Raw genomic sequence first — 480,971 nt, 5'->3', positions numbered from 1 at the left:
ACTACACACACAAGCAGAGGCGACAATATAGAGTTCTGGAAGTCCTCGTTGCGTAACATTTCCGCAGCCTGGTACCCTGCGATTTTCCCTCAGTACGGTGAGTTATACTAAAGTGACAAGCCCGAGTATCATCTTTTCTTGTACACCAGGGGAACACATTTACCAACTAGAGCATGGTGGAAGCTTGAGGAACATCTTCACGTGACGCACTGTCTCTTTTTTTACCCTGGAGAGCCAAACAATTGATCCCAATACAAAACTTGAAGCGCGTCCTTCCAGAATTTGAAAACAGTTTCCAGGCAAGTAAAAATTAGACGCTGCTAATTTATTCAGGGCAATAAATGGTAACCACTTTCTCCCAGAAAACCGGAAATGAACTACCGAAGATCGCAACTGTTACTGTGATGATAAATGTTCAGGTTTCATGCACGAATCGCAGTCGGACATGTCCATCTTGGAGGATTGGTCAAGAACAGGTACACACCAAGACACGCGTATTGAGGGGCTAAGTCAAAGAAAATAAACTAAATCGAAGGATCCGTTAAGTATAATTCAACTATGCATTAACTGATAGGTGCATGTTAGAGATGTATGTGAGCCAACATATACGTTCCCGTTTTATGTAGACAATAATTTGTTTGTAAACGGAGAACAAAGGTGTGCATACTTGGTCAACACGCAAGGGTCATATGAGCCCGGTCGCTGATACTTTCATTCGGCGCGCACAACCGTTTTATATATATATCCACAAAAATATCCGTCGAAAGAGCGACCGACTCAACAGCACTCAGCAGCCAGCCAGCCACGCCAAACCCAGAACTATTAACGGGAAAGTAGACAAAGAAAGCTTCACATTGAGACACAACCTTCAAACCTGGTCACCGAGGAAATTGCTCATTCTCACCATAACTAGAAGCCCGAAAGCGACGACAACAGCGCTTGAAAGCAGTGCAGCTGTCGTCGCCACGGCAGCTTGACTTCCTGCATTCACTTGCGGTCTCACAAAACGGAGACCGGCTGACCGGCTGCTTGAGCCGAAACAGTTATAGATGCAGAGCTGCGGTATTGAAGTTGCCACGAAACGTCGTCCTACGTCAGGGTTTTATATAGCCCACTGAGCGGGTGCGATCTCTCACAAAGAGCCACGAATGCGGGCACTGTGCTGCCGGTGTTTACGCACTTCATTTTGTTTTTGAAAGTAAACATCGGAGACGCTGTTAATAGCTCCGAGGTGCCTGCAGGCGATGATAAGACACGGTTGGGAGCGTGTAGGTAGCGTCAGGTCGAGAAAGCATCGCGTCGTGGCCCTCAGAGCGAACATATACAGTCGGCGCCACACTTGTGTAGAGCGCGGGAACGGCGGCTGCCGGACCACTCCGCAGCCAGCCAGCGCCGTATAACCGTAGTGGCTTGGCCCGAGATTAGACGCCTCGGCCACGCGAGCAGAGATGCCTATCTCGAGCCCAGCACCTACCATCAGGCGTCACTGGCTGGCTGCGCAGCGCTCCGGCAGCCGCCGTTCCCGCGCTCTACACAAGAGTGACGCCGACTGTACATACATACTTGCGCAAGCGAACGGCCTCGTCCGGTGCTCCGTCTTGTTACATATACGCGCATTCTATCCATCTCACTGCCTTTGTTTTGAGGCACGTGCCCCCCTCCTGATCCGCTAGCCTATACCGGTTTTCCCAGGTGGTAGAGCGACCGCCTCCGGAAACCCATTGGTGTCGGGTTCGATCCCCGGAATAAGACAATAGGACGATTCCCGCAATAGGACCATGACTGCGTAGCATAATATAAAACTCGTATACAAGCTTTTGTATAGTTTCGTGCTGTATTCGGGTGGATGAGTTTTTTTTTTTCATCACATACGACGAGCAGATCTTTAGTGGTGCGCTGTGCGAGTTCTGAGCTGGCAGTACGGCGACGACGTAAGAAGCGAGTGAGTAGAAATGACAAGAACCATGACGCCACCGATCACATTAATGAAATCCACGATGTCTGAATTAATGGAGACATTGGATTCACAGTTACTGAGCCATGAGAAAGTGAGGAAGAGAGAGAAAGCGAGGAGATGAGAGGCCTGGAGGTCAACCTAACGAGCATCTACTCTACCTAGTCTAGTCTAGACCACCTTACACTAGGGGTTAGAGAAAATTCGGAAAGGAACGCGTGTATTTCATATTGCTCTAAAAACAACCTAAAGAACAAGTAATATTTCATTACCGTGAAGTTAAGTATTTAACTCGTTAGGACAGGTGGTTGACATGAAGAGGAAGACAAAAGAAAGAACATGACGTTTGTAGATGCTAATGGCGGGACAGGGAAGCGTAACGTGTTTTTATGCAATTTATTACGTGATATGTACTAATTTTTTTTCCAGAGTGACACACTGGGCAGATACATGCCGGAACAGTTTGAGGAGACCCGGGAGAGGATTCGTATCTGAAGTGATATTCTCAATGGTGACATTACCTTCGAAGTTTCCGCGCCCAGAGAGAAAGACAGAAAGGAAAGAGAGGAGAGGGAAGGAACTCAAACTCACAAGGGTCCGGGTTGGTACCCTACACAGAGGGCAATGGAAAAATTCAATAAAAAGAAGAGTCTTTCACATTGCCTAAAGATATTTCTCGAGCGAGATAAATTTCCTTAGAGTCTAGTTTAATATTCCACTCATTATTGCAACGTTGTTGGCATGAATTGGAATATGGCAAAAGGGTTGCAGAGATCAATGGCGGAACAATAAAGCGCATCATGTTAATACTAAATTACACATGTGATATGCACAAACATTTATTGAATCGCGACGCATTATGTGACATACAGTGCCCGAGCAGTTTGCCGAGGACCGACACAGGACTTTCGTATCAGAAATGACGCTCCATGCTGTGCCATTCTTTTTTCTTCATTAACGCGCAATGAACACTTGCAACTCTTTCTCTGTGCTTTTGTCTTCTGCATGCGCGACGGCAAATGATGCTTGGTTGGCTGGACTCGCTTGAAAAAATTGTTGCGCAGTCAATCTGTCTTGTTATGATCCACGCATGAGCTTTTCAAGACGGATCCAGACTCCGTCCGCGGGACATGCAATTATGGAGTACGTGTGCCGTTTCAGTTCACCCTGATGAAGAAAGAGAAAATCAACAAGTTCATGAATGAGGGTACAAAATTGCGTATTACAGTGATAAAAAAAAAAAGTGGCATCGGCAGCCAACAAAAACGTGCTGGCAACAAAAAATTCAGCAGTCGTTGACTCGTCGCCTAAGTATGCTAACGACAATTACTTATAGTAATATTCCCAGCTAGCGCTGTCGCAATTGGTATAAATTATTAATTTCTCCTGGTCTCAAGTTCACCAAGTCCGTTTCTCACGATGTGAAAGCTGCACCTATTCATTAAGAATGAGTGTTCCATGGGTAGGTGTTCAATTTAATTCTGGGGCTTTAGAAGCCGAAACCGCGATATCATAATGAGGCACGGCGTAGTGTTGAACTCCACATTAATTTCGACCACCAGCGGACCTTTAACGTGCTCCCAATGCACGGGGCACGGGAGTTCTTGCATATCGCCCTCGTCATACCAGTCGGTAGTCTTCCGGGAAGTTACGGCTCTTCACATGGACAAACATTCGAGACACGCAGTGAAAATCGACACCAACTGCTTAAAAAAACGAACACGTGTTGATCGCTTCAAAACGCCGATAGGCCCCGCGTTTTGAGAGGCGAACACGTACGGACGTGCCAGCACGTCAGTGTTTGCGCTTGTGCCCCAGCGTAAAACCGGGTACTTTTCTCTTTCTCGCGCTCTTCGCGTTGGGGCATTGAACCCGAAATCCCCGGGCACGGAGACCGAGAATGGGCTTGCGCTCGAGCATGATTCGTTCTCTGTCCTGGACGAGGGGCGGGCTTCGCTGGGAGAATAGCATTCACATTTCGTTCCCGAGCCGCTTGCTCAATTCAGTGCTCTTTGCTTACGAATGCAATTAAACACCTTAATCATGCAATTAACATCCTTAGCCTCCTATCTATCTATCTATCTATCTATCTATCTATCTATCTATCTATCTATCTATCTATCTATCTATCTATCTATCTATCTATCTATCTATCTATCTATCTATCTATCTATCTATCTATCTATCTATCTATCTATCTATCTATCTATCTATCTATCTATCTATCTATCTATCTATCTATCTATCTATCTATCTATCTATCTATCTATCTATCTATCTATCCATCTGTGTCTGTCTGTCTGTCTGTCTGTCTGTCTGTCCGTCCTCCTTACTCTGCTTTCTCCGTAATAAAAAAAACTGTTTAAAGTTGTGCTGGGCAGATTCGAAACCATGTCACACGGCTTCCTCAAGCACAGCAGCCCGACGCGATAGCACTGCACCGCGAAAACCCAGGTTCAGCGAGGGATTAATTCTCAGGGTTAGCACACGCAGGCGTGTCCCCCGTGCAGTCTGAGAGGCCTCGCAAACAGAGGAGGACTTCGCGCGCCAACCGCTAGGCGGTGCACCGTGTCCAGAGAGAACCATGGTAGAGGAGCCCGGTTGTCGCAAACGACTCCTACAGATGACACGTTTCGACGGCGGCAATACGGTGGGACGCTACGTCAATGTTGTGGTTTCTGCCGGAATATTTTTTAAGACGTGCGCCACGATACGCACCACAAGTAACGAGACAGCGGAAGAAGTAGCCATAGCGCTCGCAGTAGCTCAGGCTAACGCAAGCGTGATACTCAGCGACTCTCAGACGGCAATAAGAAACTTTGCCAACGGCCGAATCTCCCCGTAGGCACCACGCATTCTTCTTAGAGGAGGTCAAAATTGCAAAAGAAAGGTGTACATAACATGGAAATGAGCTCACACCCTGGCAGAGGACGGCAACAACGAGGCGGCACTCGACGCGGCTCGAGGACTTACGGACCAAGCCGCAGTCGCACGTGAAGCCCCGACACCCTCGGACGTGACGGTGCAGTAAATGAGTGGGTGTGGAAGTACAGACTGACAGCATATAATGACATCACGAAACACTATAGGTTACAGAGGGGCATATTCCCGCGACCTCACCCAAAATTATCAAGAAAGCAGTCTGTCGCATGGCGGCAGTTACAAACTATAGCTTATCCGAATCCTGCGCTCTTTCACATCATATATCCACATATATATCAAACGGACAAGTGCAACGCATGCGAATCCAGAGCCACTCTGGAGCATATATTGTGGGAATGGCGAGGGATACATAACAATAACGAGAACGCGGCCTCTAGCAACAGCCTTCGCACGCGCTGGGAAGTCGCGCTGCTCAGCCCCACCCTCGTGGATCAACTATGGGCCGTCCAGCGGGCTGAGGATGCCGCCAGGGTCGACGAACTCGAGGCCGTCACCTAGGCGGGGCCTTTGGCCTTCCCCACCAACTCGCAGGACACGCAATAAAGTTATTTTCGTCCATCTCTTCGGTTACGCATTGGCCCTCTCCACTTACCGACCAGGTCAAGCTCCTGGTCACTAGGTCGACGTTACTTCTGGAACTGAGAAGCTACCGCTTTGGAAATCAACGCATTTGCAACGCTATGCGTCGGCAATGGGCGCTACCGGAGTCCTTTGAGTGTTTTTTGAGAGTACCGGAGGGTATCTCAAGCACTTGTGAGAGTCTCCACCAATACGCAGATGTCTCACTTATAATTGGTATTGAGCGTTAGTTGCGAGAAGTAAGGATTAACAGGAGTCTAGTGACTTGTTTTACATAGCTGTGCCACGAATCTCGGTGACCGCGCTCTACTATGCAACTGCCGCCTGCGTCAAGCCGAGAGAACGTTGGTAACAGCAAGCAGCAGTGAGTTCTGTAACGAAATGGAATCTAATTGAGAAAATTATAAATCATTTTGTGCTGCAACGCAACCTAGCAATTTTCTTTTTTCAGTGGTTGAATGCATTAACCTGATTTTAAACGGGACATTTCGCGTCGTTAGAACTAGTACCGCGTATTTTCATCGAGGCGGCGCCAGTAGATAGCTCGCGCGTGACGTCACGAATGCAGCTTAATTCTTGCTGTAATGGCTGTCCAATGGGGCGCCTGGGATGACGTCCGTCCTGCCCCGCGGGTTACCTGCTTCCATGGAGGACGGAAAGCCTAGTAGACACCCAGGCCCTACCGGCTCAGCTGGAGACTATTAGAGCCGTGGGAAGGAAGGAAGGAAGGAAAAAGTGGAGAAGGAAGGCAGGGAGGTTAACCAGTTTTGCCTAACCGGTTTGCTACCCTACACATGGGAGGGGGATGGGGGGGATGAAAGATGGGGAGAAGAGATAGAGGGCACATAACACGGCACACACATCGTTGGTTACAGCCTGTCACTCTTGTGCGGTACGTGACATCACTGTCACAGCCGCTTGTCCAAGCCCGTATCCTTCATAAACCGAAGTAGTCCCTTCGTCGCCTTCAGCTGCGATGTCTTCAGTCGGCGATATGTGAAAATGGTTGCAACTGACAATGGTCTATTGTCAAGGTGCGCTAGAACGGACGCCAGCGGACTCAGCTGCTCACAGTGCTCCATTCCCAACAGTGCGGCTAGGATTACATCAGTGCAAGCTATCGGAGGGTAATGAAAGCAACTCGTCACATATGGTTTCCGGACGCAACTCGTCTGACCAACACAAGATGGCGTGCGCCGCCCAAGAAGTGGAAATAAAGCAGGAGCGCACAGGCTGTTGCCGCTTTCCTATTGTGGCCTCCTCTTCCTTGCTTTAGGCCCGCTGTTTTCGAGCGCATACCCTCGGCTCAAAGCTGGCGTGAGCGATCACGCTCGCCATAATGTCTTTTTAAATTGGGGAAATGTCGAACCAGCTCTCGAGATTCGAGAATCTAATCTCTGAGAGCTGAAATCGATGACCTGCCTAGAAGCACACCAAAAAATTAACTACTATTCTTTATGCACAAGCAAGGCAGAAAGCTGTTGTAATTTTGTGGAATATGCGTATAGGTTGCTTTCTTTTTACAGTTAACATACTTTTCAAAAATCATCTGTGTAACGCAGCAATGTTCTACACGTTGAGCTGGGTTACTACGAGAGTTGGACATTATTTGCATGAGGAATCGAAATCAGTGATTGAATACGTACGAAATTTCCTCTCATTAAGCTCTTGACTTACTTCTTCGTGGCACATGTTGCAGTTTACGAATTTCAGCCGGTGAGTTGGACGTGGAAAAGGTTCCAAAGATGACACCAGTTTCAAATCATGCGCTCCCAAAATGTGCATCGGAGATCCGGCTAATTTTGTTCTGTGCATAAAAGGGCGTATCGTTAAAGAAGCAAGTGGAACAACGGCGAATTGTTACCGCAGCTATGAGGGTGCTCATTTCAAAACTGGTGTTAGTGGGAGAAAAAAAAAAAGACAGTTCCAAACGAATGTGTCGTCCCTTGCTCAATACGTATATTGCAATATGCGCCCAAAGGATGTTAGTTAAATGTTGATTAGTGAAGTATTGTTGGTTCTTTAACTGTGTGTACGTACTGTGATTTCTTGCGGGATTGATGTCCGCCTCAGTTAGTAATGCATCTCAATGGGTATGCTTGTGACATATTTGACAGGCGATTAAAAAAACTATATTACCTCCAAAACGAACACCTGGTATGTAAAAGGATGGCCTCTTATTGCAAGTTTAAACAGTGCGAAAACACAAGGATGGCACACGTGCATACACGGGATGTTTGAATGTGCAATATGACGCGCTAACTTTCTGAAACAGAAGCATTCAAACGCTCCTTACGTTCACGTGTTTCGAACCCAGATGCAGCCGAAATCGGTGCACGAGCTTGGCAACAACGAGCGCCATTTCCAGCTGCGCTAGCTTCATGCCGACACAGTTTCGAGGTCCCACGCCGAACGCTTGGAAAGCAAGTGGGTCTCTAGACGCTCTCTGTTCGGAAGAGAACCTGAGGAAAATGAAACACAAGGCACGGCGTTGTCAATTCAACGAGAATGCAAAGACGCCCTCGTATCGTGCATTGGGCGCACGTTAAAGAACGACAGGTGGTCAAAATTAACCCCCAGTCGCGCACTACGGCTTGTCTCGTAATCATTTCCTCGTTGTCGCACAGTAAATCCCAAACATCTTTTTTTTATTGCAATGTGCCTTTTCAAGAAGCGCGACGCCAGGCTCACAAATGACCCAGAAGAATCAGAGGAGTGGAGGTGCTTGTTGATTTAGTAATTTAGCTGTCAGAAAAAAGTGAAGTCAGCAAATTCACTGCACGAAGTCAACATCCTTTCTTACGATAAATTGCTAAAGTTGAAAAAAAAAAAACGGGAATCTTCCAGATTTCTGTAACGATTGCTTATGCACAACGGACTGCCGCACACTGAAATACAGCCTCTTTGCTGTGTTAGTCGACGTCAAACAACAAGAAACAATACTAGGACATCGGTGAATAGACATTGCTTTTGCATATAAACATTTATTCATTCATCTTTTGGAATTGTGGGCAGTGCCAACGGTAACTTATCTGGCAGAGCAGAAACCTTTGAGCTCTAGAGGATGGTCATGCAATGTTCATGGTGTCCCTGTCTGCCCTGGGACACAGTCCCAGCTGAAATCGTGCCGTTGGTCAGAGGCAACACACGTGGAGTCGGAGTTGTTTAACCACCATAACGGTTGTACGAATGATGCACCAGGCAAAGTATCCTGAGAATACGTGATCACGTTTGCTGGCTTCACACAACGTCGGGCTTTACTCCGAATCGCTCCATTTCTTTGAGGTATTTAGATGACGGGCCCATTGAGCAACGAGGATTTCGTGACCGTAGATTAGCACTTCGTTGACGCGTCAATCGGCAAGATCGCTGGCTGAACTACCAACGCGCTCTTGACCGTCTGTAGTGCGCTCACCTCTCTGGATCGAATTCATCTGGCCGCTCCCACAAGTTCGGATCGTGGTGAACCTGGTGACTGCACGCCATGACACTGACACCTTCCCGCAGAAGCACGTTTTCGTAGCGGTAATCGGCGGACGCGCGTCTGGTTGTGAACCTGCGGCCAGTAAGAATATAGAGAACCGGTCACGGTATTCACGATTTGTATGTTCTTCGATCATATAGCACGCGCCTCGTCGCTCCATCTCACAAATCTTCTGATTTTGTTGAGCGAATGACGGGGACAAGTGCCTCAAGCCAATATCTTGGATATGCGAGACGCTGTAGCTGATGACTACATTAAACATGATACCCTGCAGTTATCTACTTAACCGGACAAAACCTAGCGTATCACTTCTGCTACTCTGTAGTTGATTCTGTAACATTCTCATTGAACTGAGGGAAGCTTAAATCAAAGAACAGATTAGTGCTATTGACACGCTTGAGCGAAATTTCAGTTGTCGATGACTCGAGAAGCAATAACTGATAATTACTGAACTAATATTTTAACTCGATTAAAATTTCGTTGCTTTTCTACGAATGTATAATCTCCTAGACCAGAAATATACGTGAACAAGAAGTTTCAGTTGTGATAAATACGGATTGGTGGTTAAGCTTTGTGGGGGATAAAGGTCACTAGCCACTTGGTGTATTGTGGGGAACTGAATCTGTAGCCTAGTGTTCAGTATACCGAACAGCGTAGGCACGTCACTGATATCTGACACCTGACAGAGTAGGCAAAGCGACTACTTTTGCATAGAATTATTTGAGGACATAATAATTTGGCATCTGGGGTGCTTATGACGTAGGAAACAATACGATACAGAGTTGTTTTTCGTTGAAACGCCATGTGAAAGACAAGTACTTACGCGATCGCTGGAGTGTACATTCTCAGCGTTTCCATTATTGTCTGTGCAGTGTACTGTAGGTCAGAAATGGCGTCATAGGAGAACTGCCCCTAGGAGGCAATAAAGAGGAATGGCATATTCACTAAACATGCATGAAGAACGCAAGTGTTTCTTACACAGAAAAGTTCCTTAAATAAAAGCTAAAGTGTAAGAAGTAATGCCTATGAATGAATTTTTCCTTTTCAAGTACGAAAAACGAGCGTGAATTTGCTGCCTTTAACATCTTGAAGTGATACATCTGTAAAAGAGAGAGAAATGTAGACTTCATTGAAAGCATATTCAGTGTTTTTTCAGGTAGCCTGCGAAGGGGCCATCGCTGATGGTCGGGGCCGCTAGTCCAGGGCTCCGATGGCTCTTGCATCTCCACTCTCTGTATCAGCTTGAGCTGGTCGTCGACGCTACAGTAGATGTATCCGGATTATTTGGCCAGCAGCCTTTCTTTGAAATGCTTGACCAATGCTCAACACATGGGCATTTATGGACTTCGTCAGCATCGGAATGATGCCCTCGGAAAGAGGAATCGAACCTCGTGAGGTGCAGGAGGACGTCCGTAGCCGGTAAGCCGTCGTCTCATGATGGCACGGCACGGCATGACATCGCATGAAGTCAAAAAACGTATAATGATTACCTGTTTAACGAACCAGAGCCACCAACTAGAAGTAGCAATCTATTAGCGGCGCTGTTGGCCTCTGCTGATCGCGAGCTTCCTGTTGCGCGTGAGCATTGCAGGCAACGTGACGACCAGGTGGTTGCCGTGTCAGGAAATGAGCGGGGTTAGTTCGATCAAAGAACTTTTGGGGCCACTTGTGTCATGGCTGACGGACGCACAATCAAAGCGGCGTTACAAGTATCTCGCGCTCCAAGAGTAATGCGGGTAAAATCATAGCTTTTTCGAGGAAGCATATTACAGTGAAGCTGTATATAGCTAGCCGATTCGTCCGTCCGTCTGCCGCTTGAACGCCGAAAACTTGCCGCACATGCGCGAATAAAAGAAGAAAGAGCAGCGCGCGATTGGCTGCGCCAGTAGTGACGTTGTTGCTCTCCGTCGCAGCGCGACATGCGCAGCAATTCCTCTCCGGCTCCAAAAGGGGTAGGCCATGCATAATACGCACTCCATAGGAGCAGGCAGCGTTCGATCAGCAACGTGGCGAGCAGAACCGGGAACGAGCTCATCTACGCCATGCCGATGCTGAAGCGCGGTCAGAAGAACAGGATCGCGCAGCCCAGTGCAAGCAGCAACTGCGTACCGACGACCCGACAGCCTCCCAAGCCGCCGTTTAATGAACCAAAGAGATAAATGGAGAGATAAACACCAGGACCGCATGGTTCAGCTTCGCTGGTTAACCATCTCTAAAAAGTGCTTTGGTGGTAATTTTATACAAAAAAAGACAGACTGGATTGACTCACGTGTTTCGCGAGGGCGGCTTCAGTTTCAGCTCTGATCTTGTCCTGGACAGCCTGGAACTTGGCGATGCAGAACAGGCAGTGCGACAGCGTGACTCCCACGGTCTCGAACCTGTTTTTTTAAAGCCCCTTTGTCAAACTCCCACTTAATCTTTCATTATAAATACGCACCCGGCTTGAAGCATGTTGGCAGCATTCGTAGCAATGTCTTTAATGGGCATTACAACTTTCTCCTTGCCTGAAAATTGAGGGTGAAAATACAAATCGTTCAAGTGATTTCTAACGCGGCATGGGCGCTAATACAACGGTGTCAAGGCAGCATTGTAATTCAGCACGAGAACGACTATTGCATCTCTATGCTGTGATAATGTGAACGCATAAATGTCATTTCAGAGAAAAAACTCAGAATGCCGGAAGCCAAATTTAAAACTAGGTATGGCTAAGAAATAAAACGATGGTGTCCAGAATATATCACTTTCGTGCACGTGCAATACAGACTTCCGCAAACAATGTACACCAAGAGTAAATAATAAAAAAATGGGCGCTGCCAAATGCAGTGATAAAGGCTACCAGCATAGCAGTCCAATAATTGTAGACAATAAAATAGTTGCTAACTGCGGTGATAAAGGCATTTTAAAGACACTGGAAACATTCAGCATACAAAAACAGTGAACAAAAAAAAAAACATGTAGCTTTGCTAAGAAATCTTCAGAATATACGGGGGGATCATTTTTTAATTTTACCGAATTTTTAAACATAATTTGTGGCCGATAGCATAACCGCCTTCCTTGAGCCGGAACATTAAAAAAGTTGGAGATTACTTGCGCTAAAAATCTACACACATAATCAGCTAATTGAGGTAGAGTCACTACATAACTTGTTAAATACGCTACGTCACATATCGCAAATTGAGAATTGTAGCCTGTCAGACTGCAAAGGCACATCCCCTAGGAAGAAATTTTGAGGATGGTAACGGGGGTTACAGATCTGCGCTATCAAACACGCGGCAGAAATGTACTGTTCCGTACTTTTGGCAAAAAGCTTTCGTTTAAGTATTGACACACAAAAGTAACTGGAAAGTTCGTGCATTTCGTCACACACATTTGGGAAATGATACATTGAAGTTGGTGCCATATCCCGGAGATCGATTTCAAGGGGAAACGTCTTGCGAGCTCACCGGCTAGCTACAATTGGTAAGTTGCAATGCGCCCCGAAAAGTAATTAATTAGGCAGGTTATTTGTGAATTGCAGTTTATTTATGAAATACAAAACGTCGCCGTGGCTCCGGCAAAGTCGATCGAGGAGAGCGGGACGGTGCGTCGTTTGGCTTCGGGACTTTTTGCAATCAAACGCGTTGCGTGTCTGTGAAGACCCTGTGACGCTCCGCGCCTGGGCAGCTTATGGGATTCGACACTGGGACAGCACGACGACGGCGACGGCGAAATTGCACCTCAAATGTATGTGTACATAATTGCTATCGGAACAAAAGCATTTGTGGGAATGTATAGCTCGTGACGTGCATGAACTCGCAAGCTTCAAATATGTGACGGGAAGGCGCACCTTTGTGTAGTTCCCGTTCCTCCTCGGTCCAGTGGAATCCGCTCACGTCTATATGGGTACTGTGGAATTCCATTTCCAGCATGCACTGGAGAAGGTCTGGCCGTGTCAGCTTGAAATTATTAACGAGAATATCACTACCGTGCACCGAGTGATTAGCGCGGACGGACGAAAGAAGATGCTGTCTACGTTTGCAACATATTTCCTTAGGCAACGCTGTTTGCATTAGGACTGCGAAATAAAACTAGCAGCTCGCCCTTTGATTTCGTACAAAGCTATCGTTAAGAGAAAAGTTGAGCTTTTACGCACTGATTGAAATGAAGCTGACCTTTATTGCTTCCTAAGACAACTACTGAGGCAATACGACATTTTTAGTTAAAAGATATGGTTAAATGATAAGGACTGCTTGTATTCCTCCTTTTATTTCTACTCTGAAGCACCACAAAAATTTTGAAATTTAATGTGAACTACTCTTTCACTCAGTAACTGCCCACAATATAGATACCACAATGGTTTTAAGGTGTAGTTCAGAACGTGTATAAAATGGTTTAACCTTAATAAATTTTCGTGCAACACACATTATTTACGTGATTTCACTGCTTTCACATATTAGTTACCGAAGTTATTTGTTCTAAATAATATTTCGTACCAATAAATTTAATGGTATTTCTGATATTTACTTAGAAGCTACGCACCTGACCCTTGGGTGCTTGAGTTCATTTCATTTCACCCATTGTTTCTGAACGGCCGCGAGGTAATTACGAGAGCGAGAAGTACGATTCCGTGTCATACCAACACTTCAGAAACAAAATAAAGAAGACAAAAAGCAAGATAGTAACCGATATACTCAATGGACATAGCATGTTACACCAGAGTACCACAAAATAATGTGAGCGTCACAGATGCGATAAATAAAGAGATAAAGCGAAAAGTATTCCGTACAAGAATAACAGCACATTTTAGGAAAGGAAAGGCAGAAAGGAAGACCGAAAAGCTTTAAATAGTAAACTGCATAAAGCAACCAGGTCTAAATGATTAAATAAACGTAAGGAAAACAACAGGCAACTGTTCAGTCTAGATGATGTAGAATTCTAGTTTATCGCAAGATGTCTGGAGGAGGAGGAGGAGTAGATTTTAATGGAGAGAAAGGAGGAGAGGTCGGCCTGGAGAGCGTGTCTCTAGCCTGCTACTCCTCACTGGGGAATGGGGAAGTGGGAAATACAGGGAAAGGTAGGTGGCGGATGATTATGATATGGTACGATGAGATACTATATACACGTTGTCCAATATGCGGATGCGCACTGGAGACGCAATACACTAAGAGCAATCTTGTCCATACAAAAAGTAATCTTGCCACAAAAAGTTTTTGCGCAAACACATTTCGCACTGACTACACGTCTCACAGCTTCTATAGGCGATCATCTAAACCAGTCTCACTTAAAAAGTTCGAAAGTGCTTTTATGGCACGTTGGGCACAGTCAACACTCCTCCACACGCCCAAAAGCTTTTCTTCTGAAAAGGGGCGGGAGTCCAAGCTGTCAACTGTAGATTTGAGTTTTCTTCGTTCGGCCGCATATTGAGGGCACCCGCAAAGTACGTGAGCTATTGTCTCGAGAGTGTGACAGACGCTACATTCAGGGTCCCGTGTTTGTCCAATCTTGTGAAGGTATCGGTTGGTGTATGCCACACCCAGCCGTAATCGATGAATGAGCGTTTCCTGGCTTCTCCTCAACCGAAGTGGATGCCGGAATTGTAATCCAGCGTCAAGTCTATGGAGGCGCTCTTGTCGATGTTGATCTGCTTGCTGAGGCGTCTCATTCCGGACATACCATCGTGCTGCAGTGGATTCCTGGCCGTTGTGGAATAGCTGGAAACGAACAGGCTGACGCAGAAGCAAAACAGGCGCACACTGACGGAACTATTATAAAAATTCATTTTTCCCGGTATGACATTAACGCCTTGCTCCATACCTCCCTTAAAACTTCTACGGCGCAACATTGGGACAAGATGTCTGGTCTCAATGTACAGCTATATGACCTGGTCATTATTTTTGGAATGTCATCCAGAGGCCCGAAATTTCTCGCTTTTCACAAACGTAAAAAACGACAGTAGTAAAGTATCTAGTACCAGCTGATATGCTGATACAACTTTAAGGGTTCTGTTAAACACATAGTATTTAATTCGCTTTGAACCAACTTCGGCCTAAGCAAGCTATTTCAACTTCTCCTGTGTGTTCCAATAGTTGCTGTTAGCAGTAAAGCTGCCAAGAACTGTAGACCCCTACACCGATGCATGCAATGCACGCCCTGACATCGTCTGTAGCAATTATCAATGCTTTAAATAAAGACCAACATTCACAAGAATGTTTCACACATATATGTTGTCAAAGTCCTGGAAGCGCGGCTTAGCGCTCACAACAACACTGCGTTCATTTTGCTTACCGTCGAGTCGTTTCTCCGCATTTTGATGGCGGGTATGGAGCAATCGGCCAGTGACTGGAACGCATCGTATCCGAACCATCGTTCCAGAGTCAGCATGAGCGGAACGCAGCCTTTCACGTCCGAGAAAAGCTCTGTTCGTAATTGCATACAGCAGGAAAAGAAGACGAAAATGTTACAGTCACGTTTAACTTTGTCAACGCGGGTTACGCGCAAACGTATCGACGCAGCGAAAACTCACACCGAGCACAAACGGAAAGAGGGTGAACGCGGCGATTCTTTTAGAGCAATAGCTCGACTACTCGAGGCACAGACGCAGAAAACGCCTGGTTACGTAAATCTCACCTTCAAGCTCCGCCAAGGTCAAACTGGGACTTAGCCTGCCGCTTACGGCGGCTGCTGCGCACGCCGCGTGGCTGCCCGTACCTTTAAAGCTATCTGGGACGTGTACAAAGCGCGCCGAGTGCTGGTAGCTGCGCATGCGCTGTGCCTTCGACTTTTTGATCGCGTTAGAGCGAGACGCATCAGGAAGGTCAATTCGCTCGCTGCTGCTGCCGCGCCGAGCATCGTCTGTGTGTTGTGTTGTGGTGCACTTGTAGATGCGCTAGTTGCTCACGGCACCGAGCAGCGTCTGCATCCTTTTCCAAAGCGAGCAAAACCGCGTTACCCATTGACAAACTTGGTTTCACCGCGTTTAACCGCGACAGTTTGTCCTCCACCTCCAGGCACCTTCCTCCTCCGGCGCTGGCTTCCCTTAATTGAGGCTACACATATAATATCGCCGATTTGACAAAAGTGGCGTATATGATTGCGCCCAAAGAGCTACACAGTGAAAACCCTTTATAACAAAGCTGAGGATCTCGAAAGTTCTTGGTTATGCGAGTAAATTTCCTGTAAAGATGGCGCACCGTAGCGCGTGCTACACGGAAAGCTAAACATGCTCGGCGAAAGAAAATCCTTATTAGCATGATTTCAAAAGATACTCGTGAAGTAACTATAATATTTCTTCTGCATAATTAGTTTGGCAGAATGTGGGACTGCAGACAACGCTATGGCAACGAGCTTCGTAACGCGCATAGGGGCAAAATTCGGAAGTGACGCAAGGCACACATGCGTAGCGTCGGTTGCTCGCATCGTCAAGATTCTTTGTAAGTCTGCATGTTCTTCACCCTGCTATCTTCTTCGACCTGCGTATAGTCCTTGGTGGCCTCGGCGATGTCGCCCGGCGTCAGGTCAAAGTAGCTGACCCCCTCGGTGGAAAGTCGGAGCAGGGGAGGTGTACCACAACTATAATGGTACACGGACCCTCCTGCTCGGAGGCGCTTGCGACGTTTGGCCCCATTACGCGCGCTTGTTATAAAGGAACAAATTTGCCTTCGGGTTCATCGGTATTCCTCAGTTGTACGCGCATGTTCGTTGTAGCGGTCCTCCCTGCAGAGGCATTCACAATACACGTGGTAGATAGGAATTTGGCCGGGAGGTGCGCAATCCTTCGTTTTAACGTCATTTCGTTGTAGAGCTATTGCAGTGTATTCCGTAATCATTGATGAAAGAACGTGTCACGTCGAACATGCGGTTAGAGATTGCCCCGCCTTCACCAAAAGTGGCCCTGTGCACCAATAATAATGTGAAACGGAGCCGCATTGCTAAAGCAGAAGAATGTGCAATTGGCCCGCACCTTCATGCGCGGATTTTAACCCGAACGTGTTTCATGCTGGGCTCCATTAAACATCATTTCATTGTATCCAGCCAGATATCTGCTCAGTTGTTGATTTAGGCACCGCTGGCCTCCTTGAAGCCCTCGGGTTCAGCGAAAGCAGGGAGGAAAAAGTGAGCATGTCCGCAATAGAGATTAGTAAGAGGCGATTGGAAGATTGGTGGAAGTAGGGAAACGAGCCGCTCCCCCCTCCAAAAAAAAAGAACGGCGACGTACAATACCAAAGTTCACAATGAAGAGGTCAGAAAATTTGGTTATGGGAATTATTGGTGGGTTTCTTGTTTTCTTTTTTTCTTTCTTAAGCCAGGTAGGGCATTAGGCAGTATAATAGCAAGAGCTTGGTGACACAACACACAGCCTCGTTCCAAACGGGACGCTCATAACATCCATCCATGCATCCATCTGTCCGTCCATCCATCCATCCATGTAGAGGCAAGATTTGTCACGGAGGTTGCTGAGGGGCCTCTTACTATAAGAGCTTTACCTCGAGACCAATTGTGATTTGCCTACTGAAATACATGTAAAACGCCGAAATTATTTTGTGAGAAAGCCGCTGGACCGATTTGATTGAAGTTGGTTGAAAGTGAGAAAGAAGGTAAACTGTAGTGAGTCCAAAGCAGCATCTTGATTTCAGTGATGAAATACCTTTTGAATATTCTTGAAAAGTGATGTTTGAGAAAGTTTACGCTCCAAGTCAACAAATCAGTAACTCTGCAGAAAGAACAGATCCGAAGATTCTACTAACTGCCAGTTTCAAAACATCTAAGGCGAGTGCACTGGATGTACTGATTTACTGCATAAGTGACATTGTTAGCATGTTCACGGAGGTTATGCACAAGTCCTACTCTTAATTTATTAGTGTATTTGAGAGTGGTGTATATTAGATAATTTCTTAAGCTTTACATGATTTAACAAGGACACTTTACGAAATTGTTATAGCAGGTTTTATCACCGAGTTACAGAGGTGAAAATTTACTACGTCAGGTTTTATTTTTTGATTTGCAATTTCGAACAATTTTCATCAAATATAAGTGCCTACATAATAGAAAATACATTGCTTGCTCTATCTACCTGGGTTGAACTTTGTCATATAAAAGCAATGCAATTCAAAAGAATAAGTTAAAATGTAGTGATTGTAGGCAGTGGATCTTTTGTTCAGCCGGCTATTTTTCAAATAATGATGGCTGAAGATAAGAAAATTTCAAAAAGCGAGATTATATTGTTAAAACTAACTTAGCAGTGAAAAATGCGTTTGTAGTTATGTAAGCTGCGTGTAATAATACATCCGAAGCTGCCAAAGGGGTGCAATACGCACTGCCTAGGAAATATGCCAATAATATGCGAGCTGGTGTCTTGTAAAACCTTTGTTAAGGTTGTAAACATCGGGCATAAGCTGTAAATTCTTACATGCGATCTACTATAGCCTTAGATGCTCTAAAAGATGCAGTTTACAAAACTGCAATATCTGTTTTTGGCATAGAGTTAGGGATTTGTAAACTTTGCACTTTTTTTCTAAGCTTTTCAATTTTTTTGGTAAAGTTTGTGAAAACATCTGAGGCCCTAATTCAAAATTTTGCTGTCTGCAGTTGCTAGAACTTCACGTACTTTCTGAAATGCAGAAAGATTACTTCAAGTTGGTCCTCCGATTGTCTGATAAAAAGTTTTCTGGGTTTTAAGTGTGTTTAAACCGGTGGCATTGAAGCTGGACCCGATGAAAGGATTTGTCTTTATGCTTATATCTATGCTGAACAAACCAAATTTGCATGGCCTGAACTGCTTAGAAAAAGTTTCCTTAAACAAGACACGATACGAGCACTGACTCACAATCACGGCCCAATTCTACCTGCAGGACGATAACATATACAAGAAACGAGGGATTGTGTAAACGGCACCTTCTCAAAGTAGTGTCCGAGTCTTCAGTCACTAACATATAACAACATAGACCCACGGAGAAGCAAAGTTAGGCATAAACTAATTGTCGCACGTATAAAATGATGTTCCATATATGCAGTGTACACAGTGATTGTGTACCATGATAATATGGCAGAGACACTCTACAATTTTCGAGTGATGCTGTCAGATGTGCATAAACAGAAATGATCCCGTATACGACAGCACGCACACACAGAAGTTACCTACGTTCTGTGCACATTCAGTAAACACCTCTGATGGCCTGGCTACAAGCTTAATTTTCGACCAGCCTGGTCGAAAATTAAGCCGTAGGCGTCCATCAGCCACCGACAGGAAACGGCATGACCACTGTCGAAGGACCTCTTCTTCTCCAAGGAAGAACAACTCCTCTGAGAGAAACGACAGAAGCTCAGAGTGGAGCCTCCCCAGAAGTGGAAACAGAGCGCGGCGACGATGCCCAGCGGCAACTGCCTCGCACCGGTTACGCCACAGAGAAGAAAAGGCCCCACCCTCCGCAGCAACTAAAGGTCGCGCAAAGCGGCCACATCTGCAGCGGCCAGATGTAACAAACCGATTAACCCGGTGAACTCCAAGGCCACGATAACCGGTGTGTATGGTGTCAAGGGGAACAAATCTATGCCCGCACTCGTAACGCAGGTTATCCTGAATAGCCATCCCACATGCTCTGGCTAGCCCGCAAACTAGGCCTAAATATATTCATTACCGCCGTGAGTTGTTATAACAAAAAGTTGAAGTGATAGATATTTCGTCCCTCCTTTGTATCCTTTATGTGAACGGCAAGAAATGTAGCAAATTAAAATGTAGCAAGTTATCCCGAAATGTAGCAAATTAAAATAATGCTCGCGGTCAGAGCAAGCACCACGAACTTGTTGCAGTAAGGTTGACTACACGAGAAAAACTGCGTCAGACGGCCGATCTGTTTTTCATTAACTGCGTCATAACGCCGGCGACCATGCCTCAAGGTATAACAAAAACAACGAAATTAATTACAATAATTCACGGCGTAAGAGAAAGCGTTGTCAACTTGTCCCAGTAAGGCTCTGTACAGGCGAAACTAACTGCGTCACACGGCCGATTTGATTTTAATTAAGAAAGCGAAAGAGAGAGAAATAGAAGACAGGAGAGGCAGGGAGGTTAACGAGACGCACGTCCGGTTTGCTACCCTGCACTGGGGGAAGGGGTATGGGGATAACTGCGTCACATAGCCGGGTGCGGCACGCATGCCCACAAACTACAGAAATAAGTTATGATAATTTTGGGGCTCATAGAAAGCGTCGCAAACATTTCCCAGTACGAGTCATTAATTCAACTGGGCCTGGACGGCTGAGCTGTTTTTCACTGAGTTGCAAGTCTAGATACCGTGTCGTAAGCCTAATTTCTTGAAATGTGAAATGTGACTGTGAAACGAAATTTCTCAACTTGCCGCAGTCAAATAGTTCACTGGTGCCGTGTCGAAGTGCAGAAGAAACTCAAGAATTCGCCGGGAGCTCAACAAACCATGCTAAAAAAACAAAACAAAAAAACAAGCAGATGGGTCGTCGAACAGGCCAACGCTCACTTGGGCAGCCGGCCTCGCTCGCTTCGGCGGCGTGTCTGACGCATGACGCCTGCATCTGGCGTGCCATTGGCCTGTCGTTAGGTAACGCAACAAGTCGCAAAGTATAACTTAATTTATACGCAAATATTTTGTTTTGTCAAGCAAGAATAAAAAAAATAAAACCATGTCTGTAAGCTTCATTTCACATTTTTTTTCGATGCTCGCGGCAGCGAACTGTCGACATTAATACTAGAGTGACATATTTCCTGTTGCAAGTCTTCGCCGAGTGTCCCCTCTTGTTGAAATTCTTTCTCAATGGCCCGACGTTATCGGCGTGCGAGCGAGGGTAGCTCGACGTCGGACGCGTCGAAACGCATTGGCCACGTCCGGTTACGTCGGCTACGCCAGTGCTTCGAGACAGCGATCGAACTAAAGACGCTATTGTTGTGGCCAACGTGACGTAACTTGTGGGCGCACTCACCGTACGCCGGACTATATTTAGCCCTTAACGGCTGGAGTGGCGCATCGACGGCGAGCCCACTCGCGGGCGAGTTCTCGCCGCGACTCATCGAAGGCTGCCCGTTTCTCGGGAGAACGCACAACGCGTGGCCATCCCACCCGTTTACCGAGACCGAACTGAACGGAAACGAAGCCAGCGCCGCGTGCGCGATACCCTTTCCTGCCCTTTCTCTTCCCGGCGGAAGCGACACGGCTCTGATTTTTTTGCGCGCATAGCGTGAGCGCGCGCCTATGCAGCTGGAAAGCTTGCTAATGAATCACGTGCGGCAGCCACGGCTGCCGCCGCTGTGCATGTTCGCGGCGTCTCTTTGCATGTCTAGCGCTTACGCTTTCAATGTGGCACAACAGGCACCGCACCGTCGAACGATGCGTGTATACCCAAGCGCTATCACAGTCATGTCTAGCCACCGACCTCGGCAATGTCGTCATACCTGGCTTAACGATGATTGAATACCTAAGTATAATAATTACAGCTAAATCAAAAGTAAACCAAGTGAAATCAAGACTTAAGCAGGCTTAACGATGATTTCACTTTGCATATCCAGTGTTAGCTGAGCTAAGCCGCAGCCGAGACAGAGATGAAAATGAGAGAAAAGCAGGAAGGTTAACCAGAGTTAAAACCTCCGGTTTGCTACCCTGCACTAGAAAAAGGGGAAGTAAAGACGGAAATAAGAATGTGACAAAAATAAAAGCGTGGAAAAAAAATGAAACATGAGTGCAACGGGATCATTATAGTCTTTCTAATAGACCACTGCCACGTAAAAAGGTCAACAAAGCCATGACCGACTTTCGCTGCAACGACAGTTCATGTCGGCATTCCAAAATTGACTGTTCTGAAAGTGGCCTGTCGTCAAGACGTGCCAACGCGGCCGCTAGTGACAGCCGGTGCGCGCTGTGTCGAGGACAGTGGCAAAGTACGTGTCCGATAGTTTCCTCGCCGCCGCAGTGACTGCAAGCCGCGCTGTCGTCCATACCGACTCGGAAAGCGAAATATCTTGTATAGGCGACACCAAGCCACAGTCGGCAAAGTACTGCCGTCTCGAGTCGAGAGAGTCCTGATGGGGTCGAAGTCGAAGGGATGGGTCCAGTCGGTGTAGACGTGCGTGCTTCAAGCTTGGTGTGTTCCATAATGTTCTGATGATTTCATTTGCAAGCACACGAATTTTCATTGCAGCATCTGTTCTTGAGAATGGAATGGAGTCTTGCAAGCCCTCCTCATGTGCAGATCGTGCTGCTGCGTCGGCATGTTCATTGCCCATTATGCCACAGTGGCTTGGAATCCACTGTAACGTGATGTCGTGTCCTTGCTCGACGAGGTGGTGAAGCAGAGTTCTGATTTCTAGAACTAGTTGTTCGTGGGGTCCTCGGGGCGATGTTTGTATTGGATCATCGTTTGTATTTATGTATGTTTGTATTGGATCATTGGATATGGGTCTTACGGGTGTTTTCTAAACGATGCTAATTCCTTCTCAGCTGCTATTTACATCTCTATCTTCACAACTTGCAGGCGCAAGTGCGAATGAGCTAGCGTGAGACAGGGGTAATTGGAGATCGCTGGGAGAAGCCTTTGCTCTGCCAATGGGCACAGTAAGAGACCAGTGATTATGATGATTATGATGCTGATGAAGATGTTGACTCAAGCTGACCGATGGTCCACGTGAACTAACTTACGCATCGCCGTGGTAGCTCAAAAAAGGAGTAATTGGAGATCGAAGCCTTCGTTCTGCCAATGGGCAGTATATAGGCTAGTGATCATGATTATGATGATAATGATAATGACTTCTATTGACCGATGCGGCACGTGAGTTAACTTACGCGCCGCCGTGCGGAAGAGAGTGGCCAGTGTTCCCGGAAGTACTGACGTGGCGTGCACGAAGAGTGGGTTGCTGGTGTTTTTTTGGACGTCAAGACGCATACCGAACGTGGTCCTGGCGACCAGGTCGAACGCCAGGGTGTTCAGGTAAGGTCGCACGTCAATCTGCCCACCAGACGGGCCTTCGCGAACGCTTCGTTCATCGAGGATCTCCAAGAAGCTGCCGACGGCTTCCACCATGCCTGGAACAAACTGGTCAAGTCGAATCGTTTACGGCACGCTTCTCGAAATTACTCAATGAGTAAGTGAGTTTAATTTTAATGTTAGCAGTACGATGATCAACACACACATACATAGATACTATTCTGGATCCAACTGTACTGTTAGAGGGTCCCGTTTTATTGACCCTAACAGTGTGTAAATAGCTTTCACTAGGAGTTGTAACACAAAAAATTCCAATTATCACACAAAATACTAGAAACAACTAACATTTTGAGGCAGATATCATAAACAATATTTACAGAACAAATAAATATTTGTGCACAAAATACTTTACTATTACCTATTTCACACAGCGATTCCATTAAGCAGTCGTACTGGGCCAGAAAAAGAAAAGAAGACCAGCTCTCATGCTTCAGTGGAGATCTGGGGTAGGAGTTGTACATAATGTTATGCACTCTTTAGATCTATCGACATCCTCATGAGTTGTTCTCTAAGGATCACGTGCCAATTATGCTGACATTATGATATATTTAACAGCTATCTATGAGTCTGCAATGTCACCTATTGTCATGCCTTCCTATATCTACATAGGCGAAGTTTCGATCTGTGTATTATGGCAAGTTTAGCGTCTTTTGCATGAAGCTATACCCATCACCTAGATAGTGAACGCTGTACTTACCCAATATGCATGTTCTGCAAAGTTTACTAAACTAAAATGCTGCAGGTTCGCATGAAAGGCCAAGCAGTGATTGCGATACCAAATTATCAGACAGGGGAAGCAGTGATATCAGTACATGTATAAGGTGTATGAGCTGCTGTACATATTCACTTATTGACTAAGTTAACGAGCACGGTGTAAGGCGGGCACTGGCAAACGGAAACACATCTGACTCAACGTCCGCGGACACGTGCTCTCGGAGCGCTGGCGTGATGAAGAGCGGCAGCAGCGGCGAGCGAATTCCCCATCGTGCTAAGTCTCGCTTCAACGCGAACTGGGAACTCGAGAACACAGCGCACACGAAGCCATCTGCTATTGGGTGGGTTCCACCGCATATCACCTCGAAGATAGGGGGCGCTTGGCCGCTCTCTGCGGCGTCATGCGCAGCGACAGCTGCGAACGGGGTAACCGCAGAAACGCGCGTTACGCTGTACCTCCCCCCCCCCCCCCCCCCCTCTTCCTCGCGCACGCAAAATGGCGGCGCCAATCCTCCATGCCATGCTCCACTGCACACGCGAAACGACGTCACCGCACCAAGAAAGCATTCTCTTCGAGTCACCCTCGCTACAGCATACGGCGTGCGGCCGCGAGCTTACGCGCTCGGGCTTTTTTACGGTACATCACGGCGACACCGACGGCGACAACGACGTCGCGAATTCGCATGAAGTGTCCGTGTAATTGCTTTCGCAATAATAATGATTTGAGGATGCCTCTTTTTGAGCTTCCCAGCCACTTGTCATCGCCCAGTGATCGTCGCATGAAAGTTGCCTTATTGCAAAAGCAATCTCTACTCTCGATCTTTTATTCCTAATACAAGCCGAAACTGAAATTGCCTTCCCGCTTCTGTCGCCTTCACCACTCGTCTTGAAATGTCGAACCCTGCTGTCTATAGCCATGCGCTGCTTCATTATATTGGCTTATTTTTTCTGTAACCAGTCCCCTCTGTATTACCTGTATCGCTCCTTGAGGTAAATAAATGAAAAAGGGGAAATGAAGGAAATGAGGTGAACAAGTACACCTCTGATTATTACGACGTGCGCGATGTCTGAAGAATAATTAGCATCACAAGACAAGGCACTTCATGTTCTGTGTGATGCTAATGGCTTTAATGTCTCCCACTAAACAGTTCTGTGTGCCGGAAGAGTGAAGTTATAACACAACTATTGTGCTTTGGACAATGAAATACGGCAGGGAAGTAGTGGTACCACAATTCCCAAAGCCACGGCTGCATTGTTCTGTTGTAGCCTCAAAACACGGCTTGTTTAGAACACAGCCAATGTTGAAATTCTTTCATCCTAATTTCACATCGGCTAACGTTCGAGGTATAGTACTGAGACTCGACACATCTCAGAGTGTGCGTTGAGGATAGGAAGATAGGAATTTACGAAGGTAGGCACCATTGACAGTTAAATAAATGCAATTGCATTAAAGAGATCAATACAAGGCACTTGCTATTGAGCACACCGTATAAAAGAAACAAACGAGAAACACGGAGTTTAGACTGACAAAATGTTCTTGGAAAAGTTTGAATGCAAATTCAGGTGAAAGTTTTTTTTTTGTTCTTTAATTTTGCGTCACAGTCTCAGTGCCGATAGGTCACTGTGATGTCACGGATTTCAATGTATCCTTTTTTCATACTTGGGTCGCAGTGCCTCAGTGAACGTTCTTGAAACTTGGCGTGCTTGATATTTGGCCTCTTTAGAACACAATTAAGTCCATTTTTGGCCAATAGATACCTAACTAGGCACTAGTATGCGCCGTAAAAATCCACAACGTAACGGAAAGCAAGTGCAGGAACTTCAAGGTGACGTCACTAACCGTATTTACATTTTGTGCCCTTTCTCGCTTACCAAGCCTCTTCTCCTGTTGACAGTGGTGTCTTATATATTGTGGAAGACTAATCTACTAATACATAAGAAATATAATTTTATCGTGGGTGTCCCTGCAATGTCATTCGTTGCCATCGTCAGGCCATAAGAACGAGAAAAAAATTGAAGGCGCTGGTTACAATCACCGGTAGCGGAAGGCAACCGCTCGCTGACAGAAGAAACCGTGCCTACCGCTCGCAGCTTGTTTGCCGTGAATGCCGGAGAGATGCATCGCCGTATCGCTTTCCACCTCTCCGCTCGTGCGATGCTAATCGAGTTGCGGAACGCTGGATTGTCGTTCATGGATCTCCACACAGTCTGCGAGGAATACACAGGGCAGTCACAAGTGAAGAAGCGCATCGAAGGTTGCCGCGAGCATTCGAACTGTTAGTTACGCCTAGCATCGCAGCACGCGCATTACAACGTGCACCTCATTTTCGTACTCTTGTTTTGTCGCAGAGCGATGTGCGTTGTAACGTAAGCTTCGAGGGGAGTATGGTAGCGCGATTCAAAGACGGGACAAGAGAAGACACAAAGGGACACACACAGCGCTGTGTGTGTCCCTTTGTGTCTTCTCTTGTCCCGTCTTTGAATCGCGCTACCATACTCCCCTTGAAGATGCATTACCAACAAGCCCACATTGCAACCCTCGTAAGCTTCGAACTTCTAATTTCGTACAGCGTCATCAATGCCTCAAAACTTGACAGAAACGGACACTTGCGTGGAAGGAAGCTCTTTCATGTGCGAGAATTGCTTGTGAACTATGCAGTTGGGAATTATCACCATGTACACGTTCCAATCATATAAATTGAGCAGCAAAACTCCTTCAGTCAGTTATAGCTTCTTTTTCTACTTTCACTCGATACTTCGGCTTCAGTGATTACCGTAGTGCCTATGAATACTATATTCATGTAAAAGTCTAGAGCTCTCCGACATTGGATACGAAATGAGAAGCAGGCGTACAGGAAATACATCGGACGAAAATACTAAGCGCTGCGAAATGTGACTCATACATAGCTGTAGTTTGCACGCAAGGTGCTAAACTGAAAATGGCAGCCACCGTCACGTGATGAAAAGCCCCGCGTACAAATCTCCAGCCCCCTTGTAGGCGCGTAGTCAAACGCGCGCGACCACACGAGACGAAGTGCAGGCCATTGGCCTAAGCTATAAACCCGTCGCGTCTGAGTCCTGGCAGCTACCCTGCAACAGTGACACATCGAGGCTTTTTGTGACAACGCCAACTTGCATTTATACAGCTTTCGTGGAGTGCGGGAAACAGAACTGTCACGAGTGTCGACGATGGGATAGTAGAATGACCCGACTCTGGTGCCTTGCGATAACGACAGGAACATAAGCCAGTGCACGTCATATTAAACATGACTAGAATGAAAATCAGATAGCTGATTTCAAAAGGCAGCCTGCAGGAAATTCTTTGTGAAGACGCTGAGCTTATGTGATTTTTTTTAGCTGGAAAGCTGAGTATTCTTACTTTCCGGCTCTGAAGGTGAACACGTAGTCACAGAATAGTGCCCAATGTGTAGTAGATGTAATTGGATTAGGTTTTATATTCGGCAAATCCCACCACATCGTTTATAAGTTGTCATCCTGCCGAGACATCAGTAAGCTTTAAGTGAGCATATGCATGAGGCCATCTCTGTGTCACCGTCGACTGTAGCTGCTTAAAGGCGATGTTGTGTTGCACAATTAATGAAAGTGAAAGAAGACAGTGGGGCCTGAAGACGATGGAGTCTAATTAAGCAGAACAAGGGAAGCCTCAACCTGGAGTCATCGTTCTGATAAGAGCGCTTCTCTTAATCACTAGAGCTGCTCATTTCGTTTCCCGCGTTTCCACAAAGGGTCGCGTCTTGGTGAGGCCAATAATGCAAATGCGCAACTTTCCTCAGTTGAATACGTCCTGTTGGGGAGATATTGGCTCAAGGCTGCGCTCCTTCGTTCTACCACATTTCGTCACACGAGAAAAGCGATGGCATTAATTTCGCATTATGCTAATTATTGCACAACCTTGTTCTCTTTAGAATGCTTAGGAATCTTGAAAGCAGACTTAAGAGAATTGAACTCACCCCTCTGTCCACAAATTGACCGAAATCGCTGACGAACACACGCCTCAAAAGTTCAATGTCCTTCACCATGACAAAAGGGGCGTCGCCATTGAAGATCCTGCGATGACGTCAAAGAGACAGGCAAATATTGAAGGGCCCCCCTCCCCCTCCCAAGATATACAAGTAATAACGAATGCGAGCTGTGAAGTACACTGCACTCAGTAAAAGCGTTGGAAAACGTTTGAGCTGAAGTGGCATGAAAAAAATACCTTTACGAATGCTTAAATCAGCTATAAAATATGCTTAAAATAGATAAGAAATATTCTCAAAAATAGGAAAGTTACACTGCAGAAAGCACTTCATTCGCACGGAGATATAAGTTTGTAGTTCGCGTGCAGCAGCTGTGATTCTTCAATAATCGAATCAAATCAAATTCGTGAAATAATGCATGATTCAATCGATCATTTTTCCTACAACGAAAGTATCGGCACAACCACTCTTGTTTTCATAGAAAAAAAGATGAAATTTCTATATAGATGAACCCAAGAACTGTTTGAAGAATTAGAGGTTCTGTTATGATTGATGTAGCAGCAGCAAATGAAAAGTGAGGAGTAGTGGGGGTCTCAGTGTTATTATCGCATTATCAGTCACACAAACGCATCCGTTTCTTGCAAATTCAATGTAAGGTTTAAAGAATACTGAAGTTTATCTGGTGAGAATGAAATTGGATAAAACGATTGCGACTGTAATTGCCGACAAGGTGTGCGAGGGGAGCTGAACGTCGCTAGTGGTTTGTTTGAATAACCCAAGTACGTGATGCTTAGTTCCTAGCGTTAACAAGGAAGATGGTAAACATTAAGGCTATGGTTTAGAACTTTTGATAATCTTGAAGCAGAGTCCGCATTGACGGTTCTCTTGATGTCCTCGTCTGATCTCTGCAATGCTAGGCTACTCTCGTATGCTGCGAAGACCACGCTCCTCTGCTTTTGTCAAGTTAATGGGAGCATGTGGACTATTTTGTAGAATAAACGTACATTCTACAGGCATTACCTGAAGGGTGTAAGGTGTTTTATCACCAAGTAGGTGTGCGAGGCGTTCAGAAAGCACTGATTATTGAAGCATTTCACATTTATGGCCTTCGAAATGACTTTGTATAAGCGAAACTTCCTCGCATTAGCAGGTTAAGAAAGTGAGTATTTTCCACACGAAGTTAGTGGAAATATATATGGCGCACTGTGGGCGTGGACAGGAAAGAATAACTTAAATTGATACGTTCACTTACCCGTAGATTTCACCGTATTTCTTGAACCACTCATCGATAACTTCCACGGTGTTCTTAAAGGAAAGAAGTGGGTTATATTTAAAACAAAAGATATTTTCAATGCTTCGAAAACGCGACAAAGTTATTGAATTTATGAATAATTCCCTTCAGTTCCTATTTAAGATAAGTGTGTCAAATTTGCATCGCAGTTACACCGTCTTATTTCGAGTCATTCAAGACTCCAGTGGGAGAAAGTCAAGGTAATGGGACGACCCTTCGTGCAGTTTACAGCTAGTAGTTAAAGCGACCCTAAAGAAAAATAATAAGTCAAGCTAGATTGAAATATCAGGCCTCTGTAAAACGAGTTCGTCATTCGCAGCAATGAAAGTGCATTTGGGAGCGAGAAAATTATGAAAAATGAAAAATGGGAGTGGTGCCACCTGTTGTGGAGTATGGTACATCTCATGCAGCGTCAACGCAACCTGATTCACAGAGAGTGGCATAGAAGGAGTTCACGTGAAGACCACGTCAACGCATAAGCTTTTATCGCGGGCCGTTCATATTGAGGAGGAGCAGAGTCACCTTTGGCGGTAACTCTCTACACAGAGATGTGTCAGCACACGGAAAATGGTGGTAGACGAGTAATCTATTGATCTAAATCGTCTCAACTATTTCTTTTAGTGTCCCTTTAAACGTCTAGTGTGACGTGAATTCCACCATCTGTACATTCCTGTACTGCAGGGGGAACACCTTCGCACTTAAAAATAAAAAAAAATTCAACCGCAGGATCGGAGCATAGGGCGCAACTTACGTGTTACCTGTAGGCACCACGTGGAAGAAAAAGAACTGCATAGTGAAACGCTTTTATAACAAAGCGCTTGGGATCTCCAAACAATTTCGTAGTACAGGTCACTCCGGCGTAAATGTAACACACCGCACCACTTCGCTACAGAGAAGGCTTAGCATGCTCGGTAGAAGAAACTCTTTATTTAGCATGAATTCAAGAGATACTGGGGAACTGAGTTTTTATGCAAATTTAGTTTGGTAGAATGCGCCATTGCAGGCGACGCTTTGGCAACGAGGTTCGTAGCATGCACAGCGGCAAAAAAGCCGGAAGTGACGCAAGTGACATCTGCGTAGCCTCGAGTGCTTGCTTCATCAAAAAATGCTTGGCTAGTCTGGCGGCTCGTCACCGCTGCTGCGTTCGTCGACTTCCGTCTAGCCCTTGATGGCCTCGGCAATGTCGTCAGTCGTCAGTTCAGAGTAGCTCACCCCGTCGGTTGAAAATAGGACAGGGGCAGGTTCACCACAACTGCGGTGGTGTCCAGGCTCTCTTGCATGGAGGCGCTTCCTATGTGTAAGGCCGCTTCGCGGTGGCGCCACTACGCGCCGCTCGCTGTAAAGCAAGAAATTAGCATTTCAAGACGTCTGTGTTCCTCTGTTATGCGGTCATAGTCGTAGTAGCGCTCTTGCTTGTGGAGGAGTTCACAATACACGTGGTCGATAGGAATTTGGCAGGGAGATTCGCTATACCAGTGGGCACTTGAAGTCCTGTCGACGTCCACTGGACTACCGCTTCTGGATATATTGGTCTTCCGTAGGACGCGCGCGGATCGCCTAGGAATGTATGGCGCACATCCGCAAGGCTACAAGGTGCATACTAATTAGCTGTGCGAGGGCTGTCTCGCGTGTGTCTAGAACGGATATATGGATGTTCCACGGACGCAAAAATTTGTTCAATTTTTCATTGCTAATTGTCCGTCAGGCATCCGTACGGCGAACCGTAGACTATTAAGGGACGTCTGAGGGATGGGCATTTTTACTGATAAGTGGCTGAATCGCGCAGTTTGTGTGAACAGTAGCCTTCTGTAGAATCTGTGCTGCAAAGATGATGCAGTATTGACACGCACCAATGAAAATACAGCTCGCACCCATGGAACACAAATACAAAAGCAAGCTATGTTTAAATAAAATGAATAACCATTTTCGCAGACATTTTCATTCATTTCTAATACGAAAGCTTGCTTTAATGCGTACGGAGCGGCTAGTAATGCAAGCGTTACCAGAACTCAAACACAGTACTGGCCACGAGACAAGATAGTGCAAACCTATAAAATGCAGAGAAAGGATGCATGTGACAGTCCTGCATTATAATAAGTGTCAACCACTTAATTATCACAAACTCAGACAAAAGCTGCATGTGACAGCATTTACAGCACTAGCATAAATTGACCAGCCCCGAAGTGCTGTAAGAGTGAAATGAGATCACAGAAAAGTATCTGCTAAGCATCACTATCAATAATATACCTTGAGACGTATAATACATACCTTGAGAAGCAAACGGTCTATATTAGCGTGACGTATTTCCTGTTGCCAGTTTTCACCGAGTGTCCTCTCTCGTTCAGATATTTTCTCTAAGCTAGGAGCGCGTGGCTGCCGGCACTTCTTGCTGGCCCAAGAAGTGCCGGCAGCCACGTCAATCGTCTAACCAATACAACAAATCCAACTAATCGACAAAACGATTGCAGCGTCCACATCTCCAGTAGTGGGTCTTGCGCTCAACATACGGAGCTTTGTATTAGTGGTTCCGCACATTCTATCCCATCTACAACTATGGGAAGACCACGAGTAGTCGGTACTCCTGAGGAACAGGCTGCCTACAGCGAGCATAAGCGAGAGTTGCCCTGTGAACAGACTGGTCGTCAGAAGGCCGATCCCGAGCGGCGCGCTAGAGATGCCGAGTTTAAACGGCAGCACTGGGAGGCCAATGCCGAAGTGCGCGCCCGGGACACGCAAGCACTTCGGCAGCGCCGAGAGTACACTCGGTGTAACTAACACTCGGTGTAACTAACGCTCAGTGTAACTAACGCTCGGTGTAACTAACGCTCGGTGTAACTAATGCTCGGTGTAACTAACGCTCGGTGTAACTAACGCTCGGTGTAACTAACGCTCGGTGTAACTAACGCTCGGTGTAACTAATGCTCGGTGTAACTAACGCTCGGTGTAACTAACGCTCGGTGTAACTAACGCTCGGTGTAACTAACGCTCGGTGTAACTAACGCAGCTTCGCTGTTAGACCATCTTCACGTACTGAAAGGGGCGGTAGTTTTTTTTTCTGCTGCAGAAGACAGAAACCGGCTTTTTCGCTCACTGGGCCAATTGGGTCTTTGACGTCAATAGTCAAATGCGGGAACCTATATTAACAGCAGAAATATCTATTTCCGCATAACTACATGTACCAGGCTTGTACTGGCAAGCTAGAAAACGCCTATTACACATGGAACTATGCAATGGAATGCTCTCACTCTGTCTCCCTATATTCGAGAACGTGTGTCACAGAGTAAGCAATGTAAGCGTGACATTTAAGTGTAACAAATGACCGGCCGGCCTTTAGGCGTGAAATCAGGCCTGGAATTCTACCAGTGTTGCTTTTATTCGGTTATTACAGCCTGCACATACAATAAGGCAGATGGAACTGGAAGCAATACGAGTCATGGGTGTTTCTTGCCAGGTTGAAGAGGAAGTGCTGCACTCTGTTCAAAGACAAACGTAATCACGCTGCTTGCGTTCTGAGAGCTACTTTTGGCAGGTCTCTCTCAAAAACAATCCATTCCATGCAATTGCAATTCAACGTTAACACAATGGAATGTAATGTAGAGTCAACAGAACGCAACGTAATTTCTGTGGTGGGGTGTCACACGGGTGTCACACGCGAATACATTCGCTTGCTCGTCATCTGGACAAGAAGACCTCACCGGAGCAGCATTGTCAAGCCATCGTGCTTATCATTCACGCGATGTTTTCTTATTATATGTGCTTACCGATGGAAGTCTTGAACAACGTCGGTTGATTCACTGCAAGGAAAGCACTGAGGGAGCAGAACCGAGATAGGCATTCAAAGAGAGGCCTAAAAAATCAAATAAAGCTAACTAGTGTCATCTAGAATTGTTTTACTTTTCACTTAGCCTTCACGTGAGAGAAACTATCGTGAACACAAATTTCTTCTACCTACAAAAATCATTGCAAAAATTTTGTGTTCGTACAAACCTTGTGATAACTTGAGTAGACTCTTTTTGGTGAAGCAACTGAATACTATTTTTTATTTATGTAAGGCCTGGAAAATTTATTGGCCTTACTTCAAGATCATCATCATCATCATCATCATCATCATCATGTCCACTGCAGGAGGAAGGCCTCTGCTTGCGATCTCCAATTACCCCTGTCCTGCGCCAAGCGATTCCAAATAGCACCCGCAAATTTCCTAATTTCGTCACTCCATCTAGTCTTCTGCTGTCCTCTACTGCGCTTCCCTTCTCTTGGAACCCAATCTGTTACCATAATGGTCCAACGGTTATCTAGTCGGCGATATACATGACCTGCCCAGCGCCATATTTTTGTCTTAATATCTATTAGAATATCGTCTATGCCCGTTTGCTCCCTGATCCAAACTGCTCTCTTTCTGTCTCTTAAAGTTATGCCTAGAATTATTCGTTCCATCGCTCTTTGCGCGGTCCTTGTTCTCAAGCTTCTTTGTCAGCCGCCAAGTCTCTGCGCCGTATGTCAGCACCGGTAAAATGCACTGATTGTATGCTTTTCTTTTCAATGATAACGGTAAGCTCCCATTCAGGAGCTCACGGTGACTGCCGTACGCGATCCAACCCATTTTTATTCTTCTGTGAATTTTCTTCTCATGGTCCGGGTTCCCTGTGATTAGTTGACCTAGGTAAACGTACTCCTCCACAGACTCTAGATGCTGACTTGCGATCTTGAACTCTTGTTCCCTTTCCAGGTTATTTATCATTATCTTTGCCTCCACGTTAATCTTCAGTTCCACTCTCACACTCTCCCTGTTAAGGTCCTGAATCATTTTTTGTAACTCGTCTGCATTGTTGCTGAATAGAACAATGTCATCGGCAAAACGAAGGTTGTTGAGGTATCCTGCGTCGATCTTTACTGCTAAGCCTTCCCAGTTTAATAGCTTGAATACTTCTTCTAAGCACGCAGTGACTAGCACTGGAGAAATTGTGTCTCCTTGTCTGACCCGTTCCTTTATAGGTATCTTTCTACTTTTCTCGTGTAGAGTTAAGGTGGCTGTGAAATCTCTGTAGATATTTTCTCGGGTATTTACGTAAGCGGTCTCTACTCCTTGATCACGCAATGCCTCTATGACTGCTGCTATCTCTACTGAATCAAATGCTTTTTCGTAATCTATGAAAGCCATATAGAGAGGTTTATTGTACTGTGCGGATTTCTTGATAACCTGGTTAATGACACGGATGTGATCTATTGTAGAGTAACCATTCCTGAAGCCAGCCTGCTTCCTTGGTTGACTAAATTCCAGTGTTGTCCTTATTCTATTGGAGATTATTTTGGTAAATATTTTATATAATACTGGGAGTAAGCTAAAGGGCCTTTAGTTTGTTAGTTCTTTAACGTCGCCCTTTTTGTGGATTAATATAATGCTTCCATTCTTCCAGTTTTCTGGGACCCTTGCAGTCGATAGACAGTTCGTATAGAGAGCCGCCAGTTTTCCTAGCATATGTCTCCTCCATCTTTGATTAACTCGACTGTTATTCCATCCTCTCCTGCCGCTTTTCCCCGTTTCATGCCTTGCAAGGCCTTTCTGGCCTCATCTCTAGTTATAGGAGGAGTTTCTGTATAGTGTTCATTATTGTTTTGAATAGAGGGCTCCTGAGTCGTCTGCGTACTGTAAAGGTCAGTATAGAATTCTTCCGCTGCATTTACTATATCTTCGAAATTGCTGATGATATTACCCTGCTTATCTTTTAGTGCATATATCTTGGTTTGTCCTAGGCCAAGTTTCCTTCTCACTGATTTCAGGCTGCGTCAATTTTTTACGGCTTCTTCAGTCTTTCTCACGTTATAGTTTCGAACATCACTTATTTTCGCCTTGTTGATCAGTTTTGACAGTTCCGCGAATGCTATCTTATCTCTTAAGTTGGACACTTTCCTTCTTTGTCGTTTCTTTATTAGGTCCTTTGTTACTTGAGAGAGCTTGCCTACTGGTTGCCTTTGTGCCTTGCCTCCCACTTCAACTACTCCCTCTGAAGCCAGCCTCGTTACGGTTTCATTCATTACCTCTATGTCATCATCATCATCTCTCTGTTCTAAGGCTGCATATTTGTTTGCAAGTACCAGCCTAAATTTGTCTGCTTTTACCCTTACTGCCTCTAAGTTGACCTGTTCTTTGTTGACCAATTTTACTCTTTATCTGTTTAAATTGAGGTGGATCATGGCCCTCACTAACCTATGACCACTGCATTTTACCCTACCTATTACTTGAACATCCTGCACTATGCTGGGATCGGCAGGCCTTACTTAAACGAGTTCTATACCCAGCGAGCGCTGGAGTGCTGCTATAAAAACGTAATAGAATAAGGGTGCTGTCCACCTGACAGATAAAATTTTTGTTTTTATCGACATCGTAATTATAATAGTAAGTAACCTTAAGCACCGTACCTCCTGCCATAATTGGTAGAAATGGCCCGAGAATATACTCGGAGGTGGACCGGAGATGCCAGTTCCTCGGAAGAAATCAAAAGTTTTTTGTCGCCATCTGAAAATTGAGAAAACATAAAACAAACTAAGGCGATATTTGAAAGCAGTGGAGAAAGTAGCATTATGGACTCTGTGCTTGTGAGATTCCTGCCTTTGGTGCAAAAAAATAATAAAAAAAGGAATTGCAACACCGGCTCATGAATGCAGTTAAGCCAGTCATCCACTGTTCACTTATTCCAGCAAACTTATAGATGCGGATCAACTTGGTAAAGCCCTATACATGGGGGACATTGGTATACGTAGCATGTGACAAATAAACTCAATTATAATGAAAAATAACAAATTAATTAATTAATGATGCATTGAAGAGGTGGGCTTCAAATAAGTACAACAGTAAAAAAAAAAAAACGATTGCTCATAAACAATACAAACTGAGTACATAGTTAAGAAACCTAGGCAAGAAAATGAGGAAATAAGGATTTTGTTGCATTCAGCAATCAAGTAACTGAAAACGGTTTTACTTGTTTTATTCAAAAACCAGTTCTAGACAAGAAGAGAATAAATTGTATCAGTACGAATACAAATATACATATAAGGCTTACTAAGTATAAAAATTGCGCATCTGAAAGCTCTCAGAAAAACTTAGATCGGTGACATTTCTCAGCCTGTTATTGAATATCCTATGAAGGTTGGAGTGATATTTGCAGAGTGTAGTTTGTCCTAAAACGTGATATATGAGGCACTATTCATGTACGCGAGCAGTCAAGCGTGCTTTTGTTTCGCTCTGCTGTTTCATAAGAGCTTAATATTTCGTTGACGTTGGTTAACAAAAATTGATGATAACCGGTATTTATAAAAAAAAAATCTATAAGTTCGATTGCACACACATTTTTAAAGAACGACTGTGAGGGAAAGTCATACGGCATAATACAGAAACAACAGACAATTCTCTTTCGGATTTGGAACAGCCAGTTTATATCTGTGACCGAACTAGTACTCCAGACGACGGAACAGCAGTTAGTGGGGGTAGTTAGCGTTCGTGGGTAAGTATTTTACTGCGTAAAGCGGAAGAACTACCTGAAAAGTTTCCCTACTAGGGAGCTGATGTGACCGCTCTCTGAAAATTACTGATCGAAAGAAAAAAATGCACAGCATTCTAAGTGATGTGAGAGTTCTATTTTCAAAGGCTTCAGTTAAATTTTGACTCAAAGATTTCTTGGCATTTTTGTGAGCAGATTTGTGATAGACAGAAAGAAAGCGAGGAAAACAATGCCATATTCCGAGTAAACTGATGTTCGAGTAAGATAAATTCAGAAATTGTGAAATCAAATCTACATTAATCCAAATCAACAGTTACGGATGTCTGCAGGACAGGTGGAAAGCTTGACGATTCGGCGTGGCGGGTATGAACTGGTAGGTGAAGAGAGAGAGAGAGAAATTTATTTACAGAAAGGCAGAGAGGTCGGCCTGAGCTATAGCTTGCTCTGGCCCGCTACTCTACACTGGGGAAGAGGGACGGGGAGGGAAAGGGCTGATGAATGATGATGGTATAAGGAAGAGATGCGTATATACAAATTCACAGAGTTGTGGCCTCTCTAAAGCCGTGCGTCCAGCCCGGTGGCTTGGAGAAAAGCTATAACGGCTTTTGTTACCAGGGCTGCGCTGTTTGCATTAGGCCAAGGACCTAAAAGAAACTCGTCCGATAGCGCGAGAACGACAGCAACTTGTCTCTTCCATTGCAAATATCAATGAGAGACTGGTAGGTGAAAATACCTTTTTAACAATTATACAATGGAATCTTAATGTGAGTGTGAAGTTGTACAGTGTAGCGAGTGCTTCAGAGATCATTTAAAAAGGTCAACTGAAACATAACTCATTGAATCTGTCATGGAAATGGGGTGTACAATTGTAGGCGAATAAGAGGGCACTTTGTCGAAATAGCGTCGACAATGTGGGTGGCCTTCTTATTAAGCAACGGTAAGAAACGTACTGAAGCAAGCTTAAAGATGTGTCCCGGCGAAATATGGGTGAGCTGCACGTTCAGAGGGCAAAAGTAATACCACGTGTAGAGGTTATAATGCCGAAGTTTGCGAGCATTCGAACATTAGCGACGGGCAGCAATAAATAACATCATTAACACTTCCTGACGTGATGTGAGCTCTCTTATTTTTTTAAATTTCTTTCTCGGCAGAAATTGTCCACCCGACACAGAAACGACAATGGTTGTAACACGCCGCCATACTAGTTTTGTTTTACACGTGCCTTCCAAGTAACGCACTCTCTTTCGTCGCTCATAGCGAGCTGCCGTTGACTGGGGTATGACGCTGATGACGCGAGAGTGGCTGGAATGTCTGTACATTGCTATCGCGATGAAATAGACGCACAGTTACGTGTGCATCGATGTAAAGGCACTAATGTTAAGGTCCACAGGAACTATGTAGCCATCGTATCCTATTCATTGAGTGGAACAAGCGGGAAGGAAATGCTCGTTCATGCCAAGGGTGTAAAGTTCCTTACAAATAAAGCATAGTCGACATGGGATCCTCGTGAATCTGTGCGAGTAATGTGTCATCTGTGTATTTTTTGGCAGCTGTATGCTCATGTTCATCTTGGAGAGCATGGCGGCCTCGTGTGAGTGTTCTTATCTCATTTCGTATCTCTTTTCTCATATCTCAGTTCGTATCTCGTGTGAGTGTTCGTATCTCAGAACATTGAGTTAGTGAGTGACCTCTGCTGCAGGGGTCGGATGTTGCCGGATTCGGGACGCTCGTCATGTAATGAACGAGAATAAAGGGGGCTAACCGAGGGCCCCGATTTTTATTAACCATATCATCAGAAGTAAACAAAGACACCAAGTAGAACAAAGGGGAAATTACTTGTACTTACTAATTGAATTAACTAAATGATAAATTAACCTCAATGAATGTGGATGAAAACAACTTTTCTCACCCCTTTCAACAAGTTTTTACATCCGTTTCCATCGTCATTAATTTAACTTCTTTAATTAAATTAGTAAGTACAAGTAGTTTCTCCTGTGTTATCCTTGGTGTCTTTGTTCGTTGGCTTCTTATGATACGATATATATATCTTGCAGATTACACGTACAGTGGAAACCGATGTTACACGAAACATATTGGAGGCAGCTGGTTATCAAGCGTCGTTCCTGCTTCTACAAAGCGTTCCCAGATTGCCGAGCACGCTCGTCCACGGCGAGTAATAGTTTGTGGGAAAACAGCGGCAATGCGACGACGGCGTTGTCAGTAGAGCAAATGCATGACGCCTGCTATGTTGAGGCCCGGCGAAGAAACGTAACGGTATTCTGCCGGTTGAGCCACACAGGAGACAACTTCAACCTGTCGCGAACACGCTTCTGTGCCGCGCTGCTGAGCACAGGTCAGGGGTTCGATTCCCAACCACGGCGGCCGCATTCTGATGTAGGCGAGAGTGCAAGAGTGGTCGTGGACCGTGCACGTGGCGCGCTTTAATGAGCCCTCCGGAATGGTCAAAATTAGTCCGGTGTCCCTCACTACCACGTGTCTCACAATTGAACCATGTGTCCCAATCTCGTCGTGGTTCATACAAAGAGCAGGAATTTAGAAGCTAATGCGATGTTGACGTTTATACAGAACACCGTTCACAAGCTAGGCCGAATTGCAAAAGACCCGTCGGGAGGGGGCCACAGCGCAAAACTTCGATGCAGCGGTGCGACACGGTTAACAAGGTGTTAACGCGAGCGAGTCGGTAATTCCTCGTAAAATTGCGAAAGCGCGTTACAAAGCGGGACGTATGCGACAGGTACAGGCCGGGACAAAATAATACGGGATCTGCGAGCTTGAGCCAAACTGCAAATGAAGCAAGTGCCTTCTGTCGAGAAATGGTATTGCGCATGCGCCGCCCTTCGATGCTCGTGCGTCTGCCCCTACGCCCATTTCTTGGCTGCGCACTGTCTGTGCTGTCGGAATCTCGATGATTGCCGGCGAGCACGCCAGGAGCGCTGCATGCTTATGGACCGGCGGGGTGTGCATGTGCGGTGCACTGTCGCACGTCACAACAACCGAAACATGCACCCCGCGGCTAGCGTAATCATCCTCAACATCGAAGGGCACGCATGCGCAATGCCAGGTCTCGGCAGATGGCACTTGCTTCGTCAAAGGACGCAACAATCGCAGTCTGGCACGCCTTCGCAGATCTCGCAATCTTTGCTCCTCGTCCATACAACAGCGGTGCGCTCTGTTTAGCGTCGTGTTTGTTTTGCGCGTTTTGTGCAAACCGGAAACTTGCCTCTGGCTTGCCTCGCTGCCTTCTCTCTCTCTCTCTCTTTGTGCAAGCCAGATGCTCGTCCGGTTGACCTCCCTGCCTTTCCTATCCTTGCTTTTTCTTTCTTTGCGTGCGCCTCATTTGCGACGCGCTGTTGCAAGTTCATGACTCGACGATAACTATCATGGCGATATGCGACGCTTGTCGAAAGAAGAAAGCTATAGACAACACTCCGCTTGACGTCGAAGAAAATAACTTTCTCACCTGAGTAGAAACAGGAAGGCGATGGCAACGGCGCTCAAAAGCAGAGCAGCCGTCGTTGCAAGGGCAGCCGGGCTTGCTGCATCCATCTTCGGCCCCACAGAAACGGAGCTCGGCAGCTCAAGCCGAAGGGGTCCGTAAGCTCGGCACTGCTGTTTCACGCACTTGCAGCAGTTGCCGGCCGGACGAGTGCGAAACTTCCTTGTGCCGAAAGGTTCGCACGCCGAGTGCGCTCGGTCGGCCGAAAAAACATCCCGTACGCGGGCGCTACTTTGTCGGCTGTATTCGCTTTTCTTTTTTTTTTGTTATAACAAAAGCGCTGATAAGAGATGCTGTAAATAGCTCGCGCGGGGTGTGTGTAGGCGACGGCTGTGATAACGGCTTTTTGTTGGGCGCCTGCTGCACGTCACTTGAATATACACTAACCACGTTCCGCACTTAGGAAGAAAACTAGTTTAGGATATTAGAGCCTTACTGAGCTACACGTTTATTCACTCTACCTATTGCATCGCGCACCAGCCGTGGTTGCTCAGTGGCTATGGTGTTGAGCTGCTGAGCACGAGGTCGCGGGATCGAATCCCGGCCCCGGCGGCCGCATTTCGATGGCGGCGAAAACACCCGTGTACTTAGATTTAGGTGCTCGTTAGAGAACCCCTGGTTGTGGAAATTTCCGGAGGCCTCGACTGCGGCGTGGCTCATAATCAGAAAGTGGTTTTAGCAAGTAAAACCCTTTAATATATACATTTTTACCGTTACAAGGGGCAATACTTACTAAATTATAGTCGACATACCGCACATTTCTCTGCTTTATGTATTATTGAACGCTCTATCAACCTATCTCAAACACTCGGTACTTTTAAAAAAAGAATTGTTTTCTTACATACCTAATTATTAGGTTTATGTTCATCTCTTATAAATATAGTTCCTTGTTTAAAGTTTTCGTTTGGTATTTTTTATATTTATCTGCGTGTGCTTTCCTGTTCCAATCCAACTTCGTTTACTAGTGCTATAATACTGTTTTACTTTAGCCACTACACTTGTTTGTAAACTTGCACAGGAGCGTCCCATTCCCCTCCCCACGTGTAGGGTAGCAAACTGGACTCAGTCTGGTTAACCTCCCTGCCTTTCCTTCTTCCCTTCTCTCTTTTTCTGCACAGGAGATCCCCCTACAGCGTAGTGCTCTCGGGCCTCCTTCTCTATATTTGTACGTTGTTTTTGCTATGAATAAACTTGATGCGGACACTCCCAGATGTGTGGTTGCGCAACTGTGATTTGACCAATAATACATTCAGGCATTCGGTTTATTTTCTTCTCGTTGACACACACACACACACACACACACACACACACACACACACACACACACACACACACACACACACACACACACACACACACACACACACACACACACACACACACACACACACACACACACACACACACACACACACACACACACACACACACACACACACACACACACACACACACACACACACACACACACACACACACACACACACACACACACACACATCATAAGAAGCCAACAAATAAGGACACCAAGATCAACACAGGGAAAATTGCTTGTACTTTCTAATTCAAATAAAGAAATTATAGTTTGATGATGACCAGTGCCGTCATCACGTCTTGGCTCACCTCCCACGATAGTTCGTGCCTTGGCTCGCCTTCCACGAGGGTCATGATGCCTTGGCTGGCCTCCAACTAGAATCGTCACGACAGTTCTACCACCGATGTCGTCACAATCGGAACTGAGCCTGTGAGTCGTTTTCACTTCTTTCCTGAACACGGCGCGCGGGACTTAATGTAGACATGTGTTTGTTTTAGTGACTTTCGTTCTGTACTATGTGTTCAGTGCTTGTTTTGTTTTACTTCTAGCGTCTTCGATAAATGTTAGTTTACGTCTGTCCGCCCGTCTGTGACGTCTAAGACAATAGGACGATCCCCGCAATAGGACCATGACTGCGTAGTTTTCTTTATGAAAAAAAAATATCGTATACAAGTTTTTTAAAGCGAAAGCTTTACTGGCCGCGAACTTGCAATTTCGCCATGGTGGTACTCCGAGGAGGTACATGACGTCACAACGCGCGCCTAACCCCGGATATTTCTCTCTCTCTCACTCCCTTGTCACTAGTTTGCACGCGCCATTAGTAGCACCGATCAACAGGTTTTCCGCCACTGCACAACGCCACGCCTTTCCTTCGCCGCTGTTTGGTATGACGTCACACCGCGTTCCTTGTCGTTGCGCTCACCTCCGCTCGATTCGCCAGCTGCATCGCATGCCTGATAACATGTCGGAGGATTCAAATGGAGAGCTCGCGTGCACCGCAACCACAGTTTAGGCGGCAGTATGGATGGTGACAATTCTGATAAGCAGGAGGAGGTGTGTAATAGACATCGGAACGAAATGAAGAGGAAACGAATCGCCCAGGAAACAGACGAAAAGCGCGCCGAATGACTGGTTTAACGCCGCAACATAGCTAGACAACAGGACTGACCTGGACTTGCAATCAAGATTAACCAAGCCTTTGCTATGCTAGACCATGCTATGCCTTAGCTTTCGCTATGTATATCCGGGCGTAGCCGAACTAAGCCACTGCCAATTTTTTTTGTGTAGCTTCGTGATACATTGGGGTGGATGAGTTTTATCTTCAGCACATGGACGAGCACACCTCGTGTGGTGTACTGCGCGAGTTCTGAGCTGACAGTAATTCGACGACGGACGAAGACTGTGAGTGGCAATGACAAAAACCAGGACGCCACCTATCACATTCATGAAATCCGCGATGTCTGAATCAATGGCGACCTGACGAGAGTCTAGACTACCTAGTCTCGTCTCGTCTAGTCCACCTTACACTAGGGGTTAGAGAACGTTCGGAAAGGTACGCGTGCATTTCGTGTTGCCCTAAAACAATCTAATGAAGAAGTAAAATTTCATTACAGTGTAGTTCAGTATTTAACTCATTAGTGCAGGTTGCTGACATGAAGTGGAAGACAAAAAAAGAAGCGGTTTGTACATGACAATGACGGGACATAGAAGCGTAGCGTGCTTTTATGTAATTTATCATGTGGTATGCACTAAAATTTATTCCGGAGTGACCCACTATTGAAGATACATGCCGGAACAGTTCACAGAGGACTGCGAGAGGACTTATATCTGAAGTGACATTCTCAATGGTGGCCTTATCTTCGAAGTTCCTGCACCCAGAAAGAAAGAAAGCAAAGCGAGGAAGGGGAAGGAGGTCAACCTCACGAGGGTACGGCTTGCTACCCTACACCGAGGGCAGTGGAAAATTCAATAAGGAGAAAAGGCTTTCACATTGCCTAAAGAGATTTCTCGAGCGAGCCAAATTTCTTTTTAGTCTAGTTTAATATTCCACTCATTATTGCAACGTTGTTGGCATGAATTGGAAGATGGCAGAAGTGTTGCAGATATCAATGGCTGAACAATGAAGCGTATCATATTATTACTAAATTACACGTGTGGTATGCACAAACATTTATTGAACAGCGACGCATCATGCGACATGCAATTTCGCAGCAGTTTGCCGATGATCGACAGATAACTTTCCGATCAGAAATGACACACCGTGCTGGGCCGTTCTTTTTCTTCCTTGATGCACAATGAACACTTGGAACCCCTCCTGCTTGCTTTTGTTCTTCTGCGTGCGCGACGGCAAATGATGCTTGGTTGGCTGGACTCGCTTGAAAAATTGTTTCGCAGTCGATCTGTCTGGTTTTTATCCACGCATGAGCTTTTCAAGACGGATCCAGACTCCGTCCGCGGGGCATGCAATGATGGAGTATGTGTGTCGTTTCAGTGCACCCTGATGAACAAAGAGAAATCAACAAGTTTATGAATGAGGGCACAAAATGCACATTACAGCGCAAAAAATGCGGCAGGTGTAGCGCTCTCGTATTGCATCACCTGTGGCGAACAAAAAAATTGCATAGTCGTTGACTGGTCACCTAAGCTTGCCAACAAACAAGCGCCTTCGGTTTACAGCGATAATTACTTATAATAATATTCCCAGCTAGCGCTGTCAGAACTGGTACGAATTATTTATTTCTCCTGGTCTCAGGTTCAGCCAGTCCATTTTTTTACGATAGCAATGCTTTACCACTTCATTCAGAATGAGTGTTCCATTGGCAGATTTTGAATTTATATCTGGAGTTATAAGAGCCAAGACCGTGATATTGCTACGGGATAGTCTACCACTAGACATTCCACTAGATTCCACTAGATACCATTAGATATTCTACCACTTCGAGACACGCAGCGAAAATCGAAACCAACTGCTTAAAAAAACGAACGCGTGTTGGACGCTTCGAAACGCCGATAAGCCCCGCGTTTCGAAAGGCGGACACGTACGAACGTGCCCGCTTTGTGTTGGGGCATTGAACCCGAAATGCCCGGGCACAGCGACCGAGCATGGACTTGCGCTTGAGCATGATTCATTCTCTGGCCTGGCTCAGGGGCGCGCTTGGCTGGCAGAACAACCTTCACGTTTCGTTTCGGAGCAGCTTGCTCAATGAAGGGCTCTTTACTTACGAAATTAAACACGTTAATATTGCGATTAGCATCCCTAGCCTATCTATCTATCTATCTATCTATCTATCTATCTATCTATCTATCTATCTATCTATCTATCTATCTATCTATCTATCTATCTATCTATCTATCTATCTATCTATCTATCTATCTATCTATCTATCTATCTATCTATCTATCTATCTATCTATCTATCTATCTATCTATCTATCTATCTATCTATCTATCTATCTATCTATCTATCTATCTATCTATCTATCTATCTATCTATCTATCTATCTATCTATCCGTCCGTCCGTCCGTCCGTCCGTCCGTCCGTCTGTCTGTCTGTCTGTCCTCTGCACCGCACTTTCTCTGTAATACAAAAAGCGGTTTAAAGTTGTGTTGGGCCAATTAGAAACCATGTCACAGCAGGCCAGCACGTATGGCACTGCGCCACGAATCCCCGGTCAGCGAGGGATTAATTCTCAGGGTTAGTACGCACAGGCGTGCCACCAGTGCAGTCTGAGAGGCCGCGCAAGAAGAGGAGGACTTCGCGCGCCAACCGCTAGACGGCGCAGCGTGTCCATAGAGAAGCATGGTAGAGGAGCCCGCCTGTGGCACATGGCTCCCACACATGATCCGCTTCGACGGAGACAATAGGGTGTGACCTAGCTATGGTAACTCCATATTGAGGTGTCTGCCGGATTATTTTTAGTTCTACATCACCACGTTTCCGCCTCGGCCCTCTCCACTTACCGACTAGGTCAAGCTTCAGGTCACTAGGCCAACGTTACTTCTGGGACTGAGAAGCTATCCTTTTGGAAATCTACGCTTTTGCAAACCGTAGGGTTTCTCGAGCCCTTGTCCGATTCACCGTTATATGGAGATGTCTCACTTATAACTGGTCTTTAGCATTAGTTACGATAAGTAAGGAGTAACAGGACCCTAGTGAATTGTATTACATAGCTGTGCAGTGGATCTCAGTGGCCGTGCTCTGCTAAGCAACTACTGCCTGCGTCCCGCCGAGAGAACGCTGTTAAAAGCCAGCACCAGTGAGTTCCGTAAGGAAATCGAGTCTACATGAGAAAACTGTCAATCCTTTCGGGCTGGAATGAAACGTAGCGATTTTTGCTTTTGTTTCCAGTGGTTTACTGCAATAAACTGGCTTAAAACGGGCCATTTGGAGTCATTAGAACTAGTACCGCGTATTTGCATCGGGGCTGCGCCAGTAGGTAGCTTGCGCGTGACGTCACGAACGCAGTTTAATGCTCCCTTTAATAGCTCTCCAATGGGCCGCCTGGAATGACGTCGGTTTATCAAATGCACTGCCCCGCGGGTTACCTACTGCCATGGAGGAAGGAAAGCCTAGCAGAGGCCCCTTCCCTGCCGGCTTAGCTGAAGAGCGTTAGAGCCGTGTCACGTGCCAAAGGACTCAGCTGCTCACAGTGCCGCTTTCCCATCATGGCGGGTAGGATTACATCAGTGCAAGCTATCGGTGGATAGTAAAAGCAACTCGGCAAGTATGCTCTCCCGACGCATCTCTTCTGACCAACACAAGATGGCGGACGCCGCCAAAGAAGTGGAACGGAAGCCGGAGCGCACGGGCGGTGGCCGCTTTCCTACTGGCCTCCTCTTCCTCACTTTGGCCCCGCTGTTTTCGAGCGCGTGCTCTCGGCTCGCAGCTGGAGTGAGCGATCACGCTCGCCATAATGTCTTTTTAAATCGTCGAAACGTCGAACCAGCTCTGGAGATTCGAGAACCGACCCTCTGAGAGCTGAAATTGATGACCTGCCTGGAAGCACACCAAGGAATGAACTGCTCTTTTTTATGCACACGCAAGGAAGAAAGCTGTTGAAATTTTGTGGAACATGCGTATAGATTGCTTTTTTTTAGAGTTAACAAACTTGTGAAAAGTCACCTGTGCAATGCAGCAAAGCTCTACACGTTCAGCCGAATTGCTACAAGAGGCGGATGGTATTCGCACGAAGAATAAAGATCTCGCATTGAATACGTGTCATTTTGTTTCATTGAACTCTAAACTTATTGCCTCACGGCACATACCCATACCACAATTTATGAATTGCAGCCGGTGTGTTCGCAAGATGTACTGATGTCGATAAGATTCGAAAATGTCACCAGTTTCAAATCATGCGTCCCCAAAATGTGCATTGGCATTCCGGTCAATATTGGTCTATGCATAAAAGGGCGTATTGTGAAAGAAATAAGTGGAATAACGGTGAATTTTCACCGCAACTTTGACGGTGATTATTTCAAAACTAGTGCCACCGAGAGCAAAAGAAAAACAGTTCCACATGGTTGTGTCGTCTGTGGCTCAATTCGCATATTGCAATATGTATGCACAAATGTTATTGGTTAAATGTTGATTACTGCAGTGTTGACGGTTCTTTAACTATGTCTACGTATTGTGATTTCTTGTGCAATTGATGACCGCCTCAGTGAGTAATGCAGGTCAATCAGTAGACTTGTGCTATATTTGACAGGCGATTTAAAAACAATATGTTAGCTCCAAAACTTACACCTGACATAGAGAAGGAGGGCCTCTTATTGCAAGTTTAAACAGTACGAAAACAGAAGGAGAAGGACACACATGCATACACATGCCGTTTGAACTTACAGTATGTCGCCCAAATTTCTGAAACAGAAGTACTCAAACGCTCCTTACGTTCACGTGTTTCGAACCCAGATGCAGCCGAAATCGGTGCACGAGCTTGGCAACGACGAGCGCCATTTCCAGCTGCGCCAGCTTCATGCCGACACAGTTTCGAGGTCCCACGCCGAACGCCTGGAAAGCAAGCGGGTCTCTAGACGCTCTCAGTTCGGGAGAGAACCTGGGGAAAATGAAACACAAGGCACGGCGTTGGCAACGCAACGAGAATGCAAAGACGCCCTTGTATCGTGCATTGGGCGCGCGTTAACGAACGCCAGGTGGTGAAAATTTATCCGCAGTCCGGCACTACGGCATGCCTCGTAATCATATCGTGGTCGTCGCACAGTAAAATTCAAGCATCTTTTTTTCTTTCAGTGCAACGTGTCTTCTGAAACGCTTGCTGGGGCTGGCTGTCAATAAGAAGAGCGAATCAAACTGGAAGTATGTCTGGGTGCATGGAGGGCAGTCTATGCACGGAAATCTGAAAACAACACGCTGTTAAAGATAACGAACAGCAGTGACGTGGCCAAGATGGTCTAAGAAGTTATCCTTCATCATGGATTGCTATCGCCTGCTTACTCCAGCAGAGTAAAACAATCTAGTCAGCACAAATGCCGTAAAACTTTCTCACTTGAACTGCCGTTCAATAGACAACAAAGTTGATGAAACAGAAGCCCTTTTTTCTGTTTTCAAATTTTCTTTTGATGTAATTATGTTTACCGAGACCTGGTATCAAGATGAGGCAAACTATTTAGTTACCCGCCATGGATGCTCAGTGGCTATGGTGTTGGGCTGCTGAGCACGAGGTCGCGGGATTGAATCCCGGCCACGGCGACCGCATTTAGATGGGGGCGAAATGCGAGAACACCCGTGTACTTAATTTAGGTGCACGTTAGAGAAACCGAGGTGGTCGAAATTTGCAGAGTCCTCCACTACGGCGTGCCTCATAAACAGAAAGTGGTTTTGGCACGTAAAACCCCATATTAAATAAAATAAAACTATTTAGTTGTAAGTAACTATACACATTTTGTTCTCAATAGACCTGGGCGCCGAGGTGGCGGAATGTCGCTACAGATACTGAACACACTAGCTGCAGTAGAAAACAAACTATTCGCAGTTTCTACCCGAAAAATTGAAACACTGACAGTAGGAGATAGAACTAACCTTTTCACCGTTCTATACCGTCCTCCAGATGGAAACTTGAGAGGCTGCCTAGACGTTCTCGAAAGCCTGCTTGATTATGTAACAGCGAACCAACAAGTGTTATATTTATCGGGTGATTTGAATATTGATACGCGCTGTGATTCAGCACCACAGCGAGAATTCATAAGCTTACTAGATGCATATGGCTTTTTCAATCTTATCGAAGTACCTTCACGCAGCACGTGCTCCACATCTTCCTCCATTGATATTGTAATCACGAACGCAGAAAAATGCGAAAGGAAGCTGGCACTGTACTGTCCCACTTAAGTGACCATCTTCCTGTGTTTGCCTTTGTCCCAGCTGAACGCACTTATCGAGTTCCCGCTCCACATTTTCGACGCATTGGTATCACCACATTTGACCGTTTTTGTTTGATGCTATATAAAAGAAGTTGGGGCGATATGCTATCTTTAAAAGACGTGAATGAGGCGCATAATGCATTTTTGTTCAAAATAAGAACTGTCTCTCCCAAATGTTTTCCGCAAGTCCATCCGCGCAAACGCAATCCTAAGAAGCCGTGGGTTACGCAAGAACTGCTGCGCAAAATAAAGACCAAAGAGAAAATGCTTCCGCAATTCATAAAAGCGTGAGAAATATCAAAAAATTTCAAAACCAGCTAAATTGAGAACTAAGAACTGCCAAGTTAAGGTATTGTAGTGATACGTTTTCCGTCGGATCTAAAAAATGTTCACAACCAGTGGGACCAATTGAACGAATTACTGAATCGCTCCTCATAAACAACTATTACGACAATAATGAAAGATGGTATACCAATAAGTGGGGAGGAAGTGTTTAATGAATTTAATAATTTCTCTGTTAATGTAACCAAAACATTATGCTGTCCCTCTGACACAACTGTGGGTTACGCGTATAACACGCCACGCATTGCGGAATCCCGGTTCATGTATCCCACACACGAAGACGAAATCATGACTGTGTTTAGAAATCTAATAAATGGCAGAGCTGAAGATAAAGATGGCTTTCAGGTCAAACCCTTCAAGGTTGTAGTTGACATCTATACTAGCCCCAATGCTAATGCATATCTGTAACCTGCTAGCTTTAGCACCTGGCGCCTTTCCAAGCGAAATGCAGGTAGCAAAAGTGGCTGTCATTCACAAAGGTGGTGCAACCTCGGATATAGCTAATTAAAGGCCTACTTCAATTCTTCCGATATTATCCGAAGGTCTGGAAAACATTATTTACGTGAGAATTCATAATTTTCTTGTTAAACATTCAGTTTTATCAGATAGTCAATTCGGTTTTGGAAAACAAAGGTCCACGGAAATGGCACTAACTAAGCAAAATGAGATAATAATGAATGCGTTTGAGGAAAAGCTCCTTGTATTCGGAATATTTGTTGATTTTTCAAGAGCATTTGACCTGCTTAGTCATGATTTACTGGTACATAAACTCAATTACTATGGCATTAGAGGAACGAGCTTATCCTTAATTAAATCATACTTGAAATATCGTAAACAACTGGTCTCCCTTAATCACGCTACATCCAACTCACAACCTATCCTCTCTGGTGTACTCCAAGGCAGCATTCTGAGACCGCTATTATTTAATATCTACATTAATGATATATTTTCTGCTCCGCTTCCTGTGCACATGATAGCGTATGCAGAAGACCTCACAATGCTTGCCTCAAGTAATACAGAAACTGACATACTAGGACTCGGCAATCAGTTCTTAGAATTCCTGCGTCAATGGTGCTTTAAGAATTTCCCAAAAGTAAACATTACCAAGACGAAAGCAATATTATTCCGAGCTAAAAACAGAACGGTGCATGCAAATCTCGACCTTTGGTTAGCAAACAAAAAAAGTTGACGTAGTGCCAGTTGTGAAATGTCTTAGTGTTGTTTTCATCGAGTTTTTTGATAGGGATAAACACATTGAGAATGTCTGCAATAAAATAAACAGGATTAATGGCATCCTACGTCGCCAGAGGCACACACTTGCCCCTAAAGTGAAGATATTAATTTACAATGCATTTATATTGCCACATATAACTTATTGTCTCATGGTCTGGGGGTCAACAGCCAAGCTGAACCAAATAAATATTCTGATTGCTCAAAAACGAGCAATTAGATTAATAGCCAATGTACCGTGGTGCACTCATACGGGTTCCTACTTTGCAAGGTTTAATATCATGAAAATATCAGAGTTATTCCCATTCAAGTTAATCTCTATGTATAAAAACTCTGTTTCCACTAAGAATGAGTTCCTTTTACCAAGTCTCAACCTGACTGGTTCGAGTCTATCCTACAATACTCGGAACAAAATTTCGTGGTGTGTACCTTTCTGCCGCACAACATACGATAAGCAGTCACTGACGTCAAATTTATCACATTTTCTCAATATTCTGCAAAAGAACATCATACTTCAAGAGACTTCACGGCATAAATTAGTGAAACTCATTCCCATGTTTGAATGTATATATTTCGTGATTAGAACATATATATAGCTTCGTGTACCTTCATTTTACTTTCATTGTATCGAGAGAGGGGTTGATTGTAAATGAGTTTCCTGTGCATAGAATATGTGGAGTAGCTTTTGTCAAATGACGTCCAGTGATATTAGAGGCGTAACTTCATGCAAATATCAGATGTCGATATTTCGTGGCTGTATTTCTTTTGTGTTTGTGAATGCGCTCTCCCACTGTTGTGATCAGGGGCTGGGCTATACACCCCGGCAGAAGGCGTAGGGTGGCTCTCAAGCTGCAACAACACAGCATTTTGCCTTGCATCCTCTCTCCTTTGTTGCTGATGTAGCCTTGACAGAGATAATAAAATATATTCTATTGTAGATTTTCAAGAAGTGCGAAGCCATGCTTACAAATGGCCCAGGGGAATCGGAAGAGTGGGGGTGCTTGTTCATTTAGTAATTTAGTTGTTAGTAAAAAGGTGGAGTCAGCAAATACACCGCTAAAAGAGAACATCCTTTGTTTAAATAAACTGCTAACGTAGAAAAAGAAAACAGGCATCCTCCAGGTTTCTCTAACGATTGCTTATGCCCAACGCACCACAGCACACAAACAATACAGCCTCTTTCCTGTCTTAGTCGAAGTCAAACAACAAGAAACAATACTGGGACATCGGTGAATAGACATTGCCTATTTCACATAAACATTTATTCATTCCCCTATTGGAACGACGGACAGTGCCAACGGTAACTTACCTGGCAGAGCAGAAACGTTTGAGCTCTAGTCGATGGTCATGTACAGTTCCTGGTGTACCTGCCTGCCCGTGCACACAGTGTGAGGGGAAATAGTGCTGTTGGTCCCAGAGGCGACACACGTGGAGCCTGAGTCGTTTGACCATCGTGGTGGTCATACGGGTGACGTTTTAGACAAAGTATCCTGGGAATACGTGATCACGGTTGCTGGTTTCGCAAACCGTCGGGCTTTAATCTGAGGCGTTCCATTGCATTGAGGTATTTAGATGGCGGGCCCATTGACAAATGAGGATTTCGTGATCGTAGGTTGGTGCCGCGTTGACGCTTCAAGCCGCAAAATCGTTGGCTGAACTATCAACGCGCTCTTGACCACCCACGTGTCGGCAGTGTGCTTACCTCTCTGGGTCGAATTCACCTGGTCGCTCCCACAGGTTCGGGTCGTGGTGAACCTGGTGGCTGCAGGCCATGACGCTCACGCCTTCCCGCAGAAGCACGTTTTCGTAGCGGTAATCAGAAGACGCACGTCTGGTTGTAAACCTGCGGTCAGTGATATTGTAGAGAGCCGGTCACGGTTTTCACGAATTGTTTGTTTTTCGATGACACAGCACACACCTTGTCGCTCCGTCTGACATACCATGTTATTTTGTTGATTGAATGACGGGGAAAAATGCCTCAAGCCAATACCTTGGATATGCGAGATGTTGCAGCGGATGACTGGATGAAAGACGATAACCTGCAGTTATCTACTTAACAGGTCAAAACCTAGCGTATCCCTAATGCTACTCTGTAGTTGATTCCGCAACATTCTCATTGAATCGCGGGAAGCTTAAATCAAAGAACAGTAGTCTTATTGACATGCTGGAGCGAAATTTCAGTTGTCCATGGCTCAACAAGCAATAAATGATAGTTACTAAACTAATCTTTTAACTCGATTAAAATGTCATTGCTTTTCTAGGAATGTATACTCTCCTAGGCCGGAGATATAGGCGAACAAGAAGTTCCCATTGCGATATATATGAAATGCTGTTCAAAGCTTTATGGGGAATAAAGGTCACTAGCCTCTTGGTGTTTGTCGGGAACCGAATCTGCAGCCGCGTGTTCAGTATACCGAACAGCGTAAGCGCTGCCACTTCAGTACGTCCAAACGCTAACGGCATGCCGTTGATATCTGACACCTCACAGAGTAGGGAAATAAACTACTTTTGCATGGAATTAGGAGAGGAGATAATCGTCTGGCATCTGGGGTATCGATAACATAATTAGCAATACGATATAGAGCTATTTTTTGTTGAAACATTGTGCGAAAGACACTCGTACTTACGCAATCACTGGAGCGTACATTCTCAACGTTTCCAGTATTGCCTGTGCAGTGTATTGTAGGTCGGAAATGGCGTCATAGGAGAACTCCCCCTAGGCGGCAATAAAGAGGAATAACGCATTCAATAAATACAATGAATGTAAATGTGTTTGCAAAAAAGAATGCTCTTTAAGTGAAAGGTAAAGTTTAAGAATTAATGCGTAGAAAGGAATTTTTTTTGAATGTACGAAAAATAAAAGTGAATTATTTTGTGCTTTTAAGGTCCCGAAGTGGCACACCTGTACCAGAGAGAGAGAGAGAGAAAGAGGTCAACTTTATTGAGAGAATAATCGAAGTTTTTGTGCGTGGCTTCCGAAAGGTTTATGGCTAATGGTCGGGGCCCCTTGTCCTGGGCCCCGCTGGCTCTTGCCATGTTCTCCGCTCTATGGATCAGTTTGAGCTGGTGGTCAACACCACAGTAGATGTCTCAGGATTATTTGGCCGGCACCTTTTGTTTGAAATGCTCCCCGATGCTCGGTCCAGGGCCGTTTATGAATTTTGTCAGCATCTGTGTGATGCCCTCGGAAAATGAAATCGAAAGAAAGCTTTACCTCGTGATGTGCAGGAGGATGTCCGTAGCCACTAAGCGGTCATGTCATGATGGCACGGCATGGCATGGCATGAAGACAAGAAAGTATAATGATCAGCTGTTTAACGAACTACAGCCTCCACCTAGAAGTGGTAAGTTATTAGCGGTGCTGCTGATCGCGTGATCATTACAACCAACGTAATGACCAGGTGGTTGCCGTGCCAGGTAATGAGCGTAGTTAGTTCGATCAAAGAACTTTTGGGCCCGATGGTGTCATGGTTCACGGACGGTTAATCACAGCGGCGTTGTATCTCGTGCTCCAAGAGTAACGCGGGTAAAATAAAATAATTAGGCACGACACAGCCCACATGAAATCTGTCATTTCGATGTTTTAAGGCGCAGTAGTATCTGGTGCTACATGAAGGCGGAAACCTCTCCTGTTACACGTCGACATTAAAGGAAAGACAGCTCTTCAATAGGAATTCATAGCAAAGACAGAAAATTCGCCTAAATAATACTTTTCAATATTATCCAGGCAATTAGAGCGCATTGATCATTCTGGTGGTGGAGGAGGACTGATGACCGAACACGGAATCATATAATCGTATATTTTAGTGGTATAGTCTATCCGTTTTGCTGACCTCCCTCGCTTAGTTTAGCTGGGACACTCCCAATGTTGTGATGGCAAAAGCGGTTTCGGAAATGTAGCAAACAACCAGCCCATCAAACAGTGTTAGTTGCAGCTACAGCACAACCTCACCAATTCGTCACGGACGATTTGTACTGCACAAGAAGTATGAGGCCCCTAGCCACACCAATTCACCTCTTGCCACTAAACAAATGTTGCGACGTTCACAGAAAGGATTCTTAATGGCCTACATTCGTTGGCGACCTGTCGCAGTAACTTAGTGGCTGTGGCACAGCACCGCTACTCGACGTCGCGGGTTCGATGTCAGCCGCGGTGGCCTCGTTTCGAAGGAGTCGAAATGAAAAATAAATAGTTAACGCCGATCCTACGTTGATTTATGGGCACGTTAAAGAGCCGCAGGGGGTTAAAAACTAATCCCGAGTCACCCACTACAGCGTGTCTCAATCTTGACGTGGTTTAAATCCTCACAATTGAAATTATATATATATATATATATATATATATATATATATTAAATTTTCATTTGTAGTGTCTCATGTCGCTGGTTTTTTTGAGTTCACAAATTTAGAAAAAGAAAAGGCGCAGACTTGGTTGACTCACGTGCTTCGCGAGGACGGCGTCAGTTTCGGCTCTGATCTTGTCCTGGACAGCCTGGAACTTGGCGACGCAAAACAGGCAGTGTGACAGCGTGACCCCCACGGTCTCGAATCTGTTCTTTAAAGCCCCTTTGTCAAACTCCCGTTTAATCTCTGATTAGAAAAACGCACCCGGCTTGAAGCATGTTGGCAGCATTCACAGCAATGTCTTTATCGGGCATTACAACTTTCTCCTTTCCTGAAAATTGACAAAGAAAAGAAAGGTCTTTCAAGTGATTGCTAACGGGGCATGGGCACTAATACAATGGTGTCAAGGCAGCCAGTCTAATTCGGTGCGAAAACTTTATGCGAGACCTGTCTACACTATAGCTTTATCATATATATATATATATATATATATATATATATATATATGCGTGTGTGTGTGTGTATAAACGAGAGGTGCCTAGCATATATCTCTTTCGTGCATGTGTAATAAACATTTCCGTAAACAATGTCCACCGCGAGTAAATCAGCAAAAAAATGGACGCAGCCAAATGCAGTTATGAAGACTACCACCATAACAGTCCAATAATTGTAAAGAATCAAATAGTTGCGAACTGCGGTGATACAGGCATACTAAAGAACACTGGAAGCATTCAGCATACAAGAACAGTGAACAAAAAGAGAACATGTAGCTTTGCTAAGATTAAAAAATCGAATGAGAATTTCAAAAAATCGTTTGTGGCTGAAAGCATAACTCCCTTCGTTGAGCTTGAATACTCAAAGAGATGGACATTAGACGTAGAATAAATCTATACCCATAATGAGCTAACCGACGAAGATTCACTAATTAAGTTGTTAATTAATTACTCTACCACCCATATGGTATTTGAGAATTGTAGCCGGTTATATTGCAAGGCACATCTACTAGGAAGAAATATTGAGTATAGCACGGGGGCTAGCGATATGTCCCATCAAACAAGCGGTAGAAATCTACTGTTGTTCCACTTACGTCCTTTAGCAAAACGATTCTGTTTATATAGTGACGGACAAAAGTCACTGGAACGTTCGTGCATTTCGCCCCGCACTCTGGGGAATAATATATCGAACTTGGTGTCACCCTGGAGTCCCACGAACGGGCATCGCACGCGTCCCATCTCCTCGCTGCACGAGTGGAGACCGAAGGAGAGCCACGGGTGTTCGTCGGTGCCCGAAAAGAAAGGACTTGGATTTACACTCTTTCACGCTTACTGGGCGTTCCGCTCTAACAAATATATTCATCACGGTGTAGTTTTCACGCAGCTACTCAAAAGGAAGGTTATAGCGTACGTGCCCATAGCGCTCGTGCCAGCAGCGAAAGGCAGAACGTTGGCGTGGCTCCGACAAAGTCCATCGAGCGGAGCAGGACAGCGGGACACTTGCCCTCGCCACTTTTATGTTTTGTTTGCAGTCAAACGCATTGCGCGTCTCTGGAGACCCTCTAACCCTTCGCGCCCGAGGAGACTGTGGGATTCGACACCGGGACAGCACGGCGACACCGACGGCGCAATTGCACCTCAAGTGTATACATACTCGCAATAAAAGCGGTCGTAGGAACGTAGAGCTCATGACGTGTGTGACCCCGCAAGCTTCAGATATGTGACGAGAAGGCGCACCTTTGTGTTGTTCCCATTCTTCCTTGGTCCAGTGGAATCCGCTCACGTCTGTCTGGGTTTTGTCGAATTCCATTCCCAGCATGCACTGGAGAAGGTCTGGCCGTGTTACCTTGAATTGATAAGCAGGATTTCACTACGTTGCGCGAACGCGGTTGGCGTGAACGGCCGAAACGAGATACTCCCTACGTCGTCAGCACTTTTCCTTAGGCCACATTCTTGGCATCCCAACTGCAAAATGAAACTAGAATCTCGCTCTTTCATTTCGTACAAAGCTATCGTTAAGAGAAAAGTTCAATTTTTTACGCCCTGATCGAAATGAGATCGAACTTCCTAATTGCTTCATAAGACAACTACTAAGGCAATTCGACATGCTCAGTTGAAAATATAGTTAAATGCAAATGACTGTTTTTATTGCTCATTTTTTGTCTACTCGTAACCACCAGAAACATTTTAAATTTAAACTACTCTTTTATTCAGTAATTGCCCACAAAATAGATACCGCAATGGTTTTAAGATGCAGTTTGAGCCTGTTGAAACTGGTTTACCCTTAATGAATTTTCGTCTAACGCATATTAGTTATGTGATTTAGCTGCTTTCACATATCAGTTACCTAACTTATATGTTTTAATTGAAATGTCGTGTAAATAACTTTAATGGTATTTGTGATATTTATTTAGGAGCTACGCACCCGATCCTTGATGCTTGAGTTAATTTCATTTTATTTATTGTTCCTGAACGACCGCGAGGTGATTACAAGAACGAGAAGTACGAGTCCGTGGCGTACCAACACTTCATAAACAAAATAAGGACGACAAAAAGCAAGATAGTAACACGTATATTCAATGGACACAGCGTGTTACACCAGAGTGCCACAAAATAATCTGAGCTTCACAGATGCGATAAATAACGCGATAAAGCGAGAAGTATTCCATATAAGAAGAACAGCACTCTTTAGGGAAAGGAAATGCGAAAAGAATGATCGAAAAACTTTAAGTAGTGAACTGCAGAAAGCATGACGTCATACATAAAGTAAAACGACCAAGTAAAGGTAGGTAAAACGACAGGCGACTGTTCAATCTAGATGACGTAGAAGTCTAGTTTATCACAATATGTTGTCTGGTCTCAATGTACAGCTATATGACCTGGTCATTTTTTTGGAATGTCATCTAGAGTCCCGAAATTTCTCAATTTTCATAAACAACGTAGACAACGACACTAAGAAAGTACCTAGTACCAGGTGCAATACTGTCACAACTTCATTGTTTCTGTTAAACACACAGTATTTAATTCAATTTCAATCTGCTTTGAACTAAGCAAGCTATCTCAACTTATCCTGTGTGCTCCAATAGTTGTTGTTAGCGGTAAAGCTGCCAAGAACTCTAGACCCCAACACTGATGCATACAATGTACGGCCTGACATCGTCTGTAGCCATTATGAATGGTCCAAATAAGCAACAATATTCACGATGAGTGGCATATATCCAGTGTCAAAATTATGGAGGCGCAGTTTAGCAGTCAGAAGAAGATTGCGTTCATTTCGCTTACCGTGGAGTCCTTTCTCCGCGTTTTGATGGTGGGTATGGAACAATCGGCCAGTGACTGGAACGCATCGTATCCGAACCATCGTTCCAGGGTCAGCATGAGAGGCACGCAGCCTTTCTCGTCCGAGAAAAACTCTGTTCGTAATTGCACAAAGCAGGAAAAGAAGAAAAAAACGTCACAGGGACGTTTCACTTTGTGAACGCGCATTACGCTCAAACGTATCGACGACGCGAACATGCACAGCGAGCACAGCGTTGTCGAAGCACAAACGCAAAGCGCCCGAATGCGGCGATTCTTTTAGAACGATAGCTCTACTACTGGGGGTACAGACCAAGAAAACGGCTGGTTACGTAAATACGACCTCCAAGCTCAGCCAAGGCCAACGGCTGCTGCGTACGCCGTGAGGGCGGCCATAACTTGAAAGCGATCTGCCATGTGGACAAAGTGCACCGAGTGCTGGTAGTTGCGCATGCGCTGTGACTTCGACCCTTCGATCGCGCTGAAGCGAGACGCAGTATTAAGGTCAGTTCGCTCGCTGCTGCTGCCGCGCCTAGCAGCGTCTGTGTGTTATATTGTGGCGCATTTGTAGATGCGGTACCTAGTTTCTCACTGCGCCAGTGCAGCGTCTGTGCCCTTTACCAAGAGAGAGAGAGACAAAAGGGAAGGAAAGACAGGGAGATTAGCCAGTTACCAAAGCGAGCAAAACAGCGCTATGGCTCGACAAACTTGGTTTAACCGCGCTGAACCACGACAATTTATGCCCACCTCCAGGCTCCTTCCTGCTCCGGCGCCGGCTGCCCTTGCGGCGACCCACATAATATCGCCGACTTGACACACCTGGCCCCTATACGCTTGCGCGTATAAAGAACTACACGGTGGAAAGTCTTTTTTAACAAAGAGCTGGAGATCTAGAAAGTTCCTTACGCAGGTCACTTCGGTGTAAAGATGGCGCACCGTAGCGCGCACTACGCAGAAAGCGAAACATGCTCTCCGAAAGAAAAAAAAATATCCTTAGCATGATTTCAAGCGAGACTCGGGAAATAACTCTAATATTTCTTCCGCATAATTAGTTTGGCAGAATGTGAGACTGCGGACAACGTCGTGGCAACGAGGTTCCTAACATTCACGGCGGCCGAACCCGGAAGTGACCCAAAGGTACAGCTCCATAGCCTCGATTGCCTGTCGCGTCAAAACTATTAGTTAGCCTTCGAGATCGTTACCACTGCTGCCTTCATCGACCTCCATGTAGTCCTTGATGTCCTCGGCGATGTCGCCCGTCGTCAATTCACAGTTGCTCAAACCGTCGGTCGAAAGGCGGACAGGGGGAAGTGCACCACAGCTATGGTGGTGCGCGGACCGTCCCGCATGGAGGAGCTTCCTATGTGCGACAACTACGCGACGCTTGTTGTAAAGCAACAAATTAGTCTTTGAGGTCGTCTGTATTCCTTTTCTGCGCAGTCATACTCGTTATAGCGGTCTTCACTAAACACGGCGTTCGTAATACACGTGGCAGATAGGAATTTGCCAAGGAGATGCGCAATCTTTCGTTATATTGTCAGTTCGCTGTGCGGGAGTTCCAGTGGATGTCTTAATCAGTGATGAAAGGACCGTGGCACGTCGGAAACGTCGGCAAAGATTGCAGCGCCTTCACCAAAGTGGTCCCGTGTGCCAAGAATAAAGTGAAACAGAGCGACCGCGCGCACGCAGAAGGTTCAATTGGCGCACAACATCATGCGCGGATTTTAGCGCGAACGCGTTTTATGGCGGGCGCCACAGAAGATTGGTGGAGGAGGGAGGAGGAGGACAAAACTTTATTCTTGTCCTGTACAAGGTGTTGCCACCTGCCTGGCTAGTCTCATGTAGGGACCGGGAGGTCAAGCCTCCTAGCCCTATCATGGGCGTACTGGACAGCCAGGACTTGAGGGATGTGATCTGGAGATCTGATCATTCCTAAAAACCGATTCCGGGAAATGGCCAGGGCCGAGCGACCCACACTCCCAGAGCAGATGTTCAAGCGTGCATATCTCCTTATTGCATGCTTTGCATATAATATTCATGTCTGCAATGTCATACCATTCCTTTATTTGTGCAGGTGAATAATAAGACTCTGTCTGTAATTGCCTAAGTGTTCGCTGTACCTGCGACACGCAAGGATCATCACGCAAGTTTTCTGGCGTCCTTACGAGACGTTGCCTTTGCCGTTTTGTAAGGCGCTGGCTTGGGACGTAAACGAGACGCAGTATTCCGCTGTCGGCATGTCGTTCAGCTCCGGTATGGGAGTAAGCCGCAAAGAAGTGTCGCCTGAGGACGCTAGTCGATGCAGAGGAAGCACCGGAATAGCGTCCACGTCGACGGTGAAGCTTATCTCCTAGTGACATGGCAACCGACATCTCCATTTCACGTAACGTTTTAATAAGGACAAGTTTTGAAAAATTATTGCGGTAAAACGCTTACTGGAGGGCGCCGCACAACTTTCATTGTAGAAGCAAAACTTGTCATGGGGTTTCGTAAGGGGCCTTTGCTATAGAAGCTTTACCTCGAGAACAATTGCGATTTGCCCATTGAAATGCGCGTGAAACGAAGTTGTGAATTCATGAGACAGCCGCTGGACCAATTTGAATGAAGTTGGTTGAAATTGAGAAAAATGGTAAATTGTAGTGAATCGAAAGCAGCATTTTCGTTTTTTTGTTTCAGTAATAAAATATTTTAAAAATATTCTTGAAAAGTGATACTTCAGAAAGTTTACACGCTAAGTCAACAAATCAGTAACTCTACAGCAAGAACAGATCGGAAGATTCTCCTAACTGCTACTCTTAAATCATCTAAGGCGAGTACACTGGATGTAGGAATTTAGAGCTTAAGTGACATTGTTATCATCTTCAGGAGGGCTTCGCACAAGTTCATCAAATATGAATACCGAAATTAAAAAAAAAATATAATGCTTGCTACAGCTACTCGGTTCGAACTTTTTTGTACAAATGCATCAAATACAATTCAAGGAATAAGCTAAAATGCACTGATTGTACGTAGTGAATCTTTTGCTTAGGCCGCATATATTTTAAATAAAGATTACTAAAAACAGGAAAATTAAAAAAGAAATTATCTCGCTAAAGCTCTGTAACTCAGCAGCGAAAAATGCTTTTGTAGTTTTGTAAGGTGCGTGTAATAATACATCCAAAGCTGACAAAAGGGGTGCAACGCAAACTGCCCGGAAAATATGCCAACAATATGCGAGCATGTGCCTTGCAATACCTCTGTAAACGTTGTAACGAACTTACGTAAGCAGTAAGTTCTTCCATCCAATCTACTAGCCTTAGATGCTCTAAAGGATGCCGCTTACAGAACTGAAATGTCTGTTTTTGGCGCAGAGTTACGGATTTGCAAACGTGGCATTTTTTTCTAACTTTTTGAATTTTTTTGGTATTGTTTGTGAAAATATCTGAAGTCTTAAATCAAAATTCTCCTCCCTGCAGTCACTAGAACTTCGCGTAACTTCTGAAATGCAAGAATATTGCTTCAAGTTGGTCCACTGGTTGTCCAACGAAAAGATTTCTGCGTTTTAAATGCATTTACAGAGGCGGCATAGGAGCTGGGTACGATCAAAGGATTCGTCATAAGAGGAAGCTTTAGCTTGGGTGCCCGAATCTAAATACATGCAAAAGGAAAATTCCTTTTTCTCGGTAACCACCGCAGCAATTTGGACGAGGTTTGTTGAATTTGAAGGAAAAACTTAAAATCTAGTGACCGTTTGAGCCGAATTTTTTATTTAAGTGTTCAATTTCTTATTAAAAATGGGCAAAAATAAGACCATTTTCAGAAAACGAGACTATCAAGCTCACAACTCTAACTCGGGAATTAAACAATGATATCACAGTTATGTTAATCGCACCTAATAGTACATCTAAAGCGGACAAAATTGATATGTTACGCATGAATCTCAAAATATAGAGTAATATCGAAATACAGCTTTCGCAGAACCCTTGTACACAACGTAATGAATTCATGCAATAAATAAATTGAGATATTGAATTTGTCCGCTTTGAATGATCTAATGGATGCCGTTTACAGAACCACGATATCTGTTCTTGATGCAGAGCTATTAATTTGTAAACTTAATGCTTCCATTTCTTTTCCAACTTTCGAATTTTTGTAACATTTTTAACATATTTCAGGCATTAAATAGAAATTTTGCTTCCAAAAGTCACTAGAATTTACCTTTCTCTCTCAGATGCAAGAAATTTCACAAAAATCGGTGCGGGCGTTATATTAGAAAAGGGGTGTATAATTTTTTATGCAATTTATTATGCATTTGAGTAGGCCGCGTCAGAATTCGGACCAAACTATAGGGTTCTCTGAATGCTTATATCTATGCTAAACGACTGAACTTCCTTAAGAAACGGCGATTGGCTTGGACGTGGGGTTGGAGCCAAACTATTGCCCACAATCCTAGTAAGGGTCATCCTAAATAGCTACCCCACATGCCCTGGATAACCTGTCAAACTAGTCCTGAATGTCTTGATTGCCGCAGTGGGTTGCCATAACAAACGGATGCAGTGATGCATGTTTCGTACCTCCTTTGCATCCCTTATGTGAACGGCAAGATATATTTGGTAAATATACAGCGGAAGCTATGGCATGGAAGCTCTTGATGAGTACCGAGAGCAGGTGAGAATTCAAGTACGAGAACGACGTAAAAAAAATGGCCGACCCTTCACCTACCACAAAATGCGGGTAAGTGAAGGTTGGCCTATGTGCACCTGACCTACGTCATGGTTGTGTAACCCACAGGTAACAATGCCGGATTGCTTCGGTCTCCTGCTCCCGCAGCTTGGGATCTTCTCGTTGCTGTCGGATTGCCTGGGTTTGGGCGGTCCTAAAGGCGCCTTTATAGTCCGGCCATAGATAAAGAAATTCATGAGCGGACACCACCGAAGAGCACAGCGGCCGAATTGACTGTAGCGCTGCAAGCCGACCGCATTAATAGCTGAGCCACACTTTCGGTTTGTTCTGGGTGCGCGCGTTTTGAACGCTAGATGGAACGCGTTACGCCGGGTGCATTGATCGGTGCGGCGTTTTAGAGAGCAGCTTTTTGGCGCTCATTCGCGCGTTTCGCGTCGCCGTCAGACTCACTGTTGTGCCTCGCCGTTACCAGCTTCGTAGCCGGGGCCAGCGCGCTGTTCCAGCTGCGCGCACTCAAGGCGCCATCTCTCGTGCACGGCGCGAGCCTTGCTTTCCCCTTGTCCTCCAAAGCCGGGTGATGTGTTCTCGCCTATCCTCTCGCCCTCTTCCTTCGCGCAGGGCCGTTGCGCCGACTCTCGCCGCTACCGTCCACTCCACCCTCGCCGTCCCTGCTCCCGCTGTCGCGGCATTGCCGCGGTGCCGGCGGCGGGTTCTCCTTGCCGCCTCGCGCATGATCCACGGCTCTCCGCTCCTCCTCCCCCGAGAGACAGCCGTGTCTCTCACTTCCCCGTTTGCGGGGCAGACGGGGAAGTTCTCGCCTCTGGTAGTGCTTGCACCTGGCTGTCCTTCTCCCACCTCCACTCTATCTCTATACTTCCCGTTACCTGGCCCAGGGCCGTTACGGTTATTCGAAAGACAGTTATAGCATTTCGTCCCCTTACTTCTACTTCCCACCGCAAACTTGTGCGGCCACATTGAGGCCTGTCTCTGAGTGAATGAGTGTGTGACCTCTACTCAATACCCCTGTTCTCCACCAGTTCGCTCATCCCACCTCACAAGAAACATTGAATAATTATTGCTAATCTCTCCCCCTCTCCGCGGCAGTGACCCACTATAATATGGCGCGATGGCGCGTCGCCGGAGCGCCGGATTGATAGCGGCGGATCGCGGTGTGTGCTGCCCAATTCGAAACGCAGAACCATCTCCGTTCGACACTGCGTGTCCTGTATGCGGTTGCCTGTTGTTGAAGTAAGGCAGCAGCTGCGCTCAAGGATCGCATTACTAAGAAGCCTAATCGTCGGCCAATTTTTTGTTAGTCCTCTTGCTCAACCGCGTCCGGTCTTGGCGCGGAATCGTTTTATTGAGTAAAAAGGATTGCGAACCATCTTTACAAGCCTCCGTCTAATGTGGGGCATGTGCAATTTTATAAAGAAGACGCAAGACGTCTTGTGAAACGAGGAAATGTTTATTTTGCTGTATATAAATGCTCGTTTCGGACTTTTTGTGCATTTATCGAACGGTGTGGCACCAAGTAAGCTGTAGTTTTCCCACGAACCTCTACCGGTCGTCAGCTGAGAAAAGTAAATGACAAGCATGTGTCGTTTCGGAATTAACACTTTATAGGAATAATGCGTGTAGAGGCGAAATGTGCGAAAGTGGTGAATGGGCAGCATTACAAACAAAAGCAGTTCACTTTTACATACATGGCGTAGAAGATACCCGACTCATTCCATCACAATACCGTAAGTTTCACGAAAAAAATCGATTTTCAAGCATTCCGTCATTCTCGGGCCCTATTTCCTGCCCTTTAAAAGCACAAATACACGGGCGACTGCGAGTTTCCAAAAGAACAGGACTTCAACCGACCCGATCGTACGCTACGTATAAACAGAGGTGGCCGCAACACAGGTTCTCAACCAGACGATGCTGGACGCTCACACAATTCCTTCTACTTGCACTCAAGAAAATTGCGGGGGCGCAGAACCCGCTTTTAGCCGTTCAGAAGACAGAATTTTCGAGTAACAAGTTCCTGGTTTTTGAGCTCTTCGGCGTTATCTCTTGTGCGTTCTGCAGGCGCTAGCAACACACTCCCGTATTATCACTATTGGCAATCTCTCGTCGCGTTTTCAGGAAGCGTGTGTACCCAAAGAAGGTATATGTTTTGCGGAGCCATAAATATCTTCCCAAGCTTGTCCCACTAAAATTCAGTATACGCCATACTAACACTGTCACTACGGACGAGCTGCTTTTCACTGCCTCATGACAGGCGCGGCAAGTGTGCTTCAAAATTATTCCCAAATGTAACAAATTACAATAATGCTCGGGGTCAGCGCAAGCGCCACGACCTTGTTCCAGTAAAGTTGACTACACGAGAAAAAACTGCGTCGCACGTCCGATCTGCTTTTCTCTATCTGCGTCATAACGCCAGGCGCCGCGAACGTGCCTCAAAGCATCCCAAAAGGTAACGAAATTAATTACAATAATTCTCGGGGTCAGAGAAAGCGTTGTGAACTTGCCCCAGTAAGGTTCTGTACACGCGAGACTAACTGCGTCACACGGCCGAACGGCTTTTCGCTAAGTGCCCATTCACACCGAAAGCGGCGCGTCTAAGCGGCCAAGCGGATTTTCAACGCGGCGAGGCGGTGAGCGCGTACGCCTGTTCAGACCGGACAAGCTTGCCTGGCGTCCCGCGTCGCACGGAAGGCGGGGCATCTCGCAATTTCTTTAGCAATGTCAGGGACGTGCCGCCATCTCGCGGCACTTTCTGTTTGTACGCGCACTTTCGATATTTTTTTCGTCGTGGGTTGGCGCGCTCCCGTCCGCTATCTACTTCTGCAAAATGATGAGCTCAGACGAAGAAGACGAGATCGTTGGCATTTTACTCGCCCCTTGCGTAGCGCTGTTACAAATATTGAAAAGCGACAACACAAGACAAGGGCCAAAAAAAAGTATAAAGCGACGACACGGTGCCGTGTCGTCGTTTTATACCTTCTTTGGTCCTTGTCTTGTGTTGCGCTCTAACAAACCTTACTATGAATCCCAACCAACTGGCCCAACTTGCCTTTTTTACGCTTTTCAAGAACATAAGCGAAAAGCCCAGAGAAATGCATTTGTTTACATTCGTTCACCAGCGCTTCCTCAGCGTCGGGCTCTGATTGGCTGCGGCCAAAGCGGCCAACTTGTCCGCGCGGAAAAAATCGGTCCGGGCGCGATCCGGCCAAGCGGCCGCGTATTTTCCGCAAAGCGGAAAATCCGCGGCCGCTTGGCCGGATCCGCTTGGCCGCTTGTCCGCTCCGCCTTCGGTGTGAACGTGCCTTAACTGCGTCACAATGCCAGGCGCGGCAAGCGCGCCCAACAACTGCCGAAATTTGTTCCAAAGCGAACCGTTACCAAATACGGCCCAAGGTGTGCCACAGGGAAAGCGCGTACTGCTACACATGCAAAGAGACGCCGCGAACATGCACAGTGAGCACGGCGACTCCGAAGGAAGGAAGGAAGGAAAACTTTATTTGGTCCTTCAAGTAGTGATAATGAATCACTAAGCGGGTCGCTCCCACGTCGGGACCGGAAGGCCAAGCCTCACGGCCACATCGTGAGCCTGCTGGACAGCCCAGAATTGTTCATCCAGGTCCGGGCTGCGAAGTGCAGCCTCCTGCCTGGACGCATCCTTGATCGCCGAGTCTTCAATTCTTTCGCAAGACCAGAGCATGTGTTCGAGCGAGGCTAAAGCACCACAATCTTGGCAATAAGGCTCTGTATACGTCTCTGGATGAAACATGTTCAGTCTCCGTGGGCAAGGATATGTACAAGTCTGTAGTAAGCGTAATGTAAGTGCCTGAGCCCTGTTTAGTTTAGGATGCGGCAAACTGTAAACCCTGCGATTAAGAAAGTAATACTTCGTGATTTCATTGTATGTGGAAGGGGAGTCTCTATTCTCGGGGAGCCCCGCGACGTCGAAGAACAAAGGAAAAAGACATGGACGCAATTCGCTTCTCCACCTCGAGATGCCTTCTTCCTCCCGCACTGGATTCCCTGGCGGCGAGACGCATAATATCGCCGATTTCATAGACGCGGCTTCAAAGCTTGCTCATAAACACACAGAATATGCACAAGAACTGTGTGACTGTGCTCTTGCATGTTTGCGCCAGAGCGGCTGGGTGTAAGTTGTTAGTTGATTGATTTGCTTAATGAAAGTATGGAAATTGTCAGGTACTAAATGAGATTTGCCAGTTTTAGGCAATCCAGCGCATGGTGCTTGTAGCATTGCGATGGTTGGTTCTGGCACAGAGTGACGGAGCAGGAAACTTCGTGCTATAAATCTTTCTTATTGAAATTTGCCAATTCTCGACAAATGGGAAAAATGATTTCGAGTCCAGCTTTTGCATTTCGAAGCGGATACTTACAAATTTACCTTTTCCCCCTAAAAAATAAAGAAACGTCGGTTGAAGAAAACCAATATGCCCCATACCTATAATTTCACATTGCTACAAGGCTACAGAATCCTGTAAGGTGAAGTCCGGTCGTTGTAGAGATGACTACCATAAGCATGTCCACTGTCATTCACATCGCTAGTTGTCTATCGTTTCCGCGTGAAGAAATTCCAGTATAGAGCATCGACAATGTTAAAGTGAAGCCTTTTTTGCCTCTTCCTTCGACTTTCCAACTGCTGCTGCTGCTGCAGCTGCTCTCTGGCACAACGCGTCGGGGGTAGGGGGGGAGGGGTTCAGAGCGCGTATATACGTGGGAGAAGCGTGGCAGAGAAGAAACGCGAGAAACTCGTTTCGACCACACCGCGTCGAATGTGCACAGTGTCCGCTGGAGCTTCATGGGTGTCGCCACATTATGCCCTTTGACAACTGTAATCATCAGTGACTGTCCGCAAGCTCTTACCTTTCTACTAATGCACAAGTCTAGAGGGAAGCTAGATAATCTGGAAGAGAGCAGGGTAAGAGGAGGTAGAGAATTGGTTGAATCGACGCCCTTCAATATCCGCTCGCAGTTCCCATAGATCTACAAGGGGGGGGGGGGGGGGTTACGGGAAAGGTGACGTAAGAAATCAAGGAAACGCTACACGATAGATACGAACATCGTCTTCGCCGCACAATGCACCATCGCATGTCCGTATAAGATTCTGTATGAAAACTTGCATGTTCCCGTACAAAGCTCTCTCTCTCTCTCTCTCTATATTTATATATATATATATATATATATATATATATATATGTGTGTGTGTGTGTGTGTGTGTGTGTGTGTGTGTGTGTGTGTGTGTGTGTGTGTGTGTGTGTGTGTGTGTGGGATTGTCTACCACGTAGGTCTTCATTCCAAGGTCAAATCGATTTTGTGGTTGTCGGATGAGAGCAAGTTTATTAGTTACTGCCGGCCATTCATTAATAAAGTTTCTTCTCTCTCTTAGTGCAGTTGAGTAGGGGAATCGACCTGCAAGAACAATATGTGGAAACGCAACTTACCAAAACAATCTTAACGCCTGCCACAAATATGGAGCGAAAAAAGTCGCTAGGTCTAAAAAGGAAATGCAAGAATGCGTTACTTTATCTAAGCTAATTGTTTTCTGTTTATTGCTTGATTTTATCTTTCAGAGGGTTTAGTTTTCCTTACTTGTGTATCGATTGCCATGTAACATTTTTGTACTGATTGCACTAACAGCGGCACCTGCGGCTAGGCGTTTTACACTCAATCCCATGACGGTATTCGCGTTTTGTGCTGGCTATATTTATAGCAAACACTCTCCTTCGTCATTTTTGAATATCCAATGTTCTCTGTACTGCATGTCGACTAAAAAGAAATGCAGAGGTTTTGGTTCAGTCAGATATTGGGTTACATGGTTCTGCACGGTTAACATTAATAGCTTGTGTATTATTTTTTACGCTACGTTACACTTCTATTATTCTTGTGTTTATATTTTACTGCCTCACACTGGAAGTTTTGACAGATGATGTTTTGCTCCATATTTATGTCGTGTGGCTTAAGTGGCCGCTCCCCTATGTAATACTACCTTCAGACAGGCACCAAGCATCATTCTCAAAAACTATCGTCAAGTACAACGACAAACTTCCCTCGGGCTTCACCGCTGCATCTAAACCATCGATGCCCCCTTGGTGCCTTGTCAGCCCCACAGTCCATCTCAGCGTACCAGGAATCGGGGAAAAGTCTGAGCTGTCGTCGCCTGTGCTGAAACAACTGTCTCTGCTTCTTCTGCACGAGAGGTACGCAGACAGTGCACATATATATACTGACGGTTCCACAAACATCCAGTGTTCGTCCGGTGCTGTAGTCGTCCCTGAAAGAGGTATTACCATCAGCTTTAGGACTGACCACCCAACGACATCTACATCTGCGGAACTAGCTGGTCTTCGAGCTGCACTTTGTTTTGTCAATCGGGAACCACCTCGACAATGGTCAATTTTCAGCGACTCAAAGGCAGCCCTACAATCTGTACTATCAGCTCTGCGTCGCGGGCCATTCGAACAGCTCGTATTCGATATTAGATGCCTACTCCATACATCACATGAGAAAGGACATCACGTGACGTTTCAATGGTTGCCAAGTCACTGCGGCGTCATCGGAAATGAAGACGCCTATAAAGCCGCTCGGACAGCTCTTGAAGACACACAGGAAGAGGCCATACCACTTTCACGGTCCGACGCAGCCAGCAGACTTCAAGTGCTTGCACGGGAGATCACGCTTTCTCTATGGTGCACACCAAGCAGCCAGACCAACCGCAGCAATCATCAACATGACCTGCCCTCCTTGATGCATCTGTGTATGCCAACTGGACTCCGCCGAAGTGAGGCCACCCTGCTTTATCGCTTATGGCTAGGGGTGGCCTTCACGAAATCTTACTCGTTTCGCATTGGAATGGCCGACAACGCTCTCTGCAATGCCTGTCTTTGCGAGGAGACGCTGGAACACATTCTGTGCGACTGTCCTGAATATAATGTTCAGAGACAGTCCATGGCGTCCGTTCTAGCGCACCTTGACAATAGACCATTGTCAGTTGCAACCATTTTCACATATCGCCGACTGAAGACATCGCAGCTGAGGGCGACGAAGGGACTACTTCGGTTTGTGAAGGATACGGGCTTGGACAAGCGGCTGTGACAGTGATGTCACGTACCGCACAAGAGTGACAGACTGTAACCAACGATGTGTGTGCCGTGTTATGTGCCCTCTATCTCTTCTCCCCATCTTTCATCCCCCCCATCCCGCTCCCATGTGTAGGGTAGCAAACCGGTTAGGCTAAACTGGTTAACCTCCCTGCCTTCCTTCTCCACTTTTTCCTTCCTTCCTTCCTTCCCCTATGTAATGCCGCACATATTCGAGGATAAAATAAAGTTAATTATTCAAAATGTAACAGCGCGAATTTGGACGTGGTGGAACTGCAGAACAGACTAGCACAAGAGCTATGCAAAAAAAAAAAAAAAAAGTTGAGGCGTGCAGACAGGACACAAGAGTAGAGAAGTGGAAAACACGTTCGTGTCGGCGTTCGTGTTGTCCACTTATCTACTCTTGTGTTCTATCTGAACGCCTCACCTTTTTTTTTTGCATAATGAATCCTTACCAACTAGCTCAGCTTTCTGTCGTTATTAGTACAAGAGGTTGCCCTCGTCTGTCCTTCAGCTTGTTCTAGTTCAACGCCGCCCTGTTGCATTTTAATTGTTTCTTTTTTTCCCCTCCGGATGAGTATAGATAGCTAACAAGTTTCAAGCTTTTCCTCAATCTTTAATTCAATGTATCTTCGCACTAAAAATTGAAAAAAGAAATATCCAACAAAGCCACAAAAATGGGGCGTCACATAAGCATATAGTTGTCCTTATCAACACCCGTCAACTTCGACATATGATATCTCATATAAATATATATTTGTAGCAAATCACATAAATGAACCGCATATTCCCGTATATAATAAGGGGCAACACCTATATGATTATATCAATGCATGGGGACGACATTGAGAAACCTGTGGAGGAGGAAGGAGGAAAGAGAAAAGTAGAAGGCAGGGAGGTTAACCAGAATAACGTCCGGTTGGCTACCCTACACCGGGGGAATGGGAAAGGGGAAAACAACGATCACAGGGAGAGAGGGGAGGGAAGGAAAGAAGGAAATCGCGGCGAGTTCGCTGACGCGTGTGGTCTTACAGAAATCGCGTTAATAGTCACAGATGGTCGCACAAACCCGTCGCCCTTAAGAAACACAAAAGCGCCTTCACCGCTTTATGGGCCGGCGGGCGATGGGGGCGGTGCTTTAGCAGCACCTGCACAGAAAGCGGCCGATTGTCCAGTTTTTGGAAAGCTTTGGCAAGTTCTTGTCTCTCTGAGGCATATCTTGGACAGTGGCACAGCAGGTGGTCGATGTTTTCTTCGGTGCCACAGACCTCGCAAGCTGCACTGTCAGAAACCTGTGTATTCCTATATATTATATGGGGAACACACCCAGCATAATATATGGGAATATGCAGGTTTCTTTAGGTGATGCCTTCCCCTACGTGGTATTTGGAAACAAGGATTTTGCTATGGGACCCCCCATATGTTTGTATTTTATCATTGGATACGTTTCTTAGGAAGGGGTGTTCTCGAAAAGGTGTTAATTCATCCTCAACTGCTATCGACATCTATATCTTTAAAACTTGTAGGTGCATGTTGGAATCAGCTAGCGCAAGACAGGGGTAATTGGAGATCACCGGGAGAGGTCTTCGTTCAGCCAATGGGCACTACAATAGGCTGATGATAATGATGATGATGATGATGATGACAATGATCGTGGTGGTGGAGGTGGCGGTGGTGGTGGTGGTGATGAAATTATAGACTGGTGATGGTGATGTTGACTTAACTGGACACATGGGTCACGTGAACTAACTTACGCGCCGCTGTGTGGAAGAGGGTGGCCAGTGTTCCCGGAAGTACTGACGTGGCGTGGACAAACAGCGGGTTGCTGGGGTTTTTTTGGACGTCAAGACGCATACCGAACGTGGTCCTGGCGACCAGGTCGAACGCCAGGGTGTTCAGGTAAGGTCGTACGTCAATCTGCCCACCAGACGGGCCTTCGCGAAAGCTTCGCTCTTCGAGGATCTCCAAGAAGCTGTCCACAGCTTCGACCATGTCTGGAACAAACTGGTCAAGTCCCAATCGTTTACGGCACACTTCTCAAAATTAGTCAATGAGTAATTGAGTTTAAGTTCACTGTTAGCAATACGACACTTAATACGCACTTATGTAGGTACCTTTATAGACCCAATTGCACTGTTAGATGGTCCCGATTTCTTGACACTTACAGCGTGTAAATAGCATTCACTAGCAGTTGTAGCATCAAAAAGGAACTCTGATTATTACACGAAATACTAGAAACAACTAACATTTTGGAGACGAGATTATGAACAATTTTTACAGAACAAAAAGAACATTTGTACAAAAAATTCTTTATTATTATCTATTACACAAAGAAATTCGATTAAGCAGTCGTACTGGGCCAGAACAGAAAAAGGAGACGAGCCCTCGTGCTTAAGTGGAGACGTGGGACAGGAGTTTGACACCTCATTATGCAATTTTTACTTGTATCGACATCCCACGAGTTCTTTTCTAAGGATCATGTGCGAGTTTGCTCACATGATATATTTAGCAGCTCTCTATGAGTCTGCACCGTCAACCGATTGTCATGTCTCCCTATATCAGACACACCTCACTATATCGGCATAGCCAAAGTTTCAATCTGTGCATTACGGCAAATTCAACGTCTTTTGAATGAAGCTATACCCGTCACCTAGCTACTAGACGCCGTATTTTCCCCATATGCTTGTTCCACAAAGTTGACTAAACTAAAAAGTTGCAGTCTCGCAAGAAAGCCGAAGCACTGATTACGATAGCAAGTTGTCAGGCAGTTGGAAGCAGTAAGGCTAGTACATTTATCAGCTCTAGAAGCTGCTGTCAATATTCACTCACTGATTCAATCAACAAGCGCGGTGTCAGGCGCGCAAAGGCAAACATAAAAACATGTGACTCCATCACCGCGGACACGTGCTGTCGGAACGATGGCGTGTTAGGGCACGCGTGGCCGCGCTCAGTGTCGTCATGCGCTGCCACAGCTGCGAACGGGGTAACCGTAAAGACGCTCGGTACCCTGTAGCCCTACCCCCTTCCTTGCGCACGCAAAATGTCGGCGCGTATCCTCCATACCATACTCCATCAATTGTGCACGCGAAACAACGTCACCGCACCTAGCCACCATTCTAATCGGCTCACCCTCGCATGCTTTCCATCCCACCTAAAGCATACGGCGCGCCACCGCGCACCTACACACTTGGGCTTTTTTACAGAACATCACGGCGACACCGACGGCGACGATAAAGGCGGGAATTCACCTGGAGTGCCCGCTATCATCAATCATATAAATATCAATCAGTCCGCTGTCATCAATCAATCATCATGATTATTGCTATAATCGTGATTTGAGGATGGCTCTTTTTAAGCCTCCAAGACACTTGTCATCGCGCAGTGACCGTCGCATGAAAGTTTCCTTTATGCAAGAGCAATCTCTACTCTCAATATCCTATTAAAAAAAAAAAAAAGCTGGAACTGCAGTCGCCTTCCCGCATCCATCGCTTTACCACTCGTCTTGAAATGTTGAACACTGGTGTCCGTGGCCATAAGTTTTTCATTGGATTTGTTTATTTTTACTGTAACCACTAATCTCGGCAATGCCTCTAGGGCACTTAGAATAAAGAAACGAAGAAGAGAAATGTATGAAGTGAGCCGAACAATTGCAGCCCCGTTTAATAATATATCTGGGATAGGTCTCAAGATGAATTAGCAACACCAGAAAGGGAATTTTACGTTTTTTACGCTAGTGGCTTTAACGTGACCCACTTAATTGTGTGTACCGCAAGATCGAAGTTATTACACAAAATTTTTCGGCTTTTTAGTGAATGTAATACGGCAGGAGAGTAGTGGTATCAAAATTCTGAATGCCATGGGAATTACTGTTTTGTTGTAGCTTCAAAACATGGCTTCACCTGGACACAACCAATGTCAAAATTATTTCTTCGTTATTTGACATTAGCTAATCTTCAAGCTCTTGTGCCGAGGCTAGACACATCTCAGAGTGTCCGTTGAGAATAGCGACATTGAAAGCTATCAGAAGAAAGGGACGATTGATATTCAAATAAATTCAATTGCATTAAAAAAATCAAATACAAGGCGCTTGCTATTGAGCAACCCATATTAAGGGAACACAAACGAGGAACACTAAGTTTACACTGATAAAGTGTTCTTCAAAAAGACTAAAAGAAAATGATTGGTGAAAAGTAAGGCGTTTGTTTTTCAATTTGGCGTCGAAACCACAGCTAAACGTCACTGTGTCGTCATGGACTTGACAGTATCTTTCTTATTTTAGTTTTTCATCATTGGGCCGTATTGGCTCAGTGAGGGTTCCTCAACCTAGGCGCGCTCGATATTTCGCTACTTTGAACGCAATGAAACAAATTCCCTCCCCGCCCCCCCAAAGATACCTAAGTAGGCAGTTGCGCCGTCAAAAATCCATGACGTCATGGCAAGACGGTGCGGAAACGTCAACAAGGCGTCGCGACCCGTCCTTACATTTAGCGCCCTTTCTCGCTTACCAAGCCTCCTCTCCACTTGAGAGCGGCGTCTTTTATGTTGTGAAAGGTTATCTACTAATACATAAGAAATATAATTTCATCATAAGTGTCCCTTTAATGTCATTCGTAGCAATCGTGAGGCCATAAGAACGAGAAATGTTGAAGGCGGCTTATAACTGCCGCTAACGGACGACAACTGCGCACTGATAGAAGAGAAAACGTGCCTACCACTCGCAGCTTGTTTGCCGTGAATGCCGAAGAAATGCACCGCCGTATGGGTTTCCACCTGTCCACACCCGCAGCGCTGATTGAGTTGCGAAACGCCGGGTTGGCGCTCACGTGTCTCCACACAGTCTGCGAGGAATACATAGGACAAACATGACAAGTGAAGAAGCGTATCGAAGGTTGCCGCGAGCATTCGAACTGTTAGGCACGCCTAGCATCGCAGCACGCGTATTTGAACGTGCACCTAGCTTTCGTATTCTTGTTTCGTCGGACGGTGATGTACTTCGTAACGTAAGCTTCGCACTTCTAATTTCGTAAAGCGTCGAGAACACATCAAGAACTTAAAAAAATCGACACTTTTGCGTTGAAGAGGGCTTTTCTATGCTCGAGGATTGCTTGTGAACTGCGCAGTTGTGAACTATCACCAAGTACACGTTCCAATGATATAAACTAAGCAGCTAAACTCCTTGAGTCAGTTATTGTTTGTTTGTACTACATTTGCTCGAAATTTGAAGGTTCAGTGATTACTGTAACCCCTATGAATTTCTTGCTCCGTGTAAATTTAAGAGAGCTTCCTTACATTGGCTATGAAATGAGAAGCAGTCGTTCAAAAAATATATCGGAGCAAAATATTAGGCGGTGCGAAATGTGACGCATACATAGCTGTAGTTTTCTGGTAAGGTGCAAAAGCGGAAATGGCAGCCACTGCCACGTGTATAAAAGCCCCGTGTACAAATCTTCAGTCCCCTTGCAGGCGTGTAGTTCAATGCGCAAGAGTACTTGACATGAAGAACGGGGGACTGGCTGAAGTGACAAAACCGTCGCGTCTGATTCCTGGCAGCTACCTTGCGACAATGTCACATCGAGGCTTTTGTGACAGTGCAACTTGCGCTTACAAAGCGTTCGTGGAGTGCACGAGCCAGAACTGTAACGAGTGTTTGTCGACAATGGCATAGCAGTACAGATACTCGATTCTGGTGCCTTACGCTAACTGTGCCGGCAAGAAAGCCAGCGCACGCCACAATAAAAATGACTTAAAATTAAAGTCAGATAGCTCATTTCAGAAGGCAACCTTCAGGAAATTCATAGTTGAGATGCCTAGCTTATGCGATTCTTTCCGTTTTTTGTTTTCAGCAGGAAAGTGAGTGTTTTTACTTCCCGGATCTGAATGTGAATACAACAACACAGAATAGTGCACAATGTGTAGTTGATGTAATAGGATTAGGTTTTATTTTCGCCAATGCCACTAAATCCGTTATAAGTTTTCATCTTGCTACGACAAAAGTAAGCTTTACATGAACTCCTGCAGAAGGCCTTTTCTGGTTCACCGTCGACAGTGGCTTCTTAAAGCCGATGTTGCGTAGCACAGTTAATGAAAGTGAAACATGACACTGGGGCCTCAAGAAGATGGAGAATAATTAATCAGAACAAGGGAAGCCTCAACCTGGAGTCATGGTTTTGATAAGAACGCTTGTCCTAATCACTTGAACTGCTCATCCCGTTTCCCGCGTTTCCCCCAAGGGTCGTGCCTTGTTGAGGGCAATAATGCAAATGCGTTACTTTACTTAGTTGAATACGTCCTGTTGTGGAGATATAGGCTGAAGGCTGTGTTGCTTTGTTCTACCACAGTTCAACGCACGAGAAAAGCTTTGATAACAATTGCGCGTTATGCTAATTATTGCACAACCTTGTTCACTTTAGAATGGTGGCGAAGCGTGAAAGCAGTCTTAAGTGTACTCACCCCCCTGTCCACGAATTGACCGAAATCGCTGACAAACACACGCCTCAAAAGTTCAATGTCTTTCACCATGACAAAAGGGGCATCGCCATTGAAGATCCTGCGATGACGTCAAAGAGACAGGCAAGTTTTTGAAAGACCCGAAAAGAAAGCGAATATCAGCTGGGAAGTACACCGCACTCAGAAAAAGCTCTGGAGAGCGTTTGAACTGAAGTGGCATGAAAAAAAAAAGGATACCTTTACGAATGCTTAAACCAGCTTCCAGTGCTGCCATTGTCAGCTTTTGAGATTACAGGTGAAACAGATATACGAAATAGTCTCACAAATGGGAAATTTACACTGCAGAAATCATTTTATTCGCACGGAGATATAGGTTTGCAGTTCTTGTGCAGCAGGTATGATCCTTCCATAATGAAATCGACCCAAATCTATGAAATAAAGCATAATTAAATCAATCATTTTCACTACAACGAAACCATTGGCACAATCATTCTTACTTTCAGAGAAATAAGAGATGACATTTTTTATATAGAAGAGCCCAAGAACAGAATGAAGAATTAGAGGTTCTGATGCGATTGATGTAGCAGCAAAAAAATAAAAAGTGAGGAGTAGTGGGAGTTTTAGTGTTCTTATCGCAAGAGCGGTCACACAAGCGTATCCGTTTTTTGCAAATTCCATGTAAGGCCTAAAAGAATACTGATGTAATGTGGTGAGAATGAAATTGGATAAAATGATTGCGACTACAATTGCGGTGAAAGCTTGCCAGGACAGATGAATGTCGCTAGTTGTTACTTTGAATAACTAAAATACATCTTGCTTAGTTCATAGCATTAACAAGGGAGGTGGTAAACATTAAGCCTATAGTTTAGAACTCTTGATGATTTTGTAAGAGAGTCCACATTGACGGTTCTCTTAGAGTCCTCGTCTGATCTCTGAAATGCTAGACTACTCTCGTATGTTGCGAAGGCCACGCTCCTCTGCTTGTGTAAAGTTATGGGAGAGTGTGAAATATTTCTGAAAAATTAACGTACCTTCCAAACGCAGTACCTGAAATGGTGTAAAGTGTTTTTACCACCCAGCAGATCAGCCAGGCGTCCAGAGAGCACTGATTATTCCATCATTTCACATTTATTGCCTTCACAATTACTGTGTATCAGGCAAGCTTCCTCGCAATAACAGGCTAGGAAAATGAGTATTTTCCGCACAAACTTGTTGGACATTTGTATGGCCCATTGTGCCCGTGGATAAGAAAGAGTAACTTAAATTGAGACGTTCACTTACCCGTAGATGTCACCGTATTTCTTGAGCCACTCATCGATAACTTCCACGGTGTTCTTGAAGGTAAGAAGAGGATTTTAGTTAGAGCAAAATTTGTTTTGCATGTTTCCAAAAACATGAGAAAGTTAATAAACTTACAAATTATTTCGTTCAGTTCCGAATTATGAGAAATGTCTCAAGTTTACAACACAGTCGCATCTTGTTATTCCAAGTCATTCAAGACTCCACTGAGAAAATGTCAAGGTAATAGGACGACCCCTAGCGCAGTTTACAGTTAGTCGTTAAAGAGACCCTAAAGAAAAATGATAAGTCAAGCTCGATTGAAATATCAGACCTCTGTAGTAACGAATTCGTTATTAACAGCAATGAAAGTGCATTTGGAAGCGTGAAAATTAATAAAAATTAGAAATCGGAGTGGTGCCACCTCTTGTGGACTATGCTACATCTCACGTGACGTCAGTACAAGCTGATTCACAAAGAGTGGCATAGAGGGAGGTCACGTGGAGACCACGTCAACGCAAACGCTTTTATCGCGGGCGGTTCATATTGAGGAGGAGCAGAGGTACCTTCGGCGGCAGCTGCCATCTGCTAGCCGACTGGTTAGCTCAGATGGTAGAGTGGCTGCCCCGGAAAGGCGGTGGTCCCGGGTTCGAGTCCCGGACCAGGACGAATTTTCCTTCAACTCTGAGGCTTTCCTTTCGAAGAACCCGTAAGGGTTTCCTTTGTAGCAATTGCTACGAGCGGGTGGATGTCTGATTTTCCCTTTATTAATTACTTCTCTCTCTCTTTAGAAATTGATATGTTGGCACACAGAAAATGATGATGCATGAGTAATCTATTGATCTAGGTTGTCTTAATTATATCTTTCAATGTGCCTTTAAACGTCTAGTTTTGAGGTGAATTTCCCCATCTGTACATTCATCTACTGCAGGGTGAATAACTTCGCAGCTTTGAGTAAAAAATTCAACCGCAGGGTCAGAGCATAAGGCGCAACTTAATTGTTAGCCACAGGCACTACGTGGAAGAAAAAAATTACCGACGATTACGTTACTTCCTAATGCGAAATTTGAGCGCAGCAAATAAGCTGTTTCACCTTTTCGATAGATTGAGGCAAAGAAATCGAGCAACACATGTATGCGCTATCACAGAATTTTTTTTTTATTTTTCACACGTATTCCTTTAACAAAGACTCCACTAACAGTTCTTGACAGTCATGAAGGAAGCTTTGTGGTCGGAGAAATAGACTGATATATGTTCGACTTGGTACACCAATGCTTGATTCTCAAAGACGAGATCTATACAAGTGCCTCGCGAGGTTGTCACAGCCGTGGGACGCGTTACGAGCGAGAGGAACGGGATGTTCTCCCGCATAAGTGTTAGGAAATTGCTGTTTGTCTTTATGTCAAGCCGCCACCGATCTGGCTCTCTGATTGCCACCGCACAGGGCGAACGGCAGCGGCAATTTCGGCTCGGGCGGTGCACATATACAGATCCGCCGCCACCGATCTGGCTCTCTGATTGCCACCGCACAGGGGTTGCATTGGAGGAGGAGCGAAGAAAGGAATTAAGTTCGAGCCGGCGCTTTGACAACCGGAGACTCGCAGGAAGAGGGGGGAGGGGGGCGGCGTGTACACCCAGCGGCAAACGATGGGGGCAGAAGCGCGCGCAGCAAGCGGACAACACGATAAAGGGAGGAGGGAAGAGATAGCAGCGACTGACTGATGCCGCTGACGCCGATAGTGAGTCAACCCCAGCTGCGGAGTTGGTTTCAGGGACAACGCCGCCGATGCCGACACAAACAATATGATACCCTCGCTTCCGCAGCGCTAAGAAGCAGGTCTAGCCGTGGGAAGGTGGTCACGTATTCGTCGACGTGCCGGGGCCTACGTGAAATAACCGGCGCGTCGGCAACTGAAGAGCACCCTATCCGCCACACAAGAACAGGGGAGGGGGGACCCTTTCCTCCTCTTTCTGCATGGCGGCGACGGTGTTCTATGCAGTCACGTTATCTTGACTCTCTAGCGGCGTCAGCGGCATCCAGTGGTATCAGTCGGTCGCTGCTAGCGCTGGGGGGATGAAAGGGGGGCGGAGCTGGTTACGAGGCCGACAACAACGCCGACGACGACGCGAAACCCAGGAACGGACGCCAAAGGGCTGCGCTCTAATAACTGCATAATGAAACGCCTTTTTGTAACAAAGGGCTTGGAATCTCCGAAACACTTCGTAGTACAGAGGTGACTGCGGTATAAAGATCGCGCACCGTACCGCTTCGCTACAACGACGGTTTAGCATGCCGGTAGAAGATAATATTTATTTAGCATGAATTCAAGAGATCCTCGGGAAATAAGTCGGTAATACCTTTTTCTTCACATTTAGTCCGGCGGAATGTGCGACTGCAGGAGACGCTATGGCAGCGAGGTTTGCAGCAGGCACGGCGGCAAAAAAAGCCGGAAGTGACGCAAGTTCCATCTGCCTAGCCTCGAGTGCTTGCCTCGTCATAAAATGATTGGCTAGCCTGCAGGCTCGTCACCACCGCTGCATTCGTCGACTCCCATCTAGCCCTTGGTGGCCTCCGCAATGTCGTCAGTCGTCGGTTCAGAGGAGCTCACCCCGTCGGTTGAAAGCAGGAGAGGGCAGGTGTACTACAACTATGGTGGAATCCGGACTCTCCTGCATGGAGGCGCTTCCTATGCGTACCCCTGCTTCGTGGTGGCACCGCTACGCGGCGCTCGGTATAAAGCAACAAATTAGCATTCGGGGTCGTCTGTATTCCTCTGTTGTACGGGCATATTCGTAGTAGTGGTCTTCTTTGTAGAGGCGTTCACATAACACGCGGTACACGAGAATTTGGGAGGGCGATGCGGAACCTTCGTCAGACGTCCAACGCCGGACACGGGACGCCGGCCCCCACACCGGATTTTCGGCGATACGGGCTCCCTAACGCGCTGTCACGTTAAATTTCTACACTGGGGGATCGCGGCAGCAGCAATGGAATTCACATTCAAGCATCACTCGCTTCCACACGAACGAAACGTCGAGAGCACAGCGCATACGAAGCTACGGGCACTACGCAGATTGGTCAGAATGACCAATATCGCTGATACCCCTTGGTTGTGGGGCACCTATCTCTTAGAACGCATCGCGGTACGAACATAGCGGTCGACCGGGTCCTTTCATTTTGTTTTGAACTGGTGCATGTACATTCGCGATCTTTTTGCGGGTGAACACGGGAGCGCGTAGCTTTCCGTACTGCCAGCGCAGTTTAGCCGCGGCACCGAGAAGCAGTGCGCATGCGCTGTGCGTCTGGCGTGTGTGAATTCTATTTTCGCGCGCATTGCGTCACGCAAGCACGCGCGTGTCGTCTGCCATACGCTCGCACCGCGACAAGGGAGCCGTACGCTTCAACAGCGGTAACAATGTTGAACTTGAATTTACATTCCATACGATGTATGAATAAATTTGGAGCTATGTTATTTTTTGCCGACGTTCCCAAGATCATTGTTGGTATGTAGCTAAGCTTTTGCGACGCATGCGTACTATACTTGTGGGCGTAACAGTGACCATCCCTGTGTTCGAGGAAGGTATACCTTCGTTCACATTACCGCATTGATCAGAGCAACCTCAGCATGGCCCGTGTTCCTGAAGACAAGAGGTGGAAAATAGTAAAACCTTCGCTGAAGGGATATTCTCAGCGCTCCATTGGCACATTGGCGCAGAAGCCACTGAAGAGTGTCAATAGGATCATCCAAACATTCAGGAAGGAAGGCCGCTTTTCTGACGCCTCACATAGGCGTCGGGCAAGGGCCACGACAGATGAAGAAGACGCGCATATGGTAGCTGCAGTAGTGGAGAATCCCTTTGAGTCCGCAAGGGAAGAGCGTGAGCTGCTCCATGTGGACGCTTCTGTTGTTACCATACGGCGATGTCTCAGGAGTGCTGGATTGCGAAGTTATGTGCCTGCACAAAAGCCCGTTCTCACTGCTTCGAACAAGGTGTCACGACTGCAATTTGCCGAAGCTCGCGCCTTGTGGACTTCCGATGACTGGGGCCGAGTAATCTTCTTGGACGAGTCGACTTTTTCAACACGTCAAAACCATTGCGTGCGCCTGTGACGTGCAAGAGGGACACGGCAATAAAATTTTCCGAACGGACTTTATTTTGTGTGAAGAACTGAATTTAATATAATTTCCATGCAGTTACGCGCCAGCCAATCTGCGGGGAGTCGCGACGAGCGGACCCACCTGCGCGAACGTATGGGGCGCGGTGTCAAGACATGGTCTCGGGCCTCTACATCGCATCGAGGGTACTCTTACTTCGCAGCGCTACTGGAGTGAAATCTTGGACAACGTGCTCCTTGCTTACGCCCACGCCGATTTCCAAGATGGTTTTGTGTTCCAACATGAACTTGCGCCGGACCACACTGCGAAAATTGTGAAAGAACACCTAGAAACTCGTGAGGTCCATCTGCTCTGCTGGCCTGCCAAGGGCGCTGCCATGAACATCTGCGAAAATGTATGGGGCCGCATAAGAGCAGCCGGGAGAAAAAACTACGTAACGATTTCTAGGTAATTCGCGTAACGCTAAGAATGATGAACGCACCATTTAAACTGGAAACATCTCGATTTTGCTTACAGTGATAATTCGGTCACCGCTGAGGAAGCAAAAAAAGTCAGCAGACGAAAAGCGAGCGCTCCGATGACGCGATGCGCGCGAAGGGAAGCTACTGTCGCCGCGCATGCGCACAGATATTGTGAAGCGCCGCTTATCTGCGGTGGTAGTATCGATAGCCACGCGCTCCCGTGTTCACGCTCAAAAAGATTGCGACTGTACACAAACAACGTCAGTATCGTCACGTAGTAGTGAAGGCAAAGAACACAGTAGCAATACTGCGAATGACAAAACTAACTTTTATTGACCGTACCTGTGTCCACAAAAACAGGTTACACTTAAAGCACGACGATAGCGGCGAAGACAGTCGGCCATAGCCGAAAACTGGTCAGCGGGTCAAGTGCGTCAGCTTTTATGCACGAGCCATCGAAGGTTCGATAGTCATCGCTGGTTCCCGCGTGTCTTCCAGAAAGTTCTACACCATTCGCGTCGCGCATACATGCAATCAGATTACACAAGGTTCGGCGACGAGAGACAGCGGATAGAACGATCGATAACATTCGAGAAACTTACATGCGGGTACATGTATACATGCGAGCGCGTCCCTCGCTGAGCGATAGTATTTGTTCGACAGTGAAGAGCGGTCACCCAAAAAATACAAGTACACGTGTCACTATGAAGTCCAGATGTCTGGGCGATAGCGAAGGCAGGCCTGGAATGTGTCAGGTACACAGTAAGATGCACCACTCGACTCCAGAAGATGCCGCACAGGAAAATGAGCCTTAGTACATACCGTACTACATCTCGATTCAATAAACTAAAGGACTTCTGCAAGGAAATATTACTTTAGTTGGTACCGACAAAAGTGACGAAACGACAACTAGCAATGATTGCTAACTAACACTATCAGCTACATTCACAATGCACGCTGTTTCCCACGTCAGCCCGCCAGTGCACATGACCTTGGCTCCGACAGATAACTACGCAGACATCACGAGAATTCACTGAGCGTTTATAAAGCTGATAGTGTGCACGGTGTGAAGTTGCGAAATGACGGCGTTCTAGCGACGGATGCACAGAGACGATAGGAAAAAAAAAAACACTTCGCAACCAGGCCACGCGAGCTCAAAGATCGTTTGTTTGGCTAGCTCAAACATACATTTGCGTCTTCGTCGAGATTATTCGTATGAGTCAGTAATGACAAAAACAGAGAGGTAAACTGCATATGCCTATATATACCTGTCACAAAGTGCCGCCCTAATCCAGGCTTCACGGCGCTGTCGATCCCGTTTTACCGACGGAAATAGGAAAATCCGCATTGCCCTGCTGGGATGGTTACGGGAGGTGCAGCCGTAAGCGGGACACGACATTTGTATCGCGCCAAATTTCGATGGCAATAATGTTCGAAAGGCGTTCCGTGCGTGCGGCAGCGAGAATGGCAAGGCTGACAAATGAGTCAAAGGATTTTATTGGGGTTCCGCCGAGGACGCGAACTCGTCGAGCACCCGGCTAGTCCCACGTCGGGACTGGCAGGTCTAGCGTACCGACCTGTTCACGGGCACGCCGGACAGCCAGGATTTGCTTGTCTAGAGCGGGGCTACGCAAACGCGAGTCCCACTCCTCCTTCCTGAACTTGGGGTATCCCGACCCGCACTCCCGGAGCATGTCTGCTAGAGTGGAGGTCTGCCCGCCGGACGGGCAGGCGTCGGCACGATATACGTCGGGGTAAACCGTGTAGAACGGCAAGATACGGATGTGCCGGTCTCAGAGAAACGGCTGGCGCCCTATTACACTGACAAGTGCAGCGCCAGCCACGGCCGGACTTCACTCACTGGTAGGAGAGAGTCGAGAGAGGAAATGTGAGGTCTTTTGCTCCTAGAATATAGGACTCCGCCTAGGCACTAAGGAGGAGTTTCTTAGCGCGTGTTGTATGCGTTTGTCCCTAGGCATACCGGCAGAAGTTGCGGGGCGCGGTTTAGCGTCGCAAGGTGGCAGTGAGAAACGCAACGCCCAGCTCCACCTACTAGCAATTGTAAAAATCCAACCGCGCCTCGTTCCTCCATCGTGCAATCGAGATTGAACCGCGTTAAAAGGCGCACCCTCACACGCTTTCGCTCTCACAAACAGTACACGGTGCGTGGCGACGGCTTTACCGCGATAGCATTAAGAAGCCCTTGCGGTAGAAAATCCGGCGTTGGCGTCCTACGTCCGCGTCCGCCGGGAGAAGTCGTTTCGGAAAAAAAAAAAAGATTTTCGAATCACCCATACCCAGGCCACCCATGCGACGCAAGGAATTTACAAATAAATTGCATTTCTCAAGCTAATACACGTGGTAAAGTCATAAAATACGACCTGCACACAACCTACAGGCACGATAGCTCTCGGATTGTAATGTGACTGTATGAGAAAACGTAATTCTGCTAGACGAAAACTCAAAGAAAGCCCCTTTTGAGCGTTTCTGCAATCCACAGACCGGCCGCGACGTCGGCCATTTGCGCGTGCCGACGTGTGGGTGTCTCGGAAGCCACGGAGCTGCGCACCCGGTTCCTTGCAATAACTCCAACTGGCGCTCGGCTGCGCTGCATCGCGGCCCCCGCAAGAGCCCGCGTTTCTACCACAACGCCCGCCTCCGTGCATAGCGTTCGCTGCCAGCGTTTCCCGGTAAACACTACTATCACATAAGCTGCAGTTCCCGGGAAGCGTGAGAAGCACCCAGGGATCTTTGAATGGTATCGCTTTCCACTCCTAAAGGCGAAGCTTAAGCGTCCTTCAAATTTTTAGCTATACTTAAGCAGATGGCATCGAAGTTGGGCATGGCTGTTTCTTTTAATGCTTACATATCTGTAAGGATGACCTTGCAACTTGACAGACGTAGTGAATCAGGCAAGTAATTTTGGACAGTTTGAACTTCATTAATGACAATGCTCTATGCCATTGCGTCCATGAATCAGGCAAGTAATTTTCGACAGCTTCATTAACAACTATAGTCTACTTCATTGCATCCATAGAGCCAAATATTTGTACGCATTTGTAATATGTTACCTTGAATAGCCATCAATCTTGCTCCGGATGTCCTGCCGAATTAGGCTCGATATGTTTATTGCACCCCTAGATTGCTGTAACATGGAGATTAACTGTATAGGTATTTGGTACTTCCTTTCTATCCTTTAGGCGAACACCAATAAATATATAGCTGTAGCTATGGAATTGAAGCTCAGGATGAGTACCGAAACAAGGCGAGAGTTAAAATAAGAGAATTACGCAAATAAAAATGGAATGTCGGTTTCGTTCGAATGCGAAGCATTGAAAGAAAAAAAATTGGCTGGGGATTAGCTAATGTTAAGCCTGGATATCTCGAAGCGAAAAGGTTCGGTGATGCTTATAGTTTAGCTTATGGTTATGCTTTATGATTTAGCCTATGGTTATGCTTACGGTTTCACTTATGGATATGCTTTGGTTAGCTAATGGTTATGCTATACGTGTGCCTTGTGTAGTTATGCAAGAGAGAGAGAGACAATGAAGAGGAAAGGCAGGGAGGTTAATCAGATATGAGTCTCCGGTTTGCTACCCTACACTGGGGATGGAGGATAGGGGTTGGAAAGATGATAGATAAAAAAAATAAAAAAAGGAAATAAAAAAATTAAAAAAAAGGGAACGCGCACACATGGAGACACACATGGAGTTATGCAAATTGCTTATCAATGATATATACCATAAGTTATGCAGGATTATTAAACTTCTTTATTCATCATTGTTGGGCACATTGTCTTGAGATCATTGTTGGGCGCATTGTCTTGAGGCAAGCACTGAAACTAGAAAACCTATGCAAAAATAGAAGCGTTTGAAATTTTTAAAAATCAGAATGCTGTCGTACGAGTAAATATTCCGTTTCAAGTATTTTTGCTGTGCTAAAACAACAAATGTAATTTTTTTCTATTTCTCAATTCATTAGTTCGTCCTTGGTGACCCGTTCTAACCAGTGAATGTGACGCAAGGCTTGGCAAGGCTGTGTAAGCAAGCTACTGTGTCATGCGGAATGGCGTTGGACACTTGAACGCGGTGGTTTCATCCGAGTTTTTTTATTTCCTTACGTGTTTGTTCGAAGCGTGGCGTGCGCTCTGATTTCAATTTTGCGTAGCCTAGCGCACGGCATTCATTGGCGAAACGTGTGGGTGCAGGTTTTTTGTTAATGTTCAAGTTCACGCTGCCGTATCCTACGCGCTTGCCTCGTTGTGACGATGCGAAAAAGCCTCGCGCTATGTTCGTTTACTCTCCGTAACACACGCTCCGAGTTCAGACGGGCAGAGGAATTAGTAAGTCGAACGTTACCTAAATGATAATGTGGGGCAATGTTGTCTAGTCTGATAACTGTTGCATATGAACAGATGGCGTCGCAAGGAATTACGAATGTTTCCGTGAAAAGGATCCGCATAAGTTGCTATACATTACGACTGTCTGCTCGCCATAGTACTATGCATGCATTCAAACATGTTTTGTTGGGTCAATTATATTGGTTGCATTATTCTAGACGAATAAAAGTTAAGTTGCTTTTGAAGCCTCTGTGGCAGTGTCATTTACCGTATTCGCTAACTTTCCTAGGGAAGCTACTGGAGCAACTGCCGTCAATAACTGCCTAATTGTGTTCACATTAAGACATACGCCACTCCTATAGTTAAAGGACACGCTGACATTTCAGCCGAGGCGAGTCGCAAGCTTTCCTCAGCCTCAAAAGAAAAATAAATTTAGCGTAGCGCTCGAAATGCTGGACGCTAAGGAAATTCAAACATTCGCATCAAGCAGCATAAAATTGTGACGTCACTGCCTTTTCCAGTTGTGATGTCACTTTTAATTTTTTTTTTTTTTTGCTTGCTGTTAGTTGTCCCTACGATACGTCGATGGCGACTGTTGCAACGAGCCGCCATTTTCTTGACATGTGGCCTTCTATGGAAGCTTGGCTACCAGTTTACCTTATATGGAAACTTCGCTACCAGTTTACCTTGTTTTGCGGTGCGAGCAATGTACCACAGCGGCACGTGCGGCCCGAGCCAGCATGTAGCAGGAGCAGCCTGCAGTGCCAGCGCCGCATGTCACCGACGCGGCGATGCCCATCGGGTGACGCCTCGCTGCGATGGCTTCTCCCCTCACGCAACACCTGGAGCGCTAACGTTGCAGGAGGTGTTCCCTTTCGCATTTCCTTTCTTTAGATCACTATCACTATCATCACCCCTTTCGCCCGCCCTGCTCCGTGGAGACGCAACTCGTGTCGCGGCGTCGCAGCCAAGGGCAATGCGAGTTTAGGCGCAGGTTTTACAGCGAAGCTGTTTATGCGGACCCTGCGTCGTCGTTGTCGGACTTCGCTAAAGACGGGCCGCGTGACCTAGTGGGAGAAGAAACGCAGAGCTCAGCAGGGGGAAAGGGATTGGAGTGACCCGCTTCCCCATGTGAGAATGGTACCTCATACGCAAATCTTAAGCGGCTGTCACGCGGTGCAGTTTCGGCGATCGAGCCAGTACGGCCATCGAATTTATCGACCATTGATTCCTCCCTGCCGGGAAAGAAAGAAATGTTATGCTGGGAGCTTGCGGCCAACGAACAGCGCCCAGCGATTGAAGCGGGATACTATGAGCGCGCGTATGCCGGCACTTATCGAGCATTTCTGGCGCCTGCAAGAAGTGCCGGAAGCCACGTCAATCGTCAAGCCAATCTGACCATTCGCCAGGACGATGGCAGCGCCCGCATTCCCAGTGCATGGTGGGCCTTGCGCTCAACATACGGAGCTTTGTATTCGTTGTTCCGCACATTCTATCCCATCTACAACTATGGGAAGACCACGGGTAGTGCGTACTCCTGAGGAACAGGCTGCCCACCACGAGCATAAGCGAGAGATGGCTTGTCGACGGACTCGTCCTCGTAAGCTGGCCACGAGCTGCACGTCAGAGATGCCGAATATAAACGGCAGCTTCGGGAGGCCTATCCCGAAGTGCGAGACCGAGACGCGAAAACACATCGTCAGCGTCGGAAGTACACTCGGTGTAACTAACACTCGGTTTAGCTAACACGGCTTCTTCTCTGTTCGACCATCTTCATGTACTGGAAGGGGCGGTGAGTTTTTTTGCTGCTACAGAAGACAAACGCCGGCTTTTTCGCTCAATGGGCCAATTGACACTTTCGCATCAATACTTAAATGCAGCCACATGTATTAACAGCAGATATGTCTCTTACCGGATAACTAGGTACCGCGCCCGTACTGGCAAGCGAAAGAACTCCTATTACACATTGAACAACTCAATGGAATGCTATCATTCTGCCTCCCTATATTGGAGAACGCGTGCGGCGTAGTCAGCAATGCAAGCGTGCCATTTACGTGTCACAAATGACCCGGCCGGCCTTTAATCGTCAAATGAGGCCTGTAACTCTACCAGTGCTGCTTTTATTCTGATATTACAGCCTGCACATATATTAAGGCGGATCTGATCGGAAGCAATAAGGGTCATGGGTGTTTCTTGCCAGCTTGAAGAGGACGTACTGCACTCTGTTCAATGATAAACTTAATCATGCTGCTTGCGTTCTGAGCACTACTTTTGGCAGGTCTGTTGCAGAAACGATCCATAGCGTTCAATTTCATTTCAATATAGAGACTACGGAATGTATTATAATAGAATGTATTAGAATAATTAGAATAATGTATTAATAGAACGCAACGCAATTTTTGTGAGAATTTTTGTGAGGGGTGTCACAGGAATACATTTGCTTGCTGGTGGTCTGGACAGGAAGACCTCACCGAAGCAGCATTGTCATTGTCATTGTCAGCATTGTCAGCGAGGCAGCATTTATGGTGCATATCATTCACGCGATGTTGTCTTATTATATGTGCTTATCGATGAAAGCCATTAACAACGTCGGCTGGGTCACTATGAGGAAAGCACTGAGAGGGCAGAACCGAGATAGGCATTTGAAGAAAGGCCTAAACAAAAGCGAGTAAAGCTAACCGGTGTCATCTAGCATTACTTTACTTTTCACTTCACCTTCGCGTGAAACAACCTATCCTGAAGACAAATTTCTTCCACTTACAAAAATCATCGCAGGAATTTTGTTGTGTTCGTACAAACCTTGTGATGACGTTAGTAGACTCTTCTTGGAGTAGCAACTGAATAATATTTCTTATTTCTTTAAGGCCTGGCCAATCGCTAAATCGCTAAATCGCACATTCGTTTATATTCTTCGCGTCATTTGGAAAACTTATTGGCCTTACTTAAACGAGTTCTGTACCCAGCGAGCGCTGGAGTGCTCCTAGAAAAACGTCATAAAATAAGGGCGCTATTCACTTGAGCGATGAAATGTTCATGTTTTTATAAACATCGTCATTATCAGCGTAAGTAACCTTAAGCACCGTACCTCCTGCCAGAATTGGTAGAAATGGCCCGAGAATATGCTCGGTGGTGGACCTGAGATGCCAGTCCCTCGGAAGAAATCAAAAGTTCTTCGCCGCCATCTGAAAATTGATGAAACATAAAACAAACTAAGGCGATATATTTGAGAGCATTGGACAGAGTAGCAGTGTGAACTCTGAGCTGGTGATATTCCTGCCTTAACTGCAAAACAAACCACAACGAAACAAAAGCAATATAGGTTAAGGAATACAGTTAAACTAGTCGCCTGATGTTGACTTTTTTTTCAACAAACATATCGATACGAAAAGGTGGCCAACTTGGAAAAGTCATTTACCTTATGAAATGGACATAAGCAGCATGGGACAAAGAAAAACAAGTTGTAAAGGAAAAAAGATGCAATAATTAAATTAATAATGCATTGCACAGGTGGGCTGCAACTAAATGCACATTGAAAAAACAATTGCTCATAAACATTACAAACCGAGCACATAGTTAAGAAACCGAAGGAATAAAATGAAGATTTGCTTCAATTCGGCAATCAAGTAACTGAAAACGGCTTTACTTATTTCATTCAGAAACGAAACAAAAGCAACGCCGGTTCATGAATACAGTTAAACTAGTCGCCAACTGTTTATTTTTTTTCTCAACAAACATATGGATACGGAAATGTGGCTAACTTGATAAAGTCCTCTACCTGGGGACATGGGCATAAGCAGCGTGTTACAAACAAAAATTGTAATGGAAAAAAGATGCAATAATTAAATTAATAATGCCTTGCACAGGCGGGCTGCAACTAAATACACATTGAAAGAACAATTGCTCATAAACACTACCAAAGCGAGCACATAGTTAAGAAACCGAAGGAATAAAATGAAGATTTGCTACAATTTGGCAATCAAGTAAGTGAAAATGGTTTTACTTATTTCATTCAAAAAACAGTCTTAGACCAGAAGAGAATAAACCATATTAGCCCAAATTCATATATACATATGAAGCGCACTAAGTATTTTCAAGAGAAAAAGATATCATGCATCTGGAAAGTCTCACAAAAGAATTAGATTGCTATCACTTATCAGCGTGTTAATATTTCATGAAGGTTGCAACCAATCATTTGCACCTGCAGTTTGTCCTAAAACGTAATATGTGAGGCACTATTCATGTACGCGAGTAGAGTAGGGAGGCGTGCGTTTGTTTCGCTCTGTCATTTCATTAAGTTTTAATATTTTGCCGACATTCTTTAACAAAAGTACATGTCAACCGCTGTTTTCAAACAACAATCCACCTCCACTCCACCCTGTCAAAGTGGATGTACGGCGAAGTCGTTGCCGACGTTACATAACCCTCACAAAAATGTCATGAACATTATTTAGAACTTCTAGCAACTTTCTATTTACGTTACTAACAATCAATTTACGTTCACATTCTAGTAACATTTGTTGATACACTGTCAAAATACTTTCTTACTTTTGTGTAAATAATATATTAAATACACCGTTAAAAGTCTGCGTTCTTACTTATGTATGAAGAATATTTTAAATACACCATTAAAAGACTTCCACCTTGCTTTTGTATAAACAATATATTAAATACACCGTTAAAAGACTTCCGTCTTACCTTTGTATAAAGAATAATTTAAATAAACCGTTAAAACACTTCCTTTTTACTTTTGTATAAAGAACATTTTTCATACACCGTAAAGAGCTTCCTATATACTTACTTTTGTGTAGAGAATATATCAGGGACACCGTTAACATTTTTTCTAGATTTTGTCTAAATAAAAACTTTTGTACTCCATCAAAAGGCTCGTTACTTTTGTGTAAAGAATGTTTTAATATACATCATCAAAATATTCTTTTTCTGACGGACATGTATCCTCAGTACGTCCATAGCTCGTACTGTTTGCCGAAAGATATCTAGTCTGGAAAGTCTAGATATAAATTTCGATATATGACAAACTCAGGGATCGAGCTCCTTGTTTTAAATCACAGTTTCAATCCAAGTCGGTGGCGAATCGTTGACGGAGTGCTACTGAAATGCTTAAAGAAATGTGTTCGCAAACTGTTAGAACTAATATTTTTAAAGGTTCTACTGAACTACGTGAGCGTGCGGTGACGTCAGCACACTTCGAGAGAATTTGCTTGCGCTGCACCACCTGACCGGTGTGATGGTGAAGTACTGTGCAGGCCGCACACCTGTTACACACCTTTACGCCGGCCTTGGGGCTGGTTAAATAAAGGTCGATTTACGCTTGAGCTGTGACACCGCCTGCTTGCCCGCACGCGTGCGGTCGTGCGGAACACTGCAAATTTCGCACACTGGTTTACAAATTTTAGCATACACTGGGCTCGCACATGCAGTGTTAGCCAAAATATGTGTACCAGTCTGCGAAATCTGCAAAATTTCACCCGACCACTTGCGTGCGGGCAGGTGGGTGGTGTGGCGTGCGGCTCGAGCGTAATTCGGCCCTTACCACGCACTGCTATTGCAAGGCAACCAATCAGCTTTGCAACGAGATAATCAAGTCGGTGCACTCCGCGATATAAATAGTACGTGCGCCTAAGCTGGAACATATATACGCAGAGAAGAAAAAGAGCCGAAACTCGGAGTATTTGGGCGCCGGAACGTTGCCGCTCAAACATCAAAAGGCTGCAAAATACAGCTGCTGCTGCTGAGTGAGAGCCATCGTCGACCTCAGAAAGCGCACAGGTCGAAGACAAAGAAAAGCTGAACTCTTTGCAAGTGTCACCTTTCTGTGAAAAAAGCATGAAATTATATCCTTACTGTATATAGAAAAATGTAGCTTTGTTCGAGTCCCTATTCGCACGCTTTCGTCGCTGCCTCGTACCGACGGCTTCTCCATATTAAAGGAAACTAATAGGATGTCGCACCAAAGCGAAGGCAAAGTAACTATGTCAATTGATCTGCCTTATGGTTTTGGTTGCTTGCTGTGAGAAAATAGATCGAAAAGCGATAATTATGCACTCCTAATATTCAGTGCTTTCGCTTTATAACACGGCGACAAAGTTGTGAGCTTCGATAAGGTTTTGTGGTGACCTTGCGGCATTAGTAATTATGGCATGACGCCTTACCACGAGCCAGGATATCAAAGCTCATGCTTTTGACGTGCTTCGGGCACCCAAAAAACCGGCAACGTCATAGCCGCAACGCTTTGGACATCTATTTAGTTATAAAAATACTACTACAATAGCTTTCAGCATTATCTTGCGCTGGGCGCCATGAGACAAATTTTTGTCTTTGAAAGCGGCAAGTGCTAAAAGCTGTTTTTGTGCAAAATAGAGTAACCACACAATTTACCCTATATGATCTTATTTTTCAATATTTATTAATTTGTAGAAAAAGTCTCTTTTCAGAACAATAACTGTCTCGAAAAAAATAAAACTTACAGCCCCTCACTGCACAACAAAATTAAGCCGGCTGTCTTGTCAGGCTCTTTTTCAACCTCGGCCATAAAGTACATTACTCCCTTTAGGTGTAGTCCACCAGAAGGAGATGCGCACACAATGACCCTGTGACACAAAGGCCTGTCACCGAGAGGTGACAGCTGTGACAGGTGTGACAGTTCGGTGGTGGTCAAGGCGAAGTGGGCGGATGGAAAGAATTTCACATGCCTCCCTCGCACATGCGCACAAATTTGACAGTGGTCCGAGTCGAGGCAAAGAAGGAGACCACTGCCATCGATATTAGTTCTTTTGCGACGCCGGTGTAGTACGGTCGTAGCGATGTTTGGTCCTGTTTGGCCGTGTGTTGTACCAGCAACCTAGCTATTTTTGATGCTCTTTATGCTTATGCTCTGTTGTGGCTGAGTCATCGATACAAGTCTACCGGCACCGTGCTTGCGAAGCCCAAGACATTTTCTTCGTTCCGTGGTGTGAACGTTTCTGCGACTTCTCAGCCAGCTACGATGCAGTGTCGTGTGGCAGTGATTGTGATTTAGTATCGGCACTGTCCGCGTTTTAGGCTGCACAGGTAGCGAACAGCTGACCCTCAAGACAGCACTGCGCCGAAGTTTTGTCTGTCTCCAAATTACAATAAAAGGTATGTTCTTTTGCTTCATCTTTGATGAACATATTATTTTGATATTATTCTGATATTGATTTCAGCTTTCTATGCCGCATTTTGGCAGGTTAGTACAAGCGCGAACTGTAACGACGTGAAATGTTTGAAGAGCAATTTTCTTACATACTTCAACTACGCCGCGTCATGCGGTTCGCTTGAAGTTTCTATAAACACGAAGCGTACAAGTACTACGCTTTCACAGCGGTCGCGATGACTTAATTTGTGGTAAATCATGCTTGATTATCAACTCATTCTTTGTCTTTCCTACTCAGGCTGTACAGGATAAGAGGTAGGGAAATATGAAGCACATAGTTTGACGCCTGCGAGCTTAAATCATAGTGCGTTTCTTTTTTATCTTACTTCTTTAAAGCACACATCTGGTTATCAGACAGTAACACGCAGCTAACTGCTACTCACTTCCTTTTGCTTTCAGGATACAACGCCCAGAATCGCACAGCAGCAAGCTCACAAAAAGAAACGTATCCATTATAGCTAAAGTGCAACTGTCACTAACTCCCAGAGTGCTCAAGCAGTTTCGCATAACTATAGTCTCATTTCTGCTGTTCCCAAGTTTGACTGACTGAATGTATTAAATGATGCAAACATCGCAACGTTTCCAATTTGTCACACCTTCATTTACTGTAGCTCCTTTCACACGCTGTGGCGTCGGCTGTACAGAGCATCAAGAGCTTATAATTTATGAATGCTCCACTAAGATCGCATAAACATCCGTGAGGAGCGTGACGTTATTGGGGCCCACAAAATTAAATGAACAGTTGTGGCACCGAGCATTATAGGGTGGTATACCGGGTGATTTAAAGCTATAAATTTGCAGGTTAGTATATATTCGTAAGCAGCGTTGAAAACGTTTTTATTCAAACACTGTGATCGATTCTGGTTAATGTTTCTAGAATTTCTAAAGAGAAAGTGTTGGCAGGAGTTTGAAATAAAGTTCGAAGTTATGATGAGCCCTAAGAGACTGTTTCTAGAATGCTGGTAGGATGTTGACAAAGTTTTCAAACACGCTTCTATTCAATGTAGGTGTCCAGTTGTTGGCACAATGTTACTAAGGTGTCTCAACAAAGCGCTAGTAAATTGTGAATGGAATATTTACAGATAATGTGTGAACATGCTTCAATTGAATGAATGTTATAAGATGCCTAAAGAAAAGTGTTTCTAGACCGTTAGTACGATGTTGACAGACAGCGCATGAACATACTTCAATTTAATGAACGGTAATAGGAAGCCTAAAGAAAACTGTTTCTAGACAGTTAGTATAGGTAGTTGACAGAAAGCCTATGAATATGATTCAAAATAATGTTGGTAGCCAGTCGATTCAAGGGTGTTACTAGGGGGTTGTTAGGAAGCCCAAATACCGTTCATACGACTTCTGTTAACTGTTCGTAGGTTCTAGTAAGGATAGACGAAAGACAGTCTAGAAATATGCTGGTAGACATTTTTGTAAGGGTTGACAAATTATCCTGCGCCTTTACGAGAAATTCGATTGTGTAAAGGTAACAATGTTACCTCTATTTCTGAAATATAATTTTTTTTAAATGTGCATCTTTAACAAAGGTTGCGGGGCACTAGTAAAGCAATTAACGAGGCTAGTTGCTGGAGGTACGTTTCTTATGTTCGTCTGTATACCACTTAGTGCAATACAATCACGAGAGATTGCAGGATCAAGACTGTGCAACTTGGCGCTGTATTTTCCGAACCTGTGCCGTTTTCGATTTAATAAAGCATATTTTCTATTATTATCACCACTATTACTTAGGGTAGATTTCATCATTATGTGTGACCAGACATCCCTTATTTTCATTCGTATGAAAAGGGGACAGCTCGAGGTAGTTTCCGGTTTAATTTCGATGACGCGGCTTTATTTTCTACTACGCAACCAAAATTAAGCGCGCTAGTTTGTTACGTTCAACTGCGCAGGAGTGAGACAAGGAATTGCGGCAGGGAATCGATGCCACGACGAGTTGCTCAGCCGCGCCAACTTTACAGTCGGCAGAGGTCCCTACCAGGCGCCATGAAACAAGTGCGTTTGGCTATGCGCCAGCGCTCGCCTTTCTTCCCTCACGCACGACGTTAAATGTACAAGCGCGGCGACAGCTAGCGGGAACACGGGAGCTCTGGCATCGTTCCGCGCAGCGCCACCCCCGGCGCCTCGTGAAGCCTTGGAGAACGACTCACCACAGCAGACGACTCGCTGCACGGAGGAAGGAAACTCAGGCGAGGCCCTGACGTCACTCTTTGTGAAGCTAAAGTGAAGCCGGAAGTTGGCGTTGCTCATGTCGTTGCTCCGCCTATTGGGCCAGCTCTCCTCTCTTGTTTACATTTCTCGCGAAACCACGCCGCGCTGCGCGCAACCGGGCTGCACGGACGCGCGCGCTCCGCAGCAATATATAACAATCGTTAGCACGTTAGCATGATTCCGCCAAAGAGGGCAAAATTTCCCGCGGATATTCCTTCGTCCGTTGCCATTGCCGTGCCTCGGTACATTGCGTACAGCGTTGCATGCGCGTTCATTTCCCGAACTTTAGTTCCTCCTGTCCCACCTGGCCGGAGCAACATCCGATAGAGCACGGTCCAGATAACGCAGCGCCACAAAACACGGAGACCAACGCAAACCTGCCCGCACGGCGCCTTTGCCACAGTACGAAACCTAGGGAGCAACACGTGTGAGCGCACAGAACAATAACAAAGCTGCCATTGTGGCCCGAAAGGTTTGGCCGCTACAGCAAAGAAATAGAAAAATAGCAAAAAAAAAAGGAAAACCTACTACGTCATTTCCTCCGCTCTTTTCTCCTAGCGCGTGGAGGGGGTAGGGCCTCTCCTCAGTTTCCTTCTCCCATGACTCGCTGGTTTTTTTCGCCTTTCGCTTCGATTGCGCATGCGCCGCAGTACTTCATGAGGCGCCGGTAGTGAGGCTCTCCGCGGAGCGATGCCACGGCTCGCGTGTTCTCGATAGCAGTGGCCGCGACTGTATGTTCTATACAAACAACATACGTTGCCATTAGGCAGCGTGTCTGATGGCTCGATGCAGAACGGCCGGAAAAATATTAATAAAAAGTACGGAATTGCTTTTCGACAGCCTGTTTTCCTTCGCAAGGTTGTAAACAACAACGACTAGGGTCCTTCGCATCGCCTTGCTCTCTCTCAGAATCTCTCCCCACTCGTTCACTTCGTTTTAGGTTGCGATGCGTGCCGACATCCCGAAGACCACTCGGTCTAAAATTTCTTTTTTCATTGTCATCCGGAGAGACACCGCTTCGTTAGCGTAATCGACCGCAATCATCGTGATTCTGAGAGCGCGCTGGCGAGAAATTGACGTTGGGGCAGTCAAACGAGCATCGAAGGGCACGCATACGCAATGCCATGTCTCGACAGGGCGTGCTTGCTTCATTAAAGGGCGCAAGAATCGCAGTTCGGCACGCACTCGCATGCAGATCCTGCAATATTTTGTCCCCGTCCGCAGCACAACACATGGCGCTTTGCTTAAACGTCGTGTATGTATTGCGCGTTTTGCGGAAACCGGAAACTCTCCTCCGGTTAACTTCCCAGCCTTTCCTTTTTCTCTCTCTCTCTCTCTCTCTCTGTGCAAACCGGACGCTCGTCTGGTTGACCTCCCTGCTTTTCCTCTCCTTGCGTTCTCTTCGTTTCATTTGCTTGTGCCGCGTTCGTAACGCGCTGTTCAAAGTTGACGACGGGGCGATCATTATGGCGATACGCGATCCTTGTCGAGGAAAGAAAGCTAGACAACAGTCCACTTAGTGTCGAAGAAGAAGTTATCTCATCTTTCTCACCTGAGTAGAAGCACGAAGGCGACGGCGACAGCGCTCGAAAGCACAGCAGCCGTCGTTGCCAGGGCAGCCGGGCTTGCCGTATCCATTTGCGGCCCGACAAAAACAAGAGTTTGGCAGCTCTAGCCGAAGTGATATGTATACTCGGTACTATTCTTTCGCGTACTTGCCGCAGTTGCTGGCCGGTTGAGCCCGAAACTTCCTCGTGCAGGCAAGCACGCTCTGTCGGTCCAGAAACATCCAGTATGCTGGCGGTGCTTTGTAGGCCATATTACCCTTTCGTTTTTTTTTATAACAAAAGCACAGATAAGAGACGCTCTCAATACCTTGCGGGGTGTGCAGGCGACGGCTGTGATAAGAGCTTGTTACGGGCGCCTGCTTCGTCAGTGGTAGGTCGAGAACGCGTCGTGGAGTGCTTCTGATAGGGAAATTGTACTAGCTATACCGAATAAATGTCGTCAAGAATTAGAAGATAATCGAGGACTTCACGTGAACGGCGCCCGCTGTATTATATAGGCGTGGTACACGCTATTCATTTCATCTTGCTAGTATGCATGCATAAATAGCTTTCATTTGGCAAGTTTTAATTATCTTATCCATTCGCTAAGGCGTCACTGTGAAGTCTGTGGAGAATATTGAGAAACTAGCGATAAAAAGTGCCGAAAGCAACCTATAGGTGCCGCGGGGTCTTTAATGTCCCGTTTGCGCGCCCTTCGTGACGTGCACGTGTCACCGCTTTGTATTTGAGGCGCGTTCTTGTCGCGAAACTCCCGATTAATTGTGAGTTAATTAGTACCCTGTTAACAGCGAGTTAGATATGTGAAATGCGAACTCGACAAGATGAGAAACAAGCAAGACGGATCCGTTTCACGCTGACTATGGAGTCACGGTTTGCTTCCGAACGGTGCCTAATATATGTGATTGAGTTACGGGGACGTACCTTGGGATAAGAAACAGAAAAATGCGCCGAAACCATCAATTTAGATCCTCAACGTTGGCGAAGAGACGGACGCCTGAAGAAACCTATTCACTTTATGAAAGGAATGGTGTGCTTAACACGACGCGTTTGCGGCAGTGAGAATATTTAGTTATAGCGTCGGTTGTTTTATTGAGAAATTTTGTAGAAAACAGCGCTGCAAAGCAGATAGAGATAGCGAGAGTATTTTATTACAAGGAAGGTCTAGAAGTCGGCCAGAGTGAAGTGCGTATTTGGCCTGCTACTGCACGCTACTCGAATTGGCACCGTCTGTCGTCAGTGCAGTCAGATGTAGAATGGTAAATGCCGAATAATGCATAACTCATAGTAATGTATGTCTATGCGTCATTGGTATTATAACTGTGGTAATTACTTCTTAAAATGACGTTTATATATGTTATAGATTTAGCAAGCATAAGAAGTCCGCGAGATAGTGTAAGTTTATTGCTTTCTTCGCAGAAGAAAAGAGATAATCCATCAGATGAAAGAGACAAAACGGTTTGAATGATGCTTATTGTTAATGCCCGAAATAAAGCTTCCAACTAAATTTACTGTGATGTTTACTACAAATCCTAACTTTAACGTTCAGTTGTAGAAAACGCTTTGATGTGAGCTTTAACGAACGGTGGTGCCTCACAGACGACATGATAAAACTTTTTAATGGAATGCCTAATGTATACCAGGAAAATTACGCGGGAAAATCGACACGCACAGAATACCACTAAATGGGCGCGAGAGCAACCTTGACGTCGAAACGTCAGGCACTTTGCTGTTGTGTCGCATGCCCTTGATACAGCACTGTGCCGATGATGCCATTCCGTGGAGTGTTCTGAACGTTCGAGTTATTCATAATACGCACGCCCGTACCAAGCATACAATGCTACAAGTGCAGCAGTTTTTTGTACCGCAAGTAGCCTGCACGAAATAAATAAGAAAATTGCGACAAAATCGGATGGTCATTTCGTCACGCGGTGTACACCTCGGCCACTCCAAGCACCTCTGAATATAACCTGAAAGGCACGCAGAGGTATGCACGTACTTCAGCATAAACACAGTAAATGACAAGAGTGGACACGCGAGTTGTTTCATGGCAGAGTTAAGGAGGTCCACCGATTCTGGCAGGTGGCCTATATGTTTCCCGATGAAGTGGCTGCGGCTATGGCTACGGCTGCAGCTATGGATGCTGCTGCGGCCATGGCCACAGAGAAAGAAATTCAACATGGGGCTCTATTCTAGACACTCCCCAGGTTTCTTCAGGCGCGACACGTACAAAATGGCACTGGTGGCCCTATTTTGCTTGCGTAACGGGACGCAAACATTACGTTTTGCCTGAGAAACTGAAATGAAGGCAGTGAACCTAACGTTCTCGATATAATTAAAGTTGCCCTACTCAGTAAAAGAAATGAAGCAGCTAGCTCAAAGGGGACGATTATTCCGTCTAAAACGCTTCTCGCTTCCGTTGTCTGCTGCGTACAAGGCGTCGTCTGCTTCGTTAGCTAGGCTGCGTGTGCCCGGCAAACGGAATGAGTCATCGTATGTAGGCGCGAATGCGCTTGTGCTCTCCCTTGAGACAACGTACGCGACCTACCAGTGGCGATGAGCGCACGTTCTAGGCCTCGTTATCGCTATCTTGCAAAACGCAGGTGACTAAGCCCGACACAACAGGCTGAGAAACGGCCGAATATCACCGACAGCGTTGCGCGTGCCAGAGGTATCCGCTTGAGCGACGCAAGCGCCGGCGCTGCCATCTCTTGTTTACTCGGCAGGTTGCAGTCGCACCGCGTCAGGAAACCTCAAGACGCCGCCTTGCGCACATTTCTTTGCGTAAATTAAAGATCCGCCATTGTCACAACTTCTGATGATGCGAAAAGCCATTAGTCTTGATTACAGTACAAACACAGCAGGGAAAAGTGGAAAACGTCACAGAAGGTTCGCAATGTTCAGCCAATATTATTTCAAATAAATGTGTTTAAAAAAAATGGTAGCCCAAAACACAAATGCCCACACAACCCGGCACCGATGCCAATACTATGAGCACGCGTTATGAACAAAATATTTTTACGGACCCAAACGACGGACGGCGAAAATGCGGCGATACGCATTCCTGTCGGCCGCGATTGCTTATGGCTGCTCATTAGCATAATTCGCGCGGCTTGTCGCACCACATATTATGGCGGAAAATCTCATCAATGGCGAACAGCGCAACGACACGCCATGTCGACTTGACGTTTACGATACGGCCCCCTCCTGTGGTGCTCCTCAGGGCACATTCCTTCAGCCAATCAGCAAGCTGAAGTGGCGACTATCATGGACCAACACCAGATATTCGCGATATTACAGATGCATTACACTAGCTTCTGCACGCTGCCGCTCACTTTCTTTTGGAAGTGCTAACGTCGCAATTTAGCTGCCAAGGGACAGAAAAAAGTATTAGTCGATAGAATTTGCAGCTCCACGTCATGGTTCTTCATCTATATGAAACGCATAATTGCATTTTGCGAAACTTCCGTTTCCCAGCTCAAAGCTCAAGGCACGTGACCTCTCGAGAGCCGATGAGCGAGTCAACATGGCGGATAGTAACGGCCGTGCAGACGCAATGCGTGTCGAGAATACAGCCCATATGGGTAAAATCCTATAACGCTTCGGAAAGCGAACCGTTCACTTCGCCACATATGTCACTAAATGGGCCACTCCTAAGCCGGACGTATAAGAAAGGGAGGACGCGACCGATACACGAGAGGGCATGCCGCCTCCGAAGTGTATGTCATCAAATGATGAGGTAATCCAGGAACTGTTTCTGCTTGGTAGTTATTTATAAAATTTTAAATATACATTCTCTCGCAAGTTCTAAAGCATAAACGCGCGGTGCCGGGCGTTAGCGCAATGCTTGAAGTAATTTATTAATGCCAATTTTTTTTTTTCGTTTTCAGCGACATGCGGTATCGCAAGCGTAAATGAGTTGGCACAGCGCAGCGCTATGTCGTCTGCATCCGCAAGCTCGCACGATGCACGCAACAGGAACGCACTGCCAGCACTTCCTAAGTAGCGAGGGCAACAAAAGCCGTCAACTGGTTCTCAGGGCCGCCTTTACTAACCGATTATATAAATTTTCCTTCTCTTTTCGCCCTTGGTCACCGGCTCGGACATGAATCACTCGTCGCCGCGCTATCGCTGCGATCTGCCCTACGGTGATTCGCGTGATAGAAGCAACGGAACATGAAATCGAACATTACAGTATACGGGCATTGCATTGCCTGCGCGAAGTAAAACGGAAGAGCGTGATGCTGACGGTGCGCACTGTGCCGTGAAATGATGGACGAAATTGCGGCACTCCCGAACTTGAGAAACAAGGGCAGACAATTGAGGGGGGGGGGAGACCTCCACAATATTTTCCTGTCCTGACTCTGCTGTTTTATCAGCTGAACGAAGGAAGCGCTCAGGCAGCCCGGGTAGAACCGTTCTGACTGCTCAAGGGCGGTCTGCGAGCTACTCACGCTGGGCGAAAGCACTGGGAAGTCGAGCTCACCATGCAAATATCTCCTTGGCTCAGGCTTTGAAGCGGAGGTCGCGGGAAAGCTGACCCAGTCCTTCTACCGACCAACACAGTTGCGAGAGCAAGTTCGTGGACAGCGTTGGCAATCGAGATCTAGGCCATTCCGATGACTGCTTCACTTCCGACAGACCTGCAGGCCGGTGGCGATGCACCGCAGCGCGCAATTCCTTCCTCTGCGTGGAATGACCACTGGTACGCTTGCACCCGAGTCTCCTCCAATTGACAGCGTAGCCTGCAAAAGGTGTACTTAGAAAGCCGGCAGGGGCGGTGCAAATAACTTCTCGTCGTGTCTTCGAAAGCGTATCGCACATCCAGCCGTGGTCGACACCGAAAGAGCAACGCCAAACAGATGACAAAGGCAAGCGAGAGGCTCCGAAGCAACCAACGCTCTCGCGTGTGACGCCCGCGTGTCTCTGGAGTCGTGCGACCGGCGCGTGCAGCCAGGGTCACAAGCCAAGAGCCGAGCCAAGCCACAGCAGCGGAACCGAAACGGACAACATCTTCACCAGCTCCGCTCTTAGCCAACGACGGATTCGCTTTGAACATGATTGACAGATGCGTGACGTATTCATAATTTGCGGAGCTGGCCCGCTGTCAACGGTTCGCCTTCGGGGCCCTTACAAGACTTCGCCCCAAGCGGGGACATTCGGCCAAAACGGACAGCAGGAAACGCGTCAAGTTTAGTGTGCGCTCCGCATCCGTTAGCTGAGGCGAGCATTGAAAAAAAAAGAAGTCAAATGAACTCGCAGACAATGTTTTATATTTTTTAATTCTTTCCGGCTAAGAATAAAACAAAGGCCTGCCTATGAAAGTAGTTACATTTTGCAACCTACTTGCGGCACCTATCGATAAAACAATACACGCCACACGCAGCCGATGCATGCGCCATACGCGAGGCATGCCACCGAAGCGAGTGAGGCCGTCTGCAAGCGTGATCGCTCGTCTGTTCGGCGACCCGTCTTTTTCATTTAATTTTTCTTTATTTTTTGATGTAGCCTGGTTTTTGGGCTCCCGGAGAAAATGCGTCCCTTCTGCACTTCGCCACGGCACCCCCGCGGTATTGGATTACGGCAAGGTGAGAACTATTGTTTGAAAGTCGTCTGCGCTGCATCTCAAGCAATTTAGACTTACTCGGCGCCGAAGTTGGGACGCTGTTAGGAAAAAAAAAAAGCTGGGCCGTTGTGGCCAGTTAATTTGGAGTGTACTGAATCTAATATATCTGGGGCGTGTTTTCGGCGCTTTCTCTGATCCCCCGCATTATTGCAACTAATTTCGTTACTTTTTTGGGTAATTTTAAAGCACGTCGGCCCATGGCGTTGTGACGCCGTTAGCGGAAAGCAGCTCGGCCATTGTGTTATGACGCAGTTAGTTTGGCGTATATTGAATCCTACTGGGGCAAGTTTGTGCCGCTTTCTTCAGGCCCCCTCCCCCCCCCCCCCCCCCGCATACACCTTAGTGTAACTAATTTTGGTACTAATTTGAAGTAATTTTGAAGCACAGCAGCAGCACCTAGTGTTGTCACACAGTAAGCGAAAAACAACTCTGTCATTGTGTGGTGACGCAGTTTCACGTGTGCTGAATCTTACTGGGACAAGTCTGGGGCGCTTTCTCTCCCCCCCCCCCCCCCCCCCCTTGTAACTAATTTGGTTATTATATTGGGGTCATTTTGAAACACAGTGGCCGCGCCTAGTGTTTTGACGTATAGTTAAGAAAAGCAGCTCGGACGTGGTGTGGTGGCGCAGTTAATTTCGCGTGTACTGAATGTTAGTGGGACAAGTTTGTGAAGCTATCTTTTGACCCCCCCTTGCCCCCCGCCCCAACAACATATACCTTCTTTCGGTACTCACGCTTGTCGAAAAGGCGACGAGCGATTGCCAAGAGTGATAACACGGTAGTGTGTTGCTTGCGGTGGCAGAACGCGCAAAAGATAACGCCGAGTAGCTCAAAAGCCGGTAAATTGTAACTCGACCATTCCATCTTCTGAATGGCTGAAAACAGGCTTGGCACCCACGCATTTGCCATGAGTGTGAGTAGATGGCATTCTGCGAGTGTCTGGCAGGGACTTTTTGTTGCGGCCATTTCTGTATACGTTCGTACCATTACGTCGGCTGAGGCCAAGTTGGGTCAAGAACGGGCAGTCATGTATGCATTCGTACTTTTAAAGACTGGCAAATAATGCCCGGGAACGGAGGATTGCTAGGCAGTCGGTTGTCTTCGTCGTGTTTTATGTGTGATAGTGTTTGGGATAAGTCGGGTATTTTCTACGTCATGTTCGTTAAAGCGACTTGATTTCTTTTTGTGTGTAGGGTCACCCATTCACCACTTTCGCACGTTTAGCCTCTACACGGAGTTTGCCTATAAGGTGTAAGTACCAAAATGACAGATGCTTGTAATATACTCTTTTTTTTACTTACGCGTTCCAGTGGAGCTTCGTACGGGAACTACTGCTGCTTACCTGGTGCCACAACATTGGATGAACGTCCCGAAAGCGCGGAACCAGCCTTTATATAGAGCAAAATAAAACACTTCCTCATTGCAGAAGGCGCCTTGCGCTTTATTAAATTGCACGCTGCGCAGATTCGATGGAGGACTGTAGAGATCGCTCGCAGTCATATTTATTTTACTAAATCAAAAAATTTCCTCACCAAGACCGCGTGCTGTTGAGCTGTAGAAGCAAAAATAAATGCCACGCCTATCAGCGCTGCCTGCATAATGCGCAGAAGCTACAGAGTTCAAAGCGTGCGCATGCAATACCGAAGCCGGAACTGTGGTTCAGGTGTTAGTCCCATACGCTTGGCGCGCTTCAGTCAATTCGCGCCGCTCTTGTTGAATGCCTTCCTCTATGCCATGGCTAGCAGCTTCACAGGCGGCACGATCCAGCACGTGCGAAGCCCAGTCAAACGCCGTCGCCGGGCTTGCGACGTCGTTACTCTGTGAAATGCACCCAGAGTATCGTTTTTGGGTTCTTCTTCCAGCGCCTGACACTGCTACTTCGCCGCCGTTTCATGGTAGGGCCGCAGGAGGTTTCTTTGTACGTCGTTAAAGACGCATTCTTTTCACATTTCGTTGTGTCATTGTTAGCCGCATGAACGAGAGACGGAGGGGGCGGGGGGCATTCCAGCCTTGAAGCCATAAACAGCTGCTACACATTTGCGTCGTTCAATTTCATTTTGCATTCTTGCATATTTTTTTTTATACCGTTCGTAAGAATGAGCGGTGATGCCAGCGGTGACAGTGACACGGCAGCATCCGAGCTGCAAGGCGTGGTTCGAACAACGGCGAATTTCGAAAAGAGATGAAAGTTAAATGGTTTGTTAAGAAATGCGATATTTGAAGACATGCCGTTTGGTGCAGATGGCTTTAGGTTGATTTATTCAAGAAGGTTGCGTGCTATGGCTTCTAAAAAAAGTATGATGTGCCAGTTTTGCAAAAGAAATATGGCTGATTCTTAAGTCGTATACGTGGAATATTTGCAGTATGGCAAAAAAAGCGTGCTCTCTCAACCTCTGTAGCAGGCCATGTGCGCTCCAGCGCTGTTACTTGTTTTGAATTGACGTTATTTCGAGTTTTAATTGCTTATGGATTCATTACCGTAGAAAGTTTGTGTGTTAGCATTTATAGCACCGCTTCCTTGACAGCCATTTTTTTTTATGACGTGCAGTAATACCAGAAACAGTCGCCGTGTTTGATCAGAAGTACATGCCTTACACGAAAGCACGTAGCACCTACGTTCAAGAGCTTTGAAGGCTGCAGATTGCTTACCTACCGCCTTCGTAATTCTACGTATAACAGGAATCTCTTCCTTCCCCAAAATACTCTACAAAAGACACCATGTATATTCAAGGGCAAATTTCCATGTATCAGAAAAGGATTGCAAGCTTCCAAGACAGCAGGTGAAGACCCCCAGCAAATCCGAAGTACCTAATTGGGTGATAGGCCAATAGCTCGCAGCTCTTTAATAGGGGACTCACTGGTTTGCACATTAGAGGCGATGATGTTGGTGCGTGCCCAATTGTTTATGCAGCCATTTTTTTCCAGGCAACCATTAACATAATTTTGCTACCTTAATTCACACTGCTTCGTAGAACTGAAAGAACCACCGTTATATTTATTCCTTATGGAACAATCCCATTTTGCGTAAATTAATTCCTGGCTTGTTTGCGCAATCGTCTTTTAATTATTTGAATACTTGTCTTGCGTCTGTTATGCTTGTGTAAAGCTTATGGCCATGACGCCACTTATTTCCGGGTATTTTCCATTACTTGCATTTCGCAGGTTCTTCTCGCTTTCATGTGTCTGGCACTTTTCTCTCAATCTTTCTAGAAAAACTTTTTGTCTGCTGCTTTCGTTTTCTTGGCTGTCCAGCAAGTTGATTGATATTGACGGAACATGATACGATACTCCTTTTGGTGTGAATTACGAGTACAATATAACAAACGGTGGCGTTCTATTTCCTCATTAACAGTTGACATGATTGTTGCGCTAAGTTAAGGATTGAAACATAACGAATATGAATTTAAATAAAATTAATAAAGCGAAACAACAGCTTTGTGGGCTCGTCATCGCAGCATGTACACAGCGGTGCAAGTGCCTGCATGAGAACCCTCTATGATGAATGCAAGGTTACTGGTCACACACAAAAAAAGAAAATTAAATTATGGCCTCCGATATTTGGCAGCGTGCCACAATCATATTGGAGGCTGCCGCGTTTTGCCGATTCCGCTAGGTGCACCGAGTGCCAAAGTCGGCTATATATAGGGCGACGTATAGAGACAACCGAGTAGAAGTTGTATGGGAACGTCTAAAAGGGAATGCAGTGGTGCGAATGCACGCAGGATGGAAGAAACAATGTCCTCCGTCTCCATTGTTGTTAACGCTTTCTGGTAAATGCATAGAAAGTCGACTGGAAAACAGTGAATTAGGTTTTGGTTTATCTTACGTGTGTAATGGACAGATGGTGCAACAGAGCCTCCGTGGGCTGATGTATGCGGAATACATAGTGCTACTAACGGACAATAAGAGATCTGCTGACACTTGCGAATATCTGCAGTGGCAATGCAGCGACAAGTCTAGGCCTCAATTTTAGCACGGAGAAAAGGGGAAATACTATCTATAATGATGAGACCAGTAATTACGTGGTGCCAATTCAACAGCATGTCGTACCCATAATCAATTCATATAAATACCACATACGAATACATAAACGAAGGAAAGTCTCAAGCACTCACCAAGAGAATCTGAAAGTAAAGGGTAGGCGCAGTGATGCAATAATAAAACACGGAACATAGTGGAGCCAGAATAAGTATGAGGTGGTGCGCGGAGTATGCAAAGAAGTAATGGTGCCAGCGCTACCGTTCGCAGATGCCATTCAGTGCTGAGAATCTGACGTCTTGTCGGGCTTCTAAGTTGACCAAAGATCTGTAGGCCGGTTGGCTTCGGGAGCCCACGATAAAACCACAAATGAGGCACTGCAGGGTGATACGGGTTGGGCCACATTAGAATCCAGAGAAGCGCAGAGCGAAATTAGTTTTGAAGAAAAGCTCGGAAATATGGATGAAAATGAATGGCCAGCTAAAGGGCAGAAATATCTGAACTCGAAAAGCGTGGGCGGAGAATGGAGTAAGGGGTCAAGAAAGTTCGCAACCAAGTACAGGGTAATTGAAACTGTAAATAGACAACCAAGAGTCGTCAGAAAGAAAGTGAGAGAAAGGGACGGTTACTTGGGCGCAAAGAATGGAAAGGAAAAAGACTGTGAAGATTTACAAGAATGAGAAGAAAAATATTAGAAGAGAAAACCTGTACGATAACACGAAGGGCAGTGCCTTGCAAGGTGAGGCTGAAGGAGGTGCCTAAGGACAAAAACATACCGGGAGAAACATTCGGAACTAGATGAGTCATGCGTATGCTGCAGCAGAAATCCGGAGACCACTCAGCACATCCGAATGAAATGTGAAATTATTCACTCAGTGAGAACCGTAGGTAACGTATACCTTCCAGAAGCGCTTGGGTTTAAAGTGTATGGAAGCGTCAACCCATCAACAGTCGAGATAAGCAAGTGACGTTTACAGTATTGGTGGGGAAAAAAGCAGGGAGGAGATCGATACGACCGGATGTCTTCCAGTCCTAGCTAGTGGTACAAAGTCGGTTTTGAAGGGGAAAAAGCATATAAAGCATGGATGGATGGATGGATGGATGGAAAAACTTTATTGTGAGTCTTGAGATACGCGATTATCGCGCAGCGGGCCGCTCCCACGTTTGGACGGCTGGCCGCCTCATCGTGGGCTCACTGGATAGCCCAGGTTTGGTCCCCGTAGTCGGGGCTTCGCAGTGAGGTATTCCATCTTGACTGGTCAGCTTGATCTGTGCGTCGTAACTAGGGGCATCGGCAGAGCATATGTTCTAAGTGAGCTAAATCGCCGGACTGAGGACAGGTATTGCTAGTATACTTGTCTGGATAGATCGAGTGTAATAAAAATGGGTTGGGGTGTATCCCTGTCTGCAAAACTATGAGGGTGATTGTCTGGCTTTGGTGAGTTTTTTGTGTGGGAGCGGATAGACCCTCCTATTAAGGCAAAAGTGTTGCGTGGCCTCGTTGTACGTGGTGGGAGAATCTCGGTTGTAGGGTCTCGTGGGCTGGGGGGATTCTCCATGGGCACAAAACGTTGGACCTCGTGCCATGGAGTGAGCCAGCTTATTTAGGTTGATCAGCCATTCTTCGAAGGATCCCATGTGTGCTGGAAACCACGTTATCGGATGTGGGGTGATCACTTTGTCCTGGAGAGCACAGCGGGCTTCCTTGGTGATGGAGCCGATGAAGAAGGCTCGGACGGCAGCTCGGGAGTCGCTAAAAAGATTTGGACGTTGTCCGTTGAGTAACGCGATGGCTATGGCAACTTGCTCGGTCGCCCCTGAGGAGGCGCATTCGACCGAGGCCGCGTTGACGATTGTTCCCGCGTGGTCAGCTGAGACGGCCGTGTACCTTCGACTATCTTCGTAGCGGGCGGTGTCGACAAAACAGTTCTCGTCAGGGTTCTCTTTGGCCTTGCGAAGAAGGGCCAAGGTTCTGGCTGGTCTTCTTCCGACGTTGTGCTGGGGGTGTACATTGCGCGGAGCGAGGCAGACAGTGATTTGTTCTCGTTTATTCCTGGGGAGGCCACAGTAGCTGCTATAGATCGTCATTTGTGGAATGCCTATGTCAGCGAGTAATTGCCTACCGTCCGTCGTTCCCGAGAATCTGGCGATCTGCTCACTCTGTTGGTCCTCCGCGATCTCCTCTATCAAGTTGTGCATACCCAGCTGGAGGAGCCGCTCTGTGTGCGTATAGAGTGGGAGCCTCAGGGTGCTTTTGATGCCTTTCCAAATGCAGGCACTCAGTTTAGCTCGTTCTGACCTTTGCCAGTGATGCATTGCTGTGGCGTAGGTTAAGTGGCAGAGTAGGAAAGCACGAATGAGCCTGACCAGGTAGTCCTCGCACAGGCCGTTATGTTCATTGGCGACCCTTCTGATCAGGCCGATGGCGCTATCCGTCTTCTTGGTGAGCCGGAGGACTGTCTCGTTGTTGGAGCCAGACAACTCCACAGTCATGGCGAGGATGTGCATCGACTCAACCCTGGGAAGGGTTTCACCGTTCTTTGTGTGCAGCGATATGCTGCTTTCGGCTTGGGGTTTCCAATCGTTTGGCTTGGGACCCCACCTGTTGAGCCTGAACAGGAGTAGCTCCAATTTTCTCGGTGAGCATCTGAGGTCCGTGTTTTTTAGGAAAGATTCTGTGCAATCGATGGTCTCTTGGAGGGCGGTTTCGACCTGCCCGTCGCTGCCCCCAGTGTACCACATTGTTATATCGTCGGCATATATGGTGTGTCCTATGTTGTGAATCTTGGTCAGATTCTAGTACAGTCCCATCATCGCGATGTTGAATAATATCGGAGATATGACGGACCGCTGCGGCGTGCCCCTGTGGCTCAGTTTGATTTGATCTGATTCGATCTATCCGGCCTTGAGCAGGGCATGTCGCCCTTCGAAGAAGGACCTGACGAAGGAGTGGAAGCACAATGCCAGGTCGAGGTTCGTGATTGAGTCGAGAATGAACTAGTGTAGAGTATTGTCGAATGCTCTTTCGAGATAAAGCGAGAGGATGGCTCTCGTGTCCCGGGTGTTCTTGTACAATATCTGAGTCTTGATGAGCTTCATGGAGCCCTGAGTGGAGAGGCCGGGTCCGAAACCCACTATGTTGTAGGGGAATCATTGGTTGTCCTCAATAAATTCCCAGATTCTGTTGTGTACGGCGTGCCCTTCAACCTTCGCCACACAGGTCGAGGGAGATAGGGGCTGCAGGTTGTCCAAGCTCGGGGGTTTGCCAGGTCTGGGTATGAGGATGATTTGCGCAGTCTACCACTGCTCCGGGAGCGCACCTTCTCTCCATACTCGATTGATTTCGTCGGCGACGAATTCGATTGACTCGTCCTCGAGGTGCCTAAGGGCCTTGTTTGTAACCCCGCCGGAACCTGGCACAAACCTGCCAACAAAGTCGTGCAGAGCTCTTCTGATATCTTCGATCCTAAACGGCTCGTCACGGGTAGAGTTTGGCCTTCCACAATACGCCAGGTACTAGACGTTGTCGCTCGTCTTTGTCGGAAGGTATTTCCTGATCAATCTGTCCATGACCTCGCCTTCTGTCGAGGCTTTCGTGGTCTCGTGGAGCGTTCTTGCCAAATTATTTCCTTGGTTGGACCTGGTGTTGGTCTCGTCGAGGAGATGCTTGAGGAGGTTACGCTTGCCCCCCCCCCCCCCCCCCTCCCCCCCATTCTCATCTCGCAGTCGATCGAGTTACACAGATTGTCCCGTTGCTGCCTGGAGTCTGTTCGGCAGTGTTCTTCAATCTGCTTGTTTATGGCCGAAATATTTTTTTTCTGAGTCGGCGGTTGAGGCGCTGCCCCTTCCACCTGTTGAGGAGTGTTTGCTTTGCCACTAACAGGTGTGCGAGCCGGCTGTCCATCTTGTCCGTCTGCAAGTCTGTCCGAATCGTTTTGGTGGAATCCCTGACATCCTGTTGGATTGATTCAGCCCATTGCTCAATGCTATCTGGCTTCTCACCACGGGATGCGCGTTTTCGCCTGACGTTATGGAATTGTGCCAGTCTGGTAGGATGAGTGAACGTAGCTTTTTTTGAGCAACTTCGAAGATGGTTGAGGTTATGTAATGGTCGCTACCGAGGTCCATCATGAGATTGAACTGCTTGGTAGAGTCTACGTTCCTCGTGAAAAAGAGGTCTGGTGTGGAGTCTCTGCGGGTGGATGTGCCTTGTCTGGTCGGAAATTACGGATCGGTTACGAGGGCGAAGCCGAAGTCGTTAGTCTCCTGCCATAAGCCACATAAGCCGATAAGCCCTTCCCTTGGCCGTATTGTACGGGTATTTCCAAGCGTGAAACGGGAGATTGAATCTCCCGTCACGACGATGGGAGAGTTACCCGCCATCTTGACTGCTCTGGTAATGATGGCTTTGAATGCCTGATAAAAAAAACGCGTATAACATACTTGATTAAATCAAACAGGTTTGGTGACTATTTACCACAGCCTTGTTTCAAAGGGGATGCCACTAAATCATCGGCCGCAGGCGCCTACCACAGTGTCCATTCCTTACGCTTACTCTAGGCTATCTCTCTATTACTCTGTGCTATCAGCATCTATCAGCACCCCAAGACAAGATGAAAGTGAACATAATTTGCTACATAGCATGTCAGCGAACGCATAGAAACGACGAAATAGAATCTGAAGTAGCTTTTTTATTGGCCCTTTTTCGGTGTCGGTGCAGGTGAAGCGCACCGGATTCGACGTGATCGAATCCACGACCTTTCTATCAGCAACGCAAGACTCGTGAAAGCTTCGTGGTTTTTAATAATTAATACAGCAGCTACTATAGTGCATGCACTCTCTCTCTCTCTCTCTCTGTCTCTCTATGTTTAATATAGTCTATACTGCCGTACAAACGAAGGCTCAGGCATGACCCGCGACTACAATAGAAGCAGGACCATTAGCGGACCATTAGGATTAGTTATCCCTGATCCCCAAACGCGCCATTTATTCATCTCGGGTTCTGGCGACCTCAAAAGCCTGAACTTCACTACTCATTCACGTCATCAAAGGTGTCCTGTCGACGGCATATACGGCCCGACAGCACGTTGCTTGAGAGTATTATCCCACGTGGAGTGACCTATTACTGTTACCTTTTAATGCTATTGAGTCATAACTGTTACGTTCGAACATTACCATCTTGAGACGAGCGACGCTCTTTGAGCTGAATAAAGCTCGCGTTGACGTCATCCATTAGCCATATTGCGTCATCCACAACTGATTTGTGAACCGAACCTCGAAGAACTTAATCGCCGTAATTACGCCGAACTGACATACGATCCCCTGATCGCGAAGGGTAGAGCAGTAACTGCACAGCCTTTGCGCTTTGTGGAGCGGAAGTACTGTCGTGAAACGACACGTGCGCGTGACGTATAGAGTTGCATTAAAGATTAAATGGTTGGTGCCAAAAAAAAAAAAAAGATAAAGCAAGAACCCGCCGTGTGTGTGGTGCAGGAGGTAACGTCGTAATCAACGTGCCAATCCTCTCTCACCCCCTTCACAATTTTATTTCCGGATAGCTTAACTTTCCAATAGTACGCCGTCGTGTTAATCGTTGAAACGTAATCCTGCTAAGCTTTGTTCAACTCCTGAGCATCGTCGCATTATGAGCAGGAGGGCGAAGATTTCTTTCACCAAACGCAGCATTATTTTCTTTTTTCCTCCGGTGACTCGCAACAAAAGCAAGGAACAGAAGCCATATACGGACGGGACGAGAACATTAAAAAACGTTAAGGACGCCCGAGCTTATCTGGAGCTCGGGGTCAAATGACGTCAGTGATTGGAACGAAAAGTAAAACGTAAGTGCAGCTGAAAAAGTGATAGGAAACATGATCCGTGTTGCACCGATAACTTCGGTAATGGAAACAGCGTTCAGCTATACAATAGTGTAATCACTGTAGTTCACGAAATTGGTAGCCAAAGGAGAGCGAGAGAGAAAAAAAAGGAAACGTGTTGTAAAAAGTTGGCTTGCTCTACTACTCTCGATTTGAGAGTCCCAAGTGGGCTCTCTTCTGATTTACCTCTTTCTTTTTTTGGTTTAGTAGTCTGAGAATGACAAGATGGCTGCCATGCCCAAATCACGTGGCCTGTATACCTACTTCTTTCAGAAAGTTGAAGCGCCACGATTAGATTGTGCAGTGATCAAACGAGCGCCGCATCTTTCGAGTGAATCAGAGTTTGCCTCATCAAAGTCCTTTGATGAAAACTGTGAAATGACTGTGGCCCAAAATAAAGATGTTTTACGTACACACACACACACACACACGGCCAAATACGCAATCAAATGAACACTTAGCGAAGAAAGAGACACATTTTGTAACGTCAGCAAAGCAGGGTGGTTACAAACAATCCACGGATAGTAAACTGTGGTTACATAGAACTGCAGCTACTTTGCCTTAATTAGTACTCTCGGAATTGTCGTTATACAAAAGCAGTCCAGCTCCAATGGAGAGGCTCCTATAGGTCCTGTGGCTTCTGCTACGGCTTCCACGGCCCTGGTATCAGTTTAAATTCAGTCGAAAGCAGTTTCATTAGCTTTTCGATAAGCTCACAGATTCCGGCATTTGCGTTGCACGTGTTCGCGATACGGGAATAGGGAGCTTGTAAGTGAGTACGTTTCGTTTATTTACAAATGAAATGTTGACCACACGTCGCGCGTATCCTGGTCATCGTCGATGCGCACCTACCGTATCTTCTCAACTCTGATCCAGACGCCTATTTTAGGCGAAGCTATGATGGATTGCGTCTTCATCTCCAATTCGCCCTGCAATAAGAAGGAGAGAAAAAGAGAAAGCAAAACATCAACCATTTTTAGCATCGAGGACCTGTGAACTAACTGGTGCACTAGTCAACGGATCTTACAAATGTTACTGTCACAAGGAAGTTAACTACGAAGTTGACTAGTAAATAGTCGTATGCTTGATTATATGTGATGTTCGATGTTTATATTAATCAGCAATTTTTTTTACGGAACACTCGGTTTTGTAGGGGCACAGGTTAAAAAACGCGGGAATAAAAGTGCCTAGCCCGCGCGCCCTGCATAGCACTTTTTGTGCAAATGACTAGAATTTCAATGACACTAATGATATATATATATATATATATATATATATATATATATATATATATATATATATATATAGGGAGAGAGCGAGAGAGTGCGGGCTGTCAAATATTAAAGCGGTAAGGAAGGCATGCACGGGGAAAGAACTTCGTGAAAGTAGGTGTCGCTGATAAATGTAAATAAATCGCCACAAACGTTGCGACTTACGAATACGCCGATTTACCAGGGTTACTAAAGCATTCTCATATTTAGCGTGCCACGAATGAGCTGATAGCTACATTTTCGCAGAGATTGTGTGGTACATTAAAGCTTTATGAACTTGAAATATGCAAATTAAAGGTTTAGCGATTATCCAAGCGCAAGAACTTAGGGAGTCGCGTGCAGGGAACAGCTTGCGGTGACGCCGGAAAGAAGAATTTTAACAAACAAACAAAAATAAACGTGCAGTCTATGCACCATCGGTGGGTGACACTTTACGTCAAAGTGATTTCTCGTTTTTGCTCGTTTCTCTCTCTCTTTCTTTCTTCCCTAGATCGCCAACGTTTATAGATCGTATCGTTGATTCAACAGGCCCCTTTGGTTACTTCATAAATAGGTGCCTGGCTAGCAAGATGATCGAAAGCTGCTGTAGTGATGCAGGAGAAGAGCCAGCATATTTGCAACGCGTTTTCTCCGCAGTTGATCGAAATTTGAGCGACATATTGAGTAAGAAGTGGGACAAAAATGTTTGCCCTCTTGTACTCGAAGCTCGCAGTGGGTTATTGTTACGTCAAAACGCCGACAGAGACGTACCGTGCATTGAAACAAGTTGAAGACAAGCCGCCCCCCCCCCCTCCCCCGTATAGTAGACTAATAGAAAAGAAGTTTTTTCGGAAACCGGGCTGATTGTTCTAGGCCCCCTTTTTTTTCCTTACGGTCACATCAATGTTCTGTGCGAATTGCGTGGTGCCGCCGCCCACGTTCTTTCGTTTTTTTTTTCGTATTTCCTTGCTTTCATACATGGCGTGCACCACAGTGAAAGCTAGCAAGACTTCTTACAGTAGCTGCGTTCGCAACCAGAAATAGGCGGATGTTTTTTTTCGTTTTTTTTTAAATTGAAGCACCGCACTAAAACTGACACGTTCAAGCACACATAAAAAGAAACATACGCAGGCGCTGGTGCACCAGCAGTTTGCCAGCAGTTATGTGAAACTTGTGTTTATTTAGGCTCAGTGCTAATTAAAAAAGAGCTTCAATCCGTAAATATGAACAAACTGGGTTATACGCGGCCGTTAACAGGTTGTTTGGAATAATTTTGCGTTTTCGTTCCTTCTCGGCTTTTTTTTTCATTAGCAGCCCGTCGTGGCAGCCTGACGCGCCGGTTCGCGCTGCTCGCACGAGCAAGTGTGGCCGCGAGATCACGTGGTACTATTGCGGGCGTTGCCAAATTGTGCCGTGTTGTCAAAATTGGTAACGGCGGTAATTCGAGCCAATCATGGACCTTGCAGCTGCCCTCTAGGCCTCTCTAATTGGCTCAAAAAATGCCGCCATTACCAATTTCCTCCGCATGGCGGAATTGTGCAATGCCCACGATAGTACGTTCTGACCACGAAGCGCGCGGAATGATACACTTTGACGACCGAACTTCTCGTCTAGATTCCACAGCGTTGCGCACTAAGTGTGAAATGGAGCATATAGCGCCTTCTCGCAGTGGTCGCTTTGCCATCGCGGAAGCGCAGTTCACATTTCTTTTTTGGAGGGGTTTATTGCTACGCCATTTAGTATGTCCATTTTCTTACAGACTGATTAATGGCGTCCGAATATCGTGCGTGTGCAAAGCACAAGCCAGGCGCTTCACTTACATTTTCGTGTCTGGAGCCCAAGTGCAGCCGGAAACGATGCACCAGCTTGGCAACAATGAGCGCCACCACGAGCTGCGCCAACTTCATGCCAACGCAGTTGCGGGGGCCTATTCCGAAAGGCTGAAATGCCAGCGGATCCCGGGACGCTCTCTGTTCGGGAGAGAACCTGCAGGGTTCGGAGCAGTAATGTGGTCAGATCGATAATCTGGTCACGTGTAGGGTAACACATATAAGTGCTTTCTATTGATAACAAATGATTAGAATTATGTGTTCACTAAAAAAAGATTGTGCCGGCTGCTCTTTTCCACACGACGAACGTGTGCACATTGCACGTCACATATCGGCACTAACCTAAATCAGACGCACATAAAAAAAAAAAATCAGATAAACACAACAGATACTCAGTGCACAAAGCCTCGCGCATTAAGGAAAGTTCTGCCTCGCTTTCCATGTTATACTATGCCACACTTTGAGTCGGTAGTCGTTAGCGAAATGTCATAAATATATAACATGACAAAGATGATAAAAACTACAAATGAAACACACAAGATGCGATAAACATCACATATACTCTACGCAGCAATCTTCACGCTTTCTCGTTTCCCATGTTACACTAAGTTGCAGTTTGAGACTGCAGTACTCAGCGACATCCCATCAAAACACGTATTACTTTAGAATAATATCAACATGTAAAAGGAACAAAGCACAAGATCGCACAGGCAAAACAAATATTCAGGACAATGACGGTCGCACTTTGAGGATACACTTACACATTTAGCACCTGAAATCATTGAGCCGAATGTCATCAAGATATTTGCCACTTGTAAAAGATTATCGACAAGGCCGAAGAAACAATCGTGACAGTACATAAACACCACAAATAATCATAACGCAGAATGGTGCAGCTTCAGACGGCAGATATCCGCCTTGAGGCTGCCATTGCTGAGGCAGCACGACATGCAAAGTAACCGTAGCTTTCACTCGCTCCTGCATTAACATGAGAATGAAAGATTGACTGGCATGTGATTGCTTATTATATACGTAACAGTATGAGAGTAGCATTCTTCTTTGACTAAATGCTGCAAGAATAAGATCTGAATAGGGGATGTGTTGTGAAGTAGTCTATGCAAGAATAAATTACCACTACTTAAGGCATGTAGCATGTCGCTCAATTTAGTTGAAAGTAAGAGCGTGTGTGTTGAGTTTCATGTTTTCGCTGTAGTCATGTGGCACATTACAGTCGCTGCACAAGCTTATCGTGCTCCATCGCCGGACGAGAAAGAATGTGAGAAAGCTCATTCAGGACGAACGTAAACAACGATAGGGCTTGGATGTTGCCAGATGCTTAAGGCAATTGGCCCGCTCGGTGTGGAATCTTCGTAATAGTGACACTCTTGCCTTTCAGGATCGAATTCTTCCGGTCTGTCCCAGTAGCGGGGGTCCATGTGTATCTGTTGGGTGCAGGCCATTATGCTGAGCCCTTTTGGCAGGATCATGTCCTTGTAGCTGTAATCACAGGCAGCTTGTCTTGATGTGAACCTGTCGAAAGAAGGAGGGTGAACATTTGTTTTGGAAGATAAATTAGTTCGCGCGGGTTAACTTGGAAGGTCCGAGTGTCGTGTACACGCATACCGGCCCGCTTTTTGCCAACGTCCTTGTAAACTCAAGGTAGATTTCGTTTACATTTCTCTGCGTGACAGCCAACGAAACTATCAGGTCTTTGAAGGCTGCCTTTACAGCAGATGCGTTTGCAAGAGGGACGAAAACAACCCTACTTTTACAAACAAATTCTCTTAACACTGTCGTGGTTTATCGTATACTGCACGTCGAGCACATCAATTACGTTGTGCATGCACATCGACACAATGACAGACAAACTGGTAGATAGGTGGGGTTAGGGAGCGTGACGCAAGGTAGGGTAATGCAGAGCAAGGTAAAGAAAGGTAGGGTGGTGCATTCCAGTAAGGTTACATAAGGTAAAATAGGCTAAGCTGTGGTCAGATCGGGTATGTAGGCAGGGTAAGGGAGGGGCTAGTAAGGTAGGGTAATGCAATGTAAGGGAAGGGCAAATTGCATGGCGGGGAGGATATGTAAGAGGAACAAAAAAAGGTTGAGGTAAGTTCGGGTTAGGTAAGGTCACGTAAGTACATAGGCGGTATTTTAGGTAGGTTGGTAAAATGATGGGTGCCATGTTGCCACAGGAAGAATTGCTGTGACATAAATGTGGTTCATGTCTGCACACATCTATTTTCACCCGTCTCCACTTGGTAGCCTTGCTTTAAGCCTAATGAGTTCCTCTGACTGCATCTGAACGAACCTGCTTCCTGAATCTTTTGACTCTCCTTTTGTACTTGGGGCAAATGATACACTTTCCGCGTACTTCGTGCCTCGTACGAAATCTTATAGCACATACCTTCAATATTTTCCAACAACAACTTCGAAGTGAATTTGTGAAATAACCACGCATGATATAAAGTCGCATTCATACCGTTTTCTATGCAAGGGGTTTATTCATATCCTTGCAGTTAACCGTTGAGACCGCATACTGTAATATGGTCTATTTAGGCCCTTGTACCATCGCAGATCGGCGAAAAGTTCTCGTGACGCACTTAGCAATTCTAATACCGCGAGTTGAAAGAAAAATCAGTGTTCATCATTAACACGTTAACCCGTCACACCGTTTCACTCTTTCATCCTAGTGATTGCTATAGTAAGAACCGCTTTTACTGTAGCAAACATGCGAAGGCGGTTAAGTTGTCTAGGTAGACGAAAACGTTGCTTTCAGCATCGTATGATGGTGTTAAAAAAAAAATATGTTCTCACTTTCGTCACGAACCAGTAAAAGGAACCTTTGTAGCGCCTTTCTGTGTAGCGCACATTGGCTAAGTTTTGCTGGGACACTATCAATTCCTTGTTGAGAACAATTTCTTAAGCTTTGCAAGCCGTTTCAACTCCGTTTAATAAATACATAAGGCACTACACGAAAAAATTGCCTTATGTATAGACTCGTTCTCTCGCATCTCGTACTGTTTGTAGCGCACAGAGGTACTTACGCGACAACTGGAGAATAAAGGCGAAGCGCCTCGTTTATAACCTGCATCGTGTAAGGTAGGTCGCCGACGGCGTCGTATGAGAACCCGCCCTGCAACGAAAGACGTGACGGTGCAGGCCGATCAGTATTGTAACAGAGAGGAGCAGACACTCAAAGAAACGCCTCTTTTATTAGAGCCTTTTTGTCGATCATTGACGGTAACGCAGATAGACACACTTAATGGTAACTTGTCTGTACGCTGTACAGTGGGCTATGAGGGACTGTGAAGCATGACAGGATCGGCTCACTGCTGACCCTGCGTGGTGCTTGAGTACAACGCAATTAGAAGACGCAGGAGAGGACACATTCCTCGCCGTCCTCGTCGCGTCTTTCTGTGTCATGCTTCTTCCAACAGCGTTCTAAACTACTTAATGAACTAAATTACTGGGTTTTACGTGCCAAAACAACGATATGATTATGAGGCACACCGTAGTAGTGGAGTCCGCATTAGCCTTGACACACTTGGGCTTCTTCAACGTGCCCATAAATCTAAGTACACGAGCGTTCTTCTTCTTTCTTTCTTTTGTTTTGCACTTTGGCCTCACTGAAGTGCGGCCACCGCGGCCAGGATCGAACCCACGACCTCGTGCTCAACAGCGCAACGCCGTAGCCACTAAGCTATCCGCGGCCGGTTGATTAATTTTCACAACCCAGGGTTATTTAATGCGCACCCACAGTAACCGCACCCATTTCGCACCTGCCAAAATGCAGCTTCCGTTGCAGCTAATCGAACCCGCGACCTCGTGCTCAGCAGCGTCCCTCCAGACTCAGTGAGCCACCACGGCGGCTGTAGACACATGCACCGAATTAAGGGCACACGCACTGCAGCAGGAGCGTCACTGCCAACTATTTCGTATGTGTCGCTCTTTGCCTCGAGCAGTTGCACGTGGGAAAGCCGCATCTATCTCAAAGAAGCCTTCCTAAGCCCGGCACAGGACAGGCCTGGAAAAGCTACCCGGGGCTTGGACCTGGGGCTTCTCCGTCGTGCATGCGCATTGTACTCGTCGCCTCGTCGGACCAAGCGCTTTCTTATTTTCATCTGAACAATTTTTTTTTCTATCAAATTTGCACAGGTCATGTCTAGCAACGGGGCTTCTTAATGGGGATCATACCTGGACAGCAAGACATTTTTCGACCGACAAATTGTATTGTCCGCGTGGCAATTGCAAAATATTCGTAGGAAACTTTTTTTTTCGTTTATTTAAAGAAACGCGGGTGTTTCGATGGCGAAGTTTGAGCCGCGCAGTACTGATTGGATGTCTGCTTAGCAGAACCCCCCAGACTAATTGACACTGCACCGCAGAGAGGCCACGAAACTCATTTTCACTGGCTACCAGAGACATTGCGGCATGAGAAGACGATGAAGTTGCGGACACCGTTGCAAGAGCTGCCCTGCATGATGGCTCCGTAGTACGAATTTTTTTGAGAACGTTATAAAAACTCTATACTTGCCCTTGCGGTATGGAGTTTTTACCACCAATGACTGAGCACCGATGCGTGCCGCGTCTGCATTATGCACTATGCACAAATGACACCGATAAGTCGTTTGGCGTGTCACCCAATCTCAAGCGCTGCGACGTAAGTTTAGGGCACAAAACACGACTGGCTGCGACATTATGGGGCCGTCTTTGCAGGGCGTTGCCCCTCAATGAGGCTGCGAGGAGGAGAATTTCTCGTTGCAGCTACACCCTCTCCGCGACTTTGCAATAGCACGACGCCAACTACGATAGAAACGACAAGACAGTAACTGCCACACGACGACAATCACGACGAAAAGATCTTAACGAAGAATTGCGTTGAGTTTCGTCTAATACGCTGAAAAGACAGCACTATGAATATCAAATGTGTCGAGGAGTAGGGAACTGACAACTTCTTTGGGCAGTTATCGATTCAGGGGAAGCAAGAACTGACTCGAGTTTGGGGACTTCCTGTAGAGGACAACCCAACTTGGACGCCGCCATGAGCCGATTCGGGGAGCGAGGCAGATATTTCTCGACTTCTGTGCCGCTTTGGTTGCTACGACTGTCCAGCGTCAGCCTCATGTGACGGCATTACACGGGCTGTAATTAATACTGTATCGTAGGCAAGAAGATCCTCGGACTATGGACACGTCGCGTCACTGGCCAAGAAAGAAACGATAGCGTTACACTATAAAAAGGTTGCACCTTTTTAGATGTTATCTTGTCTCACCAAACAATAATCGTCATCTATCTTGCCTGCCTTTGATTTCTTTCAACTCTGCATACCCGGTATTTCCAGGTCACGAACGACATTCGCGTTATCGGTTTGACAATGGCATTGACTGACAATGACATTGACAATGAATGACAATGACTGGAAAGTAGGGAGCGCAGAGTTCTCGAAAAATAAACGCGAGCAACACTGGTGACGATTACTTTTTTTAGGTAAGGTACACCTCGAAGGGCATATCGTCTTCGTTAGCCTGTGCTGCTGTTCGCCGAGTCCACAAGCCTCTGCGGCCCGCTCATGGACTCGGTCGGCCCCTCCATGTTTGTGGCAAAATTAACTGGCAATTTCTCTCTCGCTCTCTTTTTCTGTCTTACTATTCCAACCTCTCGCTCGGGACAGCTAATCGTACGTGGTTGAAGTTAACCTCCGTGCGTTCCTATGACCTCTTTATGAATTCGCAAGCTTGGGGAAATCCTCGGCTACTGGGAAAGCACATTCGTTTGCATCATTAATCGCTCGTGGGTTGCCCAAGGCCCACAAGCGCTAATCAGACCTTTGCAAATAAATTTAGTGCCTAAGTGCATGCCTGTGCATAAACGTGTTTTTTGTATGTCTGTTATCACGGCGCATATAATTCTCGACCAGCCCGTGAACCGCTATGGTGACTTATCCGCTATGGCACTGCGCTGCTAAGCACGAGGTCGCGGGTTCGTTTATCGACCGTGGTGGCGTAATTTTGATGGCGGGAAAACATATAATAATGCTCGTGCAACTATATTTAGGTGTACGCTAATGATCCCTAGGTGGTCGAAGTTATCCGAGAGCCCCCACTACAGCGTGCCTCACAATCATATCGTGGTTCTGGCAAGCAACCCAAGAATGTAATTCATATTGATCAGCACGTCGAGTAGCATACCAGGCTAGCTCGCATGTCTTGTTGTTGCCAACATCCCTCCCTGCTTTGGTGTAAAAATGCACTGGGTTCCAAATCGAGTGTCCCACTTAAGTTTTCTTGAGGGAAACAGTGATAAGGTGCCTCCGAAAGACTTACCCAGCCTTTCTGAGGCAACTTATTACTGTTTATAACCTTCATACCACAGTGTGCTGCTCCATCTGTCAGCACCCTACTATTTCGCGTTGCACTTACGTGCTTTTCGTAGGCTGCGTTCACTTCTTTCCTGACTTTCTCTTGGACTTCTGGATACTTGGCAAGGCAGAATACACAGTTGGAGGCGTTGGCGGATACTGTCTCGTACCTGCGAAGTAAACGTTAATGTATGATTATAACCGATAGTGCTCTGTTGATTACTTTTCAGGTGTGCTGAGCCCGTTATGTGGGAACATCTTGTCACGTTGTAGTGACAGTGCTGTCGACGATGCGCACGTGATAATATATTACTTGGTTTCCTAACGCAGGTGCTTTTGTTTTTCGGTAATGTTGCCTGGTTGAGTAACGAAACGCTGGGATTTATAAAATTGCACTAGCATACAGCTTCAAAATGCGTGCTTTATGGGTTACTTACCCATAAAACGTTTGTCAGACCGAAACTAGAAATGGTCTCGCCTATCGAGAGCTCACACACAAAATGCAAAAAAAAAAGGACCTCGTCCAACTCTCAAGAACGCAGCAATATTGATTAATCTTTCCTCTTCCTAAGACATCAGCGGGTTATCTTTCTAAAGCCGAAACCAACTCATCGCTACTTATCACTATTCTTATGGTTGTCGTTTTGCCAGCCTCTGTATTTTCTGAAAGGCCGAATGAATCTGCAATTTACATTGAACAGTGCACCTATCACAAGGGTCATCCACTTCAAATTTTACGCACACGTTCACAAACTACTACTTTTTTGAGCTTCTATTTTGTTCAGGGCAGCATTGAACTGAAAGGGCAATCCTCACCAAGTTGCATTTATCGGTTATCCATGGGTGATAGTGCATATATCATCAGAGCTTGTATTGCATAAAAGAGCGAAGGTAAGCCAACCTTTTCGTGTAGTGCCTCGAGCATGGTGGTGCTTTAAGAAATAAAAAGGAAAACCGAACTGAACTATTCTACAGGGAACGGCCCGAAGGAAAGGCTAAATGCTACATGGGTATAAGCGCTGACAGTCCACACGTCATACAAGAAACAAGGAGACCGCTGTTTCTACTGGAACTTTCCAGGCAACGTCGGCTGGTAAACACTTCCAGTGCAAACAATAGACCTTGGGCTGCTAAGCACGAGGTCGCGTGGTCGAATCCCGGCCACGGCGGTCGCATTTCAATGGGGGCGAAAGGCGAAGACACCCGTGCACTTAGATTTAGGTGCACGTTCAAGAGCCCCAGTCCGTCCAAATTTCCAGAGTCCTCCACTATGACGTGCCAAATAATCCAATCGTGGTTTTGGCACGTCAACCGCCGTAACTATTAAGCAATACACCCTAGTAATTTCAGCCTGCATTGTTACAAAAACATCCCACTATACTTCCTGACGACACACCACGGTAGGCCGGTGACTATGACGTTGCGCTGCTAAGCTCGAGGTCTTGGGTTTGATCCTCACAGCGGCGGCCGTGTTTCCATGGCAACGAAATGCAAAAATGCTCGTGTGCTGATATTTAAGTGCAAGTTGAAGAAATCAGGTTGGTCAAAATTAATCCGGTGTCCTCCAGAACGGCGTGCCTAATCATCAGATCATGCACTTGGAAGGTAAACACCGGAGTATTTTATTGAAGATTTACTGACGTATTTTAATTTCTCTGTGATATCGGAAACGTTTACAGTTTAAGATATGTCTTGTTATTGTCTTGCCATAACTTCAATCCAGTGTTGCGTATCCCAAAGGTCGGTCGGATACAATTACAGTAAGAGCATTTAAAAGAAGTTTCGGCGCAAAAAGGACAAAATGAAAAAGGAAACCATGGGGATGGACGAGAACAGCTACTTCAGCTGTTAGTTGATTTATCCCCCAAATGATAGGAGTGTTTTACATATTTTTACAGTGTGCCTAATGATTGGGTTTATTGGCTCATTCGACTTTTCTTCCATTCGAATGACCTTTTTTATATGATGGTTAGTTATGATTACTTCGGGGTTAACTCTTATGAATTCTGGTACCGTACTTACCCAGCGGTCAATATGGTGGCGGCGTTGCAAGCGACGTCTTTCAGTGGCATGAGGAAGTCTCCTGTTGGAAGAGATAAGAACGCGTCATAGACGCATAGTCATCGCTGAGCGCCCTTCAGAAAATATTGCTGTCTAGAAATCCTGCGAAAGTTTTTCTCGCGAAGTCATTTGATTTCTACCAATATTCCGTAGCTTTAGGGTCCTTCACTTTAACGCGATATAGCATTGTTAGGGCATTTCACGTACTTTCCTAGGTCTGCCTCTGTCTGTCTGTCTGTCTGTCTGTCTGTCTGTCTGTCTGTCTGTCTGTCTGTCTGTCTGTCTGTCTGTCTGTCTGTCTGTCTGTCTGTCTGTCTGTCTGTCTGTCTGTCTGTCTGTCTGTCTGTCTGTCTGTCTGTCTGTCTGTCTGTCTGTCTGTCTGTCTGTCTGTCTGTCTGTCTGTCTGTCTGTCTGTCTGTCTGTCTGTCTGTCTGTCTGTCTGTCTGTCTGTCTGTCTGTCTGTCTGTCTGTCTGTCTGTCTGTCTGTCTGTCTGTCTGTCTGTCTGTCTGTCTGTCTGTCTGTCTGTCTGTCTGTCTGTCTGTCTGTCTGTCTGTCTGTCTGTCTGTCTGTCTGTCTGTCTGTCTGTCTGTCTGTCTGTCTGTCTGTCTGTCTGTCTGTCTGTCTGTCTGTCTGTCTGTCTGTCTGTCTGTCTGTCTGTCTGTCTGTCTGTCTGTCTGTCTGTCTGTCTGTCTGTCTGTCTGTCTGTCTGTCTGTCTGTCTGTCTGTCTGTCTGTCTGTCTGTCTGTCTGTCTGTCTGTCTGTCTGTCTGTCTGTCTGTCTGTCTGTCTGTCTGTCTGTCTGTCTGTCTGTCTGTCTGTCTGTCTGTCTGTCTGTCTGTGTCTGTCTGTGTCTGTCTGTCTGTCTGTCTGTCTGAAAAGACTGGGTAATCCGCGGAACTTCTTTCTTGATTGAATGAATGCATTAACCAACGTTCATTCCACATTAGAATTGGCTCTGTCTGTCTGTCTGTCCATTTCCTGCAATGCCTTTGTAGTCCATGGTCGAATGGATAAGTCGTCCAGCTGCTGTACTGAGGGAACAGGGTTGCTATTCAATGACTTGTATTTTTCCCCGCTGACTCAGAGCACTGGTTACGTGCCACTCGTTTTCGTGCTGCTTTTCAATCAGCCTCTTTGATACGAACTTGCGTCGCTGGCCATGTGCCAGTAAGTACGTTCCTCTCGTCAATTAATGTCTTCCACGCCAACTTCGATAATTAAGTAATTGTCGCTGGAAATGTGCGGCTTTACACTGATGGCGTGCTATGCATTTCGGAGGGCCGTGCGGTGGCGTTGCGGCGGGGCCGGCAGATGGCGTCGAGTGTTCGCAGCGAAGCCCGCTAGAGGAGCCAGCACGCGCCTCATACGTACGTGCCATGTCGAGTCATCCGAGGCCCGTTCATCGCACGAAGTGCGCATGCTCGACCGAATGCGCACTGCATAAAAGCAGCCAGGCTATCTGCAATAAGCCATTGTTTGGCTTGCGCCTACTGCGGGTGTTGCTGTCACTCGCGATAGTACAGTAAGACGTTTCGAAGGTGGCAATGCGTTGTCTCGCTATATTGCTTCAAGGCTAAGTGCATAACCATCGACAGTAGTAGTGAGAGGGGTTCTGTCCATTTTTTTTTTCTGTCACAGTTAATCAGTCGGAATCGCATGAGCAGCCTCCGGCACGCTTTGGCACTGGCGACCCCGGTTCACTCGCTTACCGACAGAGGAAGGGAACGATACATTAAGCTACGATATTCCGACTAAGATAGCGAGAAGCGGCTTTTTCAGGACGAAATACACGCACCCGCGATTCGTGTTCACCATGGGGAGGTGAAGAAGAAAAGTATCTCGCTTTACCCGCTATAGGGCGAGGGGAGTTGTAAAGGCTAAAGACTGTTTCACATGGCGCGATTTTCAGTCGGCGACACAGCGAATTCCGTCGCTCAGCGACCACCGCGATGTCGTGGGCTCACCGCGACCGGATTCCCACAAGTTGGTCGCGCTATCGCTGAGTCGCAGAGATCGGCGCGATGTGGGAGGGGCAATGTGCGTGACGAAAGAAAGCGCCGTCAAAATGGGCGCTTTCCTGTTTTACCACGCGTTGGTAGCTGTGTGGAGCAATGTCGCGCGCCAGTTTTAGTTATGTTTTAATAGGGCGTACCCACCAGCGTCTGCGGCTTGAGCTTCATAAAGATTTTTTTTCTTCCGCTTACACAATTCGTTTAAAAGGACAAGCTGCACGGTATCCAGGTCGGGAGCAGACGCCGCCTCAACATAAGGCACCTACCCACTTGATCGCCACCGTCGTCAACTTCTTTATCGCTACAAGTGGTGCCAGCTGCTTATACATGCACACTCAATAGTAGCTTGTTCTTCCGCAACAGCAAATACTCCTCCAGAAAGAAAGTTGTGGCTTACATAGTAACAACGAAACTCGAGTGTACTAAATGGAACTAACCCCACCTATGCCGCACAAGCCGCACGCTCGTACTTGCGGTGTTGTGCAGCGTTTCACTCACCGCATCTGCAAGCTGTCGTGAAGTCTCAACGCTTTAAACGTTATAAAATGGTGTACTTATTTTACTATCGAATAATGATAGGAAAACTGGAATATGTGACTAGTTTCCATGTTGTTTTTACTTAACGATGCAGGCAAGGATACTTCCTGAGCGGGGGGCAACCTTGCGCATCGCTGCGACGGAAATCGCGCTGCCGCAGACGCATGTGAAAGCTGTCAGAGAAAATCGCTCTGCGACGTGCGCGGCGGAACGATCTTTTTTCGCCCCAATCGCGCCGTGCGAAACAGCCTTTACGCGTCAACGAACAGAGAAGGTTAACAAGCTTCTTTGACTTCACATGGGGCCCTGCGAATTAATCGTGCGTTTATTCGCCCCACTCACAGGCCCCTAGTAAGGGGTATTACAGGAGGGGCAATAAGCTTGACATGTCTAACGTCGCGAAGAGACGTAACAAATGAAGTCAGTGACACTTTGTAGCGCGGTTTATTTTTTGCGTCCATGTTAAGGCGCCTAACTCGTCAGTATCGTCCTTAGCTCACATATCTAACTCAACGAGTCTCATCGACTGAAACTTTTCGGTGAATCGGGTTAAAATTTTTAGCTGATCACCAGCCCAGTTTGCGAAGAGTGAAGTCGATACGCCTGATGTTATGCACAATACGCGAGGCGACCGATAAGGTGATCCGTAATAGGCGTGAAAGACAAGCCAGCGCCTGATAAAAAATCAAGCGTGATTTTTTTTTACGGGCAAACCATTGCTCTAGCGTATTCCAGCGCTCAAGTTAGCCACGCTGCTCACGTGATATACGTGTAAGCCTAAAGCGAACCTGACAGTCGAACTTAGAACTTCTCCAGCTGTCGTGGAGAGCCGGACAAAGCGGACAAGAGGTGGTCTAGGTCATCCCGGCCATTGCTTAGATGGCAGTCGGTTCAAGTATACTTTGAACAGGAATTCGTGTTTATACAACCGACGTTCATATTTAGCGGAATGCGGTGCAAAGAAACCGCGTTGGTTGCGCCTGTCAAGGTCACGAAGTGCTTGAAAGATGTAGGACCGTCATGGTGATTTGTACAAGGATCATCTGCTCTCCTTTTATTCGCATGCTCCTTTGCTGGGTGCCGAACTTGCGCAGGTACACTAGGCGGCTCGTCATATCTGTCACCAATTTCCCCTAAGGAATTCTTGCAAACTTAAACTTGTTTGTTATACGCTGATAATGATTCGTATCATTACACTATACTAATGCGAAAATAAACGTCATTGTCATACATACATACGGGAGCAGCTTGCACTGCGCTGATGATTGTATTAAGAGGATTTTTCGGCCATGTGCAGGGGTGTTCAACCTGTGGACGTGCAACGTGGCATAACGCAGATGTCATCGAAGCACTCTGCAGGTATTGTTGATGTAACAACAACCATAACAGCTACACAGTTACCACTACAATTAGTCTTGCCATTACTACTACGAGTGCTGCTGCCGTTGCTGGTGCTACTACTACTACTACTACTAATACTACTACTACTAATACTACTACTACTAATACTACTACTACTAATACTACTGCTACTAATACTAATACTACTAATACTAATACTACTGCTACTACTACTAATACTACTATTACTATTAATACTACTACTTCTACTACTACTACTTCTACTACTACTTCACCCGCCGTGGTTGCTCAGTGGCTATGGTGTTGGGCTGCTGAGCACGAGGTCGCGGGATCGAATCCCGGCCACGGCGGCCGCATTTCGATGGGGGCGAAATGCGAAAACACCCGTGTACTTAGATTTAGGTGCACGTTAAAGAACCCCAGGTGGTCGAAAATTTCCGGAGTCCTCCACTACGGCGTGCCTCATAATCAGAAAGTGGTTTTGGCACGTAAAACCCCATAATTAAATTATAAATTAATTAATCTACTACTACTTCTACTACTACTACTACTACTACTACTACTACTACTGCAACTACAACAACGCTATAGAAAAAACCTTGTGGTGATTATGTTTCAAAGTATTGAACCCGTTTTATGCGATATTATTCGTCCTTCTTTTCCATAGTTAATGACTTCATTAGCGAAGCGTAATGAAACAGGTGGCAGTCATTAGCGACAGCAACAACAGAAGAAAGATAAAGCCCCTAATGGAATTTACGCATCACAAACAGCGTAAATTAGTTATCCTCCTTCGCATCACTAATGCCTGCCCCGACTAATTAAACGGACGCGGTAAATGTCATCGCGCTGAGAGCCCTGTTTTCTTTCTTCTTTTTTCGACGTCTCTTAGCTTCGAACAAAACACTGCACAGTGGTGGGCGTCGAGCGCTAATTTGCTGTCTACTATCGCCCGCAGTCGCCCCTCAGGAGCTCGTGCTTGAATGAACATATTATCCTTGATTTTGTTGCCTCCCTCCTCTAACCGAGTATCGCTCCGAAAGCCTTAGTTACGCCGACTCCAAAGTTGCTTTTCACGTTAACTGTCAAATTTTACTCAAGTGAGGCGGTCGCAATGGGGGTTCTTATTTATCGTTAGGCACTTCGAAGCCTCACGAAACAGCTATTATTTGTGTGTGTACATATATAGAAGCGGCCATATCTTGGATGGGTACAATGGTTTATATCTTGGAGGGCCGTCGATGAATGAGGGTGTGCATCTTTTTTGAGGCCGTCTACGACACACTGAAACTGGTTGTTTAAAGTTGGATGTAATGGTACCAGACCGGAGACACACAAGACGAACCTTTACTTCAGGATGAGAGATAAAGAAGTGATAGGCTAAAGGCATAGATGTTAACCAGGCTGAACTCGGCTTGCTACCCTTCACTGGGAAGGCAATTTGAAAGGGGTCTGCCTCACGATTTCCTATCTTAACAAACATCATCATCATCATCATCATCATCATCATCATCATCATCATCATCATCATCATCATCATCATCATCATCATCATCATCATCATCATCATCAGCCTGGTTACGTCCACTGCAGGGCAAAGGCCTCTCCATACTTCTCCAACAACCCCGGTCATGACCCCGGTCATGGTCTTAACAAACATAAACCAAGAAATCGGTCTTCTCGTCCGCCACTGTACCGAATTTGATTAGGTTTATCGCATTGAAACGAAAGAGTTGAAATTTACCAACGTGAAGCAGTCAATTTTCTATTGAGACCATTCTGTTTTACTATTTAAGATTGCAAGAAAAGGAAAAGAAACTAGGGCATTGAGCTTGTACCTCGGTCACTAAGTAAGCGATTAAAAGCGGTATTGCCATTTTGTAAACTGCTCATATTGATGCATCTAAAAGGACCAAATTGAGTGGCCATGCACCACCATGAAATACACGACTAATTTGTAATCAGGGCTTTTGCAGAACTCTAGCAAACATGGTATCCATTTTCTCATAATCCGCATACTGTAAATCAGATCGGTACTCTGATCGGTACGTTGTATGTAAACAGATTCACTTTACAGGAATAGGATGTCTTCTATGGTGCAGTGTAACAGATTTGTAAACTATGTGCTTCAATTTTTTATCTTACCGATTCTTGGCAATGTTTCTTAAACTACGTGACCCTAAATCAAAATTCCACTTGATACAGTTGATAGACTACGGGTTTCTGTTTTGAATGCAACAAATATTACTCAATTCGCTTCCGTAGTTGTCCAATAAAGAGCATTTCCCGCGTTTCACTTGTATTTAAGCGGGAAATCGGAGTTACCTCTTACCTAGAACGCGCTCTGAAGACGGAAAACAGGCCCCATGTGTGCGGCCAATGAAACATACACCTGTATACGTATAGAGATGAGATGGGTAACGCTTATGCCAGATATTCCCGAAAACAGGCTGCATTCGCGGTAAATATTCGCTACAGTTCGGATGCATTGACACTGTTCTGGCAATGCAACGGCATTCCAGAAAGCTATCACTGACTGACATTGTGAAGAAGGTATCCGTATTGAGCCCGAAACGTCAATCGTCAGTATTTCATTTATCTGCCCAGTGTTTGTTCTATTTCGCTCATGACTGTGAGTCCTCACGAATGGCGTCTATTTGCTTTCAAGCGAATGACTTTCTTTGGCTCTTTCACCCGTTTTCAGTGTTCATGGATGGTGGCCGGCGGATTTCTCTGTCGATGCAAAGGCACCGATGGAAAGCGCGCCAGTTATTGCCCAACCCAGTTGCGGAACATATATCGGAATTTAAAAAAGAAATAAAGAACCTTCGATTTGAATGCAGCTCTCACAAACTTACGAGGTTTGGATATAGCATTTGCCAAGGTGAAATAAGTATTGTTACAGAAGGACCAGAGAGACCGCAAATTCGATGCGTCTTCGGTTTAGTTTGAACAACAAGAAGAGAAAAAAGAGAAAAAAAAAATTCCAGAGCGTGCCCCTGGCAACTTCTGCTTTTGTCACCTCAGGTCTGTTTCTACAAATATTTCACCTTCCTTAAATAAACATCCACCGTTATTGCGGCGATTGCGGAAAGGGGCATTGGGTGACATTGGGACTCGGCTCTGTTCTAGGCACACGTCAGTCTGGATGTTTACATGCTCTTGCGAAGCACTGGAGAAGGACAGCCCTCCTCTTCCACTGACCTCTCCTCCTCTTGCGACTGCAGGAGAGGACTCCGCCACAAATGTGCTGGGGACGGGCCAGGCTCTCTACGGAATTACGCGATGAAACGACAAACAGTGCGTCTCAGCCACAAATGTGCGCACTCAAGTGCATCGTTCATTTATAAAACGGAACGGCTTTCTTTACGCGATGGTCTATTCACTTAACATTTAAAATAGTCGTTGGTCGCTTCTGCAGAATATTCTAATACGAATCATTCTCTGCCTCCTCCTTGGCACTTTACGGTAGGTCATTAGGTTACTGTCTTACCTCGAGTTATATTTAGTTGGTTGATTGCATAACTTCACTTTTATTTTTCAGTCCTGCAGAACGCGTATTAGCACATCGCGGGCCGCTCCCACGTCGGGACCGACAGGCCTAGCCTGCTAGCCGCATCGCAGGCCTGCTGGACGGCCCATCGTTGCTCAGCCAGGAGTGGGTTCCAGAGGGCCGTTTCCCACCTAGCTGATTATAGGTCAGGGCTCGTTATAAAGATACATTCCTAGAGCATGTGTGAAAGTGTTGATCTATCCCTTGAAGCAGAGCAGGCATCAACAGGTTGAATCTCCGGATATGTCGCATGTGACGTGAACAGACTGGGATAGGTCTCTGTCTGTCAAAGTCTGAATGTCAGTGCCTGAGGCCTGGTGAGCTTGGGGTGAGGAGGAGGGTATTCGCACCGCGAGCGATAGCAGTGTTTAGTAAGTTCATTATAAGTTGCGGGCGCGTCCCTACTATCCCAAACTCTCATCTCGGCCGTTACGCGACCAGCGCGGTCAAGAAATGCGCGCGTGGCAGCGTGGGCCGTCTCATTGAGGTTCGCGAGGACACCCACCATATGCTCAACCTGGGCTAGCTACCAAGTAAGCAAGTGATGCTTGTTTCTATCCGGACCTGCCTTACGAAGCAGCCCCAAAGCCTGTTCTGAGATTACTCCACACTGAAATGGTGTATTGGCCGACCGTGAGTCAGTGTAAATGACGTCGCTGCTGTCATCAAGCATTGCCAAGGAAATGGCTACCTGCTCGCATATCTCTGGATCTCCGGCTCGTTCAGATGCACTGTTCGTGAGTCGCTGTTTGGAATTCACCACTACCGCTGAAAAGGAGCACTCCTTTCGATATGCGGCCGCGTCAACAAAGCAGGCTCTACGCCCGTCTGCCTGGATCTGTTTGAGTATGGTGGAAGCTCCTTCTACCGTCGTTGCATTCAGGATGTACGTTTCTTGGTATCATCGATGAGGAGATCAACTATCGTGCGCCTCGTGGTAACTGGCACTTTCTTGGTGCCTCTGCTGATGGTCGGTAACCGAGCTGTTGTAGTATCCTCCTGCGGGCGGGCAGCGGTCGGGGAGAGTCTTGCAAGTTGCGCTCTTTCCTGAGCCTCTGCAATCTCCTCCAGAGTGTTGTGCACGCCTAGCTGGAGGAAACGATCGGTGTTGTGGAAGATCGGTATACACAGGGCTCGCTTAGTGATTTTTCTGAGCAATGTGTTCAATTTTTTTTCCTTTCTGCTCTTTGGTATATGTGCATAGCTGCCATGTAGGAAAAGTGGAAAAGCACAAAGGCGGTAGTCAACCGTAACAAATTCTGTTCTTTAAGGCCATGATGGCGGTTAGTCACTCTTCGGATCAGACTTACTGCGCTGTCCGTTTTGGTCGTGAGCTTGATTATTGTTTGCGCGTTGGATCCAGCAGATTTCACTACCATGCCGAGTATTCTTATTGCGTCGACCATAGGAATCTAGTCTCTCTTGTCCGTGCGAAGACAAATGATGCTGTCAGACACTATAGTCTCCAGCCCATGGGCTTGCGACCTCTTCTTATGGGGCGTTAGAGTAAAAGCTGACTTTTTAGCCGAAAAGTTCAATCCCATGTGTCGAAGATAGTCCTCCGTGACTTAAATGGCCTCCTGTAACACACTCTCAACCTGGCCTTCACTTCCGCCAAGACACCAAAAGGTAACGTCATCAGTATAAATGGTATGCCTGATGCCCTCGACTCGTGAGAGCGTCCTGGAAATGCCGAATATGGCCAGGTTAAACAAAGTGGGCGAGATCACCGAGCCCTGTGGACTGCCCCTTGTTCCAAGTTCCACCTCTTCCGACGTCATGTCTCCTGTGCGGAGAGTCTCCCTTCTTCGGTGCAAAATGACCTGACCTAATCATGTAATCTTACGCACAGACTACTAAGCTCGGATATCGATTGCAGTATAAATAAACAGGTTATCTTACCGAAAGCCTTCTCCAAATCTAATCGAAGGATAGCCCGAGTGTATCGGGTGTCAGTGCCGGTTGTCTGACACTTGGTGAGCTTCATGACGTCTTGTGTGGACAGACCAACCCTGAAGCCGATCATCGCCTGGGGGTAGATTTCCTTGCGTTTGATGAACCTCGTGATCCTGTTGAGTATGACGTGTTCGAGCGACCTTGCCTAAGCAGGATGTGAGCGATATTGGTCGTAAGTTGTCCAGACTTGAAGATTTGCCAGGTTTGGTGATTATTACTGCAAGCGGGCATCATGTGCGCACTGGATATATATGCCCGAACATACGATCCGGGCATGTATCCAGTGACGGACCGACTGCGCATATATATATATATATATATATATATATATATATATATATATATATATATATATATATATATATCCAGTGGGGGCTCTGAACACTGAAGAAGCGCGAGAAGCTCAAAAAAAAAAAAAGGAATGGCATCGTAAGGGGCGCTGCAGCAAAATTGAAGCCCCGGTCTCAGTAAATAATAGATATGTATACGCAGATCGCACGCACTGTGGGAATCGATACACGCGAAACTTGCGTGAGGCCAGCAAAGCCGAAATGCCGCATTACACGAAATGTAGTGCGATGCACTTTCGGTGACGAACGCGTGGTCTCAACCACCATCGTAGACTTTGGGCAGAAAGCAGGACTTCTGTTCAGCATTAGTAGCACGTGCTGAATCACAAGACAAGATGTGGTCGATCTTTTGAAAAACGTGCCACAGGAAGAGAGACGCGCAGCCAACTTCGCTAATGCATGCGTCCCGTGATTTTAAGCTTCAGTCGTTAGCTATACTCCATCTGACAACTACCTTGCTGGCACTACCGAAGGTACGAGGCCTACGAGTAACCGCTTCCCATTAGTGTCCACCTCCATCAGCGTTGCTCACCTTTGTCATTAGTACGCTCGCGAAATTCGCGACACTTAAGAAGCTCTTCAGGAACCTTGGCCTCAAGGAGAGTCTGTAGCAGGTCTGGGCGAGCGAGCTAAAACGAGAGAAGAATGGAGACGAATTAGCGGTTGCGCTCATTCTGTAGGTGGCGCAACTGACAGGAAGATTTAGTTCATGCTCAACACTGATGCCAGCTATTCAAATACATGTAAAGCACTGATATTCTTTTCTGGGATAACGTTTCAGCTGATATGAATGAAATTCGTTGCGTTCGAGAAAAAAATATCGAATTTCTAGTGGCTGTGGCAAACTGAATTTCGGTATATGGCCTGGATTTTTTTTACTGTAGTTGCTGGAAATTGGCAAGCATGAAAATTAAAAAAAAGAAGAGCTGGAGCACGAAGTCTATTTTTTCGTAGCTTTGCACCAGACATATCACAGTTCTGTAAACTGCATCCATCAGATAAGCCAAACCGAACAATTTCAGTATTTTAATTTATACAGTGCACGTAGATTTGTTAGTAATATACCTCCGAATCTGTATAACATATGGATTTTGTCCGCTTTACATGTATTAATATGTGCAGTTTACAATATATTCATATCGTTTTTCATTGCTAGGCTACAGAGTTAGAAACTTGATAGTTGCCTTTTCTTTTTAATTGTGCAATTCTGAGCAATTGTAAGAATATTGAAGGGCTAAATCAAAATATGAGCTTCCTGCGTAACTACTTCTGATTTTTTTTCTTTTAATAGCAACAAACCTCAATAACGTCGGTGGAGTGGTAGCCGAGAAGAACTATTTCTTTTCTCGTGTACTTAAATTCGAAATTCAACTTTAAAATTTAAACGATAAAGAAATGCAGCAGATACAACGTGCCCTGTTGAAATCTGTATACAGCGAAGATTACGAGGCAGCTTACGCTTACCGTCTTATCTGGCTCAAGGATGCCCCGAACGAGGAGCTAGCTGTGCAATGAAGTGCACGTATGAACGCAACCAGCGTTATATCGGTTGAAAGAGGCAAGCTGGCTTTCTGCGCTATTTGTGCAGAGTGCCCCACCTCCCCTTGAAGGCGCAGTGATTTTTTTTGTTTGCTCATAGCGGCGCTATAGCGATAGTTCATCTCGTTGATCATGTGCTGTGTGCCAGCCTTCTGCCTTTCAATATGCATTGCTGTAAGTATATAATGGAGTGTCTGTTAACGCTAGCGCACGATCTGTTGTTCTTTTTTTTTGTTATTTGTTCTGCCTCTGCCAGTTTTTGGTCTTTTGCGCCGTCAAAATGATGCAATATTCGTGAAGGATTTTCTTTTTAGGAGGCGGTTAAATCGCACTTACGCTTGGATCTTTATCCCTCGTTGCAACAATGGGTTCCGCCTTCTTGGCCAGGGCCGTGAGTGGCTCGTTTCCAAAGTACCGCTCCAGGAAGCACGTGAATGCTACGAGGCCTTTCACTCCCGAGACGAATTCTGTGGAAAAAAGAAAGAAGCCGACAATAAAGTGCACCTGTGCTTGATCATTGTGCGTAACTGTTTGCAACAGTTACACAGGTGTAAAGAGTCAGTCACACCAAATCCATTAATGTGCCTGATTAGGACTAAATCCCTCAATCTGGATCATGCTTAACACCATAAGTTTAAGTATTAGATGAAAAGTCTGTGAAGGAAGGTGACGTGAGGAAGGGTGGGGGGGGGGGGGGGAGAGGTGAGGTTGTACGCAACTTAGCTCTGTAAGCAAAAAAAAATCACCGCTTCGCCTGTCACCGGGAATTATCCTTGCCGGAAGCTAGCGTTAGTATTAAGGCTTACGGACTTGAACCCGGGTTAAGCTTTACAGCAAAAAGGTTAAAGGTACTGGACTGAAGCTCTGGAATCGAAGGTGACGTGAGGAGGGCGGGAGGAAGGAGGCGGGTTAGTTCCGTTCGCGCAAACAATCGTCGCCTCGCGTCTCACTGGAAATTAGCCTTGCATTAATGTAGCGTTAGGATTGAGGCTCTCGCGCGTTTGTTACGTTGCGGAAGTCACATATGGGAATGTATTTTCAATATTTACGAGAAAGGAGGTGATAGAGAAACAGGATAGCTGTCGAGTCCGATTTCCCCTCTGCGCGTCACATCTTCTGTTGACTGTTGCCACTCTTGGGTGCGCCGTAACAATATGTCATATATATATATATATATATATATATATATGAACGAGACGAAAGGGGGTTAACTGAGGGGCCCGATTTTTATTAAATATAAGAAGCCAACAAACTGACACCATGGACAACATAGGGGAAGTTACTTGTACTTACTAATGACATTAAATAAATGATAAATTATTGGCAATGAAAGTGGGTGAAAAATCAAGTTGCCGCAGGTGGAGAAGGATCTCACGTCTTGGCATTACACGTGCAAAGACATGAGATCGTTTGCGACAGGTGCAGCACTTGCTTCAAATATAATGGCGTTTAACATGCCAAAACTAGATTTGATTATGAGGCGGGCCACTGTGGGGGGACTGTGGAGATTTGGACCACCTAGGTTTATTTAAGGTGCACCTCAATCTAAGCACACGGGGGTTTTCGCATTCCGCCCCCAGCAGATCGAATCCCGGCCACGGCGACAGCCGTGGCCGGGATTCGATCTCGCGATCTGCGGGCTTATCAGCCCAACACCATAGCCCCTAAGCAACCGCGGCGGGTGTAAAGCAGATGCTTTCAATCAGCTTATTTGAGGGCGCTGCTTTATGATACGGGTGGGAGCGCCGTCAGGTGGCATTTTTCGTGGGGTTTCTTCACCAGTCAGAAAAAATTGTGCGTGATTAGTACGTCGCTCAAAACATTGAAGTTAGGTGCCATTTGGGGTGCCTTATTGACGCTTTGATAATTACGACAGTACTTCTCGAGTTGGATAATTTATTATAAATACCCAATTAAATCTTGGTAACAAAAAATCTACTGGCGGCTCTCCACTGTAATGAAACAATATGCAATAGGTTTTCTCCGAATAACGCAATTGCTCTTTCGTTTTAAGTCTTTGTGCATGATGTTTGGGACACCCTGTATAATTCACTCAGCACAGAAATGAGGCCAACCTGGATTCACCCTAAATAAGGATCAACAACAGTCTTGGGCAGCAGCGCTCATACTAGGACTCACAGAAAAAAAAAGAGATGCTACAGTTTCTCCGGAAAGGCGAAGCAGTATTAGCGATAGGGAAGTATAAAAGAATTTCACGAAGGAAGATTACACCTCCGATAGACGCCAGACTCATGTAAGACCGTCACCTCAGTGAACAAGTCTTCCAGAAGTGTCTTCAAACGTAACTGGTAATAAAGGATATATATATATATATATATATATATATATATATATATATATATATATATATATATATATATATAATGCGGTTTAGAAAGCTGGTCGGCCCCGTCCCACCCCGTTCGCCTCCCGGAAAAAGATTACACTTCCGCCTATGTGCAGCTTAACCTAGATGAAACTATCACCTTTCGAATATCGCGTAAAAAACAGGTTTCTCCTTTCACTTATAGCCTACTAAATCATTCTATTATGGATGTCACACATGATTAATGCTTAGCGGTTGCATTAACAAACGATTCAACATGGAGTGCCCATATTTCAGACATTTGCTCCTAATTGTATTCCAAGCTGGACTTTATGAGACAAAAGATTCGAGGTGCTCGAAGTAAGCTTAAGCTTTTTGCATACATAACGTATATTAGATCAAGATTAAAGTAGGCGTTGGTCTTACGGGACCCGTTCATGAAGAAGGACATTTACCAGCTTGAGATTGTTCAAAGGCAAGCAAGTATGTTCATATATAACAAACACAGAAGGTTAGATTCAGTTAAAGACAGTAATGAATTCCACTACTTCAACTACGCAGAAAAATGTCTGCTTTGTTGTTTGTGCATAACATTTTAACAAACATACTGCATCCCACACAGGCACGCCAAACAGGAAGTCATTAGCTCTCTCTCTCTCTTTCTCTCTCTCTCTCTCTCTCTCTCGCTCTTTCTCTGTATATACCGGATGTCCAAAATTAAGCTTTATGGATTTCTTAAATTTAGACACTGGGAGGCGCGCGAGGACCAGCTGTACAAATAAGTTATGCGGCCAGGGGGTCGCAAAGTGAGATTATAATTATCGCTGTCAGCAGCCCAATTAACTAAAATAGAATAAGTAACCTTTTATTGACTGCCGTAAGCGTGTCTGTCTGTATTCAAAAGTTTGAGGCAGTCGTGTTTCGACCCAGTTTCACTTGCAAGAATTCTTCTGTGCATGCCTGTGCTACGAGATATCCGACTCCAAATTTTAATTGTTCGCATGGTTGCGTATGCAGCAGAGTGAGGATCGGCGCAAAGCTCCTCTCTGATGTGACGCAGCGGTTGCATGCGGCGTTTGGTTTTGCAACAGGACGGAGGCACAGGCATAACTGTTCCCCTTCCCCTCTTGGCTGGAGAAATCAAGATATGACAGCACGGTGTGCCGTGCATTTGTTGCTCTCGACTTCAATAAAACTTCCAGCAGTTGGAAATCAGCAGTCGTTCTGTTTGCGTGGCCCAGGCAAGCACCACGCCCGCTCGTCTGATCACCATTGCGCACCCGCACTGCCCTCCAGGGTCGGCACGGGATCGTACGGTAACCGAGGGAGAGGAAATGGCTGTTGCTCTAGCAGCTGTGGAGCGCTAGCGCACAAATAGATCCCTTATAATTCTAACAGACTCCAAGGAAGCCTGCAGAAACTACATTAACGGTAGAATCGGTCAAAAAGCGCTCCGAATCGTGCTCCGCGCTGGCCAACAGAATAAACGCATTAGACACACCATCTTTTGGGCACCGGGGCACGCTGAGATTGAGGGCAATCAAAGGGTTTATAGGATCGCTCGCGAGCATACAAACCGAGCGGACCTAAACAGAGATCCTGAGGACTTCATGACAGTGATCCCAACGTGCTCTGACATACTAAATTACCATAGAGGGACGGGGATCAGATATCCCCCGCCCCACAATACACTCGCTCAACAACAGGCAGTTTACTGGAGACAGCTGCAGACAGGAACCTTCCCTAATTTACATATACTATGCAAAATGTTCCCAAGTCAATACAGGGACACATGCCCGTGGTATGGCACAATACCCACATTTTATCACATCACATGGGAGTGCAATACGAATAAGGCATTCCACGAAATAGAAAATCCAAGTGTGGAGCAGTGGGAGAGCGTGCTCTCCAGTGGCGACCCTAGCCTCCAACGGCGGCTGGTGGATCATGCCCGACGAGCAGCCACGCTCAGTGGTGCCCTGGAATAGGGGCGCCAGCCATGCAGGCCGGAGATCGTCATCAACCAATAGAAGATGAAGACATCCGTGCTGACCGCTGAATTACTCTTTCTAGAGCAATAAAGTTTACTTCCTCTTCATCTTCCTCCTCCGACTTCTTCAGTGGCGCCATTATCTCGGCATGGCAGCTGCCGCCATCGTTACAGGCTCCGCGGTCGCGGGTTACGACAGCGGTTCCGGATTCTTCGTTTTTTTTTACTTCGCAAGCCGAAAGGGGAAGGGGCCAGTTATCATCTTTGCCAATTCCTCCGCCCCGTTGCGAGACTAAACGCCGCACGAAACAGCCGCGTCAGACCAGGGAGGGGCTTTGCGCCGATCCTAACTTTCTTGCATGCGTAATCGTGCGAACGACTGGTAACATTTGGAGTCGGATATCTCGGAGCACAGACACGATAGAGGAATTCTTCCAACTGATGCTGTGTAGAAACACGACGATAAGCTAATTATTGAGTCTTAGTTAATTGGGCTGCTGACACCGGTAACTATCGTCTCACTTTGTGTCCCCCTGGCCACATAACATATTTGCACAGGTTGTCTTCGCGTGGCTTCCAGTGCCTAATTTTAAGAAAACCATAAAGCTTAATTTTGAAAACCCTGTATATGTAATTCGTGGCAATGCTTGAAACTGCCGTTTATTGTGCCACATTGTATTTTCATGCTTTGTATAGCCCCTCGTGCATAGTCCAAGCCTGTTGGCGGGCAGAATTACGAAATAAATAGAATAAACACACACACGCACACGTACACCCACACGCACACACACCTTTCTCGCCTTCGCACAACAGCAGTGCAACACAACTTATCTCCCTAAGTAATTGCAACACACTCCACGCTTCAGACAACTGCCGCATATAAAAAGCGACATGCTTTCTATGTGTGTCTGCGGCTGCGACGAGAACATGGACGCTTAATTGTGACTCAATCCCTAAATTTGCTTTACCAAGACAGTGTGCAACGCATTGCGGTGACTGGACAATCGGGCGCCGTCCGTGCCTGTTGTACAGGAACACCATCCCCATTGCTCGACAGTTCACGTCGCCGTGAAAACGCTTTTGCTCTTATTGAGGGCGACTGGCCTGCGCGAACGTCTTCGCCTGCGTGACGCAGACCGCGTAACTGCAGGCATTGTTCGCGTCTCTCTCTCTCTCTCTCCCTCTCTCTCTCTCTCTCTCACGTTTCTGTTCATCTTGTCTTTTACCCCGAGTGTAACGTAGCCGATAGGAGGATCATCTGGTTAACTACCCCCCTTGCCTTTATCCCATTCTTTCCCTGTCTGCCTCTTCATCCTCGTGTGTATATTTTTTTTTTGTTATGCAGTTTTTTTCTGCGTTCTACGACTATACTCACGACCAGCCCTCTGGTAGGCGCTTTCGACGACGTTGAGGACGTACGATTTGGCCGAGTTGAAGTACTGGTCGTTCGGCTTGTTCTGCACGTCCAGGTAGATGCCGCAGGCGGTCTCGGCGGTCAGCTCGAAAGCTAGAGCGCCGAGCAGCGGGCTGACGTTTGCCTGTCCGTCGGCGGCGTCTCGGCACCGCGCTTCGAGCAGGTCGAGGAAACGATCCACTGCCTTGTTCATGACGCTCACCATCTGCAGTGAACAGAGAGAGAGAGGGAGATTAAAGGAAGGCAGGGACGTGGACCAGTCGAGAGTCCGGCTGGCTACCCCTACGATGGGGAACGGCAGTAGGAAAAGGGGGTGCCAGTCACTACGAAGCTCCACTTCTCGCCAGTGCCTGCCCTCGGCTGAAACGTGTCCTGGGAATTTTGGCGTGTTTTACGTGACTGCGGCCATTAATTGTCGGCCATCGCAGTAGCTCGCTGCCTATGGCGCTGCGTTGCCGAGAGCGAGGTCGCGGGTTGGAATCCCGCCAGAGGGGGCCGCACTTTGATGAGGGGGCAATGCAGAAGCGCTAGCGTACTTGTATTTACGTGCACGCTAGTGTTAGTCCCCACGCAGTGTCCTTTGCTTTTTTTCGCCCTCTGCAACGCCGTTCCTTATAACGAACTGTGTAGTTTTGTGGCCTGAAACACTGCACTATACGTGTCGATGATTGAGGAATAAGCGTCCCCGCAGGTGGCATGTTATCTATTCCTTTACTTTCGTTTGTATTTTCTCTGTTACAGTTACGTTGCCATTATGGAAAACAGTGCATTACTTTGCTTAATTATATGTTGGCGTCATTTAGCTCCTCGGGACTTTCTTAGTACTTATCGATACACAGGCACGCACGTGCGCAAAGTGGTAGAAGTGTATTCAAGAATAAGTGTTTCCTTGGGGGGGAGGGGGAGTGAATTTTGTTGCACTCTGGAGCACGATAACGTACTCGCGGCAGCTGAAGCGCGTCCACGTCTTCCATTATAATACAGGGGTACAGAAGCGCTTTGCTGAGCGAGCGCTTATGTCGCTTACATTGTATTGACACCACATTAGGATATGCTCGGATTGCTCACTCACCGAGATTCTCTGGGAGACGTGCTTCAGGTTCAATAATCACAAAATGAAGAATTTACCCGTGCACCTAAAGAAATCTTGATTTCCGCACTCATTCATACAGCTGCAGTGCTTGCAACGCCATGCTCTATACATCCGCGAATAACGTGCAGTGTGGCGCTAACTGCACCCTCTTCCCGTTCGTATAACTGCCTTATAATGTGATAATGTAATGTGATAATGTGATTATCATTTTGGGGGAACTTCACTCACTTCGCGGAATGCATGTATGTATGCTTGTATGCCCGTATCAAATCACCCTTACGTCCATTCTTCAAAAAAAAAAAAACGAGAATTCTTTATCTGGTGAGGGGTGAAATCGACCTCGGGCAACACGAGTTCCTTAAGCGCAGTAGTCCGGCATTGTAGCGTAGCGCCCACGGGTGCGTGGCTACAATGGAACAGTTCTGCGTTCGCACGTACCGGCGAGCCGCGCATCACGGAGGTCACGCGCGTATTTACCGGTGGCGACGCTAGGTGGCACAGCTCGTCAAGGAAAAGCGCGAGAGAGGCGCCCGGATGCAGCACTCGCCCCATGCGTGGTGCGTTTGGGCGATATCAATACAGTGTGATCAATACAGTGTGTCGCTGATTACCCTAATGTGAACCACATTAGCATATGACCGGGGTACTTGGAGAAGTATGGGAGAGGCCTTTGCCCTGCAGTGGGCGGAGCCAGGCTGCTGCTGCTGATGATGATGACGATGAACTGCATTAAAGTCGATGTTCACTGAGAGATGGGTTCTGCGGGAAATTTTTGGTATTATTTAGACTGTAGCGAAGACGAGGAAAGCTAAAGCGGGCAATCTCTCCAGCGCTTTTGCTCGGGGAAGGCCGCTCGTGCTGAAAGTCCATGCCCTGCTCCAATTGTCGGCCTAAACGCTGGTAGCTAATAAACACCTTTGCAAGTTGGGAAGAGTGCTTTGGCCTACAGTGTCAATGCTGGAACTTTGATCTCGTATCCTACGCTCAATCATGCCTGAAGACACATCCCGCGGCCAGTGCCTCCTCAGTCCGTCATGTGCTCTGACCAGTGTGCCTCGATTGCCACAGGGGCCCTGGTATATTCAGCGGCGCGGACGACACCGACGTGGAGGACTGGCTGACGACATATGAGAGGGTAAGCGCCTACAACAAATGGGGCGACCCCGCTGAATTTAGCAACGCACTCTTCTATCTCGCGGGCGTGACCGGTCTCTGGTACAACCACCACGAGACCGATTTTCCGACGTGGTGTCCGTTCAAGACCTCTTTAGTGATTGTGTTTGGTTGCCCTGCTGAGCGCAAGCTGGTGCGCAATCAAGTTTTCGAGAACGTGCACAGCAGCTGGATGGACCATTTACCAGCTGCGTTGAAGATGTTCTGGAATTTGTGTAAGAGAGCCAACGTGACGATGACGGAGCCTGACCAAATGTGACAACTCATGAAAGGGATAGAGGACGATGCTTTCACCATGCTACTTGCTAGGAATCCTCAGCCCGTGACGGGCATCGCCACTTTGCGCGAAATCTACGAGAAGCTGCGTAAGCAGCGTTCGTTTACACGTCACCCTTCATCGCACGACGAACACATTGCTGGTTTGGCTACCATCCCCGACCAGTCAGGGCTGCTTGCAGCAATGAAAGCGTTCGTCCAGGAGGAAGTTGCGCGCCAGCTCTCCTCGATGACCTTCGCTCAGCCGCTGCATATACAACAGCCTGCCTCGATTTTCATTCCTCCGCTCCGTTGCGCTATCGAGCAAGAAATCACCGAGGCTTTGTCAGACCAGCGCCAACATCTTCCTGCGCCTGTACCACTAAGTCACCGCGAGGACCCAAGCACTCTCTCCATCTATGCCTCTCCATTATGCCGACGTCGTGGCTAGGCCCCGACTACAACGCGCCATGAAGTCGTATCAGCAACCACACCGTACTACGCGTCCTATGACATCGATGACACGTGCCCAAGCAAACCGGTGGCGTACCCCCGACAACCGCCCACTATGTTTTGCGTGCGGGTACACCAATCATGTCGCACATTTTGTAATCATGTGCAGCTGCCTAGCGCCACAGCACCCGTGACCAGCCAGCCCAACCGTCCATGTAACTATGACCCTCCGTCGGCTATATTGCCGACATTGTGGCCGACGCCAACTGCCCGCCATTCGCCGTCTTCTCGCCGTCGCGCTCTTTCGCGGATGCGACCTCGCCCCGTCATTCGGTAGAAGGGAAACTGATCGTCGCAGTGCAAGAGACAAGGGTTGCGACACCGTAGAAATGTTAAAGTCCTCAACGCCATCCCTCGAACGCAATTGAAGTGTTCGTTAGCGGTATTCGCGCACCTTCATCCGTAGCATCAGGGGCCGCCGTATGTGTTTTGGACGTTACTATTTGCCGATTACTTCAGAAAGTCACGAGGCCCCTTTTCTGACTGTCCCTCCGCACAGCCAGTGCTCAGAATGTTTGCGCCATAGCGGTTTGCACTGCTCGTGTTGTCATTGCCGACGTTTTAGAATTCGTCCTCCTTCCCTCGTGCTCTTGTGACGTTATCCTCGGCTGGGATATTCTCTCGCCTACACAATGCCGTTATCCATTGCGCACGGGCTGAAATGGAATTCTCGCCGCTGTTAGATTTGCCGCTCGCCTACAATCCTACGCTCTCGAGGAAACTACTTGTCCAAGCCCACTCCCACGTTCCTCCGAACGCGTCAAATGTCGTGCCCATGTACTGCAGCGGAATCTCAGACGCTGTTGTACTACTGTATCCATCTGACCGCTTTCTCACTCGGGAAGGTATGCTGCTACCTTTTGCGACCGTGGACATCACACAGGGCTACAGCACCATTTTCGTTTGCACTGCGCTCCCATACCATGTGATGTTGCACCGAGGAGAATGTATTGGTAATTCAAAGCGATCGAATACTTGCAAGTTATGGACGTGCCTGATGACAATTAGTCCAGTGCGATCGGGGCTGTTTCTGCCTGTGACCTATCGCCCAGTGATATGTTCGGTTGTATTGCCGATGACCTTACACCGGTTCCGCGATCTCAGCTTTTGTGCCTCTTAGAAGAATTTCCTTCTTCTTTCAATGTAGGGCAATCTTCCCTTGGCTCGACGCCAAGTGTTACACATCGCACGAACACTGGCGTGCAACCGTCATTGCAACGTCCGCATCGTCTTTCTCCTGCAGAACGTCGTGTAAACAACCAACAAGTCGATGACATGCTTCGCCGCGAGGTGATACGACCTTGCAACAGTCCAGGGACATTTCCTGCCGTCCTTGTTACGAAGAAAGATGGTTTTGTGGGGTAATGTGTGCACTACTGGCATTTTAACGAGATTGCTGGCAAGAACGTCTACATTCTTCCGCGCGTAGACGACGCGATTGACAATCTACAAGACGCAGAATTTTTTCCATCTCTAGATTTGTGCTCATGGTATTCGCAAGTACCAATGACATACGATGATCGGCCGAAGACAGCGTTTGTCACACCCGATGGCTTATAGGAATTTAACTTAATACACTTAGGAATTTGTCATGCGTCCGAAACTTCGGAGCGCATGATGGACACAGTTCCGCGCGGCTTGAAGTGGCACACGTGCTTGTGCTAGCTTGCCGACGTTTAGTTTTCGCTCCTGACTTCGCCAGGCACCTTTGACGGCTCCGGTGTGTTTTGACGTGTTTAACAAACGCTGGCCTACAACTAAACCTAAAGAGGTGCCGATTTGCAGCTCTGCAGCTGACAATTCTAGGTTACGTCGTATCCAAGGATGGAATACTCCCCGTAGCAGCCAAACTTCTGGCCGTCACCGAATTCCCTAAGCCAACGTCCGTCAAAGAATTGCGTGGTTTCATAGCTCTATGCTCCTACTTCAGAAGGTTCATTTGCAATTACGCCGCCATCATATCGCCCCTGACGAATCTGCCTAAAAGCAACGGGCCCCTCACTTTGTTATCTTCAGAGTGTGACGAGTCCTTCACAAAGCTCCGTCGTTTGCTGACGTGTTCACCAATTTTGAGCCCTTATGACCCGACAGCCCCTACCGAGGTGCACACAGATGTCAGCGGTGTTGGCTTCGGCTCTGTTCTAGCTCACAGAAAAGAAGGTTTTCCTGTGTCATGGCTTATGCAAGTCGTACGGTTACGAAGACTGAGATAAATTGCACTGGGACAGAAAAAGAATGCCTGGCAATCATCTGGCGTCTTACTAAGTTATGACCTTATTTGTATGGCCATCCATTTGATGTAGTCACGGGCCGCCGTGCACTATGTTGGCTGTCGTCCTTGAAAAATCCCTCAGCCCGTCTTTCCCGATGGGTACTTCGCCTGTGGGACTAAGATATCTGCGTGTTGTGCCTGACGAAAAAGCCTGCTGCTCACTATCCCAGTTTGCCGCTTATTCGCTCGACCGTACAACCATCCCTTCCGAGCAGCGCAAGGATCACTGGATTGCCTCCCGTTTCGACTTTTTTTCTGGTTCATCAGCACAATAAACCACTCGGACGTTGCATCGTCATGCTTGCCATTTCGCCATTCGCGACAGCCTGCTTCATCGATGCAATTATAACCCCGACGGGTTATAATTATTAGTAGTACCCCGTAGTTAGTAGTGGTTGTTAGTAGTACCGCGCAGTCTGCGTTCCGAAATATGCGGAACCAATACACCACAGTCGGGAGACCTCTTGCTAGGTGCATGGCCACGGAGTTGGCAGACGATAGAGACAATGCGTGCTCTTTCACATTTCTTAGGCGACACTGGCCTGGACTCACGCTTACGATGACATTTATGCTATATGTCCTTCACCTCGTTCCTGCCATTCTCACCCCCCTATTATGACCCTTTTTCTTCCCCTCTTCCCTTTCCCTTACGTAGAGTAGCAGGCCAGATGCTCCATTTTCCGGCCGACCTCTCTACATTTTCGAATCATTAAACTACTTCCTTCCTTCCACGCCGATCCACACTGTGCACACACGCGAGTTTTCAGGGCATACTAGCACGTTCGGCAGCGGTACGACTGGCGACTGATGCACAGCTACGTGAAGAAGTTCGCTCTGGCCCCGATCGTCAGCGCCGGAAATCTCCACCCCGCCTCTCACAAGCCATTCTACAACCTTTACCTACTCGGCCGTTTGTGCGCGTCGGCATGGATTTGTATGGGCCCCTTCCCCTGACATCGGCTGGAAAACGCTGGGCCATTGTGGCAGTCGACCACCTCACGCGACTCGTCGAAACTGCCCCCTTCCCCGCATCTACACAACCTGATGTTGCCCCCTTCCCCGCATTTACACAACCTGATGTTGCCCCCTTCCTGCTTCGTCGATTCATCCTGCATCGTGAGCCGCCCCAGGAATTGCTCAGTAAGCATGGACACGTCCTCCTGTCGGAAGTAGTTGAAGCCTCTCCTAAAGAGTGCTACCTTGTTTATCCTACAACTCCGGCGTACCAACTTCAAACCAGTGGCCTCACAGAAGCGGCGTACATGGCAATATGTACGTTGCTTCCGACCACAGAAATTGGGACGTCATTCCGCCCTTCGTAACCTACGCTTACAACACCGCTACTCAGAACACCCCCGGCTTTTAACTCTTCTACAGCGTAAGCTGTTATGGGCTCATTGCAACAGCCGTGTCGGGTGGCGATGGTGTCCACAGCCGCCGGTGTCCGGTGTCCCGCGCTTGCTAGGAGGCAGCGGAAGAATGTCCTATAAACGTGCTGTAGCGCGCGAGGAGACGCGCGATGTAACATGCGAGCTGCATACTATCGATACGTGTCCGTTTTGCATTGTAGTTGGTGAACTTAAAAAGATGGTGAATTTGAAAAGTTTTTGGTAAGGATATTGCACAGCACGCTTTACTTGATTTATGCCATAATATATTCCTCCGCTATGTTTCCTTTGTTGCCTTAAATTTGGTGTTCTTTTTTCTCTACGTTTCTTAGTCGATTGATTTTTTTTTATTTGATGATTGGGACAGTCGGCGCATCCGTTGTCTATTTTCCCGGGGATCTTGTCGTTTAGTAAGCAACAACGTATGCTAAATATGTGAAGTAATAAAACTTCTATTTATAATGAATGGCACTTGCGGAAACAAACAGAACTTGCCGTTGACTCCTTTACGATGTTAAATTAATACATGAATGACAGTTGATGACTGGTGTTGTGAAACGTCTTAACTACTGAGCAGTTGACAGCCAAAAAAGAGGCAGACCATTGGCATTAAAAAGATAATAAATAGAGGAAAGACGATAGCTTGATATATATTACATTCCACGTAGACTTAGGGCTGGACCATACGATTCAATCTTCTTGTGTTCGAAGACACTTCGAAGACGCTTATCACATAGTTAAATTAAAAGAGAACAAAAATAAATATGGAGTTTTCGCACAATTTTGCCACACGCACAAATATGGTTGCATCCTTATTTGATGCCAAGTGAACACGTAGGTATTACAAAAATCTTACTCGTCGCAACTTCGCCCCTGTGAAGGCCATTGAGACGAACCGCCTGATGAATTTCCATCGGTCAGCTTTTGCAAAGGAGAGCGAGTTCCGCTGCTCTGATCGTGCGCCAACCATGGTCCACACCTCCTGCGTTATTAGACAATGAGCGAAGAATCGTGGATATTTAGAAAAAAAAAATATGGCACAACATTTGGCAACTACTGATGCAGTGTATTCGCCACACTGTGGGCACGCTCTTGACCTCGTTTTAGATCACTTCCGCGAAGCAAGTGGAACGTTCTTTTGAAAAAAAAAAGTGCAACTCATTTGTATTCAAAACTAATTGGAACAGGAGTAAGGTGTCCTACGTACCAAGTTTAACATGTGTGAGAGAAGGTTAAAGAGTACTATACGGTAGCACTAGAAATTACCTCGAACGAAGGCTACACCTGGAACGTGCAACATTTTCGCAAACGTGTTTCACTTATTGGGAACCTACGCGAAACGAGATCGTGTGTGTACGGCAGTAACAGGAGGTTAACACTAAATAACATGGCTGCTGGTCTCGTGCAAATGAGGAATCGTTTTAATCGTTTCTGTAGAAATTGCAGCACACGGCCCTGCCCTGGCGATCTAGAGTTACCGCCGTCTTGCGGCACCCGGTTCCATCTTTAGAGTATCTTTTTCCTGATATCGTCGCTCTACACAATACCCTGCCTGCCCGACAGCGTTTACCATTGCTTTGCATCCATTACGTTATTATATAGTAAACAGCCAGTCGTTTACTTGCTGTACGTATTATGAGAACGACATATTTCAGATTCTTGCGAATTTCAACAACGTCAGCTATATTCGTATTGGAAACTCCGTGATCTATACTGCCGTTTAATTTATTCGCGATGTGGCTCCGATCATTATTTGTTCAGTTGCGCGTGGTGTGGTTATCAGCGTCCTCTCAAGTTTCGTTCGTTATCTTGCGATTTGGAACCGTTATGGGACTGGCCGAGTGCGTTGATTCTGCGCTTTTCAGTAATGTTCATGAGCTGTGGTGCGTAGCAGAAGGGCATCAGCGAAATGCTTTGCAACGCATGTATTATTCGTTCGGCCGTATCTTTCTCATAATGCAGGTATGATAAGCATGTGGTGACAAAGAAAAAAAAAACGAGATATTCTACATTCCTACTGATTCTTTAGAGGAAAGCAATTGCTGCTGTTTCTGATGGAAAGACGAGTAGCAGAGGGACGCGCGAAATATGCAGATACTCGATATTAATATCAGATGTTGCCATAGTGATAAAGGCCTGTCTTGTGCTGCTTTTCTGATAAAGAGGTCTGTCTCAGAACGTTTACAAAGAACGCAGTGAATGTGCAGCCTTTAAGCATTCATTTTAGGGTAAAAGAAGCCCGTTTAAGCTTGCGTGCCCCTTGCACAGACACCCCCTGTTTCTAAGATAACAAGAGCAAGTAGATATCGCAGCAAGCGTCAGCACCTTTGTAGTGCCTGCATTGCTATCGCATAAAACTGAGTATTCCAGGTATCGAGAAGAAAGCTGTAGCGCAGTTGCATTGTTTAATTAGCGCAACGTTCCGATATCTGCACTACGCGCACACTACACCCGGAATTAGGCTTCTGCCGATGGTTTAGTGAAACTCATCATTGCTACAACTTTACTCATCATTCCGGCGAAAGCGACTATAAGCTAATTGAACTGACACGCAATGTTACTAAACTGATGGGTACAAAAGTTTCTGTACTGTATGCTCCTTTTGAATTCATTATTAATGACCTGCCTCAACGATGAACCGTATACCGCAACTCTGCAGCTGCCTTCTAAGGTTACGGTGGGCTGTGTCACTGGGACCTGTTATAAATAGCTCTGAAATATTCTACAAGCTTTTTTTTCCCTATCAACGCAAAGAACACGATGCAGCCTTGCAGTAGCTTCCGTAACAAGGTGGTATCCGTGAGAATGACCGTGTCTTCAGAGCGAACGTTTGGTGCGATTTCCTTCTGCTCTCGCGAAGTAAAGGTGTGTATTGGTTTCCATCGATGGCACGTGAGTGGACTTTACCTCTCGGGGAGCCGAAAGATTTCGCAAATCTCGCGTAAGTTCGTTGCGCTCTCTCGATTCCGACAGCATCTACCACCTGGGCTTTTTTATGGTGTGAATAATTTTGTACAAATTGTGGCTCCAGCATCGCGTTTAAATACTGGTATGCCTTACTTGCCGGAAGCAACACCTGGCTGCGACGCAACCATCTACGCCAATACCTCTCTGTGCCCTTACTATACAGTGACGAGAGGCACGTGACTTGCGAAGTGAACAAAACAAGGTTCTGGCTGACTGCTTCCAATAGAGCCACTCTACGCAGTATAGCCAATGCCTGCGTTACTCTAGTTTCTAAGGAACTACGGGCCTACATAATCAACTTTGACACCGCTGTGTGCGACGCCTTACTTGTGCGCGCGCTTTGAGTTCTTTGTACTGCGTCGTTCCCCTTTCTCACTGTATTTTCCTTTATCCCTTCGTCTCGTGTAGGGTAGCAAACCAGAATCGCCTCTGGCTAATCACGTTGCCTTTCTATTTGCGGGAGCATTATTTCTGTAGCCGTGTGTACAGGAACCACTCTAGGTTGCTTGGGTTGCTCTGGTATCTCGACCTGGTCTTCTTTGTAAAAGAAGCTTCAGTTGTCTTTTCACAACGCCAAGACAGCTTTGAAGGCACCAAGACAAGGCAGTCTCGATAGAGATGGATGGCCAGATGTCAGAACTTGAAAAATTTTGTGCCGTCTAGATATTTCAATGAAGACTGTAAATTCTGCTAGTGGACTTGCACTCGTCGTAACAAACAACTCAGCTTTAAAATGAACTAGAAAGACAGGACTGCAGGACAATTGCGCCTGTGTCCTGCACTCAGTCTTTGTCCTTTTGATTTGAATGTCTGTTTCATCGAGATCTGCCATCTCGACCCCTTATTATTACTGCAGATAGGACTCCGTTATCTCCGCACGTTACCTCAAGGGGGATGTTCGCACGAAACTGTGACTGTTTTGAGTTCTATGTGTGAATATTCGAAAACGTAAGCGTAGGAGCTAAGAATTTCAAAAATTTGTCAATAATACAAAACGCTAGGGGCTTTAATCATTGAAGTATACCACTACTCACCCCTCTATCCACAAACATGCCAAAGTCCTTGATGAAGACGCGCCTAAGAAGCTCGAGATCCTTGACCATGAGAAATGGGGCATCGCCATTGAACATCCTGCGTCAGTTGGAGCAAGAAAGTCTATTGAATTTGTGGCCCTTGCATTAGATCTTACACGCCTTTGACACCTAAAATGAAGAATCAAACCTATTCTGATCAAAGTTGCCTTTCAAGAAATAGAATTATCTTTAAAATAAGAACTCAAAACATTTCAAAGAGTACTACATGCCATCTCATACTTTAATTTATTTTTCGTGAATGAAGTCATACAGCTGATGATCCCTTGAAAACAACACTCGGAAGCCTCAGAGCGTACAAAATAGTTTAAGGTTACTAAGATACATAGGTTTCTACCAACAATTTTCGGTTTCGTGTCTCAGGAAATGTGTCTCGTGACCTCATGACACAGAACAATGGCCACGTGGGAACAGGACGTCATGATATTTTCGTATTCAATCCTACTCGCCCTATTGCTTGTTGCTCATTCCTATGCCCGATCCGTCAGGAAAAAAACAGAACAGCCAACCAGGCGAGTTAGTAGCAAGTGCTGGAAAAGTGGTGGAGCCCTGTTGCCATGGGAACATTTCATGGGTCATGGCGCCACGATGCACAGATGTCCTGCAAAACGAAATCGAAACCAGTTCGTATGAAGATATTACAGTTATTTATTTAGGGCACTCTTAGGTATGCGAGAATTCTCCCCTGGATTACGAGGTTGAAGCAAAAAGAAGACGACGCCAAAAAATGACACGTTACTATACTCTTGTGAAACTTTGAAGTCTCGCAGTAGGCTATGATGGACGCATGTCGCAGGTCTTGGAATTGGTATTAACAACCTGTGTTCTTTACAAAGAACATAAACCACGGTACATGGGCGTTCTTGCATTTCGCCCCGATTCTCTTCGTTAGTGGCTGGGTGTACAACCTTTCTAGCTCAGCTGTTTTTTTACGCCGGGATTGCAATGTTTCCCGAGCACGTTCCTCTACTGCTTTTCATTTTATCGCCTACCATATCATAGGGCCGAACGTAATATGGGATAGATATAAATGTACTAATTTCGGCAGGATATTATTGATTCAGAATTTCCAGTTTAACCGGAAAACAGAAATGTCGGCGTACGCGATCTCAACGATAAAAGCAATCTTTATTAGTCCTCTAACGAGAAAATTGTCCAGTAGCATGTGTCCATATCGTGTGCGTTCAACACAGGTGTATACTTTGTTGACGTTTCATATTGCGAGAACAAGCAACGCATAACAGGTCTTGACGTCCTAATCTTTATCAGTGGGTTATGGGGAATGCCTTAGTTGAAGCCTCAGGATTAATTTTGATCTTCTGTGCTTCTTTATTAACTTGGAACTAAAGCAAGGTACATGTGCGTTTTTCGATTGGACCTGAGACCTCATGCAGAGTGGTCCCACGCCCGAGCCGCTGGTCCACTGAAGCGGCTAAGAAAATGAACATTAATTAAAGCAAAAGACGGGATTGAGGAAATCCAGTTTGCTATATAGAACGATTTAGGACTCCTCTATCGCGTAGCGCTATTTTCAAACTAACGTGACACTGCTGTGTGTCTGAAGATTAGGCGTCAATTGTGGAAACATCAAAGATGGCCCTCACAGCACCCTCCCTTCACATAATGAGCTCCAGAAATTGCACCATTATAATAAAACCACGAAAAAGACGTTTATAGAGGTAAAAAGTGTTACATCTCACCCGTAGATGTCACCGTATGTACTTGACCACTCGTTCAAAACCTTTACTGTTTCCTGAAATGAATACCATGCAAGAAAGTGAACAAAGAAGGTTAGATGAATGAAACAGCACTTATTGTTCAGCTCTCACAGCCTTATCCAAGAGATCATTTGGAACGACGAGTCCGATCGAGAAAGAAAAAAGAAAAGAAAAAGCAGGAAATGGGGTCTCTACTTCTTAATTAAAGCAAAACATTTTGTATTTTCTCTGCGCAAGTTTGGTTTTATGCTTTATATGTTTGATGGGAAAGGAAGGGGGATGCAAATGGTCCCCAAACAAGAACATCGTCAGGGATACATATTGTGTTTGTTGCCAAAATTTCCAATGTATAATAAGTAAATAAATAAATAAATAAATAAATAAATAAATAAATAAATAAATAAATAAATAATCAGCAGTATTGCTCGCCAACACCAGCGAAAGCTTTGCTGAAACCGATTCCCATAGCACGTTAGAGGCTCATAACTTTCTTTTGTTAGCGGATGAATTCAGCAACGAAAATAAAAGATGACCAAGAAAGCACTAGAAAAAAATAGGAAACAGAAAAGATGCGTGAGAAATGCCCACTTCGGGTGAACTTTTCAAGAGCCATCTTTCACCTCTCAAGCACAGAAAAAAGTCTAGCTAGCTTTAATCGCCTCAACAATCGCTGCACCCTCGCACACTTTCTCCTCATGCCCAAACGTCTGAAGGCGTCTAAGCGGATGTTTGCGGCGATTTGCGTAACACACACATGCGCACGTGCAGTTGCTCAACAGGGCGGTGCAAGATAGCTGTTTGGCGATGCACGATTGATACCACGCCAAGTTTTACTTCGCCTGCAGCTCACGTGCCACTGGCGTGAACAAAGACGATACGGGGGTATGGCCACATATCGTGATAGAAACTCTGATTGCATAAAAATGATCGAATGGCTACGCCACGCAATAGGCCCCGAGGATTCGATTGCCGTACCTGCAATGTCGTCAGACGTGTTTTTTTCCCTAAAGAAATTACTAAAGAAGTCCTAAGGAAGTTTCCAATGCGAAGCTTTCTTCCATTCCATGGTTTCGTGTTGATGGGCCGGCATTAGGTTGGTCGCTGCTCTGGTCTTCGCCGATTAGATTCGCAAGACCTCAAGCGTGTCCGGCGCGGGATTCGAGCCTCGGACCCCCATCGCAGCAAACCGATGCTGTAATTTTATTGCGTTATTCGGTTTCATTTTATTGGCGTTAATTATTCTGTCGAAAATTAATGCGTCCGTGTTTCTAGATACGAGTAAATTTGGGCTCTCTCTTCTTTCAGTTCAACTTGTGCAGTGTTAAGCACAGTGCACGTATAGTCTAGACAACGTAGTGTGTTTCTTTTTTCCTTTCCCGTCAAGTTACGACATGATGCTTGTTGGTTCATGGAAGTGCCCAGGGAACCCGTGTAGTGCTAGAAAAACAAGTACAAGGCAGGGAACAGGAGGGCTGAAGCCCTTAACGTGTTAACACGGGAGAACGTCATTCGAAAGAAAGCTGCACTGCGTAATTAAAATTTTCTGCGATCTGTTTTTTTTTCTCCACAAGCCTTTCACCAACGTTGCAAAACATTGCAGGATTCGCGTTGGCCAAAATTACTGATCTAAAAACCACAGGGCACTTGAAAGTTCCACTCTATTTATTTGGAAAAGTTATGTGATAAACTATATGGCACATTATTGAAGCAGCAAGAAAAAATATTAAAGAAATTAAATGCAAACCAATAGCAAGTTGCACTATGTTCTTACAAATTATTTGCGGTTGAATATTCCATAGTGTATTTGTCACCACTTTCTTTCATTAATATAAGAACGCATTTAAAATTTGTTAGGTATTGTTTTTTTTAAATATGCTCAATCACAACGCAATGCGAAGCGGCACATTAATGACGCCAGCTGAAAATCTACGTTTTTTTTTTTTTGTGCAGCAACATAATATTGTGAACGACTCTGTACTTGGGCACATTTTCTCCCTTTGAAAACTGTAACAAGTTGCACTGTAGTATTTTTCCCCATGAATTCCTTTCGCGGCTGCTGCACGAAGGATGTTTTAGGCAACTGAAGACAGTTTAGCGAATCTGTTTTTCTTTTTGCAGTGAGTCTCCAGTCATTCAAACAGTTCTGCATATATTCAATTGATGCAAATATCCAACTCACTTTCATTTTAATACAACTCTGGGACGTATTGACACTCTTGAAAGTCGGCATTTGCCACCACTCCCCACTCCAATAACGCGCTACATCGTGTTGACACGCGGTGCTGCTGTCAAATTGTTGTTGTTGTTACCTCAAAACAGAGCTCGTACCCACGAAGGAGATCCGCTGCACTTGACTGATTGAAACGTACACCCAACAAACACATCAAAAAGTCGGTTTTTTTTTTGTCCACGGCGCCACCCCCATTCGTACGTTGCGTTGTCAGTTTGTGACATGGGCTCGAGAACTTCTACGAACCCGAAGTCTTGATAATCTGAAAGCAATGCTGACCAGAGTTTTCCAATGTCGCGAAGACGAAAGCATTCCAGCAGAACTCAACTCGCGATCCCTGGCATAGTTGATGCGATTAGCATTCAAGCAGTGTAGCGACGCAACGCATTGCCGAATACACCTTTATTTTAATGTGTTTAGTGGGCTAGGCGAGGTTTCGATTGGTTCAGCTATGCGCGAGATACACCCTCTCGGGGATCAGCCCACTTTGCTATGACACTCGCTTCTCCAGCTTCAGCCATGCCAGAACGGCATGCTGACGAGTTTGGTGACTGTCCGGTATGCTTGTCGTCGTGCCACTTTCCTCATAACGTCGTCATTCGTCACGCGATCACCGTAATCCATTCGTTGCGATACCGTCGGGCTCGTTACATTGTCATTCCAACTCCTACATCCGACTTTCATCATGCCGTCGTGTTCACGCCATTGTCATCGAATAGTCCTTGTCGCGCTGTCGTCTGCGCATCGTCATCACTTCAGCAACGTTCTCATTGTCGTCATGCCGTAGTCGTTGGTCTAAAGGCGTAACTCCTTATTCGTCATTCTGTGGTAATCGTGCAACCGTCATTCGATGGCGATTATGCCGCCGATGTCGTGCCGTCGTCGTCATTTTGCGTCGTCGTCCGACAGTGACTATGACGCATTCGTTGCCGTACCGTCGTCGCCATGCCATCTTTGTCATGCCATCGTCGTCGTTCAAGCTTCGTGATCAAGTCTTTTGTAACACTGTCATCGCCACGCCACCGTTGTTATACACTCGTAGTCGTGCCGTTGTTTTCATGTCATCGTCGTCAATACCGCGGCCTTTATTCCATCATTGTCATTGCGCCGGTGTCACGCAGTCGTCGCCGACCATATTCATTAGCGACCTTGCCAACCGAGTACCACAGCAAAGTGGGACAGTGCTGCAGTATGTCGCATGTAACAGAAGCAATGGAAGTCTGAAAACCAGCAGAATTACATTCAGGGTCACCTTTTGTTACTACATGTGTCAAATAAACCTAACTCCAGAAACATCGTGTCACTATATAGTTGGAATGCCAATTTCATTACCGTCGAGAGTCCTCGCGACAAGAGATCTGCCGTAATTTTCTATAGCCCTCAGTTCTTTTTTTCCAAGTTCCAAATGGCGTACCCGGGCCTATTACAAGCTCAACTCAGGCCCGAGCCTTACCACAACCCAAAGCCCCGAGGCCCGAGCCCGACCCGGGCCCTAGTCAACAACCGCTTACCTGACCCGTGGCCGGGCCCGAGGGCCAGCGCGAGCCCGTGCAGTGCTCTAAGCGGGCCTCCCAGCGCAGAAGTCCACTGCTACAAACATTACACCTCGAACGCACGCCTGAAAATTCGCGCAAATATAATCTCGTGCACGGCCGCGATTGAGATACTTGGCGCATTACACACGTGGCTTAGTGCACTTGCAAGAAGTGAGTGCGCTCTTCTCCTAGCTGCCAATGAAGAAGCTTTACAGGACGCGTTCTCCTCTCAAACCTTCTACAGCCATGCGCGAGGTATGTTGTAATAGAGCACATTTTAACTCCAAATAAAAGCATCGCTTTATGTACAAGAAGCCAGGACAAGGGCTTTGTTTTTCTTTTAGAATAAAATTTATTCTCTCTCTTTCTGCAGAATCCGCCTTGGTTCTTGAGGAACGCTTTCCTCATTGAAATCTGCAGCGCGTCTCTTGTTACGCGCAAGCTATTGCTTAGAAAGAGCTGACCGTAAATTTGGTCCTGGCAGGATTTCTTTTAATGCAACAGCATTATATGCCCCATTACGCGAAAATCCGTCGCAGTCGGCAGCGCGACCGAATGATCGTACCAAAAATGGCTGACAGTGCAAATAGTGAGAAAAAGAAAACTCGTCAATACATGCTCGGATTTACGTCACGTTTCTCAGGTAGGTTCCTGTAAACAAATTAAATCAGTGACTTCGGAACGATTTGTTAAATTTTGACTGGTTCCGATTGCACCCGGGCCTTCGGGGTCTAAGACGAGCACGCATCCACGACACCATGGCGGCTCCTCGATTTTGATTGGCTAAAGCTGTGCCCAGTGCGTACGTCATTGGACGCACTCGACGGCGCAGCCAATGGTGAGGAGGCGGCGCTACATCGTCACTGTATAATTGAGCGCGCTGGCTTCCAATCGAAAACGTCCATCGAAAAGATTTCACTAAAGGGTGTATAATGGTTTCGCCTTCCCACACGTAAGTAGTCTAAAATGTCTCTGCCGAATTAGTTTGTGTTGCGCATATTAGACTGTTTCTTGGAGGCTGCAGGCTGACTGCGGCCTCACCAATGTCAACAAACCGTGAAATTTGCCTGTCCGTATTCTTCAGCCCCAATTTCCCATTTGTAGCCTCTCTTTACTGAACACGGAAACGTTAGGTTAAAACTTCTGCACAGGCAACAAACTGTCTTCTCAACTTCTGCTTGCAGTTTGCATATTATGCAAATTTTCGCAAACGGACGGCCAATAATTTTGTACGTAACCACGAACACAATTGCGGTTAGCACAGGGTTGATAAGCGGGGCCTTAGGATGCATGGTTGGCTCCAATGATGGCACTTTCGGTGGTGATGCTCACGGATCAGTGAAATACGCCGAAAGTATTGGTTGCTTGCGCTTGTACTATTTCTTACATTGTTAAGGCGAAAGACCTTATATGTCCCACGAAGCGAGAACGTCCGGTGTTAACGCCGGATGGCAAGAAACGCACGTGACCAAGTGATGACGTCACGTTGCCGGCGCTCGACCTCGTGTGGCTCGCACGACGAAATCCCGCAGTGAACAGCCACGGCATCGGATGCCGTGGCCCACACGCAACAAAGCCGGCGTACCTAGTGCGTGCGTACTTAGCGCGCACTAAAGGTGTACCTAACATGTACGTCATTGGCCACGTGATGGCGCAGCCAGCGGAGAAGAGGTAGTGCCACGTCTTGAATGCATAAAATGAGCACGCTGCCTCCAGTGTGTCACTTGCTCTCCGGAGTTCATCGGTGCTACTGCGATGCACTCATGACGCCAAATGATGAGTGCATAAGAACCACGGATCTGTGGCCAACGCATGCGCAAACAGCCACACTGAATCCGCAGAGACGAGTTTAATGCATGTAAGAAACATCCATAGAGAGCATTTCACCAGAGGAACTACAATACTTTCGCATTTCCACACGCACGCAACCTGAAGTGTGTCTGCAGGATTTTTTTTTTTTTTACACCCAAGCGACATTTCCGCGACATTGGTGTTGCCGATTTTGCCTGCTTCACGTAGTAGTTTTTTTATGAGTTTGTTTTGGACAGACATGTAGAAGGATACAAACTTGATTTTATTCTGGAACTCTCTCTTTTTCTCTCTCTCTCGCTCTCTGCTTCAGAGTACTTCTAAACAGGTAATTTCCTGGCTTCCTTTTCTATCATAAAACTTGCAACGGAAGGTTCGGACACGACGGGCGAATCGATTTAGTGATTAAAAAATTTATTTTTGTGAACACGTGACACAAAGTGCATTAAACTGTAGAATGAGGCTAAATTCGCGAAACATTATATAAAATTTAATAATGTGATCAGGTGTGGTACCCCTACTAGCGCGCGAATTGGAAAGAAAGGAAGAAATATGCAAGACTTTTCAAATATCTGCCGCGTCAAACCACGCACTTTTTTTCTGCTTTCCTGCACTACTGGCCACGACTGACCTTTCGCGTAACCCGAGTCTTCCGATCTTCGATATCGTCAGGTTTCACGCAAGAGCTGCGGACTAACTTGCTCCCGGACGGCCGAATTCGGCTGCTCGACAAAACGAATGAAAACCTAATCAACCACAACGACAGCGATGTGGTTGGCTGCGAACCCTTTACTATTGAGAACCTCGCGGCGCCTGCGGCTTTTGTCGCAGCTTTTCCTTTTTTTTTTCTCACCCGATGCCACAGCTGGTAGAAGTTTCCCGAGATCAGGCTTGGTTCGGGGCCAGGAATCCCTCGCTCTTTGAATATGTTGAATCTGTTTCGACGCCACCTGCGAACACGCAATGACAGGCTCGGTTAACAGTCAAGCTTCATCACACAAGGCAGGCAGTTGCGGCCACCTGCGAACACGCAATGACAGGCTCGGTTAACAGTCAAGCTTCATCACACAAGGCAGGCAGTTGCGGCCTCTTAAATCACTTAGTATCCAAGGGCCCTATTACGTAAAACTATTCCAATGTGTCTTTATTCCGATTTCCTGACCGCAAATTTACGCAAGCTTAGGGCGATGACCCGCAGCGTTGCCTGAACAGCCAAATCGAACGCTCTCCTCGTTTATAGAGGTCACTTCTGTTTGCTTTCAAAACGAGAAACGTTGCCTACATTGAGCGGTTTTTCATATCTAATTGGCTGACAAGAGGCGGCGAGCACGCTAAAGTGGAGAGGGTTTCGATGGGGCGAAGCCAGCGCACTGAAAATAGATAATTGGATGAAGAGGGTGGTGCCGGCGTCTGCGATTTGTCCGCTTTCCCTTAGCTTACAGTGGCTTGTCTTAAATTGCGGCGGTGTGCAACGGAAGGTCGTATACGTGCCGAAAGTGCGGGAAAACGTTACACGACCGCGCAAAAAGTTTTGTTATACGCAAACAAACCAATTTTATCCGGCATGTGCGAGTAGGCAGTGCCTGAGCGATCGGCGACAGCCTTCTTTTATTCCTGAAGTACTATAGCACCAAACAGACGACACAAGAAGAGACACGGACGTCTCTTCTTGTGTCGTCTGTTTGGCGCTATAGTAGTTCAGTAACATGCACCAGCTAACCCAACAAAAAGTTCTGCTGGAATTTCTTTTATTCCTTTCGGAACGGGGCAGCCTGCCGCTATCCAGAGAAAAATTCAATTTTGTTCGGCATATGAATGCATCTCTAACGCGTAGACATCACTTTGATGCAATGAGTTTTCATAGTTTTGCGACGTCGAGTGAAAGACAGGTGAGGTGGGTGCAGCCTGAACCGTTGTGAACAATAGCTGTGGGTAAATGGCGAAAAGGCGTCGAATCAGAAATAATTATTTTTCTTGTTCGGTCGAATCGTGCATAATCAGTGCGTATAAATGTCATGTCAGATTGGGAACTATCGCGGTGTTCGCGACGTCGCATGACAGGCGAAGTGGGAGTGGCCCAAAAACGTTTTTGACCAACCGCGTGGAGAGCTGATTGCAGAATTGGAATAGAAAAGTTTGGAATAGCTTTACCTTGTAGCGCTACAAATCGGGAATGTGTCGTGAGGGTGTCGCGCGAACTGAAAAAAAAAAAGAAAACGCAAACACAAAAGCGTGGGGGTGACGTGTTTTTATTGTTCTTATGTTTGCAATGTGAAAATAAACAAGGCTTATGGTGCTTAGCTTCCCTAAGCACCCGAATATCTGCGGGAGACGGCGTAATAAGTGACCGAGGATTAAGTGTAAACCCCATGCAAGCGATCTTGCACGCGACAGCGACAAGCGACGCGATGGAGATGGCTGTCGCGTTCGCTCGTCGCCTACAAGTTGCACCCCATGCGAGCGATGACTTCGAGCGACGTCTCCCCAGTGTTGCCGGTATGAGGGCAGCAATACAGGCGCCGAAACTAGCGTGACGCGTGCTTTATTAACTTAAGTTGATGTATTTTACTGTAAAAAGCAGGATAAAATATTTCTGAAAGTCTTGCAGTAGGTTCTTATCCTTGCACGTATAAAAATTCAATCGTTTGCTCGTTCCGTACGGCAATCGGAAGTACTGGAGTTATGTACATCCAGTTCCGGCTTTGCGCTATTGTCTAGTCGCTCATAGCACTTCCGGGCGACGAGCGACGAATTCTAGATTTGCAGAACCGAGCGATCGCGCGACAAGACCAAGCGATCTGTTCACGCGACGGCCCGATCCGTCGCTCGAAGCCGTCGCTCGTCGCTGTCGCGCACAAAATCGCGCTCATGGGGTTTAGCCTTTAAGCTAAATCTCTTGCAGATATTTACTTCCCTCACGAAGCTCTTCACGCAATATCATTTTTTTTTCGTTCGGGATACGGATCCATAGGAACGAGGCCACCGAGGTTGGCAATCGAACTAGAGACCAGGGGCTCCACAGCTGAATGCGGCAACCACTGAGCTTTTATGAAGAAAACAAAAATTTGATGCTGTGCGACAGACACCTTGCAATATATTCCTTGGCAGGATCACTCCGTCGTGTAGGATATCAAGAAAGCACTCGTTTTACACCGAGCATCACCTCGTTCCTTTGTGGCCACGAATAAGAGATTAGAAAGAAAATGCAGATCCAACGCACATGTTTGGAATCTCTGCAGAGCGAATGTATATCATCAAGGGGTTAAAGAAACGCTATCTACAATAAATTTGTCATTATTGAGTCTTTGGCGTAAAAGAAACTAGCACGTGCTTGTGTTTTCGTGCACTACGCAATGTGACAAATCCTATATTGTCTTGTATTTGTTTGTTTCTTCGAATTTATTTTAAGTACACGAATTGCTTCTCGGCCGATCCTCCACGGTGGGCATGTACCAGTGTACCGCCCGCTTTTTGCCGAACGCCAGTTGTGGTTATGTTGCCTATAGTATGAAATAATCATCATCAACCAAGGCGTGGCGGCCATCAGAAATAGCTAATTGGAGTTGGCACGTATGTGCGCTGCGAAACATCGTTTTATAAAATTTATAGTGAAACCGTGCCGGTAAACACATGGCTGCAGAAAAAAGGGTATATTTTTGTCTCGTGTGAACTGCAATCTTTGTGGTGTCCCAGAGACAGTTGAACATTGTTTCATTAGTTGCGAAGATGCAATCCTATTTAGGGATGAGCTCTCGCAGACGCTGCAAAGAAAGACTTGGAAATCAACCCTCATACCCTGCGATACCTGCTGCCGACCTACAATAATAATGTACCTTCTTATGTGTTTTTTTTTTATTTCTCATAGGAAGGCACAGCTTGTGGAAAGCACGGACGATGGCCGGCAGCGCCTAACCGATCGTGCCATCAAGGCCGCATTTCATTCAGATGGCTGTACACCTAAGGCACGTTTGCGCGCAATGCGATACTCAATCGGACTGGCAATCGGACTGGCAAAACCTACATTTCCACCTAAAGCATGAACAGTGCTTGTGATTGTGCCCTTCTGTGCCTGTGACTGTTGTTGTGTCCGCAACTCAGTAGCCATGCACATTTGCTGAACATAAAAGTGTGTCACACGTTACTGTAATAAAAAGCATGATAAAAAAGATGCGATTGTGACCCCTAGTGTTTATAGCACTGGGCGGCTGCACTGAGGAGCTGAGGTTCGAGTTGCACCGCCGAACGCGGCTCGTATAATTTAAGAGTCAGGGGTAACTTACCCGGCGACCACTTGAACAGTGACTGACCGGCCGAACCGGGTAAAACTATGGGATGGTATACGCGAACGCTGTGAGCGCATTCTCTTCTTAAACGTATTCTTCTTTAATACAGTAGGTAATACGTAGAAAAACATTGGACTGTCGCGTATATCAGGAAAAGAAGAAACAATTCGAAGCTGGTGTTTTCCCTTCTACCTTCCTGTCGTTCTGTTTTTATTTTAGTGTTGCATGAGGAAGTAAGCGAAATAAAGCACGCTTCATGAGAAGACGCGCAAGCATCGAGGTCTATCGGGCAAGCACCGCGAGAATTGTTGGTGCTCGTCGCCTTGTCGTTATTTCTCACAAACATCACCGCCTGCTGCTGGGTCTCGCGAAAGAGTCCATCCATTATACGCCCAGCGCGGTCAGTTGCAGAAGCCGTGTTACGAGACGCCGGGAAGACGTTGCGACTGCAAGATGGCTTCGCGCCAATGAAAAATTTGCACTTGGCGTACATTTGCTTCTGGCGACAACGTTGAGAAATGGCGCGTGGTTTGGTCGGCATCGAAGTCACTTAGACGCCGTTTTCATGTGCTAACGAACCTTCGCATTGTCGCAGCTTGTCAGTGTCGTATTTTCCGTCCATACTGCGCCTCCGGTCCGGATGAGGCTCAAGGTCACGCGGTACTTCGAAGCTCAAACACTGGGCTATCCTTTAGAGTCGTTGCTGTCCCCTCTTATACAACGCCAGGCAATGTCTGTAACTTTGTAACTCCTACACTCGTATTCTCAAACAGACCTTGACTCGGAGCTCTTTCTCCACCCCACCTAGTTGAGGAACCCGCCGTGGTTGCTCACTGGCTATGGTGTTGGGCTGCTGAGCACGAGGTCGCGGAATGGAATCCCGGCCACGGCGGCCGCATTTCGATGGGGGCGAAGTGCGAAAACAACCGTGCACTTTGATTTGGTTGCACCTTAAAGAACCCCCAGGGGCTCGAAATTTCCGGAGTCCTCCACTACGGCGTGCCTCATAATCAGATCGTGGTTCTGTCACGTAATACCACATTTTTCAATTTTTAATTAACCGAGTTGAGCAGAGCGCGATCCCTCGACTGAATGAGAGGCCACACTTCTCAAGAATTGGCGTGAACGATCATGCAGCGCAGTTATCAATTCTGTCAATGGATAGCGTTGCTTTCAATTTTCTTAAGACTAGATGGAGTGTTTAGTAGGAGAACGTTCTAGAGCACGGGGGTTAATCTCGTTCTACTTTGGTTCTACCCATAATTTTAAACTGTTTTGCAATGCATTGCGCTTTCTTAACTGAAATGGCGTTCCACGTCAAATCGCAAAATATGAAGAACCATGTTCTGTACATTTGAACTTCCACCTTTTTAAATTTATTAAAACAATAAATATTCGCAACTAAGTCCACAATGACATAACCACTGGCGTTCGGAAGTGTTCCACATACATGTACCTATTATTTAGTACATTCTGCAGCAAGAATATGTTGGACATCTTCCCGCATTCTTAACGATGATTCCAGAGTAGCAGATGCTAGTTACAAAGTATGTGAAACACTGTCCCGAACAACAGTGGCTACTGCACTGATATGTATAGTATCGCATATTTACCGCAACGCGAATTTAACGATAAAGCTTTCAAATTTCTGGAACGCCGTTTCATTTGTGTAAACGGGGAATGTCAGCAAACACTTTACAGCGAAGCGGTCTATGGCTAGGAGCCCACGATTTCCTCGTCGCATATCGTCGACTGAAAACAATGCTGGGCCGGTCCCGGCGGCTGTGCAGGTCAGAGCAATGCTTCACATCCCCGTGAGGCAGGGGCTATCTATACACGCACTCAGCAAGCGGAAGCGTGCAGTGCATACATTCTTTGGAATCACGCGTACAACGTACAGAACGGCGTGCGTTTCGACAAATAACAAGCTTAGAACGAGCATCCGAACCGCGTACGACAAGGCGTTCCCGACAACAACGCGAAGTATGCCGCCCTCCCCGCATACATTTCCCGGTAAAGATTGCCGTTGCGCAAGCCGCCAGCGTGACGGAAATGATCTTTCCCCAGACATTCCCACGCGCGTTAATGCTTTCTTTTTGTACCTGTACGCATCAAGAAAATATTGATAACAACACTACCTTAGTAGCGACCACTGAGTGACCACCATCACGCAGGCCCTTACTAGAACGCTAGAAATATTAGCGGTATCCATCTCGGGGGCGTTTACAAGTACCTGCTGCAACGTCCTCGAAGCTCGAATTCTTGCGTCCTCGTAATTAGTTTTAATGCGAACAGAATTCTTGGCGTTGTCAGAACAGTTTTTCCACATGATGAAATGTTTTAGCGAAGTGTCCTGAACTGACGGGAGTAACCGGCGTTCCGGCAAGGCTACGCGCTGATATAGGAGTTTTGAATAAATCGTCCGTACACAGGAATCGTTTCTTTTGTTGGTCGGCTAAAATAAGAGCACTAAGGAATATTCCGCTGGTAGTTTTCCCTGGTTGGCGGTTTGCATCACATTCGGGTGGATCTTTCAGTGCACCCCACTTCAGTTCAGAGCCCTCGGAGGCGCTCTCATTTTCGACCTGGGAGCGCGACCGAGATCTGGTGGAGTTACCGTCACGTGGTTCCTGTAGCTGCCGTTGCTCCCTTGGCGCATGGAGGAAGGAAAGCGTGCGGAAGGCCCCTACCTTTCCGGATGAGTTAGTTTGTCGGAAGTCACAGTGTGTGTTTTTTTTTCGCGAAGGAGCACCGGGTCTGGTATTCCCAACATCTTCCTTTCCATAGAAACCGCACTCGTGAAGTTCTCGCTGCTGCTCTCGGCCTCCAAAAAGAGAGATCAGATTTTCAGTGCGGGTCCTTGGCGGAGCACGTTCCGTTCGCGAGACAAGCTGTGTTTGGAGTGTGGTGAGTTAAGTTTAAAGTTATGTTTTGGGGCCGATGAGAGTAAGGCGTCAGCCAGCAACGAGTAATCAGGGCGCGTCTCTTCGTCGTCTTCCTCATAGTGCCACAGAAAAACACAGAAGCGTGCCTGCTTCACTAAGCATGCTGCATAAATTCCGCAGGTTTGGTTCGGACGCGCGTCAGCAGCGCAATGTTCCGGTGGCTAGTAGCAATGCAAGCCTAAAGCTCGTGCCCTCTGCTCCGACGACCTGATTTTAGGCGCAAAGGTGGCTGTACTTTCGGCATCAAAAGCGTGCATTATATATGTCCCTCATATCACGGCCGCTGGATAAAAAAAAAAGGCCGTGTTCATATTTGGTTTCTTTCCTCCATGGCGTGACGTCTGCTCCAGAAGTGCGTCGGCACCGGTGCGATGGGCGTTTCTACTTTGGAACAGAAGACGCCCAGACCTGTTTCCTCTCAGATAGCTCTGGCTTGCGGCCGCACCTTCGTTTTGGTCACGCTTCTGTGGCTCCGGTCCCGAGCAACATTATCACCGTAAGGAGCAGCCGAACGTATACCGTTCATTTCAGCACACACGAATGATTTACGTCCAAGATAAAACTGCCAACCCTGCGATTGTGCGAGGTTCTGCTCGAGTGCGGTTCCACTTAGCTAGGGTTGCCTCTGACTTATTTTGTTATAGCGCAAGCTTGACACGGACAGCAGAAGGCACAGCTGACACACACAGCGTGAGCGATGTGTGGCTCAGATGTGCCTTCTGTTGTCCGTGTCAAGCTTGCGCTATAACAAAATGAGATATGCCGTACCAACAAGCCCCTGTTGCTATCCTCATTGCCTCTGACGTTCCTCGCGGAACGCTCTAGAGACGCACATTGCACTCCCACCGCTCTGCACGAAGAAAACAAAATTGGAGAGGCCATTACGCCACGCAGCCAGCCTTGGCAAGCGAACGCTCCGTGAGGCCAGTCCCTTTGCCCAACACATGACCTCGTGCGTCGAAATCATGGAGCAAGAATCGAGACATGTCGACATAGAGGAAGCTTTTCCTTCCTCCATGCGAATACATTTGTATCGGAAAAAAAATCTGCCAGGAGTACTAAAGCCTATCGCGTGCTCTGACGCACTCTCCCTGTTTTCACCACGTGTTGGGGCAACACTCTTGGCTTCAATCACGTTGCACGATGCTGCCGCGAACCCTTTAACGCGATAGCGTTTACTCCCACGTGTCGGAGAAAATCGGATGTTGGCGTCGACGTCGATGGTGTTCTCCGTCATAGAACAGTCATCCCGAACCACGCAGGCTCTAATTGAATGAATGAATGAATGAATGAACTAAGTGGATTTCTCAAAGTAAACTGCATCAGAGAATTCGCGAAGTACGAGTCGCACACAACCTACATGATAACGTCGGATCGTAATTTGATTATACGAGAAAGCATTATTCTGTTACGGTGACAAGCAAACAGAAACCCACTTTTTCAGCTGCCGTTTCAGGTGTGTCTTAGTGGCCGCAGACGCTAGGTGTGCATACTAGGGGCACCTAGTGAGTGGGTTATTGTGTTGAACTTAAGTTGGCTACAGTTCTGATGAACGCTATCGTGTTCCGCTTAAGCTTAAGCGTCCTCAAAGTTCTTTTCTCTTACTTCCTTCAAGGTCCTACGCACCTGCAGATTTCTAGAGACGCACATCGAGGCGCGCTGAGAACACGTCATTGTCCGGGACTTCTTCACATCAAAAGGTCCCACCACTTCGCCGCTCGTCAAGATGCCCCGTCCCAAGAACAACACGCGTACAGCCAGCGTATCCTGGATAACAAACAGCCCAGTGCACTCTGCTGTATTCCATCATGGTACGTGAAGCAAAATTTCTATCGCCAAGCCCGGCGTGTCGAACGCAGAGACGACAAAATCACCGCGGCTTACACGGGAGCGTGCAAATGAGATTCTACGGCGGTCGAGAAAGGTAGCATGACGTCACGGATTTAAGCGCACGGGCCTTGCGCCGTCAAGGAGGCGTTGTTATAGCCCCGAGTATGGCGTAATAGCGTGGCCCAAGCGAAGACCAGCACAAGCGGCAACGCACTGGGGCCGTCCGCCGCTGCCATGCGGAGAAGCGACGCAAAATCCGCGCCGCTCGGTTTGAGCAAAAACGGGTCGACGAACGTGACAGCCGAGCTGCCGAAACGGGAGGTGATCTTTACAGCACGTGGCCACCTGGGACCCCGCTCTGCGCGTGCACCTTTTTGTCATGAATATCAACTTCAGTAAAACATCCGAATCAATATTTTACATTAAGTCAAGGCATCATGAAGACATCAATCAAAAGAAAGTGCCGTTATTCAATGTTCTGCGGGCTACTAAAGTGGCATCTACTTATAACCATTCGAATGCGCTGCGCATCGCGTCTTTCCACTTCCCCTGACGGGTGAGCTCTGTGTCAGACTTTGCAGTGAATTGTAGCAAAAAAATTACCATGAACTACAGAAGTCAAAGGGGATAATCATATGCAGGTTTACAGCAGCGCAGCCTCCGTTGCCGCAGCTTTCCGCAGCTTTCGTGCGGTGGAGTCGGCGGCGGTCATAGGGTAGCGACGGCAGAGTGGGTGGCGCGTACTGCAAAGATCACTTTCCCGCCAAAACGGACCAGCATAGGACTGCCAATTTGGAGTAGAAGCGACGCATTGACGAACCCCGCTAGGCTGCAAAAAATATGGCAGCCAGTTGGAGCACACTTTTCCGCCCGAGCACCCGTGCACCCTTAAGCTGGAGCCGACAGTTAGTGTAGACCCTTTGTGTCCGCGATGTGGCAGAAGTGCGCACAAGAACCCAGATAACTTACGGCAAGCCAGCCATTCTCGATAGTCCAGTTAGCCAAAAAAGAAGTATTTTGTTGCATACTATACTGCGCGCACAAATCCTCGATGTTTTCAGATATAAAGGACGTGCGCCGCGCTTCGAGCTCATGCGATGGCTGTTTTTTGTTGCACTTAACGATACAATTCACTTGTCAAACACTGCAACTCTGCCGCAAAACTCGTGCCAGCTGGAGGGTCCTATAAATTTATAGGCTATTGTAACTTGCGTTGCTTCCGGAGGGCTTAAGCAGAAGCCTTCTGGGAACTCTGTAAGCACGAAAAGGGTCTATACTTCCAGGGGCATTTCCCCAATGGACCCGTTCGATACCTCTTGCAGCGTTCACGATCGCCTTCGGTTGGTCTCGAACGTTGCACCTGTCCAAGAACGTATGAAGTGTAAAAAGTTTATAAGAAGCGCGCGCAGAGCAACAGACACCCTTTCAGTGTGCATTAAATCCTTTTCATCTCAAACGAGTGTTATTCTTATTACCTCGACAATTACGGTAGATGAATCATGTCCCTATTAGTTCCCTTGAAGTTGCTCTAGAATGTTTGAAGGAAAGTTGAGAAAAGCATGAAATGAAGGGCTTATCATCCCTAAGGTAAACAGCGGACTATGGTAGATGCCGTATTGCGGTGGAATACAGATTGGACTTGGGCCACTTGCATTTTTTTTTTCGCGTGAACCTAATTCTAAGCACAAGAGCGTTTATGTATTCAGGCGGCTTCGAAGCTAAATGGTGCTGTCTCGGCATTATCATTATCAAGCACGATATTAGGCTAAGTTGCAGAACGCCCTTGAGCTACATCGGCAGGTGAAGAAACACTTGAACAGTGAAGTGATATTAGTGCCAGGGAACTTTTTTTTGGTCCTCCCAGGGGCACAGAAACTGTGGGCAGAAGCATACCGACAGGGTAAGAAAAAAAGTAATCATACATGCTAACAGATCACGAATGTTTCAGTATGCAGCCGGCTCTATCGTTTCTATATGAGTAAGAAAAAGGCAATTTATCCGCAAATGAAGGTCGCGTTTCACTCAACATTTGAGAAACATATGGCTGTATACTCATGTTACTTTCACACGGTTTTTCTTTCTTTATATGCTCAGAATTCAGCACCACGTGTGCTTAAAAAGTGGGTTAAGGTAAGGACAGACTAAAGGGAGGTCCGGGCGATGTTGAGTTTTCAACAACAGTTTTATATGAGGTGGAAAAGGAATCAACAAAGGAATCAACCCTCGTTTTGCGAAACTTAGTGCGGATTTCTTTGAAAACAATTCTTATTTCACCCTACAGTTGGTAAAGAGCGTTTTAACGACTTGCAGGTTTTACAAATTCCAAGGCCTATCACTCGAACATTGCCGCATCGACTGCCGTCAAAAATTTTTCTCCGCATCTACTTTCGTGTTTGAGTAACTGCCTCTGACTGAATCTGAGATCGGCGTTATTTTTGGGCCAGTTTAGTTAAGCCTACGAAGCTGAACAATATTTCTGCCAAATATTGAGAAGGTTTCTCGCCAACTAAAAAGAGAAGTATGCAACCAAACAACGTATTTATTTCGTTATAAAATCTATTAAATACCAAAATTGCTAAATATACCGTTAATTGGAACATTTTAGAAGCGTGTTAAAAAAAGTATTCATCCCCAATTTTTATAAAGACCTTTGTAGAATACCTCTCATGACTGGTGAATCTATTACTGCGAGAACATAATGCATTATGCTAGTTTGGGTGAGAAAACGGACCCTATTTTGGGACCCACGTATGGTAATACCAACGATGTGTCTCATTCTAGCAATAAAATAAAAATCCCGCTCGTATTGAACTCTGTGCTCATCCTTTTTGTTGTAGTAAAGAAAGATTGACTCAGATTGTGTCTGTGCTTGCCTCTTTTCAGCCATGAAATGAGTTGAGCTTGAGTTTTCAGGGCTCCCGCATACATATTCCTACCACGGTACGTTCAGGTATAGCAAGCCCTCGAGGCAGCGTAGGGCAAATATTTAAAGACTAGTCGGGGGAACCTATTTCTAGAATTGATGTCTAATTACGTGCGCTATCTTAAATGCTCCCCGTTTACATGAACGATGTACCAGCCCAGTGGGAAACCACGATGAAGCTACTGCAGCCGTTGAGACGCAGGGCGTGTTCAGATGAGGACAGTCGCACAACGGGCCCTGAGTATTCTGAATTTCTCAATTAAACCTTACATAAGGCTTGACAATCGTTCCAGACCGCGGAACTGCGAATACTTTTCGAACATGCGTTTTTTATTGTTTTTCGCAGAAGAAAATTCTAACTGAGAGGAGATGCAGAAATCTCGTTATCGAGTCGCAAAACGTTTCAGTATGCAGCCGGCTCTATCGTTTCTATATGAGTAAGAAAAAGGCAATTTATCGCTTTTCCAATTTCTTGCGCTGGGCGGTGGGTACACTCTGTTGTACGCGCGCGGTGGCCTTTTGACTCTACATCTATGCCCCATCTCACGCGTGGTTAGCGTATACTGAATTTAATGAATCTTCGCCCGGCAATACGCGAGAAAACTGGATGAATATTTGAACGTTTTCTTTTTTGTTTTTTGAGGCACTTTGGATAAAGGATTCAACATCAGTTTTTGTTTGCTCCGTTGGTCGTTAAGTGCTAGACCGTTTAAAAAATAGTGCGTTCACCAATTTCTTGCTTTCGCGTGAAACTGGATCACACATTTTAAAAGGAGGCCTAGAAGAAGGCCAGAAAGGACGCAACCTGACTCGCTCTCTTTTTAGTGCAATAAAAAAAATTAATTGCGTTTACAGTAAGAGAGCCTATTTTGAAAATAGGCTCAATTATCTGACATTAAATATAATGTTGCATGATGTTTTTTAAATTTGAAATTCATCCGTCCTGGGTGGGTATTTCTGTATAACTTTCCCCTAAAAATCGGGGAAGATCTGTTTGGTTGAAACGTCTCTAAAATGTTCAAATTTTCGACAATTTTGTGATTATTGCATTTTGTGAATTTTTAAGGAAATAGGTACGTGGTGCAGTTGCATACTGCTTTCGTTTAATTTGCGCGAAACCGTATAAAAATTTGCCAGAAATATTTTGTAGGTTCGCCGCCTTAGCTCAAGTTACCCAAGAAAGAACCCTGATATTGGGGTCAGTTCGAGGCAGTTGATCAAAAACCGAAGATTGGCAATTTTTCAAAAAGCATGCCATCGGTGACACAAATGTAACATTCCATGGACCAGCAGTGACGGTGGTGCAAATATGAAAAAAAAAATATTTCGGTGGAGTAGATTGCGTTAATTCTAGAGTTACAGGCCTTCGTATAGTCTGCAAGTAGTTGAAACAACGCCTTTCTCCACCTTTAGGGAAGTAAGAATTTCTTTCCAAAAAAACCAGTGCTCTGTTTCTCCAAATGAACATTGATTTCTTTCTGCAGAGACATTTTCCCACCTTCTATAACAGAAATTTCGCCGAAAACCAGAAATAGTCGGGAGCCCCCTCAGTCTATCATTATGAGAACACGCCCGTAAAGAGAATGGAGAAACAAAAGCTTCGAGCTCAAAAGCAAGTATGTCGCCGCTAACACACAATATTGTGTTTGTTTGTTTCTTTCTTTCTTTCTTTCTTTCTTTATTTTTTATTTATTTAATTGTTTGTTTATTTATTGACCAATATTGATTTAGTAGCCTTTTTGGTTTAAAGTATTCCTTCAGCGTTTGTCGGTGAATATAGTGTACGCGGAACGCCGAAACGTACGTTGTGAAACGATTTCGTTAAACCGGTGGTAATATCTGAATTGGTTGCGAAAACTAAAAACTAATTCCTTTTCGAAAGTCACTCTGCTGACGACCTTCCTACATGCGGAAGAGGCAGGCAACCACTGTGTAAGCTTTCGTTTGAGTTTCACGTGAATACAGGCCTTAAATGTACGGCTTAAACAGTGTTTAAGAAGAGCATACGCCTCTACTGCCCGTTTCTGTAATACGATGTGTGATTAGAGGCGTGACATCGAACTCACTGTGTGCTACTCTGGATATACGTGCGGGTTTCACCCGACCTTCCGGTCCATCAAACCCTGCCGTGGTGGCACGACGTTTACGGCATTTGGCTGCCCAGTACGAGGTCGAGTGTTCAATTAAGGTAGCGGCGGTTGCATTGCCATGTGGGCGAAATGCAAAATAAATAAATAAATAAATAAATAAATAAATAAATAAATAAATAACTAAATAAGAATCGTGTACGGTGATATTGGTGAACTTTGAACAGCCATAGGAGGTCAAGATTTGACCAGGGGGCCTCCACTGTGGCATGTCTCGTAGCCCACGTAGCAGTTTCTTTGGGATGCTAGACCGGTTAAACCAAAATTTGATTTAGCTGCCGTGGTCGCTTAGTGGCTATGGTGTTGGACTGCTAAGCACGAGGTCGCGGGATTGAATCCCGGCCACTGCGGCCGCATTTCGGTGGGGACGAAATGCGAAAACGCCCGTGTACATTATTTAGGTGCACGTTGAAGAACCCCGGATGATCCAAAATATGAGGAGTCTCGTACTACGGCGTGCCTCATAATCACATCGTAGTTTTCGTGCGTAACACCTCATAATGTAGTGTAAATTTGATTAATTCTCGCGTAGTTGTGTACCTTCCTGCAGTATTTGGGTATTCAACGGGTCCCCTACTACTCTACTTCATTAAAGCGCCGGGAAGGTACTTATACTATATGAACATATGTGCCTTCAATGACACTTGATAATTCCCCCCCCCCCCCCCCCCCGCCTCGGAAGAATGCGCAACGTACTTCCGCATAAGCGCATCATTCGTTATGTTTACCCCGCCTTGTAGAATGAGAAGCTTTGTCGATACGTTTCTGGTAGAATCGGTGGAGCTAAGACGGAGGTCCTTACTTCGGAAGGAAACTCCAGCGCTCGCAGTCCTCGCATCTCGCTATGGGAAACACATGTCGTATTTATTCCAATCTAGGCCGATGGTCAATTTTTTTTTAGAACAGGAGATATGAAACTGATATATCCACTGAGGTTCGAGGATTTCGCTAGTAGTCGGCAGAATTAAAAAAAAAAAAAAAAACATCGCGCGGCAGCAACGTACAAACGGGGCCGGATTGCCAGCGAAGTTGTTTAGGCTTCATACGTGGGCTGCACATTATGTGAAAAGACATTTTTTTTTTTTAATACAGCCACACACTTCGCCGAGACAAGCACCGCCGTGGTCACCGCACTCCCCATGTCCTTATTTGTCAAACAGGATTTAAAGCAAAAAAAAAAAAAAAAAAGCGCATGAACGCACACTTGCTACATTAAGTGCAATTTCTTCTCTATCTCCCCCTGCCGCTTTCTTTCTCTTTTTATCCCCCTTAACTCTACCCCCCGTGCAGGGTAGCCAACCGGAACTGCGTGGGATTAACCTCCTTGCCTTTATATGCATAATTTTCTCTCTCTCTCTCATACGCATAGTTTTTTTCTTACAACGTTGAATTTAGGTACTTCTATTTGGACCCAGGATGTTAAACTTATTTTTTTTTTGAAGTTGGCGGAGTGCTTGAAGCCTGCTTCCCCTCCGCCGCCGGTGGGCCCGGTATTACACTGTCTGCTGGGGATCGGCCCACGGATTTCTGTCCACGCGTCGTGGTACAGACGTAAGTCCGCCAGGTTAAGGCCCCTGTGAACGCATGCCCGGTATTGCACTATCACCGGGATCGGCGCACACACATTCCTTTCAGACGCATTCCATTCAAGCCGGCTTAGAATAGAGTCCCGCCTAGATTCGAGTAAACACGGCAAGAAATATTTATGGTCTTGCGCACAAAAAAAAAAAAAAAAAATGGAGAGTAGCAGCGCCCGAGCTTACCTCCATAATGCGGCCACGGAGACGGCGACAATTGCAACGCTTAGGAGTGCGCTCCAGTCAGCTGTGACAGACGCCATGAGACCGTTCCACGGACCGCCGGGAGCACCGCTTCCCAAGTTGTTGGCACGCCGGCGGAATCACTTTAATAACGTGTGCGCGTAGGGCCCGAAGTCGCTGCGACCTCGCGAACGCGTTGCGCCATTCACGTGGACGCAGACCGGGAAGTTGTGCATGCGCGCTGGGCGCGAGCCAACGTTCAGGGGCGCCAAGGTTAACGTTTCGATGTTTATCGAGGCACCGTTGGCTTGTACGTTTGTCGTATAGTAGTGATTTGTTTGCCAGAGTTCTATTAACGGCTGTGTAACGCTACGGAAAGCCATACTAAAGCGCATCGCTAACTTGAATTAGAAAAAAAAAAGAAAGAAGTCCCGTTTCTAGTGTGGTTAGAGCCAAGAACACCACTGATGTGAGACGAGCAATATGAGACAATACTACACAACCGCGTTACAACTGTCCGATAAAAAAAAGAAGGAAAAATTGGTGTACCCTTACTTTCTCACACGAAAAGTTGTTTTAAATTGGTATTTTATATTAGTACCGAAAGGAAACCAGAAATGAAACATAAAACGAAAACACTTCTATTGGCTTGCTGATCGCTGATAGCATTCTGTCGATCCAATTGACGGCATCTTGCCGGCAACGTAGCCTGCGTGAGCAAATTATTTGGCGCTACACCTACTGCGATCTAGCAGTCTCCTTGTCTCTGTCTCGTAATGTTTCCAGTGCCTGTGACAGTCCAATTTCCATCTTTGCTTTTTTTTCTACCGGTGCTTCAATGATTTCGTGCTTATCTACATCCTTCACCTACGGCACCTTATAACACCTCGCAGCTTTTGTAAGTTAGGCGTGGCTCCCTTCGCTTTCGCCTGGGTTCGCGGGGTGGTTCTTCACGGCGCGTCAGAATGAGCTGAGTCGCCTCCGGATATGTTTAACGGGACGTACTGGTCTCATCACGTTTCGGGTGTCTGCTTCCGTATGCTCTATGTTTATACGCTTCTCGCTAGCAGGTCTGGTTAACCTCCCTGCCTTTTCTTCTTCCCTTCTCTCTCTCTCTCTGTCTCGTTTGCGAGCAGCACAAATCGGAGTGTTCAGACCATTATTAGCCAATCTCATGGCCTCCGAGAGTTGGCGACAAAGCACAAGGCATCGTAAGGCGGATACGGGAGCCGAGTTGTTTTGAACGCTGCATTGAGATTGAGTACCAGATAGGACGAGTGATGTTAGCTCGTCCCGGAAGAGATCTTAAAGCTTTGATGAAGCGGAATTAAATAGGGCCCCAAGTGGTGTACGTTCATTCGAACTTTCACGCTAGCAGCGCTTGGCAAGAAAATTCGAAGAGACACAGGGTTACGTTAAGGCGAGTAGAAGTGAGGAGAGACAACAACAATGCGGCTGCCACCTAAAAGCCGGCAGGGCAGGGACGCACGACGTTGGCTGTGTGGTTTACGCCAGCGATGTACTTCCTTCGCGGCGGTTCGTGATAGCTATGTGCAGGCGTAGAGGCACCACAAACGGCTACATGCCATGTTCGCTTGGGAGCGCTGCAATCACGGCGCGCCAGCGGACATGTCACGTCATACACGTGGTACTTTTTTTTTGTATTTCGCCGGCGTCTTATGTAAGCTGAAAAAATACTAATACTTGATAGGTAGAAAGTTGGAACTTTATTCGGACATTTTGCAAACCACCTTAAAACTTTATAATTAAAATATTTCTGCGTGACTTCGTTGCTTGCCAAGTTGGTTATTAATTTTGACTAATTATGCAATTGAGCAGAATACAAAAAAACAGTGTGACTTACTCCATACAATACTGGGCAACATGCATTTTGTCGCGTACTCTTAGAGTGCTTAGGCGCTGGTTTACACTCTGGGACACCCCGTGTGTGTCTGTATATATATATATATATATATATATATATATATATATATATATATATATATATATATATATAGATAGATAGATAGATAGATAGATAGATAGATAGATAGAAACGTGTCTCGGTGTCCTGCGAACCCGGATGCCCCACCAAAGGCGCCCGATGCTCCAAATTTTAGAAGCAAAGAAAAACAGTCAACTCCTCTTGCATGCCTGAAAAGAGAAAGAAATTATGGTTGATCCCTCTTTCATAGTAATCGGTAGAACACGAAAGTGAAACGTGTCTTCACAGAAGTCGCTGCATGCCTGCTTCGTCAACTCACGGTCCGTTGCAGCCAGAGGCGCACAATTTGCGGGCCGGCGACCGTGTTGCAGGGTTGCTTTGCGCGCGGCGTCCTGCTGCAAAGTCGCTTCGGCGAAGATAAGAGCGTATCGGCACGGCTCCGCAGTGTCTTGAGCGCAGTGTGTGGGAACAAAACGAAATACCCACCCTCAGATAAGGATCTAAGCAGAGAGGATGCTGTTGCATGGCGACAACTGTAGACGGGTACTTTCCCGAATCTAAACCTTCTCAATAAAATTTTCCCTACACAGTATGAGGCTAAGTGCCCATGGTGCGGAGAGAAACCAGATCTATACCACATATCATGGTCCTGTCATAATATTGAGTCCCCAACTAGCTATAAAATTAAAAACCCGAGTGCGCAACAGTGGGAGAGTATGCTTTCCAGCGTAAGCTTGAACGGCCAAAAGCGCCTAGTAGAGCGAGCTCGCGGGTTGGCCATACTCAGTGGAGCCTAGGACTAGGGCACCAACCCTGTGATTGCAGACAGAAGAATCCACCAGAAGATGGAAGAGGCCGTCTGAAGCCGCGAAGATCTCTTTTCTAGAGCGCCATAAATGTTTTCCGAACCGATCCGAAACGGAAAGCAAAAACGAAAAAAAAAGAATACGATATTCTTGACCTGTACAAAACGTAACCGAAACGTTATTGCAGTTTTTTTTTTCGGAGTGACACCGAAATATTCCGGGGGCCCTATCACGTAAAAGTATTACAATTTGTTTTTATTCCCATTTCCTGACGACCAATTTGCGTAACCGCTGACGCAAGCATCTGGCGGCGACCCGCAGGGTTGTCTGAAGAGAGCAATCAAACGCTTTCCTCATTTATAGGTCACTTTTGTTGGCTTTAAAGACAAATGGCATTGCCTACACTGAGCGGCTTATCTTATCTAATTGGCTGACAAGAGTCGAGGAGCACGCTCAAGTTGGCAGGGATTCGATGGGGCCGAGTCAGGGCACTGAAAATCGATAACCGTATGAAGAGGGTGGTGCCGGCATCTGCGATTGGTCCGCTTTCCCTTACATAGCTTGAGGTGGCTGGTCGAAAATCGCGGCGCCATGGAAAGGAAGTTTAACTATGCCGCTAAAAGGGATCCTTAGCGAAGAAGAGTTGGCAGAGCGAGGTCGTAAACGTGCCGAAAGTGTTCGAAAACGTTGCATGGCACCGCAAAAAGTTTTATTGTAAGGAAATAAGCCCGCGCTCTCCGGCAAGTGCGAGTACCCAGTGCCTGAGCGATCGGCGGCAGCCATCTTTTATTCCTTTCTGAACGGGTCAGCCTGCGGATATTCGGCAAAAATTCTGTTTTGTTCGGCGTATTAATGCGTCTTTTACGTGTACACGCCACTTTGACGTGTTGAGTTTTCGCGGTTTTGTCACATCGCGTGAAAGGCAGGTGAAATGGGTGCAGCCCTGGAACTTTTGCCCAATAGCTGAGGTCAAATGGCGAAAAGACGTCGAATCAGAAATAAGTATTTTGCTTTTGTTCGGTCCAATCATACGTAATCAGTGTGCACACGTCATATCAGACGGGGAGATATGGCGGTTTTCGTGAAGTCGCGTGACAGACAGGCGAAGTGGGGGTGTTCCAAAAAAGTTTGTGACCAATCGCGGAGGGCTGATTGTAGAATTGAGAAAAGTTTGGAGTAGCTCTACGTTATAGCGCCCCAGATCGGCCTTTGGTTCAAGCGGAAAGTCGCCAATCCGAAATAAATGACGTCAAGCAACGTCAGCAGTATAGCGCGTATCCTCGGCAGGGATAGTTCGAGCGATAGCCGGCCGAGCGCTCCAATAATGCAAGCCTGTAGCCGCGTTTACATGAATGCGACAGTGGCGCATCGCATCGCATTTCTAGCGCATCGCATTTATGTAAAGAGCGGTAATGCTCTAGGAAGGCGCATCGTATTAAGACGAGGGTAGATTTACGGGCGCGAGTCGATTCACCCGTGTGGCGCGGCGTTCGCGCGAGAGTTAATGCGCTACATGTAAACGGCATCGCATCGCCTTTGTTGAATGCGCTTGGAAATGCGATGCGCTACTGTCGCATTCATGTAAACGCGGCTTGCGGCTCGGTGCACTACCACATCGGCACCGTAGCAAAACACAGGGCTTCAGCGCAGTATAGCGTATCGTTTCGTTTTCAACGGGTACCGTAGGTTGATTACCGTAGGTTTATCGTTTTGATTATTTTCGTTTAAGTTGGTTTTATCGGAAAAGGGGGTCTCGCATTTCGGCGAGTGTACTCCGTGACGAGTATACTCGCTGCTTCTGAGATCGTGCTCGCGGGTCCACGAGTCAAGGCTTTGAGCATGATCCTCAGAACACATAATTCGCATAACGAGAAAAATTAATGCTACATTGTTATCGTTACTCTGCCTCCAAAATTTTTGCATGTGAACCAAAACCGTTGTGAACTCTTACGGATTTTTTCCCTTCTTTCCGGAGCAAAATAACGGAACATCTTGCAGTGCTACCAAAGTAAGACCAGAACGAAACACATTTCGTCAGGACACCCTGGTTGTGGGTAGCCAGTTGCGACGCGCTCGGGTTCGGGAATAGGAGTGGCAGAGTTGCCCAGCGTGCGCCGCCAAGGCGTTCTGCTTCACGCTGGCGTGTGTCTCGCCGGAGAAAACCCAGATTCGCCCGTCGGGGCCGTTGCGTTTTTGCGCCGCTTAGCGCAGCAGTTTTCCAGGTTGATGACGTTACAAGCGACGCAGAAGGCGGCGTGTCAGCACGGCTGATGCATGTTGAAGCTGCACTCCGTAAGCGACAACGAGCCAGATGCTAATCGGACACGAAAGACAAACCATGTGCGGGAACTGCGTCGTCACCTCCGCAGAAAAGCCCGCGTCACCTACAACTTCCTGCACCGCGTTGGAGCATCCGCTGCGCTAAGGCAGACGTAAATCTCGCGTTTCACGTGACCACGGTTTGATTGTGAGCCACGCCGTACAGTGTGGCACTCCGCGGATTAATTTTGACCACCAAGTGGTCTTTAACGTGCCTTCGGTGCACGGGATACGAGCATTTTGCATTTCGCCCCCCACAGACATGCGGCCGCCACGGCCGGGATCTGATCGCGCGACCTCATGCTTAGCAGCGCAGTACCATAGCCGCTAAGCCACCGTGGCGGGTTGCGGATGGATGGATGGATGGATGGATGGATGGATGGATGTTATGAGCGTCCACTTTGGAAAGGGGCGGTGGGTGGCGCCACCAAGCTATTGCTAATATACTGCCTAATGTCCTAGCTAGGTAAAAAGAATAATGAAAGAATGAAAATGAAAAATAAAAACCACGAATAATTCTGATAACCAAACTTGCTGAACACCTGTTGTGAATTTTCTTTTTGTACGTCTCCGTGTTTTTGTGATTTCCCTACTTCCACCAATCTTCCATTCGCCTGTTACTAATGTCTATTGCGGACATGATTTCGTTTTTCCTCTTAAGTAGTTACTCAAGGCAGGTTTCTTTCCCATTGCCGTCACCCATGAGAATATTTCAGCCTCTCTGACTTTCCACTTGACGTTTTCTGTTGCTGAGTTGCTCACCCTACAGGCCGCATACTTCCTGGTAAGCTTCCTAGTTCTTTTCCTCCCCTGTGAATCAATGCTTTTCCTGTACAAGTACCTCAACACTCTCCCAGCCCATTTACATCCTTCCATATTCCTGAATCGTTCTTCATAACAAATTTTACTGTGAGCTTCGCTCACTTCAAAACTAGACCAGCGCATATCACCCAGCACAGCTTCATTTGTAGTCTTCCCGTGAGCGCCCAACGCGAGGCGTCCCACTGACCTGTGGTTGCCATTGAGTCCTGATTGTACGCATAATTTCAAGCAAACAGCCGCATTTCCAAAAGTAAGTCCGGGAACCATTACCCCCTTCCACATACCCCGGTGCACTTCGTACCTATTGCATCCCCATAGCGCTCTGTGTTTCATGGCGCTGACACTACCGAAACACCCCTTGTGGGCTCTCGTTATTGCCATCATGCCATACTTCGTTTCACAGCTCCTAGATGGCGCTCCTGTCAAGAGAGTATATGTTACGCCTTCATGCCGACGTCACATCCGTTAGAGGAAGTTGATAGTGCACCGCTCCGTAAAAACATTCCGTGTTAAAAAGAAGTCATTCAATAAGGTAAACGTTTGGTTATTATACGCTCTCGTGACTCAGTGCCTGTATCACTATACCACTTAACAGGAGGTCACGGGTTCATGTACCAGCCGAGGTGGTATTGTTCTCATGGGTGCGGAATGCTAGAAACGCTCGTGTCCCGCGTTTTGGGTGCACGTCAAAGAAGCCCAGTTTGTAAAAATTAATATGGAGACCTGCACTACCGCTGCCTGATAGCCCACTGCGCAGCCTCGGTACAGTAACTCCACAATTCAGTTTAGATTTTTAAGCATTTACGTACAAATTAAACTCAAGCATTACATTTAAACGTGAGCTTGCAATCTAGCGTCGACGACTTGTCGGACCCAAAACCTTTGGGGATGGCACGCAGCAGAATTGCAGTTGTGTTCGGCTCAAGAAAGGCTTATGACTCATCCGCTGATAGTCGAGAGCTCCTTGAATTCCTCGACGTTGTGCGGCGCTCTAATGACACCCTAGACATTCTGAGAGGGGTATCTTCTGCACTCGTTCCGAAGCCTAACAAGTTGCCTCTCAATTACCCACTTACGCGGATCCGCTTCAGCGATTCGACACTTCACCTTGACTCAAGATAGTGGATGGCAAAGTCGACCCTCGAGTGAAGGGACCGCGACGCTTCAGTGGCACTCAACGATTATTGCCGAGGGGCTATCTAACCACTCGCTCTCGGCACACTTACGTATACGGAAGTGAAGATATGCTTCGCAAAGACGTCTGGGCGCAGGAATCAAGGAAAGATGCACTCCGTCCGGTCGGGAAGGTCGATCTTCCGGTGTGGATTCATTTGTCACTGCTCAAGTTCTCAAACACCCTAAACCGGCTCTGGACCAGCCTTAAGTAGACACTCGCATTGCTTCTGGCGCGCTACGCTGGTCGCGTCCGGGTCACGTGGGCATCCTTCGCCACTTCACCACCACCAGGGAGCGTGGGGCACTTCCACAGACGAGCCCGAGTCGGGTTGTAGTCCGTATTAAGTATTTTTTTTTCATAGTAACGTCATGCATGGCGAGAGTTACTGAGGTGCCAGTTTGCGTGAGTTAGTCTTATTGCCAGCATGCGTGTCTGATTGTCGGCCGCTGCTACGCGCTCAAAATTCGCTGCTTGAGCAGAGAACCTGCGTTAGCATACTGGTAATCAGGCCCGGACCAACACCATAACGCTGTCATAACTCCTTAGTGTTGATGAAAATTCTTACATCAAGAAGGGCGGTGGACAACTTTGTAAATGAATGAATTGAGTGTTTAGTCTTGTGTTCATGTTTTACGTGCTTTCCTAAATGCTTGTTTGTTGAATTTCTCGGCACTCTTGTTTGATGTATCTCTGGCGTTTTTTTTTGTCTTTGTTGGCCGAATGAGAGCTTTTCTTCTGTTTACTTCTTGCTCTACTCCGAATATAATAATATTTCAGTTAGCCCTGTATTGTCCATTCACGAGGTTTAAGTACTTCTTTTCCGTATAAGCGAATGCGTCATTGTCCTAATTTTATCGTTTTGATGTTTCTCAGTTTCATTCAAATGTTCTTTTTTATGTTTGGTTTTGATGCGTACGCAGACTGGGCATAGTGTGGACTCGTGCAAAGCATATGCATGCATATACTCTTATCCATTGACTCTTGATTCATGCCGTGAACTTCGAAGCGAATATAGGCTTCGGTGAGTGAACATTACTTGCACATCAAACTGTCTTTGTGTCGCTAAACCGGGTGCAAGTCTGTGTGAAGCCTTTTGTAACGTTTTGGCAATTGCGCCTGACTGACACTGAAATGCAGCATTGTTGCCTTCGCGTAGGCAGGCGCAGCAGCATTCTGACAGAACATTACCATTGATACTTTACCACCAAACTATGGTGCTAGCCGGCCGCTGTTCTGGAGGGCCTTATATTGACACTCTTTTGCCGACCAAAGCGTGGCCGTGGTTGTGGTCACTCGCTTCACCACTTGGCGTCATTTCTGCAGAGTGGTGAAGGTGACCTTCGCACGTGTGAAATGTTATCTCACACGTGCGGCGTGTTATCTACGCATCTAGTGAGGTTCTCAAAGAAAATAACAAACGGGGCAGCAGGAAGATGGTGGCGCGATAACCCTCAATCCTCACAAAATATTACGCAGACTTGGCAACACCAGGCAAGAAATACGCGTTGCCAATAGATTTCCAGCCGACAAGGTCGCAGTCCACGAACCTCTACTTTAGTAGCTGGCATCTCCTTTGAGCACGTGTCAAAACCTGTAAGCTAGTCGTATGCCAGGTAATTCTAGCGATTGCAGAGCATTGGCGCAAAACCTGACGGCAATAGCGAAGAACTTCGAAATTGCATATTCTGAAAAAAAGTGATAGACGAGTTAAATTTCTTAAACATTTCTTTACTGTGAAGGTTTTCGTGCCATAGCGGTGTGAATTGAATTGTCAGCACACGGAGACATGAAACTAAACATGTACGCCGAACCAGTTGTGTGTGCACAACTAAGACGAGATCGTTAGACGATGGAACAAAACCGCGAATAAACATAAATAACATTGTACACTGTAAAATATTCATTTCACAAATAATACTTTCCGACAATTTTAGAAGGCCAGCGCCTACTTTCCTAAGTGCACGAAATCCATGAGTACTCCTGACTGCATATTTTCAGAGCTGCGTTCTGAAACCCTGCAAAAAAAAAACAAAAGTAAGCGCCTTGCCGATGTAGGTACCTTATATACCGTGATATGGAGCTTGCCAAGGACGAGGCCGAGTCATTTCAGCCCTGTATGCTTTGCTTATCATTGCGGCTTAGACATGAGAGCTGACTACCAGCTACACTAGAGTATCTTTTTAACGCGAATCCAGACACCTTCTCCTGGCGAAGCTACGATGGATTGCGTCTTGCGTTCCAGTTCGCCCTGCAAGGAGAAAAAGAAACTTTGTCTAGATAAGTAACTCTAATCTCTTTTAAGGTTATAACAGAAACCTTAATTTCTGAGCAGTTACCGCAGTTAGGACGTTGACTACAGTTCGGTTTCTCGTCGACTTATAGCTATAAATCGTGAAGTTTTACTTGTACTAGACGCGAATAAAATCGACGGTGCTCAACTAATTGCGGTTGCAGGGGATGCGGGTTCGGCTTCCACAAGCAGCCAGTCGTTTTTTCCTCCACTGTAATTTCCCATTTGCCTATAATTTTAATATTTCACTTAGAAGCAACAATTTTTTTCTCCCATGTGTTTCTTGGATTATTTATATGTTGACTTCATATGGTTGTGACTAACAAAAATTAGGCCCCTCGATTCTTTTTCTTTTGTTCATCGTAAGTTTAGCAAGTCATACAGTGACTCTGACTCACTGACATATCAATGTGTGATTTTGTTATCTGATATCTAAACTCCGGTGGGTCTCGCAAAACGTATCTGAGTTAGTCATGGCCCTCTTTGGCCACATTTGGCCTTTACGACATTAAAACAACCAAGCTTCATCGTCATTAGCACCATGAATGACAGAGTGAGTGGCGGGGCAGCCTATCCGTGACAAGCCATGACAAGCATACGCACACGCACTCAAAAATAAATAAAAGAAAAATACTTTGAAAGACCTGACGTAACACTGGTGATCCGGCTCCGTGGTCATGACGGAAAATTCAACTAGGAAGACAACCAACCTTCATTTGCTTCCTCAGTAAACAAACTGTTTCCACCAAATGGATTAAAATATGAAAAAACAAGGTTTAATGAAATTGAAATTCTGAGGGTCCGTCAGTCGCTTTCCCGAGCAGCTAATCTATCTATGTCTATAATCGCTTTTCCGCCAATCTGGGTACGTGGGTTGTCTAGGAAGAATGGTAGAGGATGGAGCGGCGTTGCCGGGGATTGATTGATTGTAAAACTTTGTTTGTCCAACAGATGTAGGGAAGCCTTTAAGCCTTCCCACCTAGACGACGGCCAGGAGTCCTTGGACCCTAGCGGCGGTTTCGGCCAGTCGGACGGTCTTCAGTTGAATCTCCGGATCGGAGCTGAGTAATAAGGTCTCCCATTGTTCTAAAGGCTTTATTCTTCTCTCAGAGGGAGCCTGTGGGCATTCCCACAGAATGTGATTAAGATTAGCCCTGGCTTTACATAGCTTACACTGGCTGGAGTACTGACCCGGGTATAGAGGCTGCACGACACCGGGCTTGGAAACGAGTTGGTTTGCAGGCGACGCCAAGTGGAGGCCTGGCTCTTGTTTAAGGACATATCAGCCGGAGGATATTTAACCCGCCCTAGTCTGTAGTGTTGTGTAGCTGGGGAAACAAGTTTCGAAACCAACCGTCGGTACAACTTGGGTGACTGGCTATGGACCACCGGGCGTGTGCCATTGCTGAATGAACCCCCCTTGATGCCAGCTTGGCAACTGACAAATGGGCGCAATTGAGTGTGCCCAACTTGAAAACAAAAACTGCGCCGGAATGGCATCTCATGATGACTGTCGACGTTAATGCGATTAACACTGCAGTAATGCGACGACATACCGTATTGCCGCCGCAGAGACGCCTTGTGTATGAGTCGTGTATGCATACGCATGTATTTCTCGCACTGCTTATGGAGCATGCTATCCCATTCAGTGGCGCCACGGCGAAATCCGCCAGTGGCGCTGGTGCGAGTGCAGGTTCATACAAGTTTGTCTCAAGAGAGAGAAAACAAGAATAGGAAAGGCAGGGAGGTCAACCAGAACAGCATCCGGTTTGCTACCCTACACTGGGGTTGGGGGAAAGGGGAATAGAAAGAGGAAGAAAGGGAGAGAGTAAGCATTGAGTACGTGTGGGAGGGACACCATGCACAAGGACTCTACAAACGGTCTCTTAAGCCGGTGCACTTCAAGTACTGCACTAGTGCACGAATCGCTTTTCGAGCCAGTGACGGGTGTGGCCACGTTTGTCTCCACATGGTGCATGCGACGCAGGGTCTGAGTGCACTCAAGCAGCGGATAAAGTCTAAATACTTGTTTTTGTCATTGAAGATCGCCACCACGCATGTGGCACATAGTTTCCCAAGTTGACCTTGAATAGGTTAATCGAAGAGCGGCAGATACCCTGTGGTCCAAGTTGGCGTCAAAGAGGTTTACCGAAGAGTATCACACAGCTACTGGCCCACACCAAGCGAGCCAATTTGGCATCAGAAAGGTTCGTTGAAGAGCGGTGCATACCCAATGCCCCATGCCCAGTTCCGAAGCCGCATTGACCCATGTAGGCGGGAAACATGTTCTTTGAAGAGCGGCACATAAGTACACATCCCACATGCCCACTGACCCAACTTGGTCCAGTGGTTGGTTTCGAAACATATTCCCTAAACATTGCACCATGAAAATCACTAGAGAGATACATAAATGCGCAGATATATACGGAGTTAGCCCCGAGAAAGTGCGTAAACTACCCCATCAGAACTAATTCCCGTAAACCTCTCATGGGAATTTGAGTTATTGGGGTATGCGCAAGAGGGAATTCGCCCCTCTTCAATGAACTGCTTTGATGCCAACTTGGGTCACTCGATATGTGCAGCTCTTCTGTGAACCTCTTTTTGTCAAGTTCAGTCAATGGGAATGTGCCGGTGGGTACGGGCTTCAGTGAACCTATTTGACACCAACTTCGGTCTCTGGGTATGTGTCGTTCCTTAGTGACAAAAGTCTAGGGGAAACCCAGCTCACCATAAATATGGACGTGAATGTGATTATCCTGAAGCATGTACGAACGCGCTGTATTGGAAGCACGTATAGTGACGCGTGTATGCAGTCAGCATGCTCGCTCTCCTTTCACTGGGGGCACGTTATGCCATGTAGAGCCACTGCAGTGAAGTCCCCTTGTGCCGGGTGTGCGATTTTATGTTCGGACAATATTGTTTGATTATTTGTAAATCGGTTTTACTTCTTTCACCGCCGGGAAAATTCAAATTATCTTTTTTTTTCACGAATGATCAATGTGTTGTATCATAAAAGTATTTCTGCATCCTTACACGAATTTGAATGCAGGCATCGGAGTTGGACCCGAGCTAGACTTCCCTCTTGAACGGACGGCGTGGTAGCTCAGGGGCTGTGGAATTCTGCTGCTGAGTACAAGGTCCAGGGTTCGATTCTTGTGCCCAGTGGCCTCAATCCCATGGAAGCACGTTTAAGAGCTCCAGGTGGCCGAAAATAACAGGAAGGTGCTTTGACCATGGCCCTGCTATTTTTTGTTTTGGGACATTCATCATCATCATCATCATTATCATCATCATCATCATCATCATCAGCCTGGTTATGCCCACTGCAGGGCAAAGGCATAACTTACTTATCCCTTACTTATCCAACAACCCCGGTCATTCCACGCCCCTAATTTCTTTTTCAAGGCCGGCTTACGTTCGCATGCCGGGATCCTAAATGCAGCAGGTAACGATGCACCAGTCTGGCAACGATGAGAGTGACTTCCAGCAGGGCGAGTCTCGATCCGACGCAGTTGCGAGCGCCCATTCCGAACGGCTGAAAGGCGAGGGGATGGCGGTTGGCCTTCTCCTGCGAAGAGAACCTGCGGAGAGAGAGAGAGAACAAGGACAGGAAAGGCGGGGAGGTTAACCAGACGAGCAACCGGTTTGCTACCCTACACTGGGTGTACGGGAAAGGGCAATGTTCGGATGCTTCGTGCAAGCAAAGGCAATGACGCCGTGAGGTCGCTGTACGCGTCAACGGGCCGTATGCGACGTGGCAGCTTTCTGCGGAAGCTATTGAATAATCTTGAGTTTAGTAATAAAAAGAGAACGCCGACTAAAATGGGGTCGCATAAAATATTCTTAAAGGTTTCGACTTCCACACGGAAGGCTTGTTTACCGTGGTGAGAGGCAAAAAACCTTCAGCTTAAACCGGCGTCAATAATCGCTTCAATGACCGTTGGCGGCAGATTACCAACGTTTCGATTAAGCGCGTCTGCGGTTGTTTGGATAGTCAAGGATTCTGGACATGGTTGCTTCGTCCTGGTCATTTTCCATCCAGTTATTTTTCCGCCTATCAACGGCACGAGCAAGGAGCGGGGCCCGCAGGGCTACTGAGAGCGGCAGCCTGATGAAGTGCCTGCTATTTTACATGCCAATGGGAAAGCATCAAGGAACATTTCGGTTCAAATTTAACACGTTGCTCTTAGTATTTTGTTGCTTTGTATGAATCACTTGCCTTATGTAACGGCTTCGGGCCTCGCCTCGAGTGTAATAAAAGAAAGTAAATCAAATAATATGTATAACTAAATATACGGTTTTTATGTATACTATTACCGGCTTTCGTAGCTATAGCTACACAGAGACTATAGTAGAAAAAGGAAACACGTGCGGGCGAAGCCTGAATATTAACAAAATATCAACTTTACTAAGGGGCCATAACTAACAGGAGGAAATTCACTATAGTGCTTTTTGAGGCAACTCTCAATGCACAAATCTGCAACAGCAATTGAGTAGCATTGGGAAGAATCACAATATTCTTCCTGTATGCAGAAACCACGAAACATTTATCACCCCTGCCTAATTGCTAAAGGGCTGCCATTTCGTTATATTTTTCAATTAACATTTTTGTTGTCAGGCGCGCTGTTTTTCATAACGGACCGTTTTCAGCGTTGTCCCAACTTTTCACGCTAGCTTTTCCCTCGCGCTCCTTTCTTAAGCGGCTGGAATAAACGAGCTTGCAGCTGACTGGCGGGATGACACACTAGTGCGCCTAGGTTTTTGTGGAGTTGGCTGGTAATCAGCAAGACTACATAACCTCCGCCGAGTGACCAGCTTGAAAACAAAATTGCATTTATTTCGCCTAAACTTTGAGGCAGCGATTGGCCGTGCCTGAGCAATTACTGATATTGGGTCGTATTTCTAGGAATTCAGCATGCACAATATGGTGACTGCCGAGAAATGGGGTCGTGTCGGAAAAGACGCCAAGAGCGTTTAAGAACAAGGTTGCCGTTCTGCTTTTGTTAATCCCGGCCGCGGTAGTCGGGATTGAACCTGCGACCACGAGCTCATCAGCGCAGTGCCTCGGTGGCTGTGAAATGCAAAGAAACGCTCTTGTATACGTAAACTTAGGTGCACGTTAACGAACCGCAAGTAATGAAAATAAATCTGCAGCCTTTCACTACCGGTAATTGTACCGGGGTTTCTGACACGTCAAACACCAGAATTTATTTCTTTAACAAGTGATCAGCCTCAACATCTTCGACATCAGTTTTGAGGCTCATTTCTTCCTAGAGATGGTCGTCACTTAATGAGCCAATACATGTGCAGCTGAGACATTTTAGTCACCTGAGGGGGAAAAGGAACGCCGTAGAAGAACCGACGAAGGAAAAGGGAAGACGCTGGTCTTGAACTAGTTTCGCTGCTTCAAAAACAATGCCCTCAAATGTTACGGTGCAACATGACCCAGTGCTCGGAAACCTGACCCAGGCGTCAGACCCCTTGTCACACACATATAGCACACAACCGTTGGTATACATCTTTGTTCTCTTTCTTTTTTTAGGCGGAGTGATAGAATCAGTGCTTACAAAACTGCCAGGCTCCATATTTATGCAATAAGCTTCGTGTGTGAGTTTGCCCTTCTTTGCAAATCAGTCTGTTCTGCTACCGCGTTTCTTTTTTCTCTCTGAAGCGCTGCGAACCACTCAGATATCATAGTTGCAAGTAGCTCAGCCTTCTGCATTAAGAGCCGTTGGTACAATGGCGCATGACGCAATCCGTGCGCGGGTTCGTAACTTGCCTGTCGGGGTTAAACTCCTCGGGCTTGTCCCAGTAGCACGGATCTCTGTGTATCTGTTGCGTGCAAGCCATGATGTTGATACCCTTGGGAAGGGAGATGTCCTTGCAGCGAAAGTCGCAGGATGCTTTCCTCGTTGCGAACCTGTAGTGCAGAGCGGTGAGAGATATTGCGAAATCACGCAGAATCTTAAATAGACTTAGTGTAATCACAGCGCACTTGTGGATATATCGACGGCCACTAGAGATGACGAACACGAACTCTGCCATGCTTTGGGATTCGTCCATGTGTCCACAAGTGAGCTTGCGACAATTGTGGCCAACCAACTATCCAAACACTCTTCAGCATGTTCCTCTAGACACTGACTTCCTAGATGCCTTTTGTATAAAATTGCCCTTTTCAATTAATTCGAAGCAGAGCCACGTACAGAGAGGTCAACGTCCGTGGCGAAACGACCTTGTTATTATTCAAGCGCTCATGAAGGCCTAAATTTGCCATCATGGAAGGACCTTATATTAGTCTTCAGTTGAGAGGCACATGTGCTTGGCGGTATGTTGGTTAATTTTACTGTATTAACTAGTACAGACGTAATGTTTAGGTGGCGCGACGTTAAATGCTAGTGCCCTAAGTGTTGACATAGATGTACATACAGCCTACGTCGCGATCGTCTCGGGAATAGGACTGTCAGCGTTGTTACGTGCCTACCGGAGTTTTTAGATTTAATGGTGATCATCATAATAACCTACCTAATTTATGTTCACTTCACCGTGAATACCTCTCCGAGGAATCTTCAATTACTACTCTGTGATCAATATTCACTCGCGCTTGTTTTTGCACAAGTTCAAGCGGTGTAAGATAAGGTGAGAGCAACGATAAGGGGCTGCCATAGAACGGGAAATCGCCAATTGGTAACGTTTCTTTGGCGTGGCGTGAAACTACTGATAAGCAGTACTTAAAGCGCAATGAAGTGGAAAGCGATAAACGAGCGAAGATGTCGTCCATCGCTCGCTAGCTCACGATCAGGCGCAAATGTCAGTGTTAGACGCTGCTTCACGTGAAGGCTTTAAAACTCTGCTTTTTCTGCTTCATTTCACTTTTGTTGGATAGAAAAATTCAGCACCTAACTGCTTAGAAAACAATCATTTCATCGTCATCAACATCATTACCATCACCACCACCATTATCATCACTTCAACTCTTCAGGGCAACTGTCGGAGCATTACATAAAGAGCATTGCTCATTTTCGAATTCTGGACAACGGGAAAGTCAGGAGTAAGGCAGTATGAGTTATTGAGATGGTAAGACAAAACAACATTAGACGTGCCGAGAGGCGGAAAAGAGAAACAAACTGCGAAATGCTCAGAGTGGGACTTAAACACAAGCTAAAGAAATGGTGACGGAGGTTCTTGTGCGCTCTTCGATAAATGATTTCTTTTCGACGATCTCTAGTCCGGACACCAGCCGTCATCTGCACTTGGTGATACGCAAGTGAGCATCCTTCAACGCATGCCGGGCACTGCGACCGTTTGCGGCTGTGCTGTGCTACTAAACTTATTGGACACAATATTCTCAGGGAGGCCACGCTAAGGCTGAATGTTCCAGATCAGTGGCTTACTACTTCTTTGAATGACGGACAACAAATGCTCACAGGGCTGAGCGCGTCTAGTAAGACGGCCTTCTTTTCAGTTTTTTTCCCACCTATTCTATGCATTAAACCACCAAAAAAAGTAACAATAAAAATGTTAATTTGCGTAACGTTCCTCCGACACCGCCGATGCGAGTGGCTGGTTAGAGTGCAACGTGTGAGGAAGGGTGGCGTAGAACAGGGCTACGGCTCCTATGAAGAGAAATTGCCTACTTTCCAAATGCAGGTATTCAGAGAAAATAAATAGGTCTTTGCAAAACAAAGAGTTTTCTGCAGTAAATGAATCGGAAATGACGTGGAATGATGGCCGCGTTTCCGTGTAGAGACCTTCTGTGCTGCAGTGTTGGCGAAGCCGCAAAACTGCGTCAAATTCAAAAGCCAGTGACGATGGCGCTGCAGCCCTAAAGTCTCAAAACAGTTTCGCTTTCTATATATAGGCGTAGAGGCAGCACGAACGAACTTGCATCAGATCGGAACACTCTCGTAAACTTAGGAGCTGTTGTGACAAGTGCTGTGAAGTCTCGTGAGTGGTTATTATTATCCGGCTAGTTTAGGTATACGTGCACAGAGAGGAAAACAAAACAAGAAAAACACAGCTAAATTTAGCTAAAACACAGCTAATCCTATAGCTAACACCCTCACTTTTATTTGGTAAGACTGAATCATTGATGGCACACAAATGAAGTTTTTTTTGCGACATTTTATCGCAGGCAATCACTATGCCGAGAACAGACGACGCCAACCCTACATGAGGTAAGTTTTCACTCTAGCCGAATAGTCGTGTCAAAATTTTGAGGGGCTTGAGGCACTCAGGATTAGCAGTAACTACTGCTTCTCTATCACACTTCTGTAGTTAGAGGTAAGCGTCACGCACAGTAATTTTTTTTAGAAGCTTAAGAATAACAATATTATCGATGGGACAAAGCTGCACCCAGAAGGGTGAAAATATTTTTACGGTGTAACGTTAAGGCGTAACAAGGCTAAGGGCGGTTCAAGTTGGTACGTCGTTAACTCAGATGAAACAAGTAAAATGAACGCATACAGAAGAAACAATGAGCACACAGGACGACGCTGGACTAACAACTGGTGGTTAATCCGGGATCATTCCGTAAGTCCATGCCCTCTTGGTTTCTGTGTGGGCGTTTCCTTCCCTGGTTTCATCTTGAATCTTGGACATCGATCGCTTTAGATACTCACGCGATCACGGGTGAGTACAGTCGCAGGGTTTCGTTTATGACCTGCCTTGTGTAGTGCATGTCCTTGATGGCGTCGTAGGTGAAGCCACCCTGCAGAAGACGATTGTCATAATTTGGCACTGTCAGCACTCTGCCTTCGCTCCAATAAATGCTCTCTCTCTGTCATGTTTCGCATCGTGCAACATAACACAGCTACTCACACACAAAAAAAAGGAAACAAAAAAATTTCGGCCTAACCAATCTCCCGATGAATGTCAACGTTAATGCGTTAGCATCTAAAACATTGTAGTTACACACCGTATTGCCACTGCCGAAACGCGTCATATATGAGGTGTGTATGCAGCTGGGCGGAGTCCACTTGGCCACCTTCGAGCTTCTGCTGTAGCTTGTGGCAGTGGCTAGCTTAGCCTATGTCTATGTAGGCTTGATACAGTTGAGTAGATATCTGGTAGGCTACTTCTGGGACAGATGAATGTAATCATGTGTGATGGTAATCGCATTACTGTCGACAGTCATCTTTCTCTCAAGAGCACTCTTCTCAGCCATCCTACACAAACTGAACAAGCGCCCAATGACAGAAAACAAGATCCTTGGAAATTGGCCTACGCGAACATCAGCGAGATCCGCTATGAAGGCGCTGCTGCGGTACTTGAAAGACATGGGACTTTCTGACAGATTGTGACTGTATACTGTGTGACGTGGGATTGTACGGTGACACCGCGTAACAGTAGGAACGCCTTTGCGGGCTGTGTGACAGTGCCCACCGAAACAGTTTGTGTGTACGTGCGTGTGTGTGTGCGTACGTTATTTCTTTACTTTTTTAAATTTCTTTCTTTATCTTTCTCTCTCTCACCTATCGCATCCCCTTGCCCCTCCCCCAGTACACTGTAGCCAACCGGAGACAATCTCTGGTTAACCCCCCTGTTTTTCCTTTGCCTTTCTCTCTCTTTCTCTCTTTTCTCTCAAATTCCCACTTATGATTGGGGAAGGTAGCCCCAGTGGACCCAAGTTGGTGTCAGAGAAGCTCACCGAAGAGCGGAAAATACCCAGTGGCACATGTCCTGTCATCTAAGTTGGTGCGACACTTGGTTTTGAAACCCGGTTCTCTGAGCACAGCAACCCGTTTCCATGGGCTATACAATGACCCAAGCTGGCGGGAAAACGGTTAGGCGCGGACAAACAGACAAACATACCGCAAGCAAGATGAAGTTATGAAAGAATTGTAATCGCAGAAAAAACATAAAGCACTACCTAGCGCCGTGGTTAAGAAACTCGAACAGAAAGACATACACATAAATGAAGTGAGTTGAAAGACTGCAAATGCTAGCAAAAAAGCAACGCGACGAAGTGTTCTCGCAGGAAGTGGTAGCTTTGAATTGAGAATTTCAATGCTATGCTCACGTGTTTATCGTGGGCAGCATTCACTTCCTGCCTGACTTTGACCTGGACCTCGGGATGTTTGGCCAGACAGAAGACGCAGTTGGCGCAGGCAACCGCTACAGTCTCCAACCTGCGCAAGCGATTTGCTCAAATCCCAAAAGTGCTTTCGCGTACCTACCGTACCACATCGCGAGTAAATCTTTTGAGAACACGTTAGCCGCGTGAAAAAGGAAAATCAGTCATCTCTACCATACTGTTTTCATGTGCAACCTGCAGTAATGTGGTTTAACAAATGCTGGTGTGCGCTGTTAATTTATGCAGTGCACTTTTTGAGCCGCTCCAAGGCCTTTCCACACAGCGAAGGAAGCGACTATTACGCTCTAGATCAGTTCATAGGAACAGCTGCCAGACAACGCATCTAGCAAACATATTACGAAAGAATACGTTCGATCAATGCGAGGCAGCGTTGAGGAACGAAAACCTTTGTGGATTCGGGTGCAGGTTTTCAGCTGGTCGCTGCATCCACCAAAATTTAGCAGATGATCGCATACGTATGTACGTGATGAAAACGGAGGTTAAATATTCAAGCTGGAGTTTTCAATTGAAAGTAGCAGCAACGGTCCTGTGTTGTTGCCTATAAAGTTTGGACAAAATTGCGAGCGTTGATTAATCTATTCACGGTGCACCTCAACCACAAAAAAATTAGGAGGACACTTAAACTCCGCCTTTAAGAGCGGAACGCGATAGCATTAAAAGATTCCTGAGTGCTTCTCACGCTTCCCTGCAAATGCAGCGTATTTAACCGCTATGTTCACCGGGAGACGCTGGTGGCGAACGCTAAGCATAAAGGCAAGCTTTGCGGTTTTTTTTTTTCATGGCGTGCAGAGATCCGAGGTGGCCTTACCACTCCTACTAAGACGGGCCTCAAACGGCAGTTCGAAAACGCTATCGAGTTAAAAGGGGTACGTGTTGGAGTTTCCGCGCAACCCAATTATGTTTTCTCGTATGTTCAAATTACAATCCGACGCTATCATTTCTGTAGATAGTGTGTAAGTCGTACTTTACGGTTTTGCTACGTATATTACCTTGAGAAACTCGGTTACTTCGGTAACTTGCTTGCGCCACATGGAGGGCCTGCGTGGTCACTTATGCGTCGTTCGAAATTCGTTTTTGCCGAAGCGATGTCCCATGCTGGACTCCGAACGCTGGACGTTGGACGCGGGATGTCGGACGCCGATGCTGGATATTCTGCCACGCTGGAGCGCTAACGCCATCGCGTTAAAAAGTGCCAGTGCCAGTGTGATGGCAGGAATACTGGTAGGAATGATATGGATGGGGAAGATGTAACTGTTTCGCGGGTGGACTTGAGCCTTGGCACTCGACTCAATTCCACTTGACACGGGCCACCACGAACGGGCAAGTTCATCCATTTTTTTTTAAATGCGGATCATGTAATGTTGCAGAGCAGTCGATGGCGCTGCCACTTCGATTCCAGAATAGTTTCCGCTATTCTCAACGCATGTACAATGAATTTAGTTACGCATACCCTTGCTGGTATCGAAATGCCGGCGCAGTGATCTTGCGACACGTCAAGCATGTCTTGTGCGGCAACGATAAGTCTGTTCACTTGCTGCGTGACGCCCGTGGTAACAAAAGACGTTCCTCGACCACCACCGTGGCCATGAAATAACAATTCCAGGCGTAGGCTTAGTACACGTGCAGAAATATTCGTGAACGTTGATGAGGGGCTATAGATTCCAGACTAGCTCGTATAGCCGAGAACCGCACTTGCTGGTTTGGCTCGCGTCAGGGCCAGCTTCTCCTTTCTCTCACATTTATTCTTTCTTTATTTCTAGATTTTAATACAGAAGCTCGGAAGTTCCCGCATACTTTCCTTGACTCGATTTCTTCCTGCTTTCACATGGTGGTGATTAAAAAAAATCCAGTTCCTTTTTTTTGTTTTATTCTCAATAATTGCATGGCGCGGGTCTCTAATTTGGTAACCTTGTTGTCACGCGATGTTTTATATGCTGTTTACGTGGTCCTAAGTTCGCGTACTAGGTGACGCCTATGCTTGAAAAGGGTGTTCCACACTCGGTTTCCTTTGTCCCGCACCCGCCGTGGTTGCTCAGTGGCTATGGTGTTAGGCTGCTGAGCACGACGTTGCGGGATCGAATCCCGGCCATGGCGGCCGCATTTCGATGGGGGCGAAATGCGAAAACACCCGTGTACTTAGATTTAGGTGCACGTTAAAGAACCCCAGGTGGTCGAAATTTCCGGAGTCCCCCACTACGGCGTGCCTCATAATCAGAAAGTGGTTTTGGCACGTAAAACCCCATAATTTAATTTTTAATTCCTTCGTCCCGCAATAGGCGTGCAATTATGAACTCACCCAGCGGTAAGGACGGCGGCGGCGTTCGAAGACACGTCTTTGAGTGGCATCAAGAAATGTCCTGTTGGAAAGAAAGACAAGGCAGGTACAAGGCAAGCTAAACCTTGGCTTTCAATTTAGGCTACTCTTCTAAAGCACATCAGGTTCTCGTCCTAATGAAGTCAATTCCTTCCGGTAAAAGGCTAAATCGAGATGATGAAAGTCTCACGATCCCAGTTATCTCGACACAAAACTAGCCTATTTTCGGCAAGCCGCCAGTGTGTTACAAAACTTGTATCGTCACATTACCGCAGTCATTTTCGTGATTAAGTCGAGAAATAAAGTTCATTGCTGAAGCTTTCATCAATTTTGTCTTATTATCTGTTAGACAGAAGAGAACAGCAGACATTTATTGATATATTACGAGTATAGGACTCTACTGTTTATTTAGTAAGATCTACACAAAAAATGATAATTTGCTGTTGCGCTATGAGCATAGAAATTTTGTGCGAAAGTTTTACGCAAAGCTCTGTCTCTCCCAAGAGTTCGCCAGTAAACGCGATAGATGAAGTGAGTTTCTACACTGCATGTTTAAATTAAGCTGTAATGAAATAATTTTTAATGCAATACCAATGGCGACAATCATGATGCGCATATTAGGAAAAACAAAAAGAGACAACGGAAATCCCCCGTTGGTTATGAGTTCCTGCTTTTTTATCAATTATGTAGCGTGCTCAGGTTCTTCATAAAGCATCTTTCTATACATCTCTTAAGATATGTAGAAATTTGCCACCAGAATATGAATCTATATATCAATCGGCTATGACAATCAGCAATGTGACAATGTAAGCTCTTCTGTGTACGCCGGTTCATTGCTCTTTCTTCATATTCGCTGGCATTTCTCATACTACTGACCTTGCTGTAGAACTGAGGAGACTTCCGAAAGTTACTATTCGTTTTCACGAAAACAAAATTATGTATATCTAATGTGTACGTTGGAATCTATGCGAAAGAAGCTTTTGTGAAGCTGTTAACTAAATACAATGGAAGTAAGTGCAATGGATACGATTCTGTTTATTTTTGTACCATGAAACGCGAAACCTCACGCAATGTCTATGCACAAGGTAACAACACTAACATTATGCTATGTGTATGTAAGGGCACGTTTATGTACTAAACCACTCTTTCGGTATTGTGATACGCCGAGGACCAAATCAGGCTAACGCACAGTGTGAGACGTGTACGTGACAACGTAATCAGGACAACGGTGATGTAAGTTTGATGCTTCTGCAGGCGAAAATGGCGATGAAATGTGGTTGCACAGAGAAGTAGGACGCGTATATTTAAATACATTTGACAATTTAGGGGCCCCATGAGTGGCCATACTGGAAGATTTGCAAAGAATTGGCACTGCACAGGGGCACATGCCTACTGCCCAATGCCCCATGAGCCTACGATGGGTATCCCGAATATAAACGCCTTCAGAGTGTCAAATAGGCCGCTTAATATATTACTATATTCCAATAAGGGTTCTATGCGCTTCAGAGATGCTTTTGATCCTTAAGTATATGCATAGACCATGCTCGCGATTGGTTGTATAATTGCGCAGAAAAGCTGGCGCGCCCACTTGTAGTAATTCTTCGGTGAAAATTCCACGGTGTGTCAGCCGGAGCATCCGGCAGCGCGTATTCAGCAGCCCAAGAATGAGACAGGCCAAGTAGAGAAAATTAAAGATAATGGAAGGAGCCGCTCAATTTTGTTGTCTGTTGTATTAAGAGACGTGTCTGCTTTAGAGATTCCCAGGGATGACATCAAGTGCACTAGCATTACGTCGTCATTTGTTGATTGATCACGCAGAAGAAAAGTGGGCCCACTGGCGCTATCTTGAGGGTTGATTTCACGTAATGTAAGCAGGTTTTCCGTTACACATGCCACCTTTGTGTTTAGCAGTGAATAGTTCTTATTGTCTCTGGCCGTAGTTTTGTGCATATAATTCCTTTTGCGTTCTCTAGTAAATAGTGTAAGCAAACTTTTTTTAAACAGTATGAAAGGAAAGCTTCGCTTTAAAAGACCAGAATATTATTTGAAATAATTCACCTTCGCTGTTGGCTCGAACTCTAAATTCTGGCCTGCTGAGAAGTTCTTTCGGAATCTTCGCATCTAAGAGACTCTGGAGGACGTCTGGACGAGCAAGCTGTCCGAAAAAAAAAAGAAAAGAAAGCGGATCCACGAACAGGCTGTCACTTTCTTACAACTAAGCTTACATATGCTAAAAGAAGACCGGCATCTGATATATTTGGCATAGATGAAACATAAAATCCTCTGGCTTCTGATCGCTATAATCTCTTCGTATAGCAGGCGGTGTTACCATGCTTTGCACGAAATCAATGCTGTTTATCTGGCTGGATTCCGCCGATTTACTTGCAAGAACTAAGAATGCAAACGACACGTGGGTAATGTAGGACAAAAACACTTTATACAAAATACAGAGCTTACCCGGTTGCGGGAAAGGAATTGGTTAATTATCTATTGTCACGTGGGAGGACGAAATTGCAATATTTCACTATTGTGCATTGATTCACGTAATCGCTTCGATTCTTTCCTCATCGAGAATACAATTTTGCACTTAAAGGGCAAACAAATTACTGTACTCGGTTTCATCATGTCTAAGCACATTCTTTCCGACGTAATCCAAATTCCAGAACACATTCAGGTCAGGCCTTTGAAGAAAGTGGGGTGGTTAAAGTAGCCTTCGATCCCTGAACTACGGTATCTCTTATAGCGCCTGTATTGGTTTGATATGTTACTCTATGAGTGCTAAACACTGGGAACAAACGGTTAAGTTGAAATATGCAGTGCAAGTCAAACGTCAAACGCAGCATATTGGTGGCATTTTCAAGAAACATTTGTATAAGTATAGCTTACGTGGGGTTCTTTTTCTCTGAGCGTGATGATGGGCTGGGCTTTTCTCGTAAGGCACGTGTGGGGTTCTCGACCGAAGTGCCGCTCCAGTTGGCACGTCAGCCACATGAGGACCTTTGTACCCGAAAAGAATTCTGTGCCAACATAGGGATATACAACTTGAGAGGGTTAAAATGTTTGTTGGTGAGCCATCTTGAAGAAGGAAGAGCACAAACTCACACGAGGTCCAAATATATAAATGTGAGGCTCACATCAGAGTCCGGTTTCTGAAAAAAGCACCTAATTATTTGATAACAAATGGAGGGACAAAACGTCAGCAAGAATACGAATTCACGATAGGCGTTCTTGGAACTGATGGAAACCATGGAAATTCATGAGTGTTTATGAGCCAGCGGATTTTATCTTTCTCTTGCTTGTCTTGTTAGTGTATGGGAATGCCTATGTATATTTAAAATCTAGCAGTCTCTTCTATGGAAAAAAAATGACATATTTTACGCTTCAAGATAGTGAACAAAATTTGGAGGACGCTTAAGATTCGCCTTTAAGAGTGGAATGCGGTAGCATTCAAATATCCCTGACTGCTTCTTACGTTTCCTGGCAAATGGAACGTATGCAACCGTAATGTTTACCGGGAAACGCTGGCCGCTAACGCTATGGACGAAGGTGGGCTTTGTGGTAGAAACGCGGCCTCTTGCGTGGGCCGTGATGCGGCGGAGGCGAGCGCCAGCTCGAGGTATTGCAAGGAACGGGCGCGCCACTCCGTGGCCTCCAAGACACCCGCGCGCCGGCGCGCACAAATGGCGCACGCCGCGGCCGGTCTGTGAACTGCAGAAGCGCCGCAAAAGGGGTTCCTTCGAGTTTTCGCTTAACAGAATTATGTTTTTTAGTATTGTCAAATTACAGTCCGAAAGCTATAGTGCCTGTAGGTTGTGTGTAAGTCGTAGTTTACAATTTTTCCACATATTCTAGCTCGAGAAATTCAATTAGTTCAGTAAATTTTTTGCATGACATGGAGGGTCTGGGTATAGGTGGTTCGAAAGTCCTTTTGACCAAACCACGTTCGACGCCGGACGCCAGAAGTGGGACGCAGACGGCGGATTTGCTGAGACACGGACTCCTTAACGTTGTCGCGTTAAATTATGGACACCACATCAATCCAAAATACGCATTCTTGGTATTGATGGCAGCTGTGGGAGTTCCTTTCAAAAGTTTAACTTGTGAAGTTGATGCCTTTTTGCTGATATTTTTTTGGTGTGTCTGATGGCACATATGTGCATTTTTAAAACAAATTATTGCTGGCAGTGAGTCCTGCATAGGACTTCTCGTTGCAGTCGGCTCGGCTTATTCCCCTGTACTCCACACATTCGGACGTTCGCGCATAACAGCTAACAAGTTGATGTTGTGAAACCATTGAATATTGCGCTTTCTTTTAATAGCGGGACTGTGGGCTTTCCAAATGCCTTTGAACGATTACGTGTGCGTAAGTATTACGTGATGACTTGATTCTTAACGCTGAACAGAAAGGCACCCACTGGAGCTACTATGTGGCAGAAGATGCTGCCTTAAGTTAGCCGGGTTTCTTCGCGACAACTGTTCAGCGCTAAAACTTGAACGAGAGGCGACGCGGGAACGATATGCAAAGGCGCGGTGCATGTTGTTTCCTCGTCGTCTCTCGCTCAAGTATTCCCGCCAAATAGCTGTTTCATTAATTGCCAACTCGCCCGACCTCTTGACTAGGTTTTCTGAGGCTACGGTTTGGTCCAGCACGGGCAATGCAGTTCATGGCATCTTTCTTTTTTTCTCTCTCTCTCTTCACCTCATGGCTAGAAGGAAGCTGATGAGAATGAGGTGTCCTGACCATGACTTCTTTACGACAGTTTCGGCCTCTGCCGACTTGGGTCTAACAGAAGGTACGGACCGACACAGTAAATCCAGTTTCGGGCTTCTAAGTACTGTCGCAGTAAAAAGGGGAAAATGCAACGACGGAAGGCCAGAAATCCTTTGCAGACTCGTGACTGAGACAACCGCAGTAACACTTACTGCTGTGCAGTGAATAGCCCTCACTTTTGCCAGTACTGAAATGAGCTGACTTCTTCACGGTGCAATGTTTTTGATGTCCATGCAGAAAGAAGCTTGCCGAGGGAAAAAGCGCAGCCGTGGGTAAAGCGAACAGAGTTATTGAAGCTGTCGCTGTGCTGCACCGTATTAGCGTGGTGGCTCAACGACTCCAACGATGTACTTACCTCTAGTGCACGTAATACGCGACTACTCGTCAGGCACTAGTCAAGCATGAAATGCTGTCATTCGACGCTGATTAGGTTTGAGCCGAGGCAACGAAAGGTGTTTCACAGGTTTAGCGCAATCTCGTCGTTCTCTCAGAATCACGTCAAGTCTCGCCAAGGACGGTTTGTGATCGATCACTGTCGAAAGGAAGCGGCGAAACCATGGCGCCCAATCATTTATCCGCATGTCGTAACCCTAACCTCGATCGGTCATCGGGTGACGAAGGAGCCAAGCGAAATCTCGGTCTTGGGTGTGTAGCAAAGGTAGCTTACGCACTACTTTGTTTTTCCGCGACTGTCACTCAATTTATTTTAATGATGTGCACAGCAGCTCTTGTGTGCGGAGTGGGGAATCTACTGCTGCCCAAGTACAGGGTGGAAGAAGTGTCGAAAAACGGTTGTGAGGTGCAGTAGATATTTTTTATTGCCGCAGTCAGCAGAAAAGACGTCTTCAGCAATCTACACGGCTCAACGAAGTAGAAGTCGACACGATAGATGGAGAAGACGAAACAGACCATGATGAGGCTTTGCTCATTGTGGATTTGCAAGGACTGGAACAATTTAAAACCGTAGCGCCGAAGCAACAACGTGTTTGTTGATACTTTGGCTCAGGGAATAAATAATTGTCAAAAACAATACGCGATTTATAGGTGCTCAGGTATACACGTATTCATATCTATGTGTATATGTAGCGAAGAAATATCTGTCATGTAAAAGAGCATAAGGTTAACCCAGGAAGAACATTCTACATACGGTATTTACTTTTACATTATTTGTGCTGTCGTATAATACTGTTGCAGTGGTTTATAGACACAATCCTGTGGTGACCATGTAAGCATATCTGCTAACTAAAACGTAATCACAATTTTGTCTGATAGCAATAAATTTGTATATATTATAAATATCGGTGTCAAGTTACGGCAATTCTTTGTAGGATGTAGGCGCTGTTATTGTGAATTGAACGTGTTTTGTATTATTAAGCGCACATAATTTTCTTAGGCAGAAAGAAACACATAATCGCGCTGCCCTCAATTGTGATACGCACAAGTCAATTTCTTCGCTCTAGTGTTATGAGACTGAGAAAAATACAGCGATGTCTTGGGAGCAGTGAATGTATCGTGTGCGTTTCAGCAAATTGCCGTTTGTTTCAGCAAGCAAGTCTTCTTCGCTAACAGTATCAAACGGGATTAATTTCCTCAGAAATCCGAAAATAGCGGTATCCTTCAAAGAAACGCAAACATGGCGCGTCTTCGTAGCTGCCCTTTCGAAGACAGTTCAATACGCTCAATTATCTCAAATATGTCAATTCCTATATATGACTTGACACGTTGGGTTAGCTTCGTTATATCGACCTAATGGCAACTTCAACAGTTGCCGGCCATCTTAAACATTAGATAAGACAAGGAAGTTCTCAAGAAGCCCACATTGCGCTGACATTATTTCACGCATAAGATGGCGCACAGTAATTGATCACTTCTATAACTGAAAAAAAAAAGACAGAAATAGTGTGTATGTCACATGCAGTAAGCCCAAGAAAGATCCAGCCACAGGTATGCTTTTCTTGCAGTTTACAATTACAGAGACAAAAAGAGTATCTTGCCGAATTTCTAAAAAAATTAGCAATAATTTCTATTTCGTTTCTTTACGTTAACTTATTTTATCAAAATTCTTAACAATTTTTCATTACACTTCTAAATTACAGTTCTATCTTCCCACGCTCCACTATTCAAATGCAGTTTCGCTTTAATTCTAAGCATACGGAAAACCGCCTGGTCCTTGGACAATCCCGGATACAAGACAAGACAAGAGCAAGACAAGAGCAAAACAAGAGCAGGTTACAATGCAGCGGATATGGCATACTCACGGCCAGTCCTCTGGTACGCGCTCTCGATGACGTTGAGCAGGTAGGAGTTGGCCGAATCAAAGTATTGGTCGTCGGGCTTGTCTTGCACGCTGAGGTGAAGACCGCATGCTGTCTCGGCTACCATTTCGAAAGCCAGGGTGCCTAGCATCGGGTACACGTTGACTTCTCCCCTCACGGACTTTCGACAGCGCGCTTCGAGGAGGTCGAGGAAGTGATCCACTGCTTTAGACATTCCGTCCGTCATCTGTCGCGCCCAGTGTAACCGATCATAAGCAACACTAGCGCGAGTAATCTATTCTCGACGGTGAAGTTCAAGCAGCACAATGGCACTAAAAGAGAAATCATGCGTACATCCTGTCATGTACTGTTAACAGCAAAAAGTTTGCGGGATGCGGTTTCCCCTTCAATTGTGAATTCCTGCACGGTTAAGGCATGGCACTTCGCATTTAACGAATCACTGTGTAGGTGGCGAAGGCTACTACATGCTGGAACATTTATTTCGAGGCTGTGTGACCACGCTTCGCGAGAATTCAGCTTCTTGGCAGATACTGCGTCCCGTAAACTTTTGCGGTCGACTGTACCTATGGGTTTTCCCCCTCGAACTGCTTGAATTTACCTTCCACCAGTCACCGAGCACATCAATCGCGTGTTCTCTTTCGGCATGCATGCACGTACATATTTACTCGTTTGGTGAGAATTTAAAGTGAATACGCGAAAATATGGAGCACTCTGAGTAGTACACCATTAACTGTCATAGTAATGATGCTGCTTCGGTAGTTGTTTTAGAGCAGATACGAAGGTAATACGGATAATGTTAACAGTACAATATTTATAATCAGTTAAGTAGACCATCTAACGTCCATGTAAACGCTACATTATATCCCGTGAAAGCTTTCCGCACACTTGGAAGCGCCCTGGCTGTTTATCACATCAATTAAGACGACAAGCTGGGCGAGTTGGTGATTGAACATGTTCCTATGGGTGGGCAGCGCAACGCGGACGAAGGACGAGAGTTGTGTACTTCCTCTCGTCCTTCGTCCGGGTTGCGCTGCCCACCCATAGGAACATATCACATCAAGTTTTTCCTTACTCCGTGGCTTCTTTCCAGTTCAGATGAAAAAAAAATCACGAAAGTGTTTTCAGGAAATGACACCGCTGGGTTCGGGAGCAGAAAATTACAACCGTAGTTCTGTGGCTGTACATTTGCTTTTTTGTTCAGTAGCCTACAGTTACCGCTGACGGACCAACTTTACATTTTACGTAGCGCAGACATTCGTCGATTGACTAAGCATATTGAGTATTTGTTGTAATCGAGTCCCAAGGTTGCGAGAATGATTAAGACGCCGGACGATCGCAAGAACGCTGGTGTAGGCGATGTTTCATATATCTAACGCAAGAAAGGAAGGTAAAGGTGGGGAGCCGAACTGCTGTTAAATGTTTTCTCTATATCTATTCCACGAACGTAATGCGCAAACGAGGAACATCTCATGCCGTTACTGGGTACGGGGAGTATCTACGAGCAGAGAAAGAACTTCATTTTGTGCGAGTATTCCAAATAACAAGTATAAACCTTAGTCACAGTGGTTTCGTTTGCATTAGTTTGGGGAAGTTCTTATTAAGCACTGCCGAAAATTCGTCGCTGTAAGAATACAAGTGAGTACAACGCTTGTTGAATTACCGATGCAGAAAAATGAAACAAGTGAGGAATATTCGGAATAATTTTGCTGGACGGGAGCCGCGAATATCGCATGCTGACAACAGTATCTCAGGGAACGCGCAGGGCTGATAACTTTGGTTCAGTGAATATGCGTCACTGAAGAAACACAAACTGACTCGTTAAACCACCCCTGCGAATGTGCACGTCCAACGAAGCTGTTGAAAACCACCGCTACAACGGCTGAAACAGGTATGCAATGCTTTATTGCTTTAGAGTCATAGTAGTAATGGTAGTGTAGAGTAATGGTAGTAATGGGAGTAATGGTAATTTTTAAAGTATAGTAACGGCGGCAATGGTTATTTTTACACCCGTCGGGGCAGGTCGTATTGCCATTTATTTTTCCCTTTGTAGCTGTTCGTGTCTATGGTGCTCGTCGGGAGTTGTAACTATGCGCTTATTATTTTGAAAGTTTCTTCATGGTTCCATGCTTTATAAGCAATCTGCGACGCTGCAGGATTACACTTCTGCCCTCCCGCAAAAACAAAACTAGGCACATCTGGGGATGTCATGTTCTTTTGTTTGAGTACTGTTATTAGCGCGGTATATCAGGTAATGTTAAATACTTGTTCCTCATTTACAAGTTGCCCGGTTAACCATGCACGCTCGAGAATGGAATTTCATGCATTTCATATGTTATGCAATTATTTTTGTTCAGTATTCGATTGAAAGTCGTTTTCTTTAAATATTCGCATTGGATTCAATGGTGAAGTCTCAGTATTCGACCAACATTGCAAAAAAAAAAAAAAAATGAAGGCGTTTACCCAAAAATTATCACACTTCGTGCAAAAACTATGAGAACTATCAGGTACGAATATATGTTAATCTATGGTCCGCCATGTTTGAACAAGCATAGCCTCAGTCTGGAACAAGGCTTTTATTGTTTGGTCGCTGCTAAAATGGCAATATCGCTGTGAAAGTTTCTCTAGCATAAACTTGTTATGAACAGTCAGACCTTATTCACCGTTTGGGAGGTTGGACGGAAGCAATAGGAAAAAAAAAGAGGGAAGACGAAACAAAATGCCGTTCTTGTTGTAATACTATGATAGTGATTAGAAACGAGGCCAAATATTCGAAAATTGTGTCAAAAGTACATCGAGTGGTTCTGAATTATTATATTGATTGCATGAGTGATAAAGAGCTAGCGCTTGGGTTTTCGTTTCTGACGAAAATGACTTGGCCGTTGAGTAGTGTGATGTCTACATGCTTTCAACATAACTCTTTCGGGGAGTCAGGTAAACCATGTTCTTCTTAAGATATCCTTGGATTTTGTCTTTCTCACGTGAATGTTCTCGCTGGGTTGTTTTTCTTTCAGATTAATTTATTCCTACAAAAATACGCTGAAGAGCTCGGGTGTCGTTCTTTCTTTTTTTTTTGGGGGGGGGGGTAGGGAGGTGGGAAGGGGGGGAGAATATTTTCGTTATTTGTTTTTCCAAGACGTACAGGCTAAGACAAAGTGTTTGCAAAAAAATAATAATAGAGGAATTATCTTACCCGCCGCATTTTGGACGCTGTGAATGCAATGGACACTGCACGCCTGAGGAATTTCCATCGGTCGGACTTGGCGAAAGGCAGCGTGTTGCGAAGCTCGGAGTTTCCATTCATGGTTGCCCACACGTCCTGTGTTTGCGCAAGACCGCAGGTGATATGTACAGTGACGTAGGCATAGTGCTTTAAAAGTGGTCCACAAGAAAACTTGGCTAAACTGAAGAAAAATTGTTTAAAAGAGGTTCAATTTGGCTAAAACACTTTGGCAGGCAAGTTGCTTAGAATCCATGGTAGAGTGTATAAGCGCGACTGAACGAGGACGTAGAAAGAAACAGATGCACAGAGACAGCACTTGTATCTCACAACACTGTGTATCTGTTTCTTTCTACGCCTTCGTTTAACCACGCTTATACACTCTATCATGGATTCAATTTGACAGAATTGATAATTCTGTCAGCTACGTGCAGTGGCTGGGAATCAGACAGCCATTTCTTTGTCAGAATTGAACAGTTCGTCTTATTCAAGTTTAAAAAGGGCGAGTTAATTTTTTGGGCAATAATTACGGCCCATGGTAATGATTCCCAAGAAGAAGAAAACAGAAAAAAGAAAAAGAAAAGAAGTAAATGTTTTTGTTTTCTGGATGAAACAAGAAGTTGCGAGTGATAAGCGCTTTTTTTATTTAGTCTGTTTTTTCCCGAGATCACTCGCTGCTATATTAGGATGATACTTATAGCTATATGCACTGAATTTTCCAGTTGCATGCTTTCTGTTTGTTTGTCATGTATAAAGAAGGAATGAATGTTGTGGCCATGTAGTAGCGGGTGTTTCAGCGAAGACTCAACATTCTTTAAAGGTTTCCTATTGTAGATAGCACAATTATAATTCATGAGGTGGTCTGCTCGAACCGGCGGACAATACTTGCACATTAAGTGAACTGCATAGCAACTTATTAAGAAAAACTCAACGATTAACTTTTTTATCTAATTACCCTACGGCCAATATTGCGATTTCGCAAATTCTAGAATAGCAGCTTGGGCTTGTTGGTTTTCCGTCCTGCCATTAACAGCGCAAAATGTAGACAAGTGACGAGACAAGAAGACACCACTAGCGCTTGTGGTGTCTTCTTGTCTCTTCTCTTGTCTAAATTTTGCGCTGTTACTGGCAGGACGCAAATTCTAGCCGCGGAGTTCGCAAGGTGGATCCACTTGGAACAAATTCTCTGTATGACACCAGTTTCGAGGTAATAATTCCCGAACTTTGCGAAGAAATTATTTGGCGCTCGAGTTACTTTTGTGCTTGAATGCATAAAAAGACGTTTCGTTAGGAAAGTGACTGGAACGCCAGTGCATTTCTCCGCAATGTTAGGGAATTAGTATCTCGAAACTGGTGTCTTACTAAGGATTCGTTCCAAGGGGATCCGCTTTACAAACTCCGCGGCTAGATTGTGCGAAGCTGCAATACGGGCCGTAAGGTAATTAGTTAAAAAGGTTAATTATTGAATAGTTAATAAGTTGATTATACATTTCAATTTCTTGTGCAAGTAATGTTCACCTCTTCGCTCAGACCAGCTCATGCACCAGAATTTTGCTATCTGCCACAGTCAACCTTCAAGAATTTTCTGAAAGTCTTCGCTTCAACACTCTGTACAGAGAGCGCAGATCTCCGTGGAGCCGAACTTACGCGGATTTTTTCCTGTTCCTCCTAGCACCATCTGGCATGATGCCGGATAACTAATGAATGCTCGAGTTACGTTACTGATCAAAAATGACCAAATGAATCTTTTAGGGATAAGCTGCAGAACGTTTTAAACCACTTCAGTAATCGGCTATGTTCGGCACAGCCAACGTCAATGCCCCCGTGATATGGGCACGCATAATTTATGCAGAAAGCGTTAAGGAACTTTGAAGTATCGCTCGGCAAATAATATGGCTAGCCGGCATTAATTATCCAATTATTTCTTGGTTCATTTTTTACAGCTCTAGCTGTTCAGATATCGAAGTTGCCAGTACCATTCGTCTGTGACATTCTACTAACGCTCAGCCCCTTTTCATATTTAAAAGAGAGAAAAAAATAGACACGACTTTTAAAGGGTTGTGCTTTGTAATTAAAGAGATGCGAACTTTCGAATCCTATGTCAACATAGCAAAGTATGCGCAACTTTTTCGTTATACGCAGGCCCCGCATTTAGAAAAGCTTTCGCGACCTCATTAGCGCGGAGGTCGTGAAAGGCGGAGGCTTAAAAGACATTATTCAGGAGGCGTAAGTAAAGAAGCCCAGTGATTCGCCTCTAATTAGTTGTAGCTGAAAAAGAAATTAGCTACGAAAGTAGGGAAACTTGTTAGCAGACGCACAATGACTTGTCTCAACTTTGCTTAGCGACTTTCCCATTTTCGTCATGCGCAAGCAGGATCAGGTTAGCAGCTGCGTAACCTGAGTTTGGCTGCGGAAGTATTAGCCATCAACTTGTTTACGAAGGCCATAGGGAATAAAATAAAACTTCTAGTTTTTAGTTTTGCTGTGCTAACAACGCCAAGAGAAAACTAGTTTAAAAGTTTCGGGAAAAAGTAGTTCTGCTTCCACTGGAAACTCATAGGTTTAACTTGTAGACAAGGCTTTAATGATTCTTGTGAAGGTCTTGCTGTCATTGTTTCAACAAGTAGTAAGGTTCTAGTCATGGTTTCCGAAGCCTGTAGCAAAGTAACATTTCCGCAAACTAATCTTTTTGTGCTATAGACGAATGCAAGAATAAGCGATATCACAGATGGTAGAATACTTTTGAGAAGGTAAGTTGGATCGTCTGGACAAATAAAGCAACCACTTCTGTCATTGCTGCGCTTCCGTTTTGTTTGTTCCGTTTCATCGAGCTGCTTCACATAATATTATCGATAACCACTATGCTCATATTTCTGTTCTTCGGGACGAAATTTTTGGAGCAGCAAGCATCTTTTGTGCGCAGCGCTTTAATTAGTTTTCTAGAAATTGGATACACCAAACCAGAAAAAAAATCTTGATTTAGAATGTTTTTGTTTGCGCTCGCTGTATAGCCGAAGGCAGTTTATCGAAAGAAGGACGCTGACGTAGGACGCCACCTAACTTCCCGGTACAGAGATCAACCGAATTTATGTTTCTGGAAAGACCCGATGCAACTACTTAAATGTCTCGCGGCACCGTGAACCAATGCCGATTCTCGCGGAAATTTCGTGAAATACGGTTACTGACCCCTCGATCCATGAACACGGCGAAGTCTGTGACGAACACCTGACGAAGCAGCTCCAGGTCTTTCACCATAAGGAATGGTACATCACCGTTGTACATCCTGCGGGGATGGTGAGAGAAAATCGACCACATTGCGCGGCGATTATTATATCCGTGAGAATGCCAATTGGGTCGCGATTTACAAGCTGTGGGGCTAAACGATCTGAACAGTATTAGTTGTGAATTCGTTCGATCTTTCTCAACTTGCTGACGTGCACTGCGCTACGAAAGCCCTTTACAGCAGTACCGCAGTATTGAGTTAAGCGCCTTGATCTCTGTTCGTGGAAATGTCTTTGTCTTATCACAGCCACCTAGTCTCCGGTGGCTCCTGGGCATATCTTGTTCATTATAAGTTTTCCCGAAATGTCTTGCATTGACAAAGAGCTGGTTATATGTCACGCGTCGTCATGAACACGTTCAAAGCATTTCTATCTCTTAATCTTAATTACAATATCAGCCACACCTGTTAGTTATATAGTACATACTGCGTTATTCCTTTCTTTTAACGTAACACCTAGAATTTTCCTCGTTATCGCTCATTGCCAGATCCTTAGCTTCCTCTCAAGCTTTAGTTATGTTCAAAGTTCCATACATTGGTGATGTTAAAATGTTGTGAATCTGTACTGATAGGTGCGAGCTTATATTTTTCCCACGTGTTGTCTATAAATTTGATTAGTACCACGTATTTCGCGCCACACTATTCTGTTCTCGCAACCTGAAGCAATCAACAGGGACAACATGTTTTTGGAAAAATTATTTGATCACAGTGAGACAGATTCGTCCTTCGTGACACGTGCTACTGTAACATATGCCCTATAGCCACAAATTTCGAACACAAGGACAATCTAAATATGTAAATATAAAGCACCTGAAGATTAGAGTTCCGGCAATTATTTCGCTTCAGCATGCTTCAAATGGCTATGTCTGATAGTACGCATTGTTTCGGTGCATTGGCCCTTAAGCGGCACGGTAGGAATGGTGTCTTTCGAAAAAAGGCAAACGAAGTTTTAGGCGAGAAATGAGATTAGGAGTACCGACAGTATATTAGAACGAATTATTGGCATGGTGTCACTGCAGCCATTCATCCTACACATTGCAAAATTCAGCACACGCATTTTGGCATCCGTTATGAACAGCTTTAGTTGAGGAGACACGTCATGTGTAGAAGGGTATATTCCCAAAACTATTGTATTAACAACTGGGTGTGCAATTATTACAATATCTGGTAACAAAAGAATTCTGTCATAATGCCGGTTATTCAGAGCCGAGAATAGTTGGCGTTACTGTTTAAAAAAAAAAAAACGAGCAAATTTGCGCAGGGTGTAAGCTGAATACTCTTACCCGTAGATGTCGCCGTACGTCTTCGACCACCGATCCATGACTTTAATGGTGTCCTGTCGACATTGACGTGAATGGCGTGGCATGAAAACAATATCTAATCTAAAACCAGCATTTTAGCTGAAAAACAGAAGCATATTTATTCAGAGGTCATCAAACTGGCACGCAAGTACTACTTGCAGCAAAATAAGCCTAGCCCACGAGTAAATCTCGCGGCTGCGTTAAGGGAGATCAGTGAAAAAGAAGCAATAACGAAAAATATAAAACAGTCTACGTCCGACTGAGACGTATACAGCTCACACTGTGTACAGTGTCGCGCAGTCTGAATTTATGTCACAGTCTGGTGTCTTTCTGGCTACGCAGCCGGGCCTTGGTAGCGACTCGCACTAGTGTCCGTGTACGACAGTGTCCAATACTATTGCATTTTGTAAGTTGGCTCTTGTCCAGCTGGTTTACTGCGGAGGAGAGCACTGCGTATTGCAGGTTGAAGCGAGCGAACTTGCAAGGAAGGTTTCACGGGAACAAAAAAAAATAAAGGAACATGCAAATGAGAGCCATGCAAAGTCAACGTTATCCCGTTTTCTTCACCCCACCAAGCACAAGTGCTGTACTTGTATCACTAGGTTAACGGATCCTATCTCGAGCCCTGCCATGCTATATGAGGGCTACTCTTTTTCTTAAGAGGCCATAGCTGCTATGTAACTGGAGGGACGTTCCGTGAACGGCGCTTCACCATTAATATTATTTTCTAAAATTTGCGTTAGTTGGCACGCGGCGACAAAAGACGAATTCCTGTAAGGGACACGTTTTGCTGAAGACTGCGAGAATGATACGCGTTCAGCTTGAACCATTTTTCACGTACGCACTGCTTCGCTGCAAAAGTATTTGCTGGAACTTACTGTGAACTGACTGTGACCGTGCTTCCACTTCATTTTTATTTAGCTTCTGTTTTGAAGGTCTTAGTTCACTCAACACGGGGCTGGCCTATCTGGGACCTGGCAGTATCTTGTAGCCACTTGCACAATGAAACGGCTGGTTAGGTGACTAGTAGATCTCGTATGAACATGAGAATGGTTTGAAATTATGGTTCCTCAAGCCGAGAACATGTAGCACGAGGCAGCAAGTAGGCATATGGTCAAGATAAAATAATCAAAAACCATAAAGAAATTGCCATAAGCGGAGTGAGATTGGGGTGCCTTTCTCGCTTGTCACCCTGTACCACGCCACTGCTAAGTGTCATTTAACTTGGCCACCTGCACCCTCCACCAGACGGCACTAAGTTCCTGATTTTAGTACAGGACGTTTAGAGAGGTTTAGCGAGAGACGTTTAGAGCATTGGTGGAAAAAAAAAACATCACCACGATTACGATACTCCCTAATGCAAATTTTGAGCTCAGCTGTTAAGTGTTTTGAAATCTCGATATATTGTGGCAAAGAAATAGATTCCGAAGGACAGGGGGCTCTTAGCGGCGACACCGAGTCTTTCGTCGAGCAGCTCGTGTAGCAGCAATGGCAGGCGAAGCATTTCCACCGGTTGTGTCGTTCATTGTTCAGAAAAGAGAGCGCGAACGAAGCGCAAGAATTCACGGAAAGTGCCTCGAGCGTACTGTCACACGGCAGCTTTGCGTGTGTTCGCGGGCTTTGTTCAGGCTCGGAAAAACACTCTTATGTTGCACGTATTGAGAAACAGAAAGCTGCATCGGAGGCTTCTCATGTTCTTCTACAATTTTAGCATTGGCACACTTTATTTACATATAATAATTGAGAAGTTGATAAAAAATTAATGCTAAATATCTAATTGGGTGGAATGCAAAAAATAATCTGAGTTTCTCCAAGCGACGGCAAACAACACTACATTGCTTCTGTCCAGCTATGCAGTGTTTGTATATTTGTTTAATATTTGGCTCACGCTAAGTGAAACGCTCTGTATACGCTTGTTATGGCATTCATGTTCTTATTTGAAATTTCTGTGAACAATGATTGGTTGTCTATGCAACTTTTATATTTAACTGTCAATTTCATTATTTCTTGTTTACTTTTTAGAGCCACGTTATAAATTTGGTAGGTACGGTTTCACTAAGCGAGGAAGAGTAGCTCGCATCGCACAGCATACCAAAGTCTCCTGCAGGCACACGTAATTATACAAAAACAGTGCTAACTGCACTTTTAGTACTGAGTTTCCAGCGGGGAACATTTATTACGAGTTAGAATTGTGGCAGCGTTGGCCGTCTGCGGTAATACTTTGTGTATCATACTTTCAAAAATTATGACATTGCTAATAATCTATGACCTTCGTGCTGCTAAGGCGTAGCATTAATTTACGTCGCAGGATTCGTAGCCATGATATTTTGAGCGTCTGCCCCTTATAATGACTTGAAAGCTGATTTCGAATGCCTAAGTGTCGACCTCAAGAAAGAAAGGAACAAACCAAAAAGAAAGGCGAATTATCAGAAGAAACTAACAAGTAAAGAAAGAATGAAATAAAGAAAGAAAGAAAGAAAGCAAGCAAACAAGCAAGCAAAACAGAAAGAAAGAAAGAAAGAAAGAAAGAAAGAAAGAAAGAAAGAAAGAAAGAAAGAAAGAAAGAAAGAAAGCGAAAGCTCGAGAGTTTACGGTATCGCATTCATTTCAGCTTGGCCCAATTTTCCTCCCATATTCTGCCTTCGAACGACCCAATGTCGTTGCGTTTTATTGCAAAGTAATATTACTGTTGTTCATTGTAATGATGCGGGGTAAGCGCGAAACATTGTGCCTCTTCTTTTACATGGCTCTGCCACTGCTCACCTTATTCCAGAACTCGTAAAAGTTCCCCGACAACAAGCTCGGTTCAGGACCTTGAATTCCTCTTCTTTTGAAGATCCTGAACTTGTTACGGCGCCATCTGTAAGTGGTAAAAATGTCTAGCAACCATGCAAGCTCGACGTTTCGACGGAGGAATGTTCCGTATAAAGAGAGAAAAGAAAATCAAGCAAAACCGTACTTATTTGTTTATTTGGAACAAAGCGTTAGAGATGTGGTTGCAGAAATATCGAGAGTTTGTCCTGGCATAATAAGAACTAAAACAATAGAAGGTCGGGATAGAAAAGCGGTATACAGTATCCTGTGAGGCAAACAAAAAGTACAGATTACAGCGTTGGAATAGCTTGCACGGCAAATGACAAATCATCGCACATCACTCTTCTGTAATAGGTAAAACGTTGCTGAGCTTCCGAAAATAGTGTGATATGTATTATCGAGCAAGGCGTGCTCATATGTAAAAGGGTCAGTAAAATGACAAAGCCTATTTTGCGGTGTGTATTGGAGAGAACAAGCAGAACAACTAATACACCTTTTAGGACGCATTCGTGTGTCGTATGGTTGTTTACGATCTAAAAGAAAGCGTTAGTGATGCTGTGAAGGTTTCGAGATCGCGAAAGTCATTCGTACAGTTCTGAACAGCTGCGTTCCCGTGACTCCTTCCCCCCCCACCTCCCCAGGTTCCCTTAGTAAAAAAAAAATACGTAAGTTAAAGACCATATTCGTAGGAACACTACGACGGCTTCACTACAATGCACGGCGCGGAGTAACAGTAAGGATACGTACATGGAACTCCTGTTTCTAGTTTTTACTCTAATGGCAGCAAATGTTGCATATATTAATTCGCGCCTTATTCTAATTGTACGACGCACTGAGCGCAGCATGGCAGCACTTGCCACAGCGTAAACAAACCACAGGGACAGACGGACGCCGTAATGCGAGTTGTTTCTGTGTGCTTAGTGGCTGTGACTGGGAAATGTAACACTTCGAGTGATAACACTCACGGGGGCTCGCGCACAACGTAACAGCGTGTCTTGGCCTGCTGGCCTAGACTGAACATGGGAACTTGCGGTGGATGTTCACAGAACTACGCGAGCTCAAAATCAACGAGAACCAACGAGTGCTATTAAGTGCTTGTTTACATCGATCGGCATGAGGAAAATAAACATACTTTATGAAATCGTAATATATTTCTCGAAAATGGTCTTTTATATGCGAAGTATCATTTACTCGCGCTATAATTAGTTTCCGGCACTTCCTTGCTCATATGATGCATTGAATGTTTTTTTTAAGTGGGCCCAACAGTGTTAGCTTTCTTAACCAAGCATGATTTACCACCACCACCACCATCATCATCATCAGCATCATCATCATCATCATCATCATCGTTTTATGTCAGTGTGAGGACGAAGGCCTCTCCCAGCGATCTCAAAGTACGCCTGCCTTCTGCTAGCTGATTCCGACTTGCTACTGTGAATGTTCTAACTTCATCACCCCACCTAATCTTCAGCGTTAAGAGACAACAACGCAGTCGAGGATGCATAATTAGATATTCGCTAAACTAAGCGGCGGGCTGCAGGTTACGAAAACTCTCACCTCCACAAAGCCACAAATGCAGTCAGAATAACGGCAGCGGCTATTGGAACGTTGAAGTCGAGGGAGTCGAAAGCCATGCCAGTGTAGTACATTAGCAGGGAAGCACTCGTTTTTAAGATTTACTCAAAGTACGGTTTAAAGAAACCTAAGCGGAGAGCGGGGCATGCAAAAGTCCCAGCGATGTCTCGGACATATGTATTGTTAGATGCGCCGAGGGAACGTTGAGCAGTGTAAGCAGTTTATCTCCCACAGATAGCATAGGGCTGTTCGCCTCGCCGTCTAAGTTCAACGGATGTCGGTGTTTATCGCGTACTGCTGCTCAGTCAACCACTCATAAAACAACGCCCAGATTTTTTATCTTTATGAAAAAAGCAGGTTTAACTTCTTTCTTACACTGACTTCTAGCGTGTTTGCAAAAGGTATTTTATTCCGCGGACGTGTTTCATACCTGCTCATAGCATCTTTTGATCTTGGAACAGTTTTCCTTTTGTGCAGAAGCTACCTAACGCAATGGTTGCAAATCTTTCCTATTTTATCCATATAAATTATACGCTTATGCTCCTTAATCTCTCACGCGCTGTATCTTTCAACTTTGATCCTCTTGCGAAGTAATTTACTGAATCACTTAGCAACAGTGAATCCCAGCATTCGTCACCCGATTTGTGTTCTCCAGAAAGGAATGCTCCAGTGTTCTTGGTGACGTCGACGTTACAAAATAGCATTGCTTCCGATAAAAAAATATTCAAAAAACATGAGTGTCGTTGAAAGGGATTAATTAGGCCCGATTGCTGATAATATTTGTTAGTCTTGTGAAGTGGGACAGTATTAAACCATTTAAGCAGTTCACCTGAGTGTCCTTAGTAATCGACATTGCCTCTAAACATTATTGCTTTCGTTTATTATCGGTGCACTAAAATGACATTGGTTGTGCTACTTCAATCCTTATAGCATGAAGCAATAATTTACATTTGATGAAGACTACATGTTATAAAATGTCATATTAAGATCTCAGGTGATCACATTACCATATTTAGGAGCATGTAAAATGCATATTTGGTTTTATAAGGTACACTGGACCGATTTGAAGTAACTGTGTTTGAAATAACATTTAACTGAACCGTTGAAATAACACTTGACAGAGCAATGTAAATTCTAACCTAATTTATGAAGTGGAAAATTAATTTTGAACGTGAAATTTTTCACTAACCGTGTTGGAAATGGGAAAATAAAAAAAAAAGATACGAAGTTAATGAATTGATAAGTCTGCACTAGTAAAAGTTCAGCAGGCTGATATATTACATCTGCTAAACTACGTAAAATGGACCAATGTGACATATAAATATATAATTTACGGAATTCTTTTACTTTGTGCGCAAGGGTGTTGCGGAAGTCCTACTCAGTAATTACTAATATATTTCAGGGCATCCTTTGCCCACATCAGTTTCACTAGCCTGGTGTAGCCTACACGCCACGTTTTCTCACCCAGTCTCTCAGAGATGACGAAAGGGCCTTCATACTTTGCGTAAAGCTTTTTGCCAGGTTACTGTGTGTCTTACTGTACCCACACCTCGTCCCGGACCTGGTTTTGTGACCCTGGTAGGGGACGGCAATCATAGTACCGCTTTTGGGCCTTTTGCACGTCGGTAGCCCTTTTGCGTGCCTCAACCCGACCGTTGCGGCAGATGGTTTGTAGGGAAGCGGTACCTCGGACTTTTACAGGTGTCCAGGTTATGGACAGCGTCCAATTTTGGAATCCATCCGTACGGAACTTCGCATTGGAACTTCGTACAGAGTAGTTCCAACAGAAGTCTGAAACCCCATGTTAACTGTGCATGCAGCTCTTTGCAGGTGGTCGCTTGCAGGTGATTTCTTGACGTCTATTGTTGTTCTTGCACAGTGAGGGATAAGCCGGGCCTGTAGGGTCTGGTTGTACTTCTCCGTTAAAACGTTCGCTTCGAGATGGTATGCTGAAGTGGTGTTCAACACCTGTATTCCGGAGCCAACTTCAAAGTACACGACTACGGTGAGTAGTCGCTCTGTCTCAAATCAGACTCTTGGATAGAAAGCGTTTTCATTCAACACGGCCCTGCAGAAATTTTATGACCATGCTAGCTGCGAGAGAATGCACAGCAGCGAATAATAAAGGGAAAACTAGACATCCACCCAAACGTCGATAAATGCGACAAAAGAAATCCATACGTATTCCTGGAAAGAAAAGTCTCTCAGTTCAAGAAAAATTCGTCCTCGTCCGGGACTAGAACGCGGGACCACCGCCTCTCCGGGGAAGCCGCTCTACCACCTGGGCTGACTGGCTTTTCTTTCGGGGAACCCGTATGGGTTTCCTTTGTAGCACTTAGCTACGTTTGGGTGGGTGTCTCATTTTCCCTTTAATAATTACTTCTCTCAGCCATGCCGGTCCCCGCAGAACTATTATGTCAGGCACAGCAGTGACTTCCACAAACTTCGACAAGTAGTCAACTGGGATTAACACGTACCAGTTCCCTGCTACCGTAGTTGGTATTGTGTCAACGCGATCAATCTCGATTGCCTGAAAAAAAAAATGGAGGACGCTTAATCTTCCGCAAAAAAAAAAAAAGGTGAGGCGTGCAGACGGGACACAAGAGAGAAGTGCACAACACGAACGCTTGTGTCCTGTCTGCGCGCCTCACCTTTTTTTGCATAATGAATCCTTACCAAGTAGCTCAGCTTTCTGTCGTTCTACGCCTAATCTTCGCCGCTAAGAGTGCAACGCGATAGCATTCAAAGCTCACCGACTGCTTCTCATGCTCCCCGGTTACTGGAGCTTATGTAACCGAAACGGTTACCGTGAAACACTGGCAGCGAACGCTATGCATGAAGGTGAGCTTTCTGGCAGAAACGCGGCCTCTTGAGTGGGTCGCGAATGCGCGGGGGCGAGCGCCATCTGAATGGTGTTGTTGCGAGGAACCGAGCGCGGCGCCAGGCTCTATGAATGGTAGAAACTCGGGAAAAGGGGTGTCTGTTTGACTTTTCACGTAGGAGAATTATGTTTTCTCGTATAGTCAAATTACAATCCGAGTGTATGACATCGATAGGTTGTGTGCAAGTCGTAGAATAAAATTTTTCTGCCGTATTTTACTTTCGCAAATTCAATTAGTTCAGTGACTCCTGTGCCCTTAACGGAGGGCCCGCGTGGTTGGGTATGCGTGGTTCGGAACCATCTTTCGTTCGAAGACGGTCGACGCGGGACGCGGGATCCAAAGGTGGAATTGTGCCGTGATTATGACTCGGTGTTCGTATCGTCTCTTGTCGAAATAAACTTTTTCTAAACACACAGAACGTGCCCTGTATACAATCCTTCGTATCTTTTAAAGCGATAGCTTTACTGACTGCGAACTAGCGATTTCGCGTGGCGGTACTCCGAGGAGGCACATGACGCCACACCGCGCGCGTCGCCGCGGATATTTCTCTCTCTCTCGCTCTCTAGTCACTATTGCGCATGCGCCACTAGTAGCACCGAGCCACAGGTGTTCGGCCGCTGCGCAGCGCCGCGCCTTTCCGCTTCCGCCATTTGGTATGACGTCAGACCGCGTTCCTCGTCGTTGCGCTCACCTCCGCGCGCTTCGCCAGCTGCGTCGCATGCCTGATAGTATGTCGGAGGATTGAATACTAGAGCTCGCGTGCGCCACAACCACAATTGAGGCGGACGTATGGACGGCGACAATTCTGATAAGCAGGAGCAGGCCTGGAATCGACATTGGAACGGATGAAGAGGAAACGGATCGCCCAGGAAACAGACGAACAGCACGCCGAACGACTGGCTAAACGCCGCAACATAGATAGACAACCAGACTAACCTGTACTTGCAATCAAGATTAACCAAGGCTAACCATGCTATGCCTTAGCTTTCGCTACGTATATCCTGGCATAGCCGAGCTAGCCACTGCCAATTTTTTATATGTTATCGTCCTGGTGGAATTGCGCAGTGATTGTGACTCAGTGTTCGTATCGTCTCTTGTTTAAATAAACTTTTTGTAAACACAGACGCAGGATTTTAAGTGACATGGGGTCCTTAACGCCCGTTGAGATGTCAGAGAGCGGAACGTATGTGAGCAGCCCGGGTTGGCGTCCCGGGCGACGCTTATGCTTTTGGCGCACCTCGCAGCTTGCGACGTACGAGCGAATACTCCTAGCCATCCTTCGCCACCAAAAGCGTTCCTGGATCTTACGAAGAGTACCTCGTTGGCCTATGTGTATCAGCACAGCACACCGTATCAAGAACGGTGTGCTGACTTTCTCGGATCGCAAGGCGGAGTGGATTACTAGAAGGTGGCGTTCATCTTGGCTGCTGGTCTAATGGCGTCGATACAAAGTTCTTCCACGCAGGAGAAATTTGGAATTTCTGCCCATCTCCGATGATTCGAAATCTGAACCGCACCGTTGAGATTTAGAAACATCATGTTGTCAGAACCAAATCCAGCCTTCTTTGGTTTGGTCTCAGCTCTCGTCGCATAGGTTTCGCGATAGTGCATCGGCAACCTTGCTTAGTGACTCAGCCCGTTGCTTTACATCGTAGGCGTAGTCTTGCAGTCGGATGATTCAGCGATTGAACTTGTGCTTCAGGTGTCGTTTGGCAAACATCCGTGCAATCGCGGCGTTGTTTGTCACGAAAGTGAACATGCGGCCGAACAAGTAGTGCCGGAATTTCTCGTCGATGCTCCAGACAGCGGCGAGGCACTCCAGCTCGTCCGAGTTGTAATCGCGCTCCGTGTCTGATAATTTGCGGCTGGCGAACGTGACACGTTCACCCCGTTGGGGTCGCGCTGAACGATAGCTGCTCCTAGATTAACCTGGCTGACATTAATGTGCAGCTCTGTATCCCTCTGGTCTTTGAAATGACCCAGGACTAGGCAACGTGTGAGCTGGTGCTTGAGGGTCGCGAGCACCGGTGCGAGGCACGCTACTCCCGAGGTCTCGAATGCGTGGCTCGGTCCACGGCTGGAGTGCGTGTGTGGCGTGACACTGCCGCAAAGATGCGCACTCATCTGCGCTGTCCACAAGTGCCCCATAAGCTCACCTCTTCCATAAACGCCGACGAGGAGCGTTGGCAGTGGACGCGGTTGATATTGTTCGGTCTGTCGTGGACCTTGCGGACCGTTCATATAGCTGGGGCCCGTGCGCCCGCAAGGAAAATATCCCCGTCGAACAGCAGCCTGGGGAGAGGAATGCTCGGGTGCTGTGGTTGCCAAACGCCGACTTGCGGCATCCTGCAGTTCCGCTACCTTCCGGACAAAAGCGTACATACTGGGTTCCGTTCGATGCATGGAAAGGATTGCCGCAAGGGTGGTATCTCAAATGCCATTGATGCTATTCTGCCTAGCCGCAGGGGGCATCCAAGCAAAGTTTCAAGCTTAGAGAAGGTGTAATTTCTTGTAGATGTACGTGTATGTGCTGCCATACGCGGCGTCGACCTGCCGGCCGAATCGCATCTCGTTAAAGCGAATATCGTAACTCTCCGGAAGTGCCTTAAATGCGGACGTTAACGCCGCGCTCCAGTTTCCGCAGGTCGGATACTGGCGGCACTCAAAGCGATACTATGCTACTGCCGCTCCACGGAGACATCCTTCGGCGATGGATATATTCAGCACGTCCGTCCAGTGATTGGTGTCGGCCACAGTGTCCACGCAATTAACCGAGATGGAAGGGCCATCCTTTAACCCGTGAAACTCGGGAAGCGTTGTCGGTACAGCGTTGCTGGAGTTGCCAAAGCACTGGGACTGACGGATGGAGTAAAGGTCGCACCACGTAGACATTGCGAAAAGTGGAGATTGCCTGTGCAAGGCCAGCCACCGTCTGTAGCGATGCCATGGCCTTGTGCTTATGCCGCTCTGGAGCCCTGAACACCGCCCCAGAGCCGTGTGGCGGTTAAGGGCTGGGAAAGTTGGTCCGTAAGCTGGAGGCTATTTCTGAGCACGATGTTTGAGGGCAAGGCTTGGAAGTCTCGTTCCTACTCGACTACGCCATTGTAACGGAGGAAAAGACACAACACTCGTTCTTGTCTTGTCTTAATTGTATCCAAATACTGTTCCAATCTACCTACTAGGGGGATTGGCCAAGAAGCAGGCCCATCCTGGACTGTCCCGACCAGAGGCAGAGGTACTTTCCCGACGTTCACTTGGCGTCGCATTTACGCAGTCGTTTGCTTTCCGCATCGGATGGGAGGACAGCGATGCGTGTGACCGTTGCTACGACGAGGAAACTATCGATAGCGTTCTTTTTCATTGTCGGAATAGAGCGCACGCAGATAGTCACTCACGACTGTGGTGGCGCGCCTTGACTACCGGCCCCTTTCGGAGCACAGACTCCTGAATTGCCAACGTATACAGCCGTCACACGTAAAGACAGTCAAGCAACTCTTGAATTTTTTTACGTTCAATTGGCCTCTTAGAGAGACTGTAATTCTAATGAACGTTCACGATCTTCCCTATCCTTTTTTCGTTTGTTTGTTTTTTCTCTCCGATGTTCTTTCCGTTTTCCATTTCCCCTTCCTCCAATACACGGTAGCAAAGCGAATCTTATCCGGTTACCCTCCCTGCCTTTCCCATCCCATTTATATCTGTCTCTTTCAAGACACGTTCTACGGGCAGGCTGTTCTATTTACTCCTTCTTGTTTCCCTTCGTGCCGTGCAAGCCTCCACCCCACCACACAGTTCTGCCTCTTGAACTTCGATGGTCGCACTATGTATTTACATAGGAGCCCTCGTCTGTTTTCTTGTTTCTTGTTTGTAACGGGACGGAACGAAGGCATTCTTGAAAGGAAACCAAAATTCCTTACCCTCGGTGGTGGGCTGGGGGGGGGGGGGGGGGGGGGTGCAGGAACGGGTATAGCGACGACAGCACGTGCGTTTCTGAAGGAGAACGTTGAATGTGTGCATTTCACCGCATCCAGGCACTTCTTCGGCAAAATGAAGAATCGGTGGCTTCTTTGGAGCTCTGGAGGGGCGTTTACAAAATCTTTGTTGTCGCTTCCTAGCGAATGGCTTTACCGCTATTGTCATCGTTGTCAGCGCTCGCAGCCTCATATCATATTATCTTCATCGCCGGATGAAAGCCTCTACCAGCGACATCCAACTACTTTGACGAAGGAAAACCAGTTTTGAATATGACAAGACAGAACGACAGATACGAGCGCTGACAAGCAACCAAAATGTTCCCTCGTAGTGAAAGGCTTACGTATGCATATAAGCTTGCATCACCAAGTAAAAAAAAAAAAAACCAGGACACGCTTAGGAATCGCATTCAAGATATACAGCTCTTTTTTGAGCAAAGTTGTGGAGGGCGCACTTGATTCATCGTTCTTGCGGATACGAAAAGCTTCTACAAATCTCACGCGTTATGTATTCCCAACATCATTTTAAGAAGATGCGTCTGTCAAAAATTGCTTTCTCTTTCGCCTAAGTACATAAAACGGGCCTGCGGCAGCATATTGTCCAACTACCTTTACCTGGCATCAGGTTATACACACTCTTATTCCTAAAAAGTTCCTCAATTCATAATCCACTCCTTTGGCTCCCTCTACTACCTTTTTTTTTCCTTGAAACTTATTGTGCTACACTAATACCAGCGGATGTTTGCCACAGACATTAAACGATCTGTGAAATTCTATTTGCCTCTTTTGCAATAATAACTGGAATGTTCCCTCCACGGAATTTCTTTCAGATCAATGTAACCACCTCACTGTCTTGAAATTGTGCCACTCTTGAAAGGCAATAATTGTCATCCACCCGGCTATAACACTAAGATACAAAAGGAACTCGTACACATTTGTCAGATAGACAGCTTCACAGTTGAAAGGAAAATTCGTCTTGCTCCTGGTATCAAAAACCGGGACCAATGATATGCGGAGCAATCGATCTATCCACCTGAGATAAGCAAGAGTGTAGCAGATTGATGGGCGAGACAGAGTTACTGGACGACTCGCAGAGAAGGAGAATTTTATATGGCAAATCAGTTGTGTGTAAATCAGAGCTACGGAACTTCCTGCTCCACGAGGATTACCGCAGAACTAGTTTGCCATATTCAGCGCGCCTTCTACACTTCGCTGCATGGATCGTTGAGTGATCTGTAAATTCTTCTCGAGATTTTTTCTTTATTTTAAATGTTTCTTGACCTTCAACCTCCTGAAGGTATTGGGACAGCACGGAAACGACCTCTTGCGCTTCTATAGCCAGAGAAATGTGCTCTCTCAGCAGGGCAAGATGTTTCACTACACTACATGCATTTATTGCGCTTTCGGACTTGAGACTGAGACAGTCTGGTGGCATGCGGCTGTATTTTGAGTCTTGGTACATTCAGAGCTCCACCAGAACCGTAACCAGGCCATGAGTAGCTCTGGGACCAGCTTGCATAGAGGTGATCCGCAGTGTCCATTCCCATAAAAAAAAATCGTCCACATGGTAGCAAGTGGGTTCGGTAAACATCTCCTGCAGCTTCACGATATCACTAAACGAAAATTTGCGTTTAGTTTATATAAGTTGATTGTGCGTTGTTTGGTTAGTATGAATTTAAGAGTATCGCTAGCCGACGGATAAAAGTCGAGCACACTTCTTTATACTTTGAGTTAATTGGTGTGAAATTGTACCCCCCCCCCCAGCAGATCATTAAAGCAGCCAACTTGACAAGAATGTCGTTTCACAGTAATGAATTTATTAAATGCTCCACGTCCACATGGACAGCCCCGGAAGACATTTGAATACGCGGCTTTGGGATCGCAAGAACCCTCAACACCACCAGGTTACCAGAAGTGTTCGTTGCTAGCACGTGGCTTTTTTCCATGATTTCCCAGAGGTAGTTGTTGATGCAAGGAAACAGCGTCCCGCGCACATTTCCTTTTGGATTCCTCCTTCCCAAGCGACGTCGATTGTCACCTCTTTTGGATCTTTTCCACTCGAACCCACACTCCGTTCTTTGGCGATGCGATGATGGACTGGGTTTTCCGTTCAAATTCACTCTGCAGTAAGAGGAAAGAGGAAACGGGATAAAATAAGACGCTCTACTCGCTTTGGTCACTATAGCGTGCCTTAATGGGGAGGTAAAGACGAAGCAATCGAGGGCGGTGAACAAGAGATGTTTCACGCTGGGGACCAACGTTTCGCCGTCAGACCTGCGAAGAAGTCCTGTTGCCGAAACGTCGTCTCCAGGGTGCGAGAGCCCTTGTAAGACCATTCCTGATCATGTGTGCTTAACGAAGGGTACTTGAGGAAGTAGAATAATTTTAAGTATTTCTGCCTTTCTTCTTGTTTGACGACAGAAACATCAGCGTGAATACCCCAAACGAACATTTCCATACTATTGAAGGCTATCTGGTGCCCTCCACGCACTACTGACTACATTTCATCATTTCATAGAACTAAATCGTGTAAAAAACATCGATACGGGGATGCCTCACATCGGGAGCGTGCTCTATACGCTTTCCTCCTGCTCGTGTTCCTAACTATCGCATTCGCGATCGACCTCTATGACTGTATTGAGCATTCCTGAGAAATTCTTGCGCTTGCTTTCTTGTTTTAGCTCTGAGGTGGAGTAGGGAGTGCCAGCTAAATGTGCCAACCTCTACTTTACTTCATACGCACAAGGATTATGCAGATACAACGCACAGTTGGAGTATCTGATAAGAGAAGCTTTCGCGAAGCGGTTAACTAAATGTTACAAAAACTGAACACTGCCGTTTTTGTTGTCATTGTCGGCAACGTGCCACTTCACGCAGTGTTTGTGTTGGTTCGCACCTGACTGGTCATAACTTCATTGTCGTGCAATACGTTTACGTTGACGGACGACGAGACTCGTACGCCATGCCGAAACGCTGACCGCACTCTATGCGAGTGCGTACTGCGGAACGTGGACGGGATGATGTCACGAGGCCGAAGGCAAAGTTTGATGTTCGTCGAGGGAGGAGTGCTTCAATGAAGGGTGGAGCTTTGTTCGTCCGTGTCATTTCAGCGTCTGTGGCCAGATGAAAACTGGAGCACTCGCACGTTCATCTGTGCGAACGTGCTCCTGAACGAACGTCCTCTGAGGAACGCATGCCGCGAGACCAAATGCGATGGTACGAGAGGAGTGTGCATGCCATTGTGGCCTACAGTTTGATAACATCGGCTCTTTGTGGAAGAAAAACGAGGTTAGCTACCACCTTCGGGCACAGGTCTGATTATTCTGTCGTTTTTCCCTCAGATATCAGGGAAGCAAGCAGCAGCTACCAGCAGCAGCCATGGTTATCAAATTCAGATAATTCGCCTAAAAAGCCTTGCTTTGAAACAGAAGAGGAGGTTATACTGCAATCTAACGCATTCAACTTTTGTTGTGAAAAACAAAGAGAGCTCCGGAAGGAAATTAGGCAAAAAACAAGTGGATTCCTAAAAAATGGAAAAAAAAATCCGTGGACAAGTACGCATTTATGGGTTTAGAATGCGAGAGCACTAATGTCCAGTTGAACGCAACTGAGGAGTCCTTCGAGTTATGAAGCCCTCGCGAGCAAGCGAGCTCGTTGAGACGCTTGGACAATGCCTCCTAGACAGCACAAGGTCGGCGCACTTCGATCCTTGATGTAATGCTACCTTGTCTGACTGCCATATAATCTAACGGGGACGCTTCCGAGTAAGCCGCGGTGATTTTGACGCCATCGCTTTGGTCACGCCCGGCTTGGCAATGGGAATTTTTGTTCAAGTATCATGACGTTATCAAGCAGAGTACACAGGTCTGGTATGCTGGAGGCGTTTGTTTAGTCCAGTGGGTAAGACACTCGGCTTCTGAGAGTGGAGTCGTAGTTTCAAAACTTACTCCCACCAACTTCATTCCTTTCGAATTTATTGTGTTTGTTCTATGGATTGATTTCTCTATAACGATTACCGAGGGGAACTTAGAACGCAGGCGGGAGCTTGCGCGGACAAGGAACGCACGCATAACACAGGCTTCGGAGAGCGAGTGTGACGTGGCGTCGCGGTGATGCTCTCTCCCCTCACGCAAGGCCTGGCGCGCCATTGCGACAGCTCGTATTCCCTCTCGCCCGCTCTGCTCCGTCGAGGAGCGCACGTGACGTGGTGTCGCAGCCAATGAGAATTTAGGTGCCGTTTAAATGCTACACATGCCACCTTTTTCGCTCAACGGGCCGTTTGATACTTTCGGATCAATCAATTAGGAAACGCTAATGAAATATTAATGGTGCCTTCACCTTCCAATTGGCGTTTTAAGCGCACATAAGTCGACAAAGCTTTCCTGTATAGGCCTCTGATTCATCACCCAGCCACGCAACCATCTTTTTACAGGTTTAGCTGGCACAAAATACCCGTAAAATTGTATAAAAATGTCATATATGCCACAGCTGTCAGAGAGCTCTGCTTGTTGAAACAGGAAAAAATTGTGCGTGAGTAAAACCCTAAAAAATACTTTTGCCGACGTTTTGCATCTTTTATGGCTACCTCTGTAGCTTCCACGAGGCCTTCTTACTCTGTTTCCACATCGTTAGCTGGAGTAGTGTCATTGTGAACGAAAGCCGCGAGGAAAGCACTCGCCCACCCTCCTTCCAGAAGTCCGGGAAAAAGCATAATTATGCCGTTTCAAACGCACAGGTAGCGGCGATTCCACCCTCCACCTTTTCGTTCCGCAGAAGCCTCCACTGTTGCTATTCTCAAGCAAACATGTTAAATGCACCAGTATGCGGTAACATAGAGACACTAATATCAAGAAGAATGCGAAAACTGGAGGGAAACACCCGCCGTACTTCGCTTTGTCTTGGCTTGGCTTGTTTCTCTGTTTTGTGTGCGTCCCTCTATCAGAACATATGTCTTCCACAATGTAGCAAAAAATGTCAAGTGCTTTCGAATCTCGTATTAACATGTTGAGCTAACTGCATATCTGTATATGCAGCTATGCACTGTAGTCTTTATAAGTTCCATGCGCATGTAGGTTCTATCATCAACAGCAGCTCGCGCTCTCTGGACACTTGAAAAAAACGCCGTACATTCGTGTCCATGCACGTGCATCGCTCACATTTGCGTGTCTGGAGCCCAAGTGCAGCCGGAACCTGTGCACAAGTTTGGCAACAATGAGAGTCATCTCAACCTGAGCCAGCCTCATGCCCACACAGTTGCGGATGCCAGCGCCGAAAGGCTGGAATGCTAGGGGATGCCTGGCCGCCTTTTGCTCCGGGGAGAACCTGCGAAACATGGAAGACGAGGCACAGTAGTGTAGAACGTTCCGCCCCCCCCCCCCTCCCTCCGAACATTTCATGCTGACTCATTGGATGGATGGACGGATACGTGGGAAAGCGTATGGACGGGTTTGTGGTATGGAATGGTACTCTATAGACGGGAATAGATGGATTGACAGAGAGATATGAGCCTCCGCTTTGAAACGGGTGGCAGCTGGTGCCATCAAACTCGTTTACACCTTCGTTAAGCGTTTACTGCCGACCATTAAGGATTCCTAGTTCGTATTAAGATAACCAAGTAACCTTAAGAAATCCTCATTGACATGGAATGCAATGTATTTTGTATGTTTCCTTCCTTTACTTTAACAATGCTGCAGCTGTCTTCTCCATCCCGCACACACATTCACCGTTCTTATAGTATCTTCAAGGAGAAAGGCCTGCAATAACCCAACCACGTTCGCATTTACCTATACGTGTACTGCGACGCGCTAGAAAAATATATGTTGTGGTTTCTGCGCTATTGTCAAGTCATACGCATGCATACACACTCTTAAAACAGTTGCACCCTTTGGGGTGTATATTTGCATCTAAATAACAATCCTAATCTGTCTTCCCGCATTTCCTTTCTTTAAAGCTGCGACGCCGGTACTTCCAAGTCACGAATGGCAAGCGCGTTATCAGCATGACAGAACATTCTCGACAGGAAAGTATCGAGCGCAGTGTTTTCAGGAAGGGGAACGCAAGCACGACAGATGGCGATTATTGTTGTGACACAAATATATACACCCCAAAGGGTGCAAAGTTTTAGAGTGTAGTCGTCATCGGCAGTCGTTTTCTCATAACGCCGTGTTTCCCGACATTCTGAACTTTCTTCAAGCTGTAGTGCACTTTTCTCGGAATTACGCAATACTTCCTCTCGTAAATTTATCTTTTGCCCTATTCATGTTGATTGCTAATATTATCCCCTTTGAATCGGAGTGGTGATAAAAAGGTCACCTAGCCTGTATAAGCTACTTATGTGTCTGCATGTCTTAATTTAGTGTTCCTTCTATTAGTGCTTTATTTCGTAAAATTGATTATGCCTTTGATTTTTCTCTCCCTTTCTATTTCCTTCTTACATTTATTCATTACTTTAATCATCTGTTGTTTATCTTCATCACTGACCAATATTTCTGCCGTCAGCTCTGAACCACAGAGCTCCTGATTGGTGTACATACTCTAGGGTTTTTGTTGAGTGAATATTTTGACGCCTCCGAGTTTTCTTGAAGCCAACAGTGTTCTCACTCTGCTGTGAAAAATTTGCTCCTGAATGTTTACACTTCCAGGCGGCCAGTTTGGGTGTCAAAAATGCATATCACTGCCCGTTGAGTGGTTGAACAAATTCACGCTCTTTTTTTTCGTCATTTGTAAATGACGTAAAATTTTTTCGTTGATGTTGTTCTTTGCATCCAATTTACTATCGCCATTTCTCTCGCTTTAATTTTGACGACTAGTCGGCATTATTTATTGGCATTCCTAGTAATCATGTATTAGGTCTCCAGCTTTCTTGACCTCTTTCTCAATTACCGGTGCACGCTGTTTATGTACTCTACGTATTTGCGCACTTTAGACGCCCGTTTATTTTAGTCTGTGTCTCCGAATCTTCGCCCGAAACCAATTTTCTCTGCGCTTGCTTCAAGCCTACGTGTGGCAGGAAGATCTATGCAATCCGCAGAACTGCTTATTCTAACAATAGTAAATGAAAACGGCGCGGTGGTCCTTTATCAATATGTGGTTCATTGTGTGGTCGTCGATGCAATAAGTGCAGCACGACTATGAAGATTTGCGTTGTCGGGAGAAGAAATCAGCCAAGGAATTCTGGCAGATGTTTATCAATGCATATGTTGCAGCCTCATGAAAGATTGCTTAGCGGCATGATAGTTGCAGTTGATAGCGGTGAAGGTTGCAGTTGATAGGAGTGATAGTTGATAGTGCGGTTGATAGCGGCAACGTGTTATATAAACGCGCGCTCTTCCGCGAAAGCGTAGGCCCCGTAGTCTTCATTGAGAAGTTCCATTTCCATGCGCATGTATATTCTATCATCATCATCATCATCATCATCATCATCATCATCATAGTTCAGTTCAGTGCTAGGACGAAGGCCTCTCCGAGCAATCTGTCTTGTGCCTAACTTCGCAGCAAATTCATTGCCGTCCTCGACTGCGCTTCCCTTCCCTTGGCGCTCTTTCTGTAACTCGAATGGTCCACTAGTTATCAGCCCTACGCGTTACATGGCCCGCTCAGCTCCAATTCTTCCTTTTACTGTTAAATACGACAACGACTGGTCCCGTTTGCGTTTTTTCCGAAAGCAATTTACTGACAAGAATAATCGGTCACTTCACTGCTTGTTGTCCATAAGAAAGCTGAATGCTACTGCATAAGTTGCTTTCTACACTCCCTCCCCCCTTTGTTTCTCGTTTTGTTGTCTAATTAGCCATGCTTTGTATTGGATTTCGCTTGATATTGTGTACATTATTTATGTATTTCAACTTACAGGTAGTGCCAAGGAAGTGTAATATTTTACAGTGAAAATGCTAGAGCCTCGCTGGGTTTCTTATTGCGTCCGCAGCGTGGCTAAGCAGGGGGAGCGAGCTGAGAGAGAGTGAAAGCAAAGTACAAAAATAGCATCGTGCAGGATAGCGACGGGGCGAGGGTGGGTGGAGTCTAGTGGGAGAGAAGGAGCGGCGCGCACGCCATCGAGGAACGCAGCCCGGATACGTGCCCTCTCCTGTGGGGCGCGAGGGAGGAGGGTCAGCCGAGGGAGGAGGGGCGTTCTTCTCCGGCGGCTGCTAGGGTGCTTCGATGTCCACCTTGCCCGCCGCTCCGTACAGAGCGGAGACAACTGCGGGGTCTACTACGGCGTTGGCCCCGCCAATCGCGGACGCCGTAGTAGACGACTTTGGCGGACGCTGTAGGGACGCGTTGCCGGCGCTCGTGTGTGTGTTGTGTGTGGTTTGGTACTACTTTAATGACCTTCCCCCAGCTACACCGGTCTCTGGTGTTTACGATAGCAGAGCCGCGCATAATTTATTTTTCTGTTGCGTTATTTTTGGCGCTTGTAGCTATTTGTCATTTTGCCTTTCATTATCTTTATTACTATTTTCACTATTGTTTATTGTTGTATCGTACATTGTATGTCCCCCCCGCCGCCCTGCTTGAGCCATTTGGCCCTGCAGTATATATATAAATATATATATATAATCACAGAATGTCTATATAACGCTGTTTACGTACCACTAGCTTTAAAAAAATATGAATGACAACTTGCTCTACATCAACATTTATTCCGCCATATTTAGACATCATTTCACAAAAGACCGTTGAAACATTTTTCATGGCGTAGCTAATGCCGCAAGCTTGTTCAGGTTTTATCACTCCGGTATAATGGCCACATGTCAGGGCTTAAAGACATCCATGTAGCTAAATTTAGTATGACAGTCTTGAGAATAATTTATCCGCTCTACATTTGTTTACGTATTGGAAATGTATATTCTTCCAAAAGAAATGCATATTCCCTCACGGTTAAAAATTTGTTGAGGAGGTGAAATAACGGGAAGTTTTTGTATATTGTGATCTGTGTCAAAAAATTCCAGAGACTATCACTTCTTCGCCGAAAAAGAAAACGGTGAGACACATGCCTGTCAGGGTCGAATTCTTCCGGCCGGTTCCAGAATCGAGGGTCCCTGTGTATTTGCTCAGTGCAGGCCATAATGTTGACGCCCTTGGGAATTATCATATCCTTGTAGTGGTAGTCGCAGGACGCCTTCCTTGATGTGAAGCTAGCAGCAGGAGTGGGGAAAATAAAATTCAGGAAGAAACAAACCACCTGCACTCTAAACCCAAAGGCGTATTGGGCACGTCTTAAAGAAATGAATGGTATCATAAAGATACTGGTGGGTATCACTGTGGTATCGCTGTATGTAGCTATGAGCATTACGAAGGAAATAAACGAACGGCATTGAAACTTTGCACAACGAGCAAAACGAGAAATACTACATAACTTATCTTAAATTGGAGGGCAGTAACAACAATTCACAAAAGTAGTACGACAGGATCAATAGCTCCATTCCTTTTTTCGTTATATTGTTGTCAGCTACAGAGCGCACGAACTGAGTTGTCATCCTACCCTACAGGATGTTTTCTTACTGTGGAGAGCAATGTGGTTATTTCTTCTTGGAAAAAAAGAAATACAGTATTCTTTTGACTAGTTTTGCTCAAACTGTGTTGTAGTGTATTTGCGTGGCTTCGTGTGGGGCGTCCAGAGCAATTTCGTAAATGTCGGCTACAGCGCCACGTCTGACACATACGCCGTCTCCATCCATTTGGATGGCGTAGATCACTAGTGTTTTAAATGCATGGTTCGTTTGTGAGCATGCAGCCTCATAAACGTAAAATATTCAGTATCTATAGATATCTACTATACATATAATGCTAGTAAATCAGGCATTAAAAGCACTAAATCTTTTGTTTCTTGTTTTTTGCAGCATTTTTAGTGTACTTGTGTGAGTGATAAATATGTTGTACTATGAGTTGTAATTTGCATATGCATATTCATGTGCACCGTATTTCAAGTGTATTTGTGTGATTTATGAATATGTTATATTATGCATTGGTAATCTGCATGTTTCTCGTTTTTGCTTTTGTCACGGCATATCTTAGTCTTCTACCTGTGCACCTTGTACAGCCGCTGCCATGTAAGGTCACTTGGGCTCCGTCAAGCCGTTATTACGGCTTTTAGCCCAGCGAACCTTCCAGCATATTGTCAGATAAATAAACTTGAATTTGAAATACAAAGTCAGTAGAAATGTACGTGAATGCCGGGGTTGCGATCACGCGTTTTTTGTCACCTTCCAGCTATTCGCTCACTAAAATGTGAAAGGCGCTTGAGAACATCAATCGCAGTACTTTATGTATTTGTGTTAATGCGTTGGTCCCTTGGTTCCTCTGCTGCCGATATCATTTGTGAGCAGCGAGCAACCAAACAAGGTCTAAGGAAGAACACGGGACGAGCGCTATCTATCAACTAACTGTTTATAAAAAAAAAATGTGGTGAAATACGACCGCATTGATGCCAATCAAAACATTTTTCTTAATTTCCATTGAGGTTTTCGTATTTATGAAAGTTTCTCAATAAAGCTTAAACTGATACACGGCGATCATCCTGCGTTTCTTCGTTGTTCCTCTTTCGTTTTCTCGCTACTCACGATGAATAAGTTCCAGTTCGGCCACTTCACAACTGTCAAACCGTCATCGATCCATTTGGTTTACTTACGCGACCACTGGTGGGTAGAGACGCATAGTCTCATCGATGGTTTGCTTTGTGTAGGTTAGGTCTTTGATGGCGTCGTAAGTGAACCCACCCTGCAAGAGGCAGAAAACGACAGGTCCATGACTCCAGGTCGTACAATCAAAGTGCAGCGTGAATGTAGCGCATCATAAAAAGTCCGGCAGCATGTCACACACGCGCTGTAACACGTGAAGGCGAACACACTTGGCAACGCATTAAGTTATACGATAGGAGGGGTCAGACTTATTGGAAGACATAACTAGTCGCAGCGTGAAGCACACGTGTGGGCCTTTTAGGTCGACCTCCTCAACCACATGTGCGAGCACTTAATTCAATACCGAAAGCTGCAGCATGCTTGTCGCCGGTAAGCGTTACGAAAGCGTAACGAAAGCCGGACACAATTAGTAAGTTGAATCCTCTCAGCACGGTAAGCAGCACTCGCGGTCGAACGCCTTGCTACCGCCGCTTCACCACGTCGCGCCTCGTTTCTCGCTTGGCGAGCATACTCGGCCGTAGCGTATTTCCAAGGCCTACCGCGCAATCCGCTATATAGTGATTCGGAGGAAGGAGAAAATGACGCCATTTTCTGCTACCCATGAGGGAGCACGGCTCAGCATGAAAGGGAGGGGGAGATATGGACAAGAAAGAGAAGTAAGGAGGGGAAGAAAGTAGGTTGTGGGAAGGGTCAGCCGTCGCAACGTGTCATGGCAGGACACCGCAAGGAGCAGGTGGCCGGCTGATCAATGCGCTAGGCCTCGCGCGAGCGTCCTCCATCGTGGTCTCTCTCGCTTCGCAGTCGACTGTCGCCACAACCGCCGCCGCTGCCGAGTGACGTCAGCGACGCAACGCCTGTGTTTCTGTACGCGCGCCGCCCGTCTCTCCACCCGCCGCTCGCTCGGAGAAGGGCACGTGTTTTTTTTTGTTTTTTTATGTACCATTTGGCTAGACGCCGCGTTTTTTTTTTCAAGGTCGCCGCGCGACGAGCCACTTAAGACATTACTTTTATTATTTGGTATTTTGCAACAATCTTTTACAAGAATAGTGTGTTAATTTCGGTAAAAGTGACACTTCTTTCTTTTGAAAAACATGCGCAATCTAAAGAAGACATGCTAATATCTTCTTTGCCTCGGTATTTCCGTTCGACCTGCGTTTCACTCCGTTTTAGCGAGTACATGTTCTCCCATCGGTGTACACTAACGGAATCGGGTCAGGCATTTTTACCGCTTCAGTTTCAGTTTATGACAGCTGTCTGATTAGGACCTAAACATTTCGACAAACGCTTATCTTCGCATACAGTAGCTCATTTGTTCTCTATCGCATTCTTGGCTTCGTCGGTGTATTCGAAATAAAGACGTACTTCCTTAATTTTTGGTGTCAGTCTTGGATTTGACCTATAGAATCGTGCAAAATATGATTCGCTAGACTTTCTTGAACTGCGAGAAGTATCCTTGAAAGGCGCCTATAGATAAAGGCTTAGCCTGTGTGCTTAGATATTCATCGCGCTTAACGAATTAGCAGAATACCGCATACATGGACGACAGCATCAGCTCGTACAGTCATCTGGTGGCGCATTTTTGAATATAAAATTGAAAATTGTTATTAGTTTGATGATATTTGATCGCACGCAAAGACGAGAAAACCACCATTGCATACACCCATCGTTATTTGGTCACCGAAACAATCGCGTCAGTGAGTTGCACACAGTGCATTGATGCAATTAACAGTTTGGCGCGACCTGATTGGACTCGACAACAGCACACGACCCCATCTGTGGCGCTTCTCACGTCACCACTTATCTGGTTTTCCGCATGTGGTAATGTATACTTGGACACAATCATGCAAGCAAAAGCTCCATCTTAAGCAAAGCAAATGTGTAGTGTATGTAAGCATCCAGGTCACTATTGAACTTTTGCATAAACGCGTTGTTTCTTCTATATCTAGTTACTTACAACAGCCATTGGTGACAAAGGCCATCCGTGAAAAACTAATATAGAACGCATGTGCAACTCGACTATTGCCGGTGCAGTGTGTAAGGTGAACTCTCCAATTGGGCAAGATGAGAAATTCTTCGCTCACATGTTTCTCGTAGACGGCGATCACTTCCTGCCTGACCTTCTCCTGGATCTCGGAATACTTGGCCAGACAAAAGACGCAGGTGGATGCGATGGCTGACACGGTCTCGAACCTTTTACATGGAGAAAGGCACAGATTGGGATCGACCAAGATGGGCCAACGAACTAGGTATCACACATTGCGGCTGTGATTCTAGAACTTCAAAACTGCGGTCGTTGCTGAAAATGTGCCCCATCTTCAAACTCAATTGGAAAGCTGTTATGATGCAATAAGACTGATCGGGTCAGGAGAGGCACATGTTTAAAACCAAAGACATACAAGAGAAGAGATCGAATTAAATACAGCAAATGTAAAGAAAATAAAGAGTTTATATATGTATATGTACTACACCCTTGGGCCAAGATATACATTAAAGTAAGACGTCCGACAGAGTCCTATTAGGATGATTATCTATGTTATGCGATAGCTTTCACACAGCCTTCATACTTTATTCCAATTCGATTACGGCCGCTTGGGCAGAACGTAGAAGGGCGTTTGTTTGGCTCCATTGCTTTTGGCCTCAAAGCACAATGTGCGTCACTGAAGACCTAACCCTCTACGCTCGAACCACTTAGTCAAAATACGGTCACCATTTAGCGGTAAATGAGAGGCAAATGCTTTAGCATTACGTCGCACCTCTCTGAGGTCCTGGTTTGATGATGCAAACAGCTTTGACGAGATTGCAAACTATTGTTCACGAGCTCGCTCGGCACACGTCCTGCCTCTTTGATGAGCGAAGTGCAACTGGAGTGGGTCCGGAGCAGGTATACCAGGTTTTTAAAGATCGTCTGTGGTAGATAGCATAATTCTACTCTATGAACTGGTCTACTCGAAGAGACGCACATTACTTGCAAAAAAAATTTAAATTCATATTGGAATAGTTACCGAAAACTCAGTAATTAAACTTTTAACTAAATGCTTTGCTTTTTGTACGTCTCAGAATTATAGTTCGAGAGATTGCTGGCCACTGCATTTATTACCTCCACCAAACTCGCAAGCATAGGCATGTTTTCTCTTTCTCTTCGGGACAGCACCGCTCAAAATTGCATAATAATGAATTTGAAACCTGTATACCTGATTCCTTTTTCTTTATCGATGCATAGACTTAATTAGTGGTTCCCAAAATTCATGACATCGCAGCAAACTTCACGTTGATTCGCCAGCCGTCTTTTGTTTTTTGCGCCTCTTACGGCTTACGAAGGTCCCACTCACGTTGAGTTCTCAGTGACTGTTGTCGCAGGCACTTAATATGCTGATGAAACTTTATGAAATATTCCTTTTTAGGGTCTCCCTTCATGTCGCAGAGAAGCTGAATTGCATATGTTTAGGTTGCTTTAGAAAACGATGCTTTCAGACAGTCAAAATTGGCGCTGCCGAGCATTGTCTACTTACCCAGCAACTAGCAGGGTGGCGGTGTTGGTTGCAACGTGTCTTAGGGGCATCAAGAAGTGTCCTTCAGAAATAACGACGAAGGAATTTGTAACAATGAATAAGTACTGCACTCTCACAAACTTCTGATTCATCTCCTTCCCCAACAACAATGGTCATCAAAAGATTGCTCGTACTTTCTTTAGTTATCGCGTCGTTCACGTCGAGTTTACATCACGAACGGCATGCGCGCACTATCGTGGAATTACAGCGCTTCTGACAGAAAAGTACACAGAAATATAATTTACACCCTTCTAACTGAGTAATTGTGCAAATCGGGCTACAACTCACACCCTTAGACCCTCCCAAAATTGGTGTAAATTATTTTAATGTTTAGGGAACTCAGAATAGGACATTAACTAAGTGTGCAGAAAACTGAGATTGATCACTGTTGAGGGGCACGGCCTGGACTGAGGTATGTAAAATTTTATACAGTACGTTACTTTTATTTAAAGACCGGTTGCGGAACCGTGACGATGCGCTAGAAACAAATAGCCTACGCAACACGTCCACGTGCGAACACAAGATGACTCGTCACAAAGCATTAAATTGTGGTTGAGGGCTAATGGACGTTATTTCTAGTGCATTTAAACAAGAAGCACACTATACATCTGCTGTAAGTGCAGTGCATGCATTCAATACACTGAAGTCGGTGTCTGTGTCCCTTGAACCATCATTATTTCGCGCACAGTAGATCTAAAGGAGGCCAGACCGGTTGTCAGCAGAAAAAAAAAATTGTGGGCACTTTTCGGAGAACTGCCGGTGCTAATGGGCAACACTTCAGCATGTTTTAATGCAAACGCATTATATGCCGCATTGCGTGAAAATCCGTGGGCCCAAAAAGAGGGCCCAAAAAGTTACCGACGGCGCAAAGAGTAAAAACACGCCGAAAATGCTCGGATTTACGTCATATTTCTCCAGGAAGTTCCTGTAAACAAAATAAACAATGACTTTGAAAAGAAAAATTGGTACGTTTCCGTCTTGGTGAGAATCTAATTCGGGTCTCTGGCATGCGAGACGATCACGCTTCTCCGACACCACAACGACCAAAGGTTCTAGCTTGTCACGTCATGTCATGTCATGTTTGACATGTCACGTCTTTGGGTAGCGCTTAGGTGCTAATGTACATTAACAGTCACGTGCTAACGTACTGTCTCGCCATTTATCCTCTCCCCCCAGTACGATATAGCAAACTGGACAATGCTTTCTGGTTAACCTTACTATCTTTCCGATCCTTTATCTCTGTTCCTCTTGAGCACGGAGCAATGAAACTGAAGGGATCGTGGTCTGGCGTCCTTTATTGCATACGGCGGCTCTGGATAAGCAGCGGTGAAAAGTACGAAGCTTGGAGGGGGAAAAAAAAACATTCGGCTGAGCCACTCAAGACTACTCACGTGCGGGAATACGAAAGCACTACACACTTTGTAAACCTCGGAATCCCTGCGAACGCGCTCGTGTTGTATACTCATGACGTGCCGACAACAACTCCTCCCCATTGGCTGTGCCCTTTCGTGCCCAATGACCATCGCACTATGCCACAACGTTAGTCAGCCAGATGGCTGCGACGTGACGTGTGCAGCGACGCACACACTAGGCACACCTCTCTAGTCAGCCGGAACCATGGAGCCGCCATGATGTCAGGGGAAGCGTGCTCATCCAATGCCTCCTTTACTAGATGCCCGCCGCGTTGCTCGCTTTCCCATTGTAACGGCGGTTCCCTTAGTTGAAGTTAGTTTAGCATAAATTCCGTAAGGCGGCGCTCGTTGCCTTTTCAACTTCCAGCGGATGTGGCAGCGGCGGCTGAATGCATCCGCCGGCGCGTTATATGCGCGGGCGTCTGTTAGTGGGCGTTATTGCGGGCCTCCGAGACGGTGACAGATGCCATGTTAGTCTCACAGGCCACAGCACGTGATTGAAAGTTGCAGGCGTTCGCCATGAGAGGCGCTCGTTGCCTTTTCGCGGAGGAGAGAAAAGGGAGAGGGTCCGGAACCGAGCTACCGGACAACGCGGCAGGCATCTAGTAAAGGAGGCATTGGCTCATCTCGCAACGCGGAGGCCCGGGTTCGGTTTCCACCCAGACAGAAATTTACAAAATTTTCCATTAGTTTACATCGTTCACAGGATCCCACAAGAAAACAATCGACGTAAATCTGAGCCCTTTTTGACGTGTTCTTACTCTTTGCGCCGTCGGCCATTTTTCTCGCCGTCTTTAGGTCGCGCCGACGCAGGCGCACTTTCGCGTAACAGGGCAAATAATGCCTTCGCAATAATAAATAGTTTTGAAATCACAGATGCCATTGCGGCACTTCTGCAAACGGAGCTCATTCGCTGTGTTCTGGTAAGTCTTGAGGGTGAACACGCGTTTTTTCACTGCAGGGAGATAGGATTGATTTGGGTACCGGCGCATTCTGGCAACCCTGGAAGCGAGGCGGCTCATCAGACAGCGCGTGGATTAGGCGGCCGTGTGGTGGGCATCTCCGCTCTGGGGACAGCCGAGGACAGCATAATTTAATTTCATGAGCTAACCCACCGTTGCCGCCTTGGACGAAGGAGGTTTCCGCCCCCACATGATAAGCTCAATAAAGAGCAGTCTGGAGGAGACTCCAAACAAACTCCTTCCCTAACCCGGTATTTTTCTCCCATATGTTTCCTTCACAACTTTCTCCTGATTGCCTACTGTGTGATGAGAGAGGTATACCCTCCACCATATACTCTGGGGATGCAAGGAAGATCCCCCCCCCCCCTCCAGAATCAGTGGAAATCCTGCTTCCAGATGACTACGAGACCCTCCAAGACCGCGTCCTCAAGCGCGCCTTTGAGGTATCCAGTAGGCTTGATATGCTGGCCATCTAGTAGGGCAATGTATCCCGGCTTTACGTAACTATCCAAATAAATAAATGCTTCTTCTCTCTCTATCTCTTCTCTCAAGCCAATTCTACGCCACCGGCGTTTGCATAAAAGGGGCCCATAAATAATGTGCCATCCGATTCACACGCGCAAACACATCGAATTAAATGTGGTGCACCGGATTCGCCTAGGTGTGGCGTTCGCGATACGCTATGGACACCTCGTAGATTACAGTGAGGCTGGTCGAAGTAGTGAAATCTGTCCGCTGCCAGGAACACTTCCGCAGATGTGTTGCATTGTTCCTGCGCACTTGCGACAAAAACAGAAGCGAACAAACCGCTATCCCATGAACTTGTTTTGGGTCATTTGCCTCATTATAAATGCAGCTCGAGCCTTTCTTACAGCGCACGAGGCCAGATTCGCGGCCTCAGAAATGACACAAAGTTCTTGTATATGCTAGCCTCCTTCTGTTATTCATAATTGATCTTCGCTCCTTTATTTAACCATCCCATTTTACCAACGCAGACTAGCAGGCCGGAAAAAAAAAAAAACTATAGTTCACGAAGATCTCTGCGCCTTTCTGCGATAGAAGGGGATGTTAGTAACTCCTCGCATGAAGGTCAGTACAAATTATTAAAAAATCATGTGGTTTTACGTGCCAAAACCACTTTCTGATTATGAGGCACGCCGTAGTGGAGGACTCCGGAAATTTCGACCACCTGGGGTTCTTTAACGTGCCCCTAAATTTAAGTACACGGGTGTTTTCGCATTTCGCCCCGACCGAAATGCAGCCGCCGTGGCCGGGATTCGATCCCGTGACCTCGTGCTCAGCAGCCTAACACCATAGCCACTGAGCAACCACGGCGGGTCAGTACAAATGTTTGAAAGCGGATCAATGATTCCTTTCTCTGTAAAAAAGACTGACTTACAGGGTCCCCAAACCACATCTGACAACTGGACGCATTTTAACCAGACACCCGTGCATAGTATACAGAATGCCATGACTATATTCTGTCGTCAGAATGACAGTGTTTCATGCCGCAGGGAATCCCCAGATGTGGTAAACAATCGCACGCTCGCGCTAGGACAAGTCTAGCTCTTTTTTTTTTTTGCGCCGCACTTCAGCATAGATCCGGTGCGCGTGCTCGTGAAACAACAGATAGCTTTAGATTAGGGGACGCAAGCGGCTTGCGTACGCAAGCACTGGGGGCCATGGTAATGCGCATGCGCAGACCTCTACGTCTGGATCTGCGCTTGCGCAGTACCGTCCCCCCTAGTTTTTGCGTACGCAAGCCGCTTGCGTCCCCTAGCCTAGAACTCTCTAATGCTTGAGTTGCGTGGGGATAGCGTTCGCGAGAGAGAAATATTTTGATAGAAGCTTGAGATGTTCTCTTATATACAGGTCTTGCCTCTTCAGGTGAGTTGCTTGTATAGTCAGGACGATGGCCGGAACATAAACGAAGAAGGATTAGGAACATGTTTGTGAATCGTTATTACTCGCCTTTGTCGTCGATTCGTTCACGGAATTCGCTCAATCCGAGGAGTTCCTGGGGCACTTTTGCATTCAAGAGACTCTGGATTACATCTTGACGCGCCAGCTGTAAAAAGAAAAAGAAAGAGAGAAAGAAAAATGAATGAATGAATGAATGAATGGGAACTTGGCCAAGCAGCCGTCGTATAAAGCAGGCAGCGGTGCATTTTGCTCTGAGGTAAACTAGTGCATTTAGAAGAGCTTTCTATCACCAGACGTAACCAATGGTCGCTACTTGTGAGACCCCATTAACGGATCATATTGCATATTGTCCCATACCAGTATCCAGCTCCTATCGTGTCTTATAATGTTATCCCACTGTCGGACACATTAATACTACCGGAAAAAAAAATACCTAAATGTTCTCGACTTATCAACCGAAAATTTGTTATTTAATGTCAAATTATGCCTTTTCGCGCTACCCTTACGATCCCAGTTTGAAGGAGTTGCAATGATTACTTGGATTTTCAATATCGTCAAAAAAAAAAAAGAAATCTGCAGAGACACTGCTTACGTGTGGGAATGCGAAAGCATTATAATCTTTTAGGTGAAATATTTTCGAATAATGTTTGCGCCATGCACTAAAGTTCCTTCTGCTCAACCGATGTGTGGGTTGGCGTATATACGTTGGCCACAGGCTGGAAACATTCGGACCATTTTGCTGCAGGACGATGCATGTTATCTTATGCCTAATAGTAGGTCTGCCGCGACTATGTCCGCTTCGTTTCTGTTCCCTTGCTTCGTCTTCTGAGGCCTGCTTTCGTGGGCGACCACGTTGCGGAGCTGCCTCTGAGGCAGGCGCTTCGGAGTGCATCGCAGTAGACACAGCGCCGTTGAAATCCGAGGAAAAAGTGACGCGCAGGAGTCAGTCACGTGACGCCTGCAGTGACGTTTGCAGTGACGTGTGCAGTGACGTGTGCAGTGACGTGGGCAATGACGTGACGCGTGAAGTGATGCGTGCGGTGACGTGTGCAGTGACGTGTGTAGTGATGTGGGCAATGACGCGTACATTAGGACACCTCATTTTATACACTTATGATTTGGCGCCGAGAGTGCATCGCAGTAGCGACATCACCGGTTAAATCCGCAGTGCAAGGGACACGTGGGACGCAGTCACGGTGGCAGTCACGTGACCTGAGGAATGACGCACGCGCAAGGCACAACTTTAGTCAACCATAGCCATGAAGCCACACTGGTGTTTGCCTAATTTGCCCAATTTTCCTATCGAAGGCGATAATTTACTTTGTTTACAGAGACCTGCCTGGCAAATTTGACGTCAATCGGACAGACGAAGACGAAGTGCTTCTCTTGCGGAACACATCTCGCCCGTCTCCGTGCTTTTCTGGACTTCTCACTGCACCTGTGGGGTCTACCGCCCCCTCCATCGCGGTGATGGATGTGCAACACCCTGAGGATCCTCCCGGTTCCCGTTCACCCGCGGACATCGGTTCGAGGAAGCGAGGAAATGCATCGAGTGGTAGCGAAGACACAGAGCTGTACTCCGCATCAGGTGACGAGTCCTCGGAAGACGGCTTTCGACTTGTCCAGTACCGCAAGGCCAAACGAAGAATGATCAACTCATCTTCGGCGTCCAGCTCGAACACTGTGAAAACAGCGCCTCAACGATGGCCTCACTCCATCCTGTTTGTGCCACAGAACGCTACCGACAACCTGCGCGTCCTCAACAGGCAAGCACTCTCCGTGTATCTCGAAAACACTGTGCCAAACGAGATCAAGGATGTCAGGATAAACACTAGGCGGAACATCCTGGCAATCGATGTGATGAACCCGAGCGCGCTGACCATACTACAACATGTAACGCAGCTGGGAAACATCAAGGTCCGATCCATCATGCCAACGAATGGTGCCACAATAACAGGAGTCATCTATGACATTGACAATGAAATTCCTAATGCAGACCTCCCAGTTCTTATCAAACCAGCAAGTGAACGCAACGTCATTGTGCATGTTTGTCGCCTCGGCAACACACGTTGTGTGAGACTAACGTTCAAAGGCGACTGCCTTCCACCCTACGTGAAGGTCGGCCACTTTCGCCACCAGGTTCGACCCTTTATTCCAAGACCAATGCAATGCTTCAATTGTCAGAAGATTGGCCATGTGAAGGGTGTCTGCAGAAATTCGGCCGTGTGCCCTCGATGTGCCGAACCCCACTCAGAAGACAACTGCAGCGCAATCAAGTTGAAGTGTCCTAACTGTCAGGGTGATCACTGCGCCTCTTCCAAAGACTGTCCCCAGATCAAGAAAGAGATCACCATTCTTAAACAAATGGTGAGAGATAACTCTACCCACAAAGAGGCTGCTGTGAAAGTACGGCGAAGACGACGTCACCGTCGAAGGTCTTCACGACGGAAAACATCAAGTTTTCCGGAACAGTCAACTCGTCAAGCAGCATCACCAGCGGAAGTTTCCAGCCCTCCGAACACCGATGTTGGAAGGGAGAAAACTGCCAGATCTCTCTCCACAAAGGAATGGCCGCCACTTCCACGTACACGACCGCCAGAAGAGCCGCAGAAGAAGCCGCCCCCAGTACAGCAAGGTGCTGTATCCGAGGAGTCGCGGAAAACAGATGAGCAAGTGATAGCACTTATTAGGCCTTTAATGAATGCCATTCGCGTGTTGCTAAGCAACATGCATACACCATCTGCCAGAAGTGCGCTTCAAGTACTGGACGCTCTGAGTCCGGTGCTTGCAACCCTTGAGTAGATCATGGCTCCACAGCCACGGTCTTTTAGGGAAGAGGTCCGACAAGCAGCTATTTTTCAGTGGAATGCGCGCGGACTCAGAGCGCGCCTTTCGGATTTCCGTCGCTTCGTGTACGCCAATATGTTTCCCATTATCGTCATTTGCGAGCCGAACTTATCGAACACAATCAGGCTTTCTGGATATGAATTATTTATGTCGTCAACTGTTTATGAAAACAGTAAGGTTTTGGTGTGTATTCGCCGTGACCTCACCTACACTCATCAGCCTGTACCACCTAATGACAATAATCAATATTTATGCCTAAACGTAAGGAAAAAGAATTTGACCTTTACTTTTGTCGGCGCCTACCTATCTCCGTCAAGTCGATTTGATTACAAAAGACTGCAAGACATCCTTTCCTCAACCTCCAATCCCTGGGTCATCACTGGAGATTTCAACGCCCATCATACACTCTGGGGAAGTCCGATGATCAACGCAAGAGGCAGAGCTCTGGTATCTTTCGCCTCCAGTAATGAACTTTGGCTGCTGAATGATGGAAGTCCTACCTTCTTACGTGGCTCCACCTACAGCAGCTGTCTTGACTTGGCTTTCGTCTCACGAAGTCTTGTCGGACGTGCAGGGTGGTTTGCGGACATAGAGACGCACGGAAGCGACCATATCCCCACGTACATCAAGATCAGAGGATTGTCCCCTTCCAAAATACGGGATACGATCCAAAGAGTGGACTGGCCTAAATTTCAGTCTATTATGGAAGAACACTGCGACGCCAATCCATCTTTCGACTTGGAAGAGGCAATCAAGAGCGCGGTGCAAGACACTATGCGCACTCTCACATGCTTTTCGAAAGTGAACGAATTTGATGTGGAACTGGAACGACTTCGAGCAATCCGACGACGTGCTGAACGAAGATACCGACGTACGAAAACAATGGACGATTTACGGACCGCCAGGCGCACGCAAAAGAAGATACAGCGCCGGTTAGACAAGCTCGAATCACAACGTTGGACTGCCTTCTGTGAGTCGCTAGATCCGCGCAAGCCTTTATCGCAATTATGGAGAACGGTGCGCGGTCTCCGGACACTCCCCGTACAGCGATTCCCATTCAAGGCGCTTGCCCTCTCTCAAAAGAGATCGGAGATTGACGTGGCAGAGGATTTCTGCGCCAGATTATCCGGCCAACTCACAGCTACCAACATTCCATCGCCTTCGAGTAACTGTCCGCCACCACGTGATCACCGGATGGATCTACCATTCTCAATCCACGAACTTAAGGCAGCATTAGCTTTGTGTAGCCGCACATCAGCGCCAGGACCTGACGGAATTTCCTACCGAGCTCTGTGTCACCTGGGTGAGCGAGCGAGAGGAGTTCTCCTTGAGGTGTACAATGAATCTTGGAGAGATGGCACACTACCAACAACCTGGAAGACAAGTCGCCTTGTTCCACTGCTGAAGCCTGGCAAGTCGCCGTTGGAACTCTCATCATATCGCCCGATCGCGTTGGCGAGCTGTGTGGGCAAAGTAATGGAGAGGATGGTCCTAGGACGCCTGGAGTGGTACTTGGAGTACCACAACACCTACCCAGATGCCATGGCGGGCTTCCGACATGGTCGATCATCGATCGATAACGTCGTCGACCTGGTCACCTACATTCAACATGAGAAATGCCGTAAGCGTCTCTGCGCTTCCTTATTCCTCGACGTTAAAGGGGCGTATGACAACGTTACGCATGAAGCCATCCTCTCTGCTCTCGCAGAGGTAGGAGTGGGTGGTCGGATGTTTAAATGGATACGGAGTTATTTATCCATGCGATCCTTTTTTGTAAGCACCGAAGAAGGCCATACTTGTCTACATTATAGCTACCGCGGCGTCCCCCAGGGCGGTGTACTTAGCCCTGTGTTATTTAATCTAACACTAATTGCTCTCCTTGAGCACGTGCCAACTACAGTCAGGCTATCAATGTACGCAGATGACATCTGCATATGGACGTCTGCAGTAACACGCCTACAGTTGCGAGCGAGAATTCAGAGAGCCGCCACACAAACTGTTCTCTACCTTCGTAATCGAGGCCTGGAAATTTCCTCAGAGAAATGCGCACTAGTGCCATTTACGCGCAAACCCATGGCCAACTACAATGTAATGATAAATGGCCAAATAATACGACGGGTCCGATCGTACAAGTTCCTAGGTGTCATAATCGACAGGGACTTGTCATGGAGCCCACACGTATCATACGTGAAAAAACGGTTGACAGGCATCTGTCACCTCTTCAAGTTTTTCGCTGGCAAGACCTGGGGGATGTCGCCAAGTGCGATGTTGCAACTGTACAGGGTGCTTTTCCTAGGATTTCTGCGATACAGCTTGCCAGCAATAAACAACACAGGTAAAACAAATCTACGCACAATACAAAGTCTTCAGGGTCAAGTGCTCCGGATCTGTCTAGGCCTGCCTCAGAGTGCTTCAACAGTGGCTACGATAGCAATCGCTGGAGATCACCTTGTCAGGACCCATATTGAAATTGAAGTACTCAGGACCCATATAAGGCATCTGACCAGGACTCCTCGTCACCACTTGGCCTCCCTAACAGCGGACAGACCACACACATCTTTCAGCCGGACGATAACCGCACATGATGAATCATTGCCAGCTTGTTTCACCCCGGCTGCGAGACCTTCGATTCCTCCATGGTGCCTCGCTCAGCCAAAAATCAACCTCACAATACCTGGTATCTCGAAAAAAGCTGATCTATCATCGCCAGCCCTTAAACAGCTCACGCTACTACATTTGTACGAGAATTACCGTGATTCTACGCATATTTACACTGATGGATCTGTCCTTCCAAGTAGCTCCGCGGCGGCAATCGTCATACCAGCGAAAGCTACAACAATCAAATTTAAGACGACCCACGCGACAACATCGACGGCAGCAGAGCTCGCAGCGCTCTTTACTGCCCTTCATCACATTGGTGATGAACCACCACATAAATGGACAATATTCTGCGATTCGAAGGCGGCACTACAGTCTCTACTGTCACCTTTACGACGCGGACCACACGAACAACTAATATTCCATATTACAGAGACGTTGCAACATATAAGTGAAGCAGGCCATGATATAACCTTTCAGTGGCTTCCAAGTCACTGCGGGATTATCGGCAATGAACGGGCGGATCACGCTGCCCGCTCAGCCCATACTGAGGAGCGCCACGTCCCAATTCCTCATTCTAGAACTGACGCAGCACGGAAGCTCCGCCTACTTGCTCGGCAGTGCACCGCGTCGCAATGGAATGAGCCACATTTAAGAAACACGCGACTGTACTCACTTGATCCAACACTAAGTCTTCGAGCGCCATCACAGCTTCGCCGTAGAGACGCCACGCTTATATATCGACTTTGGTTGGGCGTTGCCTTTACTAAAGCCTATGCATTCCGCATAGGGATGACCGACAGCCCAACCTGTGACCACTGCGGCCATGAAGAATCAATTGGGCATATTTTGTGTGCCTGCCCGCAGTACAGTACACAGAGGGCATGCCTTCGCCACGAACTTGACCAACTGGACGACCAAGCGCTATCCGAAAAAAGAATTCTGCAACATCGAAAGGACCTACCGTCACAGAAGAAGGCCGTGCAAGCGCTATGGCGCTTTTTGCGATCTACCGGCCTGTGTGAACGACTTTAACTGGAACGCCTTTTGTGTATGTGTGCCTTCATGTGTGCGTGTTTTTTTTTTCTTTTTTTTTGCGTTTTCCTCTCTGTCATCTTTCTAACCCCTATCCCCCATCCCCAGTGTAGGGTAGCAAACCGGAGACTCATATCTGGTTAACCTCCCTGCCTTTCCTCTTCATTCTCTCTCTCTCTTGACGTCAATCGGAGCATATTTTTTGACGTGTTTTTACTCTTGGGGCCATCGGCCATTTTTGGTACCACCTGTCGGTCACGCCGCAGTCAACAAGGCAAGATTTTCGCGTAGTGAGGCTTATAATGCTTTCGCATTAATAAATCGCGTCAAACCAATCGCTAAAACCCCTCCCCTTTGAGTATACGCATTTGTGCGTGTTCGTGTGACTCGGAAAGCCAGACTTACGCTTTGATCCCGTGCCCTCAGAGCAGCGATGGCCTCTGCCTTCCGCGCCAGAGCCGTGAGGGGTTCGCTGCCGAATTGCTGCTCGAGCATGCACGTGACAGACAAGATGGCCTTCACCTTTGAAAAGAACTCTGCGCCGTGACAAAGGGAGACAGCAAGAATAATTTTGTTTAAATCCACTTTTTCACTTTTCCTCCGACATTACCGGAATGACACAAGTAATGTATACTAACTGCAATAGACGGTTTTTCGTCGAATGCCATGCGTAACAACCTTACCGTTCCGGTGTTCGACAAAGAAGTAGCCGAAAGCTTATGCATTAGTGGAGCCGTCGTGTGACGCTACGTTCAATTACAATACCGCAACACAGCGTCCCCCCCCCCCCCCCCGAATTTGCTATATTCTAAACCAAACGTAAAGAACAAGTAAACCGGAAGCCTTTTCAAACAGGGAAATATCCGCACCCTATGAGCCACAGCTGCAGACAGTTCACTATGGCGTTTAAGACAGCCTCATTATTGTAACTGACCATAATTTGAATTCTGAACATTTCGCCAGGGTAAAACTTGCGATCCTGTCAGCCCAACAACTTGCAGAGAGGGTGGTAATATCTCTTCTGGGCTCAGACAGAGGAAAGCTTAAATTTTGCGTCATTCTGCATTGTATACAACAGAACATTCAGTCTGTTTTTGTTCATTCTAAAAAGGAACTCGTATGTAGCCTATAGATAGCAAAGCTTAATCTCCTTAGTATGAACCATAACGATAGCTTCATTGTCCTGCCCCAAGATATGGTGGCTAAATAAATGTCGCGTATGTAAATAAAAGCGGCACTAATGGGTCCAATCCGCTCTCGACTGCAGCAATCAAGAATCAACAATGAATAATCGTTTTATTTTGTTTAAAAAGAAAGATAGCGTGTGGTAGGTAAGGGCGGAAGAAGAGGGCCCAAATATCTCCGGCGAAGTTACAGAAACGATTAGGTTATCAATGCAGATAACTAACTGCCACCTAACTCGACCAAAAATGTATAAGAATTCAAAAGCATCAAAAGAAATATTGATTGTGGACTTTAAAAAATCAGTAAAAAATATATCGCCACAAAACGTTCACTATATTTTATTTTGGGGGCTGTGAAATAAAACGGCTGAACTCTACAGTGCATTATGTGGCACTCTGCAGTGGAGGGTGCGTGCGGGTGTAATTTAGGCCACGTGAGAGAGTTGAACGTACGCTTGTGCTTATGCACACGACCGATTTTGCATTTCGCTGCCGCCGATACGCAGGTGCTGCGGCTAGGTATCGAACCCACTACCTCGTGTTCAGCCGAAGAGTTTGATACCACTCAGCCAACGAAGCGTCGTAACGTTCACATATAACATGTTCCATGTTAGAAGTTTTGTCTCCATGTTAAGAAAGCAGAGTTTATACAGCAGAAGCTGGTGACACATTTTATCGAAAGCTTTAGAAACGTCTAAAACGATGCAGTCAGCTTGTGATGATTTGTCAAGGATAACATTGGGCTTGTGAGCGAAATATGTCAGTCTTGTTTCACACGAATATGATTTTCGAAAGCCGTACTGAGATACAATTGAGAATTGAAGTGATATCCAGGTCCCACACTTACGTGCATACTGTACAGTTTTGCGTTCAAAGTGTTCTGACGCTATCATGCATACATGACCGTGCCAGAGAAAGTGTTGTTCCAGAAGGCGTTGTATACAATGCCTTCTGGAAGAACTCGGTACGCAGCAACTTTTAGAGCAGACGGATATTTCTTGTGTAAAAAATATAGTCGATTGAATGACTCATTGATTGATGCCCTACACGCAGAGAAGCTTCCTTTCCCTAAAGAAATGTGTTCCTATGCGGTACTATGTGTATACATGCGAAAAACGTTTTTTTATTATCTTACTCGGATTAGCCGTGAGGATATAACGTACAATGAGGTCTCTTATAAATGGCTCGCGAGTGTTTGAATTTTCATTTGTTTTCTCGCTTTCCAGCTATTCGGCGTCTTCACTTTACGATTTCAACAAAGCGCGGGACCATTCGTCAGTCAACAGTGTCCTTGTTTTCTATTTTCTCGTTTACATCTGAAGTTATGAACCTCGCAACCTAGTTGATATGTGTCAGAGGACCCACCAGCCACCTTCACTGGAGCCGCAAAAGCAGAAACATTCCTAAGAGCCACGCATACGGAGAAAATGTTCGAGATTTTAATGATGCTGTGTCTGAGAGGGAATTGTGGTGGCCAGTCTTCGAGCATGACAGATATCTCATTCAGTCACTATACTTCATGTCAAATAGAATCACATTCCGCTGCAGCCTACACAACAGTGCGGGTACCAGACCAGAGAGATGACGCAACCAGCTGGTAAGCAGCAAGTAACTCAGTTCAGTGCACAACTGTTTTACAGAACGTTTCTCCCCTCGGCCCTTCATATCCAGTCAATGATGATTATTTATTGGCCTCCTCTTTGAAAACGGGTGGTGGTAAATAGTCAGCTATCGTGCTTGAATTAATCAGGCGTGCTATACATTCTTTTCATTCTAGTATTTTTGTACTCATCTCGTTAATCTTGTTTCTCGCTATCAAAACTTCTCTAACTACCTTGCACCGCAGCCAATGCCTGGAACAGATCCAGCAGTATGCCATCTCGCTGGAATACGGGCGGTGTAGAGCTGACGCATGGGCGGAGGGAGGTTGCGGGTTCGATTCCCACCGCTGCTGCCGAACGCCCACTGGTTCGAATGGGCAGAAGTGCTCCACGACCTGGCCTTCGGCTTTCTTCAAGGGTGATATACTTTGAAAAGGAGCCTGCACCCTGAATTGTCGTCGAAACTCTCTTCATCAGACAACGAAAAGAGGTTTGGGCTGCTCCCATGCCGACAATTTCTCATTTGGCGCCCCAAATGCACAAATTAAGGCGGCGACGCCTTCGGGTGGGGGACAAACACACCTTTCCATGCACTGAGGTCCCATAGTGGCCGAGCACCAGGCCGGGAGTGCACGTGTACCTGTTTTGTTGGTATGTGCCGGGTGGTAGCACTGGCTTCCCACAGCCGCGACGGATGCTGTTCCACAGGGCCGCCCTTCCGTGGTTGGGCCAGAGGTTCCCAGATACAACTCGGGAATTTCCTATTGGGCCCTTTCTCGAGATGTTAACCCACACGAGAAGCCGAGCACCAGGCCAGGGAACATCTCTACTCATTAGGAAAGGCCGGTGGGTTTGCAGTGGCATCGGGACTTGAACTCTGTGCCTTCTTCATACGGGGCGGATGCTCTACCTCTAGGCCACCGCTGCGGGTGGTTGTCCCCAATTCGAAGGCGTCTCCACCTCAGTAGATGAGTTTGGGGCACCACATGGGGAATTGGCGCCATGGGAGAGGCCAAAAGTTCCATTTTTGCACTCAAGAGGGTTTCAACGGGGACTTAGAGCGCAGGCTCCTAAACCCAAGCGTATCACCCCTGCAGAACGAAGAACGCTAAGCCTTTGTGCCCATTTGAACCATTGCCGCCCGGGTGGCGGTGGGAATCAAGCAGTTGGATTCTCGTCCCTGCTTTGTTTCCCATCAATACTCCGAATGTCCCCTGCTTAACTCGACCGCCTACCGGTTGACGCTTCCGTCCACTTTAAATCCAATGGCTTCTGAAATGTTTACGTTACCCCAGGGCCTCAACGGGTGAAACCCTTCGCCTTGAATTAGGATGTGCTCAGTGGTGTCCGGATTTTTGCGGCAGCATATGCATGGTTCACCTTGTTGCGAATATTTGCTCCGGTATGTTTTCGTCCTGCGGCAAAGAGCTCGAGCCTCAAATAGCAAGCACTTGTCCTTGTGTTATCGCACCAATTTACCCCTCTAATTATTTTCTTGTCATTCTTATAAATTTCCATGATCTTTTTGTTTTCATTTGCATCCAATTCGCTCTCCTTGTTTCTCTCAGTTCCTGTTTATGACTCCTGGTTGTCAATTTACACTTTCAATTACCATGTACTTGGTGGCCAGCTTTCTCGACCTCTTCCTCTATTTTGTGTCCATGAGTCCACGCGTCTCTTTAGCCGCCCGCTTATTTCGATGCGTGTTCCTGATTCTTTCTCGAAAACCAATTATGCTCTGCGCTTCTCTGATATCAAAAGAAGCCCAACCCATATTAGCCGGCACCGCCTTATTTGTGGTTTTGCCGTGGACCATGCAAACACTTTTCTCATGCCCGTGTACTCACGCCCAGTCCTCTGGTAAGCGTTTTCGACGATGTTGAGCATGAAAGACCTGGCCGAGTTGAAGTACTGGTCGTTGGGCTTGTGTTGCACGTCGAGGTAGAGACCGCACGCTGTCTCAGCCACGACGTCGAAAGCGAGCGACCCGAGCAGCGGGTACACGTTGGCTTCTCCATCGACCGCTTCACGGCATCGCGCTTCCAGCAGGTCCAGGAAGCGCTCCACAGTGTTGGTCATTTCGCCTACCATCTACAAGTGGCGTCAATCTTCAGACCACAAAACATGCACCCGCACGAGTAACTCGTAAATGAAACCGCAAACACCAATGGCAATCGACACGCAATCGCAAATCCAAAGCACAGACACCTACCAATAAAAAAAATCATACAGGCAAACACACGCGCACTTCATATACATGGAAACACCTGCTCTCACCTTTCACGCTGTAGTCGCACAGAAGCAAGCAAAAAAAAGCAACATATACGCCTACAAAAACACATACGCAAACACAAAATAAAAGACACACGTACCTACCACGAACACATAACAGCCACATCAAAATGATATTACACACACACACACACACGCACACGCACACGCACACGCACACACGCACACGCACACGCACACGCACACACACACACACACGCACACACACTGAAACGCGCACACGCACACTATAAACATGGGGACACGCACTCTCACCTTTCGCATCTTCGACGCAGTGAAGGCCGGGGAGACGGATCGTCTCGTGAACTTCCATCGGTTGCCTTTGGCGAAAGACAAAGCTTGCTGAATGTAGTTGTTCCCATTCATCGTTGCCCACACGTCCTGCGTTTGACCGTTTATTTTTTCACGAGGAGAACAGTTCTGAATGTGCAAAATGCTCGTCATAGTCTCTGATCGCAGAGATATATCAGCTTGGAAGAGTGAACAAGTGGCTCGTTCCTTGCATAGTTTACGAGCGCTCGTAGTTGCTACTACGAGGTCTCCTACACTTAACTCGTAATTCTAGTATTGCTGTGAACACTACCACCACTGCTCCGAAGAGCACTATAACGAACCAACAATTTGCCCCAGGAGCTTCCCGTAATGTAACGGATATTCACGGCGTTTACTCCGCTTAGTTAATTGCTTATAGACAAAAAAAAGAAACACGTTACATTCGAAAAGAAAGACGAAGCATAGAAAGTATCTATAAATTTTCTTGTGCTATTAAAGCCCAAGTGGGAGCAAATACTTAAATATTTGACGTCACACACAAGCAACGGCGCTTACCTAAGAGCATTAAACTACGGAGTTACAAAAAAATAGTTAACTTCATACTTCCTTTATTCAAGTATACTGATGAGCCCGTTTGCGCCACATGAGGCAAACTGTAGAGTCGTGAACCTGTACTTCACAAAGTGTACACTGATATAGTTCTATTCTTTAGCGTCCTTTCAATTTGAGGAATCCTTTGCATATCAAGGGTGACGAAAACAAATATATACGTTCCTTCCAGACAGACCCTGTGCGCAGTTGAGAGAGTGAGCTGTTGACAAATTAATGTGGCAGAATTTTTTCATGACAATTAGCAGCCTACTAAGCGCTCGTGATTGCTGTTTCAGTATGCATAAGTCCTTCCGGAAATGCAATCATGCTAAATGAAAATGAGAGCGGCGTTTTCGAAGTAATTTTGTTTGCAGTCATATTCGTAATTAGCATTTCTTAGGCAGATATATTGAAGAAGAACGATTGTTCTTGAAGGCGGTTGTGTAGAGCCGCTATCGGGGGCTTGCAAAACGCCGCGGTGGATACATTACTTCTTTCTCTCGCAGTGGCATATGTGAACTTGTGTTGTGGTGCAGCACATGGGTCGTGACTTGCTCAGTTAATAGTTATCGCTTGAAAATAGTCCCATGAGCCCTTGCTAAGTACTTTTCTTTCGTCGCTGCGGCCTTGTTCTTCGTAAAGTGCTTCCTTTCTTTTTTTAAACCGGCGTCGGGGCCGACGAGCAGCTGGCGTTTTTAGATGCGGCCAGCATCGGCTTTCGCGCACGTCATTAAAGAAAATGAAACTGTCACAGTATTCTTGAAGTTTTCCATCATTGTACGTGCATACTTACCCCTCGGTCCATGAAAAGGGCGAAGTCCGTGATCAGGACTCGCCGAAGTAGTTCAAGGTCTTTCACCATGAGAAAGGGTGCATCGCCGATATATATCCTGCAGTGGCGGCAAATAGACGGTATTCGCTGTGACCGGTGGGAATTCACAAATTTTTTTAAAACTCGGTGCCCTTCCACTCTGTGAAAAAGGATGGCCAGCGAGGCTGTGTATGTGGGCCCCTTGATTACGAACTGCACCTCCTCCGCGGGTCGGGCCGGTGTTGCACTATCTTCGAAATCGGCCCACGTATGGGGAGCACTTAACGCCTGCTTCACCTTCACCGCTGGCCGGGCTGGTATTGCACTATCTTCGGGATTGGCACACGTATGGTGAGTGCTTAAGAGGAAGCTTTAGCTCGGGCCCAACTCCGACGCGGCAAATTCAGGTGCATGTAAAACGCAAAAACGTTTTTCTGTGATAACCCCTGGACCGATTTTAATCAAATTTTTTGCATTTGAGAGAAAAAGTTAAATTCTAGTGACTGTGGCAAGCGGAATTTTCCTTCAGGGCTTCAATATTCTTTATTATGTCTTAATATATTCGACAGTCTGAAAAGAAAATAGAAGCACGAAGTTTACAGATTCATAGCTCTACGTCAAAAACATGTATCGCGGTTTTGTAAACGGCAGCCATTACATCATTCAAAGCGGACTAATTCTATATGTAATTTTACATCTTATGTAAATTTGTTACGTTGGTTACAAGGGTTCTGCAAAAGCTATATCTCGATATTACTAAATGTTTTGATGTTCATGTGTAACATACAAATTTCGTCCGTTTAGATGTACTATTAGATGCAATTCACAGAATCGTATTACCATTTATAGTTGTTGAGCTACAGAGTTGTAAACTTGATAATTTTGTTTTCTGAAAATTTTCGATATTTGCCAATTTTTTAATAAAAAACTAATGACCTTACTCAAAAATTCGAAACCAGCAGTCACTAGATTTTAATTTTGTCTTTTAAATGCAACAAACCTCGTCGAATTTGGTGCAGTGATTCGCGAGAAAAACGAGTTCAGCGTTTACATGTATTTAGATAGGAGCACCTGACCTAAAGCTTCCTCTAAACGCCTCCTTCACCACCGCCACAGGTCGGCCCGGCATCGGACCACGTATGGGAAGTGCTTAACGCCTGATTCACCTCCGCCGCAGGTCGGGCAGGTATTGCACTGTGCATTTAAAAAAAAACAACTAATTGCGCTATGCATTTTTAAAAAAGCCAATCTTTAAAATGCATAAGAATCAAAACTGAATAACTTGCAGTCATATCGGTCGACACAGAAAATCGTAGCGCATATAAGACGATATAGTAAACATCTTACTAAGCTCAATAGACATCGAAAAATCGCCGGAGCGGTCTTTTAACGACATTGCGGAATGGCACAATTAGACCACAGAAAGACGGACAACCTGCCGATTGCATAAAGTTGTGCATAAATACCCGGTGTAAGAGAAATGTACCTGCACGACAGTGTGAAGTCGAGAATAGATTGGCTGAGAAATATAGTCTTTCGGTAATGCTCTAACCAGCGCCGTTTTTCAAGGTGCCATCGTCAGACAAAAGCAGTAGCATCGCACTCTTCTGCACTCTCATCGGTTCCAGTTATATGTGTAAAAGGTGTTGGAAATATGTTCCACCTAATGCAACCTAAACAGCATAACAGTAACGTGTATAGCGGTCTTCCGACACTAACCACGCGCCATCGGTTTTTTCCAATCAGCTGGAATAGAAGGCTCGCCGCTGATAGCTGTAAGTGGAAACGGGTCTGGAGGAACAAATATAATGCTCTCAACGGATTTGCTTCGATAGGCATTGCGCATTTTACTCGCTTGATCATTACAGCCCCTTAACGCCTGCATATAGTCGAGCTCTTGCGGTGAATGAGAGGCCTGAAGGGTGCACGCAGTTCATGCATACATATAGGAATACTTTCAAGGAAAAGGAGATTGTCGGAATGTTTCATTACGGCTGATGGGTTGCTACAGAAATTAACTGTAATGGTGGGCCCCTAAGGAAAACGTCCAAGAAAATATATTTTCAACTGACCTGATGCGCAATCGAAATCCCGTTGCACGCAGTCATGCATCGAAAACGGCCAACGATACGCATTTTCTTTCAGGGGCGGGCATAATAAAATGGTATGGTGGCTGGGATTTCAAACATTGTCCACGCTGTGCTGCCGGCTATGCTGCAGTTCTACGCAGTTTTTCTGTTGTCCTTCCTTTTTGTTACCCGTGTGTCCCAAATTGACTACTTCCTGAAAAATCTGCTGGCCGAGCCGCTAATCACGTGCCGAAGGACGAGCTGTTAACGACCCTCACTAACACTTGCGACGAAGGAGATCGCGATGGCTGCGGGACACAGCCACAAGGGAAATACTCACCCTGAATGCCAAGATTACCTGAACCTGTTCCATCTCGTTGAACCGGCTTGCCGAGCATTTCATATTTATACAGTTTACTCTGCTGAAAGCACTGGTTGCACAATTTACTAGTGATTTCAATATTGCTTGCCTCGCGAAATAGTTAGCACATGCTGAGTGGCACAGCTGGTTTAAAGATGAAACACAAAGACTAATTAGAGTGTGACGACCAAATCCCAATCATATTCTCTAAATAATAAAAAAAAAAGACTTATACGTGGCACCTTACTTTCGAAGTGTAAGCACCCCGAAGGGTACGCATGTGGCAAGATTATTTTGCCTCAAATGGATAAATTTGAAGCCATTCTCATCATCAACACTATTTCAAGGTGCTATAATATTAGAATTAGGCTGAAATACTCTCAGGCTTACCCGTAGATGTCGCCGTATCTTGTAGACCATTCATTCATGACTTTTATTGTGTCCTGTTTGTGTTTCAGACAAAGGAAAAGACGGGAACACTTATCAGTGCAAGCACGTTTCAACGCTTAGCTACATACATACGTAATTACATCAATTACGTCAATAATAACATCATTTAGAACTAAAGTATTTGCATAGTCTTATTGTAGTTTTTTATGTGGCTAAGATGAAGACACTGGAAAAGGGAAAATAAAGTGGCGACTTAGCGGTAAATGCGAGAGGAACGCGTAAGCATTATGTCACTCCTTTTTGAGGTTAAGTATAGATACTTAGACACCGCATTTGCCGCATTACAATGTGGTTTGCAGGGAGCTCACTCTCCACACGTCCTGCCTCTACGAGGAGCGAAGTGCTACTGGCGGCGGTCAGGTGCAGACTACTGTCCGTTGGAATACACATATATATATATATATATATATATATATATATATTTAGGGGTGAAAAACACTACTTTGAGGTTATCTTTGGTTTATCCGCCCAACAGTTTCGGCTAGCAGCCAACCTTCTACTATGGCTGCAGTAAATTCTCGCGACACAGTCTCTTCATATAGGTAGTTACAAAAAGAAAGATAGAGGGAAGATAGGTGTGTGAGACAACAAGGGAATAGAGAGATTACTTCCTGGTTACAGAGGTATACATTGAGAACGCGCTCGCGCCGCCCCTACGCAATGGCAGTGTTTGGAATGATCGCCGCTTTTCCCAAGAGGGTCCCATGCGGTCATAAAGTTCAGTACGTGCGCTGTCAGATGGTAGACGGTCACGCAGGCCATTCGCGGTGTTCTTATAGAACAAAGACGCTGCAATGGGAGAAGAACGCGTAAAATGGAGGGAAAAGGTCGCGCGACGCGCGCAGCAGAGTCACAGCGTAAACTGCAGGAGCCGCTTGATAGGAGTTTCTATTTTCGGCAGCACGTACTAGAGGGTCTTCGCGGCGAAGTGTCTTCGCGTCGTTTTCACGATAACGAACTGAACCTGTCCGCCGGCCGTCGACTGCGAGCTGCGGCTTGAGCTGCTCCCTGCACAGCGGTCAGCTGAGCCCGACTATGCCTGGTTGCAACCGCGCGCGTAGCTCTACGAGTCGCAAGAAAAAAAAAACTGCTACTTTTTGGGGGTTGGCAATGCTTCATCTTGAAACAAAGCAGCGCGCGAGAACGAGGACCGGCATATAGTGGTATGTGTCTCTTGATCCATCTTTGTTCTGGTTATTGCGCGATCTCTTATTTCGAGATGAATATGCGATTCGCTTCTTCATCAGCGGTTCGTACACTGGGAGGAGGCGGCATAACGTGCACTAAAGAGTAAACGCAGAGATGCAGACTACGCGGCGCACATGTCCCATTCATTGGAAGGGGGCCCGATACGATGCGACTGCTACATGTCTCCTCAACTGGTGGGATACAATGCAACCGCAATGCAAAGTTTGCGCCTATCGACACTACGCGGCGCGCATTCACATCGCGTGACTCCTCGCGGATTAGGACGCGTGTAAGGGGCAAGCTTGCGCAGAATCTAGAAAGAACTGCGGAAACATCTTGCTGCTGCTGCTGATGACGATGATGATTTATGTGCATCCCCTTTGAAACGGGGCGATGAGAAATAGTCACCGACCTTGCTTAGTTTGATCAGTTATGTTATACATGTTTTTCATTCTAGAATTTTTGTATGCGCCTCCTTAATCTTCTTTTGCTTCCTCAAAACTTATCTACGTTGTACCGCTACCTATGTTACTGCTACGTGGCGTGCCACCTGGTGCAATAATATGCAGCTGCAATCCAAAGCGCGCACGTAACGACGCTAGGCGGCGAGCGTCTCACATCGCGTGATTCCTCGCACGCTAGGACGCATGTATGGGGCATGTTTCCCAAGCAGCTAGCAAGCGGTGGCGTGGCGCTTACACATGTCGCGCTATACACAATTAGTTTTCTGCCTTTCAAAGATCTCTGTGACCCACCATACAATATGTTCGTGTTAATTGGCTTACATATAGCCCTTGGCGCCGTAGAATATGCGACGGGCACGCTCAAATACCGCGGCGAAGTACTCCGTCGTGTTTTCATCAATCCGTTGCTTATGTTCGAGCATGCATGCTGCACAAGAAACAGCGCCGGATCGGATGCTCTTATTGAAAGCTTGCACGTGCTTGCCTGACTATTGAGTGTTTTCACTCATTTAAAGGTTTTGTAGCGATTTGTTTGTATTGTTTTCCTGAAAATTCTGCTCCCATGAAATAAATACAAGAAGAAAGAAGGCGTGGCATAGTGGAATAGTAGCTGCCTCCCGCACAGCGTGGTCGGGTTTTATCCCGCTGGGAACTGGGTACATTATATATATATATATGTGTGAGAGAAATGACTGCACAAACAAGGACACGTAATCTGGGCCTTAACATTGTGTGTAAACACTAGTTCCACGCCAACATATTACCGAGTGAAGCTGTTATCAGAATGAAGCGACGGATCGACCAATTTTCTGCCTGTTTTCTTTTACCTCAGTCCACAATTGGTCGAAGTTTCCGGCGATCAAACACGGCTCTGGACCAGGGATTCCGATCCGTTTGAAAAAGCTTAGTTGCCACCGACGCCATCTGTGAATCCGCAAGAACGATGAGTGAACAAAAATACACTACGAACGTTTGCTGTTAAGCTAGTTCAGAAAAAAAAATGTTGTGCAGAAACTGATTTTTATTCACAATCTAAGCGAAATGCCCGACAGTTCTGAAATCTATTAGCTTTATATAAGAAATGAACTGCTTGAAAGCGTGTATTTGTTGCAGTGAGTATCTTTAGACAGCATTTGTTGTTGCAATGGGAAATCCAACAGAATATTGAAGAGCTTCAAAGCACAACACATTTATCAGAGGGCACAACTGCAACAAAAGGTTGCAGCGGTGGCGTAGAGGTAGAACACCCGCCTCGCGTGCAAGTGGTCCGTGGTTCGAATCCTGGTGCCGCGCTATTTTCCACTGGATTAAAAAAAATCCACGTGTTGATAAAATTGCATAAACAGGCCTGGAGTGTGGCCTGATCCCGGTGACCAGAACCGGTAACGCACTCTTTCACCAGAGCAGGATTGGCCACCCTGGTGCAGTACTTGGCCACAACCTCCTATATGAACACAAAACATGACCGGGGTAAGTTGGAGAAGTATGGGGGAGGCCTTTGCCCTGCAGTGGGCATTCCAGGCTAATGATGACAACTGCATCGCAAGGCGTGAAGCTACTCTACTTTTACTTAGCGTTTCTTTTCAGAACCTTCTTTTGTTTTCAGTCCAATGCTCAGGCAGCCTTTAAACATGTCGGCGAGCGGTGCTGTATGCCGGTTGAGTCGGACCGGCAAAAGCACAAAGGCATTACACACGAGTTCGTACAATAAAAAGAAAGTTTGACTTGCTCAATTTTGCCACAGTTTGTTAGTTGGACCTGTCTTATAATTCGAGCAAATCGTGTGGTCCGGCAAGGGTCGAATTAACGTGCGCAGTAGTAATAAATAGCGTAGCGTACGACATCCCTTGTGAGCAAACGCGAACCCCACGTATTACCCTTACCCCTCCTTCACCCCAACACTGCACCGCAGTGAATATGACAATCAGCTTCTCAGCAGCAGCAGGCCGTGGATGGGAGTGTCGGAATGCGAAGACATTCGAGCACATAAATTTACGTGCACGTCAAAAGGAGGAACGAGGTGGTCAAATTAATCCAGAAAACTCCACTGCGAAGGTCTGTCACAGCCTCAGTGTTGCTTGGGGACGTTGAACCCCACGAATAAATCAGTCGATCAATCGAACAATAAAGAACGAACGATTTTTGCTACGGCATCGCAACGTATATTTTCGTGTTGAGAAATAAAGAAGGCAGACTGGTACGATTTAGGCAGCTGTATAGAGAGTGAGCTGTCATGAGGACGGTCATTGCAACTGCGACAAATTTGATACAACAGTGTTTACTTTAAACACGGAGCAACAATAACGATGACACATCTATGTGGCAAACAAAACTGTCATGCCCGTAATTTCCTCAATAGACGCTTGGTATTCAAGGGAGAAGCATCGTTCCACGAATAGAGAGGAGGATGGGTCTTGCGATGCAGAGGAATATTTCGGAAACTTGTAATAGATTAGAACAAACTCAAGAACCTTGTAACCTTTTCTTTCTTTCTTTTTCACGCCGCATACCATAACCTTTCTTACAGCGCAGTACGCAGACAGTGTTCCCATAGTGTTTCGATATCACTGCGCCGCCCTTTGTAAGAAGGATTGTTTAAATAGTGAAACTTCTGAATCGAATCGAACACTAATATTCGAGATGAACGATCACCGGATATCCATTCGAGTATCCCATATTTATATACCTTATATTCATTGACCCATAAATGTCCGTTCGCAGTTAAAAGCCGTTAGAACTGAATAGCTTTTACATGAGAAACAACTGCTTTCAATTACCTGTGGTACCATGGTCCGTCCGCAGTTAAAAGCCGTGAGAACTGAATAGCTTTTACATGAGAAACAACTGCTTTCAATTACCTGTGGTACCATGAAAATAACAGTAATGCATCTAGGAAACATGGTACATGTGACACGTACAGTTTTGTATTCGCCGAACACCATGGAATACACAGTGGCCCAAGTTGGCGGAAAGATGGCCATAGACATACATCGACTGACACCGGAAAGAGAGAGAGATATTAAATGATAAAGGAAAGGGAGGTTAACCAGGACTGAGCCTGGTTGGCTACCCTACACTGGGGAAAGGGAAAAGGGGACGGAAAGATTAAAAGAAGAGAAAGCCTACTGGGTATATTGTTCGGTCACTCAGTCCTGATCATAGACGCTGACTCAATCCAGTAGCTTTCAAATATCGCAGCAGAGCTTTTGTGGCCTTCTTTAGCTGCGATACACGAGGCCATGGTCCCAAAATCTTCTTCAAGGTGAAGGGTGCTCTATCTAGCTGATTGAGAGCTGTGCAGAGGTCATGTCTTTCGTTTTGAAAAGATGGGCAGTAGCACTGTAGATGTTCTATAGTTTCCTCGACACCGCAGACATTACAGTCGGCGCTATCAGTCATTCCAATCAAAAATGTATATGCATTGGTGAATGCGACGCCCAAGCGTAAGCGGCACAGCATTGTTTCCTCATTTCGCAGGAGCCCTGGTAACATCCGCAGTTGCATAGAGGGGTCGAGGGAATGCAATCGTTCTTGGGTGAATTCAGGTGTGTGCCACTTCTCTAATGTCATACGGTGTGCTACCTTGCTTAGGTGTTGGGCTGCGGTGTGCTACCTTGCTTAGGTGTTGGCTCTTCTTCGCGGGTCGTGTGAACAACTAGTGTCGGAGATACGAGAAATGCCCCATCGTATGATAGCGAAAGGACACGACGTCGTGTTTCAGTGGCTGCCTGGCCATTGCGGTGTCTCGGGCAACGACCTCGCTGACGAAGCTGCTACGAAAGCACACGAAGGAGCAACCCTTGTTTCTGTACCTTTATCGCAGACGCCGGAAAGGGTGTGAAGTGTCCTAAGAATGCTAACCGCATTAAAAGAATTGCGCAGAACCCATCTACCTATGACTGTCGAAGGTGATGCGTTTAGCATTGAAGCAACATAAGAGGCCAGCGCGCTGCCAGTGTCATGACGCATTATGCATGAGGCGTGTACTGCAGGCGCGCTCCTCTATCACGCTTCCGTGCGAACACTCGGCGCCATCTAGCGGCGCCACCACGAAGCTGCGCACGGCCTACGAAGTACACGGCGCGCCGGCGCGTGCGAACGCCGAGAAACGCGTAATGCAGTGGCCGGGCTCCCCTCTCGCGCTTTCCATACGGGCGTGCCGCGCCATCTACTGGCCCTGCCGAAAAGTCCCCGGCGTGGTCGTCGAGACAGTACTCGTGCCGCGCCAGTGTGCAGGTGCTGAGACTTGTTCCCTGGTTTGCCACGCACCCAGTGTGCACACGCTCAGTGAGCCAAGTTTTTTGACAGTTTCATTGAGGAGTGGCACATACAAATCGCATTCATGGCTCTGCTCGTTAAAGCGTTGGCGTGAAAGACGCTCCTTGAAAAGCGGCACACACGCAGTGCATTTGTGGCCACGCATGTTAAAGGAAGCTTCAGCTCGGGTGCTCCTATCTAAATACATGTAAAAGGAGAATTCGTTTTTCTCGGCAAGCGCTGCACCAAGTTTGACGAGGTGTGTTGAATTTAAAAGAAAAACGTAAAATCTAGTGACTGTCGGTATGGAATTTTTGAGTTAGGGCGTCAAATTTTTATTAAAAATTCGCAAAAATGAAAAATTTTCCACAAACGAAATTATCAAGTTTGCAACTCGGTAACTCAACAATGAAAAATAATAATACAATTCTGTGAATTGCATCTAATAGTAGATCTACAGCGGGCAAAATTGATACGTTATAGATGAATATAAAAAAAATTTAGTAATGTGTAAATACATATTTTGCAGAACCCTTGTAAACAACGTAACAAATTCATGGAAAATATAAAATGACATATCGAATTTGTCCTCTTTCAATTATCTAATGGATAGCGTTTACAGAACCGCGACATCTCTTCTTGATGCAGAGCCATGAATTCGTAAACTTCCTGCTTCTATATTTTTTTCAAACAGTCGAATATTTGAAAATTCTTGTAACAATATTCAAGCCCTAAATCGAAATTTCGCTTGCAACACTTACTAGCATTTAACTTTCTCTCTCAAATGCAACAAATTTCATTAAAATCGGTCCAGGGGTTATCTCATAAAAACAGTTTTGCTTTTTACTTGTATTCGAATAGGCCGCGTGTCAGTTGGGCCCGAGGTACAGCTTCCTTTTTAAGGCGTCGGAATGCTGTCCCCGAGGCACCCGTGTGACCTGGGTTGGATTCCGCCGAGCATGGGAGACATTTTAAACCTTTTCCAACGGCGTATTCGGCTCGTCAGAATCGCCCATCATGAAATCGGCTGTTGAAAACGCAGCCGGGCTGCTCTCCCGCATTACGCCCGCCGTACACAGGTACACAATGCACCGTGACCAGTTAACAATTGCACTGATGCATGCATTGATCATTTCGGAGTAACTGGCTTTCAGACTAAAACAGGTATTTCAGCGAGTGGGTTCCTTGAACTTCATACGTTCTGTTTCACTTCAGCCTACGTGGAATGCGATGGACTGATCTATCTTCAAAAGAGCAGGGGGGGGGGGGGGGGGAGTTCGCGATGAGTCGTGTCTGGTACACATACTTGGTGATATTATCTTGGCTCATTATGGCAAGGTCGTAGAAGTGTGTATGCCTGAGATGAGGATCACCAAAATCTTTAGATAGGTTGACGATTACCTTGTCCTGTTGGATTCCACGCAATCTGCAAATGATGTAGTTCACGTTTTTTTGCTCACTGTCTTGACAGTGAGGGGATAACAAACTGCCGGTAAATAATCCCGTTCAGTTTTTAGACATAACAATATTTTTTCTAGAAGATAACATTTGTTGAAGATCACATTTGTTGAGAATGTTATCCTCATGACAAAAAGATGCTTCCTATTCGTACGTGTCCTTCTAAGCTAGAAAAAAGAGCAATGGCTAACCTGTGTGTTGACAACGGCCTCCGGAAATTATGCCCCATCACAATATCTAGAAGCTTTCACATTCAATAAAGAGCGTCACTCGGACTCAAGTTACGCTGACCATATACATGTATCAGCAGCAGAGAGTGCTTTAAAGAACTTAAAGAAACAGAATGGCACGCACATGAGCAGTTGTGACAATATGAAAAAGGTGGCTCTGCCGTATTTGCATCGCGTATCGCACGCACTAAAGAAACTGGGACGAAAGGTTAAAGTAGATGTATATTACGGTCCGCACAGATTGCTCAACCTATGCAGTGACACAGATCCGTTTGCCAAACAACAACAACAAAAAAACGCACAGGTTGTCAAAATACTCGTCGGCCCCCTCTAGTGTCATGCGTAAAGAATGTTCTGTGCCGCTTTCCCTTATCGTGCGGGAAGGTTTACATATGGCAGTCTGGATAACCTGAATGGTACGTTAAGAGAACATGATCAAAAACTGAAGCGATACCGGGATGGTGATGGGTATGTGCACTGCGGTGATAGCGGGTGTAAACCCTTGTTTAGGACGCGCTTTCTTTTGTATAGAAACGTTGATAAAGTTACGGGAGAAGTGGTTGAAGCTGCGTTGATAGCCAGGGGCCACTGTTAGCTGGATTAGTTCCCCTTCACGTGCTCTGAATGCAAGTGAATTTGTGTTCCTGAAAGCGGCCGGTTTTCATATGCGGTGATCGGGACCTTTCCGGTGTGCAGGCCTACAAATACGGCGTTTTCTGGAAATAAGCACTCAGTTGAAAGTTAACGGTCGTCTTGTTGCCTCGCTCTTGTCCGTGTCTTCCAGCGCTATGGCCCTCATTGCTGCATCTAACCAACTAGCCCAAAGAACGATATTACTAAACTCCAATGTTAGTTCTAGTAGTGAAACATCAATACCAAACAAAGTGGATGAAAAACTGGCGCCGCGGTAGTTCAACTGGTAAGAGCATCGCACGTATAATGCCAAGACGTGGGATCGTTCCCTACCTGCAGCAAATTGTCGTTTCCTCTACTTTCACTTCGATTAATTCATAATTTCCCTAATTGAAGCAGTAATTACTCGTAATTTTCCCTTTGCTCTCCTTGTTGACTGTCTCTATTGGCTTCTTATGTTATAAACGCACACGTCTATATATATAAACGAGAAGAAAGGGGGTTAACCGAAGGGCCATAAAATCCGGGCCCCTCGGTTAACCCACTTTCCTTTCATTCATTCCATAACGAGGGTCTCGAATCCGCCAACACTGATGCCTTCAGGTAGCACGTGGGGTGCATTGGCCAGTTGCCTTCACCCAAAAAGATAACGTACTCGTGACGCCTGTCGTAGAAAGGATGTTCCACATCCGCGAAAGTTGCCACATAGTTCTCAAAGTGTGTGAGTGGTGGCGCTGGCAAAGACTCCCAGGTTTGGTTCTAGTAGTAAAACATTAGTACCTAAAAAAGTAGATGGGGAAACGGCGCCGCGGTAGCTCAGTTGTTAGAGCACCATACGCTTAATGCGAAGACGTGGGATCATTGCCTACATGCGGCAAGTTGCTTTTTGATATACTTTCATTTCCATTAGGTTTCCATTTCTTTAATTCATTTAGGAAACATACATATATATAAATGTCCAGAACGACTGACTGAATAAATATGACGCCAGTTGAATTGCATCAAGCAACTGGGAAATTTGAAACATTTTTTTTTGCGTGTGAGTGTTTGTACACCGCAAGGATACCCAGTGGCGCATACCCTGTGATTCAACTTGGAATCAAAGAGGTTCATTGAAGAACCACACATATCGTTTAAGAACATGTTCGTTTAAGAATGGCAGATGCCCAGTGTCTTGTCACATACCCAGCTACCCAAATTATTTCGGCGGTGGATACCCAACGTGTTCCACTCAGCGCAGCATCCCTATACTCTCCGCCTTAGACATTGGGCTACCCAGTGACCCAAGCGGACTAGAAAACGATCAGGGACCGAAGTGCATAGCTAGACAGGTAGACAGACATACGAAAGTGGGTTAAGTATCCGGAATGCTAATCACACTGAAAAAATACTGGTACCTCATTAACAGATGTCGCAAACGAGGCATTGTTTTCCCTGATCAGCTTGACATGGTAATCTTTGACACCATTTTTTTTCTTTGCTGTGTAGATTCCTGACACAAGTGTGGCAATTTCTACGTGTTCTATTAGGGCTGGATGTTGTTTTTTGAAAGCGTGTTCAATGCCGTAGGAAGCTATCTGTGAGGCTTCTTGCCACGATATAGCTTATCTGACGACTACGAACAATGATGGCCATGGTCCAGAAAACGTTGCCACGTATGCAGCAAAAGGGAGGTCACTAACTACTGGCGCAGCTAGACTGAATTACATTCCGTTGCGTTATCTACAAATGAAGCCCGCATGCTGGCAACCACAAAACGCCAAAACACGGTGTGAATGCGAACCGTGGGCTTGTTGCCAGAAAGCTCTTCAAATAAAGGACGTCCCCATGGCCGCAATATACTATAGTTGAGCAGTCCACAATGTTTCGTTGGAACTCTGCTATTACAGTGCAGCGGGGAACGTACTAGATGTAGTCTTGTTATTTTGTGGCACGCACCAACGTAGTAGTATACAATTACGCGTGAATATCCCTTTTTGTTTCTGTTACCCCCACCTCTCGGAAGCAACCTTAGCACTACCCGCAACTACTCCGTCATTCGCCACACCCATCCCTCCTCTTTTTGATCAATTCGACTCGCATCACCATACTCTGCGCCACCGCCTATTTTCCTCCTCCTTCGTTTAAGGTTGGGAGACAACGAAACTAAACTCAGATGTACGGCTTCTAGGGAAAGCATTTGCTGGCCTCAGAAAAACGTGCCTCGTTGTTAAAACGCTAGCCCGAGCGGCATTTTATTCCATCACTGTGAGTGAGCTTGCACGAACAGTTTCTCGAGCATTGTTTTTGTCCTTCGATCTTACACCAAGAATAAGGAAACTCGTTACCAACAAACAAGTACACCGCCATTTGTCGAAGGCAACTGTGCAGCACTTCAGTTTTCAGGCTTACAGAAGTATTTTAAGTCGAGGTGGGCAAATATTCACTTTCTTTCCCGATATGAATTGAGCGGTCAAGCGCAAACGCATATGCCAATTCATAGCAGGAATATTTGTTTCTGTGTAATTTGGTGCCACGCCTGAATTGACTAGTGCGTAAAAGACAGCTATCTGGGACAAATTTATCAGGTTTAAACCCAAAATCACGAATTGTTATTGATAAAGTGCTCTAATAGCTTGTCAACATCTTCAGAGCCTAGTTGCAAACAACCTTTCTAAGAATGAGTGCTTGCAACTAGCTTTTCAAGAACGCTAAATAAATGCTTGCCGGAAAAAGATCAGTCGAAAAAGAAACAAAAGAAATACCGCTAATAGAAATGGTGGTCGTGCACACATCTTAAAGGACCTGTTGCAAGGAAAACATCATTAGATTGATAAAAATAACAAATGAAAGACTACATGCACAACTCACTTTCATACATCTTGGCTCCCGCCGCGAAACCTAAGCAATGCTTGCATAATCCATTTTTTTTCTGCGCTGCTTAGAAAAAGTTTGTTTAATTTCTCATACTTCGCGTTACTTTGTTCAGCAGTCGGAGAAAATAACATGAGCTTAGGAATCGGCTATTGCAATTTTTTTAGTTGGCTTTTGAATATTCCAAGATACTCAATAGTTCTTTATTTAATACAAATACAAATACAAATAGTTAAACATGCATATTAGTATTAGTCCGTGTATTGTTAGCGTGTGACATGTCTATTAGTACATATGAATAAGTTCAGTGGATTCGTATACAAAACTTGGAATTTTGGCACACCCCTAATTTCGAGGTTTCTATGTGCAACAACTTTTATTAGAAAACTGTGCATAAAATGAACTCTGATTTGATGGAGATGGCTACTAACAATACGTGATTGACATTAGCATGTCTACAAAGCTCAGTGATTTGTTTAAGGCAGTTTTAGTTTTGAAGAAGATCAGCTTTCACAGTTTCATCTTTGTTCGTCCCTATTCTTGTGCATAGGTGAAAAAAAAAGAAAGAGTGCGTTTTCCGAGTGTAGGATTTCCAAGTATAGGAATTGAAAAAATTTCGGCTTTCATTCATTTGTTCACTGCAGCGAACATGCATTCTGAGCTGTCGCATCATCGACTAACACAATGTCGAAAAGCGTTTATTTCATAGCATCGCTGTATTGTCGGCAGCAGTATATGTTACATTCGTCATCACGTCTCACAATATGCTTTTGCTATTCACGAATTCCTAGTATGAGACTTATACGAATACCGTCAATTCAATTTACGTCAAAATACCAGATATATTTAATTAAATCAGACCGTTACTCATCGAGCCGCTTTGAGTTTCATCACGAGCTCGAGACCTTTACCACTTTTAAACTGCTCGAAATTGCCGAGAATAACATTATGTTGCTCTACACTTGCGGGATCTGTTCTCAGTTGTTAAAATCTTGCGAACTTATTGTACCATCGCAGTAATTAAACGTCATTTTATTCCTGCACAAGAGTAAACCCTACAACTTACCACTGCGTCAGAGAATCACGGTATCCAACCTGCTGCGACACTTACCTGTACAAAGTGGTCGCAACAATCACAACAACCACGACGGCCACACTAAGGTTCCACTCGGCAAGAACAAAGACCATGACAGCGTCTCTCAAAACTTCCAAAGCACGGGTTCCAAATTCACTTTCCTCTGGTATAGGCAGCGGATTTGGTTGAGTGATTGTCAGTTGACAACGTGAAGCAGAGCCACAGAGCACTGCGCTTCACTGAGGCGACCTGGAAAGCCACTGCGAATGCCTAGATCCCGTTCGGCCACTGACGCGTAGTAGGGCGAAGTAGCTCTTTACATTTTTTTTCTTCCTCACCGCCTATAGATGTCTTCGAGCCAAGGTCAACGTAGGTACGTCGATTGTTATGGGGCCACTTGCGCTCTCAGACACCCTTGAATCGATAAGCGATTCTTTATTGCTTTATTTACGCTAGGATGTAGGTGATGCACCGATAACGTACGCCGCGGCGCAGAATTTTTGTACTGATACGTGTGCGCGTCTATGTACGGCATGTGTGTGCTTCGTCCGTGTGATTGGGGGCTAATATTATGCAAATGACCTTGTCAAGCTTCAGTCCAAACGAATTCCTAGCGAAGGAATGCATCTTGTAGTCATTTATTATGGTCAACCGACATCTTACGAACTTGAAAAAAAAACAAAAAAACTAATTGCTTGTTCAGATGGCGATCCCAGTACATGCTTGCAGCAACCCCTTTTGATATGTGCGCAAAGGGTGCATTTCTTGATTTTGTTGGAATAAATGCGTGTTTTGTGTGCTAAGGGCGTAGATACAGGCTTAACATCCCTTGATGGTTCATCGTCCTCACTTCTCGTCCTTGATGCTACCTACTCGCAGTTGACGTGTACCTGCAAATTTTTTATTCGTCGTCGGTGACGATGCACCGTAAGACTTCACAAAGAATATAAATTTTCTCAGAAAAACCGGTGGCAGCAAAATGATTAAACGTTCGATATATAGTGCCGGCTACATCTCGCTGTATTTCAAAATTGAAATGTTTGGCTTATTGAATTTTGTTTTTGATTTGTGAAAAGGATGAAAGCTGATGTTGAGCCACGTGGACACTGCGTCTGAGGAGGCTGCTTTTACGGATGCAGTGCTCGGAGGCCGCTGGGAAACTTCAGCCACGAAAGCCCAGAATCGTTAAGCCGAAAAATTTATTTTCATTTAGTTATTGCCGTAGATGGATGACGGGTGAGCGATGAACATAGATTGCGCATTGAACTGCGGCTTTTGAGCAGAAGAAAGAAGGTGGCGTCCTTAGTGTGGGGCGTGAAAACTGTAGTTTGGTTAGTCACTCGGTTGATAGCGTCGGTTTTGCCCCCCACGTCGTGCTGCGGTGATGTAATGTATGAGATACGCCGTACCACACGTAGGCCGCCAGGTGGCCATTATAAAAACAACAAAACAACACCTGTTCACGTGACTGCAATGTTTTTGTCTTTCTCGTGCTTTGGAACTGACGGCCATCGTTAAAGAATAAACTTCCTTCTATCGATACGAAAGAGATTCGTATTAGAAAAATAAATTTTTCCTGTTAGGGACAGTGGTCTGTCGTAAGCATGGCGAGAGGAGGTTACGACAACGCCAGATGCATTAAAATAACACAAGTGTTCGTTGTAGCGAAACGACGCTACAACTGTAGAAAAACACAGAAAGAAAAATACTGTGTTTTGCCAGGTCCTCTGTATTCTCCAAATGGGTTGTTCCGATGCATTCACTGAGAGAGATACAAGGATGCTATCTCGTGGTCACCTTGAACCAGTAAATTAGGACAATCCAAAGCGTTGAAGTAGCCCAGAGGAAACTTTTTGAATTCATGTTCGACAAGTTTTTAAAATCTTACTGATTGATTGATTGATTGATTGATTGATTGATTGATTGATTGATTGATTGATTGATTGATTGATTGATTGATTGATGCGTGGAATTTATTGGCGGAATGGCCAGGTTTGGCCAAAGATCGCCAAGCAACTGATCATGAGTTTTTAATCCAAAAATGAGGGAGGAAGGGTAGATATAATATGACTTTAAAGAGGCATAATAACAGTCGATGTAAAGTGGACAAGTTATATGTGCAATAAAACTGTGAAAACGACTAGTGAAAGAAATACGCTATGAAGAAATGATATAATAAATTTGTCAGTGCCAGTAGCACAACTACTTCACCGGTGCCCTTGAACGCTAGAGCGCGGAGGCAAGTGCTCTACAAAATGCTACTCTGACAGCAGCAGTGTCCGGTGAGAGGAAGTGCTAGAAATTCATTTGGGTGATGACACGTAACAGGTCATTCAAATCATCCAGAACTACTTTGGTGTAATGTGAAATAACTGTCCTCCAAGTTACAACGTTTTCAATAGTTCCAATACCTCCGTTCCCCCTACAAACGAACGGAAGTCAATGATATTCTTCCGGTCGATATTCGAAGAAACAGACTTGCATATCTAAAGCAGTTTCATACTAACCAACTATGACTCGAATCATCTCCGTATTCCTCGCACTTATCGCTTAGATGGGCTTGGCAGTGAATGTAGTACGTGTTAAGCCCGTGCTTTGCCACGAAAAAACAGATACGAATGTTCAACATCCCCACACTATCAAAGAAGGAATTTGTCAGATTGAATTTGGGACCGTGTCTCGTACTAATATTTTTTTTTCACTGTTAGATTTTTCGGCTTGTTTGCTTTTTAGATATTTCCGTGTGCATACTGTATTCAATAAATAAAGAAGTAAAGAATAAACATATAAACGTGATGAGGTGAGGCAAAGTCAGCCCTTTTGTAATGTTTTGGCATGGTTACTCCTGTAGATACTTCTCTAGGCAGTTCTCCATACACCCTTTATCAAAAAGCTATTGTGATGAAGCCTGTTCGTGTCGAAAACATCAATTATGTTGTGTGACGTAAAATATTTAGGATAAAACACAGTTGGGCAGGTGGAGATATCAGTTGTTTCTGCTTAGAATTGCTGCCATTCAATTTGTACGCTATGCACTAGCGTGCTGAACGTTCTACTGTGTTTAACTCTCTTCACTAAGCACTACCTGTGGATAAAACCGCCATCACTTTAAGAACAGTTGCAGAAAGATGAACCACAGTGCATTTGACAAGGAACGATTGCCAAAAATGCAACACGCTGTGTCATGAGGCCAAGCGACGAGGTTTTCGAGCACATTACTTCCTTGACACAGTTTGAAATGAGCGAAGCACAAAGTAGTACGCCTTCACGGCTTCGGTGTCCCTATTGAGCCGCTTCACAATCACGCGAATTGCTTCCTCTGTGGCAGAAACGAACAGTAACGACGTTACCTTCTCTCGAGTCAACAGAAATGTACAGTGCATGGAGCATTACAATCATCAGTGCTCCTCGCAATAGGCTTTTCAAGGGCGTTCCAGAGCGCCCAACGCGATTAGCAACAAGACAGGCATTATATTTTCCAGTCGTTGAAACACCTAGCATCGCATCCAAACAGATATAAAAACCTCACTTCCATGTACAGATATGTAGATTCGATTACAAAGCAAAAGTTCAGTTCACGGAGACCGTGACACGGTTTGGCATTTAAGCACTTCCTATTCAAGTGCAGTGGCCACCGCTGGCCTGCTTTGACGCCACAAAACTCGAGACACTGCAATATTCTCGTTATCTGAAGGCAAAGGCAGCGTCGGCGAACGCCCCGCCCCGTCTCTACAAGGCCCGATGCGAATTCTGGTCAGGGTTGTTTCGCACTACACATTGTTGGTGCAGACGATTCTAAAACACGCACACAGTACAAGAGGTTGGTGCAGATGCGCTGCGCCTTATCTTTCCGAAGCATCCTGTTCGAGCGTGTTGTCCTGATTTCGCGGTACGAGGAATCTGAGCTCATAGATATAAAGGGGATGCTTAAGCGAAAGAAATCCCCGTTTGGACAGCGGGTGTGGTCCTCCAGCGAAGACGCCTCAGCGTGCCACTATGTTTGACTCAGAAAACAACGTTTTACACGCGGCGCTTCCAACGAGTGTAAACACTTCAAGAAAATCGGGCGGCTTCATTCACTCAGATACATACGTTGAAGTCACCGTCTGTGCAAACACCGACCACTTTGCAAACTCTCACATGATGTATGACAGTTCACATGCCAAGTCGGCGTTTGTTCAATGTGAAAACATCCGAACATAAAGCCACCTTTTTTTGTGGAAAACGCCCGTTTTGTTTTTCTTTAAGCGAGTCTACAAATCTTAACCGTGGAAGACAACGGCGAAAGAGCAATTTTGGATGTTCGTACCTCGCATAGAAGCATTTATAACTGCAATTTGAATGTTTTTGTTCGGGCAAAGAAGTATTTAAATTAGTTTTAAAGAACGAAATTCGGGCTATAAGACGATATGGTCCGACATTGTGAGCTGTTGTAGCTAAAAGGCCCTACCTGCTAATCAGAAAAAACACGATGTCTTTTACGCTAGACTAGCCTCCTGGCCTCTTTTTGACAAGTGTTGGACAAGCCCTGCAGTGTGTCCGTCCGTCCGTCCGTCCGTCCATCCATCCATCCATCCATCCATCCATCCATCCATCCATCCATCCATCCATCCATCCATCCATCCATTCATTCATTCATTCATTCATTCATTCATTCATTCATTCATTCATTCATTCATTCATCCTTAACGCCGACTCAGTGTCCAAACAGTCTACCTGCTTGGGTCACTGCGTATGTGCTGCTAGAGGCAATGCTGTCGTGGTCGTTCTATTGTCGCCCTTCCACCTTGGTGATATCTTACTCTCGTCATGTCGTCGTCGTCATGCTTTCTACCCCGACCCATAGCCGAAGTTTTCTAATAACTTAGCCCACTACGTATGGGTTCGTGGTCGGGATGCAATCGTGGCCTTCGCATCGCCGTCATCCATGCTTTGTCATCTCACACTCGTCATGCCGTCCTCGCCACGTCATCATCGTCACATAGTGGTCATTGTCACACCACAATAGCGATGGCGTCGTGGTCATTGAATCGTCGTCATTCCAGCTTCGTGAGCTGACTCTCCGTCGTGCTGTCGTCATCGCACCATTGTCGTCACACAGTCGTCGTCACGTTGTCGTTCTTTACTTGTCATCGCTTCAGCAACCTCATCTCATTGTCATCCTCATGTCGCCGTCGTTGTGTCCTCATAAATCTTCATCTATTTCTTTCTTCTTCGATGTATTGTAATCATCGTGTCGTTATTGAATAGTACTATGCCACACTTGTCATGCCGTCATTGTCAAACAGTTACTGCCATGCTTTTATTGTCAAACCATTGTCGTAATGCCGTCGTGGTCGTGCCGTCGTCATCCGTTTGACGGGCTACCATCAAACTTTCGATTTCTGCCTTTGAAGTTTACACGGAACATGACGGCGACGGCAACGGCAAGAATGCGCCTGGAGAGTCCATATAATTGCTGTCGCAATAATATAGTAAGAATATCAGAGTCCCGTGGCCCATCACTCTCCGGAAAAGAAGTAACAAAATCGAACTTTTACCATGCGACAATTCGCTGAGCCGTAACAATGTCTTTTTTCCTTTTGTGAAGGGAGGGCACCGAAGCGAAAATAAAAAGCCAAGGCAAAGCATGTTGCCCACAATCGAATGCCTACTTTGGGCACCTAATGTGGCTACTTAAAGGAATATCGAAGAAAACGTGAGACGCTTGGTCCACAGAGAATCACACGCATACTGCTCGGTATTCTACATCAGAGATATTTTCCGGGAACGTGGCAATAACATCAAACTGAAGATGATTCGCTCAAGTTGATGTGGTGCAATCCATCGAGTCTCCACAGTGATGGCGGAGAGCGGCCATTATTTATTTTTCTCTGCTGCAAGCCAGAAAGCGCCCAAAACTCTGGCAGGCCAAAATCCACTTGGCCAGAGAAAAACGAACGCGCACCAAAGTGCGCCCCGCGGTGGTCGGGGCAACGCGAGAAAAACGCATGCCCTCTGACTCGCTCTGGCAGCCTGCGAGTAGCGAGAACAAGAAAACTGAAGTGGCTAAATGTGTCCTTGCGACTAAAATTCGAAGTAAGAAAATATAAATAAGAACGTAGTTACCTTTGCTGGCTTTACTGTCTTGACATCGATGCTTTGGCGCAGGTGAAAAAAATGTTCATATTCTTTTCTGTGATATGACGGCGCAAATGAACCACCACAACGCTTCGTATCATAGGACCTCGCTGCGTGCTTTACCAACTTCTATGATAGTGTGTTGATTTGGCTTGTGTCGTTGTATGGTCCGGTGTACTTTAGAAAAGTGAATGCACCTATTGTATCATGACTTTGGAAATGTCAATACACCTTTGAATGAAAAGTTTGAGAGCTTTAAGCCCATAAAGTTGCGGAACTGAAATCCATGTGCTCCTTAGATTCCGCTACCTCCGCGAGATGCCAGGACGAGTCCGGTCACCATCAAAACACCCTTGAAACTTTGTGCTCGGATGGGGCACCTTCCGTTATACGACTCCAATTGCATGGAAGTTACCACTAAATCCAGCCCGAGTTGGCACTGTTCGCGTGGACTCGGGCTGGATTTCGAGTCTTTTCGAGCATAAAAAGACATTACAGACAAAATCCAGAATGAGTTCTGGCGCCGGGGTTGTGTTGGTCCACGGTGCATGAGACTGTGAAAAAATTTGTAGGGGGTGGGGAGCTGAAGCTCCATAAGCGCCCCCCCCCCCCCCCCGCCCCTCATCACCCCTGGCTACGCCCGTGGGGGTGGTGGTGCTTGCGTAACGTCGTCTAGCGTTGATTTTGCATGCCTAACATCGACAACACTTTCGCTATGCAGCCCCTTTCACAGGGTGGAATGGCGGGGCATTTTGCCCCCTCTATTTGTGCTGTGCAGGCAGTCTCGAGAAAGCGGTTATGCTTTGAGTGCTGGCTCAGATTTCAATTACGTAGTCAGACCTAGTTTGATATAGCCACTTTTTAAGGATTAGTTAGCAAGAGTCTGCTAAATAATATTTTGAAGCGAACATTTCTTTGCCTCTCAGCAGCAGCAATTTCCCATGGCTGCTGCTCCTGGGAGCTGTTTCGCACGCCGCATCGGGAAATGGTTGAGAACGTTCACTATGTACACCCGGCCACAAAAGTTTACGGACCACGGGATCGCAGAAAACGCTCAATTTCCAAGCAGCCTGTAGCAGTAGTCAGTAGAACTATACGAAAATGTTCTTAACATATTCTAGCCGATGCCCGAAATGCAAATACCAGGTTGCGTGGTGAGGTTGTGGAGATATTCAGCTTTTTCTCAAATTTCATGGTCCGTGATATTTTGTGGCCGGGTGTACATGGTAGGGACGCAGGAGAGGCATGTGTGAGCCCGTTCCACCGAGAACTTCGCGGGCGTGGCATCAGTGCTATTTGGAGCTCGCTGGTATTTGTCGAAATGCCCGTTGCAATTGCCTGGTCATCGACACGATGACCTCCAGACGACTCTAATAACGCATTAGGCCCCCGCAAAAGCATTGCAAAAACTGCAGAGCTTACGTCTGTACTCACGTGCAACAGCCCAGAGAGGGGACAAGACAAGTGGTTCGCGCCAGGTAACATTTAACGTCACATCAGGATGGTCGTAGGCCGTCGACATCACCGCCAAATGTCGTCAATGAACGCAAACAGCTAAAAAAATATCGCTTAGATTGATTCCTACGGTGCGTGGGGTCTGCGTGTTTTTTTTCTTTTTTTGTTGATCAGTGATTATTTCGAAAATTTTGATATCTGCTGTTAATATGAAGCGTTCGGCAGCAGATGCAACTATTTCGTTTGAATTCGCTAGAGGTCAAATTGTCTCGGGAACCGGCCAGATTTCTTTCTTGCAAAATGACGTTAAATTATTTGGACTTGAAAAGCTTCGCTGCTCTGCTAGTTGGTATAAAGTTAAAAGAGCGGAACCAAATGACAGGCACAAGATTGAGGAATACAACCTTTCTGTGATCTTGTGTTGTTCAGTGTTGTCCCTGTATTTTTAGCGCTATTTTAATGTTATTCTGACACCTTAAAACGGTCTAAGTAAAGAACATAAAACAATTTTACATTAGTTGCCTTCATTACAACGAAGATGGTACGCCTCTACTTAAAAAAATAATAACGAAACTGTCCCCTGGTCATACAGGTAGACTCCTTTCGCGACATTAGCAGAGTGCTCATACAATTAGAATAGGCGACGTCCTTTCTCTACTTTATCTCGTTCACTGTAAGACGCCTCATCGAACACCGCGATATAGGCGGTGGGCCATTCTTGTATTTCGCGCGTTTGTGTGATCCTTCTAGCTCTGGTGTACATGTTTCGGATGCCGGCCTTTCCGCATACCGCGTACCATTCTTCGATAGAATTGATCTGGATGGCCGAGATTGCTTCAGCTCCAGGACCGGCTGGCGCATGGGACAATAGTGACATATTGACAAGTTGGGTAAACAGACGGTGGAGGGGGGGCATTGCAGAAGAGTCAAAGATGATTCGTTCCAGGAAAGCTGCCAAGTCGCCGACCACTCCGATACCGTAATGCCCATTAGTTGTTTAACTGATACGCTTTCTACTTCATCGCTTTCTTTCTTCTTTTTCATTTTTATTTTTTTCGTCTGCAGCGAACCCATAAATAATGACACGCTATCTCAATACTAGGATGAGTGGGGCGTTGTGTAGAGGGTAGTCGCGATAACGCCCGCCGATATTGCACAGGCGGGGTGCGTAACTGAACACGGAGGCCGGTTTTCCCTGTATTGACGTGTAGTTGCATGTATCAACATTTCTGGCATATTTTCGCGCTGTTGGCACGCCGTTAAGTTGTCCGGGGTTCGGTATTCTCACTGTAGCTTGCGCTTTTTTTCCCTGTCGTTGCCAAATCGGACGGCGGCTTTGTGCACCACAAAGCTCTTCACGATCTTTTCTTTTTTGTCTCTGCACTTTCAGCTTGCGAGGTTTTAATGCACGTCTCATTCATTCAGAATTTCACCCTCTTTTATGTACACGTGAGATGCGCGATGTCCATATCTAACCACTTCCATAACTACTTGGGTCGCCGGATGTGTGCCCCTGGACATGTTCTTCTGGGCATGTTCCTCTCTTCCTCAAGCACAGCCTCTGGCTGCTTTAGCGAGCTGCGCCGCCAATCCCCGGGTCCAGCGGGGGAACAACTCCGAGTCTTTGCACGTGCCAGCCCGCCACTGCTCTCGGAGGCTACGCACAGACTTCGAGGCGGCGCCGCCAGACGGCCCCGCATGTGCAGAGAGATGTGCGAGAAAGAAGCTAGGCCACTTCGCGCGCCACCCTCAAGCTCTTTAATAAACATTCTGCACCTTGTACATATCCCAACTATGAGTGTGTCTCGTTACTTCTCTCGTTATAATTATCACAAAAATCACATATCATAAGACCTATCATCACCAGTTACACATCCACCGTAAAAAATATTGCTATTAGTATTAACGTCGTCAATAATCCTCCAATGATGAATGGGCCGTCAATTTTCGTATTTTTGCTCTCGATGTAATAGCTGCAAAATCTACCTGGCTTAGCACAGTATTGGCCTCGAGCTCCACCACTGGAAAACTGGCGCCACCGTCGGCGTGACGTCCTATTAGGGATCACGTGGACATAGCGGCCGCGTCGGCTGCTTCGGGAGCGCCGAAGCGAGCAGAAAACGAGAGTTTAAATTCCCTCGTACGCTGCGGTCCTCATTTAGTGGCGAGATTTTCTCGCTTCGAGTGTCTCCTTTACAACGCTTGAAAGCACTACAAGAGGTAGTGGCTGCCTTTGAAGGCGCGCAACATGATAGGCTACTGCTCGGTGCCGCAGTGCCGGACGTACGCAACGGAGCCCGGTGTCAGCCTTATTCATACGTAGCCGCAGGACAAGAAGCTGCGTGAAGCTTGGCTCGCGAAACATAAAACCGGCAAACAGTCATCGGCTGCAACTCGGGTATGCAGCAAGCAGTGACGCGAGGAAGATTTCTGCTACGGCGCCGGGTCTGCGATGTTCGGAAAACGCGCACTGAGACGCTCGCCCGAGTCCGCTGCCCGACTATGTCATGACGGTTTGGTCTATGAACTTGTCGATGCTATAGATACTGGCAAGTTCACTGGAGTGGAAAGGGAGCGGTAAGAAGCACATTAAAGAAAAGCATGGCATATGGCATGGTCATGTTTGTGTAATGAATTAATCCATTGGATTACAAAAAAGAAGCAGCGGGAAATCGCACGCTGAGAACACCGATAAACATGTACAGTGCGACGCAACTCGAGAAATAATTGTTCCAAGAATTTAGAAGAAAAAAAGGTAGGCGTCGAAGTCTCTGCAAAGAAATTCTTTTTGAACAGCTCTGATAGCGCCCACGCAACAATGGTTGCTTGTATACTGTCAAATGCTCATATTCTGCGGTCTAACGCTCATGGCACGGTGCGAAAACGCGCACGCGGCGAAAGCGAAAGAGTTTTCTGACAAGCATGCAGATGCGAAGTCGGTTGCTGTGAATCTGTGCAATCGCTGCATTGAGGCTTCATTCTATTACGCGCCATTTAGTTATACAAACACTATAAGAACATATTTCACATAGTTTGCTCTCAGCGTTTACCTACCTCTCACGCAAGAAGCCGGTTCGGGAGACTCCATCGCGGCGACCGCGCGAAGTGGCGTTCACTGTACGTATTCGGTAAAGAGATAGCGTCTGTAAACGATTCTGTACTTTCAGTTTGCCTAAGATTATTACTTACACAGTAAAAAACTTCTGTCGTTTCGAAAATACTTACAGAAATGTCCGGGAGAGCTCGCGCGTGGTGTTTTCAGTGAGCGCTGACAGCAAAACCTATGAGGAGTGCGCCGCGTGATCCCTCATACTACGCCAGTAAGGCGCTTCCGATAGATGGCGACTCCGTAACTGCTCGCCACCAATACGCTTTTCAGGTGGAAAATCTGAAGCAGCATACATCACTTACGCAAGAAAGTGCAACGATACTTTGCTGACTAGGCAAGTAGGACTAATTGGGTTTTGCAAAACGAACTTTAGGCCGCATGCTGGAGCGAAATAGAAAAAGAGCGTACTCTTGATAAGCTTGCCTTTGCTTACAAATCTCGAAACATTTACAACTTTCGGAAGCTGAGGAACACGGCGGTGCTCCGGCCACTGCTGATGATTATCGTTTTTTGCACCCCAGAGCCAGCTGTGGAAGAAGACCACGATGACGAACGCGCGAGCAGTGGCACTAGCGCATTTGCGCCGAGAAGTTTTACAGTGAAGCTGTGTGTGCTCGCGGTCAGACCACAGAAACCCTCCGGCGGAAGGTGTGGCGCGCCATTGGCTACGCCGATAGTGACGTCGTTTCTCTCTCGCAGCAGAGCGCGTGCGCACCGTTCTCTCACCGGCTTCGCAATGGGACGGCCTCGCATCGTTCGTTCTCCCGAGGAGCAGCTGGCCTACGAGCAACAGCGCCGAGGGCAGGAGCGCCCGAGATCTCGTCGGCGTCGCGCCAACGCCTCGGCTGAAGATCGGGCCCGCGACGCAGAGCGCAAGCGGCAGCGGGACTCTGCCGACGCTGCGGCTGAGCGAGATCGCCAGCGGCGACGTCGGGCCGAGGATCAGTCGGTTAGGGCCTCGCGAGGCAGAGCAGCCACAACGTCGACGTCAACATAAACACTGGGGCCGCACGTATCAGCTTCTCTGGTTTTCTATATGTACGGGGTGCATGGGCAGTGTTTTTTTTTTCGTAACGGTAGGCCAATATTTGAAATTTCGAACGCGAATAAAACAGCCTTGTGTATTTTTTTTTTATTTGATTTCACAGGAACGAGGATAGTGAGGACTGTTACGAATCATTCTACCGCGGAGCATCCGCCGGGGCTGTCCAGGGGCACAAGTTCCTGGGTTAACGCACGGGACAGAAAACTGCTGCTCAATAACTTTAATCATTATGAATGGACCCACTGCGAGTCAATCTATACGCGAATTTGTCGTCTCCATTTAAGCAACGCAATTTATTACTTGGCCATTCACAATCAGTTTTTTTTCGTCCATTTTAAAATAACTTGCGGTGCCGCATACAGTGTGACGATTCTCTCGTTAAATGAACTCGACACTCTACCTGCATCTGGGGACGTGCTTTTTCTCATTTCTTTATCTGAGAAAGTACTTTTGCGAACACATCAGTTGACCCCACGTTCATACACAAACCACATTACATGCATTTAAGCATGCCTGTATATAACGTCCGTAAGCCTTAATTCTAGAAAGAGGGCTCCACGCGAACTGTATGCCACAGTCAAGAACTAAAATGTTCCTTATGTCATTTGATATTCGCAGGTAGACTTTCTTGAATATTCGCGTTCGATTTTGTTCGGAAATGTCGACATACAAACACGCCTTCTTTTGAAATATCTGTCCCTGTAATCGACTAACAAATACACTGGCCTTCCAGGTAAACAGTTCAGAACAATTTCAATTGGAAAACCAATGCAGTTTTTAGGAATTTTGTGTGCAGATGTCGATGATTTGGTTCTAGCCAAAAAATGACTGCATAACGGATACTCCATCGAAGCGCGCTTTAAGTTCTGTGTATTTATAGGGTCCCAAAGTGCAGATTTGAAGAAGTATACATCGAATTTTTTTAATTACCGACGTGAACATGGGGATTTCTCAGGCCAATTAATCCCTTCCTTTTTCAGAAATACACCGTAACTTAACTACGGCACTGATCCCAGAAATAGTAGAGGAAATGTGTTGGTGAAATTCACGGAAATGAATAGGCTCAGAATAAGGAGCATTTTCTCCAGGAGGTGCAATAACAGGAAGTGAACCTGGCAAAGCCATAACGAAGAACAAACAAGGAAATGGATTTCGCACTCTCTGTCGATCCCAGCATCTATTGAAGGATGTAGTACGGTAAAGGGCAGTGACCATACTTCAGTGAGCTGTAGGATTGCGCTCAGTTTGGAGTGAGAAGGCGCAAGATTAGTCTAGAGGAAACGGGTCAACCTAGATTTAGTAGGAGTAAAAGCAGACAAACTAAAGCTCGTGTTCATAAACAAATATTCAGCTTTAGAACAGAAAAATGAAGATATTGTAGAGGTAAAGAATGGAGCCGTAATTAGGCTGATTTCAGAAGTAGCCATTGAATTTGGAGGTAAGGCGCCAGGGCAACGAGTAGATAGGCTGTCCCAAGTAAAAGGACTGCATAAGAAAACGTCAAAGCATGAACGCGTCTTACTCAAAAAATCAGTTAAAGTTCACTGAACCCCCAAAGTAAAAATAAGAACGGGGAGATATTAAGCGCTATTCAAAATGAGAACGTCGCAAAGCTTGAGAAAACAGTAAAAAATGGCTGCAGCATGAAATTAGTGAGAAAGAAATTTGGCATAAGACAGCACAAGATGTGTACAGTGAAAGGCAAGCAGGCTAATGTTATGAGAAATTTGGATGATATAGTAAAGGCAGCAGAGTACTTATATACTAGCCTGTACAGTACCCATAGCAGCCACGCTACCTTCATTTGAAGCAGTTATGCATAGGATACAGATGCTCCTTTTATAACTAGCGATGGAGTAAAAGGGGCTTTGTAAGAAAGTTACAGGGAAAAGCGGCAGGAGAAGGTAAGAGTTCAGTCGATTAGAACAATTACGGGGGAATTATTGCGCGCAAGAAATTTGCGACCCTTTATACACAATGCCTCACGACTTCAGGTGTAGCACAGAGCTGGGAGAATGCGTACTGTATAGTAATCCATATGAAGGGAGGCGTTAAAGAATTGAAAATTATAGGCTCTGTAGTTTGCTTTTGGTATAGGATTAAATATTCACCAATATATTTTTCAATAGAATCACGCCACCATTTGACTTCAGTTAACCAAGAGAACAGGCTGGCTTCACGAAGGGATATTCTACAATGAATTGCATCCTTGTCATTAACCAGTTTATTGAGAAATGAACCTCTTCATAAGGCTTTCATAGCTTAAGAAAATACATTTGATTCAGTTGACATACCAGCAGTCATGATGGCATTGCATTATCAAAGAGTACAGGAGGTATACGTAAATATCTTGGGAAATATATGCAAAGATTTTACAGCTACCGTGTTTCTCCGCAAGTAAAGTAGAAGATTACTTATCATGAAAACTGTAAGGCAAGGAGACAATATATCCAATGCTACTCGCCTCATGTTTAGAAGCATTCATGCTATTTGATTGGGAAAGCTTAGGAGTGAGAATCGACGGCTACTATTTCAACAACCTTCGGTTTGCAGGTGACATTATTCTGCTAAGCAAAATTGCTGAGGAATCGCGACAAATGATTGAGGACCTTAACCGAGAAAGTGCAAGAGTATAGTTGACGATTAATGTAGAGAATACAAAGGTAATGTTGAATAGCGTGCCAAGGGTACGACAATTATCGATCCCCAGTAAGACTCTAAAGTCTCTTAAGGAGTACGTTCATCTAGGTAATATATTCACAGGGGGGACTGATCTCTAGAAGGAAATTTGCAGAAAAATAAAATTTCGTTGGAGTGCATACAGCATTCCTTGCCAAATCCTGACTGGAATTTTACCAATGTCGCCGAAAGAAAGCTTACGATCATTGCATTCTACCAGCGGTAACGTATGGGGTAGAAACTTGGAGGTTAACCAAGAAGCTCGAGAACAAGAACCGTGCAAACAGCCATAGAAAGGAAAATTTTAGCCGTAAAGGTACAAAAAGAGAGCGGTGTGGATCAGACAGCAAGCGGGAAGAGCCAGTATTCTAATTGATATTAACAGAAATTAGGGAAAATGGATAGCCAGTGTAATTCATAGGGCAGATAACCGGTGGACCATTGGGATTACAGAATGGGCATGGAGAGAAGGGAATCTCGGAAGAAGATGGCAGAAAACTAGGTTGGGTGGTGAAATTACGAAATTTGCCGGTTAAAGTTATAGTTAGCTGGCCCAAGACAGAGGTAATTGCATATCGCTGGGAGAGGCCTGCATGCTGTATTGGACATAAAAATAGGCTGCTGCTGCTGTTGCTGATGATGATGATATTGAACGGCCATTGATATACTTGTGCAATGAGAGAAAAACGAAACCGAAGACGGTAGGCTACAAAACAGATTTATTTGGCGCTGTTTAACTTGTGTAGATGAATCCAAACTTTGTCCTTTGGTGCCACCAGAAAGGCGTACGTGTCGAGTTCCAAATCAGGCTGAAAAAGAAAGAAATACAAAACAAAGAGTTTCAGGGTCAGACAGCATAGATTTCCCAACTTTTGCGTTATTGAACACTGAAAAGCCACAGTAAGTTAATTTAGCCTCGCAAAGTGTTATTTCAAAAGAAGCTGATTGCCAGCGGTACAGGAAATACATCAAGACACAGCTCAAACCGAAGCCGCAGCGTTGTTGCATCACTGTGACATCATGAATTTCAAAGTGTGACCATTTGGGCGCGAAAACTTTATAAAGGTGGTTAGCTTGTGCTCATGGTCGAATAAAATTACCATGTAGCAGTTATTTTCAGATAAACAATAACCAGGTCAGAGCTGACGAAGTCCTACTCTGTGATATCGCTGGTATCTTCTGGGATGCTTGGAGGCGGATTCGCGCTTTCTCATTCATTGATGAGACTTTTCTTGCTCTTCGTAAGAATGAACTAGTGCTGCAAAGAAGCAGCCTGATTTGGGAGCTGTTGGCACGAGTGGCAATATGGACTAACTTAACACAGTAAAATAGTACAGTAGCGCGTAGGACCGGAAAAACGCTATTAACGAACGGAGGGTGACACAAACAAGCAAAGAACCAAGCTGAGAGAAAGGTCAAATAAACCGCTACACTATTTAGCTATAGCATGCCCCCATGGGCAGAAATTAGCGTTCTTGTGTAGTACATCTCTAGGACATTGGGGACACCTTTTTCCCTGGTTCATTATTCGCACATTTGTTTCAACACTGCGTTCATTCAGGTGTACACAAGTTTACAAAGCAGTTGCAATGTTAGGGCGAGACAATCGGTAGATCGTGCGTTACCGCTAAGTTGGTTGCACAGTTTGACATCAGTAAACCAAATTTGAGGAATATCTCCACCAATCAGTTGACAAGGCGAACCATAATGCCTTTTTTCAGCGAGAGAACGGGATCGCACTTTCTGATAGGGGTGCTAACAATTCTGAATAAAAATAATAATTAGTAAGACATTCAAAAATATTTTTCGCATAATTTCGTGAGGAGGTCTAATAGCAGCCGACAGAATAAAAGGCAAACACCTAGTCCTTCTTTGTCGCGCTATAATTCTGCAACGCGGCTTCATCAATTTCACGTCACTAATTTCAACGTGTTTACGGTATCTTTCGTCCTTTAGACCATTGCCGCGTAAGAAAATTTCTCTGTACTTGCTACCATCAGTCCCTGGTTTCAATAAAATAAGTATAGTGCTTATTTAATAATTAGAAATTTACTAGAAGCGAACAGACGTCGCCAGAGATGTTGACGCAACAAGGACTTTCTTTAATGTTGCGTAACTAAGGAAGCCTACTTAGCTAGTGTTTATAAGAGTACACTCCTAAGACAGTTGCAGCCTTTGGTGTGTATATTTGTCCCACAACGATAATCATCATCCGCCTTGATAGCGTTTCCTTTCTTGAAAACGCGGCGCTCGCTACTTTCCTGCCGAGAATGCTGCGTCACGCTGATAACGCGCAAGCCGTTCGCGACTTGGAAGTACCGGGCTCACAGCGTTAAAGGAAGGAAGTGCGGGCAAGACAGACGACGATTATTGTTGTGGGACAAGATAAGCCCCAAAGGGTGTAAACTTTTTTAAGGGTGTAGCAGTAGGGCAAAAAAATTTGCAGTTAGAACCTCAAGCAGCGTTAGCAAGCATTGGCGTTGCGGTCGCGGAGGTTACACATTTCCGCGGCGCAACATGCGAGACAACTGCTCCTGCGCTGCAGAAACTGCGCCCCCTGGCAGCTGCCAGGCGTCTCACAAGGCTGGCTCGGTGAGGAGTGCCGCCAGCATGACCCACAGAACTCCAGACCTGCACAGACGTGCAGGTCTGGAGTCCAGACCTGCCCTTCAGACCTGCACACCTGCAGACGTCCCTTCTTCGACACTGGTCCTGTCTAGTACACCCCTTTTTCCCTCTAGGGAGAAAACGTACGAGCGGAGTGGCGCTAGTTATGACCTGTTCACTGTCGTCTGCTTTTGCAGTCTGTTCCGGCGCTCGTGCTGCCATTTCGGCAGGTACAAAGCACTTATATTGTTTGCGAGTTCTTAAGTTCACTCACAAAAAAATTAAATAAATCAAAGTTTGTGAATGTTCGGAGTTTGAGCAGTGAGATTAGTGCAGGAGGAGCAGTACAAGAAAGCAAAATACTGAGTGCATGCAGGCGGCAAATGGCATAACGTTTGCTTCTTTTGCCTCCATAGCAGAAGGCAAAAATATATTTAAACGAGGGCGCCTTGGGCGCCGCGAACAAATAGAGGCGCACGCGTGCTACCGTAGAGACAACTCTGATATAAGAAAAACGGATTGATACTTAAATACAACAATTTGCGTTTTTCGAGATTGTGTTTAGCCGTGGAAAAATATACAGCTTCAATTGAACTGTTAGAATACGTTAGAATCAAACCAGACTTGCACGCGATGATGCCTTAGCAAAAGAGAAAAAAGGTGTTCCAGTTTTGAAGATTCTGTGGGAAACGCTGCTCATTCGATCAACATTCACGATCTCCTTGTCGAGTTCGTTCATTATTATTTGTCCGCGAGGAATCGCTTTCGGAGCACATGATGTTTAATTTATGTAGGGCTTTTTTTGTCTTTGCTTGAACATTTGGGATCATATCTCTAATGATCGATTTGAGCCTTTGATTGCATCGAGAGAGTTCTTTGCGAACCGCATTGCTGGGACAATGGCGGCTGTTCGTGCAACTACTTAGTGAACATAATCTAAGCATCCCCAAACTTACCGATAAGGCCTTCAGAACAAAACTTTCATTCTGGGAACCTTATCGTACGGTACAAGTGTACAAAGTAGTTCAGGCAGCGCTAGTGTTAATCACGCTCTGACCCTAACACGGGAGCCCCATTCGTTATGTGTCTGACCAAAATAGGAATTCCCTTTTATTCTGAGGGTAAATAAACAAGTCCCTAAATAAGTAAATAAATAAATAACGTTGCGCCTCGGTATAAATGTCCGCGAACACCGTCCAATACGCCAAGGTTACCAGCCACAGCGCACAGTCAATGCGGGCGCAATAAATTTTAGTGTTAACTGTAACGGGCCTAGGCGAAGCCGTCAAGCCCGAATGGCGGATGTGGCTCCAGTCACCGCTTCCGTCCGCATTAATGACGTAGCTGTGTAACTGAGCAGTTGCAGTTGCCGGTATTCAAAGGAGATTCGCAGCCTCTATTTCTGATGAACACCTCGGGGTAGTCATGCGTCACAGGTAGTTGCGTCGATTCGCAAACCGGAACTCCGCAAGAACTCGTACAAAGAGACGTGAACGTGTGCTCCCACGCTATCCGTGTCGTGACCACAAAGCATGCATTTTTTTCTTTGATTCTCAACCCCCTCCCCCCCCTCCCGCCTCCTAAAATTTCACTTGTACCACTTTTTCTTTTTCCAGGTTGAAATAAGGCTCTCGGGTGTAATATGAGTGAGACAGGAAATAAATAGAAGCTAAAACAAAAGCGCCAAACTAAGAAGTGTCGGCGACAGCATTGCTCCTTGTGGGGTTCCTCCATTCGGTGTGTCCTACTTGCTGCGACCTCACATCTCGCAGCCCTATTGTGGTTATACGATCTGCGAGGAAAGCCCTCATGTAGTTTTAATTTCGTTGGCCGCAATTCGTGCCACTGAGATTCGTTAGTATGGCTTCGTGCCCCAGGTTTACAAAGGCCTCGTTATGTCTAGTGCAAGAATTGGTTTCGGGCAGCCATGGCGTTGCTGCATTCAGTGCTTCCTCTTTGCGCTGCAACAGCACGTCTTCTGTTGACAAAGTGGGCTGAAAAGCAAACAACGTGCTTGGCATCAGTTGACGTTCTTAGAGATGCGTCTGTAACATGGCTAGGATGACGCGTTCCATCAGTTTACTCAGGTAAGATGGGAGCGAAATAGGTCTTAGGTTCTCCAAGTACGGCGTTTTTCATGGCTTTAGTATCAGTGTAAAAAAAAAAAATCACCGCCCAAGCACTCAGTACAGGTGGTTAACGAGCGAAGCTGAAACCTGCGGCCCAGATGTTTATCACTGCGTTAATCGCCACGGTTTGTTAAACGGCGGCTTAGTAGGCTGCCGGGTGCTCTTTATGCAGTTGCCGCTTGCGCTCGGCTGCACGAGCCTTCTTTTTTGTGTCCGGGCTGCTGCGTGGGTACGGCGTAGACAAGCTCGTTCACGGTTCTGCTCACAGCGTTGCTCATCGAAAGCTGCCTGCTCCTCAGGAGTACGTATGACGCGTGGCCTACCCATTTCGGAGGCGGAGAAAAACTGCTGCGCGCGCGCTCGGCTGCAACGGAGAGCGACGACGTCACTACTGGACCAGCCAATTGCGCGCCTCTCTTTGTTTTCTTTAGCGCATACGCATGAGGTTACGTCGGAGGAGTTTTAGACTTACACGCAACAGACGGACGGACGAATTGGCTAGGAACATGCAGCTTCGCTGTAAAAGTTATCACCCCGCTCGCACTACCGGGGGGCGTCATCTGCTACGCTGCAATGGACGAAGCGGCGCCACCGTCGAGGGGCGAGATCGCGCGAGCAGAAACGAGCGCGAAGTGGAGGAGAGTGGCGGAGATGGAGGTACTTATAATCATTGAGGAGTTTTGTCACAATTGACACAACAGCGCCGCCTGGCCGAGGTTGTCACATGTATACCCATAGCTGATCAGCAACGGAACCCTGCCCCGCCCCCTGCAGGAGCCGATTGAACGGAGCGTGACGATGCATGCGTTTGGCTAGGTTGCTTTTCCAGCCAAACTGACGGGGGACCCGTCAGTTTGGCTGGAATCGGGCTCTGGGAACCCGAGCCCGACAAAAGCCGCAACAGCGCAGTCAATGGCGTTGAGAGCGCGCCGAGGACGACGGCGAAAAAAATCTCGTCTCGAGCGTCCATGCGATTTCTGTCGCAGTAGTAAGCGTCACCTTTTGACTAGGGCCGTGGGTTATCCGGAAGCGACGCAACACCTGCGACGTCACGGAGGCCATTTCGATGAGCGCTAGACGCTGGCCGATGCACACGCGAACTCCTAGTCCGAACGGCTGGTATACGGCCGGATTTATGAGATGCTTGTTCTCGGGGCTGAACCTGGGGAAGAAAAAAAAAGGAAGTATGACGAATGTGATTTGCACTCTCAGAGAAGCATTTGAGGGCGATTTTGCAGTAATATGAGCCTTTTCATTTCGTTAGTTTTTTTACTTGAAAAATCTGACTTTTGGCGTCAAAGAGAGGTATGTTGTAATTACGCAAGTGAATCTGTTTCGTGCAGGAAGTGTAATGGTGCGTGAGTAAATTGACTGAATGTCTGTGCTATAAAGAATGACAGCATGGCCTTCAGTATCACTGGGGCATGAGGGCATCGAGAACACGTGCATCAACATGCGCACACGCACGCATCCACACACACACACACACACATGCACAGAGAGAGAGAGAGAGAGACAAGCACGCCCGTACGCACACACACGCACACACACTTGCACACACGCGCGCACACGCTTAACAACCGGCGGCGCAAGCTCCGGTACCGCGAGGATCATCTGTTCTGCATCCGCACCGTCCCTGCGGTTGATCCAGCCTTGTGAAGACGTAATACGAAGTGCTAGGTTCTTTTGTCTCAAAGGCAGACAGGAAAACCAGATACTCTCATCTGGTGAACATGCCTGCCTTTCCTTTCCTTGTTTTCTCTATTTAATTTCTCTCTTTTTGCAGTCCCATAGCAGATGCTTTACAGGCCGACTGATGCCAACAAAGCATGGTGTGCAAAACACCTGCGGTGTTGTTAATGTTTCGTGCTTTGCATATCCCTTTGAAAACAAACACACTGATGGTATTCTGCATGACAATGTGACAGTATATCAACATCGTACTAGGGCACGACATAGTGGGACGAACGTTCATATCGATAAACGCGGATCTTATCTCCCGAACTTGGCGATTGTTATCGTGTTTGATTTCTTCTTTCAATTGTGTCGTTCTCGTCTCCCGTGCTCTTTATGCTACGCAAGAGAATACCAAATTAGTCGGCCACGTACGCCACAAATAACTACTAAGAGCCAGAACAACATGGAAAGGGAAATACATAACGACGAGAAAAAAAAAGCACCATAGTACTAGAGCCCTGAGTGATAATACAGTGTTCACAATTGTTCCATCTTATTCGTTTAGTTTTCGTTGTGCATGCAGGTGATTGCGCATGGTTGAAACAAAAAGCGGGCTTTGGCTCGATTAAAGGCCCATAAAGCTGTGCTGGTTTTCTTGTCAACTGCGAGACCAGCTTGCGTTTGTAGAGTTCAGACTCTGAGCGTAATGCAGTGCACTGTGGCATGCCTTCGTCTTTCTTTTCTATTTTTTTACTCCCTGTCAAGCAGCTACAAGCAACGTTCAGGAGAGAGTTGTCTGCTTCTCGTCCTCTATATGTATGTGTGGTGTTTGTATACGTTGAAATATCACAAATAAATTGTTCTTGGTGACACACAATGAAAAGGTTGCGTTTGAGCTTGCTTATGGTGGACGATTCGTTCAATTGTACAGCTAATAAGCTACATCCATATGTGCTAGAGAAGTAAGCGGTGAATTCACCATAATAATTTCTGAGCTTGGGTGGTGAAACATCCTGTTGATGGCGAAGACACTTGGTATGGGGAAGCAGCGTGTTAGTAATCACGAGAAAACACAATTTTGCGTGGAATAAATGGATCTTGCGTACAGTGTTTCGAGCATGTAAAATTAGAGTATTCAGTGTAGAATTCCTCAACGTCAAATGTGTGATGCCTGATTTGCTTTGGTTCAGAGTAAATTGCAGTGAATCGAATTGTTTCATGTGCATGTTAACCTTAGTGGAAAGCAAGTCACTGATACGTGTATGAACGAAGGCGCAGTAAATAGTAAGGAGTTTCTGGTGGAAACTAGTAGCTAACATTGGTTATGTATACTCTAGCTATTGACACTGTAATTCAACTTTAACGGCTAACACAATATTTTTCTGGTGTGAGCAGTCCTGCTGCTGTTTACATATGGCGAGTAATTGGTTCCTTTCTGATATTCCTTAATTCTTCCTTGTCGTGTGCGCGAAATACTAGAGGTCTGACGTACTGTAATCTTGGTGTTGGCGGCTATTCTGTTGGCAGCCGCTCGATACTAAAAAAAAACTCATTCAGTGTTAGTAACTTCAGTCACCAAGTACTGCAGGCGTGTTCAACCTAAAGCTGACCTATCAACGCTCGAGACAATGACAATGAGAAGCAGGTACTCCCTCAAACAGCGCTGCCAAAGAAGTTCAGCTTGGTTTTGGGCTAATTGAGATGGCGATATTCTCTTAAAGGATTTAATGGTACTCACCTCTCGGGATCAAACTTCTCCGGGTCCGTCCAGTACATCGGATCATGATGCAGGTGGTATGTAGGCACCATGACAGACATTCCTTTCTTGATGAGATACTTGCCGCTCTGGTAATCTTCACCCGCACAGCGTGTTGTGAATCTGCGTGTCCCGACGTAAGAGATGCTTTAAATGATATAATCTCGCTGGCATATCGGCCGCTGTATCGGTGGCAGAATGTGCCTGTTTACATGGTAGGTGACCGTGCAGAAGAGGGCCAACTTAGACTGGTTAGTACAAGTTGAAGATAAATAGAGCTTCGCATCGGTCAGGACCAACGCGAGGAAACCGACGAAGCAGTGCTCATTCTGCCCATTTTCTTCATGTTCTTCCTATCTCATGCGCTGGTAGTCTATTCAGCGTTAACATACGTGCGACAACGCCTCTGCTACTGTATTTGCGACGGAACGCAAGGGTTCACTATTCAAAACGAGGCAGGCGCGCAACACTTGCTTAATGTTCATTGAAAATAAATAATAGCCTGTGAATGTAACTTACACCTCTGTTTTTTTTAATATTTATATCCTCCGTATAAAAACAAAGAAACCGAATCAACCCATGCTACGAGGGAAAGTAAAAAGAAAATGCAGTTACTGAACTACTTTATCAAAAAGAAAGATAGATAAAAGGCTTATCTTTTTCGTAAAGGAATTCTACACGGGGCATCTATAGCGAGACATCATCAGACCTGTGCGCACAAGTAAAACGGAAACTGGACTATAAAAAAAAAAAAAAAAAAAACTCCGCCGAGAACATTCATTGTTTAAACAGTGAAATGCTGCTTCGATAAAATACGTCCTAATATCCGGTGCTTTATGTGGAAAGATGGAGTTTAAAACGGGCCTGTATTTCGCCGCTGGAAATACGGCAGGAAAGCCAAACAATGGGTGCAGTGGCATAGTGTGCAATGCAATTTACTGACATGTCTTCAATACTTACGAGGTGATTGGTGGATACATCCTTAAGGTCTCGGACAGTACTTGGTTAGTGTACCGCAGTGATGTGAGGGTCTGAATCGATAGCTCATCGTCCTACAATGAGAAAACAAACCCGTTGGGATCTCTCACACACAGAGAAAAAGGCAGTTTATATCGGTCCACTACGGGAGTAGGTATTGCTTAGGGTGCGGGAAAAAACGAAACGTTGACACAAGAAGCACTAAAAGTGAAGACACATCCTTGCCTTGTCCCCATTTCGCTTGGGCGTTTTACTTTGCACCTTCAGTTTGCGCAATAAAATCACGCATCGTGTCACCTACTAGTTGGTTCCACAGGAGTGAAGTAAAGTGCAGGAAAATGAAAAAAAGAGAAACTTCATCGAGCTGCCACCTTTTTGACGAGTGGACCTGTTTTCAGCAAGCCTTGACAAACGCGTCCTTTTGTCGAAACGTTGTCACCGAGCGGGGGTTTCTGCCGCCTTTACTAGTTTCTTCCGTTCATCATCATTATCATCATTACGTCATGCCTGCATTTCAGCATTGCATCCGTAACCAAGGGGCCTAGTTCGCCAATGCGCGTCTTGGGCGAACACTATGCACCGTACACTTGACAGTTTCAGTGCTGAGCTCGGTTCTTTCGTTCAAAACGCGGTTGAGAGCGCTGCGATACGGCTGCGCATGAGCGCAGTCACGTGGTTTCATTTCATATTACGCGGGCTTTGCTTGAATGCCGAAAACGATCCCCACGCAGCACTTACGTTGCCACAAAAAAGTGGATGGGTCGTTTCTGAAGACCCTCTACAACGTAACAAAACGCACTTGGGCCTAAATTGAATATGAAAATTTTTGAATAATTGATCTAAGAAGAGAGAGAGAGAGAGGAAAGGGGAAAGGCAGGGAGGGTAACCAGAGAAAAAGATCCGGTTGGCTACCCTACGCTGGGGAGAGAGGGGAGGGGGAGGTAAAGTGGTAACAAAGTAGAGATAAGGAAAGGAAGGAGCATAGACACACAATCAGTCACTGTCACCGAATACTGTCATCGCACAGCACAGTGACACTTTAGGCACTGTCAACATCTTTTCAGGCTACAGCCGCCTGTCCAATTCTGTCGCCCTCAAAAACCGCAACAGTGCACTCGTCGCCCTCTGCTGCGAAGGCTTATGATGGCGGTATTTTAAAATAAGTTCCTCTGTGAGAGGTCTTTGGTCAAAGCGCGCTATCGCGGTTGCGAGTGATTGTCTCTGTAAATTATATCGAGGACAGTCACAAAGAAGGTGTTGAAAAGTCTCCTCGTCACCACAGTCCTCACACGAGGCGTCGTCGGCCCATCCAATTCGGTAAGCGAATTATCTAAATAGGCAGGATATAAGAAATATTTCGAGGAGCGCCACATGACAGAAAACCTTATGCGGTTGGTTTCATCCAGCTGCGGTTAATCACTTGTTTTGATGATGATGATGATGATGATGATAATGATGTTGATGATGTACGGATTTTATTGGCGCAACGGCCAGATATGGCCAAAGAGCGCCAAGCCAAAGATAATAAATGAAGTGCCGGTGCTAGAACATGACAAATGTCAGGGTTGTGAATCAGTATGTGACTGGTACATGTAACTTGGCTGTAGAGTGGCCTAAAATTAGTCCTTGTAAAGTGCGTAAAATGTATAGGTGTTAAAATAATGACAATGACTAGCGGTGCACGCTATGAACATAAAAGTTTTATAACCAAGGGATTATACACTGAACGAGTGAGTAACAGTAGCACTCGTACCTCACCTGTGAGCCCTTGAACGCAAAGGCTGGGAGGCATGGACTTACAAAAATGCTATCGCAGCAGCAGCGTCTAGTGAGAGGATGTGTTACGTATACCTTCGTCTGATAACATGTAATGTGCCGACATCTCGTTAAAACGTCAAAACTAACTTCTCGTCAAATAGTGGTTCAATGCCGAAAATCATTGCGGGGTGAAGCGGATTGTGTTGGCTCTATGCCGAGGAAAAGTACTTTTGTCGTTGAGCTTCTATTTCTCGACACTCTAAAAAGACGGGATCAACCGTAAGCGCCTCAAAACATTTATCGCAGACAAGAAGATCATCAGCGGTTAATAGGTTCCATAAATACGACCTATCTTAAGGCGACAGAAAAATTACCTCAGTCTGTCGTGTCTTTGTCAGTGGTGGCCACTTTCCTATGTGTGACTTGATAACGTGAAGCTTATTAAGGGTTCCAGTGTCTCACGTACGTTGGCAATGGCCCCTCAGTCTCTTGCGTAGGAAGGGCTTTAAATCTATTACAGTGAGAGCTATGGAAGAATTACTTGGCACTGCGGTTAGTGATGTGTCTATACGGTCGGCAAGCATACTACCCTCGATGCCTCTATGGCCAGGTACCCCGCATAGTATGATGTGTCGATGAGATGCGTACAAAGCGCAGAGGACTGCATAAAGTTCAGTAAAGACAGGATTTTTATTCTTTTGTAGGGACATCAACGCTTTGGAGACGCTCAGTGAATCTGTATATATTATTCCTTTTTCTAGTTTTGTTTCCTTGGTGTGCCTTACAGCCGACAAGAATGTGTATGGCTCTGCCGTAAAGATGGTCGTTTTCGAGTGCAAACAGCCCGATTCTGAGAAGGGTGGGCTGACTGCGCCATAAGAAACGTCGGCATGCGACTTTGAAGCATCTGTGTAGAATTCTGGGCATGAGTATTTGGACGATGAACGATCTGTCGCACTTTATGGGCTGCCACAGCCACGGCGGCAATGGCTTCGCTGGGACCATCAGGCTTGGCTCAAGAATCGGAACTCCCATTTCCTCAGAAAGTTTTCTTACGCGCAGAGAAAATGGCTCGCTAGCAGACGGTCGATTACTAAAGAGCGTTGCCGATGTCAAATTGTTTACGGTTGGATAAGAGAAGTGTTCTGGGTTCGCATTCACTTTCAGAAAATAAGTGAATCTTAAGTATGAACGTTGCAGATGGAGCGACCACTCGCTTGCCTCTACATAAAGGCTTGCCACAGGACTTGTCCTGTAGGTGCCTGTGGCCAGACGGATGCCTAGGTGGTGAACAGGATCTAGTATTTTTAGGGCGCTTGGAGTGACAGACTGGTACACTATGGCGCCGTAATCTAATCGTATAAGTATGAGGTTCTTGAGGAGATTTGTTAGACCCTTCGGATTACTACCCCATGCTGTGTGCGACAATATTTTTAGAATGTTCATAGCGTTCAAGCATTTTCTCTTAATATGCTTTATGTGTGATATCAATGTCAATTTCGCGTCTAAAATCATGCCTAAAAATTTCTGTTCTGTGCTCACAGTTATGTGGTGTCTGTCTAGCACAATGCCGGGTTCCGGAATCAGGCCTCTTCTTTTTTTAGAAAAGGATGCATGATGTTTTGCCGGGATTTACCCTAAAGCCATTTTCGTTGGCCCACTTCGACTCTTTGTTCAGACCAAGCTGCACTTGTCTTTCACACATCGCGAGGTTACATTATCTAAACCCTAACTGTAAGTCATCTACATATACACAGTAAAAAATACTTCGAGGAATGATTGAACGTAAAGAGTTCATCTTCTCGATAAAAGGGGCACAACTGAGTACTCCCCCCTGCGGCACGTCAAGGACGAGGTATTGCCAATTCTAACCTGGAATGTACACTTTGATAAATAACTCTCTATTAGACAAAGCATATTACCACGCATACCCATTTCTGAAAGGTCTCTTAAAATTCCAAACCGCCAAGCCGTATCATGTCGTATGCCTTTTCCATATCATAGAGGGACAAGAAAAATTGTGTGTCGACGAATGCCTCACGAATGCATGCCTCAGTCCTTACGAGATGATCAGTTGTGGATAAACCGTCTCGAAAACCACAGTAATAAGGGTCGAGCAATTTGTTTGTTTCAAGAAAGTGTAATAATCGGTTACTTATATTTTCCAATAACTTTCAGAGGCAACACGGTAATGCAATAGGACGGTAGCTTATCAGTAAGGGTGGGTCCTTTCTGTGCTTCAAGACAGTAGCCTCTCTCCATGCCAATGAACGGTATCTTGCTGCTCCCATATTATTGTAAAGAGATAGCAGTGCTAGTTGCGTGTCACAATGAAGGCTTTATCATTATATACATGATCCTGTCAGCGCCTGGAGCAGACTTCTCACAACTGTCTAAAGAAGCTCTGAACTCGGCAAAATTAGGAGGATTATTGTACTGTTCACTTTTACTACATTTCCGGTTCAGTGGCTTACTTTCTGCTGCGGCGTTGTTTTTAAGGAACGATATTGAATAGTAATCCGAACAGGACACATACTCAAAATGTTTCCCAAGAGCATTTGGCTTGGTCTTCAAGGTTACTGCCCTGATCATTCACCAACGGCAAATGGTAAGACGGGAGCCCTAATAATTTCCTCACCCTATTCCATAATTTTCTTTCTTGAGTGTCGGAATTAATGTCGGAGATATATTTTAGCCAGTTCGTTTTCTTAGCAGATCGTCGCACACGTCTACCTTGCGACTTAATATGTTTGAAATTGATGTGGTTTTCTGCTGTTGGGGAGCTACGAAGGAGACACCACGCTTTGTTTTGTTTATTACGTGCTTCCTTACATTCCTCTATCCACCATGGAATTCAACGTTTAGAAGACGAGCCTCTTGTTTGTGGGATGCATATTGATGCCGCATCAATAGTAAACGCTGGTAAGTACGCCACTGCATCATCAATACTAAGCGCACGGACATCATCCCAAGACAACTGCGTACGTTTGCGAAACCATGTTCAGTCACCTGAATCTACTTTCCATCTGGGAACTTTGGGCAGCATTCATCTGGTTTCGCTAATGTTACAACAACCAGGAAGTGATTATTTCCTTAAGGGTTCCTAATGACGCTCCACTCGAGGTATGGCATAAGTGTACCTGACGCTATACTTATGTCTATCGATGAGTAAGTTTTATTTGTGGCGCTATAAAATGTTGCCTCTTTCTTATTAAGGAGGCATGCACTTGTACAAAACAAGAAATTTTCTGATAGGCGCCCCTCGCATCACAACGTGAGTCTCCCAGCAGAGTGCTGTCGGCATTTAGATCTCCTACTAGTAAGTAAGGTTCATGAAGTTCGTCGATAAGGCACTGAAATTATGTTCTGTGAAGTTGATAGCTGGGATGGGGGAATGCAAAGACAAGCAATAGTCACCAGCTTATTGAAATACAGTGCTCGGACGCCAACTGCTTCAGTAGACGTTCGAAGTTGTATTTGTTTCCAGGCAACACTTTCATCTATTATTATAGCCACACCGCCCGACGAGGCGAGAGCATCGTCGCCGTCTTTTCGAAGAATGACATCGTGTGTAAGAAAGCTTGTCTACGTGAAATTTAGGCGCAGCACTGTTGCACAGCACTTTTGCACTCTGTGAAGAAGTGTTCTAACATCATCCGGATTGCGCAGAGGTCCCCTTACATTCCACTGCACTATATGTGCGTCCGTATTGTAAAAGAGTTGTGTGTTGTGTGTGTAATGTGAGAAGTACAAGTCAACATACAGATCCTTTTTCGGGCCCTGTAATGCGGAATTTGGCTTTTCTGGAGTGGTCTAGAGGCTTCCGCCTCTCCTTAGGCGCTCGCCGCGCCATCTGACTAGAAGACGTGTTCATTGCTTCTTCCGGAGCGCTGGACACTCGTCTTTTGAGCAGTTTGTTCGCCTTGATGACCTCGCCTGAGGAGACGAGACCCTGGAAGCCACCAACCCGGAAGTTGACGGCTCCTTGTGGGACGGCGGTGCAGCGCTCATTGCAATCGCTGGGAGAAGGGGGGGGGGGGGTGGAAGGCGTCGCGGCCGGCTCACTGCGTGCGGGCCGGACAACCACCGGAAGCCGTTGTGGCACAGCCCCCTGACGCGCCACTTCGGCAAAGCTGTTCTTTGACAGGTACGATGTCCGTTTTCGTACCTCTTTGAACGATATATTCTCTTTCAGTTTGATTGCAACGATTTCTTTTTCATTTTTCCAGGATGGGCTGGACCGCGACCATGCGGCGTGTTCACCGTCACAGTTTAGGCAATGTGGGATATTTATGCACGATTCAGACGTGTGTTCAAAAACGTTGAAGTTGGCGCAAGTCGGTCAACCTCGACAGCTCTGTGACCTATGACCAAAGCTCTGGCACTTAAAACACCGCAGGGGATTGGGGATATACGGTCTGACTCTGATTTTTACGTAGCCTGCAGCGATAGTCTCGGGCAGTACACTTGAAACAAAGGTTAAAATCAGATGCTTCGTCAGAATTTCCTTTTCTTCATACTTCCGCTTAATTCTTTTGACATGGATGCCATTTCGTTCGCTCCAGCCCTCCAAGAGTTCAGTCTCACTGATCTCCATCAAATCATTATCCGAAATTACACCACGACTGGTGTTCATAGTGTGGTGTGGGGTCACAGTGATAGGAATGTCTCCAATTGATACTAGGTTCTGCAGTTTCTTATATTGTTCCACATCTCGGAGTTCAAGAAGAAGGTCGCCGCTAGCCAATTTCGTAGCTTTGTAGCCAGCTCCCATTGTTGTTTCTTTCAGTCACTTCGAAATGAGGAAGGGAGAGATTGCTCTGAGTGTCTTTTCTGGCTTTAAGCTCTGTGTCTTTCTAATGAGGAAACAACTTAAACACTTCTTTGGTGCGCTCCCTTTTCTGAGGGCGATCAGATACCACGGGGAAAGGGCAGGCCATAAAAATATCTTTTCGGCAGGAATGCCAGCCACCCACCATGGAGCATAACAAGGGGCGCTGCGGTAGCTGGAAATACAGTTCCAACAAATGCCAGCTGTATGTTCCCGCTATAATCAAATACGCATAACCAAGGGTAGTTATGACACACCAGGTTAACCCTTGCTGCCAATAATGTAGGAAGTAAATGGAAGAGAAAAGAAGACAGAAAAGATGAAAAGTGAAGTAGAAAGATGAAGATTGAAGAGAAGGACCGGAAAACGCGAGTGCCGATTTCCTCCAGGCGAGTCAGTCTGGAGGCGCCGTCTGTGTGAAGCAGAGGACAAAGAAGTGTGTCACTTCTGCCGGGGGGCCTTAAAGCTGCGAACACCCGGCATCGGCTCAACCCCCAGGTTCGCCCTTTCCCCAGACACGGCTAAGCCACGCACGGCTGCACGCGGGAGGGTCCAACCCCCGTGGGCTCGGGTACGTGGTGTGGCAACACACCAAACGCCTCCTTACGGAAATGCCCCTGCGGGGAATCACTTGTTTTAAATCCTCGGTTCAAGCTACGCGAAATCCCCTGCATACATTTAGCACAAAACAGCTTCATTGTTTAGAAATTGGTAGCCTCATAACGATATCAAATTTTGGTAAATTGTTCTGTCTCGTCATCCCTCTTTAAATTAAACCTTGGCAATATTTTTCTCTTTCGTTACGCTTACTTTTGCTTAAATCTGTCCTGTAAAATATATTCCCAAGAAATATTAAGAGAACAATCTTTTGTCACCCTAATCAGGACAGACTTTTCCGCGACGGCGCTTATACAAGGATCATTCTTATGTGTGATGATATATGCTTTGTTTATGTTTTATTTAGCTCCTATTTAATATTGCCTCAAGGGTAAAATAGACTACGGATGCAGTGGTTAGAGAAGACAGGTATAAAAATATACGTGTAAGTGCGAAACAAAATGTTCCTCATGTCAGTGATAATTTTAGAAAAGAACAAACGTAAGAAAAACAGGACTGAGTAATTGTAAAATATTTTACGATCTAGAAGCAGATTAGCAGAATTTACGAAAAAAACAGTTTACATATCACGCAGCGCCAGCTGATAGTTTCATAGATATCTCGTGATATTCAGTAACGGCGTGTCGTGCGGAACGATGATTCCACTACCTGAATGCACGTGAAACATATGAAATTAGGTCGAGCTGCAATGCGGGACACTAACTTTAGAAACGCGAACAGCAGTTGGTGCTGCTCAGGAAGAATTTGTTGCTTCGACAGAGCATGGCAATTACAGAACCCGCAAAAAAACTATATAGACCGTATATTTTGCAGCTATATGCTGGGCTTTTCTTTTTCAGGTTATAGGTTAACTTCATCTGCGTTAGGCTATTATAGTCGGATACAACTTTAGAAAAAGGGGGGCATTTGCTCCTCCGAGGCGGAGGCACACGAGCACAAACCAATGGGCGCGCACTCTGGACTAACGTCATCAGCCGGACGGCCGATGAGCCCGCCGACGGAGAAGATGGCCGCCTGTGCTTCGAACTGGGCGAGGTCGCGTCAGCTGTGTGCTTCAGCCCCTTGTCAGAGTGAATTCCAGAACTGTTTGTGATGGTCTGTCATGCCGAAAATATTACTACGAGCTTACGATGCGGCATTTGTGCCGCGTGCGTTTATTCTGAGCCGTGATCAGGCGAAGGAACATTGCAGCGAGCATCGCTGGCGCTGCGCTACGCTTTGCCTGAAAACAGGATCCCGCGGCGACCGCCACGAGCACACATCCTGCGTGTTTGTTCCACGTTGTTTTATTTCGCTCCCGAGTGACGTTAGGACGAGAAAAGTTTTCCAAAGACTGGTGTCTACTGTTAGCGGCGGGTGTGTTCGTGTACTGCATCGCTGCGTTTTTCGTCGGACGGGGTGAAGTGATGGAGCGAAACCATTCTCAGGAGAAATCAGAAAAATGTGCGCGCATGAAACAAACCTACGAGTGTCTCAACAGAAGATATTTGTAGAATAAGCCTTCAACGCATAGATTTGTCGCCGTCGACTTAGCGTGAACGATCAGTGTCAGCAGTGAGATAGCCGAGCGTCTAGCGACGGTGTTCTTGCCTTGTGTAGCACCGTCGATTGATTGCTGCCCACCAGTGTTCACTGCACGCGCAAGCTGTTGAATGCGTGCTGTGAAATTGTGAAAACACAATACCAAAAAAAATTATGGTATTTAAAACCAAGAGCGTTTATTTAAAACGATGAATGAAGCATTTTTGTACCTTCTTGCCTCGACCGTATTCTCGGCCCAGGTTTGTAATGGTTGCGATAAATGAATTGTTTTATATAAGTGCTTTTTTAATAGCAACTGATTCATTTTAAGCTTGGAAAAGGAGTAGTAGATACGCCGTGTACATGTAAACAAGCGCAAAAGCCATGCAGAGCTGCTCTTTCTACTTTTGTCACTTGCAATGGAGCTAAAGAGCAGACGACGGGCAGCGTTGTAGAAGGCACGGGGTTATTTTTCTGTCGCTATCTGTCATGAGCTGTAGCACGAGAGCTCTACTAAACCAGTCATCAAAATACAAAAGTCTTTATTTATACCGAGAATTACGCATTTCAGGAGCACGATTTTTCGAGCGGGACTATTTTAGTCGCGGAGGCAATCGGCTGTCGCACTTCGGTCATCTGGGTGGGGCCTCCACTTTATTCTAAAGTTGTATCCGACTGTAGTACAGTACATAGCAACCTGGTTCAAACAGTGCCCATTTAAATCTATCGCTCTCGTGTCTTACGTACGTAAGGCTGCATTCGTGCATCGCATGAATGCGAAGTGTGAACTAGCATTTTCGGCTTTACGCTTTTCTGTCCCGTCCTTTACGCTTTTCTGTCCTTTTCTGTTTCTGTTCCTTTTTTTGAGGCACCAGTATGTAACTGAAGATTTCCCTGATTCATTTTATTGCATATAAGATAGACTTACCTCTTTCGTAAAAGCTTCCAGTACTTCCTTCCTCATTCTCTCCTGAATGTCTGGGTGCTTGCCCATGAGATAAAACCAATAAGTCAATGCCAGCCTCGTTGTGTCGTAGCTGCGCTCGATAACAAGAACAAATCAACACAAGCGTAAACCGGTTAAGGAGCTTTTATAATATGTCACTAACTCGAAAACTCACCCGCCGAGAAAAACGTCCATGCAGTTGGTACCAAGCTCGTACAACTTCTGCTGGGACAACGGTGCTAAGTGGCAGGATAGCAGAAAGAGATTGACGAGAAAAAAAGTAACATCGTCAGATGATGGCGCGACTGGTGATTCGTCGCTTTTCATAGAGATGACTAAGTCGCAACACCTCTCTTCAGTATTGTGCAAGCTTACACCACAAACGAAGGAACAAGCGAACAAACAACCAACCATCCAAACCACAAGATTCGGTTTCTTAAGTGGGGGCTAGCATACAGTTCCGGGCAACTTGCACCTGTTGAAGAACGTTTATTCAGCACCTAGCCATTCGACGATGGAGATCGGGCTCGTTTTCTAAAGAACCTGTCAAATATCTACGCAAGCATTCACGTGCGATGTGCTTTTTTGCGGTTCACTTTATTTTCTGTTGTTAAAGAGTTTGCCCGCGTAGTGAGTAACTAAAATTTAGGGCCGTTCATGAAAGGATATCAGGCTAATGTAAGATATGTTCCTTTGTACAAGCATTTATTGAAACTAACCCACAAGAAAACCTAGCGCACAAGAAGCGATTCAGTCGTTCCATTCTCATGGCCGTGTGGTCGGACCCACGCAAACAAGGATCAAGAGTCCGCCAGGCTACAAGACGCATTACGCAGCACGGATCTGGCGGAGCAGCTCTGGGCTGTCCAGCGAGCCCACGATGCGTCCAGGGAGTTACAACTCCCGGTCCCAACGTGGGAGTAGCCCGCTCTATGGGACCTTGCGCCCCGTAGCTCGCAGGACCTTTCAATAAAGTTACTCCATCCATCCATCCATGGGAACTCATCTGACAGTGTACATCGCAAGGAAGATTCCCTTAGATCTGCTTACGCCGACCAGTTTTGCGGTGACTGCACCACACCAAACTAGGTCACTTGCTTCAACTGTGGCAGATTTCGATAAACATTGCAAAATAAGTGTAAATCTACAAATCGCTAGCCAGTCCGGTGTATTTAGGTACACTGCGAAAGCATCAATTACAAAATATGACAGCGAAAATAGCACTGCAACGTTTGCTGAATATGTAACACAAAAGTAAGTCCCTCTGTGTATGTAATCTTGACTATTATAAGTTATTCACAGTGCTGTATATTGTTTTGTATAATTTATCTATTTGGATTGCCACATATTTTGTGTACGTATATTTTTAGTCCTTTTTTTAGTCAACAGCGTGTGTACATTTTTTTCTTATAACAGAATGTCCTGGCGCAATAGCTCACTTTGGGACCCATGTTCGTACATGATTACTATCTAACGGACTGAATGCTGAATGAATAAGAAATTGACACTCAAACGGAACTGAATAATCACTGCACCTAAGGCAACAATTGAAGGAAAAGGCAGGATTACTGAAAAAAACGAAGTGCTACCGAATGTGTGATGGCTCAGTTTCTTATGACGACACCATGTCGAGTGCGATATACAGGGATTTGTTGGGCAGTGGCTCCTACCCCATAGGGATGCGGAATCAAATGCGAAACGCCTTGTGTACGGAGGTTTTGGCACAAATTAAATAAAGGAAAGTTTCTACACTCATACGGTTCTTCAATTGTGTGCCCCCTCTAAACCAAAATTTGACATTAGGATACGTATATCCCAGAATTATGTCACACCTCCTATTGTAAAGTACATGTTTCGTACGCTCTATTTAGCAGTTTCGAACTCCCATTAGGGCGGGGGAGGTTGACGCAAAGCCAATAGGAAATACAGGAAATTAATTTCTAATTAATTAGAGAAGGTGCCAGTTATATTGTTACTCGAAAGTATTTCAATGTTTCTTGTACGATTGATTTTTCAATGACTAGGAATAATGATGAACAAATCATTTTAACCCCTCAAGCCGCGGTGCCCACACTTGAGCGTGTGAAATATTTTTGCCAAATTTGCCCATTAGATAGCTGCAAGGAAAAAGTAACAGAAACTGATCGGTGGATAAGTCCATTCCTGTGCTCACCCACTGTTGCTCCAATTCACTTCCGACTGCCGAGTACACTTGCACGTGACCACTTAACTAAATGCACTACAATATGTGACAGGTGCTCAGAAGCATCACGTTCTTTCAACGATGGTGAAGTAATAGGTTTTCCTTTGTCGTTATGCACGCTGCCAATAATTAACTCGTCCATGTGGTTTGGGCGAGGGATTCAAGTCTTCTAATGAAAAATTGCTGCATCACTGAATGTACACTAAGTCAGTGTTCCGATTCTCGCCAGCATTATAGAAAGTGTACGTTGACAGCTTGGCAGATAGAATTTGGAGCCCAAGCAAGTGGACGCACCTGGAACCATCTGAAAGACGTTATCTCGCGCCATTTCGTGTAAAAAAAGGCTATCCAAAAAACATAATATCGCCGTCTTTTTACATTTCGAAAGCCTATGAAAAGCACAACGTCGCTTAGATTAGCAGCGTTAGAAGCGTCACTAGATTTTCCTGTGAGCAGACGACTATCCCGTCGAGTTTCTAAGCCTTCTGCACAGGCGCCATCTTATTTGGCCAGCAAAATAAACATGGTCGTTTTTGACATTTGATGCTATCTTCGTGAAGCTGTTTCTTTTGCCGGTTTTGTCAGAATTGAAATGAGACTTAAGATAACCGCTGTCCACTAAGCTGTCTATTTCGCCCCGTACGGCGAGTATTGGAACACAGCCTAAGCTTGAATTAAATTACTCTGTAATTACGAAGACTCGCTAAAAAATGCAGAGATGGTCTTCCTGCGGTCTTTTCTTTCTTTCAAGAGAGTCTGAAGCAAGTTAGATTAAGACTACGTGAGATTTACGTATTTGTCGACAGTGAATCGTAATTCACGACAGAAAGGGTTCATTTTCTGTCATGTGAAATGGTCTTAGGGCTTTATGTCGTTAAAAGAAGTTTCTGTTGTCGGCTATATGCATTTGTAAACTGAAATTGTGAGAGTCGTACCGGTAATCTTTGCCGCCACTTCATTTTTTTTGGTTGCGGAGTCCCTCTTTTCGAGCGCATCGTCCAAGAGGAGTTGAGCCATGTCGGGCACATCAACCTGAAGTATCGAGACAACACGAGAAATGACGAGGTTAGCCCAACATCGGAAAGCGGGAAATTGCTACCAAGAACTGTTAAAACGAGTGTGAAGCTGACACCGCAGTTCTTGCAAAAAGAGGGTGGTATGAAGAATGGGGAAGGGAAAAGAACAGTTCGTAACGTAAACGTGAAATACGGAAGGAAATAAAACTACACAAACGTAAAATGGGGCAGCCGCAATAGCTGCTTTACGTGTACACTAGCCTAAACATCTCTGCGAATATTATTATTAGTAGTAGTAACGATTAAATCAATTGTCACTTAATTCAGTACCAAGCAAGCATGTTTAAGTCTCTGTAGGCTTAGACAGGCCAGCTTAGTGGTATTGCTTCTTGTGGTGTATTTGGTCTCTTTATCGTGTCGTTGTCACGCCTTCTACCCCGACTCAGTGATTCAAATTGTCTAAAAGCTTGCGTTACTAGGCACGGGCTCGTAGACGTGATGTCGTCGTGGTAGTCGGATCACCGTTATTCATGCTTAAAATTATTGGGGTTTTGCGTGCAAAAGCATGCTCTGCCTACGATGCACGCCGTTGTGGGGGACTCCGAAAACTTGGACCACCTGAGGTTCAATAACGGGAACCAAAACCTAAGTGTACGAGCACCTTTTGCATCTCGGCAGAACGTTCAGTAGTGGCCGAAGCGGCAACGTGCAATCGTCTTATGATTTCCCTTCGACAAGAAGGATCACGTAACACGAGAGAATTCCAAACATGTTGCATTCGAGCAAATCGTATTAAGATGCTGCTACCGTCTTTGCTACCGCGGTCCATGGCTGTGGTAACTCGGTAATCCTCTAACACTGAGAAGTTTATGAACGAGCTAAAGCCGTGTGCTCGCGGTTAATACAAAGTACGCGCTCTTACCTGCGGGTTTTGGTGACGGAATTTGATGAGCTCGGCTGCGTGCTTGGTCATTTGGACTAGATTATTGGTGAAGAAGAAGCTGATGGGCTTCTGGAATATCTTGATAACCCATGGCCAATGGTAAAGGTTCACTGAAACGACGACAGTAGGCAAGTAATGGTTTATTTACCAATGGCTCATTTAATTGTCCAAAAGTGGGGCAGTACACTAGAATGAATAAATATGGAAATATATGTGGTTAGTTCTAGTTGTAACACATAAGTATCCCAGAAAGTGGATGGCAAGACGGCGCAGGGGTAGCTCAATTGGTAGAGCATCGCACGCGCAATGCGAAGATGTGGGATCGTCCCCCACCTGCGGCAAGCTCTTTCTTCATATTGTTTCAATTCGATGAATTTTACCTTGCTTTACTAACCTTTCGGTTAGCCCCTTATATATATATATATATATATATATATATATATATATATATAATCTGTGTACTGCACCTAGACGTGGTAGTGTGTTGGGAGCGCTTCTTAACACTTCAAGGCATATAGGGTTTACCACATTTACAAAAAACAAAGCAAAATACAGACGGGGTGACAGCCGCTAAAGTACTACCTTATCTCGACTTCAGTTACAAGAAGTCAGTTACTTTTGCCCAAGCTTTTTATTGTCGCATTTGTGTCTGCTGGCTGGATATGCTAAAGACTGCAAAATTCGTAAGAGAGAGCACTCTCTAAGCATGCGATAGCCTACTAAGATTGCGATGATTGTCATGACTGTGACGTCTCACCAGCAGTACGCGCGGGCGACCTTACGCACTCATTTATTAAAGTGACGTTTCTATGCATCCTATCTCTCTTGCGATATCACGCGCACCGTGACGCGATCGCGTACGCTTCGACACATCTCGAGGTTCCCGTTCGAGACCTGCAAGGTGGGGAAGTCTGCCTTTTTTTTTCTTCTTAAGCTATTTTTGTAGTTTCACCTTTTGTTGACTAATCCGAAGCCTTGTTATTGTTTAATACATTCATCTTCTGCTTTTCTGTCCATTTATGCCGGGTCTTCTAAAACCTTTATTATCGTAAATTTTACATGTTGCCATTGTTGTTTGTATTATTAATTCGAGTCATCACGCACAGGAGGTCCCATCTCACTTTCTAACTACAGGACCTCCTTCTGTAAATACGTATAATGTAATTATCCCCATTTTTGTCATCAATAAAGCTTACTCTGATTCTGATAATGCTACAAAGAAACACGTGAGAAATGGTGGGACGGAACCATTGACTTCCGGCAAAGCAGCCAAGCGTTGTAACCATTCGGGCACGATCGCAAGCATGGTTCTCTCGTGCCATAGTCGCCCTTCTAAACGTCTGGCGCGCGCAGCACGCGCCAGCTTGTCGCATTTTTCCCCTCGTACCAGCTAGCAGTTTGAGAAGCTGCCTTAGGCCTCACTGAGCCTCCGCGAGCGGCCCAAAAGCTACAGAGTTAGCTGTTGTGCTATCGCATGAAATAGTTTAGCCTCAAGTCTTGCTTGCCCCTTGGGCGTCTTGTACTCAGAGCGAGCAAAGTAGCGTGCGGCAGAGTTCCAGCGTGAAGGCAACTCGACTCACTGCCCAAGTTGTGCAGGAAGCCCTTCATGATGTGAGGGAAGCAGAGCAGCGCCGTCTGGAAGAGCGGGTTCTCCGGATGGCGCTGGACCTGGGTGTCCATGTTGAACGCCGCCTTGCTGATGATGTCAAAGGTGAGCCGTTCGCAGCGCGAGCCGATGTCCACTTCGGCGCCGCTTTCGGCGCACTCGCCCAGGATGTTGAGGAACTCGCGTTGGGCGTCCGCTAAGGCAGGCATCACCTGCATCAACAGCAATCGCAATCAACGCAAGAGCGTAATGCAAATAGAATGTTGGCTGTCGACGACGCGCGGAGGCATATCCTCCGTTGAACATATTGAAAGGAAGGCTGAGAGAGCGAGGGATCAGCGGAGTGGTGTGACGTGTAATGTATGGTAGCGTGCAATATGACTTGCAACACCCTTGTTCGTGGTCGAAGGGGCTTCAGGGCTGCGCGGTGACTCTGACATGCGAAACAGCGGCGTAATGAATACCACTAACTGAAGCTCTGTTTAGGTCTGGAACTTGCCTTGTGTCTGCACAGCCGTACACTCTTGGAACCCCTTCGACCACGGGCGCCGGTGTTGCAGGTCATATTGCGCGTTACTGTACGGGACAGGATAAGCTGCGGCGGTTGTTCGTGCCGGAGGCAAGCGTTTGTTTGTAGCGTGGTGAACGGTGGTATAGCCCTGGTCACCTGGCGTCTACGGACGCCGTGTTTGTGTTGCGCTTCGGTAAGCCTTAATTGGCGTTGCTGATTCTTCAGCAACAGGAGGAAAACAGTATGTCATGCAACTCACAGTAAGAACTCACAGATGGCCCTAAAAAAAAAGGACGTGATGTCATGCGGAAGTTCATAGACAACCGTCCATACATGAGATGTCGTTATGAATGTTTCCTGCACCATAAAAGCCGCTTTAGTTACTCGAGCGTGTACGTATCATTGGCTTGGTATTCGTGTACAATTTTAACCTTTTGTCCACCCATGATAAACAGATAACCGCGAAAGCGACAAAAGATCTGGGATATCTACACTGCAACTTGTGCAGCTGCCCACCTGACGTGTGGAAACTTGTTTACTTGTCTTTTCTGAGCCCGCAGCTCGAATATGTCTCGCCCATTTGGTCGCCTCATCAGGAATAGCTAATCTCCGCCATTCAAGCAGTGCAAATCAGTGCAGCCCGGTTCATCACGCGCAACTAGGATTTACACTACAGCACCAGTAGACTAAAAAAATGACATTTCCCTTGAGCCTGTAGAAGTTTGTCGTTGTCTTTCTATTTTGTGTCTTTATTTTTCATATTTGTGTCAATAGCTCACGGCTGTATCTCGCTGGAAACTCATGCGCGCATGTCTACTCGGCTCCACAATCACTTAAGCTGTAGTCGCATGTCTCATCGCACGCTGTCTTACAATTCATCTGCGCTTCCTCGTGCTATCCGACCACGGAAGAGCCTTCCCGGTGAATTCGTTTCACTACCGCTCCCATGGTCTTTCGGGAAGTGCTGCAGCTGCAGATGGTTCCTCAACAATGTATAATGATGGCCGCTAATTTCTTCTTTTGTTGTACGCGCCAGCTGTCCCGGCATTTCTGAGTTGAAGTGAAGTGAATTCCTGGGTTTTGCGCGCCAAAACCAGGATTTGATTACGAAGCACGCTGAAGTGGGGACTCCGGATTAATTTTGACCACCAGGGGATTTTATAAAGTGCCCCTGGTGCACGTTATACGGGCGTTCTCGCATTTTCGCGCCGAGCGAGATGTGGGCGTGGTAGCGGGAATTTGATTCCACGACCTCGTGCTTAAGCAGCACAACACTGTAACCGGTAAGCCAGCGCGGCGGGTACCGGAATTTTTCATATATCGACTATAATAACGACTGCGTATTTCTTTATTCTGCATTATATGTATTTTTCTATACTTACCATTCGTATAGCTAATTGTGTTTATAAGTTGATGTACTGTGTTCCTGCTCTAAAAATCCTGTTTCAGCAATGTCCCCTTACTCAATGCTCCCTCTTGGAGGCTTGCGAGGTGATGTAAGTAAATAATAAAAATACCATTGCATAACAGCATGTAGCATGAGAATTGAAGCATTACAGTATGAGAATTGCCCCCTTTTTTCTCTCTACAGCAATAGGAGTTATTAAATTTAGCATTGAGGGAGAGTGCGACATGGAGGCCCCCACTTGCTTAATTGCGCTGTCGTGGTATACCAATTATCCGTGTACTTCACAGCTATCATACCGCATCAATGTTGTCATCTTAAGATAAATTAACTCCTGCACTTTGCAGAACTGTGGTAGTGCTTTTTTTACTGCTTAGTGAGTTTTGTAAGCTTGCGGCAACAATTATTTTAAGTATCCCAATGTCCAAAGAGTTTTGCAAAACAAATCGAGATCCCACGCAAGAAAATGTACTTGCTACAGTTGGTAGATTAAATATTTTTTAAGAGAAATAAATCTTATCAGAATAGATGCATTGAATCGTAGGAAACATTTCGGTCGCCTTGCGGTGAAGCTTAACCATTGACAGCATTAGCGTAGTGAAGGATAGCGTTGCGGTCGAACTCATCGGCCGGTGTTCTAACTGTACGCGGGTGCGACATGTTGGCCCGCCGCAGCACGCGGGACATCTGCTGCTGTGCAGAAGGAACAGCGCCCTAGCAGCCACCAGGCGTCCCACAACGCTCACGGGGCGATGAGCCCCAGCAGTGGTGTTATACAGGCATCGCAATACATCGGTGCTTGAGGTGAGACGGACGGGTAGGCATAGGCGTCAGTCAGCGCGGAGTGAATTATTAGACAACGTTAGCTTGACTCTTACGGCCTATTTTGCTTAGACTAGCGCATACACTGTAGAGGTCAGCATTACTGCCAACGTGCTGCATGTACATGTATGCGTATACAAGACCTATATGCGTTCAAGTGTGCGTAATGTGTATATGCGGCATATACATGCATGCATATATACAAAACGCGTGTATATACGTGCGCACAGCGCTCATGCCAGAAGCGGAAGGCAAAACGCTCCGCCTGCTCCGCCCGCTCCGCCACAGAGCGGATGGTGAGGAGCGTTGACGGTTCATCCTCTCCGCTTCGTCATGGCGGCAGCCAAATGGCCGCTCCGAGCCTCGAGAAACTGCTTCGTGCTTCCACGTGCCAGCGGCGCATGCGCCGTCGATAGCTGGACAGCACGACGACGGCGCAGGCGAGTTCTCGAGCTTGCGTCGCAGTAACAATAATTTCACACCGTGAGCACGTACTTAGATAGCAGCTGCTAAGGGAGGCTTCATCTCAGCAGCCGATGCTACCGCTCCCACGTGCCTCGATAGCAGGAAGGACATGCGAGCACCGGAAGGACATGCGCCAGCACTGCAATTTCAACAGCTGACTCTGCCGAAAGATTACGAAAAGAAAACGAAAAGATATGAAAAACCAACCACTTTCAGTTTTGCTGGCGTGAAAAACTGCTGCATGCAGCTTCTCGTTTCCTTCCATTGGCGGCCCCCGACGAGCACCAAGTTGCCCTCCAGCGTCGGCTCCAGCTCGTGAATGCGCAGCAGGTGCTGGAGCACAGCGGGGAAGAAGGGGGTGTGGAGAAGAGATGCACATGATGTACACACACGAAAGGTATACGAGAAGACTACGTGCTGGGTACTGCGCGAGTTGCTGCCTTACTGCGGTGGGTCGGGAGACGCGAAACGAGCATCGAACAATGTAGTATGGGTAGACATTATGGCCGTATAGGCGACATTATCGCCCTCTAGGTCGCTTGTGAACCCGGTTGTGAAGCATGCGCGCAAGATGCGGACAAGGGCGACGGGCCGACGGCTCGCACTGAATCTTCAGTTATGCGATCGGGGCACACGCTCCGCTGTTTGCGTCTCAGTTGTCCACGATGATAGTATAAGCACGAGGCGATAAGTGCGTGCAAGCGTTAAGCCTTGAACCCAAAATGGGGGGGGGGGGTCATATTTTGCAGAGATCGTCTTACCCCTCGTTCGCTGAAGTTGTTGAATTCTCTGGCGAATATTTCGTTTATCATGACGGGGTCCTTCACGACCACAAAGGGGGCGTCACCCAAATAGAAGCTGCAAAAATGCAGAAAGAAAGGCGGGCCATAAAGGTGGGATCATGGCCAATAGCGAGGTTGCAGAGAGAAGAGCACTTGTTGCTTGAAAAAGAAAGAATATTAACTTACGCTTAAAACAAATTTTGCCATCCTCTAGTACAAAATCCACGGTGCAGGCTATGATGATATAGGTGTATCGTAAGTGCAACCACGTGTTGGGTATTTCACAATGTTTAACACGCTTACACTTCTTGTGGTGTTTTGTTTGTCTTGGTTCTTGCACGGGAAGCCAAGAAACGTCATTACAAGCAAAAAAAAAACCCCTGAGTGATTTGTGTCATCAACATATTGTATCACATCTGTCGTGGTGTAAGAGGAAGGGGACTCTCATATCTAGCCTTCCAAAGGCATGCCGGCGAGTACTTTGGCCCGAGTGTCTCTTTGTCATAAAGCGCCAAGATAAAGATGCCACACTGTTATTCACAGAGCATCATCAGGCGTAACGTTGCCAAGACAAATGAGCACCGATGTGCTAGACATTCTCGTCGGGTACGGTGTCAACATAGCGCTCTAACCTCTTTATTTTTTATTTTATTTTTTGATAAGCGCCGTCATGTCTCAGTGGCTATGGCATTCCGTTATGGGGCACAAGGTCGAGGGATCGGTTTCCGGCAGCAATGGCGGCGGCGGCATCTTTTCGATTCGGCTAAAATCTCAGAAAGGTTCCTACATTTAAACACAGCCAAATGTTAGAGAACCCCCTTGTGGTCAACAATAAACCGTAAGTCGTCCACTACGGTGTCCCTCGGGGCTGCGGTGCTGTTTGGGATACGAACGGCACGAATCAATCTTTATGCGTAACGAAATTATCGTGAAAGCAGTGCCACGTTGTGCCATTATTTTACCGACTGTGTTCAGATGAGGAAGCTGAGGAAGTGCACAAACCCGGTGCTCAGGAAACGGGCAATGGGGACATGGTGTGCAAAAAGATGAGAACTAAAAAACAAGTTCACAGCTTGCACGCCCTAGCTTAAGGGTTCATCGCTGAGTCAATAAAAAGCCGTCGCATGATCTGGTAGGTAGTATGAGAACGTGACACTGATTGTTCGAACTTCAATCACACTCTACATTTGAAACCACATTGTCCCACAGCAAAATGGCAAATTATAGCGCATTCGGGGTGGTAGAAAGTTTCTAATGATTTTTTTTTTACCGTCGCACAAGAATTGTAATTATTGGCAGCGAATCTCGAATGCTCTTTTCTGCCGTATTTTAGATGGCACAAGTGACAGTAGAGGCATGTAGTAAACATTACCACCTGCGAGGAGCGCAGAGGAAGGCAAATTCAGATAAAGAAAAGAAAAACTGGCGAGTAAGTGCCCGAAGGTTGTACACGTCTAACTATTCCTTAAAACACGCCTGCTCTATCACTTACGTCACCTGCAATGAAGGAGAGTATGGCGTTCAAAATTTGCTTCTAATATTTGCTCAAGGGTGCTTAACGGCTGATCAAAGCTTTACTGCAATACTGGGATTGTGAAGAAGAAGACGCGCCTCGCGGCACAGACACATCGCCAACGCGCGGCTCGGCTCCGCTCGCGCTGTTGATTACTGTCGCCTTTTTTGGACAGTGCTTCGGGCTGTCTCGCCGTTCCCGGTCGCTGCGCTTTTGCCTTAGGAGCCGCCAATAAACCTCTTCTCAATTGGTGGAGGTGCTGGGACTCAAACCCCGTCGCTTGTAACCCTGGAGCTGCGATCAAGAACGCTATCGCCCGCCATGACCGACAGCTCATCCCAAACGGCGCCGACGCCACAGTCCGTCACTTGCACCGGCGTTGCACGACAACGCGACCCCAAGATCTTCAGCGGTGCAGACGACGAAGATGTAGAAGACTGGCTGGCGTCATATGAACGGGTGAGCGCGCACAACAAGTGGGATGATCCAGCGAAGTTAACCCACGTCATCTTTTATCTGGCTGGTGTTGCCCAACTCTGGTTTCACAACCACGAAAGTGACTTACCCACATGGTCAATCTTTAAGACAACCTTTACAGAAGTGTTCGGCCGACCCGCTGTTCGCAAACTGCGCGCTGAACAACGCTTGCGCGCCCGAGCACAGCAGACGGCAGAAACATTCACGAGCTACATTGAAGACGTCGTGGACCTGTGTAAACGAGTCAACGCGGCAATGCCCGAAGCTGAGCGAATTCACCATATACTGAAGGGCATCGATGACGGCGCTTTCCAGATGCTTCTAGCCAGGAATCCGCGCACTGTGTCCGAAGTCGTCAGCCTATGCCAAAGTTATGATGAGTTACGCAAGCAACGCGCTTCGACTCGGCGTGCTCTGGGCAGCGACGACTTGGTGGCAAGCCTTGACAGCATGTACGACCCATGCTCATTACTTCAACGGGTCAAGGACTTCGTGCGTGAAGAAGTTGCCCGCCAACTTTCTTTAGTCCCCTTCACTCAGGAGCCCACCTCCAGTCTTCCAAACACGCTCCGCACTCTCATCTCCGAAGAGGTCGCTCAAGTTGTCCCTTCCGCACACCATCAGCCGCCTGCAGCCACGAATCTCAACTCTGCTCTGGCAGTGCAGCCTGTCGCGACTCCTCGGACCTATGCGCAGCCAGTCCTGCCTGTGGCTGCGCCTCTTACGTACGCGCAGGCAGTACGCAGGCCTCCGCCTGCGTCTTTCGCGACCCATTCCCAACCGGTGCCACCGGAAGCCCATGCTGCATCTTGGACCGCACCGAGAGCTAATCCTTGGAGGACGCCTGATAATCGTCCCATCTGCTATTCTTGCTGTACTCCTGGACACGTCGCCCGATATTGCCGACGTCGGCCTCAAGCGTTCGGCGACGCCTCTCGGCCCTTCCAGTACGGCAGCCAGCCCTTTCGCCAATACGCCACTCCTTCCCACCAACCGTATGCTCGTGCTGACCTTCCAGAATTTCCTTCGCGTCGCTCGCCATCCCCTCGCCGACGCTCGCTCTCCCCAATGCGTCGGCGACCCGCACCACCTGACCAGGAAAACTGAACGTCGCAGTTCACGAGGCAAGAACTGCGCCCCATTCGAACTGTCCAAGTCCTCGCGCCTGTCCTGCTAACGTGGTTGAAGTCTGTGTAGAAGGTGTTCCTGCATTCGCTCTTGTGGATACCGGCGCAGCCGTTTCTGTGATAGCCGCCAAACTGTGCCGTTCGCTGCGCAAGGTGACCACGCCGCTTTCTGGACTGTCGCTTCGTACGGCAAGCGCTCAGCACGTCACTCCGCACGCAGCCTGTACTGTACGTGTGCTTATTCACGGCATTGTTTACATAGTCGAGTGCATTGTTCTTCCCACCTGCTCGCATGACGTCATCCTCGGATGGGACTTCTTATCCCGTCATAAAGCCGTGATCGACTGCGCACGCGCCGAAGTTGAATTTTTTCCTTGTGACGCACCCTCGCACGAAGATTGTGACCACCCTTCTAAACTTACCGTGCGCGAGGACACAGATATTCCACCTGGCTCCTTCGCTCTCGTACCCGTCTCTTGCGATGCCATCACTGATGCAACGGTCCTCTTCACACCTTCCGACGTCTTCATGAGCCGTAAATCTCTCCGACTACCCTTCGCAACACTTGACATGGCTGGCGGCTGTAGCAATATATACTTCTGCAATCCCCTCTGTGCGCCGATTACATTGCTCGTTGGTGAATGCCTTGGCATCGTGGAACTCCTCGACTCTTCGTCTTTGGTTGACGTCCCCGGAGACTCTTTTGATGTCGACTCCGGCCAGTCGTCTTCGATTTCCGCGCTTGAAGAGACGTCCAAGGATGCATTCTCGAGTGCCATCGCCGATACCCTCACACCTGCCGAACGCGCCGACCTTCTTGATCTCCTGCACCACTTTAGAAGTTCATTCGACGTTTCACAACCTCACCTGGGCCGCACGTCGAAAGTGCAGCACTACATTGACACCGGTTCACATCAGCCGTTACGTCAACGACCCTACCGCGTCTCGGCCGAAGAGCGTCGTGTCATTACCACCCAAGTCGAAGATATGCTGCGCCGTGACGTTATTCAACCTTCGCACAGTCCCTGGGCGTCGCCTGTCGTTCTCGTTCGCAAGAAGGACGGGTCTATTCGCTTTTGCGTCGACTACCGTCGGCTAAATAAGGTAACGCGCAAAGACGTCTATCCTTTGCCGCGCATCGACGACGCCCTCGACAGTCTTCAGGGAGCAGAATTCTTCTCGTCCCTTGACTTGCGTTCGGGGTACTGGCAGGTACCGATAGCTGCAGCCGATCGCCAGAAAACCGCATTCATTACGCCTGACGGCTTATATGAATTTAACGTAATGCCGTTCGGGCTTTGTAACGCCCCTGCCACCTTTGAACGACTCATGGACAACACGCTGCGTGGCCTCAAGTGGTCCATATGTCTGTGTTACCTCGACGATGTCGTGGTTTTCTCGCCTGATTTTCCGACTCACCTGCTCCGCCTCAGACTTGTTTTGACCTGTCTAACGAACGCTGGCCTCCAACTCAACCTCAAGAAGTGCCGCTTCGCCGCGCGAGAGCTCACCATTTTAGGCCACGTTGTGTCCAAGCACGGCGTTCTACCCGATCCTGCAAAACTTCGAGCAGTCGCTGAGTTTCCGAAGCCTCAGACCATCAAAGAACTTCGGAGCTTTGTGGGCCTATGCTCATATTTCCGGCGCTTTGTTCGGAATTTCGCATCGATCATGGCGCCATTGACTCAGCTTCTGCGCGGTGACACCACCCTCTCCTCCTGGTCCCCTGCATGTGACTCCGCCTTCGCTACGCTGCGTCGTCTTCTCACCTCCCCACCTATTCTTCGCCATTTCGACCCGTCGGCTGCAACTGAGGTACACACAGATGCCAGCGGGGTCGGTCTCGGCGCCGTCCTCGCCCAACGAAAGCCAGGCTACCCCGAATACGTAGTCGCCTATGCGAGTCGCACGCTGACGAAGCCAGAGGCCAATTACAGTGTGACCGAAAAAGAGTGCTTGGCCTTAGTATGGGCACTTGGCAAGTTCCGACCATACCTGTACGGGCGCCCATTCGACTTGGTCACAGATCACCACGCGCTTTGTTGGCTTGCCAACTTGAAAGATCCCACTGGCCGCCTAGCCCGTTGGGCATTACGCATCCAGGAGTACGATATTCGCGTCGTATACCGCAGTGGGCGAACACACTCCGACGCCGACGCTCTGTCTCGTTCACCTTTACCTCCAGACTCGGCCTGCGGAACAACTTCCGCACACTCCATCTCATCTCTCGACATGGACTCCTTTGCCACCGCACAACGTCGTGACCCGTGGATCGCTTCTCTTTTCGACTATCTTTCTGGATCATCGACCATGCCTGTATCCCGAACCCTCCGACGCCAAGCAGTTCATTTTGCCATTCGTGACCAGCTGCTCCACCGACGCAATTACTCTCCTGAAGGCCGTCGGTGGCTTCTGGTGATTCCCCGCAGCTTAAGGTCACAAATATGTGCCGCTTTCCACAACGATCCACAGTGTGGCCACGCCGGAGTCTTCAAGACGTACGAACGAATTCGCCACCGCTACTACTGGCGCGGCATGTACAATTTTGTACAAAAGTTTGTTCGGTGCTGTCTTGACTGTCAACGCCGCAAATCGCCGCCTTTACGCCCGTCTGGTGCCTTGCAGCCGCTCCCGTGCCCTGCCACACCCTTCGATCGCGTCGGCATCGACCTATACGGCCCGCTTCCTATGACGCCAGACGGCAATCGGTGGATCGTAGTTGCTGTCGACCACTTGACACGCTACGCCGAAACTGCTGCTTTACCAAGTGCTACGGCACGGGATGTAGCCTTTTTCGTTCTACATCGCTTCGTGCTTCGACATGGCGCACCTCGAGAACTCCTCAGTGATCGAGGTCGCGCCTTCCTCTCCGAAGTCGTCAAAAGTTTGCTCTCGGAATGCCGCATTATTCATCGGACAAGCACGGCATACCACCCCCAGACTAACGGACTCACAGAGCGATTTAACCGCACACTTGGTGACATGCTGTCGATGTACGTGGCATCTGATCACGGTAACTGGGACCGCATCCTTCCATTCATCACGTTCGCGTACAACACCGCGATCCAGGCCACTACGGGATTTTCACCTTTCTTCCTCTTGTATGGCCGGCAGCCTACGCATACCATCGACACGCTCCTTCCATACCGTTCTGACGCCTCCGAGTGTCTACCTGTGTCCGACATCGCCCGACAGGCCGAAGAATGCCGCCAGCTAGCGCGCTCCTTTACGGCCGAGCAACAGCAGCGCCAGAAAGAAAACCGCACCGACACGCTTCCGAACACCACCTACGCTCCAGGCGTTCTTGTGTGGTTGTCTGTGCCTTTCCAGACTCCGGGGCTTTCCTCGAAACTCGTCCCAAAATTCGAAGGGCCTTACCGAGTCTTGGAGCAAACATCTCCGGTGAATTTTCTAGTTGAGCCACTGTCACCACCTGAAGACTTGCGCCGGCGTGGACGTGACATTGTCCACGTCTCGCGTCTGAAGCCCTACCACGACCCTCTGCCTCCCGATTCTTAAGGCGCCAGGATGGCTCTTTTTGTCCGGGGGGGAGATTGTGAAGAAGAAGACGCGCCTCGCGGCACAGACACATCGCCAACGCGCGGCTCGGCTCCGCTCGCGCTGTTGATTACTGTCGCCTTTTTTGGACAGTGCTTCGGGCTGTCTCGCCGTTCCCGGTCGCTGCGCTTTTGCCTTAGGAGCCGCCAATAAACCTCTTCTCAGGATGTATTGTTGTGAGATCATTTAGAACGTGAAGATAAAATAGTGCCTGCCAACGGAGGCCTCGGGACGTGAAATTACGATTAAGCGCGTGGCGTAGGATCTCAGCTGCAGTCCGCGCATTGAGGACGCCAGAGAGTGCCGTGGGGTGTTCGCGTGCAACATGGACCGTCCGCAATTATTTTTCCCAAATGCGCACGTGTATGCTTCACCAAATAACATGACGATTATGTGGCAAAGCCATAAAAGTCCAATGAGACGCCGTCTTTCTCGTTAATCTCTTGTTATTGAACATTTCGCAAGCCACACAGTACCTTCGCCTGCCAACTTTCTTCCTTTATTTCTGCGACATGCTTAGGGCAGTAAAATAATCGTAAAATGGTTGCCGGAGATTCCTCAGCACGCATACTAGGAACTGGCAGCGGACAACCACGAAAGATAACTCAGGACTACCCCCTCTCCACCCAAAAAAGCAAACATTTTCCCGACGCTTTCGCATTGGCATCCACGGCAGCTGGCCGGTGTACCCTCTGAACAAGAGACACCACCAGGTGATAGCGCGGCTGCATGTTTGTGTTGTATGTTTTTGAAAAGGGCTATTAGAGCGCTGTGGCGTTGAGCATAGGTAACGTGTCCAGTTCAAATAAAAAAAAAATCTTTTATTTTGGCATATAACCGGAGAACTGCGTTTGCGTAGCTGGCTTAAGCTGACACTTTTTTTTAAATCTGTGACAGGACCTAATAGCTCATTTGACTCTTCTTGTGAGCCTCCCTGCCTCTCCGAGTGGTTGCTGCGTGTTCACCTATCGCACTTCCAGTTATATTCTTCGGCTTTCATTTCCCACTTGCGAGAAGTACGTTTATTTACAGTTACGTTTGGTCAAGTTTAGAGCACCACGGACTCTTTCTCGCTTCTGAGGAACTACTGTCGGACCGAGGCCGTGTAAAGATATTTCAAGGATGTCCTTACGCCTTGCGTGCAGACATTTGAAAAGGATGTCTTACGCACGTGACGCATGCATAAGCACGCCATCAGTACCTATATATAAAAACGACATATTACATGTCAGAGAGCGAAAGTGAAGTGCGCTGCTTGGCCCGGGTTGGCACCTTTTCCTTTCATTTTTCGACTATGTTATCATTTTTCTTCGTTTTCCATTTTTTTCTTTCTTGTCACTTGCCACATCCTATGTATACTACGCATACATGGTTGTCCATCGGGCAATAACGTCCAACGATTGTTAGCATGCTCCGCTTTCGCTTGTCGCTCTCTCCCGTCTTCGCACGGTCGCTCGCGCGTAGTAGTGGTATGCGACGTGTATATTTCCTTTTCTCCTGCACCGAGTCGTGCGTTCTCGTAAGCATCGTCAGAAAAGAAAGCACAGAATAAACTACCCAGCCCGTGGTGACCTCTTGGATTTTGCACCAAGCTGCTGCGCATACTTCTTTCCGGGCTCTACCGCCGACTCGCCTAAGGCTATGTACTCTGGGGATAAACGACCTTTCTTTCTGATTTCTTTCGCTTGTTTCCTCGTCTCGGGCACGTCTCTCGTTAAAGCGCAGCGCGGGAAGCCTCTTTATGCTACTGTCGGGGTCTTTATTAGATTTACGGGAATGACCCCGCCTTCTTGTCTGTTGTTATCCCAAGAAACGAATGCTGCTGTCCTCCAAAGACGCGATCGCGCCGTAACAAGATAAGCGGGGGCTCTCTTGCTTGCATGAAGGCACGCCTGCAGCTGCTTGCCCCCCCCCCCCCCCCCTTTTTTTTTTCATCCCGTCGCTTTGTATAGGGCATGCCCTATACATGCCCTCGAAAATTGAAAAGTGCACTTTTCAATTTTCTTGCTCAGCTTCTAAGAAGGCAGCCACGGGGTCATTACTGGAGCTGTCAGCTGGAGGAAATGATTTCCGAAGTTTTAGGATAGAGAGGGAGAAATAATAAAAAAAAGATGGCGTGTCTTGTGTACGCTGCACGAAAAATGTCAAGCTATTAGGTTAGAGCTCTCGTTTACTTATTTACAAGGAATTCTGCCGTAATTAGGAAAAGCCCGAAAGCCGCTTGCTGTGAGCTGAATAAAAGGAGTAAATTTATGAACAAATATAGAATAATGAGAATTCATAAGGTCAAAGAACTTTATCCATATTTCTGCGGGAAAAGGCGCACACGACGATTCATTGTTGCTCGAACGCAGTAGCCGGTTTGTGTAGTCTTGGTCCGAGATCCACTGCAAGTCTCGATGGGTAATGTCACACTTTTTACCCACAGTTAGCGTGAGTGTATGTGTGGCGTTTAGCGAATGAATTTCGTGAAAATCTGTTCGGAAGCAGGATTGAATTCACCGAGCTCTTCGCTCGCGAAACCAGCTTTGCCAGTTGCTGGTTCTCGTGGCTGTTGGTACGACCTTGATTCTAAATGGCAGTCGCGTGCTCTTACGAAGTTTTCTTACGCACGAATGGCGTTTTGAACCGTGAATCCTTTTGGGAGCACTGATTCTGTTTTACATTGCCAAATTCAGACGCTAGATATGTCTCTCCGCTGCGCGTTTAACAACGGATTATATGAGCAGCTCGATTTTATTAACTCGGGGCCGTCCAGAGAGCCAGCGACGCGGCGGTGAGGCTCGGCCTACGCGTCCCAACGTTGCAGCAGCCTGCCGCTCTACCGCCTTTAGCGGTAGCATACCCGAGGACCTAAATAAGGTTCTCTCTATCTCTATCTACCCCTATCTATTTCTACCTATCTCCATCTATCCCTCTCTATCTCTGCCTGTCTCTATCCATCGCTCTCTATCTCTATCTATCACTGTTTATCTCTACCTGTCTCTACCTATCCCTATCTCTGTCTATCCCTATCTCTATCTGTCCCCGTCCCTATTTCTGTCTGTCTGGCTGTCTCTCTGTGTGGACGGGTCCGGTTGAACGAACACTGTTATTAACAATTTGCATAGTAGAAAAGTCGCGTGGTGAAAAGAATTACAAGTGAATCACCGTATCGGGACAGAATGTGCTGTTTTATTATTTGTCCACCTGACTAATGAATTTCCTGTCGGTTTAGCTAACGGAAACAGTGGCTCCGTCGACGAGAGGCTATACCGCTCATTATTATCAATATTTGTTTGGTAAAAAACCTATATATACTTCAGAAGAAAGGGAAAGCCATTAGTAGGCTAGTATCTAGCAATCTCGCGCACGGAATGCACGAACTCTGCAAACCGCACAAAAGAACAAAGCGCTCTCGTCATTTTGTACAGGGAAAAAAATATTGCACGGTGATTATTCTTTATCTTTACCCGCGCTCTGCGCAAATTGCTGTATGGCGCTCGGTTAACGGAATGTGGGAGACCGCAACCGCGACACGGCAATGTCTCTGAATACTTATATACATACCGGTATGCATCGTTCGTTGCACACGTTTTTCGAGAAGCCCAAGCGATATGCCGGCACTTAAGGGCTCGCTTCACGTACCAAACAAGCGCGTTTTTATGTGTCGCGGCGTCCGAAGCAACCACAATTTCCTCCTTAAAAAGAAAACTTTGAAAGCCTTTATGTGTCGACATATGGCTCGCAGGTGCGTTGCCTGAATGTGAAATGCTTTATCTGGTGGCACCCGGTGGTGCCTGGTGATAAAGCTTGGCCTTTTGCCCAGGAACTCGTTCGAATAGTTTACGAAACCAAAGAGAGAAAAAGAATGAGAGAGACATGGAACAAAATATATTTTTGATTGTTTTTAGGACCGCTATATTTACGTGTATCCGTGACTCCACAAATGCACCGTGTCTTGCGCACACTGGTCCCATGCTGTGTGCCGGCATAGGGGTAGTGAGGTCCCAACCCCGAAAGACCCGGCGTTTTCCATATTCCCTAGTTACTACGTTGCTGTGACTAGCGCGCAACGGATTCCATCCGCAGGAAACACGATTCATTTTTTTCAGAACCGCTTTTTCGCAAGATTTTTTCTGTTTGCGCAGCCTCCTGCCTTGCCTGAGAGAAAAATTTTCAACGCATACGCTGCAGCGCACTCGTAAGCATGGCGTTAAGGCGGCACGCATGCGCATAACATAGAACAGCGAGAAAGCGTAGGCATACACCGTTGTTCCTTTTTGATTTTGCGCGAACTGCTGGTCCTGGTTACCTTACCGGTCCATAAGCTTCGTAAACATGCAGTGGCCTTGCAGTAGAAGACACAGGCGAAGCGCACGCAACAGACAAGTTTTGCAGGTGAGCTCCTCACATGGCGTATTCACCCCCAGCGGTAGCTTAGAGATTATGGGTTGGCGCTGCAGAGCTCGATGTCCCAGGTTCGATACCCGACGGGACAGTTGGTTACTCGCAGGTTCTAGCACTGACGGGTGAGTCTGCAATGTATGATTCAATTATGCGGGGCGTTTGACAAAAACGCTCCCACACAGAATGTTAAGAAAGCATTTCTGTGCTAAGATTTAGGTGCGCCTCCACGCTCATTTCGTAGTCGAATTGTTTATTTAGGGGTACAAGCAAAGTGAATAGATATTCGAAAGATAAGCTGACTGACCACTTAGCGGATGAACCAGCCAATGAACGAACTAAATGCATATCAATACGGCACGTGCTGACAACGCTAGCCTGCTTCGGGCTCAGAGTTAATGACTCACCCAAAGCGAGATACGCCAATAGATTGAAAACTTTCTAATACATCTGTCACGAAACCGCGGGAACTGAACATAGTAGCCGCGAGAACGCATTAAGCGGACACACGCAAAAGGGCGTTAGGGTCACGTTGATCGGGATTTGCCGTCGGAGTGCTGCAAGAAGAAACGGCCACTGAGACACAACGAAGCCGGAAGCTGCCTGTTGAGTTAGTGGATTCTTCAATGTGCAATTTATAGGTAGTAATCATTTGTAACATTGGCGATAACTGGTAACAGGTATTGGCAGCGATTCTGACTCGCACATGTGAGGCGAAGTGAGTAGCCACGTTCCTGTATCGAGCCTTTCTCTATTTCTTGAATTTACGATTTGTTTGCTTTTGACTTGTTCAACAGCCGCATATGCAACAAATTGCCTATAAAGCTTTGTCAGATCGTTCTAAAATCCCACATTGGAAGTGGAAAAAAAGCTCTTTGTTTACCTTTTCATATGTTTCATTGAAAAAAGAAAAAAAAATGTCTAGAGCTTAAACTGTACTCACCCGAAAACATCACCGTATTCTTTCAGCCACCGTCCAATGCTTTCAAGCTGACTCTGAAATGACAGAATAATTGGAGAGTACATTTTTTTTTTGTTTTTACGGTAATATCCAGAAGGTGCTGATATCTACAAAAATGTCGTGCACGATGCTTTCGAAAAGTTAAACCAGTTGCTCAATTTTCTGAAGTTCCATGTAACGCACACAGGCTTTATATTTCGTTTTTTTTTTTTGCTATCTCTTTTGTCACTGGAACAGAATGAAAAGTACTAGCGATTTCCCGTCCCCTATTTAAAGCGACCCTGAAGAAAAAAAATGAATTTCACCATTATTAATAAATTACTCTTACCATAACTCTTAGCATAAGAAGAGGCTTCGTAAGCGAGAAAAGCCGCAAACATAAAAGACAAATGATGTCTCTGCCTTCAAGTTCCCGCATGAACTGGTGGGGATCTTATAAGATTTGGGTGGTGTATACTAGGCACTAGTTAATCGTTTAACGGTGTAAATTATGTATTAAAGGATACAACAATTGGACTTGGCAAGTGGTGCCGTTTCACTGAAGCAACGAGGCTTAAATATGAACAAAAATAAAGAAACGTTGAAATCCGTGACACCACTGACGCAGCAGCTCAGGGATCGCTGCACTAAACAAAATGCACATTCACCACCGTTTTATCTTTCCAAGATCAACCTATTATCGCGACGTTAACGAAAATGCAGTTTGTGTGAGTGTCCCATGTGTGAATATGCCATCCGTTGCTTTGTCGAGCGAGGTATTGCGCTGTCAAGTTGTCACATGGGTAGGCGATGGCTAATGATGTGATCCTGGCATGTTGCGCGAATTTTAGTATTTCTTGGCCTTCGTTACATAGCATGAGGTTGTAACGCCTTGCTTTGTTCTTTGTGTGTCCCTGGTTCGTCGTCTTTAAGGCGATTCTAATAAGGCCCGCGCGGATGCATTTTTATGCATGAGTACCATGTTATCAGAAATAAAGGTTTAGCTCGAAGTTAGCGTTTCTGTATGTCGTCTCCTCTCTGTCTCGTCTACCGTATCCACGCTAGAAAGCTTGAACTTTATATCATTTATTTACCCACTTCACGTAGATTCCGAAAGTTACGCTGAATCTGCCTAATTAATTCCTTCTTTTTATGTTTCGGTGCACATGCAGATGAACGCACCGCGTTCCTATAGTACGGAGCCTACATGCAAGCGCTGTTTTGCTTGCATGCAGGCTCCCTAACCTATAGAATTATTTTCGCATGGAACATTTCACCAGTCAAAGCTGCAGGCTGTGAAGCCAACCAGTAAACGTGCGTCGTGTCTCGCACTACGTCTTCACTGCATAGCCCCCTGCGATCGATGCAGCGAAGGCGCAGTACAGGGCAATCCTTGGGAAAAGAAAATTGAATCGCCATCGCGGCCCTGCGAACAGTGGATGTCCCGCGAAACTTTTGCAAGCCCCTTCTACAACGGCTGACAGGGGGTGCGTGGGTGTTTCGCAATAATTCGTTGCTTTAGAGTAATGGTAGTAAGGGTAATTTTGACAGCACGATGCCTTCCATAGAGGTGCTGCAACGACATTCAAATCATTTGCTAGGCTGGTAATTTTGACAGCTCGCCGCCTTCCACAGAGGTGATGCAACAACATTCGAATCAGTTCCTAGGCTTGTTCCTGTATATACAAAAGACTACAAATATCTTTACACAGAAACTTATGCGGGGAGCGCTACGTGCTTCCCATTGTTATCATGAGCGACTTCATCAATTATGTGGTTCGGACGATAATTTAGTGCTTTTTTTATTGAAACGTATACTGTTCTGGGGCGCTATAAAGTAAAGCTGTTCCAAACTTTTCTATTCCAATTCTGCAATGATCCCTCCGCGATTAGTCAAAAACTGTTTTGGCCCAGCCCTACTTCGCCTGTCAGTCACGTGACGTCACTCAAACCAGGATAGCTCCCCATCTGATATGACGTTTACGCTCTGATTATGCATGATTGGACTGAACAAAAGAAAGATAGTTATTTCTGGTTCGACGCCTTTTCGCCATTAGCCATCGGCTATTGTTTAAAAGTTTTCGGATTGCACCCGCTCCACCTGCCTGTCACGTGACGTCAGAAATCCGCGAAAACTCAGCGTGGGAAAGTGGCGCGTACGCGTTAAAGATGCATTAATATGCCGAATAAAACTGAATTTTCCTCTGAATAAGCGCAGGCTAGCCCGTTCCGAAATAAATAAAAGATGGCTGACGCCGATCGCTCAGGCACTGGCTACTCGCATCTGCCGGAGGGCATGGGTTTATTTGCGTACAATAAATCTTTTGCGTGGCCGTGTATCGTTTTCGACCACTTTTGGCACGTTTATGACCTCGCTCAGCCAACTTTTCTTTGCTGAGGGATCCTTTTTGGTGGCATTCTTCACCTTCCATTGCATACCGCCGCGATTTTCGACCAGCCACCGCGTCCTAAGTAAGAGAAAACGGACCAATCGCAGCGCCGGCACCACCCTCTTCATCCGGTTATCTATTTACAGTGCACTGGCTCGGCCCCATCTAATCGCTTACTACTTGAACGTGCTATTCTCCTTTTATCAGCCACTTAGATAAAACAAGCCGCTCAGTGTAGGCAATGTTATTCGTTTTGAAAACAAACAAAAGTGACCTCCTATAAACGAGGAAAGCGTTTGGTTGGTCTGTTTAGACGACCCTGTGGGTCACCGCCCCCATGCTTGCGTCGGCGGTTACGAAAATTTGACGTCAGGACATTGGAATAAAAACATATTGGAATAACTTTGCCTTATAGGGCCCCTGCATGTTGTATGCGTGTTTCGAAGGAATCTTTGAACTTTTCGCTTCACTTTGCTGAGTGCTTGAAGAAGCCTCTGCCTTACGTGGGGTCAGGAGCCGCCGCTCCTGGCCCTGCACTGCCACTGGGATCTGCACGCATTTTTTTTTATTTTTTTTTTGCTGGTGGACGCGGACAATAAAGAAATGCCAACCAACTAGAGGCTAACACCTTCGCGGCAAAATGGAGCGATCACACCGAGCGTCGCGAGGCAGGGCTACAAGTGCGTCATGCCGCTTTGCGAGCGGGCTGAAAAACCTCCGCGTTGCCACGCAAGTGTTGATTGCTTGCAAGAGTCACGCTTAGCCTGCAGTTTTCTTTTTCGCAAATATTCGCTTAGCATCATCATCGTCATCATCTTCAGCCCATTTTATATCCACTGCAGGACGAAGGGCTCTCTCCCTGCGATGTCCAATGCCAACAGATTCCAACTAGCACCAGCGAATTTCCCAATTTCATCGCCCCACCTAGTCTCCTGCTATCCTCGACTGCGCTTCCCTTCTCTTTGTACCCATTCTGTTAAGTTTATTCTTTTCAAAGAAGAGAGGGGACCGCGACAAAAGGTGGTAAGGCCTGACGATGCCCCGGTGCCCATACAGTTGGCAGTAATAATATAAACGCCAAAAAATGTACATAGAAGGTGCGACAAATATGTCAAGACAACGCTACAATACGTACCGTGAAACTTAATTAGGGAAAAAGACAAACATGTGTAAGGTAATACGCAAGCACTCAGTCATACACGTACAAAAACAATGCATACATGACTTGCGAATTAAGACACGAAAAAATGCGACTACAGTACTTGTCCGCAACAATGATAGATAGAGAGAAACATGCCTAAACAAACGGTAAATCACATTTTTTTTTTACACTTGAATTTCGCCTTTAATCGAACGTCGTTTCGTGTTTTTCTTGAACAAATTTTCAGATAAAAAGAAATCCTCAGTAAAGGGGAATTTGTTGAGGGCATTGGGTACTTGAAAATTTAGATTTTGTCTACCATAATTCGTGCGTGTTCGCGGAACTCGTAGTTTTACCTCACGAAGGTTGTAATCTATAGTACTGTCAATAACAGAGCACAAACGGTTTCGATTAATGTATTGCAACAGCCGTAGCTAAAACACTTGGTCAGCTTCTAGTATGCTATGTTCAAAAAGCAAGAATTGTGTGCGTAATTCTTGTGGTGCACCGTAGTAGCCCTCAGTAGCACGCAAGGCTCTTTTTTGTAGCATTAGCAGTTTATGGTAACTTGAAGACGTAGTCGAACCCCATACAAGATTACAATATGACAGTTTTGAGAAAAAAAAAAATTGTGTTGTACATTGGCGCCTTTAACCAAACAGGCAAGTGTTTAGAAATCCTAAAAAGCAGACCAACAATTTTGCTTAGTTCAGAAGTAAGTTTTGAGATATGTACCGACCAAGAAAGATTTTAATTAAACTACACGCGGCGAAACGTTTGAGAAGAAACATGACTGATTTTTGTATTATCATAATGAATCTGTATAGAACAACGTTCCACGGTGTTGATCGGCATTGAAAAGAATATATTTTGTTTCATTTATACTTAAACTGAGCTTATTTGCGCGTAACCAATCACGAAGCTTTAGTAAATGAGTGTTAACCATACTTTGGAGGGTGAGTAATGAGCGGGAGGAAAAGAAAAGATTTGTGTCGTCCGCGTATACAACCAGATCTGGAGAATTACATATATCGGCTAGGTCATTGATATACGTAATGAATAATAAAGGCCCTAGTATTAATCCCTGCGGGACACCATAAATTATTGTCTGTGTATCGGAGGAGATGTTATTTGTTCGTACGTATTGGCACCTTTTACTCAGATAACTTTTCAACAGGTTCAGCGCAATACCGCGAACCCCGTAGTCACAAAGCTTCTTAAGGAGAGTATCCTGATGTACGCAATAAAAGGCCTTGCGAAAATCTAAAAATAGGCCAAGGGTATATCTTTTGCATTCAATATTATATATTGTTTTGTCTTTAACAGCTAACAGCGCTTGTTCCGTGGACCAATTTTTTATAAACTCATACGGTGAATTAGCAATGACATTGCATTTATGCACAAAATTGCCTATCTTAGAATTATTAAAGCTTTTAAAAATGTTTGATATGAGAGCTTATACTGAAATAGGTCGGTAATTAGACGGTTTGTTTATGTCACCACCTTTATATATTGGAACCTCTCGAGCCAATTTTAATTTGTCCGGTAAAACATCTGTTCACAACATAAGGTTTATAATATATGACAAGACATCGCATATAACGGTGCATACATACTTTAGGGGAATTACTTTTATGTCGTCATATCCAGCATATATATCATTCTTAAAAGAAATAATTAATGTAGCTCCTTCTTGAGGGGTTGTTGGTTTGAGTCCTATAGAATAGAGTAATGGAGTGGTGAGGCCCATAAAACCACCAACCGGAGTTTGCGTAACAAGATTTGGTGAACCGACATTAGTGAAATAGTCATTCAGGGCATTTGGTAGCTCACAGCCAGTTAATTTACCATTAGCTGTGGTTATTTCACTAAGTTGTGTGCATTTTGTTTTATTTTTCAAGTTATTAACCTCTCGCCAAACTTTACGACTGTCATATTGAATGCGAGAAAAATAGCTTATTTAGTAATTAGATTTTGCATTTTTGAAGTCTTTGATAAGTTTATTTCTAATTTTTAATTCAGAAATCAGAGCTAGATCTCTGCTATGGAGAAACTCATGATACATTTTATTTTCCTTTCTTGCCCTTGCGTAAAGTGATTTGTTCATCCAAGGCTTCTTAAAATTCTTAACATTAATTTTTCTATTTGTGAGAAAGTTGCGTTACATTGGGTTAATTAGAGATCAATAAATTCAGAATATGCTGTATTAACTTCAGATATCTCGTATATAGATTCCCAATTAGTACCTTCAATTAGTTTACGAAACTCGTTGAGAACAACATCCTTAAAATATCTGGTCATATGCGTAACGGTATTTATTACTCGGTTTAATCTGAAAGGTACAAAAGAATGTAGCGGCAAATGGTCATTAATATCTAAGGATAATAGACCAGATTCAGTATGTGGAGGCTGAACATTTCAGATACAGATATCTAATAAAGTAGCCGTGTTTCAAGTTATTCGAGTAGGCAAAGTGATGCAGTTTATACATGCGTAAGAAATGAGGCTCTGCAATTCCTTTGAATGAGAATTTGATAATAGGTGTATGTTTAAATCACCCATTAAAATGAAAGGTAGTTTAGTAGAGTCGAGGAAAGTAAAAAGGCTTTCCAAGAACTAAAAAAATTGCGATTTGTCACCCTGAGGGGGTCTATACATAGCAACAACTATTATATTCTGTAAGTATATAGCTAAGCACTCAACGTTCGAATTTGTGACTGTAGCATCGCTGACCACAGAGTGCGAATGACGCTCTTTAACATATACAGCAAGGCCACCACCTCTTCCACGGGGCCTTGATAAAGGCCTCGTGGAAGAGGTATAGTCATCGTGTATAGTAGGTATAGCAAGTAAGTATATAGTAAGTATATGCATATAGTAAGTATAGTCATCGAAGCAACATTCGTCACCATCAGTGCCGAACCATGTTTCAGAAAAAAAGCACAACATCAAACTCCACCGACAGCGACTCTAGAAATAAATCAAGATCGTCGCGCTCGTTTTTCATGCTACGGATATTTAAATGAAAAGCCTAAAAATACATTTTGTTGCCACTTTTAAAGCTAGAATTAAAATGATCAGTTTTGTATATATAGTACAGTCAGGTGGAAAAAGCATCGTGATAAGTGAGGAAGGATGAGCATGCTGCAAAAGCAATGCTATTATCTAGTCATCCTGGCCAGGTCAGCCAGGTCCTGAATCCTAACAGCGTCCATGTGTTCATCTTTCCGCGCTAAAACCTTGCCCCCGCTCATCCAGACAAACTTCCATGCCACTTTTTTCTTGCGGGCAATAGCGGCACCAAGTAGCTGCTTGTTAGTCTACGTAAGATGCTCGCTCACATAAACGCTGTTGGTCCCAGATAAGCCGAGCAGGTCATTTGTTACCTTTTGCTTCATGGCCTTAGCAAGAAACGCATGACGCTTATCTCTCCGAACAAAGCGAACCAAGATATTGGCCTCGCCTGGCTTGCGCGTTGGGATCCGGTGACACGTGTCAGTGTCATGGCTAAGTAACCCTAATGGTCCAACGGTTATCTAAACTGCGCATTACATGCCCTTGCCAGTTCCATATTTTTCTCTTAAAGTCATTTAGAATATCGGTTATACCCAGTTGCTCTATGATCCAAATCGCTTCCTTTCTGTCTCTTAACGTTATGCTCAGCATTCTTCGTTCCATCGCTTTTTACGCGGTCCTTAACGCATTCTCAAGCTTCTTTGTCGGTCTCCAAGCCTTTGCCCCATATGTCAGCACCGGTAAAATGCACCGATTGTACACCTTCCTTTTCAATGATAATGGTAAGCTTCCGGTCAGGAGCAGGCAATGTCTGCCATATGCGATCCAATCCATTTTTATTCTTCTATGAGTTTCCTTCTCATGGTCAGGGTTTCTTGTGAATAATTGACCTAGTTAAACGTACTCCTTCACAGAATCTATAGGCTGACTGGCGATCCTAAACTCTTGTTCTGTTGCCCTGATATTCATGATTATCTTTGTCTTCTGCATATCTATCTGCAAACGCACTCTAGCACTCTCTTTGTTAAGATCCTCATTCATTTGTTGTCACGCGTCTGCAGTATTGCTGAATAGAACAATGTCATCGGCAAACCGGAGGTTGCTGAGATATTCGCCGTCGATCATTACTCCTAAGCCTTCCCGTTCAATAGCTTGAATACTTCTTCTAAGCACGCAGTGAATGGCATTGGAGAGATTGTATCTCCCTGTTTGACCCCTTTCTTTATAGGTATCTTACTGCTTTTCTTGTGTAGAATTAAGGTAGCTGTAGAACTTCCGCAGATATTTTCCAAGATATTTACGTAGGCTGTCTGTATTCCTTGATTGCGTAATGCCGCTATGACTGCTGGTATCTCTAGTGAATCAAATGCCTTTTCGTAATCTATGAAAGACATATAAAGAGGCTGATTGTACTCTACGGAGCTCTCGATTACCTGATTAATGACATGGATGTGATCCACTGTAGAGTATCCTTTCCTGAAGCCAGCCTGTTCCATTGGTTTGCTAAAGTCCAGTGTTGCCCTTAACCTATTTAAATTTCTCTTGGGGAATATTTTATATAATACTAGGAGTAAGCTAACGGGCCTATGATTTTTCAATTCGTTAACGTCTCCCTTTTTGTGGGTTAGTGTAATATTGCAATTTTTCCAGTTTTCTGGGACCCTTGTAGTCAACAGACACTTCGTATAGAGAGCCGCCAGTTTTCCAAGCATGATGTATCCTCCATCTTTGAATAAATCGACTGTTATTCCATCTTCTCCTTCCGCTCTTCCCTGTTTCAGAGAGAGAGAGAGCAAATGATAAATGAAAGGTAGGGAGGTTAACCAGGACTGAGCCCGGTTGGCTACCCTACACTGGGGAAAGGGAAACGGGGACGGAAAGATTAAAGAAAGAAGAGAAAGTCCACCGGGGATATCGTTCAGTCACTCAGTCCGGATCACAGACGCTGACTCAATCCTGTATCTTTCAAATATCGGAGCAGCGCTTTTGTGGCCTGTTGTAGCTGCGATATGCGAGGCCATGGTCCCAAGATCTTGTTCAAGGTGAACGGTTTTCTATCTAACTGGTTGAGAGCTGTGCAGAGTTCTTGTCTTTCATTTTCAAATGATGGGCAGTAGCGCAGTAGATGGTCTATAGTTTCTTCGACACCGCAGGCATTGCACTCGGCGCTATCAGCCATTCCAATTAAGAACGTATATGCATTCGTGAATGCGACGCCCAAGCGTAAGCGGCACAGCATTGTTTCCTCATTACGCGGAAGCCCTGGTAACAGCCGCAGTTGCATAGATGGATCGAGGGAATGCAATCGATGTTGAGTGAAATCAGGTGTGTGCCACTTCTCCAATGTCATACGGTGCGCTAGCTTGCCTAAGTGTTGGGCTGCGTCAGTCCGCGATAAAGGTATAGAAACAAGGGTTGCTCCTTCATGTGCTTTAATAGCAGCTTCGTCAGCGACGTCGTTGCCGGAGATACCGCAATGGCCAGGCAGCCACTGAAACACGACGTCGTGTCCTTTCGCAATCATGTGATGGTGCATTTCTCGTATCTCCGATACGAGTCGTTCACAGGACCCGCGACGAAGAGATGACAGAAGACATTGTAAGGCCGCCTTTGAATCACAGAATATTGCCCACCGATTAGCCGGTTGGTTGTTAATATACTCTACGGCACCTCGGAGGGCAGCAAGCTCCGAACCGGTCGATGTTGTCAAGTGAGAAATCTTGTATCGGATGCTTAGTGCTCGTGATGGTATAACCACTGCCCCGGTGGAGCTGGTCTGGGTGGAAGAGCCATCCGTATATATGTGGACGCGGTCAAAGTAGAAAGTGTGCAAACAATCCAGAGCTGCTTGCTTCAAGGCCAAGGTAGGCAGGTCGGTCTTCTTTCTTATCCCTGGAACCGTAAGACGCACTCGAGGTTGTTTTAAACACCACAAAGCTGAGGTTGAACGCGCTGATGGTGTGAAGCCCGATGGTAGGGAGGCACGATGCTTGCTGACCTCGTTGGAGAAGGATGCCTGTGGTCGTCGTTCTGGCAGACAGGCAAGAAAGCTTGATTGAATCAGTGAAATATGACGAACATGGGCCCTAAGCGAGTCGGTGCTGATGTAAGTCGTGATCGGATGGTCTTGAGCCATTATAATGGTTCCTGCTGTTGAGGTGCTCCGCGGAAGGCCTAGGCAAACACGTAGTGCCTGTGCTTGCACGCTCTGAAGTTCTCGAAGATTTGACTTGCATGTTTTAGCAAGCACGGGAGAACTATAGCGTAGAAATCCGATAAAGAGTGCTCGATATAACTGTAGCATGGAGCCCACTGACGATCCCCATGTTTTGCCGGCGATGAACTTGAAGATGTGAACAATAGATGTGAGCCTCTTCTTCAAGTGGGCAACCTGAGGGCTCCAAGAGAGGTCCCGGTCTACAATGACACCCAAAAACCGATGATTTTTCTTGTAGCAGATAGGCTGGCCATTGATGTACACTGGATAACCAGACATCGCTTTTCGCGTAAAAGCGACTAACGCACATTTTTCTGTTGAGATGGTAAGCCCTTGTGTCCGAAGATAGTCAGATGCCTGTGTTGCTGCTTGCTGTAGCCTTGCGCGAACCTGCAGGCGAGTGACCGCTGATGTCCAGATGCAGATGTCGTCGGCGTATATTGAAACACTCACTGTTTCCGGTAGGGATTCAGCCAGCCCAAGAAGCGCGAGGTTGAAAAGAACAGGGCTTAGAACACCGCCTTGGGGAACGCCTCGGCATGTGTAGTGGTCGGTAGTCGGACCATCTTCCGTACGCACGAACAAGGACCTTTGTGTCAAGTAGTTTCTGATCCATCGATATACTCGCCCTCCTAGTTCAACTGTCAGAAGTGCGTCTAGAATGGTTTGATGGGAAACATTGTCGTAGGCGCCTTTCACGTCAAGAAAGAGTGCTGCTGATAATCGCTTCCGAGATTTTTGTTGTTCTACAGATGATACCAGATCGATGACACTATCAATCGATGAACGGCCTCGTCGAAATCCCGCCATTGAGTCAGGGTAAATTTTGTTGTGTTCAAGGTACCACTCGAGACGCATGAGGATCATACGTTCCATGAGTTTCCCGACGCAGCTGGCAAGTGCTATCGGCCGATACGATGCCAGTTCGAGCGGTGACTTTCCAGTTTTTAATAGCGGTACCAGGCGGCTTCGTTTCCATTCCTGTGGGACGACACCATCTCGCCATGAGCTGTTAAAAAGGCTGAGGAGTTCTCTTCGCGCTTCTTGACCTAGGTGGCGCAAAGCACTATATGTTATCCCATCGGGCCCTGGTGAAGATGAACACCTACAGAGCGCCATAGCAGCTTCTAACTCGTCCATAGAGAATGGAACGTCCATACTTGTTCTCGTGGACCGGGGATGTCACCTAAAGTCATGTCAAAGGCTAAATTTGTGCCGCCGGCGACTTTCGCACAAAAATCCTCTGCAACTTCTATCTCGCGGCGGTTTTCATAGAGAGCAAGGGCGTTGAAAGGGCGTCGTTGCTGGGAGCTTGAGCTAAGACCCCGTAGGGTACGCCACACACGGGATAATGGCTTGCGGGGGTCCAGTGACTCGCAAAAGCATTTCCATCTTTGATCCGCTAGCTTATCCATTCGCCGCTTTATCTTCTTTTGCATACGTCGAGCTTCTCTAAGGTCAAGAATTGACTTCGTGCGCCTGTACCTCCTTTCAGCTCGGCGACGTAGTGCACGAAGCCTTTCCAACTCAATGTCATTCTCTGTACGCTTTGATGAATGTGTGAAGCAACGCGTGCAATCTTGCATTGCGTCAGCAATTATTTCTTCTAATTTGCGTGCAATACGTTTCTTGCATGAGTCTTCTACACGAGCTTGAAAGACTGACCAGTCAATTTGGCGGGATACAACCGGTAATGCGGCGTCTAATCCATCGATTCTCACATAGGTCGGAATGTGATCACTTCCATGGATTTCAATATCGGTGAACCACTGCACGCTCGAAGTCAGGCAACGTGACACAAAAGTCAAGTCAAGGCAGCTGCTGTACGTCGTTCCTCGCAGAAATGTCGGGCTTCCGTCGTTTAGAAGACAGAGGTTGTGGTCAGATGCAAAAGATATTAGTGACCTGCCCCTCGAGTTTATCCTGGAGCTTCCCCATATATGGTGGTGAGCGTTGAAATCCCCTGTTATTATCCAAGGACCGGGAGTAGCAGTCATGATATCTTCTAGTCTTTTGCTATCAAACTGACTGGTTGGGGATAGGTAGACGCCAATAAGAGTAAAAGACAGCCTCTTCTTTTTCACAGTAATACAGACATATTGGTTTCCGTCGTGTGGCGCTACGGGTTGGGAAAAATACGTAAGGTCTTTGCGGATGTAAACCAAAACCTTACTACTTCGGACACACGTGGTTGAAACAAAAGGTTCATACCCTGATAGTCTTATGGAGGCTGATAAGTTCGGTTCACAGATAACCAGTATAGGGAAGTGGTTGTCAAACACGAACTGCCGCAACTCCGAAATACGTGACCTCAAGCCTCTCGCATTCCATTGGAATATGGAGGCACTTCTGACATAATCCCGGAACGATCGCTGTTGTTGTCGATGAGCCGTGGTTCTGCTGTAGAAGCCCTCAAGCACTGGACTTCTGAAGGCTCTCAAGAACCGGATTGATGGCATCCAGCACTTGCAACGCACTTCGAGCTGTTGGTGTCTGTAGCTTGTCCAGGAGAACACGAATAGCACTCATCAGAGAGCTTATCATGACAACAACTTGTTGATCCTGGTCTGACAATTTATCAGGAACAGATGAGGTATCCCTTGCTGTAGAGCTCTGATTTCGCTCAGTAGGGGCGTGTAGCCGCGGGAGCGCAGGCCAAGCGTCAGCAGCCGTGCTGTTCGATGCACCTGTGTCCTTTGAGCTGACTGCGTTTGGCCGGGGCGGAAGAGCGGGTGGTAATGTCCGCGGCTGGCGTTCTGCAGAGGCTTTGGAGGTTCTTGATCGATGTCGGCGACGTGATCGTCGTCGCTTAATAGGTGCTGCTGCTTCTCGGTGAGACGAGTGGTCTCTAACCATTTTTTTCAATATTGCCATTTCCTTTCGTATCAAAGGGCATTCCTTCGAGGATGCATCGTGAGGGCCGCTACAGTTTGTGCACTTCAGCACATTGGCCTTGCACGTGTTAGTGGTGTGGGGCCCAGTGCAGCGAGAACACACGGTAGTGTTCTTGCACACACTACTCACGTGTCCAAACTTCATGCATTTCCAACACTGCAGCGGTTTTGGTATCCCTGTTTCATGTCTTGCAAGGCCCTTGTGACCTCACCGGTAGTTATAGGAGGAGTTTCTGTATCTTGTTCATTACTGCTTCGAATGGAGGCATTCTGACTCCGCTACGTGCTGTACACGTCAGTGTAGAATTCTTCTGCTGCTGCTACTAAACCTTCTAGATTGCTGATGATATTACCCTGCTTATCTTTCAGTGCATACATCTTGGTTTGTCTTACGCCAAGTTTCCTTCTCACTGACTTCAGGCTGCGCCCATTTTTTACAGCTTTTTCAGCCTTTCCCACGTTATAATTTCGAATATCCCTTGCTTTCGCCTTGTTAATCAGTTTTGACAGTTCCGCGAATTCTATCTTTTCTCTTGAGTTGGACACTTTCATTACTTGTCGTTCCTTTAATAGGTCCTTTGTTACTTGGGAAAGCTTGCCTACTGGTTGCCTTGGTGCCTTGCCTCCCACTTCAATTGCTGCCTCTGAAGCCAGCCTAGTGACGGTTTCATTCATTGAATTCTATGTCATCTTCATCTGTCTGTTCTAAGGCTGCATATTTGTTTGCAAGTGCCAGCCTGCATTTGTCTGCTTTTAATCTTACTGCCTCTAGGTTGACCTGTTTCTTCTTGACGCTACCTCTTAATAAAATAGCGGATTACATCCAATGGATTGCTTGATTCGGTCTATTTTTCTTCGATTTAGCTATCTGGCATGTGCCGCTCGGTGTGTGCGCCATTCGTGGCTGCTCCCCCAGAACGGTTTCGTGCCACTGCACTGAGACAAGTACAGAATGCCTGAATGCAATTATATAGATATACGCCGCGCGTTTTCGTGCGTACATGAACCAGAAGCATTCTTTCTTCGGAGAGCACTGCACATCGCCTGCCTCCTTGCGACATCGCCCCGCAAACTTCTCACTCCGTGGACCCTCTAGACTCGGTATTTTCATTTCCACATTGATTGTGAGCACTGTAAGGCACAATCACGAAGAGTGCGCGCGAAAAAAGTTTCTGACCTTTGCGGCGCATAAACACAAACACTGCACGAGGCTTCACGCTGTACTCAGTGAAAGTAAACACAGCCGGTCGCATCGTCGTTAGTTGTGTAGCGTGTATTTGAAACAAAAGCGCTGCACTAAACATTGGATTAGCATGGATTGCGTTACACGTGCATTGTATAAACATGTGCTTTGGGCCTGCACACTTGTTTTTTTTCTTCACATATTGCTCTACGCCACTTGGTATTTATTTATACCGTGTTTAGTTTCCTGTCTGTTCGACTTTGATTGAAGGAATGACTGAATTAATGTTTATTTTGACAGAAAAAAATACAAAAAATCTCTGTAAAAGAGGCTGCCAAAAATGCACGAATGCCTGACTAAGTGTCAATCCCCTTCCCCGACCCGTTCCCAGTGCACAAAACACTCAAGCGCACAGGGTAAACATGGTACACAAAGTGGATGCATACATAAAAGAATAAAAAGCACATGAAAACCGTAACAGAAATGTTGAATGCGATCTGTATACGAGAGAAAGAACAGTCATACCTGAAGCGACAACAAATACATGCTCACTTTTCCCTTGGCAAAACATTGATTCCTAGTTGACGCGTCAGTGTGCTAATTGCTGCGAGAACCCGATGGCACAATGTGTAAAAGAAAGGAAACAAATGTGTTATCACAGTACCGAAAAAGAAACTAGTGAGCAGTGTGCAAGTTTTCTGATACTGGGATGCTTCATGATGCACTGTGCATGCTTTTGTACAAATTTATTTTGTCGTACTGCGTTCCTGCCACTCCTCCAAATTAAAAAAATAACAGGCAAAGGAAGTTGATTTCTGGTGAGCGCAGCTGTTTTTTTGGAAACGTGGTACTGGCGCAGATCAGTGTCAGAACAAGGCCAGTAGTTTAATCTCCGCAAATATCAGTGCCTGTGTGTTGAATGCAGACTCATTATTTCGAAAAACGGGGTTCGTGAGGCCGCCATCTGGCAGCTTGTCGTCTGCTGCGTGGTTCAAGACGTTCCCTACAGACCTCCGTGAAGCCCTGAGCTCGGAGGCCACAATTTCACTCACCGGATTCCAGTACTCGTCTGCGTTGCCATTGACGAGACTGCCGAGCCGTGGTCCCGGAATCCCTGTGCCGTCGAAAGCGTCGAAACATTTCCTGCGCTCACTGCGAATGTGAGAGTACATGTTTTGTACATGTAATGCATATTATGCAGTAAAAAAAAAGTATAGTAGCGGCACTTCGCAAAGCCGCTATTTTTTCTCCGACTACCTGAGTCTACGAACACACTCACACAGGCACGCAAAAGCTAAAATTAAAATAAAGTATTGGGTTTCACACGCAAGAACCATGACTGGAACACGATACACGCCGTGTTGCGGAATTAGGAATTAATTCTGACCACCCGGTATTGCTTCACGCGCATCCATCGTGGACGGTACGCAAGCGTTCTACACCTGAACACGAGCAATATTACCGAAAGTAGGAGCTTTTCGGATAAATAGGAATTGCATTTCCCTTTTTTTTTCACCGATGCTTTCTTTCACACGCGTTGTCTCGGATTATTCGTAAAACGTAGAACCGTAGTAATGCGCTACAAATTGAAAATGATCGTAAGCAGCCCTACGCCAATCAGTGCGCTGAGCTTTCGTATTTTTCAAGTTATCTCCCTTCTCGTTAATACCAAAAAAAATTACGCGGACCATACACTGCGGGCTGGCGGAGTGGGCACGATTTAAAAGATGCGAATGTGGACGTGCGCATATCATGCAAATCCGGAACACGAGACCCGCAATATGCCTCGTGCCCTCTCTCAATTGTCGTCCACCGACAGGTTCCTGAATAGTTTAATTACACCAGTGGGTCGACCATGCACAATAATATAACGGCAAAAAAGAAAACATATGGAGATTTAATACAAAACAGCAGAGAATTGATGTGGCGTTTCTTCGAGACAGTCAATTTGTTTTGAACCGCGATTCCCGTTAAGTGACGCAGCGTCCTGTGATCACCCGCGTGCACAGGGCCGCTAGGTGTTGTTGGGCCACACTGCGTGCCTATCGTAAAATTAAATTACGGGGTTTTACCTGCCAAAACCACTTTCTGATTGTGATGCCCGCCGTAGCGGAGGACTCCGGAAATTTCGACCAGCTGGGGTTCTTCAACGCGCCCTTGAATATCAGTACACGGGTGCTTTCGCATTTCGCCCCCGTCGAAATGCGGTCGCCGTGGCCGGGATTCGATCCCGCGACCTCGTACTCAGCAGCCAAACACCATAGCCACTGAGCAACCACGGTGGGCACTGCGTGCCTATCATGGAGGTGACGGGCGCTTGCCCCGTGTGCTCCTGACGTGGCTGCCTTTGTGCTACGCTTGAAACTCCCGTTGACTCATCGGCCCCTTGAGGGTTTAGCCTCTGTTCCACCATTGGAGCCTTCAAACTTCCATTTAACTGTTGACGCCTTCTAGCGGGTCGAAGTGGCGGACCCGGTGGCACCCAGCACCAGCAATCAAAGACTTCTCCTAAGACAAGAAGGAATGTGATGCAGGTGACGTTGGCACTCTTCCCGCCTCGTCCTCCGGGCGATGGGTAGACAAGATGAGAGAGTCGCCACGAGGCTGCGAAGTCAGTCTGGTGCTCTCCTACCGCTACATGTGCGATATCTATCTGCTAGATGCGTAGATATTGCAGAAAGCTTTTCGTTTTCTCTTCGTCTGCCCCAAGAGTCCGTCTCTCGTCCTCCACCCCGAAGTCACAACAGCGCATGGTGCGCCTCATAGACCGCATTTCTGGCCATGTGGGTGCTTGTGAGGTCAACTCGTGCTTGTGAGATCACTTCGTGCTTGTGAAGTCACCTCGTGCTTGTGAGGTCCCATCGTACTTGTTAGGCCACCTCGTGCTTGTAAGGTTACCTCTAGGTCTAGGCCACCTCGTTTCAACCAAAGAAATATGTTCGAGATAGCCTTCCAGAAAATATTCAAGGGATGCGCTTCGTTCCAGCTACCATGCAACATTCATTCCTTTCACTTTTTTTTTTAGTAATCACCACACAGTCGGACCATTATACAAGTTACCCGGACGCATGCAAAGTATAGATAGTTTTTCACGTGTCATCAGGGACGCAGATTCTTGCCGTGCTAGTACCCGTGCATAGCAGCCACGATGATGTCAGTGCACTAGAATAATTATCACGCATATATTGCGTTGCGGTTTGACGGTAATCGTTTTCCACTGTTTTATCAGTTCAACGCTCTGCGCAAGACACGCATTTTCTGGTATCGTGCGTTGACGTCTATTGTTAACAAACCAGTTAACGCGAGAGCGTTAAGGGCCCCGCCCCGTGTCGTAGAAAATCCGGCGTCCCGCGTCTGGCGTCAGACGCCGCATTGTAAAAAAGAATTTCGAACCTAAATCTGAACCACGCATACGCCACCACTTCTCTACCACCGAAGTTGCTCATACCTGGTCTTGCATTCTTCACAATGTTATTGCTTGGAATTTTGGGAGCGCCAGTCCACCAACAAATGTAATGAAAAAAAAAAAAACACCGACAGCCCCTATCGTTTATGTTAGCTCTTCTCAGACTGAAATATTAAAAGTGCGAAGCAATAACAGAAGATCAACCCACGCAAGAGGCCGCGTTTCTACTAGAAAGTTTACCTTTGTGCATAATGTTCGCCGCCAGCGTTTTCCAGTAAACGCTACGGTTACATAAGCCGCAGTTGCTGGGAAGCTTGAAAAGCAATCAGGGGTCCTTGAATGCTATCGCGTTCCGCTCTTAAAGGCGACGCTTAAGCATGCTCCAGATTTTTGACGTGCTAGTGCGCCAAAATAGCGGCCATGATGACGTCAATGCCAGTCATCTATACTGATGTGACTGCTCGTACTTGTAACGGCACAGTGCCCCTGGCCCAGTTGTCAACCACCTCAGTGTCAACGACGCTAACGGTAGCGGTGTTTACGCGAAGGAGACAACATACCAGCACGGGGCGACAAGACAGACCTATCGAATGAGGTAGGCCGAAGAGATATACAACATGTGAGCTTCAGAACAGATGAAGATGGAAAGAGGACAAATTGGCCAGGGGTTACTCCCAACTATTCGTTTAGGTGTCATGAAACACGCTTATAAAAGGCATCCCATGGAAAGACAATCGTGGAAAGACAACGTTGCAAGAAAGAATTAAAAAAATTCATCCCTTAAAATTTAGACCGTAAATTTCAGAACGAGATCTTGCTACAGAGCCTGGTAATAAAATGTCTAAATGTTTAGCTTTATGAGAAATTAAGATAGGTTCATGATAAATAAATCTACGCTCATTGAATTTACCCGTAATGACGTCACCCGGCAACAAGAAGGATTAGCTAGAACCGCCATCGCAGCTCGCAACGTTTGTATCATCCTTTCGCGGAATAATTTTTTTTCTAAACACCTACGCCGACGCCAACGCCGCCCCGGCTGCGGAGGCCGCCGGGGACCTTCTCCGTTCGCGTCGCCACAGCTGTGAGGCGGGTCTCAAAAGTTCGGAGCTGAAAGACGTGCTCTGGGCTGTCCGGCAAGCCGAAGGTGCCGCCAGAGTCCAAACACTTGGAGCTGCCACCTGAGGCCACCACAAACAAACTTGCCGGACCATTCTTTTTGATAGAGTTTATTTGCTTCTTCTAAAAACCTATGCACCCGCCGGTTTTAAAATGAAGCATTAACAGGCTTTCGTTCACTGCCGTTTAGGTTATTGTTTTCTCGTGAGTAATACATAGCGAAATGTATTCCGGCAACACCAACCTCGCGTTGATACCTTTGTAAGCAATAGCTTGCGCGTTACGACAAGAGACGCGCTGCACATTTCAGTGACGAACTTGTCCCTCAGCAAACCATGGTGTAACTCACAGAAAAAGCGGTACATTTTGTTCAGCATTAAAGGGACACTAAAGGTTACCAGAAAGTCAAGTTAAAGTGGTAAAGCAATGCTCTAGAACCTCTAAGGCGTTTTTTTTGCATGTTTATGCATTTAATGTATTTGTAGTGGTAAGTAGTGATATCACTATTCCAAGTTATCCATAAACGGCCAGAAACATACAAACCGCAAAGTGGCTTGTATGTCTTTGTAACGTCACTACGAAGACTACAAAACAAAGCTGCCCTGCAGGAGCAATGCATAATCTTGGCCAGCTTTTCAGTTCCAAACAGGACGCCAGAGATCCTATATGTACTTCTCATTCACATATTGCTTATGTAAGGCTTGCCATTGAGCCTTTCCGGCAAGAATATTTGAGTCGTGGGCGATTGATACTTGCTTCATAAAAGAGGCCTGCTGCAACTTGAGAGAAGGCTAAATTGTAACCCCCCGAGAGCTCGCAGCAACTACGGAATGCAATTTTTAGCCTCTCAAATCAGTAATTTAATTAACAGGACTGCCTTTCTACTCAAAGTGATTAAGTCAGAGTTGTTGGCTTAAACCTTTCAATGTCTTGTAATAAAATCTTGGCTAGGAAGGGGGAGGGGGGGGGGAAGCGCGGGAAGCAGTTTGTCACATGCACTTAAATCAAACGAAATCGTTAAAAGTTTCAAGTAGTTATAACGTTTCTGCTGCATACAACCAAGGCACTTAGATGATGCTGCGATTTCTGATCACGTTCCTCTCGCTTGCTGCCCACTGTGGGAATAACGATTGGTAACAATTAAATTCAAGTGCTTTAAGCGCCGACACCACGCCCTGATTATGAGACATGCCATAGCGGGGTGGACTCGCGAATAATTTCGACCACCTGCACTTCTTTCACGTACACCAAATGCACGGCGCAGTCGCACATTAGCATTTGGCCCCGATCGAAAATGCGGCCGCACCGCGCCCTCGATCTTGCCCATGACCTCGAGGTCGGCAGCGCGAAGCCACAGCCACTTAGACCACTGCGGCGGGTAAATAACGACCGTTAATCTAGCGGCAACACGAGAATGAAAAAAAAAGGCGTGTGCATCTTTTTTTAGGCATTTTCCAACGTTGTGATTGCATGTCCCATTGCGCGCCGTGGAAATCTGCGCGGATGATGCGATCCCATCGTGCAAAACTCAGGGACTTATTCACGAATGCATCCTCGATGAATATATTCTCGACGTATATCTGGAAGCTTTGCCTCCGCTGAGCTCTAAACTTGGACGCAAGAAAGTGCATGGCAGGGCGACGTCTACACCACACAGGTCACTGCGTTGCATTCACGCTCCGCAGTTATTCTGCAGCAAAGGAACGTCTTCTTCAGTGAAGGTTCGATGCTGTCCTCAACTCGGTTGAGCGGAGGAAGAACTTTCATGTCTTTTTTTTTTTTCTTTGAGTCGAGGTGCGCTTGAGAATAGGAGGGAATTACGCCGAACTTCGAAGCCAGAACTACGCGTCAGTCCGAGATGGAAAGCTGAGCAAATGCCGCGTTTTTGTTTGTTTGTTTGTTTCTCTGTTTCTTGCGTTTCATACGGCCCTTGCTCCCTGGAAAACGAGATCTCTCACCTGATCAACCAGCGAGCGGCGGCATAGCACAGGCACAAGACCGCAGAGAGGACGAACGAAGCCGAGAAATACTCGAACATCGCGAACAGTCCGCACAATCCGCTCTGGAGCTCGGTCTTTCCGGCACTCCACAGCAACGACGCGGTGTCAAGTGAAACAGTTACGGCCAGAAGACTAAGCGGCCCCCGCAGAACACCGCGAGATTCTTTTGCAACAACCGATTTACTCTTTATGCGGGTAATGGTGGCGCAACGGTGGTCGCTTGCAAAAGCTCGTCGAGCGTGCGTACTATCGGGCACGACAAAGGAGCGCTTGCGCTGAATTTTCCTATCTCAAGCTGTCGCAAGGTATTTCGTTACCCGTTGTTTCAGGGTCAAACGCCTTTGCCGCGTATAGACCAGCATGCGCTGGAGCGCAGGTGTACCGAAGCTCGCCAGCTTCGAGGACGCCACGAATTGCTACACTGACGCACTGAGAATACTTTTATCATTCCAAGAAGCTTTCTGCCCCACGTCAAGCACTCGGGCATGAGGAGGAGCACTGCGTGCCCTACACTGATTAAGACTGAATTGCAACATATTTCGGGATAGGCTTTAAAGTTTGATTGGAAAGAATGCAAAATCTAGCCGAGTCGGCTCGGGCGAACGTGCCAGAACTAGACAACACTTCATTTGAGAGGGCTCGCCCGTTATAAGCCTACGGGAAGAAAAGCGCCCTCATAATCGTTGTTAGCGTCTAAAAATGGAAAGAAAGAGAAACTGCGCCACAGAACGCATTCAAATTCAAAGAACCACATCTAGATAGCTTTCACGTAATGTTACGAAACGCTGCGTCGCACCGTGCTATTACCCAAACTCGGCCTCCACGATATCAAGGTTAGAGCACCAAGTTATCACGCATACATTGCATTGCTTCTATTTCGATCCGTCGCCGACACCGTTTCTGTCGGCGTCACCCTGAACTTTCGTATAAAGTCCAAGGCCGATGAAGTCGTCGCCGAGCGCCGTATGCTGTATGTGCAAGCAAAATCGTGCGAGGGGGAATCTGCGATTGCGGCTCGATCTCTTGCACGCAACTGATGACAGTAGGGAGGAAGCGCGCCGCCTTCCGTCGCCCGCAAGGCTTCGTGGGGAGGGGTGGCCCGGGCGCGTATTTTCATCCGCTAGCAGCTACAACGGGGCGTGCCACTTTTGACGGAGCTCGACGTTTCTGCGCAGGCGCGAGTAAGAGCGGGCGCGAGAGAGAAAATCTGGGGGCTTTTGCTCCTTGAATATATGACTCAGCCTAGGCACTACGCAGGAGGTTTCTTAGATTGCGTTGTATTCGTTTGTCCCCTGACATGCCGGCATTGCGGAGTTCGGTCGAGTTGGTTTATACGCTCCGCCGCTGGCTGCCCGCGCGGTGAGGCAGTGGGCGCGGACGCCGCTTGGTGATCGCTGTGTCTGAAGGGACAATGTTCTGACTGGTGTTTTATAAGTCACGGGTCGAATTTTTCGTCGCGACGATAGATCGGATTTTTTACAAGCACTGCTCCAGGAGGGCACATGTAACCGGCAAACGGAGGCCTCAGGAGAGCACCTGAGGTTATATTAAAGCAGGCGGCGCAGGATCTCCGGGGCACCCAAGCGGTAGCGGGGGGATCAAAGCTGGAAGCCGGGCGGCCCGTGGGTTGGGGCCGCAGAGGCCGAAGCGTGCCTGGGGGTGTTCGCATAAAACATTGGCTGTCCGCGATAGCGGACAGCCGATCCTATACTCCCCTGGCACGCGCAGGCCTCTGCGAGCCCCAACCCACGGACCAGTCCGGCTTCTAGCTTTGATATCCCCGTTGCCGCTTTGGTGTCCTGGAGGCGCCGCCAATAATGCGAAATAATGACACGTTGTTTTCATTAGTAAAAACATGATCGATTAAATATGATTGCGTCGAGCCGCCAACTTGCGATGCTAAGTTCAGCACAACCGCGCCCCGCGACTTCTGCCGGCACGGCGCGCCTAGGGACAAGCGCATACACCGCGCCCCAAGGGACTCCTCCGTAGTACCTAGGCAGAGTCGTATTTTCAAGAATCAAAACTCCCCACATTTCCTCTCTCGCACCCGCTCTCACTCGCGCATGCGCGCAAACGTCCGTCGTCTCCGCAAGTTCCACGCCCCGTTGTACCTACGAGCAGTTGGAAATACGCGGCCCGGGCGGCCACGCGTGCCCGGCCGGGCCGCTGTATATTGAAAGCCATCTGGGACGAATACAGAACGTGGGCTGCGCCAGGTTTTCGCGACTTAGTTCGCGTTGATGCGAGCGGCAGCACGGAGGTTAATTCGCTCGCTGCTGCTGCCGCGTTTCCTCACTGGCGCGTTTCGACGGCGAGCTTCCGTGGTCATCCAGTGAGATGTGTTCATGGAGGACGGACGGAAAGCGTAGGAGAGGCCCCGGCTAACCGGCATCACTTAGAGAGAGTGTGTGGCTGAAGTCACGTGATGTTTTTCGCAAAGGAGCACTGGGACTGGTACCCCGAACGTAAACGTTGCCGCAGCAACTGCACTCCTTAGGCTCTCGCTGCTCCTCCGGGCCTCCGAAAAGTTATATCAGATTTTTAGACCCGGGTCATTCTCGAAGCACATTCTGTTCGCTAGACTCAGTTTGGTGTGGGGTGTGTAAGTCTGAAAGTTGTGCTTCGAGTCCGTGAGTGCGGGTGTCAGCCAACGATACAGACACTGTAGCGCCCGCCAACGCCGCAACGCGGAGCGCTTTGGTCGGCGCTCGTAAGAAAATAAAGTTGGGCGGCGCGTGCTCGAGGCGCAAGTTCGGCACGCGCAGTGTCATCATAGAGGAAGACATTGAACACATAGTTTCTCGCTATAACACCTGGAGTGAAATCCGGTGCCACCGTCTATGGGAGTTTCCTAAGGGGCGCTGTGCCGCCATGGCAATGACGGTATATGTGTCTGCGAGGCTTGTGTTGGCTGGTGTTGTAAGAGGCTTCATCTAAAACGTGGATGTGGCTACACAAATAACGCGTTCTTAAAGTAAAATCTTCATAAAATGTTTCAATTCACGAATATGACATCTTCCAGTGAAGTTTACTCACCTACAATGCATAACCAAGCCAAGAAAAGCAAGAACAGACGACAAACTGTTCCAAAGCGAGCACAAATCTTGTCGTCTGTCCACTAATTTTAGCTGCCCGCTGAAACTTTTTACGTTTCATATAGTTGTACATGCAATAACAAGTTCTCGTAGTTAAGCAAAACACGTTTTTGTGTATTAATAAACCTAAAATAGTTTCTTACGTGCTCTTTTAGCAGAAATTTAATCATTGTGACAGACGGAACGGTACTTGCCTGGCTCTCCGCGAATGATGCCAATGCCAAGGTACAATATACCGGCATTCCCGTGCATACCACAGCGCAGCAGCGCCAGATTTCCTTCTAGCTAATATAGTGAGAAATTCTATGAACTAGAGCAGACATTCCCATAGAGCCCAGCGGCCGAATCGACTGTAGACCAAGTGGATAGGATTAACACATTTCGGTATCGGTTTTGAGCGCGCGCGTTTTCAACTCTATCTGGCACGCTCTGCGCCTGCTGCGCTAATCGACGCGTTTCTTTTTTTTTTTTTTGCTTCTGCTGCTCAGTTGTGCCGTCTTAGTGCGGAATCGTTTAGCTAAAATAATAGCGAACGATCTTTACAGGCCTTCATCGAATCTGCGCCACGTGCAATTTCATTAGGTAGTGGCAGGACGACTTACAAATGAGCAAATGTGTATTTCGCTCTACATAAACGATCGTTCCGGGCTTTTAGTGCATTCATCCAACGTTGTGGCACCGGGTAAGTAGCAGTAGTTCCCGTACGAAGCTCCACTGTACGGCGTCAGCTGAAAAATGTAAATTACAAGCATGTGTCATTTTGGTATTTAGACCTTATAGGAATGCTGCGTGTAGAGCTGAAACCTGTGAAAGTAGGCAATGAACGGAATTACAAACAAAAGCCCGACTCATTACACGACTCATTCCCAAGACACACTATAAGTTAAGAAAGCACCTCACTTTCAAGCATTTCCCCATTCCCGGGCGTTATATCCTACACTTTAGAAGCACAAACGTACGGGCGACTGCGCATGTTCAGAACAACTTGGCCTCAGTCGACGCGATGGTACGCCAAGTAGACAGAGGTGGCCACAACACAGGCTCTGTCAGACCATGTTACGCGCTCGCAGAATGCCTTCTAGTCGCATTGAAGACAAATTCGGGGATGCAAAGCCTGTTTTCAGTCGTTCGGAAGATAGAATTTTCGAGTTCTTGTTCTTTGAACTCCTCGGCGTCATCTTTCGCGCGTTCTGCCTGCGCAAGCAACACACTCCAGTGTTATCAGTCTTGGCAATCGCTCGGCACGTCTTCGACTAGCGTGAGTACCGAATGAAGGTACATGTTGGCGGGGCCATAGAAAGCGTTAGAAACTTGTCTCACCAAGATTCAGCACACGCCAAACTGTCACCCCGACCGGCTTGATTTTAAGGCGAAAGACTTTCTAGGCTCATGGTGAAGTTTGTGTCAGCTGACCTCACCGCCGGAGTGTCCCCCGAAGTGTCATGACGCCATATGAAGACAGGGTAAAGACAAATTAAAGAACTAAAATGATTGATACTGACAGATATTGAATGACAACGTCATAATAGCGATTGGTAGAGGTTAATAATGACTAGTAATGACTACTACTAACTCAGAAATAACCAATATGTCTAACGACGGCTTGTAATGACCACAATTGATTAGAAATGACTTGAAATGTCTAGTGCTGATTAGTAATGACTAAAATGACTTCTAGTGACTTGTAATGACTACTAATGACTACAAAATGACCAATATGTCTAAAAACACATTGTAATGAGCACAATTTATAAATGACTAAGAACGCTTAGTAATGACCAGTAATGACAAATAATGACTAAAATGACTTGTAATGACTACTAATGACTACGAAAGGATCAATATGTTTAACGACGGCTTGTAATGACCACAGTTCATTAGAAGTGACCAAAACTGCTTAGTAATGACTAGTAATGACAAATAATCAATGAAATGACTTGTAATGACTACGAAAGGACCAATATGTTTAACGACGGCTTGTAATGACCACAATTATTACAAATGACTAAACGAAAGAACAGAAAGAGAAGAGGCAAAGAGAAAGACGAATGATAAGAGGAGGAAGAGTACGCTTTCGCCGTTCATATCTTACGAGAGATCTTAAGAGACCCCGTAATTTCTTGCTAAATGCGCCACAACGCCATGCGCGGTGAGCGTGCCTCAAAAGAATCCCAAAAGGTAACATAACTAATTACAATAATTTGGCGGTCAGCCAATTCGTCGCGAACTTGTCCCAGTAAGATTCAGTACTCGCGAAACTAACTGCGGCATACGGCCGAGCTGCGTTTCGCTAACTGCGTCACAACGCCGGGCGCGGCCACTGTGCCTGAAAAGTAGCCCCAAAAGGTAACGAACTTAGTTACAGTAATGTTCGGGGTCAGAGAAAGCGTCAAAATTTGTCCCAGTAAGATTCAGTACAAGCGAAACTGCGTCACACGGCCAAGCGGTTTTTCGTTAACTGCGTCACGAAGCCGTGTGCGGCGGGCGTGCCTAAAAACTACCGAAAAAAAAAGTTTAAATAATGTGGGTGCTCATAGAAAGCGTCGGAAACATCTGCCAGCACGAGTATTTAAATGAAATTATCTACGCCAGGACGGCCGAGCTGTTTTTTGCTAACTGCGTCACAAGTCTCGGTTACGCGTGCCGTCAAAGCCAAAAGTGAGTTGAAATGCCTCGCAGACTGTCAAACCAAATTTCTCGCGTTGCCGTAGTCCCATAATGCAGCGGTGCCATGTCGAAGTGCAGAAGGAACGCAATAATACGCTGGGAGCCCAACAAACACGCTACATCCAAAAGAGACGGGTTGGCGAACAGGCGAACTTCACTTGCGCAGCAGGCCTCGCTCGCTTCGGTGGCGCATCTGACGCATGCCGCATGCATCTGGCGCGTCTGGCAGTGCCGTTAGTTGTTGCTAGCTGACGCAAGAAAAATAAGTTGCCAAGTATAAGTTCATTTATAGGCGAAACTTTTTTTTTACTTTTAGCGGAAAGAATAAAAAAAAAACTTGAAAGGTTGTCTGTAAGTTCATTTCACATTTATTTTGCTGATGCTAGCGCCAACTAATGGATCGAATTAACGCTATAGGCGGGGCATGTTTCCTGTTACCACTTTTCGCCGAGTGTCCTCTCCTGTTGAATGTTATTCTCTGTGGCGTCATTCTGGAAGCCTGCTACGTTAGTCGCCGCAGTCGCCGCTCCGATCGCCGCCTTCGCGCTTCTGCAAAAATAAATGTAGAGACGATGGCACGGCTCATTGGCCGGCATCAGGATTTACTAAAACACTAATCTAATCAGTGCGCGGGTCTTCGTCGACCTCTTTAACTTGCAACAAAAAAAAAAAAACGAACAGGGGCGCGCCTGTTTCACTAGTTAAGCATTTGAAGCGGCAGCACAAGACGACGAATACAGAAGGCAGGAACACACAGGACAGCACTTCACTAGAACTGTTACACAAATTTCGTAAGTTTTCTTCTGACGTAGGACAGCAGCACACATTTGCGGCTGCTCGTAGCTATGCAAGCTCGAAGCTTGCGCCTTCTGCTCCGGCGCGCTGATTGGAGAATCAAAGGGAGATGGCACACCAACATGGTTTCACTTCCGGCTTCGAAAACGTGACGTCAGGGCCACGCTTATTTTCTTTATATCCTCCATGGGTGCGTTCATGTTTCCTTGTGTGCGCGTAAGACCACACTTGTTAATTTAAAAGGTATGCCTATGTTTACCAGTTTTCTCGGCCTATATAACTACCACCCTTACTCCGCACATCTGTCCATTTTGCTATCGCAATCGATGCTTCGCCTTTCGGGAGAAACTGCAAATTTCTTAATGCGTCTAGCATTTCTGTCAGACTCGGACCTTCTTTCCGTCCATCTAGCTATCCAACTATCTTAGCAAAAAAATATTTACCGGTCCCAGGGATTGTGCCGTCTCAAAGTGTGGGCCTATCTCAGTGGTAGAGCAGTCTGAAAAAAAGAAGGTGGGCTGTTCGCGTGGGTATGCGATTACACATGTGCCGCTCTTCCATGAACCTTTGGGGCACCAACTTGGATCACTATGCGCGTGCCACTTTCTATGCGCGCGGACTTCACGGCGGCGGCGCCAGATGGCACAGCGTGTCCTGAGGGAAGTGCGAGAGAGGATCCCAGCAGCACTACACTTCTCATACAAGGCGCGTTTTGGCTCTTCTCACGCTCGGATAGTCATCGTACATGGATTCTGGTCGATATTTGACAGGGACCGTGCTTCACCGGGTTATATCACAGTCATCGATTCGTCGCTCGGCGCAAGGTGTGCGTGTCCTGCTGCCGGGCTGGCCAGGGAGCACCTCGAGGTCCCGGTACCCCAAGATGGCGGTAACAGTGACGTCAACGAAAACCATTTAGAGACGAAACCGGGATGCCAATTTGATGAGGTTGCAGGTGACGAAGAGGACATGATGATCGAACACTGGCGGAAAACACGATATGTGATGACGCTGGGCGTTACCACGGTAGATTTATTTATAGATACTGGAATCCTATATTTTGGGATTTTAGCAGGGCGGCAAAAGAGAGGAGGAGAGACAAAGAGGAGGAAAGACAGGGAGGTTAGCCAGTGTAAGTACCGGCTGGCTACCCTGTGCTGGGGAAAGGGGTAAAGGGAATAAAAGGAGAAAGAAGAAGAAGAGGAGAAAAAAAAAGAGAAATCGAAAATTCACGCAGTAACGCGATAGTACGCGATACAGCACTCGAAGGCGATCGCACAATTCGCAAAAACAAATACACAATACAATATAGCAAAGTGCAAGTAGAAAAAAAACTCAGTGCCCTCCTACTCTGTGAAGAAGGATGACCAGCGAAGCTGTGTATGTCGGCCCCTTAATGGCGAACTGCACCTCCGCCGCGGGTCGACCCGGCATTTCACTATCTTCGGGATCGGCCCAGGTATAGAGAGTTTCTTGCTTACGACACGAAAATTTCCTTGGACGGTAGAGGTTAGTACAGTAGAGGTAGTTGGCAGTAGAGGTAGTAGGCAGTAGAGGTTAGTACGGTAGAGGTAGTTACAGCTTCGCTGTAAGAAACTGTGCCAGGTTGAAGCAAATAACTCTCATACCAAACAGTTATCTAAGAAGCGAAGTAAACAAAGTAAGCTATGAAAGCATTATCTTTTGCACGTTCCTCCGGCGCAAGCAACACACTACAGTGTTATCACTCTTCGCAATCGCTCGCCACGTCTTCGACAAGCGTGAGTACCGAAAGAAGGCATATATGTTGCGGGGCCGTAGAATGCGTTAGAAACTTGCCTCACTATGATTCAGTACACACCAAACTAACTGCCACCGCGGCCGGCTTGCTTTTAAGGCGAATGCCTTTCTAAAATCATGGAAGCTAAGATCATTCAATCTTACTTTTTGCGCCAGTTCCAGCAAAAAGATGGCCGCTCCCTATACAAGAGCGTCAATTTCTTCTCTATAGCGCCATTTCAGCAGAGAAATCCGATGAAAATGCTCGCAGCTTTGTAAATGCGCTAAAGCAATGCCAGAGGTTAAGGATAACCAAATGCACTCGTGCCACAAATTGATTCATAATTGTCTAGAATACCGACATGCACCCGCCGGTTACTATTCGAGCGCGCGATTTATCGACGCAGCGTGAATGACATGTGGAGCGTTCTAGCGCAACAAGGAATAGCAAAACATGATAAGAAGAATGCTTCTACCTCGTTGGTGGCCACTTGTAACAGTGAAAAAAAAAGTAATGAAGTCGAGGAACTTCCATACTTAGTAAAACTCGATGACAAAGTATAGCATGCAGAAGTGTTCCCATCTGAATTTAGAGTATATCCTAAGGGCAGAAATGAGCCTAGTAGTAGCGTGCTTGTTTCAATCCCCATTAGCATTCCCAGCGAAAGAGTTGTTCTTGAACGCGAAGCTGAATCACTGTGGTGCCGCGATCAATTTTTTCTTTCTTCCAAGAAACAATATGGCGCTCGGAACATTTTACCGCTAACCCGACTGCAGCGATCAACCGATATATCGACTTGCCGATGTGCCATCACATACTGTCACGTAGTAGTGACGTCGAAAAGGCAGCAAGAACGCGAATGACGACACTAGTGTTTTATTGGACGAACCTGTGCCCTCGAAAGCAACTTTCACTCAAAGAACATCGATAGAGGCGAACGCGGTCGGCGATCGTCGGAAATCTTATCTGTCGGTCAAGTGCATCGGCTTTTATACATGAGCCATCGCAGACTCAAGAGTAATCGCTGGTGTCCACGTGTCTTCCAGAAAGTTCTACGCAATCCACACCGCACGTGCAATCAGATTACACAAGCTTCAGTGACAACAGACAGCAGAACCATCGATAACATTCGAGAAACTTCCGATAACATGTGGGCACCTCCCGCTCTGAACGATAACATTTGTTAGACTGTGAAAAACGGTCCATTCCCCCCCCCCCCCCCCCAAAAAGAAAAAAGAAAAAATATATGTATATATTTATTGTTACGTGTAGTGTTACGTGTATGCGAGAGGTACGGGGATCGATACCCCGCACCTCCACCAGAATGTTACGTGTAGAAAGATACAGACGGAAGAGGCTATTTACAGGCTATTTACTCTGGACTGGAGCCAGAGCACCAGGCCGACATTCACTCGCGCCAAGGGCACAGACCCACTTCGTCGTCGTTCTCGCGGCGGCTCGTCTCTCGGGTATCTACCGATAATATCGTAATAATATATACAAGTAGACGGGTCAATATTGAGCAAAAACTTTTCTTTTAAAGAGGGGATTTAAGTTTTCTAGATCCCATAAAGAAGCTTTAGGAGGACTCATTCTTGTGCTTGTTGGTCTTGTATCATAATTATGCTAGTTTAGCGATAATTACTACGCGGACGTAAAAAAAAAAAAACACAGTGAACAGGGAAGAAAAGAAATGAAGTGCGAATTCACGCATGCCCGCTCCTTGATACGGTGCGAGCCTTGTGTCTTACCTCGTGATGCGATGATACGATGGTGGGTATGCGCTACAAATTGTAGAAATATCGGCCTTTGGCATGTGCATAAACAGTTTGCTAGCACCGCCCGAGTTTTCGACTCTATTCTTCTGTTTCCGTGTACCAATTCGCGCTAAAGAACAGAATTATAGTTAAGAGGAAGCTTTAGCACGGGAGCTCCAATCTAAATCCACGGGAACGGATAAATCGTTTTCATCAGTAGTCGCTTCGCCGATTTCGAGAAGAGACGTCGCATTTGAAAGAAAGAAAAAAGGCAAAATCTGGTGACTGTAGAAAGAAGAATTCTATTTTGGTAGGCAATCAATTAAAAAAAAATCTTGAATCTTGCAAATTAAAAAAGCAGTAAAGAAAAACCACTCAGATATGCATTTTAACAACCCTAACTCAACAACGCAAAACGATATCACATTTATGTAAATTTCTCCTAATATATTAATCTAAGGTAAACAAAATTGCTCTATTCCGTAGGGAAATAGGTCAATAATTTGTGAGTAGCAGTTTTGTTAAAACCCTTGCATTCGTTGCAGCATAATCGCGTAAGCTGTATATCCGAAGGTAAAAAATTTTCCGCTTTATATGGTCTAACGGATCAAATTAACAGAGCTGCGATATTTTTTTGAGTGCAGAACTGCGAATTTGTAAGCCTAGTACTTTAATTTTAATAAAGCTTGCCAGTTTACGGGAATTTTCGTGGAGGAATTCAGTCCGTAAATGAAAATTCTGCTTGCTAGAACCGCTAAAATTTGCTCTCTTTCTGAAATGCAGCGAATATTCTTGAAATCTGTCAAGTGGTTGTCTCACGGCGACACTTCTGTGTTTTGCATGCATTTGAACAATAACATCTCAGTTGGCACCGAGTTAAAGGTTACTGTTAAGTGGGGTGCCGTTCACGTAACTGAGCATGAAATTTATGTTTACCCTTCTTTTTCAGATTCAACAGGCGTTTATGTTGTGCAAGAATACGTACTGGAGCCAACTAGGTCTAAGGTTAAACTAAAAAGAAGAATGCACTAAGTCTGTTTACTGTGGTACAGTGCTTTTTACATAACCTCATTTTTGTTATTTTCGTGGTAAAGCGTTCATTAGATGAACGAACAATGAGGGCAAAGCTTCAATTTGGCGAAATTTGAGTATTAACCAAAACGCGACCCGCCGCGGTAGCTTAGCAGCTGTAGTATTGCGCCGCTAAACACGAGGTCGTGGGATCGAATCCCGGCCATGGCAGCAGCATTTAAATGGGGGCCAAAAGAACAGAAAAGAAGAAGAAAGAAACGCGGTGGTCAAAATTAATCCGGAGTCTTGCATAATGGCGTGCCTCACAATCAAATCGTGGTTTCCGCACGTTAAACCCCAGAATTAATTAATTCATAACCGAAGCACGAGTAAGTTCGTGTGACGTCACGTATTTCGAAGTGTCTCCCTTATATATCGGTCGTTCCGGCCCAGTAAGATTTCTGCAAGCTCTCCAAGTTAAGTCTCTGCGGCTCGGTTAGAATCCAGTGTACTCCATATTTACCGCTGAGAAATTTATGAAACCCGAACAGATGCCCCTAAAAATCTGACTCTGTTGCGGGAACATCAAAGTGGTGCCGCCACTTGTCTATCGCCATTGCGTCTTTTCTCGCTTGCCAGGACTGCTCGAATGGTAAGAGGGTCTGTTTCTGGTATTGTAGAAGCGTAAGTTGGTAATTTGTTTAGGGGGTTTTTACGCGCCAAAACCACTTTCTGATTATGAGGCACGCCGTAGTGGAGGACTCCGGTAATTTTGAACACCTAGGGTACCTTAACGTGCACCTGAATCTAAGTACACGGGTGTTTTCGCATTTCGCCCCCCATGGAAATGCGGCCGCCGTGACCGGGATTTAACTTTGTAATACAGCTCAACCTATTGATGACTCGCGCTGACGTCATCCTAGGCTTCATGTCGGTGAACCGTCACGGTTATTCCGTCTGTCTTGTTCTGTTATTCTGCGCTTTGTTCAAGTATGTTTTGTCCATCACGGTTTACCAACATGGCGTAGCTGCGTCCGCTTGGTGCCTCGCGCCACTCCAACACTCTCCAGAACATCTGGTGGGGCAGAGGCCTCCACTACACTTTCTTTCCTCCATGGAAGCAGGTTACCCACGGCTTTGAATACGGTGCGCCGATATGTTATCCTGTAGCCGGCATATTGGAGACCGTCGTGGCGAGAATCTCCGTCCATAGCGTCGCGTGCAAGTCATCTGTATTTCGGCTTTAGCTCCCCTTCAATGCTAGCCTGTGTGCCTCATTAAGCAGTGATACGAATAGTATTTCCCATGCAAGTACATGCCCTGGAACGAGCGACGAGAGTGAAGCTCAATAGAGGTTGTTCCGCAGGGCAGGGGAATTTTGTAAACGACGTTTGTGACTCGTTTCATGAAACGCTGAGCATGCCTTTTCTGACAGCCAATCTTTTTGAGCAGTTGTTCGGGAAAGTAATGTGTGTGGAATACTTATACAAGAAGGGGGGGGGCTCTACGATTACCGCAGGTCTATCCCCTACGAAAAAGGAAATTTAATGCAATCAATAGCATGCTCAGCTTGTGTTGGCGAATTTTCCTGCATCTCTCGAACTTATCTTTGGTGTGTTCATTTATTACTTTTTACCGTGACAAAGTTACTAAGCCGGGGAAGGCCTACGTGCGTCGGGAGCAAATTTAGCGCAGAAAGGGGCCCAAACCTCGGTGAACTGCTCTAATACGCAGACGTGTATTGAATGTAGCCAACGCCTACAGAAAGTTTCTTAAAAGCAAAAGAGCCGTTAGTCAGCTAGTGCTTAAGAGTGCGAACAATCAGCTAAACAAAAAAGAAAACAGGCAAAGAAGTATAGTGCTCTTCTTTTCTCTTTGCGTGCGAAGTTTGGCATTTGCTGTGTTGCCTGGAACAACATAAACAAAAATGCTGCTAGAAGAATTGAAGATGTACAAAGGTGCCTTTGTTTGCCAGTTTTATTACAGTTTCTTGAGGCGCAAATATTATTAACACTATGAGCACCTCTTGCAGATGTTGAGCGCTGTTGCAGTTGCGGTACGCCGCAGGTATCGTGTTCATGCATTTTCAATTTAAAATTGTGCATGGCTAGGCATCGTCAGATAACTTTACATTGGCACTTGCATTGCCCGTGCTACGGCCAGGCTTTCAGAAACAGCAGTTTTTATTTATTTATTTATTTATTTATTTATTTATTTATTTATTTATTTATTTATTCATTCATGCCCGCGGCTCGCGCAATAGGAGCGCTGTAACACGCGGCATCACTCAGCGGAATGCTTCACGTCTTGATATTAATATTTTTTTGCCACGTCATCATGATCTTCATTTATTTGCCCTTAATCATCTTTTACAGGGCACGTGTTTGTACTTTACCTGATTCACAATGCCTTACTTGAGTTTTTGTAAGGAGTCGCACGTTAAGTTTACTATAGGTTAACTTTCGTTCAATTCCTCATTAATAAAGCCTCTTTCCTGTTCATGAATACCTAAAATAAATGAACGAACGAATGAATTAGTGAATGAATGAATTCTTCTTTTTTACGAATCCTAACACTTCCACATCAAGAAAAATTACATACGCTTTCCACCTTTATTTGTGGCCATAGGCAGCACATTTGTATAACAACAATAAAATCATATGTCAGTGCAAGCTTAATTGTTACTCTAAATATATCAGTATTTGGTTTGCTAGACTATCCCAAACTGAACGTTCGCTCCAATAAAAAATTGCTAATGTAGGCTATGCGCTGACTTTCCTTCGTCTAAATCAAAATTTCGATGTATCAAACTCAGTGCATCAAAACTGAGTTGTCGTGGTAACATAAACCTTAATTAAGCGTAATGCATTCCTTTTTTTAAGTACGTAAAAAGCTGCAAAAAAGTATGACATGGATATTCTCAATGTATATAAGCCCACTGCATATAAATCCATTGAATATGAGAAAAAGAAAGAAAAATAATGCCGGAACAATCCTCATTTTCATTAGGTGTTTAGTAGGAAGGCTCGACACGCTGCCGCGTTACCTCCTAAAATTCTTGGTGCTGAGGGGGCTGATAGTGTGATTGATTATACTCGCTCTGCTCCTGGGATTTGGTGTGTGGCTGGGCCAGACAGGATATCATCCCATCTGCAGAAGTTGCCCCGTATTTATGCACAATGCACATTATAGTTGCCCTATACCTATGCGTTATGGATAGATACTGCCCCGTGAAACTGGTTTGGTTCCGAATAATGATGCAAAACAGCAAATGTCGTCCTAGTGTGTAAATCTGGCAGTAAGAAACTAGTGCAGAATCTAGTGAAATGTCTAATATAACTTTATCATTTTGTTGCAAATTATTAAAGTATTTTATTTACACTGCACTAAATATATTTCTTGAATCTGTAATTTTTGCTGTAACTTCTAGGACGGCTTTCGGCGGGGTCTCTCGCGAATCCCGCAGTTAGCCGAATTCAAATGTGAAACACTAGAAATGCTTCGCAATAACTACCTTCATGACGCGGATGCGGCGCAATTCAATGACGTGCGGGAATATAGCTGTGCGGTTATAGCGTAAAGAAGTTCAAACGCAGGCGCTGTCTACCAAGTGAGTTTGATTGGTCAAAGCACGCACATATATAACATAGAAGGTGAACATAGGTGGAAAGTTGAAGAAGTCCGTCACGTCATGAACTTCGATCATCGGGTCCAAATCGCCCGCGCCCAAAATAACAACGTTGTCGATTCTCTCTTTCTTAATTTCAGCAAAGCGTTTGATGAAACACCGTGCCATTTGTTGCAAATCCTATTCGCTTCAGAATCATGTGAATTCAGGGAACTTTGTGGACTATGTGAGCATCGTTTCTGCTTCACCTCCTCGCTTGGGGTTAATAGCACTACGGACGTACAGCTGTGCTGTAATTAAATAAACCTGTATCGTTCTCGTGGGCATTACATGAGGGAATAGACTGAATGATTGCGCGTGCAGTAGGACGTATTACGCACAAAGGCGTCTCGTGCTAAAGATAAGGACATCATTGCGGCAAAATATACTTATTGCACCGAACAATAGTGTAAAAAAGCACACAGAAGAACGGCGCACTTAAAAAAAATAATAAGAAACTTGCAAAACATGTGTTCTACAGTTTCGTTATTACACAGGATATTCAGCTTGCATGGCGTCTCAGACAAAAAGGAAATCAACGAAAAAAAAAGGTTAAGTTCTCAGCGACACAACGCAGGATGACAGTGAAAACACTGTGTTGAAAGAATTGTAGGGATAAAAGAAACGGCGGGAACGTTGTTCTCCGAAGACTCAGTCATTAAAATTCTATAAGGAGACATAACAAAAATGCAGATCCGAGATCAAATTGTAATGAAGCAGGATAAATTCATTGAATATCAAAATCTGTTCACACGATATTGTCAGGCCCGGATAAAAAAAAGTAAAAAAAACAACAACAAAAGTTTTCCCCTACTTCCGCGTCGGCGCGATTTCAGCAGAAGCCGTTTGCTTATTCAGTGCACGCATATCGTGAATCTAGAGAAGCCGCACGAAAATACAGACACATTTAGACGAGTAACAGATCGTAAGAACAAATGAAGCAGGAGCAATGCTTAGGAGCCGAGAAAATACAAATATCATTTCGTGTTGAAACGCTCGGATGAGCCCGTTGATATTATGCGTATCATACGCGAGCGCTTATTCTTGCGCCGACGTTTCTGTGCCCTTATGCATATGAAATTTCCCTGCGTTGCACGGTCTACGCGCAGTGTTGAAGTTGTACCTGAAAGCGGAAAAACTTGACACCGAGGAATGCAGTTTTCCTCGTTTCCCTGTTTCATTTATCAAAACGCACCGAGTGCTTCTGTTGACTGAGCCTTTTGTTCTTTAGCACTGCTTATAGACCTATTCATCGAGCGAGGAGGAAAGAGCACGCCGCGAGGCTTTCCTCCTCTCTGGCTTGTGCGAGCAGGCGCGGCGCTTCTTGAATGCGTTGACTATAGAGTTGGTTTAGTACTAGCGCTAACGTCGCATGCTGCGGAACGATTGATTCGTTGCCGTTCTCTCTCTCTCTATTTCGCTCATTCTCCGGGAAACTTACCTGACATCAGCTGATAAAAAGCCGTTGGGGAACCACTGTGCAGCCTTTCGGTGCAGGAGAGAGAGATAGAGAATAACTTTATTGAATTGGGGAAAGGAGTACAGGGGATTAGGAGCTTGATGGGTGGCGCCCCAAGTCCAGGGCTCCACTGGCTTCTGCCGCTAGCCGAACGTGACCAAGAAGAGCCTTCTGCACCTTCGGAGGAACTGCAGTTTATGCGCCAAAGTTTCTACTTGGATGCGCAAGCGTGCCACGTGCGTCATGTCCACGTTCACACGTGCACGAACGTGTGAACGAACACACACGCGCATGAACGTGCACGTGTGTGTACATGCCGTGAACTGTTGCAGTTGTATTGGCTGACACTGGACGAAGAGATCCGGCCTTTGTGAATTGCCCAGTGTGAACTGCAAAATATTCTCGCCGTCTGATCGCTTGGTGTGGCAAAGGGAAAGAGAAGAGCGCTCGTGCCAGGCCCAACCCAAGGGGACCCCGAAAACTATAAGCGCCAATACTTGAACAATATGTGCGTCAGACATCGACGGCATTGTTTTCGCGCATTTCAAGTGCAGTTTAGATTTGATCACAATACTCTATGTCTTCGTTGGCTTCCTCTACAAGGCAGATGATGTGGCTTAAAAAAGCGATCACTCCGGTTTTCAAACCAGCATGACGCATGTAAGTTTTGTAATTCGACATTGCCTCTTTCTTATTTGCGCTATAAGGCAGTAATATCCAAAAAGGGGATTACATCAAACAAATCAGATGGCGATTTCTGAGGACATTATTTCCGTAAAACGGGTGAGTGCGTCGTAGAGAACGCAACGAACAAGACCGAAAAAAAGAAAGAAATAATTCTACTCTTTCGGCTTATGAATGACGAATGCTTGTCTGGGTTGGCCAGTACGCCAATTTGGGCGCAATAGTTTGTGAAAAAAGAAAGAGAGAAGCGCGGACTAGTGCCGCAACCACGCATGGTCGGGCCATGCGCTTCGTAGAGCGCACACATTTACAGGGTGTTCCTTTTTTTGTTTATCTGCACCAAATTTTTAAATCTTGCCTGTGGCCGATAGAACAATTGCAATCTTTGATCTAAATTGCTCGATGAGACGGTCGTTACTTCTGCGAGAAATCAGAATGCCTAATTAAATAATTAATTATTTTTAGGGCACATAGAATCTAGGAATTCTAGCAAGCGAGTTCTTAAGGCGTTATCTTTTGAAAGAAATTCTCAGGAACGCAACAGCTCGAAAATAATAATTTCCGATTTTTAGAAGAAATGCGCTGCTGTTCCAGTTACTTTTGTGCGTCCATGCGCAAGACAACGTTTTTCTTTAAGAATGTAACTGCAACACCTATGTATTGCGTTGGACACTTTAAAATTAATGTCTCGAAACTGGTGCAGTCATGAGAATTCCACCCAAGTGGATTCAACTTGCGAACTCACCGGCTATAATCTCTAGACTGCAATGTGCATTGTATTCTAAATACAATACACATTGCAGTCTCTTCTTCTCTTCTTTCTCTTCTTCTTTTAATCTTTCCGTCCACTTTTCTCTTTCCTCAGTGTAGGGTAGCCAACCGGGCTCAGTCCTGGTTAACCTCCCTTCCTTTCATTTATCATTTGCTCTATCTCTCTATACTAAATACATAAAACCGAATTAGCGAAATTATGGTAGCTATTTAATTAAGCATTTGAGTTTTCGTAGAAGCAGTTGCCACTCATCGAGTAATTTAGACCAAAGTTTTGGTCTAAATTTGGTCTAAAAGACCAAAACTTCGTGAAGCTAAAAAAAAGGAAGCGCGCTATATAACCTAGCACCTACCATTGCTTGGGACGCTCGCTCAGTCCACAGCCAGCCCTTCGACCCCTCGACAAGTGTGATTCAAACTGTACAGTATGCTGTTACTGCTAACCAAGACTATTTCAATCTCTGATAAACACCTCGTTCAACAAGGGAGGTCGTCACGCAACGTATCTACAGATAACAGTTTAAACTGTTTTCAAAGTAAACAGCACAATTATTCCGCACCAGAACGGTTCCTAAGCTGTTAGAATTATCTGATGTTTCGAACTAGTCGTTGCGGCTATACAAAGGCTTAGAATTACACTGTGAATACAGCATCAGGTGACAGTCGTGAAGCGAATCTTAAGAAACACAACTAATCCTCGGAGCTCATTGTAGGCTAAACCGCACGGGCAGACGTCGTGCCGGGAGCTCCGTCTGCCTCAACGCCAGCAGACGCCATTTGAGGCAGTATGTGTCACAGAACCGCTTCCCGCGTAGAAGACACCATGTCATACTAAATACACCCCGATCAAAAACACGACCAAGAGAAACTGCCGCTGAGCCTATATCTGGCGTACAACACGGAGGGCTCGCCCGTGGCCTCCTACATTGCGCAGGCCGGCAGGTTTTGCTGCGGCTGTCCTATACGACGTGCTCACCAGCACAAAAAAAAGTGCAATTGGGAGCACGCGCCCGGCTGCCCCTAGATGGCGCTGCCAGCCGAGGTCTCTGGCGCAACATCAAGGGGTGTATTTTGTAAGAGTCCACCTAGTGGAGTGTTCATTGCGGCCGCTGCTGATTGGCTAGGGCCGCTCATCTCGTCTTCGCTCGTACAGTTGCATCCAGTCAGCTGTGGGCGAAATGGACACTCCACTAGGTGGACTTTTACAGAATACCCCCTCAAGTCATACCCATAGTGAAGCAACTACCTCGGCCACTGTCCTCAATTTCGAGCACAAAGGCAATCTTTGTCCAACACATTGAGGAAACTAGGTGATCGTCCTCTGAGTGAGCAGACAGTACTAGAGCACCGCCCCCACCGATCAACGGCTCAGAAGGAAGTCAAGGCACTTTTGTGTTTTCTGAGAACGTCTTGTTTGCACGAGCGGCTTTGACTCAATGACTGTCTGTGTGCACGTCTCTATACCCTCTCTCTCTGCATTCTCTCTCTCTTTCTCTCTTCCCCTTCTCCCTTCGCCCCGCTAAAGTAGCCAACCAGATTCTTGACTGGTTAACATCCGTGCTTTCCTTATATCCCTCCCTGTCTCTCTCTCTCTCTTTCTCTCTCTCGGCGTATACATAACCGAAAAAAGACTTACTGAAGTGCCCACCAAGCTAATCTAAATATAAAGGGGAAGATGAATGCGTTAATAATGAAACGTAGGGCACTTTGGGGCCAAAATAAATACGAGGTGTTGCGTGGAATCTGGAAAGGAGTGGTGGTGGTGGTGCTAACCTTCGCAAATGCCACTGTCTGCTTAAGATTGGCTATCTTGTCGGGGTTAGAAGTTAAGCGAAAATCGGTAGGCCGCATGGCTTTGGGAGCCCATGGTAGAACCACAAATTAGGCAGTAGAGGGCGCTGCTCCTGGAGCTCTCTGCACAAGTGCACGCCTTGCTGTTTACATCGCGTTGCAAGATTTCGTTTCTGTATCGGCCAGTGTTCCAGTAAAGTAAGGGAAACGGGAGAAAGGCCACATGGCGATTTGCGGGCTCTACGTTGGGCCAGTAAGGGGAGAGACGGCATGGCATGGCATGGCATGGCAAGAACTTTATTTTGGTCCAGAGAAACTAAAGCCCGAGGGCAAAAGTCGGTGTCTCCGCCCACGTAGGCACCGGCCAAAGGCTTTCCCGATGTCGTGAGCTCTCCGGACGGCCAGGAGTTGATCTTGGCAGGGCCACTTTTTATCACTTAAAGAAAGATGAAAGTTAAGCACGCTTTTTATGCAGTCTTGATGTAGCGAATAGCTGCTGACTTTATTGAATTGGCTATTAGACGAAACAAAAGGTTTTCTGCACGCAGTATATTTGTCTGTTGTGCGTTTATTTATTTCATCAAAAGTCCCTTGTTGTGACATTACATGAGGCAGTGGGCGGTTAATGGCAAACAAAGATAATACAAGTCACAATGGCATGTTTTCGGTGAGCGGCTTGAGTGCTAGTGGGTCGATAATATTGGCAAGTTCGACGGGCTGGCCATTCCAGTCGCGTGCTGTGCTCAGGAAGGACTCCTGAAAAGTCGCAATATGGGCTTGTGGGGGATTTACTATGTTACAGTGACTGGTACGGGAAATGCGGTGGGCTGTTTTTGTATACGGGTCATGAAAAAGCAAAGAATGGAAAAAAAATTATCAATAAGGTCAGACCGTGCTATTCTACGGCGTGATGCTAGATCGCCTAAGTTTATTTGGGCTTTTAGTGCTAACATGCTTGAATTGTACCAATAATTTGACAGAATAAATTGTACCGGGCGGTTCAGAACCGACTCGAGGGCGTTAGTAAGATAATTGTGGGAGGGGGAGGGGGGGAGGTCAAAAATAGCATTGGCATACTCCAGCTTGGAGTGCACGAAAGTTTGGAACGAAGGTTTAATAGCGGGAGGAGCGAGAGAAAGCTTACGGCGTAGATAACCTATTGTACGATCAGCAGAATTTATTTTGCGGTTAACATGACTAGTCCGAGTTAGGTCATGTGATATATATAGACCAAGATAGTTGAATGAATCAGTTGTTGCAATCTGCGCGTTATTGTTGCTATTATTAAGCACAACGTAATAACGACGACGGTGAATAGACATCAACACGGCTTTAGATACATTCAATGACACGAGCCAAGTGTTATACCACTTTTATATGCAGAATGGGTCAACTTGTAATGCGAAATGGTCGGTGTAGTTAGTAACTGCTCGGTAAAGCGCACAATGATCTGCGAAGAGTCGGATACGAGAAGAAATATTATAGGGCAGGTTATTAATGTATGTCGAGGAAAGGGAGGGGTTCAAGTACAGTACCTCGCAGTACGCCTGAAAGCACAGAAATCTGGGAACTTCAGCATCTAAATGTATGTAAATGTAGTACCTATCGACAGCACCTTCCAAGTCGAGCGAGTGCTAGCTATCCCGCTGACGGAAATGGCCCTTCGCTTTATCCCGGCGACTGCTGTTCCTTTTCTTGATGAAGAAAAAAAACTCCTAATCTTTCTTGAAGATGTTTAAATGCGTGCAGTACAGACGATACGGTTAAGTTAGATAACATTGTGCTTGGCTTGTTCATTCTTGGCTAGATACTGCGAGCCGCCTAGAGGTTCGCGAGGTGCGGAAACCACTTGAAGAAGCACTGCGCTGGAGCAAAGCGTGTACTGCAAGCGCTGCTTTCTCCGCGTCGTCTGCTACGGCACCGGGTGAATTTCTGCGTTACGAAGCGAATTTGTTTGTGTTGCCGAAAAAGGAGCTTGCTTGTCTGTTCTTCTTTATCAGATATTCGTCAGCGATGTGCGATGTTCGCAGCTGTTTAACGCAGAACTAAGCAGCCGAGCTGGTTTTGCTGACAACGACCGATAGAGAGAGAGAGAGAGAGAATAAACCTTCGTGGAATGTCGCGCTGCCGCGCATTCCTTACGAAAGCGCCCACGTGGACGCTTAGCGAGCCGCGCTTTCCAGTGTTCCCGCAAAGTTTTGTTCCCCGTATGCAACACAATTTCATAGACTGTTGAATAGTGGCTTGCAACTTTTGTAAGCGGGTCTTCGAGCAAGAGGGATTCGGCAGAACGGGGAAAATAGAGAGTAAATGAAAGGTTGAACAAACTAATCCGCCAGTGTTCTTATTTGCATGTGATCATGGATCAAGACAACTTAGCTGTCAGAAACCGATCAGTATTTTCAGACAGCTGTTGAGAAATCAGCGTTACTAAGCCTGTGGCTTCAATACAGCAGCAGCTAAAATAAAAAAAAATTTGGTTTAGTAAAGTTTTGCCCTATATTTTTAGCATGTATGGCACAACAAAATATAATAAGATTTGACTTGTATGACTTGAAAGTACTGTTTTGTGAAAACATTGTCGAAATTCGTTCTAGCAATTGTGTTGTTTGTAAGCACGTAACCTGTTTAACATATTTAACGCGACAAGCCCACGTATTTTGTAAAATATGTTGTAACGAACGAATGAACGAACGAGCGAATGAATGAATGAATGAATGAATGAATGAATGAATGAATGAATGAATGAATGAATGTTACCTCAATTCTTTTTTCAAGGACACAGCCCAAGAGCGGACAACTCCACTTCCCCTGAATCTCTGTCTCGTCTATGTCTGGGTTTGTAAAGTGAGCTCTCGTCAGCCTTTCAACCGCTCTTGCCCAATGGTAATATTTTGCGTAAGGAATCATAAATAACGGTTACGACAAACTATTTGTTTTTGCAGTATTGTCACATGCATCGCAAAAGAAAAGAAAGACATAATATTCTGATTCTGTGAGCAGCTTTGCTGTGTAGTGATGTGCCGATAGAACGTGCGGTTTGCACTGTAAGTAAGAGACACTTAGCTTTGTACTATTGTTTGTGTGTTGTGCTTTTGGCTGCGCTGAGAGAGAGAGAGAGAGAGAGAAAAGAATACAGAGAAAGGCACGGAGGTTGACCAGAGGTAGTTCCGGACCAGAGGTGGGGGAAGGGTTAAGGGAGATAAAAAGAGAAAGAGAGTGGAAGGATGAGATAAAGAGAGACGAGCACGAACAAAGCGCGTACACTATAGAGAAGTAGGGGGCGGCATTTTTAAAGCCTATCGTCAGAGTCCGCTGGCTCTATACGAAACTGCCGCCTCAGTTTCATACAGAACCAGCGGCCGCCGCTAGAGGCGCAACCGTGCATGAGAGGGCATGCGAACGCCGCTACCGCTGTGGTTGTGTCTGGGGCAGCCTCGGTATTCTAGCTTTCTCAACGTCTTCAACCGTCGCTTTAGTAACACGTAACTATTTTTAACATTGAATATGTTTAAATTAATGCCTGAGCGCGTCTTCTGCCATTATATGAGCGCCCGGGACGAAAAAAAAAAGGCCGCTCATAACATGGAGCTTGCGGCGGCCTCAGACCAAAAAAAATGTTTAAAATCTGGGATCTTAAGAACCAGAACCGCGATACGATTATGAGGCACGCCGTAGTGGGGGACTCAGGATTAATTTTGACCACCTGGGATCCCTTAAAATGCACCTAAATTTAAATAAACATAAATAAATGAATGAGATTTAGGTAGGATTAATGCAAGACAAACTTCGCTACTAAATATATTTAAATGCACCTAAATTTAAATAAACGGGTGTTTTGCATTTTGTTCCCGTCGAAATGCGTCCGCTGTACACGGCCGGGCGGTCTCGGTCCAGATTTCATCATCGCCGTTCGCCTCAACACTTCGGTGGGCTCCGCTTTTTAATATTTGCCTGAAATTAAACACCGCGCACCCGCCGTGGTTGCTCAGTGGCTATGGTGTTGGGCTGCTGAGCACGAGGTCGCGGGATCGAATCCCGGCCACGGCGGCCGCATTTCGATGGGGGCGAAATGCGAAAACACCCGTGTGCTTAGATTTAGGTGCACGTTAAAGAATCCCAGGTGATCAAAATTTCCGGAGTCCTCCACTACGGCGCGTGCCTCATAATCAGAAAGTGTTTTTGGCACGTAAAACCCCATAATTTAATTTAAACACATTCACAACAAAGCGCCAGTGGTCTCACTTATCACCAGATGCAAACATATGGGCTGTTGCACCTCCGCTTACCCATAAGTAAGCGCTAACTCTCCGTGTTGCATAGCGCCAGATTGTTCGCCGAGCACAGCTGTTCACTTTCTGTTAAACTGTGGCAGAGAAGGACTCTTACTGTGGGCAGTATGTTATAAGATCAAAAGAATGAAATTGTTATTGCAAAGGGCTGCTGCCGTAGAATACTTAATAACAAAGAAAAGGAAATGGAGCTGCTCCGTGCCCTTAAGATTTCTCTGCAAAGCGATGCCATTTCTGAATGAGATTTAGGTAGGATTAATGCAAGACAAACTTCGCTACTAAATGTCTTCGGTGCGGCTTTTAGCAACGGATTAAGGCGAACGTGAAGTGTTAGGACTTGCACAGTTGAAACTAGCTGTATCGTAATTTGGCAATTGCCTTAGCAAGCAGTCGTTTAGAAGTGTCAGAAAGCCCAGCACTTATTCACGCTGCTCGTGGTTCCAACGCAGAAACGACGGGACTAGGTATTTTGGTTCTTAATGCGCAACTATTTACAATATGTTAAAAACTTTATAATTCGATTAAGCAAAGAAATAGAACGTGTTGGTGCAAAAACAACATACAAGCACGATCATTTATTTATCATGTAAAATAAGCGGAGTGAAATACAGACAGCACAGAGGCGTCGGGTCACGAATGGTCCACCATTCATAAAGAAATAACATCAAACATGAGATATATACATTGGGGGGCAGGAAACAAACACCAGCAAACGAATGGCAATAAATACGGAATGCATAATCGATTGTTTCTATAAACAAGAAAGTGTAAAGCATAAGCATTTCATAACACATGGCAAAACAACTCTCTAAACGAACACAAGTAGCCACATCACAAATGCAGCATTTTCTTTAATGGCTTGTTAGAGATACCAACATCCTATTTCTTCAGCTGTTACTTGCAACACGTGTTCGGCATCGTTGTCCCACCCCGCCACTTCAACTAAACAGCCCAGCACTCGAGAAATAGCGCAGCACATGCACATAACGCACCCGATCACTCAGCTCGCCTCGCACTGCGCACGCGCTTCGGTACGCGAACGGTGCCCTCTGTGGCACAGTGGCGCCGCATCGCGGCACCTTTGGGCAGCATATGAACCTCTCCCATAGCGTGACGGCGGAGTTTCGTGACCAGAAAAACATGGAAGGACTCTGCTATCGTGAAGCCCCGCTCACTCGACGACAATGGGAACAGCAAGACGTAGGCGGCTGTTTCATGTCGTACATGACGCACGTGCCATGATATTCACGTTATGACCGACCATTTATGTTCGCCATACATTCTTGTCATACTATGCCAATTTTGTACATACCAACACGTAGGCCGCTGCTTTGTGAGCTATGACACGCATGTCATGAGAGTCATGTCATGACCTGTCATTTATGTTCCTCAATAAACTCTTCTCATACTATTCCAATTGTGATAAAAATCAAGTTAATGAAATGATCATGAGGGTACCAAGACGTAGGCGACTCTTTCATTGCCTACATGACACACATGTCATGATATTCAGTTATGACCTATCATTTGTGTTCGTGACACACTCTTGTCGTACTATGCCAATTTTGGCACATACCAAGTTAATGAAACGACCATGACAGTACCAAGACGTAGGCACTAGATAGATACTGTCAAAGTGGCAAATGCTCGCCAAGAAATGCTTCGCATTTAAAACACATCGTTGTTTGCATAAAGCGAATAAAAAACCGTGGCTACATTTACTTTTGCGCAGACAACCTTCTCGTCGAGTTTTCACGCATTCTGCTCGCGCACCATTTTGTTTGGACAGCAGTGTAGCCTGCGTCATTTTTTTACTTCGGCACTGTCTTCGAGAAGCTGCCACTTTTGTGCCTGCTTTGTCAGAATTGGAATGAGCCTTAGCTGCTTATTTGGCTGCCTACATCGAGTATTGGAAGCAAGGAAGTCCTAGAAATCCCTTTTTAAAACCTCCTTGATTGAAACTCAATCTCCGTAAGCATTGATGTCGAAGCTGATGATATCTATTCGCATCCCCTTTGAAATGGGGCTCAGACAAATTGTCCACTAGCTTGCTTGATTTAATCAGGTTTTACTACATCTATTGCTATTGAGTGTTTTGTCGACCTGATCTCGACCTTGACTTTCGTATTTAAAGCCTCTGTCACTTTACTGTTACCTACACTTGGAATGACTCCGGTTTTATCAATATCTTGGCTACATTTCTTCCACCGATACTCCAACCGTTTTTTTACTTTTGTTGACTGCTGATTAGTTAATCTTTCCGTCTTTGAATCGCAATGTTTGTGGAATGTGGACACTCCCTACGGGTCTCGTTGGCTCGATATCCTTGCATTCGACTACGATAGGCAGAGTTCTCTCTGGGATTATTCTGCACCACAAACGTGCCTTATATTGTTGCGCACGTTTGTTCAGGCAGCTTTGTTTCCACGGGCAACCAGCTGGAGCCTTAAATAACTCGGCACTGCCCTTCTGTTTTCTCGTACAGATTTCCTCCCTGGTTTCCTTCGTGCCGTTTATGAAAATCTCCATGGCTTCTTTGTTGCTTCCATTTTTTTTTTTTGCATCGAGTTTACCGTCTATGTTTGTGTTTTTCTTTTCTTAAGGCTCGTGATTGCTTATCTACACTGTCAATTACGCTGTACTCGGTTGCCAACTTTTTTGAGCTGTTTCTCCCCTCCATGCCCACGTTTTCAGGGTACAGATATTTGTGTACTTCAGCCGGCCAGTTCCTTTCACCCATGAGCCTTAGTGATTCTTCAAAACTAATATAGCTCTGCGCTTCCTAGACTTTGAAAGAAGTCAAACCCAAGCCAACTTTCACCGCCTTATTTGTGGTTTTACCCTGCACCCCCTGAGCCATTCGGTCCATAACCCTGTTGTTAATCTCCAACACCGAGAATATTTCTGATTTATAATACAAATCTACATTCGCTAACGTTAGCGCTCGCACCATTACAATTTTGCGAAGTCCTCGCACCACATCGCATTTGTTGGAGCTCCCAAGTGCTCCACGTTTCGTTAGTGCAGCATTCTGCTTCCCGTTCGTTCTTACATTATGTTGATGGATGCTTGAGCAGGTTGTTCCTTCGTGTACGTATGCACCCAGGTATTTACGAGTATAATCGCTTGACAATGGTTATGGGTTTCCTGGAGAAGTAGAAAGCGCGCCCACTTGCGTGAGCAGTTATCTGGGCGACCTCCCTTGAAAGGCCCAACTGCTCGTTGCGTGAAACATATTTTACACAGATGATTAGTCTCTCACGAGGTGCTCTGCAGGATGCCCCGAGTCTTTTTCTCTCGCCTGAGTTTGCTCGACGGCAGTGAATGAACAAAGCTGGCGCGGAACGCGCGAAAGCAGCAGACAAGGTACAGCACAACAGCACTCGAATATTGGAAAAAATTCATTGTTGTTGCGTTCGCTTTCGAGCCTACTAACCACAGATTTTTCTACTAAAATAAAAAAAATGATACCAGGGAGATAGTTCATCTACCGTGGGAGTGATGGCTCTGTATAATATAAGAACTTTCTCCTTCAGACGTTCTCCGCAAATAATTTATTAGGCTTTGCTTTTCTTAAATTTCCAAGTGATATAATTAAAGGAAACCTTCAAGGCAAGACGCCCTTGACATTGGAATTGTAACGGCATATTGTAGCTCTTAGCTCTTCTAAAGTAATTTTCAGGTAAGTACGGTCAATAGTCAATGCCGCGAAGTCATTCATAGCTACAAAAAAGTTTTTTTTTCAAATCCATGCACTACATATGTTTTTCATGCTGAGCGAACTGGCGTACTTGCAGCTTCCTTAGACGCTAGCGTCAGATTTTCTTGCGGTGAATTTTGTCGAAATCTGCACGCCTGGAAACCTGTAAAAAATTTAATTTTTAGGCTTGACATGCCAAAACTACTACCTAATCTTCAGGTAAACCATAGTGCGACACTCCGTTCAGAAAACGTGGGGATTTCTTAACGTGAAATCAACGCACTGGACACAAACATTTTTTTTTTTCGCATTCCACTTCCAACGGTATGCGGCCACCTCGGCCGGGATTGCACCAACGATCAAAATTTATTTTCGTTCGGGGACCAAAGAACTAACCAAGCATGCCCTAGCTTTTTCTCTCAACCTGCGTTATCAACCCCGATGGTAAATGAAGTAATTATTATTATTATTATCATCATCATCATCATCATCATCATCATCATCATCATCATCATCATCATCATCATCATCTCGAGGACAGCAGCGCAATGCCGCAGCCCGTGAGCTACCACGGCGGATACTTCACAAATCCTGCTCCCAACGAAACATCCAATTCATGAATGACTCTCACACACTACGCACGCATGACCTAGCGGCGGCCTCAGATTCCACTGCGTCCGCGTGTACACTCTACGAGGAAGCTCATTGACACGGGAGGCGGCGTTCCGAATTGCGTGATTACCACACGCACCGCTTCACCCGAGTTTTCCTGAATCGTGTCCTTCGCAGAGTGCGCGGCCGAGGTCGCAGAAAACGTCATTTTTCTTGTTGTCCCCCAAGAGTGCCCTGGAAGGTGTGTTTTCAATGAACCGTCCCTATCCGGCCAGGGTGTCTGCACGAATTGTTCGTGCTTTATCCTTCTGCGTATGTCCCGCCCCCAAACATGGTGTGTTTGTGAGGGGAGAGGTGCCCCCTTCCACCAGTTTATTCTTTCTGCACTTTCTTGCCGTTTTACACCTAACTCAATTATCGCACCAAACCACAGTTTCTCCCTAAAGAACTTTGTGAGGGCTAAGGTAAGAATTGAGAAGACCTGTGCTTGACCCGCACTAGGGGGCAGTTGTTTACCTCGCTATAAGTTTAATATTTTTAATTAGAATGAACTAAGAATTAAGCATGTGAGCAGCCGCTCTAAGAAACCGCACCCCCAATGATTTCTACATTTCTGAATGCCTTGGTGCGTATTAGCGTGGAAGTGATTTATATAACAGCTTAAAGTTCTTATTTTCAAGCTGTGGTTGATTGTTGCTCAGTAGTACACCACACAATAAAAAAACCCTGTAACTAACAGACAAGAAAGCCCAGGAAAGTAACGGGAAAATAAACATTTTTTTTTCAGATCAAATGTAGAGAAATTGTTGCAGAAACCGTCGAATATAGCTTCTGTAAACGAACAGCTTATGCAGAGCGCAATATTAAATGAACGAAAGGGCAATACTTCCTAAGTATGCACTCCTGACGTCGATAAGGGTGTTTCGCTATGGCGGCACAAATTACCGTCGACATGTTTCGCTAGACTGCATAACAGCGGTGGTGAAATGGTAGAGCATCTGCCTCGTACGCGAGGAGGTAGGTAATGGGTTCGAATCCCGCTACCGCGGGAAACCCACTTGAATTTTTCTAATGCGTGGAGATGTACCGCGTCCTGGCGCACGGTTGTTTAAAAGTTCGCCGCGGACCCCGTGTTCCACTACAGTTTCGGTGAAATATTCGAGCATCCACCGGTGCTGTGGGAGGTAAGCGATGTTGTCACCAGGTATCTAGCGGTAAAAATAGGCACAAGCGAGCTCCCGGCCTGGTGCTCGGCAACTACCGGAGTTACACTTGGACACGGGCGTAATCAGAAGTTGGTGGTATGGGACCGCCAGACTCGTTTTCTTTTTTTTTTTTTTCTATGGGACACCCACGGCAGAAACTCTGCATTTTACTTTACCGGGAAAGCGACGATAGCTCAGAGTCAAGAAACCCGTTTACTCATGGCGCGCGACGAAGCAAGAGCACGAACGACCGCCCGAAAATGGGAGCGCCACAGAAGAAGCTGTGAGAACGTATAAACACGTGAAAGCAGTATTACGTATCTGTGATACCTTTTCTGGCTGGAATTGATCTAAGCTGTTGATACAAAACTGGCCGGAAGCTGTGTTTACGAAGCCTCTCCCAGACGCACACCACGGAGAGAAAGCCGGGTGGCAAGCTACAGGGCAGCCGGAGAAGCGCGCCCTTCCTCCCTCGCCTGACCCCCTCGCCTCGCGCGCCACGGGAGGGGACACGCTTCCGGGCCGCGTTCCTCGCTCGCGCACGCGAGATTGAACCATGTTCGCCGGCTCACCAACACATGCTTTCACTCATACGGAACCTCACGGCGACGGCGACGCCGACGGCAGAAATGCGCCTGGAGTGTCCATATAATTCCTATCGAAATAAAAGCTACGAAATTAATTACGATGCTGTTGGGCGTCAGAGAATGCGTTACGAACTTGTCCCAGTAAGATTCGGCACATGCGAAACAAACCGAGTCACACGGCAGAGCTACTTTTCGATGACTCAGTCGCGAGTCCCGGTTCCGTGCCGTAAAAGCTTAAATTTCTTGAAAAGCGACGCACACTGTCCAACAAAATTCCTCGCCTAGCCCTAGTTCAATGGTGCAGTGGTGCCGTGCCGTAGTGCCGAAGGAACGCAAGAATGCGCCGGGAGCCCACAAGACCGGCTACATACGAAAGAGACTGCAGGGTAGCTTCTGCACCCCTTCTTCAACCGGTTGGCCGGGTCTCTGGCGGCGACGGATTTCGAACGAACCACCTCCCGCGGCCGAAGGCGATGCCCTAATGCTCGCTAGACCACGGTCACCACCGTAAGGTGGCGGTGGCAGCAGCGGAGGCGCGACGATGACGAGCACGATGACGTCACGATGCTTGAGATGGCGATGGCGTTTCGACTACGCAGCGCGACCAAGACGGCAGGGCGGTAATGGAATCACGACAGCACGACGACGATGGAACGACGAGGTGCAGCACGACGATTACCATATGGCACGACAATCCGTGGCACGACAACTCCTTTTTCTCCACTCGTGTACTGCATGGAGGCCGGACACTGATTCGACTATATGCTTTTAACTATAACAAGTGAAAGGGAATGGCACCGAACGACAACTTATCGGTAGTGGGGAGCCGCACCCACGTATTCCGCCTCACGCCCACGACCTTTCACCAATTGAGCTACGGCTCCCTCCCCATCCATATTGTGGTGTATTCGTGGATGTCTGTACTAGATCTGCAGCACCGGGAGCGCTGTACGGCGCGCCTCATCTTTTTCTCCTCATCCTGTCATCCTTGGCCCAAGGTCGCAAGACTGCCAGTTCAGTGAAGCAGATCACGAAACGCCCATCTTCCATCAAAATGGATCCTTCTGAAATTTAGCAATTATGTTCGAAATGCGAGTTGTCTCGACGCTGGCCTCTGAGCTCCCCGCGTACCTGGAACACACGTATGCCTTGTGCCTCCGTTGAAGTGGAAGTCCCCGCACTAAAGTCCGTGGCGGTCACAGTCCCTGTCCGTTGCCTTGTTACGAATAAACTATAACTCGGTGTCATCGGGGTCAGCTCCGATTTCCCAATCCAAATAAATGTGTAAACGCAGAAATGCTCCCGCAAGACAAGTGCTATAGACGGATTTAAATGAAACTTGTTGCATCTGAAGTAGAAGGTTAAATTCTAGCAACCATACGACGCAGAATGTTATATAGCCAGGACTTCATTACGATTTTTTTAAAAGAAGTAAGTTAGTAAAAATGGCACCACGAAGTTTACCCAACTAATTGGCAAGTAAAACTCTTGCTTGGGCTAGTTGGTTCATGCTTGAAGTACGTAAAGGCAAGGCGCAGAAGACCAGGACTTAGGAAGAAGAACACAAACAACAAGACGGGCGCCAGAACACAAACAACAAGACGGGCGTTCTTAGGTGTTCTTCTTCCTAAGTCCTGGTCTTCTGCGCCTTGCCTTTACGTAGGCGCCCGTCTTGTTGTTTGTGTTCTTCTTCCTAAGTCCTGGTCTTCTGCGCCTTGCCTTTACGTATTTGGCAAGAACAGGCGTCGCAGTTCTATCAGCTGTATTGGTTAGAACAACTCAAGCAGCCAAGTGTGATACGTGAATTTGTGGCTTTCGCGAAATTGTTAAAATTATTCTTCAAATTTTGCACAAGTCCCACTCAGAAGTTAATAGGATATCACAGAGTAGTGTCTATTTAATAATGTTCCAATTTTGCTCACTTTAGATGGATTAATAGGCGCAGTTTTTAGTATTATGATACCGCCTTTAACTGCTTAAGGAACTTTAAAATTGACTACAGTTTCTTGAAATGTTGCCATTTCTATGGTTTTATAAAAAAATTGCGAAATTAGAAACCCACTTATTACAGTAAGTAGACATTACCTCTTTCCTTGAACTGCAACCAATTTCACCAAATGTAATGTAGTGGAAACCATGTAAAACAATTTCTCAGTTCCCTCGTATTCAGATACGAGCTCCGGAGCTCAAGCGCCTTAATCAGTTGCACTACTGTGCCGTTGCACCTAACGCCTAACTGGTCGATAACGCGAACCACGACACAGGATGAACGTTTGTGCTTCCCGAAGCACAGAGTGGCGAGAGTAGTCGAACAGTGTCGAGTGACTTTCAAGTAAAGATCAATCGGAAACAGTGCTCATGTGAACATTCGTTCGATTATATGCACTGAAGGGTAGCAGCTCAGAGTAGTCATTGACTCGGACATGCTAAATCTGTCATTTCACTTCACATCACCTTTCCCCCTTATACTTCAAGTCCGATGCCATGAAAGGTGACGTAGTTAACTGCCCAGTGTTGCAATCAACTGTAATACGCCAGGATGAAACTGCCCTACTGGGGATATGCGCGCCTGCCGCCATTAGGCGTATTCACTTTTTCTTGAAGGTTGTTTTATGCCAGAAGCAGCCGATAGCTAGTTTCCGTGATGCACGCAAAGAAGGCAATAAAAAAGAAACACAGAAAAAGGTCACATTAAAAGGGGTCACGTGACTTCGAGATGACGCCACTTTCTTAGCTATATCTGTGGGCAACTAACGAAGTTCTCGCATGGCTTCTTTTTAGGTACTTAGCATGTGGTCAGGGCACAGTAAGAATCGCTAATGAATTCCAACAGATTGCAAAGCAAATATATTGTGCCAGTGTAAGTTTACATGAAATTCGGGCTCCAGGCATAGCGGTCGCATGCCAATTACATTTGCCACCCTCATATACGTAATTCAGCTTTCTCGAGGACCGAGTCGTAAGCGCGTGCCCTCGACGTGTTGCTTCTTCACCTATGGCCTAGCAAAACTTGTTAACATTAGACATGAGCGCCGGAGTCATTAACTTAACATATGCGATCCTACTTTAGGGGCGTACAGCCTAGTGACCCCATCGTAATTCTTGACCCGTTCCCACGCGTCCCATTTCTTATGTTTGCAAATGCCTTTGTTATATACCGCCTGAACGTTGAGCAGCGCATAATACAGAGGTCTTTCCATCGTTGCTGAGGTCATGCTTACAGCGACTGTGAAATTCAATAAGGAAGGCTTTAAATTGGCGTGGTTGATATTCTGCACCCTAGCAGCTCTTACGGGTGTCCGTGCTCGAAGCCCTGTTTTTCTTCGTGCCTCAAGTTTACTAAAGATCCAATTAGTACTACCCAGTTTATGTACCGCAAGAACGCTAATTTAATTAATTCTTTTCTTTACGCTTGCTGATATCTTAAGCCTGCTAATTTAATTGCCACTTTCTCCATTATTCAACTGCCCTTGTTTCCAACCAGAGACAAAAAAATTTACCCGGAAGCAAATTTTATTTTCATTGCATCCTCAAGTATATAAATACAAGAAGGGGTGTCAGAGAGCCTGCAAACGCGTTTGCTTGAGGGAAACTGTGCCCCTGGATAATAACTACCAGTAATGCCGCTATAGTGCCAGCAGTGGTATTCAGCGATAGTGTTCAGCGCAACTGTTATTCACTTACTTTCCGTAATTGTGATGCGGATCTGGCGCTTTGATGAACGCAAGCTAGCATGTTCTCTCCTCACAACATCATACCGTCCTTACGTCAAACTCTGCCTATCGTGGCGAAATTCTAACGCTCTTTTTTTTTAATTGCGGAGCGCTTTATTAAATACGGGATACTGGTAAGGTGTCAATAGACTCTTGAAGTCAGCAGCACCTAGGTGTAGATGTGGATTGTTCTTTTTTTATCTTGACGGTCAGTTTAGCTTATATATCGGAAAGAAAAGAATAAGTAGAAACGAGGGACTTAGCTTCACCTTGGTTTTGATCGTACGGAGAAGACCGACAAAGAAACCAGGAAAACTGTAGAGCTAGGTAATTATTAGTTTACAAAATCGATGTAAGAATATTAAAGAACGGAAAAAGTAAGTGGACGAATTTCTACAAGTGGCCGTCGAAACCACCTATGTCGCTTCCATCCTCTTGTCCTTTATTTTTAAATGTATCTAGCTTCCATATATTTTGTTGATCTAGGTTTAGTGATGATGATGATAACGATTTATTGGCATCCCCTCTAGAACGGGGTGATGGCAAACAGTCACCTGGCTTGCTTGAGTCATTGAGGTTTGCTAAACGTGCTCTTTAGTCTAGTATTTCATATATATCTCCTTATCTTTTTTCTCTTGCTCGAAACTTCTATATCTACCTTGAAGCGCTGCTTACGCCTGCAACGAAAACGATCATATCATTCTCTTCTCTCCTTTTCGTCCTTCTGTTGGGAGTGTTAGGAAGCGCCATTCGTGACAACGGCGTCGTCTGTTCTCTTCATATAGTTGTAGTAAAACACACTAAGTTCTATGACAACAATATGCTGCCCTTGCCTAAAGAACGTACACACCACGGCGAACTGTCAGAAACATTCTCATGTACGTTGCATTGGAACATGCATGTTACCATTGTAAACAATAAGACAGTCGGCCGTTTCTGTTATTCAATAAACCAGAACCGTCGTCGTTGTCGCTGTCCAGCGAACTTGTGGCTCACACTCACTATAGAGGAGTGGACAATAAATAGGTCAACTATTCCAAGTTTGTCATCATGAATAAATAAATTTTTAGGGTTGCTATAGACTAAATTCTGTTTAAAGACGAAATACATGCTAAAATTAGTGCAGTACGAAGAGTAAGATTCGACGCCTATTAATAGGAATGTGCGAAAAAGAAAAACAAGAAAAGGAGAAACGATATAACACGTCAATCGGTTGAACTCGACAGTGGAGCAAACATTCCTCCTGCTGAATGTAGGAGTCAAGGCCCCAAACAAAAGGTTTATAGGTTCTGTTCAGTCCGGGTCACGTCTTCAGAGATGTGGTTTCAAGATTCTTTTTCTTGCAGCAGTGAAGCGCCGACAGGATCGAAGGAAGTCAGTGATGAATTGTTTCTTCCTCATTGTAAAGGGTGCACATAAAGAAAGGCACCAAACATGGCCAGTGTAACGTTAAGGGAGGGAACGCTGCAACGTATTTTTGTAAGGCAGACTTCAAGCATCCTCATGCTGCACAATAGAGCAACGAGAAGTGATCCACAAAGTAGGGCCAATGAGCGCACCGGTTTACTGCGTAAGCAAGCCACAAATTTAAAGTTAAAAAATTAAATTATGAGGTTTTCCGTACCAAACCACTTTCTGATTATGAGGCACGCCGTAGTGGAGGACTCCGGAAATTTAGACCACCTGGGGTTCTTTAACGTGCACCTAAATCTAAGTAAACGGGTGTTTTCGCATTTCGCTCCCATCGAAATGCAGCCGCCGTGGCAGGGATTCGATCCTGCAACCTCGTGCTCAGCAGCCCAACACCATAGCCACTGAGCAACCATGGCGGGTAGCCACAAATAGCCGTTTAATTCATGTGGAGCTTCATTACGGCATCCGAAAACTACAAAAAAAACTGTTATAAGCGCAATTGTGTTCCTGAATGTTTGAGTAAGTCCAGCGAGAATGTATTTTTCGGTAATCTTGACTCCACTCGTGGAAGTCAGCATGGTGACCATTGCAGAGACCAGGCCGTATGATCAAGGGCTGTTGGATATTTCTTATGCCTGGACAAGTCCACAGCATGTGGTACACATCCGTGTCTTTTCCCAGGATCGCACAGTAGGGGCTGGTGGCGTCGTCCTTGGCGAACACATTACACTTGCAGGTGACAGCAGCGGCATGCCGCTGGGGAACACATTCATATGCTCTGCAAGCTCCACCCTTGTGGGGTTGCGGGGGAGGCAATGGGCACACGGGCAGATAAGAGCACGTGTGCTGCATGTCATGGAATATTTCTGGGCTAGGATATCCTTAAATACGTCTTGCATAAGATGCGCTAGTGGGTAGACATTTTTTGTCTGCTTTGCTATCTGCCATGGCATTGCAAGTGATGTAGCGTTGCGCATTCGCTTCAACTGTTTCGTGGCGATCAATGAATCAGTGTGTATGGGCACTTGTGTGATGTTTGATAATAACGAGGCTGCTTTTATGACATGTTGCATGGCCAGGAGTTCTAGTAGACTCATAGAAATCCGATATATACTTCTTAGTTTCTTGCCGAGGCAAATGCGTTGTCCTGATCCATGCCATTTGTCCATCGTCGCATGTAGCAGCAGCGTCTGTTTAGAAATCACAGTGGCCCAAAAGAACATCAATGTTCAGCGGTGCCATAGGCTTAGGCTTCTTCTTGTAGTCGAATGATTTTGTCCTCTTTCATACAAGTGTACTTCTATGGGGGCAGTTCACCTACATTAGATACCGTTAGTGGTGTTTCGTGCAAATAGTCGTCCAGTTCAAGTACCCAGACATGCCACCACTTCGCGGGCACGTTTTTGTTGTATTACAAATACCGGCTCATAGCTATTTCCAAAGCGCCCGCACCTGCTGAAAGAAAAGTACATGTTGTTTAACGGTTTTGTTATGCAGGCATTCGGCCGTAGTTAATCACTTCAAGTCTCAACGTTCTTCTAATGAAGCCTCTGTCTCCTTTTGACGAAGTAAACTAGTCGTTCAGGAGACGTAATAACTCGGAACCAGAGCGTTGCGTTATTTAAATCTGACGTAAAAGCTCCTTCGCTCCCCATTGCTTTAGAGGTCATGACGACAAATTTCCGAGCCCTTAAGGTATGGTTTAACATGCAGCACATGTTAAATCATATGCCTCCGACAGCTAACTGCGTTTTTTAAATCGTAATTGAGCCATACGGCAGTCTACCAACAATAAACGGTGACGATCTGGATCGCCCACCCAAGGACGGCCCCCTTTGGTTGAAAAAGGAAGATCCACAAGGGCACTGCAAGTACCAGAAATGTTCGTCGGAACCATGCATTGTTTTGCTTTCAGACGTGCGTTTCGACGAGCAGCCCGAGATATCGTCTGCATGCGGTCTCTAGTTTTGCTGCTTTTGTCAAACGAGTGAAAGAATTGCGTCGACGCAGCGACGGCCCCACACTTATTCACTTCATAATTCATGCCAAACTGGCGGTCACTGTCGGCGGGAGGGGCCTAGAAGCCGCAATTTCAAATTGAAATTTCGATTTAAAATGTGCTCCGAGTGTCCAGTTTTTCTGTGTATAATAATATTGGCCCCTCTAATCTCTGTTACAGTGATAAACTGACGATATCTGAAGGACTGTGTTAAAGGTGCTTAAATAGCCATTAGTTTACGTGTGCTTTGGTTGGCTGAGCCGGTGTAACACCCGAATCAACGCACGGGCTTTGAAAAAACACCGTTTTGGAGTGGTGATATTTGATTTAAATTATACGGTTTTACGTGCCAAAACCACTTTCTGATTATGAGGCACGCCGTAGTGGGGGGCTCCGGAAATTTAGACCACCTGGGGTTCTTTAACGTGCACCTAACTCTAAGTACATGGGTGTTTTCGCATTTCGCCCTCACTGAAGTGCGGCCGCCGTGGCCGGGATTCGATCCCGCGACCTCGTGCTTAGCAGCCCAACACCATAGCCACTAAGCAACCACGGCGGGTGTGATAATTGATTTCAAGAACACGAAGCTCTATAACGTAAACCTAAAGCTGCATATGAAATGTACTTACCCTCCGCTCATATCGTCGTCAAACGCGTCTAGCTTTTGTAAGCACAAGTGAATTTTGCGAGCGGCATCACGAATGTATAATGTGCCTCGTAATCGGAGTTTCTTGAGTGCCCCAATGCTGCATAGCTTCCTCAATACGATGTTGAGACGGGTAAGGAGTCCAATAGTGGATAGTGATTGGATATTAGTGGTCAGTGTTTTTTAGTGGTGATCGGGCTCGGTGCGGTGCTTGGCACACCATGTTCTCGGTCTTTCTGGCTGTACGCTATTGTACATATCGCGCAACGTTTGAGCTCGTCTACGGTCTTTCCATTTTCATTAGCTTGGACAGCTGGTTCTGCTCATTTACGTTATGCCGCCATTTCTTTAATGCTGCTTTGTGCAAATCAGTAGCTGTCCCAATTTTAAGGTGGGTGAGTGTCTTCTTTTCGTTTTAATCAAGAAGAAGGCTAGCATGGCCGAGACAGAATGCGGGGTCATTGAGTGAGGCAATGTCTTCGTGTACTCATACTGTGGGCCCGTAACCGAAACGGATGTGTTGAGTGAGGCAACGTCTTTCTGCGCTCATACTGTGGACACTTAACCGAAACGGATATGCGATACCACGGTCAACGCAGCCCATTGAACGGCTCACATTGAACAAGCACTACTGTGAGATGTTGCGGTATCAGGCGATGCAGTGTCTAATAGGTAATACTAAGGCACAGTTGACGCACACTGAGAAATGTTTGCGTGTTTCTTGCAACTCACATGAAGCTACTATGCGGCTGGCTTTATAGATATTACGCTATAGACAGCTGATAAACTCCAATGGACAATGACTGCATAGGTTCTTCTCGCAACGTACTTGAGGTCAAGTATTTAGGAGCGTTGCTTGGGCAGTTGTGCACTTGCTTTACGTTATCGTAAGCTATGGGCAACTGATAACGATCAATATACACTGACTGCATACAATGTCCTCCCAATGCACTCCAAGAAGCGGCGGTGTCGCTTATATAGAAAACCCCCGATAGACAAATGATAATTACCAATGCGCGCTGACTGCAGAGAATGTCCTTGCAGTGCACTCCGAGCTGCATTGATGTTGCTTTTCAAGAAAGTGCGCTATAACCGATCATAACCACCAAGGCCCACTGACTGCATGGTTTCCACTAAATCGGCTATGCAAGTCAAAATGAAGCGTCCACAACTAGAAGTATGGTGGTAGGCAGAGAAGAAGCATTTTGACCTGCTTTTGTCATACTGTACTGATGGGTTCCGCTTATTGCAATGAATTTAACACGAACGTAGGAGTATGTTGAATCAAGAAAGAAATTTACCGGACACCACTGCAGTATGTGCGTCAAAGTGGAACGACAGCTTCTCGGTAGTCCGACTGAGAGATGCTGCTGGAGACACTCTTTCGATGGGTGCCTAGGTTAGAGACTTGAAAACAAGAATTTCCAATTTATATTTGAACAACTTGCACACTGACAATACACCGTGCTGTTGAAGTAATGAAGACGCGCTGGTGAACGGTGGGCTTAATGTTAGGACACGGATGGCTTGGCTTTGAAAGCGTTGGAGTGGCAGTATGTGAGATGATAGGTGTTTTTCCATTGCATGATAAAGCGCGTAATATTACTGTGGAGGAAGGCGTAGTATATCTTAAATAAAGACGGTAAATTGAAAATTGGTCGCGATTTGATTAATATTCTTATAGCGTAGGCTAACATCTGATTTACAAAAGAAATGTGACGGGTATACCTGAGACGAGTATTAAGAAAAAATCTCAGAACTGTGCACTGAGGGGCACTAAGGAGGCGGTGGCAGTTGATAATAATACAGAAGTAGATGAAAGAGGGTTCTGACTCTAGTGGAAGGCAATGAACTGTGTTTTATTAGGGTTAATTGTTAAACCATTAGCTTTGCACCAGTCGCAAATATTCCTGAGGTCAGCGGTCAACCGGCTAGTTAACGAATCGATGGACCTGTCACTTGTAACTATCGTTGTATCATCTGCATACATGAAAGGTTGAAGGTATGTTAAGTTTGCAGACAGAGTATTCATATCAATTAGAAATGAAAGCGAGCCGAGTATGGAGCATTGAGGGACACCTTTGTGAGTGGATTTAAAGCTGGAAAGAATGTTACAAATACGAGCGGTTTGCTGTCTGTTAGATAAATAACTTCTAATTAGTTTATGTGCACTGCCTACAATGCCAATTGAGTTAAGTTTAGCTAAGAGGATGGAATGAACTATAGAATCAAAGACCTTGGAAAGGTCAGTCAACAGGGCACCAGCGAACCATCCTGAGTCCAGGGCGTGCTTAATATAGTCAGTAAAAGAAAGTTGTGTGAAATATGTCAAAAAACCTGCGCGAAAACCAAATTGTTGAGTGGATAAGATGACATACGTAGTTAAATATTTAGTCAGTCGCTTCTCGATACTCTTCTATGACAGAATGGCAATAGGTCGATGGTAGGAAATGGAAGCACTCTCTCCCTTTTAAACACTAGGATGATATTGGCTCTTTTAGTCTGTGCAGGAAAGATTCCAGCTTTAAACATAATGTTGATTACATAAGCGAATGGAATCGAGATGAGGTCGGAGATGCATTTTAGGTGAACAGGTTGAATGTTATCAAGGCCAGCATTTGTCATTCATAAGTGATTAATAATTTCTACTACTTCATGTAGGCCTGTTGGAAAGAGATAAAACGACTGAAGACTGTTACTGCATGTTAGCTTGTAATTATGAGAAACGAAAGAGATTTCAGCACAGAAAGATTCATTTAAGATAATTAAATAAAGGCATTAAGGTAATTTAAATAACATCTGGACTCTTATGCACGTTGACCTAGCATTGGCCGTGCATTGGCCGTGCATTGGACGTGAGCGAAAACTCCCTATGGAAGTAAAAAAAAAATTCTTAACCGGTCAAAGAACGCGCTCATTTACGCCAAATATTTTAGTGAGATTCCTCTAAGCGAAGAAAAGTAATTGAGCTCGAAATAAAATTGGGGTTAAGGTGGAAATCGAAACCAGGAACTTCAGAATGAGAAACGGCCATGAAGGCTCATGGGCACAAGCATGTTAGAAAAGGTTGTAGTGAATGCTTTGTGGACTTTGACTTAGTAAAGTGTCTCAGAAAAATGTACTGTTGCGTGCATGGTAAATATGAGTGCGGTAATTAAGGATTGTCTGATTAGTCTGAAGTGAGTGCGAGTGTTGGGGTGGTTCATTGTAATTAAGCAAATGAAAGTGTGTGTATGCGCGATGTATCATAAGCAGGTTGTGTTCTGGTTCGGTAAAGTCTCTTGTGAAACGTACTGATGCGTACACGGTAATTGTTAGTACGGTAATTAGAAATGAGGTAATTAGATTGAAGTAAAGGCGTATGGTAGTTCATTGAAAGACTGCGGGCATGTGTGTCAGTGCTGTATCGATGAAAAGTTTGTGCTTCGAATAGCTGGTATCGTTAAAATGTGTGTATGGTAATTAAGCATAAGAAGCAGTCAGGGACACTTTAATGCTTTGTCGTTCTACTCTTAAAGACGAGGTTTTAGCGTTTCCCAGGTTTTTCTGCGTAATGGGACCCTTAAAATTCTCGCTTTAAGACCGTCTTGTTTCCGACAAAAGAGGCTGGCGTTGGTCGATCTTGTAGGAAGCCGAAACAAGCGCAATGCCATCTGGCCAGCACCCGGAGCCCAGAGCCTTTCGGCAGGGCGGTTCTGTGCGAAGTTGTTTCGTAATGCTTAGCAAGTCGCGTTTAGTAAGTTGTGTTTAGTGAAGCTGTTTAGCAATGTGACGCCAAGCGTGAATTCCAAAAGGATTCCTTCCACATAAGCGCAAAGTGGAACACTGTAAACTGACAAAATTAGAAACGAAACTGCATGAAGTTCTCGAGAAAGGCAATCGATTAAAGGTTTAAAAATATGTTAGCGTTATTTCGTGTTTAGTGGTTGTCCTTTGGGGGTTTTCGTATATTTTATATGGCACTTGATATAGTTTTACTCTAAGAAGGTAGAGTGCCTACGGAGGTTATTTGCCATATCATGTACAAAGCTTGCGCAAACTGGGTCTATATACGGCCGTGTAACCGTACAGATAATAGCATATTATCACGATGAAGTGAAAATGAAGGACCAAAGCCTTTTGCACCGGCTAACCGTTGCTACAATATATTTGCATACATTAGTTTATAAGGCCGTATATTGCAACATAAGGGTCCATATAAGTCCATACACTGTCATATACGACTGCAATGAAGGCGTTATATTCTAATCATCATCAGCCTATTTATATGCCCACTGCAAGACGAAGGCCTCTCCCTGCCTTGCGCTGGCTGACTTCAACTTGCGTCTTCAAATATCTAATTGCTTCACTCCACCTAATTTTCTGCCATCCTAGAGAGCTTCTTCCTTTTCTTGGCTCCTATTCTCTAAATCTAATGGTCCACCAGCCGCATTTCATGACTGACTCAGCTCACTTTTTTCCTATTAATATCAACTAGAATATCGGCTATCCAAGCTCGCTCTCTGATCCACACCGCTCTATTCCAGTATCGCAATGTTATGTTTAACATTTTTCTTTCCGACGTTCTTTGCACGGCCCTTAACTTGTCCACCTCCTTTATTAAGCTCCAACTTCCTCCCCCATATGTTAGGACCGGTAGGATGCAATGATTGCGCAGTTTTCTTTTCAACTCTACTGTGGTGAGCACCCAGTTAGGGCTCGGCAATGTCTGCCGTATGAACTCCAACCGATTTTTATTTTGTCGTAAGTTTCATTCTTGTGATGAGGATCTCCTGTGAGCAAATTGACCTAGATAAATGTACTCCTGCACATACTCTAGAGGCTGACTGGCGATCATAAATTCTTGTACGCTTGCCATACTATTGAACGTTACCTTTGTATTTTACATAGCATTCCTAAACCCTACTTTTACACTTTCTCGGTTAACATCCTCAATCGTTTGTTGCAGTTTATTCCCAGTGTGGCTAACCAGCACACTGTTGTATGGAAACCGAAGGTTGTTGATATATTCGCCGTTGATTCTCACTTTAAGCTTTCCCAGTCTAATAACTTAAGTACTTCTAAGCATGCAGTAAAGAACATCGAGGAGATTGTGTCTCTTGGCCTGACTAGTTTTCTTGATAGGTAATTTTCAAGTTTCCTTGTGTAGAAGCATGGTAGCTGTGGAATATCCCTAGATATTTCCCAAGATATTCATGTATGCCTCCTGCACTCGTTGATTATGCAATTCCTCTATGACTGTTGGTATGTGTACCGAATCCAATGTCTTTTTATAATATATAAAATCCATACATAGACGTCGATTGTACTCCGAAGATTTCTCAATTGCGTGATTGATGACATGGGCGGGATCCATTGTAGAACATCCCTTCCTGAGGTCAGACTCTTGGTGGATTGAACCCTAGTGTTGGCCTGATTCTATGGAAAATTGTGTTGGTGAATATTTTGTCAAATATCGAAAGCAACCTCATGGGCATGCACTTCTTCAATTCTTATGTGTTGGTACAATGTTAGCATTGTTCCCACCCCCTGGTACAATTACAGTCGTGAGGCCTTGTCTATAAAGGGTCGCAAACTTTCAAGCATATTGTCCCCTACACCTTTGTTTAAATCGACTGCTATTCCATGTTCTCCTGCAGCTTTTCTCTGGGACATGTCTTGTAAGAAACGGCTAACCTAATCGCTGATTATGGAAGGATTTATATCTTTTCATAATAGATTGTAAACATGTAAGGGTGTAGGTATGACACTTTATGAAACTATATAAATGCAAATCGATATTTTATTGCAGTATAAGATTGCTCAAATGACCCTATGTATCCGTATATGACTCTAATTAGGGACCTTAATTAAATGATTGAAGTCTCATTAAATTGTTTCTGGTCTGTATAGCACACCTGTCTTACAAACTTTATCCAAACAATATGCACAACGGCCCCACCAACACCATGTACATCGAATCATGTACATTTATTTGATAACATATTTCGTAATTATTATCAGGATGGAATGTTACGCATACACAAACGCGGAACTTAGCATTTGTGTATGAAGAATGAGGTGATCTTTTAGACGTAAATATGATACAGTTAACTAATTTTTTTAGGCCCGTCACTCCATGGCAACGTTGGCTGTCTCGAATGGCGATAATTTCTTGCCTGTTCTGCGCTTTTGTGAGAGATGCTTCAGCAAAAAAAAAAAAAGTGCCACCCTCTGCTCTGAGGGGTAATTACAAACACATTTCTTTTTGTAGTTGCTTCTGGCGCACCTTCTCCCTTCTCCTTTGGGACGCTGCTACTTCCGCCGCTTTTCCTTGCGGTTTCAGTTTCAGTTTATTATTCGTTCATAACAATTTGTTACAAAATATGGTATACAGACAAGGGTCCCAAAGTCAGAGACTGCACCGGGACCCTTGGATCAGAAGTTATACAAAAAAATTAAGCGGAATACAGAGCAGAGAAACAAATAATGAAATAAGCAAAATATAACCAAGAAACTGAGTGACGACACACATAAAAGACAAAAGGAAAAGGAAAGATGCACAATCAAAGGTAATTCCACAGCTTCTAAATAGCAAAATAACACTGTAGAAAATTAATCAGACAGCAAATAATTCTTCAGTTCATATTTGAAAGAGTACAAGGTAGTTGACAACTTAATGGAATATGGAAGACTGTTCCAAAGTTTAAGCGCGCAAAAAGAGGAAGCCATCTTTCCGTAATTAGTATGACATAAAGGCAACAAGAAATTTCCTTGTGGTGCAAACCTTGTGTTATTGGGATTAAAAAGGAGATCAGAACTAACAAAGTTGTAAGAAAGTTGTTGAGTTAGTAATTTGAAAAATAATATCGCTAAATGATAGTTAAACAAATCAGTAACTTGAAGAATGCGGTTTGTACGTAGTTGTGAAGAGGCGTTAGAGAAAAGATGGCTTCGTGTTATAATGCGGATAGCCTGATTTTGAATGTGCTGAATAGAGGAAAGATGACAATGATAAGTATTACCCCAAGAAGTGATACCATAAATGATATGACTATGAATGAAAGCGAAGTATAACGATAATAATGCTTCTTTGGAAAAAAATGCACGTGATTTGAGTAGTGCTCTAATGCCAAATGCTGTTTTTTGTTTGATGTGTACAATGTGGTTAGTAAACTTAAGGTGGGGATCTAATTTGATGCCGAGGAAAGAAACACAAGTGGAGGCAGGAATGTCATGCCCATTCAGAGTTACGGTCGGAGAGCAAGGTAAATGTCTCTGTGGTGACTTAAATAACATGAATTGCGTTTTCGTAGGGTTTATAACTAGAAAATTGGCGTTACACCATTCAGTAATTTTTGAAAGATCACTGTTTAGTTTCAAAGTTAGCGAAAGTAATGATTTATCCGAGAGGGCAACAGTCGTGTCGTCGGCGTATAATATAGGTAAGGAAGGAAGGAAGGAAGAAGTAGAGAAGGAAAGGCAGGGAGGTTAACCAGTTTAGCGTAACCGGCTTGCTACCCTACACATGGGAGAGGGATGGGGGCGATGAAAGATGGGGAAGGGGGAGAGAGAGAGAGCACATAGCACAGCACACAAACATCGTCCGGTAGAGTCCATCAATCTGGCATTGTACGTGATAACACTGTCAGAGCCGCTTGTCCAATCCCGTCTCTTTCAAAAACTGAAGTAGTCCCTTCGTCGCCTTCACCTGCGATGTCTTCTGTCGGCGGCATGTGAAAATCGTGTCGAGAGACAATGGTCTAGTGTCAAGGTGCGCGAGAACGGATGCCAGGGACTGTCGCTGAACATTATATTCAGGACAGTCGCACAGAATGTGTTGCAGCGTCTCCTCGCAAAGACAGGCATTGCAGAGAGCGTTGTCGGCCATTCCAATGCAGAATGAGTAAGATTTCGTGAAAGCTACCCCTAACCATAAGCGATAAAGCAGAGTCGCCTCGCTTCGGCGGAGTCCAGTTGGCATATAGAGATGCATCAAAGAGGGCAGGTGGTATTGACAGTTGCTCTGGTTGGTCTGGCTGTTTGGTGTGCACCATAAAGAGAGCGTGATCTCCTGTGCAAGCACTTATAATATAGGTAAGGTATAATTAAGGCAGTCAGGTAAATCATTTATATAAATGGAAAATAATAGTGGACCTAAAATCGAGCCCTGAGGCACTCCTTGGTTAATAATTTTGCTTTCAGCGAAAGCCCCGCCTGCGTACACTGTTAATTCACGATTAAACAGATCACTTTTAATAAATTAAAAGCTGGACCAGAAATGCCAACAGACTCCAGTTTAGTAAACAAAACTTTGTGGTTTATTGTATCAAAGGCTTTAGTAAAGTCTAAAAAGACCGAGCCAACAAAGTATCCGAGATCAAGTGAATGTCGAATATAATCAGTTAATGCTAGCAAAGCCAAGTTAGTAGAGCTTCCTGAACGAAAACCGAACTGACAGGGTTTCAGCAAGCTGAATTTCTTATGGTAAATGTTGATACGACGAAGTATTAATTTTTCTACAACTTTACTAATTGAAGGTAAAATACATATAGGACGATAGTTCGCGACTTGAGCTTTGTCACCCTTTTTATGAATAGGAATTACTTTAGCTTTTTTAGGCTTCTAGGGAATATACCGGTCTTGAACATGAGGTTAATTAAGTTACTGAGAGCACTAGAAATAGTCGGAGCAACAAGCTTTAAATGAAATACAGAAATTCCATCAAAACCAGGACTTGAGTCCTTTAAGTTGAAAATCTCAGTAAGGACTTCTTCAGATGTTACAGGAAACAAAAAGAAAGATTTATCGCATCGGCTCGTATGATAAACTGAAGGAACATGGGTAGTATTATAAATTTCATAAAAGTTATTACTGAACGCACGAGCAATGCTAGGCGGGTCAGTGATAGTCACATGATTGCAGATTACTTTTTCAATGGCACTGCCAGAACGCGGTACATTCAAAAACTCGTTGATAAGTTGCCATTGTTTTTTTGGATTAAACTTATTTTTCATGAATTCATTTTCGTAATATTGCGTTTTAGATTTCTTCAATAAATTACTCAACATGTTGCAATATTTCTTATAGCGTAATGCTAAATTAACATTGAAAGGCTGTTTTTTCGTCTTCCTATACATGTTTTCTTTTTTCCTCATGCTCACAAGTAGCCCATTAGTGATCCAAGGATTATGCGGAAATTTAAATTTCTTTTTGCACTTAACAGTGACAGTGTTAGCATGAACAGCTTTTAAAAGTAAAGAAGAAAATAACTGAAGTGCTTCTTCTGGATTTAGTTTAGTAGCTATAACTGTCCCGTCAATTTTGTCAATTGCATCAACAAAATTTATAATATCAAGACGAGACGTAAGATAACAGGGATCTGACCTAGGAGGGTTAGATTTGAATGTGACGAATACAGGGTAATGATCTGATATGTCTGTGTCAATTACACCAGACTCTGGTGAAGGCGAAATATTAGTGAGGGCATGGTCTAAGAGGGAGCTGCTTCCTTGAGTGGAAATCCTGGTGGCCGAAGTTATTAATTGCTCAAGCCCAAAGCCAGAAAAACAGTCCGAATAAGCGCATACAGTACTATTGTCGACATCGAGCAAGTTAATAGTTATATCACCTACAATTAGGACAGGCTTGTTTTCACTAGTAATTGTTTGAAGAACTGAGCTAAGATGACGAAGGAAATCAGGTATGGAAGATGATGGAGAACGGTAAATACAGCCAATAATGATTCCGCCACAATAATTTGGAAAGGACAAGGCATCGGTTTCGATCCAAACAGTTTCGCAGTGAAATAGATCTATGGAAAGGTCCAGTCTACGTTTATATTTAATGTGGCGTGCGACGAAAATCGCGCTACCACCATGTTGATATGCAACACGGTTACAATACTCAGCCTGATAGGCATGGAACCCGTATAAATTGCTATCAGCCGGGCCAAGCCATGTCTCAGTTATGCAGATGAATGAAAAAAGTGTGGGAAAGAGAGTCGATGAATGAAGATATGTTAGCATGATTCTTACGCAAACTTCGTGCATTGACGGGAAGCAATGAACAACCAACAGATTTAAGCAGTGACGTAGCTTCAGAAGGTGAAAGCAAAGACATGTTTGAGGAAATGATTGGATGACTAAAACACAGACTAATCTCAAATCAGATTAGGTGATGACGCTGAGGTCAGACTCGGAGCTTATGAAGAACACTTTGCTGTTTTCAGTCTTGCGTGCTTTAATCTGACAGTTGTCTGTCCAAAGGAACTGCCACTTATGCTGCTTCTTTAGAGCAAGAGCTCGGCGGAACAGACGTTTGTTCTCAAATGTGAGGTGCTCATTGACATAAATAGGGCTATCATTATTACCAGAGAGCCCAATCATGGAGGTTCTGAGGCGCGCCTTTCGAGCCTTACGGAGGAAGTCATTCTTCTTCACACGGGAGCAAAATCGAACGATTAAATTTTTATGCGGTGATTTGCTAGCGACCCGATGAACTGTGTCGATGTCCGCCATGTCAATTTGGCAGTCAATTGCATCAGCGACAGTGCTCAAAATGGCAGAGCAATCCTCTCCTTGCGTTGACGGGATGCCTTTAATTTCAATATTGTTCAGTCTGCTGTACTGTTCCATTGATGCAATTCTTTTTGTCAGGGATTCATTTTGTGCTATCAAGGCCTTGTTTGCAGCGGACAGTCCATCAAACGTCGTCCTCATTTCTTCATACTGCTGACTGATAAAACGTACACTATCAGCAAGTTCAGAAATATTGCCAAGGCCCTGCTCTTCAAGTTTTTGTACAATCCTTACAGCAATCTCTTCAACAACAGAATCCAGTTTGCCCTCAAGCAAGGATTCGAGCCGCTCAATCTTTTTGCATAGCTCAGCATTAGTAGGCATCTCACAGCAGAAGAAGTAGACACAGCCAAAAACCAAAAACCAGTGAGCAGCAGTCGCAAAAAGAACCGTGACGTAGGAAAATTTCCAGGAAAAAATGAAAACCTACCTGCAGTCAGTAGAAGTAGCAGGAATTAGTGTTCGTTCTCGTTGTTGCGACTGCTGCTCAATGAAGCTGGAGCCGACAGCGGATCCGTTTATATCCTCTCCGTGCCAAGGTAGCGCAAGCGCAGTGTGGTCCAGGGAGGTGAAGCACGTGCCAGATGATTGTACGGATGACTCGATGATGAATGAACTGCGCAGGGCGCAGATGGCAGGAACCAAGCAGGCACGAGGCAGTGGCTTAGAAGAATCTGCAGTCAGTAGAAGTAGCAGGAATTAGTGTTCGTACTCGTTGTTGCGACTGCTGCTCAATTGCGACTGCTGCTCAATAAGTTGTTGCCTTTCTTGTGCCCAGTGGTACATGAGTAGCCGGCTTTGTTAAAGCAAGGGGCCAAGAACATTTTCGCCTGTACGATAAGCAGTCGTTTGCAGAGCTGTCAGTGCGGGCAGAATAGGGGGTCAGGGGTTGCCCGAACACTTCTTTTACAGGAGTTCTAGGAATTGTTCCCTTGTGTCGGCGGCTGGAGTGATTTGTTCACTGCAACGGTGAGGCAATCCGCTTCGTCGAGTTCACTGTCCTCGTTCATAATCCCGGCACAGCCGTATGAAACACCGAGTGGACTCTCCTGTACGAAGAACCGGCGGGAGACAATGTCCATTCGTGCAGTGCGTGCAATGACGTGTAGTGGCCGGTACAGGCTAGGCCGGTACGGTACAGGCTAGTGGCCGGTCCACCCCGCACGTGGTGCGGACACCTGCGACTTTCCCATTTGTCGCTTCAAAATGAAAATAATGTTTATGGACCTTCGAGCGGCAAAATGCATGGTCTAATTATTCAGCACGCCGTAGTGGGAAACGCCGGTTTAATTATGACCACCTGGTGTTCCGTAAGATAAACGCAACGCCACCGTACGCGAGCGCTTTTGCAGTCCGTCCCCATCGCAATTCGTTCGCCGTGTCTGAGATTGAACCCGCGACCACGAGCGGCCAGGTTCGGAGCGGCCGTTTTCCCTGTATTCGCGGGCTGCTCTCACGTGCGGAAAAGCAGCTTTATGTTGTACGTGTTGAGCAAGAGAAAGCTGTATCGCGAGTTTTTCATGCTGCTCTACAAATTTCTCATTGACGCTTTTCATCTTTCTGTAATATTTGAGAGTTTGATTCATTAATTAATATTAATTATGTAATTCGGCACAATGCAAAAAAGAACAAATAATCTGAGTACCTCGAAGCGATGGCAAGCAGCATTACCATGGTTCTGTCCAGCTACCTAGCATTTACATAGTTGTAAAACTTGGTGCAGGATAGTTAAGACAACACACACATATATATATATATATATATATATATATATATATATATATATGTAACCGAGGAGCGAGATGTGGACACCCTCATCGAGCTCCTCGATTAGCGCGCTTTCTTGTCTCATCACATATCGACGGTCTCGAATCCGGCAACATTGATGCCTTCAGGTAGCACATGTGGGTTTACTGACCAGCTGCCTTCACCCAAAAAAGATCCCACACTGGTGACGCCTGCGGCAGAAAGGATGTTCCACATCCGCTGCCAAGGTTTGTGAGTGGTGGCGCCGGCTAACACTCCGGGTGTTAGTTCTAGTAGTAACTCATAGATCCCCCAGAAAATGGATGCGAGAACGTCGCCGCAGTAGCTGAATTGGAAGAGCATCGCACGCGTAATGCGAAGACGTGGGATCGTTCCCCAACTGCGGCAGTTTTTTCATCCACTTTCATTTCCATTAATATATAATGTCATTATTTCAGTTGGTATAAGAACGTCAGAAAGCTGAGCTAGTTTCTCCTGTCCTGTCTGCACGCCTCTTTTTTCAGTTCAGTTTCAGTTTTCAGTTTCATTCGTCATTCCAAAACAATAAGTAAACAACAAATAGTATGCAGACGAGGGTCCCAAAGTCAATGACTGCAACGGGACCCTCGGTTCTAAAAAGAAAAAAAGAAAGATGTATACAAAACGTAGGTTAACGCAGCAAATATAAAAGAGTACAAGGAAAACAAATGAATGCGCGTAATGCAATACATTAGTAAGAGACAACAAACGAAAAAGTACAAATATCAAAAAGCATAATTATACAGAGAACATATTATAGGACATGAAACTATTTACAATAAGAAATAAAGCATCTTAACTCATGTTTGAATATATTCAAAGATGACGTTAGTTTAAGTGAATGGGGTAGGTCATTCCATATTTTTAAAGCTGAAAACGAGGATGCCATTTTCCCATAGTTAGTGTTACATTTAGGTAATAAGAAGTTGTAATTATGCGCAAACCTAGTGTGGTTGGTATTAGTGAGTAATTTGTAGGCCACAAATTCGTAAGGAAGCTGTTTGTTAAGTAACTTAAAAAAGAAAACGCTTAGATGATACTTAAACAAGCCAGATACAGGTAGTATAAAGTTTGCCTGGAGTAGCGGGAGAGCAGTTGAGTTAAAGGAACTGTTGGTGATAATGCGAATAGCCTGGTTCTGTATGTGTTGAATAGACGAGAGGTGGCAGTTATACGTATTTCCCCAGGAAGCAATACCATAGGTGATATGACTGTGAATGAACGCAAAGTATAAAGATAATAATGCGTGTTCTGAAAAGAATGCACGTGATTTTATGAGAGCTCTTATGCCGAAAGCTGTTTTCTGTTTAATAAACGCAATATGATTAGTAAATTTCAAGTGAGGATCTAATTTTATGCCAAGGAACAAAACACAGTCCGCTGCAGAAATAAGGTGACTGTCGAGAGTTACTCGGGGGAAAAACGGGACGATCTTCTGCTTTGTTTTAAATAACATGAACTGAGTTTTGAGAGGGTTTAAAATTAAATGATTTAAACGACACCATTCAACAACTTTTGCTAGTTCATTGTTCAGCTTAAGGAGTAAGGTTGCTAATGAGTTATCAGACATGGAAATAGTGGTATCATCAGCATATAAAATGGCATTAGAAAGGTCAAGAACATCGGGTAAGTCGTTAATATAAATGCAAAATAACAAGGGTCCCAGTATTGAGCCCTGTGGTACCCCTTGATTAACAACTTTCGACTCGGAATAAGCGCCCCTTACACAGACTGTTTGCTCACGGTCATGTAAGTAATCTTTAAGAAAAGTTAAAGCTGGACTTGTTATACCTAAAGATTCTAGTTTGGCAAATAAAATGGTATGATTCACAGTGTCAAAAGCTTTAGTAAAATCTAAAAATACTGAGCCAACAAATTTACCACTGTCAATAGAACACCTTATGTAATCGGTTAAGGCAATAAGAGCTAAGCTCGTCGAACTGCCAGGACGGAAACCGAATTGACAAGATTTCAACAACTTAAACTTTGTTAGGTAACTGTTTACACGTTTCAGAAATAATTTCTCGATAAGCTTACTAATGGAGGACAAAATGGAGATTGGGCGATAATTAGACACAAGAGATTTATCACCTTTTTTAAAGACAGGAATTACTTTTGCCTTCTTAAGCGAACTTGGAAAGGTACCACATTTAAAAATTAGATTAATTATGCTGCTTAGTGTTTCCGCAATGCAAGGGGCAACAAGTTTTAATTGATAGGCAGAGACATTATCTAGACCTGGGCAAGTGTTTTTTAGATTTAATATAGCAGAACAGACCTCATCGGCTGTGACGGGAAAAAGAAAGAATGTGTGATTGCAACGGTTACATGGATAGGAAGAGGCTATCGGGCAATTACTGTACACTGGGCAATTACTGTACACTACACTGTACACTACCAACTGTACACTGCAGTTGGTAAGTACAATTTTTTTTCCCCTGTGTTATCTTTGGTGTCTTTGTTTGTTGGTTCCTTATGCTATGGTTAGTAAATATCGGGCCCTTCGGTTAACCTGTTCCTGCTCGTTCATATATATATATATATATATATATATATATATATATATATATATATATATATATATATATATAATATCGTTGAAACAGAGGTGGTTGTAATTAGTCGTCCCAGATATCGCCATGTAAAATTCCACATATATGACCGTATACGAGACCCATATTGGACAGGTATAGACATATATGAGACTCATGCAACCAGGATCATGAGTAGGAAATTCATAGAATAAAAGTTCGTTGATCGCACACGGCAGACATTGTCTGCTCCTGACTGGAAGCTTACTATTATCATTGTAAAGGAAGGTGTACAATGAGTGCATTTTACCAGTGCTGACATATGGAGCAGAAACTTGGAGGCTGATAAAGAAGCCTGAGAACACGTTAAGGACCGCGCAAAGAGCAATGGAACGAAGTTTGCCAGGCATAACGTTAAGAGACAGAAAGCAAGCGGTTTGGATCAGAGAGCAAACGGCTATAGCCCATATTCTAAGTGACATCAAAAGACAAAAATGGAGCTGGGCAGGTCGTGTAATGCGCCAATTAGATAACCGTTGGACCATTAGGGTTACAGAATGGGCGCCAAGAGAAGGGAAGCGCAGTCGAGGACGGCAGAAGACAAGGTGGAGCGATGAAATTTGGAAATTCGCGGGCGCTAGTTGGAATCGGGTGGCGTAGGAGAGGGGTAATTGGAGATCGCAGGGAGAGGCCTTCGTCCTGCAGTGGAGATAAGACAGGCCGATGATGATGACGATGGCCACTTATATGGTACATAGGGCCATATGTATTCAATTCCTAAGGAAATTCCTACAATCAGTCCTTGTATGACAATTTCTCAAGGGGTGCAACGTGTTACGCCTGATATGATGTCACATCGCCCCCTCTGACCCACAAGTTGAGCAAGCAAGGTGTCCGTTGTGCAATTACCACCAATATTAATGTCAGCTGCCGGCCTCTTTCCGCAAGGTTTCCTCGACTTCTAGGACACTAGCTGCCTTCATGACTGGGTAACGTCGTGCCCACGTCGTCGTGCCACGTTGTTGTCACCGTCGTTCTAATCACATACAGTGCAGTCCACATTTAAAGGAAACGCTGTAATCCGAAGCTCTCACTTTCCTAGCGCTCTGTGCAAGCATTGCACAGATGTGTAGAAATGCGCCCGTGCCCCCAAGCACTTTCCTGTAAACCATCTTACCTCTACCAATCATGTGTCATCTGCTGTAATGCCAGGACATCGTACACATAAAAAGAAGAAAAGTTCGCGCGTGTCCTACACCACACTTGACACGTCCATCGTGTATTCGTGATTGTTCTCGTTTTCATGTCGTCGACGTTAGCGGCCTCGTCACACGATCCTCTTCTTCGTCTTCGTCATGTTATCGTTTTTGTTACCCGCCGCGGGTGCTTAGTGGCTATGGTGTTAGGCTGCTAAGCACGCGGTCGCGGGATCGAATCCCGGCCACGGCGGCCCCATTTAGATGGGTGCGAAATGCGAAAACACCCGCGTACTTAGATTTAGGCGTTCGTTAAGGAGCCCCAGGTGGCCCAAATTTCTGGAGTTCCTCACTACGGCATGCCTCAGAATCAGATCGTTTTGGCGCGGAAAACCCCCTTTATTTAATTTTAATTTTTCAAATCGTTTCTGTCGCCGTTGCGAGGCCATCGTCACCACCTTGAAGACATTGTAGTGGCCGTTGTCGTATCGTCGTCGTCGTGATGTTGCCGTCGTCTCGTCATTTTCGTCATGTGCACTTCAAATAGCTTGGCGAACGCGGGAAGCGGCACTTCGCACAGCAAGATCTATTTGAAGCCATCACAAGTGCTGAGCGAAGAGAGTTCAGCTGGAGCCAATGAGGGAAGGCACGATCTAACTGCATGATTTTTCTGTATTCACCAGAGAGAATATGGCGCATGTAGCTACGGGATCAGCATGCGTGCGGTTCTGCCAGCACGGGATTGATGGTGAATATGTGTAACGCTCCTAAACTTCGCCCTTTTTGTGGCTTCAGACGACTTTGTGACTTCGAAAATTGGCGAGATTCAACGATACGTCCCGTTTTAGATGCAACGAGTCGTGAAGGCTATGCACGGGCACAGTCATATTTGTTTCATGCGTTAAGATAAAAAGTCGTTTCTAAACATTTTATGAAACAGAGAGAAAAAAAAACTTTATTGCTCAGTTGATCGGGGTTTTGGCAGGTCTGGGTGGGGCCCTCAGTCCAGGGCTCCACTGTTTAGGATAAAGCTTATAGGTATGGGATCAGGAACGTCTGAAACCACAGCTATGAAAACCATTAAAAAATGTGTATTTTCGGCCAATGCCTGTTTTTCGATGCCGAACAGTGTGCTGTGCGAACTAGTCTCGGCCGCTTGGATGACAGATCGCTCTGAAAGGAAAAGGCCATGGTGCCTTGACGCAAGCATTTTGGCCCACGCACGACGCCACAAAAGCTCCTCTGCGCTTCTTGAAGGCAACCGTACTGGATGAACGTTTGTGATTGTTAGAGAACAATCCTGTTCGAGTGTGTTCCCACTGCCTACTTCTTTATTATTTTTCTCGCCATTGCCCTTTTTCATCCACCTTCCGCCGCCCTCTCCACTTCACCAACTATGGTGCAAATAACCGCACACGTCTTTGGTTAAAATTATCGAGCTAGGCGCGGCAAATCAAAATTACGGCCACGGCCGTGAAGAACTAAGACACTATAGGCACACATGACGGCACAAGCTCTCAACGCTTTTGAATGACAGCGACGGCAAAAGCGCAAACAACAAGAATAAGCAAGATTCGCAGAGTCAGATGACGTTTTCCTTCTTGGCAAAAGCGCAAACAACAAGAATAAGCAAGATTCGCAGAGTCAGATGACGTTTTCCTTCTTCATCAAGCTGTGTGTCTGCGATTTTGTTTTCTTCCGAGGAATCCTTTCTTTGCCACTTAGTGCTTCTCTGATGAGTAGTAGTCAAGCCTGCCCCGTGACGTTTCCTATCCACGTCAAGTTCTGTGCGTGGGAATATGTTTATTTTTCTGGAGATCGATTTCTTTGTCACTTGGTGCTTCCTATTCACCTGATGTAGACAGGAAATGCCATGCGACCATGCATCTTGCCGACTCTCGCGATTCTCTCTCTCTCTCTCTCTCTCTCTCTCTCTGGTGTCCTAGTTTTACCTGTTGTTGTACGAAGTATTGCTTCGCAGCACAGTGTTCCACCGCGTAGCACAACCAACATACCAACTACAACACATTATTGGTTAAGCTCCTTGCCTTTTCCTCTTCGTCACTGTCTCTCCTTCTTGCTCTCTTGCTCATGTACTACCCGCCTAGCCAGACTCGCCTACAGGGTTTTTGCGTTAGTGTCGTAGTTAGTTACTGCAGAGTGCCATAGTTTATGCCGAGCGTCATATAGTTGCTGCAGGGTGCCGTATTCAGTTACTGCAGAGTGTTGTAGTTGGTTACTGCAGAGTGTCGTAGTGTTTGATCTTGGGTTTGATTTTGATTGTACTTTCTTGCATTTTGGCAGTGTAATTTCCTGCAGCGTTATAACATTGTTGTGCTACATCATTTCCTCTCCCTTTATAGCTACCTTTCTTCATGATAGATCTTTTCAAGCAGAATATATCTACCCTTTATTCGTAGTAGCGTGACATAGATTCAATTAGGAAGCATTGACAGACGCTATAGGCACTCTTCATTGGGCAGGCAGCGCCAACTGTTTTTCCGGGAAACAATGAATTACGTCTTCCAGGTCGGTGGGAAGTTAGGAAATAATGAAGGGCAGAAAACAATGATAAAGATGAACAGGCACACATAGGTTAACAAAGAATGAATGGATAAATCTATAAATGAAGGAAGAATGCAATGTAAGTTCAATAATGACAAAGTTTCTATTTTGCTGTGTTCATGCTTGATTTTCCCTGTGACGTTTCATCTGAGCATGTATTTTTCTCTTTATTTACTACTGTATGAAAAGAAGTAGGTGCATTAATACATGTCAAAGTATATTGTTTTCCCAGATTTCAATTAAAAGAAGGGTGCCTGAGCAAAGAAAAAAATAAAAGCAAATGCTAAAATTTAGGGATGAAAGGAACGAAGGGTATATGGTAAAAAAAAGGAATTAATGAGGGTACGAACGAAGGATTGCAGAGAGAGAGAAAAGAAGGAGATAATCAGAAAGGGTAAATGGACAGATTAAGGCAAGGACAAAGGTAAGGCATAAAATAAAGGAAGAAAGAGCAGGATGAATGAAGAATAAGAAAGAAAGCATTTGTGGAGAGTGTTTAGGTAGGGAGCAAATAAACGAAGCAGAGAATGAAGAAACGACGAAGTGATTTATGAACGGAAGAAACATTGGGGGCAGTTCTCGCCGTAAGCCACATCCATTGAAACCGCAAGCCCCGAGCCTGCTTCGGCCCTTGACAGGCAATTTTACGAGAGTGTGCAGCCTAATAGCAAGTATTTTTCTGGGCGGACAGCAACGATGGCTCAACTATGCTCACAACGATGCCTCAAGGCATGTGGAAGGAAAATGAAAGTGCAACTCTAGGTTTAATCATTTCGCAGAGGTTGGCTTAGCGAGATGCAAAAGACAACAATCATGAAAGCGCTTTATTATTGCGGCTGCAATTATATAGTCGATGGGATAACTATGCCAAGCTAAAATAGGGGTGTTGTCAAAAAGTGTCTTCAACTTGAAGTTTTGCGCTAATGAGTGAGCTTAGGTCCCCATGAATTTGAAAGCGAGAGCTTATTAATACTTTAACGGTTCACAGAGGGTAATTCGGTTATGCTTGCACTTAAAGATGCAGGCTTTGCTTCTCGGGAATAATCTGTAGGTCCGAATTCTCAGAAATGTTCATATGCAAAAAACTGTCGGCATAAAAATAGATACGAGTCACTCCTCATGCCGAACATATCAGCGAAGAACGCCTGCTAATGGCAAATGGCAGCCCCAACCTAAAAGTCTTGTGGATTTGAATGCGTGCCCGCTTTAGCTGTAACCTTAACTATGAACTATTTCTATGAATATCTGCGTGCTACAGAACTTTTGTTTTTCCTATCGCTGGAGATACTGATAGCACCATTTAGTTCTAGCTCTAAGCCTTCATTGTCTCTGTTTTAATAATTTTGCACATTTTTCGTGGTGCGGGGGGGGGGGGGGGGGGGCTTCTTTCGTTGTTTTCATTTTTGCTACAAACGAGACATTATGCTCATTGCCAAGAGATCGTTTTTACCGCACAAATCTGTGCTTTATCTGACTATAGCACACTGCGCAAAGCACAGATTGTCTCGTTAATCATGAGCGCTCCCTAAATTTAAGTTGGCTCCAGTTGCGTTAGGGGTCGCCACTTCGCCAGAAAGCAAACGAGGGCAACTGGGGGGGGGGAGTCATTTATTGTGACATAATATTTAGTTTGCATACGTCCCCAAAAGCTGTTCTAATTCGGTCAACTGTCAAGGTACATTTATTTATGTCTGATTTGCGCCTGTGAACTTTAGAGTTGATACGACAATGTTTTTTTTTTTTATCTCCGCTTGAAACGCTTGCTGCATTTGCGCACACCTGCCCTTTAGGAAAAGAAGATTAGGCGACGTCATCTACAGACGCCAAAGCGTTCTTAGACACAGATAAAAATAAATTTACTGACAGGACCTGTAAATAAGCAGGGAATTTAAAGCGGTTTATTAAGTTTGTCACAAGCCCTTGAACCTCATTCAATGTCTGCCTATTATTTCATCACTGTACTATGTGTTAGTAATTGCTTACTATCCGATAAAGTAAAGCTATGATGCACGAAATTTATAACCTATTAGAGTGGCGCTATAGGTAATCGTGTTTAGTCATGTGTAAAGAAATCACTTAATGGTATTTAATTTTTATTTTCACCTGTGCAACAAGGTGCTTACAGTGGCGTCAGCGAAGTATTTCTTTTTTTTTTTGTTTCAAGGATTTATCTCTTAACCCGTATTCTGAAATGCACATTATCTTGAAGCCCATACTTGTCTTGTTCAGCTGCAGCTCAAGATAACGCATGACTTGAACGTGCCCGGAGGGATGCCTATTGCGCTTGCCTGGGCGCGTTTACGGCAGGTGTTATCTCTGGCCGGACTTCACTAAGTCAAGTATGTGGTCCAAGATAAGGCGCATTCCTGGATACGGGGGTTATCGTTCAATAGGTCGCGAGGTAAGTTAAGAGGTTATCTTTATTTCGCGATAGGCTTCTCGTATGCAGTCATATCAGTAGCTCATCTTAGTCTTACGGCGGCCCTGCTTCCGAAACGCGCTGCTCATAAGATGACACGGCACTCATATATCTGTTTCCTTGCGACGTACGTCAGCGGGTGAAACTCAGGCAGCTTGTACATCATTAGATCTCTTTTAATAATGGCGAACCACTTCACCACGAATCGGCTGGCTTCTCCTTTTACAAACAGTTCTACCCAAGAAACATCTTTGCGAATAAAAACGAACAAACACGTTCTCATTGCACACAAACGCATGCGGGTGTTGGTCCGCCAGGCAAAATGGGGTTCTTACCTATACCTAAACGTGCTAAAATTTGCAGATTAGACTGGTGGCGGACGTGGACATAAGCAGAAGAAGAAGAAGATCATGATGATGATAATATTTTGGCATGCCCTTTGAAAATGCGGGCGATGTAGGGTATGTCGGCACATGACGCTCTATAGACGAAACACAGAGAAAAGAAGACCACAGGACGCGCACAGGCAAGCAAATAAAATTTCATTGCCAAACCGACACAAATGTACATACATTTCAGAGCGTGCGGAGAAAGAACGAGTTTGAACAAGATAAGCATATCAACACATTTTTACAGCGAAGCTCTTTAACTGCAGCTCCTGTATGCAACGGTGTACCCTGGCCTGCTTACGTCCATATGGGCGACAGGAATGTGCGCGTGGATCTCGGAGTTCGCGCAATACTGGGCATGCGTTATCAAGAAGTGTAGCCAGGCCCGCCTACGTCCGTATAGGCGACGGGAAAGTGTGTGCCGATTCCTGAGATAGTGTAGTACAGGGCAGCGTTTTTACAATTGCTAGTAGGTACAGTGGGATGTGCCGCTTTTGACGGCGCTCGACGTTTCTGCACAGGGGCGAGTAAGAGCGGGTGCGAGAGAGAAAATTTGGGGGCCTTTGCTCCTTGAATATGCGACTCTGCTTAGGCACTATGGTTACATACGATTTTATTGCAGGCGCTCTGCAATAGAGCAAGAATCATTAATGCACTTAACAAGCAGTATAGAAATTGAGCTAAGTCAGTCTGCTTAGCTTGAGATGTTGTGCTGCCTTTCTTTTTGACAGAATATGTGCCTTGTTCAAACCTCTGATGAAAAACCGGAGCCGTACGGTAACATAAAAGCTGACTATGCGAGGAGTCAGGCTCTCTGCATGAGCTCTGCATCCCACGTTAAAGGCAGCGGCACTATGAATCATGTGCAGGATGCCCATTACACTTTGCCGATGAACGTTTTGTGCACTAAAGTAATCTATTAAAACGCCTTGAAGCTTTGTGATAAAACGGAAGAGTTCCACCGAGGGGTAAAGCAAACCTCCTTCATCATTTCACATTTCACACGAGTTCACATACCGCGCAGTCTGGGGTTAGCGGCTTGTCGGCTCTATGTAGGTTTCTGTTCCACGTGCACGTCCGTTCTGGGTCTGCAGGCGCCTTGAATAGCGACAGCTTCATCGCACTGTTAGTTCGGGCGTATCATGTGCTACACCCTGGAGCGTAGCAGTGGTTGAGACGTTGCTTTGCACTCATCGATGCGAGTAGCCGCATTCAGGTGAGAACTTTCGCGAAACACAACCGCACAGAACAAAAAGCCGCAACCAAGACACACCACTGAAATGCAATGGTCGTGCGTGCCCAGACCGGTCGCCTTCAAGAGTGGTCGACGGCAGCGCCACCGCTTCGGGTGCCACTGCAGGTGACACGCGCCGCAAGGCGCGGCCCCCGCCGCTCGTTGCACTGAATTGCTTCTAGTTCACTGCACTACGGTGCTTAAGTTTCTTTGCGCGTGTAGCGTGCGTTTGTCCCTAGGCGTTACGGCAAGGCGGAGGGGGGTCGAGTTTGTTCACGCCCCGCCGCTGACTGCCCGCGCGGTGTGGCAGTGAGTACGGACGCCCCATTTCGTGATCACTGTCTCTAAGGGGCAAGGTTCTGACTGGTGTTGTATAAGTCGCGGGTCACTTTGTTAGTCGCGACGATAGATTGCGTTTCTACAAGCACTGCTCCAGGAGGGCTCATGTAACCGGCAAACCGAGGCCTCAGGGGAGCACCTGAGGTTATATTGAAGCAGGCGGCGCAGGATCTCCGGGGCACCCAAGCGGTAGCGGGGGGATCAAAGCTGGAAGCTGGGCGGCCAGTGGGTTGGGGCCACGGAGGCCGAAGCGTGCCAGAGGGTGTTCGCATAAAAAATTGGCTGTCCGCCGGACAGCCTATCTTATACTCCCTTGGCACGCGCAGGACTCTGCGAGCCCCAACCCACGCACCAGTCCGCCTTCTAGCTTTCATGTCCCCGTTGCCGCTTTGGTGTCCTGGAGGCGCCGCCAATAATGCGAAATTGTGACACGTTGTTTTCATTAGCAAGCAACACGATTGAATAAATATAATTGCTTCGAGCCGCCAACCTGCGATGCTAGGTTCAGCACTACCGCGCCCCGCGACTTTTGCCGGCGCGCCTAGGGACAAGCGCACACAACACGCGCTAAGAAACTCCTGTGTAGTGCCTAGGCAGAGTCGGATATTCAAGGAGCAAAAGTCCGCACATTTCTTCTCTCGCCCCCACTCTTACTCATGCGCGCAAACGGCCATTGTCTCTGCAAGTGCCACGCCCCGCTGTGCCTACTAGCAATTGGAAATACGCTACCGGGCATGTGTTATCAAGGAGCGTACTCTGGCCGGCTTACGTCCGTACATGGCCCGCCGACAGGAAGGAGTGCTCTGATCCCCAGGAGATAGTGCCACAGCGGGCCGGCCCGCGACGGAGCTGAAGCAGGCTTCAGGGTTCCGCCAACTTCCAAAAACAAGTTTAACATATTGGATGCCAATGGTACCACATAAATTCGACGTTGCAAGAGAAACGGTATATGTACTAGAAAGTGCACTGAGTGTAGCAAGTTGGCCGGCACGCGCTTTCTGTGTTTTAAATTCCTTTTGAGGAACAATGAGGGAAAAGGTTGCAGCGTCGGCGCCTGTACACGTTGCCTGGGCTTCTGTAGCTTTAACGTCATGCGCGACGGAGGTGCCACCACGGCTGCGGCAGCGGTTGCGGCAGATGCATGGGATGTGCTGTGACCGCGGTGGCGCTTGTGTCCGCGTTGTGTGGTGCTGTATAAAAAAATGGACGATTTCATATAGTATGCAATCCGTGTATGCAGCCTGTGTATGCAGCCCATGTATGCAGCCTAAGCGCTTCACTGGCAATCCATCCACATATCTACGTTGCGGCCGCCTCACGCAGCTTTTGTAAGTACTCAAGTTCTTTATAATGCAAGGCAATCGAAGGCTGCGAGATGAATGCTTACGAAAATTTCCCCGTCCGAGCTGCTTCGCGCTAGGCTAAGTGACAAATAGTCCCCTAGCCTGCTTGAGGTAATCAGTTAGGCTACACATGCTTTTCATTCTAACATTTCTGTCTATATCACCTTCATCATTCTTTATTTTCACTTCCTCAAAACTTCTCGATCTACCTGTTACCAGAACCTATGGGTGTAACGGATCTGGTCGTATCAGATCTCTTCCCTACCCTTGATCCACCTATACTACAAACGCCTCTTGCTTATCATGACTGCTGACCGGTTGATCCTTCCGTCCACTTTAAATCTAAGTGCTCCTGGAATGTGTAAGTTACCTACAGACAGAGAGAGAGAGAGAAACCTTTATTGACTTAAACGATTTACGTGCAGTGGTCGGAGCCCGTCTAGTCCAAGGCCCCGCTGGCCTCGGCCGCCCGCTTGACCTGTCTTATGAAGGACCGCTGTCCCGCCAGGTCTGAGCTGGTTAGCTGAGCCTCCCATTGCTCCATTCTGTGGTGTATTTTATCAAACGGGTGTGATTTACAATCCCATGTAATGTGTTGCAAAGTGTTGGTATGCCGCCGCACCACGGGCAGTCGGGCCTGTAGCGAGTGGGGAACATGGCATTCTGTAATTTAAGATGGAGGAATACCCCGGTCAGAATTTTGCGCCAGCTGGCGGCTTCTTCTCCACTGAGTTGTGGGTGAGGGGGAGGGTATTTTTTCTGGTTGCACGCTGATGAGCGAGAATCTCCCGGACATTCGTTGGATGGGGGTCATTACAGTGGCTACCTGGGACCGTCCCAGTCGAGTTGGCCGGATGGATGGATATATTTATGAGCGTCCCGTTTGGAACGGGCCGGTGGGCTACGCCCACAAGCTCTTGCCTATTGCGTAATTCCCTAACTAGGTTAAAAAAGAAAAAAAAAGTAAAAGAAAGAAAAACAGCGGTAACAAGGTTCGCGTCATCTGGTGGCGTTGAATTGAAGCAGAGCTCACGAAATATACTTGCATTGACAGGCTTCGTTCTAGTAATTTTCTGGTGCAACGGCGTCGTCACCAGCATAAATGTACCGTTGCTTTCCTAAATATCTTTCTACGAAAGTGTTACAAAACAAAAAAGAACGTTCCTGATGGTTTGTGGCTGTAAAAAAAATAATAATAATAAAAGCGTCACAACGTGTTTCTACTGTAGCGCTTTACCGGGCGTCCAAGACCCCTTTTTTCCCATATTCCGCAAACAAGAACAGGCATGCGTATTGCGGACGTGCTAAAACTTCTAATATTACCTTACAGAAGAGTGTTGGTTGGAAACTCGCTGGATATTTGGCCGTTGCTGAGCGAGTTGGTAAGTATTGGTGACGCGTTGGAAGATAACCTTTCCGACGAGCTTCACATTTCTTGCTCGCTTTCTCAACCTCCCCTCGGCTTCTTCGTGCTGCACAGAATCGTCTGCTGCTCAACGCGTTCAGTATCAGCGAGATGCGTTGTTCTGTTGAGCGGAGCGGCCACCAGGATCGCCGTTTTCATCAACGGCTCCCAGGGTGCAAGGGACCACGGGGGAGCACGACAAAGCGAGCACTGAGAGAAAAGCGACAGCCTAGGAAGCGTACTAGGTACGTGCGTGTGTGCCCGTGTGTGTGTCTTCATACGCACGTGGGTCTGCGAGGGGAACGGGGTGGTGAGTGTAGCAGTGGATGGAAGGCGCCAGATGAGCCGACACAAAACGCCGTCGAGGCAAGAGAGAAAGATTGCCATGTGTTTCCCGCATCGATCTCGTAGCGAATCGAACAGCGAACGCGCCTGGGTGCAATGCGGGTTTCTTTTGGTTCCGCCGCGTCTCGTTCCCGAAAGCCCGCGCCCCTTTTCCTGCGGCGAGTGCCAATTTCCGGTAGCCCGGGCGCCCGTATTCGCTGGTTTCCGCAATACGCACAGCTCTGTAGTTTCTACCGAGTGTTAGACACGCAGCCCGAATGCGTAACCAAATGTGTAGAGTTGGTAGTTGTTTTTCCTTTGGCGTGAACGAAAAAAAATACTGATTGGGTAATGACGGATGCCTCATAAATGATACTTTGGGGCGTGCACACGTCTCGCTTGCAGAGGAACGTGTTCACGATGAACAGGAATAAATTAGTGAAGAATAAATGAGGAAAACAATAGAATATAAGCTGGAACATTAAGATAATATTCAGTACTCAGTAGGTGCGAGTACATGAAGTTTACCTTGCGCTCAGTCAGCTGCAAAGATTTGCAAAAGAACTTTCTACAACGGTCTGGTATACATCCGGTTATAGAAAGTAAAACACTCTGCACAATCCGATCTCAAGAAATAATACTTGATGGTGATGGTGCACTCAGTGGCATAATATGGCTAAGGTTGAGATCGGAATTAGTTTCATTTTTGCTATCGAGTTAAATACTCAATAACGTAAAACAATTCCTAATGAACTCTCGCTGGTTCGATCATCACGGGAATCACCAATGGTCTCCAAGAAATGCGTTCATTCCTGTTGTATACCAGAGGTAACAGGAGGGAAAAGAGAGAGCAAGCATTTCCTTGCTGGAACAAGAGACGGAAACACCAGGCAACGAGCTACGTCCCACAACGCGAAATCTACGGTAAAGGCAAACGATGTCAAGAGATGCTATGGATGCTGACAACATGAACACCAGCGACGACAATGACGACGACGAAAGCAGCAACGAGAAAAACAACAAGAATTACATGCAGCTTTATGTTATTACAGAGCACAAGATGAGGGCTATATGCCTCATCTGTAAATTTATCGATACGTTTCTTTCGTCTGTCAGTCCGTCCGTCCTCTCCTTAGAGAAAACGTGCTTCGCGCTTTTAAAAAAAACCGTTCAGAGAACTAAAAGAGAAAAGCAAGAAAGAGTGGAACCGGAACACCCTTTAATGACACGGAAATGAAAGCACGCAAGCATGGACACAAGCGTATTGACGAGGATAGCACAATTTCCGGCCTGTTAGTTACACTTGCGTCTCTGTTAGTGCGCCCGCTTTTCCGCACGCTGAATCTCTGCGAACTTGTTCAACTTTCAGTCGTTATGAAAAGCGTGTCAATCTTCGTGTCACACAGGCTCGTCGAACATTACGAAGAACCTCTGAAGAAACGAGGGAATGGTGCGATGCGTTCAGAAAGAGCATTGTACCGAGTGCGGCTCGGAAACACCACTGTGTTCTCCGAAATAAACGATTTGGCAATTCAGATGCAAGTATCTATAAATATATATATATATATATATATATATATATATATATAGGTAAGCGGTACTTGGTGAGAAATATAGAGTGTCTCGTTCTGAGGCGTGCGAAGACAACGCAGCAGCATTTGCAAACTCTCGGGTTGAAGATCTCCAGCGTGATTGTCTCGTGTTCGAATCCCGCACCTTGACTACACGTGTGACGATGGCACACGTTCACGTGGGCATGGCAGTTGTTGAGATTATCCGCGCACCTGGTACAGCAGGCTGCGAGCGATTCTCGAGTTATCGGACGGTCCAGGCTGGCGAGAGGACTCGTCCAGGCGAAACTGTAACGATCATGTGAACCTTTTTTTGATTAGTGAAAATTACACTCCACAGTATGCGGCGAAATCTTTAAATTAACCGCCAAGAACATGACTTTCTCAGCCCCCCCAACCAACCCCTTAAATAAGCAACAGTGAAGTTTAGCATTGCGCTTAAGCTCCGCAGACGGTGTTCTAGGAAACGCTGGGGCGCCATCTTGGCGGGTCAAAGCAGGCGAAGCAAGTGTGCAACAGAAACAGTTCCTCGGAAATTCTCGGGTGCCCCAGAACGCTTGCATGATCAAGAGCGCGGCCAGCAGCAGTGTAGGTGCCCTACTTAGATGGGCACAAGATGAGACAAAAAAAAAAAACAAAAAAAAGAAACACCGTCGGCGTCTGTCACCGCCCAAAGAAAGGATTGGATAAACTTGACCTTTACCATTTGCTACTGCTCATGTCAGCGTATGAATCACGTTGCGCTATGCACACAGCAGAAATGCTAACGTGTGTGCGAGCAGGCGCTCGTGACAGCAGCGAACGCCGAAATGCTGCCCTGACTCCGACAGAATCGATTGAGCAGAACTTGACTATGCGTGCAGTTAGCTTCGCCATTTTTGCAGTCGAAAGCACTCGCATCTGTGAAGACCTTTTAATCTTCCACACGCTGGACGTACATGCGCCGTCGACACCGGTACAGCAAGACGGCGCTTTCAAGAGCAATTAACTTTTATTGCAATTGCAATTATACTGTCGGGTTGTTGTGATAGTGAAGAACCAAACAGTGGCACAACTGCGAGTGATGAAACTAGCTGTTTATTGGGTGAACCTGTGCAAAGAAAAAAAAAAACAAGTAACAATCAAACACAAAGACAGTGGCGAGCTAAGGGGTCGGTCGTCAAAATGCGATCTACAGGTCAAGACCATCGGCTGTTTGTACATGACTCGCTGTACTCCTCGCGTAAAGTTTCATACAATAATTAATAGAGGGGACTCTGGCGCTGTGGTCATTCGGCCACCACGGGAATGACGGGAAGTAAATGAATCTGTCTGATCTTCGTGCTTATGGTTTCAGGCGCTCCTGTGGCTTTTGTTTATTGTACTAAATTTCAGAGCACTGTATACTTCTCGCAGAATATTCTGCGAACACACACGATTGCTACTAATGGCAGCGGTTCAGCCTGTCTCGGTAGCCAAGTTGAAAGGCGCCAGGTGACCCAACGCGCTGACTAGCCCACGAGAAATTCATGAGGCCATTCTATGCCCTTTATCCATGCACACGTCCGTGGCGTAATGGTTTCAATATCGGGCCTCTGTATCAGAGGTCTTGTGTTCGAATCCTGCTGTCGGATGTATTTATTAAGGTTTATTTATTCATCTGTTACACAGTACCTGGTCGAAAATGGCATGTTTACAAAGTCACGAAGCTGTTTGAAGCCAGAAAGGCAAAGTTCAGGAAAATACATGTACATCCCATAATTGCCATGCTGGCTGAACCACCCCGACTGCAGCTCCCGTGGACAATGGCGCCGGAGTTTCCCCTAGCGATTATTGTATTGTACGACATTTATTGCACGAAATTATATGACTGCTTCAGTGCAATGAACCTTGATCGCGTGTGTCCCAGCATGTACACCACCATTCGTGTATCGCACACAATCTGATTTGACAACATTCTCTTGCAAGGTAAACCGCGACAACGTCAGAGAACCTTCCGATACATGCAGGCATGTCTCGCACCCCGCAATTACCTTGTAACAGGGGCCAGCCGGCGAAGAGCGGTCAACGAAAAAAGAGCGTGTATTCCTGTCAATACAAACAGCTTATATAGGCGCATTCGAACCGTCGTGTGGTCCTGGTATTGAAGGCAGGAACGCGCCTCAACTGTCCGCATGATTGTGACAGTGATACAAGCTGCCAGCTGTTGACCATATGGCGTATCAGGCTAACGCTTCCAAAAAATAGCTTCACTCTCATCGAAAAAGCACAGGGTGAAATATCCAGTAAATATTCTCGTTAAAGAATTAATCAGTCGTATTGAAGAAAAAAAAGGACCCTTTAACGACTCCTGCGATACTTCGGTTCACTGGGAGGGCGAACCCTTTTGTTTTAGCACCGCCGTGTCATCTCACTGCATATCCGTTGCAACAAATTTACAGCCAGCATACTACAGGGATTGGGGGTGGAGGCTGCTACGGAGTTTAAACTGGGGTGCCATCATTACAAGATATTATTTGCCATGTTACCATTTGGCATTGTAGTTGGCAGTCTAATTGCCACCTCGAGTGTCTGCTGATGCGGCCGCAAGATTTCTCGATTCACGGTTGGCACTGGGATATGCAGAAGGTCGCAAAAGAAACCTATCACTAACGCTGACGATCATCATCGATGGTTTTTGCCCCGATGACTTGTTTTCTTTTTCACAACGCGTGACACCAGTCTTTCTAGCTTACACGGAACCTGGCTTGAAACAATCTTTTCCTTGGGGTCAGCTGCAATTTTGCTATTTAAATACATGAAAAGCAGGAAAATTCCCCAGGACCTGTCTGAGGGAAATTTGTTGCATTTACGAAATAAAGCTACACCGATTCGACCACAGAATGTAGGATTTTGATTTCAAGCCTATACGTGTATTTACAAAGGTTGTTGACTATATTTAAGATGAAGATTTTCAACTAACTTAAGCGCATAGTTTACAAATTCCGTAGCTCAGCATGGGTACCAGACACTGGCTTTCCGTGAACTGTTCGAGCGTCTAAAGCGGACGAATGCCACGTATAAGTGAATAGCTTTCGTAAATTTGTTAGAGTTGTTACGAGGCGACTCAAAAACTGATGGTTTAATAAAGAGGGGTATGGTATGAAGAACTTTATTTAGGTCCTGAGGGATCAGTCAGGGACTGATGCGGGCCGCTCCCACGTCGGTACAGAGAGGCCGAGCCCCTCTGCCGTCACACGGGCCCTCTGGACAGCCCTGAGTTGGTCCGCCAGCACTTCACTGTGCAGCATCCGCTGCCCCCACTGTTCACCTCGAGAACCATCACCGGCCAACGCCAAGCAGCGCCACAGCATGTGTTCTAAATCGAGCAAACCCCCACACTTACTACAATAGACTGAAACCCCGCAGTCCCAATTAATTTTATTCATGATGACCGGGTTAGGATACGTTCGTGTCTGCAGAAGCCTTAATGTAACCGCCTGTGGCCTATTTAATTTAGAATGTGGCAGGGGGAATGCCCTGCGCCCTAAGTAATAGTGCTTGGTGATTTCGTTGTAGGTTAACAGTTGGTCCCTGTCCTCAGTAGCGGCAGATCCGGCCCCTTCAGGGAGTACACGGCACACTAATCCTCGTGCCTCCCTGTGCACCACCTCGTTGAAGTTACGCGGGGCTCCCTCCACTGTCCCCATATGCACCGGCAACCAAGTAACTGTATGCGAAGTGATATCCCTACTCTGCAGCAGTCTGTTAGCCGGCTCCGCAACAAGTCCTCTCTAGAAGGCTTTATTCGCAGATCGCGAGTCACTAAACACCAAAACTCTTGTTGAATCAATTAACGCTAGAGCAATAGCCACCTGTTCGGCAACCCCCGGATCTTTGGTATAAATGGAAGCGGCATTTCTAACGCTCCCTTTGCCATCTACCACCACCACCGAATAAGCATTTTTACCATTAATCCATGCGGCGTCAACAAACGCAGACTCCTCCTCCTGATCCTTTGCCTCTCGCAACAAAGCCCTAGCTCTCGCGACCCGCCTCCCTACATTGTGCACGGGGTGCACATTCCGCGGAAACGGACGAACCATGATATTTGCCCTAAGTTTCACGTTCAACTCGTGTAGGGGCGCCCTATCGTGCGACACAGCCACCGATTCTTCAAGTGACTCTAAAATATACCTACCCGCTGGTGTACCTAGCAACCGCTCCTTCTGTGCAGTACGCTGAACCTCGGCAATTTCATCTAAAGTATTATGCAAACCCAGTCGTAACAACATATCGTTTGGCGTAGTCATAGGCAGACCAAGCGCAGCCTTGACGGCTTTCCTGACTAATGCTTCCAATTTATTTTTCTCCCCCCTATTCCAATTTAGCATAGCTCCCACATACGAGAGATGACACCTAATAAATAATAACAGGCACTTATTGAGGCTCCAAAAGTGAAAACAATTAACGTACTATACAGAGTTGTGTATAGTACGTTAATTGTTTTCATTTTTGGCGCCTCAGTAAGTGCCTGTTCAGAGAACTACGATATTGTCTTTAATGCTCTGTTACTGATTTTTCAGTACTCGCTTTTTTTTTTACATCTCTCTGAAATGCTGCGACCGACTTGAAGGCCCTTAACAAGCAATGCTTTACTGCACCATTTCAGCGTGGGTGGACGTCGCCGTGCCCGATAAAAAGTTTATTCCAACATTCCAAAGTCATTTCATTTAAACTTTTGTGCCGTTGGGTCCCTTCTGTGAAGGCTACATATTCTGATAAATTAAGCAAGAAAAATGGTGTCAATATACGCCAGTGCACACACGCCCCGAGGAAGAACGCAAGACAACTGCCACTGGACAAAAGGAAACAGCGCCCTCTAGCTGTTGCCGGGCGTCCCACAACATAGGCTCGTTGAAGAGCGCCGCTCGCACACCGACGGTAGGGTCGCACCTCGATGAAGCGTGAGATGAGGTGGGCGGGAAACTGTCGGCGCGATTTAGCACCCAGTGAAACATTAGATTACGTTAGATCGATATTAGGGTGTTTTAGTTGAGCGGTGTTTACGCTCCGCTCAGCTGCTGAGCGGAGCGGAAGCGCGAATGCGCATGCGCCATCCGCTAAGCCGTAAGCGGGCGAGCGGAGCGAGGAACACGGTCCGCTCAGAAGCTGCCTGAGCGGAGCGTGCTGCGCAGCACTTTGGCTAGCGTTGGCGTCAGAAAGGATTTGATTGGATGCAGAAAGCAAGCTCGCGGGCTATCACGTGGCGTTCCCTAAGACGGCGCTTTATTTGCCGTTGGATAAAATGGGCCGGTAAGGCATTACAAGCGCACGTGTAGATACTTCATGGACAAATAAGTTTATATATATATATATATATATATATATATATATATATATATATATATATATATATATATATATATATATATATATATACGTTTTCCTGTATAGAAGTGATCAATAGATGTTTTTATTTTCTTTCATTACCCTGAATTTGGCCTGAGGGCGCTGCAACTACGAAAGCTCCGCTTCGCTACGCTAAACGTGTAACACAAACTTGAACATCGCCAGCGGCTCCGCTTTGGCTGAGCGGGACCACTCGGAGCGGAGCGTACCGTAAGGACGCTCAGTTAAAACACTCTAATATGTGCTGGCCGTTCCGCTCAGACTGGCACGCATGCGTGCAACAGCTAAGCGGGAACGCTATAGTGCGCCTATAGTATGTGCGTTCGCAGAACGTTCGGAACGCTTGCCCTTGCTCCGCTGCCGAGCCCCTTGGCCGGCGTGTTGACGGTGTGTCACGAGGTGCGTTCAGTTAGCTTCGCCGTTCTTTTGTGTTGTTTTTTTCCACGCAAGCTCACTCCGCAATTCTCGGGAACCCCTGGCAGACGGTTAATTGGTATACCACAATAAAATTGTCTTCAGATATCCGCTTGACAACACGACAGAGCTCAAAGATATATCCTTTTTTTTTTAATGGGCTCTTAAAAAACGACTTGTATGCTACGAAGAAAAAAAATATATAGGGGCGTTCAACTGAGATTTTTAGTATACAATCGAGTACGAATTTTAGATTTAAAAGACTCCCCAACACCAAGTATTTTTCCAATCCAAAAGAACATGAAATAGAAAGTTTTCGCGCAGTCAATTTGGTGAAAACAATATGAGGCTTACATGCATTATTCGACCCATTAATCCATTACCAGTCGCAAGTAGACGGCAGGACAACCGAGGATCGTGTAAACGAGAAACACTGCTTTCAGTGGTGCAGGGAACCACTGCAGTTACATCAGTGAATCACTCGCCGCAATTTCCTTCTTTCCTTCCCTCCTCTCTCTCCCTGTGATCTTTGTTTTCCCCTTTCCCATTCCCCCGGTGTAGGGTAGCCAACCGGACATTATTCTGGTTAACCTCCCTGCCTTCTACTTTTCTCTTTCCTCCTCCTCCCACAGAGACAGGACGTTACCGGATGCCCACGTTGAGTGTTGCGTTTGTTGAAGGTTAGAAGCGAGATACTGCAGCGCAGCACGTTGTCTGAAAGGAATAAAAAATCGTGAAACTCGCAAAATAACAAATTGAAACAAATGCGTGTATAGGTTGAACAAGTCTGAGCCATTATTTATTGAACGGCTGGTAATTACTGAGCAGCAGCTATCTGTCCTGCGCGTTCCCTCAAGATCCGCATCTGTAGCAGAATCATTCACCAGAGCCCTAGTTGCCACTTTGGTCTCTCGCTCGAGATTCTTAACCGTTTTCATCCCTCGCATATTCAGAAAAAAAAAATACATTCGACCGATTCCGACAGTGAATTCTTGAATACGAATAGAAAACCTGGGACTACATGATTCGTACTCGCAATTTAAAGTATTCGCACACCCCTAAATTTCGTTTTCAATGCCATTAATACGTGTTGGAGGCTTTATCTCCGGTGAACAAAACAACCATCTACTTCTGTTGTTTACGGTTAACGCAGCTTTTATTTGCGTTAAACCCAGCCACGAACATGTTATATCCTGCGTTAGGTTGGGATATTGTGTATGCATCCTGCATTTTTATGTCAAATCGCAGTATTCGAGACCCTCATCACTGGCGCTTTTCGTCATTTTCGACAACACATTGGTGTAGATCACTTAATACAAACATTCTCAAACTTCCACACAGCCGCGTACGCATTTTACTCCAACTCTGGGTTGAATTTCCAAATTATTTTGAACGCGATATGCATTATATTGTGCAAGGGGTCCAACGATCACACGAACGCCTCGAAAAACCTTGCTCTGGCCGAAGTTTTGCTGTTCTCCCCATCTTTCCTACATTTGGCTATCATCTCTCTCTCTCTGACAAGAGTCTGTCGTGCATTAAAGTAGCCAAGATACACAAAGACATAACGAAACTCGTGTCATCGCGCTGGCTTAACCAGCGTCGCGGCTACGACAAGAAATTAAAAGCGCGGAAAAAAGTTAGCCCTTCAGCCACAGCGTTGAACCTTTCATTTCCGCTCCAGGAAAATGCTAATATCGTTTCGTAACTGCACCCAACTGGTCTACATCAACGCGATGCATTCTCCTCACCAGCTTTCAAGCGTTCGCACAAAGTTGTCGGCGCGCAAAAGCCATCTCAAATGTCGCGCGAGGGGAGATTGCGATGGGAAAGCTGGCTGCTGGCGCAATCGGATGTGTGCAGAACAGCCGCGGGGAACGACACTTGCCAGCATAACGCTCGGCGTCGACGTTTTACAAAAATGCGCGTGAGCGGTCGTGCAACGCTGGAGCGAAAATGTCTTCCCGCCGCTAAAACGCGCCGCGCTGCGGCTCGTCGGGTACAGGGGGCGAGGGGGGTATTTCACTTTCCACGGGAGGCTCCGCGAATGGCCGACGGCTGGGGTCACGTGGTGTAAAAGAAAAACGGCGTGCGCTTGAATCACTTCTGCCGCGGTTTATACGCACGGGAACGTATACGAAAAACAGTTGCTACCGACCCGCACGACCCGGATCTCTGAGGTTTCGCAATAGACGACAAAGAATGGCTTTGATACATAGCCGAGGAGGCTACATGAGGTAACTTACGGAGTGGCAGTCATCGGAGCCGCACGCGAGAACTTGCGAAGGTGCGAGTCAAGCTCATATTCGGGAATACATAGGGGCCATGTCATTGGAATATTGCCTTGTGCTCTAGCAGTATTTTTTGCGATTCGTTGGTGTTGGCCTGAATAATTATTAAAGAAAAATGTGTAAGTTTTTTTTAAACGGCTGAGAGAATGCGAGGTGAGATTTAGAAAAAGCTGTTCAGGGATTGGACATTGGTTTAAAAGAAGCCAATCCAGACTTTTATTTTGATAATCTTCCCATTTCTTCTCCATTAAAGTACTTTCTTCGATGAATAAGTTTTGCAATTCAATGTATACATTTTAACGATTATATCTTGCAATTGTTACCTTGAACCTTTTTAGCATTTCAGTATCAATACACCTTTGCCTGCTGTGGTATAAATCCCGGAGGTTCTAAGCTTATGCATATTTAAATAATTTTGTCACTATATGTATCTGGTACAAAATGAAATTTCGAAAGCGAAAAGTAGATATCGTAGTCGCCGTGGTTGCTTTGTGGCTATGGTGTGGGGCTGCTGAGTACGAGGTCGCGCGATCGAATCCGGGCCATGGCGGCCGCGTTTCGATTGGGACGAAAGCACCCGTATAGTTTCATTTAGGCGCACGTTAAAGAACCCCAAGTGGTCTCAATTTCTGGAATCCTGCACTACGGCGTGCCTCATAATCATATGGTGGTATTTGGCACGCAAAATCCCATACTATATATATATATATATATATATATATATTAATGTAGATGTCACACATTACTTTTTTCTTCGGTGTAATCCTAGTGGTAGAATATGAATGTTTGTGAAATAAATATTACATTTGAAATGAGGCTATCAAACCACCCTTTTCATTTTCCTGTGCTACCCTCTGCCGCATGCCGCCGGAAACATTTTGGCAGGGTGCCGGAGCTTTCTTCGGTTGATTTGTGAACCTTCGCCCATGTTTAGTGCGCGTCGGCTGTGCGTTTCCTGGATCGCGAATACTTATTAATGGCTTCTCCTGGGTAGAATATCGTTCCTGGAGGTCACGTAGCACTCACAGACTATTGGGCATATGTGCGGTATTGTGTTAACAGTGCGGCCGATAACCACACGTTGAGTTCCGTCCGCCGACGCGGCTCTTTTTGAGTTTCTTATCGCTGATTTCTGCGCCTGCACCTCAATTTTTGTAGTCTTTTTTTTTTTTACACATTCTTTAGACATTTCGCATATTCAAGAAGTCTTCAAGCGCAGCCGTGCGCGTTAGATTTAGCAAAGCGGTGCGCTTGTTTACATCGACATCTGCAACCACAGATCGTCGTTAGCGTCAAATATTGTGGAAAACAGGGGCATCTCTTATATCGAATAATGTCAAAACGTAGCAAAACATGCATATATGCGGGTATGTACCGTGTTTTTCCACGCTGAGGCGAGTCAGTATGAACGGCCGGGCCGCTTAAACAACGGCAACTGTGGTCCAGATACATACCTGTGCATTACGGGCTGTTAATTTATTACTGATTATCACTTTTCATTAACTTCATCATACTTACACTTTGCGCGTGTCATAAAGCATCATAAGAGAGAACTGTGCTCGCATAAGCACTCATTTATTGGTCGTGTTGCTCTGTCGCGTGAAGGCGGATGCGATCGTTGACACCGTTGGTATACGTATAACTCAGTGAAGTGGTTACTTATGCTGCTCTACGGATTGCGACGACTCTTGTTTTGCGTCTGTTGTTTTGCATTTGACGCCGAGGTAAACAGTGCATCTCTGGAATAAAAAAAGTATGGGTTTTTACCTGCCAAATTTACCATCTGATTATGAGGCACGCCGCAGACTCGGGAAATTCGGACCACCTGGGGTTGCCTAACATGCAACTAAATCTAAGCACGGCATCTCTGGAATTAAGAAATTTGTCAGTATGGCAACTCGTACAGGCCCACCGATCTACGTAGCGAAATCCACCGACAGCCTACGAGTACGGTGGCGTACAAATGTTAAATTAAGACTTCAATTATGGGGTTTTACGTGCCAGAATCACTTTCTGATTATGAGGCACGCCGTAGTGGAGGACTTTGGAAATTTCGACCACCTGGGGTTATTTAACATGCACCTAAATCGCGCCCCCATGGAAATGCGGCCGCCGCGGCCGGCATTCGATACCGCGACGACGTGCTCAGCAGCCCAACACCAAAACCACTGAGCAACCACGGCGGGTCGTACAAATGTTGGCACAACGCTGTGTCGCCGCTTGCCGCTTATTGCGCACGCACCGTGCGAAGTGAAGAGTAGTTGTTTTCAAATCGCTAAGGCCAGAACTGAACCATGGAAGCTGTTCCCTTCTTCGTAACTTCTTACTTTTCAGCTCAGGTGCACCAGTAGCGGGTGCACAAATTCGACGGCACCAGGCCTAAGCTTCGCTGAACAGGATCAACATTTGGTTCAAACTTCATGCGCACGGTTTGAGAGGCTCGAAGTGTGTGCATTTGAACTTCGTAAGCATGTTTTGACTCATTTCGAGCGTGATTGTTGATCGGTACAAGCGAAGGCGCTGTGGCTGTCGCGTTGTCAATTCGACGGCCGATCGCGCGGAGTTCGGTCGAGCGATGGTGGGCGCGCTGATTTTATCGGTGCGCTCGACAAGAAAGCTCGTCGCAGTACGACTCCTGTTCGTCGGTTGCGTCGCTGTCGGCCTGGTATGACAAAACGGTCTCAGCGGCACACTATGCAGAATTGTCGGCCAATCGTTCCAGTGAGCGTCGTTTTCGATGTTACTGCGCCTTACACAAGTGCGAGAAGTCTGGCACACGCTGCCACCACTAGCAAGTGAGGGCCGGCGCTGCAAAAAAGGACTTCGTCAGCAACACGATGTTTTTAAGCGTCGCCCAAGTGTAACGCGGGGAATACTCGTTAAATTTGCTAGCCATCAATGAAAGGCGACAACTACGTGGCTCACGGTGCAGTCCAGAACACTGAATGGTCGGGACCGTACACCTACACTCATTGGTCCGGACGAAGCCCCGGATGCTTTCTTTATTAAAGTGGAGCTGCAGTCTTACGCTTCGCACGCTTCCGGCGGCACACGGACATCGAGCTACCAGGGGAGTTTCAACACGTTACACAAAAGAGGGACGAAACCTGAGTGCTAAAAATGAAATGATCATGTTTTACATGCCATAACGAGGATCTGATTATGAGGAACGTCGTAGTGTGGGACTCCGGAATAATCTGGACCATTTGGGGTTCTTTAGCGTGCACCTAAATCTAAGTACGAAGTACTACATCTAAGGTATTTTCGCATTTCGCCTCCATCGATATGCGGAAACGGGAGCGCTGACTCACGATTAAAAGGTTATTGCTTTTAAACAGCCACATAGATAGAGAGAAAGAGAGACAGAGGAAAGGGGAAAGGCAGATAGAAAAACTCACACATGCGTACGCGGCACGAGTGTTTGCAGTAGCGCACCTCCGAGTCCTTCTTTTTTTCGATGTACTTTATCACGCGATCAGGCCGCGCGACTGCGCGCGCCACCCTTCCAAGACGTTTCGCGACTAATCCGCTAGGGCAGGGCGGATGCGTCGTCGCGCCATGAAAAAAGGCGGATTCCGTCGGTAGTTTCACCAAAGTCCTTAGAAAACGTGCGCAAATATGTTATTACCGTACAGTGGACAGTCTTAATGAGAAGCGCTGAAAAGGCCCACCTTGACGTTACTGCGTGCAGACATAGCGGTCGACGACGTACTCCCAGCGCTGTTCAACTGCCTGCCACATTACCGCGACCGAAACGAGAACCCCGTTGAGTAACATTGACGTAACATGATTTAAAGGGCATTAGAGACTACTGTGTGTCAATTTGCACCAGTGTTTCAATCCCAGCGATAAGATGACGCCTGCGGCTTCACCTTTTCTCGGGTCACCTCCCCTCCAGTAGGTAATATACAACCGCCTCGCTCCATTCGGTCACCCTACCCGCGTCCGATTGTGTTCGATGACAAATAACCTCGAGAGGAATTTCGACACAACGGCTTGCCACGCGAGTGTACGTAATTAAGTTCCCCACTCGGTCAACTAGTTTCTCAAAGAAGGTAGCCTATGTTCTGTCTTATTTTTTTTTTTAACATCATTGTGCGTTCGCCGCTCTGTCAGTGTTTGTGTGCGTGTTAAAGCAACTGCTGCTTCCCGTGTGCCTATTGCAGTCAGTTTCTCCTTCGTCTCTGAGGCAATTCCTTCCAATGTCAACAGAGCAAATTTTTAACCACGAAACTTCAGGTGTCGCTTCTTTTTTTTTTTTTTTTGCTGTTTCACAGTGTTGCAGTGGCGTTATTGTCCATTGTGCTCGACCGAGCGCGCTTAATTTTCCAATACATTTACAGTTCAAGCTGTGGAAGGAAGTTCAGCTTTGTGTAACACGCTGCGAATGACGTTTGGACGACCTCATACGTCTGCCGCTGAGTGAACGATCTTGTTGTGAAGCGCAACATTCTCGATTTTTGGAGTAGCCACGTAGGGTCTTGTGGGACCCGCAGATTCCGAAATTGGGGGCGTTTTCCCGTGTGTTTCGAAGGCTACAATAGGAAACATTGAACAAAGAAAATACGATGCTGACTGCCATTCAGGTGTCAGAAGACGTTGTCATAGACAGTTACAGTGCAGTCAGCAGCAATTTTCCTAGCTTTCTTGATTTTAAGAATCAAGTAAATAACGAATCACAAAAACAACAACATTACCGATGAGCAGCTACGTGTGTAAGGAAGGAAGGAAGGAAAAAAAGTAGAGAAGGAAAGGCAGGGAGGTTAAGCAGTTTAGCGTAACCGGCTTGCTACCCTACACATGGGAGAGGGATGGGGGCGATGAAAGATGGGGAAGGGGGAGAGAGAGAGAGAGAGCACATAGCACAACACACAAACATCGTCCGGTAGAGTCCATCAATCTGGCATTGTACGTGATAACACTGTCAGAGCCGCTTGTCCAATCCCGTCTCTTTCAAAAACTGAAGTAGTCCCTTCGTCGCCTTCACCTGCGATGTCTTCTGTCGGCGGCATGTGAAAATCGTGTCGAGGGACAATGGTCTAGTGTCAAGGTGCGCGAGAACGGATGCCAAGGACTGTCGCTGAACATTATATTCAGGACAGTCGCACAGAATGTGTTGCAGCGTCTCCTCGCAAAGACAGGCATTGCAGAGAGCGTTGTCGGCCATTCCAATGCGGAATGAGTAAGATTTCGTGAAAGCCACCCCTAACCATAAGCGATAAAGCAGAGTCGCCTCGCTTCGGCGGAGTCCAGTTGGCATATAGAGATGCATCAAAGAGGGCAGGTGGTATTGACGGTTGCTCTGGTTGGTCTGGCTGTTTGGTGTGCACCATGAAGAGAGCGTCATCTCCTGTGCAAGCACTCGAAGTCTGCTAGCTGCGTCGGATCGTGAAAGCGGTATGGCCTCTTCTTGTGCGTCTTCAAGAGCTGCCCGAGCGGCATTATCGGCGTCTTCGTTTCCAGTGACGCCGCAGTGACTTGGCAGCCACTGAAACGTCACGTGGTGTCCTTTCTCCTGTGATGTATGGAGTAGGCATCTAATATCGAATACGAGCTGTTCGAATGGCCCGCGACGCAGAGCTGATAGTATAGATTGTAGGGCTGCCTTTGAGTCGCTGAAGATGGACCATTGTCGAGGTGGCTCCCGACTGACGAAACGGAGTGCAGCGCGAAGAGCAGCTAGTTCAGCAGATGTCGACGTTGTCGGGTGGTCAGTCCTGAAGCTGATGGTAATAGTTTTTGCTGGGACAACCACAGCACCGGACGAACACTGGGTGTTTGTGGAACCATCAGTATAAATGTGTTCACTGTCCGCGTACCTCTCGTGCAGAAGAAGCAGAGACAGTTGTTTGAGGACAGGCGACGACAGTTCAGACTTTTTTCCGATTCCTGGTACACTGAGATGTACTGTGGGGCTGATAAGACACCAAGGGGGTATCGATGGTTTAGATGCAGCGGTGAAGCCCGAGGGAAGTTTGTCGTTGTACTTGTTGATAGTTTTAGAGAATGATGATTGGTGCCTGTCTGAAGGTAGTGCTGCAAGGTGGTGATAGGGGGCACGTGCAAAATGTCTGATGTGCGTTCTCAGGGCTTCCACCGTAATGTGAGTTCGCATTGGATGGTCCCGAGCAATCGCAAGAGTCGCCTCTGTTGACGTACATCTGGGCAAACCAAGGCAGACTCTGAGTGCTTGAGCTTGTACTGCCTGCAGAACACGAATATTTGTCTTGCAGGTGTTGTTCAGTACAGGTAGACTGTATCTTAAAAAACCGAGAAAGAGAGCTCTGTAGAGTTTAAGCATTGCGTCTACTGACATCCCCCACGTCTTCCCTGTCAAGTATTTGAACAACTGGGAAGTAGCTGTCAGGCGCCGTTTCATGTAGGCCACGTGTGGGCTCCAACAGAGGTCTCGGTCAATAATGACGCCAAGGAATCTGTGGTTTCGGACATAGGAAATGGTCCGCCCATTGATTGAGATGACATAAGGCGTCATCGGTTTCCGAGTAAATGCGACTAGTGCGCATTTTTCAGGTGAAATGCTGAGACCCTGTTTACACAAGTAGTTCGCTGTCAAAGTGGCCGCTCTTTGAAGTCGCGCACGTATCTGAGGACGTGTGACTGCCGAAGTCCAGACACAGATGTCGTCAGCGTATGTTGAAATCTTGATGGTAGTTGGCAAGCATTCAGCAAGTCCAACAAGAGCGAGGTTGAATAGCGTCGGGCTGAGAGCACCGCCTTGAGGAACGCCCCTGCTGGTATAGCGTCGCGTAGTTGGGCCATCGTCAGTTAACACATAGAATGATCTTGCAGACAGGTAACTTGCAATCCACAAGAAAACTCGACCACCTAGGCCAACCGTCGCAAGAGCGTCGAGAATGGCCTCATGTAATACGTTATCATATGCCCCTTTCACATCTAAGAATAAAGCTGCAGATAAACGCTTACGGGACCTTTCGTGCTGGACATATGAAACGAGATCAACTACACTGTCGATGGAAGAGCGGTCACGTCGGAAACCAGCCATGGAAAGCGGATAAATCTTGTAAAATTCAAGGTACCATTCCAGGCGGCCAAGGATCATCCGTTCCATTATCTTTCCTACACAGCTGGCCAGTGCTATTGGGCGGTAAGAGGTGAGTTCTAATGGGGATTTGCCCTGCTTTAAGAGTGGCACCAGGCGGCTTACTTTCCATTCGTCAGGAACATTTCCCTCCTGCCATGAGGAGTTGTAAAGGCTCAACAATTCTATCCGTGCGGACTCTCCGAGATAGCACAAGGCCCGGTATAATATACCATCTGGACCCGGAGATGATGAGCGCCTGCAGAGAGCTAGTGCCGCTTCGACCTCCTCCATTGTAAAAGGAAGGTCCATGCGGCAATCACGGGAATGGGGGACGTCAGCTCGGGCTGGAGGATCTGGACGAGTCGCTTGGTCTGCGATCCGCGCACAAAAGTCTTCTGCGACATCGATGTCTTGCCGCCCTTGGAAAAGCGCTAGCGCCTTGAATGGAAAACGCCGTTCCGGAAGGCAACGCAGACCTTGCACCGTTTTCCAAATGTGAGACAGTGGCTTGCGAGGGTCGAGTGTCTGGCAAAACGTTGCCCACCGTTCCGACGCTAATCTATCCATACAACGCTGAATCTTCTTTTGCATCCTCCTGGCTGCCCTAAGGTCATGGATTGATTTTGTACGTCGATATCGACGTTCCGCCCGGCGACGAAGCGCTCGAAGTCGCTCTAATTCTATGTCGAAGTCATTTCGCGTGGAAGAGATCGTCATCATGCGAGTGGCGTTTTGCATCGTCATTTTAATCGTTTGCTCTAACCCAGAGGGTAGGCCCTCGCGGCAGGCATCTTCCATCTCAGATTTGAAGTTGGCCCATTGAATCGTCCGAATGGTATTCCGTGAGCCTGATGTAGACGACAAGCCTTTGATGTTCAGATAGGTGGGAATGTGGTCACTCCCATGTGTCTCAATGTCTGGAAACCACTTCACACATCTGGCGAGAGAGTTGGAGACGAAAGCAAGGTCGAGGCAGCTGCCGTATGTCACGCCTCGAAGAAAGGTGGGGCTACCATCGTTCAGGAGAGTAAGGCCATAGTTGTGGGCGATACTTGCCAATCTTCGTCCTCTTGCATTTGTCCTTGTACTTCCCCATGCTGGATGGTGCGCATTGAAATCTCCTATGATGACCCATGGGGCGGGACAAACACTCAAGATATCCTCAAATCTTTTGGTATTGAAATTGCTGGAAGGCGATATATACACGCCTATGAGAGTAAACAAGAGTTTGTTCTTTTTAACTGTGATGCATATATATTGATTGTCGTCGTGGGGCGCAATTGGTTGCAAAACATAGGTGAGTTCACGACGAACAAAAACGACGATTTTGCTGCATGCACCGTTTGTTGATGACATGATAAACTCGTATCCTGACAGTCTTATTGGTTTCGACAAGTTGGGCTCACAAATGACGATGAGTGGAAACCCATTGGTGTAGACAAAGTGACGAAAATCTGAAATTCGTGATTTTAGCCCTCTGGCGTTCCACTGGATGACGGACGCTGCTTTGACTTCTTTCCGGAAGGATGGGGTATGAGTAGCCATCTTTCTAGTTGAGGGATGCAAGCACTGGGCTTAAGGCGTCCAACACTTTAAGTGCGCTTCGAGCAGATGGTGTCCTCATGTCCACTAAAAGCGCTCGAATGGCCTCCATGAGAGAACGTAGCACCGAGATGACTTGACGGTCTGTTTTGGGTGAATCATCCATGGCCGGAGAAGGATCAGGTGGGGCCCCGACCTTCTGAGGTTCTTTCGCAAGGGAGCGGCTCGGTAGCGTAGGCCATTCCTCTAAAGATAGAGTCTTTTCTGCTTCCTTCGTGGAAGTGGTAGGCCCTTTCGCGGCGCGGCTAACTGGCATCGCAGAGGAGTGGGTACTGTCACTTCGCGCATGCGTCTTCTTCGAAGACGTACGATGGTGCCGACGTCGACGCCGACGCCGGACTACTTTGGCTGCCTCCCTGTGGGCCGAATTGTCTCTGGCCATTTGCTTGAGAACCGCGCGTTCCCTCTTGATGCGGGGACAGTCTTTCGACGAGGCCGCGTGAGGGCCGCTACAGTTGGCACACTTCAGGACCGTGGCACCGCAGGTCTGTTCTGCATGAGGTTCAGCGCAACGGGGACACAGTAGCGAGTTGGGACACACGCCCTTAACGTGTCCTAGCCTGAAACACTGATGGCATTGAAGCGGCTTCTGGATGAATGGTCGAACCGGATGTCGAAAATGTCCGACTTTAACGTGGGATGGGATACAATCCCCCTTGAATATTACTTTTACGCAGCGCGTATTCCCAAGGCGGCGCACTTGCGTAATGATCGTGCCTTCGTATGCCGGCTTGATGAGGCTAGGTAAGTCATCATTAGGAATGGCTATGTCGATGTCGTAAATCACACCGGCTATGGATGTGTCGTCGATCGGGATAAAGGGGCGCATTTTGATTCCGCCTAGCTCCGTGATCGCTTGAAGTTTTCCAAGCGCAGTCGCGTTGAACACATCTATGGCGAGTATATTCTTGCGTGGATTTATTCTTATATCTTTAATTTGATCCGGCACCGCACGTTCCAGAAAAATGGATAGGGCTTGCCTGTTCAGCAATCGTAGGTTGCTTGATGGCTCTTCCGGCATATAGATGATGACGTGTGGCCAGCGCGCAGGCCTTGACTTCATAGTCGTTGTGCTCGCAGGAGTTGACGGCGCTGTGTTGACGATTTTTCTTCTCGCCCTCTTACTCCGGACGGGTATGAAGCCGTCGTCGGATGAGTCGTCCGACATGGAGTACAGCTCGGTGTCTTCGGTGTCACTGGGGGAGCCAACTCGCTTCCTTGCGGTTGACGGCTGTGATGACGTCTGGCCAGGCGGGCCTCTAGCATGCTCCGCGTCCATGGCTGCAAGACGGGGAGGCGAGGCACCTCGAAAGCCGAAGATTTTACCAAAAATTCACCGAGCACAGAAACAAGTGTTCTGCCAAGAAGACACTTCGTCTTCTTTGTCCATCAGCTACGTGTGTAGATAGAGAGGTTGTAAGTGAGATGAAAGGCAGAGTGGTCGACCTGAGCTAGTACGTTTTAGTCTGATACTCTGCACTTCGGAGCAGGGAAGGGGAGTGAAAGTACAGGGATAGACGATGACGGTGAGGGATGGGATGAATGTTTATGTACATTAGACGTTATGTATTGTGCAAATTAGCTAGTCGTGTACCACACCGTGGAACATATATAGTAGTCCTAACGGAACTAAAACACAGTTCAAGGTACAAGCGCTGACGGCTTTCCTTCGGTCTCACCTAGAGCACCATTGAGTTGGCGCGCCTGCAGCCGCAGTGATGTAATTCCTCGCCATGCTCGCATTATGAGACGCCTCGTAGCTGCCGTGGCGATGTTTCTGCTGCACAGCAGCAGTTGCCTAGCGGGCTGCACCGCACCGACGTGTTAACCGTGCATTATTGAACGGCGGCCGAGGAGCTTCAACGCAACGATCATACTTGATGTCGCTTTCATTGCTTTGCCGTTCAGGTGAAGCTGTCCGTTTTCGTTTATTGGCGTAACATGTGTTTGCCTGCTGCACGCCCTTAATTCTCGCTTATGGTGTTTGTGTCAAAACTGCTGCTAAAATATTTATACTCGTGAGGTGGTCTGCTGACCGTCACTTCATTGTTTTCATGGCCATCTTCCGCGGTGAAAGAAGTAAAGCGCATAGCGCCTAGCTTCAACGTTCCTGCCAGGTCATAGCGAGATCCAGTTTCCGCACTACTGCGGGGGGTTTGCGTTGGGTAACGTTGAAGTATGCACTCAAAGAGTTCACTATTACTCCAATCGTAATGACGGTAGGCGTTTGTTTCGTGATGCCACTAACGATTACTTGGAGAGTCTGCGAGAGCACCATATCAAAGCTCGCTGCACTGCGTGCATAATGAATGGTACGTTTCATAATTTTGACACCTCCACACACGGCTTCACTGAACTGCTTCACTGCACTGTTTCACTGCACGGCACAGGAAAACGTTGCGGCGAACGTGAGCAGTCGTCTGTGTGTCTGGAGGAGCTAATGAGTTAACATTGTGATGTTGTGAGCGCAGGAGTGAACCGCGTTTTATAAACGGCGCCGTACTGAACTCGAAGTGACGAAACAAAAAAACTCAGTCGTCTTAATGGTCGGTGTCAGCGTGGATGTTGGAGGATGTCGTATTAAATAAAGCTCATCACCCCCGTGGAGGCTTTCCTGCTTAGCGATGCGAACACAATGAGGCTGTTTCGCTTTAGACGGCTGCATAAATTGCATGAGAAAGAACAACATATATGTATTCTTTATTTGCTCGGCATCTGCGCGCTCTCAAGCGTGTTGGAACGTGTGAAAGCACTTTCACTTACGAGACTTGTGCGTTACAGAAACACGATGTACAAGACTATTAGCACGGCTCCTTTTATGCACAAGGGCGCCGCCGGAACAATAAGCGTACATGCGCGTACTCGCTAGATAACTTTTGTGTTGCTACACGTTTATAAGGTGTACGTAAAGTTTGCCTGTTCGTACAATGACATAGCGGCTTGATTACATTAAAAGAAAATGATCAACCTGCCACTTACAACTTTCAGTAGAGAAGCACAAGAACGTTCGAACACAACAATAAAGAAATACATTGCAACTTTCGTGGTTCTTCGGGTGAGGTACTCAGATTAAGCCTGTTGTTTTACCCCTGAACATCTATAAGGTCAAGGTGTCATGAATAGGTATCCAGAGGGCATGGTTCCCTGTTTAAGCATTCAATGGCCATATGTGATGACTGAGCTCAGTAGCCCAGCAAAGCAGATGTTTCCCAATTCGGATAGGCCAGGACACAAGTGAAGTGGGTGGCGCACTGTGCCTGGATCACCCGAGTCGCAAGTGCCACAGGCTGGGGTCCATCGACTTCGAGCGCGGAGCAACAGACAGCCGTTGCAGTGGGGATTTGGTGGGCGGAGGTCGCACGGATTTCTTAAGAGTGTCCCTGAGCACACACAGCCGTTATTGACCAATCTGAGTGGGTCTTTTTTTTTTTTCACCATCAGCAGTTTATTTATATATTTATTTACAAACGTTGCTGAAAATCACCTGGGCCGTTAGCAAAACTGCTTGTTCGGGGCCCATGCAAACGAATGCAAAACAGCATTGCAATTCAGGTTAACAGGTAATGTGATTTGTAAGTACAGATTTCCGCCATGGTGGTTAATTGGCTGTTTGGCGGTGCTGCTGAGCACACGAGGTAGCGGGTTCCACTGCCATTCTGTGTGACCGAATTTGGAAAGGAAAACTGCACATTTTTTTCCCTTTAAAGCGACGCACGTATCTTAACCCCTTCCCACCACTTTGCGGGTGCTCGCTGCTGCCTACTGGCGGTGGACCTCGCCGAATATACAACAGCTTGGGCCACTGGCTATGGACCGATGGACTTCTGCAACTGGCCATGCGCCACATGCCATCTGCCCAACAGACAACTTAGGACGCTGGGTGTGTGTAACTGGGTCTGTGTCCCTGGGTATGTGAACATTCATGGCTAATTCCGCTGAATGGGCATTGTGCTCCAGGGTAAGTGCCAGAATAGACCGGCGGAATGCCGGGCGGTAAGTGAGGAACTTGGCAATGGTGAATTGAAGAAGGCGGCTCCAGAGACGTAAGGAAGTGGGTAACAAAAGCAGCCGTGTATATATGGAGAAATAAGTGAAGGAAACAAAACGGGACTAGGCGGGTACTGAGTGTGAAGCGTCGAGATATAATAGAAAGAAAGAAGGAGAATTGAAGAAAATACACTTCCGTAAACGTAAAAGAAAGATTTGCTTATCCCTGATTCACACATGTAACTGGGATCCTCGGACATTTTTTTTTTACTTATTAAGTATTTTTTTATTGCGATAAAGACTTGCCGTTAAGGCATAATTCTTGGTGCGTATATGTGTATTATATATGTGCTGTGAGGCCTGTGTTGTGTATGAATTGAAGCAGTGTTTTGTGGAATCTGTTGCCATGTATCCAGCTGTCATAGCTGGTTGTCACACTGTAGCGGAGGCCGGCTTGCGGTAGGAGACGCAAGCGTTCCGATTTTAAACCAGTACATGTCCATATTAGGGGGTATGCATCTGCTTCCATCACAGGAGCGGAGCAGTATGGACACGTACCACCCAGTGGTAAATGCGACCAGTTGCACCTTGAGATAACAGTCGGTGTAAGGGTCACCCCGGCCCGAAGCCTCCTAAGCACAACTTCCTCCGCCCTAGTAAGGTGAAGGGGGAGGGAGCAGACACACAGTGGGATAAGAGCGCGTGTGTCCTGCCGGAGAAAATTTTTACGGGCTCGGAGCGAGTTAAGGGGTTGAGGTGGGAGGGGAATAGGCGGAAGATCAGGATTAGGAGGGCAGTGTGCCTACTGGTCAGCAACAATGTTGTGAAGGTTCGCTGAATGGCCTTGAATCCAGTGTACCTTGACGCAGGTAGCTGTTTCACTATTCATAGTGTGTATTGACACGTGTACTTATCTTTATCGGGCGACCACGTTTCGCCGCTTAACAACTGTAATCGCACAGCGACGGACGCGCCTGCATGTATCCGACGTTTCTGGAAAGTTATCGATGCTTCTACCCGGCTGTCTGTTGTCGCCGAACCTTGTGTTATCTGATTTCATCGCGTAACGCGAATGGTGTAGAACTTTGTGGAAGGCACGCGGGTCCAAACGATTAGTCTGGAACCTTCGACGACTGCTCTATAAAAGCCGACGCGCTTGACCCGCTGATCAGATTTTCGACGATCGCCGACAGTGTTCGCCGCTATCGTTGTGCTATAAGTGTAGCCTGTTTTTGTGGGCACAGGTTCGCCCAATAAAAGTTAGTTTTGTTAAGACTGCATGGGAAGGCCCGTTAATTCGGACCGCTGGAGGACACCTCATCACGCCGAGTGGAATCTGCACGGCAAGAATTACCATCCATGACCGGACTTACCCTGCCACCTTCGTTATCCTGCAACAGTGTTCACGAGACGTCATTCTCGGCATGGACTTCCTGAACCAACACGGCGCAATCATCGACCTGAAGTCGAAGTCAATAACGCTGTCGGAAGATCAAGCGATGCCGCCGGAGAGCCCTCGTAGTCACCACGCCTTGAGTGTGCTCGAAGATCAAGTGAGCATCCCGCCTCGCTCCAGCATTGTTATTTCGGTCGGCACCGAAACACCCGCTGACGTAGAAGGCGTCATCGAAGGCGACCAACGTCTACTGCTCGACCGTGAAATTTGCGTCGCAAGAGGGATCGCTCGACTGCATGGAGGAAGCACGAAAGTGTTGCTGACAAACTTCAGCCAGGAGTTCAAGCACATCAACAAGGGCACGACGATCGCATACATCGAGGACATTCAGGAAACCAGCGATGCGTTTGTCCTCTCCGATTCTGTCGCATCTACCCCGACGACCGTAGTTCCCGAGCCAGACTTCGACATAAATCCAAGTCTCCCCGTGATTAAGCAGCAACAGCTCAGAAGTCTGCTTCGACGATACAAAGACTGCTTTTCGACGTCGTCGAGGATTCGACAAACACCAGTCGCAAAGCACCGCATAATAACCGAAGAGTGCGCTCGACCACTCCGCCAGAGCCCTTACCGAGTTTCGACGCGAGAACGCGAAGCTATAAGACAACAAGTCGACGAAATGCTGCGCGACGACATCATCCAGCCGTCGAAAAGCCCGTGGGCGTCTCCAGTTGTTTTAGTGAAGAAAAAGGACGGAACTCTACGTTTCTGCGTCGATTATCGTCGACTGAACAAAATCACGAAGAAAGACGTATACCCCCTCCCACGGATAGACGACGCATTAGATCGACTCTGCAATGCTAAATACTTCTCGTCAATGGACCTCAAGTCTGGCTGCTGGCAAATAGAAGTCGACGAAAGAGATCGCGAAAAGACCGCCTTCATCACGCCAGACGGCCTCTATGAGTTCAAGGTTATGCCATTCGGACTGTGCTCGGCGCCTGCAACCTTCCAGCGCGTTATGGACGCGGTTTTAGCAGGATTGAAGTGGCAGACCTGTCTTGTTTACTTGGATGACGTCGTCGTCTTCGCCGCAAATTTCGACGATCACCTTAAGCGGCTTGGGACGGTATTAGAGGTCATCAAGTCATCAGGGCTCACTCTGAAGCCGGAAAAGTGTCGCTTCGCTTATGATGAGCTTCTATTCCTAGGCCACGTCATCAGCAAATCTGGAGTACGCCCCGACCCGCAGAAGACAGCTGCCATCGAAAAGTTCCCACAGCCAATCGACAAGAAGGCAGTGCGCAGATTCCTTGGCATGTGTGCCTACTATAGGCGCTTTGTCAAGGATTTTTCACGCATCGCGGAGCCGCTAACACATCTAACGAAATGTGATGTGGAGTTCAAGTGGGAAACGCCGCAGGCCGACGCATTTCAAGAACTGAAACGACGCATGCAGTCGCCGCCGGTACTTACACACTTCGACGAAGACGCCGATACTGAAATCCACACTGACGCCAGTAGCCTAGGCCTCGGTGCCGTCCTAGTCCAGAGAAAAGATGGACATGAACACGTGATAGCTTACGCTAGCCGGTCGCTGTCAAAAGCGGAAGGCAATTATTCTACAACCGAAAAGGAATGCCTCGCCATCATTTGGGCTACAGTGAAATTTCGCCCTTACCTCTATGGCAGGCCATTCAAAGTGGTCAGCGACCATCACGCGTTGTGTTGGCTAGCTAACTTAAAGGACCCTTCAGGACGGCTGGCGCGGTGGAGCCTCAGACTACAAGAATACGACATCACTGTAACATACAAGTCCGGAAGAAAACACACCGATGCCGATTGCCTATCCCGCGCCCCCATTGACCCACCGCCGCAAGATGACGAGGATGACGACGCCTTCCTTGGCATAATAAGCGCGGAAGACTTCGCCGAACAACAACGAGGGGACCCGGAGCTAAAAGCCCTAGTCGAGTATTTGGAAGGGCACACCGACGTTGTCCCTAGGGCATTTAAACGTGGATTATCTTCGTTCACGCTACAAAACAACCTGCTCGTGAAGAAGAATTTCTCACCAGTCCGCGCCAGCTACCTTCTTGTTGTACCGTCAGCGCTGCGTCCAGAAGTACTGCACGCCCTACACGACGATCCAACCGCTGGGCACCTTGGATTCTCCCGGACGCTGTCGAGGATACAGGAAAGGTATTACTGGCCGCGTCTGACCGCCGACGTCGCTCGTTACGTCAAGACATGCCGAGACTGTCAACGACGCAAGACACCACCGACAAGGCCAGCAGGATTACTACAGCCGATTGAACCTCCTCGCCGACCATTCCAGCAGATTGGGATGGATTTGTTGGGGCCGTTTCCGATGTCAACATCCGGGAATAAGTGGATCGTCGTGGCGACGGACTATCTCACCCGCTTTGCTGAAACTAAAGCTCTACCAAAAGGCAGCGCAGCCGAAGTGGCGAAATTTTTCGTCGAAAACATCCTGCTGCGACATGGTGCCCCAGAAGTCCTCATCACCGACAGAGGAACGGCTTTTACAGCAGAGCTCACCCAAGCCATTCTGCAGTACAGCCAGACAAGCCACAGGAGGACAACTGCCTACCATCCGCAGACGAATGGTCTCACGGAGCGCCTGAACAAGACCCTCGCCGACATGCTAGCAATGTACGTCGACGTTGAACACAAGACGTGGGACGCGGTCCTGCCGTACGTAACCTTTGCGTACAACACGGCGGTGCAAGAAACAACACAGATCACGCCGTTCAAGCTGGTCTACGGCAGGAACCCGACGACGACGCTTGACGCCATGCTGCCGCACGTAACTGACGAAGAGAATGTTGACGTCGCTAGCTATCTCCAGCGCGCCGAAGAAGCCCGACAGCTCGCCCGCCTGCGAATCAAGAGCCAGCAGAGGACCGACAGCCGACACTACAACCTCCGACGACGCTTCGTCGAGTACCAGCCTGGCGACCGTGTTTGGGTCTGGACCCCGATACGCCGACGAGGACTCAGTGAGAAGCTACTCCGACGCTATTTCGGACCCTACAAGGTCATCCGACGTATTGGCGCTCTGGACTATGAGGTCGTGCCAGACGGCATTTCGCATTCACAGCGGCGCCGCGCACGATCTGAAGTGGTCCACGTGGTACGCCTTAAACCCTTTTACGGACGCTGACGAACTTCGTCATTTTTGTTCTTTTCTTTGCTACGAGTGCTTTTGTTTATTAACTTCGTTTGTTTGCAGCATCGGGTCGATGCTTTTTAAGAGGGGGGTATTGACACGTGTACTTATCTTTATCGGGCGACCACGTTTCGCCGCTTAACAACTGTAATCGCACAGCGACGGACGCGCCTGCATGTATCCGACGTTTCTGGAAAGTTATCGATGCTTCTACCCGGCTGTCTGTTGTCGCCGAACCTTGTGTTATCTGATTTCATCGCGTAACGCGAATGGTGTAGAACTTTGTGGAAGGCACGCGGGTCCAAACGATTAGTCTGGAACCTTCGACGACTGCTCTATAAAAGCCGACGCGCTTGACCCGCTGATCAGATTTTCGACGATCGCCGACAGTGTTCGCCGCTATCGTTGTGCTATAAGTGTAGCCTGTTTTTGTGGGCACAGGTTCGCCCAATAAAAGTTAGTTTTGTTCTTCACAGTATCGCTACTGTGTTCTTGAACGTCACCACCACGTGACAGTATTGTCTCGCAGATTTCAATCGCATTATCAACCTTCTTGAGTTCCTGAATAGCCGCTAAAGAATCAGTGAAGATATCTAGTTGCTTGATGGTAGGCAGCTTAGATGTCGCATCTTGCACAGCATCGTGGATGGCTTGAAGTTCCATTACTAGAGCGCTGGCTTCCGTAGATAAATAGCGCTGGTGGCCGCTGATGAAATTATGCATAGTACTCAGGAATGATGTCTTTCCGCCATCTGGAATAATGGCAGCATCCGTATAGAATTTGCAGGTGTTAGCGCATGATGCATCGACGATATTGTGTTCGTCAATAATACCTGTGGTATCACTGCGTAGTAACTTCGTTGGCTTATTAGTTGTGATGCTGGTGAACTCCCAGGGAGACATTGGATAGGGCTGATTGTCAATCCGAGAGCCGCGTTGAAAATGAGCATGCAACGCAGCGACAGCCGGAATAAGTTGCTTTGTTATTTCACGTGCTTTTTCACGCTCCCAAATTAGCTCTGCAATTGTGTTGAGCTGGGCATGTTCCTGTAAGGTTGGTATCGGAGTGATGCCGGGCAGTGCTGTGATTGTGCGCATAGCATCGCGATTAATCGTCTCCAACTGTGCCAGCTGTGCCAAAGTCAGCCGTTGAAATTGTGCTTGATATAAAATTCGTGGCTGCAAGACTGCGCGCACCAACCGTCGAGCTACGTCAGTACGAGCTCCAGCTGCTTTTGCTGCAATGCGACGAATAAGGTGAAGTGTTTTTGTCGAACTCTGTCTGGTTTTACGGAGCCAGTGTGCACCACTGCCGGACTGGTGAATATCGAGACCCAGTATGCGGACCTCAGAAGCCTCAGGGATTGTCACTGCGCCGAGTCTAAATGTAAAGGGGTGCTGCTTGATTCTTGTGCGTCCTTTCTTGTTGGCCACCACAACATAGCTTGATTTAAGGCGGAAATGTCCAACCCTGCTTTCCGAGCGTAGTTGTTCAGAACATCAAGGGCTTCTTGAAGCTGTTGAGTTTGTCTAGATATATCTTCATGCACAGACCACAAAGTGGCGTCATCCGCATAAATTAAGAACCTCACGTCTGGAATCCGATGTAGTTGCCAGGCTAGAGGTATTAGAGCAACGTTGAATAGAAGAGGAGCCAAAACCGAACCTTGTGGGACTCCCCTGTTCGATGTGAAGTATCTTTCTTGCCTTCCATCTACTCTAATCACAAATGTGCGATTCTGAAGGAATGAGTAGATGAATCTTATCACCCGCGGTGGAAGTCCCAGGTGGATGAGGTTGGCTATAATGATTGCATGGTCTATATTGTCAGAAACTTTCGTTATGTCTGCTGCTACTACCGTGCGCACAGCGTGACTGTGTGGTGAAACCTGTAAAACATCGTCTGATAAGATAGAAAGTCCGTCTTCGGTTACCAAGTAAGAACGGAATCCAATTTGAGCAGGATGATATTTATCGTGGCGTTCAAGCCACCAGGAAACACGTGTGGCCAGCATCTTTTCAGCGAGCTTGCAGACAGACAGTTGAGGTTAGTGAAATTGGGCGTAGAGACTGCAGGCTATTTGGAGACCTTCCTGGTTTCGGAATCGCGACGACAATTGAATGCTTCCAATCAGCTGGAATGTTTCGAGTCTCCCATACTTTATTAATAGCCTGAAGAAGTGCGTCGAGAGCTGCTCCTTCAATGTTCTTGAAAGCCTCATAAGGAATACCATCGGGACCAGGTGTTGTTCGTTGCTTCGAAGTTTCAATCGCCGCTATTAGTTCGGCCATGCTGAAAGGGCCGGATATTTCGGATTTGGAAGTTGTGTCAGTCTCATCAATTTAGGGGCAGTTTATAGGTGACGCGTGATCGTATTTCGGGAAAAACGCTCTAGCAGCGTGTTCTGCAAATTGATGTGGCGAACTCTGCATCGCTAACCTAACGCTCGCTGCAGGGTCAGGTTGCTTACGACCGCGTTCCATTGACCGGAACGTACGCCAAAGTGCCGTGTTTCCACTGCCCGATTCAGGATTCTCTCACCACTCATACCATCTTGTACTTATTAAGTACATTCTTCGCAGAAATCTTTTTTCGGTTCGGCCTACAGACACCGGCAGACACCGGCGCGAGCGACGGAGAGAGAGAGAGAGAGAGAGAGAGAGAGAATGATAAATGAAAGGTAGGGAGGTTAACCAGGACTGAGCCCGGTTGGCTACCCTATACCGGGGAAAGGGAAATCATACAACGACCATGGCAGCGAGTCCATAACAGCAATCGGTGTTAAAAACACACTTTTCACAGTGGTGGGAAGTCGCTGTCAGATCGCGATTTGACGTTTATGGTATCAAAGTAAACGCTTTAGAGTTGTTAAAGCGAAGTTTTCTGTTCGTACAAGAAAAAATAGCCTTTTTTATTTTTATGAAGGCAAAGCAACGCTATAAAAAGCTCCGAGTGGATGCTAGTACGTGTATTAGACATCTCTGTGCTCGCACCGTTACGGCGCACGACCGCGTGTGTAATTAAGGAAAGCGTATGGTCCCGTATACGGCGTGTGCAAAGTTGGCGAAGCAAGGGCGTAAATCGCCACAGAAACATAAGAAGCAAGTATGGTCAGTACAGCTATTAGACAACTCGGCGCTCGTCCTCTGACCGGAGACGGCACGTGCGCGCGCATATAATTAAGGAACGCGTACTCTTTCCGTATGCACTCTTAGTGCCATTCGCGTAAAACATGGCTGGGCAGCCGCAAAACCGAACTAAGGCGACCGGTTTTTATGCCCCACATATTGTAATTCCGCCTCACGGCCAACCTTCAAAGCAAGCCTCTACCCGATACGAAATGAAATAGCAAACCGCAGCCGTGTAGACCTAGGTATGCCCTGCTCGTACACAAACGGCTTGGATTTAAATCTGATTTCGGCCAGTTACGTAGCCAGTAATGTTAAGTACGATGCGAATATGCTGCGTGACACGGCTCCATTTGTTTTTCCCGCGGAGGGGCTGGAGCAGTTTTCGGCAGATTTATCGGCTTGTCCGCACAATCGCGAGGATTGTTCGGAATTCGGGAGTCTCCCGGACAAATTGGGAGAGTTGGCAGGTATGAATAGGCAATATCGTGTTCTCGCAAAACTGTCTGGTCATGTAGTAAACATGCCTGCCTGGTGTTGTAACTCAATGGCTTTTACTGCTGGACACGAAGCGACGATGGCAGCTCGCGGAGGCGGCCCCACTTCGTAGTGGGCGGATTGCAAGAAGCGCTCGTGCGCTTTGAATTGGATGCACGACAATCAGCCTTAGGTGGTCGAGATCATTGAGCAGTCCACAACTTCGGAGTTCCTAGTAGCCCGTGTTTTGCTTTGGGAAGTTGAAATCAAATGAAATCGCATTCAAATTAACGTGACAATGAAACTCTATTCCACTAGGCACTGCCGAAGATATTGAAAAGGATCAATACATGCGCAGCGCACCGCCTATAGAGGCGCCACTGGTGGCCACCTAGCGGGCACTTACGAAAATATGTCCGGGACGCAGTAGCACTTATTTCGTTACCTTAAAGCGGCCCTAAGAAGAAACACTAAGCTAATTCATACGGATGAAGCATTGTGGCAAAACTGGTTTTAATACGTAAGCATACTTTGGCGAGTACTCCAGCCCCGTCACGGGAAAAATGCGATGCCCTGTATTTGCACAAACATGCCTAATTTTGCAAATTTAAGACACTTAATTGTTATAGTAATGTACATGTCGACGATTGGTAGCTTTATAAGAGATAACGAACAATTAAAACAAAGAATGCAAATAAAACAGAATGCTCTTAGAGATAGATAGACAGGGTTCCTTAGAAAACGCATGGGGAAGTTATAATAAGGGTGGGCCAAATTAAATTTTGGGGTGCACCAAGTTGAAATTTTGTTACTTTCACGATGATAGGTTGATTATCAGAAGAGAAGATGGCGATCAAAGTGCAATTCCAGCACTGGTAAATCAGCGCTTGAACTTTATTATGGCGACGTCGCGGATTTCAAAGGGTTTTCTCATATTAAGGCCATTGTGGCCCAGTGAAAGTTCCTGAGATTTTCGATATTCAGTGTTTGGCTCTTTCAGAATTTAGTGCAATCAATCTTCACGGCTAGAAAATTAACTAGGTCCAAGCAGACGTAGTTAAAATTGGTGACGTCCCGCTGAGGTAGTGCAGGAGCTTGAAGGTGGCCTCGCCATCCGCTATGTTGTTTTTGTGTTAGTTTTGGCTTATCAGGCCTCCACTAGCGGCAAGAGTGGCCTTTGCGGTATTTTAAAAGAGTGATTTACTTATACCGCTCGAATTACTTTTCTTTTTAGTTTCCCTTTAATGTCGTGGTCCTTTTAACGGTCGTACATTACCGCGATTCATCTAAATGTAGGCTAGCTTGCAGTGATACCGCAGTTTCGCTGCCTGTGTCGCTGCCATGTATGCGTACGTAGCAGAGACATCAAACCGGCAGGACACACAAACAAAATTATTTTTCACAAGAGAATAGGGACATTTAGTTTTGCCTGGTACCTCATACGTTACGCCTTTGAGTGTGTACTGTCTCGGCGCCGTACCGCGGTAGGTGTGCAGATGGATCAATGCTTCAGCACACCGTCATCTGATACCGTACGAGGGCGTAGAATGAAATTATTGTGAATGGAATTACAATTTTAGTGCGTTCCGCATTGCTAACCTATCACTAGTGGTGATACTGTTGCGTTGTCTGCTAGGCGGTAATCGAAACAACTTCAAGGCTCCATGCTCTCTCTCTCTCTCTCTAAGCCAAGCAGGATCAGAACAAATGGCTGATCTCAACAATGACGACAAAATATCGCTAGTAAGGTGGTAGCGAAAAGTTTCAACATTGGCTCTATTTTGAAGTAGGTAATTTAACTATGTGCATTCAAGCCTTCTCACCTTCGGAACAGTGCCCCTGCACAGCATTGCAGCGTCCCCAGGGTTGCTGCCAATTTGCGAACAAGTCCTGGAAGTCTCTTATCCGGAAGCAGTCGAGCACGCTTCTGCTATTGGAGCTTGGCTTCAGTGAATCGTGCCAAAATGGCGTGGTGACGTTTGAGCCGGATGTTTTATTTTGGGAAGAGAACAATTTAAGCGATAGAAAATCCCTGCGAATGACTTGCCTTTCACGTCGAGGGTAATCGTCAGGGACTAAATTTAGGCGTCTGCGCAACCCCGCGACGAAGCAACCGTCGTCGCAGTGGAAAAGCTCAATGGCTCCACCACCGAGAGGATAGGCTAGGCGTGTTCGCAGCTCAACAGAGCGCATAATTATCGTGTGCTTTCATTTTTTTCAGCATTGACGGTATTGCGCATCCGGAATTCGTCCCGAGTGGCCATACTACGAAGAGCTAGCTTTACTATCAAGTGTTAGTTAGGACATCGGAGGGAGGCCGTTAGGAGTAAAACAGCCTGATTAGCGGCGCTAGATAAGTTGCGCGCTTCAGAGCGAAAATGCACCCTTGTCACATATCACTCCGCAGCCGCGAGTTTCTCGTCTGAGACAACATGGTTTCTGCGCTACCTGTCAGATTAGGCTTTCGATTATTTCACTCCCTTCCCTATATTACTAGGGCACCTCAAATGTCGCCATTTTGGTACGTTCTCCTTAATCCAGCTCGAATCACAGAAGTGTGCTCGACTTCTTCCGGAAAGATTTCCAGTACGTATTCGCAAAGTGGTGGGAACGCTTGGAGCGTTGTATTACTGCGCAAGGGGGACATTTCAAGAGGGACAGTGTTCGTATAGGGAGAGAAATAAATTGCTCTCTCAACTAATGGTATTCTTCCCACGCCGGTAACACAGACACGGGCCCGTGAAGGTGCTTTGAAACAAGAGGACAAAAGTAACGACAGTTGGCGTTAACAGCTACATTCGCACGTCATCCGTCTCCTCGTTACTGAGCTTCGTTTTGCTCGCCTCTGGTCGTGGCTGCGTCATCTACAAGTGCGCGAACCTCCTTGTAGCGCAAAAAAGAAAAAAAAGTTGCACTTAGAATCCCGTTTACTCGCGAGCTTCGCACGGCACAGCCGATGTCGAAAAAAACAAACAAAACAAACAAACGTCGTTCCTAAAGCTAACTACGCATTGAATCGCAGGCGTGACGATGAGAAGCGTTCACATTTCATACGGCGATTATTATTATTATTATTTGTTTTGAACTCATATACACATATACACAGGTATCAGGAAAGCGAAAGCGAGGAGCAGGCTGGCAACTGCCACCGGAAGGGGCACAACGCCTGCCTACTCCTCTGAAGGGAGGTGACAGCAACACAGAAATGGAAGATAGGAGGGAGGGGAGGAAAAAGGAAAGAGGAAAGGAGAGCAACAGGACAAATCTAAATACCAAAGTAGAACACTGCAACAGGTCAAATCTAAAGACTAAAGTAGAACTCTGCAGCCGGAATTAAACTGACGCCGCGTCGAACAGCCTCCACAATTATCAACCACCTCCATGGCTAGTTCGCTATGCGGCTAATTGTGTTCTCCACGATGAGACGCCAAGTAAAGCTGCATGTAATCACCGTTTCACCGGTAGTCGGTTCACAAAGTACACTATAAGGTGTTTGAACCCGCCACCTCCCATCTTCGAAGGAAGAAGCGTTAGGGTACAGTACTGATCACACACAGTAGAGTCGGTCACTGAAGGTCACGCTACTACAGATTGTTCGAATGTTCGTGCTACAAACGTGAACCTAAGTTAGTTAGTTCTATAAAGGTTAGTAGGGCGCGATGGGCCTGATCACGTTTAGATGCACAGCCACTGGGGTATAAACATTCCTCGAGTGTCGCACACCGCAGGCCAAGGAGATGATAGTTTCTCACTAGCGACATGCGCTGCGCATTGAAAGTGGGACACTCAAATATAAGGTGCTGAAGTGTCTCGTAGCAGCCACAAGACGTACACAATGGACTTTCCACACGCCCTTGTCTGTATAAACGTTCGTGCACGTTCACGCAACCAACCCTCAGCTTGAGCAGTTGTGCTCTAGCGCGACGAGGCAAGCCTCGACCACGAACACGGGGCGGGAACGTTCCATTTGCGACGCGCTGATCTGGATGCTGCTTGAGTAGGTGGCGACGAATCAGCAGACGAGCGTCATCAAGCTTGCACACAATTTCTGGGCAGTCACAGCTGTTATGAACGCAACTTGAAGCGAGCCGATCAGCCTCTTCATTTCCGGCGATTCCTACGTGTGAAGGTATCCATTGAGCAACGAGAGATACCCCACGTGATGTAATTTTGCTCGCAGAGTCATTAATGCTGCGCACAAGTGGACAATCAAGCTCACTGTGTTGTAACCTGCTAAGGGCAGCACGGGAGTCCGTAAAGATGACAACCTTCGATGTAATTAACTGCTCTTGCACGTATTTCAGTGCAACATTAATCGCTGCTAGTTCCGCAGTTGGTGACGAAGTTGGATGAGGTATTTGAAAGATACGTCGTAGTTGAGTTGAAGGGCAGTAAAAAGCTGCAGAGGCGCCTTGACCGTCGATGTGTACAGATGCATCTGTGAAAACTTGAAGATAATCTGGAAACTTTTCGAACAAGTGAGACTGAGCCAATTGGAATATTGCCGAAACAGCCATATCAGACTTTTTGTGCATGTCAGGGATCGTGAGGAAAATGGGGAATACGTGTTTCGTGATACCTTTTGGAGGCGGAGACGTATCTGAAGCAGCATGTTCAGAAATGGTAGTGATACCCATAAGAAGCAACATTCCACGCACTACATTCGCAGAGAACGTTCACGACGCCTGTCGCCTTTATTCTGCATGTGGAATCGCTCGAGAATGTGGCTCCCACCAACATGGACGCGTTAATGCAACGTGACGTACACTGAGTCTGCCTTGCATATGAAATTACGTGGATATCGTTCGTGTTTGCCTTTTCTAGTGTCAGCAGAAAAAAAAAAACACGCCTGAATCATAACAGCAGGAATAATGTACTCTTGTAGTATTTTGAAAGGCAGACTCTGGAGATATGCATTCATGCAAAGACAAGATATCGGAAGGGTGACCGCGATGCCCAGTATCAGCGTGGGCGTCGAGGTAGTTACGAGTGAGCCGCGTATCAAAATGCGAGAAAATTTTGAATAAGTGAGACTTGACTCAACTCACCCTCGTGGGGGTTCGAGTTGTTCTGCGCCGACGGAAAAGTTTTCTGGTGACGGCAGCATAGTCACCCACGCCGAAGCTCAAGGAAGCGGCAGGAATGTGCCGGGCTCAACGTAACTTTGTGTGCCTCTTCTCTTAAGAATGCGGCGTATTTCGCGCCCATGCATTTGCAATGCTTGAAGCGGAAAGCTCAACTACAAATGAGAGCGCGTAGTTATGTTTTTTTTTTCTTGCTCCTTGCTATATGGCGACGGCCTTTCTGTTCGTGGAAATTGTCGGTACAGGCGTTCTCCAGTATGGAAAGAAGTAAATGTGCTGCACTGCCTGGTGACAGTATTTGTCGCAATGTGTCTAGCCTTATATATATATATATATATATATATATATATATATATATATATATATATATATATATAATATATGTGTCGATGGGAACAATCGAATTTTGCGCAGTCACAGCCCGAGTTTCCTGCCGTCTCACTTGCGTGTTCCATCTGTATTGCGAAAATGCTACTTTTTCTTACTATACATACAGATATATAGTTGTATACTTATACTGTACATCTTGCGACAAGCTCACACAAAGAGATTACACTACGTCGTGGTTGAAGCAAAGCGACGGGAGGTATCGCTAGCAGTACATGCCGCGGTTACTTACATGTATGGTGTTGTGTACGCGTAACAGTATGCGCGAAGGGTAAGACTCTGTAATAAGATAGGCCTTGCTTTTTGGTATGCATGCTATCTGTCCTGGAGCACAGTGTTAGTGGAGATGTAGCCTGTACGGTAACAACGAAGGAAGCAACATCGTGTGACAGTTCGTCCAAATGCAATGCGTTGTAAGCGATCTTCTCACATAGATTTGGTTGTCTCTGCCCCCCCCCCCCCCCCCGCCCATAGAAGTGAAACATAAAATAAAGTAAAAACGCTGGGCGTTTTTACACGAGCAGCAGAACTTCTTAGTACAATGCGGTTAGTCAGTACATTTGAAGCATTTCATTAATTCTTGTTAATCAAGGTGTCATAAGATGGCGCTACTAGAGCTGCGAGCACCGTACAAGTCTCGGTTTATCAGTATTCAAAAAAGATGATCATATGTTTGCGGGCAAAATGTCTTTTCTTTTCCTATTGGCGCCTAAGCGCACACAAACAAATGTTGATGAAAGTACGAGGGAACGCTCAACGTTTATGTCAATAACAAACCCATTTTCATGCATGACCCGCCGTGGTTGCTCAGTGGCTATGCATATAGGCTGCTGAGCACGAGGTCACGGGATCAAATCCTGGCCATGGCTGCCGCATTTCGATAGGGTGGAAATGCGAAAGCACCCGTGTACTTAGATTTAGGTGCACGTCAAAGAACCCCAGGTGGTCGAAATTTCCGGAGCCCTCCACTACGGCGTGCCTCATAATCAGAAAACGGTTTTGGCACGTAAAACCCCATAATTTAATTTAATTTTCATGCATGATTAATGCGTCTATCGTATCAAGACTGTTCCTGCAACTGCTGCTATCACCTTGTTGGTACTCCGCGGTAATAGGGTAATTTAGTGTCCGTAAGAGGCGTTACAGTTCGCGGAACACCGGATCACCGTGGGTCCTCGAAAGAAGCAGCAACGCTATCAGCACAGTCTTGGAGCACTTGCCCCCGTATTCAGAAATTCGTCTTAACTTTAAGCTCACGCTTGACTTGATTTAAATCACGCTTGTCGTGAACGCACCAAAAGGAAACGCAATGGACATCTTGGGCGCGTTCACGCCAGGCGTCATTTATATCGAGTCAAGCATGGGCTTCAAGTTAAGATGCATTTCTGAATGCGGGGGTTACTTTAACCACAAAGCGCGAAAAGAAAAAAGCCCCACCGAAATGGAAAGAATGAAAACGGAGCGTCACGGGATCAAATTAAAGCCCAGAAAACATCAGCGCAACACGTGATTGTGCCACGGTAAGTTTTCGTATCTTTCAGCGCCACGCTAAAAAGACGATGGACGCTATAGCAAGGCGTGGTTGTCGCAGTTTAATTTTGCAGAGATGACGATACCGTTTATAAGCTGCAATAAACGGCGGAAGGGGCACAATCATATAGGGAGAAAATGTGCGCAGAGCGGTTAGCGAAGAAGTCAAATCGGGAGTTAACGACTCTGGTCCGAATCAGTCGAGCCTGGGGTTACGTGTTGAAGCCACTTTATTTTCGAGAGAAAGAACAAAAAAATTAGCGGGACGCCTTCATGCAGCTTTAGCTTGATAAGAGTGGCTGCGGGACGCAATGATTCCTCCCAGTCTTCCTTTATTCCTTCATGTTAGAAACTTTCCGATACCCTGTACCACTTTCCTCTGAAAAGAAGACAAAACTCCATTATGTATAGATAGCTAAAACGTGGTTACTGAAAGTGTTACTATGTGAGCTACGTCTGACGTCACCGCTACAAGATGGAGCTGCGGCCACTACTGCGCACGTCTCTGTCGGCATTGTTCCAATACACTACGTGTTCTGTACGATTCTGGACAGCTTAAAGCCGTGGTCAAATAACCCTTGCAAAACTGTGCTCTCTCTTGCCCCCCCCCCTCTCTTCCTCTCTCTCCTTTTTCATCCCTATATTCCCTTACCCACTGCAGGGAAGCAAACCGGACGCGTGTGTGGCTATCCTCCCTGCCTTTCTTCTATTCTGTTTTTCGCTCTCCGAAGCACTTCTTCCCTCCGCCAGCGTATTCCATAACGCAGCTGGACGTTTGTCACTCCACTCCTAATTACCAGTCCAGTATAATTGAAGCTTGCCGAACATAATTTAGCTTGGAGAGCTGGACAGCGCACCTTTATTTCCATCCAAGGGGGGCTTTCGATTCTCGGAAGCCTAAGGAGACACCTGCGCCCAGGGAATGCTAAACTTGTTTTCATTTCAGGCTGAAATGCAGGTAAGAATATTGGTTCATTAGTGCTCAAGTTGTGTCGGGGATTTAAAGCTATACTAGTGACGGGGAGAAGAAGAGACGCGCTGTCTCACTCTTCCTTCCGTCGACGAGAGGAAAACCCCAGAAGCAGCTTAGTTTTAGTTGCTTTTTTTTTCTTCGATGGTCCCTTAGTGAGCGCCAAAGGAAAAAAAAGCTAAGGAATGGCTGCAACTGCGCGCTAATGACGGCTGTAATGAGATTTGCTTTGAGTGATCTTCGGGTCTCGAAGCGAACGAGGAGGAATAAAACCCTCAGAAAAGCGAGCGAGTGGTCTTGAATCCCTGCGGATCCTCAACTACAGACTTCTTCAGTTTTAACTGCAGCTTAAACGAAGAAAAAAATAGTATGCCTTAGGCAAACGACTTTGTTTTCGAGACAGAACACACAAAAAAAGAATGAAAAGATAGAAAAGAAAGACACCTTGAGAGGATTTTGAGGACAGACGAGTCTTCCGGGTTTCAGCAGTCTCTTCTTGTGGCTGTTGTGTCCCGTATCTGGACCTTTAGTTTTTGTGCACGTCTTCTAAACTGTGTAGTGCCGCTCAAAAAACGGTAAAAAGAAAAATCTCGGTGGATCTCACGCTGATGTGGAAATCGAAGTTAGTCGATCCTTTCGGTCATGTTCTCGCAATTCGTAAAGCAATAAATGCTCTGCAAGCGTAACGCTAATGAACGAAATGCTTGGAGAAGCTGACGCAAATGAAGTGCTGTCTTACAAAGATAAAATGTTGACGATACAAGGGTAATCCAATGTTTAACCAAACGTAACGCGGCCTGGTAAGAGTAATGTAATGCTTGTAATGTAATGTTTAGATGCAGGCGCGGCCTCTTATTTCAGGGCCCTGAACAAATTTTTTATCGAAGTTGAGAAACGCAATTGAAGTTATAACAGATTAGTTCAGAAATACTTTGCCGCAAGAAGTACTTCAATGCGTTTAGCGGAAGCGGAGTTCCTGCCATTGAAAGGTCGCCTGTGACCCTCTTCGCGGTACTCCCGCTCCTTCTTGAATGCCGTGGGCCCGTGTACTGCGAAGGCTACGCCAGGCCCGAGAGGGCCCACAACGCTCCGCCTGCTGAACGTAGCCGAGGCGCACAGATTTAATTTTAGTTTCGATACTCACGGAAACTCTACTATCGATTTCGGCGCCTACGACGCGCCAAACTGGGAGCCTAACCCTTCGCTTGCAGTGGAGTTCACGGCTTCTCATCCCTTTGCTGTGCTACCGTGTACTAAATAGCTACGTGCGGATTTCTCGCGCCGAGGGGCAGCAGACTCTACGGCATCATACAATTGCCGACTGAAGAACGAAACGTTGTGTTTATGATGCCTCGTAACGAACTTCGACCGCCATGGCGATATACTTCCAATGTGTGCAACTCGGGAAGCAGACGACCTGTTCCAGTGGGATGTTAGCGCTCAGGCAGGCTGCCCATAAGCCTGGACCCACGTTGTCCACAGCGACGACCCAGAGCACGCGGTTGTCCTCAGCGGGCCGCAGTGAGCTCAGCGAACGGTCTGGTGGCGGCACCTCACGGAGGCCGCTGTATCTACGTTACATTGCCGACCTCAGCTACATACGAAGGCATCTAGCCAGGAGCCGCCAGGAGTGTGAGCGGGCGCTGGCAAGTGGGTGTGGTTTGACCTTAAGAGTGAGCGAGACCCGATGGCTACGGAATTAGCAAGACCCGGTAGTTACGACACCGGTAAGCAGTGCGGCCAAAATACGGTTCCCACGCGAGTATACGCGACCGAGCGTGAGCAAACGACAGCCGGCTTCTTTCGGAAGCACCTAATTATTATCGAAATTCGAATCGCACCTTCTCGCTTACTTAAGCCTGTTTCGTCATCTGCGTTAATAAATACGCACCCTATCAGCACGAGAAAGCGCACTGATCCAAACACGCTTCTTGATTTATGCAAACTATCGGCCAATGGCAGCGCACTGTTGGAATCTGCTAGCAAAGGCCAAGTGGTAGCCGTCGACTACCCTGAGGCGGATGAGAAAAATGCCTCTGTTGGAAGGAAAGTGCGTGAGAAAAAGGTGGTTTTGTGCTCTGTATATGAGCCCCACGAGCCGCGCACAAGTGCAAAATTTGGCTGACGTACTCACAGCAGCGTATGCAATCCGCAGAAAGGGTTTTTTCACCAAGCCCGAGGAGTGGTTCAGAGTCCCTTTCAGGGCGGCACAAATGCAGGTTATATTCACACATCCACTACGGCATTGCCTTATGTTGTCCGCTCCTTGCGTAATCCCCTGTTGCCGACTTCCTTACTTCTTGCCGGTGGCAATGGGTAGTGAATGGCATGACAACACTATAATGAGGAGGAAATGATCAAGGTGAAACTACTATGCCGTGACATCCATGACGACTACTGAGTGGCCACGGCTGCACAATGATGACGGCTTGCCGATGACTGCATAATTACGGAAGCGTCGCGAGTACATGTGAACAAGGACTGACTAGAACCTCGAATGACGACGCTGGAATGAGGACGACCAAGTGGCGACGACAGTGTGAGTGATGACGACATATTAGCGATAGCAGAACGATGGCGATGTAACCATGTCTACAGAATGACCACAAGTGTAGGAAGATGAAGGCGTGCCGATGACTGGATGGTTATGAAGGGGCCGTGACGACAAGTGGAGAAGGAATGACGAGGCAGGAGGAAGAACAATGGAATGACAGTTCAACTATGAAGATGTAATGACGACAGATTAACCATAGCGGAACAACGGCGACAGAACCAACACGGGAATGAAGAGGATGGAGTGAAGAGGACACATGGACGACGGTGGCACAATGACGATTTAACAACGAAGCCATGAGGACTGCTGGGTGACCACGACGGAATGAAGACGATGGAATCAGGTGGGGCGACCAAATGGGGATGGCAGAAGGATAACGACAAAGCCACGGCAGGAGTGATGATGACAGAATTACGACAGCGGAAGGATGGCGACGTAAGCATGGTAACCTGAGGATCACGGCGTGAGCACGATGTAATGACGACAGCAGCATGACGCTGCAGCCTGCCGACTACTGCACGGCGATGTGAAGACGACAGAATTATAAGGGCGCGTGAAGGCGACAAAGTAACGAAGAAATTTCGTGATGAACAAAAGACGAAAAATAAATGACGACGATGGAATGATGGCGATGGAGTGAAGACGACCGACTATATTCGGCATCTGGTCTGTACGATACCCGGACGACAAAGATATTACGGGGACGACGTTACGACGAAAATGTGTTAGTGTTCGAGATCCCGTCGGCTCTTACGCATGTCATCTGCCGCCCCCAGGCGCCTTGATTTGCAGCATATCCGATTCTGGTCTGCACTGTACCCGGAAAGGCAATTGTGCAAGAGAGCAGCAAGCATTCGAGAAGTGTGGAGAAGTGCCTAAAAAGCTTTACTTTCAAACAATGTGGACGTCGCCAGTATCTGTTAGCCTATTTCGCTCATTGAAATGTTCATTACAAGTGCTTCTCTTGCGGAACACATCTCGCCCGTCTCCGTGCTTTTCTGGACTTCTCACTGCACCTGTGGGGTCTACCGCCCCCTCCATCGCGGTGATGGATGTGCAACACCTCGAGGATCCTCCCGGTTCCCGTTCACCCGCGGACATCGGTTCGAGGAAGCGAAGAAATACATCGAGTGGTAGCGAGGACACAGAGCTGTACTCCGCATCAGGTGACGAGTCCTCGGAAGACGGCTTTCGACTTGTCCAGTACCGCAAGGCCAAACGAAGAATGATCAACTCATCTTCGGCGTCGAGCTCGAACACTGTGAAAACAGCGCCTCAACGATGGCCTCACTCCATCCTGTTTGTGCCACAGAACGCTACTGACAACCTGCGCGTCCTCAACAGGCAAGCACTCTCCGTGTATTTCGAAAACACTGTGCCAAACGAGATTAAGGATGTCAGGATAAACACTAGGCGAAACATCCTGGCAATCGATGTGATGAACCCGAGCGCGCTGACCATACTACAACATGTAACGCAGCTGGGAAACATCAAGGTCCGATCCATCATGCCAACGAATGGTGCCACAATAACAGGAGTCATCTATGACATTGACAATGAAATTCCTAATGCAGACCTCCCAGTTCTTATAAAGCCAGCAAGTGAACGCAACGTCATTGTGCATGTTTGTCGCCTCGGAAACACACGTTGTGTGAGACTAACGTTCAAAGGCGACTGCCTTCCACCCTACGTGAAGGTCGGCCACTTTCGCCACCAGGTTCGACCATTTATTCCAAGACCAATGCAATGCTTCAATTGTCAGAAGATTGGCCATGTGAAGGGTGTCTGCAGAAATTCGGCCGTGTGCCCTCGATGTGCCGAACCCCACTCAGAAGACAAGTGCAGCGCAATCAAGTTGAAGTGTCCTAACTGTCAGGGTGATCACTGCGCCTCTTCCAAAGACTGTCCCCAGATCAAGAAAGAGATCACCATTCTTAAACAAATGGTGAGAGACAACTCTACCCACAAAGAGGCTGCTGTGAAAGTACGGCGAAGACGACGTCACCGTCGAAGGTCTTCACGACGGAAAACATCAAGTTTTCCGGAACAGTCAACTCGTCAAGCAGCATCACCAGCGGAAGTTTCCAGCCCTCCGAACACCGATGTTGGAAGGGAGAAAACTGCCAGATCTCTCTCCACAAAGGAATGGCCGCCACTTCCACGTACACGACCGCCAGAAGAGCCGCAGAAGAAGCCGCCCCCAGTACAGCAAGGTGCTGTATCCGAGGAGTCACGGAAAACAGATGAGCAAGTGATAGCACTCATTAGGCCTTTAATGAATGCCATTCGCGTGTTGCTAAGCAACATGCGCACACCGTCTGCCAGAAGTGCGCTTCAAGTACTGGACGCTCTGAGTCCGGTGCTTGCAACCCTTGAGTAGATCATGGCTCCACAGCCACGGTCTTTTAGGGAAGAGGTCCGACAAGCAGCTATTTTTCAGTGGAATGCGCGCGGACTCAGAGCGCGCCTTTCGGATTTCCGTCGCTTCGTGTACGCCAATATGTTTCCCATTATCGTCATTTGCGAGCCGAACTTATCGAACACAATCAGGCTTTCTGGATATGAATTATTTATGTCGTCAACTATTTATGAAAACAGTAAGGTTTTGGTGTGTATTCGCCGTGACCTCACATACACTCATCAGCCTGTACCACCTAATGACAATAATCAATATATATGCCTAAACGTAAGGAAAAAGAATTTGGCCTTTACTTTTGTCGGCGCCTACCTATCTCCGTCAAGTCGATTTGGTTACAAAAGACTGCAAGACATCCTTTCCTCAACCTCCAATCCCTGGGTCATCACTGGAGATTTCAACGCCCATCATACACTCTGGGGAAGTCCGATGATCAACGCAAGAGGCAGAGCTCTGGTATCTTTCGCCTCCAGTAATGACCTTTGGCTGCTGAATGATGGCAGTCCTACCTTCTTACGTGGCTCCACCTACAGCAGCTGTCTTGACTTGGCTTTCGTCTCACGAAGCCTTGTCAGACGTGCAGGGTGGTTTGCGGACATAGAGACGCACGGAAGCGACCATATCCCCACGTACATCAAGATCAGAGGATTGTCCCCTTCCAAAATACGGGATACGATCCAAAGAGTGGACTGGCCTAACTTTCAGTCTTTTATGGAAGACCACTGCGACGCCAATCCATCTTTCGACTTGGAAGAGGCAATCAAGAGCGCGGTGCAAGACACTATGCGCACTCTCACATGCTTTTCGAAACTGAACGAATTTGATGTGGAACTAGAACGACTTCGAGCAATCCGACGACGTGCTGAACGAAGATACCGACGTACGAAAACAATGGACGATTTACGGACCACCAGGCGCACGCAAAAGAAGATACAGCGCCGGTTAGACAAGCTCGAATCGCAACGTTGGACTGCCTTCTGTGAGTCGCTAGATCCGCGCAAGCCTTTATCGCAAATATGGAGAACGGTGCGCGGTCTCCGGACACTCCCCGTACAGCGATTCCCATTCAAGGCGCTTGCCCTCTCTCAAAAGAGATCGGAGATTGACGTGGCAGAGGATTTCTGCGCCAGATTATCCGGCCAACTCACACCTACCAACATTCCATCGCCTTCGAGTAACTGTCCGCCACCACGTGATCACCGGATGGATCTACCATTCTCAATCCACGAACTTAAGGCAGCATTAGCTTTGTGTAGCCGCACATCAGCGCCAGGACCTGACGGAATTTCCTACCGAGCTCTGTGTCACCTGGGTGAGCGAGCGAGAGGAGTTCTCCTTGAGGTGTACAATGAATCTTGGAGAGATGGCACACTACCAACAACCTGGAAGACAAGTCGCCTTGTTCCACTGCTGAAGCCTGGCAAGTCGCCGTTGGAACTCTCATCATATCGCCCGATCGCGTTGGCGAGCTGTATGGGCAAAGTAATGGAGAGGATGGTCCTAGGACGCCTGGAGTGGTACTTGGAGTACCACAACACCTACCCAGATGCCATGGCGGGCTTCCGACGTGGTCGATCATCGATCGATAACGTCGTCGACCTGGTCACCTACATTCAACATGAGAAATGCCGTAAGCGTCTCTGCGCTTCCTTATTCCTCGACGTTAAAGGGGCGTATGACAACGTTACGCATGAAGCCATCCTCTCTGCTCTCGCAGAGGTAGGAGAGGGTGGTCGGATGTTTAAATGGATACGGAGTTATTTATCCATGCGATCCTTTTTTGTAAACACCGAAGAAGGCCATACTTGTCTACATTATAGCTACCGCGGCGTCCCCCAGGGCGGTGTACTTAGCCCTGTGTTATTTAATCTAACACTAATTGCTCTCCTTGAGCACGTGCCAACTGCAGTCAGGCTATCAATGTACGCGGATGACATCTGCATATGGACGTCTGCAGTAACACGCCTACAGTTGCGAGCGAGAATTCAGAGAGCCGCCACACAAACTGTTCTCTACCTTCGTAATCGAGGCCTGGAAATTTCCTCAGAGAAATGCGCACTAGTGCCATTTACGCGCAAACCCATGGCCAACTACAATGTAACGATAAATGGCCAAATCATAAGACGGGTCCGATCGTACAAGTTCCTAGGTGTCATAATCGACAGGGACTTGTCATGGAGCCCACACGTATCATACGTGAAAAAACGGTTGACAGGCATCTGTCACCTCTTCAAGTTTTTCGCTGGCAAGACCTGGGGAATGTCGCCAAGTGCGATGTTGCAACTGTACAGGGTGCTTTTCCTAGGATTTCTGCGATACAGCTTGCCAGCAATAAACAACACAGGTAAAACAAATCTACGCACAATACAAAGTCTTCAGGGTCAAGTGCTCCGGATCTGTCTAGGCCTGCCTCAGAGTGCTTCAACAGTGGCTACGATAGCCATCGCTGGAGATCACCTTGTCAGGACCCACATTGAAATTGAAGTACTCAGGACCCATATAAGGCATCTGACCAGGACTCCTCGTCACCACTTGGCCTCCCTAACAGCGGACAGACCACACACATCTTTCAGCCGGACGATAACCGCACATGATGAATCCTTGCCAGCTTGTTTCACCCCGGCTGCGAGACCTTCGATTCCTCCATGGTGCCTCGCTCAGCCAAAAATCAACCTCACGATACCTGGTATCTCGAAAAAAGCTGATCTATCATCGCCAGCCCTTAGACAGCTCACGCTACTACATCTGTACGAGAATTACCGTGATTCTACGCATATCTACACTGATGGATCTGTCCTTCCAAGTAGCTCCGCGGCGGCAATCGTCATACCAGCGAAAGCTACAACAATCAAATTTAAGACGACCCACGCGACAACATCGACGGCAGCAGAGCTCGCAGCGCTCTTTACTGCCCTTCATCACATTGGTGATGAACCACCACATAAATGGACAATATTCTGCGATTCGAAGGCGGCACTGCAGTCTCTACTGTCACCTTTACGACGCGGCCCACACGAACAACTAATATTCCATATTACAGAGACGTTGCAACATATAAGTGAAGCAGGCCATGAGATAACCTTTCAGTGGCTTCCAAGTCACTGCGGGATTATCGGCAATGAACGGGCGGATCACGCTGCCCGCTCAGCCCATACTGAGGAGCGCCACGTCCCAATTCCTCATTCTAGAACTGACGCAGCACGGAAGCTCCGCCTACTTGCTCGGCAGTGCACCGCGTCGCAATGGAATGAGCCACATTTAAGAAACACGCGACTGTACTCACTTGATCCAACACTAAGTCTTCGAGCGCCATCACAGCTTCGCCGTAGAGACGCCACGCTTCTATATCGACTTTGGTTGGGTGTTGCCTTTACTAAAGCCTATGCATTCCGCATAGGGATGACCGACAGCCCAACCTGTGACCACTGCGGCCATGAAGAATCAATTGGCCATATTTTGTGTGCCTGCCCGCAGTACAGTACACAGAGGGCATGCCTTCGCCACGAACTAGACCAACTGGACGACCAAGCGTTATCCGAAAAACGAATTCTACAACATCGAAAAGACCTACCGTCACAGAAGAAGGCCGTGCAAGCGCTATTGCGCTTTTTGCGATCTACCGGCCTGTGTGAACGACTTTAACTGGAACGCCTTTTGTGTGTGTGTGCCTCCATGTGTGCGTGTTTTTTTTTTGCGTTTTCCTCTCTGTCATCTTTCTAACCCCTATCCCCCATCCCCAGTGTAGGGTAGCAAACCGGAGACTCATATCTGGTTAACCTCCCTGCCTTTCCTCTTCATTCTCTCTCTCTCATTACAAGGCTGAAGTTTTTGCTCTTCGCTTACTATTTCGTGCGTGTCTATATGCTCCGAGTTGCGTTGACAATAACTATGCGGGTGCGTCACACTGCGGCTTTCACTATTATAAGCTCCCATTATCATTTGCGCGCTGAAGTTCCACCCGAATGATGTTCGTTTATATGTACATACCGGCCGAAAAGAACGCCCCGTCTACAAAAAAGGCGCACGTAGTCGAATGTACCGGATCACCTATTACCTACCGTGATCCTCTAAATATCCTAACTTCCCTTCACCCACTGCGATGACCCAGTAGGCATGGCGTTGTTCTGCCGAGGGTGACGTCGCGGCTTCGAATACCCACCGTGGCAGCTTCTTTGCGAGGGGTAAGCTCAGTGTGACGTGATGCTAATTTAGGTACACGTTAAGGAACCACACGTGGTAAAAACGAAATTGCAGCCCATCCAGATGTGAAGGGATTCACCCAATGTGACCCGGAGGCAACGTACACCTTCCTGAAGCACTATGATTTAAAGTCGACAGAAGCATCAACTGGTTAACAGCGGAGATAAGCAATAGAAATTCTCAGTACCGGTGGGAAAAAAGCAGGGAAATTGATACCACCGCATCCGTTACAGACACAGGTAGCGATAGAAGGTAAATAGAGAAGTTATAAGAAAAAAAGAATAAAGAGGTTTATACAAGAATGGGCAGAATGAAAAACGTGTACAGTATACCCGATTAAATCAAACAGGCTTGGGGACTATTTGTAAGTGCCCCATTATGAAGGGGACGCCAAAAATTGCGAGTCACTTAAGTGTCCTTACGTGACTGAATGCGAAAGCATTCTAAAATGTCACTTGCCACGACGTGATACGTGACATGACGTCGGAAATGAGCATCTCATAATAAATTTCGCTTCCAGCGATTACGTGGCCATCATACGTTATGTCTCACATTGTGACGTGCCCTTCACATCTCTACTCTAATTCACCTCAGTCCATCTTCCTACAATTTCTAACAAACCGAGTCCACTTGAACCCACCTTGGTGTAATTTGTACCATGCTTAATCCACCTCAATCTACATTATTATAACTTAATTCACTTTAATTCACCTTAATCCACCTTGCTTTAATATGTACCAATATTATTCTACCTTAATCAACCTTAATGCAATTTATACCAACTAAAATATCTACCTTGTTCTTATTTGTACCTACCTTAAACCACCTTAATTTCCTTCACCCCTCTTTATTCCGCCTTAATCCACTTCAATCCACCGTAATTCATATGTATCCACTTTTCCGCCTTCATTCATTTAATCTTATTTCACTTTACTCCAACATTAGTCACCTTACTCTAACTTGTTCTAACTTTATTCCGTTGTAATCCACAGTGACTCAACTTCATTCCCTTTTTTCCTCAAATTACTAATTCACGTAGTATGCCATTTATTATCTTTTATATTACTGCTGAAGGTGATGATACCACATGATGTGATGATGATTTTTGGTACTCCTCATTGCCTACATCGGCGCCATCTCTGCGTCATGGGACATATAATCTTATTGCATTATTGAATCATCATCATTATCAAGTGCGTCGAGGTGGAGAGTTAATTAGAGGGGCGTTCTGAAACACGGAGGCAAGAGGGAGGTCTATTAGCGAGTGCTTAACAGTCCTTGGCTTGAACACAGTCTCTAAACAATGCTCGAAAGCTTTCCCACGGCAGTGAATGCGTTTTAAACTGTTAGCGTCCGGTGTCAAACGCACAACGAAATTTAGAGTTTTGCCTGTGTAAACGTCAAGGCTATCTGGGCCCATGGATCAGCATCTACCACCACCGACTACCAGTGACGAAAACTGTCTACAGAAGAAAAAACGTTGACAGTCACAGTCACAAATCCCAATAAAGAAAGGCGTCAGGCAGGGAGATACGATCTCTCCAATGCTATTCACAGCGTGCTTACAGGAGGTATTCAGAGACCTGGATTGGGAAGAATTGGGGATAAGAGTAAATGGAGAATACCTTAGTAACTTGCGCTTCGCTGATGATATTGCCTTGCTTAGTAACTCAGGGGACCAACTGCAATGCATGCTCACTGATCTGGAGAGGCAGAGCAGAAGGGTGGGACTAAAAATGAATCTGCAGAAAACTAAAGTAATGTTTAACAGTCTCGGAAGGGAACAGCAGTTTACGATAGGTAGCGAGGCACTGGAAGTGGTAAGAGAATACATCTGCTTAGGACAGGTAGTGACTGCTGATCCAGATCATGAGAGTGAAATAATCAGAAGAATAAGAATGGGCTGGGGTGCGTTTGGCAGGCATTCGCAGATCATGAACAGCAGGTTGCCATTATCCCTCAAGAGAAAAGTGTATAACAGCTGTGTCTTACCAGTACTCACGTACGGGGCAGAAACCTGGAGGCTTACGAAAAGGGTTCTACTTAAATTAAGGACGACGCAACGAGCTATGGAAAGAAGAATGATAGGTGTAACGTTAAGGGATAAGAAAAGAGCAGATTGGGTGAGGGAACAAACGCGCGTTAATGACATCTTAGTTGAAATCAAGAAAAAGAAATGGGCATGGGCAGGACATGTAATGGGGAGGGAAGATAACCGATGGTCATTAAGGGTTACGGACTGGATTCCGAGGGAAGGGAAGCGTAGCAGGGGGCGACAGAAAGTTAGGTGGGCAGATGAGATTAGGAAGTTTGGAGGGTCAACATGGCCACAATTAGTACATGACCGGGGTAGTTGGCGAAGTATGGGAGAGGCCTTTGCCCTGCAGTGGGCGTAATCAGGCTGATGATGATGATGATGATGAGCATCCCTATGTATTTTCAATGCAAAAGCGAGAGTATTCGTCTTAAATGTTGAAACTGCAAAAGCGCGCAAAGACGAGGACGAAGATAGGGAACATGCCTGAATGAGTGGAGGACTCGTCGTAGTTATGACTTCAAATTTAAAGTCCACCCTAATTAGCCTTCATCCAATTTGCTCTAATTTGTATCAACCTTAATACACCTTGTTCCACTTTATTCCATCTTTATCAATGTTATACCGCCATAATTCACATTATTCCACCCTAGTCACTTGTGTACCCGTATATGATTTCAGCGCGAAAGCATGAGGACTTGCCTAGGTTATCCGCTGAAATGAAAACTCCACCTTTAGCAGCAATAATCCACCTTCCTGTAATTTTTTATCAACAACAATCCATCATAATCCATGTGATTCCACCTTAATCTACTTTAACCCACGTAAATACACCTTAATTTTCTCGTAATTTATCTTAATCCCCTTGTGCGCCTTAATCCAAAGGGGAGAGTGGGCCAAGTCTAGCGGCTGCAATCTTGGTCACCTGAGTTTCCTTGCCATGTGATGTTACCGCCGGATTTCTCGCCCTAACAATACATATCAGATATAGTATAGCCGCAATCAGGCAATATTTCCACTGTAGTTCGCAGATACTCAAAGATATACGTGCCCCGCTGTTATTCCATCATGTTCCATGTTATTCTACCTTAACCCACCTAAACAAACCTTAGTTCTCTCGTAATTTTGTTATTCCCCTATGTGCATCTTAATCCAAATTGGAGAGTGGGCCAGGTCGAGCGGCTGCAATCTCGGTCACGTGAGTTACCTTGCCATGTGATGATAGCTTTTTCGCACTAACAATATATATCAGAACTAGTATAGGCGGAATCGGCCAATATTTCCACTATAGTTCCCAAACTCTCAAAAATACGCGCAACTGTACGCTTCATTGGAGCCAACCACGATACGTAACGCCCCGCTTACCGACACAGTGCTACTGCACTTGTGTTTCTGGTTAGGTAGAAAGATATTGTCCGTCTACTTGAAAAATTTGCGCAGAATTAAACTACACGAAGAACCAGAAGCGGCAGTTTGTCACCAGTGCAGAAGTTTTATCCTAATATTCCCGTATGGAATACAGGGAGGTCACCAAGGGGAAATTGGAATTGGAAATGATGGTCAAGTGCATTTAAGGATTTGTTAACATTTCACCACCCTCCACGCGCGTAGTCAGGCTGTAGCCTCCAAGGAATTTTCGTTCCGTTCTCCTAACAGTCTAGTAGGCCCAACAGAAACAAAGTCGGCCGCGACACTCAAGAGCGTTTACGTGTGGTAATGCGAAAGCAACATACTTGCTATCGTGAAATGCTTTCGGTTGACGTTCTCGTTTGGCAGGCACCGCACTCATTTTATGCACTTATGACGTCGCCCTATCTCCTCCCCATGGTCTGAGAGAGACAGAAAGGTTTAATGATACGAAATGCAGAGAGGTCAACCTGAGGTACATGCCTCTAACCAGCTGCTCTGCGTTGGGGGAAGGAGAAGAGGGACAGAAAGAGGGAAGAAAGGGGCGCATGATGGCTGACGATGATGAGGAAAGATGTCAAGCATCCCCATGGTCAGCACCGCCACGTGCCCAATGCCGCATGCACTAGGCCTCACCTTTAGTCAGCAAGACGGCTACGACGCTACGTATCTATATTGGCCGCTCTGCTGCTCTGTTGAAAGCCTGAAGCTTGCCAATCAAGCTTCTTGCTTGTCACAATCTTGTCGCAAACGCCTTGCGCGCTAAGGATACGGTGTTACGACTTTTCACCGGTGCCACCACTATTCCGACTTTGAGGTGGTCCCGTAGCGCTCGTCACCCGTTTCGTGACAGAGCGTTGGTAGCGAAGACTCCGAGTCAGGCGTCGGTGAGAATAACAAAAGGGACTTTATACACCATATACAAGTCATTATACAGGACATGAAGGGATCGGCACTGGGGTCGAGAGCTCACAGCAAACGCGACTGTTCTCGCACGGCGACTTCCGGCGAAAACGCGTGACACATTTCACTCCAGTCGAGAGCGGCACTGGCTCCCGGTGGGTCGGCGGATCCGGTTTTCGAGGCGGCCGCGTCGCAGCTTTATACTCCCCGAGAACCATGGTCACTCAAACGGCCCAATACAAAGTCAGCACTCGACGGTCGTCCGAGAGGTCCAACCAGCGACCGCGCTGGCCACCCCGTTCAACGTTGGCGGGCGCGGTGACCTCCAGGCAAGGCGAGGTACGGCGCCGGGCTGTCTGGCACATGGCGACACGTTCGAACATGTTGCCCGCCGATGCTTCTCCGGAGGACACCACTGCCTGACGGCTCAGCATCTTGACTTGTCAAGGGAGAATTAGGGCGCTGTGCCTTTCGGCGCAGCCCCGGGTTTGTCCAAAGGGCGCTCGCAGGATAAATTCTGCATCTTGCAGATTCGGAATCCGGGCTTGTGGTAATGGCACAACAACGGGCACCGAATGAACGATTTCGACGTTGGGTGTTGTGAAGGCCTGGAGCAAAGTGTGCCACATGCATAGTATCTCGCGACTACCCTGTGCAATTAGGGAGAAATAGTGTCGCCACATATAGTTAACCCCCACAAAGTTAAGCGAACGCAAGATGGCGGTGTCCATTAAAAAGAAAATGGTGCAGATTATACTGTATGTGAGTTTAAGAGGAAAATTTGTACCTACCTTACACCACCTTAATTTCCTTTACTCCTCTTTATTCCGCCTTAATCCACATCAATCCACCATAATCAATTTTTATCCACTTCAAACGCCCCTTCTTCGCCTTCGTTCACTTCATCTTAATTCACTTTGCTCCACCGTTAGTCACCTTACTCTAACTTGTTCTAACTTTAGTTCGTGGTAATTCGCAGTGGCTCAACTTCATTCCCTTTATTTCCCTGAAATTACTACTAATTCACGTTGTTATGCCATTTAATATCTTGTATATTACAGGTGAAAATGATGATACCACATGATGTCATGATGATTTTTGGAACGTCACGTGGCCTACAACGTCGGCTTCTTTGCTTCAGGGACATATAATGTTCTTGCGTTTATGAATCATCATCATTATCAACTGCGTCGAGGTAGAAAGTTGATTAGACGGACGTTCTGGAATACGGAGGCAAGAGGGATATCCAATAGCGAGCGCTTAACAGTCCTTGGCTTGAACAGAGTCTCTAAACGATGCTCGAAAGCTTTCCCACGACAGTGAATGCATTTTAAAGAGTTAGGGTCCGGCGTCGAACGTGCAACGAAATTTAGAGTTTTGCCTGTATAAACGTCATGCCTATCAGTGCCCATGGATCAGCATCTACCACCACCCACTACCAGTGACGAATACTGTCTACCGAATAAAAAAAGTTGACAGTCACTTGAGTATCCCTATGGGATTTCAATGCAAAAGCGGGAGTACTCGTCTTACATGTTGAAACAGTAAAAGAGCGCAAAGACGAGGACGAAGAGAGGGAACATGCCTGAACGAGTGGAGGACTCGTCGTAGTTATGACCTCAAATTTAAACTCCACCTTAATTAGCCTTCATCCAATTTGCTCTAATTTGTATCAACCTTAATACACCTTGTTCCACTTTATTCCATCTTTATCAAACTTATACCGCCATAATTCACATTTATCCCCACTAATCAACATTATTCCACCGTAGTCACTTGCGTACCCGTATATGATTTCAGCGCGAAAGCATGAGGACTTGCCTAGGTTATACCCTGAAATGAAAACTTCACCTTTAACAGCAATAATCCACCTTCCTCTAATTTTTTATCAACATTAATCCATCATTATCCATGTTTTTTCACCTTAATCTAATTTAACCCACGTAAACAAACCTTAATTTTCTCGTGATTTATCTTAATCCCCCTTGTGCGCCTTCATCCAAATGGGAGAGTGGGCCAAGTCGAGCGGCTGCAAACTTGGTCACGTGAGTTTCCTTGCCATGTGATGTTAGCGCCGGATTTTTCGCCCTAACCATATATATCAGATATTGTATAGGCGCAATCAGCGAATATTTACAGCGTAGTTCACAGTTCCTCAAAGACATACGTGCCCCGCAATTTCTCCATCAAAATCCTTGTTATTCTACCATAATCCACTTTAACCCACTCAAACAAACCTTAATTTTCTCGTATTTTTGTTAATCCCCTATGTGCACCTTAATCCAAATTGGACAGTGGGCCAGGTCGAGCGGCTGCAATCTCGGTCGCGTGAGTTGCCTTGCAATGTGATGATAGCTCCGGAAGCCGGATTTTTCGCACTAACATTACATATCAGACCTAGCATAGGCGGAATCGGCGATATTCCCACCGTAGATCACAAATTCTCAAAGAAAAAGGTAACCCTCAGTTCTATTTGAGCCAACGACGACATGTAACGCCCCGCTTACCGACACAGTGCTACTGCACTTGTGATTCTGGATAGGTAGAATGACATTGTCCGTTTATTTGCAAAAAGTTGCGCAGAATTTAACTGCACGAGGAAGCAGAGGTGGATGTTCGTTACCTGTGCAGACGTTTTATCCTAGTATTCTCATACTGAATACAGAGAGGTCACAAAGGGGAAATTGGAATTGGAAATCAAGGTCAAGTGCATTTAAGGATTTGTTAACATTTCACCACCCTCCACGCGCGTGGTCAGGCTGTAGCCTGCAAGGAATTTTCGTTCCGTTCTCCTAACAGTCTAGTAGGCCCAACAGAAACAAAGTCGGCTGCGACACTCAAGAGCGTTTACGTGTGGTAATGCGAAAGCAACATACTTGCTATCGTGAAATGCTTTCGGTTGACGTTCTCGTTTGGCAGGCACCGCACTCATTTTATGCGCTTATGACGTCGCGCTATCTCCTCCCCATGGTCTGAGAGAGACAGAAAGGTTTAATGATACGAAATGCAGAGAGGTCAACCTGAGGTACATGCCTCTAACCAGCTGCTCTGCGTTGGGGGAAGGAGAAGAGGGACAGAAAGAGGGAAGAAAGGGGCGCATGATGGCTGACGATGATGAGGAAAGATGTCAAGCATCCCCATGGTCAGCTCCGCCACGTGCCCAATACCGCATGCACTAGGCCTCACATTTATTCAGCAAGACGGCTACGACGCGACGTATCTATATTGGCCGCTCTGCTGCTCTGTTGAAAGCCTGAAGCTTGCCAATCAAGCTTCTTTCTTGTCACAATCTTGTCGCAAACGCCTTGCGCGCTAAGGATACGGGCACCGAATGAACGATTTCGACGTTGGGTATTGTGAAGGCCTGGAGCAAAGTGTGCCACATGGATAGTATCTCGCGGCTACCCTGTGCAATTAGGGAAAGATAGTGTCGCCACATATAGTTACGCCCCCAATATGTTAAGCGAACGCAAGATGGCGGTGTCCATTAAAATGAAAATGGTGCAGATTATACTGTATGTGAGTTTAAGAGGAACATTTGTACCTACCTTGAACCACCTTAATTTCCTTTACTCCTCTTTATTCCGCCTTAATCCACTTCAATCCACCATAATCAATTTTTATCCGCTTCAAACGCCCCTTTTTCGCCTTCATTCCGTTCATCTTAATTCCCTTTACTCCACCGTAAGTAGCCTTACTCTAACTGGTTCTAACTTTAATTCGTGGTAATTCACAGTGACTCAAATTCATTCCCTTTAATTTCCTCAAATTACTAATTCACGTGGTATGCCATTTATTATCTTTTATATTACTGCTGAAGGTGATGATACCACATGATGTGATGATGATTTTTGGTACTCCTCGTTGCCTACATCGGCGGCACCTCTGCGTCATGGGACATCTAATCTTTTGGCATTATTGAATCATCATCATTATCAAGTGCGTCGAGGTGGAGAGTTAATTAGAGGGGCGTTCTGAAACACGCAGGCAAGAGGGAGGTCTATTAGCGAGTGCTTAACAGTCCTTGGCTTGAACACAGTCTCTAAACAATGCTCGAAAGCTTTCCCACGGCAGTGAATGCGTTTTAAAGTGTTAGCGTCCGGTGTCAAACGCGCAACGAAATTTAAAGTTTTGCCTGTGTAAACGTCAAGGCTATCTGGGCTCATGGATCAGCATCTACCACCACCGACTACCAGTGACGAAAACTGTCTACAGAAGAAAAAACGTTGACAGTCGCTTGAGTATCCGTATGTGATTTCAATGCAAAAGCGGGAGTACTCGTCTTACATGTTGAAACTGTAAAAGCGCGCAAAGACGAGGACGAAGAGAGGGACCATGCCTGAACGAGTGGAGGAGTCGTCGTAGTTATGACTTCAAATTTAAACTCCACCTTAATTAGCCTTCATCCAATTTGCTCTAATTTGTATCAACCTTAATACACCTTGTTCCCCTTTATTCCATCTTTATGAATTTTATACTGCCATAATTCACATTTATCCCCACTAATCCACATTATTCCACCCTAGTCACTTGCGTACCCGTATGTGATTTCAGCGCGAAAGCATGAGGACTTGCCTAGGTTATCCCCTGAAATTAAAACTCCACCTTTATAAGGAATAATCCACCTTCCTCTAATTTTTTGTCAACATTAATCTATCATTATCCATGTTTTTCCACCCTAATCTAATTTAACCCACGTAAATAAACCTTAATTTTCTCGTGATTTATCTTAATCCCCCTTGTGCGCCTTCTTCGAAATAGGAGAGTGGGCCAAGTCGAGTGGCTGCAATCTTGGTCACGGGAGTTTCCGTGCCATGTGATGTTAGCACCGGATTTGTCGCCCTAACAACATGAGAAATAGTATAGGCGTAATCAGCCAATATTTCCACCGTAGTTCACAGATACTCATAAGTTAACGCGACCAGCAATTTCATTGGAGCCAACCAACCAACCTAACGTCCCGCTTATGGACACAGTGCTAGCGCACTAGCGTATTTGGTTAGCTGTAATCATCTTGTGCGTCTGTTTGCGAGAGTTCGTGCAAAATTAAACTGCAAGAGGAAGCAGAGGAGGATGTTTGTTACCTGTGCAGAAGTTTTATGCTAATGTGCCCTTACTCCATAAAGAGAGGCCACAAAGGGGTAATTGGATTTAGAAATTATGCCCAATTGCATTTAAGTATTTGTTAACATTCCCCATTCTCTACGCGCATAATCGGGCTGTAGCCTCCAAGAAACTTTCGTTCGCTTCTTCTAACATCCTTATGTGCCCAATAAAAACAAAGTCGTCAGAGACAGTTAAGACCGGTTACGTGGGGATGCGGAATCAACATAGTTGCCTTAGTGAAATGTTTTAGATTGACGTTTTTGGAGTGGGAGGCAGCGCGCTCATTTTATACACTCATTGCGTCGTGCTACCTCGACCCCTTGGTCTGAAAAAGAGAGAAAAGTTCAATGATACGAAATGCTGAGAGGTCGGCCGGAGGTACATTCGCCTAGCCAGCTACACTGCGTTGGGGGAAGGTGAAGAGGGAAAGAAAGAGGGAAGAAAGAGGCGCATGATGGCTGACGATGACGAGGAAAGATGTAATGCATCCCCATTGTCAGCGCCGCCACGTGCCCAATGACGCATGCAGTAGGCCTCACCGTTAGTTAGGAAGATGGCTGCGATGTGACGTATCTGTATTGCCCACTCTGCTTGTCTCCTGAAAACCTGAAGCTTGCGAGTCAAGCTCCTTGGTTGTCCCAATGCCCCAATCGCCATGCGCGCTAAGGAGAACAGCTATGAATGAACCATTTCGACGTTGGCCTGTGTGAAGGCCTCGAACCAAGTGCACACATGGATAGTCTATCGCCCCTACCCTGTGCCATTAAAGAAAAATAGTGTCGCCACATATAGTTACGGCGCCACAATGTGAAGCGAACGCAAGATGGCGGTGTGCATTAAAAAGGAAATGGTGCAGATTATATTGTATGTGAGTTGGAGAGGAACAAGTAGTGCTGTGTACATTGACATGTAGCACAAATTTTTTCCGGGGAATGTATTTCGCCAGCTATTCTAAGGTTATCATTCAGTGCAAGAACGCGTCTGCATCATTTGGAACTTGCTGGAATGTTAGCGTTAATTCTATTTGTTGTGTATGTTCTCGCCGAACTTGCGGTGATCACATTGTATGCGTGACTCGAGTTGAGCAACACTTTCTAGAAGGCAGGCGGGCTGGAACATTCGACGAGTCCCGTATAAAAGCCGACTCCCATAAATTAACCGCAGATGGGATTTCGACGATTGCCGACTGTGCTGGCGGCTATCGCATTGTCTTGAGTGTCGTTTGCTTTTGTGGACGTAGGTTAGTCTAAAATAACAAAAAGAAGTTCTATTCGTGATTGACAGTTTTCGTATTTTTGTCACCGTCACGGCACCCTGACAATATTACGCAATGTGCCCATATTGCAATCTGTGCCCAATTACAATCCTCCGATGGGTCCCAAGACAACGTCGTCGCTGACGAATCTGTCTTAAATGTAAAGCGACGGAATCAACCCCCACTCTGGCAATGGTGTCAATTGTATATCCCTCCATTTGCGCGCGGATTTTCACCGGAAGGTTTGAATTGTTCCCTTGTAGGACGCCGTCTAGGACTTAGTAGTGGGCAGCTCCGCGGAACCCGCGTGCAGCTTTCTGGGCCTATGGTCGCACTTTTGAAGATGGCTGAAAAAAAAATCACGCAGAAACTCCTTTGGGAGTTCTCCAAGTATGCGTAAGCGTTGCGCCACTTGCTAATCTCCGCGCAGCCTGGCGTCATAATCAGCGTTATTGAACTTGATCCGGCCAGTACTAAGACAACGCTATCGCGACGCGAACTACTGCGGATTGAGGCGCAAGATGCATTGATGACGCACCCAAAGTACTTGAAGGGGGCGGCACCAGGTGGGCTGATGACGTTTCGATCATTATAAACCTGGCATCGCTATTTAGAGCCTTGTCCAGACGCGTCGAAACATTATGAACCGTGATTAACACTACGCCGGCGGCGGGTGCGTATGGAACGGCCGCGCGGACCATACGTTGAAAGGGATCGGTGATGCCAGCAGAGAGTGCCGACTGCTGATAGCTTCGCACGGTGTGCTCCCGCCGTTTCGCGTTGAAGAGAGACGCGCAGGCCCATATCTTGGAAGTCATCTGTGAATGGGGCAGGGTACGGAGTGTGCTGACAGCTTTGTGGGTGCTGTACAGCGAAGAGACGCTCACATATATTATCTATGTCTGCGCGCAATATAGTCCCAAAAGACAAGTGATGTGCAGAGTACTGGACCAGTTGGGCAATCGTCCGCTATCGCAACTGAAATCTTTAGGTCAGTGCTCTGAAAGAACATCCACGTTGAAGGCCTTATTCGCGTTATTAAGGTTCCTGCGGTCTACGGGGCTTCACGATAGAATTTAAGATCGCCGACCCTGCCGTTCTATAGTGTACGGGCTTTGTTCGTGCTCGTCTCGCTCTCACTCTATCTTCCTCTTCCACTCTGTTTCTATGTTATCCCCCTTAACCCTTCCTTCTATGCTGGGTAGCGAACCGGAACTACCTGTTAAGCTCTCTGCCCTTCTCTGTGTTCTCTCTCTCTCTCTCGGCTCCGTTCGCGTTGAAACGACAGGCAGCAGGAAGGTAAAGTCGCTCGCTGATGCTGGCTCCATTTTGAAAGCGATCGTGTTACGTGCCAGACGGTTTTTCTCGTTCGGTAAGCATAGAAATGCTTAAGCATTTAAACTCTCATAAGGTGGTTACGAGTGCGTAGCGTGAAATGCTATGCGTTAAAACGTTAAATACGGGACTTCACGAGGCGAAACCACGACCTGATAATGAGGCACGCCGTAGTGGGGGACTCCGGAATAATTTGGACCACCAAAGGTTCCTTAACGTGTACCTAAATCTAAGTACACGGGAGGTTTAACATTTCCCCCCACCGAAACGCGGTCGGCGTGGCCGGGGTTCGATCCCACGATCTTATTCTTTGCAACCCAACACCATAGCCACTAAGCAACCACGGTGGATGTTTTATGCGTTAGCTGAGGTGCTGGCTAGGCGTTCTCACTGTGGATCTCCAGCTTGCCGAACCTCTTGAAGGGTTGAAAGGCCCTGATAGCTGAATGACATTACAGTGTAAAATATATTTCATAGCGTTCTAGCCTAAAGTGTAATATACTTCCATGGAGCAGCGGTGCTGTGCTTGCGCTTCGAGGACGCACCGCACATATTTATTTTTCACGGCCTTTGCAGCCGGCACACGTTTTTACAATCGCTAGTAGGTACAGCGGGACGTGGCGCTTTACACGGCGCTCGACCTTTCTGCGCAGGCACGAGTAAGAGCGGGTGCGAGAGAGAAAGTCTGGGGGCGTTTGCTCCTTGAATATATGACTCGGCCTAGGCACTCCGGAGGAGGTTTCTTAACGTGTGTTGCATGCGTTTGTCCCCTAGGCATGCCGGCATTGCGGAGTACGGTCCAGTTTACGCTCCGCCGCTGGCTTCCCGCGCGATGAGGCAGTGGACACGGACGCCCCATTTGGTGATCGCTGTGTCTGAAGGCGCAAGGTTCTGACTGGTGTTGTATCAGTCACGGGTCGCTTTCTTAGTCGCAACGATAGATTGCATTTTTTACAAGCACTGCTTCAGGAGTGCACTTGTAACCGGCAAACGGAGGCCTCAGGAGAGCACCTGAGGTTATAATAAAGCAGGAGGCGCCGGATCTCCGGGGCAACCAAGCTGTAGCGGGGGCCGGTGGTAGCAGGGCGGCCCGTGGTTTGGGGCCGCTAAGCCCTTAGCGTGCCTTAGCGTGCCAGGCGGTGTTCGCATAAAAAATTGGCTGTCCGCCAAAAACTAGCCGTTCTTATACTTCCCTGGCACGGGCAGGCCTCTGCGAGCCCCAACCTATGGACCAGTCCAGGTTCTAGCTTTGATGTCCGCGTTGCCACTTTGGTGCCCTGGAGGCGCCGCCAATAATGCGAAATAATGACACGTTGTTTTGATTAGAACACGATTGAAGAGAGATAATTGCGTCGAGACGACAACTTGCGACGCCAAGTTCAGCACTACCGCGCCACGCGACTTCTGCCGGCATGCCTAAGAACGAAGCGCATACAACACACGCTAAGAAACTCCTCCGTAGAGCCTAGGCAGTCGTATATTCAAGGAGCAAAACTCCCGACATTTCCTCTGTCGCACCCGCTGTTACTCGCGCATGCGCGCAAACGTCCGTCGTCACCGCAAGTGCCACGCCCCGCTGTACCTACAAGCAAATGGAAATACGCGGCCGGAGCCAAGACGCCGGCAGAGAGCGCCGACCATAGCGCCCCCGGGTTGCGCGTTCGGTGGGCCCTACCATGGCGTCCCTCTGTAAAGGTGGAATCGCACAGTCAAACCGTGTTGAGCTTGTTGGGGTCACGAACGGCTTCTTATTGCCTGGCGTTGGTGTTTCCTTATTGGAGTGGGAGCGCAATTATCCGGAACGCCAAGAAAATCTAGGTTCCACAGGCCGTTGTGTTTGTCGTCGCCTTGAAGATACGGCACGTACCATTCCAGACCGCGTGCACGCCGTTCGTCTTTCTTCCTCCATCAAAAACGCTTTCCTCCAAGGGAAAGCAGGGATTCATATCTATCGGTGGACTCTGCTTTGGAATTCCTCACGAAGGTCACGTTTGTGCATCGCTTTCCATTAGCGATGTCTTCGCGCCTTCACAACTGAAAGGAGTTCAACGACACTGACATAATCACTGACACACTACTTGAATCACGTAGAAGGTATGGATAGCCAGTGTTGATATAGTACTGAAAAAAGTCGAGCCGCATTTCGAAGTAAAAACAACAACAAGAACTACAACAACTCGTTAAGAAAAACCAACCAACCATACCACCCCCCCACCCCCAATCCCTCCATTACCACCGGCTTCTTTGCCAACCTCCCAAAGTGGGTGAGCGCCATGGTATGATATGCAACAAAGCAAGCAAACAACATCCGCCAATCCCACACTGTGGGTGTTTGGACGCGCAATCAGAATAACAAGAACAACGTGGTCAGCGCCCTACTGGATGGTGGCTATCTTTGCCAATTCCGCACCCTTTATGAACACGCCCGCGTCCATGGCCAGGCCGGCTCTTGCAATCGATGTGGCTGCTCATCGCCACTCCGCTGCAAACAAAGTCTGCCTCAAGATGCAAACAGATGTAAAAGCAGTTTGCCAATTTAGCGAGCCAAGCTGAAGTCTTGCATGCTTAAGTCTTCTTTGAGGACTTCGAACGGGTTTGACCTACATGGGATCTGGGTACTTCGTGGAGCCTCGTAGCGAGTGGCAACAGGCGTCGAAATGTAGGGAGAGGAATACGTCCGCCGCGCTCGGGAATCGAACTCGCTACCTCGGGCTGAGAAACGCAACGCTATATATTGTTGTGACGGAGACGTCTCAACGCTGCCGCCACTGTTGCGAAGGAGGATCCAAGGCGACAGTGATTAAACGAAACATTTATATGCAGTATGTACAAGGGCGTTACATGAACGGCTCAGAGGCCGGGGCATAATGGACTCGCACTAAAGCGTGCGGTGAGAAACAGGAGCACGCTTCTGCTTGCTGTCATTGTCGTCGTCCCGTGGTTCGGGCTTTTATAACCACAGGAGTCGATGCAGTTGCCATCGGCTCGAACCTACAATCAGGACCCACCACGGGTTGCTGTGCGAATTTCGACGAATGGACGAGAGGCACCTGCATCAGGCGATCCCGGTGAAGTGGTTCAACGGCGCCGACCCGGCGGTGCCGCCGGATGTAACCCGAACACGACGCGCCGTCGGGCCCGGCGAATTCGTTCGGCGTCCAGCTTCAGCCGCATGCCGGCAACGCGAACTTTTGTTGGGAGCTCTAGCACAACAGCACACCCGCCGCCAGACCATGCGCCAGGAAGACGAGCTGCTCCCTCGTGGCTCGGATGCCGGGCGCGCTTGTTGGCCAGGCCCATCCAGGTTCCCCTCCGTGTTTCGGGGAATAGGTGGCTCCACGCTCCTTCCCGTGAACAGGCCCCACTCGCCAGGCCAGGGTCACTCGTTCACCGGCTTGTCGCCCAAGTGTCTCGACCAGCTTTATTTGGCAGCTCCGACAGGCTTTCATCTCGGCACCGGTCAGGGTTAGTTCTGCAGCATCCGAGAACGAACCGACAACAGGCAACCCCCAACACGAGCAAGTACCGTTTTGTCACCCGTCAGAATACCAGACTCAAACGTATCGAAATGGTTCTAGCTTTGTCTCTGTCCCAATTTATTTCCCTCTTCGACAAGAGATACATGTGGTATACAGAACTCTCAAGCGCGGCACAAACAATGTGTCACTACATGACACGTAATGATTACGATACAAAACAAAATTTTGGTTTTCTTGAGATCACTTGGTCAGAAAACACTAAGCTGAGGCTGAAAATGAGGTGTCTAAATTTTGCCCTCAGCTAATAACACCATTAGCGTTTCGTGAAGTAACGAAATGCAAGTCACGAGGAGTTCGAAGGCAGCACTGTTTAGAACGCACGTCTCAATGCGTCTGCGTTCGCGTTCAACTTTCCTTTCTTATAGCGAACGACAAGATGGTGCTGCTGGAGCGTCATACTCCATCTTAACAACCGGCCGCTTTTAGACGACATATTATTTAACCAAGTCAGGGGGCAGTGGTCGGTCTCCACCACAAACTTGGAACCGGCAACGTAGCAGGGAAATTTCTGCACGGCCCACACGACGCAGGCGCATTCCTTTTCAGAGGTGCTGTAAGCCTCTTCTCTGCAAGTTAGTTTACGGCTCAAGTACAAAACTGGCCGTTCATGACCGTTATCATCCTCTTGGCATAGCACCGCTCCCATACCACGGTCGCTCGCATCGCACTGGATGAAAAAACCTTTTGAAAAGTCTGGCGCCAGTAGAACTGGTTTCTAGCTCAAGGCTTGTTTCAGCATTTGAAATGCGTTCTCTTTTGCCGTGTCCCATTGCACCTTCACTGGCTCAGACTTTCTAAGTGCGTCAGTTAGAGGACAAGCAAGCGCAGAGTAATCTTTCACGTAATGCTGGTAATATCCAGCCAAGCCTAAGAAGGCCCTTATCTCGGAATTGGTGGTTGGTCGGGGGTAGTTTACGAAGGCGGCTACTTTGATTTCAGACGGTCTTCTTCGGCCGCGCCCCACCACATGCCCCAGATAAGTCACTTCGGCGCAACCAAGGTGACACTTCACAGGTTTTACCGTAAGACTTGCTTCTTTCAGCCTGCTCAGCACGACTCGTAAGTGCGCCAGATGTTCGACCCAAGTGTTTGAAAAGATGGCGGCATCGTAGAGGTAAGGGAGTGCGTACTCAGACAGGCCACGAAGCACTTGATCCATCAGACTGGTGAAACAATACGGCGCATTTTTGAGTCCAAAACTCAACATGACGGGGCGGAACGTTCCGCTCGGGGAAACGAACGCAGCGTAGCGACTGGCCCGCTCTGTGAGGGGGACTTGCCAATAGCCTCGCACAAGGTCTAGTGTGGATATGTAATTCGACTTCGATACCGTCTCCACCCTTTCCTCGAGGTTCGGTATCGGATAGGTCTGATCTCGGGTTATCGCATTGAGGCGTCGATAATCGATGCACGGCCTCGGATCCTTCACTGGTACTTGGACTAGTATTAGAGGGGAGGTGTAGTTGCTCTCACTCGGCACAATGACTCTTAGGTCACACATGCGCTGAATCTCATCCGCTATAATCCGTTTCTGTACAGGAGAACAACGATACGGCTTACTACGTATCGGCTCTTCGCACTTTAGTTCAATGTCGTGCTCAATTAGCGTCGTCTTTCCGGGCTGATCGGAAAAGACCTCTTCAAACTCAGAAACAATTATTTTCAAGTCCTCCTTTTGGGCTTCGCTTAGGCGAGGTTCTAACTTTACTTGTTCCAGCAGGACATTCGGACCACCTTCCTTAATGTCCGCAGTGGTCAGGATTTCCGTACCTTCCTCGTCCTGAACGCTCAAAACTACGTTCACCACTGCGTGATGCTGAATGTATGGTTTCATCAAATTGCTGTGGTAGATTTTGTTTGGTCGTTTGCCTAGTTTCACTTCGTAGTTTGTATCGGAAAGCATATTACCACAGAGGAGGATATCGAAATCATGGACAGTGGGCTGGCGCACTTGACTGAAGCCAAACAATCTATGTTAAATAGATGGAAAACGCAACGGCTGAACAGGAGACTCAGGAAGCGCATATCATTGTTGAATAGGGAGATTGAAGAACACTCCAGAAATTTACAGAAACAATGGGATGAGCTTTGTAATTCCATAGATGGTCGAATCAGACGCGGGGGAAATTGGAACTTACTTAGACATTTGCTTCATGAGAACGACACGAAATCTAATAGGAGAACAGTAGTAGCACGACTCGTCCATCGTGAGAGTCAGGACACAACGGAAGAGGCCATTCTGGATCGGCTCGCAGCTAGGTATTTACCACTTAAGGATAGCAATGAGAGTACAGACCTGCCTGAATATACAGGGGAAGACGGTGAGCCTATGGATCAAGACTTCACAGATAGCGAAGTTCGTGCAGCCCTGTACGACCTCAACAGTAGATCTGCTGCCGGTCCAGATGGCATTTCCAATAGGCTGTTGAAAATTTTTGACGATGATTCTATAAAATATTTAACAGAGTATTTCAACGAACTCTGGAAAAACGGTGATTATCCGAAGGAATGGAGAATTGCTAACACAATTCTTATTCCCAAACCAGGCAAGCAACTCAATCTAGATAACCTAAGACCCATATCGTTAACATCATGTCTGGGCAAAACCATGGAGCATGTCATACTCAATAGACTGACTAAGTATGTAGAAAACAGAAATGTTCTTCCGCATAACCTGATCGGTTTCCGTCCTGGACTTTCGACTCAAGATGCAATGCTTTTAATCAAACATCACCTTATTCTTGCTAGCCCGCTACATACGAGAGCTCTTCTAGGCCTAGATGTGGAAAACGCCTTTGATCGCATCAAGCACAGGGCCATATTGGATATCCTCTCGGAAATGGGATTCGGTAAGCGATTGCACAATATGGTGAGAGCCTTTCTCGGTGGCCGTTCTGCTTGTCTCAGGTTAGGCGAACTCCAATTGACAACCCTGGAACTTGGGAATAGTGGGACACCACAAGGGCCTGTCCTATCTCCCATGTTATTTAATTTGGCAATGTCAAAAGTGGCTCGAGGTCTCGCGCAGATTGAGGATGTCCATTTTGCTATATATGCAGATGATGTAGCAATCTGGAGTGCCGAAGGTAATATGGGACAAACAGAGACCAAACTCGGAGAAACCTCAATGAGGTGGCAAATGAAGCAGCACGAGGACTTTCAAGCCGTGCTCTTCAAGACCGAGCAACTTACACTTCACCCGGGGAACACAGGGATCGATTATTAACATATAACGAAATCACGAAGCATTATTATTTAAGCAGAAGGGAATACCCATTGCCACACGGTAAGCTTAGCAGAGCCCAAGCGGCCACATTACGTTTGCTACAGACAAGAACATACCCAAGTCAAGATTTTATTAACAGGATCTATCCGGAGAGGGAAACTCAAACCAACCGTAATAAGTGCAATGGCGTCATTACCCTTGACCACATGCTTTGGCAGTGCGCCGTGGTCTTCACAGATTGTGACAAGCAACAAGAATGGTGGCGGCAAATGCTACACACTGAATCACTCTCTGACCAATTACGCGCAGTCCAGAAGGCCCGCGATGTGGCTGAAGGGCTCAGCCTGATAGTCCCAACGTGGGAGCGGCCCGCGTCAACGTAGGGTTGACCTTCAGGACCCAATAACGTTCTCCATACCATACCATACGAGTGTCTCAGAAAACAAGTCGACAGAGACACCTAAGAATGCTTACGTGTTGAAATGCGAAAGCATTGTAGTCGCTTTGGTTAAATGCCTTTTTCCGCATGTTCCTTGTACGCGCAAGCTCTCGGCTGCGTTCTAACTGCCTCTCGGTAAGGCCAAATCAAAAGGCGCCGAGCGTCTCAACATGCTCGCTTGCCCGTGAGGAATGACGGGTGCCATGATGCATGCACTAGGCACATCTTATGTCAGCTGGAGCATGCGACTGGAAGCACGCTCGTCATGCATCCCGGAGGACAGAGCTCGATTACCACCCAGACGAAAATATTAGTTTCGAAGGCATTAATTTGTTTAGAGCAACCACCCTCAGCAATGCGAGGTCAATCCGAGCATTTTATAGCTTACTTTAATAGTGGTACTTTCTTTTAGGTTCACTTCGGGCAGGCTTGTGTAGACGAGTGTAGTGCCGGGCAGAGGCTATTATGCCGTGTGCTCCACTTGGCTCACTGGGCTGTAGCCAACCAGAGCAGGCAGCGTGTCGTTTATGGATAAGCAGACAGAAAGCGCCTGACTCCGCACTTCATCTGACTTCGAACCTACTGGCTACGTTTGTGCCCCTTCCTGAGATTTGAGTGAATGGGTGAAGAAACATTATTGCAGGTCCGGCGAGGACTCGAACTCGACGCGCACCCGGCTAGTCCCACGTGGGACCGGCTGGTCTAGCCCACCGGCCCAATCGCGAGTACCCCGGACAGCCAGGATTTTCTTGTCTAGAGCGAAGTAACGTAGAAGTGAGTCCCACACCTCCCTAATGAACTTGGGGTATGTCGACCCGCACTCCCATAGCATGTGCGCTAGAGTGGAGGACTGCCCGCAGGACGGGCAGGCGTCGTCGCGATGTACGTCAGGGACCAGCGGCTGCAGCGCGACCTCATCACTTCGTGATGTGTTTCCTTGCCATGTGATGATAGCACCGGACGACGGATTTGCTTGCCCTAACAATATATGTTAGGAATAGTATAGGCACAATCAGCGAATATTTCCGGCCTAATTATCACACAACAAACAGCACTCGTACGAGCATTCACATTGGAGCCAACCATCTAACCTAACGCCAAGCTTATCCACACAGTGCTACCGCGCTTCCGTGTCTGGATATGTGCAAGGATATTGGCCATCTTTTTGAGAGAATTTGTGCAAAATTAAACTGCAAGCAGAAACGAAGGATGAAGTTTGTTGCCAGTGCAGAAGTTTTATCCTAATTGTCCGTCCTCACTAAAGAGAGGCCACAAATGTTGAAATGGAGTTGGAAATGATGGCCAAGTGCATTTCAGGATTTGTTAACATTCCACCATCCTTCACGCGCATAGTCAGGCTGCAGCCTCCAAGGAGCTTTCGTCCCTTCTTTTAGCAGTCTAATATACCGAACAGAAACAAAGTCGGCAGGGTCACTTAAGACCGGTTACGTGTGGGAATGCGAAAGGAACATACTTGCCTTAGTGAAATGCTTTCGATTGACGTTCTCAATTGGGAGGCACCGCGATCATTTTTTACACTGATGACGTCGCGCTACCTCCTCCCTGTGGTCTGAGAGAGAAAGAAAAGTTTTAATGATACGAGATGCAGATGTGTCGGCCTGAGGCACATTCCTCTAGCCAGCTGCTCTGCGTTGGGGGAAGGAGAAGAGGGAAAGAAAGAAGAAAAAAAAGGCACATGATGGGTGACGATGATGAGGAAAGATGTAAAGAATCCCCATGGTCTTCGCCGTCACGTGACCAATGACGCCTGCACTGGGCCACACTTTTAGTCATCAGGATCGCTGCGTAGTGACGAATCTGTGCTGCCCACTCTTCTTGGCTGTTGAGAACCTGAAGCTTGCCAATCAAGCTGCTTGCTTGTCAGAACCTGGCCCCAATCGCCATGCGCGCTAAGGATGCGGGCTCCGAATGAACGATTTCGACGTTGAGTTTTGTGAAGCCCTCGAACCAAGTGCACACATGGAGAGTCTCTCGCGCCTACCCTGTGCAATTAGAGAAAAATAGTGTCGCCACATATAATTGCCGCATCACATTGTGATGCGAAAGCAAAATGGCTTTGCGCATTATAAAGGAAATGGTGCAGATCATATTGTATGTGAGTTGAATAGCAAGAACTAGTGTTGTGTACATTGACACGTAGCGCATAGTTTTTCCGGGGACTGTATTTCGCCAGCTAACCTAACGTTATCGCTGGGCGCATAAACTCGTCTGCTTGAGTTATCTTGCTGGAATGTTGTCGTTAATTGTATCTGTTGTGTATGTTCTCGCCGAACTTGGGGTAATCACATCGTATGCGTTACTCTAGTTGTGCAACACTTTTTCGAAGGCACGCGGGCAACAGCGGTTACGTTGGAACGTTCGACGAGTCCTGTATAATAGCCGACTCACTTGATTTAACCGCAGATGAGATTTCGACGATCGCGGACAGTGCTCGCCGCTATCGTATTGCTTTGAGCGTCACTTGCTTTTGTGGGCGCAGAATAGTCAAAAATAAATAAAAAGAAGTTCCATTCGTGTTTGAAAGTTTTCATGTTGTGTTCGTCACCGTCACTACAACTTGACAATAATACGTAATGTGCGCATATTATAATCCGGGCTGTATTAGAATCCTCCTACGGGTGCCAAGACAATGTCGTCGCTGACGAATCTGTCTTAAAAAGTACAGCGATGGAATGAACACCCACTCTGGCAGTGGTGCCAAGTGTATATCCCTCCATTTTGTCGCGGATTTTCACAGGAAGGCTTTGAATTGTCCCCTTGTAGAACGCCGCCTAGGAGTTACTTGTGGCCAGCTCAGTGAAACCCGCGGGCCGTTTTCTGGGCTTATGATCGAACTTTTGAAGATTGGTGTAAAAAAAGATCAGGCAGAAACTCCTCTGGGAGTTCTCTAAGTACGCGTAACCGTAGCGCCACTTGCTCCTCTCCGCGTAGCCTGGTGTCATAATCAGGCTTATGAAACTTGATCTGGCCAGTACGAAAGACAGCGCTACCGCGACGCGAACTGCTCCGGACGGCGGCGCCAGGTGCATTGATGACGCAGGCAAAGTACTTGGAGGTGGCGGCGCCTGGTGCGATGATGACGTTTCGTCCATTGTAAACCCGGTATCGCTGTTGAGCGCCAGGTGCGTTCGCGTCGAAACATTATGAACCGTCATCAACCCTACCCCTGCGGCAGCTGCGTATACAACGGCCGCGCGGACCACATGTTGAAAGCGATCGGTGATTTCTGCAGAGGGTGCCGACTGCTCATAGCCTCGCTCGGCTTGTTGTCGCCGTTTCGCGTTGAAGAGAGACGCGCAGGTCCAACTTGAAAATTATCCGTGAATGGGGCAGGGTGCGACACGTGCTGACACATTTGTGAGTTCTATGTTCTAGCCGCTTCGTTCGCGTTGAAACGACAGACAGACAGCAGGAAGGTAAAGTCGCTCACTGCTGCAGGCTCCATTTGAAAGCGACAGCCTTAAGTGACGGACGGTTTTCCGCGAAGCATATTACTAGAGCTCAACCCAGCCCGTCAGGCGCGGCGGTGTCGCCTTCAATACCAGGTGACACCGTGACGTCACGACAGAGGAGAAACGGGTCTCCAACTCGCGCCGTCGCTCGCGGCGTCGCGGCGGTATATAAGCAGCTGCGCTTGTTTCTAGGTGGCTTTGGCTCAACTCTTGCAAGATGGGCTGGGTGGGAATCGAACCAGGGTCTCCGGAGTGTGAGACAGAGACGCTACCACTGAGCCACGAGTACGATGCTTCTAAGCGGTACAAAAGCGCCTAAAGTGAATGCGGTGTTACCTTAGAAACGAGCTGTTTCTAAGGCGCAGGCGTGCGTCGCTTGCTCAGGCGCACATTTCGTTGCCGCGCCGAACGCTGCGTTGCTCGACGCTCACCGCGTCCAATGCGGGGCGCGTAGTCGCTGCGCCGTAGCCCATTGTCTTACACGTCCCTTGGCGGGTTGACGGGAACGCTGTCGCGTTCCACTCTTGAAGGCGAAGCAGAGTAACGCATGAATTGTTTCTTCTACTAGCCGAACCAAATATAGCCAAGCAACAGCAGTTCACCAGGCTAAACAGTGGTTCAACAACTAAAATAAAGGCTAGTATGCTTCGCATCCTGGGCTTAACCTTAGCTAAGCCGCAGCCATCTTTTAGCCCTAACGACACAATAGGACTCACCATCCCTTGAGGATCGGTGAACTACGGCGGAATATCGACTTATTGCGCCTACGCTATGTTCCTACATTGATAGTGCGAAAGCCTTATGTGCTCTGTGAAGCGAAAAATGCGTTCTCCAGTACTAACATCACATTGCAAGGAAACTCACGCGACCACGTGATAAGGTCACGTTGCAGCCGCTCTACCCCGACGTACATCGCGACGACGCCTGCCCGCCCTGCAGGCAGAACTCCGCTCTAGCGCGCATGCTCTGGGAGCGCGGGTCGACATACCCCATGTTCATCAAGGAGGCGTGGGACTCGCTCCTAGGTTGCCCTGCTCTAGACAAGCAAATCCTGGCTGTGCGGCGTGCTCGCGACAGGGCCGTTGGGCTAGACCTGCCGGTCCCGACGTGGGACTAGCCGGGTGCGCGAGGAGTTCGAGTCCTCGCCGGACCTGCAATTAAGTTTCTTCACTCATCCAATCAATTTTCAGACAGGGGCACATACGTAGCCAATAGGTGCGAAGTCAAGTGAAGTGCGGAGTCAGGCGCTTTCTGTCTGCTGATTAATAAACTACACACTGTCTGCTCTGGTTGGCCCATTGACCCAAGTGGAGCACACGGCATCATAGCCCCTGTCAGGCACCAGCTCGTCTACACGAGCCTACCCGAAGTTCAAGTAAAACAAACTAGCACTAGTGAAGTAAGTAGCAGAATGCTCGGATTGATGTCACATTGCTCAGGGTGGTTCGTGTAAACAAAGTAATCTGGGTGGGAATTGAGCTCTGTCCTGCGGGGTGTGAGACAAGCGTGCTTCCCCGTCGCATGCTCCGTGTGGCCAGAGATACGCCTAGTGCATGCGTCATGGCATTCGCCGTTCTTCGCGGGCAAGTGACCGCGTTGAGGCGCTTGGCGCCTTTTGATTTGGCCTTACCGAGGGTCTATCGAGGCGCAGTTAGAATGCAGGCAGGAGCCTACGCGGACGAGGAACGTGCGGAAAAAGCATTTAACCAAATGGACTATGATGCTTTCGCATTCACACACGTAAGGAGTCTCAGGTGCCG

At 46.4% G+C, this 480,971-nt stretch overlaps 8 protein-coding genes across 16 annotated transcripts; 1 reads left to right on the top strand and 7 right to left on the bottom strand.

The window, feature by feature from the left end:
• Nucleotides 1-2,777: 2,777 nt before the first annotated feature.
• Nucleotides 2,778-40,206, bottom strand: LOC126529206 (cytochrome P450 3A24-like). Of its 3 annotated transcripts, XM_050176804.3 has the most exons (14): nucleotides 39,909-40,191; nucleotides 35,349-35,445; nucleotides 28,890-28,942; nucleotides 27,629-27,725; nucleotides 25,740-25,865; nucleotides 22,742-22,991; nucleotides 15,225-15,355; nucleotides 12,787-12,895; nucleotides 11,398-11,464; nucleotides 11,230-11,338; nucleotides 9,784-9,872; nucleotides 8,892-9,032; nucleotides 7,773-7,938; nucleotides 2,778-3,121 (listed from the first exon to the last, which is right to left on the bottom strand). In XM_050176804.3, exons 1-14 carry the CDS (start codon nucleotides 39,992-39,994, stop codon nucleotides 3,032-3,034), a joined length of 1,611 nt encoding a protein of 536 aa, XP_050032761.1. In that variant the 5' UTR covers nucleotides 39,995-40,191; the 3' UTR covers nucleotides 2,778-3,031. The 3 variants fall into 3 exon arrangements, with proteins under 3 accessions (XP_050032761.1, XP_072145947.1, XP_054925659.1); XM_072289846.1 differs by lacking the exon at nucleotides 35,349-35,445 and having other exon boundaries at nucleotides 39,909-39,993; XM_055069684.2 differs by lacking the exon at nucleotides 7,773-7,938 and having other exon boundaries at nucleotides 3,029-3,121; nucleotides 39,909-40,206.
• A 3,207-nt stretch (nucleotides 40,207-43,413) lies between these two features.
• LOC126529208 (cytochrome P450 3A24-like) lies at nucleotides 43,414-97,491 on the bottom strand. 2 transcript variants are annotated; one of them, XM_050176805.3, is made up of 14 exons: nucleotides 97,236-97,491; nucleotides 89,354-89,450; nucleotides 77,354-77,406; nucleotides 76,076-76,172; nucleotides 74,338-74,463; nucleotides 71,380-71,629; nucleotides 57,825-57,955; nucleotides 56,280-56,388; nucleotides 54,814-54,880; nucleotides 54,647-54,755; nucleotides 52,833-52,921; nucleotides 51,908-52,048; nucleotides 47,147-47,312; nucleotides 43,414-43,756 (listed from the first exon to the last, which is right to left on the bottom strand). In XM_050176805.3, exons 1-14 carry the CDS (start codon nucleotides 97,319-97,321, stop codon nucleotides 43,670-43,672), a joined length of 1,608 nt encoding a protein of 535 aa, XP_050032762.1. In that variant the 5' UTR covers nucleotides 97,322-97,491; the 3' UTR covers nucleotides 43,414-43,669. The 2 variants fall into 2 exon arrangements, with proteins under 2 accessions (XP_050032762.1, XP_072145946.1); XM_072289845.1 differs by lacking the exon at nucleotides 89,354-89,450 and having other exon boundaries at nucleotides 97,236-97,320.
• Nucleotides 97,492-102,618: 5,127 nt separating this feature from the next.
• Nucleotides 102,619-187,773, top strand: LOC129384343 (uncharacterized). Of its 4 annotated transcripts, XM_072289844.1 has the most exons (5): nucleotides 102,619-102,836; nucleotides 104,068-104,125; nucleotides 128,070-128,131; nucleotides 168,150-168,345; nucleotides 187,603-187,773. In XM_072289844.1, the coding sequence occupies exons 1-5, from the start codon at nucleotides 102,782-102,784 to the stop codon at nucleotides 187,637-187,639; spliced, it is 408 nt and encodes a 135-aa protein (XP_072145945.1). In that variant the 5' UTR covers nucleotides 102,619-102,781; the 3' UTR covers nucleotides 187,640-187,773. The 4 variants fall into 4 exon arrangements, 1 of the variants encoding a protein (XP_072145945.1); XR_008612075.1 differs by lacking the exons at nucleotides 104,068-104,125; nucleotides 168,150-168,345; nucleotides 187,603-187,773 and adding an exon at nucleotides 163,172-163,448; XR_008612077.1 differs by lacking the exons at nucleotides 104,068-104,125; nucleotides 168,150-168,345; nucleotides 187,603-187,773 and adding an exon at nucleotides 138,876-139,116.
• On the bottom strand, nucleotides 113,492-175,853 carry LOC126529209 (cytochrome P450 3A41-like). The gene is made up of 14 exons (XM_055069685.2): nucleotides 175,198-175,853; nucleotides 160,160-160,256; nucleotides 153,715-153,767; nucleotides 151,958-152,054; nucleotides 148,813-148,938; nucleotides 141,224-141,467; nucleotides 135,869-135,999; nucleotides 134,526-134,622; nucleotides 124,185-124,245; nucleotides 122,224-122,332; nucleotides 118,849-118,937; nucleotides 117,194-117,334; nucleotides 115,796-115,961; nucleotides 113,492-113,654 (listed from the first exon to the last, which is right to left on the bottom strand). Exons 1-14 carry the CDS (start codon nucleotides 175,272-175,274, stop codon nucleotides 113,574-113,576), a joined length of 1,569 nt encoding a protein of 522 aa, XP_054925660.1. The 5' UTR covers nucleotides 175,275-175,853; the 3' UTR covers nucleotides 113,492-113,573.
• On the bottom strand, nucleotides 183,971-215,455 carry LOC140219849 (cytochrome P450 3A29-like). 2 transcript variants are annotated; one of them, XM_072289842.1, is made up of 13 exons: nucleotides 214,569-215,455; nucleotides 211,788-211,840; nucleotides 210,411-210,507; nucleotides 207,198-207,323; nucleotides 203,990-204,233; nucleotides 199,847-199,977; nucleotides 199,019-199,115; nucleotides 196,943-197,003; nucleotides 194,572-194,680; nucleotides 193,172-193,260; nucleotides 190,333-190,473; nucleotides 187,969-188,134; nucleotides 183,971-184,511 (listed from the first exon to the last, which is right to left on the bottom strand). In XM_072289842.1, the coding sequence occupies exons 2-13, from the start codon at nucleotides 211,823-211,825 to the stop codon at nucleotides 184,431-184,433; spliced, it is 1,380 nt and encodes a 459-aa protein (XP_072145943.1). In that variant the 5' UTR covers nucleotides 211,826-211,840; nucleotides 214,569-215,455; the 3' UTR covers nucleotides 183,971-184,430. The 2 variants fall into 2 exon arrangements, with proteins under 2 accessions (XP_072145943.1, XP_072145942.1); XM_072289841.1 differs by lacking the exon at nucleotides 214,569-215,455 and having other exon boundaries at nucleotides 211,788-212,787.
• Nucleotides 215,456-224,839: 9,384 nt separating this feature from the next.
• Nucleotides 224,840-270,107, bottom strand: LOC126529211 (cytochrome P450 3A5-like). 2 transcript variants are annotated; one of them, XM_072289838.1, is made up of 14 exons: nucleotides 269,833-270,107; nucleotides 260,118-260,214; nucleotides 257,579-257,631; nucleotides 254,741-254,837; nucleotides 253,339-253,464; nucleotides 252,639-252,882; nucleotides 248,412-248,542; nucleotides 241,575-241,671; nucleotides 237,191-237,251; nucleotides 235,763-235,871; nucleotides 233,672-233,760; nucleotides 232,038-232,178; nucleotides 228,201-228,366; nucleotides 224,840-225,165 (listed from the first exon to the last, which is right to left on the bottom strand). In XM_072289838.1, exons 1-14 carry the CDS (start codon nucleotides 269,907-269,909, stop codon nucleotides 225,079-225,081), a joined length of 1,575 nt encoding a protein of 524 aa, XP_072145939.1. In that variant the 5' UTR covers nucleotides 269,910-270,107; the 3' UTR covers nucleotides 224,840-225,078. The 2 variants fall into 2 exon arrangements, with proteins under 2 accessions (XP_072145939.1, XP_072145940.1); XM_072289839.1 differs by lacking the exon at nucleotides 260,118-260,214 and having other exon boundaries at nucleotides 269,833-269,907.
• Nucleotides 270,108-284,906: 14,799 nt separating this feature from the next.
• LOC129384342 (cytochrome P450 3A7-like) lies at nucleotides 284,907-293,728 on the bottom strand. Its single transcript, XM_055069695.1, has 4 exons — nucleotides 293,334-293,728; nucleotides 292,356-292,496; nucleotides 289,940-290,102; nucleotides 284,907-285,013 (listed from the first exon to the last, which is right to left on the bottom strand). The coding sequence occupies exons 1-4, from the start codon at nucleotides 293,351-293,353 to the stop codon at nucleotides 284,924-284,926; spliced, it is 414 nt and encodes a 137-aa protein (XP_054925670.1). The 5' UTR covers nucleotides 293,354-293,728; the 3' UTR covers nucleotides 284,907-284,923.
• A 6,606-nt stretch (nucleotides 293,729-300,334) lies between these two features.
• On the bottom strand, nucleotides 300,335-380,977 carry LOC126529212 (cytochrome P450 6a9-like). Its single transcript, XM_055069858.2, has 11 exons — nucleotides 380,688-380,977; nucleotides 339,672-339,771; nucleotides 314,271-314,275; nucleotides 312,758-312,854; nucleotides 312,204-312,329; nucleotides 308,768-309,005; nucleotides 307,167-307,297; nucleotides 306,164-306,260; nucleotides 303,201-303,264; nucleotides 303,008-303,116; nucleotides 300,335-300,352 (listed from the first exon to the last, which is right to left on the bottom strand). Exons 1-11 carry the CDS (start codon nucleotides 380,975-380,977, stop codon nucleotides 300,335-300,337), a joined length of 1,275 nt encoding a protein of 424 aa, XP_054925833.2.
• Between the last annotated feature and the right edge of the window lie 99,994 nt (nucleotides 380,978-480,971).

Source organism: Dermacentor andersoni, chromosome 8 (genome assembly GCF_023375885.2).
Source record: "Dermacentor andersoni chromosome 8, qqDerAnde1_hic_scaffold, whole genome shotgun sequence".
Taxonomy (NCBI): Eukaryota; Metazoa; Arthropoda; class Arachnida; order Ixodida; family Ixodidae; genus Dermacentor; species Dermacentor andersoni.
Note: the sequence above shows the minus strand (reverse complement) of the source record. Positions and strands in the feature narration are given on the sequence as shown.

What these genes read in the sequence shown, in the direction of transcription:
- LOC140219849 (XM_072289841.1), bottom strand. Translation starts at nt 211,870, where the DNA reads ATGCCACGCCATTCACGTCAATGTCGACAGGACACCATTAAAGTCATG. An exon ending in ACGTACGGCGACATCTACGG is followed by an intron (nt 210,508 to 211,787) that starts GTAAGAGTATTC and finishes CCATCCCCGCAG; the next exon opens with GATGTACAACGGTGATGTAC. An exon ending in CTGTACTCACCCGTGATCGC is followed by an intron (nt 190,474 to 193,171) that starts GTGAGTATCTAA and finishes TCTGCACTACAG; the next exon opens with GTTCGCAACGAGGAAAGCAT.
- LOC126529206 (XM_050176804.3), bottom strand. Translation starts at nt 39,994, where the DNA reads ATGGATGCAGCAAGCCCGGCTGCCCTTGCAACGACGGCTGCTCTGCTT. An exon ending in GCCTTCCTGTTTCTACTCAG is followed by an intron (nt 35,446 to 39,908) that starts GTGAGAAAGTTA and finishes CTCAATTTTCAG; the next exon opens with ATGGCGACAAAAAACTTTTG. An exon ending in AAATACGGTGAAATCTACGG is followed by an intron (nt 27,726 to 28,889) that starts GTAAGTGAACGT and finishes ACGTCATCGCAG; the next exon opens with GATCTTCAATGGCGACGCCC.
- LOC126529209 (XM_055069685.2), bottom strand. Translation starts at nt 175,274, where the DNA reads ATGGCGTCTGTCACAGCTGACTGGAGCGCACTCCTAAGCGTTGCAATT. An exon ending in CGAGCGTACTAATGACAAAG is followed by an intron (nt 124,246 to 134,525) that starts GTGAGCAACGCT and finishes CTCTTCCAACAG; the next exon opens with GAGACTTCCTCATGCCACTG. An exon ending in ACGCAGCCTACGAAAAGCAC is followed by an intron (nt 118,938 to 122,223) that starts GTAAGTGCAACG and finishes CTTTCGTTGCAG; the next exon opens with GGCGGGTTCTCATACGACGC.
- LOC129384343 (XM_072289844.1), top strand. Translation starts at nt 102,782, where the DNA reads ATGCGTCCCTTCTGCACTTCGCCACGGCACCCCCGCGGTATTGGATTA. An exon ending in CGGTATTGGATTACGGCAAG is followed by an intron (nt 102,837 to 104,067) that starts GTGAGAACTATT and finishes TTTTGTGTGTAG; the next exon opens with GGTCACCCATTCACCACTTT. An exon ending in ACGGAGTTTGCCTATAAGGT is followed by an intron (nt 104,126 to 128,069) that starts GTAAGTACCAAA and finishes GGCCATGTGCAG; the next exon opens with GGGTGTTCAACCTGTGGACG.
- LOC126529212 (XM_055069858.2), bottom strand. Translation starts at nt 380,977, where the DNA reads ATGCAGCACACGTGCTCTTATCTGCCCGTGTGCCCATTGCCTCCCCCG. An exon ending in CACCATGCTGACTTCCACGA is followed by an intron (nt 339,772 to 380,687) that starts GTGGAGTCAAGA and finishes TCACATTCGCAG; the next exon opens with TGAGCGCAGGAAATGTTTCG. An exon ending in CGCCAGCAAAACTGAAAGTG is followed by an intron (nt 309,006 to 312,203) that starts GTTGGTTTTTCA and finishes CTGTTGATGCAG; the next exon opens with GTGATGCCTGCCTTAGCGGA.
- LOC126529208 (XM_050176805.3), bottom strand. Translation starts at nt 97,321, where the DNA reads ATGGATACGGCAAGCCCGGCTGCCCTGGCAACGACGGCTGCTGTGCTT. An exon ending in GCCTTCGTGCTTCTACTCAG is followed by an intron (nt 89,451 to 97,235) that starts GTGAGAAAGATG and finishes ATCAATTTTCAG; the next exon opens with ATGGCGGCGAAGAACTTTTG. An exon ending in ACGCCGTCCTCGCGAAGCAC is followed by an intron (nt 52,922 to 54,646) that starts GTGAGTCAACCA and finishes ATTGCCGCCTAG; the next exon opens with GGGGAGTTCTCCTATGACGC.
- LOC129384342 (XM_055069695.1), bottom strand. Translation starts at nt 293,353, where the DNA reads ATGTATCCACCAATCACCTC. An exon ending in GAGAAGTTTGATCCCGAGAG is followed by an intron (nt 290,103 to 292,355) that starts GTGAGTACCATT and finishes TTTCTTCCCCAG; the next exon opens with GTTCAGCCCCGAGAACAAGC. An exon ending in CCCACGGCCCTAGTCAAAAG is followed by an intron (nt 285,014 to 289,939) that starts GTGACGCTTACT and finishes TTTCTTTTTCAG; the next exon opens with CCTGATTTGGAACTCGACAC.
- LOC126529211 (XM_072289838.1), bottom strand. Translation starts at nt 269,909, where the DNA reads ATGGTCTTTGTTCTTGCCGAGTGGAACCTTAGTGTGGCCGTCGTGGTT. An exon ending in AGATACGGCGACATCTACGG is followed by an intron (nt 254,838 to 257,578) that starts GTAAGCCTGAGA and finishes CCGCCACTGCAG; the next exon opens with GATATATATCGGCGATGCAC. An exon ending in TGAGGGCACGGGATCAAAGC is followed by an intron (nt 241,672 to 248,411) that starts GTAAGTCTGGCT and finishes TTCTTTTTACAG; the next exon opens with CTGGCGCGTCAAGATGTAAT.